Source organism: Lissotriton vulgaris, chromosome 2_1, assembly GCF_964263255.1.
Source record: "Lissotriton vulgaris chromosome 2_1, aLisVul1.2, whole genome shotgun sequence".
Classification (NCBI taxonomy): Eukaryota; Metazoa; Chordata; class Amphibia; order Caudata; family Salamandridae; genus Lissotriton; species Lissotriton vulgaris.
Window position 1 is genome coordinate 1712578748 of NC_141687.1, and position 576716 is coordinate 1713155463.

Here is a 576716-nt window from a genome sequence, read left to right on the forward strand (position 1 = left end):
TAAAGTTGCAACAAAATCAAGAATGATTTTGGTAAAAATGTAGTAATGTACTACCTTGTGTGTCTCTTTTCCCTCTACCCCTACCCTATATTGTGTGTACATTGTTTTATTTTTTCAGGTACAGTGTGACCTCCTATAGACAAAAGAAACAGGTTGAATTTTTCCTTTTCTTATAACATTTATAATGAAGCAATTTTCTTTATAAACACTCACTATCACCATTGCACCTTTTGGTCCTGAAGAAAGCCCATAAGACCTAACCAGGCAAATTGGGCTGAAACATGTCGGCCATATTTTAAATCACTATCAGTTGGAGTGCGTTGCGAACCCCTAATACATTCACAAAAACGCACAATTTTAATTACTCCCTGACGGGCTACCCGAATACAGACCTAATAAAGTGTGTCATCTGGCTGTCCGGGTATTTTAATGTCAAACCATAGCACTGTCCACATCACCTGATCACTACTGTTTTTAACCATGGGTAAGAACCTCAGGTGGAGGCTGCATAACCAAACTGACCCAATGATTATGCACACACGTGAATGAAGAGCGGAGAACCAACATATACCGCTACCACGATCATACCATCACGTGCATGAGGGTCTTTTACCTTGAGACACCCTACGTTTGTTTCCTGCATACCCTGGTTATGCAGGACAAGTGATATGTTCCCTGTGATTAATTGATATATACTAATAAGGAAACTGAACTGGATCAGATCTTTCTTCTCCCCCACATGATTGACAGCAGTAGTTTTGGTGTCACTGCTTCCACTTGATGATGCAGCGGAAACTAGAAGACTCATATTCTGCTACTATGTAGACACTCCTGATAGGTTTGTGATCACCACTGGGCATTGTACTCCCCTCCCAGGGGCATTATAGGCTTCTGAGCTCATGTTTTTCTGCAGGAGCATACTATATAAAAAAAAAATTAATAAATGATCCTGCACAGCATGCGTTGACTGAGAAGCCATCAGTGTCATGGCAAAATGCCTTGAACAGTCTAATGGCATGGCCTTTATTTACTTACAATGTAAAGGAGGAGAGTACTCATCCAGCTTGGAGAACAACACATTTATGATAAGTGAAGGTGGCCATAGTGACAAACACAGTATACTTTCAGTGAGGAACCATTGGGTCTTGCTTCAGGCTATTGCCCTGTTCTTGGTGTATCCAGAAGGGAGTCACTATGCATTGTGAGAAAAGTTAGCCTTTTCCCCTCTGTTTTATTCAAGGGTCCTTAGACTGAATTATTATGGGGTGTAGGAAGAGCAATATTTCACATTCACTGGTGCAAATTGTTGCAATGTGCATACCTAGCATTGATGTCATTTGGAGACTGTTGCCAGGTGACATCTGCAGAAAGCAATGTCTGTTCTGGAATACAGATACTAGAGCAGTTGGTCTGCCAGAGATTGCATCAAATTTCTTTGGGGGGGAGGGGAATTATATTTATTGAGTTTTTTATGCAGGCAGCATACAATATCGAACAGAACATCACGAACCATAAATACATAGGAGTGAAATCAGGGTCTGTTAGTAGGCAGTCAATAATACCATAAATCATACTTACCAGCAGTCACAGCATATCAGAATAAATATAGATTAATCAAGTAATGTCCCTAATGCTTCACAGTGTTCTCATCTAAAAGGATTGGCCAGTTGTTTCCCCCATCTCTGTGCCATAATAGTTCAGCCAGGGGCCCCAAACTTTGTGGATTTTTTTGGGTAATCTCTTCCTTCATATGTATCTTTTTCGGCTTCTGTACAAAGGTCCATCCCAGTTATCAATTCCTTAAGGATAGGGGGCTCTGAGGCACCCCACTGCTTAGATACATCTCTATTAGCAACCACCCGGCCCAAGTTACAAAAAAGGAGTTTGGCTCAGGGGATGTCTATTGACATTTCTTCAATAGACATGGGGTCTATTGACATGTCTTCCCTAAGTATCTTGGGTAGTTTTATTATGGTGGACCAATATGACCATATTGTAGCGCTGTCCCACAAGGTATGTATGTATATGCCCCTGTCCACTTCACAATGTAAACAAGTGGGAGAGTCCACCCTACCAAATTTGTATAGTCAAGCCCTGTCATAACATATCCTATGTAGGATCTTGAATTGTATCAATCTTAATCTAAATGTAATGGCTACTTCTTTCAGGTGCATAAGAGCCGCTTCCCAGTCAATGTCATTCATGCAGCCCCACCGTTATTTCCCACTGTGCTCTCAACTTCGTAAGTGAGTCAGGCATATTATTTATTAATGTCCTACAGGTCCATGAGACACCTTCTTCATGATTTCCCCTTGGAGCAGTTGCTGTTCTAGTGGTGCATATTCAGGGAGATCGCTCAGATCTAGATGTTAGACCCTTCATGCATGTTTTAGTTAAAGGTACTTAAAGTATTGGGAGGCATTCAATTGGAAATCCCATTGCAGGGAGTTAAAGGGAATTATACTTCCATCTTCGAGGAGGTCACCCGATCTAGAAATTCCAATCATATCCCAAATTCAGAAGCTCTTGAGCTTCCCAATCTCAGTAAGGCATGTTCCTATCCATACAGGAGTTTGCAGGTTAGTGTGTTTACTCCATCCCATGTGTCTCTCCTCCCTTTTCCATGTCTCTATGGTCCTCAGAGTTGCAGTCAGCAATTGAGTCACTCCTTTGCCACCGTAAAGGTAATGCAAATACATGCAAGATTGAAACTGGCTTCTTTCTAGGGCATAAGTTGGGTGGTCTCCAGGTAGATGTCCCCAGTCGTTGGTCACCTTTGAGTGTGCCGATCGGTAATAAGAACGTATATATGGGAGTGCCATACCTCCATTATATTGGTTTCTCTGCAGTGTCTGCAGTGCCCCTCTCCAATGGCCCCCGTCCCATAGGAGGGTACGGACTTCCTCCTCAATCAGATTAAAAATAGCATCCAGAATTTTGTGGTGTATATTTTAAAGGACATAAAGGAGTATGGGCAGTATAACCATTTTATACATTGCAGCCCTACCTAAAAGTGTTAGCGGTAATGTTATCCACCTTAACACGTCAGAATGGAATTCCATTAGTATCTTTCGAATATTGTGTTCCAGACTGACCTCTATGTTCGTAGCTACATAGAAGCCTAGATATTTGAACCCTTCTTGATCAATACACAGACAGCCCAAGAGCTGCCATACATCCAGATGTCTGCCCACTGGGTACAGGCTCGATGTGTCCCAGTTGATCTTATAACCTGCGTGGGTCCCATATTTTTTAAATATTTGGAATACCCACTGTAAAGTCGTGATCCGAGGGGTAATGTACCGGAAGATGTCTGCGTATAATTAAATTCATGCTTCTGCAAATGCCCCTGGTCTATCTCTGAAACCAACTAGGTCATGGTGTGCCAAAACCATACAGGCCAGTGGTTCTAATGTGAGCACAAATAACAATGGGGATAGGGGGCACCTCTGTCACATGGCCCTCTCAATGGGGAATTCTGTGGACATTGCTCCATTCACATGTACCTTTAGGCATACAGGAGTTATATCCATGTCAAGAACTTTAGGCCAAACCCACATTTTAGTAGGGCTTGACACATATAAGGCCAATGGACTGCATCAAATGCCTTTTCAGCATCCAGGGACAGAAATAAGTGAGGGTCTTCTCTATCTTTTACTGTGTTTAACCAGTTAGAAGTCCACATAAGTTGAAGCTTGTCAATCTTTTAAGCATAAACCCTGATTGATCATGGTGTATAAGAGAAGCTATGAACAGAGTCCAGGGGCACATGTTATGAGGATGTCAAACTGGTAGAAATGTCTCGTATAGTCACAGTTCTAGTGGTTGACACCTGAGTAGTCTTTCAAAAGTATTTATTCAAGCAACAACAAAAAGAAACAACCAGCCGACACGTGTTTCGTTACAAGAGGGAGGTATCCCGTCACTCTTCAGAGCTGTCAGTCATTGTTTAAACTGACGTAAAATCACGCGGCCGACAAGGGGATGAGAACCGGCCGAAGTGATTCAGTGGAAGGTGCGGGGGCCTCTTTAGTGGAGGCACAAAGGCGAGTGATGCCTAAGTAGAGCTCACTGAGCGTAAAAACGGGACTGCTGGAGAAGCGGATTGGTTGAGCCAAGGACTTAAGAAAGAGAAGCTATCACTGTTAGCAGCCATGTAACCAGGACTCTGGCCAGGAATTTCGTTTAGACATTTAACCATGGCATGCTTACAGTAAGTACCACAGTCCGTAGCGGGTTTCCCCAGCTTATCTATCACCACCATGGTGGCAGTACCGAGGTCCGGGGAGATAACTCCGCCAATGAAGTAGCACCCCGGCGTCCTTGTGGTCTAAACAGAGATTGACTACATTATTGAAGTCTTCCCCTATAATTTGTGTTGTAGAGCCAACCTCAAGGAGTATCTCTGCAACCTTTGTCCATTGTCTGTTGGTGAAGTTGGGGGTATGGAGGCTGACTAGGGTGATGTCCCTACATACCCACACCCCTTTTACAGCTATGTACGTCCCATTAGGGTCGGTCCACGTCTTGTCAATTATAAAGGAAAACACTTCTTAATTAAAAAATCTACCCCTCTGGAGCCTGTGGTAAAGCCTGCATGTGCTAACATCGTACATGTTCCTCTTTCCAGGAATCCACAGTCTGAGCCCCGTAAGTGTGTTTTTCGCAATAAAACCACGTCTGGCTTCAATCTTCAATGGTATGTGCCTACTAAGCCCCCCCTTTGATCTTATTTCTTAGCCCATTGACATTCCACGTCATCAACGAAAAAACCTTGTTCTCTGTGTGTTATTCTTGCTCATCTATGATACGAGAAGATAGTGTACTGCCTGATTGTTTGTATCCCTTTCCTGTATCCAAGACCGCTTCCACTCCCTGTAGCTTGTAAACAAAACAACATCCTCCTACACAACCCCTCCATGTAAATTGCCAGTATGTTCCAGATGGAGTGATAACATACTCTCTGTTTGGTTTTCCAGTCCCTCCCCTGCCTCTAACTCAACCCCCACACTCCCCTGCGCACTTACCTCTATATGTCAACATGACAACTGTGAAGCAGGTCACGTCAGAGAGGTCTGTAGCCCTCCCAACCCCGGTACACACCACCCCCTCCCCTGTAACTACCCTCCTAAAGACTCACAAACCAGCAAGTCTAAGTCCTGCGGAGGTAAAGAAGAAACAAAAATGCTAAGTGAAGTGGCACTCTCCCACTTATACCTATGACAAGAGACTCAGCAGTGGGGTGAGGCGCATGCCACCTTCTCATCCTCCGGCTTCCACCAGGCCCCTTTATTGGATCATTCAATTTCCTTGCTACATGTCATTTCCAGGCCAGGCTCAAGAGAAGCCCCAGGTGCCGTCTCCTTCTCTATGTTGACAATTGCATCTAGTAACTGGTGAGGTTCTTCCGAGTCTGTGGAGCTGTCATGGTCAGTTCCATCTGTCATGGTCCCTTTTCATGGGATATCTTGTTTCGTCCTCTTGGATAGTCAATCTCAGGGTTCCCCATCGGTATCCGTGGAGGGACCAGACCTTTGGTTATAATGTCAGGACGGCTTGGGAGTCTTTATTCATTGCTTACGAGTTGCTTTCCCACTGCAATTTCTCCTAATTCTTTGAGTTTTAGGCCTGGCTCCCCCTGCATGGGCCCCCATTGATTCTCATTGTTTTCGCTCCCTATATGTCAAAGTGGATGGTCCTCTATCCAGGTCCAGGTCTCCTCTGGTGACTAGAAGAAGATTGCCTTACCCCAGACAGGACCTTGAGGTTGGCCAGAAACAAGAGCATGTATTGTATGTTCAGTTACCTTAGCTTTTGTTTAACTGAGTCAAAGGACAGTCTCTGCTTTTGCACTTCCAGTGAGTAATTGGGGAATATCATTATCTTGGACTGGGCTGACAAATCTCTCCCAGTTTCCTCACCTCTCTTAATATCATGTATCTGTCTTGAAAGTTCAGAAAACAGGCAATGACTGGTGGTGGAGGGGCTCCAGGTGAAGGTTTGGCTCTTAAGGCGCTAAAGACACTTTCGATTACAAAACAGGAGGAGAACTTTGCCATAAGTAGGGAGTCTCTGAGCCAGGTTTCCAGAAACACCACCATATTGGGACCTCTTGTGGAAAACCCACAAATCACAGATTATTTCTCCTCGCATCATCAACCCTCCAGGCGACATTAGCGAGGGTGTACCAGAATCCTGCACCAGTTCATTTGAGATTGTGAGTTGAGTTTTCTACTTCTGATTTTCTGCTTTCTGCTTGTTTGACTCTTTCGGAGAGATTATGATGTTTTCCCTGAGTGGGGTGACCGCGGAACGAACAACACCTATGGGCCCCTCCAGAGTTTCTCTTGAAAATGGGTCCATTTTCCCTGTTTTGGTTGCTTTGGGTCCTTATATTTGGTCAATATAGCAGAGTTATCAATATCGATCAGTGGGTCAATGCTTGGAGTAAGGGAGTCCAATTTGACACCTTCAGGGTCCGAGCACTGGCATACCTCCTTCAAGAATACAGTCCCTGCAGATTATTCAACGACGTGTGCGGCACCCAGCCTCCACTTCACCTCAGGTTTAGTTTGGTGGTGTGTTAAGCCCCTCGCTATCAAATCACCTCAGTGAGAGGAAGGGAGATCAGGTTTGTGTAGCCATTCCTGCAGCTCCGAGAAGGGTCAGGGCGTCCCCTTACCAACCCCAATGTCAGCGGGCTCACCAGCCGCTCTACCAGTGCCAAGAGGTAGGGGAGAGAAACTCACCCCAAAGGGCAGGACAGGCTGACCCAAAGGCAGAGCTCCTCTCCTCACCAATGCCCCAGGGCAGCTGCCCCGGTGCTTTTGGTCAAGTGGTCCACATTGCGGGGGGAGAAGTCGACACCTATAGTCCCTCTTTTGGAAGTGTGTCTCGGTGTTCAGGTACTACATCTCATCCTTCTATCTTCCTAACCCGGGGGGCAGGAATCAAACACACCAGCTGGGCACCTACAGTTTCAACACTGCTCCCAGCTTCTAGGGTAAAGGTCTCTTCATCCAGCCTCATGGCCCACCTCCATGTAGGCGGGGTAATCAAGCACGTCCGCCAGGCATCCTAGTTTCAGAGGCGATCCCTCCTCCAATGTCTCCTTGGAGGGGATCCAAGTAGCTCACTCTGCCAACCACACCGGACCATTAGGGCGTAGTCGCGGCCTCAGCCAGGCCAGTCTCAGCTGGGTGCTTATAAAAACAGGGAGCGACCCCACTACCCAAGACAAGGGGTACCACAAGTAAATAAAAATTTAGAAAGAGATTCCTAAATTTTTATTTACCAGTCTCGGCTGGGAGACAAAGCACTCGCCGGGCCAGGCTGCTCAAGTCTCGGAATGGGACCCAGACTGGCTCCTGTTCTGTTCACTTCTCCCCATCCCCCGTCGCTCAGGGCCATCTTCTGACAGGGGCTGCAGCAGGTATCTTGGCGGGAGGAGTACCAGCAATAGGGCAGCTAGGAAGGAAGCCACCGGGGAGGGAGTCCCGCATACGCCAAAGGCAATGGTTCACCCTCACTCACCAATGTCCGACACTGGCAGCCCATACGCCTAGCACCTCAGTCCCAGGTCCGGAGGCTCATTGCCATGAGGCACCTCAAGCTTATAGGCCCAATCTCTGCCTCTTTGTGTCAGGGTTCCCAGCGGACCAATTTGCTCACCGGCTATTCTGTTGGCAACCCCCATCCGATGGACGTGAGTCAAGGGTCCGATGTTGTGACTAACAGAGAATAATGGCAGGATTTTGGAATGAGCCGGCAGAGCCGGTGGTGAAAGCTACGAGTTGGCCATCTTGTTGGCCATGCCCCAGGATTGCATCCTTTTTGTTTCAAATCTTTTTTATTTTCCAACAAAGAGCACACTCCACAGGGTCATGATATACACAGCGATAAGCCAACAACCCTATCAAGGGCCAGGCCGCGTGATTAGATGGTATGTCAGATGGCAACATATGCAAGGGGAAAATTAGATCATACACAGCGTTCCGCCTACAACCCCTGAGGGGCCGGCCGTGTTCATATTGCAGAGTGTGGTGTCAGCTAGGCCTGTGGAGTGGCAAGGCCCAGAAGGCCTACCTGTGTGACAAACGGGCAACAGGCCCAGGTTCAACAATCAACCCAGTAGGGCCCATGGCCCAGAAAGTAACAGAGAGCAAGAGAGAGGTGGAAAGACAGGAAAGCGCAAGGAAGATCGGCATGTGCGGGGGAAGGAGGGCCTAAAGTCTAGCACGGCATCAGCGGCATTGGGGTGTGTTGTAAGGGGGCAGCTATGGAAGCAATCTGCTCAGGTCAGGGGGGATAATAGCGTCTTCAAACAGGCGTAGCGTCCTAAGTTTGGTGGGCACATGCGCGTACGTTCAACAGCGCAGAGGTATTTGACTAGGGGTACCAGACAGCTTTGAAGCGGGTATCACGCGCCTGCAGCCGGGCTGTGAAAAGCTCCATTGTGACAACATGCCATAGGCGCACGAACCGGCCGCAATTGGATGAGCTTCAGGTTTTTTTCCAGTGCAGGGCTATAAGCTGTTTGGCAGCTACTAGCATTTGGAGCATCAAGATCCAATCGCTCCTGGTCAGGGCCTTCAGGGTAGCAGGTTTGACACCCAGCAAGATTGTACTTGTGGTCTCAAGCAAAGGGAACCCCAACACCCCCTTGATGTGGCTCTGGACTTCCTTCCAGAATAGAGTCAGCGAAGGGCACGACCACCAGATATGGATGAGATCTTCTGTCGCAGAACGGCACCGCCAACACAGGGGAGAGGATGCCGGAAACATCTTATGTAGACGCTGGGGAGTATAATACCATTGGGTCATAAGCTTATAGGCATTTTCCCGCTGCGGGATGCTACGGTACACTTTGGGGATATCCTGCCATAGCCTACTCCATTGCGCGGGAGTAATGTCCGTGTTCGACAGCGCCTGCCATCTGCCCTGATAGGGCTGAGAGGTCGGCGTTTGAGGATGCTGGAGGATCTGGGAAATTAGCCCCTTCGATTCAACAGGGTCACGAGCCTGCCGTTCAAAAGGAGTGAAGGCGCATGTGGCCGCCTGGTACATTGCATCTTCAGTCACCCAATGTCGCAGCTGGGTATATTGTAGCTGCGCCGCTAGTGGTACACAAAACTCTTCTCTACATTGAGCGAAGGACTTAAGCTTACCCTCCTCTAACAGGTCAGTGACCACCCTTCAGTCACCCTGCGTCCACTTGGCGAAGGCTCGTGACTGGTGCGCCGGTGGGAAAGATGGGTTCCGCTCTATCGGGGTGTGCGGTGAAGAAAAGGTCGTGAGGCCTCTGCGCACAGCTACCTTGTCCGAAATGTCGAGCACCGTCTTTGTGGGCACCGCTATATAAGCACTCTTGGGGCGCGCCGCCCGCTGATGCCAGACTAGGTCCCAGATGGTTCGCCCGTCACAACTTGGTCCATGTGGAGCCATCCCTTTTCACTCTCTGTACTCCCCATTCCACCACAAAGCGAAGATGTGAGGACCAATAGTAATCCACTAGATCAGGGCACGCTAGTCCCTCCTGTCTCTCTGTGTCATGAGAAACTTCTGGGAGAATCGGGGTCTTTTCCCGCCCCAGATAAAGGTTGTGGGGGCACGCTGGAGGTCTCTTATACAACGAAGCGGGATAGGGGTCGGGAGGCACTGGAATAAGTATAACATTTTAGGGAGGATTGACATTTTGACGGCACTGAGTCTGCTCAGCCATGTAAGCACTAGGGGTCTCCACTTCCGCATGTCCTCAAGAACCGATCGCCGACATTCCCGCCAATTGACTTGCGTCCACGTGTCCAGGGAAGGGGTTATCTGGAGACCGAGGTAGCGAATGCCGTGGGTGGCCCACTGATATGGGGCTAGCTGCTCAAGGTGCGGGATCTCTGCCTCTGGGATGGTTAGATTGAGGGCCCAAGACTTGCTATGATTGATCTTAAGGCCTGAGGCACGCTTGAAGAGGCTCAACACTGCATGGAGTGCCGGTAGGGACTCTCGAGGGCGGGTTAGGGTAAGGAGCAGATCGTCAGCGAACAACGCCACCTTGTTCTCGCAACCTCCCATGGAGCCGAGAGGACAGTAATGTGTCCCCGAATCGTTGCCTTGAAGGCGTCCCATACTACAGGGAAGGGCGTCTCTGGCAAGTCGTTACTAGCAGAATAGGAGTCGATGGCCATTTTAATGCTATCCACAGCGGCTGAGTCTCGGAGGATATCCGGTGTAAGGCACCACCGCACCTCACGAGCAGGGCAGACGGCCAGGTCCTGCAAGAGCAGTTCAACGTGCGAATGGTCCGACAGCGAGATAGCGTAGATGGAGGTTCCCAACACATCACCTAGCAGAGCATGGGAGACGAAGAAATAATCAATACGGGAATACGAACGGTGGGCTTGAGAGTAGAACGAGTAGTCCTTCAGCCCCGGGGGGTGGTAGCGCCACACATCAAATAACCTCAATTCCGCAATCTGGGTGCGCAGCGCGAAGGACATGGCCCCAGCCCCGAAGGCCGAAGTTTCGCTACGATCCATGTCCGGGTCCCAAACCAAGTTAAAATGCCCCCCCCCAGAATCAGGGAAGGGTCTCTAAGCGGGACGTGTGTTTTTAGAAGTGTGCGTAAGTACCGATCCTGCATCTGGTTGGGAGCGTACAAGTTGCATAAAGTGAAAATGTGCCGGCCAACGCCTACACTCACCCTGAGAAAGCACCCATCCCCACTTCTGAAGGGCTTGGTCTCACCCCACCTGATGCCAGTTCTGCACAATATTGCTACGCCTGCTGTCTTGGTTTCTGCACTAGCCCAAAATTGGAGGGGGTACTTAGGATGTGCCATGCGCCCAATATCTGCCTGCAAGAGATGGGTTTCCTGTAGGAATATGATGTCAGGATTCTGCTGGAGGAGGTAACGCCAAGTTTGCCGCCTCTTGGGGGAATTCAGGCCTTTGACGTTAAGCGTCAAGACTTTCAAGGGGCTAGGGAAGGGAGCTGTCATAGTGAAGCCCTAATGGGTGCCCCCTAGGCCCCTCCACCCCCGCTTTGTATCAGCACACCATCGCAGATACCGGCCACCAACGCACCCCACACTAGTTGTCGCTGCTGCAAACCCCACACAGGAAAAGACAAAAAAAGAGAGGGAAGAGAAAAGCAGTGAAAAGCAGAGAAGTAAGAGACACAGAAGAAAAAGGGAATAGCCCAACAGTAGCAGAGCGCAGGGGAGAAGGGACCCACGTACAGGGCATCCTACACCCAAGGGTTTGGATACTCTCAGGGATGTCACTCCCTTAGGGACAGTCTGGGGTGGATCCGCAGTAGCCTCACAGCTCTATCCTCAGGGAGTTCCCTCCACCCCCACCCTCCCAACTAGGAGCCAGGGCATAGGGTGACATATGCTGCAGAGTACCACCCATCGGAGTGAGTGAAGCCCGCCAGGGGAGCGGGCAATCTGTTGCACGGGTAAGAGCCAGTCTTCTGGTCATGGTGTCAAGGGGCGCGAGACAGGGTCCTCCCGGTCTCCCTCCAGAGATTTAATGTGAGCAATGATGTCCTGCTTGGACTGGGAGGCCGACCGCTCATCCAGCGGGGGCATGCGATGATGGTGCTGAACAGTAGTCCAGGTCAGCTTGGCTGGTATCCGTTCCTGTCACTGTGGGTGAGATGGGCTTGTTGGCGGCGACATTGGCACCTGAAGGAGCTGCGCCGCCTCCGTGAAGGTCTGTATCACTCTTCTTCTGCTCTCCCACAGGAATATGACGGCGAAGGGATGGCCCCACTGGTATGGAATGCCCAAGGAGGGCAATTTCTCTGTCACTGGCTTGAAGGCTTGTTGACGCTTCAGAGTGTTGGGCGCCAGGTCTTGAAATATCTGTATCTTGTGCCCCTGGTACCGGAGGTAATGTTTGTCACGGGCTGCTCTCCAGATGGATTCCTTCTCAGTAAAGAAATGGACCTGTGTCAGTATGTCGGGGAGGAGGCCTGGCCGCCCCGGGGGCCCAGAGACTTGATGCGCCCAATCTAAAATCGGCGGCAAGGCATTTTCATCACCCCATACTTCATGGAGGAGCTGCGCTACATACGTTAGGATGTCCTTCCCCTCTTCTCCGATGGGAACTCCACGGATGCGCAGATTGTTCCAGCGGCTCCTGTTCTCCAAATCCTCCTGTATTCTGCTCCTCCAGAATCGCTAGACGCTGCCACAACTGTTCCTGTGCGAGCATCCATCGTTTTCTCCAGCCCATCCACTCGGTCTCCTAAGTCTGTGACTTCCCTCCGAAGTTCCGTCACTCAGGTGTGCACCTCGGTTCTGAGGGAGCCGATCTCCGTCTTAACCTCTGTCATGAAAGAGGCCATAAATGCCTGAGTGACCGGCAATGAGTCCCCTGCCGCCTTGGAGGAGCTCTCAGAGGCCGTTGATGCCCCCCTTGCCCCACAAAGCCACGACAGAATTGTCCCTGGAGACCGCAGCCGGGTCCGCCTTGCCCCCTCTGGAGCGCGTTATCGCCAGCCCTGAAGCGATTCGGAGGCTTCCGGAGATTGCAGCCACTATATACACAGCACACGGTTACTAGAGGGCCACTCCAATGTGGTGCTGTGCGTCAGCTGTGGGCCAAAGCCTCAGTCCCAGAACAGTATGCAAGGTGTCCGGCCCCAGCTCCCTGCCCTCTCTGTTGACCGCCTCCCCGCTAGAGGACTTTAACAGGTATGACACAGATGTCGGAAGTGGTGACGCAACCCCCCAAGGACACCAACTGCGAACGGCAACAGGAGAGGAGCCAAGGCTGTGAAGCGGGGCGCGGGGGAGATACCCACCCCCCCTCAACAAACAAACATGGGGCTTAGGGGGCCATATGAGTTCAGTCAACGCAGTAGGGACAACAGGCCGCCCAGCCACACCACCCCAAGTCAGCTATCGCTGCCCCCCAAATGGCAACCCCCAAACGGATGATAAGCCCCCCGAGGCTGAGGGCATACAGAGCATGTGTCGCAGGGCAGGCAGTCTCAGCAATGTGGAAGAGTCCAGACAAATAGTCCCCACCAAAGCGCCAACACAAGACGGGGGGGATACTCACCCCTCCACTTTCCTTCCAGAGACCTTCCTCAGCTGTAGCGTCTCTGGACCCCCTTTTATGGCCCCCGTATCGCAGTCTTGAGGTTCATCCAGTCCCCTGGTAGACAGGGCAAGCGCCGCGAGGCCAGGCCCACAGGGGGAGGGTGTTTAGAGGCTTCAGGTCGGGCACCAGATGGAGTCGAGTGCCATTGGCGCCGCCACCCAGGGCCCCCCGTGCCAGCGCCCAACAGCAGGTCAGGGCACGCAGCAAGAACAGAGGCCACCAAATGGAGGGAAGCGCCAACCCATGGCAGGAAAGCAGGAAAAACGACGGGGAGGAGCACGCGCTCCCACTCCCCTCTCACCTGAGTTGACCAACTCCAGCACCAGCGGTGTTCAGGCCCCGGCACCACCAGGGGGGGGGGAAGATGGCCTAGATCCAGCTGTAGGCCCACTGTCCACGCACTTCTCCAACCGGCAGGTCACGGGTCGCCCCCGGGGGCCGGGGCTCCAGATGCCTCCACCTCGCCCACTCCTAAGCAGGCCTCCAGGCCCGAGCAGGCCGCAATCCGCTCTGCGGAAGGCAGACCCCAAAATGGCGGCCGGCACTCCCCGCCGGACTCTCAGGGGGGCACCACAAGACGGGAGGCTGCCGCACTTCAGGCCCTCCACCAGGGGCTCGTTCTCGCAGGGGGGCCCGTAGACACCACTGGGATGCGGCAGTCTCCCCGCACCTCTGCTACAGCAGCGGGCCCCTCCAGGAACCAGGGCCGCCCACAGTATAAGGCCTCAGTCGGGGGTCCGGCGTAAGGCCCCCGTCACCCTCTCACCACCTGTCAGAGGGCGGGAGGGGGAAAGGCCGCTCGTCCAGTTTCAGGCTCCGGTGCCCGGCTGCATCACCAGGCTCCCTCCGTCACCCAGGAGCCAGGGGCAACACCGTGGCTGCGGGGCTCCAGTCGCCCCCGAAGCACTCCCCGCCGGAGTGTCTCTGCAGCAGCCGGGACAGGGAGGGCTATGTAGGTAGCCGGGGCCCAGGGGCCGTAAGGCTCAGGCAGGACGCAGCCCTGGAGCCGCCAGACCGCACACAAGATGGTGGCTCCCGCCTGCAAGCCGCAGTGCTTCCCTCGTCAGCCTCTAGCCGGGGACACCACTAGACCGGAGTTCACCACACTTCCGGGTCCGCAGTCCGCCACAGATGCCTTTCACCCGGGGGGCAATATAAGAGCCCCAGCTCCGCTTTACAGGCTCGAAACGGTGGTGGAGGACCAGAGCTCCCACGAGGCACGTCTTATGGCATCTCCAGTCAGGCTACGCCCCCAGGATTGCATCCTTTGTACTGAGCTCAATAAGGTCTTCTCTCCTAATCATCTATTAAGCATCTTTGGAAAAGTGGCAACGAGGATTGGATCATACGCTAAGTGAATAAAAAGAGAGGCAAATGAATGTCTGTTTAACTCTAGCTGAGCTCTGATTTCTACCCCTGTATGTCAAGTGCTCTTTCTCTTGGCGTGAGGAAGGGACCTTAACATTGATCGCGTCAGCCACTTTTGGAACATTTTGGGAAACTGGTCGGGCAAACCTTATTGTTTTACTGAGGCCCTCTGGGGCTGAAGAGCGCATGGAATAATAAGAAAATCATCTAAACCACGAGGTGTTGCAGGAGAGTGCCACGTGCAATCAGCGTGTGGACAGTGCATGACCGGTAGGAGTTGGAGCAGCACATGACAAACGTCATGCTAGAATCTAAGAGGCACAAGCGCATGTCTGACACTGCATGTAGAGGAAGCTCTCATACGCAAAAAAACTTACGGCCTCATTCAGATCTTGGTGGACGGATTACTCCATCACAAAAGTGACAGATATCCCATCCACTGAAATATAAATCCCATTATATCTATGAGATTTATATTTCGGCAGAAGGGATATTCGTCACCGTTGTGACGGAGTAACCCGTTCACTAATATCTAAATCAGGCCCTTTCTAAACAAACATGAGAGGCAATGAAAACAGTGCGCTAGTCCCCTTTGCTGGAAGCCCTGGATGCATGTGTGTCGAATGGAGAATCGCTGTGACTAACATGTGTTAGTTAATTAGTACTGCGTGTTAGGTATCAGATTATGCCTGTTGAGGTATCGGAAGCAAAGATTTAAGGCCCTGCTGGTGTTACTTGTGGGCAGGGCCCGCAGGGCACAGAGCCACAGATGCACCTAAAATTAGGAAAGAGGTGTGGCATGCAAGGCAACCATGGGCTGCAACGCAGCGGTGCCGCACAAATCCCTAAATCTGCCTCACACTGGGCGGATTCAAGTCCAAGTTTTGGTAGCCCACACAACACGATTATTCCTCGCCCAATCGGGCAAAATATCGCCCAACTGTGCAAGAAAGAGCCCAATCTGGCAACCCTGTCCAGTGGCACAGTGAGCCCAGAACCCACGTCTGCGCATAACTGGTGCACTTAGGGCGAGAAAGCAAAAGACACACAATTGATGGACGGAATGCAGAACAAATCAAAACATTCACCCCCAGTCAAGAGATCTAGGTTAAATCCATCATTCTTTTGCTCACCATGCCACCACAGTTTAGACCTGGCCATGTGCAAATCAGTCTTGACCCTGTGCCTCATGGGAACAGTCCAGCCCGAAGTGCCAAACCTGGTCCTCCCTGGACCGGAAACAAGCATCCTAGGACCGGTTTCACCCCTCTTCAGACAGGATCGGTGCAGTGTGCTGACTAATTATTAGTACGTGTAGCGGATGGGAAAAAAACACCCCAGTCACATGAGATATAGGAACAAAAGGAATTTACCGGGTGAATTGAAGGGAAGGGAAGGGAAGACTCGCTCTACCTGGAGGATTAGCAGTATTGAGACAGCTTTCAAGCAGTGATATTAAGGTGCTGTGTCATTGGTGCAGTTAGAGTCTTTTTTTTCATTAGTCTGAATTTAGGCAGAACCAGCGGACTGGATGCAGCATTCTGTACTTGCATATTTTGGTGAAAAACAGTAAAAAAAAAAAAAGAGGACTGTTCACCTATCTGCACTGTGTAAACCAGATGATAGGACAAAAACATTCAAAGACAGAGGATTAAGCAAAGAAAGTGTGTTCAGTAGTGCAGTGCATAGCAGCAAGACAGCGGTGACTAATTTTATTAGTTTACTTTATTGTTTAGCCTATCTAGACAATGGTGACCATAAAAAATGGTCTGTTGTTTTAGCCTTCGTTTTTATAATAACTGTTGTGATTCATAGGTTATTGAAATGGCTGTTCAATCTGCTGTACATCATCCCTCATTTTTTCTGCAACATCCAGGTGTGCCTGGAATGGTATGGGAAGACTGGAGGGAGTCCTTTGAGACATACTTGGAAGCCATTATGGATGATGTCTTTATGGGGAAAAGGAAATTGGCTATTGTCTAGCACAATTTAGGTTAAGAGGGCAGGAAGATTTTAAAATGGTAACATTTACCAGGAGACAGGGATGATGAGGAAAATGAGGTAGATTATTAGCAGGATGATGGGTGGGTTGAAGATGTGTACACAAGAGCAATGAGCGATTTGGAAGAAAAGTTTAGCAGAAAAAACAGTATAGTTGTAGAAAGACATAACTTCTCACAAGCACAATTACCAGTTGAATCAATAGAGCAGTATGTATCAGTCCTGAAAAAACTAGCCGTTTCATGTAAATTAAAGGATTTTCATGAAGACATTATGAGGGATCAAATGATAAACATAACTAGCAACACCAAGATTCAAGAGAAATTACTGTGGCTATAGATTCCGTCTTTGGAAAAATATATAAGCATAGCTCATAGAGAACACTTTACAATATATCAAGGAGTGAAACAAGATCAGCATAAAAGTGAGTCAGAGGATTCTAAAAGTAAGGGTGTGAATGCATTACGTAGTGCAGGAAAGAAAAACATATTAATAACAACAGGACATCTTCTTTTTCTTTTCAAGTACATAGGCAATCTTCCAAATGCTTGGGAGGCTTTCTTATTCATTGGGAAACATTCCGGGACTCAGTCACCCTGTCACCCTTTCTAATTCTGTCTTGATTGTTTCCATTCACATGCCAGGTTTAACAGCATGGCGCTTAACCACTTACTGTGTGTTCCATCATTTTCGCTTCAGCAATACTTTGTTCCCTTCACATTACTGATTACCTTAGCCCAGATGAAGGCTTCGGCCGAAACACGTAGGCTTCTTTTGTTGCACACTATGCACTTGGCTGTAAAAAGAAAAAAAATATTTCTGAAGATCACTTACTGAACTGTGCGGTTTTCCTGTTCAAACCTGGACTTGTAAGCCTCTGCTTGCGGGTTTGTTGCTTTGCCTTGACTCATTAAAGTTCATTGGAATCTGAAACAGGGGTGTGCAAATCTTTTCGGTGCCACATACCTTGATTCCAACCTTTTGAATATTGAAAATGGGTCCTGTACACATAAACTCGAACTCATACAGCATGGTGGATGAGACTGAGCTCCTGGAGGAACTCTCTCATTGATATATATTACCTACTGGCGGTCACCAGCAGGTAGTCATAGTTAAGACCTAGTTGCCATAGGAAAAGCATTTTATGACTTGGCTTTAACTTTGGGGTCGTTATCCAATCTGCATGAAATTTTCCCAAAAAAGTGTACTAATGTTATGGAAAGTTTAGGGGTGATCCGTGCAGTGGAATTTGGGGTGCTAAAAAGGTTTCGTTTGTAATGTTATTTCCCATAGGAAGCTTTAGCCACACCTACAGCCCGAATCGCTGAACAGGCTTACACCAAATTTGGCAGGTAGGTAGATGTCGGTTCAAGGAAGTGCCTTTTGCTTATTTGGTGTAAATCTGTTCAGTAATCGTTGATAAATGTAAGTTTAAAATTACAGTGATATCTCTGGCTACAGATATTTCGCAAGGCATACTCTGATTGCCTGGAAGCAATCTGAATAGAACGTTACAGCCACCATTTTATTTATCGGGAATGGTTCCCAGGGGTGAAAATCTGTGTGGAAGCCCACATAAGGGGGTCAGGTTGGAGATACTATGACCCCATGGTTGAAAAATGAGAGTGATAGTGAAACAAGTTATGTGTCCAAAAATAATTTTTTTTTAATTGCGCGCGATACTTGTGAGGACACGACCGCAAGCGCGCACCCCCATGTACCATCGCAGGGACATCGCGACTATCAACATTGTTGCGAATATTGGTGAAAATATAAAAAAAATATCAATGAATCATTAATATGCATTGTTATGGAGATATTGAGATATTGATAAGTGTTTTTATAAAGTTATTTATATAGTGAGTTATCTACTGTGATGGTTAAAATTAATTATATAGTTATAATTGTGTAATGTGGTGGTGGCTATTGTATTCCTGCTTTTGCCTTCTGCTTTCACGACATAACCGCGGGAATCACGATTACCAATGTCATCGCGATCTCCAGCCTTACTGCGGAAACGGAAAATAGGTTTTAGAAATGGTTGTTCTAGAAATGCAGTAGAAAAACATGAATTCGAAGTGTACAGTAATAATCCCTTAGTGTGTAAAATAATGTATAATGTGTGCATATATGTGTTTTTCACTTTATGGAAAAGGAGCAATCGTCGCCGCTAACGACGTTATTGCGACTTCCTGAATAACCTCAAAAATTGAAAATAGTTCTGAAGGATGGTTTTTAAAGAGAATTAGTACAAAAATATGAGTTTTAACATGGTTTGAAAGAAGTATGTATATAGTAATGTGTGAAGGGCAATGTTCAGAATGGATTTTTTTACATATTATTTTTGGATGTGTTGCTGGTCATTGAATATCTGCATTTGTTTTCTGTTTTCGAGACGTTTCCGTGGGGCTCGCAACGTTGTGGCAAATATAAAAAATGTAAAGAAAAAAAACAATGCTTATTAACCCTTTCGCTGTGGCGGCTATTCCGCCGCAGTGCTAAGGGGATTGGGGGGCCGCGCGGCGCTCCCACGCTGGTGACGGAACTGCTCCATCACGCCCCTTGGGTGAACTGTGCTTGTAACGGAACGGTTCGGTCACGTCCCTGCCCGCTCAATAGAACGCGCGGCGCAGGCGCGAAATCAGCGCCGCGCAGGCGCGGCGAGCAGGCCATGACGGAACCGTTCCGACACCAGCACAGCCCACCCGAGGGGCATGACGTCACCAGCTTAGGAGGGTTAATCCACTGAAGAAAATACAAGCATACAAGCATATAAAAATACCCCTTTTGATGCCATTTTAGATGGAAATACAAACCTTATAAAGTCAATAAAAAAATCATAGGTAACATGGACGTTATAGTTGGGAAATAGAACTTGAAAAACCTTAGAAATTCACTGAAAAACAAATGTTACAGGGACGTTATAGTGAGGATTTGGCATTTAAAAAACCTTAGACATTCACTGAAAAAGCCAAAGGTTACAGGGACGTTATACTTAGGCTGATATTTTACAGAGACATTCTTCAGTTATAGTTAGCTGAGCTAACTATAACTTGTGCCCCCACAATATACTGCTTATGACCTCACATATTACATCACTCATGACATGGTCAGTGACATCGCTGATGACATATCAAAAGACATCACTGATGGCATCATCCACAGAATCTCTGATGCAGCAACTCACTACTTGTAAACTTTCATACACCCACTTCAACTTTCACACTAACATTCTCAAAACCATTGAAACACCCATACCAGTACTTACATACCCACTTGCTGATTCATAGGTCTACACACATCCACTCAGTCACCCGTACAGCCACTCGTACACCAACTCGCTCACTAATAAAGCCAGTGATCTATCTACTCATTCAGCCACACAGCCACTCACACACTCTCGCTCATCCTTAAAGTCAATCGCACAGCCACTTTCTCGCCTATACAGTTATACACACACCAACTCGCTTATTCATACAGATACTAACACATACTTACTCAAATATACACATACATACTGACACAAGCACACACTCACCAATACAACCACTCTCACAATCACTCACTCACACATACAGTCACTTATATAATCCAACATTCACTTATATACTGCCTCTCACATATGCAACTACTTACCCATATAAGACGGGCACATCCCTTCGCTCACTGACACAGCACACGCAAACTCACTTACCCATACAGCCCCTCTTAGATGCACTCATAAACCTATACAGCCAGTGATTCACCCATTCACTCAACCATGCAGAGAGTCACACACACCCTCACCCACCTACACAGACACTCACACACCCCTACAAGTACCCAGACAACCAACCAATAACCCATATAGCCACTCATGTACCTACTCACCAACCTATGCAGCCAATTACGCACCAACTGACAGATTGAAACAGACATTCACACAAATTAGTCACTCACACATTCATTCACTGATATACATATAATAACTAGGCCTGGGCGGTGAACTTCACTCCGTTCACAGAGTTTGCAGAGTTTTCTGCACTTCGCACTCCGCAGAGTTCACAGAGAAAACACTGCTTCGCGATGAGCAGCAGAGTTTTTCCCAGCTGGCGAACGGTAAGTTCACGAGCTGCTGCTAGCATAGAATTTCTACCGGAGCTACCGGAGCAGCAGGAATACCAGCACACACTGCAGTTTGTACTGCACTCCACCACTTGCGGAACTTCGCTGAGTTCACGCACCCACAAAATCATCAGTGCAGGCACTCATGCACCCACTGATTCATGAATACACCTTGGTGTATATAAATTTAACACTCATAAACTTTTTAGAAGCACTCACAGTCACCGGATGACGTTATCATTGATGTCATTTGAGATGTCATCAGTGATGTCACTGACATTGTCATAAGTAATGTAATATGTGAGGTCATAAGCAGTGCATTGGGGGCGCGAGTCATAGTTAGCTCAGCTAACTATATGGCACATGCATCAAGCAAAAATCCCCTCGCAAAAATTGCGATTCGGTAAAATAGCAGGTAAGTGCCCACAAAACAATTTCCAATGCATCAACCAAAATTGTGAAACTTCAGGATAATCACAAAAAATGGCCCCGCAAAGTAAGCGATTAGCAAAATAGCGATTATATAAAAACAAAAACTAAAACTGCTCCTTCCAATAGCGATTAGGTAGTAATGAATTGCAAACCAATGCATCAAAACTCGCAAATAGCGATTTTCCTCAAAATCGCTATTTAGCAAGAGCTGAATAATGGGAATCACAACCAGGAGGTAAAGTTGAACTTTTTCACAGGTGCAACCAATCTGAAAACCTTTCAGAATGCATCAGGAGACCCTGTAAGCCATTCACAATGGCAGCCCTCTTTGTGCTTGCAAGGAGGATGAGGATAAATGCAGCAGCCCAGTGCAGGAGGAGGATACAGGAGAGGGTATTCCGTGTGCGCGGTATTCCGTGTGCGCATTACATTGCTGGGCCAAAATGAGGAAGAAATATACGATAAGTATCGTCTGAATCGTGCAATGATACTGTGCCTAATTGCAGATTTGGAACCCCTACTGCAGCACCAGACCCGTAGGACCAATGCCATACCTGCACAAGTCCAGGTCCTACGTAGCCTGCATCTAATGGCGTCAGGCAGTTTCCAGGGGGTCGTAGTGGTAGCTGGAGGTGTATCCCAAAGCACACTCTCACGCTTCTTCTGTAAATTCCTTGATGCCATGATGACATATTTTCATACCCACATCATCTTCCCCACAACCCCACAGGAGTTTAATCAGACGCAGATGAAATCAGACCAAAATGGAGCACTACCAGGTGGCTCAAATCCCACACTTTATGGATGCATTTACTGCACGCATGTCCCCAACTGTCCCCCCCTCAGCCAATGAGTACATCTTCCGAAAGTCTTACCACTCCATCAATGTCCAGGTAGTGTGCAATGCTAAGCATATAATAACGGACGCCGTAGCCCAGTTTATGAGAAGCACACATGACTCGTATATATTTTGCCACAGTGGCATCCACAGGCGTCTGCTGGCTGGTGAATTTGGAGAGGGACACCTACTTGGTACATACATATACCTATTGGTCACATCATTATATCAAATGCGATTGCATTACTGCGGATAACCCTTTGCTTCCCACCCTGTAGGTGAAAGCGCATACGCCTTGCACGAATACATCCTGACCTCTTACCTCAACCCAGCAACACCACAGGAACAGCGCTACAACACAGCACACATTAGCACAAGGAATGTGGTTGAAAGGCCATTTGGAATACTAAAAAGTTGCTTCCGGATCCTTCATAAGACTGGTGGTGCCTTACAGTACAACCCCGAAACCTGCTGCAGGATTGTGGCAGTATGTGCCATGCTGCACAACATTGCCATGAGAAGAGGCATACCAATCCAGATGGACAAGAATGACAATGATATTGATGACCAACCACACGCACAACACCGCCAAGCTCATATGGCAACCACAGCCAAAGGCCAGAGGAGACGTGCACACATCACACAACATAATTTCTTAAGTAGGTAAGAATGAGCCATCATAAGATATCGTGGACTGAGAATGTGTTATTGACATGAGCACATGTCAAACAAAAGATTGAGGTATTGAAATTGTGATGGTGATTGCATAGGTTAATAAAGTAAAAAATAAACTAGTTGACAGCACTGGAGGGCAATCACATTGTTAAAATGGACCATGGTTATGCCACCATGGTCTAAGAGGTGTATATACATGACATTCCACAAACCCCCAGCCTCCTGTCGCATGACTCTTCAACATCAGCCTGATGTGTGCTTGTTGATGTTGAGCTGCGTGAACTGGGTTTCCTGTTAGTGCTCACTGGCACAGACACACTACTCAGGCTCAATGCCTCCTCACTGCCCTCCTCCCCTTCCAAATTGCTGGCAATCACAGTCCTAGACTGTAGGTGTTCCATGGCAGTGGTAACTTAGCCTAAGGCCCATGCAACGTCCCCACAGGAATGTCCCAGATCAATCTGTAAAGACACGGAGCACCATGCCAAAACTGCAGTGGTGTTGCTCAGCTTTGTGGCCCTTGTATTTGCTGACATCTGTAGCAAACGCTGTTGATGCCTCAGACGCTTGGAGCGTTGTCCTGCAAGGACAGCACGGGTGAGCTCCTGTAGGCTATTGCATGTCTGTCAGTTTCCCTCTGCAATAACTGTAGTGAGCTCACGCACGCAGTCCGATATAATGCTCATGTGTTTGGTCAGCTTGGTGATCTGTATGTTTATGGACCCCATATGTCTCCCCTGCAGGTGCTGGACACGAAGCATCTACGACTCAACGCCACCTTATAGATTTGGAGCCTGATCTGCATCGGCCACAAAGCGGGCCCTGGGCCTGCGCCGTTCTCCTAGACACAGCTGTGCTGTTGTTGGAGCTGGTGAAGGGACACGTGGCTGGCTGGGGACTGTTGTGGGTGCTGGAGTCTGCTCTGATTCCATTTCTGGCAGTGCGGGTACATGTGCCCTGCGTTTTGGTGGTGGTGGTGGTATAGATTCAGGCTCCACACGGGTCTCTACATCCTTCTCTGCCGGTGTCTCAGAGATGATGAGCCGGTCACTGTTCTCAGAGTCCACATGAGCTGTATCTGTGTGTGAAAGAGTGCAGTGTTAGTATTGTTTGTTTCTAAATATGTTTCTCACATGGCCTACTTCATACATCTTGAATCATTGATTAAAACTAACTGTATGAAATGATGTGTTATTATGTTCAATTAAGCATTGGTGGTTATTCTTGGCCACTTGGCTCACCTGACTACAACTCCCATGATGCTTTATGTGTATAAGGTAAAATTTGGAATGGACTTTTCCATGCACACTGTGATTTGCATGGGGTATGTGCTTGGATATACAGTGCGCATAGTATTAGCGCTTGCATGCATCTTACCTTGTTGTGTACTAGCTGCGTCGGAAGTGTAGTGTCCAATTGGGTGACCCCCACGACTGCCTTGGGCTCGATCGTCCCCTCAACAAGGTAATCCAGGGCTGTGTTGGCTGGTGCTGTCGATGATCCCCCTCCTGTGCCAGCTGCATCCTTCACCCTTTTGGCTATGCGCTCCTTGGCACGCTTCCTGAGGTCGTACCACCTTTTCCACAGGTCTTCTATGCTGCGGTGGGTGACTCCCACAGCACTCACTCTCTCCTTGAAGCGCAGCCATATTTTGCGCTTCTCCGCCTCTGGCACCTTCAGGGACAACTTACCAAACAGTTTGTCGTGGCTGCTGCTCACCCCCTCTATCAGGTGTTCCCTGTCCGAGAACTTCCTCATTCTCTTCCTCTGTGTAGCACTGTTCCCTGCAGCATTTTTGGCCATCCTGGCTATGTGGAATGTGGCTGGATTTTGCAGATGATGTGTCTCTGCTCAGCTTCAGTGTTCTGCCTCCTCCTCTGATCTCCTCAGGGCACTGAATGAAGCATGGACTGTTTGACTTCCTGGTTGTGATGTCATCAGCCTGCTCCTAACGGGACCGGCCTTTTGCGATTTCGCAAATACCGAAATCGCAAATTCCGAAGTCGCTATTTGCTAGTTTGTGGGTTAGCTACTCGCAATCATGTATTCTGTATTTTTTTAGCGATTTTTAAGGGATCGCAAAAATTACCGAATAAGTACATGCATCTAATTTTGCGATTTTTTATTAGCGGTTCCTTATTTTTCCCAAGTAAGGAATCGCTTTAGCGAGTTTTGATTCATGTGCACCTAAAACTGCTGAATTTCTCTGGTTTTGTATGAATGAAATATTAGCCTAACTATAATGTCCCTGTAACCTTTGTTTTTTTTCACTGACATATATATATATATATATATATATATATATGGACGCGTTTTGACTACCCAGCAGTCTTGATCACGTCTTGATCACATGATCAAGACTGCTGGGTAGTTGAAACGTGTTGTGTAGAAAACAGTTTTGCATCGTATTACTGGGTCCGAGTGTTTCTACACTCTGAGAGCGTGCTTACTTTGACTTTGTTAAGGAATTGTTTGCTGATATGCTCTGCCGGCGTGCGCGCCAATTTCCATGGGTCCCGACGTTCCAGAAAGAGCAACAAAGTGTATATATATATATATATATATATATATATATATATATATACACACTTTGTTGCTCTTTCTATATATGTAGAACCGAGGCAAAAAAAACAGAAAAAGAAACGCGAAAAACAAGAAAAGGGGGCAGGGTAGAAACACCCTGACCCCCTAGGCCTGCTTAGGGGGACCCCAAGGCCCCCCCAAATTTTGGGGGGGGATACGCGTAGGGTATGCATACGCCGTGAAAAAGAAAAAAAAAACGAAGCTTGCTTTATTAGCCCCTGGGGGCCCAAATCCCGGGGGCAATGGTTTTATTTATAATGGGGGGCCCCTCTGGGCTCTCCAGCCCCGGGGACCGCCACCCCCGGGGCTTCTTTAAAAAAAAAAAAATTTAAACCTGTGTGGGGGGGCTCAAGCTCCCCCACACGCCCCGGGCACCGCCACCTCCCCAGCGCTCTAATATTCAAAATAGGGGGACCCCCCCAGCCCCGGTGACCACCACCCCTGGGGCTTTTAACTGTTGGGAGGGGGCGGCATGGCCCCCCTCCTGGAGCCTTGTGGTGGCCCCGGGGACTGCCACACCCCAGGGCCGGCTCCTGCAGTGTCCCGGGGTGCCTACCCCCGGGACACTGCTGTTTGCTATGGTAGGGCAGGAGCCTTGCAGTTCCCGCTCTACCATAGCCGACTGCTTTACTATTTGGAAGAGAGAGCAGGAAACCTGCTCTCTCTTTTAAATAGGAAAGCATATTTCTTTTCGTCAGGGGGAGCAGCATGTAAGCTGCTCTCTCTGGCGAAAAGCATGCCGGCTCCCGAAGGACACGGGGAACCGGCTAGGACCGTGGGGGCGTTGGGGCTCCCCCCACGGTCCCCAATGTTTTATTTGAGCCCCGGAGGATGGGGTCCCCGGGGATAATAAAAATTAGGGATAGGGGCTATTTTTTGTACGGTAAATTCACAGTACGCGTACCAAGCACGGCCGTACAACGTATGGTGCGAGGTTCCTAAGTCGTCCCGTACGCGTACCTAAGCTTGCAAAAGAAAAATATTTTCCAGATATTTATCAAGTTTATGTGTTTAGATGTTGGGTTGCTCTAAAAAGAGCCCTTGTGTTTATTGGGAAATTTTAGTACCTACACAAGTAAGTACCGATGTAGAGTCTAAAGTTCAAGGGGGAGACTCTGTTCCCCTCATCTGTAAAATGTACACCATCTCTCCTATAGATGCCATGCATATTGAAACACAGATTGTTGTTGTAAATGGACCCCATTCTATAGTCTCTGAGAAAAGCAGAAACAGATGTATTCACATGTTTCCTAGCTTTCTCAATCTGTGGACAAAATTGATTGGACCAGTTCCAATTCTGCCTTTAGCATATATTAGAATAGACAAAGGTAGTTTGGGGGGAAAGTGACATCAGTTCTGTAAAGGTGTCCTTCATAAACATTTCCAGACCTACCCCAGTGAAAGTGCCTAGGTCATTGCCACCACAGTACACAATTATGAGGTCAGGTTGTTGGAGAAGTAAAAAGGATTTAACTAATGGCATCAATTGGTGCCACTTTAACCCTCTCTGTCCAATCCATTTAATGTTTACATTTGGTAAACCTAGGTCTTTGTGAAATCCTTTCAGTTCTCGGAGGTGGTGGCCTGTAGTTCTGGGGAACTGCCCAATACCGGTTTCTAAGGCAAAAAATCTTGGGATCACGTTTGACTGTAGGCTGATCTTCGACAGTCAAATCAATTGCCTTATTTCCAGCTTCTGGTCAGTTCTGAAAAGGATTCGGAAGGTTCGCCCCTTTGTGCCGTCGGAGGCAGCAGAAACGTTGGTGACTGTGCTGGCCTTTTCTAGACTAGATTAAGGCAATGCACTGTATGTGGGGGTTCAAACCCAATTTTTGAAAAAGATGCAACACCTGCAGAATGCAGCAGCCAGATTAATATTGAACATCCCTAAGCATGAATCAGTTTCTCAACAGCTGGGAGCATTGCATTGGCTCCCAGTTAAGAAGAGGATTATTTTTAAGACTCTTTGTATCACATTCAAGGCACTTCATGGAAAGCCACTGCTTACCTAACCTCGCGTATAAAAATACTATGCATCATCCAGGAACCTTAGATCTGCACAATATAGACTGTTGCAAGTGCCCAGGTTCAAGCAGAGCCGATGGGAGGAAGGAGCTTCTTGTTGGGAGCCGCCAAGTTCTGGAACCTCCTTCCGCTAACAATTAAAAATAGCTCAGATCTTCCGGCATTTAGAAAAAAGTTAAAACTTGGCTGTTCCAAACTGATATCTAGTCCATTACACACTAGCTTTATGCTCCTTGAGTCCTCAGCGCCAAGACGCCTCTGGGCATTCGTTGCGCTCTATAAATCGAACAATGAAATCAAAATCAAATAAAATCTGTTCTGCGTACCTTTGACTCATTTAAAATATAGTTGTGTACCACAATCGACACTCTAAGCATCTTGAAAAGAGGTCTGGATGCACTCAGATGGTCTCTGTAAATGAAATGGCAGTTTAAAAGTAAGATTTTTCGAAAATGGTGGATAAGTGGAGTTTTGTAAAAAATGAAAGAAATGATTGGTTGTTTGGAAACATTTTACACAGAAAACTAGGGTGCAATTTTCAGTTTTTTAAAAGCCTGATATTTATTGATTAAGAAAAAGTGATAGAAAAGAACGTTACTTAAGATAAGCTGGTATATTGACAAGTCAAGCACATTTACTGTTTTAATTTGCAACATTGTTTGATGAACTTTTCACCTGTGTGCTTACTTAAGTGTTCTCTGAAGTGTTTCTATGGTAACAAGCAGAATGCAAAATGGGGGTAGGGTTGAAAGTTTTGTCAGTTGGAAAGGGTTCAAAAGTTCAAGCAATAGAAAAGTGTGTTCCGTTTTGATTTAATGTGGAAATAAATGTGATTTGTTATTTATTTGCATATGTGTGTAGATTGAGTGTGTAGATTGACAGGAAAGGTTTGCTATTTGCTATAGGACTTCCTGACCCCCTAGGGCTGCTCAGGGGGTTTCACAATGATCCCCAAGGTCAAAATCTTTTTTCTTTTTTAAATCACAGGATACGCGCATGTTACGTGTACGCCGTGAAAAAGAAAAAAAAATGAAGCCCGCTGTATTGTTAATTAGCCCCGGGGGGCCAAATCCCGGGGGCAATGTTTTTATTTATAATGGGGGGCCCAGAGGGGACCTGCAGCCCCGGGGACCGCCAGCCCCCGGGGCTTTAACGATATGTATGCGGGGGGCTTACGCCCCCCCCGCAGCCCTGGGGACCGCCACCCCCGGGGGCTTCTTTAAAAAAAAAAATTAAACCTGTGTGGGGGGCTCAAGCCCCCCTACACGCCCCGGGGACTGCCACCTCCCCGGGGCTCTAATATTCAAAATAGGGGGGTCCATGACGGACCCCCCAGCCCCGGGGACCACCACTCCCCAGGGCTTTTAAGTTTTGGGAAGGGGGGGCGCTCGGCCCTCCTCCTAGAGCCTTGTGGTGGCCCTGGGAACCGTCAACCCCCAGGGCCTGCTCCTGCAGTGTCCCCGGGGTGCCTACCCTGGGACACTGCTGTTTGCTATGGTAGTGTTACAGATATGGTGGTCCTAGACGTGAACTTCCACACACAATATTTGATATGAAAAGCAATGCCGGCTCCCGAAGGACGCGGGGAGCCGGCTGGGACCGTGGGGGCATTGGGGCTCCCCCCACGGTCCCCACTGTTTTATTTGAGCCCCGGGGGATGGGGTCCCGGTGGGTAATAAAAATTAGTAATAGGGGCTATTTTTTTAATGGTAAATTTACAGTACGCGTACCAAGCGCAGCCGGATGACGTATGGTGCGGGGTTCCTAAGTCGCCCCGTACGCGTACCTAAGTAAGAAAAAAAGAATAAAAAAATATGTTTTACAGATATCTATCAAGCTTATGTGTTTAGATGTTGGTTGGTTCTTAGAAGAGCTTTTCTCTTTATTTGTACATGTAAGTACCTTTTGCAGAGTCTAAACTTGTTGAGGAGGAGTGTTTTACAGTGTGCTGAACTTTTGACCTCTGTGGGCAGTTGACTTTTGCATGATCTGTTGGGGGTAGGGTTCAAAGTTATGTCTGTTGGAAAGGGTTCAAATGTTCAACCAATAGAAATGTGTGTTTGGTTTTGAATTAATGTGTGAAGCAATTTGATTTGTTATTAACATGTATATAAGTGTAAATTGTGCCATTTTCTTGGTTTTGCTGCGAACACTAAAGTAGAAAGATTCTGTATAAGAATATCTGCTGTGTGAGTGGCATTCTTCTTAATCTACAAATCAATTTGAAAGGTGAGTTTATAACTTGTAAGGGAATGTATGTGGTGCATTTTGTTTTTAGTAAGAGTAATGTGTTTATCCTTCTAAAGTGTGTAGAATCACATTCTGTGTTTGTCTGCATTTGGATAACTATTGTGATAAAACCATTTGGTAAGGTAATGTGTGTAGTGAGTCAGCTTTGTGCAATAAAGTGCAGTACTAAAAAATGTAGAATGTGTGCACTCACTTTTTCAGTTGTAGAGTAGTTAATAGTGTTGCTTGTTTAGAATCAGACTTGTGTTTTAAATCTACAATTTCCCAGTTAGTATACATACACTGCTGCATATACTCTGGTGCAGATTTACAAGACCCTTGTGCGTCTTTGTTGTTGTATTGTGTCACTTTTTTGAGGTAATGTTGGCACAAAAAATGTATCAATTTGCTTATGTATTTGCAAAATGAGTCAGGATTGACCACTGAATTGTAGTAGTTATATACATGGAATGTGTGCAGGCACTTAACTGTTTGTAGACTAGTAAATGTGTTTTTGTAAAATGCAAGGTGTAATATTTTTTGTCTAGAATCACAATGTGCGTCTGACTGCATTTAGTAATTGTTCTGAGAGAAGCATTTTTGTATGTTTTGTGTTTACAGATACTTAAGTGATAGAATTAAAAACCGGTTGTTGGTTTTGTATTTGGAAAATGACTCATGGTTCTATAGTAAAATGCAATAAGTATATTTCTGTAATGTGTGCAGTGATATTAGCCCTTCAAGAGTAATTAGCAGTGTTGTTTGTCTAGAATCAGACTTATGTTCTAAATGTACAATTTCTCAGTCAGTATACATACACTGCTGCATAACTCTTGGGCAGATTTACAAGCCCCTTGCGCCTTTTTTTTGTTCTATTGTGTCACTTTTTTTATGTAATGTTGGCAAAAAAAATGCAGCAAATTGCTTATGTATTTGCAAAATGAGCCAGGGTTGTCCATTGAAATGTAGTAGTTATATACATGGAATGTGTGCAGTCACCTAACCGTTTCTAGACTAATAAATGTGTTTTGGTAAAATGCAAGGTCTTATATTTTTTGTCTAGAATCACACTGTGCGTCTGTGTACATTTAGGAATTATACTGGCCCCTTTTTCCACGTTCTCCCCCCTCTCTCCTCATACTCCCCCCTTTCTCCTCATACACACCCCTCTCACCTTATACTCCCCTCTCTCCTTACACTCCTCCTCTCTCTCCTCATATTTTCCCTTCTCTCCTCATACTTCCACCTCTCTCCTCATACCCCATTCACTCCTCATACTCCACCATCTCCTCATACTCCTCCTTCTCTCCTCATAGTACCCCCTTTCTCCTAATACACCCTCTATCTTCTAATACTCCCCTTTTCTCCATATTCTCCCCCCTCTCGTCTCATACTCTCCCTTCTCTCCTCATATACACCCCTCTCTCCTTATACTCCTATTTTCTCCTCATACTTGCAGCTCTTTTTCCATACTCCCCCCTCTCTCCTCATACCCCCTCACTTCTCATACTTCCCCCATCTCTTCATAATCCTCCCTCTCTCCTCATTCTCCCCTCTCTCTCCTCATACTCACTCCTCTCCTCATACTCCCCCTCTCCCCTCATAGTCTCCCATCTCCTCATAGTCCCCCTCTCCTCATATTTCTCCTTTCCTTATACTCCCCTCTATCTTTTCATACCCCCTTCACTCCTCATACTCTCCCATCTCCTCATACTCCTCCCTCTCTCCTCATAGTACCTCATCTCTCCTCATACACCCTCTCTCTTCTTATACTCTTCTTTTGTCCACATTCTCCCCCTCTCTTCTCATACTCTCCCTTCTCTTCTCATGCACATCCCTCTCTCCTTATACTCCTCTTTTTTCCTCATACTTGCCCCTCTTTCCACATACTCCCCTTCTCTCCTCATACTCCTCTTTCTCTCCTCATACTCCCCCTCTCTCCTCATTCTCACCTCTCTCTCCTCATACTCCCCATGCCTCATACTCCCCCCTGTCCTCATACTCCCCACTCTCTCCTCTTACTTCTCCCTCTCTCCTCTTACTCCCCCTTCTCATCATATTCCCCCTCTCCTCATACTCCCCCTCTCTGTCATCATACTTCCCCCTTTCTCCTCATATTCCCCCTCTCTCCTCATACTCCCCCCTTTCTCCTCTTACTCCTCCCTCTCTCCTCATACTCCCCCTTCTCCTCATATTCCCCTCTGTCCTCATATTCCCCCCTCTCCTCATACTTCTTACTGTCTTCTTATACTACCCCCTCTCTCCTTATATTCCTCTTTTCTCCACATTCTTCCCTCTCTCTTCATATTCCCTCCTATCTCCTCATACACACTCCCTTTCGCCTCATACTCGCCCCTCTTTCCACATACTCCCCCTTCTCTCCTCATACTCCTCTCTCTCTCCTTATACTCCCCCTCTCTCCTCACACTCTCTCTCTTCTTATACTCCCCCCTCTCTCCTGATATTCCCCATCTTTCCTCATTCTCACCTCTCTCTCCTCATACTCCGTCCGCTGTGTCCTCATACTTCCCCCTGTCCTCATACTCCCTCCTCTCTCCTCATATTTCTTCTCTCTCCTCATTCTCTCCTTATACTCCTCCCTGTTGTCATACTCTCCCCTCTCTCCTCTTACTGCTCCCTCTATCCTTATACCCCCCTTCTCCTTATATTCCCCCTTGTCTTCATACTCCCCCTCTCTGTCTTCATACTCCCCCCTCTCCTCATATTCCTCCTCTCTCCTCATTCTCCCCCTCTCGCCTCATACTCTCCCTTCTCTTTACACTCCCTCCTCTCTCCTCTTACTCCTCCATCTCTCATACCTCCTGCTTAAGAATTCCCTTGTCAGTATACATACACCGCTGCATACACTCTGGGGCAGATTTACAAGCCCCTTGCGCCTCTTTGTTATCCTTTTTTTGATATAATGTTGGCAAAAGTAATGCAGCAAATGTATTTGCAAAATGAGTCAGGGTTGTCCACTGAAATGTAGTAGTTATATACTTGGAATGTGTGCAGTCACTTAACCGTTTTAGTCTAGTAAATGTGTTTTGGTAAAATGCATGGTCTTATATTTTTTGTCTAGAATCACACTGTGCGTCCGTGTACATTTAGGAATTATACGCGCCCCTTTTTCCATATTCTCCCCCCTCTCTCCTCATACTCCCCGTCTCTCCTTATACACACCCCTCTTTCCTTATACTCCCCCTCTCTCCTCACACTCTCCCTCTCTCTCCTCATAGTCTCCCTTCACTCCTTATACTCCCACCTCTCCCCTCATACTTTCCTCTCTCTCCTTATACTCTCCCCTCTCCTCATACTCACCCTCTACCCTCATACTCCCGTCTCTTCATACTCCCCCCTCTCCTTATATTTCCTTCTCTCGTCATACTCCCCTCTCTCCTCATACCCCCATCTGCTCATACTCCTTCCTCTCTCCTCATACTCCACCCTCTGTCCTCATAAACCGCCTCTCTCCTTATATTCCCCTTTTCTCCACATTCTCCCCCCTCTCTTCTCACACTCTCCTCTCTCTTCTTATACACACCCCTCTTTCTCCTCGTACTCGCCCCTCTTTCCACATTCTACCCACTCTCTCTTCATATTCCTCCTCTCTCTCCTCATACTCCCGCCTTTCTCCTCACATTCCCCCCTCTCTTCTTATACTCCCTCCACTTTCCTTATACTCCCCCTCTCTCCTCACATTCCTTAGCTCTCTCCATATACTCTCCCTTCTCTCCTCATACTCCCCCTTCTCTCCTCATACTCTTCACTCTCCTCATACTCCCCCACTCCCCTCATACCTCCCGTCACCTCATACTCCCCCCTCTCCTCATATTTCCCCTTCTCCTCATACTCCCCCCTCCCTCCTCATACCCCATTCTCTCCTCATACTCCCAACTCTCTTCTCATATTCCCCCCTCTTTTCTTATACTCTCCCCTCTCCTCATACTCACCCTCTCCCCTCATACTCCCCTTCTCCTCATCCTCTCTCCTCTCCTCATACTACCCCCTCTCTCCTCACACTCCCACTCCCCCTTTCTCATCTTATACTTCTTCCTCTCTATGGATACTCCCCTCTCTCTCCTCATACTCCCTCCTCTTCTCATACTTCTCCCTCTCTCCTCTTACTCTTCCCTCTCTCCTCATACTGCCCCTTCTCCTCATATTCCCCCCGCTCCTCATACTGCCCCTCTCTGTCGTCATAGTTCTCCTTTTCTCCTCATATTCCCCCTCTCTCCTCATTCTCCCCCCTCTCTCCTCATACTACCCCCTGTCCTCATACTCTCTTTTCTCTCCCCTTATCTTATCTTATCTTAACAAAAATTTGTACAGCACACGTTCACCCAGGGGTTTCTTGGCGCTAACCGATGGAGCTGGAGACTAAGCCCAAGGGGAGAGATGGAGAACTAGGCCAGCGTCTGAACAAACAGCCACGTTTTAAGCTGCCTCCTGAACTGGAGAAGAGTGGTGGAAGAGCAGATCTCTAACGTAAGGGAATTCCACAGTTTAGTGGCAAGCGTGGCAAACCTGCGTCCTCCTTTCCGTTGAAATTTAAAACTTAGTCCTCCTTCTCTCCTCATATGTCTCCCTCTCCTCATACTCCTCCCTTTCCTCATACTCCCTAAGCATGGGCGGAAAATCCGTTCCGCTCGCGGATTTTGCGGATTTTCGGGAAATCCGCAATCCGCGAGATTTGCGAATTTCCCGCAAAATCCGCAAATCCGCGAGCAGCGGATTTTGCTCGCACTGCTCGCACTGTTCGCGTGAGTTCGCGCCCCGCGAATAAGTGCAAAATTGCAGAAATACGATTTTAGCAAAACTGAAAGTAACTACTTACCAGGTTCAAAAGTTCAGGCTCATCATTAGTAGCCATTTCCTGGAGTGCTTCCTGAGGGGCCCCTCCAGAGTTCAGTTGCCAGTTGAAACTATTATGTGACCCTGCTCTGAACCTCAGAATAGTTACACATATGCCACAAAGGTCCTGAATTACAGCTAAGGGAGACAAGCAGGAGCCAGGCTGGAAGTTAAAATCCATTAATCAGCCCCTAATTCATTATTGTCAGTTGGGGCAGGGCAGGTGTTGTAACTAATTTTGCAACAATGAAAGCACTTAGCAAGTGCAAAAGATCACTAATCAGGGCGCACTAAGGAAGCAGGTGCCAGCTAAAAAAATATTCTGTGACACATGAATCAGCCCCAAATTAATTCAGGTCACTTGAGGCAGGGAAGGTGTGCTTTGCTTTGCCGAAAATAATGTACACTGGACAACCAGAGGGTGTGGTGATGAAACAGAGGGTGGCATGGGTGGGCCAGAGGGTGGCATGAGTAGTCAGAGAGTGGCAGTGGTGACAGAGAGTGGCAGTGATGAAGAAGAGTGTCCCAAACAGGCTGGACACGTAGAAACAACAAGTTCGCGAAACTTGCGACCCGACAGGTAAGTTCGCAATTTGCGAAAGTGTACAAAACCCTCGCGAACTGGCAGAAACACGGGCGAACACAAAAAAAAAAAAAAATCCGCAAATTCGCGGGAATTCGCGGATTTTGCGGATTGCGAATCCGCAAATCCGCAAAATTCGCGAACGCGAGATCCGCAAAATTCGCTCATGCTTAATACTCCCCCCTCTCTCCTCATACCCCCATCTCTCCTCATACTCTTCCCATTTCCTCATAGTCCTGCCTCTCTCCTCATACTCCCTCCTCTCTCCTCATACTTCCCCTCTCTCCTCATACACCCCTTCTCTCCTTATACTCCCCTCTCTCCACATTCTCCCCCCTCTCTTCATACTTCCCCTCTCTCCTTATACTCCTCCTCTCTCCTCATACTTGCCCCTCTCTCCACATATTACCCCATATCTCCTCACACTGCCAGCTCTCTAATCATACTCCTTCCTATCTCCTCATTGTCCCCTCTCTCCTCATACTGCCCCCTCTCCTTATACGTCCTCTCTCCCCTCATACCTCCCTCGCCTCATACTCCCCTCTCTCCTCATATTCCCTCCTCTTCTCATACTCCCCCTCTCCTCCTACTCTCCCCTCTCTTCATATTCCCTCGTCTCCTGATAGTCTCACCTCTCTCTTCATAGCCCACTCACTCGTCATACTACCCACATCTATTCATACTACTCCATCTGTCCTCATAATCTCCCCTCTCTCATCATACTCACCCTCTCCTCATACTCCCCCTCTTCCCTCATACTCCCCCCTCTCCTCTTACTCCCCTCTCTCCCTATACTCCCCCTCTCCCCTCATACTCTCCCCTTTCCTCATACTCCCCTCTCTCCTCATATTCCCTCTTCTTCTCATACTCCCCCTCTCTATAAACCTACTCCCCCCTCTCCTCATATTCCCTCCTCTCCTCATACTATCCCCTCTCTCCTCATACACCCCCTCTCTCCTTATATTCCTCTTTTCTCCACATTCTCCCCCCTCTCTCCTCATACTCCCTCCTTCTCCTCATACACACTCCTCTTTCCTTATACTCCCCCTTTCTCCTCATACTCGCCTCTCTTTCCACATATTCCTCTCTCTCTCCGCACACTCTCCTTCTCTCTCCTTATACTCCCCCGTCTCTCCTGATATTCCCCCTGTCTTCTCACTCTCCCCTCTCTCTCCTCATACTCACCCCTGTCCAAATAACTCCCCCCTCTCTCCTCTTACTCCTCCCTCTTTCCTCATTCATCCCCTCTCCTGACACTTCGCCCTCTCCTCATACTCCCCCCTCTATCCTCATACTCTACCCTTCTCTCCTTATACACACCCGTGTCTCCTTATACTCCCCTCTCTCTCCTCATTCTCCCCCTCTCTCTTCATATTCTTTTCTCTTTCCTCATACTCTTCGTCTGTCCTCATTCACTGAAGCACTTATAAATTCAGTCAGGCACTCTCCTTACAGATTTGTAATCATTTAGTCAGTACCCAAGTACTGATGCAGTACAGTAGGCCTTAGGCCATGGACTGTTTGAAACCCCTATCCAGTATATATGTATTCTTCTATCATCCTGTACACTTGTGCTTTATATCTTCAATTCTCCACTCTGTATGCTTATACTTCCACCAAACACTCTGTGACTGTTCTTTCAGTACTGTAGTGACCAATTTAGCAGTCTGTGGTAATCAATTCACTTCACTAACACTGAAGCACTTATAAATTCAGTCAGGCAATCTCCTTACAGAACTGTAATTATTTAGTCAGCACCGAAGTAATGATGTATTGAAGTAGGCCTTAGGCCATGGACTGCTTCAAACCCCTATACACTATGCATGCAGTCTTCTATGCACCTGCAAACTTGTCTTTTATACCTTCAGTTCCGCTGTTATAGTATGTGTTTCCACTAGTACTGTTCTAGTAATGCATTTAGTAGCATGTACTAATCCATTCACTGCGCAAAAGTTCAACTACTGATAAATTCATTAAGGTACTCTTCTTCCAGATGTAGTTCTTGAAAGTTTTATGCAGTATGTATGCACTTCTGTTATCAGTTATACAGTTGTTTTTTATACTTAGTCAAATTGCATTGTATTTGTTTAGTAATATAATAGTATATTTCATATATTTATTTTCATAATGTTATATATATTTTTTATAACAGATTCTATTTATCAACACTAAAATTAATTCATCATGCCTTCAAAAAGTGAAAAGAGGAAACAACATAATAAAGCTTATTATTTAAAGAGAAGTCATCCACAAGATTTACCTGAACAACAATGTGTGAAAAAAAAGAAAAAAACTCCTGGTAAGACAATGAAGATTTTTTTGAAGACGTTATCAAACACTAGGAGTAGTGTGGACAATGTGAAAAATACAAACAGTGTATCTGCAACAAAAAAGAAAAACAAGAGAAAAGAGAAAAACGATGGGAAATCATCTTCTAACTAAACACTGTATAGTAAAAGGAGGAAGAATCAATTTCAGGAAATTAGAAAAAGAATGTTTTATAATAGAGTTGTTTTGAATTTGATGAAGGAAATGAAGAAATGGAAAGAAAACAGCATTTTATAAGAAGAAACGTATAGAAAATATAGTTGAGAAGGCTTTTGAATTGAAAAAATAGTTGTTTCACTAGATAATCCAATCCATTTAATAAAGGTCAAAAGTAAGTGGAGAAGAGTAATTAACAGAACCAATTTTTCTGATTTTTTTTGGGTGAATGGAAACATAGTTCAAGTTTGAGCCTTTTTTAATGAAGAGAGTTATTTTCAGAGTAATGATTTGTTGAATGCAGTTGACACTAGTGGTCATGCTTATGAGGTTAGAAATGGTTGTCCTATTGAAAAAGAGAAAATTGTTCCTAGAAAAAGGGGTGTTAGCTGATGAAGTTTTAGGGAGACGTCCTAAAGCTCCAGTGTGCACTTGGAATTGCAGTAGTATTTGTAGGGTACGGCAGGAATCTATTGATTTTTTTACGCAATTTCTTACGTAACTATACTAAGAAAAGTGTTAAACAAAAGATTAAGATGTTGCTAGGACTAGACCCTTGCAGAGTGAGAGAAAATACTGGTTTGCAAGGTCATTCTCTTGCTTGTCTTCCTAAAAAAGTATGTCGAAGTGTTTTTCACCATTTCAGGATGTTAGCAGTACATCATACTCAAATGAGGAAATTAGTCAGAACATTGTATTATGCAAAAAGTCCAGCACTAATGTTAAAAAAGTTGAACAGTGCTCTTTTGCATGGATCTGTATCAGATGTAATTAATGTTTGTGCAGAAATTCAGGTTAGTTACTTTGGTCCTGAGGAAGACAGTGCAGAAACTGATACAATAATAGAAGGAAATGTGGAAGAGAATGTACAACATTGTAGTACAGAAAATTTTGAGCAAGAAATTACGAAGTTTAAGGTGATTTCAGGTGAAAGGCCAAATTATTCTTGTATTTGTTGTCGACGAACTCATTATAAAAATCAGACCAGGACTGTTGATCTGTATTTAAAAAGTGAAAAGGAAAATAATAATGAGTGGAAGGATTTTGCAACTTATTTGTTGGTAGAGAATTGTTTTGATTTGGGTTCTGATCAGCATATTTGTAAATATTGTTATAACAAATTAGACGAGAACAAAATGCCTGCTAGAGCTGTGAATAATAATCTTGAGTTGGTAATTATTCCTTCTGAACTGATGGATTTAAATACCTATGAGTCTATTCTTATTCAATGTGTGCATCCATTTCAGGCTATTGTTTGTATGGAGCCTAAGACAGCAAAGTTGCCTCCTTCAGATTTACAGAGAGGAATAAAGGGAAGAGTTGTATATTTGCCTCTATATTTAAAGAACAATATTGAAACAATTGGTGTAGAAAATGTAGAATATGAACCTCTAGTTATTCTTGTTAATGGCGTTCCTACTAAGAGTAAGAAAATCTGGCAAGAATTAGTGGGTGTTAGGAAAGTGAAAAAGGCAACGTTGTATCTGGTAAAAAAATAATCAATACTATAAAAATGTGTATGTGGGAGAAGAAGAAATAACTGTAGAAGAAGATAGTGACTCGTCAACTGGACCAATTCAAAAAGTGTATGTGCTCAGAACTGAAGAAATCTACAAACATTACAGTGTTCATCCACTTAGTAGAATTATTCCAAATGAAAGAAGCAAAGGGAAGTCCCATTAGTGTATGGGAAGAAAGCTTGGAAGCTCGCTGTTTCCCTCAGTTGTTTCTAACAGGAAAAGGAAGACAATATGATGACCGACCTGTGCAGATTCCTGCATCTGAACACCGGACATCAAGATTGTATGCAGAAGATCCAAGATTTCGACAGTGTATTCCGTATTTGTTTCATCTTTTGTTTGAGAGTGACTTGTCTGGACTTTCCTATGCAGTCAACCATATATTGAAAACAGGTGTACATCTGCAAAATGTTTCAGCAAAGGAATTTATGGATAAAGTACAGCAGAAAGATAATGTTTTGGAATCTCAGCTGATTAATCTCATGGCATGTCAGCACGGTACTAATTAGTACTGGTACCGTCGTCATGGAGAACTTAAATGTATGCTAAGGAACTTTGGAACTCCTACATGGTTCCTTACTCTAAGCTGTGCTGAATATGCTTGGGATGATTTACTTCAATTTCTTCGAGATGCAAATCCAAATATAGTAAATATTGAATACAAGACACCTGGAGAATTGTGCTCTTTGGATCCAGTTATTGTATGCAGGTATTTCAATCATAGATTTGAAGCTATGATGTCTTTTATCACCAATAAAAAAAATCCTCCTCTTGGAGAGGTTCTGGATTTCTTTTGGAGAAAGGAGTATCAGCGAGAGGTGCTCCTCACATACATATGCTAATATGGATCAAAGATGCCCCCACATTTGGAACAGATTCGGATGATACTGTGTTGTCTTTAATTGAAGAATATGCTGCATGTGCTATACCCAAAAGCACAGAAGAAAAGGACTTAAGACAACAAGTCTTACGATTCCAAAGCCATCGTTGTGGGAAATACTGTTGTAGAAAGTACAAATCTAAGGACAAATTCTACACCAAATGTCGTTTTGGATTTCCACATCCTGTGATATCGAAAGGAATAGTGAACAGTTTTATTTCATCTTTGCGACATACTATCACAAGAAAATCTCCCAAAAATACCTACAACTTAAGAAGAAATGAAGAGTCAAAATACATAAATGACTACAACCCAGTTATTTTGTCCATGTGGAATGCTAACATGGATATTCAATACGTTGCGGACAATTCCATTGCTATTGCTCGATATGTAACATCCTACATAACAAAATCAGAAAAGACGGAATTGAAGGAAATGTGGGAAGAGATTTCCCACGAGAAGAGTCTGAGTAAGAAATTATATAGTTACAGTTTGACGATGTTATCTCATTGAGAAATTGGAGCGTATGAATGCTCGGATCACTTATCATCTGCAAGCCTATACTCCAAATCTAGAATAATCATTTGGGTGAGTCTAGGTCTTGCTGCAACACGAAATCGAGTACTTAAATCTGAACAAGAAATTGAATATTTAGCTGAAAAAGAGCCAGAAGAGCCAGAAAGTACAGATATTGTGAAAACAAATATGTTGGATACATATCCAAATCGAAGTCATCATCTTGAAAACATTTGTCTCTATGAAGTGCTGCAAAAACTATATTTTTAAACGGAATATTACAGAAAACATCAATAATGGTATTTATGCCGTGATTGGTTCTGAAAGATGTTTGGTGAAGCAAAGAAAAGGACATTTGATTAATCACCGTAAACTGAGTTGCGAAACTCCTGACAAAAGGGATCTTTACTATTTAGCTCTTTTGCAACTCTTCAAGCCGTGGCGTTCAGAATTGGAATTACTTGGAGATTTTGAGAGCTACGAAGATTCATTCAACGCAACTAAAGATACTATACAATGTCCTGTTTTTGCTAATTATGTGAAAATGTTGAACGACGAAATTGAGTAAGAAGTTACAATTGCAGTTGAGATTGCTAGAGACAGTTCTCAAGACAGTCAAACGTCTGCTCCGTTGAGTCAGGATACACTAGGAGAACCAATTGTTCAAAATGAAGCAGCAACTGCCATGGATGAGGTGGAAACAGCAATGAATCACGCTCAAGAAGATGTAACAAACTTAGGAAACTTGGAAGAACAACTAAATGTTGAGCAGAAACAAATATATGACCAAGTGAGAGAAGAGATTGGCCATGGATTACTTCATGAAAAGAAAGAGTGCTCTTGCTCATCATTTCAGCCTATCTGAATGTACGTGATCAGAAAAGCATGGTATCAAAATTAATGCTTGCCTTTGTGCATTTAAGAATGCAGTAAATTCTTAAAACAGAGTAATTTATTTGGAGGAAAACACGTCATAGTTTTTGAAGATCCACAACAACTTACTCCTGTAAAAGGACAACCAGTGTTTAAAACACTGGCGCATGAAGATACCAGAAAGTCTTTGGGGAGCATTGGAAATGCTAACATTTGGTCATATTTTGAGTATAAAGAATTCATTACAAATATGCGACAGCCAAATGATGCGGATTATGGAACTATTCTTCAAGATATAAGAATTGGAAAAGTGACTGAACATGATGAACAAGCTTTACAGAGACGATTACTTTCCAATTTGTTTCCAAATGTAAATATTGTTCCTGAGAAAATAAAAATGGGAATTGCAGAAAACAAATCTGTAATCTGCTTAACGCCAACACGGCGTGAATGTTCTATATTCAATGAAGAAATTTTAAATTTGGAAAAGGAAGAAATTATAAAATTGAAAGCTATTGATAAAATAGAGCATGAAGGAATCACTATTATTTTGACAGAAAAGTTGAAGAGGAAATTGGATTCTTTAGAGAAATCGATAAGTAAAACTTAAAAAAGAATTTATATGCATCTGGAAACTGTAGGGTAATTTTACGAAGTAATTAATGTGGAAAAAGGTTTAGTAAATGGAGCAATGGGTAAAGTTGTTGGTTTCGTTAATTACGTAAATAGAGATGGCATTGAATTTTTGAAAATCAAATTTGATCAAATTGGAGAAGTACAACAATTTAGTCGTTGTTCAGCTCGGTTTTTGCTTGTAAAAGATTTGTATGTTCGCAGAAAACAGTTTCCTGTTTCTCTGGCGTATGCGGAGACCATTCATAACTCTCAAGGTTTAAGTGTAGATAGTGCTTTAGGGAATATTGGAAGTACTGTGTTTAAAGAATGTATGGCATATATTGATTTGTCTCGAGTGAGAACTTTATCTGGATTGTACTTGATTGATTTTGATGAGAAAAAGATTAGTGCAGATGCAAATAGTGTGAACGAGTATAATAGGTTAAGAAGAGAATATGCACCCAATTTAGGTCAATATCCAGTATTTGAAAAGCGTGTGGTAGGTAGAAAAAGAAGATATGAGAATATCGGTAGTGAAGCTGTAGAGAAAGACAAAAAACAAGATAAAGTTGTGATTGCAAACAAAATGAAAAAGGACACTGTTGAAGAGAATGTTGATTATCAGTTTGAAAATAGTTCTGGTGTCAACTGCAATGCTAATGTAGTTGTTAATGTTGTTGTTTTTTTTGAGAGTTTGCAACAGCAAATTGTTGAAAATCGGGAAAAATGATTTTGTTCGTTGTTGTATTCTGTTTATAAGAAATGTAGTAGTGATAAAAGTAAAATACATTTTGATATTCGAAATGTTTTGGACATATGTTCTGGTTCTACTCAATTTACTTAGAATATTCAGCAAGATTGTCAGGAATTTTTATTATTTATTATTTTTAAGGTAAGTATAAGTAATTATAAAAAATGGTCAATGGGATGTTCTTCTACAGAGCTGAAGGATCAAGAGATGGATGGAGTGCATATCTGTGCAAAGATGGTTTGTATCTCTTAAGCACATTTGAGAAACTTAAAATATATACTGAGTGTACCTGAGGACCTACTATCTTTGAACATATATTTACAAAATGCCAGAGACTTTTATTATAGGGATTTTTAAAATGGAACATGGCTTCAGAACAGCTTTCTGCAACGTACCAGTATGGTATTGAATACAAAGACATGCTTGACTATTGGAGACCAGAGAGTTTTAGGATTAAAAGAGATCAAATTATTCTACATAAAATATGTCACAGAGAGTGTTTTCAAATACTCTTTTATGTTAAGAAGGACAGGATAAGTTACTGCGTGCAGTTTTTCTTCTCTATGTAAATATGTCCTCATCATACACAATACTCTGTGGTGAAGTGGTGTTCTAAACCTGTTGCTGTGAGTATTTTCGACTTATATAAGGAATCACTACTTTCTTATTATGTTAAATGGTGAGTACTGGATAGGTCTTTAAGAATTGATGTGTGTGAAAACACATGAAGTATTCAAAAACTAGTGTGATAATGGTACCTAAATATACACAGATACACAGTGTTATTCTGGACAACCAACAGTATTCCTTGCATTTTACTAAAACACATTTACTTGTTTGGAACGGGTAAGGTGAATAGACATATTTTACATTTTTTAGTACTGCATTTTACTATAACATCCTGAGTCTTTTCCTATAGTCATAAGGAGTGACTGGTTTCAAAATCTAAGAAAACTTAAGAACAGGATATCCTTATAAGTAATTATATTTATATAACCTTATAAAGTACTAAAACTCTAATTTTGGAATGTTATTAGACAATGGTATTTTTATCATATTTTTTAAGGCCAAAATAGTTAATAAAGCTAGTTTTGTATTATGTATTAAGAAAACTGATAAAATTAAGTGTTTATGTTTTTGTACAAGGACCTACAACATAGCAGATTAATTATGGAAGGAGAACAGAACAATACCGAGGACACTTTGGAAATTACCAACAGTCTAATAGAAGAACTAAATGTACCTCTCACAAGTAGCGAGAGTGAAGAACAAGAAATTAGTCCTGCAGATATCATCTGTGATTTCCAAGACGAAAGCTTTGATACTGATTTTGTGGAAACATTAGATGATATTGAATTTTTTGAACATATAAATTCCGAAATTGCTAACCAGCAAATTGATGTCAATGAAACACCTGATGAAATTCTTTTAGAAGCTCTGTTAAATTATGAGATGTTAGAAGAATAAATGTATTGTTTTATAATAATAATGGTTTGAGCACCATCTAGTAATGCATTCACTGTACTAAAAGTGAAGCCCTTATAGATTCACTTATACATTCTTTACAATATTCTATTGATTCCAAAAATGCAAAGTGGGTCTCAGGGCATGGATTGCTTGAAATCCTTATGGACTATGCATGAAGTCTTGTGTCTACCTGCATACTTGTCTTTTATACCTTCAATGTTGTAGTCTGCATCCTTACACTCCCACTAAACAATCTGTCACTGCTGTTTCAGTATTGTAGTGAGGCATTCAGTGGTATGTGCTTATCTATGCACTGTGCTAAAAGTGAAGCAGTTATGCATTCAGTTAGACACTCTCCTTGCAGAACTGTAATCATTCAGTCAGTACCTAAGTACTCATGCAGCAAAGTAGGCCTTAGGGCATGGACTGCTTCAAACCCCTATAGACTATGCATGTACTCTTCTATGCACCTGAAAACTTGTGTTTTAAACGTTTAATTACCCAGTCTGTATCCTAACACTCCCTCCAAACACTCAGCCACTGCTGTCTCAGTATTGTAGTGAGCCATCCAGCAGTATGTGCTATGTTATGTTATGTTATGGAATCTTATATAGCGCATGGCTACCCCAGCGACGGGGCGTCCCAGCGCTTGCAGACATGTCAGATCCAGGAAGGTACAGGAGGTGCTAGATGGATGCAAACAACCAAGTTTTTATAAGTTTTCGAAATTGCAGATGATTTAGAGTAGCCCGAGCTTTAGGGGGGATAGAATTCCAGAGCTTAGGGGCCAGATACCTGAAGGAGCGGCCACCAGCTCTGCTCCTCCGAATTCTGACAGTACAGGCCAGTGAGAGATCCGCTGAGCGGAGTGCACGCGTGGGAGTATAGAAAGAGCACAGTCCTTGCAGAGTATGGGGGCCAACATTGTACAGGATTTTATGGGTAAGGCAGAGGGTTTTAAAGTGAATGCGCTGTTGTATAGGGAGCCAGTGTAGTCGACGGAGAAGGGGGGACGTGTGGCAGGTTTTAGGTAGAGCAAATAGAACGCGGGCGGCAGCGTTCTGTGCTCTTTGCAGCCTATTTATTGCAGTCTTGTTAGATCCTAGCATGAGGGCATTGCAATAATCCAGGTGAGATAAAACTAAAGCCTGGACTATGATCTGGCGAGTGGTAGGCTCAAAAAAACCCAGAATGGGTTTAAGAGAGCGAAGACGCCCAAAGCAGGTGCCTGCCACTTTTTGAGCATGAGACTCCAAGTTTAGTGTATTGTCCAATAACACCCCCAAGTTTTTTACTGACTCCTTGGGTAAGGGAGCAGGTCCCAGCGCCAGAGGCCACCAGTGCTCTTCCCAAGTCTGCGTGCCATTGCCAATCAGGAGAACCTCTGTTTTGGAGGCATTAAGCTGAAGGCAGTTATTAGATAGCCACCTTGAGATCGCCAGAATGTCTTCCTGGAATTTAATTTGGTCCTCCACATTGTTGTTGGAGAAGTTGAAAATAAGTTGCGTGTCGTCCGCATAAGATGTTAGTAAGATCTTACGTTCCCGGGCCAACAAGGCCAGGGGGCGGACGTACACATTAAACAATGTGGGACTGAGCGCAGACCCCTGAGGCACTCCACATTCAAGAGGGAGCTTGCTGGATGAGTACGGCGGGGCGTGCACCTGGAAGGAGCGATCAGATAAAAAAGACGCAAACCAATCCAGGGCCGTTTCCCTGACTCCGATCTCCCATAGTCTCTCAAGTAGTATCTTATGGGAGACCGTGTCGAAGGCCGCACTCAAGTCCAGCAAAACCAAAATAGAGGTTGCGCCCGTATCCAGTGAGGCCCTTAGATGTTCTGTAACTGTTAACAGGGCAGACTCCGTACTGTGATTAGCACGGAAGCCATGCTGGGACTCATCAAGGATCCCATTGGACTCTAAATAGGCAGTCAGAATGGAATTGATATGTGCTTCCGCTACTTTCGCAAGATAGGGAAGCAGCGAGATAGGTCGAAAACTGTCTGGCCTTGAGGGATCCAAAGTAGGTTTTTTTAAGAGGGGTAGTACTTTGGCATGTTTCCAGGATTTGGGAACCTCGGCTTGCTGTAAAGATCGATTAATCAGCTCCCGCCCTATCTATACACTGTGCTAAAAGTGAAGCAGTTATACATTCAGCCAGATAATCTCCTTGCAGAACTGTAATCATTCTGTCAGTATCCAAGTACTCATGCAGTAAAGTAGGCCTTAGGGCATGGACTGCTTCAAACCCCTATAGACTATGCATGCCCTCTTCTATGCACCTGCAAAGTGTCTTTTAAACCTTCAATTGCCCAGTCTGTATCCTTACAGTTCCACTAAACACTCTGACACTGCTGTTTCAGTACTGTAGTGAGGCATTCAGCAGTATGTGCCTCTCTATGCACTGTGCTAAACGTGAAGCAGTTATACATTCAGTTAGACACTCTCCTTGCAGAACTGTAATCATTCAGTCAGTACCTAAGTACTCATGCAGCAAAGTAGGCCTTAGGGCATGGACTGCTTCAAACCCCTATAGACTATGCGTGCCCTCTTCTATGCACCTGCAAACTTGTCTTTTAAACTTTCAATTGCCAAGTCTGTATCCTTACAGTTCCACTAAACACTCTGACACTGCTGTTTCAGTACTGTAGTGAGGCATTCAGCAGTATGTGCGTATCTATGCACTGTGCTAAACGTGAAGCAGTTATACATTCAGCTAGACACTCTCCTTGCAAAAGTGTAATTATTCAGTCAGTACCCATGTACTCATGCAGTAAAGTAGGCCTCAGGGCATCGACTGCTTCAAACCTCAGTTTACTATGCATGTACTCTTCTGTGCACCTGTAAAGTTGTCTTTTAAACCATTAATTACCCAGTCTGTATTCTTACATTTCCTCCAAACACTCTGACACTGTTGTTTCAGTATTGTAGTGAGGCATTCAGCAGTATGTGCTTATCTATGCACTGTGCTAAATGTGAAGCAGTTATACATTCAGCCAGACACTCTCCTTGCAGAACTGAAATCATTCAGTCGGTACCTAAGAACTCATGCAGCAAAGTAGGCCTCAGGGCATGGACTGCTTCAAACCCCTATAGACTATGCATGCACTCTTCTATGCACCTGTAAACTTGTCGTTTAAACCTTCAATTGCCCAGTCTGTATCCTTACAGTTCCACTAAACACTCTGACACTGCTGTTTCAGTATTGTAGTGAAGCATTCAGCAGTACGTGCTTATCTATACACTGTGCTAAAAGTGAAGCAGTTATACATTCAGCCAGACACTCTCCTTGCAGAACTGTAATCATTCAGTCAGTATCTAAGAACTCATGAAGCAAAATAGGCCTCAGGGCATGGACTGCTTCAAACCCCTATAGACTATGCATGCACTCTTCTATGCACCTGCAAACTTGTCCTTTAAACCTTTAATTACCCAGTCTGTCTCCTTACACTTCCTCCAAACATTCTGCCACTGCTGTTTCAGTACTGAAGTGAGCCATTCAGAAACGCAAGGCAGCTCCAACAATGCTCTGGGAGACCTATGCTCACAATGCTGTGTCAATCCCTACGCCTGCTTCAAGCAGGTGCAGGATTATGACGCAGCTTGGCCCAAAAGTGACTAAGGGAAATCTTGTAGATTTCACTCAGCCACTTTTTGGAGGTGTTCCTGCACTGGAACCCCCCCCCTGCGCAGGAATGTCTACTTCTGGTACAGGGATTTAGAATGTGATGCACCTCTCAAATGCGTCACATTGTAAATACCACACACCATGGCGCATCTTTTGCACCAGTGCTGCTTCACAAAAGTGATCAACAGCAGTGTAAAAGAGGCACAAGGGGGTTGTAAATCTGCCCCTAACACTTACAAATTCACCCAGGCAGTTTCACCAGCAGTGCAAAAGGAAGCATTGATTTGTAACATATTTTTGCACATATGTTACATTCAAGTGCTTTGGAAGTACTACAGTATACTATAAGTAAACACCTTATAGATTTATGCTGTAGCACTTCCTTATAGTTCCGCACTTTCACTTTCACCGTACACTACTAATGTATTCATTCATTCATTTATGCACTACACATTCATTCAAACAAGGTTTTACACACTATCATAGAAATATAGCTCTTTTTTTGACCAGTGAAGGTAGTTCTGAAAACAACAGTTTTTTTGTCTTTTTTTTACAGTTTTTTTTAAAAAGAAACTGCAACCAAAAAAGTGTCCAATAGGAACAAATCAACAAAAAAAATTAACGATGTGAGCAACTGTGCTCCCGTTTCCTCCGGATAATCAAGTCAATTGACTGCTCCCCATAACAGAGAATCTCATTGCAAAATTTGCAATGGATGATTAAATCCGCAAATTCTGGTCTGATATCCGGGTGTGGACTGCTTGCTGTTGGCGGTGGGGCAGTAGAAGTGCTGGGAACAGCAGGTGCAGAGTTGTCCCGCAGCCTTTCAGAGCAAGCTCTCGCATAATTACGAGGATGCAGATTTTTTACATGGCGCACCATGCTTGCTGTGATCCAAATGAATTCTGTTTGCTGGGGTCGCCTCTGGAGAGCGTAGTGTCACAGATTTTTCACAAGACTTTGGGGGCATTCACCGTTTTTTGTCCTTCTGGAAAGGCGAAAAATTTCCAAATGACAGCCTGTTTCTTTTTTCCTGAGGCTGCTCTGCAACAAATTCCTCCTCTGATGAGTGCTCTGAAGAGGATTCCACAAGTTGAGCCATATTGAAGTTGGTTTCTAAAATGACTAGAGCTCCACAGAAGAGATGGTTCTCCTCAGAAAGTCAAAGAAGAATGATTAAAATGGGTGGGGTCTTTCAACAGTTGGAATAGGAAGTATTATGAACCAATCAAATCTGTTCTTTTATAGTCACATGGCAACCAAGGGAGAATGCTCTTTCATGTCTATATCTAATATATCTAATGCAGAATAACAGAGATATATATATATATATATATATATATATATATATATATATATATATTGCTGCACGCTCGCTCGTATTCCAGAAAGCAGACGGCACTCAGAGCTTGATGTTTCTTTTAGTTTATTGACAGACCCCCGTCACCCCAACCAAAAGACAAAAAAAAAATATATATATATATATATATACATATATGTTCTTTGTTTATTTTTTCTCCATCCTGACAGTGTCAAACAAATCAGGAACCGACTCCGTGAAACTTTATGGCACAGATGGCTTTTTATTCCATATAACAAAGGTCAGACGCGTTTCGGCGGTACAACCGCCTTGTTCAATGCATTCAGAGCTCTTGTCATGGTTGATGTCACTGACCATGTCATGAGTGATGTAATATGTGACGTCATCAGCAGTGCATTGCAGGCGCGCAAGTTATAGTGAGTCCAACTAACTATAACGTCGGAATTTCAATGGTTTTATGTCAGTAAAATTTCCAGCTAACTATAACTGGTGTAAAACCTATAGTTTTTTCAGTGAATATATATATATATGTATATATATATGTATATATATATATATATATATATATATATATATATATATATATATATATATATATATATATATATATATATAAGGCCTTATATATTCGTGAAGATTCGTGAAGCGTGGGCCGAGAAAAAAGGGGGGTCCCAAAACGTGTTTTCCCCATGCAATTTTCCATAGGACATCTGGACAAGGCTACAGCTCGAACCGATGAACGGAATTACACCAAACTTGGCAAAATGATAGAGACTGGTACACAGTAGAGCCTTTTGTTTAAATGGTGTAAATCGCTCCAGTAGTTGTTGAGAAAATCGGATTTAAAAAAAATATATGTATATAGGCATTGCACCGTGCGTGCACTGTAAGCTTACTGTACTCTGTACCTTCCCGTGTACGAGCTGCATGCTGATTGGCTGCCACTGTCTGTCAACACTCCAAAATAGAAATTGTTGGCAGCCATCTGGTGCCTCGGTAGGCTGAGGCACAGGAAAGCAGAAAAACAAACGTGTAGAACTCAAAAAGGGGGCAGGGTAGAAGTACCCTGACCCCCTAGGCCTGCTCAGGGGGTCCCACAAGGACCCCCCCAGGCCCAAAAAAATATATATTTTTTTTAAATCGCGGGGGTGCGCGCACTGTACGCGTACGGTGCGTGCAAAAAATATATATATTTTGCACGTAGGCTGGTGGGTGGAGCAGGTTCTTGCCGTTGATCTCCACCAATGGATGAAAAACAATGTCAAATGCTACTTAAGATACATAGACAACATCTTTATAGCATGGAAAGGGACTAAGGAGGATGCTCTATCCTTTGTCAGACATATGAATGATAATTCCCTCAATCTGATTTTAGACAAATCTGCTCCAGAACTTAAAGCCAAAATTCCTTGGCTTCAACCTTCCAAAGGCTTCTTCAAGTGTTCTAGCTGTCGTGCCTGTAAATTTATCATCAACACCACCCATTATTCCACCCCTTTTTGTGCTGTCCCTAGACCCATTAATGGCAATTACAATTGCAAAACGGATCATGCCGTTTATGTCCTGACATGCACCTGTGGCCTAAAGTACAAAGGCAGTACCAAACTTCAGGTGCATGTCAGGATATTACAACATCTTTGGGCAATTTTACATAATGATCCGGCTTATCCGGTTGTCCGCCACTTCAGGAGAGTTCATAATAATGACCTGTCTTGCTTAAAATACTTTGTAGTGGGGGTTATACTGCCATTAAAAAGAGGAGGTGACCGAGAAACTGTATTAAAACAGCTTGAAACTAGAATGATACTTGAATTTGATAGCGTTGGCCTAATGGACTAAATAATTTAGATGAATTGCATAACTTTTTGTAAAGTCTGGATATATTGTACCTATAGTCCTCTGTACCCTATTATATATACTCCCTGTCAGTTAGGTTCCCTATTGAAGGTCGAGTGGGTAGGGGATCATGATATGTTTTATGGCCAATCTAATCATTACGTGACTATTCTGTTATTTTGCAATTAACCTGTGTATTTCTCTATTTATTCTAACATTTATTGTGATGACTATGTTATTCCTTGATGTGTATATTCGCAGTATTATATTTCTATATAGTATGTATAAGGCGCTGACCGGAACTTGCTGCGTCCAAAGCGCCTACATTGTCTCCTTTGTGCGCCCTGAACTACAACTCCCAGAATGCCTGATGGGGGAGGAGCAACTTCTATATTGCCCAGTCAGGTCTGGGAAGAGGTGCGCGTAATCTGTTGTTTCACATTTGTTTTCCGTGCTTCGAGTCTCACGCTGGCTGTGTGGAGACTCTCTCCCTGGTCTACAGTTCTTGATCCTGCTGTGAGGTTTGCTTCGTCGGATCTCCACATTGCGCTGAAGGAGCGTTCTGCTCACTGCCGCCTCCTGTGTTCTTTTCCTACGGACGCTGAAGTAAGCGCCTGTTTCGTTCGGAAGCTCCCCGTCAGGAAGTAAGGTGGAGCTGGAATATTCTGAAGTGAGGTATTGTTTCGCGCTGAAGGAAGCGCTGCTCCTCTCTGTCTTTCTGTCGGGATTGTTAAAGGAGGCCTCCTGTTTGGTGAGAACACCGGATGGGAGTTTGTTATGTTTGTAGCGCTGTGGAAGCGCTTTTCCCCAAGGGAGCCAAACCGATGCCTACAGCGAGCCTAGCAATTGTCCTTTGAATTAATCGGAACAAGTAGGTGGTTAACTGTGTCCGAGGCTAGGTTTTCTTCTTTCCTTACTGCTGCGCTGAAGGAAGCGTGGTTGGATTGTACAGTCCTGTGGAATTCTGTTCTTTCACTTAATGGACCCTGAATTTATTATTTTTAAGATCTCATACCTTTGCTCCGAAAGGGCAGAGCGTTTATGTTATGGGCTCGTCCAAATCTTTTGCTGATTGAGAAGAAAGCCCTAATTCTGGGAGCAGTGTTTATGTTGAACTCTGATAATTGGAAGTTGGTATGTATGTTTGACTACTGCAGTTTGCGCGTATGCGGTAGTAATGGAATCTATGTTTTACCATTGTGGTTTCTTGTTGTAGATATCTAAGTTGAAACTGAAGACCCTGCCTGTTAGACGTTCACTACAGGAAATCACTGCCAGTGGAAAGGTATTAGCAAGTCCTAGCGAGAATAAATGAGAGTAGTAAACTTTGCTTGTCTATGTATTAAAACTGTATTTTATATTGCAGGTTCTCCCGCTTCCCACTGGTCCCGGCCTTCTTCACTATTTCCCTCGCCTGACTACCTCACTACTCTGAGTTGCTTCTTTCCAGAGTTGGGGAAGTCTAGAGGTGGACCCCTTTTGGCATCACACAGAAACCCGAGGAGTGGCTAGACACTGACAGTATGTATATATATTTATATATATATTTTTTTTTCGAGAATTCTTTATGATACTGAAATGATATCTTGTGTGTATCAAATGTTTGGTGTGTAAATATATTAATTAGATATATATTTATAGATATTTTTAGGTTGTGGGTTTTAACTTTTTGATACCTATTGATACTTTTGTAGACACTTTTTGATACTGATTGTTTTTGAGAGATATATGAAATCATAGATATTATATATTATATAGCGATTATGTCTCAGGGATTTGATAAGCTCCTAATATAAATATGATGTTGTCTCTTGATCTCGTTAGTACTGCACTTTTCTTGCTGCTTACTTTGCTTATATATCTGCACAACGTTATTGCACTTTTTTCCACTTTATTGCTGCTTGCTTGTGTTTTTGCACATGAAGATTATAACTGTTGACTAATTCCTGACATGTAAGATATATATATATAAGACCCTCCTAGTTTTAGAGTCTTAAGGTACAGCTATAAAATTGTATTTATACAGTTATTATTCATCAAACCTGACTTACATATGTAATAATAGTTAGATGTTGTTTTGACATTCATTTAAAAAATGTATGTCATAATGTTTTGTCAATTTTGTTTCATATGTTGCTATATTGGGATTTATCCTGTTATATGTTATAGCTCAATTGGTGCCAAATTTCTTGCTGCTTAAACTACAAGCAATAGTATTTCTTCACTTTTTATTTCACATCACATGATTTGTGATGTCACTAGAAGTGGGTGTCAACATAATTAAGCAAATATAAAATAGCATTTCATTTGTGGCAATGTTACAGCGTGAACAAGGGTGTGTAGCCTGAAACGCGTAGCTGTTCTCTGTGGTGTTGCTGTAATAAACTACCTTTTGCTGATTCCTGTGGTCCGTCTCCCTCGTTTGCCGGCGTGCGCTGTGTTCGTAGCGCTGTGAGATCTGAGGAGGAGCCTGTATTATCTATATATATATATATATATATATATATATATATATATATATATATATATATATATATATATATATATATATATATATATATATATATATATATATATATATATATATATATATATATATATATATATATATATATATATATATATATATATATATATATATATATATATATATATATATACCTACTAGAATATGCTGATATGCTGGTATTATATATATATATATATATATATATACCTACAAGAATATGCTGGTATATTGTCTGTGTGTCTGAATTTGGGCTCTGATTTATGCACATTACAACGCATCTTCAACTGTAGGGTAAAAAGGATTACAAATAATGCAAAAAAAGCTTCTTCCCGTAATTGAGGCAACAAGTCTTTCAGTTAGACATATTGGAACGAGCACTGCATATAGTCACTGTCTGGAAGAACACATTGTGTTAAAGTCTTGACAGTCTTGCTTATTGTAAACACCACCAAACCATATCTTGACTACATAAGCAAAGGAAGAATCAGTTATGCACACACAATTATTTCTAACCAAACCTCCACTCCATTTGATGATAAAGCATAGCTACATGTTCATTATGACATGAAAGTTCACCTCACTGGTTTTCATTTACAATACAAAAACTCTTCCCACATAAGCAGTACTAAAATCCCAAACCTTATGAATTTATTACAACAAATGGAGTAGCAGTAACAAGTTAAAATCCAAAATGCAAAGGATTGTGTTGCATTCGAATGCATGCACCAACAGCATGCAATTATCCCAATAACATAATGGACACCTACATCAAGCTGATCACAAACAAACAAAACCTCAATCCAGCACCAGTTACCAACTAGCAACAAATTTGCAAGAGGTAATTCCTGGAAAACTCATCAACCCTAGAAGTCATGAACAAAAACCTATCCCTCTACCACCAAACAACTTTCTGGATTTAGCTGAAAGACCAGTGTTGACAAAAATGGATGGACTCCTTTATGATTACTAAACTCATCCACTGTGTTTGATTCAGTGCATCACCCCACATGGGTTCTAAGGGTAGACGTTCTTGGTATTTAAGGAACCTTCAAAGAAAGGATTTTCTCTTACCCTTCAAAAAATGAAGCATAATCTCATTCCCACCATACTTTTAAACTCCTTTCTGCAATTAATAGGGAGCCCTCAATATTTCATAATCTCTCCACACCTCAGCCAACTAGTTCAATCAGACCTGTCACATTCATGCAGAAGACATCCACCGCACCCTGAAGCTCAAACACCTGATCTATTCTCTATCCTAGACCACTGACTCCAAGTCATTGACAAATAAATCTAATTAAACACCTGAAATTTTACTTAGCAAAAACTGTGGAAATTGGAAAAGTGTCACCCTACAACCATCTGGCCTCTGGAACCAGAACACTTCGAATGGCATACAAAAACCTGGGAGTTCATGGGCACTGACCTTTCCCCAGTGCCCCAAGTGAAGAAAGTTACAGAAAGTGCCTTTTCATCATGCCAACCCTCTGCCTTGTTGTTTTCTCCAAAATTTCACACAGGAAGTCTGGACCACCATCATCTTGATACTGTTCCACCTGAGCTAGGCAAATTCATTGTCCGTCCACCCATTAAGAAAATGTGCATTCTTGGCATATCCTTGCCTCTTCAGAAAGCCAATCCCAATTAATTTACTGACAGGATTAACACATATTTACCATCTCCTGGCAATCAAAGAGGTACCAAAAAGCTGACTACAAAAAGATGTCCCCCTTATTGTAAACACCACCAAACCATATCTTGACTACATAAGCAAAGGAAAAATCAGTTATGCACACACAATTATTTCTAACCAAACCTCCACTCCATTTGATGATAAAGCATAGCTACATGTTCATTATGACATGAAAGTTCACCTCACTGGTTTTCATTTACAATACAAAAACTCTTCCAACATAAGCACTACTAAAATCCCAAACCTTATGAATTTAGTACAACAAATGGAGTAGCAGTAACAAGTTAAAATCCAAGTTAGGCTGACTCACTCTATCATCATTCTGAGGTCAGTAAGCTTAGTATTTGTAATACCTTCTACTTACAGTGTTTAGAAACAGTGCTATGTAGAAACAGGTTTCTAATATTTATTGGTGACAGAAAATGTATGTTTAACACAGGGTTAAGAAATGAAGTTACACATCACTCCCCCTTTCATGTGGGTCAAAATATTTCCCCTCTTTAACCTGGTCCTATGGATCCCCCACCATTTTACGTATCTGGCACCTGATCTATATGCAAAAGCACTGAATGTGTATGCTGCTGCGGCCAATGAGGTGGTCTCCATGAGGAGCATTTCTAAGAACTATTCAATATACAAATCTCATCAAAAAAGAATTTTTAAGTGCAAACTTAATAACTGTGGAACATGTTTATGGAGAAGGCAGAAACTGTAATGCAGAATCCTCTTTAGTCACCCATCAAATGACTATTCATTAAAGCGTGCAAGTTACATCGGGTCCCTATATCATACTTAAACAACTTTCTTATTTTGGGTAAATACTGAAGTCTTATAAGATACTAGAGTGCCACCTCCTCTAACTCTGTTTGATACTAATAGTTTATTGAACAGGACAGCCCAACTAACTTATGGTGTTCAATGGAAAATGAAAAAATGGTCATATCGGTAATGATGAGCATTATCCTCTTCCAGGGACCTGAGAATCAACTGGGGTGGGGGCCATTCTGGGTTGCAATTGGGGCACTGATGCTTGTACACTGACTCACAACCTTAATAAAAATCATTCAGCTGTATCCAGACATGCAATGGCACAGGGCTGTAGAGATGGCATTAACCTTGGCAGGTATATCCCAAAGTATCCTTGGACTAGGGCAGGGGTTTGTTTCCATGGTTGCTGAAAAGTTGTACATACCAGTACTGGACCTCTCCGGGGCCTTCGATACGGTGCCCCACAATAGATTATTGCAAAGACTCAAGGGGGCGGTATCGGAGGCATGGTACTGAGATGGTTCACCTCCGTCTTAAATAACCGTTCACAAACAATTTGGTCTCCGCCTTTTGCCGCCGCAATCAGTCTTTTAAATGTAGGGGTCCCACAGGGCTCAATCTAGAGCCCAACACTGTTCAACTTGTATATGGCCCCTGTCGCTCTCCTCGCTGAGAAATACTGTGCCAAAATAGTGTTCTATGCGGACAACACTCAATTGTTGTTCACATGCGAGAAGGGGGCAGAGATTAAGGGTAATCTGATTAACGTTTAAAACGATAGAGAGTTACCCTCTGGACCCACAGGAAAGGGTAGAGTATAATCAAGAAAATAGAAGATGTTCCCTGGGTTTTAATTCTTGTGTGAAAAGGTAATATTACCAAGCACCCCTATTCGTTCTCTCAATGCAACGTTCAATCTTTGCCCAATTCCACCTATTTAATATGTTTTTCTATAAGTAGAACCACTGAAACAAAAATAAAGTGGCAAGAGATGATTTATTAAAAATTACAATAAAAAATGTTTCCACTAGTTTCACATAAATCACAATATATAGAGAGAAATTTTCGCAAAGCACATTCTTTAATTTAATACAATGCCTAGTTATATTTGCTCAATATATCAATACACAGTATAAAAATTCATTTAAAAACAACACATATAATAAAATTAAAAACATGTAGTAGAGTTAAAAAACCCTTCAGAATGTCGACGCGTTTCGGTGGACATGGCACTTGGCCCCACCTTCTTCAGGACAAAACAACACAATATGAATCTGTTGGTAAAAAATTCAATGTCAGAAGATATCCTTTTAAGCAGTTTTATATTTTTACATTGCATTTCTATGTTCTTTATACATCCCTGCTGTTTTATTATTGTTCTGTGGTTACACTTTCTCACCCAGGAGTTTTAGTCCCCCCTCCCAGATTAATAGGCCTTTTTGTCTATGGGCACATTCAAACTGTATTCACATTTACACTCCATTCTTATATAAATGTTCACATTGCATACCTGTATGGGTATATCTTAATGGTATCCTTCAATTAATTCTGATACGCAGTCTTTCTTAAGAATCACGTTCTTGTGGCCAGTGTTTGTCAATTCACAACCTATAGATGAACATTAATTTCATTATCTATCTCTTATTGTTTTGACATGACATTATCTCACTTTGTTGTACATTGTGGCACATCAGTCTGTATTCATGTTACTGTATTACACACCTTAATTTCCAATTAATTGTTTCTACGTGGGTGTGCTTTCGGGAGTTTCTATTTCCTTCTCTTTTGTTATCCAATGAGCCAACTACCACTGTGGGGATAATGGTATATTTTTACTCGTTTTATTCTAACTCTCACTGTGTGCTAAATACACTGTTAAAGGTGGTTTACACTCACCTTAATTCTTGGGTTCAATTATAATAAGTATCGGTCCTTCCTTTTTCAAGACCCCCCAGTCTTTTGGGCTACGCATTAATCAATTCCTGCGTGAGTACTGGAGATTCGACATATAAAGAGGCAAGAAAATGAGCTGTTACTCTTTTCATTCCGCATCCCCCTAATTCATATATTTGCAATTATGTATTATGTCTCACCTTTTATCCTTATGTTGGCATATATAATAGAGATGGATATTTCAGTGATCTCCCATCGACTCTAGGGCCTATATGAAAGAGACATATTTTCTATCAGTTGTACGCCACTGAGCGTATTTCCATTTATATTTTCAACAACACATTATAATTATCAGTCCGGACTTATTGTTCTGTCCCTTGTTCTTATATTTCTCTATCTTTGTTATAATTCGCTCAAATCTCTTTTAAATACGAGCAATATGCGGACCTAAAAAATGTGTTTATTTTGGTCAGGACTCATTAATGCTAGTTTCACCTAGCGCATGCGCGGTAGAATTAATCAGAATTATTACACTCTATGGCGCCAAGTCATTAACCCTTTTGCTTAAACGTTATTGCATTCGTAAATATTATTTAGGCTTCAGTTGTTCACAGTCTAAGTCGTTTGTCTACTCGTTTCCAATTTTAAATATACTGGTTGGAGTTCATTCTTATTTACAATTAGGACGTAGTGGTGACTATTTTATTTACAAATTCAGTGCCATTGAAGTCACGCATACCTTTTCCTTAGTTTTACCCCCCTCTCTCTATCAGGGTGCTCATCCACTAAATCGGCGGACCCACATACCTGATGCTTCCTAGGTCTGTTGCTTCCACTGGTATCTCCTCCGTAAGATGCAAGATCATAGAGGGTCGGTCACGTTTCCTTACCCTATTTATACTTCCGGGTTGTCCCGGTCATGTGACAAGAGAGTTGTGGGCGCCATCTTACAGTGTAGTCTTGTCAGTTATATTTTCAATATTTGATGTTTCATCTCTTATTTCGTTATGACCTCTGAGGCTATGTTTCACAATCGTCCGAACAAACGTCTCAGGTTCTATTCCTCAGTGAGACGAATTTATTTAAATAATGATATTATTTTTTGACACAGTCAATCGATAAATGCACAGGGATCTTATTTATTTAAAGGTCTGCATTATTCATTATTATTCCTCATTCTATAAGGAGTGTATTCTGGACTTAGAGATTGTTTATTTATTTGAAGAGTCTTCTTCTGACCTCAAGAGTTATTTATTTATTTGGAAAATCTTATTCCTTCATGGTTATATGCTATAACATTCAACCCATGACTGTATCAATTACCCTATTCTATATATATCTTATGTGTGTTTTCCAGTAGTTTTGATGGATTCTCCTTATATTATTTTATTTATCTGTAAAGTCTTTCCCATTCTTCCCGGTTATTTAAACCTTCAGTATGGGTACTAAATTTACACATAAAGAATTGCTCTCTCATTTTTCTCTTCTTATCCAGATTTCCACCTCTTCTAGACATGATGGTTTTTTAATAAATCATCTCTTGCCACTTTATTTTTGTTTCAGTGGTTCTACTCATAGAAAAACATATTAAATAGGTGGAATTGGGCAAAGACTGAACGTTGCATTGAGAGAACGAATAGGGGTGCTTGGTAATATTACCTTTTCACACAAGAATTAAAACCCAGGGAACATCTTCTATTTTCTTGATTATACTCTACCCAGTTCCTGTGCATCCAGAGGGTAACTCTCTATCATTTTAAACTTGAATTGTACGGCTTGTAAGCCGGAGAGTGGGATTGAGTGGCTTTCCAACAAATGGACTCAATAAAAACTTCTGGCTTCACAGAAGACCAATTTTCAAAAATCATTGGCAACGCAAAAAATACAAGTGCATCTATTATCACAGACAGTAATTCTGAGGAATGGAATGCCTTTTGGAACTTAAAGAAAAAGGTAATTCGCACTGAATTACACTCCGAATTTCTCATAGAATACTGTACAAAGGGGATAATCCCGATCGGTTTGCAGGTTAAAAATGAACCGGGCCTCTTTGTAAAAAATGAAAAATTTATAGAGCATTGGACCCTGATCGCAAACCGATGTAGCAGGGACTGGATGCTGTTAATAATTGAAACAGCGCAGGAATATATCCTCATAGAAAAAAGAGATCTTGATAAAAATGGAAGCTGAAATAAAAAACTGTTACAGCAATGCACTAGAAGATGCGAAAAAGAAACTTAGTGAAATAACTGAGGACGTAGAAGGATACAGGGAATACCTGATTGGAAAAAAGACTAACAAACTGAGGAAAGACATAAATAGATACAGTGTGGAACTAGTATATCCATATACCAAAAAGGATTACTATGACACACTTGGTCAGGATACCCATCAAACCAAAAATTGGTACCCATATCGACCTAAGGGACAAAAGAAAAATGTAAGTTTCTCAGATACTTCATATGCAAGTACAGAATCCGAAGATGAAACGCACAATGACAATAGAAATAGGAAAGACTCTAATCAAAGCCAAAACAGAGATCAACGACCTTTTTTAGGCCAACACCAACAGAGAGGAAATTATGTACCGAGAGGGAGAGGACGTGGCAATTACCATCGACAAGCGCCACAACCGAGACCCCAATATATGAAAACCTGCAGTCAGAAGACATGGGATTGCTAACGAGTAAGAAAGCTCCTATTATAAACTTGTCAAAGAAAATATTGAACAAAGATGAAATAAAAGTACTTAGTCTTGGTTTGGGATATGCACCCATTTCCAAACCTAACTCTTACGAAATCCAAAAAGATGTTAAAAGTCTTTTCAGAAAAGTAAGGATAAAAAATTTTTTTGCAAACAAAGACCAAACACCAAACAGCAACCAATCAGGCCTAAAACCGCCATCTATATGGACCCCAGCTCGGTCCATGATGGGTAAAAACGTAGAACTTTTTGAAAAAGCCGTCGAAAAAGATATTGATGACTTATTAAAGAAAGAGATGAAAATATACAACAATAACCTATCTAGAGAATGTAGGGACGCCCTAACAGATTTGGAAACCTGTGAAACTGTAACAATAAAACCTGGCGACAAGGGAGGAAGTATTGTCCTTATGGACACGGATGATTACCGTGAAAAAATGCTTTCTCTCTTAACAGTAAAGGAACATTATAGACCCTCATCACAGACGGAATGGCAGAAATTACATAATAGTGTAAAAACAATTCTTGATTTTGCTAAAGAGGATGAGATCATCTGCCCAGATAAATACAGATTTTTATTAAATAGTCACCCAGTAATCCCCGCCATATACGGACTTCTCAAAGTCCACAAGAATATAAAAAATCCCCCTATGAGACCGATAGTCTCTAGCTTAAACTCTATCACTGAACCTCTGAGTATATATATATATAGACAAATTCTTAAGACCCATGGTGTCCAAACAGAGATCTTACATCAAAGACACGACAGAGATGATAAAAAAAGTAGAAGGTATTAAATTTGACAAACAGAAACAATTGTTAGTATCGCTTGATATCGAAGCGTTATATACCAATATACCCCAATCATCTACAGTGGAGACTATTAGGGAATTACTGAGAGATGAAAATGGAGACTTATCAGAACACTCCAACTTCATTGTTGACTTAACAAACATAATATTGAAAAACAACATTTTTTTATTCGAGGAAGACCTTTATTGCCAGATCAAGGGCACCAGCATGGGGGCTACCTGTGCGCCGAGCCTGGCCTGCCTCTATGTTGGTGCTTTTGAAGATAAACATATCTATAACCAGGCAGCCCCGTTCTATGAAAGCGTGACCAATTGGTCACGCTTCATAGATGATATATTCTTTATCTGGGACGGTGAGAGTAGTGAACTCATGGAGTTCATTGAATGGTTAAATTGTGGAGATCCTAATTTAAAGTTCACACATACCATGAGCCAGGAAGAATGTGCTTTCCTGGATATAACAATAAAGGTAAGAGGAGATGAATTAATGGTGGATCTTTATGTGAAACCAACTGACCGAAATACAATGCTCCATTATAACAGTGACCACCCTCGTTGTCAGAAAGACAATATACCTTTCGGACAGTTTCTGCGTTTGCGCAGAAACTGCACTGACAAGAGAGACTTTGAAACCCACGCAGATAATCTGAAAAGTAAACTAAGAGATAGGGGATACCCTAAAAATATAATAAAAAAAGCATACAAAAGAGCAAAATTTTATAATCGGGACCTACTGTTTGAGGAGAACCATAGAAATAAAGATAAGATGGAAAAGATAGTGTTTGTATCGAACTACACGATAATTAGTAATAAGATCAAGAATATTATAAACAGAAATTGGAGCTACCTCCAGGATAGCAACTCAATTAAAATAGAAAAACCTTTATTCTCATACAGGAGAAATAAAACAATCAGAAACCGGCTATTAAGAACATATAGAGACAAAGGCATGGTGCATCAGACAAGTATTTCCACTAATAAAAAACTAGTGGCCACATACCCATGCGGTACTTGTGGGAATTGTAAGTCCATAAGGTCAGGTGATAAAATTACCCTTAATGGAGGAACACACACAGTGAACAATATGTATAACTGCAAGACTAAAAATGTGATCTACTTAATCATGTGCCCTTGTGGCCTTGGTTATGTGGGAGAAACCATGAGAGAAGTTAAGATCAGACTAAATGAACATAGGTCTGCCATTAGGGCGAACAAAAGGAATGCCCCATTAACGGACCATTGGTCTGAACAGCAACACACAGTAGATGATTTAAGGTGGTGTGTGCTGGAAAAAACCACCATGTCTAGAAGAGGTGGAAATCTGGATAAGAAAAGAAAAATTAGAGAGCAATTCTTTATGTGTAAATTTAGTACCCATACTGAAGGTTTAAATAACCGGGAAGAATGGGAAAGACTTTACAGATAAATAAAATAATATAAGGAGAATCCATCAAAACTACTGGAAAACACACATAAGATATATATAGAATAGGGTAATTGATACAGTCATGGGATGAATGTTATAGCATATAACCATGAAGGAATAAGATTTTTCAAATAAATAAATAACTCTTGAGGTCAGAAGAAGACTCTTCAAATAAATAAACAATCTCTAAGTCCAGAATACACTCCTTATAGAATGAGAAATAATAATGAATAATGCAGACCTTTAAATAAATAACAGCCTGATTCATGTACATGCCGTTGTGCGTGTCCCTATTAGCGAATAATAGCGACTCGCAATTGAGGAAACGCAAAACGGCATTCATGTACTTTTCGGGGAAAAAATAGCGACTCGCACGCGGGCGCTAAAGCCGTTAGCGACCTACAAAAAACGCAGAATAATCGCAATTTCCGGCCACCAGCGATCGGGATTGCGACACGCAATCCCGTGCGATCGGGATTGCGAGTCGCATTCTCGCGGGATCCGGAAATACGGGAAGACGCATTCCGAGCACCGTGATGACATCACAACCAGGAAGCAGCCAAATCCCACCCCCAAACACCACAGTGACGCTACCATACGAGTGAAGACGACGGAAAGCTGACGCTAAACCTCCGTAAGCGACTCTCGACCCGGGGCAAATAGCGACCGCCATGTCCGACGAACCTGAACCTCAGCCTGGCCCCAGCAACAGCGCTGGCCGCAAGCGCAAACTCAAGTTCTCCGAGCAGGAGCTGGAGAACCTGATAGAGGGGGTGGTGGCCAAACACGACCAGCTCTTTGGTGCCAACTCCAAGAGGGTCCCAGAACAGGAGAAGCGGAGGATCTGGGTGGGGATTGCCTCCAGCGTAAACTCTGTGGGCGTTGCGGACAGGTCGTTGGGGGAGCTTAAAAAGCGCTGGTACGACCTCCGAGGGCGTGCAAAGGAGAAGGTGGCGGCGCGCCTCGGTGAGACATCAGGCACTGGAGGTGGTGGACCGACTGTCCCACCCAACACCCCACTGGAGGACCAGGTAGAGGACACCTTGGAGAGGGAGGTGTGTGTTGGCGTGACCACTCTGGACTCCTCCCGCCCCACACAAGACACCCAAGGTAAGTGGCATGCGACTGCGACCCTGTCCCCTATGACCGTCCCTGACCAAATAGGCTCACTCATTGGCCCTTAATCATGCCTATGTTGTGCATCAGGAAATGCCCTGAGGCATTGTGGGAGACGTAGTATGTCCACAATGTAGTAGTACCACAATGCGGCCAGAAAGGTTCCTAAGTGCGCACATCCACAGCCATCCAGGGAATGTCACCCAGCATGCATGTAACATCTGCACGTCTGACAGTCACATGCACCTAATGAGTATCCACTTACCCTCACAGGTGCGGATGACAGCAGTGACAGCGAGAGGCTGGTGATCAACGAGGAGGCCCAGGAGGAGGAATCCCTACCCGCTACTCAGCCACCAGCCCCTGCCGCAGCGCCAACAGCAGCAGCCAGGCCCCCCACCTTACCTGCTGCCAAATCTGCAGGCCCACCGGCTGCCAAGGCCAGGCCCCCCACCTTACCAGCTGCAAAATCTGCTGGACCACCGGCTGCCAGGGCCAGGCCCCCCACCAATGTGCCACCAGTGCCTGCCGCACCTGCTACACCAGCTGCAACAACACCTGCAGCTGGTCCTACACGATCTGGGCCAGCCACATCCGCCACACAGCGGCGGCACAGCAGGAGGGGCAATGGGCATCGCTATGCCTGCATGAGCGTGGAGCGGCGAATGCTCCGTCTACACCACCGCCAGTCGCAGCAGCAAGGAGCCATCCACCTCCAGCTGCAGAAGATCGGCCGCAATGTGGCGGGAGTCGGCGAGCGGGTGGACCGCATGACGGCGGCCATGGACCGCATGACGGCGGCAATGGAGGCCAATACTGCAGCGCTGGGGAAGCAGCGCAGTGTTGCACGCAGGCGCCACCACCAGCTGGTGAGCCAGCTGTCGACCTATAGTCGATCAAATTATGTGGCAGCAAATGCCACCACCCAGCTGTCGCGACGCTCAATGACCCAGCAGCACCAACTGGTCCAGTGCTGCGAGGAGATAACCCGGGTGCTGGAGCACTTGACCACCGCCGTGATCCCACTGCTTGCACCTGTCCTACCGGCCATCGTAAGGGGAGATGATGCGAGTGAGGCTGCCTCCAGCGTGAGCAGCAACTCTGCCACGCAGGCCCCCCCACCTAGGCGCAGCACCAGGGCTACGCCTGGTCCAGCTGCCCAGGATGAGGAAGAGCCTCACAGGCGCCTGGGAAATGTGCGCCGCAAGCACCAATGACATTGTGTCAGGGACACAGGCGCAGGCTGATGCTAAGCCTGCCATGAACCTTTCAAAGCAGTATGCTGGAATACTGGATTTTGTAAATAGTTGGTACCATGAGCCTTTTTTCTTGTGATTGAAACAAATACATTTATTTTGCAGCAGACATTCGCCTTGTGTAATCATTACATTCTGCATGCTATTGTGATATGTGGGGTGGGGGAAGGGGGTGGGCTAGAAACTGTTCACTGTGATGTGGTTGCGACGTCTGTGGCCTTCAGCTGGGTTCTCCCCGCGTGCATGGTGCGCATGTGCTGGTGGCCGGTCGTCCCCCTCAGATTCACTGCCTGAGATGTCAACTGGTATCCGGCGCTTGGTTGCGATGTTATGGAGCATTGCACAGACAGCCACAATGCGGCAGCACACTGCAGGACTGTAATACATGGCCCCACCTGTCTTGTGCAGTATACGGAACCTGCTCTTGAGCAGGCCAAATGTCCTTTCAATACAGTTCCTTGTCCGGATGTGCGCAACATTGTATCGCCGTTGCTGAGGTGTGGCAGGGTTGAGGTAAGGGGTCAGGAGGTATTCCCGTAGGGCGTAGCCACTGTCACCTGAATGAGAGGAGCAGATGTTGATTGCCTGTGCAGCGCAGTTACTTCATAGCAATGTGACATTGTCGACAAAGTGTACTTACCAAGTAGGTGTCCTTCCCCAAACTCTCCCCTGATCAGTCGTGTGTGGAGTCCGCTGTGCCTGAAGATAAAGGAGTCATGGGTACTCCCTGGGTACTGGGCCACAATGTCAGTGATGATGGTCTTGGCATTGCAGACCATCTGTATGTTGAGGGAGTGGTAGCACTTCCTGTTGCGGTACATATACTCCGTGCCAGCTGGTGGGCAGATGGCGACGTGGGTACAGTCTATGCAGCCGAGGACATGGGGAAAATGGGCAACATTATAAAATTGTAGTTTAGTGAGGTCCAATCCCTGTTGGCTCGTGGGGAATGTGATGTGCCGGTGGAGCTGGCTGAGCATGGCGTCAACAAAAGTGTGGAGGCAGCGTGACATGGTGGGCTGGGATATCCCCCCAGCAGCGGCTGCTATGCCCTGGAAACTGCCGGAGGCCAGGAGGTGCAGGCTGCACAATACCTGCACATGTGTGGGCACAGAATTGTTTCGCCTTGTTGGGTGCTGCATGATGGGGTCGAGTTCTTGTATCAGCCAGGTGATCATTTCCCCATTCAGCCTGTATTTTGCATAAATCTGTTCTCTGGTTTGGCCCAGCAAGGTGACCCGCTGCCGGTAAATCCTTGCCTGCCTCATGCGTCTCCTCCGTGCTGCTCGCTGTAGCCTTCGCCGCCTCACCACCATGTACATCCCAGGCATTGTGGAACGCCTAATGCTGCTGCTGAATGTCCTTATGTGTGATTGGTCAGGCCTGGACCTGTTGGTGATTGGCTAACAGTTTTTCAAATTTGGCTTCATCATGGCTTTTATGGTTACCACCTGCTTTGAGTTGTCCTTAAATTGCGCCGCGCAAACGTGCGATTTTGCGCTTTTTCGCAAATGTATTTCTTTCATGAATGCCGATTGCGATAATATTGCGTTTCGCTAATCATTTCGCAGATTCCGTGGTTGGTCGCTATTTCCGTGTCGCTAATGCTCGCCTTCCCGGAGTCTGCGACTATTACTGCGTAATCGCTATTCCAATCGCTATTATTTTTTAGCGATTTCGCTATTTCGTACTGGAATGCCGATTCCGTGTTTTGCAACCGCAATTGCGTTTTCGCAGCCATTGCGGGCGCTATTTCGCTCCATGAATCGGGCGGTAAGATCCCTGTGCATTCATCGATTGACTGTGTCAAAAAATAATATCATTATTTAAATAAATTCGTCTCACTGAGGAATAGAACCTGAGACGTTTGTTCGGACGAGTGTGAAACATAGCCTCAGAGGTCATAAGGAAATAAGAGATGAAACATCAAGTATTGAAAATATAACTGACAAGACTACGCTGTAAGATGGCGCCCACAACTCTCTTTTCACATGACCGGGACAACCCGGAACTATAAATAGGGTAAGGAAACGTGACTGGCCCTCTATGATCTTGCATCTTACGGAGGAGATACCGGTGGAAGCAACAGACCTAGGAAGCATCAGGTATGTGGGTCCGCCGATTTAGTGGATGAGCACCGTGATAGAGAGAGGGGGGTAAAACTAAGGAAAGGGTATGAGTGACTTCAATGGCACTGAATTTGTAAATAAAATAGTCACCACTACGTCCTAATTGTAAATAAGAATGAACTCCAACCAGTATATTTAAAATTGGAAACAAGTAGACAAACGACTTAGACTGTGAACAACTGAAGCCTAAATAATATTTACGAATGCAATAACGGTTAAGCAAAAGGGTTAATGACTTGGCGCCATAGAGTGTAATAATTCTGATTAATTCTACCGCGCATGCGCTAGGTGAAACTAGCATTAATGAGTCCTGACCAAAATAAACACATGTTTTAGGTCCGCATATTGCTCGTATTTAAAAGAGATTTGAGCGAATTATAACAAAGATAGAGAAATATAAGAACAAGGGACAGAACAATAAGTCCGGACTGATAATTATAATGTGTTGTTGAAAATATAAATGGAAATACGCTCAGTGGCGTACAACTGATAGAAAATATGTCTCTTTCATATAGGCCCTAGAGTCGATGGGAGATCACTGAAATATCCATCTCTATTATATATGCCAACATAAGGATAAAAGGTGAGACATAATACATAGTTGCAAATATATGAATTAGGGGGATGCGGAATGAAAAGAGTAACAGCTCATTTTCTTGCCTCTTTATATGTCGAATCTCCAGTACTCACGCAGGAATTGATTAATGCGTAGCCCAAAAGACTGGGGGGTCTTGAAAAAGGAAGGACCGATACTTATTATAATTGAACCCAAGAATTAAGGTGAGTGTAAACCACCTTTAACAGTGTATTTAGCACACAGTGAGAGTTAGAATAAAACGAGTAAAAATATACCATTATCCCCACAGTGGTAGTTGGCTCATTGGATAACAAAAGAGAAGGAAATAGAAACTCCCGAAAGCACACCGACGTAGAAACAATTAATTGGAAATTAAGGTGTGTAATACAGTAACATGAATACAGACTGATGTGCCGCAATGTACAACAAAGTGAGATAATGTCATGTCAAAACAATAAGAGATAGATAATGAAATTAATGTTCATCTATAGGTTGGGAATTGACAAACACTGACCACAAGAACGTGATTCTTAAGAAAGACTGCGTATCAAAATTAATTGGAGGATACCATTAAGATATACCCATACAGGTATGCAATGTGAACATTTATATAAGAAAGGATGGTAAATGTGAATACAGTTTGAATGTGCCCATAGACAAAGAGGCCTATTAATCTGGGAGGGGGGACTAAAATTCCTGGGTGAGAAAGTGTAACCACAGAACAATAATAAAACAGCAGGGATGTATAAAGAACATAGAAATGCAATGTAAAAATATAAAACTGCTTAAAAGGATATCTTCTGACATTGAATTTTCTACCAACAGATTCATATTGTGTTGTTTTGGCCTGAAGAAGGTGGGGCCAAGTGCCATGTCCACCGAAACGCGTCGACATTCTGAAGGGTTTTTTAACTCTTCTACATGTTTTTAACTTTATTATATGTGTTGTTTTTAAATGAATTTTTATACTGTGTATTGATATATTGAGCAAATAGCACTAGGCATTGTATTAAATTAAAGAATGTGCTTTGCGAAAATTTCTCTCTATATATTGTGATTTATGTGAAACTAGTGGAAAAAATTTTTATTGTAATTTTTAATAAATCATCTCTTGCCACTTTATTTTTGTTTCAGTGGTTCTTCTTATAGAAAAACATATTAAATAGGTAGAATTGGGCAAAGATTGAACGTTGCATTAAGAGAACGAATAGGGGTGCTTGGTAATATTACCTTTTCACACAAGAATTAAAACCCAGGGAACATCTTCTATTTTCTTGATTGTAATCTGATTAACACCTGCCTCCTTGAGGTATTCTTCTGGCTTAGACTTAACCAACTGAAGTGTAACTCTGAAAAGTCAGAGGTTATCTTCTTCGGCTCTCATCCATGTGAAGCATGGCACACTTGGTGGCCACAGGACATGTCTCCCCCCTCATCCTCAGTCACCATTGTGAAAAATTTGGGGGTAAAATTGGACGCAGCTCTCTCCATCAAGGCTCAAGTCCAATCAGTGGCAGGGACTTGCTTTGGGGTGTTGAGGATGTTGAGGAATTTTCTCCCCCTGCTATCTCTTTCCTACAGGAAAACAGTGGTTCAGGCCCTGGTGGTTACAAGATTGGATTATATAAACTCTCTTTACTTGGGCCTCCCTAAATACTTACCAGGCTGATTGTAGGTGATCCAGAAAGTGGCGGCTAGGGCCATCTTTTTGACAGAACCCAGGACTCACACGACGCATCTGTTGTCCTCCCTGCATTGGCTTCCAGTGCGGAAAAGAATTCATTTTAAGGCGTTAGTCCTGGTCTTTAAAGCTTTTCATAAGTTTGGAGCCCCCTACCTCAGGGAAAGATTTCAACCTTATATACCTCAACGCACCCTGAGGTCCTCTGCTCAGCTTCTGACCTCTACTCCGAAGGTCCTGCTCTCCCGGGTAGGGGGAAGATCCTTTCAAGTGGGTGGCCTCCCTTCTTTGGAATAGCCTACCGCTCTCTATTAGTCAGGCACCTGACTTCCTCACCTTCAGGAGGAAACTAAAAACATGGCTTTTCCAGAATTAGGATCTGAATGTCTTTCTGCTGTAGGGGATGCTCTGTTTGCCGTTATGTGGTCTTTTACTCCTAGCGCTGGGACACTCTTAGGAGTAGCCATGCGCTTTATAAATACCATATAACATAAAATACGTTTTTACAAACACTTCAGCTCAGTCAGGTCTTCCTCAAAATATTGTCTGTAAAGGTACAGATTGGTTGGTTTTCATCTCCTTGCAGCTGACGAAAGTGGAGGATGCTACTGTTCATAGACTAATTTTGTGATACTCCAAATTTAAGCCCAAGTATTAAGGTACCACTGTCCAGCAGTTTTAACTTCTGCCGCACACTAGCAAGGCGGCAACATGCCCTGCAGATTGTGAAGGAAACACACTGTGGATTACCTTATAAAATTATGGGAAAAAGCCTTGGTTTGTTCCAATGAAGATGGGATAGACCCGCAATGTACACTGCATGGTGACTGAAAAGGAGGAACTTTTGGTTACCTGGTGTTGAGATGGGATCCTGCCGTAGGATACTCTAAAAAATGAATAGCGAGAACTGAATGTTAATCCACATGGTGATACAATAGAACGTTGGGTACCTAGTGTGGTGATAGGCAACAACTGCTGGGTATTCCATATGGTGCTAGGATATGGCAGTCCCTGTGAGGCTTCTTATCTTTATTTAACTGAGCTTTAAGCTTGCTTAAAAGATGCAACAGAGCCTTGAGGATCTGGATCTGGAAATAAGAAAATGTCTTGGACAAAGATTTTGAGCATTTTGTACTGAGATAAGATATAGGCTTTAGTTACTCTGTCTTAAAACACTATTGAGAAATGGGCTACTCTGTTGTGTAAGGAAAGTTCCTTGGTTTATTCTGCACTGATAATGGACTTTAAGTTCTTTGTACGGAGGTACAATTGAGGCTCGTAGTACTCTGCATTGTGATTGAGCTTGGGTGTACTCTATATTGTCATAGATAGAATCTTCAGATACTCAGCATTAAGATACAATGGTTCCTCCATGTATTTCGTCTTGGGAAACCATTTCAAAATCCTTAGTTTCAGTTCACTTGACTGTTATGACCGGCATAGATGGTGGCACTCAAAAATATGTGAACCAACATAGAAGGCTTTTGGAATGTGACAAAATATAAACAGGTAAATATGCGGAAACTGCCAAAGTCTTTTGATTTGCTAGACTTCCACAGACCACTGTATGACTGAGCTCTGTTGAAACGCATTGCTTTGGTAGATCTTTGAATGGATTTATCTACTGGTTACTGGAAATGGTCAGCTAAATTCAACTCATGACCAGCATTTCAAATTCCGGAAACATACTTCAATACGTTCAAAGAACAAATTATGATTCAAAGTTTGAAAAGTTCAAAGTTTGAAACTAGCATTTTAACAAAAGAATTTAAGAAAACTATGGAATGGTGGTTTTAGTTGAAGGCATGCAGTTCAGTTTTTAACCCCTTCGCTGCTAGGCCTTCTCCCCCCCCTCCCCCCCCCCCCGTGGTAAGCCTTTTTTGGCTATTTGGGGTAGTTCACGCTTAGGCCCCTGTAACCTTTTGACCACATAGGGTATCCACGCCAAATTTGCGTCCTTTTTTTCCAACATCATGGGGATTCTAAAGGTACCCAGGGTTTGATGATTCCCCTGGAAGGTACCCAGAAATTAGCCAAAATACAGCAAATTTTTGTTTTAGGGGGAAAAATGCGAAAAAGGGCTACAGATGAAAGCATCTGTTTTTTCCCCTGCAAATGGTATCAAAAAAGGGGTTATGGTGGTGAAATCACCATCTTCCCAGCTTTCAGGGACAAGCAGACTTTGTCAGAAAACCTCAAATGTGTTCACAGATTTGGCATTTTTCTGGGACATTGCCTATTTTTGCTATTTTTTGTGCTTTCAACCTCTTTTCAGTTAATGGGAGAAATGGCCTCCCCGGGGGTGCAGATTGGGGGCTAATGCCCCCATCTGCCCCCCGGGAGGGCAGAAAGCCTACTAGAAGCCAGGGATTTTTTTGAGCAAATTTTAATTAACATGCTAAAAACGGGCATGCCAATGCCCCCACCCTAATTAAAATTTGCCAAAAAGAAAAACCCTGGCATCTAGTGGGCGTTTTGCCCCCGCGGGGGCAGATTGGGGGCTACTGCCCCATCTGCCCCTCAGGGGGGCAGGAAGGCTGTATTTTTTGTGGGGGGGGGGGTGAGGGCATGGGCATGCCCGTTTTGGGAGCCCCATCCTAATTCAAATTTGGCCCAAAAAACACTGGCTTCTAGTGGGCTTTTTGCCCCCCCTGGCAGGGCAGATTAGGAGCTAATGCCCCCCTCTGCCCCCCAGGGGGGCAGAAAGTCCACTAGATGCCAGGGAGTTTTTTGGTCAAATTTTAATTAGGGTGGGGGCTCCCAAAACAGGCATGCCAATGCCCCCACTCTAATTAAAATTAAAATTTGCCCAAAAAATCCCTGGTGTCTACTGGGCTTATTGCCCCCAACCCCACAGGAGCAGATTTGGGGCTAATGCCCCATCTGTCCCTCGGGGTGCAGAAAACCTGTCATTTTTGCGGGGGTGTGGGCATGGGCAGCCCCCACCACAAATTATAATTTAAAAAAAATCCCTGCCATATAGTGGGCGTTTCCCCCCCCCCCCCCCGGGGGGGGGCAGAAAGGCTGTACCCACCCTAATAAATGATCACCCAAAAAAAATCACTGGCGTCTAGTAGGGGGGGCAAAAAGACAAAATCACACCAAATATTTTTTGGAGGAGCAAAAGCCCTTACACAAGGGTCCGCTCCCCCCTTCCTGGTGTCTAGTGGGTGGATCCTGCTTGGGGATCGCCCTCCTGGGGCAATCCCCAAGCAGGGATCCACTTGAGATTCTCCCCTTCCCAATGATACCTCTCCCGTCTTTCTACGTGCCCGGGCGGCTGAGATAGCCCCTTGAGCACATAGAAAGTGAAACTGAAATGGGAGGGGGCCTGGGGAGCTGGGAAAGCTCTTCCCCAGCTCCCGAGGCTTCGAAGGAGAGAAGGAAATTCCTCTGTTATCTTGGAGGAGAGAAGGAAATCCCTCTGTTGTCTGCAGCAGAGGGGTTTCCTGCCCCTGTCCTCGTGACGGCATGGTTCCGTCATGAGCACAGGGGCACCGATGCTCATTACAGAACCATTCCATCATGAGCATTGAAGGGATTAAATATTTTTTGTAAATGGTTAAGTCAGTTGATGTCTGTACTCTACCATACAGTATACTATTAATGCTCTTCTAGAATTGCTGTTGCACGTGGAGAACACTCCCATAATCTGTGATTTTCAGAATTTCCTTTGTATTAGATAATGCAGATGCTAATGAGACCACTGTCTTCCTTCGATCTTCCCATCAGTTCTAATACTAACTTTTGGGAAAATCAAATTATACAGTTATAAAACTCCCCTTAGAATCTACCCCACCTCCCAACCCCTCCCTCATTATGCTGCACCTCTACATGGTAGAAAACCAAGTGAAGAAATGAAAGGTAATGCAGCACCCGTCCAAAGTGTTTATTTGCCCTGCCTTTTATTCTAGTGATGAAACAAGAGGCACACTTGTAAGCCTAAGAACCTGAGCAAACAGGGGTAAGCAGAACAAGCATTGGCATAGCCAATCGGTCTCGCCTTTGGGACCTAATACAGATTTAGAAACTGCAACACATTATCCTGGGTGCTACAACATCTACTATTCTTTAATGTTGACATTTTGACACTAATTGGCATATTATAGTACTGCCTTCATAAGTACTTATTTAAACTGCTATTTTTGTACAACTGATAATCTGAAATCACATATCTGGCAATGTTTTCATACACGATAATGACGAAAAAAGAGACACCAAAATCCCCTTATGCACTCTGCTTTACGGTTTAACAATCAATCAGAAATGTGTCAAATAAGGCAGAGCAATGCACCCCAGCAACAGCACTGCCAACAATAAGTGTTACTCGGTTAATTTGGTTTGCATGCTTCACTAACTTACATATCAATCAGTGTCAACTTAAAGCTCATGTAAACAGCACTGGTCCTTACCCACCACACTCATGTCTCATGAACATGGCCCCCTAATTAGGCTGGAGCAATATAAAAGAAAGAGACACGAGAAACAACAGACCGAGAAAAAGAAATAAATAGAAAGAGAAGAGAAAAAGAGGAAGAGAAGTGACAAAGAGAGAGAGAAAGAAAAAAGGAAGAGAAGAGAAATAGCAAGAGAAGTGAAATAGAAAATAAAGAGCAAGAGAAAGAAAGAGCAACATTGGGGGAGGAGATAGAGTAAAGATAGAGATGATAGTGAGAGAAAAGAGAGAGAGAAAGACAGAGAACAAGAAAGAGTAGAAGGAGAAGAGAGAATTTGTAACTTGACCACAGTCCAGTGACTGAAGACCACGCCTACCACTGAAAATCCATTGTTGGTTCACAAAGCGCCCTCCCTAAGAAAATGGAAAATTGAATTTACCATCCCAGAAGTCACATTTACTTTAAACAGTATATTTTGGAACTTGTACACTTGCTGCACATTAGTCCAACTTTCTTTCAGAGTAGACAGAAGACAAGAGCTAATTTAAAAACAAATATCAATAGAGGGATTTTACTGATTTTATTGCTAAAAAAGAATGCACCAACTGGCAAAAAATAGGAATACACATTTTGAACTGAAGAACAGTAGTCAGTTTTAACGTCAACATAGGCCACGTTATAATCTGCAAAAAGACAAAGAAGCTGAATGGAAATTCCCTTGTTTTTTACCTAATAGTATTTGTAAAACAAGCATTGAAAATGTAATAGGTCTCGCCTTTGATTAAGTTAAAGCCATTTGCTTTGCTAATGGTATTGTATAGCAAAGCAAATGGCTTTAACTTAATGAAAGGCAAGAACTATCGCATTTAATATGCTTGTTCTATACGTGTAACTCAACCATGTCCTCTCCCCCTACAAACCTTGCCAAACATCCCTTCTCCCTGCACCTGCGACTATCCTTAGTGAGGGCCGAACGGCCTTAATCTGCTCTGTAAAGCCTCGTCCACCAGGTACGACCCTTTTTCGTCCATCTGCTCTATGGAGCTAGTTGTTTCTTTACATCAGAGCTCTTGCCTCCTCCTACTCCACTTCTTTTAGTTGCACCCACCTTCTTATCCCCGCCTGGGAACTTCACATTGGGATCAAATGGATTTCGTCCTTGTCTTTCATGCACCTGTCTAATGTTCCTCCTATCGTAGCTGTGCTGGCAGCTTTTTGCAACCTCCTCTTTGCCCCGACTCCTTTAGATGACGTGGGTCTGTGCTGTGCATGCTCACCTCTTCCAAATTTGGCTGCATTGATTTCTGCCATCATCACTGGGGCACAAAATCTGTGGTGGGTCAGCAGTGGTGTGTCAGCAGTAGTATGTCAGCAGTGAAGTGCACGTGTCAGGAGCATGTGAGCAGTGGTGTGTCAGCAGCAGTGTGTTAGCAGTGGTATCAGCAGCAGCGTGTCAGCAGCGATGTGTCAGCAGCGATGTGTCAGCAGAGGTGTGTCAGCAGTGGTGTGTCAGCAGTGGAGTGTCAGCAGTGGTGACTGCAGTGGTGTGTCATCAGTGGTGTGTCAGCAGCGGCATGTCAGCAGCAGCATATCTGCAGCTGCATGTTAGTAGGTGTCTGCTAGCAGTGGCATGTCAGCAGTGGTGTGGCAGCAGTGGCATGTCAGCAGTGGCGTGTCAGCAGTGGTGTGTTAGCAGCGGTGTGTCAGCCGCGCTCTGAGCCAGCTGTGCTGTGTGTCAGCCGTGCTGTGTCAGTAGCAGCATGTCAACAGTGGCATGTCAGCAGTGGTGTGTCAGCAGTGGTGTGTCAGCAGCGGTGTGTCAGCAGTGGTGTAAGCAGCAATGTGTAAGCAGCGGTGTATCAGGAGTGGTGTGTCAATACCGGTGTGTCAGCAGTGCTGACTGTAGAGGTGTGTCAGCAGTGGTGTCAGCAGCAGCATGTCAGCAGCGATGTGCCAGCAGCAGTGTGTCAGCAGTATGTGTCAGCAGTGGTGTGTCAGCAGCCGCGTGTCACCAGCGCATGTCAACAGTGGTGTGTCAGCATCGGAGTGTCAGCAGTGGTGTGTCAGAAGTGCTGTGTCAGCAGCGGCATGTCAGCAGCAGCGTGTCAGCAGTAGCGTGTCAGCAGCAGCGTGACAGCAGCATAACAGGAGCGGTGTGTCAGCAGTGGTGTTTAGGCAGTGGCATGTCAGCAGTGGCATGTCAGCAGTGGCGTGTCAGCAGTGATGTGTCAGCAGCGGCGTGTCAGCAGTGCTGGGTCAGCAGCGGCGTGTCAGCAGTGGTTTGTCAGCAGCGGTATGTCAGCAGTGGTGTGTTAGCAGTGCTGTGTTAGCAGTGCTGTGTCAGCAGTGGCATGTCAGCAGTGGTGTGTCAGCAGCAGTGTGTCAGAAGCAGTGTGTAAGCAGTGGTGTGTCAGCAACAGTGTGTCAGCAGTGATCTCAGCAGCGGTATGTTAGCAGTGATGTGTCAGCAGCGGTGTATCAGCAGTGGTGTGTCAGCAGTGGTGTGTTAGCAGTGGCGTGTCATCAGCAGTGTGTCAGCAGCAGTGTGTCAGCAGCAGTGTGTCAGCAGCGGTGTGTCTGCAGTGGTGTCTGCAGTGGTGTCAGCAGTGGCGTGTCAGCAGTGGTGTGTCAGCAGTGCTGTGTCAGCAGCAGTGTGTCAGCAGGGGTGTGTCATCAGTGGTGTGTCAGCAGCAGTGTGTCAGCAGCATAATGTCAGCAGCAGTGTGTCAGCAGTGGTGTCTGCAGTGGTGTGCCAGCAGCGGTGTGTCAGCAGTGGTGTAAGCAGCAGTGTGTCAGCAGTGATGTGTCAGCAGCGGTGTGTCAGCAGCAGTGTGTCAGCAGCGGTGTGTCAGCAGCGGTGTGTCAGCAGTGGTTTTTCACCAGTGTTGTGTCAGCAGCAGTGTGTCTACAGTGCTGTGCCAGCAGCGTGTCAGTGGTGGTGTGTCAGCAGGGGGTGTCAGCGGAGGTGAGTCAGCAGTCCTGTGTAAGCAGCAGCATGTCAGCAGTGGTGTGTTAGCAGTGGCATGTCAGCAGCGGTGTGTCAGCAGTGGCATGTCAGCAGTGCTGTGTCAGCAGGGCTGTGTCAGCAGCAGTGTGTTAGCAGTGGTGTGTCAGCAGTGACATTTCAGCAGTGGTATGTCAGCAGTGGCATGTCAGCAGTGCTGTGTCAGCAGTACTGTGTCAGCAGCATTGTGTCAACAGTGGTGTGTCAGCAGCGGCATGTCAGCAGTGGTGTGTCAGTAGTGGTGTGTCAGCAGTGCTGTGTTAGCAGTGCTGTGTCAGCAGTGGCATGTCAGCAGTGGCGTGTCAGCAGCAGTGTGTCAGAAGCAGTGTGTCAGCAGTGATCTCAGCAGCGGTATGTGAGCAGTGATGCGTCAGCAGCGGTGTATCAGCAGTGGTGTGTCAGCAGTGGTGTGTCAGCAGTGGCGTGTCATCAGTGGTGTGTCAGCAGCAGTGTGTCAGCAGCAGTGTGTCTGCAGTGGTGTCTGCAGTGGTGTCAACAGCGGCGTGTCAGCAGTGGTGTGTCAGCAGTGGTGTGTCAGCAGGGGTGTGTCATCAGTGGTGTGTCAGCAGCAGTGTGTCAGCAGCATAATGTCAGCAGCAGTGTGTCAGCAGTGGTGTCTGTAGTGGTGTGCCAGCAGCGGTGTGTCAGCAGTGGTGTCAGCAGCAGTGTGTCAGCAGTGATGTGTCAGCAGCGGTGTGTCAGCAGCGGTGTGACAGCAGTGGTGTTTCACCAGTGTTGTGTCAGCAGCAGTGTGTCAACAGTGCTGTGCCAGCAACTTGTCAGTGGTGGTGTGTCAGCAGGGGGGTGTCAGTGGTGGTGAGTCAGCAGTGCTGTGTAAGCAGCAGCATGTCAGCAGTGGTGTGTTAGCAGTGGCATGTCAGCAGCGGTGTGTCAGCAGTGGCATGTCAGCAGTGCTGTGTCAGCAGCAGTGTGTTAGCAGTGGTGTGTCAGCAGTGGCATGTCAGCAGTGGTGTGTCAGTAGAGGTGTGTCAGCAGTGACATGTCAGCAGTGGTATGTCAGCAGTGGCATGTCAGCAGTGCTGTGTCAGCAGTACTGTGTCAGCAGCAGTGTGTCAGCAGTGGTGTGTCAGCAGCGGCATGTCAGCAGTGGTGTGTCAGTAGTGGTGTGTCAGCAGCAGCATGTCAGCAGCAGCATGTCAGCATCAGTGTGTCAGCAGCGGTGTGTCACCAGTGGTGTGTCAGTAGTGGTGGCAGCAGCGGTGTGTCAGCAGCAGCGTGTTAGCAGTGGTGTGTCAGCAGTGGTGTGTCAGCTGTGGCATGTCAGCAGTGATGTGTCAGCAGCGGTTTGGTAGCAGTGGTGTGTCAGCAGTGGTGTCAGCAGTGTTGTGCCAGCAGCTGCATGTTAGCAGTGGCATGTCAGTAGTGGTGTGTCAGCAGTGGCATGTTAGCAGTGGTGTGTCAGCAGCGGCATGTCAGCAGGGATGTGTCAGCAGGAATGTGTCAGCAGCGGTGTGTCAGCAGCAGTGTGTCAGCAGCCATGTGTCAACAGCGGTGTGTCAGAAGTGGTGTGTCAGTAATGGTGGGTCAGCAGTGGTGTGTCAGCAGCAGCGTGTCAGCAGTGGTGTGTCAGCAATGACGTGTCAGCAGTGGCATGTCAGCAGTGGCATGTCAGCACCGGTGTGTCAGCAGTGCTGTGTCAGCAGCGGAGTGTCAGAATGGTGTGTCAGCAGCGGTGTGTCTGCAGTGGTGTGTCAGCAGTGGTGTGTTAGCAGCGGTGTGTCAGCAACAATATGTCAGCAGCTGTGTGTCAGCAGTGGGGTGACAGCAGTGGTGTGTCAGCAGTGGCGTGTCAGCAGCGTTGTGTCAGCAGTAGTGTGTCAGCAGCGGTGTCTCAGCAACGGTGTGTCAGTAGCAGTGTGTCAGCAGTGGTTTGTCAGCAGTGGTGTCAGAAGTGGCGTGTCAGCAGCGATGTGTCAGCAGCTTTGTGTCAACAGTGGTCTGTCAGCAATGGGTTGTCAGCAGTGGCATGTTAGCATTGGTATGTCAGCAGTGGCATGTCAGCAGTGCTGTGTCAGCAGTGGCATGTCAGCAGTGGCGTGTCAGCAGCAGGGTGTCAGCAGCGGTGTGTCAGCAGCAATGTGTCAGCAGCAATGTGTCAGCAGCAGTGTGTCAGCAGTGATGTGTCAGCAGCAGCGTGTCAGCATTGGTGTGTCAGCAATGGCGTGTCAGCAGTGGCATGTCAGCAGTGGCGTGTCAACAGTGGTGTGTCAGCAGTGCTGTGTCAGCAGCTGCGTGTCAGAATGGTATATCAGCAGCGGCGTGTCTGCAGTGGTGTGTCAGCAGTGGTGTGTCACAGCGGTGTGTCAGGAGCAGTATGTCAGCAGCGGTGTGTCAGCAATGGTGTTTCAGTAGCAGTGTGTCAGCAGTGGTGTGTCAGCAGTGGTGTCTGCAGTGGTGTGTTAGCAGTGGTGTGTCAGCAGTGGTGTCAGAAGCAGCGTGTCAGCAGCGATGTGTCAGCAGCGGTGTGTCAGAAGCGGCGTGTCAGCAGCGATGTGTCAGCAGTGGTCTGTCAGCAGTGGGTTGTCAGCAGTGGCATGTAAGCAGTGGTATGTCAGCAGTGGCGTGTCAGTAGTGCTGTGACAGCAGTGCTGTGTCAGCAGTGGCATGTCAGAAGTGGCGTGTATTGTATTGTATATTGCACTTATATAGCGCAGACTGCCACCCTACGGGTATCCTGGCGCTTTTAGAAAACCTAATCAGATGGAGACGGCAGAAAGCAGGGCTGAGTATGGGGCACAGGAGTCTCAGATTTTAGCGAATAGCCAGGTCTTTAGACTCTTCTGGAGCACATCAGAGAGTTAGCTTGCCTGATGTTCTGGGGCAGCTCATTCCACAAACGGGAGGCTACTGTACTGAAAGCCCTGCCTTCCATCCTGGATTTCTTGAATCTGGTAGTTGTTGCCAGACTCACACTGGAGGAGTGAAGGAGCCTAGTGGGCTTATACCATGTAAATATTTCCTGCATTGATAGGGGGCCCATAATGTGCAGTGCTCTATATACAATGCACAGTGATTTAAAGGTAACTCTGTCCCTTATCGTCAGCCAATGGAGATCTCTCAGAGCCATTGTGGTAGAGGAACTGCGTGGTCTGTTGAGTGCCAGCTTAGCCGCTAAAGACTGGACTCTTTGCAGCCCCTGCAATATGTATAAAGGAGCACCTAAATATAGGGAGTTACAGTAATCCAGTCTGCACAAGATTATGCTCCGTACCACCAAGGGTCTAGCCTCATTGGGTAGGAGAGGGAGAATCTGTCTGAGTGCTTTTAGCAGGGCAAAGCATACACTGATTGTTTTGTTAGTTTGCGATACCATTTTCATCAAACAGTACTCCCAAATTACGCTCTGTTTTAACTGGGACACAAAGATCAATCCCCGGGGAGAACCTGAGCTCACACTGTAGTTGCGGATTCAATCTGGCCATCGAGCAGTAGACTACCTCTGTTTTCCCCTCATTAAATTGCAGAGAGTTTGCATTGAGCCAGCCGGAGACCCGACGCATGCATTCCTTTAAGGTGTCAATACACACCGCATGTTTCCCTTCCAAGGAAAACACTAATTGGGTGTCGTCGGCATAATTGATCAAGTCGATCCCATAGGATTTTATGATAGGGATCAGGGGCCGCAGATATATGTTAAAAAGAATAGGACTAATTGACGACCCCTGTGGCACTCCGTGATGAACCAGGGACTTACGGAGTCATGGTCACTATCTGTTGTCTATCTAACAAATACGATTGTAACCATTTCAGAGCTTTGCCTTTCACACCCAGTTTCTCCAGTCTGCCTAACAGTCCTGCGTGGCTTACCGTGTCGAATGCGGCCGACATATCCAATAGCAGTAACACTGTTGAATTACCATTGTCGGCTCGCATTCGCAGTGTATCCAGCATGGTTGCCAGCGCAGTTTCCGTCCCATGGCCTGGGCGGAACCCAAACTGATCCCTGTCCAATAAGCGGTTATCTTCAAGATAATTCGACAAAGACTTGCTAACCGCCTTTTCGAGAATTGTTATAGGGTAGGGCAGGAGAGATATAGGGCAGGAGAGATATAGGCCTACAATGAGCTGGATTTGTTGGATCCAGCGAGGGTTTCTTGAGCAAGGGAGTTACCACTGCCTGCTTCCATACCTCTGGCACTACTCCTTCCTCCAGGGACTGGCAGCAAATCAATCGCATCCAGGGGAATACCTCTGGTCCATATTCCTTCCAGGTCTTCTGAGGAAGGGGATCTAAGGGGGAACCAGAAGACACAATAAGAGCAAGGCTGTTAAAAAGCTCTTCAGTGAGAGGTTGAAAACTCTCCATGGATGATACTACCCATGGTTCCTCCTCAGCAGTCTGGAGTAGTACGTCCTGACTGCCGACCTTACCCTGGACTAGCCCCCCAACAATTTTGGCACTCTTTTCTTCAAAGAAGATGGCAATTTCATCGCAAAGTTTTTGTGTCAGCAGCAGGGTGTCAGCAGTGGTGTGTCAGCAGCGGTGTGTCAGCAAAGGTGTCTGTGGTGGTGTGTCAGCAGCAGTGTGTTAGCAGTGGTGTCAGCAGCGGTATGTCAGCAGCGATGTGTCAGCAGTGGTGTGTCAGAAGCAGTGTGTCAGCAGTACTGTGACAGCAGTTGCGTGTCAGCAGTGGCATGTCAGCAGTCAGCAGTGATGTCAGCAGTGATATGTCAGCAGTGGTGTCAGCAGTGGAATGTTAGCAACGGTGTGTCAGCAGAGGTTTGTCAGCAGCGGCATTGCAGCAGCAGTGTGTCAGCAGTGGTGTGTCAGCAGTGGCACATCAGCAGTGGTGTTTCAGCAGCGTTGTGTCAGCAGTGCTGTGTCAGCAATGCTGTGTCAGCAGCAGCGTATCAGCAGTGGGGTGTCAGGAGTGTTGTGTCAGCTGCAGCGTGTCACGAGCAGCGTGTCAACAGCCGTGTGTCAGTAGCAGTTTGTCAGTAGCAGTGTGTCAGCAGTGGTGTCTGCAGTGGTGTGTCAGCAGCAGTGTGTTAGCAGTGGTGTCAGAAGCAGTGTGTCAGCAGTGATGTGTCAGCAGCGGTGTGTCAGCAGAGGTGTGTCAGTAGTGGCATGTCAGTGTAGTGAAGGCAAGGATTTGCATGCACACATTGCTATGTTAGATTAGCCTTTTAGTCGTTTAAACGCCATTTTACCACTTTGCAGCTTTGCAGCTTTTTAACACAACACTGCATATATCTGTTATTGTAAGTTAGACTGCTTGACTTTTCTTCACATGAGAAAACCTTTTTTTGACATCCCTAGACTTACACCGCAATCTCTGTCTGTACAGTGTGTGCAGGAGCCTCCAAGGTTAATGAAACAATGCAAGATGTTATACGGGCTGATCGGCACATGCTCTGGACAAAACATGCACACAGCTGCGGCTGACTGAAATTCTAGCTCCTTTAACATTGCACTGCATGCATGATTAGAGCACTTGGAGAAAATCCTTTTCCAGAGAGAGACAGCTGCTGATCCTCATGTGATTCACTTTGGCTGGTCTTGGAGGTATGGGGTTCCCCATTCAAGCCTAAGAGACATTTTATTATTATAAAACATAGCTCCTAGCTAGGGAGGGTGGTACACTAGGCATTATAGGTCCTGTTTCCACTAGTGTTACAATATGCTTTCTCCCTTTGTGGCCGGAAACAACGACATCACCCCTTCGCAAGACCTCTGCAACTCCCTCGCCTCCTACTTCCACAACAAGATCGCGGACATACACAACAGCTTCAGCACTCAACCGACGCACGCCACGACCGAACCACCGCCCCCCACCACCACCCTCCGCGCCTGGACCCCGATCAGCACCGAAGACACCGTCCGCACGATGAACTCCATCCACTCCGGATCTCCTACCGACCCCTGCCCTCACCACATCTTCAACAAAGCCGACGCTGTCATCGCACCCCACCTGCGGAACATCATCAACACCTCCTTCGACACCGCTACCTTCCCGGAGAGCTGGAAGCACACCGAACTCAGTGCTCTACTAAAGAAGCCATCGGCCGACCCCACCGACCTCAAGAACTACCGCCCCATCTCGCTGCTCCCGTTTCCTACAAAAGTCATCGAGAAGACTGTCAACAAGCAGCTGGCCGCCTTCCTCGAGACAAACGGATCCCTCGACCTCTCGCAGTCTGGCTTCCGGGCCAACCACAGCACCGAGACCGCCCTGATCGCAGCCACCGATGACATCCGAGCACTGCTTGACAATGGAGAAACAGCAGCCCTCATCCTCCTAGACCTCTCCGCGGCCTTCGACACTATCTGCCACCGTACACTAGTGCAGCGACTCAGCAACGTCGGAATCCAGGAGAAGGCACTGGAGTGGATCATCTCCTTCCTCGCCGGAAGGACACAGAGAGTCCCCCTCCCCCTGTTCAGATCTGAAGCCACCGAAGTCATCTGTGGCGTTCCTCAAGGCTCCTCGCTCAGTCCAACCCTCTTCAACGTCTACATGAGCCCCCTCGCAGACATCGCACGCCAGCACAACCTCAACATCATCTCCTACGCCGACGACACCCAGCTGATTCTCTCCCTCACCAACGACCCCGCCACCGCCAGAGCCAACCTTCACGAAGGGATGAAAGAGGTAGCCGAATGGATGAAGAACAGCCGCCTGAAACTGAACTCGGACAAGATGGAAGTCCTCATCCTGGGATCCTCACCCTCCGCTTGGGACGACTCCTGGTGGCCCCCCGCCCTAGGCAGCGCACCCAAACCAACAGACCACGCACGCAACCTGGGCTTCATCCTGGACTCCTCCCTCTCCATGACCAGACAAGTCAACGCCGTCTCCTCGTCGTGCTTCAACATCCTGCGCATGCTACGTAAGATCTTCCGGTGGATCCCCACCGAGACCAGGAAGACGGTCACCCAGGCCCTCGTCACCAGCCGTCTGGACTACGGCAACTCCCTCTACGCCGGAACCACCGCCAAACTCCAGAAGAGACTCCAGCGGATCCAGAACGCCTCAGCACGACTCATCCTGGACATCCCCCGTCGCAGCCACATCTCCGTACACCTGGGAGACTTGCACTGGCTCCCGGTCAACAAGAGAATCACCTTCCGACTCCTCACCCACGCACACAAAGCCCTACACAACCAAGGCCCAGGATACCTCAACAGCCGCCTCAACTTCTACGCTCCCAAACGCCAGCTTCGATCGACCGGCCACGCCCTCGCCACCACCCCCCGCATCCGAAGAGCCACCACAGGGGGACCGTCCTTCTCCTACCTCGCCGCCAAGACATGGAACTCCCTCCCGACCGACCTCCGCCTGACCCAGGACCACCTCGCCTTCAGGAAGCAACTCAAGACCTGGCTGTTCGAGCAGTAGCGGACCCCCCTCCCCTAGCGCCTTGAGACCCTCTGGGTGAGTAGTGCGCTATATAAATGCTTTGATTGATTGATTGATTGATGGAATTGCAACAATTATTTTTAATCATGTGCCTGCTTATGTTAGCAAAAATACTGCATCTTAGAGCATGTCTCTAAAAAAAACTTTTAAACTTTTCTGTGTCTCTATTTACTCACGTTGTGGACTGGTATGAGAATGACAAACGAAAGAGTGTTCTTGATTCACATCATTCCTGAGAGCATCCTAAGTCGCATGTTCTGGGTTGTCTAATCATTGGTACCTTTACTATAGGATGAAGAGCTAATGAGACACTGATGCTAGTCGGTTAGGGGTTCTAGGTACTGAGGTGAGTTTTTTGGTCCACCACAATTCACTGAGGTCCTAGGTCTCTGTGCACAGTTCTGTGTATGAGCAGAATCCCCGCAACATCAGCAGTGGTGTGTCAGCAGTGGTGTGTCAGCAGTGGCGTGTCATCAGTGGTGTGTCAGCAGCAGTGTGTCAGCAGCAGTGTGTCTGCAGTGGTGTCTGCAGTGGTGTCAGCAGCGGCGTGTCAGCAGTGGTGTGTCAGCAGTGGTGTGTCAGCAGGGGTGTGTCATCAGTGGTGTGTCAGCAGCAGTGTGTCAGCAGCATAATGTCAGCAGCAGTGTGTCAGCAGTGGTGTCTGCAGTGGTGTGCCAGCAGCGGTGTGTCAGCAGTGGTGTCAGCAGCAGTGTGTCAGCAGTGATGTGTCAGCAGCGGTGTGTCAGCAGCGGTGTGACAGCAGTGGTGTTTCACCAGTGTTGTGTCAGCAGCAGTGTGTCAACAGTGCTGTGCCAGCAACTTGTCAGTGGTGGTGTGTCAGCAGGGGGGTGTCAGTGGTGGTGAGTCAGCAGTGCTGTGTAAGCAGCAGCATGTCAGCAGTGGTGTGTTAGCAGTGGCATGTCAGCAGCGGTGTGTCAGCAGTGGCATGTCAGCAGTGCTGTGTCAGCAGGGCTGTGTCAGCAGCAGTGTGTTAGCAGTGGTGTGTCAGCAGTGGCATGTCAGCAGTGGTGTGTCAGTAGAGGTGTGTCAGCAGTGACATGTCAGCAGTGGTATGTCAGCAGTGGCATGTCAGCAGTGCTGTGTCAGCAGTACTGTGTCAGCAGCAGTGTGTCAGCAGTGGTGTGTCAGCAGCGGCATGTCAGCAGTGGTGTGTCAGTAGTGGTGTGTCAGCAGCAGCATGTCAGCAGCAGCATGTCAGCATCAGTGTGTCAGCAGCGGTGTGTCACCAGTGGTGTGTCAGTAGTGGTGGCAGCAGCGGTGTGTCAGCAGCAGCGTGTTAGCAGTGGTGTGTCAGCAGTGGTGTGTCAGCTGTGGCATGTCAGCAGTGATGTGTCAGCAGCGGTTTGGTAGCAGTGGTGTGTCAGCAGTGGTGTCAGCAGTGTTGTGTCAGCAGCTGCATGTTAGCAGTGGCATGTCAGTAGTGGTGTGTCAGCAGTGGCATGTTAGCAGTGGTGTGTCAGCAGCGGCATGTCAGCAGGGATGTGTCAGCAGGAATGTGTCAGCAGCGGTGTGTCAGCAGCAGTGTGTCAGCAGCCATGTGTCAACAGCGGTGTGTCAGAAGTGGTGTGTCAGTAATGGTGGGTCAGCAGTGGTGTGTCAGCAGCAGCGTGTCAGCAGTGGTGTGTCAGCAATAACGTGTCAGCAGTGGCATGTCAGCAGTGGCATGTCAGCACCGGTGTGTCAGCAGTGCTGTGTCAGCAGCGGAGTGTCAGAATGGTGTGTCAGCAGCGGTGTGTCTGCAGTGGTGTGTCAGCAGTGGTGTGTTAGCAGCGGTGTGTCAGCAACAATATGTCAGCAGCGGTGTGTCAGCAGTGGGGTGACAGCAGTGGTGTGTCAGCAGTGGCGTGTCAGCAGCGTTGTGTCAGCAGTAGTGTGTCAGCAGCGGTGTCTCAGCAACGGTGTGTCAGTAGCAGTGTGTCAGCAGTGGTTTGTCAGCAGTGGTGTCAGAAGTGGCGTGTCAGCAGCGATGTGTCAGCAGCTTTGTGTCAACAGTGGTCTGTCAGCAATGGGTTGTCAGCAGTGGCATGTTAGCATTGGTATGTCAGCAGTGGCATGTCAGCAGTGCTGTGTCAGCAGTGGCATGTCAGCAGTGGCGTGTCAGCAGCAGGGTGTCAGCAGCGGTGTGTCAGCAGCAATGTGTCAGCAGCAATGTGTCAGCAGCAGTGTGTCAGCAGTGATGTGTCAGCAGCAGCGTGTCAGCATTGGTGTGTCAGCAATGGCGTGTCAGCAGTGGCATGTCAGCAGTGGCGTGTCAACAGTGGTGTGTCAGCAGTGCTGTGTCAGCAGCTGCGTGTCAGAATGGTATATCAGCAGCGGCGTGTCTGCAGTGGTGTGTCAGCAGTGGTGTGTCAGCAGCGGTGTGTCAGGAGCAGTATGTCAGCAGCGGTGTGTCAGCAATGGTGTTTCAGTAGCAGTGTGTCAGCAGTGGTGTGTCAGCAGTGGTGTCTGCAGTGGTGTGTTAGCAGTGGTGTGTCAGCAGTGGTGTCAGAAGCAGCGTGTCAGCAGCGATGTGTCAGCAGCGGTGTGTCAGAAGCGGCGTGTCAGCAGCGATGTGTCAGCAGTGGTCTGTCAGCAGTGGGTTGTCAGCAGTGGCATGTAAGCAGTGGTATGTCAGCAGTGGCGTGTCAGTAGTGCTGTGACAGCAGTGCTGTGTCAGCAGTGGCATGTCAGAAGTGGCGTGTATTGTATTGTATATTGCACTTATATAGCGCAGACTGCCACCCTACGGGTATCCTGGCGCTTTTAGAAAACCTAATCAGATGGAGACGGCAGAAAGCAGGGCTGAGTATGGGGCACAGGAGTCTCAGATTTTAGCGAATAGCCAGGTCTTTAGACTCTTCTGGAGCACATCAGAGAGTTAGCTTGCCTGATGTTCTGGGGCAGCTCATTCCACAAACGGGAGGCTACTGTACTGAAAGCCCTGCCTTCCATCCTGGATTTCTTGAATCTGGTAGTTGTTGCCAGACTCACACTGGAGGAGTGAAGGAGCCTAGTGGGCTTATACCATGTAAATATTTCCTGCATTGATAGGGGGCCCATAATGTGCAGTGCTCTATATACAATGCACAGTGATTTAAAGGTAACTCTGTCCCTTATCGTCAGCCAATGGAGATCTCTCAGAGCCATTGTGGTAGAGGAACTGCGTGGTCTGTTGAGTGCCAGCTTAGCCGCTAAAGACTGGACTCTTTGCAGCCCCTGCAATATGTATAAAGGAGCACCTAAATATAGGGAGTTACAGTAATCCAGTCTGCACAAGATTATGCTCCGTACCACCAAGGGTCTAGCCTCATTGGGTAGGAGAGGGAGAATCTGTCTGAGTGCTTTTAGCAGGGCAAAGCATACACTGATTGTTTTGTTAGTTTGCGATACCATTTTCATCAAACAGTACTCCCAAATTACGCTCTGTTTTAACTGGGACACAAAGATCAATCCCCGGGGAGAACCTGAGCTCACACTGTAGTTGCGGATTCAATCTGGCCATCGAGCAGTAGACTACCTCTGTTTTCCCCTCATTAAATTGCAGAGAGTTTGCATTGAGCCAGCCGGAGACCCGACGCATGCATTCCTTTAAGGTGTCAATACACACCGCATGTTTCCCTTCCAAGGAAAACACTAATTGGGTGTCGTCGGCATAATTGATCAAGTCGATCCCATAGGATTTTATGATAGGGATCAGGGGCCGCAGATATATGTTAAAAAGAATAGGACTAATTGACGACCCCTGTGGCACTCCGTGATGAACCAGGGACTTACGGAGTCATGGTCACTATCTGTTGTCTATCTAACAAATACGATTGTAACCATTTCAGAGCTTTGCCTTTCACACCCAGTTTCTCCAGTCTGCCTAACAGTCCTGCGTGGCTTACCGTGTCGAATGCGGCCGACATATCCAATAGCAGTAACACTGTTGAATTACCATTGTCGGCTCGCATTCGCAGTGTATCCAGCATGGTTGCCAGCGCAGTTTCCGTCCCATGGCCTGGGCGGAACCCAAACTGATCCCTGTCCAATAAGCGGTTATCTTCAAGATAATTCGACAAAGACTTGCTAACCGCCTTTTCGAGAATTGTTATAGGGTAGGGCAGGAGAGATATAGGGCAGGAGAGATATAGGCCTACAATGAGCTGGATTTGTTGGATCCAGCGAGGGTTTCTTGAGCAAGGGAGTTACCACTGCCTGCTTCCATACCTCTGGCACTACTCCTTCCTCCAGGGACTGGCAGCAAATCAATCGCATCCAGGGGAATACCTCTGGTCCATATTCCTTCCAGATCTTCTGAGGAAGGGGATCTAAGGGGGAACCAGAAGACACAATAAGAGCAAGGCTGTTAAAAAGCTCTTCAGTGAGAGGTTGAAAACTCTCCATGGATGATACTACCCATGGTTCCTCCTCAGCAGTCTGGAGTATTACGTCCTGACTGCCGACCTTACCCTGGACTAGCCCCCCAACAATTTTGGCACTCTTTTCTTCAAAGAAGATGGCAATTTCATCGCAAAGTTTTTGTGTCAGCAGCAGGGTGTCAGCAGTGGTGTGTCAGCAGCGGTGTGTCAGCAAAGGTGTCTGTGGTGGTGTGTCAGCAGCAGTGTGTTAGCAGTGGTGTCAGCAGCGGTATGTCAGCAGCGATGTGTCAGCAGTGGTGTGTCAGAAGCAGTGTGTCAGCAGTACTGTGACAGCAGTTGCGTGTCAGCAGTGGCATGTCAGCAGTCAGCAGTGATGTCAGCAGTGATATGTCAGCAGTGGTGTCAGCAGTGGAATGTTAGCAACGGTGTGTCAGCAGAGGTTTGTCAGCAGCGGCATTGCAGCAGCAGTGTGTCAGCAGTGGTGTGTCAGCAGTGGCACATCAGCAGTGGTGTTTCAGCAGCGTTGTGTCAGCAGTGCTGTGTCAGCAATGCTGTGTCAGCAGCAGCGTATCAGCAGTGGGGTGTCAGGAGTGTTGTGTCAGCTGCAGCGTGTCACGAGCAGCGTGTCAACAGCCGTGTGTCAGTAGCAGTTTGTCAGTAGCAGTGTGTCAGCAGTGGTGTCTGCAGTGGTGTGTCAGCAGCAGTGTGTTAGCAGTGGTGTCAGAAGCAGTGTGTCAGCAGTGATGTGTCAGCAGCGGTGTGTCAGCAGAGGTGTGTCAGTAGTGGCATGTCAGTGTAGTGAAGGCAAGGATTTGCATGCACACATTGCTATGTTAGATTAGCCTTTTAGTCGTTTAAACGCCATTTTACCACTTTGCAGCTTTGCAGCTTTTTAACACAACACTGCATATATCTGTTATTGTAAGTTAGACTGCTTGACTTTTCTTCACATGAGAAAACCTTTTTTTGACATCCCTAGACTTACACCGCAATCTCTGTCTGTACAGTGTGTGCAGGAGCCTCCAAGGTTAATGAAACAATGCAAGATGTTATACGGGCTGATCGGCACATGCTCTGGACAAAACATGCACACAGCTGCGGCTGACTGAAATTCTAGCTCCTTTAACATTGCACTGCATGCATGATTAGAGCACTTGGAGAAAATCCTTTTCCAGAGAGAGACAGCTGCTGATCCTCATGTGATTCACTTTGGCTGGTCTTGGAGGTATGGGGTTCCCCATTCAAGCCTAAGAGACATTTTATTATTATAAAACATAGCTCCTAGCTAGGGAGGGTGGTACACTAGGCATTATAGGTCCTGTTTCCACTAGTGTTACAATATGCTTTCTCCCTTTGTGGCCGGAAACAACGACATCACCCCTTCGCAAGACCTCTGCAACTCCCTCGCCTCCTACTTCCACAACAAGATCGCGGACATACACAACAGCTTCAGCACTCAACCGACGCACGCCACGACCGAACCACCGCCCCCCACCACCACCCTCCGCGCCTGGACCCCGATCAGCACCGAAGACACCGTCCGCACGATGAACTCCATCCACTCTGGATCTCCTACCGACCCCTGCCCTCACCACATCTTCAACAAAGCCAACGCTGTCATCGCACCCCACCTGCGGAACATCATCAACACCTCCTTCGACACCGCTACCTTCCCGGAGAGCTGGAAGCACGCCGAACTCAGTGCTCTACTAAAGAAGCCATCGGCCGACCCCACCGACCTCAAGAACTACCGCCCCATCTCGCTGCTCCCGTTTCCTACAAAAGTCATTGAGAAGACTGTCAACAAGCAGCTGGCCGCCTTCCTCGAGACAAACGGATCCCTCGACCTCTCGCCGTCTGGCTTCCGGGCCAACCACAGCACCGAGACCGCCCTGATCGCAGCCACCGATGACATCCGAGCACTGCTTGACAATGGAGAAACAGCAGCCCTCATCCTCCTAGACCTCTCCGCGGCCTTCGACACTATCTGCCACCGTACACTAGTGCAGCGACTCAGCAATGTCGGAATCCAGGAGAAGGCACTGGAGTGGATCATCTCCTTCCTCGCCGGAAGGACACAGAGAGTCCCCCTCCCCCTGTTCAGATCTGAAGCCACCAAAGTCATCTGTGGCGTTCCTCAAGGCTCCTCGCTCAGTCCAACCCTCTTCAACGTCTACATGAGCCCCCTCGCAGACATCGCATGCCAGCACAACCTCAACATCATCTCCTACGCCGACGACACCCAGCTGATTCTCTCCCTCACCAACGACCCCGCCACCGCCAGAGCCAACCTTCACGAAGGGATGAAAGAGGTAGCCGAATGGATGAAGAACAGCCGCCTGAAACTGAACTCGGACAAGATGGAAGTCCTCATCCTGGGATCCTCACCCTCCGCTTGGGAAGATTCCTGGTGGCCCCCCGCCCTAGGCAGCGCACCCAAACCAACAGACCACGCACGCAACCTGGGCTTCATCCTGGACTCCTCCCTCTCCATGACCAGACAAGTCAACGCCGTCTCCTCGTCGTGCTTCAACATCCTGCGCATGCTACGTAAGATCTTCCGGTGGATCCCCACCGAGACCAGGAAGACGGTCACCCAGGCCCTCGTCACCAGCCGTCTGGACTACGGCAACTCCCTCTACGCCGGAACCACCGCCAAACTCCAGAAGAGACTCCAGCGGATCCAGAACGCCTCAGCACGACTCATCCTGGACATCCCCCGTCGCAGCCACATCTCCGTACACCTGGGAGACTTGCACTGGCTCCCGGTCAACAAGAGAATCACCTTCCGACTCCTCACCCACGCACACAAAGCCCTACACAACCAAGGCCCAGGATACCTCAACAGCCGCCTCAACTTCTACGCTCCCAAACGCCAGCTTCGATCGACCGGCCACGCCCTCGCCACCACCCCCGCATCCGAAGAGCCACCACAGGGGGACCGTCCTTCTCCTACCTCGCCGCCAAGACATGGAACTCCCTCCCGACCGACCTCCGCCTGACCCAGGACCACCTCGCCTTCAGGAAGCAACTCAAGACCTGGCTGTTCGAGCAGTAGCGGACCCCCTCCCCTAGCGCCTTGAGACCCTCTGGGTGAGTAGTGCGCTATATAAATGCTTTGATTGATTGATTGATTGATGGAATTGCAACAATTATTTTTAATCATGTGCCTGCTTATGTTAGCAAAAATACTGCATCTTAGAGCATGTCTCTAAAAAAAACTTTTAAACTTTTCTGTGTCTCTATTTACTCACGTTGTGGACTGGTATGAGAATGACAAACGAAAGAGTGTTCTTGATTCACATCATTCCTGAGAGCATCCTAAGTCGCATGTTCTGGGTTGTCTAATCATTGGTACCTTTACTATAGGATGAAGAGCTAATGAGACACTGATGCTAGTCGGTTAGGGGTTCTAGGTACTGAGGTGAGTTTTTTGGTCCACCACAATTCACTGAGGTCCTAGGTCTCTGTGCACAGTTCTGTGTATGAGCAGAATCCCCGCAACATCAGCAGTGGCGTGTCAGCAGCAGCATGTCAGCAGTGCCATCTCAGCAGTGCTGTGTCAGCAGTGGGGAGTCAGCAGTGGCATATCAGTAGCAGGGTGTCAGCAGTAGTGTGTCAGAGGCAGTGTGTCAGCAGCAGTGTCTGCAGTGGTGTGTCAGCAGCAGTGTGTCAGCAGTGGTGTGTCAGCAGCGGTGTGTCAGAAGTGGCGTATCAGAAGTGGTGTGTCAGCAGCGGTGTGTCAGCAGTGCTGTGTGAGCAGCAGCGTATCAGCAGTGGGGTGTCCGCAGTGCTGTGTCAGCAGTGGTGTGTCAGCAGTGGTGTGTCAGCAGGGAGTGTCAGCAGGGAGTGTCAGCAGTGGCTTGTCAGCAGTGGTGTGTCAGCAGGGAGTGTCAGCAGTGGGGTGTCAGCAGTGGTGTGTCAATAGCGGTATGTGAGCAGTGGTGTCAGCAGTGGTGTGTCAGCAGTGATGTGTCAACAGCGGTGTGTCAGCAGCGGTGTGTCAGCAGAGGTGTCAGCAGCAGCATGTCAGCAGCGGTGTGTCAGCAGTGATGTGTCAGCAGCGGAATGTCAGTAGCGCTGAGTCAGCAGCTGTGTGTCAGCAGCGGGGTGACAGCAGCAGCGTGACAGCAGCAGCGTGACAGCAGTGGTGTGTCAGCAGTGGCATGTCAGCAGTCGTAAGTCAGCAGCAGTGTGTCAACAGTAGTGTCAGCAGTAATGTGTCAGCAGTGGTGTCAGCAGTGGTGACAGCAGCAGTGTGTCAGCAGTGGTGTCAGCATTGTGTCAGCAGTGTCTTGTCAGCAGTGGTGTGTCAGAAGTGATGTGCCAGCAGTAGTGTGTCAGCAGTGGTGTATCAGCAGTGGTGATAGCAGTGGTGTCAGTGGGGTGTCAGCTGTGGGGTGTCAGCAGCAGTGTAGTGTGTCAGCAGTGGTGTCTGCAGTTGTGTCAGCAGTTGTGTCAGCAGCGATATTTCAGCAGTGGTGTCAGCATTGTGTCAGCAGTGTCTTGTCAGCAGTGGTGTGTCAGAAGTGATGTGTCAGCAGTAGTGTGTCAGCAGTGGTGTATCAGCAGTGGTGATAGCAGTGGTGTCAGTGGGGTGTCAGCTGTGGGGTGTCAGCAGCAGTGTAGTGTGTCAGCAGTGGTGTCTGCAGTTCTATGCGTACAATGGTTGTACGACTATGTGACAGATTGAACCTCCCTGTTTTCGAGCACTGTTTACCGTTCACTTCCTCAAATTGAGTAACATTATCCTTGATAAATATTTCTTTTTTCACTGGGATGAAGAAATAACTTTGGAACCACACACATATGAGATATATGTCTGGTAGGGTGGTTAACAACCCCTGATCCATTTTTTCTTCGTACAAATATACTATTGTTTGTTTTGATATAAATTGATATATTTGCAGTAGCACACAACATCTCTTAGGTCCTGAAGAAAGCCGGGTTAGTAACCCTCTCGGCTGAAACATGTTTATCTCACCCCTAGCCAAATGATAGTAATACATTTTTCCAAAACTATCAGGCGGTTTTTATTACATGGCATTAGGACAATCCCTAATAAACGTATTTTTTGTCCTTCTAGTCATTTTTATCACACTTGCACTTATCACTTGCACTGCACTCCACCGGTCCTTACACCTTGGATAAACATAGAGGCTGAGTCATCCAGAGAGTAAGAGGTCCAGTACCTTTGTACATGTAGCCCGTGTACTATCTTGGCTACATGTGACCCTTCTCTCTTGGTTTTCCAAATGACGAAGCTCCGCCAAATGGGTGGGCTGATGGAAACCTTACTCTAGCCTGGGATGGGACAAGTTATGTATAACTGGTGAACTGTATGTGCTCCAACATAGGTACCTTCTGTCACACTCCTCAGACTGTTGTTCTTCCTTCAGTTAGTTAGGTTTTGTATTTAGGGGTATGGAGTACAACTGGTCTCTAAACATTGCCCCCTAGACCCTCCCCCACTTCTCTTGTTATTTGTTAGCAGCAGGGTGTCAGCAGCAGGGTGTCAGCAGTGGTGTGTTAGCAGCAGTGTGTCAGCAGTTGGGCAATAACAAAATTGAAACAGAGACAAAAAGGACTGCCGTTGGGAAATGGGACTTGGTGTGTCAGCAGTGGAGTCAGCAGCAATCTGTCAGCAGTGTGTCAGCAGCAGCGTGTCAGCAGTAGTGTGTTAGCAGTGGTGTGTCAGCAGTGGTGTGTCTGCAGCAGTGTGTCAGCAGTGGTGTGGCAGCAGTGGTGTGTCAGCAGTGGTGCATCAGCAGTGGTGTGTCAGCAGTTGTGTGTCATCAGTTGGGTGTCAGCAGTGGCGTGTCGGCAGTGGCATGTCAGCAGTGGTGTGTCAGCAGCGGTGTGTCAGCAGTGGTGTGTCAGCAGCAGTGTCTGCAGCGGCATGTCAGCGGAGGGTCAGCAGTGCCGTGTCATTAGTGGTGCATCAGCAGTGGTGTGTCAGCAGTTGTGTGTCATCAGTTGGGTGTCAGCAGTGGTGTATCAGCAGTGCTGTGTCAACAGTGGAGGGTCAGCAGCGGCGGGTCAGCAGTGCCGTGTCAGCAGGGTTGTGTCAGCAATGGTGTGTCAGCAGTGGTGTGTCAGCAGTGGTGTGTCAGCAGTGGCATGTCAGCAGTGGTATGTCAGCAGCGGTGTGTCAGCAGTGGTGTGTCAGCAGCAGTGTCTGCAGAGGCATGTCAGTGGAGGGTCAGCAGTGGCGTGTCAGCAGTGGTGCATCAGCAGTGGTGTGTCAGCAGTAGTGTGTCATCAGTTGTGTGTCAGCAGTGGCATGTCAGCAATGGTGTGTTAGCAGTGCTGTGTCAACAGCGGAGGGTCAGCAGCTTCTGGTCAGCAGTGGCGTGTCAGCAGGGTTGTGTCAGCAGTGGTGTGTCAGCAGTGGTGTGTCAGCAGTGGCGTGTCAGCAGTGGCATGTCAGCAGTGGTGTGTCAGCAGCGGCATGTCAGCAATGGTGTGTCAGCAGTGGTGCATCAGCAGTGGTGTGTCAGCAGTTTTGTGTCATCAGTTGTGTGTCAGCAGTGGTGTGTTAGCAGTGCTGTGTCAACAGTGGAGGGTCAGCAGCGGCTGGTCAGCAGTGGCGTGTCAGCAGGGTTGTGTCAGCAGTGGTGTGTGAGCAGCACCGTATCAGCATTGGGGTGTCAGCAGTGCTGTGTCAGCAGGGGCATGACAGCAGTGGTGTAAGCAGTGGCGTTTCAGCAGCGATGTTTCAGCAGTGGTGTGTCAGCAGCGGTGTGTCAGCAGTAGTGTCAGAAGAAGCATGTCAGCAGCTATGTGTCAGCAGCAGTGTGTCAGCAGTGGTTTCAGCAGTGGGGTGTCAGCAGCAGCAGCATGTCAGCAGCAGTGTGTCAGCAGCGGTGTGTCAGCAGCTGTTTGTCAGCAGCAGTGTGTCAGCAGTAGTGTGTCAGCAGTAGTGTGTCAGCAGTGGTGTCAGCAGCGGTGTCAGCAGCAGCATCAGCAGTGGTGTCAGCACCGTGTCAGCAGAATCTTGTCAGCAGTGGTGTGTCAGACGTTGTGTGTCAGCAGTGGTGTGTCAGCAGCGTTGTCAGAAGTGGGTCTGCGGGGTGTCAGCAGTAGGGTGTCAGCAGCAGTGTGTCAGCAGGGGTGTGAGCAGTTGTGTGAGCAGTTGTGTCAGCAGCGATGTGTCAGCAGTGGTGTCTCACCACCCCCTTTTGTACCGAGCAGTGGTGTGTCAGCAGTGGTGTGTCAGCAGTGGTGTCAGCAGTGGTAGCAGCAGGGTGTCAGCAGTGGTAGCAGCAGGGTGTCAGCAGTGGTGTGTTAGCTGCAGTGTGACAGCAGTTGGGCAATAACAAAATTGAAGCAGAGTAGCAAAGGTCTGCTGTTGGGAAATGGGACTTGGTGTGTCAGCAGCGGTGTGTCAGCAGTGGGGTCTGCAGTGGAGTCAGCAGCAATGTGTCAGCAGTGTGTCAACAGCAGCTTGTCAGCAGTGGGGTGTCAGCAGCGGGCTGTCAGCAGTAGTGTGTCAGCAGTGATGTGTCAGCAATGGCATGTCAGCAGTGGTGTGTCTGCAGCAGCATGTAAGCAGTGGTGTGGCAGCAGTGGCATGTCAGCAGTGGTGTGTCAGCAGTTGTGTGTCAGCAGTTATGTGCCAGCAGTGGTGTGTCAGTAGTGCTGTGTCAACAGTGGAGGGTCAGCATCGGTGTGTCAACAGTAGCGTGTCAGCAGCAGTGGTGCGTCAGCAGTGGTGTGTCAGCAGGGTGTCAATAGCGGTGTATCAGCAGTGGTGTCAACAGTGGTGTCAGCAGCGATGTGTCAGCAGTGGTGTGTCAGCAGTGGTGTGTCAGCAGTGGTGTGTAAGCAGTGGTGTGTCAGCAGTGGTGTCAACAGCGGGGTGTCAGCAGCGGGGTGTCTGCAGTGGGTGTCAGCAGTGGTGTGTCAGCAGTGGCATGTCAGCAGCTGCATGTCATCAGCGGCGTGTCAGCAGCGATGTGTCAGCAGTGGGGCAACAACAATGCCAAAACAGAGACGGAAAGGACTGTTATTGGGAAATTGGACTTTGATAAAGAAATTTAAGATTATTTTTACTAATCAACAAATGCAATTGTATGCTGGAGGAGGCATTAGATATTGCACATTTATTTTTACCACACAGTCAGTTTTTATCTGGGGAATACTCTTAAACCATCTGTAATAGATGGAGCAACAATGTCTAATAAATCAACATAAGAGGATTTGTACAGTGCTCATCCTAAACCTCTGTATTTTAAGGCACTTTCAAATATGGTAAAAGAAAAGCAGCAGGGTGTCAGCAGTGGTGTGTTAGCAGCAGTGTGACAGCAGTGGGGCAACAACAATGCCAAAACAGAGACCGAAAGGACTGCCATTGGGAAATTGGACTTTGATAAAGAATTAAAGATTATTTTTACTAATCAACAAATGCAATTGTATGCTGGAGGAAGCACTAGATATTGCACATTTATTTTTACCACACAGTCGGTTTTTATCTGGGGAATACTCTTAAACCATCTGTAATAGATGGAGCAACATTGTCTATTAAATCAACATAAGAGGATTTGTACAGTGCTCATCCTAAACCTCTGTATTTTAAGGCACTTTCAAATATGGTAAAAGAAAAAAGAAAGAAAGGGAAGCTTGATGAAAAATTGTTTGCCAAAGACTACACAATTCAGCCAATCGAGATAACAGAAATAGATTCAGTTTTCTGGTTTTAGGTTCACCCAACAGATGGATAACTGTTTCTCTCTCTGAAAATCTTACTCCTCACAAAAGGCATTTTATAGCGAGGCCTAATACACCACGAGAAGGAATAGGAGTACACCACAGGAAGGACTATGCGGTCACCCCTGATGGAAACAAGCAGGGAAGGCCTGGAGGGTTTTCCCTGCTGCCCCCATGAATGGGCCAGGTGAAATAGGGGACTGTGTGGGTCGTTCTTTTCGGCTCCTCTATGAGACTACAGAAATAGTAGCGCCCACTTTCCAAGCACAAGTCCAAGCCCGAAATACCCTCTGCGGTTCCCTTTCGCCCAACCCCCACCGAAACACAACAAGAACATTAAAACTAATTGCATCAGCTCCAGGATTCCGTCCAGGAATAGCCTGCGCCCATGTCCCTATATCGGTCTTTCTTCTATGTTTTACAGAATCCATCAGGCATTCGCATCTGGCTCCCAGATGTGCTGCGATCCGGCCACATGTTTTCCCATAAAAAAAGGCTGGCTCTTACCTTGAATCGGAGCGGCAGCACACGCTTGCCGAACACCAAGCGCGCACCACTGGAACAAAGCTATACATACACAAAAACCCTGCAGCTCAGTTTCAAACAAGCATCGATCTCTTGTCTTTATGGGGCCCTGTGTTTAACGCATGGCCCCATAAAGTTAAGAAAGTGCTTTGCGACAGCAGCAAGCAGGCCCACCGAGTCCGGATCGGAGGCCAAAGGGCGTGAACCAAAAACCCTCATTTCCAATGGCAGGCCACTGTTTAGCATATTTAGCATAAACGGTGACGCCAACCAATGGAAATGAGGGGCGGTGCTTAAAGCCCCTTTCTTAAATCACCTTCATCAGAAGAGTTCTCGCAGTGCGAGCAACGCATTGCGCTGTAACGCTACATGTGAAACCTACAAAAACCACCTAGTAAGATGAAAATAGAAGGCACTCACCTACTCTTTTGGTCCTGGATGGATGCGGCACCCATCTATCTTCACAAGCCACCCTATGCGACCACAGCAATCCACTATATCTTGCTGAAAAAGAAACACATGAGCCAAGTCAATGCATGAGGGTGAACTCATCTGTGCAAAGTCGTGTGTGCCAAAAGAAGGCATATAAGCATGCATACCCCTGGTTGTGTGGAACACCCGTAGCTTCTGCACAATGGTTTCTATTGGCACTGGTGCCATGGGGAAACTGTAACATTGACAAACACTCACCCCTTAATATTGACATTACATGAAGCAATCCTGTGTTTCAACACATTTTGAAACCTAAAAGAACACAGCATTCTCTTCTGACACATTTAGCCACCTCAAAAATGCACAACAGAACAATTTTAATTTGCACACACTTGCAAGCATCCAGTATATTTTAGCATTACAAATGCATTTATTTTTCAAAGAATGACAAATTACTGAGGGCAGCAACAAACGACAGCCAGACAAAATCATTCCTGCTAATGACCCATGACAACAGATTCTCCTAATATGCCGGTCCGGCCATCTTTCAGAATCCTAACAACAAGGACATCCCGTCATTGCAGAGCGGAAGTCAAAACCGAGCGATACTTTGTTAAAGCCTTATTTATTTTGACACAATACATGGCTAAATAACTTTGCCACACACGAGGAGGAACTCAGTTACTCTGCTATAGACAGACCTCTGCTATTTAATTTCCTTTGCTGTAGCAGCTCTAGAAGAAACACATTTCAGATGGCTACGTGCCCCGCACTTCTCTGTGCAAAATAGGGGCAGTCTTTAGCGCTCGTATCTCCCGCTCCAGACCACATCATTGCCTCAAGAGGAGTAGTACGGCAAATTGACTTTAACTCCATATGCCTAAAATAGAATAACATTTATGACACAGTGACACCCAGCGTACTATTTAGATGAACACTTACTTAAACAAGGGAGGGCGAGGGTGAAACAGGCAGGGGAACGAGAGTAGAGCAATGTCAACAAGCGTGCACGGCCACGCTAATTAGAAACAGATAGCCCCTGCGCGCCGGTGCTCGCTCCCGCAAGGTGGATGCCACCACAAGCACGCACGAGTGCTTGAAAAGTGCAGACCCATTTCTATAGGTCATCTCCCAGGGCAGCGCAGCGCTAGGCTTAACCTAAAAATGGCTTCTTTGGAATATGTTTAAAACTGATATAACTAATTATGTAGTGCATTAGACAAACACATCCTAAAGGGTATAAAGGGTATGCCAGTAGGCTATGTAAGTACAACCCAACCACTTGTAGAAAAGTATTGTTGATAATGAATAGAAACAATATGCCTTTCAATACAATTGTTTCCGAACAAGAATTGAAGCGCTGGGGGGACCTACCTGGCAAAAACTTTGTGGCACCATTCTTGCGTCCTGCTGGGGGCTTTGTTTCCTGGGCCCACCCTTGTGTCCCCTTGTCCGCCCAGTGCGCTGGTTACCCGGCCGTTGGCCTTCCCCTGCCGCCGCAGCTCTTTAGCATCGGAGCGCGGCGCAGTTGGGTGGGTGCCTTGAGCAGGAGGACTACAACGCCTGTGAGCCTTTGCGACCGGAAGCCGCCAACGCACGCTCCGCGCCTGGAGGCACATAAAATCGACGTCATCTGCCGGTGGAGCGGGGGACCTACCTGGCGAAAACTTCGTGGCACCATTCTTGCGTCCTGCTGGGGGCTTTGTTTCCTGGGCCCACCCCTGTGTCCGCTTGTCCGCCCAGTGGGCTGGTTACCCCGCCGTTGGCCTTCCCCTGCCACCGCAGCTCTTTAGCATTGGAGCGCGGCCGCAGTTGGGGGGGGAGGGCGCAAGCGGGAGGACTACAACGCCTGTGAGCCTTTGTGGCCGGAAGCCGCCAAAGCACGCTGCGCGCCTGAAGGTGCATAAAATCAACGTCATCTCCCAGTGGAGCGGGGGACCTACCTGGCGAAAACTTTGTGGCACCATTCTTGCTTCCTGCTGGGGGCTTTGTTTTCTGGGCCCAGCCTTGTGTCCGCTTGTCCGCCCAGTGTGCTGGTTAACCCGCCATTGGCCTTCCCCTGCCACTGCAGCTCTTTAGCATCAGAGCACGGCCGCAGTTGGGGTGGGCCGCGAGCAGGAGGACTACAACGCCCTGAGCCTTTGCGGCCGGAAGCCGCCACGCACGCTCCGCGCCTGGAGGCACATAAAATCGATGTCATCTCCTCGCGTTGCGGGAGCGTCCCGGGAGAAGCCTGGGACAAGGGCGGGACCGTCTGTGGCCGTCCGGGGCTGGCCGTGGCTGGGCTGGGCCACACCTTTTGGTCGGTCACTAACATAACTGCCTGAAGACATATATGTATGGTAAATAATAAGGTTAACATTGGTCATCAGCTATTGACTCTGTGTTAAGTATTTGCTTCTTGGTACACATTGGTGCACTGTGGTATAAATTTTATACTCTACGTTTGCATTTGCATCTAGGAAAATGGGTAAAAATACACTGGTACAAACTCGCAGACAGAAAATAGTTTCCACCACCCCGCTCCCTAGCTTAACTGCCAATGATAAGATGCTGCAGAAAACTATAGGGGTATTTGTTACTGCCATAGAGAATACCGAGAGACGCCTCTCGCTTCCCCCAGGTACATCCCTGCCCTTACAGTCTGAAAATACATCTGTCTCTCTTGCTAATTCCTTTGAGTCAATGCTCATGGCTTCCTATGCAGGGTTCCCTGGAGCTGAAAGCCAAGAGATTATTTCAACAATGGAAAAATTGCCCCCCAATTTTCCTCCCTTGGCCAGTAGGCTTTCATTAACACCCACCACGCTTTTGCCACTTATAAGCGAGGAGCCCCCTCTTCTGATTAACGATTCAGCAGACCTGGAGGGACTAGATTTGCCCCCGCCTGCTGAGTCGGATTTATCAGATAGGGCAACTGAGGGAAGCCCCCAAGTAAGAACACGAGGGCAAAAAGCGAAAAGCAAACAAAATCATATCATCAAAGAACAGCCTACAAACAAACACAAGGGATGGGGTACTCGCTCATACCGGAACAAGGTACATAACCCTGTAGGACCCCGAGGGGATTAGTGTGAGGGCAATCCAAGGGGCACTAGTACAAACCTCAGCGAGGGGATGACCAAGGTGGGGGAAACAGATGTTTGGGGAAGATTAGAGACTTTATTTTCTACGCTATTGGGGCCTATCACTTTGAAAATTTCTAACATCGAAGCTAGGGTGGGCTCAATTGAGGATCAAATAGCTAAATTTACTAATCTGACTATAATATCCTGTAGCGAGACACATGTGCCCCTCCTGCTTCCACCTCAAATGGGGCTGTTCCTAAATCTAACCAACCAAAAACCAAGCAGGCAAGGGACAAGTCAGACCCCACACATTCGGGGGCATTGTTGTAAACAATCGATCTAACACCAGAGATCAGAGTATGAATGAATATATTTTATTGTATCAATTAACAAAAATTGTTACAAAAAGTGTGCTATAAAATATCCACAAAACTTGCTTGCTACAGTAATCATTGTTAACTGCTACACATTTGGATGCACTAGATCCTGTAAAGCAAATCCTAAAAATACAGCTCATAGATAAAAAAAACATTAAAACCCATGTATCAATTATGAATTCAAGGCAATCAAAGGCCTATTTTGGAGTAGAGATTCCAACAAAGTGCAAAATAAATACAGCTTGTTGCAGCGTGCAAATCAGAGTCTGGGCATGCCCAAAGTGCAGTCTTGAAGTTCTAAATTGCAAGGTGCGTTACTTAAACGTTCTTTAACTTTATGTGCAAATTTGGCGAACCTAGCCAATTCCATCGGTGTCTCCAGGCTAAACAAGAGTTTCATGGCATCCTTGCAATTACGTGTCCCATATTTTAAAAACAATGGCCTTAGTAGAGTGCGACGTGCTTGTATTAGGCAATGGCATATGCAGACCAAATGGACCATGGATTCTTCATGCTGGTGGCAAAGTCTGCAGGTGGTAATCGCCTCTAGGGTTTTCCAGCGCCTGTTGATATCTTTTATCGGCAATGCCATAAGCCTCACTGTTAAGATTTGCTTTAAAATTATCTTGTTTAATGCAGAATCGAGGTATGGTTGCCATAACCGATCTTCATAGGAGCTTACAAGTATCCCAATGTTACTTTTGGAATAATTCAACTCCTTCATATCTTCTTCTCTGGATAATGCTCTAACTTGTTTTTTTAATATAGATTTTAGTGTACCAGGCTGATAAGTCAGATCCTGCAGTTTGGTCATATCAATCTGTAATGCAGTGCAGGCAGTTTTCAGGCCGTTACTCCATGAATTATTGGCTTTCATAAAGATCATTTTCAGGGTTGAATTCATTGTGTTCGGAGGGGCCGCACAAACCCCTCGGTAGTACCGCACCAGCGTTGCCCAGTGCTCATAGTTTTGTTTGTTCAACCCAAATTCCAGTCGCACCAGGATGTTTCGTGTATGCGCTGGGATCTGGAAAATTCGCTTGTAGGCTCGGCAGTTAATATGTTCGAGGCTATTAACAAAAGCCGCAGGAAATGCTAACTGGCCATATGTTATTGAGGGAAGCAGCTTGGCCCTTATAACTCTTCTAATGGATTTTGTTGTTGGGCTATTTAGTTTAGCATTCAGCTTGCACAAAGCGAACGTCACTGCCTTTGCCTTTGTTTCGGCTGAAGCAAGGTAAGCTGTTGATTTCCCATTACTCATCAGCCAAACCCCTAAGTAATTATATTTGGGCACTGTTGTTATCTTCAAGTTGCCCAACCCCCAATGCTGTCCGAGTTTGTTGGCATACTTTCCGAATATAATTACCTTTGTTTTTCTTGCATTTGCTCTTAGGTCATTCTTGTTGTTATAGAGATTTAGTGCGTCCAATAGTCTTTGCATGCCTACTTTTGTTTGATATAATAGCACCATATCATCTGCATACTGTATTAAAAATATTCTATTTGAGCCAATTTTCGGAGATAGAAGATTTGCATTAAGAATACTTTTAGCAAGGTCTGCCGTATGTAAGTTAAAAAGCAAAGGCGCCAATACACAACCTTGTTTTAAAACACGGTCTGTTGGAATCACCAGAGATCAGAGTAGCCAAAGTAAAGTAGTGACACCAGGGAAACAAGACAAATCTCCTAAGGATAATAGCACAAATCTACTGGCAGGAAATGAGAAAATAGGGGGATCAACAACTGAACGGATGAAGGGTTCACGCCACCCAGAAACTGCTAGAGTTAATGACATACCACCGGTCATAAATTTACCACCAGCATGTGGTGCTTATTTCACAGTCTTATGTAACGTACCCAGGCTGCGGGAGGGGCAATTTGAAACACACAATCTTCTAAAAAACAAAACCCTGTACTGGTTAACCAAAAATTGTGGTTATCCCACATCAAGTGCAGACCAGATAATACTTACACAAAGGGTGGGGTGGATAGGCAATGCACCAAAAATATTTGATGGGTACTGTGTGATAATCAATTTCAGGTCACCGAACTGGGCACGTGAAATTTTATTTAGTGCACCCCCACCTTCAAATTTTGAATTTAACACAACTTTATTACCACTGGTTTTTTTTTTATAAACATCTACTGTCAAACAATTCAGGCCCAGATCGCATGGCCTTCCATCCTAATAACAACTGGGCACCAGTGCCATCAGTAGCACGATCGATGCAATTTCCCATCCCTTTGTATAATAGATTTCAGTGCCTGTCTAGATTAGAGGATAATGATTGACATATTAAACCACAAGGGGTGCCCCTTATAAACGAGTCAGAGCATATAGTGATTAATAACCCAACCAGCAGGGGAGCCAATGTAAGCAACTCTCAATCACATAATATATAGAATTTAATATGGTAGAGGAGAGTTCAGATGCGTTAGACAACGTAATTATATGAAATCCACACTTCCCACGGATGTAGTAGACTTATCTGACTCAAATCTAATTGTTAAACAAGGAACATAAATCTTAATTCAGGAAGGGTACACTTTAGTAACCTGGAATGTAGCAGGCCTTGGTAAAAAATTAGATACACCTTTTTGGCAGGATTTTATTATCCATGGAAGTGACATAATCTGTCTGCATGAAACCTGGAGTACAGATGTTATTGAAGTAGAAGGCTATACATCCCACTGCTTAAATGCTATACCCTCTTCATCAGGTAGAGCAAAGGGTGGATTGTTACTACTTATTTCCACCAAATTAATTGGGTGCAAAATTACTAGCTATTCATCCATGAGCGATCACAATCAAGGCAAGGATTTAATCATAATTAATTATTATAATAATAATTTTAACAAGGATAGGGATGCGCCATTAGATCCCTTAGAAAAGAAAATAGATAGGGTGCTGAAACTATCCAGCAAACTTGCAGTCATCCTGTGGGCTGGGGATTTTAATATGCGGGTCTGTCCAGCGACCCTAACCAACTCATGCGGATACATGAGGGATGACATTTTTACTAGGGGAACTGATGACGAACTCTTACATTTCCCACATTGTATATATGGCATGGCCCTAAATACATTAATGGCAAAATATGATCTAGATTTGCTAGATTGCTCCATGAAAAAGGGCCACATTAAATGTCCGACCTTCACTGGGAGAAATGCTAACAGCAACACAGATCATATTTTAATCTCGAAGGATAGTTCCTATTCTGACCTTTGGGTATCAGAACAGGTGGTCAGTGACCACAAAAGTATTTTCATGGTATTACTAGATTGGGGAAATAAACTAATTAATACCATGGGTAAAATCTTAGATATCATCCCTGTTAGGCCTAACGGGATGAGAATAAAATGGGGTGTGTAGACCCCCCTAAGATCCAAAAAGAAGTTGTCTTTAGAGGCAGGGTAGCCATTGATTATTGTTTAAGTGACGAGGTCACCCCTGAAATTCTATTAACCACCTTCTCTGATATAAATAATACAATTAAAACATTTTTAACTAGGGACACCAAGGGTAGGAAACAGGCTGTTACATGGTGGTTTGATTCCAATTGCACCCAGGCCTTGCATAAATTAAAATTGGCACTGGGGACCAAGCCGCGTAATCAATTGTTAGTTCGCGAACTTCGAGTTGAATATAAGCAAGCCAAGCTGACACATAAAAAAGAGTTGAGATCAGACGCCTGGGAGAAATTAAGTATGGCTGCTGACACAAATAATAGTAAACTCTTTTGGGAAACCGTTAATAGTCCGTTTTTAATGGAGAAATGTGTACCCGAACTGACGTCTCATGTGAACTGTGCCGAATGGATTGAACACTTTTCTAATATTTTTAACCCAGATAGGTTATGTTTAACTTCCCTTTTAACTGATGATTTTACATCGCCTATCATTCCTTTGTTGATTCAAGTTGATGAGGTGGAGGAAGGGCTCCTAAACAGTAAAGGGGGGAAGGCCCCGGGCCCAGATGGGGTCCCAATTGATCAATATAAGGATCTAATGGATCTTTGGGTACCCATCCTAACAAGGACTTTTAACACTGCAGCAATGGAGAACTTCCCAAAATCATGGGCCCAATCACTAATCGTGCCACTATATAAAAAGGGCTCGTGTTCCGAAGGCTGCAATTATCGGCCAATATTGCTACTGGACTCTTCTATAAAAGTGCGGAGTAGGGTCCTTTTAAAAAGACTAGAAACCTGGGCCTCAGATTTTAAAATCCTAACCTCAGTCCAATATGGATTTAGGAAAGGTTTAGGTACTGTGGAACAGTGCATAAATTTGGACCTCCTCATCAACAAATATACAGTAGCTAAAGAGGGTAATTTGTTTTTATGCTTCGCTGATTTGAGCAGCGCATTCGATCTGGTGGATCACTCCCTTCTTTGGTCAGTATTGTTGGAATCTGGGGCTCCAAGTGAAATAGTGTTTTTCTTAGCCCGGGTTTATGAGAAACTATCATGTAGTGTACGATATGGGCCAACTGGGGAGCGGACCCCTTTTTTTGCTGTACGAAGAGGCATTAGGCAGGGGTGCGTATTGGCCCCCCTTTTATTTTCCATCTTTATTAATCAAATAGCCACAGACTTAAATAATATTCCTGCAGATGCACCTAAAATTTGTGGCGCAGTCGTATCGGTATTACTTTTTGCTGATGATGCTGTTTTCATTTCTCGTACCCCGATAGGCCTTCAAAAACGTATTGATGAGTTTTATGTTTTTATTAAGGGTAGGAAACTTTTAATAAATAAAGCAAAGACATATGCCATGATATGCGGGAAGAAAATGAAGTCATCGAGGCCTTTCTTTCTGGACGGCACCGCAATACAGAATATTAGTACCTTCTGTTACTTAGGTATCACTTTTGAAGGTAATGGTAAATGGGTGGGTGAGCAAGAAAACATCAGATATAAATGGATCAGGAATACCAATGGAATCTTTCGCTTGCCACAAAACTGGGAGATCGCAGAATTAGGGACATGGTTGCCATATACAACGCAAGATGCGTTTCCTCAGCTCTGTATGGAGCTGGAGTTTGGGGTTATTCAACTACGGCCCAAATTCAAAGGGAAGAAAACAGTTTTCTTAAACGGTTGCTGTGTGCCCCTGCCTCAGCTTCCACCGATCTTATTCATCAAGAAACTGGCCTCAACTATATATCTGATTTGGCAGCCTTACGCCCCCTACTCCTGTGGCGTTCTATTTGGCATAAGAGCGAAACTGAGTTCACGCAGTCCATTATCAGAGGTTGTCTTAAACTAGATCATTGTTCACCCATCCCATGGCTAAGTTATATAATTCATTGGTATAAAATATTGTTTGATTTTAAAATTGACAAGGATTCTGATTTTGTAATACCTTTTTCTAAGAAAGAAATAAAATAATCTTTATTGGTATACAAGAGGGAAGAACGAACTAAGATGACTAAGACCCAAAAGACTTTTGTTTTTTACAGACAACTAGAACTTAAAAGTGGGTTCCAAGCATATTTGGTTGACGTGACCAGACCGTCACACCGATTCGTTTTAATAAGTTTAAGGTTGGGCATTGTCCACCTTCTTGTTTCCTTCCCTGTAATAGGGGTAGGGTCTATTATGAAATGCCCCAGCGATAATATATCCAATTAGAGTTCTTGCCATTTCCTACTATTTTGCAAATGTTATTTATCAATAAGGAAATTTTATCTGAAACCTATCCTTTTAAAATATAATACTCGTCTAACAGTAGATGCAATGAACTTAATTCACTCTCTTGAGAGTCCAGATATTTGTTTCTATGTCGGACACTATTTGTTGAAATGTAGGGCAACTAGAAAATCGATAATGCTGTAATATTGTATATACTGGTTCTCATACTTGCACTTTTGCACTTCCTGCATTTTGCACTTACGCATATGTCACTTTATATCGTGCTGCAAATGGAATACAGTATCATGTTGTAGTAGTTAATTAGTAATGCACTTTAAAACATACTTTTTGCCACAGGGATACATTTGTACAAGTCACTTTCTTGTACTACGTACTTTTATATAGAGTATCTATTGTAATAGTTTTTAAATATTTATATAATTATGACCTTCCCTTCGGCACTGAAGCCATTATGAGAGCCGGCTCGTGGAATAATACTTTATAAACTGTCCTGTAAACGGACTATAATATTGCTGTGCTTGTGATAAATTATGTATTGATATTTTATTGTGTATGTTCAGCTTATATGGTTGTACAAAACACACCGAATAAAGCTTTTTGAACTTGAACTTGAATGGAAGCGCTACATTCATTACACAATAGCCAGGGCACAGAACTCCTTATTAGTGCATGTAAAAGGGAAACATGTGAACCAACGGACAATTTTAAGAGTAGTTTTAGAATATTGTTTTTTGGCTAACATCAAACATCATGGTTTACAATTGGAATCTGTGTGTCTGAATGAATAGCAATGAGAAAAGGCAGTCTAAAAACATTAATAGTTGTCGATTCAAATTTCGAACCTGACAGAACCACTTAAGGGGGTCTTCATTAGGACATGGTGCAGAGACAATGAGCAGTATCATCTCAGTCAGTTCAAATGGACCTGTGTAATTCAAATTTGAAGTCACTCATACAGTAGGAGGAAAGATTATGCAAAGGGTGACTAGAATCTACTAGTGTGGGGAAGTAAGGAGAAACAGGGAAAGTGTTCCCGTCACCAAAGCACACCCAGCTGCAATCAACTGTAAAATCCTCATGGCCGAGTACTGTGATATTGACGTGCTCACATCATTTTAAGTGGTTTCAATCAGGTATGGAACAATAATAAAACACATGCTCATCGGCTCCCATGGACTACAATACACGAACACTTATACTTTGATATTTATTTTCCTACAGATTGCCCCCTGATGAAGGTACCGGTCAGGTGCCGAAATGCATTGCGCTCAACATAAATTTTGTGATTACATTATAATGTACAACGTTCTAATGTAGTATGTGAGAAAATATGTTTCTTCTGAAATGAGAATGTTGAAAATATTGAAATCGCATATTATTTGTATACTGAATATAATATGAGAGAAGGTGAAAATCAAATGAGAAATCAATTAAAAAACTTGAAATAACAGTAAAACGTGGTGATTAGTTTGAATACATAAAAATAAGAGTGTATAAGGTGCGGAGCACCAAGTGAACAGTGCGTGGTTAGATGGGCAATAACACACATCATAACTGATTATTCAAAACAAAGGAGTGACGATCCTAATTAATCACAGCACCAGTGGATTAAAACAAACAGTTTGAATACAACGGAGTGCTCCTCACAAACCCAATAACTCAAACGAGTCCCTGAAGCAGCAGGAAGAACAAACCCCTATTTCTTTTTATTTTAGCCAATTTAAACATTATATCATATTAATAACCTGCAGCCAAGGACCATGCAGGTAAGAGCGGTGGGGCGGTGGGGCCGGGTGGGGGGATTTCAACAGACAATGAGGGAAAATTAAATAAATTAATAATTTTCCCTTGTTGTCGTCTGTTGAAATACCCCCACCCACCCGGCCCCACTGCTATTACCTGCACAGGCTGCATCTATTGACCTGAATTAACATTTTAACTTTTTCAGACTTAAAGTCTTTTTTTTCACTCTTACGTTTTTAAACTAAAAGATTTTCAAATTTAAAGTTTCAAATATGATATCTTTCAATCTGTATTAAACTTTTGCTCTCTCTAGGGTCTCAGCATTATGGATAGATTCAGAATGAGACTTCACATTTAATATTATGGATAGGCAGAGGTTACACCAGAGTACAAAAGTATTATAATGCATTATATTTTGCAGAACTAATAAATATCTCTTAATGAAATTCAGCATCAAAATTATAAGACACAAATTAGCAATCAGTTTTATTATCAAAATGGCAGTGGCCTAGGGCATACTCAAGAGTAAGAACTGAAACCAAGGTGACCTTTCTCAAACAAACATTGGAATAGGTAATTTCAGGACATTAACTCAACTTGGCCCCATTGAAAGTGTTTCACCTTGAGTCAGGCCTAGCTTTTTATCCAATATCGCTTTGCATTCTGAAACCTCAAATACAATATTTAGAATTGCAAAAAGTGAACTCCAAGTCCAGAAAGAATTTGTCTGTTGGCAAAAAGCTTGCATTGGCCGAAGGTGCCACACATGACATGGGCTCCTGGTGGTTATGAACAATCAAACAGGTGTGGGCACAAGACCACAATAGGAGGGAAAAGAGGTCCAGCAGCAGTGCTGATGTGATCATGGTGTGCCAAGGGCAGTCACCCTCCACTCCACAACAGATTTAAAAGTGTTAAATGTAGTACACCTCACAAGCCTGATTCACAGACAACTGCACACTGAGTCTAAATAAAACAAAAGAGAGGCACCCCAACAACACAGCATAAATGACATTCATGTATGCGGCTGGGCTTTAAGAGCCTATTATGTTATCTGGTATTGTATTGCGGACCAGGTATAGTATACTTTATTGTGCGTGGATGACACATATTTTGAGCACAATGAATGTATTAAGCTTTAAATACTTTTAAAAAGGTGATTTTGTAGGTGACAATAGTTACACTTGTAGAGGTGTCTTTGGTACAAGCCTTGTACTCAAATTCCTGTTGAGGGTCAGCAATGCTTTTCCTCAGGTCACTGAGTCAAAATCATAACCCTGGTGAATCATAGACTGGCAGTAATTAAATACCGACTTTGAGCCGGGTCCCCTTCGAGCCATATACTCATGTCCTTTACTTTATAGGCAAAAACACTGATTGAATTCCCAATACTGCCTGTGAATACCTTTAAGGTAATCCATGTCAACGATGAAGTCCCTATTTATATATTGAGCCCCCGGTTTTATGGTATTTATTTTTTTTACATTTCTGTCTGTATTTATCCGTTTTTATTTTTGGGCAATCTTATGAGAATTTATCCACATTTATTTTGTGTTCTGTGAATAAATGAAGTTGTAAAATGCTATATTACCACATTTATTTATGTAATAAATGTGAGCTCACACTTTGACGGGGAACAGCGTTTACAACACAACTTTTACCACGCAGTACCTTTACCATGCAACTTTTACAACGCAAGTCGTTACAACGACTTGCGCTGGGGGGGCGCTGTAGGATAGGTAATAGTTTAATTTAGTATCCAAAACCTTCCCTACTATCCACGGGGACTGGAGTTGGAATAGTAAATTAAACTATTCACTATCCAGCGCCCCCCAACGCAAGCCGTTGTAACGACTTGCGTTGTAAAACCTGCGTGATAAAGGCATGCGTTGTAAAAGCATGCGTAGTAACGACATACATCCCACTTGGACACCTGTCGTGTTTCAGCAAATTAAGCAGCCATATCTAACAGAACAATGCACCTGCAGGTAAATATTAGCATATACTACAAATAGATGTTGACATATGTTGTTATTTAAGGAAATCTCATCTTGTTTATAACTCCCTCTGCAATCTGTCTTCTCAGCTGTTAATTTGGAACCGATGAAAGACAGTGTGAAAAGTCAGTCAAAAGAAGCCAAATTTTCAGCATTTTTCCTTTTTTTTTTTTATAAATGCAGCTAGGAACCACTTTGTTTTTTGTCTGTATTTATCTGTAAAAATAAGTAAAAAACAGAAAAGAGGTAGCCTTATTTATATTTGACATGTTTTACTTCATGTTACATTCCCTAAGAGTACTTTCTTTTACCAGATGTGTTTCATGTGTAATTTTTATCATGCAACATAAAAGGTTTGTATAACGCATAATGTGAACGGAGTCACCCCAGGTGTGTGACCAAATTCAGGTTGTGGGTGGCTATTTATTCTGAAGCTGCAGACAGTGTGAATTTCCCACAGTGGCTGTCAATACATCATAGAGGTGTTCAGGAAACATGTACATCCAATCTTTGGTCTCTCTGCAGAGCACACATAGTGATGATCACATATGTATCAACTGCATTTGTGTTTCTATGGTATAGTGTGTAATGTGGAAATATTGACAGCACAAAAAGAAAACAAATATGCAGCTCTCACAGGTGAGTTGGTGGTTTATATATGCGGTAAAGATGGTGAAGTGTTAGGAGATAAAATGAAATACTTGCAGGGGAGAGTGAAAATGGGGAAGAGGAAAGAGGCAACTTATAAGATATGCGAATGGTGAATTACAGAGAGATGGAGAGGAGAAAAAAACAAGCCAGTGTCTAACAGAATGAGAGACTGCAGAGGAAGGTAAAGTAGAAATTAGGAGAGATTGAGACAATCTGAAACCCACTAAACTTTTCCCCGGACCTTGTTAATCATTAATTCTAATCCTCATATTTTTATTCTACTTATTCAGCACAAAATCATAGCTGTTGCCAATTTATTTGATACTGCTAACAGGCACTGGTAAAGCTAATAGGTCTGTATTATATTTTGATGTAATCTATATGTCTGGATACGATAACCTTCAACTCACTATTTATTTGCTATGTGACATGCTGAGTGAAACACAGGCTTTTGGGTTACATGTTTTAAACCACAACCTTAAAGGCATAGGAAAGCAATCTTTACATTTCTATGAGCACGTTAATTTTAGAGACTCTCCCATCTCGTTTTCATTCCACTTAAAAATCTAAACAAGTTGATTAAAAAGTGGTACTAAGTTGTTTAACCATGAAAGTAAGTTATTTATTCTTAGCAATTTATTCTCATTTGTAGAAAACATTTTGTTCTTTCTGTCTCTGCAGCTGAAAAGCCATCAAGCATATATGTGGAGAGATGTTATCTCAGTCTGCTCCAGTAAAATTATATAATGCCAAGTTGGCAGATTCTAAAACTACATTACTCGATTCTCCTACCTGCCTCTGCCATGCTTTCTATTTCTTCTTTCTGGACTAGGCTTGCTTCAAAGGATTCATGTCAGGCACCTTTAAATCACTGCTGGAACGATGAGAGAAGTGACACGGGTGCATCAAAATAAACCACCCCTACTGTACCAGCCTACTGCTTTGTTTGACAATCCACTTAGCATGTTCGCAGTGGTTACATCTGCACTGAGTTGGGCACAACCAACAGTATGCAGAATGGGGAAAAAAGCATGCAAAGATGCTCCCATCAGCTGTAGTGGTATGAGCCAGTTCTCCTGCAGCTGTGCACTACACCCTGACTGGAGGTGTGGCGCCACAGTATTTATACAGGTCGCGCCATTGACTCCATGGCACGTTTGTGCGCAGATCTGCTGCTCGTGCCACAACAGTCACACCATAAAAAGATACCAAAAAAAAATGTTATGCAAATTTTAAAAGCCCCAGTAATACGGAGGCCTCTAATTCAGGGGGGTGAGACAGAAATATGGGCTAGCCTGGCCGGGCCCCCAATAGCTGTGGCCCTTTCCAGGCATCATGTACAATCTCCTCCTCTAGCACTTCATATTTGCCTACTTGGTGGTTCTGCGAGTAGTATTTGAAATTAAAAATTCAATCTGCTGACAGTGCCTCTGCAACAGTAAATGGTAATTTTTCTTTCTTATCTATGTGTAACACAGTGTATGTCACGTCTCTTCTGGCCACGATGGTCTGTTCTTTTGTCAAGTTGTATGGTAGAAACAAACTAGAGGCATTTAAGTGCTTTTGTGGAACGTGACCAGCGCATAAGTCTGTAGAGTCCAACTTAATAGCATGATAGACCGAAGCTGTGATTGCCCATGTTGCAAAAAGGACATGTCACTCTGTATAATAGAAATAACAGATGACACAATGTTACCTAGAGCATATATCCTATTGAATATTGTGGTCATATGTCAACCACTTTCTAAATTTGTTCTGTCAATTTCATGTATTCTCTCAACAGCTTCCTGCTGTGAAACTTTCCACAGTTCATTGTATATAACATAAAGAAAACGCTTTTGATGTGGCTTTCGAAGACTTAACAAAAACTACTTTAGAACCACCTTATCAGAAAGAAGAGACAAATGTTGTTTCACTTCAGCCAACGTTGAATGTTTTAGCCACTCTAGGCACAACTTTCCAATGATGTATGTAGTTATCATTCCTGAGTGTTGTGTCTGCACGTAATGTGGGTCTGGCCTACTTATCATGAACCCTTTGTGTTGTAATGAAAACTTCCCGGACATTCGTGCATGCCCCATTTCCAAGCATGCTGTTGAATGTGTCCTCCCTGTAATTTCTGAATAGCTGACAATTCTCAAACCATGCAAAAGTCTGACTTTTTGTTGTATTTAGGGGCCATATGTATCAAGCAAAATTGCCTTCGTAAACGCCGAAATTCTGCGAATTTCAGCGTTTGCGAATGCAATTTTGCCAAATGGTATGTATTAAAGCAAAATAAGGAATCGCAAAATATGCGATTCCTTATTGTGTGATTGCATTTAGAGAATCGCAAATTTTGCAATTCCTTAAATGCAATGTAAGAAGCACCAAAAAAGTGCAATTTGGCCTTAAGGAATCGCCAATTACCACTAACTTCTAGTTGGTGGTAATTTGCGATTTCTTTGAAAAATGCACTTTTTTGCATTTTTCAAAGTGCAATGTGAAGCACATACATGCCCTTAGGGCATGCATGTGCGCAACGTGCACCCATGCTTATTTCAGGGGTGCATCAGGGTGTCCATTTGACACCCCTGCACCCTTGAAATTATTCTCAATTTGCGATTCTCAAATTGCGAATCGCAAATTGAGAATAACTTCCCATTCATTCATATAGGCCTCCTAGCCCATAGAAATGAATGGGAAAGTATTCCTTAATTGCGATTCGCAATTTGCTAATCGCAATTAAGGAATATTAGGAAATCGCTTAAAAACTGCGATTTTTTACATACATCCCTATTTGCAATTCTCAAATAGCGATTTCTAAAAAATCGCTATTTGAGAATCGCAAATCAGGATGTTGATACATATGGCCCTTGATCCTTTATCTTGGCCAGGCTGAGACAGGATGTCTGCAGCACAGTTTTAATCAGGAAAATTAGCTATTTTGGTATGAGACATTTTCTAAATAATACCTTATTTCCGTGAACCTGCCAATCTCTATTTCCCCATATAGATTTCAAAACGAGATTGTCTCTCCAAAAGTCATACCCTTGTGTCTGCAAATGGGAAAGGAATGATGAAAAATACTTTCATTTTGTGTCAGTGAGCACCTTTTTCTTCACCAGGGTAGGTGTAAGTTTATTATAATAGGACTATGGGTCTGCTGGATTATGACCAAAAAAATATGCAAACTACTTTACAAATGTCTTGGAGCTACCCTGCAGTGCTGAAGGGCAGTGTTCACGTTGACTGCAATTAAATACTCCACATGGAGTTCTTATTTTATGTAAATAATGGTGACCATAATGGGGAAAACAAAACATTTCATCATAATTCTACGTACCATCATAAATTTCTTCCCTATTAAATAAAGTGCAATGCTTTAAATCATCAAGCATTTCATATTCTGTATGAATGTCCCAATCATCAGAGATAGTGACAGGAGTGATGACATCATTTAATGAAATACAAAAAACATAGGCGACTTGTAAAGTCTCTGTTGGGCCATAAATATCATAGGGTACTTTATCCCAAACAATTCCATTAAGAACCGGAACCCCTGAAATGTTCATGAGGGAAAGGTCTTGTGAGAAGTTAGCCTGGCATATGATCTCCACTAGTTCTAGTGTGCACCTTGCACCAGTCTAATCGACCCTTATTGATGGTGGTTGTAAAGTCAACCTTATAGAAAGCTATCCTAGGGGTAGCAGTGATGAGAAGTCTTTAGGCTAAGACTTCAGAGAGCGAATTAAGTGAGTTGTTTTACCAATTATAATCCCTTGAGTACCAAATGAAAGCACACCACACAAGGTATATATGAAATATATATGTATTTATTCTAATCACAACCCCTCTGCACTCTTTATGAGGTCAGAGGTAAAAGTACAATACAAGTTACTTAATTAGCATACGATAAGTTGCACAGTATACGTTTTGCCCTAGGGGCCTCACAAACCATATACTAAAATAGTGGTATAAGAACAATGTGAGAATTAGAAAGCAGGCCTGGGGCCTGTGGAATCGCTGGGGCTACTCTAAACAACCAAAGGTTAGGAAGTAGGAGGCCCACGGGAGCCGCGTGCAGTGACTAAACACAGCCGTGGGTTACCATTGACTTTCTATGGGAAACGAACAAGTTGCAAATTTACAATTTAAGGACACTTCTAAATAAACTATGATGGAACCCTTTTGGACTTAGACACTAGGAGGTCCAATAGCCTCAAGACTACCAGAGTAGTCGTGTTACCTCACCCACGGAAGCCAGGTGCATGGGTCTATTTTGGTGTCAGGTTTTGTCATCGATTTCAATGGAGATCTGTAAAGAAGTGGTGCAGGTGACCAGAGGAAAAGTGTTCGGGTGGATCCAAGGGTGGATTGAAGATCTGTAGATCCTGAAAGCAGAAGGGACAGAGTCTGGGTCGCTTGCCAGTGACCAGGGCGGTGATAGGAAGATGCCACCAGATGTCAGGTGATTTCAGGTTAGAAGGTGAAGCTTGTCTCTTTAGCCACAAGGACCAGGAGGTGTCGACGACAACCAGAAGCTGGATTCGAGTTATCCCACAAAGGATCTAGTTGACTGCGGTGTCAGTATCCAGACTAGACCCAACAATCCTTGGCAAACTCAACCCATGTAGGATGTCAAGATTGGCTTCGGTGCAGACCAGCAAGGTCTGAGGAACTTTTTCTTTGCAGAGAAGTTGAAGGAAGCATGGAGCAACCAGGAAAGCAAGTTAGATTTAAAGAAAAGTCTTCGGGGGGCTCACTAGCCAACAGGCAAGCAACGCAAAGACAAATTGAGCTGAAATGCCAAAGCAGGGCCCACGGGACACTCGTGGAGTGGGGGCCTCTGAGCTTCGGAAAAAATGGTGCTCAGGTCTGGGGCTTTAAGCACCCCAATGCACAACTTTGAGATACCTCGTGAAGTAGGTGCAGCTTGCAAAATGCAGGATGTCCAGGAGTTCCGGTCCCCCATCTCTCGTGCCGGCCACGGGTCTCAGCTTTGCTGTGAGCAAAGGTCGGGTCAGAGATGTCTGGAAGTCTATGTCCTGTGTTGCAGATTCTTCGGGATCTGGCGGGAGCTTCAAAAATGCAGACCTGCAAAGTTGCTGTTGGTGCCTGTTTGAACAGGGTGGTCACTCCTTGACCACAAGGGAGATATCTTCCATCTTCCAGTCGAAAGGGAATGTCGAAGATCCAGGATTTATGTTTCAGAGTTTTGTCCAGGGTAATCTAAATTCCTAGGGACTGGGTTCCTATACTTAGGGGCTGGACTACCTTTAAGGTCCCTCCTATGGGTGGACCTGGGAAGGGGGTGGTCACACCCCTTTCCCTTTGTCCAGTTTTGCGCCAGAGCTGGCGTAGAGTGCCCCAGCAACCGGTTTGAACTGGGAAATGCATGGAGCACCTAGTGTGCCGCAGGCAGTGTCTGGAAAGCATTCACTGAATGCAGCCCTCCCTTCCCCAATACACAAAAGCCTGTCTGGGGATGGGCCAGCACCTCCTTGGACAGGAAACCTATTGTCCAGGCCTCCCCTGCTGGAGTTTCGTCCAGCAGCAGGAGGGCAGACTCGTGTCTGTGGCAGCAGCATCCATTTTGTTTTGCTGAGTCTCTGTTTAACTTTAACCGGGTAAACCAGTAACTACATGTCTTATCCCTCTAGAAGGGTGGAATGCTACCGCTGCTGGCAGAACTGGCGGGGTGTAGTATTCCAAAACACTTTGGAATACTACACCCCATCACTCCTTACACAACATGTTTTGATAAAGCCAAACCAAAGTTAGCATTAACCACGAGGATTATAATGCACTTAAGAGTATATGGTATGGCCATATCATAGAACAGCTATAAGGAGATGGTTCCGAAAGCTGCAAAGGGGCTCAGCTCATGCTAGGGCACCTTCTCACATAAAACCAAGCACTCTGCCTCCAGGATTGTTAAGGCCTGCCATAGGAGTGACTTATAGGTGTATATGTGTCTATATGTATATATAGATATAGATATACTATATCTAAGTAAGGGGTGATTACACCACCCAGGCTGTGGGAACAGACCTGTGGTGTCAGTTTGGAAGGCAAACCAGGGGTGGCATAATACATGCTGCAGCCCCTGGTAGGCCTAGGGTGCCCCTATGGCCTGGGTACCTAGGGTACACTATACAGAGGCTCACAAGGGTGACCCAGTAACCAATCTGGTATGTAACTAAAGTACATGGTATACATTTAGAGAGAGGACAGCTGGTCTGTGGGCCTGATTAGCAGGTCCACAGCCACACTAAAGTAAAAAAAAAAGAAAATCACAGCAAAAAGTGGGGGTAACCATAGGAAGCAGACCTTACTCTCCTACAGGTCTCTTCACACTTTGTGTGATGAAGAGTGAGGTTTCAAAACCTTGTTTACCAGTTTAATAGCACCGCGTTCTGGGAGATAATGTTCATTTAGCAGCAAGAATAAGACAGCCTCAAAACTAATCCAAAGATAAAGAAACGAAATTGTAATCCAAATGTATGTCCATGGAGGGCTGAGATATGTCTGTTTGAGCCAATGAAAAGCTCACGTGATCCTCTCTATGGAGGTTAGTCTGACAAATACGAAGAGAAGTTATCAGTGTTGACAAAATAGTCAGAGGCTGTTTGTGCAAACGTGGGAGGTTCGTGGAGGTGTGAAGAATTGGTTTACAACTCTAATGTTGGGATGTTGGATACACTATCATTGTCTGCTTGTAGAGTTTAACTCTGTGTGGTCATACATGATGATTGTATGATATTTGTATAGGTAACCAGAAGTAGTGACACGTCAGTGTTAGCTGTCCCCAGCCGGGGAAAAGAAACTTCATTGTTGGTTAAAGCTTGTAACAGGATTTCCTTTAAGGTAATGAGAGGAGGCCGGTAACTACCCAGGAGCCCTCGAGGCCTACTATGGTAAACCAGCCACAATATGTGGTTTGATAAGATAAATAGACATAAATATCTTGTGTCTGTCACTGGCAAGGGGCAATAAAAGTACAGTTCTGGTACTTTCAGGAACCAGAACAGGCACAGATGGCCCGAACTCCTTCTTGTCAACTATTTTCTCCGATACTATATTCCTGATATTTGGTATCCGACCAGGAGTTGCTGGTGCTTCCTTCACTTCACCGGTGGCAGAATGTGTCTGTTGGATATTGCTCTGAGCATCTCTGAAGTTGTTCAGGTCCTGTAAAACATCCAAACATTCACTGATATCAAAAGGTGTTTCCGCCACCAATGTACGGGACCTTCAAGATCTGTAACCCACATTTTAACCCCAAACAGGACTTTATAAGGAGTTTGACCACCCAAGGATTTTGTAGGCAGATTGTTTAAGGCTCTCTGTACTCCACACAAGTGGTGTAGCCACCTGCGACCTGAATCTAATACTCTAGCTGTTAAAGACTGCTTTACTTCGTCACATTTTTTTCTCTCCACAAACGCATTTCCCACCGGATGGGATGATGAGGAATAATGCATAGTCACATCCAATGTTCCATTGGTATCTCTGTAAGCCCTAGAGCAGGGGTACTCAAAGTACGGCCCGCGGGCCGTCAGCGGCCCAGCAAGCCTGCCTTGGCGGCCCGCGGACCTTGAGACATCGCACCTGTGATCTTTTTCTAAACTACAGCAAACACCGCCTGTTGCAGCAGTGGGAATCGGAGAGCCTGCTCTGTGGGGGCCGGGCGATTCCAGCCACAGTGAGAGCGGAGCTGCAGGGGCGCTAAGAGGTGAACAAAGCCTCATTAATAAACAAATGTCTTTTAAAGACCTGTGAAGTACTGGGGTGCGGCTGTGTGTGTGCCCCGGAGGCTGTGTCAGCCCAGGCTGACACACACAGGGGAGAGGTGTGGGGGGAGAGGACAGCAGGGACTGAGAGCCCAGTTAGGTGGGAGGGCAGAGCAGGGAGTGAGAGCCAGGTGAGGTGGGAGGGCAGCAGGGAATGAGAGTCCGGGTGAGGTGGGAGGGCAGCAGTGAGTGAGAGCCTGGTGAGGTGGGAGGGCAGAGCAGGGAGAGAGAGCCCGGTGAGGTGGGAGGGCAGCAGGGAGTGAGAGCCCAGTGAGGTGGGAGGGCAGCAAGGAGTGATAGCCGGGTGAGGTGACGGAGTGCAGCAGAGAGTGAGAGCCGGGTGAGGTGACGGAGTGCGGCAGAGAGTGAGAGCCGGGTGAGGTGACGGAGGGCAGAGTAGGGAGTGAGAGTCCGGGTGAGGTGGAGGGCAGCAGGAAGTGAGAGTCCGGGTGAGGTGGGAGGGCAGCAGGGAGTGAGAGCCCAGGTGAGGGGGGAGGGCAGCAGGGAGTGAGAGCCCAGGTGAGGGAGGTGGGAGGGCAACAGGGAGTGAGAGCCGGGTGAGGTGACAGAGGGCAGCAGGGAGTGAGAGCCGGGTGAGATGACAGAGGGCAGCAGGGAGTGAGAGCCGGGTGAGGTGAGACAGATATAGATAGAGACAGATAAAGACATATAGAGACAGAGACAGATAGAGTCAGAGACAGGGGCAGACAGAGCTAGATAGGGTCAGAGACAGGGACAGAGACAGATAGAGGCAGAGAGGCAGAGACAGATAGAGGCAGAGACAGATAGAGGCAGAGACAGATAGAGACAGGGGCAGACAGAGCTAGATAGGGTCAGAGACAAGAACAGACAGAGACAGATAGAGGCAGAGACAGATAGAGGTAGAGATAGACCGCGATAGAGACAGCTAGAGAGAGACAGACAGAGAGAGAGACAGAGAGAGAGACAAATAGAGACAGAGATAGAGGCAGGGACAGATTTAGACAGTGACAGACAGAGACAGATAGAGGCAGAGACAGACAGAGATAGAGACAAAGAGAGATAGAGGTAGAGACAGCGACAGACAGAGACAGGGACAGACAGAGACCGAGACAGGCAGAGACAGAGAGAGACGGAGAGGGAGACAGAGGGAGGGAGACAGAGACAGGGACAGACAGAGACAGATAGAGGCAGGGACAGGAACAGACAGATAGCTGCAGAGTGACAGGGAGATGGAGAGGGAAACAGAGGGAGACAGAGGGATGGAAAAGGAGGGAAAGGGAGACAGAGGGTGACAGAGGGAGGGGGGGGAAAGAGAGGGAAACAGAAAGGGAGGGGAGGGAGACAGAGGGAGAGAGAGAGGCAGACAGAGAGAAAGGGATATGGAGGAAGTCAAGGGCAGACAGAGGGAGACAGAGGGAGGGAGACAGAGGGAGGGAGACAGAGGGAGAGAGATAGAGGAAGGGACATAGAGGTGAGGGACATAGAGGGAGGTAGACAGAGGGAGGTAGACAGAGGGAGGGAGACAGAGGGAGGGAGACAGAGGGGGCAGACAGAGGGAGGGAGAAAGAGGAAGGGAGCTAGAGGGAGGGAGGGAGATAGAGAGAGGGCGAATGAGGGAGGGAGGGCGATAAAGGGAGGGAGGCAGATAGAGGGAGGGAGGAAGATAGAGGAACGGAGGAAGATAGAGGGAGGGAGGAAGATAGAGGGAGGGTGGAAGACAGAGAGCAGGAGACAGAGAGAGGGAGACAGAGAGAGGGAGATAGAGGGTGACAGAAAGAGGGTGACAGACAGAGGGTGACAGACAGAGGGTGACAGCCTGAGGGTGACAGACAGAGGGTGACTGACAGAGGGAGGGCGGCAGAGGGAGGGAGACAGACAGAGGGAGGGAGACAGACAGACAGAGGGAGGGAGACAGACAGATAGAGGGAGGGAGACAGACAAAGGGAGGGAGACAGACAGACAGACAGAGGGAGGGAGACAGAGGGAGGGAGACAGACAGACAGAGGAAGGGAGGGAGACAGACAGAGGGAGGGAGACAGGCAGACAGAGGGAGGGAGGAAGACAGACAGACAGAGGGAGGGAGGGAGACAGACAGACAGAGGGAGGGAGGGAGGGAGACAGATAGACAGAGGGAGGGAGACAGGCAGACAGAGGGAGGGAGACAGACAGACAGACAGACACAGGGAGACAGACAGACAGAGGTAGGGAGACAGACAGAGGGAGGAAGACAGGCAGAGGTAGGGAGAGGGAGAGAGGTAGAGGGAGGAAGAGAGGAGACAAAGCGAGGGAGGAGACAGTGGGAGGGAGGAGACAGAGGGAGGGAGGAGACAGAGAGAGGGAGACAGAGGGAGGGAGGGAGACAGAGGGAGGAAGACAGAGGGTGACAGGCAGACAGAGGGTGACAGGCAGACAGAGGGTGGGACACAGGCAGACAGAGGGAGTGAGACAGACAGAGGAGGGAGACCAACAGAGGGAGGGAGACAGACAGAGGGAGGGAGACAGACAGACAGAGGGAGGGATGAATACAGACAGAGGGAGGGATGGAGACAGGCAGATGGAGGGAGACGGACAGTGGGACACAGATTGAGGGAGACAGATGGAGGAAGACGGAGAGAGGGAAGGAAAGAGAAGGAGGGAGACGGAGAGAGGGAAGGAAAAGAGGGAGGTAGACGGAGAGAGAGAGAGAAAGGGGTGAGAGAGAGACAGGGTGAGACAGAGAGAGAGGGAAGGAGGGAGCGAGAGAGAGATAGAGGGAGGGGGACAGAGAGAGGGAGGGAGGGAGAGAGAGGGAGAGGAGGAGAGAGAGAGAGAGAGAGAGAGAGAGAGAGAGAGAGAGAGAGAGAGAGCGAGAGAGAAAGGGGGGGAGAGAGAGAGAGAGAGAGAGAGGGGGAGATGGGGAGAGCGGGAGAGCGGGAGAGGGGGAGAGAGAAAGAGAGAGGGAGAGAGAGAGAAAGAGATAAAGAGAAAGAGAAAGAGAAAGAGAGATGTGTGTGTATGCCGGTCTGTTGGCTCAGTGGATGAAGGCGTCCGCTGCAGGGGCCTGAGTTCAACTTTATGGTCACAGTTTTTTTTCCTCTAGCCTCTCCCCCACTGACCCTGCCTCCACCGGTGCGGCCCTCGGCCACAAACCACACTGTAAATTCGGCCTCTGAGAGAAAGTTTGTGAGTACCCATGCCCTAGAGGCACACGCTGGTCTGAATGGAATGCCGCTACTTCATATGTGCCGATAAAGAATTGCAAGACCTTTATACCAATTTGCGCGTCAGCCGATCGCTGTGGCCATACCCATAGGAATCAAGAGCAGGAATCCACTGCTAACATGATGCATTTGTAAGACCCATCTGAGTGTAAGGTTCCACAATGGTTCATATAGACACAGGCCAGAGGCTTGTTTGAGATCAGGTGAGGTGTCCGTGGTGGAAGAGCTGTGGTAGAAATGTTTATCTGCTGGCAAATGTCCCATTTTAGGATTTGGGGCCTCATTTACAATGATTTAACGTAGGACAGTGCTACAAGTGTTTTTCTACGCTTACCTACGCCAAATTGAAAGCACAGGAAAGTACTTAATTTACAAGATACTGTGAATTCCTGCCCTTTCAGCTGGCATATAATATGATGCCTAAGCATGGGCGAATTTTGCGAATCTGGCGTTCGCGAATTTGCGTATTTGCGAACTCGCAATCCGCGAATTCTCGCGAATTTGCGGATTTTTTTTGTGTTCGCAAGGGTTTCTGCCAGTTCGCGAGGGTTTGGTACCAGTTCGCAATTGCGAACTTACTTGTCGGCTCGCAACGGTCGCAACTATGTTGTTTCTACGTCTGGTTCATCATCACAGGTTCCCATAACCCTCTGTTTCACCACTGCCACCCTCTGTTTCACCCATGCCACCCTCTGGTACATCAATGCCACCCTCTGGTTCATCATCACTGTAGATTATGGGGGGGAAAAGCAAGCACAACTGCCCTGCTTCAACTGACATGAATTAATTATGGGGTTGGTTTATTAATGTGTCACTGTTTTAAAATTCCAGTCTGGCACCTGCTTCCTTAGCAGTAATTTGCTTTCTGTTGCAGTGCATTTTTTTTCCAGGACCTTTGTGGCCTACTTGTAGCTATTCTATAAGCCTGCTGTGAGGGTCAGAGCAGGGTCATACAATTGTTGCAACTAGCAACTGAACTCTGGAGGGGCCCCAGTCAGGAAGCACTACAGGGAATGGTTACTAATGATGAGTTTGAACTTTTGCACCTGCTGAGTGCTTTCACTTTTGCAAAACTCGTTTTTCTGCAATTTCGCGGGATTCGCGGGGCGCGAACTTGCGCGAGAATAAATTCGGAAGCCGCAAATTTGTGCGAATATGCGATTTGTTTTTTTGCGGCGTGTTAGTTCGCAAGGTTTTGTGCGTTTTAGCGAGCCGCTTGTAGCGCAACGGCGCGAAGTTACCCTCGCGGTCGTTCACGGGCGCGGCCATCTTGTTTGCATGACGTATTTCCGTTTCCGGGCGCGATGTGTAATCTCGCAAAGTGTGCGGCTCGCTAGTACAATTTCGCGTGTGTTCGCAAGGAAAATCTCGCGCGAACTTACCCACGCGGCCGTGAACGGGCGCGCCCATCTTGTTTCTCATTCATTGCTATGGTTCTGGGCATGCTTCTTCTATCCTCTCTGAATCTCTGCAATCCTTTGCTTGTTTGAAGTTTTTTTTGATCTATTTTACTTATTATCTATCCCTCTATTTTTCTAGCTCTATATTTTTGTGTTTTCTGCTACTTTTGGTTAATTTTAAACTACTTTTTAAACTCTTTTCTTTTCTTTTCTTCTCTTCCCTATTCTATTTTCTTTATTATTTAGCTTCCTTTCTGCCCAGACCATGGTAAAGGGAGCCGGGAAGCATCCCGAGAAGGGGAAGGGTCCCGCACCCCGTGCCCGGCTCCCGTGCGGGCGTTTGAGGGGGGAGCAGGTCGTACCCCGGGAGATCTTCAGCCCGGAGGAGGTGGCCGCACTAATTTTTTATGTTCAGCGCCGCCTCCCCAGGACCATCATGGCAAGATCGGTAGTGGGTACGGGATCCGGGAGCGCCGGAAGCGGTGGGAGAAGGTGTGCCGGGCCATGTACCCCCACTCTCGAGTCCGGCGCACCTACAACCAGGCCACCCACCGCCGGACGGATGTCCTGGACCGGGAACGCGATCTGCTCGACCTGCTCGGCCTTGAGATCCCCGGGCTTGGTGAGTAGTAGTAGCTATTTCTTTACTATGTTTTCTCCTGCTCTGTGTGTTATTATCTTGCAAATTTTTGTTTTTTACCAAGAGCAATAATGCTGCTGATTCCATTGTAGGTAAATTATATTTCAAAATCTTCTGTGCATTTCAGGTGCACTGCTCTCCTTCTCAGTAGCGCTGCTACTATGCTTATTTGTTTACGATTTTGTGCTCATTTCATTGGCCTGTGAAATTATGCATGAGTGTAGTTTAAAGAACTGCCTAATGCTAGACACTAAGGGTCAGATTTTTAATTACCGGCGCATCCCTGCAAAGTAGCAGGGATGCGCCAGTAATTGTGCGCCACGCCACCACCACCCATGGTGCGCCGTATTTACAATGCGGCCCACCATGGGCCCAAAACATCACCAAAGCGTTACGCATCTGTGCCGTAAAGGCGGCGCATTGCTGGAGTTGCGTCGCAACGATAGCGCAGCTCCAGCAATGCTCTGGGGTGCCCTATCTCCCCAATGCTGCATCAAGCCGTACGTCTGCTTCAAACAGGCGCAGGGTTTAAGTCACGCATCATTGTCCTCAAAGTGACTGATTGAAATCTTGTAGATTTCCCTCAGCCACTTTTTACAATGCGTTCCTGCGCAGGAACGCCCTCTCTTGCGCCGGAACGCCCCCTGATGGCGCAGGGCTTTACAACGTGATGCATCTCCCATATGCGTCACGTTGTTAATTTACACCGCACCATGGCACCTCTTTTGTTCTGCCGCTGCGTCACAAAAGTCACGCAACAATGGAGCAAAAGAGCCACAAGGGGCTTCTAAATCAGCCCCTACAGACTCAAGTCCAGTCCTTCCTTTGTACACATGGCGATAAGAAGAAATAATGGTGGTGGATTGATAGTTTGAGTATTTTAATGACTGGTTAATGTAGTAGGAAACTTTAGTGTTGTCGCTGATCTGCAATCAAGATGGACTTTGTCTGTCACTTCGCGTGCTGCAGACTGCTGCCTGCCAGTCCTAGGCAAACCTTTTTAGTACTTTGTTTAGTGAGTTACATAAGAACTTTCCAAGTCGACGGTCCGCAAATCAAGCAATACTAATAACGTAGTAGACCACATGAGAGCGGTCAATATATCCCGTGGAATAGTTGTCTATTTGCTATTTCACCAAAATATTTTGTTATTGTTCTTTTGAAATGTTTGATTTGGTTGACAAATCTCATCCATGTTTTCTGGTCTTTCTTTCTTTCATGTTGTACATCAGCTCCCCCCAGGGGCAAGAGGGCATTGGAGGAGGCTGCTGCTGCTGCTGAACAGGATCGGTCAGGCGAGGGCTCCTTTGCTGGCCCTGGTAAGTTTTAATTTTAATATAGAGTACCTATTTTTTTCCTAGCGTTCCTCATTAGATTTTTTCTAACTCGTCTTTGATCTTCTTGTAGACTGTATCTAAATTCTTATCCTGCCTCGACTATGACTCCCTGTGGTATTACTAGATTATTCTTATTAGTCTGTCTGTGTAGCTAAGTAAGATTGCACATTTGGCAATTACATTGGACTCCCATTCTAGTCAGCAATAGCTCTATGCACTGAGTGCAGTCCTCTGGGATTGTCCATAATGTCTTCTAAATGTTTATGCTTTGACAATTGCCAACAATAAAAAGGTGAATGACCACCAAGAATGAATAAGATACTACTTTACTTTTGGTTTGGATAGGAGGACAATCCATTCTACTACTGTTGCAGGGACAAATCTGCACAAACAGAACTATCGACACTAAATAGTGCATTGTTTATCAATTATAATAGGCGCAGGTAGACTTTCCACATACCTCAGTGATATCAGACTTTGAAGAACCCCCAATCTCCTTACTGACTAGATAGTGTGGCAGAGTCATTTAGCTCCCGAATTCATCGATGATTGATCCCCAATGATGAATGAATATCCAACGCAGGACAAGAGTATGGAGTCAGAGTCCAGAAGTGTCAGAGGCACGGGCTCATGCTTGCAAATTGCAAAACCTTTTGCTCATTCACTCATGACCAAAAACCACAGAGTCTATTTAAGTTTTAAAGCTTTATTAAAAGTAAAAATATTTATTAAAATCAAGCTTGTCATAAAACAGAAACGGTTGATTAAAAATGGAAAAGTGCTAATAGTGATTTATTTCACACATTTATTGTGGGCGAGCCGAGCCCTCACCTGGTTTGAACTTTAATTTTTCTATTTGGTGATGGATCGTTGGTCCCTCTGTCCTAGTGGTGATGATGATGATTTTTTTTTAGAAGTGAAGCTTCTGTCTGTTATTAGAAAAATGGTGCGTGTCAAAAAGCAAGCATTCATCAGTTGTGCCAAAAAGTGCAGCAAGACAAGACCCTTCACTGGAAAATTTTACTTTAGAGTAGACAGTCACAAATTATTAGATTGGTTTCTGTATTCTCATTTCTTCATTCCTAGACAAAATGCTAGTGAGTGGTGTATGTCTATGACATCTAACATTCTTAAATGTACTTTGTAGGTGGAACATCTGGTGCTGGGCCCAGCGCGGAGGTGCAGGAGGGAAGCTCTGGGGAGGAGACGGTGCAAGTGCCGGAGCCGGACCAAACTGCTGTGCGGGTTGCCACGGTAGTGGCGGGCAGTGGTAAGCTCTTATATTCCTTACTTATTGAGATTGCAGACTGCATAGTGTGCTGCTCCCCGTGAGAAAACGTAAGGTTTGTCCAGATGAGAGACATGAAGAAGAATGATTGACATTTAGGGGCCTATTATGATGGCGGACGGACCTGAGTCCGTCCTCCACCATAGAGTAGGAGGGACCGTCCCCAGGTGCAGTGGCAGTCCCTCCGTGGTAATTAGGATGTGACCGCCACCCTGGCGGTCACATCCTGTATTTTTATCATTGCGGCGGGTGCTGCTTCAAGCAGCACCCGCCACAATGATAAAAATGTAAGTTGTGCATTTGCATGCACAAAGCTGCAGGCACCGCGTGGTGCCTGCCGCTTTGTGCAGGCAAATGCAGGAGGGTACCATAGGTACCCCCCATGTGCACCCTCCCCACCCCCCCTTCACCTCTGGGGGCCTGCAACGGGCCCCCAAACAAAAATCCGTATGCCTTTGCACGTCGGAAATGCTGCCGTGTAAAGGCATGTGTTCCTCCAGACATCCTAATATGGCTGGCGGTGTCTGATAGACACCGCCAGCCATGTTAGTGCTTTTCCGCCGCGGACGGGAGGCGACTGCGGCGGAAAAGCTGCGGACTGAAAAACGATCCCCCAGCCATCCTAATCTGGCGGGGGGTCTTTTTCAGTCCGCTGCGGATTTCCCGCATCCTCCGGGCCGGCGGTGGATTCCACCGGCCCGGAGGATGCGGGAAATCCGCAATCCTAATCTGCCCCATAGTTTGAATGGATGGATGCCTGGATCATGGTACTATCTGAGTCTTAGATAGCATATGTGTATCTAGAGAGAGTAGACGGTCACTGGATGAACTAAGTGTTACTTTGAAGAGCATGTAACACCGCACCCGTATGTCCGTCCCAGTGTAGGAAAGGCAAGGAAAAGAAGTTGTAATTTTGTCTGAATACTACCATGCATAGTAGCAGTAGTTTGTATTGCAAGCACAGCATATATCTGGCTATTACGATGGCCACTCACTACCTCTGTTAATAAGTTTAGTAGAACTCAGTCATTCATGTGTGACTGTTCACTCAATAAAAAGCAAAGCACCTAAAGTAAGTAAATACATACCATGTGCAGTGATAGATAATCAGATTATTTATCTTCCTCATTTTCCTTTTCTAGTATTCATTGGCACTGTAGGGTGTAACTAAAATTATTTAAGCAGTAGCCCTTGTAACAGTGTAGTCTCAGTGCCACCCGTAATAGAAAAGTAACAGCATCACCACCTGTATGTACTGGACTGGTACAGTAACGCAAGTCTGTCTCACTCATCATGGCGGGCGTCTGTTTTCCTCGGGTGCAAGTTGACTGCGCTGGCATGATGCTGGCCTGCAGAAGTTAACGTACCAATTTTGCTAAACAAGAGAGAAGAAGAACAATAAGACTGGTGTACTGTCATAGACGACTCTAATGGAGTGAGTCCATAGTGCTCGTAGAATTGATTCCTTAAACTCCCACTAATGTTAGAGCAAGGGTGAAGAAGTGGGAGGTTAGATAGATACTGGCCACAATAGTTATGTACTGCACTTGCAAGTTGCTATTTCTACTGTGACACAACTTTCTGCTGAATCATTTTTTGTTAATCTTAAAGAGCATTGGTTACAGACTATGTCTTTCTTTCTTCATATAGATGCTCCTTCCAAACCAAGCCGGAAGGAGCTGGCTACACGGGCCCGGCAACGGAGGCTGGAGGCCACTGTCGCTGAATATCGGTGGCTGGTGGCTCAGGAGGAGGGGGACACGCAGTCTACCACTACATCTACAGGGACTGCGGCATCCTCCTCCGCGCTCCCTGGGCCAGCCAGACGGCGCAGGTATCCAGCGGTACGGAGCCGGGGTACCGCAGCCACCCACCACCGCCGAGCTAAGAAATCAGCTGCCCCCCACAGCAGTTGGAAGAAACATATGCACCGCCTTTCCCTGAGGGTTTCCTACCTCGAGCAGGAGCTGCTCAACACCAAAATCTGCTCGAGACCCTCCGCGAGGAGCATTCCGACCTGGCCCGGAAATTCAACAGCAGCAGCCAGCAGTAGGAGGAGACTGTCCCTTGCCCCTTTTTTAAAGACTTCTGGGGGGTGGGAATTGGGAGTTGGGTTTTTTCACTTTTTTGGACTTTTCACGGACATTCGTTGGGGTTAGGGAGTGGGGGTGGGTTGGGTCTTGTGGGAGATTATTTTTGTCAGGGATATAAATATACTTTAAACTCTATCTTAGCATACGTGTTTTTTTTACTGCTTTTGAGGCTGGCGGGTGGGGGTTTAATAGTAACTTTGTTTTGGTGACACTTAAGTGGCATCTTGATTCAAGTTGTGTAATTAATTGCCCAAATGTTTTCAAAACTAAGTGCCTCTCACAGAGTAACTGAATTCAAGAGTGCTAGGACTTTAGTACTACTACCGTCAATCTCTCGTCTCTCCTAATACTCCATTATACTACCTCCCACCAAACGCTTATCTTATCTGTAATTTGTGTTTGAAAGTAGGGCTAGGCCCAGGGCTTGCTCCACGGGAAATGGCGATTAAGGTTGGCAATCCTGGGCGGATGAAATGTCCTCATTGCGGTGGTACTAGTGGTGTGACACAGTGGCAGTTGCATGCCTATGGAAAAAAAGAAAATGAAACCTGGTTTGTCCTTACTGTAGCATTACAACGGTACGATAGAGAATATAGCAGGTGACAGTACACTAGAACAGTGCCACAATGTAGCCTAAAAAATAGCAAAGTATTGAAAGTATAACTAGTACTTGCGTTGAATTTCTTTGACATTGGCTACTACTACAAGAAATAGTACTGAAGCTGAGTAAGTCTAGAACATATCCTCGGATTCCTTCACCAGCCTGTTGCTATGACCTTATCCTCCCCAGCAAGTGTGTGGAATTATTGATGTCATTTAGTCACACATCAATCAAAACCACACAGCCCGGGGGAAGAGGGTTAGGGTTTGGAAAATGTATGGGAATGGGGGTTTCTTTTTGGGTAGGTTTTGTTGAGAGAAAAAAAAGCACAGCATGGACAAACAATAATTGAACATAAAGAAATCTTTGGGTACAAAGCTAACCATAAATCTTTTACGTGACATTAAGGAAGTGCATGCACTACTGAATGCATTGTTACAAAAAAGTAAGTAGTACTTTCGACAACCGTGAATAACAGAATGCGACAGTACAGGGCTACATTAAATTAGGTTTAAAAAATAGCCGAAGTAAAACCTATAGAATGGCTGTAGGGATCAATTTAGAAGCAGAGAGAGATCCAAGAAATGCTGTCACACTCATAGAAGAAAACAATGGTACTGTATCTGTATGTTGTTTTAGTTGTCCTGTTGAATTTGGTAAGTAAGTTGCATGCAGCAAACCATTCCTCTTATTAGCAGCACTCCTCCATTCCAGCTGACGCTTCGTCCATCAATGTTGGTGACCAGAAGATACCCTATCCACTGCCTGCCTGGTGGATGCTGAATTGCGGCTCGCTAATGTGAAGCCTGACTCCATCCTTTTTTCCCCATTGCACAGACTGAAACCCGGCCTGTAATTATTGAACGAAAAACAGGAAGAGATATTACAACACCACTGATGAATAAATATAAGGTATGTACGCTGTGTAGTGCAAAAAGTCACACTTTGAGTTTCCTAATAGACAGTACAATATTTTTGAAAGTGCGTACTCTGTCTGAGTCTCCTTTTGAAGGATAAATAAGTATGGGCAAATTAATTTAGCAGATCTTTCCCCTCAAGCTAGGTGTACTGTAAACTGTGTTTTAGAACAAAATTAGACCTTCCCAGCAGTGATCCCACCTAGACCCTTACTAAAGCCAGTCGCAAAAATGTAGAAGACCCCCAATCAGATCTCAAAAAACGAGGCCTAGCAGAAAACTAGTGACAAAACGTACTTTGGAAGTAAAAGTAGGTCCAAATACCCCCTTACCCACCATGGATTGTATTCAAACCACTTGCAAGCAAGCAAAAGTATCCATAGCCAGCATCGCTCCAAGACTCGAAAAACCCCCCACCCAAACACATGCAATAGAAATACTGCTAACCCTAATGAGCCCTAAGTTAAGAATAGTGGCAAAGGCTTTCTTATCAAGTCGACTATATTATACATTGAACAATTATTTTGGACGTTGCCCCATGAACTACACTACTAGGATCTAGCGACAAAGACTATAGGGATTGCATCCTTTTGAAAAACTCCTTCTAGGATTCATACTGCCTATGTGTTTTTAGAACTCGCTTACACGAATATTGAGAATCAAGAACCGTGTCCCTTAACATCTATGCGCAATTTCCTTTTGCCTTGAGAAAGTCTCGAACGAGACGAAACACGTGTCGGCAGGACAAGCTGGAAACACCCTTAATGTATCTAAAATAAAGATTTGAAGTCTAACATCTGGTCTTGAAGTGTATTTTGGATATCCATTTCCTATCAATGAACTTTAATTAGAATACTTGAGATAATAATAATCATTGGGAACATTACGTAATTTTGAGAGTGCTTGACATACCTGTTAACTTCTTCGGTTATCTGTAATTTGTGTTTGAAAGTAGGGCTAGGCCCAGGGCTTGCTCCACGGGAAATGGCGATTAAGGTTGGCAATCCTGGGCGGATGAAATGTCTTCATTGCGGTGGTACTAGTGGTGTGACACAGTGGCAGTTGCATGCCTATGGAAAAAAAGAAAATGAAACCTGGTTTGTCCTTACTGTAGCATTACAACGGTACGATAGAGAATATAGCAAGTGACAGTACACTAGAACAGTGCCACAATGTAGCCTAAAAAATAGCAAAGTATTGAAAGTATAACTAGTACTTGCATTGAATTTCTTTGACATTGGCTACTACTACAAGAAATAGTACTGAAGCTGAGTAAGTCTAGAATATATCCTCGGATTCCTTCACCAGCCTGTTGCTATGACCTTATCCTCCCCAGCAAGTGTGTGGAATTATTGATGTCATTTAGTCACACATCAATCAAAACCACACAGCCCGGGGGAAGAGGGTTAGGGTTTGGAAAATGGATAGGAATGGGGGTTTCTTTTTGGGTAGGTTTTGTTGAGAGAAAAAAAAAGCACAGCATGGACAAACAATAATTGAACATAAAGAAATCTTTGGGCACATAGCTAACCATAAATCTTTTACGTGACATAAAGGAAGTGCATGCACTACTGAATGCATTGTTACAAAAAAGTAAGTAGTACTTTCGACAACCGTGAATGACAGAATGCGACAGCACAGGGCTACATTAAATTAGGTTTAAAAAATAGCCGAAGTAAAACCTATAGAATGGCTGTAGGGATCAATTTAGAAGCAGAGAGAGATCCAAGAAATGCTGTCACACTCATAGAAGAAAACAATGGATACTGTATCTGTATGTTGTTGTAGTTGTCCTGTTGAATTTGGTAAGTAAGTTGCATGCAGCAAACCATTCCTCTTATTAGCGGCACTCCTCCATTCCAGCTGACGCTTCGTCCATCAATGTTGGTGACCAGAAGATACCCTGTCCACTGCCTGCCTGGCGGATGCTGAATTGCGGCTCGCTAATGTGAAGCCTGACTCCATCCTTTTTTCCCCATTGCACAGACTGAAACCCGGCCTGTAATTATTGAACGAAAAACAGGAAGAGATATTACAACACCACTGATAAATAAATATAAGGTATGTGTGCTGTGTAGTACAAAAAGTCACACTTTGAGTTTCCTAATAGACAGTACAATATTTTTGAAAGTGCGTACTCTGTCTGAGTCTCCTTTTGAAGGATAAATAAGTATGTGCAAATTAATTTAGCGGATTTTTCCCCTCAAGCTAGGTGTACTGTAAACTGTGTTTTAGAACAAAATTAGACCTTCCCAGCAGTGATCCCACCCAGACCCTTACTAAAGCCAGTCGCAAAAATGTAGAAGACCCCCAATCAGATCTAAAAAAACGAGGCCTAGCAGAAAACTGGTGACAAAACGTACTTTGAAAGTAAAAGTAGGTCCAAATACCCCCTTATCCACCATGGATTGTATTCAAACCACTTGCAAGCAAGCAAAAGTTTCCATAGCCAGCATCGCTCCAAGACTCGAAAAAAACCCCACCCAAACACATGCAATAGAAATACTGCTAACCCTAACGAGCCCTAAGTTAAGAATAGTGGCAAAGGCTTTCTTTAACTATGCCAAATCCCCCCTTTCCCACCATGGATTTTCTTCAAATGACTTGCAACCAAAATTATACATTCCCACGAGTGCGCTAAGACCCCAGAACTCAGTTGCAAAAATCTAGAACACCCCGAAACACATGCAATCCTGCTGCTAGGGCTACCCTTAATGAACCCTAAGGTACAAAAAGTGCCAAAAGGCTTTTCCTTATGGATTTTGTCCAAACCACTTCTATCCGGTATTAGTCCTTCCCAGCAATGCCCCAAGACTCGCCAACCCACCCGCAAAAAAGCACAACACCCCCAAACAGCCAAAAAGGAAAATCTCATACTTACAATATTTCTCGGCCTTCGGTTCAAACGCGCTGTGCAGCTAGGTCATAACTCCCGTTTTCCACCACGGATTTCCTGAAAAGCAAATGCAATCAAAATTAGACTGTCCCAGCAGTGCTCCCAGACCCCAAAACTCACCCACAAACACCCGGAACCCCCCCAAACAGCACCTGAAAGGCAAGCAAGTCAGCAAAAAGGCAAAAAAAAATGTGCCTCTGATTTGGTCCAAACCACTTTTATCCAGTATTAGAGCTTCCCAGCAATGGCCCCAGAGCCGTCAACCCAGGCGAAAACTAGTAGAAGACCCCCAAACAGCCAAAAAGCAAAAGTACAAAAATGGGGACTTAGTCATTTTTTTGGCAATTTCCAAAATCACTCCGCGCGTGCTCTGCAGCTAGGCCCTAACTCCCCTCTGCCACCATGGATTTGCTTCAAACCTGTTGCAATCTAAAGTATCCATAGCCAGCAGTGCTCCCAGACCCCGAAACCCACCCACAAACACCAGGAAGCTCACCAAACAAGCCCCCGAAAACGCTACATTGAGCAAAATGTCAGAAATAGCAACAAAAAAATTCTGCATGAATTTTGTACGAACCACTTCTATCCGGTATTAGACCTTCCCAGCAATGCCCCAAGACCCGCCAACCCACCCGCAAAAAAGCACAACACCCCCAAACAGCCAAAAAGGAAAATCTCATACTTACAATATTTCTCGGCCTTCGGTCCAAACGTGCTGTGCAGCTAGGTCATAACTCCCGTTTTCCACCACGGATTTCCAGAAAAGCAAATGCAATCAAAATTAGACTGTCCCAGCAGTGCTCCCAGACCCCAAAACTCACCCACAAACACCCGGAACCCCCCAAACAGCACCTGAAAGGCAAGCAAGTCAGCAAAAACGCAAAAACAATTTCGCCTCCGATTTGGTCCAAACCACTTTTATCCGGTATTAGAGCTTCCCAGCAATGGCCCCAGAGCCGTCAACCCAGGCGAAAACTAGTAGAAGACCCCCAAACAGCCAAAAAGCAAAAGTACAAAAATGGGGACAGTCATTTTTTTGTCAATTTCCAAAATCACTCCGCGCGTGCTCTGCAGCTAGGCCCTAACTCCCCTCTGCCACCATGGATTTGCTTCAAACCTCTTGCAATCTAAAGTATCCATAGCCAGCAGTGCTCCCAGACCCCGAAACCCACCCACAAACACCAGGAAGCCCCCAAACAGGCCCCCGAAAACGCTACATTGAGCAAAATGTCAGAAAAAGCAAAAAAAAAATATGCATGGATTTTGTACGAACCACTTCTATCCGGTATTAGACCTTCCCAGCAATGCCCCAAGACCCGCCAACCCACTCGCAAAAAAGCACAACACCCCCAAACAGCCAAAAAGGAAAATCTCATACTTACAATCTTTCTCGGCCTTCGGTCCAAACGCGCTGTGCAGCTAGGTCATAACTCCCGTTTTCCAGCACGGATTTCCTGAAAAGCAAATGCAATAAAAATTAGACTGTCCCAGCAGTGCTCCCAGACCCCAAAACTCACCCACAAACACCCGGAACCCCCCCAAACAGCACCTGAAAGGCAAGCAAGTCAGCAAAAACGCAAAAAACATTTCGCCTCCGATTTGGTCCAAACCACTTTTATCCGGTATTAGAGCTTCCCAGCAATGGCCCCAGGGCTGTCAACCCAGGCGAAAACTAGTAGAAGACACCCAAACAGCCAAAAAGCAAAAGTACAAAAATGGGGACTTAGTCATTTTTTTGGCAATTTCCAAAATCACTCCGTGCGTGCTCTGCAGCTAGGCCCTAACTCCCCTCTGCCACCATGGATTTGCTTCAAACCTCTTGCTATCTAAAGTATCCATAGCCAGCAGTGCTCCCAGACCCCGAAACCCACCCACAAACACCAGGAAGCCCACCAAACAGGCCCCCGAAAACGCTACATTGAGCAAAATGTCAAAAATAGCAAAACAAAATTCGGCATGGATTTTGTACGAACCACTTCTATCCGGTATTAGACCTTCCCAGCAATGCCCCAAGACCCGCCAGCCCACCCTCAAAAAAGCACAACACCCCCAAACAGCCAAAAAGGAAAATCTCATACTTACAATATTTCTCGGCCTTCGGTCCAAATGCGCTGTGCAGCTAGGTCATAACTCCCGTTTTCCACCACGGATTTCCTGAAAAGCAAATGCAATCAAAATTAGACTGTCCCAGCAGTGCTCCCAGACCCCAAAACTCACCCACAAACACCCGGAACCCCCCCCAAACAGCACTTGCAAGGCAAGCAAGTCAGCAAAAACGCAAAAAAAAAATTGCCTCCGATTTGATCCAAACCACTTTTATCCGGTATTAGAGCTTCCCAGCAATGGCCCCAGAGCCGTCAACCCAGGCGAAAACTAGTAGAAGACCCCCAAACAGCCAAAAAGCAAATGTACAAAAATGGGGACAGTCATTTTTTTGGCAATTTCCAAAATCACTCCGCGCGTGCTCTGCAGCTAGGCCCTAACTCCCCTCTGCCACCATGGATTTGCTTCAAACCTCTTGCAATCTAAAGTATCCATAGCCAGCAGTGCTCCCAGACCCCAAAACCCACCCACAAACACCAGGAAGCCCACCAAACAGGCCCCCGAAAACGCTACATTGAGCAAAATGTCAGAAATAGCAAAAAATAATTCTGCATGGATTTTGTACCAACCACTTCTATCCGTTATTAGACCTTCCCAGCAATGCCCCAAGACCCGCCAACCCACCCGCAAAAAAGCACAACACCCCCAAACAGCCAAAAAGGAAAATCTCATACTTACAATATTTCTCGGCCTTCGGTCCAAATGCGCTGTGCAGCTAGGTCATAACTCCCGTTTTCCACCACGGATTTCCTGAAAAGCAAATGCAATCAAAATTAGACTGTCCCAGCAGTGCTCCCAGACCCCAAAACTCACCCACAAACACCCGGAACCCCCCCAAACAGCACCTGAAAGGCAAGCAAGTCAGCAAAAACGCAAAAACCAATTCGCCTCCGATTTGGTCCAAACCACTTTCATCCGATATTAGAGCTTCCCAGCAATGGCCTCAGAGCTGTCAACCCAGGCGAAAACTAGTAGAAGACCCCCAAACAGCCAAAAAGCAAAAGTACAAAAATGGGGACTTAGTCATTTTTTTGGCAATTTCCAAAATCACTCCGCGCGTGCTCTGCAGCTAGGCCCTAACTCCCCTCTGCCACCATGGATTTGCTTCAAACCTCTTGCAATCTAAAGTATCTATAGCCAGCAGTGCTCCCAGACCCCGAAACCCACCCACAAACACCAGGAAGCCCCCCAAACAGGCCCCCGAAAACGCTACATTGAGCAAAATGTCAGAAATAGCAAAAAAAAATTCTGCATGGATTTTGTACGAACTACTTCTATCCGGTATTAGACCTTCCCAGCAATGCCCCAAGACCCGCCAACCCACCAGCAAAAAAGCACAACACCCCCAAACAGCCAAAAAGGAAAATCTCATAATTACAATATTTCTCTGCCTTCGGTCCAAACGCGCTGTGCAGCTAGGTCATAACTCCTGTTTTCCACCACGGATTTCCTGAAAAGCAAATGCAATCAAAATAAGACTGTCCCAGCAGTGCTCCCAGACCCCAAAACTCACCCACAAACACCCGGAACCGCCCCAAACAGCACCTGTAAGGCAAGCAATTCAGCAAAAACGCAAAAACATTTTCGCCTCCGATTTGGTCCAAACCACTTTTATCCGGTATTAGAGCTTCCCAGCAATGGCCCCAGAGCCGTCAACTCACCCGCAAAGAAGTAGAACACCCCCACAAGTGCAGAGTCTTTCTTCATTGGGCTTAATCCAGCCTTCTGCTTTAAGGGAAATAGGAGTCCGGAGGAGGAGGATAGAGGAGCATGTTCTTGTGAACTTGTGAACCTGAGGAATGCAGACTGCGGCACCTTCAAATCAATAAGCAAACAAGTGAAGACAGTTCTGCTGATGGGCTTGTTTTTGTGATTAGGTGATTAAAGTTTGAATTATATTAACTGTGCACAACAAAGAAAGACAGACACACAGGAATAAAAGTGAATAAGGACGAAAAAGAAAGTTATTGATTCATTGTCTCATTTTCAGGGCTCGGTGTCAGTGAATAGGAATAAGGCTTCGTCATCATACTCTGTGAATTCAGGCAGGGTGAGGTCAGTGTCACCTAACAGAGAAGAAATTCCCTCATCTGCGTTGCTGTCCACCTCGTCTTCAACCGGCGTGCTTTCTCGTACTTTGTAATCTGGTGGTATGAGGTGCTGATTCATCTTAATCATTGCTATTCTCTCCACATTTTTGGGCGAGAGGCGGCTCCGTTTGGAAGTTACAATGCCACCAGCAGCACTGAAAACACGTTCAGAAGACACACTTGCGAGTGGGCAAGACAAGTAGTTTATAGCCAGGTTGGAGAGCTGTGCCCACAATTCTTTTTTCCCATGCCAATACGCCAATGGGTCAGCATTACCATAGACCTCTGTTGAGTCATTCAGATAGTCCTACACCATCGACTCAAGGTCCTCCAAGGTTCCTCCACTTTGCTTACTTTTTGCTGTGACCTTTTGAGAACCAAACCCAAGCCGAGTTAGCCAATCCTCTTCTGCATCCAATGTTACTGTTATGTCTGGTGCAGATGATCCGGTTGCCGGTGTCTTTAACGGCTGAGAGGTCACTTGTGCCACAGCCACAGGTGCAGAAGTGGATTCTTTTGACTTGGGATGGCCTGCTGATGTACTGCCTTTTCCTTCAATTTTCTGCCGTTCTCTTTCAAACCTCTTGGCTGACAAGGCTAGCCAACGTTTGTACTTTGTAACATCTTGATCACCAAAAGGAAAGAATGCTTGGCCTGCCAGCGCCTTTTTGTAGCGTGGATCCAGAATAGTAGCACAAATGTAATGCTGTTCTGAGTGGATCATTTTAAGACGTTCATCACCAAGTAGGCGCTCTAATAATCTCTCCGCCAAAAGAAAAGCGTCTTTCATTTCTTCATCTTTTTCAAACAAAGAAGACACCACCTTCAGTTGGTGCTCCAGCATGCGCAACAAGGGGATAGCTTTTCCCAAATTACAGTCCTCCTTGCTGACTGAACGCGTGAAGACCTCCAAAGGATGAAGCATGTCTGTCAGGCTTTTAACTAGGTCCCATTGCGCCGCATCTAGCCTCAGGTCCTTCTGAGCTGTACCCACTGTTAAGAAATAGTGATCGAGTACCGTATACTGCTCATACAGACGCTCAAGCATGTAGAAGGTTGAGTTCCAACGTGTTTCCACCTCCTGGATGAGTCCTTTCACTGGCATTCGACGTTCATGTAGCAGGGTCCTCAGATGCTTCCGGGCCTTAAAAGAATGGCTGAAATGGTTGCACATTCTTCGGCAGATGGCCACTAACTCGCACGCTGGACTGTCTTCATCACTCAAGAATTTTTTAACAACCAGGTTTATACAGTGCGCCAAACACGGCACTCTGAAATAGTCACCCAGCTCCATGGCCTTCACTATATTGGCGCCATTATCCGTGGAAACATAACCAATCTGGCGTTTTTTGGGGGACAGCCAGTGAAAGACCTTTGTGTTAAACTCATTCAAAATGTTTTCTGCTGTGTGACGTTTCTCCAAGCCAAACATGGCTAGTGTTGCATGTTTCCGAGCAGCTTTAAAAACTTGGTCCGGGTCAATACCTGCGTTTAGCTTTGCTTTAACCCCTGAAAAAGAGACCCAGTGTGCAGTGATGCACATGTAATCAGCGCCTGCACCACTGGTCCACATGTCTGTTGTCAGATGTATAGTGTGAACAGCACTCTTCTGCAAAGCTGCCCCAATCACCTCCAGCACATCTTCATGTAGTGCTGGAACCGCAACTCTGGCAAAATAGAACCGGCTAGGAACCTTCCATTTAGGGCAGAGCACTGCCACTAATTTTTGAAAACCAACCCCTTCTACAAAAGAAAAAGGGAGAAGGTCCAGAGCTAGCATTTTAGCCAGCTTAGTGTTATACAGACGCGTCAGTGGGTGGTTGCATTCATATGGCGCTTCTGTAAACAACATGGTTCTAATGTTACCCTGGACCAAGCATTTACGGGATGATGATGATGACTTCTTCGACCCAGTTACGCTCGCTGATGAACTTTTTCGCATTGGTGTCTCACTCTCTCCCACACTCTTAGTGTGGCTCACATGGGGTGTGCTGCTGACAGGGGTACTGGGTGTAAGTGAAGTGTTTGACACGCCTTCTTCCTCCTCGTCATCATCAGATGAAACATCAACGTTTTCTTGACGTGCAATTCGGGCTTCCTTGATCGCCTTTAGGTGCGCAAACCATTGGACAGCGTGCTGTCTCTTAAGATGACCTCTCTGGCCTCCGGTACCATAGTTGGTACCAAACTTACCACGACTAACTGCAAGCTTACAAATGCTACAAATGGCGAAGTTTTCCCTTTTTGGGCAAACACTAAAGAAGTCCCAAGCTGGAGACTTGAATTGTCTGTGGGGGCCGGAGGAGGCGGCGATACTGGTGGTCATGCTGCTAATGCCAGATGAAGTGGAGGATGTGGATTGCCGAACTTTACTACGTTGTGCACATTTTTACCACCACTAATTGAGGTCGAGGTGGATGGAGGTCCCTTCTGGCGAGGAAGAAACATGGAAGCGGTAGGTGTTGGTGTACTAGTTAACTCCAATGATTGTGGTGTTTCCATTGCCTCCTCGTTGACAACATCATCATCATCACGCTCAGCAGCTTCTCGGGCTAGGGTCAAAATGTCTGTTTGCTGCATGCCCGCTGAGGCTGGAGTGAAGCCTATGATGACTGTGTCGTCGTCGTGAGGGCCTTCATCAGCAGCAGTATCCGCCACTTCTTGTTGAGCCTCATCACACTCCATAACTATGAGACTTTGGACGAGCTTCCTTTTATGCTTAACTACCTTTGTCAGATCATGGTGTGCCTGACTCTCAGACGGCAGTGGTGCTGGTTTCCAATTTTGATCCCTATCATCAGAAGGAGGTGTGCTTGAAGAAGATGTAGACACCACCCTTGATCTCTTCCTTGCTAGGGGTGTGGAAGACAATGAATGATCATCAGGAGGAGTGGCTTCCTCAAATGATACCTCGCCTTGATTGTCGATTTCCTGATGTGCCCCTACTTCAGGAGGAACAACTATTGTGGGCACTTGTGACCCTCTATGCACCTCTGCTTGCACATCTCCTTGCGCTGCCTCTCCTTCCACTTGTACTTGGCTTGTACTTGCACATGTGGTTGTTGTTGCGGCTGTGGTTGTTCAACACTCGCCAGATGAGTTACAACAACCTGTGTTGATTGAGGGACATTGCTGCTACTTTCTTGCGATGAGCCAACATCACTGGTCGATGGTGATTAAACAAGTAGACTGGCTGCCTCTGCAGCACTCAAGGGCTTGGACTTAAGTTGGCGTGGTGGTGGCACTGAGCCCAATGGAGCGGGGGTGCTGCTCCCAGCTTGGTCCCCAGCAGATCCCGCTGGTGCTGCAGGCGTACTTTTTTTTACTCCCCAAACATGTGGCGGGCGGCACACCAGTCTCCTTGGTAACTTGCTTCTTCTGCTCCTTACTGGCAACTTTCTTGCTAGAGGAGCTACGGGGAACTTTTTTTGGGGCCATCTTCTTCAGAGCAGGTCAGAACAGCAGGCCGCAGTTGCACGAGTTGCAGAGTTGTCTGTGGCCAGACGTGACGTCGCGTGGCGTTATGCTGCACACACACACCACTGCAGGACTTCTTCCTGGCACTGGTGGTTCTCTTGAGTCTTGTGCACCTAAAAGCAATGGAAGACAGAGGAACATCAGTTCAGTTATACACCCCAAAAAAACGAAAATCACACAAAAATCAGCACAATCCCAACCCATCCAGGCCCTCCATGATGTTTAAATTCAAGACACCCCACAGAAAGACTAGGCCCATGCACCACTCACTACCCCTGGGCATAAAGGTTGAAAGCTAGGCAAAATGGTTGCAGACCTAAGAACACTGCCTGCATTCCAAATGGCCCCCTGCCTCCCAGCACATGGCCAGGGCCTGCCTGTAGCAGCACTCAAAATGGCCCCCACCCACATGGCCTGTCCCCATGAACACCCCAAAAAATCGAAAAACACAGACAAATCAGCACAATCCCATGCCATCCATGCCCTCCATGATGTTTAAATTCAAGACACCCCACAGAAAGACTAGGCCCATGCACCACTCACTACCCCTAGTGAAAAGGCCACAAAAACAGCCCAAAAAAACGAAAATCACAGAAAAATCAGCACAATCCCAAGCCATCCAGGCCCTCCATGATGTTTAAATTCAAGACACCCCACAGAAAGACTAGGCCCATGCATCACTCACTACCCCTGGGCATAAAGGTTGAAAGCTAGGCAAAATTGTTGCAGACCTAAGAACACTGCCTGCATTCAAAATGGCCCCCTGCCTCCCAGCACATGGCCAGGGCCTGCCTGTAGCAGCACTCAAAATGGCCCCCACCCACATGGCCTGTCCCCATGAACACCCCAAAAAATCGAAAAACACAGAAAAATCAGCACAATCCCATGCCATCCATGCCCTCCATGATGTTTAAATTCAAGACACCCCAGAGAAAGACTAGGCCCATGCACCACTCACTACCCCTAGTGAAAAGGCCACAACAACAGCCCAAAAAAACAAAAATCACAGAAAAATCAGCACAATCCCAAGCTATCCAGGCCCTCCATGATGTTTAAATTCAAGACACCCCACAGAAAGACTAGGCCCATGCATCACTCACTACCCCTGGGCATAAAGGTTGAAAGCTAGACAAAATGGTTGCAGACCTAAGAACACTGCCTGCATTCAAAATGGCCCCCTGCCTCCCAGCACATGGCCAGGGCCTGCCTGTAGCAGCACTCAAAATGGCCCCCACCCACATGGCCTGTCCCCATGAACACCCCAAAAAATCGAAAAACACAGAAAAATCAGCACAATCCCATGCCATCCATGCCCTCCATGATGTATAAATTCAAGACACCCCACAGAAAGACTAGGCTCATGCACCACTCACTACCCCTGGTGAAAAGGCCACAACAACAGCTCAAAAAAACGAAAATCACAGAAAAATCAGCACAATCCCAAGCCATCCAGGCCCTCCATGATGTTTAAATTCAAGACACCCCACAGAAAGACTCAGTCCACCCACCACTGAGTATCCCTGGGCAAAAGGCCCCAAAACAGCCCAAAATCGAAAATTCCAAAATTGTAGTTGCAGCAACTATAATGCCCCAAACAAACTTACTTGTGAAATTTCTAATCCAAAAGTGATCCAAAGAAAGTCAAAAAGGCCTCAAATCCAAATATCCAGCAGCATCCACAAAAAGTAATCATTCCAGGTGAGGAATCTGAATGAAAGTGACCAGCACATGAAGAAAGCACTGGGAGGAGCCTGCTGGACAGGAACAGGAAGTTGGAGACTGTGGGGCACTTCCTTCCTCCCTCCCACCCCTTCCCAAAATGGACTCCTTGCAAAACAAAAGTGCAGGCAAATGTCAACCTGAGAAGTTATTCTGATAAAAATCATCATTTCCAGAAGGTTTATGCTGCTTGCTGGTGGATTTCTTGTGCAGATTTGCAAATTTTGTATTTTCGCGAGTGCGAGATTGTTGCTGCCCGCCGCATCTACGTGTTCGCAATTGCGAACTCCCGCGATACGTGATCACGGCATACTTGCGTTGACAAATTCTCGCTGTGCAAGGTGGCAAGCCGCGATGACGTAATTGCGGTCGCCAAACTCCCGCGGGATCCCGCAGCAAGATCCAAAATGGCGCAGCACTCGCAAAATATTGAGAAAAACAACTCGGCAAACGCTGAATGACGGTAAGTGAACGCCGCGCGCCGCAAAATTGTATCACCAAGAAAAAAAAATCCGCTGCGTGCGAATTTGCGGATTTTCTGTAAATTCGCGAGCGTTTGCGGATTGCGAATTTACCGAAAATCCGCAAAATCCGCGAGCGAAACGGATTTTCCGCCTATGCTTAATAATGCCTATGCAAACAAAGGCACCCTTGCACCCTGGTGCAAGGGTGTCTGCATTGTTAGCAGGATTGTTTTTGTGCAGCAAGGGACACCTTCCTGCACAAAAATAATCTATGGAGGCATTTCCTCTCTCTATGTGCTCTTCAGAATGCAAAAGACTTAGAAAGAGTAAACAATTAACATATTTCTCCTCGTTACGCCTGCAGTGGGGAGTCGTACAGTTTTGATGCATTCCCAGGTTTAGAGATCCTTATAAATCTGGGAATGTGGCAAAACCAATGCATGGGAACACCCACCGCAACACCCATGGAACGCCTCCCTTACGCAGTGTAAGGCAACGCAGTGACCTGAGCTGTGTCGCCTTACACCATATCAAAGTGGCCATGAAAAGCCATGCAAAGTGGCTTTGCGTGGCCTCGTAGATATGGGTCTTCACTCTACACTGCCGGAGCATCATAAAAAGTGAGGCTCCGGCAGCGCAAGGGGCTTGCAAATGAAATAAGCGCCATGGTCCTTAGCCTGTTTGTAAAGACCTGGCGAGCAGTCGCACTACTGCAATAGTGAAATTGTAGTGCCACCCCTGTGTGAGCATATGCTAGACCCTTGTGCTGCTAGAATCAGTACTAACCTGTGATGTGAATTAATAATTACTCTATCCCCCATCCGAGAATATGAGAAAACTTAATATTTCGGCACTTAACTGGTAGGAGTACTGGTGTTTTGTTCCTACTGCAGACTGGGCAGAACCAGTAGTGCAGATTATAATATCATACTGATATATAGACATTATTTAATTGGGCAGACGATATTTGTGTTCATATTGAAGGTATGTCCATGTTTGTAGTGTAGAGTCAAAGACACATCCTACATCTGCTGCTGTGAGTGAGGTGGCCCACTGTATCCATCTTAGATGTAACGCTTTGCGCTGAGAACTCTGGCCTTTGTAACAGTCTTTAAGGATGAAATGAGAGCAAGGACAATTAACCATTTTCCCCGAGTAAATGATCGTTCTTTCACTACAGCCATCTGTACTTCTGTCACAATCTTTTCTGCCAGTGCAAAATACATTTCTACATTTGTATATAAATGTGATTTATATACAATTGGTACAGTGTCTCCTTCATTAGATGTGACATATGTGTATCCTAATGTACCAACAATTATGCGGATCCCCAAATTTGTGGTATCAACGTGCGTGTAGGTGTTTTGAAGCTAGCATGTCAGCTTGAACTGAACATAAAATCTGAGTGTGTTCAGATGTCCAATGTGTGCTTGAAAAGTCTAGAAAATTCAAGTCATAATACGGTTTTACCAAATTGTGCACAATCTGTGCATTTGCCTGGGTCAATGGGTAAGCCCACAGAGATACTGCATGAAAGCATAGGCCTGCTACAACACAACAAGAATGCTAATTCATATGCCCATTTTATAACTAAACAGTCTTTCTTTTTATGTTCAGGGCACTCACCTGCTGCCACCACATTGAGGATTATTCGAGTTCCCATGTGCCACGTCTCCAATACTAATTGCTGTGTATGTACACTCAAACAGCTGTGAAGCCTCGCTCGTCCCTTGCTGAAGTCTTTGAAGCACAAATGTATTCCCAACAGTCTGGCTGAAAAACTTCAGATCAAATAAACAGCAGAGAGAAAGTCACAGACCTCAACTCTGAAGTGCTAGAGGAAAGAATCATGTGGACAGAGCTGCCATATTCACCCTGAAGGAATGTGGGTTATATCAGGAGTTCAGCTAAAGTTCCATTTGGACTCACACGTCCTTTACACGAAAAACACCACCTCTGAGATCATCAGAAACAAGCACAGCTACTAAGTTGGTGTCTGTGCTTACCGTGCTGGTCCAGTGAGTCATGGTGCAGCTCCAATAACAACAGTCGAAGCTCCACTGTAACTGAACATGCGGCATGTGCACCACATTGCAAAGCACCGCTTGAGAGGCACCGAGCCGCTATCCCTCCACTCCTGAAATCAATGACGTCATGGCAAGACGGGGAAACAAGCAAGCGTGCAAATTATTTATGGTGCATCCTACCGAACCAGCCACAATGCTATGCTGACCTAAAGAAAGAGGTATGGCCTCTTGAGCAGCCCTATGTCAAAAGATGAAGAGCGGCGTCACTTAACCCGGTGCCGTACTGTTCATCAGAAAAATGTTACAAGCATGCAGAAAACTAGAGTTAGGCCATAGAGATACCATGCGGCAACAAATAATCTGTCAAGAGAGGAAACAAGCAAGCGTGCAGACTAAAAGAAAGGGGAGCGGCTGCTGTGCCATGCAAAAATAGAGAAAGGGGAATGGCCTTCTGAAGTGGCCCCATGCAAAAAGATAAAGCATGGCTTTCATGAAGCGGGCACTGCACTGATCAAGAGAAACGCACAAACACGTGTCTGAAGAGCGTTATAGGTCGAGTTGGGAGAGAAAAATGTTTCATAAAAATGCAAGCAGATACAGGCACCAAAGCTGAAAACAGGCAAACAGTAACAGAAGCAGGAAACAATTGAAAAAACAGCCCCCCAAGTGAACAGATAAACAACCAAAGCATACAGATACAGTACTTGGTCCGTGATCTGTGGGAGGAAACGAAAGACAAAAAAGAGAGACAAAGAGAAAGGGTTGATACTAGAAAGCAAGGATTTTTAAAGGACACCGAAACAAACAAATGAAAACCAGTGGGCGGGCTGTAAGCACAGAAAGAAGTGCTTAACTAAAGAATACACAACAGGTCTCAAGGGCTCAACCTAAAAAACTACTCAGGAGACCCATTAAATAAGTACCCAAGCTAGAACATTGGTGGCACCATGTTGTACAGTTCATACTTTCTCAGTACAACTCTGCCTCTTTTGGACAACATAAATGTTAAAAATGTGTGAGAGTGAGTTCACCACACCATCTGGATATGTTGGGCTTGGTCCCAGCTGGCTCACAGTGCACCATCTGTACGCCTACCCTAGCAAGGTAACTGGTGGTATGTGCAACCTCAGAACACGACAACCCTGACTCCCAAAGAAAATTGTGAAAATAGATTTAAAGCCCTTTTATTTGGTAATCCATGCATGCCCAACGCAAAACACAAGCAATACTTGAATTGGCAATTCAAATATTTATTAAAAGAAATAGGATGCTTGTGTAAATATGTGTGCTACAGCTATTAACAGAAGGAAACAAAAACAGAGTAATCAGCATCACAGGTATCGTAAGGAAAATGAACAGTTCAACCATTGTGCTGTTACATAGAATATATATTTGCATCTTAGTATAGTTATAGTTATGCTCCTACCTAGCGATCCCTCTCCTAGTGTGCCTAGGGTGAATGAATCTGCCAGAATCCCTGAAGGTGATATCACTCCCCAGTTACCTGTGGGTATGTATCATCTGGAAGCTCAGCTTGGTGTAGAGCTGTGCACCATCCTTCTCAGGAAGAAAACAGGATTCAGCTGGGTTGGCATTCCAGCAAAGGGCGACCACGACAGTGTCAGCAAAATGCTCCTCTAAGTAGACAAAGGAGTGAGATTGTTTATATAACAAACTTCATCTATATTGGTATGACGAAGTCCCAGTCAGGCTGCCATTATTGATTCTATCCTTACAAAGCTGTCGCCAAGAGCACAATAACAAACAACAACATTTTGTGCAGTGAACTTAGCTCTTGTACAGAATGTTCAAGGCTCTGATTATGTGCCTATGAAGAAGTGTAAATGTAAGCAAAGTCATTTCAGAGAATATTATCCCATACAGGCATGCAAGCAAATGTGTGTCAAATGTCAACGTTCAAGAAAGATATCAACTTTAAACGTGAGCATGTAAAATGGTGGTGTTCCTCCCCGGGCTTAATGTGACCACATAATAATTCCTTTGCCTAGCTTAGAACACAAAATGCACATTTTTATATCAATTTGAAGGCCGAGTGTGTACTATCACTTGATTTCAATCTCTGCACCTGCTTAGACCTATTGTTTCAGTTTTGTCACATTATCTTCATTAGAGCCCTATGTATGAAAACCATGGACAGTTAGTAACATTTGAAAGTAATGGGATGAGTGAAGTGCCCCACCCCTTCCCAAAAGACAAATATAAAACAAGCATCATGCAATTTAAAAATAAACTGAAATGCACCACAATCACATTTGAAATAAGATTAAATGTTACTTACCTACGAGATGGGCATCTTCAGTGCTCTTCTGCAATATGTGGCTCTGAGCACGAGCTGAACAGCTAACTCCCCTAACCAGTGCAGATGCTGCTCTCATGCTAGTAACCAGCATGAGAGAAGCACCAGGATTGGATGGAGCGGGCTGGCTATGCTCCTTCAGGCTTCAGAGACCTGTGTTTGCTCTTCACCCAACTGTCTAACACAACTCTGATTGGAAAGCTTCTAAGCGTGCATATCAGGCTATCCATCTCAAGACAGACAGACAAACTGATACGCTCCCTTTGGAGGGTGTGGCCACTGCTCCAAGTCCTCCATGCTCCCAATTTTCCATTCCATCATGTGAACACATCATACAACACTCTCGAACACAGAGGTTGCTCCATTTAAACATTTCGCTCACACATCTTTGCACAAGTCTGCTTTCTATTCATGCCATGTTACTATAAACACTCGTTCATGGCGACCGCAGTGCATACCGCTTAAGAGGCGCCCCTGCTTGTAAACATTTCGGTGAGTATTAACAGTTTTTACACAATGATATGACATGTGATAAAATTCACGTTTGTACGGTCTATAAGGTTGTGTACCATGTTTATGCTGCGGATTTTGGTTTTCTAGCATGTTGAGGCTTGCTGCATTACCTTTACATTGGATGACTTGTTTGACACGCTTTGAAATCTATTTATTTTGTTTTCACTATTTGCATTAAGATCGGTGCACATAGCCCGCACTATTTTAATGGGTTTGCACGTGGATACCAGTGGCCTTATCACTTGAGAAGTATTGAAGTTCGATTGAGCTCAACAGGGGCTTGGTTCTAAGCACCGTATTTTATTCTTTCATTTATTTTTTCAAGTCTCTATTCGTACATTTGTTACTGGAGTTTCCATTTCAGCCCCATCATTATTCGTTGTTTGACCATTCATTAGGAATACCATTCCACCGAGGAAGGCCCATGCTCAAAATTCATTGGGATTATGAAATATCCATGTTTTTTGTATTAAATCATGTGATGACACTACATGATATGCCGTAAATGAAAATATAATTCATTGAAAAATAAAGAAAAATCATGAAGCTGAATTTATGAAAGACCTTTTATTTTACATTGGGTTACACTTTTGGATTACTGAGTTACCAAGATTGATTAATTTCTTCAGAGTGCACAGAGGGGATGTTACTCCCTACCAGGGGAACGTATTGTGCAATTGTCAATACTTATGCTCATGTTCAGAGCGTGATACCCTGGTGCACCCACCCAACTTCATTACAAGTGAACACAGTTCTAATTCATCTTTAACCTGGGGTGAGCATTTGTCAGATTACCTACAATCAGTAGAAAAAAACACGCCCCACTTTTCACTCAGTTTGATCAGCCTGCGGATGCGCATCTGTAAAAAATAAAATGGCAATGAAATTATGTTATTTTTCACATTTGCTACATGCTGCTCGTAGCAGGGGGGGATGATGCTCCCCTGCCTTAATGAAGAAACTGCAGCTGGAATATTAAATTTGCATTATATTCTTATGTGCATTTGATTTATGATCACGATATGCCCTCTCTGGGATTCACTAGTTATATTATTTTTATTATGTTAACAAACTTTGGGGCTTATGACAATGGTGGTCGGTCAGACAACCGACTGCCTTCACAGCTTGAATGGGGCCACCCCACAAGCAGTCAGAGGCACGACCCACTGTATTACCATAGGACCTCCAGCACGGTGGTCAGAATGTGCTCAATAACACTACATCTTGTCCTGCAGCCGAGGAAAAAGGCCGCAGTACAAGTTGCAGTGTTCTTGAGCACTTTGTGCACATCTTTCAATCAGGGTTTTTATAAAGCACGCTATGCACCCATGAGGGTCTCAAGGCGCTAGGGGTGGGGGGGTGCAGCTCCAGTTCAGTCGAAGAGCCAGGTCTTAAGGTTCTTCCTGAAGGTGTGCAGGATAGGGGAGCGTCTGATGTTGACTGGGAGCTTGTTCCAGGCCTTGACAGCGATGTAAGAGAAGGCTCTTCCGCCTGCTCTGTTTCTGCGGATGAGTGGGCTTTCTGCCAGGGCAAAGTCGAAGGAGCGGAGGTTCCTTTTGGGTACGTGGAAGGAGCCTCTCTTATTTAGGTATTTGGGTCTAATGTTGTGGAGGGATTTGTAGGCGTGGGGGAGAAGTTTGAAGGTTACTCTCTCCTCGAAGGGGAGCCAATGGAGGTCTTACAGGTGTTGGGTCATGAGTTTGTGCCGAGGGGTTACTAGGACCCCATGTGGTGCCTATTACAAGCATGGGGTGACCCAAAAAGTCTATGGACCTGGGTAACGTAGGGTATAGAAAACAATGGTCCTCAAACCAATTAATTAAACAATTGATAATATTTGATTGTTTCCTTAGTTGAGAGCTAAAGTAAAGTTAGTGCTCCTTTAGGCCAAAATGTGGTGCCAGGCACATTATGCACTGATGTTTGGAGGGGCACCGCATGTGCTTCCCTGGTCACTTAGCAGTTGCCCACGGGGATCCGGGGCTATGCTTGGGGCCCCCAAAGTCCCTCTCCGTCAGCCTTTACATGGCATGGGACCGCCATGTAAAGGCTGAGTGAAAGGGACATCGTAATCCCTACGGCGGCACCTGGGCAGGCATCTCCTTCACTGTAGATATTATAGTCACCTAGGCAGGCTCTTTGAGCCTTTTGGAGACAGCAGTCCTTCCCCCCGACCACTGCGCTCCAACCGCCAGTATTGTAATCCAGCGTTACGGACCGCTGCCCTGGATGTTGGACGGACAGCCACTGATGGCCTGTCGATGGTGGTCCGCCTGACATCATAATGAGGGCCATTGTTAGACTTCAGATCGGTGTGAGTGCAGTTTTATTTCACATTGATACCATGAAAAATCCTCAGCATCATGTAGGGAAAGAGTGGAGAGTTCCTCGTACTCTTTACAAATGGTTGAACAAAGACTTGATTATGCTGTGCCAATAGAAGTGAAGGTCCCATGACCCACTAGGCCTCATTGAGCTTCTAGTGGGCACATTCTCCAAGGTCATTTGGGTCAGGAATTCTGTCTTCATCAGACGCGGAAGTATAGAAGACAGATTTACTACCCTTGGTGGTCAATAAGTGTGTGAAATGCAGGCAGTGTCCACTAAGGGCTATCAAAGCCTTGGGTAGGTAACTGACCAGTAGGAAAGCAGTGCTTAAAATGGGTTGTGCCTTCCTACGAGTCTTGTTCTACAACCACAGACTTTTGTTTTCCCAGTTGAGGATAATTGATGGGCCAAGACTTTTGTGGACCTGAAAGGGACATTAGGAATGTTTAGTACTTCTTTTGTTAATCCAATCAATTGTGTTTCACTATTCACTGTTTCATTACCCAGAGTAGGTGTTAGACACTTCTGAGACAAAACACCACCCAGGGAAGTTCACTCAGCAAGAATGGAAGGAGAGCTGGTGTGTTGTGCACACATGCTTCTTTAGACCCTCCTACATGCGGCTTTGCTCATTCTCAGCTCTGAAAACACTGGAGGCTCCCTTGGGGTAGTTTACTTGCAGGCCTTATTCAGCCATCGAGATAAACTACAGTGGCAAATTCTAAATGTGCATGACCTCACCACTCTACCACGCCTTTGGGATGCTCCTTGCTGATGCCTTCCCCTCTATTGCATCAGCGATCATTTCTAAATTTGGACAGTTGTACACTAATTAATGCTGCGCCCAATCTTTATATTTATTCTTCCCTCAAGATTGCGTCATATTTCTGTTTTATGTAACGGCAGAAGTTGATCAGAGTGGAAAAGGCCACCCCAAACCAAACGTGGCATCTTACTTAACCTAAAACAGAGAAATTACTTGAAAACATATAATTATCACAAAAGCAGCAAGAATACCTCTAGAAATAAGAAACTAACATACAATGTTTTGCACTGAGGACACAATTTGCAAGTTCATGTTGAGCTGCACCAAATGTGTTGCATAAAAGAATCGGGGTAAAAAAAAATAGTTGACCAATTAATGCCGAGTTACATTTTGGCAACCGGGAAAATGCAAAAACGTTCATGTTGTTCTACTTTTGATGTTTATGTAGAGCGGAACAAACTACATTTCCTCCTCTATTTAACTGTGAAAGAAAAACTAGTCGGCGTTCTTCCCTCCCCATTAAGAGCAAAGGTAATTTGCTCCGTTTTTTCACTGTTTTTAAACCATATGTACATTTGGCATACCTTTAAACGGTCGAACTCGGAGTGTTCAATTCCTCTAAATATCCTGGTCGTTGATAATAAAATCAACAGCCTTCACAAAAGGCAGGCATTAAAAACAGAACATGCTGGGATTTGGAAGGATGGCTAAGAGCCGCTGTCGCATGCAACCCCCCATTTAAAGGGAAAAGCTTTGATTTTGAGTAACTGATGCATTTAACCTTTGATGACTTATTCGATTAAAAAAAAAATCCGAGGCGCCTCCTGTCTTCTTCCTCTCCGAACAGACTACAAACACTTCTGACTTGGCTTTATGCTCATTCACAAAACATTTTGAGAGGAAAGAATGCATTTGAGCCTCATTCCAACGCGGGCGTTTTTCCGTCACTCCCATTCACACATTCTCTCTTTCCATGGCCCCCTCCCTCCCGCACAATGCGCGCCTATTAGCTTCCAGGACTCGCTAAAGCTCCAATTAGGAGATCAAAGGGACGCGGGGAAGAGCTGATAACAGACCTTATCGTTAAGTGTCCAGAGAGCTGATCGCTGGACAACATTTTCCCCAGACAGGATTGTACCGGCCCCAGAGCTGCTTTAATATTTCACCCATTTCCTTCGAATTCCTGGTGCAGTTTATTTATCCCCTCGCGCACAGGCTCGTTCGGCAGAGGCAGCCTATGGGTGGTGGTGTTGTTGTTATTGAGAAAGCACTCCTTCTGCCCCCCTGCCCTGCCCACTCACCCCGTTCTAGAATCCTATTGTCTATCACGGAGGGAGGTAGGCTTGTCTGGGAGGGGGTTCTTCAAGAGGGGTGGGCGAGGTCAAGGGTCACCTATCTCCTTCCTTACTGCTGTTCAATCTATCCCATCATGACAAACGACCCCCATGAGATATTTGTTGGTGTTGTTGAACAGCGGAAAAACAACCCCCTTCACCGTCCTTCCCTCGCGTCTGAGAAGATTGAGGATTGAAAAACAAAACACAACAGTTGTGTAAGGATAGGATCCCAGCCGCGCGGTGGGAAACGAACCCCAGAAGGCATTCTCTACTGGGGTGCTCCCAGCAGTCTCTAGGACGAAACCTGCATGTTGCTGACGTTGCATCATGCTAAAACGTACGGGCATCCTGCTGCCCGGAATTACGTCAAGTACAAGGTATAGCAGTCTCAAAGTGCAAGCTGCATAACATCATCGAGCTGTCTCTTTCAGGAGATTTATGTATGTATTTATGTATGTATTTATTTATTTATGCGTTTTCATATACTTGCACGGTGTGTCTCTTTCAGGAGATTTATGTATGTATTTATGTATGTATTTATTTATTTATGCGTTTTCATATACTTGCACGGTGTCAGCGCGCCTTACAATACAACCCGTTACATTACATAAGGACTTCAGAGTACATGAATTACATATAGGATACAAAACAGAGGCATGCCTCTAACCTAAAAAATGATGGTGGTTATTTACAATACTAGGGTTACTCCTGGTGAGAGTTACAGATAGACAAATTACAAATTCACTCAAGATTACTTGTTACGAAAGGTTGAAGCGATTAGGGTTAGACAAATATAAATTACATTTTTACAGAGCATGTTCTTCCCTCCCTTGCTGGGGTCCTTAGAGTGCTCGTTCAGCCAGGCCTTCAGGGTGCTGGTGCTCTCGGGTGGCGTTCATTGGCCTGGCGGGATCCCCGAACTTGTACATAAGGCGAGAAGGCGCCATGTTGGACCCTGGGCCTTTCACTTGGGAGCATACTGTTTTTTTAAACGTATTTATTGTCTTTAAAAGCCCAAACTGCACCCAACGGGCTTCCCGTATGCATCACGGAGAAGATGTGCAAGGAGGCAAAATAGTTAACCATTTATGAGCTGTCGTAACCCTTTATGGACTGTCGTAACAGTATCATTCCTTTTTACAAAAAACTCTACAACTTGTTACGATATTTATTGAGGGAAAGAAGATTACACCAGGCGGGTTGTATTAATAAGCGATGAGAAATAACATGCCACAAATAATGTAAATTAATCACACTTTCTGTACCAACAAAACGATCTTGCATAGCAGCAACAGACAGCTGAATACACACGAATAATAAAAGATTCACGCGGAACCTCAGTTCAACATCAACTTTAACTGGTCTTGAAAAGCACTAACCCAAACTGAACATACTTACAGAAGAACATCCAATGTTGTATGGTTCAGGAGGACAACATTAGTACGGTGCCAGTGAGGCTGTCAGGGGTTACAGAGCAAAAGCAGACGCCTGCAGTAAGAAAGCAGCTATGAATCCTGGTTTTTGACCGCCAATTAAGTGCAAATGTTTCTCACTTAGAAAGATCCTAAGAATGGATTTCAAGCTCTGAAAAGAGTGGCTATTCTTAACGTGAAGAGGAAGGGCATTCTAGATTCTGGGAATATTGCTAGAAAAGTATCTGCGAAGCGTGGAGTTTTGCCTTGAAACTTGAAGTAAACACAGATCTATATTTCCAACACAGCGAGCAAGAGTCTCCAGAAAAAAATGCGTTTCTCGGCGACATATTTTGGAATTTGCAGATTCAGAGCTGTGAAGGCAGTTCTCACGATGCTGCATGCCTCGATAGGGAAGCATTTCATACATACAGGTATGATGCGATTGTGCGGCCAGGGCGATTTTCACATAATTATAGATAACCAGCATTTACCACATAATCCATCATCTGCTGCATACTCTGAAAATTGTAACACAAAAAAATGTGTTTCTAGCTCAAGCGGTTCAAAAGTTACTGAAAACGAAGCAACGCATGTTGAAGCACAGTGGAAGGCTGTCTGGAAAGGTCACTGGTTGATTATTGCTATATGTGGGTGTTTAAATGAGGTGCTCCCAATGCCCAGACAGTGTTAACAAGTGTAAAAATGACAAACTAATGAAGTAATACTATCACAAAATGTGCCACATTATGCCGCATAATTTGCCTTTTCTTGGCTCATTATTTACTCAACCCTGCTGCATAATTTGGCTTTCCCCTGCCACATAATTCCAGAGGCCCTGAATATAAGCGACCCCCAGAGGGGGGGGAGGGGGGGAGGGGGGTGTTCCGGCACAGGAACGCCTCCCAAAAGTGGCTGAGTGAAATCTACTGAAATCTACAAGATTTCACTCAGTCACTTTTGGGCCCATGCTGCGCCAAAACCCTGCGCCTGCTTGAAGCAGGCATAAGGATTGACGCAGCATTGTGGCGATAGAGCCCCCCAAGCCTTGCTAGAGCTGCGTCGCGCTTGCGACGCAACTCCAGCAATGCGCCGCTTTTACGGCACAGTTGCGTGACGCATCTGAGTGGTTTTTGCCCCATGGTGCGTCGCATTGTAAATGCGGCGCATCCAGGGTGGCGGAGCTGCAGCGCACAATTACTGGCGCATCCCTCAGGGATGCGCCAGTAATTGTAAATCTGCCCCTTAGTCGGCTACGTTACAGGTTTTTTTCACATTTATCCCCCTATTTAGCTCAAAGGTGAGACCTACTGGCTATGTAAAAGGCTTGTGCTTTTGTTTTTCTGCTTAAGCACTCAATCTCTCTCCTTCGTGACTTATTTCCCCCAATACACAGCCCACTGCTACCCATGTTGCCGTCTCCCTCATGTTGCACACTCTATCTTGTGTGCTTCTCTGCAGCCAAACTCCCTGCATGCTCCTTGCTCCATCTTGCTTTCTGTCTCATGTGTTTCTCCCACTCCACCCAGGTGTTGCTGTCCTTCGTGTGCTGTATTTCCACTCTGCTGTGGCATTTTACAGGCAACCATGCATAAGGATGTCATTTGAAGCTTACAAATTGATGAAAGCTGCGGCCACGTCATCACACCTTTTTTGTTGTTGTTTTTTTTCCTTTTGGCCATGTGGCACAACATTTTGCTGATGTTATATAGGATTGCGAAAAGGCATTTGCAAAGCCAATAAGCGCCAAAGGCAACATCCGTTGGCTTTGCCAATGCCTGTTAATGTTACTGTGAGTAAACTGGCAGCGGCATGAGACCAGCTTTTAGTGGGGCGAATCTGTAATTCAGGAGGACAGTGAGAAGAGGGTGAGGATGAAATATTACGATAGCCTAGACCAGCTGTCTCCAACCATTGCTGTAAAAAGATCTATATATGGTCAATTGAAATGTTACTTGTATTGTAATAGTGATAGTTTCAGACAAGATTACATCAATGGCCACCCTGGGCAAAAATACCAGCAGTGATCACCTCAGTGCCTCAGGCAGGGTTGCCTTCACTAATGTAAACAAGCATTGGCATAGCCAATAGGTCTTGCCTTTGGGACCTTTATACGTTTTTGGCCACAGCGATTGGCTTTTGCAATGTTTTTAAGCTATGTTGAAGGGCTCTACAGTGCCTAACAAAAAAAATTAATGAGTTTTTCTGTAATGAGACTGGTGCTCATGTGAAGCGCTCTGATACCTCGGGTCTAGTTCGAGCTAAATAAAAAACTCCCAAAAAAATACAGTGTGACAATACAAATTAAGTTGGAAGCATTTGTTCGTAAAAACACTTTGGCAAATCCATTCAGAAAATATGGAGTTGGCAGTTGATACCAATGCGTGTCACTTATCCTTAACCAACACGGTCCCTTTGAGCAAACCACAACCTCATTTCACGAACAATAAACGACAACAGGCGAAATACATCATTAAGCACCTCGCGAATGTGCATTTTATGTAAATAAAGTGCGCATGATGCGGTTTTGGGAGCATATTTGTTTGACGTGGTAAGTGTTTTGAGCCTAACTGGAATCAGCTCAGAAATGTTAGCTAAAGAGGATCTTGAATTTGGAAGAAAAAAACCATAAACTCCGCGCATCGCTCACATCCACGCGCATCGCTCACATCCATGTGCATGGCCACACAGCTCCTGTTGATCCCACAAGCCACAGTCACACCGCCAGACTGGACTACAGCAATCTCCCTCCCTGTTCCACACATGTTTAAGGCGGAAGTGACGTAGAACTGGGTGTAAGGACTTGAGGCGCGGAGAGGACCTAGCGAGTGAGCGACCTTAACTGAAAGGACATGCGCGTCTCCTCCGCTTCCGAGACTCCAGTCTTTCATGGAGCTTAAAGCTTATCAGCTAGTGGTCTAGAGTGTTCCAGTAAACTAGTCTGACAACAAGGCGTACCACGTTCTATGGAGTCAGAAGAGTTTCATTGGTCCTAATCCCACACTGGGCCTAATAAATGGAATGGTAACTCCGTCCCGTTACTGGTAGATTACGATTCCAAGAAAGTAGTCTACAAAGTCATTACATAAAAAGTGAAGTTTTATCAGTAATACCTAAATAAGCGCTTCTGTTCACTGCCACCGGTAAAGCACCAAGTCACAGCTCGCTCTAGTAGTTCTTCATAAACATGCAAAAATTATGTCTTGGTGTGCTGCTTGCGGTAGAGCGAGAAATACCGAAAAAATACACACAAAAATTAACCAGTTACTGCTCTGCAATGTGAGAGGTAAGTCCTAGTTGAGAGAGGGTTTCGGGTGAAAGCGCTTGAATTTCCTGAAAGTAAGGTTGATATTGAAAAGCGGATACTGGAAAGATTGTTCAACAAGAGCGGCCGCGGGAGAGCAAGAAACGGCACAGGACCATTCAAGGCAAAACAAGCGGTCTGCACAATTTTTTTAAAACAAAAAACATTGAAAAGGGAAAGCGAGTGCTCTCAAAGTGACAGCAGGGATAGGGGGGGCAACCAGACAAATGCAAACAGCAAGCCGTCTGCACAATCTTTTTTAAACAAAAAACGTTGAAAAGGGAAAGCGAGTACTTGCAAAGCAACGGCAGGGGTAGCAAAGGCAACCAGACAAATGCAAACAGCTGTTTTCAAGCACTCGTGCTTGTGCTGGCATCCACCATGCGGGAACAAGCGGCGGCGGCGCGAGAGTCATCTGTTTTCAATTAGCGCGCGCGTGCCGCTGCTCGCTCCCGCATGGCGGATGCCAGCACAAGCAGTTGAAAAGAGCTGACTAATTTCTAAAGGTCATCTCCTAGAGCAACTCATGCGCGCTGCCTAGGCGAGACTTAAAAAGGATAAACATTGGTCTCATGTGACAACCACCAACAATGTTTCAAAGTCTCATGGTGCAGAATCCAAAAAAATCCTGAGAGAGGCTTCACACTCATATCTTCCATCCAGCTAATCCTAGTCCATCAAATTATCAAAACACCTCTTCTTTAGAGCACTGCCAACAGTTCATCCCATCTCTCGGTCTGACTACTGCCAAAGTACTGCGGTTGGACTTATTTTCAAGCAGGTATTGGGAAAGCCGATAGGTCTGGCTTTGACAAGCCTGAATGTAGAGGGCTAACTGAAACACCATGCATATGTGTGCGATATATGGACAGTTTTTTAAACAGGAGGCAAGCAAGCCAGCTAAAGCTGTACTGGGTCAGACCTAAAAAGCAACAATTCAAAACTAACAAAATCATGTCAGCAGTAAAACAAAATAAATGCATTAAAACATAGGCCACATGACTGATGAGCATTCTTCCATCGATGCACTCCCATGATCCAGCTTGTTTGCAAATGTGCAAACACTCAAGAAGCATCACATTGACAGATCCTAGTCTCACTCAGTGCCTCCGCTATGGCTTCTGCTAACTTTTCGCAATGCTATCCGATGCACTTCGTTCTAGAATATTTGTGCAGCACTTTTGCAAGACAGGCTTGAGCTAAATGAATCCAGTCGCTAACAAGGACTCAAATGCAGCCCTTATAAGGACGCCTAATATAGAAGACCAACTGTGCTGCCTAGAGCTCAGTCTTCAGGAACTACATGTATGTAGTGGGCGTTTGTAGCATGGAATCTGTGTTTGTGCAGTTTGATATCAGCACCTAGCAAGAAACTGCTCCTCTCCAACATGTATGAAGCCACTTTATAAAACACACCAAACTATGTAAAACAATGTTGTTCAAAAATACATGTGATCAAAAGATTGGTCAAACAAAATTTACAGTTCAGATTATGTTTTGGTCATCTTATGCCAGAGTGCTTCTCAAACTTTAGATTCACAACCCACTTTTAAAACTACAAACTTTTGCGACCCACTTGGCTTCCATGAACATGAGGGCGGTTTTTAATGTAACTAAAGCATTGTGTGGTAGCGCACTGTCATGTAAAAACAGTATATTCTGCAAAGAGATGGCCACTAAATCGGTGAGTATTTATCATTTGTGCATCACAAAGAAAATTGTCTTTGTTTTGATCCTATTAAAATCTTACCTTCCATCAAGTGTCAGAATTACAAAAAATTGCTTTCTCCCCACCTAACTGCTGAAAGCATACAATTCATTTACAGGCACATATTTTGGTGTGTTACAATTTTTTTTTATCCTGTAGCCTGTCAGGCAAGATTGTCACACAATTCAAATTACTTTCTCAGACTGCAGAAGTTAGAGGAATTTGTAATTACCAACCCCCGTAAAAAAAATTATAGGTCACACTATCAGAAGACATAGCGTGACATTGGACCTCCGTCTTTGAAGCACAGCAAAAGTGAGAAGATAAATACAGAATCTAAAGACATCTTTATTGCTTGAACTTTCACGACTCACCAAAAATCCGGCTGGCGACGAACAGCTTGGGAAACACCGTCTATGTAGTATTGATCACTCTGCCAAGACCTGCAGAAAACACTCTATGTACACTGTTTCAAGACTACCCCTCCAGAGTCACTTCTAGCACTCGTCAAGCAACATATGGGCACCCAGACTTGTATCAGGATGCAATATAATAGATTTCAGCGGCAAGGGCTTAGCACCACAGCACACAAGCTGATTATTACAATTTACTCTAAATGTCCTGTCTGACTTAGGGGCTCACTCCTCGTGGTCCACCGCCAAATGACCACTATAATACAAAACAATATACACCAACAGGAGGAGCACCAAAAAATATTGATGCGTGGGACAGAATACAAATATACTATTTAAATAGTATTACTATATGAAGATTGAGGATCTGGAAATATATTCTAGCCCACACATATAAGTAGGGCATTTTAGATATTAGATTAATCAAAGTCCCGATTTGCGATTCCTTAATAGCGATTATTAAGGAATCGCTATTAAAGACTTGCAAATCGGAATTCATGTAGAAATCGCAAAATAAATTGCGATTCCTACATCCTCCTTATTTGCGATTAGCAAATTGCTAATCGCAAATAAGGAATAACTCCCCATTCATTCCTATGTGCCAAAGGCCCACTGGAATGAATGGGGAGTTATTCCTTATTTGCGATTAGCAATTTGCTAATCGCAAATAAGGATGCGATTTCAAGGGTGCAGGGGTATCCAAAGGACACCCTGTAGCACCCCTGAAATGTGAATTTACACTGATGTTGTGCACACACATGTCCAAAGGACATGTGTGTGTGTGCAACATGCAACTTAGAAAAATGCATTTAAATGCATTTTTCTAAGTTTTCGCTATTTACCACGAGGTTTGACTTCGTGGTAAATAGCGCTCCTAAATTGCGAATTCGCAATTTTAAAATGTTTCATGAATAGCATTTAAGGAATCTCTAATAGAGATTCCTTAAATGCTAATCCTCGCAAATTTGCGAATTCTTTATTAGCAATTTTTGCATTTGGGATGATGAATCCCAAATGCAAAAATTGCACTCGCAAAGGGCCAGATTCTCAGAATCTGGCCCTTTTGCGAGCACATTTCGCTAGATGAATCTGGCTGTATTATCATTGACTGAGTTAAATGAAAGCAAGGAAACCTTATTGAATGAGCAGCGCAATATGCAAGATATTAGCAGCATATAATCAATGACAGAGATAAATGAAATAAAGGGCACCTTACTGAGTGATCAGCGTAATGTGCAAGATTATGCATTTGTAATGCATAGCCTAGTATAGCATCAATAAGAATAAGAGAAGTGGCAGTTAAGGAGCGGTAATAAAGCACATTTCTTCTATAAATTAGAGCCCTGATGATGTCCCTGGAGGACGAAACGCGTCGGTTGATGTAATATGTGGAGTCTGATTGAAACTATGGAATACAGCACCATGTTTGGAAAGAATAATACAGCAAGTTTGAAATGAACTGTGTGTGATACAATAAAGAAGAAATAACTTTTTTTATTCAGATCTACTGCCTAAGGGCTATTTTTGGGAAGATTGTCTACATTTGATTGATACACGCATTGATATTTTTTGGTGTTCCTCCTGTGTGTATGTATTGTTTTGTATCAAGATGTCCTAAATAATTCCTGCATGTTTCAAGTCCCCACAGAGACATTTACTATGTAAGGCTCAGATATCTCTGGGGAAAGTCCAACGGTGTTAAACTTTGTCCAATTACAGACACAAAAATCCTGCTGTAGCAAGGGCCTTCCACTGCTGGGAAGAAAGATTGATCTTCTTTACCACACTATACCAACAATGAGCCTTTGAAATTGGGTCATACTGTGTCAACCACCATCAATGCTTTAAAAAAATGCCAGGCCAGAAGCACACCTGCAAGAGCTCAGCAGCCTTAGCCAACCAATTGGAATTGGACGTGCATTACCACACCCCACTTTCTATCAGAAGAGTACAATTTGGAAAAAGCCTTTTATCGTCCCACAAGGCTCCTGGAGTGGGAGTGTGAGAGACAAGTCACTTTGTACATGCCTTGTGGTCACCTCATGTGATAGAGTCCTCATACTATTCTACTCTTGCAAGGTCTAGCCAGATGCGGGACCCAACTTACAGCTGGGCAAAGATTGGTATGACCCACTTATCCATTAAAGAGATGGTACTGCCGTGTCCTATACATTCCCAGTAGAATTTTACAACAGCTGCATCCATTCTAGAGGACAAGGAGTGGGGAGCTCATCTGTGGCTGTTACATTCTCACGGGATAGCTCTTGGGGGTGGGGGTTGACACAGCCCTAATAAATGGATTCTGGTGTTTGTAGTTGTGTCCAGTGCCCGCCAGTCGGGCAAACAGTGTATGTGTTTCTACTCGGATTAGCAGCACTCATAGTACATACACACATTTCTGAAAAACTTTCCAGAGCTTGCATACACCCACGCCTCCTCTTTCCTCTCACATGAAACATGCCAAGGATAAACAAAGGGCAGGATGACTTATGTGTTGCAGAGACGCCTTTTAAATGTAACATTATTTTTATATATTTCGCCATTTCAATGGCCGCGATGGTTGGGGCATTTCGGGTTAACACCCCCAAATCAAACTGACTAAGCTACGCCTCTGCACATCCTCCGCTCACACTCTCCCTTCAGATGGATTCCGGTCTGGGCACGTCCACTGTACACTACACTACCTTCTTTACGCTTTTACAGCTTTATAATATAAATATGTAAGAATACCAGTGCCTGACCCCGCTACCATGTTCTTAACTCAAGTGGACTATTCATACTCGGGCTTCAGAAGTACTTGGAATGCTGTTGTAGGATACACTGGTGACGTTAGTGGACTGAGATAATGTTCAAAGTGTGATTTTCAAACCAATCTCACTGAATGTTTTCTTGCACTAAACAAAACTATAACAAAATACACGAAGATCAAGAGTTCACTATTTTACATTCCTGTTACTGAAGAAACTTGTTAGAGTTTGGCCAGGCTCCACGCTTCCCAGAAGACAAGTTTTGCTGAATACAAATTGGGGGTCTGAAAAGAGTCCTTGTATTACTGTACAGTGCTGCTATCGGGTCTCTCCATTAAACAATGGCGGAGTGTTGACACGCCATGATCCGACAGAATGTCTCACTGTTGTGAATCTTACAGCGATTTTGAGCAAAAGTCATGCAATGCTCTCAGACCCCACCCATAATGGGGAGATTCCTACTGTCATGCCGCCGTCCTGAGCCCACCACCTCTGCGCTGCGTCAGTGTCAATAATGGGCCTGCTTGCAATTCCCGGGGTGGGAAGGGCAGCAACGGGGATTGTAGTGCACAAGCTTACTGACCCTCAAGCCCACGCGAAGACTGCGCGCCGCCGCCCAACTGCCAAGCTAAACATGCTCTATCCAAGAACCCCTGGGACAAGCTCCGCGAAGCTCCAAGAAACTTTTCTCTCCTGATGAGGCAATAAACCCCGAGCCTCCACCACATCCGCCAGCGCTCACCTAAAGCCGCCATATTGGGAGAGTGAGCGAACTCAAGGACCCGGATGGCGCGGTCACGTGATGTATCGCACATGCTGCTGGAAAGGGAGAAGCGTACATCACTGAGAAGCAGAGTGCGATGCGTATGGCGTAAGGGAATGCAACCGGAAACCATTTCTGGTCAAATGTAAGTCTTTCTTCTAGCTCTTTCATGTTCATCTATGACTAGAATTTGACTGTTCCAACATGGCTACCTCGTTTCTGGGAAAAGTGAGACAAAAAAGAGATGTTGAGAGTGGTCTTCCCCAAAGCGTGACTTGTCTCACCTCATTAGATGCGTGCATGTAATCTGTTTACAATTGTAAATAAAATAATCTTTATACCAACAAGCGCGCGCCTCACGCAAGTAGGGGGTGAGTGGGTGGAGTGCGGCCGAGAGCAGGCAGAGTTTCCCTTGCGGGAGCGAGTGCCACCAGGAGCGATAATTGAGAACACATGGCGAAAAAGCTCGCTCCTGCAAGGAAATCGCCAGATGTGCACGCCTTGCCTTTGGAAGCAATGCAACGCGGGCACGTTTGTGCCCGCAAAGCTGTGCCGATGACTAAAGGTCTCTTTTCTATCCAGCGCATGCGAGCTGCGTAGACAAGACCTAAAAAGGCTTTGCCAATTTGGAATGCCTTTGTAGGGGTAATATCTAACAGTCATTGCTACATTGCTTCTGGCACCATGGTATATTTTTAGTAATAAATCCCCCAAGAACACATGGTTTATCGCCCAAATTCCAGCTTTTAATATATTTTGAAACTTCAACCATTTTTTTCCAAACATAAGGTCATATACGTTAAAAAAATACACATTTTTTTTCAAGAATACAAACTTTTTTATTTTGGTGTTCATATTTTGATTCAGCCAAGAAAAAGCTTCTGATTTAGCAGTCTGTGTTGCACACAAGAGATCGACTCACAAGCTACTGGTTGGAGAATCCTGGCCTAGACTGACTGTTTTAAATCCTTGGTGGAGAGAATATGTTGCAGCTTTTTGAGTTTGAAGATGGAACGTGGCAGAGTTAGCATTAATTGGATATGACCTCAAGATTGGAGTCGAGCATATAACCCAATGATTTGACTAGTTATTGAGTGATATCTACCTACTTTCAGAACTCAACTCAGAGATGGGTCAGATTTCTAGATGAGGGAAGAAATTCAGTCTTGGATGTATTCAAGATGTTTTTTCTCCATCCATTTGTGACCAATGGATATTACCATAATGGTGTATTCAAATAAATAATAAAATAAACACTCTAATTTGTATGGCGCAGCTTATCACCCGTGAGGATGCCCAGGCGCTGTCCACAGGCACAGGGAGATTAAGACCCCAGAATTTCAGGATTGTGAGTCTGTGCTGAAACTCGAACCTGGTCAGCCCAGCACTGGCTGTAACAGGCACCGTGCATTTTCCCAGTGGGCCAGAAGGGTAGGGCGGTTTTCAGAAGTGCTGCAATATCAGCCCCCTGTAACAAAAACAGCAGCAGTGTTTCCCAACAGTACCCCCCATTTTTCCCCCGGGCCGGTCTAACTTAATTGTCAGGGCTGGTTTGTTCTGTCAATCCAGCCCTGAACTAGGACCCCCTGCTCCAAAGTCAGCAGCGCTGGCTGTTAGGCCACATCCTCTTCCTCAAGGGAGTCGAGTTGGAGGTAAACCTGGGTTCTATTTGTGTAATGGTGAAACATATTAAGTGTTCAAAAAATTCATCCACAGGATCACCACAGATATTGAAAATAAGGGCTGCAAAAAATGAGCTCTAAGGGACACCACACAAGACTGTGGAAGAATCCGAAGTCATTTAACTAAATGAGAGTAATTAGAGAGATGTGAGTGGGACAACTTCAGGACGGCCCCCTTCAAATCTATCTTATTATTTAGAGATTCAAGAAGAGGTTGAGGGTCAAACGTATTGAATGCCTCAGATATATCCAAAAGGACAAATAGGAAGGGAGGTATTGTTTTTTTGTTTTTTTTGTTTATATCTTTTTATTAAGGTTTTACGTTTCAAAGCCCCCAAAGGGGGTGATACATTAAGTAGTCATCAATTGGTTCACACATTAAAGGGTTACACAAATTTTACAATTAGAAGTCCTCTGCGAGGCGCTGCGAGGCCTCCGGGTAGTTACGCGCTATACAAGTGCAATTTTTCATTTCATTTTCATTTCATTTCATTTCATTTTCATTTCTCTGCAATATGTGGACCTAACCTCGTCTAGCACCGTTGTACCCAAAGGTCCTCTGAGGTGTAAGCTGAGGATCTAAATTTGTCATAGTAGGACCTTTTACTTCGTATCCGTAGACTTGCTTGATTACGGGGGTAGGTGTGAATGGCGCCCCCATGTGTGTATATACGAACCTTTAACAAATCGACAGTTACGAACAAAAGAAATGTATGCCGGTGTTCAAACTACCGACCGTAAACTAAACGTGGAACTGCGGAGAAAACTTTTCCTAGAGCTGTGTGCGGTGCGAGGTGCGCATGGCAGGCTGGCTGTGGCCCATGAGCATGGTGTGTGGAGGGTGCTACGGTCAGTGAGCCACGGGAGGGGGCTCAGGGTCACGGGTGGGTCCCCGGGGAAGAAGGGGAGCAGTCTGTCAAGGGCAGCGAGCCACATCTCCTGAGGGGTCCGTTCTGGTCTGTCCCGTCTTGTGTGTGGGAGATTTAGGCTCCGGGCTATTGTCTAGGGGGGGCTGGGGTGCCGCGGAGAGACCTGGGTGCGAGGTGGATACGGATTTGGTGTGTCCCTCGGGGTCATCTCATGTTTAAATTGTATGAGCAACTGTGCCCATTCCAGGGAAATGTTGTGCTTGCGTATTGCCTTCACTTCTTCGTCCCGTAAGAGACCCTCCTCTGCCGCCCCCCATTTGTTCACCGCTCCTATCCAGTCTGCCTCAGGGGGGCCTGAGGGGGCCCTCCAGTGCATGACAATAGCCCGTTTAGCCAGTAACAGGGAGAAGGATACAAACTTCCAGTTCAATTTCTCCGATTTCTTCCTTTTGTATGTCCCTAGGGTGCTAACTTCCCAGGACTCAATTTGCGGTAAGTTAACTAGTGTAAGGAGAGTATGGTGTATTGTGGTCCAGTAGTGGCGTAGGGACGGGTAATCCCAGAACATGTGCCTAAAGTTTGCTGCCGGCAGTTTACAACGCGGGCAGTTAAATTGTGTATCTGGGTAATATCGGTGGAGTTTGTCTGGCGTGAGGTAGGCCCGGTGGAGTATATTAAACTGAATATTTTTAAACCTTCTTAGTGAATTTCATGGCGAATTTCCATTCCACGTCATGGAACACCCTGCCAACATCGTCTTCCCAAGATTGTCGTAAGGTATCCAGGGAGGTGTTAGTCAATTCCCTGATGGCCTTATAGTGCCATGTAACTAGGTGTCTACCAGCTCCCATACGGAGTATCGTGTGGAGCACCGGATGTGTGGGTGGCTCCCCGTCTCGCAGATTCCAGAACTGTCGTGTGTTGTCTAGGAGTTACCTGTGCGTAAGGAATTGGCCTTGTGGGAGGTCATACCATTCGATCAGTTGCTCATAAGTGCGCAATTGCCCATCCTGGAACAACGCTTCCACCTCCGTTACATCGTGATCGGTCCAGGTTTGTAGGACTCTAGTGGTGTAATGGTGTTCCCCGCGAGGGAGACCCACCAGCGGTAACTGTGGGGAATAGAGTTGCTTGTCTTTGGAGAGTCGGTGAATACGTATCATACATTTACACGCAGTGGATACCTGGATCGGGTGGGTGCGGGACGGTTTGGTTCCAGGCAGGAGCATTCTCCTGATAACCGGAAGAGGTATCCTACCGGTCTCCGTTATCGTTTCCCCAATGTATCGCTCCGCTGTCCAGTGGGACAGCCACTCGAGTTGCGCGGCCAGGAAGTATGTTTTGAACGATGGGGCTCCCAGACCCCCCTCTGTGGTGGGCAACTGTAACTTGTAGAGTGCTACTCTGTGCCGGCCATTACCCCAAATGAGCGTTGTGAGCAGGGCATCCAGTTCCCGGAAGAATGACCGGGGAGGGATCACCGGGAGATTGGCAAAATGATAAAGCAGTCTGGGAACCATTATCATTTTTGCTAGAGCCACCCGGCCGATGGATGCCAGGGGCAGATTTTTCCAAAAGGCCACCGCCGATCGCAGACCTGCGAGCACCTTGCGGTGATTGCCTTCGTACAAGTCCGCTGGAGATTGATAAAGTCGCACTCCCAGGTATCGGGGGGCTGCTCCACTCCATTGTAAGGTCTGAGTGCCCAGTGTTACAGTATGTGGTGCCAGGTGGGGGACCAGCCGGTAGACGGTTGATTTCTCCCAGTTGATCCTAAGACCTGAGATAGCTCCGAAGGCCTGCAGAGGTAAGATCCCCTGTCATGTCCAGGACGTAAATCAGCAAGTCATCTGCTTACAATGATACACTGTGCGTTGTCCCCGCAATCAGAATCCCCCAGGTCTCTCCCTCCAGTCGGAGCCGTGTGGCCAACGGTTCAGCTGCTAGTGCAAATAGGAGGGGGGAGTGAAGGCACCCCTGCCTGGTGCCCCTCTCAATCGGGAAGGGAGCAGAAATATGCTTGCCGATTCCGACCCTAGAGGTGACTCCCTTGTATAGTAGTCGCGTGTATGCCGTTAAGACCTGGCCGAAGTTCAGTGTCTGGAGGACCGCAAATAGGTGTGACCATAGCAATGTGTCAAACGCCTTTTCTAGGTCGAATATCAGACATGCTGCATGAGGGAACCTGTCCTGCACACTGTCCTGGATATGGAAGAGCCTCCTCAGATTATGTGATGTGTTGCGCCTGGGCACAAATCCGCACTGATCAGGGTGAATTAAGGTGGGTATAATTTGACTATATCGATCGGCTAATATTTTCCCTAGGATTTTACAATCCGCGTTGAGGAGTGTGATGGGTCTGTATGAGGATGGGTGCGTGGGGTCTCTGTGGGGTTTTAAAAAGGTCACCATCGTGGATTCACGGAATGACGCGGGCAGGATCCCCGTAGTCAGGGCCTCTTCATATGTAATCGTGAGATGGGGTACTATCTGGGCCACGAATGTGCTATAGTATTCCAGCGGGAACCCATCCATTCCCCGTGATTTCTTTCGTGCAAGGGACCCAATGGCATGTCTGATATCCGAGGATGTAATTTTGCTGTCTAAATCCTTCTTGTCTGCTGAGGATATGGTGGGGTGCCTGTGTATGCCCATGAAGTGTTGTAGGGAATCATGTTGCGCTGGCGCTGGTTTACGGTATACGCCTGTATAATAGGTGCGAAATATGTTCAGGATGTCGAGATGAGAGAAGTGGAGCCGTCCAGTATCGTCTATCAGCTCTGTGATGGGCTGCGAGGTCGTGTCCTGTTTGGCCATCCACGCCAGGAGTGCACCCGCCCTATTACCCTTTCTGTGTACCCGGGTTGCATACATGCGGAAGTTATATTTCCGTAGGTCTCTGAGTGTTTCTGCGTGTGCGAGCTTTGCCGCTCCCATTCGTTCCGGGGTGACTCCTCCCTGATCTGAGTCTCGGGATAATTCTGCCAGCGCTGTCTCCGACTTACATAGTGCCTTTTCTAATGTACTACGCACCCCCACTATCTGTTGAATGCAATGCCCCCGCGCGGTGACCTTGTATGCTTCGCACTCTAAACCCCTAGAGGAGGCAGAGCCCGCATTGCGCTGAAAGTGTGGCGGAAGGCTTGATCGGTGAGGCACTCCTGGGGGAGCCGCCACGTGGGGACCGGGGGTGGGGTGACCGCCAGCAAAGGGTCACCCTATGCGCATCATGATCCGACACTATGCGCCCTAGATAGTCAGTGTGTTGCATTTGCGGTATGACAGTTGAGGAGTACAGGGATCTGTTGAGTCGCACCCTGAGGTTGTGTGGGATGGAGTGAAAGGAATATAATCTGGCCATTGGGTTCCGTGCTCTCCAGGCATCAGGCAGCGCCCAGTGTTCCACCCATTTGCGGAAATGCTCAGTTTGTTTGTGTGCCGGGGAATGTGATGGGGGAGGGTGTGACCTGTCTAGGCTTGAGTCTAGTGCACAGTTGTAATCTCCTCCCAAAAGCAATGGAATCGAGGTGTAGTGGGCTAAAATAACGGTCAGCTTATCCCAGTAGTGTTCCTGCTCTGTATTCGGAGCGTATACGCAACCGATAAGTGTTGGCTGGCCCTCTAATAGGCCGCTGATGATAGCATACCTCCCGTCGCCGACAGCACCGGACGTCGCCTTCCTCACCAAAACCTGGATGACCGCCTCCTCAGCGCCCGACATCGCCATAGCCATCCCGGACGTATACAGGATCACCCGGAAGGACCGCGTCAACCAGACGGGAGGAGGCATCGCCATCGTACACAAGAACACCATCCACATCTCAACTAACTCCGACGAAACCTTCACCGCCGCTGAACACCTGCACTTCCAGATATACACTGACCCCAAGACCACCCTCCGCGGCACCCTCATCTACAGACCACCGGGACAACGCACACAATTCAGCGAAGACATCGCCCGCATGCCCTTCCCTCCGCCAACTACATCCTCCTAGGAGACCTCAACTTTCACCTGGAGAACAACAGCGACAGAAACACCACCGCCCTGCTGGACAACCTCGCCAACCTCGGACTCAAGCAACTAGTGAACACCCCCACCCACTACGCCGGCCACACGCTCTACCCAGTCTTCACATCCAGCAAGCACATCTCCTTCAGCCACGCCACCAGATCCACTGGACCGACCACAGCTGCGTCCACTTCAGCTTCAAAAAAACCATGACCCACCCGCAACAGGTCCCCCGCCGATGCTGGAGCAAGATCACTGCCGAGCAGCTCACCGCCTCCCTCAGCCAGAACACTCCCACCAGCACAACGGACCCCAACGAAGCAGCCAGCAACCTCACCAAGTGGCTGACCGCCTGCGCCGATGACCTCGCACCACTAAAGAACCCTCCCAGCAGACACGGCAGCAAGAAAACCAACTGGTTCACCGACGAACTCAAGGAACCCAAGAAGAAATGCCGCACCCTCGAGAAAGCTTGGCGGCTCGACCACACCACAGACAACAGGACCGCCCTCAAGCACGCCATCCGCAAACACCATCAGCTGATCCGCGCCACCAAGAAAACGGCACTCAAAGAACGACTGGACAACAACACCCACGACAGCAAGGAACTCTTCAGCATCGTCAAAGAGTTCTCCAACCCCAGCACCGGAAACAACAACATCACTCCCTCGCAAGACCTCTGCAACTTACTCGCCTCGTTCTTCCACCGCAGGATCGCCGACATACACAACAGCTTCGACGCACAGACCACGCACCCTACCACCGAGCCAACACCCGCCACCACCACCCTCTGCAACTGGACCCCGATCAGCACCGAAGACACCACCCGCACAATGAACTCCATCCGCTCCGGATCACCAACCGACCCGTGCCCACACCACGTCTTCAACAAAGCCGACGCCACCATCGCACCCCATCTCCGAGACACCATCAACTCCTCCTTCCACACAGCCACCTTCACGGAGAGCTGGAAGCACGCCGAGCTGTCCGCCCTCCTGAAGAAACCAACGGCAGACCCCACCGACCTCAAGAACTACCATCCCATCTCGCTCCTTCCTTTTCCGGCCAAAGTCATCGAGAAGACCGTCAACAAACAGCTGGCCGCCTTCCTCGAGACGAACGGATCCCTCGACCCCTCGCAGTCCGGGTTTCGCGCCAACCACAGCACCGAGACCGCCCTGATCGCAGTCAACGATGACATCAGAACCCTGATCGACAACGGGGAAACAGCGGCCCTCATCCTCCTGGACCTCTCTGCGGCATTCGACACCGTCTGCCACCGAACTCTAGTGAAGCGCCTCAGCAACATCGGAATTCGAGAAAAAGCGCTGGAATGGATCATCTCGTTCCTCACCGGAAGAACCCAGAGAGTCTGCCTCCCTCTGTTCAGATCCGAGGCCACCGAAGTCATCTGCGGCGTACCACAAGGATCTTCACTCAGCCCAACCCTCTTCAACGTCTACATGAGCCCCCTTGCAGCCATCGCACGCCAGCACAACCTCAACATCATCCCCTACGCCGACGATACCCAGCTCATCCTCTCCCTCACCAGCGACCCCACCACCGCCAGAGCCAACCTACACGAATGGGACGACTCCTGGTGGCCCCCGGCCCTGGGCACCGCTTCCAAACCGACGGACCACGCACGCAACCTGGGCTTCATCCTGGACTCCTCCCTGTCAATGACCAGACAAGTCATCGCCGTCTCATCCTCGTGCTACAACACCCTGCGCATGCTCCGTAAGATCTTCAGATGGATCCCCACGGAAACCAGGAAGACCGTCACCCAGGCACTCGTCACCAGCCGACTGGACTACGAGAACACCCTCTATGCCGGAACCACAGCGAAACTTCAAAAAAGACTCCAATGCATCCAGAACGCCTCCGCCCGACTCATCCTCGACATCCCCTGACACAGCCACATCACCGGACACCTGAGAGACCTGCACTGGCTCCCTGTCAGCAAGAGAATCACGTTCAGACTCCTCACCCACGCACACTAGGCTCTCCATGACCTGGGCCCCAAGTACCTCAACGACCGCATGACCTTCTACACGCCCACCCGCCAGCTACGATCGACCGGCCACGCACTCGCCACCGTACCACGCATCCGCAGAGCCACCGCCGGAGGAAGATCCTTCTTCAACTCAGAAAAGCTGAGTATAGGGCTGCCATAAAACTCTATAAAACTGAGATAAAGGCGGCACAAGTTCTTTTTTATGAAGGGAAAATCAATGCGGCGGCAAATGCCCCCAGGGAAATCTTCAAAATCGCTAAATCCCTTATCTCGCCCCCTGCTGAGCGTCCCTCTGTCGAAGGCACCCAAAACCGCTGTAATGATCTGGCCGTCTTTTTCTCTCAAAAGATTCAGGCCATATACTCCTCATTTAATAACACCAAGGATGATTCGGAACCCCTCACCACCCCTGACCCCTCTGTCCCTTGTAAGCTGGACGAAATCCCACTCCTTGACACCCCTGGACTAGACAAACTGATCCCTAAGATCACCTCTGGCTCTCCCTACGACCCAGCACCTCCTCAGACCCTCATCAAGGTCATGGACGTCATTCGTCCGGTCATCTTAGACGTTCTTAACACTTCCATCTCCTCCAAATCTGTTCCACCATCTTGGAAGTGTGCGATGGTGAAGGCCTTGTTAAAAAAAACCAACCTCGACCAGAGCAATTTGGCAAACTATCGCCCTATCTCTCTTCTTCCGTGGCTAAGCAAATTGCTTGAGAGGCACGTAAACAACAACTTAATAGACTACTTAGAGTCCAATAGCCTGCTGCGTGCCTCTCAGACAGGGTTCCGTCCTCAGCACGGAACCGAAACCGCCCTCCTTGCGGTAACGGAAGAAGCGAGAGCCGTTCTGGACCGGGGAGGAAAAGTCGCCATCATTCTATTAGACCTCAGCGCCGCGTTCGACACGGTTAACCATGCCACGCTATTACACCGACTGGCGGGCATGGGCGTGTCGGGCGCGGCCCTAGAATGGCTGACATCCTTCCTGGATGGGCGATTCTTTCAGGTCTTCGAGGGTGAGGCGGTGTCTCCCAAATACCCACTTAGGTGCGGGGTCCCCCAGGGCTCCTCCCAAAGTCCTACCCTTTTCAATGCCTACATGGAACCTCTAGACAGGATAGTCCATCCCTTTGGTGTGCGCATTGTCACCTACGCGGACGATACCCAATTGGTGGTCTCTTTAGACCACTCTGAGGGATCGTCCCCCACCTTAGGCCCCTGTCTAGAGGCTGTTGCCAGATGGATGTAATCTTCCTGTCTGAAACTCAATGGGGAGAAGACAGACATCATCCTACTGGGCAACCCTTCCCCCTCTGCCCTTGCATCCATCTGCCTGAAAACAACTGGGGTTGGCTCGTAATCAGTAAGGCTGAGCCGTAATCAATAAACAACAAAGAACAAGTGCCTATACTGATAGTAACTTTGCAGAAATGCCCTAACACCAGAACAAAGAAAGTTTATCAAAGCTGGGGTGTGCTAGTAAATAGCTTTTTATTATTATAACTGGGTCAAAGAAAGTATATTTGTATTAATCATATACTGTTGAACAGAAACAACATTTTTTTGTAAACACAAAAGGATCAACAAGGTGGAGACCCGGACCAAAAACTGTCAAAGAGAGAAGCCTATCTAATTGTAAAATTTGACACAGCAGTTAGGGGACTCAATGAGATATCAGAGATATACAAACTTTGATGGGACAACTCGTTTTGCCTGTGCCACCTGATTTGAGACATTCCATAGCCTGTGCAACACGTAAGGGTGAAGATATTTTTATTTTTCTCGCAATATTGAGGCTATCACGGCTGAAACGTACCACGCATGCGCAATTCTGCCTCACATATAGAGAAGCTCCACAAGCCATACCACACCCCACGCATGTGTGAGAGACTAGTGCTATTGGAGACGCCGGCGACTTTATTCCGAACAACATCTTCTCTAGACCGGTAAGCCCTTGTCGGACGACGTAAACATACACAACTTTGATCGTATGCACTCCAAACTTAGATCTTAAAGCCGACTTTCTTCTTTTCAATAGAGGCTACAATTTAACAATTTCGAATTGAATATTCCACGATCCTGTTGCCTGGACGTGCATCTTCACGATCTCCCGGTAAGAACACCGATACAGTGCCTAATGTTTAGGGCCACGCCACGTTTTTTCCCGATACTAAACGGCCGACATCTCTTGCAGGCCATCCATCTTCCTCCACCTGAATCGATATAGGCTTGGCTACTGCATACATCTAAGGTAAATGCCGTCCTTTATTAATGGTGAAGACAAGGCTTGACATACACTTCCCAATATTTATGTCTTTATTATTTTTAGGTTTCGACCTGGCGAGGGGCAAAGCCCCTCCCAGATCGAAAACTATTGTCTACAGTAGGGATGTTTGGACCGCCTCTGTCTATCATTGGCTAGCTCCATAAATGGAGGCTAGCCATTGGGAGACAGAGGCTGTCAATCGCGCTTTCTCCAGAAAACGCGATTCGGGGGCGTTTCTGGTGCTTTTTTTAAGCCCCGCCCCTTTGTCCCGGGCCATGCTGCGATTGGCTGCCGGCCCGGGACACCCCCGTGACGTCATTCCCGGGCCGCGCTGTGATTGGCTGCCGGCCCGGGACACCCCCGTGACGTCAGCCAATCACAGCGCGGCCCGGGACCTGACTTGTTTTTTTCATTGTTTTTAAGCACTCCATGATGGAGAAAATAACGGGAAAATAAAAGGATTGGTGCATGTTTGGATCACATAGTGCGACTGAAAACCCCTTCTTCATTAAGTCCACTGCATGCCTCTTATTTAAACTGAAAGCCGGTGCTGCTCTCCATTCACCGTTTAGGATTTTTCTTTGCATTCTGGTACATGTAGTTAGCCTTTCTGTTCTAAATTCACTGCAAGCTCCGAGAAGTTGCTAATGTTATGTTGATTTGAGATTCCTGCTGTGCACAGTTGTTTTGACCCAAATCTCTTCTTCCCGACCTCTTGTATGCGTTATGAGCCTGGACATAGAGAGGTCGGGTTCCTCACAGTGAGACAGGACCGTCGCTCTAGCACGCGGAGCAGGGGGGCCTGTCTCCGTGTCTGGTACTAGCGCTTTCAACCTGCCCTTTTCTGTTCCCGCAAATCACGTGGCGCGCCTCCCTAATGGAAATGTCTCTCATCCCCTCGGAGCTGTAGGTCGCCGGCACGCAGCTCTGGCCGCGCGCGCCCGTCCCAAGTTGCACCTTGGCGCAGGGGCGCCGAGAGAACGCGAGGCTCCCACAGCCCGCAGCGCGCGGCCGGGCCCGGGATCTGCAGGCAGTGCACCGCCCAGCCCCCTGCTCCGAGCCCGGGAGGGATGCTGCGGTCCAGCATGCCACCGGCTCTGCGTGGTATTAATAGCAGTGGGCATTATCCATCCTCCCGAAGCCTTCTCCCGAGAGGACTCCAGATTGCAGCGTAAATAGCATAGTAGCGCCCAAGACCCGGTGAGTACATCCCATTCAGCTTTCATATGCAGGAAAGGGAGGGGTGCTGTGCAGTGGAACGCGGCTGCTTGTAGCCTTATTGCTAATGTAGGCGATACATTATTATACATTGCTGTGATTCAGCCACGTGATTGGGGTTTTTGGAGAGCTCTCTCGTATCTCTCGCGTTGCGTAAGCAGAAGCTTATAACGGCAGTAACCTGATACTTCTTGCAGGATGGCTTAGGAGAATCGCAGGTAAAACGTGCCGAACCGTTTATTAACCCGTAAATAGCCGTTACACAATTTCCCGCTGAACCCGTTAGACTTCCGTATCACCGAAACCATCTTACGGACTTAGTCGTCCACAGACTGTTTAACACCAACAATATATCTAGCTAACAGTGGCGTCATGCCAGCAGCGTGTGCTCTTTTACTGCTTTGAAATAGGTGGCACAAAGGTGCCACGCGGCCCTGGCCCCGGCCCCGTTGTCTTTTACTTGTGAAGAAAAACTCAAAAAGCATGCACTGTAGCGCATCTGTCATTGCCGTGGCTAAAAACTTTACCAGACGACCCAGTAAGGGCCTCCATTTATTTAACATATCCAAGTGAAATACTCTTCTACTGTATGGTATCCGACAGCACTGCTGGGCATAACACTGCATGTAGCTACGGTGGGTCAGAGGGTACCTACAACTTTGTATGCCTTCTCCAGCGTTGCAGAACAAGTGGGCAAAACAATCTATATATATATTTCTCTTGAATACTTTATTGGAATCTTTAGTACAGGGCAGTCAAAGAATTCAGTTAGACACGGTGTAGTTCCATTCGTAAAAAATAATGCAGATGCGGTATACTTAAGTTACATTTAGTGCAAAAAAGTTGATTATTGAATAAACAATCCTGTCAATTTAATTAATGTCTACCCCAAAACAAGCCTGTCATTCCAAACGCATTGTTACACTTCTCTGTCCTCTTTTTTTTTCTCCCAGTGAATCATGTACCCGGTTGTACATCTTTAGCTCCATCTCAAGGGCTTCTGGCTGAACAGTTTCAGCATCAGTTCTTCCACCACCACCTGTATTTGATGTAAAAACATAGGTGGACATCTGCTGTTCTTCACTATCATTTATTGTGTCAACACAGGCCTCTTGTTTGTGCTTGCATTGTGACTAGATTAAGTATTGTGGACACAAGGCATGGTCAATAAGAAAGGACGTGAATGTAGTACTAGAAAGTCCTGTCCTTTGCTTAGACTTGTGGGATTTGCGGGCTTGAAGGCCCCAAGACAGACATTTTTGAACAGTACAAAACTGGGTAGCTGCTGTGGATATCATAATTCTTAGGGCTCCTTACCAGCTTCTCTATTGTGAATATATTTTGGGGTGCATTTTTGTTAGCTTTGCCTTATTTTATTTTCAGTGAACCTTCAGACCGCATGTGTGGCATAGGGCCCTGCACTGACTTTTCTAGTGTGCTTTTGTCACTATTTCGATGGCTGCGGGTTCCTCGCTTAGGAAGCTTGACACATACTATGAGCAGAAGGACTGTGAACGTCGACTCACTGGTTTCCTGACCCTAGGTGCTCTCTTTTTGCCATCCTCGAAGTTGTTTCGGAGGGCCTCTGAAGCTTATTACACTGGTTCATCAACTAGGGGTGCCATAATAGGACTCAGCACACCACAGGTTTCTTTACAGCACCTTTTCTTGCCCCTAGGTCCTCTGCTTTTTCCTAATCGACCATGGGATGCTTCATCCTGTGGGCCTCCGCTCATTTTTTATTGCACCACTTATTTATCCGGGACCCAGATGGTCTTCGGCTCCACGAGTCTCAGTGCCTTTTTAGGTTTCGACCTGGTGAGGGCACGAAGTGCCCCTCCCAGATCGAAAACTTTTGTCTTCAGTATGGATGTCGGCACCGCCTCTGCCTCTCATTGGCTAGCTCCATAAATGGAGGCTAGCCATTGGGAGACAGAGGCTGTCAATCGCGCTTTCTCTTGAAAACGCAATTCGGGGGCGTTTCTGGTGCTTTTTTTAAGCCCCGCCCAATTGTCCCGGGCCGCGTTGCGATTGGCTGCCGGCCCGGAAAACCCCGTGACGTCATTCCCGGGCCGCGCTGTGATTGGCTGCCGGCCCGGGACACCCCCGTGACGTCAGACAATCACAGCGCGGCCCGGGACCTGACTTGTTTTTTTCATTGTTTTTAAGCACTCCATGATGGTGCATTAGCTATCTCTCTCCACGAGTACCTACCTATAAGTTTGTGTTCAAAATGTTTTTTTTTTTTTTATAAATCGGATGTGTTGAAATATATTCGAAATATATTCAGTGATTGATAAAACGGCGTATTAATTGAACAGGCGTTGTGCAATAAAAATCGCACGTTCTGATCCTACACTACGAAAGCGAATGACAAGACGGGCACCAAAGGAACAGCGTGAAATAAAAAACGGACGTTTCCGGGTCTTCCATACTTCCGGGCTCTGTAGTAGTTTCTTTCCTAGAACGACGAACGACACACCCGCTCTGGGCGGTCACTTCCGCCGAGTGACAGCGAGAGCCGCACGTCCCTACCCCATGGAGAGACATCTGGTGCGCATGCGCTCATAGCGACAGCACTGAAATTCAAATGTTCTGTGTTGGAGAAAAGATAGTGTGATTGTGTGCGTCGTAGCGCTAGATCCCGAGAGAAGAAGAATCCGAATCTGCCGGTAGGATGGACCCTTTCATAGAGGTGCGTGACTTTTGTATTGTTTTTGTTGTGGAATAGGAACTAGGGCTGTGCTTGCACACTGGGGCAGCTTCTCCCAAAGCTGAGCCTGCCAGCCCCTTGTTTGCTGCGGTTCCTTCCAGCCGGGTCCAACAGCGGGCGAGGACTGGTGGGGAGGGACTTGGTGCTTTTGGCTTCATCGCCAGCTGCAGACCCTCCGTTCACTGGCTTCACTTTTGTGTCAGGGCTACATGTCTGTGCTGGGGCAGCTGCTAGCCAAAACTGCACAGTGCCATTATATCTCGCTCGAACGCAGTGCCATTAGATCTCACTCGAAAGCAAAACATTTAATCTTTGTGGCAAAAGTACCACTTTACCTGCGCAGGTATGCTTGGGTCCATTTCAGTGCTTCTACGATTAATTTCCCTCTTAGCTGCGCCCAAAGTAGTTTTTTTACCGGTGTAAGAGGAGCTATTTAGTTACACATGATTCAGTTGTCATGCAGTAATCGTTCAGCTGAAAATCTTTTGTTCACCGAGAAAAAATAGTATTTTCAGTGAAAACTCAGTGTGATGTTTGCTAGTTGCTGTCATTCTCTAAATATAGCTACACAAACTTCATAATAAATACATCATTTCCGATGAGTGTGAAATAAGTTGCAGTTTATTTTAAATATTGATATTTGTATAGTTGCAACAGCATCTCACTAAGAAATGTTTTTCGTTTATTTTCGAAAATGGTACTAGCACGAATCTTGGTTTACTCAAACCACCAAGCCTTTGCAGAGTATTTATACGTACTATGTTTCTACTAAGAGTTTTCTTAATAGCTGACAACATAGTTGATGCTTTTGATACCTCTGATAGCCTTTATGGCACTTTGCCGAGGACCCTACTGGTGGCAGAGTGCTTGTAGCGCCTGGCGAGTCACGGTGTAGTGTATTTCCCTGGCAGTTGAGTAGTAATTGCATGTAAACATGTGTATGGGTAGAGAGCTACTTGCCCTAAAAGCCCAAAAGGAAAGACTTTCCCTCCCGTTGCATCCCTCATGCAAACGACTTGGAATTCAGGAAGCACGCGGGCAGAACGAGCGGAGTTTCTTGGTTTAACTAAGGGCGTGCCTGGGTGTCGATGGCTCTATACATGACTATAGAAACAGACATAGGGGTATTTGGCGCAAGCTGAGGTTAGGAAAAGAGCTCCAGTCAAGGAGATGGCACTGTCAGCAATGTGCAAGCCATGAGCGAAGGGAAAGGGATACTGTTCACTTTATTTGGAGGAGTTGCGAATTGCAGAGAGACTACTTTGTCTTTGTTGACGTGGAAATAAAATGACACTTTGATATGTCAGTGGGCGGTAGTTAAACAAACTGGCAAGATGATGCAGTTAAAAAAAAAATGTCATTGTCACCCGTTGCTTCTACTGAAGGCTTTTGCAGGCTAAGAAGGAGTTTAAATGGCTGGCCCGGGAGAGCCAGATGCTTTGGCAGCAGTAGAGACAGCATAATGTTAGACTTCACTGCTTTGAGTTACTTGATGTCCAATTTAGAGCAGATATGCAGTTAAACGGGCATCTAGATTGATAAGCCTGTTGATGTCGATGCTCTCCCACATTTGCACGTTTGACATCTTCAGGAGAGGGATTGTATTCACGGAGGCAGATATACAGCGTCTGGTGAGCTGGTGAGGACAGGGAACGTTCTTGACGTAGTCGGATGTTTGTAAGATCGTGTGTGCTAGCAGTCAGCGTCTTGTTTGTAAGTCGTTAGCCTTTGGGAGCTAGTCAAGGGAAATAATGACCATAGAAGTTTAGTCTGACTTTAGTACGCAAATGACCGGAGTAACAGGTTTGAACTGTTTGGTTTTGACAGTTTTGTTTTCGAGCCCCACATACAGTTAAAATGATGAAATCAGAACTTCGTTATTGCCAGGTACCAAAGCAATCCTCTGAATAAGGATATGTAAAGGCCCACTGGAGGAGTTGCAAGTGGAAGGAGTTCTTTTTGGCAGTGAAGCTTGATGTAGGTAGAACTGATCCATGTGACTATTAGGAAATACACCTCTTCGGTGTTGAGAACCAGCACATTTAAACCATTGATAGAGGACATTTGCTTCCACCAATCCAATGAGTCGTGTCTCATTGGGTCTCGCCCGCCGACAGCACATGTGCTGTCCAACGAGAGTGGTTTTGTTTAAAATAAATGGATTGGAGCCAGCTCATTGCTTATCGTTCGTAGGAATCATTGTCACTTTTCTTTGCCTACTAACTGGCCAGCAGTTACTGGGCGTCACTTACTCTTTTTTTTCTGTGGAGCACAGATTGATTCATCTTGATTAGTGTCCTTCCGCTGCTTGCTGTGTGATTGTGTTACTATTTCTTCTTCCCACCCCCCATACCCACCCTTTCTCTGTTTTCCCTTTCACTTTACATAATGTAAATTTAGCTACTGTTCTTAAAATGCCTTTGTAAATGTGTCCGTCTTGTGTCTATTCACATACTTGCTGTTGTACTCAATTTCTAATGCTACTTATATAGTTTGAAACTTCCATCAAAAACTTTTTTTTTTATTGCAACTTTAAACAAGCATTTACAATGCAACGGTTTCGCCTTTGGAAATGTTAAAGCTATTTGCAATGTAAATGACAATGCCATTTATTTATCTGTTTTCAAAACCAACACATAAATACAAATGTTGTCATTTACAATGCCAATAGCTCAAACTTTTCCAAAGGCGAAACCGTTGCATTGTAAATGCTTGTTTCTGTTGTTGTCACAGGTGCTATCTTTTTCTCTGGATATTCTCCACAGTGGTAAGCATAGGCAACCTTGGGTGATTATGCTCTCCAGATTCTTGGTTTTTTAGATGTACACAAAGATTCTTTTCTTTTTTCCTATTTCAGAGCTACCTGGCCCTGATGAGAATCCCTTCCAACCCTTAGGGATTCGAAACGCGTAGGCCCGTTCATGTACAGTGTCTGCTCATTTTGCTCCTTCCTTAGTGTGAATATACTGTTACACTATTGGTTTAGAAACTGTTCTATATATTTTGCTTGACCGTGACATTTGATTTTTGTTGATCTATTTTGATTCAGACTTACACGAATTCATTGTATAAATTGTATGTATATAATTGTATATATTGCAGCAGACCTAATACTCAACCCGTTTGTTTATCCGTATTCAATCTGGTTGAGTATTTGTATGTATTTTGTGTATGAATGGAAGGTATGATTGTGATATGATTGAATATGGAATGCATGTTGGATTTTAATGCTTCACTGTTTTTGTCCAAAACTGTTTTTTGTGTTTACAAAAAAATGTTGTTTCTGTTCAACAGTATATGATTAATACAAATATACTTTCTTTGACCCAGTTATAATAATAAAAAGCTATTTACTAGCACACCCCAGCTTTGATAAACTTTCTTTGTTCTGGTGTTAGGGCATTTCTGCAAAGTTACTATCAGTATAGGCACTTGTTCCTTGCATCCATCTGGCCACCATGTTTAGGCCCGTCTCCCGTCCCTAAGTCCCAGACAAAGAGCCTTGGGATCTGGCTTGACAAAGCACTTGACTTCTCGGTCCAAACTACCAAGACGGCCGCCACCTGTTTTGGGCTAATGAGGATGTTGCGGAAGGTGTATATATTGCAGAAGGTGCGGAAGGTGCTCCCTCTGCTCCCATTCCAGGCGAGGAGGGTCATGGTCCAGGCCCTGATACTCTCCCGCCTGGACTATGGGAATGCTCTTTATATGGGAGTCCTGACCTCCGTCACTCAGAAGCTCCAAGTCACACAAAACAGTGCGGCTCGCCTACTCTACAACATCCCCCGCTGGCAGTCAGCTAAGAACGCCCTAAAGGAACTTCACTGGCTCCCAGTGGTGGCAAGAGTGCAATTTAAGGCTATGTGTATTTTACACAAATCATTCCACCGAACGGGCCCCGCAATTCTACACCCTATGGTTACGCCATACGTCCCGTCCCGTTCCCTTCGCTCTTGCACCCTTCAGCTGGCAACGTCCATCAAAGTCAAGAAAGCCCGCTGGGGAGGCCGCTCCTTCTCCTACACGGCGGCTAGACTTTGGAACTCCCTCCCGCTTTCTCTTCGAGAAAACAGCAACCATATGTCTTTTAGGAAAGCACTGAAAACGCACTTGTTTGCCAATACCTGCTGAACTACCCTGAGCCCGCACTAAGCAATCATTTACAAGCGCTGCGAGGCCTCCGGGTAGCTACGCGCTATACAAGTGCAATTTTCATTTCATTTCATTTCATTTCATTTCATTTCATTCATTTCTTCTACCTGGCAGCCAAGACGTGGAACTCCCTCCCCACCCACCTTCGGCGAACCCAAGACCATCTCGCCTTCAGGAAGCAGCTCAAGACCTGGCTGTTCGAGCAGTAACTTTCCCCTCCCCCAGCGCCTTGAGACCTTTCCGGGTGAGTAGTGCGCTATACAAATGACGTGATTGATTGATTGATTGTCAATCAGTCGGGTTTGCTCTTTGAATGGCAAACCAGGTCGTATCCATTTCAGTGCGCCTCTGGCGAAGGCAGAGTATTTAGTGGCGCATACAATACCCCACCATTTTCGGTGAAGGCGGCCTACCTCTTGTTCTGTCAGGTGGGTCTCCAGTAGGAGGGCCACCTGTGCCTGTTGCCATTTAATATAGGCATAGATCGAGTAGCGCTTCGTGGCCGTGTGCATACCTCTGGCATTTAATGTTACAAATTTGAGGTCAGTATTCGATGAGTTAGGTGCCATAATTCAGTTGTGTCGTGTGTGGGCCTTGTGTGATAACCGTATCCTCTCCAACCCACTCCCCCACCGGCCCCCCACCAACCCAGGGTCCCATGCCATGGCTGTACACTCCCACGCCCGCCCGCTGCATAGTGTCTAGGAAAGTGATATCGCATAGGATGGATAAACCTTAACTCCGGGAAACATTCCCAACTAGGGGGACCCATTGCTCGGGGCAATTCGTGCAAACAGTATAGCATGTAAGTTTGTTAGTTCGTTGCTGTGGGGTGGTGGCCGGGCGCCTTCCTTGGCGCTGCCGGCACCACGATCAAGATAGGTTGGCTGTGGAAGCGGTCCCTCTGGCATCTTGTGCGTGACGGTGCTGTATTGTATGTTCAGGGCAGTGTGGTAACGCCCAAGTGACGTCCTGGGCCCGCCCATGGCCCCTCCCTCCCAACAACTGTCCGGGCCGCCGAGGGCCTGCAGAGCCAACCAGCACATGCTGACTGTGGTGACCGGTGGCCTCCGTGTGCGTGTCCGCATTATATCAACAAATCCGAGGTCTGGGGCGTCAGGGAGCCCTCACGGGAGGCCTGAGCGTCGCTGGTTTTGGCCTCGGAACTGAACAGGTGAGGTCCTCTGTCCATGTCCGATCCTCCTTCCATCGGTCCGAGCGCGGACACTGCTCACATCGCTCGTCTGTGCTCCGCTATGATCTGGGTGAGGTCTGGGGAGCCGCTCCCCGGCAGTGTAGACCGGGCTCTGAGTTGCGTCAGGGTGACTTTGCGGCCCTGTCTCCGTGGTCGCCTCTCAGGTGGATTGTTCTGTGAGCCCAATGCCACTAGGCGGCGAGGGGTGTGCTGTTCTACCCAGGTGTCTGCTTCTTTCGGGTCTGTAAAGAAGTGCGTGATGCCCTCATGGATGATCTTGAGCTTGGCCGGGAACAGGAGGGCATATTGGATGTTCTTTTGCCGAAGTGTTCGTTTTATGGCCTGGAAGGTGGCCCTCTGTTGCACGGCCCGGGAGTAGTCGGGGAAGAGCATGACTTGTTTGTCTTCCACTTGTTTTTTTTAAAAACTTTATTGTGCATTCAAATAAAGTTACACACAAGGGCCTACAACCACAGGGGCCGGCCGCTGGTCAAAGTAGAAGTAATCATTATATACCACAGCTCTTTCGCCGACATCCCTGAGGCCCGGCAGCGATTCAGGATAAGATCCGTAGCAACATAGGATAGAGTCTTAGGGCCCGATGTAGGTGGCCTTTACCGGTCGGTAACGGCCGATTTCGGCCGTTACCGACCGGTAAATGGGTCAATGAGATGTAGGGGGTCCTTGTTTACCGATTCGGTATATTTACCGAATCGGTAAAGTTACCGAATCTGTAAAATACCGAATCGGTATTCATACCGATTCGGTATTTTACATATGTAGGTGGGACTCTTCTGAGTCCCAGAGGCCTTACAGAATCGGTATTTTACCATGAAATAAAACCTCATGGTAAAATACCGATTCCGGTGTGCATGCACATGTGTGCATGCACACCTATGCCATGTGACAGGCAGACCTGCCCTTAGGGCATGTATGCCTGCCACATGGCACCCACACCTGTATTGGGGGTGCCATAGGGTGTCAAAGTGACACCCCCTGCACCCTTGTGAAATTCGGTATTTACCGATTCGGTAAATACCGAATCGGTAAAGCCTATTGATTTCTATGGGCTTTGAAGCCCATAGGAATCAATAGGCTTTACCGATTCGGTATTTACCGAATCGGTAAATACCGAATTTTACCGATTCGGTAAAAGGGAACATCTGGATTCCCTACATACCAACCCCTCACATTTACCGAATCTTAATTACCGAATCGGTAAAATTCGGTAATTTTCGGTAATTAAGATTCGGTAAATGTTACTTACCTACATCTGGCCCATAATGAAGTATTATTTTGTTTTTTACAAAAGAAGAAAAATAAAGAAAAGAAAAAACAAGTCTCAAGGCATGGAACATTGTACACAGAATTGTGCTCGTACGGGAGGGACCTCCAAGTGCAAAGCTGTGTGAACTGATAGTTAGTGGATGGGGTCAGGGGGGCCAGTGGGGGAGCCAAGAATAGGAACAAAATTTAAACAAGACATGGAATGTCAGATCAGGGGGAGAGGAAGCTGTCGAAATTGTCATCAAACGGAGGTGTACATACTTTCCCGCGGTAGGCCTTCCACTGGCTCCAGACTTTAGTCCACGCCCTAGGTCTGCCCCTAGCCAAATACACAGTCTTTTCTCTAAACATACACCGATCCATATTTTCCTTCCATACTGACACAGTGGGCGGCCGCTGGAAACCCCACAACTGTGCAATGTCTCTCTTGCCAATCATGTTCCCAAGGGTCGCCCACCGGGTCTGAGCGACACTATAATCATTCGGTTCCCACACATTCAACAGACATCGCCGGGCTTCAGGCAACAGCGCGACTCCGGTGACACTCTCCATCACTGCATGCACACGATTCCAAAATGCGGCCACCTCCGGGCACTCCCAAATAATATGGAGGAAGGTACCAATCACTCCACAACCACGCATACATAGCCCATCAGCAGAATAACCCATAGAAACCAGACGAGGACCGGTGACATACACACGGTGAAGTATTTTAAATTGGACGAGGACGAGACGGGCGGGAATAGCCACCTCCTTAGGTGAAGATAATGCAGACTGCCAGTCTTCATCGTCCAGTTCCAGCCCATCCCCAGTCCAGACTGCTCTGAGGCGTACAAGGAGATCCGCCCGATTATTGATCAACTTCTTGTATATTAATGAAATCGTACTATCAGGCACATGATGTCTTCCACTTGTATCTGTCCGTGTGTTCTGGCCGCCTGGAGAATTGCGTCCCTATCTCGAAAGTGGAGGAGTTTCAGCAGGAACGGTCACGGGGCAGGCCTGATTTTGGTTTGCGTGCTGGAAATAGGCGCGCTCGTTCCACTGAGAAGTAGGGGGTCAGGTCCGCGGCTGACGTGAAGGTTGCGATCCAGTCCGTGATGAATTGTATTGGGTCAGACCCCTCCGCCCCTCCGGCAGATTCATGACGTGGATGTTGCTCCTCCGGGAGTGCCCCTCCAAGTCGTCCGTCTTGTACTCTAAGGCTTTGAGCCTAGACTGGAGGTCAGCGATATCGCAGTGGTGTTGTTGTACTTGTGGGTTTAGAGTCTGTATCGCCTGTTCATCTTGGGTGACTTTATCCAATAGATTCCTATGCTCGTCACAGAGAAGGTTAAGATCCGTAGCTAGAGAGTTAAATGTATGCTCCATTGCCACCCTGGAGTTTTCTATTGCTGCGAGCACTTGGTCCTGCTTTCTGGACATGGAGTCCGCACTGTCCTGCCCATCCCGTTGTGTGGTCGGGGTCGGCGCTAGATGTGGTATCTTCTGTGGGTCCGCGCCTTGTGTGGTTCCTGCCGTTCGGCGGCCCATCGTGGGATTTAGGGGTCACCGGCTAGATGTCCCTGGGACAACGACGGGCGTCCTGGTCTGTGGTCACGGCGGCGTGGCAGAACTAGGGGTTACCCTGCTCCGCACCGGCCAGCACCGCACTCGGGAGGGAGGGGCTCCGTGGCGTCATTGTCCCTAGGGATGTAGTCGTCTATGGCTCCTAGTGGGCGTCTGGGCCTTGTCCGCTCAGCGCGGGGGGAGGGGAAGGACGCCCCCACACCAGCAGCCCGATCCTTCGGGTGGTGGGAGTCCGTGTAGTTGTCTATCGGCCGGCCTTCGTTGGTGCGCTTCCCCTCATGCTGCCGCGGCCCGTGAAGAATCAGCAGGTGGTTGTTGATAGATGGCGGCACACCGGCGCTGCAGGTGTGCGGTGCCCATCTTCTGGGTGCTTGTTGTCGTGCAGGCGGGTCAGCTGGATGGTGGTTAGGGCGGGAGCAGCGGCGTGGCAACAGGGGGTCGGCTCTGGGGTCGCTGCGGGGGTCGTCGGTGCCGTCTAGCGCCCCATGTCCTCAGCGGCCCCCAATGTCAGCCCAACTGGTCAGCAAACGTCGTGTTGGGGGCTGTGCCTCAGGTGGGGGTCGTGCCGGGGCGTTGCAAGGAGGGGGTAGCCCTATTGGCCGTCCCAAGGCAGCTCGCTGTGGTCGCTGTGTGTACTTGTTGGTTGGCTACTCGCTCCCTGTCGCCGCAGTGCCTATCGCGGTCGGGGCCACGTGGAGATGGTCTGGCCCGGTGAGGATGGGCCTCGCTCAGCAGCGTGGTCTGCCCGGGCCCCACACGCCCCTCCCTCGTTGTGGGCCCCGAATGCGAGTGGCTCCAATTTGCTGTCACCGCAGCGCCGCCTCCTCACCTTCAGTGTCGTCGCGGATGCTCCGCCGGGGGTCCCCGGCCGTTCAGTCTCCGGAATGGGCCGCACTCGGACGCAGTCAATCTACCCGGCGGCCGCCATCTTGCCAGGCCATGCGCGGGGAGCGACAGCGGAGCGCCCCGGATCCCACAGGGACCTCATCCAAGGGTCACGGACGGTTCTGGGCTGCCACAAGATGTCCCGCCGGTCAATTCTGCCCCCGCAGCCCCAGCAGCAGGTGAGGGGGTCTTGTGGGCTGCATTTGAGGTGGGTCGGCAGCCGGAGCTCTTGGGAGATCGGTCCGCCATTTTCATAAGGGAGGTATTGGTTTAGTGGAAGATGTGAAGAATGTTGTAGATCACCATTAGTTTTGCAGGTGCTGTACTATGTCTGACAACAAGAACAGATTGCTCTAAAGGCACACACTTATACCTGGAATTTAGGAAGATGTACCTGGAGTGTGTACTGTCTGGAAATCCATCAGGTTTTGAAAAAGGACCCTCACTCACCTACCTAGTAGGTGACATGCTTCATCATTGGGTTCCCGCCCTGGTCACTGAATGTTTCCAGGGTGTGCTACGACTGATTATAGCGGATCTGGTTGTTTTTTTAGTTGAGATTGTTATTGTGAGTGAGAGGTGCTCAAGTGAGGTGCCATTTTAAAATTGGCTCAATACCCTTGTTTTGGTAAACTGAATTTTATTATTGAGAGTATTGGTCAATGTTAAAAGGGTGGTGGATATGTGAAGGATATTATTTTGATCCTTCTTATCCTGTGATTGGTCTACATTTTCCAGCCGTGTTCCAATGTACCCGGTAGGGTCAAATGGCTTTCTTCAGGAAGGTTAGGCGTATGCATGCACACTAAAACATGCAGCTAGTGTGCGGATTGTACTTACAATCCACTAGAAAAACTCCATTATGCGGTTACGTTTTCTGCGATGGTAGCGTCTTGCCACCTGAGATCGGCCGAGGGGGTGGATCCTGTAGTCACACTTTCATCAAGGTATCTCACCCTGTGATACCTATTCTTCCTCTGTCCTCCCACATCCTATCTTAATTTTTACAGATCAAGAAGAGGTTGAGGTAAAAAGTATTGAATTCCTCAGATATATCCAAAAGGACAAATAGGAAGGAATGTATTTGTTTAGTGGAAGATGTGAAAGATAATGTAGATTACCATTAATTTTGCAGGTGCTATACTATGGCCTACCCTGAAGCCGTAACAGAACCTACTCTACAGGTAATTTTCTTCCATGTGGTAACCGGTTGAAAATAAACAAATTTTATATTACCGTAGCTAGAAATGGGAGACTTGAGAGAGGTCTGCCTTGATTAAAGATATACTTTTAGAGACATGAGAACCTGTCTGATTTGTTTATTTTGCTGCAGAAGAACGGGGAGAACTTATGAACTCTAGTAGCATCACGGTTAGAAAGGGAGGAGACATTTGTCTGAGATTTATAATTGTGAACCCACATCATTTTCTCTGGAGGGCAAGGGACTTCAAGCCCCACAATTTGACTGGCAAACAGGAGGGGGCGAAGCAGGTGTGCCCCACCCACCTGACTACTTCCAGTGATATAAAGCGGTCCTTGGACTCACGTTACGTTGGACATCGAACTCAGCAGCAGCTTCTGAGCTAAAGTATCTGTGAAAGCACCTGACCTTAAGTATCTATCCAAGGTGCTCCACTGCACCCCCACCAGGCATCATCAATGATGGAAGCTGATGCCATGGCTCACCCCAGCAACACTGAAGACAACATGGAATGGCACACACAGTCAAAGAGAGGACGCAACTTGTGCCAGAATTGCCCAGAAAAAGCCCCAAAGCTTGCTCACGCACCTCCCAGAAGTGCCGCAATTTCAGCCTCAAAAGACTTCCAGATTCGTCAATTTACCCAGGACTGTGATGCCCGCCCTCAGGACCACGGGACTGCTGAACCTGAGAACTCTTCCGGACCTACAAAGCGACTGCGGATCCCTCCCATCATCCTGAAAAACGTAGCCACCCACAAGGACCTTGTGGAGCTACTGGAGGAACACTGCACCTCCACCTTCACAATCAAGCCCCGGCTGGACCACGGCAAGATCATGCTCACCACACCAGCATGCTCATGGAACAGAAAATGGAATGCCACACCTTCTCATTGACCACTGCAAAAACCCAGCGCTGCGTAATATGGGGACTCCCGGTAAACGCATCCCTTGGACACATCACTGAGGACTTAGCAGAACTTGGGGTTCCAGTTAAAAATATAACACAGATTGCCCCACCAGCGAAAACGAACAAGAAATTTCCCCCGTTCATCGCAACCCTGTCACCAAGCAAGGACGGGAAGCCAGCAGACCTCTCAGCAGTCACAGGGCTCTGCAGCTGCACCGTCACCACAGAAGCGCCTAGGGGTAAACATGGCCCGGTCATGTGCTACAACTGCCAGCGCTTGGGACACACCTCTACATTCTGTCATCAAAAGCCAAGGTGTGTACGCTGTGGCGATGAACACACCTCCAACCAATGCACCAGGAACCGAGAAACCAAACCAGCGATATGTGCAAATTGCACAGGAAACCACCCAGCAAGCTATCGCGGCTGTCCCTACCTGCAGAAGGCAAAGAAGGATGAGCAACGCAAGCAACTCCCCCAACCACAAAGGGCTTCTCGATACCAACCAGCAAAAGAACAGGGTCAAAGGAAGACTCACAACCACAAACCTGCATAGGCACACAGGATCCCAAACCACAATCCAACCAACAGCCGTGTGAAGCATGTGGATGGAAAGGCATATGCAGAAGCTACAGGACCCAAACAAGACTTCCCACCACCATCAACTTCCCCACGACATTCCAGTAAAATAGGCTATAGCCATCAACTGGCAGGAACTCATCGTGAAGGTAGCAAAAGTAGTCACAGATATGAACATCCACCGTGTGGTGACAATGGTGGCAAATCTCATCGCCGGACTTTTGCCAGGTGAAGAAAACAACCACAATGGCATCCAAATCTAAAGGAAACTCCCTCTTCTTGATGTGGAATGCCCACAGCATTCAAAAGAGAACTGCACAACTCCTGCACCTGATGGAAACCATGGATGTATAGCACTCATCTCCGAGATCCATCTCCGAAGAAACCAGAAGCTTAACCTAGCAAACCACATGGTGTACCGCACAGATCGTGCCACTGGAGCCAAGGGCGGAGGAACAGAGGTGATCGTCAGCACAAAAGTGAAGCACCATGAGATCCCTCTGCTACCAGTGGGGAGTATTGAAGCAACTGGTATACAGATCCAGACATCTGCAGGCCCTCTACGGTTGATTGCTGCCTACTTGCCTCCAGGCAAACTATGCCCAAATGACCTGGATGCTTTACTGGAACCTAGCATCCCAACATTATTTGGAGATGACCTTAATGCCAAGCACCAGTGCTGGAACTCTCACACTGCAAACAGGAAAGGGCACGCTCTACTTGCCCACTCAAAGAAGGAGGACTTTGTAGTGGCCGGACCGACTCAAACAACACCCTATCCAGGCTCTGCACTGCATAAACCGGTTTGTTCTGGACATAGTTGTTATGAAGAATCTCTCCCAGTCTATGGATCTGGACACCTTAACACCGCTGAAGTCTGACCACAACCCAGTGCTGATCACAGTTGGAGACATGCTTGAAAACCAGCAACACGGCCCCAGGCACAACTACAAGAAGGCAGACCAGAGCCTTTATAAGAGAAGCCTGCAGGAGACACTGGGCCCTGGCCCCTTACTCTGCATTGAAGACATTGACAATATGTTCCACCACTTCACAGCTGCAGTCCAAACTGCTATTGAATGCAGTGTTCCCAAGCAGAATCCCCAACACTGCTCCATCTATGACCTCCCGAGCAGCTTCAAGCAATCGATATCTGACAAGAACAGAGCCCAGAGAGAGTGGCAAAAGTACCGCACCCCTGACCTGCTGAAGAAGAACATTAAGCTTACAAGACAGTTGAAGATGCAAATAAGCCAGCACAGAGGTGAAAAATGGGAAGCAGCTAGAGCTAACTTGAAGGACTCAGACAACTCTCTCTGGAGAATGTTCCGATGCTTGACTGGGAAGAAGGAACCAAACCCACCAATACAAGGAAAGACTCATCTGGCATGCAGCAACAGAGACAGGGCTGAGGGCTTCGCTGACACGCTGGAGGCATCCTTCAGCCCTAACCAGGCAAGTAAACTGGCAGCAGAAGTCGAGCAAGAGGTCGCTAAGCACCACCTGGAGCACCTACCAGAATCTGCAACCTTTGAAGAATGCTCAAAGGATGAAGTACTGGCAGAGACACTGAAAAAATGCAAGGCACCAAGAAAAGACAGAATAGTCAACCAGGCCAGCAAGATGCTCCCAGATGCCGCAGTGGATCATCTTACTGAGATCTTCAATGAGTGTATGCAGCACCAGTACTTCCCTAATGCCTGGAAAGAAGCAAGAGTCGTCGTTTTCCCCAAGGCTGGGAAACCACTACGAGATCCTGCAAATTACCGCCCCATAAGTCTGCTATCTGGCCTATCAAAGCTCTTCGAAAAAGTTACCCTCGCCCGTCTCATGGACTTTGCAACAAGCAAAAACCTCCTCTCCAAAGAACAGTTTGGGTTCCGTAAAGACCATTCAACCAATCACCCACTTCTCAGAGTTGTGGACATCATTAGCCACGGATTCAACATCAACACGTCTACTGGAGTAGTCTTTCTGGATGTAGCCAAAGCATTCGACCGAGAATGGCACACGGGACTGCTTTACAAGCTTATCATACTCAAGTTTTCAAGCTACCTGGTCAAGCTGCTGTCTAGCTACTTATCAGAATGGACATTTCAGGTGGCGGTACGAGAAGAATATTCCACATCACGCCCTATTCTTGCTTGAGTGCCTCAGGGATCAATTCTTGGACCATTCCTCTTTAACAAATTCACAAACGATATCCCCGCAGACTATAAGAAGACTGATCTTGCTCTTTACGTCGATGATGTTGTAGTCATCTCCCAATCCTTCAGAGACAAGGAAGTGGCTAAGAACCTTGAGGCATCACTCACCAGACTCTCCGAATGGAACAGCGACTGGCAGATCACCCTGAATACAAGCAAAACCACAGCAACATTATTCACCAAAAAGCTTAACAGGAAGCATCCGCAAATCCTCCTCAATGGAGAGGAGATTAAATGGGAAAACAGCAGATCCTACCTGGGGGTGACTCTGGACTCCAAACTCAGCTGGAGACACCACATAGAGGAGACTTGCCAGTAAGCAACAACCAAACTGGTTACATTGTACCCACTACTGAGGACCAAGTCAATGCCTATGCAGAGCAGGGTGTGGGCAATAACCGAAATAATTCTCAGCATCCAAAACCCATCACTGCCAGAAGGCTACCGCCTCGGCAGGCACTCAAAACTCATCGCTGGGACAAAACTTGCTGAGATTTCTGCAAACCCACTAGACCGCAATTTGCGGCTTATCACAGTCCTGACCTTGTGAACCAACGCCAACTGTGACAAAGTGTCACACATCAATAAGAAAATCGAAACCGCGCCTAAAAAACTCAAAATGCATGTGGAGTAATGAGGCTGATGCCTGGGTATCCAAAAACTCATCAGTATCAGAAGGCATCTGACAGAAGAAGACAAGACTCGCGTGAAACGTTACGCGGGACACGCAGGGGACGGACCCAGGAAAAGGCCGGTCGGAGAACAGGCCAGTTATTGCCCCGAAGAAGCTAGGCTGGGTCACACCTCTTGGCTCCTAAATGTTATGAGGAGCGATATACCGAACGCAGTGTAGGTTTGAGGAGTGTTTATAAGAGCGTCTATTTTTGCAAAATTTGCACTGATTTGTTTAGGCAAACCTTTCTAAAAATGTTATATAGCTTTGTATTTGAACGTATGTTGGGTGGCAACAGTGTTCGAACATTATTGATGCCTGCATTGTCTCCAAATTACAGACAGCGCGTGATACCCAAGACGTTTTTACACAAAGTATATCGCCCACCAGTCGCCCTACGCAAAATGGGCTTCAAAACAGCCACATCACTCACGCTTTTGTGGATGGAAGTATTTCTTCTGACAGTGTTTTGAAGTGTCTAAGTTTTGGACATGGGTGTCTGAATGTATGCAGGAGGTGGATGTTAGAGTGCCAGGAAACCCTTTCGTAGCCCTGCTGGTATGCGTCATGGAGCTTCCGGCCAGCGCGCGCCAGCTCCAAGTGACAGGTGGAAGGCACTGCAGGCGCAGTGCTTTAGCTTTCCCTCGTGTTAAGAACTTGTTAAAAGATATAGCATACTGTCAAGAACAACTGGAGGAATATTGGTCCCTGATGCCAGCCAAGACCTGAGCGAGGGGCATCTGTGCCCCATTCGGAGTAAACCTCGCATTGCAAGATGAGGAGGGCCCGAACTATGAAAGATGGCATTTATAAAGAGGCGCAGGAGCTGGGAGAGGGTGTGGCGATCATGTGCACGGGTTGAGATGTATGGGTGTGGTAACTTGATACTTTCACACTGGGCATTAAGGATTTTAATGACGCATTTTATTGGTGTTGCACTGTTGGAAAGATGGATTACATACACAGGAAGCGAAGTCCAACTTACCCTGTGGTACTTATAGGGAAAAATTACTGCCCCACGAAGATAACATCCTACATGCGCATGCACTCATATTTGGACTTTATGTCATTCAGAATTGCATCTGGGGGAAGTTACATGCTGTTTGTTTGTTATGACAAGGTAACAATAAATAAATACATAAAAAACATTAATGACCTCAAACATAGCACTGCAGTAACATAATGGACAAACGCAAGGCAGCTGGGCCCCTCCAATGGGGCTGATACGTAAAAAAAGCAACCTTCCAAACATTTAAATGATAACTGCACATTGAAGAAAATAGATACAGGAAGTGAAATTGATCTTAAAAATGGAAACTGCCCTTACCCCATCCCTATTCAAAATGCTACCAAAGTTTGCAGGTATTTAAAGCAAGATGGCGGCCGCTATTGCAGGCGTGTGAGGTGCTGTTTGTGCTCCGTCCGGTGATCTGACCTAGCCTGGCGTGTGCGTGGTGTTTGCTGCTGACCGTTGAGCGGAGAGCGGAGAGCGGAGGCTAGAGGCTGCACGGTGATCGTGGAAGCGCTGAGGAGAAAAGAGTGATTTGTTCTCTTGTTCTCCGTTCGCTATGCTACTTTGGGGGTCGTGCTGATTCTTACCAGTTGGACGGCAAGACTCGGGTGCCTCTGAGTGTCTGTGGCGCTCCAACCGCGACCCACCGTATTGTCGAGGTCAGCTGCTGTGAGGCGTGTGGAGGACGCAGCTTGGGCGTCTGTGTAGGCGACGTGCTTTGCTCGGAGGAGCACTTCCTGGGAATTGGCTGCGTCTGGCCACACTGTTGCTGGAGGACGCGAGTGAAGGCGTTGCTGCTTCTGGATACACTGCTGCTACATTGTTGCTAAAGGACGCGAGTAAAGGCGTTACTGCTTCTGGCTACACTGTTGCTAAAGGACGCGAGCAAAGGCATTACTGGCAGTGCTCAGCAAGTGACTGAATTTCAAAAAGCCCCTCGTAATTAGCAATTGTAGCAATTTTTTCTCTCTTTTTCTTCTGCTGCAACGCTACGTTTGGTCTAATAGACGACACCTCCGGTGAGTGGAAAAACATTTTTTTTTTTTTGAATCTGCTACATTGTGGTGCCTGAAACTTTTGCTCAACAGCCAGCAAGCCAAAAAGTATCGAATCCATTGAAGTGAGTTAAGTGACTGTATCAACTTTTCTCTGATATACTAACTGAGATATCTTTTTGTCTATTTAACATGGCTCCCAAAGGCAGAGTACCAAAAAAAAATACCACTAATCTAGCTAACTCTACAAATGCTGCAAATTCTGCTAATACTATTACAAAAGCAGACCCAGAAACACGCAATTTACAAACCAATGGGGTTTCTAAAGAGCCTACAATACCTGACTTATTTAAGAAAAAGCCTACAATTAACCCTAATACAAGCATTACAATTGAACCAACCCCCTTTAAGGCTTCAGCTCACTCTAACCCTGGGAAAAAAAACAATTTAAGCCAATTAGCTGAGACTGATGTTGCTGTAGGTCCAGCTAATGAAGACGTTGGCATAAGAGGGGAAGCTAATGACGATGATGCAGTATCTGAGCTTTGCCTCGCCGTAGAGGGAGTTAGACTCTCACCAAGATCGAACGACCCACAGCAACAACAGGATGTAGAGTCTATAGAGTCAGGGGGTCAATTTTATTCAATGTCTGACTTATCAGTTGCAGGAGATTTGGAAGAGGAGTTTCTAAATGAGGAACACTCTCAGGTAAAAGATTGGGCGGATGACTGTAATCAGATCTCAGAGGAAGATATGCTTGGCTCTGATTTTCTAAATAATGAAGGAGCTTCAAACACGGTCCGTAAGGTCATAGAGGAAAAATCCAAGGAGAATATGACAGTCATGAATCAACCTCACTGGGATGGGGCCGGTGCAAATAATCTTGATTCTGATCTTGATCTTGAAAACTCTGAAACTCCTGAGCTAGGAGAGGAAACTGAAGAGATCACTTTAAAGTCCATATACAAGCTTCAGGCCTCAATGTATCGTATGATTCTAACTCACAGAGAAGAAACCAAGGCAGAGGGTCTTCGGACTCAGGGAACTGTACGCAAGCTCCAAAATGTTGTTCGACGACTGGCCAAGTCTAGTACGGACACTAATTTGAGAGTGCAAGAGACTGAAACACGTATATCGGCGGTAGAGGACGAGTTAACGCTACAAAAGAACTCAATCAAAGACTTGGACAGTACTAGGCAAGATGTGGACTGGAAATTAACGGATTTAGAGAATCGTGCTCGGCGCAATAATCTACGTATCATGGGAGTTGGCGAAAAGTCTGAAGGGAAGGACGCTCGACGTTTTGTAGTAGATCTGCTCTCGGATGCTTTTCATGATCTCACAGGTTGGGACTGGGATAAAGAAATTATATGAGCTCATCGGTTTCCATTTAATCAAAAACCAGATCAGGAAGGGAGGAATAAGCATCCAAGAGCTATTCTCATCTGTGTGCAAAACTATCTTCTCCGTGAGATCTTATATGATTTGGCAAGACCATCTAGACCCAGAAAAGGCTTGGGGCATGAATTTTTTGTCAGACCAGATTTTTGTGCTGCGACTGTGCAACAACGTTGGAGACTAAAACAGCTTATGGCACCTATGCAAGCTAAGGGGGGTCAAACTTTTTTACTCAATCCTGCTAAACTTAAAGTTGTGCATAAGGGAAGAACCTTATTTTTTGTTTCGGAGATAAAAGCGCAACAATATCTAGAAACTATGTAATAAGTGTTACAGGAATTAGGTCATCTTTAACACTGTATCTGGTTTGAATGGACTGACCCCTTACTAGTGTGCTCTGTTACTTAACTGCTTCCTTTTTTTTTCTTTTTGCTGTTTATCTAGTTTTAGAAGCACTTTACTTTTTTTTTGTCAGGAGGGTCAGACCCCGGCGGAACTCACAGTTGATACTCACATACCATCAATGAGGGCAATAGCCCTTACGCTTCTGGTGGGGGGTGGTGGGGGAAGGGAGGGGTGGGGGGGAACAAAGGGGTGGGTGGGTGGGAAGAAGCTCTTCTTTTGGGGTGCAAGGTCATACAGCTGGAAGATGTATTTGTTTTTTGTATAAGATTCATTTTTGGTAGATATTGAATTTCGGCAGTTGTTGCTCATATGTTTGTGTTTAGTCAAGTTCATTTAAAAATGCTTTATAATGGCTAAATTATCGATATATTCTATCAATGTATGTGGTCTGAATGATAAAAGAAAAAGAGGTATAATGGCCCAGATGTTATTAACTATGCGGGTGGATGTAGTTTGCATTCAAGAGACCCATATTGCCTGGTCTAACGGGACCCTAAGAGATCTTGGGTTGGAAGTGGTAGGGTGCTCTCGTCAGGGTTCCACAACACGAGGGGCGCAATACTCAAGAGGCGTGGAATGGGGGAAGTCAAAAGAGTTAAAGAGGACTTATCTGGACGTTGGGTGATTGCTGAACTTAAAGTTGGAGGATTGGTAGTTACTATATGTTCCTTGTATGGATCTATATTGGATGACTCTGGTGCACTTGATTTTCTAAGTGTAGAGCTGGCACAATGATCACCCAATATTATTTTTTGTGGAGATTTTAATCTACATTTGGAAGAAACATTTGATATTCATAGCAGGATTCCTTACAAGGGTAGGAAGAAGAAGGTATTTACAGCACTTAAAGGGATCATTGAAGAGTACAGACTAACTGATGTAGGACATGAGAAAAGAGGAGGCATGCTTGGGCACACTTTTTTTTCTGCACCACACCAAAGATTTTTTAGATTAGATTATTTTTTTGTATATAAGGGATTATATAATGATTTAGCACAAGTAGAATATGAGGTCCTTCCAAAAGTTATCTCAGACCATAATCCTTTAATACTCAAGTTTGCACTGAATATCGTTAACACTACCCGCTCATGGTCTTTTGACCGTAAACTACTGTATGACCCAGCCTATGTTGATCGTATGAATGTTTGGATTCCGGAATTCTTTCTCAATAATAAAGGTACTACATCACCAGAAATAGTTTGGGATGCTTTTAAATGCGGGGTTCGGGGTGAAACACTTAGTTATTCATTAAGCAAGCAAAAAGAAACCCGAGGCCAGGTAACTTCTGAACTTAAAAATCTTAGATCTTTAGAGGTCCAACTTATGCATTCATATAAGCAAGGATTACCTACGGAAACCATTATAAAGAAACTAGCAGCTCTAAAAAATACGATTTACCAACGTTTTGCCACGAAATTTGCACAACAAGTCTTTGCATTCAGGACAGAGTTATATGAAGTAGGAGAAAACTCGGGCAAAATATTGGCAAAGAGGGCAAGACAGAAAGCAGCTTTTGCTAGTATTAACAAAATAGATAACCATTTAGGGTTGACAGTTAGCAAAATGGAACATATTCTGAGAGTCTTTAGTGATTTCTATTCCAAACTGTATACGGATGATGATCGTCCTGATTGTTTAGACCAGATTAATCAGTTTGTTGATCCAGTATTGAATACTATTCTATCGACTGAAGAAATGGAGAAACTAGATTTACCATTCACCTGGGAGGAGATCGAACTCTCCCTTATGTCCCTAGCCTCAGGCAAAGCTGCAGGACCTGATGCCATTCCGTTAGAATTTTATAAACTTTTTAGGAATGCATTAAAAGCAGAATTATTGGATTTATGTTTAAATACACAGCAAGGTAATTCTCCTCAATCATGGCACGATTCTATTATTACGGTATTTCTTAAAAAAGGTAAACCTCCGTTATTACCCTCATCTTTTCGCCCTATTTCACTCATAAATTCTGATAGCAAAATATTTTCTAAAATCTTAGCGGTTAGACTTTCTAATATTATTTCCCCTTTAGTCTCTAAATACCAACATGGGTTTATCCCAGCTAGAGACACCGCCGATCACATTCGACGTGTGATTTCCTTTTTGGATTGGTCCCAAGCAACTCGGTCTAATATTGGACTCGTATTTTTAGACGCTGAAAAAGCTTTTGACCGGGTTGCTTGGGACTATCTTTGGGAAATTCTGCTCAGGAAGGGATTTGGTCAGGGGATCATTAAAGCTTTGAAGACTTTGTATATTACCCCCAAAGCATATATTCGAATCAACGGACAATTATCCTCACCTTTATTAATCTCCAGGGGTACCCGTCAGGGATGTCCCTGTTCTCCCCTACTTTTTGCTTTTTATATTGATCCCTTAATCAATCGGTTTTTTTTCGGAAGCCAATATTAAACCCATAACTTTAGCTACTATTAACTACCGAGTCCTTGCTTATGCCGATGATATTGTGATTACTACTGCAGATGTCCAAACAGCCTAACCTATTATTGATCAGATTGCTAAACAATTTGGATTCTTTTCAGGTTATAAACTTAATTTGGAAAAGACTCAAGTTTTGTGTTCAGGAGAAAACCCACCATCAAATATCCCTACCACTTCAGAAGTCACATATTTAGGAATTAAAATTTCGCTACCTATAGAAAAAATACCAGAGCGCAACTTAAACCCTATTATCACCCAAATCAACACTTCATTACAGCGTCTTGATCATTTACGGTTGTCCCTCTTTGGCCGAACCAACATCTTAAAAATGCTGGTTTTACCGAAGGTCTTATACCTATTCCGCACAATTCCTCTGGATTTCCAATTACATTCCTTCAAAAACTTAGAAAGAACCACATTTCGCTTTCTTTGGGGCTATAAACGTCACAGACAAGCTGCTAAAAAAAGGATTCTTAGCAAGGAATGTGGCGGATGGAATGTACTGTATTTTCTTTTTTATTACTTTTCTGCTGTCTTACAATACATTGGCCCCTTAATTTTGGGTGAAAGAATTGAACTTGTAGAATGTCAGACTCCATCAATTTACCAAATGATTTTGGGCGAGAAAGTTAAGGGTAGCTTTTTGAGAATAGTAGAACCCAGCTATCACAAAAAAAACAAATATAAGACGCTGAAATCAGCTTTTGTAGTCTGGCAGAAAATTCGAAAACATATTAAATTAGCGAAATAAAATTTCTACACTCCTCTTATATCAATGGAGCTATTTCCAGAAATTGTTTATGATTTAATTATGTATAGGTGGCAGCAGAAAGGAATAAAGTACTTGGGTCATTTATTTTGTAATGGGCAAATGATTTCGTTTCAGGATTTAATGACCAACTTTTCTGTGGGAAGAAATGATTATTTTAAATACCTACAACTTCGTAGCTTCCTACAGGGCCATTCCACAATTCCACCGGTTAAAAATCCTTTACTAGAGCTTTTACAAAGAAAACCTAGGATAGGTGCTATATATTCAAGTCTAATGCAGGAATACGGGGATGATTTAGGCCAATGCCAGATTAAATGGGCCAATAGTCTAGGTATAGTAGAGGTTGATATTTTATTGTCAATTAGAATGGCTGCAGAATGTCTTATAACTGGGATGATGAAATCTCAACATTTTATGTGTATCCATAATCTTTATTATACTCCTAGAAAAGTAGCTAAATGGAGCACGTCGGTAGGCACGAATTGCAGCCGATGTGGATTGTATGCAGCCGATGAATTGCATATGTTCTTTCTTTGTTCTAAATTATCATTGCTGTTTCAACAAATTGAAACTTTTTTGTCTATTATTTTGAAATGCAATATAAAGTTAACTAATGAATTAGTATTGCTTGGTATAGATCATACTACTACTCGGCCTAGACCAATTTCTTATTTTCTTTTTCTATGCATGGCCGCAATTAGATCCTGTATTACCAAAGAATGGATTAGTCAGGATCCCCCCACGTTTTTCATGTGGAGGGAAAAATTACTATTTATGTTTAATATGGAATCTGCTATCTATAAGCTCAAGGGGGTAAAAAAAAGAATCATGGGAGAAAAAATCTGGGCACCAATTGCCGAGTGGATTTAATTTTTATGTACTCTATATTTGCTCTTCCATTTTGTACTCTGTTAAAAATTCATTATATAATTTGTTCTCCTTTTTTGGAGACACTCTGTTTTTTTCTTTTTTGTTGTTTATTAATATGTTTTGCTGTATTTCCTTGCAATAAAACAATAAAACTTTAAAAATAAAAATAAATAAAAAAAGGGTATTTATTTTTTATTTTTTTAAAAAGACCAGTACCACCAAGTGTTTCTCTCACGAAAGCGAGCGAAAATAGAACAGAGTCTACCATTATATGTAGATACTACACCACATAACATACCTACCAGAGTTGTTTCCCTTGAACCAACCTTCAAATGCAATAACAGATTTGCGCCACTAGTCCTGGAAGGTGCTGGCCATGAGGGCCAGTGGGACCCTGAGAATATTGAAGTGAGTATAACAAAACAAACTATAAGGGATGAGGTCAATAAAATAGATGCCCCTGCCTCAGTGAATGAATTCAAAGTTGAAATTAGGGAGTTAAATCAATGGTGGTAGCACTGAAGCACAGCTAGTGAGCCCTTAATTGCGGTAAGGGGATTGAAGGGCCCTACAATACATCCCAGATCAGGAAACTTAGAATTGTGAGAAAAGGCCCATCTTGTCCCTTGATTGATGGCTGTCCATTTAGGCAATCCAGGGTAAGGGCAAAGGTATCAGATATCAATGAACCCAGTCCAACTATAGGCCACCAATCCCGCACAGTGCAGAATTGATCCAGTGGGAAAAAAAAGATACAATACCCCCTGGTATTAGGGGGTCAGATCTAATTGAAATGCCAACAACCCCTTGCCCTCAGAACCCTAACGACTTGATTTTCAATGCGAGGGATTGGAGAAATATTGAGGGGGTTACTTCACAGCCAGTCAGAGCTCACACAACCAAAGAAGGGGCCTTGAGGCGAACCCAAGAGGTAGCAAGTAGGTAAATGTACCAAAATTAAACCATTGGCCAGAGAGGATGAGGATACTATGATTAACAATACGATCCATTGGATAAGTCACGTATTATGCCTGTGTGAAATTCCGCTCCGCTCATGGAGTTGGCAGAGTTTTTCACACTCTGCTCTCCGTGTTGCGCATGGAGTTCAGAAAAACCCATCTCCTGCAAACAGAGTTTTTTCCAAGCTTGCGATCGCCAGCGTAAAGTCCCCGAGTGAGATTTTTTTTACTCCAGAACACCTTCTGGCGAGATTTACCAACACAAGTGGTCACAGATGACCATGACCACTCACATTGAGGAACCTTCCATTCATGTTGAGGAGGTTGTCGCATGAGTAGAACATCTACTCGAGCAGCAGAAAGAAGCAGCAACCTCTTGTGCTGCACATGGTGCTGTTCCAGCTGATTTTCCAGCACGGGACAAACACCCGGCGCTATAAATCAGTGCAAATGGCGCGACCTAAAGCACTCCGTCACTTGTGGAACTCTGCATAGTGTAGCAGAGGTTTAAACAATATGACAACGCTACTCACTAATTTGTGAAAGCGTATTGCATGCTAGACATTTTCCTTTGCTCTCTAACAGAAATCAGCTTGATTTCATTGAACTAAGGCTGCAGACAAGAAAGCAAGTTGATGGACTTGTTGGGTTTGGCTTTTCACAAATCCAAATGTAAATTCTGTGGTTAAATTCAAATGCAACCCTCACGACTTGGAGTGCTATCATTCTTCAACATCTCTTAATAAAAACATCAAAGTGATGTATTTACTGAAAGGGACTCTGGACTAGAAACTGTAGACTGACTGGGGTGAAGACATATAGGCTCACAAACATCAACCCTGCTCCAAATTCAGTAAGGCCCTGCCATGATGCTCTCAAAAGCTCCTGTGAGTTCATGTCACAGTAGGGATTACATAACAAATAAAGCTAACTTTAATACTGTCCACAATATATCTAGCAAGTCGTATGGAGCCCAACTAAAATCTGGGACATGCACTATTAAGTTACTATCTTGGAACATAGCAGGAATGAAATCTAAATCAGTGCCTTGAGACTGGGGTGTGTTTATTGATCATTACGATATATGCATCTTTCAGGAGACTTGGAACACTAGCTCCATATACAGATCAGGATTTTATTATTCTCAAATCAATGTGCAATGAAGGGGAGTGGGCGGATGATCTGGCGAGCTTGCTGTATGGCTAAAAACAGCCCTAAACTGGGGATTTCTGAAGTCTCTGAGAGCATGTCCCTAACAAGCACAGTGGCAACTGCAGTGCCTGCCTTGGGTGAGTATCCCACACGCGGCTCTGCAGGGGGCATGGCTGACTGTCCTCAGCCCTCCTCTGATGCAACAATGGTCTTTCCCACAAAGGCGTGGGAGTGAGCATTTCAGTAGATTCTCGTTCCACTACTCAATCAGGGCTCAGACGTGCATTGGTCACAACAGTGGCCTCTCCTCACAACAATGGCATCCACCAGGGTGCAATCTTTATCTTCTTCTGGTGGCCCCCTCTGGTATGTAGGGTAACCACACCTGTTCTTTATTTGGGGGAGGACCTAGTTGGCACAGCAGCAGGTCCCTCTTCACAGTGACCCCTCTGGCATATGGGGTGGCTGACGTACACACAGCAAACAGTCTACACATTGCATACTGTTGACAGTTTGATCAGCCTAGAAAGCTTCACAGCGGCCCCTTCGTCTGCATACGGGGTTGCCGGACTACAGATTGCACACAGACAATGGCCCACTCTGCAATCTTCACAGCGGCCCCATCTGGCATGCAGGGTGCCATATTACATTCCACACATGGGCGATGGTTCAAATAGGATGGCAATCTTCATGACAAATCCCTCTGCCACACAGGGCTGCCCACTTACACGCTGCACACGGGCAATGACCTGATCAGCATGGCAAACTTCACAGCAGTCCTTCTGGCAGACAGGGTAACCAACTTGTACACTGGTGATGGTTCGATCAACACAGCAATCTTCACAGCAGCCCCTTCTGACATACGGTGCTGCCAACTTATACATTGCACACATGCAATGGCCCATTCAGCACAACAATCTTCAGGTTTGCCGACTTGCACTCCGCACAAGGGTGATGGCCTGAATGGTGCAGTAAACTACTCGGCTGACTTCACAGCAGCCCCATCTGGAATATAAGTCACCAACCTGAACCTGCACATGGGCAAGGACCCGATTGGAGCAACAGTCATCTCCTCACACCCCACTGCAGGGATTCCCCATTGGGCCTCGCTCCTTCTATGGCTCTCCTCTTCCTCACAGGGCTCACTAGTCTTTGCAAGCAGGAAGGCACTGGTGCTCCAGGGGCATGTGGTCTCGTATGTTCCTGGGTGATGACCTCTCACCCAGCTGGGAGACTCGCAGACTTTAGCCTCCAGCCCTGTTCACAGGCACCAATCTGACAAAGTTTTCCGTCCTCGCACAGCCCATCTGGTAGCTTGACAGTTGAAAGTTTTGGGGGATTTGTCCTGCCTTTCCTATAGCCCATTTCCAGACACCAAATGTGATTTAGGGTCTGAGTCTTTGAAGTTTGTGTTGGGGGTCTGCTTCCTTTTGAAGTACATTCTCCTCTGCCCTTCTTCCAGAAAGCAGTCTGTCACAGCAGGAGCAACTCCAAATCTGGAAGCCCCATAACACACGCCATGGGAGTGACTAGAGGTTCACACCTGGGTATCAGCCACAGTAACATGTGTATAAAAAGTTTGCACAAGGCCCCGAGTCCTACTCTTTATGATTTTCTTATCAGCCCTATCTCCTTTCTGAGATGTGCCCAGGCCCCTTTTCAATGACTTTCCTTCCTCCAGTATGTGTCCCACACAGCTCAGAGTAATGCAGAAATCCACAAATCTGTTGGGGAGTATTCCTGGGGGTATTCCTCTACCTCCAGTCAGCCCTGGGTCTCCCAAAACTGAACCCAGAATCTTCCAGGCATGGTATTATTCACAGGCACATATAACACCCAGCACATGCATGCAACATACACATGCTGCATAACACTACTCCTATACTTAATGTAAGCCAAGGGGGAGTTAAGCACACAGCAGAGGATCTTTACATGAGTGAGCCGGTAGGCCTCATTCCAGTGACACAGGTAAAAAGGCTTGTTCACTTCTATTGATCCCTACACGGAACACTGCCACAACCACACTTGTGCTGCGTAACTCCTGGCAAAGGCAGTAGTCTTTCATTGCTATGTGAGGGACTTTTCCGTCTCAGCAGAGGCTAGATGAGAACTATTTGCCACTTTTGTTTTTGTGAGGGGTTATTGTAGCAAGAGGGTGAGATCATAATACCAGCTTAGATGGATGATTTCAACTTTCCAAAGTGGAAATTAGTGTCACAAGTGGTAGGTGGATGGATGAAGTAGAGGAGATGAAAATGTTCATTTTATCTCTGTCTAGTACTCAGTAATCTTGTAGTCTCATATGCTCTCATATGTACTCTCATATGGTGTGACTTATAGTAGAAAAGGTAACAGCATGACATTAACAGAAAGGAGTAAGGTATAGTCAAAGCAGACCAGGATGACAGGATCCAAGACTTGGATGTGATGCTTGATCGTGATTGTAAGGTTGATGATGGACGCTTTGCTATGGATAAATTTACTACTGAGTTGCTCAAGATCACTGGCTGAGAGAAACAATGCTAGTTCAGACAAAAATGGGTAAAATAATTTGTTATTTAGGATACTTAAGTACATCAAATGCTTGGTGTCAAATGAGAGAATCAGATTAGAGATGATAAGCTCAGTTTGTCTATGTTAGTGAAGTTGTTCCCAGTAGTATGGTAGATACCAACACGTTGTATCTTGATATTGTTGGTAAGGGAGAGAATGGCTGGGAGCAATTCAAAGGAAGAACAAGCTGCAAAGAAACATGTGAACAGGATAGAATAATTCTGTGGAATGCCACCTTGCTCTTCCCTGAAGATCCTGTCTCATAATGGTGTAGGAAGGGGGGACGAGAATATCTATAAAAGGTGAAATGGTGGTTCAACTAAGTTACAAAGAGAATATTGTGATAGTGGTTCAGGATGATAGTAGAAATTTGATCACAATTAAAAACTGAAAATCTACAGTTCAAAAGAGCACAGTTTAATGAAGACGAAAATGTAGGCGTGGGGCATATTTTGTAGATGACATCGGTCTTGATGAGACTTACTAAACAATGTCTTCTGTAGGGGAAAAAAGGTTTACTCGAGAGGTGGCTCATTGGTAAAAAGTAGGAAATATCAGCAGGAGCAACTGATGGGTGATGGAGTGAGGAATCAGAAGAACGAGATGCATGCAGTGAGGGGGTAAGATAAGCATTGGCGGAACAGCGAATGGAGGATGATTATTTAAACCGCAGAATCAGGAGATAGGGATGGGGCAAGAAGGTGAAGAGTAGAGTTCAGAGTAGGCAAGTCCTTAATGATAACATTGAGTTTATTGGTAATAAGCTCCAGAGTGGATAAGATGTGGAGAAAAAGGGTTGAACAGAGATATTACCAGGGGTGATACTGGGCCCAGAGAAGCATGGCACATTCCACTAATGGTCCAGGGTGGAGAGGATGGAGAATGGTCCCTGAGGTCTGGAAAGCTGGTGGTGTAATTAGAGAAACATGGGGTGGAGAAGGCGGATTAGTGATCGGGAATAGTTTGTGAAGGCAATCGCTGAAGGCAGTGGTAAGGGCAGCTCAGCACAGCTAACTATACCTATCAGGGTTTGAATGCAGCCATTGTTTTGTTGAATTGTAGTGCTGCAACCACTAGGCCCATGACGTCCTCTGGAGTGCAATCTATCTTTTATGTACTTTTGTTATTTTGCAAGAAGGCACAAACTACTCTGCAGACAGATCCACTTACAAGAGCCACAATAATCAAATTCAACTTTTTAAACAAAACATAATAAGGTAATATATCACCTGCTGTCAGGGTTTCACAATGACATAAAGCTGGTGTAGTTATTAGACATTACTGCTACCCAACTCAGTGGCGCCCATTTTATCAATGAGGAAATGTTCTAGAGAACCTGCCAATACTGCACCTTGAAGCATCCCCCAAAAGCCCGTGGCACCCTTCAGCCACACATTCTATCTTAGCCATTGTTGCCAAATTGCAAATGGTATCAAAATGTAGAAAGCAAGTGGATGTACAACATGTAAATGATAAATGTTCCGTGTGTCACTGCTTCTGTCTCTGGAGTCATGTTCAAGATTGTATTCATTTTTTAAAGCATGCCTTTGAAAACTGACCCCGATATGGGTGACTTGGTGTTTAAGGTTAGTTAATAGCAAAGTAATCATGAAAAACCTTGGAGGTAGTTCACGCTGAGGGTGTTAATGCATTTGTGTAGATCGCAAGTTTTCCAAAGTGAAGGGTGATGTGCTATATAGCCATGTATTTGAAATCAATCTGGAAATTGATGAGTGTAGTTTTAGAATAGATGTGCTCCAAAAAACTGTAGCTGACGATCAGTTGCCTTCAATGTCTTGGTCAGCTACAACATGCCAAGTCGTGAACTGCTGAGGCATAGTAAGATGGAGTTGCAGAAGTTCAACTGAAAGATAACAGATGCCTGGGCGCTCTCGTCACTTCCGGTAATATTTATTTTGTAAGAGGGTTAAGAAGAGTAAGGTGGGAGAAGGAAGTATCAAGGTATGGCTTGTTGTGTGACTGCAAGCTTTTAAGCACTTTGAGAGGAGTAATTTTGGGGTATTTAAATGTGTTGTCTGTGGTCATGTGAAATAAAAAAGGCCTTAGCCCAACTGTAACATCAACAGTCACCATTTTGCTCCATGCTAACCAATGCTAGCATGTTGTGCCCCTTCCTGTCTTGTACAACCTCACTTTTCTGCATGGCGTCATAGGTGAGCATTTTTGAATAGCTTACTCAGCACTGAAAGGTTCCTTTTTATCACATTGAAGGTACACTATCCCATGGTTTTAGATCCTGCCCCTGTGTATCATCTTTGTTTTAGTTTCGCCATGTGATCTCCATTGCAGCACTTTATATGAAAACATACATTTGTGTCTTGCCCCACCTTTATTAGCGTTATGCTAATTGGAATCCTAGGGGATCCCCTAGATACCCGACCGTTTGGTTGCCTGAAAGTGCTTGCACTTGACAAGGATTGAGAAGGAAGGTCTGGACTGGACTCCACATGACAACCCCAGGAGTCCAAGATATTATTAGGACTACAAAATTGGGAAAAAATTAGTTCCATGGAATGGATACTTGACATTGTGAGGGGATCCAGACTGGAAAAACAAAGGACGAGTGTTCAACTCAGGTTAGAGTATGGTAGAAGCAACTAGTGTGACGGTACCCAAAAAGTCCTTTTATCTCAATATTCTTTTCTCATTTCGGCAGAAGATCTACTAGAAGCAGCAGAATGGAGACTATTTCCTGGTCATGAAGATTGGTAGAAAGAAGAAAAAGCCTCAGCAAAAACTCCAATCCCCATGTGATGTACCACCAACATGGGAAAAGCAAATGCATGTAAATAAAACAGTGGATTAGACTCATGGATTATGGGAAGAAGCCATTTCCAGAGTAAGGTACCAGGGATATGCAGCACTTATTAGAAAAAGGCTAAAGGAACCCAAAAGCAGTACTGATGCAAATCAATGGGTGCTTTATATGGTCTGGCATGACAGAGCAACTGTCGCCAGACAATTATGTGAGCATCACTTTGGCTCTGTCCACATCTTGGGAGGTAGGAGGAGTACATATTTTTATTGAACGGAAGTTGCATGCTCCCAAAAGAAAGTGCTTTCCCTCCACCAGCTATGATCATTTTGTAAATGTATTCAGCTGCCTAAGCTTTAACTTTCAGGGGCATACACATCACATGGGAATTTTATTAAAGTGTCTTATATAACTAGATCATTTATGTTGTTTTTCTCTGGCAGCAGTACAGACGAGAGGAGAGCAGTCCTTAACCTTCATGGAGTTTTAGGTGTGGCTTGATAGTGTAACTGTCACCTGACCTTTTAACCTACACCAATATTATCCTACAGTTATTTGCTTCCACACAAATACATATCTATTCCCATGTTATTTACTTGCAGTGCTTCACATTACCATACACCAATCCTTTAAGGCGAGAACTATTGCATTGTCAATGCTTGTTCTTAAGTGCTATGAGTAAGCCAATAAATGTAAGCAAAATACCCAAATACAGGAATTGAAAGAAAGAAATGATAGATTACAATATCAATTGCCCATGTGAGTAACAGGCTTAGAGATTGTACTCCGACTGAACCACCTCCTCATGTATTTTCCCAAATTGCACACGATAAGACAGAATTATCAGAAACAGGACGATATATTTGTTGTTGAAAATGTAGTTTTAGGTTTTTATTATGTCACATGTGCTACAATTTAAAGGCAGAAGTCAAATGTCAGGCCATGCTTTTTGTCAAATCTCTTCTTTTTTAAACACTGATGTTTCCTTTTATTTCTCTGACTGCAAAGTGAGAGGATTTTGTTAAAGTGAGCTAGTTGACAATCTTGCTGGGGTACCGGACGTGTAATGGATGGCTGTAGTAGGTCAATTTTGTCAAAAAATATAGAACACCATTTATATACCTGTAAATGAACTATACACATATTTAAAAATATATCACCAATTTGTAAAACACAAAGGAATAACTTTTTTTGTAATTCTGAAGTGTATTGGGAACGAAGATTTTAATAGGAATGAAGCAAGAAACTTTACTAAGTGCTAAGGATAGATAGTCACTGAAACCCGATTTCCCACACATCATCGGTTTAACAGTAAAACTGCATGTATATGCAGATTTAGTGGCCATTTCAAAAGAAAATATTGTTTCTGTAAATGACAGTCTGCTAACTCACCAGTGATCAAAAATGAACCACTGGCCACACACCACCCCCTTACCCTTCTCCTGCTGAACAGACGTGGCACATTTGCCATACTTTTTTTGTGTGACGCTTGTTTTTTTCACATTACCTATGTCTTAAGTGATATAACATTAATAGCAGCACCCCCCTCTGAAAATGGTTCCAGTGCCACTGCTTAAACGTTCAACTATTCATATATCCAGTTTCGCTTAACCTACTTCAATGTTCTAGGAGACATTTTGCTCATTGAGTATTTCTATATTGTTCTCAATTAGTTTGAGAAACGTATTGTGCTGTTTCTTGACTTTAAAATTGTTGGTAACGCTTGAATTTAGAACACACTTCACTGGAGACTGCGTGCTACTTGTGCCTTAGTTACTAGAAGGTGAGTAGAGATTCTCACATAACTGTTTGTTAAAGCCAGACTGTATTTATAAAGTGTGTAGGAGTCACCCACACCCCAAGTTAGTTAACACATTTGTGTCAGGTCGAGAATGGAGGGAGGAGCCTTTCACTTGCCTTACTCTCACCGCACTTCTGTCTGGCACCTTCAAATTAGGTAGGTGGAAAACATAGATAATGTATGCATTGTTACAAAAATTCTTCTGGCAAATATAAAATGTGATAATAGTAGATCCGGCGATTATGATTCTGAATTCCTTAAAGCAATACATTGATTCAGCAACCCCTGCTCCCTATCTGACAATACCTGTCATGATTTTGCATTATATGTGGCCCAAACAGAACCCTGTATCAAATGGCTTGTGTTTCAATGTATGTGATTGATGGGCTCTAATTGTCTTCAATTAATTTCAAGTATGTTATTAGTATGATAAACATCAGTACTGGCACTCATTTTGAACAGTGCTTTGTGCAGGACCAGAATTAAGTATGCCAAATGACTCCAAGGTATCTTAGGCCTTCTGGACTTGCATTTACCGACACAAAGTATTCTTGGAGTTGTAGTCCCCATTCATTTCAATGTATCATACTCATGAGTAATCTGAAAAAACTTGAAACAATTTTCGGTAAAATACATGTACACCACTGGCACACTGAGTCCTTGGTGACATGGAGTCGTTTGATCAGAGTATATGATTGGCCTATGGGAAGACAACCGCTCCTGATACACGATGGGCCAGCATATGTGATTGAGCCTTGGCTGGGGTCAGCTCTGAATAGGTGATGAGCATTGGGTATAATGAACTTTAGGTATATGATAGCCCTAAATATGTGAACGATGTTGATGACAAGATATCTCTGCCATTCCAGTTTTTGGATGTCTGACTCAGCATCCTGACACGTTCCTGCAAACACACACGACTGGAATGCAAATTCTATGCCAGGAATGGAGGCAAAGATTATGCCTTCTTTCTTTACTTTATTCATATAGCAGTCATTTATTCAACTTGAAACACAAACTGCAATACCCAAGAAACCTTGGGAATAAAGTAGAACAAATCATCCAAAGTGGAAACAGTCTCACAGTAACCAATCAGGAACCATAGTCCACAACATAGTCCCTCTTCATTGTCCTTTCTCCCTCTTTCTTTGCTGCTCACAGCCTAGATACGTGTTTTCTTTTGTTCACTTCTGTATGCTGTTATTCCCGCTCTGCAAATGTGATCGATTTGAGGCCATTTTGAAGACCCGTATCAAGGGGTACGTGACCATTTGAAACAACATTTATGGTGATGAGAGAAAAAACATTGGGACGAAATTAAGATTAGGCTAAACGCCCAACACCACAAGTCAAGACTATCAATTGTAGAAACTGAGGCAAAGGATCAAAGGTTAATAAGAGACAGTGAAGCTCTTTTTATTTAGAGTACAAGCCCTGAAGAAGCACAGTGGAGCATGAAACACGTGTCAGCTGTTTTCTGTGGCTTTGTATTGCATTAAGAATAATTGACTATATATACGGAAGAAAGAATAAAGAGAAACTAAAGAAACCAAACAAGAAGAACCCTGATGCAGTCCACACAAGTTGGGCGAAACGCGTCTTCTGTTTGACTGTTTTGTGCTGAACAAGACAAATAAAGAAAAAATCTTTGTGATACCAACAGTGGATGGACAAAATAATTTTTGGAATTGGTGGTGCATTCCACATTTGTGCGAAAATTAGCATCTTGGTGACTGTTCTTTGGAAACAGCAGGAGACGTGGTGATGCATACCATTTGAGTTAAATACTCATATTTTCGGATTCTTTGTGGGGGATTGTTTTGTGGGGACGTACGTTACAGGTACACTGAGGTGTACATGTTTGGCTTGCTGTTTCATTTTTGGAGTGTATGCTGTTATTCATGCTTTATTGAGAATAGTGTTTTGCTGCTACGCGACCACACTGCTTGCGCGCTGTTGTTCTTTACGGTCTGCGTTTTTTCCGCATGACATGCGTTTAACCGTGTGCCTAATTAATTACGGTTTTGCCTTTATGGCCGCGAAAACACTTTGAGCTCCTTCGCGGCCGCTGTTGGGGAGACTCCTGCTGAGGGGTCCTCCCACCGCAATATGGCGCTGCGTGTGAGACAGTGGCATGCAAGGTTCAATATCCTCACAGCCTGAGGAGAAACGCCCCAGCAGAAGTCTGTATCAATGATCGGCCCGCTCTGTTCCTCAATTTGCAGCCGATCACACTGCTTTCAGTAAATAGCATTCTCTCTATGTCCCTGACAGGGGTCAGTACCTGATAGTGTAGATCTAAGAAGCCTATTGAGACACACTCCCATGCCGGCCCCTAAATATTTTGCAACAGGGCGATGTGTCCTGGGCTTGGACCCACCTGACTGCGAGGCTTTGCCCGCAATTCCGTGGCTGTCACCCAACCCCCCATAATAACCTGTGCGCTGTCAAGAGCTGTACATATGTACTCGAAATGAAATGTGTTACACAGAGATTAAACTGTGTTGTTGATGGAGGGAGGAGGCTCTGTGTTTGCTGGGGTATGCCACTGTTGTTATTTACTGCACCTTGTGATATTGGTGTGACCTTGCAGTTGAGCTGTAGATTTGTAAGTTGGTCCTGCCTAATTCTCTACTGGTGCCGAATGATAAGTTCTATGATGACATATTGCCCTTTTTTTCTTACCTTATGTGCAAATCTTTAATAAACCGATCAAACAACCAAAAAATAACCTGTGCGCTGTCTACCTACTGGAACCTCCCCAGGTTCTGCTCTAATACTGAGCTTGTGTCCTATAGCAACCTTACTGCCGGCCTTCTGCCCGTGTCCCCTGCTTTAAAATTTGAGGAGGAGTCCCACAGCGTGGATGACCCCCTGGCGATTTCTGTGATGCGGTGGACGCATCCAAATACAGGGCAGTATCAGAGGCCATGGCCCCCTTGGAGTGACATTTCTCATGCCAGTTAGCCCAGGACTGCCCCAAAATGTTGGGGTCCCTCCCTGCCCCTGCTCCATCTCCTGAATCCATGGGGGCCCCTAACTCAAATAACCAGGATCCAGTCCCGGCTAAGCGCCGTCATGAAGCCGATGTGGAACTAGATGCCTTTGTCCACTTGAAATAGGTTTCCTGGCCAGCAACCCCCCCCCCCCCTTCCCTCCCTCCTGGGGATGCTGTAGGTCCAGCCATCAATTACCCTATGCCTGTCTATCCCAATGGGGATGCGGACCGCGACCCGGACCTTCCAGACCGTGGCTTTCCTCCCGCCCCGACCAAGCTACCCAGAGGGGACAGGGTACATCCTCATACATGCTCGACCCTGACAAGATTGTCCATCCTCAGAGTTACATGATGGAGTGCATTCGGTGACCTCTGGAGAAAGAATAACGTAACTATCTCAGAGCAAAGTGCCCACACCCTCATTGGAGGGGAAGGAGGCCCTTACGCTGGAAATTGACACACTCATGGCAACCTTTCTCCATAATTTTTGAAAGAACCGAAGAAGAAGATTGATTGGTCCTGGCGTGTGTGCCAGGACAAACTCCTGGACACCATAGGCCCCCTAGCAAACATTCTTGACATGGCCGAAGAGGCCAAGATCTCGGAGTCCCTGATCTCTCCTGAGACCCTTTCTGGCTGGGCACAGAGAGCAATCATTTTTCTGGGCAATGCAAACAGTGCTGTCCAATGAGCGATGCAGCTCCCTATTGATTAAGGTGGACCCCATGCTGGGGTATCTGGCGGACTTGGAGGCAGGGGCCACTGCGTAAGATAGGCTCTTCGGGGAGCCGTTTGTTAAAAAATTAGCAAAGTTTGTCAACACATTCACCTCCCTTGACAAAGTCCAATCATCATTAAAGTGTTTTCCTCTCAAGTTTTCCACTGGGACTGTCGAGGCAGGGGTCGCTCAACCAGCTGTCCTTACAACCAATATCCTCCCAGAGGGCAAGGCTCTTGACAATGCCAGTGTCAGGACCAGACCTAGATTGGAAACTCCTATCTGACAAGAGGCTGATGTGGCAGAGGATTCCAGGGAGCTGTGGCTTCTTCCAATTCCGGTGAGTGTTCTCCCTTTTTCCCGGCTAAGGGTAGGGGGGGACTGGTGCGTTTTTTCCAGACTTGGACTTCCATCATAGGGGACGCCTGGGTCCTCCAGACCCAGCAGGTCAGAGGGTTCCACAGAGTTTTTCGGCAAGCCTTCTCAGGGCACCAGGCCTCGACCTATTCCGTTTTTGGGGCAAATGACTGCCCTCATGGATGAAGAAACCGCTTCCCTCCTCTCCAAAGGAGCCATCTCTCCACATCCACCGGGTTTCATCACCAAACTCTTTCTGGTCGGCAAGGCAGATGGAGGGAAGTGACCTGTCATCAACCTCCACAAGTTCAACGAGTGGCTAGCTTACTGCCACTTCAAAATGGAAGGAATTCACCTCTTGCAAGATGTCATTCGGCCCCTAGATTGAATGGTACGGCTGGACCTGAAGAATGCCTACTTTGCTATTCTGATTCCCCCCCCCCCCCCCCCCCCCCCCCCCCACAGGATGTTCCTTCAACTTGTTTTGCGCCAACAGATGTTCTAGTTCACCGCACTACCTTTCGGTCTCTCCTCGGCTCCGTGGTTTTTCACGAAGGTTCTCAAACCAGTCGTGGGATATGTCTGATAGAGTATCTGGATAATCTTGTCCTTATGGGCCAGTGCCCTCAGAAGCTGTCCATCCACCTCTAAACAGCGGTAGATCTCCTTAAGGCCTGGAAAACAAATCCAAATCCCTCTTGATCCCTGCTCAGAGGGTGACCTTCCTAGGTTTTATCATAGACTCAACCTCATCCACCCTGAGTTTGCCCTCCTGAAAGGTGTCAAAGATACGGCACAAGTTGAGACACACCCTCACCAAATGGCAGGTATCTCTCAGACAGTTGGTTTGGGTGGTGAGACTGCTCTCTTCATCCATTCAGGCCATTTTCCTGAGTCCCCTTCATTATCGTGTGCTACAACACGTTAAAGCCACATAGCTGTGCAGAGGCCTCCCCTACTCCCACAGAGTACCACTCTCCGAGGAGGCTCAAGAAGAGATCCAATGGTGGCTCACTCGCTCTCCCCGGACATCGTTGTAGTGTCAGAAGCCAGCAGAGCAGGATGGGGCAAGAGGTGCAGCAATTTTTCCACAGGAGGATTGCGGTCTCCACACGAGCAGAGGTTACATATCAACTGTTTGGACCTCCTGGCAGGCTCCTTCATTATCCGTTGCTGGAGGAAGGATTCTACCCAGTTCTGTGTCCTCCTCAAGATGGACAACATATCGGTGGTGTGAATGAAATATTAACCTTCTAGGGGGCACCTCCTCCAAAGCGCTCTCAGATCTTGCCACCAGCTTTTGGCAGTATAGCCTGGACTGTCAGGTGTCGGTCACAGCAGAATACTTGCTGGGTCAGGAGAACCAAGTTTCAGGCTTCCAGTCTCGCAATTTCCTAGACTCCAGCCTCTGGAGACTCCACTCAGTGGTCTTTGTGTCTCTTCAGGAGCACTGGGGTCCCTTTTCGTGGAACTTTTTGCCTCCTGGCTGGACCACCAGCTTCCCTGTTTTTCTCAGCAGGAGGCCGGACCCCCTGGCAGTGGCCACAGTTGTGTTTCTCAAGAATTGGAGCTGGGCGAAGGGATACACCTTCCCTCCCAGCGGAAGTGGTTCTAATCACTCCCATTTGGAGATCACAAGTTTGGTTTCCAGTTCTTGTGGACTTTCCTGGGATTCTCCAATCCCACTCCTCCTGTTTCCAACTCTACTTTTCAGTCCCAATCAAGTTCCACATCTGTTGATTCTGGAGGGGTCGATGATCCTTACGATGTGGCGGATTACAGGGGATGATGGCTGGTCCTAGGCTTTCGGGCAAAGCTGAGGGGTTCATGTCAAAGGCCTTGTCTGACAGCACGGTCAAGAGGTACCGGTTTGAATGGGGTAGATGGAACCATTGGTGTGTGCGACTGTAATAAATGAGCCACTCTTCTGATTTTGGCACCCTGTGATGGCCCTCACCACCACCATTTTAAGTGATTTTAGTGTGTTCCCTAATGTAGGATGGTCTTGTATTTGCCTGTTTCTCTTCTGTTCTGTAATCTTGCTGTCTTTCAGTGGGAGCTGTTACTGGGTGGAACAGTCTTGCCGAGCATGTGGGATGTGCATTTGAAGGTGTGCAGTTGTGCAGGAATGTGTCAGTGGTGAGAATTATGAGTTCTTACTATTGGCTTTGACCATTCTGTTTTCTGTCTTTATCTTGCTTAATGGCAGGGCTTGCCTATTGGCTTTGGGCATAATTTTATGCTATATTGCATTAGTGGCCTATGCTTAAGCGACTCCATCTTCTGAGCCTTTCTAGGTGAGAAGGGATGTTTTGCTTTAATTTGTTTTCTGCACTCTGTGTGCTAGTAGAAACCGGTTCTTGTAAGAGGAATGTGCTCACTCTATGCCGGAGTCATAACAAAGGCCTGATCAACCGGAGGTGTGACATTGGTACGAAGTGGTACAGGAATCTGATGGGAAAAGGAGGCGGGGATTGATAGAAGCTTCAACCAACGTTTTCACTTGTATTAAAGGGGGGAGCCTCCACTGGTCTGGTGGACGTTGGAAGTGGAAGTTTTGGGAGTTTGGATTCCGAGTGAGGGCAGACGTGTCTATCTCGGATTGAACCCTGATTGCTGAGCTCTGATCCCCGGCTGAGTGAAGACCTCCCCCGGCCAGAAGTGGGCAGTGTATGCTTCAGGTGCTGTATTGAGTTTTGTGATTATTGCCATTGTGATGTGAGCCAGTGGCTGTGATCGTTTGAGGTGTTTTCTTTGTGGTGTGGGAGGTGCACATCCAGAGTGATCCTCTACTCTGTATATATATCTTTCTGATCTCTTGCAGGACGTCCAGTGTATCTTATCTTATATCAGTTATTGCTTAATTATTAATCAGTATAATTATTGATTCATGCCATTTAACTTATAAGTTTGCTCAGTTACTGATTCATGCTTTTAGATTATAAGTAGGGCTCCCAGTTTGATGGTATTTATTTTTTTTGCCATTTCCGTCTGTATGTATCCATATTTATTTTTCAAGCATTTTTTCTGTAAAAGACGACGCTACAGCTAGTATTTTTCCACATTTATTTAACTTGACAATGCACACATGCGCTCAGTTGTTATTGGTCAACATTAAACATTCATTTGAAAACTTTGCCATTTGCAAAATCTCCCAAATATGCTTAAATGTGCTATCACAAGCCATTTGTCTCAGAGCCTTGCAGTTTCTGTCATCGGCAGAATGCCACATCCTTTCCCCCACTGAACACCATACTCCCCCACTGAGAGAAACTCACACTGCCTTTAGCTGCTACCCAATTGTGCCCCACCAACTGTGTCTGGCCATTACTATGAGGATTGATGTTTTGTGAGTGCAGAAGAGAACAAGCATTTGCAATGCAATAGGTCTCGCATTTACGCTAGTTTAAGCTATTGGCATTGTAAATGACAATGCCTTTTATTTATCTGTTTTAAAACATAAATAAAAGGCATTGTCATTTACAATGCCAATAGCTTAAACTCGGGTAAATGCAAGACTTATTGCATTGAAAATGCTTGTTTATTACTCCTTTGTCTGCCCATAGCATGTTCCAGGGAGACTGTCAAGCTTCTTGTAACACTACTTGAATCGAAAATGTGGTGCGTCTTGGCTGTTTCAAGTATGTTGCTAAAGATTTGCCATGCCCTGTGACGTAAGAAGATGCACCGTTCCCCAGCGGGCTGTCAAGGGACAGGCTAGTACACAACAGCATTGTGCCCTATGTCCTAAATGATTAATGCCACCCTGGAAAATGAACAAAGAGTGCCGCACGAGCGACGCTAGGAGCTTGTAAATAAGCCCCAATCTGTGATCTCTGTCGAAAGCCTGGAGGCAGGCAGGACACAGCTCATGTTGGGTCATTAGACTCCGCTTGGGGCGAAAGGAAGATTGTTGTTGGGTAGAACTTAACCCCCACTCTTTGTTCCTTTTTAAGAGATTTAAGCCTATTGGCTTGAATTCCCATGATACAAACGTGCAGAGCTGTGTTAAGTGTAATGATTTGTTTTTTGTTTAATACACGCCTGGCACTGCAGGTTGACGCACACAGTGCACGTCTCGCGTGACACGCATTAGAAGCATTTTCGTTCGAGCGCATGTACAAACATACCAGAGTCGACAGGATCCAGTGTACTCAGGGCAACTTCAGGACGCGGACACCATTAAACTTTGTCCAAAACGAATTACCAGATGCAGGAATTATCAAGCATAGACACAGCAGCACGAGCCTTCAGTATGGGAATTGTTTATTTGTGTCTTAACAGTATTAATGCTATGCTGTTGTACTGTGGCTGCAGCTCACTGCAAAATCCGGATGCAGCAGAGAGTGACAGTTTTCATGTTGTACCAGATTAATAACCCATAGAGATCAATACGTATATATGTCAGATGCTGCGTTAGCTAAGCTTTGTCCCCTATGGACATCAGCACAGCTAGCACCTGCCACTCAGCAGGTTGTGCGGGCAATGTTGTACCAGTCATTATTATACTGCAGTCTGGCCTCGTTCCTTTCTCTCCCTGGGCGGAATTCTTACAGTGGACATCCGATTTGTTGGTGACAGCGCGCATTGTGCTGAAATGACGCTCTGGAAAAATCATTTGTAATTATTTAATGCACATGCACTCTGTGTTGTTTAATGAAACAATTTATTTCACTTCATGCAGCCTGCCTGTTGGAATGCAACAAACATTTTAAGAAATTATGAAAGCGTTTAAAACATGGTCCATGTTTTAAACGCTTTCATAATATCTTAAAATGTTTGTTGCATTCCAACAGTACCCCTTGTTTTTTACCGTTTTGCTCACACACACACAGCACCCTTTCTAAATTCAGCATTTTACTCATTGGTTGCCCACCCAGTCCTGATGAAGACTCGCAGTCGAGGCTCCGAACTCCCCTTTTTGCGTCAGCCTAGTCGAAACGTCGACATTCTTCCCTACAAGACCTGTACCAACGTTCTACTGGCACACCTTGAAATTGCATTCAATGCACAATTCTATTTACAGAGTACATGCAAATGAAATTATTCTTTTAGACAGGTCAACTCTGTCTGGTTTTTGTTTACCAGTATGTTGAAAAATATGTAACTGTCGCTCCTTTAAACCTTTGACTCGCACTTTTTCACTACTCACCACCACCACCACTACCCCCTACCTTCTATCCCTCTGCTCGCAACCTATGCTGATTATGATTTAACTATGACAAACTCAAAATAAATTGAGTAAAAATGGGTCTGTTACTGTTTTACTTTTTCCTTGTGTGTGTTTGATAACCTGTAAGGGGATTGTACACCAGTGTTGTAGCCAATTGCACAACACTAACTATATACTGTTGAATTTAATGATATTGAAGAATAGGTCACGGACCACTGTTTTCATTCCCGAACTTCACCCAGGTCCGGCTTGACTATTGGGTTACCCCATTATCTTTAATGATTTCAGCACATGGTACAAGAGCCACAACTCACACAACAATGGTGTGAATAGAGGCTCCTAATCTGACTCTGGCAGGGGCTCTAAAAGGGGTGAAGCCTAATTAACAGGTAAATGGTCTTTCAAAGACCTGTGAAGCGCTCAGGTGCGGCTGGCAGATCCGTGTCTGCCCGGGAAGGTGTCTCAGCCCGGGCTGACACCTCTTAACCCTCTAAGGAGGGGGAGACACCAGATTGCAGCGGAACAAAATTTACTAGTAGTTTCCCATTTTTTACATATAAAGGAAAACTTGTTTTCCGTCTGTATTTATATGTATAAATCCGTAAAAAACGGAAAACCGGGAGCCCTAATTATAAGTTTGCTACATATATTTGAATATAATGCATTTGGTATCTGAGACAGCCTTTGTTTAGAGAGTATTATGTAATAAACCCCAAGCCTTATTCTAAAAGTGATAGTCTTTGCATTTTGTTAAATAAAACTCCTTTTCAAAAGGTGCTGTTTGTTTTGTGTTGTAGTCTTGCTGTGCCATGGGTGGTAAGACATGCTAAAGTGTATACTATTCAAAGGTGTAATGATAAATTTGCCTCCCAGGTGGGAGTGCAGTGTTTGGGTGTGGCTTATTGGTGAGAAGCCACATTCAAAACGTTTTTGGCGTAGTCGGTTGCAGGATATGAACATTGATTTAAAAGGGGAAGAAATATGTTTTCTAGAAATTAAAAGCAGACTCTCAGATACCAATTGATATATGTAAATATTTGGATGGGAGGTAGCCCATGTGGTGTGCTAGCCCGTGAGTGAGCTAATTGTGCTGGGTTGAGTGAGAATTGGAGTGTGTGTTTAAGTGCATTTTGTAAAAAGTGCTTATGAATAATTTGCTACATTAGGCAGGAAGGGCTGGATCCCTTTCAAGTGTTAAGTAAGAAATGTATACAAAACAGGTTCAGCTGCAGTGTGAATTTGAGACATGAGAGACATGGTTTGTGGAGCCAAAAATACCTCTGCAATGTTAGCCTGTCAGAATAAATTGCAAAATAAGTAAAGGTTGGAATTGACTGGAACCCTGAAATGTGGGATTTTCTTTGTTTGACAGCTTTGGGAAAAGCGCTTGAAATTGTTTGGTTTCTTGGAGAACATGATAAAATAAAAGGAGCGTTTGCAATTGCTTTCCCAAGCAAATTAATGAACTTGGACCTTATCTGAAAATGCCTGGCAAGAGTTTCTTGTTGTCCTGGTTGTTCTGAATTTGTAAAATGTAATAAATGTAAAAATATGGTATGATTAGAAGTTCTAGAATGTACATTATTTTAACATAGGAAGTGATTCAACATGAAGTGTGAATTTGTGCTGCACAGACACGCATTTTAAATGTGCACTAGGACAAGTGAAATGCAGGCTCATGGTCTGACAGGGGGCAGTTTATAGCTTTGAGATAAGAACAGAAGAAAGGGAGACAGAGGTGTATTAGCCTTGAATAAAATGTTTAGCTTGTGAATTCAGTTTCACTCTGACAAGAAGTGAAAGGGTTGAGGAAAAAATGTGAGGCTGTTTTCCGTCTCAGACATGAAATGTGTCCTGGGAGTGGATGGCACGTAAAAATCTGGTGCAGGAGGAGAAATGAAATACACAGTCAGTGATGGTGCTGTGAAGACTATGGATAAATTCCTACGGGAGGGGCCATCCTAGCTCCTCACACCAGCAGACAGAGACAGCTTCCTTGACATAGATGTTCGGGAGGCTTGCAAATGCGCAGGTTCCTCTCCCCCCATGAGGAGAGTCGTAGAGCAGATAGGAGCAGATGAAAGTTGGCAGGCGTGCATGGCGCTTCGTCCTTGGAGGTGATAAGGTGGGTGCTAGGAGGCAGCAGAGGAAGAAGGCTCTGCTTGTTATTTTTGGCATAGGACCAGCAGGTTCCGTGGTAGCCTGAGAAGGGAGGTGCAGCGTTTGAGGGTGATTGAGAGACAGCACACAGAGAGAAGCTTTTGATAGTTTGAAAAAAAATGAAGTAGGAAAAAGGTACAGAGAATAAGAGTTAAAAGGTGTCCTTTTGCCATCCTTGGAACAGATTTAAACATTAGTTGAAGAGATGTATTTTTAAAGCAATTTGAAAACAAGTTCGGTTTTTTTTTTAAGAGAGAATTACACGTGTACTGAAGCCATTTATTTTGACCACCTAGGATGAGTCAAATGTGAAAAAATGTGAGTTTCGAAAATGTGAGGAAAATGAACAGACCAGTTTTTTTTATTTTGAATTAACGATCGCTGTTCGTAGGTATAAATTAGACATGTTGGTGAATAATGAATTTTGTTTTACAGGGAGGAATTATCTTAGGAAATGAATGCAGCAATTTAGAAATGTGACAGTATATTTTGTGTGCCAGTTCAAGTGAAATGTGCTTTTTATAGTTTTTTTAAGGAATAGGGAAAGGGAAAATATGTTTTTAAAAGTTACAGATACTTTTGTGTTATTGCGCATTGACAGATACTGGACAAAGAGTATTACAATGAAATACAATGTGATTTCTCAGGTCCTCATGAAAAATCCAGGGGTAGAGATTGAGAATATAAGATTCCCTAGAATGTGCTGACGGAGCATGAGTGAACCTTTGATTTCCTTACAGATGACAAGGCTAAAGTCTTGGAGACATGATTCAGATTTGGTGTGCATACCAAAATACGAGCACCTAGGAGATAAAGATCGTAAAAGCAGGTGGGCAGAAAATGACGGGATTTCCCCTAGATTTAATCAGAATTATGATTCTTATGTGCCAGAATACACAAGCCAGACAAGTCCCATAGACAGTGAAATGCTGATTGAGGAAAGGAAAATTACCAGAGCAGATGAAGTGTCCTGGGTTTCTGCCAATAGATAGCGACAGAGTCTCAATCCCGTGGCTGCAGATGTAGCGCACGTTCTAAATTTTTTTGACTCACTAGGCTTTGAGCAGCCTAGCCTACAGATCGGTGAATACCTTCCGTTCAGCTATTTCAGCTGGCCATGCTCTAATCAATGGCACAGCGTTTGGGGAACACCTCCTTGTATGCCGCCTTTTGTGGGGGGTTAGACTCTCCCTCCACCAGAGCTCCGCTATTCTGTGCTTTGGGATGTGAACCAGGTTCTTAACTTGTTCCTTTCCTGGCAACCTAACCATTTTTTCTCGAGAAACTAGCTTTCTGCTAAGTTAGCTATGCTGCTCAGTCTCATATCCTGTAGACGCGTCTCTGACGTACAGGCATTGTATATGACAGGCAGGATCTTCTCCCCCACTGGGGTGACGTTCACACTCAACAGGATAAAGTGCCATACCAGAGTAATTACTTACCTGGAGTTTCCGGATTCCCGGGTGAATGCAAACTCCTCATTGCTCTGCGGAAGCCGTTTAAGGGGGTCTTCTCCTCCACCATTGCTAGGTAGGTCAGTTGGGTGATGCAGGTGCTGGGGATTGGCCTCTGGATCTTTGGGGTGCACTCAGCACATGGGGCAATGGCTTAAAAAGTCTTTGGCATGGGGGCCTGCTTGGAGGACATCCTCAACGCATCCAATTGGCCTTCAAAAAGGTCAATCTGCTGCATTCCACATTCAAAAGGTTATTTTTTTAAACCAGTGCTGCTGGATAGGGCTTACCTCATTGTGAGCAAGGTTTGAACTAGCATAATCCTTGCTTCCAGTCCTGACATAAAATTAAACATTTCCTAGTTATTATAATTGAAAATTTCAATTCTATTAAGGATTTGGAGATGAGGATCATTTCTACCGGGGCAGCTGTGAGTAGATTTCACCCTCCCTGTACAGAGTAAGTACTGCAGTTTCCTTGCTTTGACACTCTGTTAATTTGTTGGGTGCTATGATATGCGTTGTTCTTGGCTGTTTATCCTGACGTTCTTTCACAGGTTCAAGTACACGAATGTCTTACTGTGGTTAGCTTAACCTTTGTTGTTGTAGGGACAGATGCAAGTAAATAAGACACATGGTAGTCCAGCGGCTGACTTTGGGTGATGAATGAGGGGGGAAAGAGAAAGAAGAGGGACTATGTTGTGGACTATGGCTCCTGATTGCTTACTATGGTACTGTTTCCCCATTGGATGGTTTGTTCTACTTTATTACCATGGTTTCATGGGAATTACAGTTTGTATTTAAAGTTGAATAAATGGCTGCTACATAAATGAAGTGAAGAAAGAAGACATAATCCTCGGCTCCGAGTCCTTAATAGATTTGAAACTTTCTGTTACAATAGCTAGGACACTTTTCATTCTACCCTAAAAAACATGCAGGCCCACATTGCAGAAGGCTGCAAATAAAATTGGGCCATGGCCTGGGGGCTTTCATGGTTATGTTGTGGCTGCCCATCCACGTCTGAAAAAAGTTGCCTTCCTTCAGCCCTGTGGAAAATTGGCAGAGAGACAAAAAGGCCAGAGAGGTCTTAGTTTGAAGAAACAAGCAATGGCAAGCCAATAGGTTTTGCCTATTTGAAATCTATTAACCTTGGTCAGTGTTTGTTTTACATATTGCATAGCAACACAACAGAGAGCCAGAGCAGGGTAGCAGGTAGATTAAACACAATGGAGAGCGGGTGGAGGGCGGGGTCAAGGAGAGGGACTGCAGAAATGCACTTTGAAAAGTAAAAAAAGAGTACCTGCAGGAGCCTGCGGCCAGTGGAGGGACACTAGCTGCGGACAGAAAGCTGTCCTAAGTCCATGCTCCATGGCAGTGTACACTCAGAGATGATCCAAAAGAAAGCCAAGGCTAGGGCAAGGCTTTGACCAATGAGAAGCAAGGAAAAAAGAGTGACGTAGGTGTCAACCAATGGTGAGTAATGGGCCCTTTTAAAGATTTTTTTGTTTTGTTTACAAGAGATTTCATAAACACCGCACAGGCGCCGTGCAGATGAAACCTAAAAAGATCAAGCTAGCATGCACAATATAATTGAATTTTTAATCCTGCTCACACTTCAGTTGGGCCCTCTCTTGTAGAATGGCTTATCACATTGGTGGGAAGGCAGACATTTCTTTCATAGCTGTTACTGCACTTCTTCGCTTACTGAAACAGGAAAGACCTGAGGTAGACATTTGACATGTCACACAGAATTAGTGGCATATGCTATTTTACATCAGTAGTGAGTATTTTAAATCACTACTGAAAAACACTTTTGATTTTTAACAAGTAGACTCAATATGACACTTTTAGAACAAGCATTGGCGTAGCCAATAGGTCTCGCTTTTGAGACCTTATAAGTATTTAGTTACGCAGCACAATATCCTTACTGCAACAACATTAACTGTTGCATGGCTAAACACTTATAAGGTACCAAAGGCAAGACCTATTGGCTATGCCATTGCTTGGCTATAGCATGCCTTGGCCTCCATTTTAAAAGATGAAGTTGAAGATAACAGAGAGTGATAAGCTAGTGTCTAGGATTACATTAGTAATTCCACTCAGCAACGTTTTAAGGCATGGGCAAAGCTCTGGTCCAGGGCCCCAGCCTTTCAGGGGGCCCGCTAATAGTGCAGCTCTGTTCTGCAGAGAGTCTTGTCCTGAGGACCTTGAACAATTCTTAAACAGATGGTTTTAAATGCTGTTTCACTTTCATTTATTTTCAATGTGAGTGATGTGTGAGTCTGTTACAGATATTTTGCAGCGAAATGTTGTGTATGTGATTCATGCAACATCCATAAAAAAGGTTGTCTTAGTTCAAAACAGGACTTCACATATGAGAAGTGGGAGTGTGTCACAGAGATTGTTTGCAGTAATATCAGTGAGCTGCTTCTGTGCTACAATATTGAAAACACACGTTACTATCACTGAATATTAGATGAAACAATGTTAGAATTTGGACATATGAGCTTGTGCACTGTCTGTGATATGGCCAGTGATGGCAAAACAGAGCTTAAATTGGATCATACATTATTGCTGTTCTGAACAGGGGACCTCAAAATCCGTTCAGCCCTGGGCCCCCAAAGTCCTTAAGATGTCCCTGATTTCACCCATCATATTTTGCACTGGGGCTTAAGGAGATGGTGATACATTATGCCACGAGAGGCGAAGTAAGTAAAACTATGACTTAAATATCTGAACATGAAAAGAGCTAGGAATAAACAGCAGGCCACTAGACAAGCGTTCCATAGCAACCGTAAGCGAAACATTCTTTGTTCCTTCCTCCTATCAATGCTGACATTACTCTGTGACTACCCGCTTTCATAAAGTGAGACCGTAAACTGCTTCAATTCGTAGGAAAGTTCCATAAAATCTGCAGGATGACAAATAGGAAACTCCTAGGTGTAAACTAAGGGCTTGCCCAGTGTTCAGCAAGTCTGGCTAATTTATTGTGACAGACACTGATCTGGTATGCGTTGAAGATAGCAAAAAAACACAAATCTTGCATAATGTCCGTCGAACAACATAACAGTCTCATGTTTTATTGCACAGAATTTCACAAATAGCAGTTTATAATTATTCATGACAATGGACTGCCCGGGTTACCTCCGATTTTAGAGCAATACAAGCAATCTCTAAACTAGGCTGACTCCCAGACACAGGCAGGCCTAGGGGTGGTGTGGTGAGAGAAAAGCTAATTAGGAATTCCATATGTTTGCATGCCAGGCCATTTACATCTAATTAAAGCTGATTGTTGCCTTAAAGAGTGACCTGGTATTCTGCTGACTATGTTCTGGGTGAAGCCGCGCGCCTCACGCAGCAGCGCTGTGCAGTGTGTTCACGTGGATCATGCAGTGGTCTGTCCGAGGCTAATTGCGTCTTGTTCTTGCTGCATCAATACAAGGCCCATTCGGAATGGGAGTCTTGGCTCGTGCTCTGACATGCATCGACTACGATTTTTGACAGCAAGATGTGGGGGAGGAGCGCATTATATCCTGTATAAGGTGAACTAGGCTCGACCTAAAAAGAAAAACAAGGATTGGCCGTGCACCCGCGAAAGTGAAAGTGATCGCGATGCACTTAATGACCCGTGATGGAGGAAAGACAGACGGCGGCTGGCTCTGAAAGCAGGCTGATGCGCGCGTGCACGCGCGCGTAACCGCAAGCACTAGGTCAGCAACAACGTGTGGTTGCACTTTGAAAATCCAACTTACTGAATGTCTCACAGAGCAGCGCATGCACTGGCTCAGGCGAGACCTAACAAGGGATTTCATTTAAGATAGATTAGGACATATTCAATACACTCACTGGTCACATTTGACAGCCTCAGTAATTTTTAAGGAAAGCTACACATGCCACACCACTTTGACATGCTCATGTGTAAGTATCGAAAAATGGATGGTTAAACTTATATATTATTTTCTATCTATGATTTTCACAAAAACAAGTCAAATGTTTGTTATTTGTGAAGTGAGGCGTATACATAGCAATGTCATCTCATAATTGTTTGGGAATTGCTTTTGACACAGAATTCAAATCGTGGGCCTTGCTTAGGCTACGGGCATTCAATATAAATGATTACAAATGCTTTGTGCCACTTTCATTGAAAATGTGGTGGGAATTCTGCACAGATTTTTATCATGCTAAAGTAAATTCTACCTTGACTTGTGGTATCCTAATCTAGATCCCTTTCATGAGCCAGTCAGTAGATGCATTAAAATGTGGCATTATATCATGTTGGCTCGCTGGATTATTGTTTTCTTATGTTGTTACAGCGCATGTACACCAATAAGTTTCATGGCGCTGCATGGCTTGAGGCACAGAGTCTCAGTCCACAAAAAATAGCTATATAATTTACCTACAATGTAATCAGCAGCATTATTGCTCTTGGTAAAAAACAAACATTTGCAATATAATAACACACAGAGCAGGAGAAAACAGAGTAGTAAAGAAATAGCTACTACTACTCACCAAGCCCGGGGATCTCAAGGCCAAGCAGGTCGAGCATATCGCGTTCACGGTCCAGGACATCCGTGCAGCGGTGGGTGGCCTGGTTGTAGGTGCGCCGGACCCGAGAGTGGTGGTACATGGCCCGGCACACCTTCTCCCAACGCTTCCGGCGCTCCCGGATCCCGTACCCGCTACCGATCCTGCCACCTGCCATGATGGTCCTGGGGAGGCGGCGCTGAACATAAAAAATTTGTGCGGCCACCTCCTCCGGGCTGAAGATCTCCCGGGGTGCGACTGTCTCCCCCCTCAAACGCCCGCACGGGAGCTGGGCACGGGGTGCGGGACCCTTCCCCTTCCGCTTCCCGGCTCCCTTCACCATGGTCTGGGCGGAAAGGAAGCTAAATAATAAAGAAAATAGAATAGGGAGGAGAAGAAAAGAAAAGAGTTTTAAAAAGTAGTTTACAATTAACCAAAAGTAGCAGAAAACACAAAAATATAGGGCCAGAAAAATAGAGGGATAGATAATAAGTAAAATAGATTAAAAAAAACTTCAAACAAGCAAAGGATGGCAGAGATTTAGAGAGGATACAAAAAGCATGCCCAGAACCATAGCAATGAATGAGAAACAAGATGGCCGTGCCCACTCACGACCGCGTGGGTAAGTTCGCGCGAGATTTTCCTCGCGATCACACGCGAAATTGTACTAGCGAGCTGAACACTTTGCGAGATTACACATCGCGCCCGGAACCGGAAATACGTCATGCAAACAAGATGGCCGCGCCCGTGAACGACCGCAAGGGTAACTTCGCGCCGTTGCGCTACAAGCGGCTCGCTAAAACGCACAAAACCTTGCGAACTAACACGCCGCAAAAAAACAAATCGCATATTCGCATGAATTCGCGGCTTCCGGATTCGATCTCGCGCAAGTTCGCGCCCCGCGAATCCCGCGAAATTGCAGAAAAACGAGTTTTGCAAAACTGAAAGCAATCAGCAGGTGCAAAAGTTCAAACTCATCATTAGTAACCATTCCCTGTAGTGCTTCCTGACTGGGGCCCCTCCAGAGTTCAGAGCTCTAAAAGGGGTGAAGCCTCATTAACAAGTAAATGAATTTCAAAGACCTGTGAAGTGCTCAGGTGCGGCTGACAGATCCGTGTCTGCCCGGGAAGGTGTCTCAGCCCGGGCTGACACCTCTTAACCCTCTAAGGAGGGGGAGACACCAGATTGCAGCAGAACAAAATGTACTAGTATTTTCCCATTTTCTACATATAAATACATATAAAGGAAAACTTGTTTTCCGTCTGTATTTATATGTAAAAATCCGTAAAAACTGAAAACCGGGGAGCCCTAATTATAAGTTTGCTACATATATTTGAATATAATGCATTTGGTATCTGAGACAGCCTTTGTTTAGAGAGTATTATGTAATAAACCCCAAGCCTTATTCTAAAAGTGATAGTCTTTGCATTTTGTTAAATAAAACTCCTTTTCAAAAGGTGCTGTTTGTTTTGTGTTGTAGTCTTGCTGTGCCGGGGGTGGTAAGACATGCTAAAAGTGTATACTATTCAAAGGTGTAATGATATATTTGCCTCCCAGGTGGGAGTGCAGTGTTTGGGTGTGGTTTATTGGTGAGAAGCCACATTCAAAACTTTTTGGCGTAGTCGGTTGCAGGATATGAACATTGATTTCAAAGGGGAAGAAATATGTTTTCTAGTAATTAAAAGCAGGCTCTCAGATACCAATTGATATATGTATATATTTGGATGGGAGGTAATCCATGTGGTGTGCTAGCCCGTGAGCGAGCTAATTGTGCTGGGTTGAGTGAGAATTGGAGTGTGTGTTTAAGTGCATTTTGTGAAAAGTGCTTATGAATAATTTGCTACATTAGGCAGAAAGGGCTGGATCCCTTTCAAGTGTTTAGTAAGAAATGTATAAAAAACATGTTCAGCTGCAGTGTGAATTTGAGACATGAGAGACATGGTTTGTGGAGCCAAAAATACCTCTGCAATGTTAGCCTGTCAGAATAAATTGCAAAATAAGTAAAGGTTGGAATTGACTGGAACCCTGAAATGTGGGATGTTCTTTGTTTGACAGCTTTGGGAAAAGCACTTGAAATTGTTTGGTTTCGTGGAGAACATGATAAAATAAAAGGAGCGTTTGCAATTGCTTTCCCAGGCAAATTAATGAACTTGGACCTTATCTGAAAATGCCTGGCAAGAGTTTCTTGTTGTCCTGGTTGTTCTGAATTTGTAAAATGTAATAAATGTAAAAATATGGTATGATTATAAGTTCTAGAATGTACATTATTTTAACATAGGAAGTGATTCAACATGAAGTGTGAATTTGTGCTGCACAGACACGCATTTTAAATGTGCACTAGGACAAGTGAAATGCAGGCTCATGGTCTGACAGGGGGCAGTTTATAGCTTTGAGATAAGAACAGAAGAAAGGGAGACAGAGGTGTATTAGCCTTGAATAAAATGTTTAGCTTGTGAATTCAGTTTCACTCTGACAAGAAGTGAAAGGGTTGAGGAAAAAATGTGAGGCTGTTTTCCGTCTCAGACATGAAATGTGTCCTGGGAGTGGATGGCACGTAAAAATCTGGTGCAGGAGGAGAAATGAAATACACAGTCAGTGATGGTGCTGTGAAGACTATGGATAAATTCCTACGGGAGGGGCCATCCTAGCTCCTCACACCAGCAGACAGAGACAGCTTCCTTGACATAGATGTTCGGGAGGCTTGCAAATGCGCAGGTTCCTCTCCCCCCATGAGGAGAGTCGTAGAGCAGATAGGAGCAGATGAAAGTTGGCAGGCGTGCATGGCGCTTCGTCCTTGGAGGTGATAAGGTGGGTGCTAGGAGGCAGCAGAGGAAGAAGGCTCTGCTTGTTATTTTTGGCATAGGACCAGCAGGTTCCGTGGTAGCCTGAGAAGGGAGGTGCAGCGTTTGAGGGTGATTGAGAGACAGCACACAGAGAGAAGCTTTTGATAGTTTGAAAAAAAAATGAAGTAGGAAAAAGGTACAGAGAATAAGAGTTAAAAGGTGTCCTTTTGCCATCCTTGGAACAGATTTAAACATTAGTTGAAGAGATGTATTTTTAAAGCAATTTGAAAACAAGTTCGGTTTTTTTTTTTTAAGAGAGAATTACACGTGTACTGAAGCCATTTATTTTGACCACCTAGGATGAGTCAAATGTGAAAAAATGTGAGTTTCGAAAATGTGAGGAAAATGAACAGACCAGTTTTTTTTATTTTGAATTAACGATCGCTGTTCGTAGGTATAAATTAGACATGTTGGTGAATAATGAATTTTGTTTTACAGGGAGGAATTATCTTAGGAAATGAATGCAGCAATTTAGAAATGTGACAGTATATTTTGTGTGCCAGTTCAAGTGAAATGTGCTTTTTATAGTTTTTTTAAGGAATAGGGAAAGGGAAAATATGTTTTTAAAAGTTACAGATACTTTTGTGTTATTGCGCATTGACAGATACTGGACAAAGAGTATTACAATGAAATACAATGTGATTTCTCAGGTCCTCATGAAAAATCCAGGGGTAGAGATTGAGAATATAAGATTCCCTAGAATGTGCTGACGGAGCATGAGTGAACCTTTGATTTCCTTACAGATGACAAGGCTAAAGTCTTGGAGACATGATTCAGATTTGGTGTGCATACCAAAATACGAGCACCTAGGAGATAAAGATCGTAAAAGCAGGTGGGCAGAAAATGACGGGATTTCCCCTAGATTTAATCAGAATTGTGATTCTTATGTGCCAGAATACACAAGCCAGACAAGTCCCATAGACAGTGAAATGCTGATTGAGGAAAGGAAAATTACCAGAGCAGATGAAGTGTCCTGGGTTTTTGCCAATACATAGCGACAGAGTCTCAATCCCGTGGCTGCAGATGTAGCGCACATTCTAAATTTTTTTGACTCACTAGGCTTTGAGCAGCCTAGCCTACAGATCGGTGAATACCTTCCGTTCAGCTATTTCAGCTGGCCATGCTCTAATCAATGGCACAGCGTTTGGGGAACACCTCCTTGTATGCCGCCTTTTGTGGGGGGTTAGACTCTCCCTCCACCAGAGCTCCGCTATTCTGTGCTTTGGGATGTGAACCAGGCTCTTAACTTGTTCCTTTCCTGGCAACCTAACCATTTTTTCTCGAGAAACGAGCTTTCTGCTAAGTTAGCTATGCTGCTCAGTCTCATATCCTGTAGAAGCGTCTCTGACGTACAGGCATTGTATATGACAGGCAGGATCTTCTCCCCCACTGGGGTGACGTTCACACTCAACAGGATAAAGTGCCATACCAGAGTAATTACTTACCTGGAGTTTCCGGATTCCCGGGTGAATGCAAACTCCTCATTGCTCTGCGGAAGCCGTTTAAGGGGGTCTTCTCCTCCACCATTGCTAGGTAGGTCAGTTGGGTGATGCAGGTGCTGGGGATTGGCCTCTGGATCTTTGGGGTGCACTCAGCACATGGGGCAATGGCTTAAAAAGTCTTTGGCATGGGGGCCTGCTTGGAGGACATCCTCAACGCATCCAATTGGCCTTCAAAAAGGTCAATCTGCTGCATTCCACATTCAAAAGGTTATTTTTTTAAACCAGTGCTGCTGGATAGGGCTTACCTCATTGTGAGCAAGGTTTGAACTAGCATAATCCTTGCTTCCAGTCCTGACATAAAATTAAACATTTCCTAGTTATTATAATTGAAAATTTCAATTCTATTAAGGATTTGGAGATGAGGATCATTTCTACCGGGGCAGCTGTGAGTAGATTTCACCCTCCCTGTACAGAGTAAGTACTGCAGTTTCCTTGCTTTGACACTCTGTTAATTTGTTGGGTGCTATGATATGCGTTGTTCTTGGCTGTTTATCCTGACGTTCTTTCACAGGTTCAAGTACACGAATGTCTTACTGTGGTTAGCTTAACCTTTGTTGTTGTAGGGACAGATGCAAGTAAATAAGACACATGGTAGTCCAGCGGCTGACTTTGGGTGATGAATGAGGGGGGAAAGAGAAAGAAGAGGGACTATGTTGTGGACTATGGCTCCTGATTGCTTACTATGGTACTGTTTCCCCATTGGATGGTTTGTTCTACTTTATTACCATGGTTTCATGGGAATTACAGTTTGTATTTAAAGTTGAATAAATGGCTGCTACATAAATGAAGTGAAGAAAGAAGGCATAATCCTCGGCTCCGAGTCCTTAATAGATTTGAAACTTTCTGTTACAATAGCTAGGACACTTTTCATTCTACCCTAAAAAACATGCAGGCCCACATTGCAGAAGGCTGCAAATAAAATTGGGCCATGGCCTGGGGGCTTTCATGGTTATGTTGTGGCTGCCCATCCAGGTCTGAAAAAAGTTGCCTTCCTTCAGCCCTGTGGAAAATTGGCAGAGAGACAAAAAGGCCAGAGAGGTCTTAGTTTGAAGAAACAAGCAATGGCAAGCCAATAGGTTTTGCCTATTTGAAATCTATTAACCTTGGTCAGTGTTTGTTTTACATATTGCATAGCAACACAACAGAGAGCCAGAGCAGGGTAGCAGGTAGATTAAACACAATGGAGAGCGGGTGGAGGGCGGGGTCAAGGAGAGGGACTGCAGAAATGCACTTTGAAAAGTAAAAAAAGAGTACCTGCAGGAGCCTGCGGCCAGTGGAGGGACACTAGCTGCGGACAGAAAGCTGTCCTAAGTCCATGCTCCATGGCAGTGTACACACAGAGATGATCCAAAAGAAAGCCAAGGCTAGGGCAAGGCTTTGACCAATGAGAAGCAAGGAAAAAAGAGTGACGTAGGTGTCAACCAATGGTAAGTAATGGGCCCTTTTAAAGATTTTTTTGTTTTGTTTTCCAAGAGATTTCATAAACACCGCACAGGCGCCGTGCAGATGAAACCTAAAAAGATCAAGCTAGCATGCACAATATAATTGAATTTTTAATCCTGCTCACACTTCAGTTGGGCCCTCTCTTGTAGAATGGCTTATCACATTGGTGGGAAGGCAGACATTTCTTTCATAGCTGTTACTGAACTTCTTCGCTTACTGAAACGGGAAAGACCTGAGGTAGACATTTGACATGTCACACAGAATTAGTGGCATATGCTATTTTACATCAGTAGTGAGTATTTTAAATCACTACTGAAAAACACTTTTGATTTTTAACAAGTAGACTCAATATGACACTTTTAGAACAAGCATTGGCGTAGCCAATAGGTCTCGCTTTTGAGACCTTATAAGTATTTAGTTACGCAGCACAATATCCTTACTGCAACAACATTAACTGTTGCATGGCTAAACACTTATAAGGTACCAAAGGCAAGACCTATTGGCTATGCCATTGCTTGGCTATAGCATGCCTTGGCCTCCATTTTAAAAGATGAAGTTGAAGATAACAGAGAGTGATAAGCTAGTGTCTAGGATTACATTAGTAATTCCACTCAGCAACGTTTTAAGGCATGGGCAAAGCTCTGGTCCAGGGCCCCAGCCTTTCAGGGGGCCCGCTAATAGTGCAGCTCTGTTCTGCAGAGAGTCTTGTCCTGAGGACCTTGAACAATTCTTAAACAGATGGTTTTAAATGCTGTTTCACTTTCATTTATTTTCAATGTGAGTGATGTGTGAGTCTGTTACAGATATTTTGCAGCGAAATGTTGTGTATGTGATTCATGCAACATCCATAAAAAAGGTTGTCTTAGTTCAAAACAGGACTTCACATATGAGAAGTGGGAGTGTGTCACAGAGATTGTTTGCAGTAATATCAGTGAGCTGCTTCTGTGCTACAATATTGAAAACACATGTTACTATCACTGAATATTAGATGAAACAATGTTAGAATTTGGACATATGAGCTTGTGCACTGTCTGTGATATGGCCAGTGATGGCAAAACAGAGCTGAAATTGGATCATACATTATTGCTGTTCTGAACAGGGGACCTCAAAATCCGTTCAGCCCTGGGCCCCCAAAGTCCTTAAGATGTCCCTGATTTCACCCATCATATTTTGCACTGGGGCTTAAGGAGATGGTGATACATTATGCCACGAGAGGCGAAGTAAGTAAAACTATGACTTAAATATCTGAACATGAAAAGAGCTAGGAATAAACAGCAGGCCACTAGACAAGCGTTCCATAGCAACCGTAAGCGAAACATTCTTTGTTCCTTCCTCCTATCAATGCTGATATTACTCTGTGACTACCCGCTTTCATAAAGTGAGACCGTAAACTGCTTCAATTCGTAGGAAAGTTCCATAAAATCTGCAGGATGACAAATAGGAAACTCCTAGGTGTAAACTAAGGGCTTGCCCAGTGTTCAGCAAGTCTGGCTAATTTATTGTGACAGACACTGATCTGGTATGCGTTGAAGATAGCAAAAAAACACAAATCTTGCATAATGTCCGTCGAACAACATAACAGTCTCATGTTTTATTGCACAGAATTTCACAAATAGCAGTTTATAATTATTCATGACAATGGACTGCCCGGGTTACCTCCGATTTTAGAGCAATACAAGCAATCTCTAAACTAGGCTGACTCCCAGACACAGGCAGGCCTAGGGGTGGTGTGGTGAGAGAAAAGCTAATTAGGAATTCCATATGTTTGCATGCCAGGCCATTTACATCTAATTAAAGCTGATTGTTGCCTTAAAGAGTGACCTGGTACTCTGCTGACTATGTTCTGGGTGAAGCCGCGCGCCTCACGCAGCAGCGCTGTGCAGTGTGTTCACGTGGATCATGCAGTGGTCTGTCCGAGGCTAATTGCGTCTTGTTCTTGCTGCATCAATACAAGGCCCATTCGGAATGGGAGTCTTGGCTCGTGCTCTGACATGCATCGACTACGATTTTTGACAGCAAGATGTGGGGGAGGAGCGCATTATATCCTGGATAAGGTGAACTAGGCTCGACCTAAAAAGAAAAACAAGGATTGGCCGTGCACCCGCGAGAGTGAAAGTGATCGCGATGCACTTAATGACCCGTGATGGAGGAAAGACAGACGGCGGCTGGCTCTGAAAGCAGGCTGATGCGCGCGTGCACGCGCGCGTAACCGCAAGCACTAGGTCAGCAACAACGTATGGTTGCACTTTGAAAATCCAACTTACTGAATGTCTCACAGAGCAGCGCATGCACTGGCTCAGGCGAGACCTAACAAGGGATTTCATTTAAGATAGATTAGGACATATTCAATACACTCACTGGTCACATTTGACAGCCTCAGTAATTTTTAAGGAAAGCTACACATGCCACACCACTTTGACATGCTCATGTGTAAGTATCGAAAAATGGATGGTTAAACTTATATATTATTTTCTATCTATGATTTTCACAAAAACAAGTCAAATGTTTGTTATTTGTGAAGTGAGGCGTATACATAGCAATGTCATCTCATAATTGTTTGGGAATTGCTTTTGACACAGAATTCAAATCGTGGGCCTTGCTTAGGCTACGGGCATTCAATATAAATGATTACAAATGCTTTGTGCCACTTTCATTGAAAATGTGGTGGGAATTCTGCACAGATTTTTATCATGCTAAAGTAAATTCTACCTTGACTTGTGGTATCCTAATCTAGATCCCTTTCATGAGCCAGTCAGTAGATGCATTAAAATGTGGCATTATATCATGTTGGCTCGCTGGATTATTGTTTTCTTATGTTGTTACAGCGCATGTACACCAATAAGTTTCATGGCGCTGCATGGCTTGAGGCACAGAGTCTCAGTCCACAAAAAATAGCTAAATGCTTGTCTGAAGAGCCAGGTTTTTAACAAAGACCTAAAGCTTATGTAAGAAATCAAGGCTCTAATATTTGGGGGAAATGAATTCCAAACGCTAGGGCAAGCATGGAAACCCTAGTTCCTCCCAATCTCTTAAACTTAGGGACCTCTAATAGGTTTTGAAGTGCAGACTTCAAATTGCTCTTGAGGACATGTTTAGAAATTCTGGAGGTCACAAAAGTTAGACTTTTGTCAGATCGAGACTTAAAAATAGTACAACCAGTTTTGAAAAGAAGTCTCTGGGTGACTGGGAGCCAATGTAACTTTACCAGCAAAAGTCTGGAATGACAAAATCTGGGCTGATACCAAACCAATCTAGCTACATGGTTTTGGACTAACTGAAGCCTCTGGCTAAACCCCACGTACAAAGAGTTAGCATTATCAATACGTATTTCCTATATATATTTTTTTAAGCTGGTAAAAGCAAGATTAAGTCATTGCGCCTATCTGGGGCTTCAGTGAAAGATCTTCGTCAACTAAAATCCTGAGGCTTTTTACTGCTTTTTTTGGGCTAGGAGGAGTACCCATCTCCATTGGGCATCTGGAGGTAATAACTTTATTTTTAACCGTTCAATGAATAATTCAACTGTGCAGAACTAACTCTCACTCTTTGAGGTTTTATTATTTGCAGTGTATTAACTAAAACTGTGAAAGGGTGATGAAATAACTATTAAGACTCCTTTATTAAACTGCTAGGAGTGAAAGTATTTGCTTTTTTTTATTTATCTAAATGTTATAAATCTATTTTAGTGAATGTCAAAAGAAAAAATGAAATGAGGGTTGGCCATGTCTGACCTTTGGTCATTACGACGAGGAAGCAATTAGCCGTGTCGGTATGTATATGTGCAAGTATTTTTATTGAAAACTTGAGGTTGGCAAGACAGTAAAGCTTTCTCTAGGCCAGAACAAAAAAAATGTTGATTGTGCAATACAGTCACATAAGCTCTTGAGCATCTGTTGTTCACATGTGAATCATTGCAGCAACTTAAAATAAACAACTTTAAACTAATTTGTACAAATGGAAATGTTTCTTATAAAGCAAATTTAGTATATATATTGAAAACATGTAATATCATTTTACTGGATTGCTTGGATAGTGCCATGCTATTTTTCGTATTTTAGATAGTTTTTTTCAAATCTATTGTGATTTTTGCAGTGAATACACAGCATACGCACTTTGTTTTATACAATGAATCAGAAGTACAGGCACATCAGGGTGTTGTTAAACACCATACAAGCACGATATACACATGGGGATAGTCCTGTTAAAAGATCGGCCTCATCTGTGTTCAGGAGGTGCAGTGTGGGATGACTCTGCAGTGTGCAGCAGGTAAGTTCGAAATGGAGTGCAAATGTCTCTAGTGCAGCTGTCTTCAAACTTTTTTGCTCTGAGCCCTCCCAGGAAAATGTTTTGAAGTCGGGTCCCCCTCCAAAACTTCATGGCAAGACTTGGGGGAGCTGGAGTGGTAAGGCTGACTACAGGAGGCTGGGAGTATGTGATAATTTCAGGGGTACTTTTCTGTAGCTCAAATTCTGCGCTAAATGTGAGCAGTATAAAAGAGAAAATATATCACACAAAAACAGAAATTGACCGAGAAAAACGATGTCTTACATAATTACCTCTAGCTTGCTCCCTACTACGTCAGGCCCTTCCTTTGTGACCTCTGGCCTCAGAGGAGGCAAATGTTCTGCCTCCTCTGAGGCCAGGGGTAAAAATGAAAGTGCCAGGAGTAGCAGGAAGCAAGCTGTGACCCCTGAGTACCTCCAAATGACATCCATAGTGTTGCCCCCTACTTTAAAGCAACAGTTTCCTCAGCTCTAATGCTCAATGGTTAACGTGGACCTTGCTACCTCTGGGTGAAAATGAAAGGGGAGGGGTGGGGCTTTTATGTGTTGTGAAGCTGCGGGCGGGACAGAGAGGTAAAGAAGAAATAGGCTTTCTTACCAAGGTGTTTGCTACCTGAAAGAAATGTAAATGTGTGCAATTGGTTAATCACCAAATGCAAGGATTGCTTGGTGCCCAGTATAAGACTTAATTGATGGAACTGGAAGTTGCATGATGACAAGTGACATAAGGTTGTTGAGTTCTGGAAAGTGTCCTTTTAATGGGTACATATGAAAATGCTTGCACTATGTACAGTCTGATCACCTCTTACTATGCTTTGAAAGCACTTGTTTAATTTTGAATACTAAACCTAGAGCCACTGGAATTATATGATTGTGTTTCTTTTTTCGCACAATTATGGATTTGCCAAATTTGCCACATAATCTGTCATCTGAGGCATAAACTGCAGATTTTAGAAATAAAATGTTTCTAGCTTAAGTGTATGTATCAAAGTCACTCAAATGTGGCAACATGTTTCCATATGCAGTGGAAGGCCCTTCACAAAAGTTACCTGGTCACCATTCATTTGCTTATTTCTGTATTTGGGTGTTACACTGGCACTAATGAGGTAAAATCTTTTCCTAGACAGTATTATTATGTGTAAAAAGTACAAACTAATGAAGTACTACTATCAAAAAATATATGGCAACATTATTCCACATAATTTGGCCTTTCTTCTTGCAAAATGTCGTCAAACCATTCTGAAGCAGCCTATCTCATACTGGGTGTAAGACAGTTTCAAATAATGATTTACATGTTCACATTCACAGTGCTTTCTGTTACAGGCTTGGACCTCATAGCACTATATATATACACACAAGCCCCTCTCTCCCATTGTGCCCACCAGGATTTAATTCTGTAATTCTGTACCAGCAGAGATGCTCCGGGACAGGTGCAAAAACTGTGTTGAGAGATAAAAAAGTTAATTTCAATCATCTCCCCATGGTAGTTAGGGCTACCTGTTGCAACAGCCCCTTGACAACTTTCTCTTTAGTGGGAGGCAGCAGCCGGCTATCTACAATTGGCAAAAGCAGAGAGTAGGCGAGTTCATGGTGAAATTCCCGCACTAGCTCCCACCATGCTCGACTCATCGAAGAACATCAACATCATAGCGAGGCAGTCATGGTGACGCACACAGATTTGCTCTAGTAGGGATTGCGACGGAGCTATAGCTCAGTCCACCCTGATGTGTATGGGTGTATACTGCCTTGATGTCCAGTAATTCAAGTAATAAGTTTGAGCCACAAGGTAGTAAACATGAAAACCAAGTAGGACGACACCTTCAACTGCATACGCTGTGTCAGCACTTCCCAGCGTACACTGGGCTGGCCCCTATGCCATAACAGTCAGGAGAGAACTTGTCATAATTGAAGGAAGAAGTCAAGTGGTAGGGAGACAGGGATGATGGCAAACAGGTATAGAAATTTCAGAAGTATCTCTACTGCTCTATACTCACTTTAACATGGTGTAGGGTACCAAAGTTGCTGCGGACAAGATCATCAAAATCTCAAGTAACCCAGGTCCCGGGATATCGTACCCTGTCGGGGTTCCATTGCAGGAGGTAATCTAATGTGAGTGCCGTGCATATGTCTGTTAAAGGGAACACTTCTGATTTAGACTAGTTAACTTGAAGCCTAGAGTATTTTCCAAATTGGACTATATATCTGACAATGGGCGCTAGATCGACTTCAGGTCATTGCACGTGTAGTATTACATTGTCCACATATGAAGAAATCATGAACAATGAACTGCCAAGGTATAATCCATAGTGAGAATACAATTACAGCACGTACAGGCCAGAATTTCTATAGCCAAAGCAAAAATCAGGGGGTACAGTAGGTACCTCTGTTGGGTGGTGCTACCGATCGCAAATGATTTAGAGTGAGGGTTATTAATGCACACTCTTAGAGTTGGGGTTGTGTATAATAGATTTATAAGCGACAGAAAGTAATTACCTAGACCCTGTCTATGAAGCGCCTCTATCGTGAACTACCAATTAAGCGAGTCAAGCGCTTTCTCAGCATCTAGGAGAATAGCGGCTGAGGGGAACTGTTGATTCACTGTATGTAGGGTGGCCATTAATATTCAAAGGTTGAATGAGGCAGAGCATTGTGGGATAAAGTACGATTGATTGGGAACTATTAAGAATTGCATTAATGGTTGTAGTTTCTGAGAGAGGATTTCAGCTAAAATGTTGTTGTCTTTGTTAAGCAGCTATAGGAGTCCATATGAGGCAAGCCAGATAGGTGGGAGAAGTGGGTTGTTTGGGATTGTTTGTTATTAGTTTGTTTAGGGATGATAATTAGAAAGCAAAACAGAAATTACAAAAGGCGGATACTAAGAGGTTAATCCCAACCCTAGAAGTATCAATATTTTGAATGTAAACCCGAAGAAACAATTACATTCATGCTCATTCGTCTCCTATTGAACTGCCTATGTATTGATGTATTAATGCTATCACATGATGAGACATCGCATAAAATCAATAAAATATGTTTTTTCTAAAAGGAGTCTATACGAGGAACACTTAGTGGGATCTTTATTGGGTTTCAGTAGTACCTTAATGGTTCTGTCCATTGTGGAGTGAGGAAGGATTCCTTTTCCAAATGTTTCAGTGTACATAATAATAATATTCGAGGAGTAGACAATATTTTCTGGGAACTTTTTCTCTAGGAAGGTATATTATGGCATTTTTAACATCCTCTACCATAATTGAGGAGTTCAGAATGGTCCTAGCTTCACTATCCAACCAGGTTAGTGCAGCGTAGTGGAGAAAATTTGACAGGTCAGTTTGATCGCTGTAAGGTCTTTGGGTATATAAGCGTTTGTAAAACATCAGAAACTCATTCAGCATAGTGACTGAATCAGTGGTGACACCTACCTCTTCAAAGTTGATACTGTTGATTCTGTCATATCCCCATCACGTTTTGCATTCCAGCCCAGAGTTTTGCCCAATCTGTCCCCCTCACCAAATGCTCTCGCTCGGACTCCACGCCTCAAGTATAGAACTTCACAGTATGCCTCTTCCCTGTATTCCTGCATTAGTTGCTGTAGCTGAGCTAAGAGGGTCCCTTCTTTATTAGAAGGTAACTGTTTTTTAAGTACATGAGTTGGGTCTTTAGTGTGATGAGACGACCACAAAGTGATTTAAGCACACTGAAGCTTTTCGAGATACAGATGCCAGGAATGTTAGCTTTAAAGGCCTCCTAAAATGTAGTTATGTCTGGCATAGATTTTTTGTTTAGTTGAAAATATTCCAGTATGGCTACCCTGATATTACTGTGGAAAACGTAATCTTGCAGCTCAGTGCCTTTAAATGTGCCAGGAGTAGAACAATGGGGGGGGGACCGGGTATTCAATGGGTTAGTATTACTAGGAGTGATCAGATAGGGTGCGGGGGAGTATCACCATGTGACCTCACATGTCTGTTGCATGAGCATACTCAAAATGTAACCGCATGCCCAACCTAGAGGTGTCATAGACCGAGGAATGGAAAGTGCATTTAGCGTGAGTGGGGTGCAGTATTCTCCGACCATGAACTAGATCATATAGCTGCATAATGTGTGTAAGTGGTGAGCTGGCACGTGAGGCAGACTACGTAGCCTTCAATATTCTATCAGTTGAGTTGGGGAAGGTAAGATTGAAGTCTCTTACCCAGATACCTGGCCACTATTTATGTTTTATATATAGTTGTAAAACTTGTGAAAAAAATGGGGTCATCCTGAGTCTGTTATGTGTTCTATCAAAGAGAAGTTGATTGTCTTGCGTATAAGACGACCACCCTTCAAGAGAAAGAGGCGTATGAGGAGAAATAGCTGTGTTGCTCCAGTAGGAGGGAAAAATTCAGGCAAACCAATGGGGAGCAGTGTGTTTCTTGGATCAGGATGATACCAATTTTTTTGCCATCCAGATATGCCTTCACCAATCTAGCCTTACTGGAATTTTTCACTCCCCTAACATTTCAGGTCAATAAGTTAACCATTAGACGGTGTATCACGGATGGTGAACTCAGTTAGTATGTCAAACCATGCCTCGTGTATGTCTGCATATACTAGTGGATAGTTGAATGTGCCCATATGCCTGTAAGTGTCTGTGGTAAACAATAACTATAAATAACAGTAGTCTGAAACATTGAAACCCTCCCCTTCCCTCATCCCTGCAAGCCCTAAATGTTGGCCAACATCCCGATCTTTATTAAAGCAAACTAACCAGCTAAGTCATCTACCCAAGGAAACTCGACTTTGCCCTGAGTAGTAGCTGCAATGTGAATTTCATTGACGTGTAATGTACCCAATGCCTGTGACGGTAAATAAGGGGAGACTGTGCCGGGTATGGCATCAATTGTAGGCATAGCTGCCAATTGCCACTTGCTCTCATTGGGAGCTAGCAGCAACAAGCATGAGAACGTGGCATTTTAGGTTACAAGTTTAATGAAACAACCTGAGGATTATAGCAAAGCAAAGTAATGTGTGGTTAATGCAATTACAAACCCACAGTTGCAGGGGGTCAATCATCATTGCTGAAGGTTCCTTGCTGCCTGCTGCCTCCAGAAGAGTTTGTTGTGGACGGTGAGATTTTCCCTTGAGGGGAATTCCAGGGCAGCACTAGGTTATAAAAAGAAGTGAGTTTTACCCTAATATTCCAGCCAAAGCTTGGCTGGGAAGAGCATAAAGTACTTGATCAACTTCAATCGTAAGATCTTCTTGACTTTCAGGAAGGAGCGTCAAGAGTCTAGAGCTCTCATACAGCTCGGGTGTGAAATGATATTTAAAAATATATATTTTTGTACTCACCGAGTATAGGAAACATTTTTTTGTAATCTATATTTTGAAACAATATTTCTGTATCTCAATATTGCTGTTTTGGATATTGTGTTAGTGATCCATCATAGCACATCTGCTAAACTATAAGGACATATATATATATTGGTCTCTAGTGGCTGAGGTTAATCCGCCATCAAATTTGGGGTTTTGATGCAAGTGCGATTCATTGAATATAAGCCATCGATTACAGTTTGTTTGGATGTGGTTAAATTGCCCACTTGGGCTGTATTGAGTGTAATAATTGTCGATTATTATTGTCTCGATTGAAATATGGGGCCATAATAATGGGCGCGAGTCTTTTGCGCTTTTTGGCACAAACACGCTTTTAACACCAATAACTGTTTCTTGGTTTTCGTAATAATAATTTTTGTAATCATGTTTGGAAATCAACCCCGTAATGAATGTATTTGTTTTGACGGAAACATGCACTACAGAACCCGGTGTGAATCTGTCGTTCAGTTCTATGATTTTACATGCCACGTGATGTATCACGTGACACCTATGCACTTTAAATGTTTGTATGTGTATTGTAAACTTTAATCGTGACCAAACCTGCTGGGTCAGGCGAAACGCGTTGATTAGCGACAAGAGAATAAAAAGAAGTTTTCCACCACGGTGTTGTCGTCTCCTCTCCAGAACGATTGTTGAGGTTTAAGCTCGTAATATATATATATATATATATATATATATATATATATATATATATATATATATATATATATATATATATATATATATATATATATATATATATATATATATATATATATATATATATATATATATATATATATATATATATATATATATATATATATATATATATATATATATATATATATATATATGTATATACATATATATTACCTACTGGCGATAGCTAGTAGGTATATATAGTTAGGACCTAGTTACCATAGGAAATTCCGAACATTCTATTGGGAATAACTTTGGCGCCGATTGAGGGATCTGCCTGTAATTTTCCTTAAATTTGCCTCGCTGTGCTCCGCTCCTTCCCTGAAAGTTTCGAAAGGATTCGTCAAGCGGGACCCAAGAAAAAAGGGGGGTCCCAAAACGTGTTTTCCCCATGTTAATTTCCATAGGGACATTCTGACAAGGCTACAGCTTGAACGGCTGAATGGAATTACACCAGATTTGGCAAAATGGTAGGGACTGTTTTGCAGCAGTGCCTTTTGTATGTTTGGTGAAAATCCCTCCAGTAGTTCTTGAGAAAATTTTATTTGAAATTTTTCAAATGGCATTTTCTATGGGACCTTTAGACACGGCTACAGCCCGAACGGCTGAACGGAGTTACACCAAACTTGGCAAAAGGGTAGGGACAGGTATGCAGTAGTGCGTTCTCTATATTTGGTGAAAATCCCTCCAGTAGTTGTTGAGAAATTGAATTTGAGCAAATTATATATCTATATGTGCTCCACATTCTATTGGGAATAACTTTGGCGCCGATTGAGGAATCTGTGTGTAATTTTCCAGAATTTTGGCCAGCTCCGCTCCGCTCCTTCCCTGAAAGTTTCGGGGGGATTCGTTGAGCGGGAGCCGAAAGGGGGGTCCCAAAACGTGTTTGCCCCATGTTAATTTCCATAGGGACAACAAACTTGGCAAAATAGTAGGGCCTGGTATGCAGATGTGCCTTTGCTACGTTTGGTGAAAATCCTTCCAGTAGTTGTTGGGAAAATTTAATTTGAGCAAATTATATATCTATATGCGCTCACCGTACGCGTACGGTGCGCGTACCGTAGGCGTACGTGCGCGTACCCTTACATGCGCGGGCGAATTTCTGATTGGCTGTCAGTCGACTGTCAACATTCCAAACTGTCCAAACCAAGAAGTGTTGGCCACCATCTTGTTTTTCAGGAGAACTGAGGCACAAGAGAGCCCAAAACAAGAGTGGAAAACACGAAAAGGGGGCAGGGTAGAGACCCCCCAACCGTCTAGCCCTTCTCAGGAGTCCCAAATGGACCCCCAAGGGCAAAAAGACAAAAAAAACAAATTCAAAAAAATCGCGGGGTACGCGCACCGTACGCGTACGGTACGCATATCGTGCGCGTACCCCGCGATTTAAAAAAAATATTTTTTTTGCACTTGGTGGTCCTTCTGGGACCCCCTGAGAAGGGCTAGGGGGTCAGGGGGTCTCAACCCTGCCCCCTTTTCGCGTTTTCCACTCTTGTCTTGTGCTCTCTTGTGCCTCACTTCTCCTGAGAAACAAGATGGCTGCTCAGGTGGTCCCAGAAGGATAATAACATATATAAACGTTATCCGCTAATAGAATTAGCATTTACAAAACCTTTGAAATGTATTGAAAAAAATATAGGTTTCACGCCTGATATAGTTAGGAATTAGCATTTAAAAAACCTTGCAAATTCACTGAAAAAACCATAGGTTTCAAGCCTTATATAGTTAGGAATTAGCATTTAAAAAACCTTGCAAATTCACTTAAAAAACCATAGGTTTCAGGCCTTATATAGTTAGGAATTACCAATTTAAAAAATCTTGCAAATTCACTTAAAAAAACATAGGTTTCAGGCCTTATATAGTTAGGAATTAGCATTTTAAAAACCTTGCAAATTCACTTAAAAAACCCATAGGTTTCAGGCCTTATGTAGTTAGGAATTAGCATTTAAAAAACCATTGAAATTGCTCCTATATAGTTAGTTGTACTAACTATATTTCGCGCACCCGCAATCCACTGCTGATGATGTCACATATTACATCATTCATGACATGGTCAGTGACATCACTGATGACATCTCAAATGACATCACTGATGACATCTCATTTGACATCACTGATCACATCACTGATGATATCATTCATGTGATAATACGATGCACCTCCTCATACTCTAATATAACCTTTGATACACCCACTGTTAAATGCAGACTACCATTCTTGAAACCATTGACACACCAATACCAGTTACTACATACGCACTCACTGATTCCTAGGTCTACACACACATTCACTCATTCACCCATAGAATCACTCATACATACAGTCACTCATCAATACAACACTATCATATGCACTCATACACCTATACAGACACTCACACACTGCCACTCATCCATGGAGTTACTCACACACCTAGTCAGTCATGCAAAGAATCAATCACACTTCCATTTCCTCAACTATACAGTTATACACACAACATCTTACTTATTCAAACATATACTAACACATACTTACTCAATTATACAATCACTGATACAAGTACACAATGATCCATACAGCCACTCGCACATTCACTGGCTCTCATGTATAGTCATTTATATATGCCAACTCTCACATGCACTGTGTTTTACATATGTACTTACTTGGACATGTAGCACTGAGATATCCATTCACTCACCAACACACCCATGCACACAGTCAACCGCTCATATAGCTGTTTCAACATGCACTCTTGAACTCATACACCTAGTGAATCAACTGCTCACACATCTATGCACAGAGTCACACACCTCCCAGCCACCCACACACACACTCAGTCTCCCATTCAAATACTTGGGCAACCAATCAATAACCCATATAGCCACTCATATAGCTACTGATCAACACATGCAGCAGCTTACACAACAACAGACATACTGATGCACACATTCAGACAGTTTAGTCACTAACCCATGCATTTAGTAAGACACATTTAATCACTCACTCATACAGTCAGTCACACACCTACTAAATCCTTCATCCAGACACTTATACATCCACTCCTTCTTTACAGAAACACATCGTCACTGGATGATGTCATCAGTGATGTCATCAGTGATGTCAAATGAGATGTCATCAGTGATGTCATTTGAGATGTCACTGACCATGTCATGAATGATGTAATATGTGACATCATCAGCAGTGGATTGGATATAGGAGCAATTTCAATGGTTTTTTAAATGCTAATTCCTAACTATATAAGGCCTGAAACCTATGTTTTTTTTTAAGTGAATATATATATATATATGTGTATATATATATATATATATATATATATATATATACATGCATATATACATATATATATACATATATATATACATATACATATATATATACATATATACATATATATATATATATATATATATATATATATATATATATATATATATATATATATATATATATATATATATATATATATATATATATATATATATATATATGCGGAGGTGCTCGGTTCAAATACCCGCACATTAGAGCCAATGTCCTGCTGATGAATTAAGAATGCGCCTCCTCCGGTCCCCTTCAACCACCTCAACCCCAAAGTCCGGACAGTTGTAGAGGGGACAGCTTGTCGTTACACACCGTTCTGGATGAGGTTTGAATACCTAAGCACCGATATCCTCTTTATTTCCGGGCTTCGAGGCAGACTTGGAAATCCCATTACCATGGGAGAAAGAAAGGCACAGCCGTGTCAGCATTTTTCCAAGTCTTTTTGTCGGGTGTGGGCCTCTGTAGGACGTCTCTGACCGACGCCGTATTTGTATGCAGCAGAACCCCTCCTTGACAGAGAGCAGAGGCCACAGCAGGGGAAACTTTTGGAAGCAGCATTTATTCATTTCAAACGGCGAATGCATTTCGGCTGCTCATACAGCCTTCCTCAGCGCCCAAATGACAGGAGGTTCTAAGCAAGCTGATGGTAAGTCCTGCCTCCTTTTTGATACTCAAAGGTCCGCTCCGCCCCTCGAATGACTTCCCACCTGAGTTCACGGTGTCCATGTGGACTGCATTACCCAGAATACATCCTCATATTGCCAGGTGGGTGACGCGTGGGGTGTTTGAAATTAAAATCTTGTGATTATGCGGAGGTGCTCGGTTCAAATACCCGCACATTAGAGCCAATGTCCTGCTGATGAATTAAGAATGCGCCTCCTCCGGTCCCCTTCAACCACCTCAACCCCAAAGTCCGGACAGTTGTATATATATATGAACAAAAGGTTCCTCCCCAGCCTGCTCTGCGTTCGCAGACACCGCCTCCACGCCAACAAGGAAGAGGACCGGACCAACCAATTCAGCAAGATGGTATTTATTAAAGATTTAAAACAGAACCAGCGACGCGTTTCGGGCGAGAAGCCCTTGATCACGCTGCAACATGTTTACAATCATTTATGCTTTTTTATACGAGTATGCAGTGATATAGACGCCACCCCCTGGTGACGCCCACCATGATCATGTGATTAGTAATAAACAGTAACAACGCACTTTCGCTGATACATAGTTGCCATTGCTGAATGAAGTACAAAAGTTCATAACTGGTTAAATCCAGGAAGCCATCCGAATACATAAACATATACTCAATTATAATAATATTTCAACACAAATCTTCAATGTTAAAATACGGATTAGCAAATATATCCGTTCTGTGCAAATGAGCAATCTAGTATATATAGCAGCAGAAATATAAAGTGCGTGTACAGAAAAGTGCATAAGTGATAAAAAATGTGATAAAGTGCAAGAGTTAGCGGAAACATATGGAACTACCACTGGAATCGTAATCGGCGATTAAGCATCATATCTCGATGTTTACATACATGAATTCATTCAAATCATCCTAATCCAAAATAAGTTCTATTTAAAAGATCAAAAATAGAAAAAGAAGAACCATTTTTTCAAGAAGCTAAAAATGACAATATGTATAAATAGAACTATATTTCATCTATATACATATCTATACACACACCCACACCCTCGCCCACCACCCCACATACCTAGCCCATTATAGCAATGTGATTAATCCAAATGGATTTGCAAATCATCATGTGCTAGTAAAAAACAACAATACAAAACGACACAAATAACATTAGCTGTATACATACAACTCAACTCAATAACCCTCATATGAATATTTACAAGTGTGAATACCTGTGTGATTCCATATTTACACTCCTTTGTGCAAAACTAAGCCCAAGGTCAAAATAATATCAAAATTCTATACATAATATTCACATAGTAGTAAAATCACTGTACAATTAAAAGATATCACAAAATTGACTATCATCAAGATGTTGTACGTGATATGTGAATAGGACTGTATGAAAATGTATATATAATGATGCCTAGTGCCTGATATTTGCCAAGTAAAGTGCATAAATTATGTCCCCATAGGTGAGAATCGATGTAAACTTCACCAGTTGTAATTACAGAATATGGGACAAGTACAAGGGACTTCTAATAGGGAACCTAACTAGAAGAACCAGAAACCGACACAGATAAAAATAATACCAGAAGCTAGCAAAGCCAGATATATTTACAGAAAATGATGCATCTCCTCAATATTATTGAGCCCGTTAGGCCAACGGCTATCGAGCTCCAATATAAATTTCGACTCCATTTTTCTGAGCTGGGACTCACGATCACCTCCTCGTCTTGATTGTGGAACTGCCCCAATCACAAAATAGCTCAAACAACTGAGGTCTTTGTTGTGCACTCGTTTAAAGTGACGGGCGACAGGGTAAGAGGGGTCACTATGAAGAATAGCCCTGAGATGCTGCAAAATCCGGGCGTGCACCTGGAGCTTAGTGCTTCCAACATATCTAAGCCCACAGGTGCACGTCAGAACATACACGGCATGGTCAGTTTTACAGTTGTAGTTGCCATTGATGTTTTTGGCAACTTTGCTGAACGGGGTGTTATAATGGGTAGTAGTGACTCCGAACTTACAAGCCCTGCAACTGGAGCATTTAAAGAAACCTCTGGACGGGCGAAGCCATGGGACTTTGGTTTTTAATTCTGGTGCTGCTTTGTCCAGATGGTTGCCCATAGTTTTGGCTCGTCTGAACGTCACAGTAGGAGAAGAGGGCAACCTAGTGTTTAGAATATGGTCGCTCATGATGATCGGCCAGTGTTTGTTGAGAATTGACCTGATTTTTCTATCTTCTCTACTAAAAGTAGTGATCAGACGTGGGCACTCCAGTTGGGGTGTAGTAGTGAGAGGAGGTTCGGTTCCCAAAGTAGAGTCAGGAAAGAGACTCTCCCTAGATCTAGACAGAGATTTATTTACTGCTGTATTTAATATCCGCTCGGAATAACCTCTAGCCCTCAATCTGGTTAAGAGTTCTTCCAAGCAGGCATCAAAATCAGAGGGAGAGCTGCAGATTCTCTTTAATCTAAGGATTTCCCCGTAGGGGATTCCTGAGATTGTATGTTTAGGGTGCATGCTGGAGGCATGCAGTGTGGCGTTGCCAGCAGTCTGTTTTCTATGGAGGGTGGTGTTTATGATTCCATTAGAGACATACACCTCCACATCCAAGAATTGGATACGGTTTTCATTGATATGAGCCGTGAAATGAAGATTAAGCGAATTATCATTGATGTCATCAATAAATCGTAATGCTTCCTGTTTGCTACCCTTCCAGATGATGAAGACATCATCTATATATCTTAAGAAGCACCTCACGTGCCTATCCATCCATGTCTTGTGGCGAACCCTGAGGACCTGCTCCTCCCACCAGCCAACGTGCAAGCACGCATAGCTGGGAGAGAAGCAGGCCCCCATAGCTACGCCCCTCAGTTGTTTATAAATATCCTTTCCAAAAGAAAAGAAGTTGTTATGGAGGCACCATGTTATCAACCCCACAATCACCTTATTATGTTCATAGTACTGGATTGGTCTACTGGAAAGGTAGTGTTGTACAGCAGATAACCCCTTATCATGATCTATGCTGGTATACAGCGATTCAACGTCAAGCGAGATCAATAGCATATCATCTTCCCATTCAAGCGTAGATATTTTAGATATAAAATCACTAGTGTCTCGAGTGAAGCTGGGAAGTTGCTTGACAAAGTCTTGTAAAAAGAAATCAATGTATTCTCCCGCTTTTTCTCCTGCACTCCCAATGGCCGAAACTATCGGCCTGCCTGGTATCGGTTGTACGGATTTGTGCACTTTCGGGATGAGATAAAGAGAGGGTAGAATTGGAAAGTTCACATACATATATTTGTGTTCTTCTGATGAAATAAGACCTTCCCTCTTCCATTGATTCAAAGACTTATGTAGATTAGATATCGCTTTGTCGTATTCCTTTTGGGTACTTTTTATATATATATGTATGTATATATATATGTATATATGTGTATATATATATATATATATATATATATATATATATATATATATATATATATATATATATATATATATATATATATACGAACCAAGAAGGAAGCGCACTCACTTGATTGCAGGAATCAAAGCAGATTTATTATCAGATGGTAACTGCCATGCCCAACGCGTTTCAGTCCAGCCACTTGGACCTTGTTCCATGAACTTTTCCCTGCCCACAGTGAAGGGGGCAGAGAAACAGATTAAAAGATTGCTCCTGTCCACAGGGAGCAGTAATATTAGCTGGCGGGCAGGGGGGACAATGCCGGCTCCCACTAGATGCGAGGAGCTGGCTGAGGCCTTTAGGGCCTTGAGGCTCCCCCAGCGGCTCCCAATGACAGTGTGGTGGGTGCTCTGGGTGGGTGCCAAGGCACATACCTTTGTTTGAGCAAGGCTCCAGGGACTGAGTCCCTGGGGGTGAAATCAGCATCGAGAGGAGGGCAGAGAGTGCCCGCCTCTTCCTTGAATACATTGCCTGGAGAGGAGGGCCGCGTGCCCCAAACCCCATGAATATACTGCTGGGTGCCGGGAGATGGGACTGAAATTAGCAGAGGAAAGGAGCCATGTGGCCCCTTCTCAATTGTACCGAGTCCTGCTGATCATATCTTTAGGGCCGGAAATGGAGGTACGTGCCCCCGCACCTTGTAAATTGTGCTGCGCCCAGGGTGTTAGGGTCCCCAGGGTCAAAATTGGCCTGGGAGAGGGGCCACATGCCCCCCCCTTTCATAATTGCGCAGGGCCCCAGGGGATGTGGTCCCCGGGGCTGAAATCAGTCATCCCCTTCTTAATAGTACCGGGCCCCGGGCTCCAGGCCCCAGGGTTGGAGTTCATGGGGCTGAAAACGGCCTGATGAGGGAGGCCATGTGCCCCCTCCCCCATCAGAATTGCAATGGCCCGAGGAAGGGGGCTGTGCGACCCTTTCCATAAAAATGCTGCTGACCCTGGTGGATGGGGTCCTGGGGCCGAAATTAGCCCAGGATGGGCTGCCGAAATTGGCTTGGGGTGGGAGGCCACAAGGGATGAGGTCCCGGGGGCAGAAATCACCCTTGGTAAGGGGGCTACATTCTCACTCCCAATAAAAATTGTGCCGGACCCGGCCGATGGGGTCCACGGGCTGAAATTGGTCTGGGGATGGGGACCGCATGCTTCATTACCAAAGCAATAATGCCAGGCCCCAGGGAATTGGGTCAAATGGGCCCTGGGAGGTGGGGGGCTGCGTGCCCCCTTCCCCTGAGAAGTGCTCCAGGAGACTGGGTACCGGCAGGACAAAATCAGCCCTGGAAGGTGGCCGTATGCCCCCTTTCCCCTACAAATATTGCCAAGCATCAGATGGGGACTGCGGGCCAATATCTGCCTGGGGAGGGGTGCCGCGTAGGACCCCTCCCCGTTTATTATACGTTAGATATATGTAAACAATATTAAGAAAAGTATTGAAGTCTGGAAATAAAAAATAAAAAAGTGGCAGATATTCAGGCCATCTTCTCCAGCTTAGATGAGGCTAATACTCAAACAAGTTTCCCTAAGGTAGACAGTCGCTGCATGGGTTCTAGCCGTTGGAAGTGCCAGCATTTAGGGCCATCTTTGAGTCTAATAAATCAGGATCCACATTAAATCCCTGTCTCACAGATGTACTTGGGAAGCTTTCCCACTCTGTTGTGGAGCAGATTACCCAACTATTAATCGCATCGCTGCGACGGCTTTTCCCGCTGTGCGCGGCAATTTTGTAAATACCGCATTATATGACGAGCTCAGCTCGTCATGAGCGCACGGCAGGTAAGCCTCATGACGAGCTGAGCTCGTCATCAGCGCGGAAGGGGTTAAATTGGTCATTGGGGGAGGGTGTGATTCAAAACATTTGAAAAATTGCTTTGGTCATCCCTCTACTCGAAAAACCTAACTTGGACCCTCGTATATGGTCTAGAGGCATCAATTGGATGAGGGTGGAACTGCTTCACTGATTTTGTTAGATCTCAGTGCAGCATTTGTATTGTTAATCACAACATGTTCATACAAAGATTAGAGGGAATGGGAATACTGGACATTGCATTATCCAGGCTCATACTCTTCCTGTATGATCACACCATTCAGGTGAACACTAACCAACATAGGTTGGTTCTTTTAGCCTCTGGTGTGCCTCAGGGATCCAACTACAGTCTTCTGTCAGATCATTGGCATATATAGTTGAACAGTATGAATATCTGTATCATTCTATCTCTTGTTGTGTAAACTACTACATAAATTGTTCACTACCTATGTGAAAGTCTACATTAGTTATTAATTAGTTAAATGAGTATTTGTATGGGATAGTGAATGAATGTGTGTGTGGTTGGGTGGGACGTGCGTGACTGTGGAAAGGTGTAAATAGTTGATTTAGTAAGCATATGAGGTTAAGACTGTATGTGGAAACAGTTGTTTGGGTGAGTGAATCTCTTTATGGGTGTGGTGATGAGTAAATGTATTTCTCAATGATATATGCCCAACAAACTAAAAATATAAAAGGCAGAGTATGTGACAGTCATTGTATATAAATAAGTATACATAATACTCAATGATTGTATGAGTGATGTATGGATAACTGTATACTTGTAATACTGATTTTATAACACTCTAAGTATGAGTTACCATCTATATGAATAAATAAAGTGGTGTTTGTATAAGTGTATAACCAAGTAAATGTAAGTATGATCTATTGTTTGCATAAGTGAGTAGGATGTCTGCATAAAGAAATAGGATATGTGCTGGTGTGTAATGTTGATGTAGGCATATAAGTATATTTAATGGTGTTTTATTGATCTTTGTTAGCATGTATGAGTGTTGGACTTGGCCCTCTCTGCAGGGTCATCCATAAACTTTTTGCCTTCCTCCTATATTCTCTCTGACCTGCTGATCAGTGCTAAAGTGCATATGCTCTCCCTACCGTAAAATTGCTATACATTGATTGGTTTCCATGATTGGCTTATTTGGTTTACTGTCAGTTCCCAGTAAAGTGCACCAGAAGTGCCAGGGCTTGTAAATACAAATGCTGCTGCTGGGCTTGCAGCACTGGTTGTGCCACCCACAGAAGCGGCCTGGTAAAATGTGTCTAAGGTCTGCCATTGCAGAACCTGCGTGCAGCCTGGTACTGTCATGCTGGCTGGGCAAGTGCACACACTTGCCTGCCCCTAAACCTTCCCTTTACTTCATGTGAGTCACACCTATGTAGGCCCAAGGGCAGGGTGCATTGTAAGCATAGGGTAGGACAAGCCCTGATGTGTGTGGCATGTCCTAATAGTGAATTACAGCCATTTTCTTTTTTCACTATTGTAAGGCTACCTGTTCTCATAGGCCAGAATGGGCTGCTGGAATTATTACACACTACAATCCCAGCAGCCCCACGGAACATGGTAGAAAGTCAAGTTTATTATGCCTGAACTCAGAATAATAAAATACATCTTTTAGTAAAGGTTATTTTAATATCCTGTGTTTGCAAATACTACTTTTAGAAAGTTAGTATTTGCTTGCCTAACCATTTCAGCCCGCCTCTGCTCTGATGTGTATCTGCTGTCTGGTTTCTGTGTGTGACAGGGCTGGGGAATTCCAGGAGACAGGCTGGGGCTGACAGGTGGTGAATAGAGAGATTACACCAGGATGGGTGGGGGGAGTGCCCCTTGACTCTGAATAGGGCTGTGCTCTGCCACCTCAATTCTGGCTCCGCCCCCTGGGGAGCGGCTGATGTTTCTCCCCTGTACCTTGTAAAGAGAGAGGGGAAGACTGTCAACAGAGTACTCCTGGACTGTACTTGTCACCACAATGCTGGCTCCACCTCCTGCGGAGCGTCTGATGTCCCTGCCCTGCTCACTGAAAGGAGAAGCCAGAGTCTGCAAAACAAAGTGCTCAGGGACTGGACTGGATTATGCAAAGGCCCCCCTGGACTGAAAGAACAAAGGATTTTGTGTATAAAAATAGGAGCCCTGCTCCTAAGAAATCAGATCCTGTTTGCGCCAAGAAGAAACTCTGCCCAAAGAGAAGGACCTGGAAAAACTGCATGGAGGAGTACTGTCTCTGACCTGGGAGACTGGCCTGTGGTGGGTGCCTTGCTGCAAGAAGGAGAGGAAAAGACTGAGAAAGACTTTTAAATCTACTTGTGCATTTCTAAAGAAACGATCTCCAAGGGCTTGAAAGCGAGCTTGCTCCCTGAACTGAGCCCCAGAACCATTGGGCTCTTATCCTGCCTTCGCTGTCTGCTGCTGGTCTGCAGCCTTCCCCCCTCGCTGGAGCCGTGATCCCCAGTGCGCCTCGCCCCCTCCTTGGGCCATGAAGTTTGTGCCTAGCCGCCCCTGCCTCGGGTGAGCCCCGCTCGATTTCGAGCTGCTCACCGTACGTCTCACCGGGCCACCCACACTCTGTCACCTCGCCCGCGTCGGATCGCACTGGGTGCCTCTCGCCCCTCCCGCTGGAATCTGACCCGAGTGCTGTCTAAAGCCCCAGACGGCCCGAACGTACGAGACATACCAGGCCACCCGCTTTGCACTCCTGAGTCCCGAGGGCCGCGCCGCACGCTGAGAGCTTCCCGTACGTCCCGTACTGGCAGCCCCGTGCCGCGCCTGCCCAACTTGGAACGCAGCTCCCCCCGCAGACCTGAAGGTACGGCTTGAACGCCGCAACGCCCTCAGCGTCCCTGAGGATCCGCCTCATCCGCCTTACCTCCCCGTGGCCCCCGCTCTCCGCATCCTCCCAACGAAGCCGGACTCAGCCGAGATCGCCGCACCAAGAAGCCGACCTACACCCTGTCCTCCGCCATGCCCGGCTTGCCTGTCTCAGCCGGACTCCTCTGTTCCAAAGGTACTGTGTCCCGGCTAGTGCCCCCTGTGTGCCCGCCTCGGACGCAGAAGTCTGCAATGCCCGGATAGTACTGTTTGATCTTGTTGGCACAGTGTAAGGAGTCGGACCAAGAGTGTGCCACGTGCATAACTAAACGAACTACGCATTTATTTAAAGAACGTTTTGCCTAGACAATCTGGCGGCTCATTTTTAAACGTTATTATGGTCGTGTCATAAGCCTGCTTGAGATTTATATAAAGAAAAGATATTTTTGATATACAAAACGCCTGGTGTCTATTTGTGGTGTATTCATGGGTTACTGTATGTGATCATAAATGCTTAACTACTAACGCCCTGAAGTTTAGCCTTGTCTACTCGCACCACACTACCTAGAGGGTGAGCAGGGGTTATTTTTAGGAGTAAGTCCCTTGCCCTGACTAGAGGAAATGGTCCCTGTTTGTCACAAGTGCATACCTACGAGAAACCCCCCAATTATAACAATGAGTGAATCTATAGGTAAGTCTTTAGATGGGTGTGCAGATGTAGGAATCACTGAGTGTTTTTTTAGAAACTTGTACTGGTGTGTCAATGTTTCAAATATGGTACTTCATATTTTATAATGTGTGTTAAAAGATTAAGCTACTGTATGATCAGGTGTATCAGCTTGTCACATGAATGATGTCACCAGTGATGTCATCAGTGATGTCATTTGAGATGTCATCAGTGATGTCACTGACCATGTCATGAATGATGTAATATGTGACATCATCAGCATTGGATTGTGGGCGCGCAAGTTATAGTTAGTCCAACTAACTATAACGGGGGAATTTCAATGGTTTTATACGATTGAAATGTCCAGCTAACTATAACACCCCTGAAACCCATGTTTTTTTCAGTGAATTTCTAAGGTTTTTTAAATGCTAATTCCTAACTATAACTTATCTGAAACCTGTGGTTTTTTCTGTGAATTTCTAAGGTTTTTTAAATGCTAATTCCTAACTATAACTTATCTGAAACCTGTGTTTTTTTCACTGAATTTCAAAGGTTTTTTAAAGGCTAATTCCTAACTATAACATGTCTGAAACCTATATTTTTTTCAGTGAATTTCAATTTTTTCTAAATGCTAATTCCTAACTATAACATGTCTGAAACCTATGGTTTTTTCAGTGAATTTCAAAGATTTTTTAAATGCTAATTTGTAAATATTGTTTTAATATATTTTCTAACTACATTTTTATTTTTAGATTATATTTTTTAAATTACATTACACATTTTTTAAATTAATTTTTTACATAAAATATTTTTTTTTCATTATTATATATTGTTCATGACATACTTACATTATTATTATTTTTTATGGAGTTGCGCACTGTTATCCTATGGGTAGAAATTCACTTAGCAGGTAAATAGTGTTATCGTTACCTTTTCTTACTCAGTGTTGGATCCTGGATACAGCACTGCTGCATCTCCTCTAAACAGTTGAAAGAATGCAAATTACCATAGACGCGTGGAAGCCCACATCTTTTTTTTTTTAATATCGCTAGAATGCGCGGATCATAAGTGCACCCCACGATTTTTCCCCAAAAAAATAGGAGCCCTGGGAGACCTTGTGGGTCCCCCTGAGGAGACCTAGAGGACCAGAGTGTGTCTACCCTCCCCATTTTCACGTTTTAAACACACATTTCAAACTCTTCTTCAGCCTCCCTTGTACCAAGACATAAAATGGCTGCCAACAATTTCTAGTTTCAAATGTTGACAAACACTTGACAGCCTATTAGCCTTCAGCGTGTAATCAGAAGGGTGCACTTATGGTACGATGACAATATACGGAGTATACGTATTAAATTTTTTATGGCTAGTGGGCCGGTTTACACGAAAATCCTTTACCACGCATACCTTTACTACGAGATACATAGTAAAGGCATGTGTGCAAAAGGAAACAGAAAAAAGGGGGGGGCTTGGGGAGTCTCCCCCCACCACCCAAAAAAAGCATGGGATGAATAAAGGGGGGTGGGGGGGTCTCCCCCCCAAAGAAACACACCTAACTCAGAAAGATGAAGGAATGTGGAGGCAATCGGCGTCGGTACAGGAAACGAAAAGACATTTCCGTTTCCTGTAAACGACGTGAAACGTCACATCGGAAGGGATTGGAAAGAAGAGGACGTGGAGAGGTAAGGAGGAATGAGGGGGTGGTTTCCCGCGGGGAAAAATATAAGGGTTAATTTAAAGTGATAGGAGATATCCTTTAACATAAAAATGCAAATAACATGCATAGTTTCGCAACAAAAAACATTGTAAAAATGTGCGTGTTAAAGGCATTTTCGTGGTAATGGAGATGCGCGGGAAAGGAATTCCGTTGTAACGCATGCGTGGTAAAGGCATGCGTTGCAACGGAATTCGTTGTAACATCATACAACCATATATTATTATTGTATGGAGGAGGGCTACAAAGCCCCCTTCCTAAAGCCACTTCAAGACCACGAGGATATCCAAACTCCATCTATGTATGTACACCGTAGGAGTTGCCTTCACTTTGCGCATGCATGTTTGTAGTAGCGCATGGGTATTAATGTTATGGATGTGCATAATACGTCGCACCATCTGGCTATGTACCCCTAACGTATTTCATTTTATTTGCGCATGCTCAATTACAACATGCCCAATCACAGCTCTCACACCCAGTGACATCATGCGCAACCAATAATCCTTCTGCAAAGCATTTATAAGCTGCCAGCCTTCTTGAACTTTTCCTATTCCGCAGTCACAGCCAAATTTGAGAGTGCTCGTACCCACTTCTTCATAGGTGAGCACTTTTTTAAGAGTAATTCAATTAAATAATCTGAACAATCCTTAAATACCGTGTGAATGCAAATTTATGTTCGATTTGGCAATGCTGTTTTTAAGCACACTTTCCTGCTTTTTATATATCGTTAAAGTTGACTTCGTAACTTTTGTTTCTGTGCAAATCACTTAATCCTGGTGCGCTTGCGATGTAGTTTTTCTCGTGTAAGTAGTGCGTCACGTGCCCAATGCATTGCAAAAGTAACGTTTCCGGGAAAAGTGTATTTTAGCATGGTTTCCAGCTCTAATAACTTAATTATTTTGCCTTGGTAGGCGATATTTCTGGAAAAATAACTTAATCTTGCCACATATAATTTTTTAAGTAGTGCGTCATGTGCTCTTTCCTCCCCATGCACTGCACATGTAATTGATTGGTCAATGTTGTATTTTAGCATGCGCTCCATGTTTTTTAATAACCTTAAACTTCATTTGCCCCCTGTTCTATCTCATTATACAAATATCTCAACTACGAGACGTACTGGTCGCCACAAGCTGTCCTGCCCATACACTATACCACGTGGTGGTGAACAACTCGACACACCAGATCCACTGACTGCTCTCCATATCTTATCAGCCGAAAATTGCAATGTAAATAAAGTGAGTGATAAATCTCGGCCTAACATTTGTATAATGCAATGCTATTTCCTATTTTGCTTGCCAAATATAACCTCTGATAATTGCTTTTCATCCCCAATCCTATTGAGAACAAATGTTTTGATATACATTTAAATTAATCTTGGACATATGTACAATATATACATTTTTAACTCTTTTTTCAGTTTGCAGAATGTTTGTTGCCGAGGTTGAAGAAAACTATATCCCCCTGTTCCAGCTGATTACACCGATGTCTCAAATATGGGATTTACTAGTTGTCTGAAGTCATGCACATTCACAAATTTTTAACGGTCAACGTTAAGGTAAATACTCACAATACGAATACTCGACGAAGTTAAAAAGTAACTCTTCCCTTCCAAAGTTGACCGGATTCTTAGTCTGCAAGTGCTTCCGCATACTTGCAGTTCCACACCAGTCCTCTTTATTGGGGTCTCCTCTTGAAAGCAGTCTTGCCTATGCGGCAAGTAACTTTTCTTGCATTCACCTTAAAAAAGATGACTTGTGAAAATTCATTTCAAAACATTCAATAAATACAGTGTCACTATGCATTGTGTCAAATGCTTTATTAAAAATATGCAGAAAATGTTCCCTTTAATTGTTGTTAACGTCTTTACAAAAGAATTTGAAAGTAGGAGATGAGTAACAGAGGTAGGACCTTATATCTCAAACTGCAAAAATTGCTTAAAAGAGTGGACCAAAGTCTGCATGTATAATGCCAGTGGAAGCGTTTCAGGCACACTGGAAACATTTTTCAAAATATATATATCGTCAAGTGTTACTTTGACTTCTAATGTTTGATCTCATTTAGTCACATCAATCTAACTTTAAACACTAATTTTCTTGCAGATTAACTACAATACTTCTTTTGGACTCCATATTATATGTTGTTTATTATATTGTTTTGTTAGTTATAGTTATAGTTATTTATTGTATTGTTTTTTTTCAGTTATAGTTCCAGTTATTGTTTTAATAAAAGTTAATTAAAAAAGTCCATACGTCTGTTTTTTGTGGGGGTAGCAGTCATCAATAGAAATGATATTTATAATTTGAAGTATAATTCTGAGGCTAACTCATTAGCAACATAGTGTGGTGAACTTTTAACCTCGGTGCTCACGTAAGTGTTCCATGAACTGTTACTATAGTAACAGGCAGAAAGCCATTTGGGGGTAGGGTTAAAAGATTCTGGCTGTACAAAAACCGTTATATTTACCCAGGATCTTCTACATCACAGAAAGGAAAGCAAAGTAAAACAAAACACTGTGTACCAGATTTACAACCTCCTTGCACCCCGTTCATGTCCAACCCCCCCAACAACATTACAAGTATGTGGGCCTCAATGACCCCCCTCAAGCCCCGGGAACCATCCCCCCCGGAAATTTGTATATTACGGGATGCAAACTGCATGGCCTATGTTTATATGTATTCACATGCCACCTTGCGTGATGCACCACTAGGATACAGGAGGCCTTCAGCACCAGGAGCCGCAGCGTCAACCTGACCGAGACCCGGGATAAAAGCTGAAAGATCAGAATCAGCCTAAATATCCCGAACCCGCTGTTCCCAGGGAAAAACCCGAAACTGCGCTCCGATGAAGGTGGGCTTCTGAGAGGGGCACAGGTGCGACTTCGGCACATTGATGGACAACCCCAGCAGGTGCAAGAGGTCTACCGTAGTCTGGAGGTGGGAGACGACTGTCTGGGGCAAGCCCACCTTCAACAACCAGTCGTTGAGATAGGGGCAGACTGGAACACCTGAACTGCTCAGATAAGTGAATAAACATGTGAATAAATCTTTCTACTTTTCTACAAGACTATAGAATATTGTCCATATACCACAACAATCTGCGTTTCAATATGCATGGCATCTATTAAAGAGATAGTGTACATTTTACAGATGAAGGAAACCGAGTCTTCCTCATAAACTTTAGACTCTGCATCGGTACTTACTTGTTATTACTAAAACCTCTCAATAAACACAAGGGCTCTTTCTAGAACCACCCAACATCTATACACATAAGCTTGATATATATCTCAAAAATACATGCTTCGTTTTTTTCAGCGACCAAATGCACGGATCTTACGCGCATATCACGTCTTTTTTTGTAAAAAAAAAGATTTTTGCCCTACGGGTCCCTATGTCACCCCGTGAGCAGGCCTAGGGGGTCAGGGTGTGTCTAACCTGCCCCTGTTCACGTTGTGCCAACATATTTCACAGATTTCTTCACCCTCGCTTCTACCGAGGCACAAAATGGCTGCCGACAGTACCTGGTTTCGAATGTTTAAAACCGCTTGACAGCCAATTAGAATTCAGCGTGTGATCGGAACGGTACGCTTATCCTACGAGGCTAATCCTTGCACAATCCGGGGATCCTCCGCGCCCATAGATATATAAATTACTTTAACTGTAATTTTCAAAGAAACTACTGAACATATTGACACCAGATATGCCAAAGGCACAAGTCAGAACCGAGGACTACCTCTCTGCCAAATTTGGTGTAATTCCGTTCAGCCGTTCGAGCTGTAGCTGTGGCTAAAGGTCCTATGAAAAATTGCATGGGGAAAATGCGTTTTGGGACCCCCACTTTTTTCTCGGCCCGCTTCACTAATCACCCCCAAACTTTCAGGGAAGGAGCGGAACTGAGCTGGCCAAATGTTTGGAAAATTTCAAGTAGATTTATCAAGCGCCACCAAAGTTATTGGCAATAGAATGTTGCGGTTTTCCTATGGATAATAGTTCCTAACTATAACTACCTACTGGCTATATATATATATATATATATATATATATATATATATATATATATACATATATATATATATATATATATATATATATATATGCTGCGAGGCTCGCCTTCAGGAGGACGAAAAGACGAGGAAGACCCAAATTTAGTGCAAGTTTTTAATTATTTATTTCTGTGCTTGCCATATTGTCACGACGCGTTTCGGCAGATCCCTGCCTTGGTCACATGACCTATGGATAATAGTTCCTAACTATAACTACCTACTGCCTATATTTATATATATATATATTTTTATATATATATATATATATATATATATATATATATATATATATATATATATATATATATTATATATGTATATATATATATATGTATATATATATATATATATATATATATTAGTTCGAAGAATCCAATAAAGTATACCACGCTCTCAGAGTCCTGAAAACACCACACAAATCCAAGGGTGTTTATTAACACCTACTACATGTTTCAGCTTCCACAAAGCCTTGTTCACGTAAGTGTCGTGTTCAGCATGCAAAACATAAATACATTTCAAAAGTGCCATGAACAAAGACAATGGACTGTGGCAACAGTTTCAGAAATCATAGCATCAGCCATCTTGGAATGGTCACAATATCAGTGTGATAAACCAGAGTATAACATTGTAAATGTGAATAGACATGTAAGATAGCGGGACACTTTTGAAACAAAGAACAGTGTAAATACTGAGCTGTTGTGAAGACGCTCAAACTGGAAAGCGCGTTAGTCATGAAGCGCTGACTATGACGTGATGACTGTAGTCATGGTAACCCCCCTCCCGGAGACGCCGTATCATGCTGCGGGAAGCAGTGATCACATGGCGTAGAGGTGTGGCTGCGAGTGGCTGCATGAGGACCCAGGCAAAAATATATAATAAGGGTCTAGTATTAAAATGGGACTCGGAGCCAGTACACTCCCTGTTGCCCCTGCAAGTTACCAGGTTCAATGCCGTTGTAAAGAGGGGAGTCTCGACCTCGGTGAACCAATTCAAATACAAATGGTCCAAAACAGGGTCTGATTGGACAAGTTACTAGGTAAAATACCACATACTGCGAAGAAAACATGTCCCGATTGCTCAGTCATAATGTCCCTAAATACACAGTGTGGCTGTAGCTGAAACCCTGTGCCCACACAGTGTCAGATAGTTCATGCTTTTTGACTTACAGGAATACTACAGGGACAGAAGCCCCACATTGCACTTTGCACCAGGTCCAGCACCAATCACGTTCCTGATAGTAACTTAAGAGCACGCCCTTTAGGCATCACTTTTGAACTTTCAAACAAACCCAGCAGCCCACCCCTAATATATAACTAAAAACTATCATTATTACACAATTTCCAGAATTTATAATCAGTTAAATGCTTAATAATTAATAAATAAATAAATAATGATTACTTAACTTCCCTCCCTATACCCCTATGAACCCAGCAGCCCACACCTAATATATAACATGAAAGATATATTGATTACACAATTTACATAATTACAAATCAATTACATAATTAATAATACATTACTAATTAATTAATTATCACTTAACATCCCACCCTATGCCCCTACAAACCCAGCAGCCCTCACCTAACATATAACTTGAAAAATATATTTATTATACAATTTGCATACAAACCTAGCAACCCGATAAGACACTATAAATTACTATATGCAATTAAATTATAAATTATTAATAACTTAATACTGCAAACTATATTTAAAAGTATTATTAAAAATTACAGAAAAAATAATAACACATAAAATTAATATATGAAATGCAACACATAGATAATTAAAAAATAATATTTTTTACAAATATATTATTGAAAACAAGATTAACAACAACAATATTCTTGACAAAGATATTACTTGCCTTACAAAATAGATATTCTTTTTTTTTTATTCTTTTTTTTTTAAAGACCTTTATTACGCACTCTTGTAGAAAACACAGCAAAAGGCCTACAATCCCAGGGGGCCGGCCGTGACATCTGTAGTTGCTTGTCAAGACTTGTATATTAAAACACAGTCCTTTAGCCGACAACCCTGGGGCCCGGCGGCGCAACAATATAAAGCGTGTTAGTTAGCGATCGGTTCATGTTTCAGGAGAAGTAATAGGCCTAACATTTCTATTTTTTTTATTATTAAAAGAACTTAGATAACAAACATTCAGGTTGGTGGTCGCCATGGCCTTGGCGACAGACAATTTAGATCTGTACATGTATAGAGACGGATAAAAGGAGAAAACTCTAAAAACTCTAAGAGGTCTGCAGGGCAGCCACTATTCAATACTTTGTGTGCACAGAAATGAGAAAAAAGAAAAAAAAGGAGAAAACTTGATAAACTGGGGATCGGAAACAAAATAGATATTCTTGACAACAATATTTCTGTATCACTATATTTTTGTATCACAATATTTTTCTCCCAATATTTCTGTAACCCAATATTTAAAACTCAATATTTTGTCCAAAGACCGCTATGATGGGTTGTGGGTTTTGCTCAAGTTTAGGTTTCGGAACCAGCATGCGGTGAGCCCTTTCGGGGGTTGAATTAGTTGAAGAATTTGCTGCGCCCAAAGAGGATTTCCAACATTTCATCCACAAAGCTCTCCCTGTTGTTTTCAGTAGCAGATTCTGGCACCTCGAATATCCATATATAATTCCTCCAGGACCTGCCTTTGCCGGTATTTATTCTTAGATTTGATGGCTTTCGGAACGTGCAGGGCTATCGTCAGTCCACAATTCAGCCCCCGTTGGTTGTCCTCTAGGTTTGAGATGTGGGTCTCTGCTTGTGTTAATCTAGAATCCTGGTGGTCCACATGCTGTTGAAATCCATGCATGCGGGCAGATAAAGAGTTCATTGACCTTAGGCTTTCTTTGAGTTCTTTAAACATCCCTGCTACGTTGAGCCCCTCTTAGTCCTGGCTGTCTTTGTGTTTTATAGTGGAGGACCCCAAGGTACATGGGAGGACAAGTGGGTCGGCAGCTTGGTAATGGGGAGCAACTTCAATAGGGATTGGTTGCAGCCCATGAGGGACAAAGCACCTTTGCCTCTGAGTACCCTGATGCAGGAGTCAGCTATGTCAGCAGCAGCTATGTCCATAGCCCAGCAGAGAAGTAGGCAGGCAGCAGGCCAGCTGGGCAGGCAGTAGGAGGCCCGACAGGCCCCAGCCCTGGGTCTCAGTCCATTTGCGGTGCTTTGGTGTATGCATATCAGCCTTCCTCGGCTGTGAGCGGTGATACCTGTGTTGCGGCACAGTGCCACTGGCCCCTAAACCTGATGGAGCAGGTGCCAGCACAAGCCCGCCACCACACCCATCCAGCAGGGAGGGAGCACCAGCAGCACCTCCCAGGGTAGAGGGATGTCACCTACCTCCTTCCCCAAAGTCAGAACAGTGAGTTGAGGGATGAAAGCACCAACCAGGCTCACTGGTTAAGAGTGCTGTCCAGTCAGCGCAGGTGCTCAGGGGACACAGCCTTGTCCGGTGCAGGGAGCAGGCCACACCTCATCTCGGCTCCACTTTCAGGCAATCCGCCGGTCATGCTCCACCTCACATCAGCCTTGGCAGGGACCAAGTGTCAGACCACAGCCTTGATGTACCCTGCACAGCAAGCCAACATTGTTGGCAGCTTGTATCGGCATAGATGTCGAGATGATACTCAGGGCCACCGTAACTCTCAATTCAGGCTGTCATCTTTGATGTCAGCTCTCCGGTGCCCCCCCATATATTTGGGATTTTAGATACAGTATTATGTTTGTAACAGGTCAGTTAAAACTGAAAATCAACAACATTTCTAAAAATAAAATTTGCTCTGTGTTATTACAGTCCTTCTGTTGTATTGGTGAATCTTTTTGTGCCTCTTTTTTCCTAAAAATGTAAGTGATACTACTCCTTTTGCGGCCCTCCCAGTTTTTGGCTCTAGAAATCTGGTCACCCTATACAATAGACATCTTTAAACATTATGCTCTCAGCCCACCCTACCCTAAATATTTTTAAGTCGGGCCCCCCTCCAAAACTTTATGAAGAAACATGGGGAGTGAGACCGGCAGGGTGAGCGCAGGGGTTAGAGCTTATGAGATCATTTCAGGGATATTTTTTGAGTAGCTCAGAATCCACAATAGGAGCATCATTACGATGCCCGGCAGTCAGACCACCAGCCGCTATTAGGATATCACAGCCGTGTTGGTGGTCAGAAAATTGCCATCCCACCACAACAGTTCCAATACCTTTTGTTAAAAATAATCATCTCAGTTTTTTAATGGCGACCTGGAGGTACCCTTGTGTGACAGTGAAAAGATGAAAAGTGAGCATATTGTCCTTTAATTTACAAAGTCTCTGGAAGCATCAAAGTGAAAAACAAAATATGATATTTGAGAGATACTGTAAGGATGCTGAGTTTTGGAACGTGTCCTTTTAATGGACTTATAAAAATGTCTGCATTAGGTACACTCTGGTTAATTATTAATAATATGCATTCTTTGAAAGCACTTGTTTGATTATATACACTGAATCACTGTGTGGGTGTCTATCCTATACTGTGTGTAATACAATTGTAAAATAATGACATCTGCAGTGTTCATATAAACCAACTGACGTCTGCTAATTTAAAAGAGTCAATTACTTTAATTTGCATTTATTTTTCATTTAATGAGTAGGCAATATGTCATATACAGTTGCTGTGTAGGTTTAAAAACAACAAAATGCTTATAAAATATGTTGTTGTTTTAAACTATGTCTTAGACCCCGCCACCAGAGGGCTCAGTATCACAGTTGCCATGCTTTTGCGGTATTCAGACAAAATATCAAGAAACATAATCAAGTGGCAATAATATCGAGTTTGAAATATTGTGATGCAAAAATAAATTTTAAGTTAAGTAATATCGATGTTAAAACATCTAACTTGTTGATACTGATGTTAAAAATATTTATGTTGTTAGTATCATTTAACAAATTATTGTTGTTAATAATATCGTTTTTCAATCATTTGTATGTATTTTAGTACAGAATTTAATTGTGTATGTTATAAGTTTGTATAATTATTGTGAATGTGTTTTTGATATAGTTTGTAAATTTTTTTTTTTTTTTTAATGTAATGCATTTGCTTACTGTGATTTATAGTGCCATAACAGGGTGTGGGGTTTTTAGGGGTACAATGTGGGGAGTAAATTAAGTATAATTAATTAATAATTAATATTATTTATGTAAATTGCTGGTTAATTATGTTAGTTGAGCATTTATTTTGTATCATGTTTTGTTTTAGATACGGGTTGTGGGGTTTGTAGGGGTATTGGGTGGGAAGTAAATTAGTTACAATTATTAAAAATTAATTTTTAATTATTTGTTATTTAATTGATAATCAAGTACATTTTGTAACTAAGTTAATGATGTATTTATATTTTTGGTATGAGTTGTTTTTGTAGGGGGAATGGTGTGAAGGAAATTAATTATAATTAAATATCTAAATTGTGGATTTAGGATATTTTGAAAGTTATATATCAGGTGCCTGTTGTTGAGTTTCTAGGGGTAAAGTGCAGAAAGTTAATTAACTATAAAAAATGTATTATTAATTATTCGTTTCATTGATAAATAAATAAATCATTTAAATAATATAATTTGCAATTATATATTAGGTGTGTGTTGTGTTTGTAGGGATAAAGGGTGGAAAGTTAAATTTAATATAACTATTTTATTTTTAGTTAATTATTATTGTTTAATTGATAAATAATTAAGTAAAATTAGTAATAAATATAATTTGTATTACATATTTTAGGTGTGTGTTGTTGGGTTTGTAGGGGATAGAGCAGGAAGTTATTTAAGTTATAGTGAATGTAAATATAGTTATTTTTTTTAATGTATTATTTTTTAAGGTATGCTTTATTGTTTTGAATAGAAATTAACATTATAACTGTTTGGTTTTATTATTGTGAGAATTTACAGTTTTTTAATGATATGAATAATATTTATTGAAATTTAAATTATTTATTGAAAATTTAAAAAAATATGTATTTTTTTCTCAACTGTTGCTCAGATTGGAGTAGGAATAGTAAATGTTACCCCTCCGCTATCCAATGCTTTCTCTACTGTTGCACAGACTGGATTGGGAATACTATATTGTTACCCCTCCTGCGTCCAACCCTTTCCCTACTGTTGCACAGACTGGAGTGTGAATAGTAACTGTTACCTCGCCGTAATCCAACAGTTTCTCTACTGTTGCTTAGACTGTAATAGGAATAGTAAATGTTACCCCTCTGCAATCCAACACTTTCCCTACTGTTGCACAGACTGGAGTGGGAATAGTAAATTGTTACTCCTCCTGAGTCCAATGCTTTCCCTACTGTTGCACTGACTGGAGTGGGAATAGTAAATTGTTACCCCTCCTGAGTCCAATCCTTCCCCTAATGTTGCACAGACTGGAGTGGGAATAGGTTACGTTAGGTTATAATTTGTTTCTTAGTCAATTAAAATCATAAACTTCAACAGGAGGACATACACAATAAAAGCAGATAAATACAGAATCTAAAAAAAGGTTATCTGTCATTAAGACCTTCATTCCTATTTGGGGAGCAGTCATTTATACAGAATTTGCTGCACATACAGTGGTCAATTTCGCATAAGGTGCAAATGTGCATAATACTCAAAACGCTAGCGAAGCCTATATGGTGTGCAAATTTACGCAGAAGGTACTGATATTTATCCACCAGAAAGGAGGAGTAATAAAAGTCCTTTTGTTTGACTTTCTGTGCTTGAAGACCGTAAAGCTTATGGCCCCTAGCAACCTGGTAAAACAAAAATGTATTTGTGTGAATTTGTGATAAAAGTACATTTGTGCAATTGTGCAAATTTATGCAAATAGTTCAGATAATCAAGGGACAGACAAGGCAATGTTGAATGTGTGCTCATCCTAATAGGAAAGGAAGAAAATGTTGCTCATTTTCCGTAGTAGCCCCCTAGCATTTATATTTGTATCAACATTTATAAAGCGCACTGTAACGCTACTTGCATCCTTGTGCTAAGATACAAATAAGATGCTAGCAGATAGGCTGCGGGAACTAGTGAATGGTACATTCAGGGGAGCCTTCTTCACCACTCCGTCTAACCCACCTATGTCTGTACATGTGTTTTCTCAAGGGTTTTAAAAATGTTCCGGAGCTGTGCTAGTCTAAAGTGCAGATAATCAAGGGACAGACAAGGTAATGTTGAGTTTGTACTCAGCCTAACGGAATAAGAAGCAACCGGCCCATTTAAAGCACTGGGTGAGGGTACGGGTGAGTGGATATTGTCGCAAGGTGGAGTACGTGTGGGAAACAGAGCATCATTATCTGTGTCAGGGTGGGTTCAGAGGATGGTAGTGGGGTTGTTTCGTGGGCCTCTTTCAAGTCATATTGCCAATGTGAGTAGAAAGTTTACAACATTTGTAGAATGAGTATTAAAGGTTGAAAATACTGAATTCAGTGTACAGTTTTGAAATACCTTAACCCCTTCCACGCTGGTGACGGGACCGCTCCGTCTCGCCCCTCGGGTGGGCTGTGCTGGTGACGGAACGATTCCGTCACGGCCCGCTCGGCGCGCCTGCGCGGCGCAGATTCTGCGTCTGCGCTGGACGTTCCATTGAGTGGGCGGGGCCGTTCCGTCACAAGCACAGCTCACCCGAGGGGCATGACGGAGCGGTTCTGTCACCAGCGTCGAAGCGCCGCGCGGCCCGCTACCCCTTAGCACTGCGGCGGAATTGCCGCCGCAGCGAAGGGGTTAAATATGTTAACTGTCAAAAGCAATATATATTCTGGATAAGGACAATTAATATCTTGAAGATGAATGTGCTGCCCAAACTATTATCTTGTCCTTGTAGACTACGTTTATAAAAAACAAAAATAAAAAATATAAAAATCTACCTTCAGAGGCTGATGTGCTTTCAGTAGCCACTGCCCCTTCCATGAGGAGATTGTCTGTTGAAACAACCCGTTGCTCTTGTCTGATTTGTGTGCTTGTACAGCGCCTCCTTGACCTCAGGTAAGACAGCTACTGAAAGCACATCAGCTTCTGAATGTAGATTTTTATATTTTTTATTTTAGTTTTTTATAAACGTGGTCTAGAAGACGAGAAATCGCTTTACAGAGATGCCATGACAACAGGACGCGCCATTTAAGTTCCCAACAGATGATTAGGCTAGGCCCATGAGGGGTCAGGGAACATCTCGTAAAAAGGAAGTGCTAAATACATAAGCGGGCTTTACTATTTTTTATCCTAATATGTACAGTTAGGGAGAATATCCATGAAAACGTCACTGCCTCAGAGGTGAAGTGGGATTTATTCCGATGTAAGGTTCAAAATTCTTGTGTGGAGTCTAAGGTAGAAGTTGACAGGAAGAAGGAATAGAGGAGAGCGAGGTAGGCAAGAATGACGGGAAGAAAAAATGAATATATAGAAAGAAAGGACGGGCAAAGGATAACATCAGTGGGAAAAGAAAAGATTCAAGTGCACAGGATGGAATACTGTGTTTGGCTATGATTTGCTATTAAGGAATCAAGATTTAAAGAGAAGATTTCCGATGTAGGAGCTTTTACGGTCTGGTTTAAAGAACTCATTAGAGGAGGGAGTGAAAAACATCTTCTGATTTCTGCTGCCAGAGCTGCGCAGTTCATTCATGAAGACGATAAACGCCATGAGTGACTGAGAGGAGAACCACCGACAGGCTGCGGGTGGAGGGAGCGGGCAGCGTTGAATGTTAAATGCAGGGATATTATTGGAGAAATGGTGCCTCAGAAACGAAGCAATGGTGGGAAGCGACCATAAAAAACGCCTAGGGCTGACGGTCACCAGAGAAAGCAAGGGGGAGACGTCAGAGAGGGAGCACGCGTGCAGCCTGCTCTTGCACGGAAACAAAAGTATACAATCTAGAGAAAGCAAGGAGGAGACATCAGAGAGGGAGTGCGCACGCAGTCTGTTCTTTTTCAAAGCACATACTCGTGCTTGTGGCGCTCCCCCTGCTCGCTCCCGCAGGGTGGATGCCGCCACAAGCATGAGTATGTGCTTTGAAAAAGATCAGAACAACGGCTAAAGGTCTCCTAATCAGCGCATGTGCGCTGCGTAGGCGAGACCTAAACAGTTACAGTTATGGGACCTAGAATGATTATGTAGAGGTTAAAGGCAGACGCATAGCTCTATCGGACATGTTTTGCAAAGCCCAAATAAAAACATTTCTTGCAGTGCAAATGCATAATCAAGTAAAAGAAATAGACTTATGTACATTTAGGTAAGGCACTGGGCACTTTTCTCACTCAACAAGTAAGCAGCCAACTGAGAACTGACGCTGCTCGAAAAAATACATACAAACCCACCTACCTATGTATGAAGGGTCTAGTTGCACTGACATAAAAAATCTGGGTGCTCACTGCCCAAGAGGAAGATGGAAATAACAACCATGCTGGTAAATAGGCCTGAATAGAGTAATCTCCGACAATGTCTCGAAGAATTTGGAAACATCACAGTGCAGTTGACCGCCACATAAGCTGCATATAATGTACTATATCAGTTGCACTAGATATATCCTAAATTATCCAATACGTGCTCTGAGCAGCGAGTGGGGGAGATGATTCACATGTGGCAGAAGAATACCACAATAATGACAGACTGAAAGGAAATACTGAGCAGAATAAAGGAGGTCCTAGGCTAGCCAATCCTAGAGGATCGCACCATTGTACTCCTGGGTCTTTGGAATGATTACATAAACAACATACCACACAAGAACACAGTAACAGTATTGCAAATGACTGGCAGAGCTAAGTGTTAGTTGCATGTAATAAACTGGGGAAAAATGATGCACCTAATATCACCCAGTGATTCAACCGACTAACAGGTTCTAGACAATGGAGACATTAATCCAAAACAATAGGCAAAAGGGTAAATACATTTGGCAAAAGTAGTCACTGTTGGTAGACTATTTGAGGCCCTGAATAACTATTGAAATGTTACCAGACCTGCAGATTTAGTGACTTGAATAGACTACTCAATCTACTTGTAATGTTCATGAAGTGGCATCTCAAGAGCTTTGCAATAACATTGCCTCTTTTTTCCAGGCAAACATTTTAAACATTTATTCTGCCTTGGAGATAAAGAGATCTTGTATTACTCTGCCCCCTGCCCAGGGAGCTATGGTCCCTGCCCCTGCAGAAACACCTCCTGTAGGACTCTTGGACTCTTTTCCCCCTCTTTCTCTGGAGGATCTGGACAACCTCCTTAATAAGACTAAATCTGGTTCCCCTCTGGAAGTGTGCCCACTTAGGATCCTCAAACAGTGCAGAGATATTTTTCTGCCCCCGCTGGCTGATATTATGCACAAAGCCATGAGAGATGGCCTCTTTCCCACCCAATGGAAAAACGCGGTGGTAAAACCTTTACTTAAAAAGGCCTCTCTGGACCCTGCAGTTCTAAAAAATTTCCGGCCTATTTCACTCCCGGCCCCTGCAAAGATGCTTGAAGCACATCTTAATAAGCATCTTGCTGCATATATAGAGAACTCAGGCTGCCTCGACTCCTCCCAACATGGATTCAGGAGGGAACACAGCACCGAGGCTGCCCTCACCATCGTGCTAGATAACATCCACACGCGTGTCGATGGAGGTCAGACCACCCTCCTGATCCTTCTAGATCTGACGGCGGCCTTTGATACCCTATCTCCCTCAGTATTAACAGCACGGCTGAGGGAGGTTGGGGTTCGGGGGGCAGCCTTAGATCTACTCACTTCTTTCCTCAATCACCGAGTGCAAAGAGTGAAGTTGGGGGAGTATCTATCTCCATCCCTGCCTGTGCAATGTGGGGTCCCTCAGGGGTCGGCTTTGAGTCCGACCCTATTCAACATCTACGTGACCCCACTTGCCAGGCTAATTAGATCATATGGGATGGAGATAGTGTCTTACGCCGATGACACCCAGATCCTCGTCTCTCTCTCTGTTATGGCTGGATTTTCTGAGTAGGTGGGATCAGCCCCTAGGGGCCCCTCCAACCCAGCCAGAACGTAATCACATCCCTCCTCAGGACCAACTATCCAGGCACCTGTACCTACCTGAGGATGGGGAACTCGCAATATACAAGCTCATATTATTAAAAACACCACTAAATCTATAGGGATACTAAGAATACTCACTGATTACTAGGGATATCCATACCCTACACCACACTTATATTCACATCAGTTGGTCTCGCGGCCACCCTGACCCAGACCGTTCTACCCTAGGGCAGATATGACACACAATCCGGTGCGTCTACACATGGGCCTGCAGAACCCAATGCTCCCTTTTCCAAACTGTTTGCAATCCTGCAAAACTACACGCTAGTTCAACCTCCTAGCGCTCTCACTTATTCAAGCCACAATCCTGTGGGTATCGGCACTGGTAATCCTCCCCAGTGTTCTCACTAACGCCGTATATCAACGACGACCACATTCCTATGAACACCTATATATATATATATATATATTGGGAAGTCTCTTCACTAAAGGTCTGCTACTACAATAATATTATGGGATGGTGTACTAACTTAGTCCCTTAGTTGCAAGTCTCCTCTCTCGCTCACTATTACTTACCTGATCAGGGGTAGCATCTGTTCAAACAGTAATACCTACCAGGAAAGATTACCCTCACTGTATGGGGACAAAGATATACACACTATGTGATTGAGTTATTTCTTGATTTAAGCGCTCCTACTCCCTTCTGATCCATCAGTGGCTCAACAGCAACTGGCTCGAAGCCAGGATCGCTTTATCATAAAACAAACTCATGCACACTAATTCACTAATTAATGGGGTCATTTATTTTATCAATAATAAAACATACATATACAAAACTATGGGGGGTCTCTATAACTAGCAGTAACTTTAACACACCGCTGAAAGAGAAAAGATTAAACATAACAGGAACACTCCGCTGAAAGAGAAAAGATTTAAACATACAATGGCTTAGGGAATAAGGACAAGATTAAGATGCAAGTGTAAAGTAAACTAATGTGATGAGAACAATATCACCTGATTAGTGTGAAGTCTTGTTCTAGCTGTCATCTGGGTTCCTCTCTCGTCTGTGCCTTGGCTCATCTCAGACTCCCTCTCTCTCCTGCACTCTTGGGTACACCTCTGCGCTGATCACTCTGTCTCTGGACTCCTCTCCCCCACGAACTGTCTCCACCTTCCAGCTTCAATCTTAATGGTTCCTGCCGCTCTGATCACCGTTCATTCCACTAGCTTATTCACTCTGTCTCTGCGCCAATGTCCAATTACCTCCATCTGCTCCCATAGGTTAGTCCACGATCTCTCCTCCGTCTCTTCTAAAAGGCATTACTTCAGACTCCAGCTATTCACACCTCCTCCTGATAAGCAACTGCTTCTGACTGCTTCCTTCAGTTCCAGCTCACTATTCAACTCAGCTCTTCTCCAGCTTGAACCCTCTCTCTCTGCCAACTCCACTTCACTGCTTTCCACTCCTCCACCTTAACACGACCCTCTGGCTTCGCCACCTTCACTCGACTCTCACTCTGCTCGACTCACTGACTCCGCCTCTGCACTTCACTGATATAGAATGCTGTTTCCTCATGGAAAGTTCCAGCCAGCAGCTTCCTCCCACCAATCCCATGCACCAGGCTCCTTGCGCTAGACGCTCCCACAGTGACCAGTCTGCTTGTTTCGTCTAGAGACCTGAGCCCGGGAACAATTCCTGATTAGATTCAGCTCTGGCCGGTTCTCTCCGGTCCGCTTAGGGCGAACAACAGTTATAACTATAAACTTTGCCTTTGCCCTGAAAAGCCTCTCAGCTTCATCAAGATGGAGTCCCTCTAGCTCTAGGCCTGTAGGCCTGAAAGGGGTGAAATGCTCCTTAGCTCTGTCAGAATACCTACATAAACCATACCAATGTGTCTAATATGTCAAAGCCAATAGGCAATAGACAGGTTAAAGTCAAGAATAAAGGCATATTAAGCAGCTATCCTCTTCTAGGTCTGGAAAAAAGGGCTTAAAAGGGCCAACACAGGCTAAGAATACCTATACTAGATGCGAGCAAGATTAATGATCTATATCACTGCTAAATAAAGCCAAAAACTCTGCCATTACACTCTCCCAATCAGGTGCCCCGACTGCCGCCAATTTTAGATCTTGTATGGAGGCAGTCGGGAAATGGATGATTTACAATTCATTAAAACTGAACGGAGAAAAGACGGAGGTGATGGTATTTGGAGGGAAAGAGGACGTCTGGTCATCCAGTTGGTGGCCAGACTCTTTAGGAACTTGCCCCACCCCCACTTCTTCGGCTAAAAATCTAGGGATCATGATTGATCCCGCCGTCAATCTGGACAAACAGGTCAACCGAACTATCTCCACCTGTTGGGGCATCATTCATATTCTCAGGAGGATTAGACACTACCTATCCTTGCAGGCAAGGAAACAGATTACTGTTGCCCTGATTGGCTCCCGGCTGGACTACTGCAATGCGCTGTATGTGGGACTGAACAAGAGTCTACTGCAGCGCTTGCAGGTAGTCCAGAATGCTGCCGTTAGGTTTGTCTTAGACCTCCCCAAACGGGCCTCAGCCACAGCGGCTAGAAAGCGGCTACACTGGCTTCATGTGGATGACCGTATCCGTTTCAAGACCCTGTGCATGACCTATAGGGCATTAGCCAAGAACACCCCCACCGGTATAGGATCCATTTTGTCCCGCTACACCCCGGTTAGGAACCTACGCTCCTCGAGTGGACTTCTTTTGTCAGCCCCTCGAATTAGGAGAACTAAATGGGGGGGTAGAGCTTTTTCTACCTTAGCGCCCAAGTGGTGGAACTCCCTCCCACTTGAATTAAGATCCCTACCCACTCTCCAGGCCTTTAGAAGGGCCCTGAAGACCCATCTCTTCGTACAGGCCTATGTGTAATGATGACATGATCTGGTTTATGATATATGCTGTTAGGCGTCTTGATGCCTTCGGGTTATTGTTTTGCGCAATATAAATTTTATTCAATTCAATTCATGAGACATAAACTGGTCGCAAATTGAGTGATCATAGACAAATACTTTGTTTTGCAGAGTCACCTTTGTCTTCATTGTCATTCATGGGAGCGCCTTTAGATGGGTGAGTGAAGCATTTCTGCTGTGCAAAAGATTTTTTGTTTGATTTTATAGACTAGACTTTTGCTCCATTTACGACTGGAATGTAGCCCACGTGTAGGGTGCGCATGACCCCTGACTTGCCTCTTGGTTTATAAATGGCACTGCCATTGGGGCTAAGGAGGGAATGTTTCTCATTTCACGTTTAGGAAAACTTTAGTTAAGTATATTGCTGGGGCGTGATGTGGTGGTGCACTGTCATTTGCCAACGGCGCATTTTCAATTGAGGTGGCCACAAACGTTCCCGCTGACTTGCTGTTTTGCTGATAAATCTATAGGGTGTATAAACAATGTATGGAAATCGGTTTAGAGGAAAAATATTTAATTTGCACATCACCAAGTAAAGTGTTCTGGTTTGTTTTTATCCTATTGAATTCTGTTTCAATCACACAGAATTACAAAATATGAACATTGCTAACTACTGACATTTTGAAATTATTGCACAATTAATTTACAATCTATTCAAGAGTTGGAGAGAAAATGATGACATGCAGCCTTTAATTTCACACTCGTTTTACAGCACACTTCACTAAATCCTCTAACTTTGCGGTCAAGCAAAGAAAAGTAAAAAACAATCTGCAGGACATAGGCTGACATTTGACCTCTTTGAACACGGAGCAAATGTAACAAGATAAAAACAAGATTTAAACTCATCTTTGTTGCTCAGTCAACATTAGGACATGTCATGAAGCACTAGAACTGTGTTTAAGGATCGACTCACCTCATGAGGCCACTTGCTTCGTAAAATTTATGTTAGGTATCAAAAATGTATTATCCCAAGAATTAACTTTAATCCCCAAAATTATCACCCCTTTCTTTAATATTCTTACAGTTATCTCTTTTCTTTTCATCGCAACTATTGTCTGTACAAATTGCAATGATTTTAATTAATTATGCAAATAAAAATACTTTGACTACTTTGTTGCTCAGTCACTTTCTGAGTGATGGAACCTGCGATAGGAGCGGGCCTACGCGTGTTCCAATTTGAGCGTAGGTAAACGTGCGGCGCAGGGACCAGCACCAGCACCATCACTCCACAAGCCCCAGAAGGTTTAACCCCCGAGAAGCCCCGCCACAGGACTGGAGAGGCTAAAACTGAAGAACAGTTAAACGTTGCGCAGTACAGGGACCAGCGCTGATACCTCCTGAGAAGCTCACCCACAGGACGGGAGAGGCTGGAACCAAAGCACAATTAAACACTTCGCAGTGCAGGGACTTTTGCTGACACCTGAGCTGTGCAGTGGCCAGTGCTGACACCTCCACCCCACAGGCCCTGGGAGATGATTTATTTAATGCAATTTTATATACCACAAACTTTACCCAAAGGTGTCAGAGCGCTTTACTGTGCACCGTTTCTTTTGCTTCAAGTCACCTGTCCTTGTAGTAGATGGGTACACATTTGTCGAGCGATGTGGAATCGCTCTTTGACTTTTTGAAGAAAAGCCCTGCAAACTCATCTATTGCAGAGTTTTATAAAACCCGCAGCCCAACGGCTGGGAGTGTAGGCTGCAGGTGCTACACTGACAGCGTGCACGGGGCTTCCATATGGCCTAATCAGACCCCACACCTGTCATGGTCACTTCACTGAAGATATTTTACCTTGGCTTCTACTTCAGAAGCAGAAGTCATTGGCTCGTCAAACCAAAGGGAGCCTTTAGAAGCTCCTGATGAAAGAAAGCCAGAGAGCGACGAAACAGGTACAGCATTAGTACAGTATTCACATGAGCGTTTTAGACTTCCAAGCTGTAGTCAAAACTAGGTGGAAGTAACGGCCTTACCATGTGCCTGTAGATTATACACGGCCTTCGGGGAAATTATTAGGCTTATCCACACTCTAATATGCCGCCATCTGTCATTGTTGAATCATATTACTCAGCACATACAGTTCTGTTATTCACCTTTCTTGACTTGCGAATCACACAAACTCTTGGGTTTATCCATGCCTAACATGGCCGGCCCTTAGTCTCATTTTGCGGCATCTTTGACTCGCGCATTCTAGTTCTTGATTTCAGTGGGGTTATGTATAACATCGGGCGGGTATCCAATGCAATTTTCTCCTCGTGCTCATTAGCATTGTTGTGCTGTTTATATTAACCTTTGTGTCTTCTAATAATGGGTTTCCCTTTTACATAACTGCCAGGTTTTCAGACTGTTTACATGTGACATGTCCATGTATTTCACCCTATACCTCTCTCAATATATACTCTACCTCAACTCTGACTCATCTCAAACCTCTTTCTACTACTTTTCCAATGCACTACCCTATTTCTCACCCTGTACCTCTATCAATATATCCTCTACCTCCGCTCTCTCAATCATCCCAAACCCCATACCACTACTATGATCCCTGAAATAACACATTCTAGGCTCTTCCCTACTCTACCCCTCCTTGCATTATCTCATACCTCTTTTACTATTCAGATTCCCCCAAAAGAAGCCTTTCTACACCCTTTTCTCTGACTCTTCCCCCTCCACATCCCTTTTATTCATCCCAAGCCACCTCCTACTGCTATGACCTCCAAAACAAATACCAAAAATTGTCTACATCCTTCCCTCTTCTATCCCTTCACTATACTTTTCAGTCAAAATAACAGACCAATATGTCCACCTCTCAAATTAACTTCATATTTCACTATACTATTTCACCATTATTCCTTTGTGGGTTCCGGAGTAGCGGGATAATCGCCAAACAGTGCTTCCAACACCCCATTAGGGGTAGCAAGCGCTATATAAATGCAAACCTTTTTCCCTCTTCTATTCCTCGACTATCCTTCTGAATCCAAAATAACTGACTAACATATCCACCACTCAAATTACTTTCATATTTCACTATACTAATTCACCACTAATCCTTTATGGGTTTTTCGGAGTAGCTTGCTACTCGATGAAAAAGCGCTTTGACGCCTCGTCAGGGATGGTAAGCGCTACATAAATGCAATTAACATAGCATACCAAACAATTGTTGTTCATTTTCCCTAGTAGCTCGCCTGTGCAAAGTACACACAGGGGATCTTATCAGGGGCATTCTTCACCGCTCATTCTATCCACGTATGTCTGTCCATGTGTTTTGACATGGGTTTTAAAAATGTCCAGGAACTGTGCCAGTCTAATGTTCAACATTACTGGGCGAATTATGATGCGGCCCACAGGTCAGAGCCTTCAGGGCTGAATCGTAATGGGCCACTCAGTGTCCTTTCTGCCTCATTATGATGGAGGCAGTCAGAAAAGTAACTGGCCGGTCATTCCAGCTGGCTTCCAGTTGGAAGTCGACTAGTAATCTCAAGGACAGACCTTTCCGCCCTTGAGATTACAATGCACAGTTTCTGACACAGTTTCCATGCCGGCCTGTGCAACATGGAAACCATGTTGGAAAGCATGTTTGGGGGCTCCCAGCAGGGCCCACTTTGGTGCATGGCCTCCGGTTGGAGGCCGAGGGGGCACCTATGACGCCTCCTTGTTGATCCCTGCACCATGTGGCAGGCACCTTGAGGTGCCTGCCACGGGGTGCAGGGATGAACCGCACCTCCCATTTCACTATGGGAGCATGCATTACGGCCGGTTTATGGCCGTAATGCATGCTCTCATAGTGAAATATAGGAATGCGACCGAACAGTGTTCAGGAGCATCCTAATGAGGTGGTCAAGACTGCTGAGCAGGTGCCGGTCGGTCCCAGGACTGAGTCAGTGTCAGGCGTAAGGAATTCCGCCTGACATCAAATGCAGGCCCTTTATTCCTTGGATCCAATGAGTCCATCAGTGCAGATCTATAGGTCCTGACACTTAGGTTGCTGAACACTTTTTGCAACAGACCTCTTCGGCTGTGTGGTCAAGGCAGGGCAAATACATATAACATGCTGCAGGGATTCATCTGCCTGGTGGCACAGGCAGTAGTTCTTATCTCCTCCTTGCTCACCTTCCCTCCATTTTGGGAGGAAATCTAACTTGGGTATATCACCAAGTCTTAGTGCTAATAAGCTCTGTTGGTAGGTTGCTTCCAGAAGGGGGGATTCTCTTAGGGTAGCATAAGATTTCAGGACCCACTAATCATGTGACCACTTGGACATCTTTTCTTTAAGCCCGGACGGGTAACTAAGCTCTGCCACTGATAACCCCTACATTGTACATCTTGCGAGCGCGCATGCGCACGCGCAAGACATATAACGTAGGGGTTATTAGTGAAGAAGGACAGTGAGGAGGAAGCTGGAGAGCAGCAATGTCCAGGAGGAGCAGCCACTGGGCAGGTAAGTGCCTTTTAATTACTTTAAAAGGGCGCAGAGTGGAGCAGAGTGAAGTTCCACGGAGTTGCTTTCCAACTCCGTGGAACTTCACCTTACTTTTCGTTATCAATCACCCAACTTTGGGGTCGATTATGATTGTGGTGAATCCGCATCCTCCGTGCCGGTGGAAGCCACCGCCGGATCGGAGGATGCGGATTCACCTCTACGGACCTCGAAAACACCCACCGCCAGATCATGATGGCGGTGGGATCAACGGCCGACGGCACGTCCGTCCGCCGCTGATCCGCGGGGTGTTGACCGCAATTTGGTGGCGGTGTCTGCAAGACACCGCCAGCCAAATTACGATGTGTGTGCAAACATGTTTTTCCGCGGCGGCTTTTCCACAGTGGAAAAGCATGTGGACCTTTGCTTCTGGGGGGCCCTTGTGGGCCCCCAGGGTGTTGGGGGTGGGGGGTGCACATGGGAGGTACCGATGGTACCCCCCTGCATTTACATGCACAAAGCGGCAGGCACCGCGTGGTGCCTGCCGCTTTGTGCATGCAAATGCAAAGCATGCATATTTAACTTTGCGGCGGGAGCTGCTTAAAGCAGCAACCGCCGCAATGTTAAATATACGGGATGTGACCGCCAGGGTGGCGGTCACATCCTAATTTCGATGGAGGGAACGCCGCTGCCCCTGCAGACGGTCCCTCCACCTCGGGGGTGGCGGACAGACACAAGTCCGTCCGCCATCCTAATCGACGTCTTTGTATTTTCATAGATTTATTTACTGCTTTCCTGAAAGCTTGCCCTGATATACTTGCGTTCAATAGGTCACCTATTTCGAGCCTCTCACTGCTACTCTCAAGATAATTTTTGTATTCGCCATTCTGCCTTCGAAGATTTATTTCGGACCAGCTTTGACGAGCCAGTGTGTCATCTGCGGCGGATCGCAGTTTGTGGCAGCATTTAATGTATCACTCGGGTCTGGCGAGTGTCTGTTTTGTTAGTGAAAACTCCAATCTAATTTGAGCGGATGTGGCCAATCTGGGTAACCGGAAGGTTTGTTTATATAATCTTATCAGTATTTTATCTAAAAGTTTGGCCTTAGCGCCGACCATTACTTCGGATCCATACGCAGGAGTTGGTAACAGTTAAGCCTTCAATACCGCCACCAGTGGTTTCAGGTTATAGCCTCGGATGAATCTTGACAATGTTGAAAAAGCTTGATTAAGTGCCTGCGCTTTCCGCTTAATCGCCTCTGTATAGGTGCAAACGTGCCTCCTTCATCTATTTTGACTCCTAGACACACGTAGCTCATTGCTTCGTCAATTGTTTTTCCATTGAGATGCCATTTGTGCTTATTTGAAATGCGCTGTATAATGCAATCACTATGCTGAGGCAATTAAGTAAACTCTGTAGGCCTATTCTTGTGTTGCTGAGAAGTAGCAGATCATCGGCATACAAGATGTGTGACACTTGCTGGCCACTCAGACTCGGGCATGGGATATATGCTGGTACAGTTCTGTGGAGAGGTTTGCAATATATAAATTGAGTAGAAGTGATGCCAAGACACAGCCCTGTTTTGAGACAGATGATACTTTGACTTCCCTCGACAGGTGGGCACCATCTCCGATCTTGGGGCCTCATTTATGAAGACCTTGCGCCACTGGTGTGTCACTTTTTCCCATTTTAAAAGTGACGCAAAAGTGGCGCAAGACCTTCATAAATAAGGCCCTTGATATTGACCTACGAGTCTGTGTATAACAACCGGATTGCTCGCAGCATATTGGGCAGAATTCCCCATTGTTGAAGCTTGGTCCATAGCCTGTTGAACACAGTTGAAGGCTGCCTTGAAGTCGACAAAAGCACATATATATAGAGGTGTACTTGTGGCCTTTGTTCTACTTTGATGCCCACAGCCACGAGGTTAGTTAATGTCCCTTGAGTCATTGTGAACCCGGTTTGATTGAATGGGAGTCTCCCGTTATAGCAGTAGCGTGGAAAAATGTGCAAGGTCCACGTCCAAAAGTGCAATAAAGTGATAGTTGCTTGGCGAGGAATGCCAGGCCTCCTTTAAAGATAGTGTGAATTATTGACCCTTTCCAACTTTCTCCCAGAACTCCGCTTGCCAGGATATGGTTAAACAATGTTGCCAGAAAAGTTGCCCATCTTGCTGTTGAGTGTTTGAAGAGCACTTGTGGCAGCCTATTTTGGCTGGGGCACAATTGGTTTGGGAATTTTTTATTATCCTCACTACCTCTGCTGGTGAATATGCTAGATCAGCCAACAACCCAGTAGCCCTGCTATCATTTTGGGGCCAATCCAAGCTGTTTACATCGGGCACTGCCTCTAAAATGGACTTTTAGAAACTTGACCCACCCACCCTCACTGATTTTTGCATTGTGGGCTTCTCTTGGACCTTTTTCTATACTATTGACGAGTTAAAAACAATTTTTAGAGTCATTTGATTTTGAAACATGTAGCAATTGAGCCCACATTGCTTGCTGCTTTTTTTAAAAAAAAAACCTCTCTTTTCAGGCGACTTCTCTCCTTACGCAGACTTTCCAGTAGATTCATGTCTTCAGGAGTTTGACGTAGCTGCCTGAGAATCTAGATCTTATTAATCGAATATGTTGCGGCATAACTATAGCTTTATAGAATCCAAGATGGGCTCCCTTATTCCCTCTACTAATTCTGCTGACATGATATTTATTATTTCATAGTGAATGATTCCCATACTGATATCTGGTTGGAGCCTTCGGAGGCTGTGTCCTCCAGGCTGATCACTGCGTCTTCTGCCAGGTCCTTGACTGAGCTTAAACTCCACCATAGGCATTTCAGATTTTCGGCGCCAATCTATCCCTGTAGAGAAATTACCGCTTTGTGTTTGTATGGAGCTATGTTTACCGTAATTACCTGTGGATGACGATCACTCTCCTCACGATGGAAAGTTCTAAAATCTCACACTTGCTTGTATAGTGAGAGGGACACCAATGTATAGTCCAAAATGGAGACTGGATTGCCAGGAGACCTGGGGCCATATTATCAAGCAGGGCCGATACATTATCACCACTTTTATCGGCAGGAAACTGCCGCTAAAGCAGCGATAATGGGCTTGATAATATGCCCTTGTGAATTCCCATAGAAGCCCAGGTTAACACCAGAACCTGGGCTTCTATGGGAATTGACAAGGGCATATTATCAAGCCCATTATCGCCGCTTTAGCAGCAGTTTCCTGCCAATAAAAGCGGCGATAATGTATTGCCCCTGCTTGATAATATGGCAAAGTTCGCAGACCCTTACTAATTCCTCCACTATCTTGTCCTTTCGATTTTTGATGTGGCATGTTTTGCTCTTGAAGTGGCCCAACTATTTTAAGTATGCTCCTAACTTGGGTAATATAATTAATTAAGATTAAGTGTCTGTAGAGACTAGCCAGTGTGATTGATGGTATGTGTTTTTTAAGGCACAGTAGGTGCTTCAACCCTTTTTGCTGTTACTGCTTTTCTCTTAGGGTTTACATATGCATTGATTAGGATTAGAGATTCGTGTAAGTTCTTGGCCCAATCATCCATTTGGAGAGCCAGGAGGCATGAATCATCCATGTACAGTTCAGCAACCTTTGCTGACAGGTTGGTGTTGACATAGATTGACCCTTCCGAATATACTGCTTTTCTTGGCTGATTTTCAATATTTTTCATAACCAATTAGTGGAATACTACCTTGGACCCAGGGTTCCTGGAGCATTATATTATCGAAAGTTCCCAAGTATTGCATCACCACAGGGTCCTCGATTTTTGCCTGTAACTCACTTATATTCCAGAAACAGATTTTTAGGCCATCCCTTTCAGAGATGTTGCACTGTTCAATCTTTCTAGCTAGCAGCTTGTGATTAGAATGTGGGTAACCAGCACCAGTTATTCTGGCGTTCAGGATTTGTTATGAATCTTTATTTTTTGGAGAGCCCTTCTTCTCTGGTTGCTTGAATTGTGACATTAATATGTGCCGAGATGCTTTTTTGTGGCCCACATGAGGAAGTCCTTCAGTTGCCCCTCTTAGCACTGACGCACGGGTCTCTATGTTCTCATCGGGAATCTGCTCAGCTGATAGCAGTTAGTGGTTTCTGTCCCCGTGGTGTTCTATTACTTCGATCCCTCAGGTTTTCAATATCTTTTTCCTCTCCAGTTCTTGAACAGGAAGATCTGAGGCAGAAAAAGTGACCAGGGCAGGGTCAGAGTGCTGCCGTCCTCTTGCTGGTGGAAACTTGATGGCAAGGATATCTTCTGGTGCAACATGATCTAGGCCTCTATTATTATTTTTTTAGTGTCCAGAGTTGTTTGGGTGGCTGGTAAGTGTATAGTATTTCTCTCTAGGTTCGTGGCCAGTTCCTACAGGGTCACTTCCCATCATTTGGTTCCGGATCATGAAAACTGTCTACCCACTGCTGAGCCTTCTTCCTCTATTAGGAATTGCATTTTCTGCTGGATTTTATCGCATTTCATGGGGGTTCTGATCTGTTGGACTGCAGGTTTGAGCTGCTTCTTCCTTGAGGTTCTTGACTTGATGTCTCTCTGTGTGCGCATCTGAACTTTGCCGTTAACCCCCTGGTGCCTGTGTCTTTCTGCCATCTGGCACACGTGATTTTGCATGAATCACACTGATGGCAGTGGGGGTGGCCTCCGTTGCCGTTGATTTGTTCTTCACTGGTTTGTAATTGGAATTATCAGTTACTGGTGCTGATTCAATTAGCTGGGATATATCCCTTGGGAAGGCTTCCTCCTCATGGTCTTTGCCTTTGGGTTTTGAGGCCAGTGAGGTGTTTGAAGGCAGTGGAGTGTAAACTGTGGGTCTGTCAGGACATCCAAGGCGTCTGAGTCAATCCTTTGATGTTGGGTGGCACCTGTCTTAAGGGTGTGCCGAGACCCTTGTCACACTAGTCCTGTTGGTACTGCTGGTGCTGCTTTGCCTTGTCCCATCTGCTCAGTGACATCCTCAGCAGACCAGCTATATGGTCATGAGTTTTTTTTAGATCAAAATCGTTGGTGACAGGGGCATGTGGGTAATGTGGGTGTATGTCTCTCCTTTAACCTCCTGACTCCCGTGTATCTTCATGTGGTGATTCTCACTTAATGCGTTTAATGTGCTAGATGCGCCTAATGTCGATGAGGATAAAAGCTTGTCATCTTGGTTACTTAACATCGGAAAGAAGTCTGTTAATTTTTGTGTTTTGTACTGCTCCAGCGAATCCTTATCCCCCTCCGTGGTTTGACGAGTTCCCAGGGTGCCACTGTGCTGTGGACTATCTGTTATGACCAGACTGGCATCTAGGACTGGGCTACTGTTATGAGGGGGGTGGATCTTTAGTGTTGCACTTGTTGTATTTTAGATTTTCTTTAATTGACCACTTATGCCTTGCATCGTAACTTGCCAGATCTCATTCTTGTGCGAGAGCAGGTTAGGGATGCGACATGTGATGGTTGCTGGGACAGGCAGTACGTCTCGCTGAAAACTTACGCTGAGACCTGGCACTGTCTGTTGCGCTGTCTGAGTCTAAAGAAGGGGCACGAGCACGCCAATGGCACCGCCACACCCTTCTCTTCTATCTCCCTCTTCCAGTGTTTTGTTCTCTTTTGTGCTGGTAGTGGATATATGAACCTGGCTTAGGTTAATTTACTGTGTGCCACAGTTTTCCACAGTCTGAGTTGGAGCGAGTTGGAGACGGGGGCACCAGCATGCCCAATGGTACCGCCACTTCCTTTCCAAGAAGGATTTTTCTGAATTTCTCTACCCTCTTTTACTCCTTGTGCTGTTGGTGGGGAGTTGCCCCATGCTCTCCTCACTCTCCCTATGCTTGTTGAATAGCAATAGAGGTGTAAAGGTCCGACAAATACTGACAGCTACTTGGGATTCAGTTCTTAATGGCAAGGTGGGAGTTGAGGGGGAGGTAGCCTGATCACAAACTGCACCCGGCCTAGCAGGGCTGCTTCCGTGATACAGGACCCCACTCACTGGCTGCGCAGCTAAACGCAACCCCCTCTGTGCCTTAAAGTGTTTCCTCTGGCCGTGGTCAGCTCTTTCCAGCCTCTTTCAGCTTCACTCTCTCTTCCTTTCTGTTTCTTTCCGGTGTGTAGGGGGTGTCCTCCCCCTCTACTCCGGCTCCCAGCTCCCCCGGCTCCTGGTTCTTGGGAGGTTCCTGGGAGGGAGGTGGAGGTAAAGATCAGTCGCAGGATGGATCCCAGGGGGAAGACGCCACAGACTGTACTGCACGTGCTGCAGGCCACAGCACTGCTCCTCTGATTCCCTGACCCCTTGACTCCACTGCGTGGCGCAACAGAACAAGGAGGCAGCCTGAACACTGTGGTGTTCAATGGTGCACAATATCACAGGTGAGGAGAGTCACGGTATGGCAAGAGCAGCCGGGATCCAGCCAGGACCAGCACAACCTTCAGTGCATCCATCCTACTTGCTCGCGAACTTCCGGATCTGTGTGAGCTTTGTTGCCAGTACGAAAACAAGAGACAAGTTTGGTAGTTATTTGCTGCAATTCCTACATTTGATAGAGTGGGTATAGTAAATTTTACCCCTCCACAATCCAACACTTTCCCTACTATTGCACTGACTAGAGTGGGAATATTAATTTGTACCCCTCCTGAGTCCAACACTTTCCCTACTGTTGCACTGACTGGACTGGGAATAGAAAATGTTACCCCTCCGCAATCCAACACTTTCCCTGCTGTTGCATAGACTGGAGTGCAAATAGTAAATGTTATCCTTCCTGTGTCCAACAATTTCCATACTCACACCCCTTTAGAATCTTTTATACACCCACACAACCATTCACAAACCCATTTTTACTGCTCTTGTTTCCATGAAGCGGAGAAGAGTTTGCAATGACTTGGCAGGAGCTGTGCTCCTGCCAAGGCATAGCAAATTGCAGTGTCACGGGGTGGGAACCCCGGGACATTGTTGGAGCCGGCCCTGGCTGTCCCCAGGGCCATTTATGGCTCCAGAAGCGTGACCCACCTCCCATCTTAAAAATAACCCCTGGGAGGTGGTGGTCCCCAGGGCAGCAGGGACGTGTGGCCCCACCTGCATTTAAGTATAGTAGCCCCGGGGAGGTGGTTGTCGCTGGGGCTGTGAGGGTGCCAGGGCCCCCCACAGACCTTATTTAAATATAGCCCCGGGGAGGTGGCGGTCCCTGGGGCTGCAGGGGGGGGCTGGAGCCCTTCCATGCATTATAATTAAAAATATCCCCGGTGAGGTGGAAGTCCCCACATTTTTTATTGCCCCTGGGACCTGGCCCACCCAGGGGCCTAAATTAAACGAAGCGCGGGAGACCACACTTCGTTTTTTTTTTTTTTTTTCAGCGGGATTTGTGGATCCAACATGACTCCTGCTTTTTTGGGCACTGAGGGTCCTTGTGGGCCCATCTGAATAGGCGTAGGAGGTCAGGGTGTTTCTACCCTGCCCCCTTTTATTTTTTTTTATGTTTTTGTTTGTGACTCGGATCAACCGAGTCACAAGAAGGCTGCCAACACTTCCTGGTTTGAAGTGTTGGCAGGCAATCAGTTCTCATGCACAAGATCAGCAGGGTTCATGGATCCACAGTGGCCACAGTGTATATCTGAGAAATCTTTACATTTCTCAGGAACTACAGAAAGGATTCACATCATTTAACAAAAAGAGTGCTTTCTAAACCAAGAGCTACCTTTTGGCCAAATTTGGTGTAATTCTGTTCACCAGTTGGCTCTGTAGCCGTATCTAAAGTTTCCTATGGAAATTAACATTGAGAAAAAGAGTTTTGGGACCCCCCCTTTTTCTCGCCCCCCGCTAAGACATTTTTAAGACAGGAGCTGAAGTGACTGGCGTATTCATTTTTGAAGTTTCACAAGGACTCGTCAAACGCCGCCAAAGTTATTGGCACATGAAAAACCACTCTTCCTATGGAACTAGGTCCTAACTATAACTACCTACTTCTGGCGACCGCCGTTAGGTAATATGTATGTGCATATATATATATATATACATATATATACATTATATATATATATATCACCTTTCCACCTCCTCGATTTACCGGGATACTTACATGTCGGTGCAAAACCAGGATCCGAGGTTACCCTGCGTCAATTACTTTCTCTTCGCACAGTCAGGTACGATGTGCACGAATTGAAAGAAGAAATTCAAAAGGAAGAGAATGCGGAGACATTTGTTACCAAAATGGATGAGATCCGCAAGAAAATCGACACACATGAAGAATAAACTATTGCTAAGAAGGAGCGAAAATTTCTAAGAGACAAAATAGATTACCAGTCGGGCAGAATATTTACTTTCAGTCGAAAATACGACAATGCAAACCGAAAAGTGACCTCAGAAAACCTAGTACCAACTGTGGCGATGGGTGGGGCTGAAAGTGATGTCAGCAAGAGTGATATATCAGATGAGGGAACTATTCAAGCTGAAAAAATTCCAGTAGCAACTGCAAATTTTTGGAAGGAATTTTGCTTAATGAACCAAACCCAGAATCAACAAAACTGGCAGATAGATCGAGGTCGGGAACGAGGAAGAGGATTCATCAGACGAGGCAGAGGAAGAGGAAAATCCATGGGAGAAACACCATCAACCATAAACAAGTCAGGAGGGGTGGATGGTGGAAAAACCACAGGAACCCAAGTTGAGACTGGGGGACCAAAAGAAACAACGAGGAAAATGATGAACTGCAAAAATTTGGTAAACTTCTCTAATAGATTATTGACTAATGTTGAGTATGATGTTTTGCAATTTGGCCTTTCCTTCTGCCCTACCACTGCTTTCTCGTATCCCCAAGAAAGAATTGACCTATACCATTTTACCAGGAAATTAAGACTTCGCAAATGGCATAAACTTAAGGTTAAGAACACGTCCCATCAAAGAGTTAATGCTATTCCTATACCAGTGAATGAAAGTATTAATGAGGTAGAAGCTTTAATTGCTTTGAAAGAGCTGGAGCAGGATGATATAGAACAGGGGTACTGATAGTACGGCCTGCGGGCCGCCAGCGGCCCGGCAAGCCTTCCTTGGCGGCTCGCAGACCTTGCAGACAATCGTAACTGTGCAAAAAAAATAATTTATTAGTGTTAGCAAACACCGCTGCAGCAGCGCTTGACTCAGAGGACTCAGAGACTGATAATCACTGCTCCCCCGGCCCCCACAGTGCAGAGGCTTTGTTGTATTTCACCTCTTAGCACCCCTGCATCTCCACTCTGACAATCACTTCTCCCCCGGCCCCCACAGAGCAGAGTGGAGATGCAGGGGCGCTAAGAGGTGAAATACGACAAAGCCTCTGCTCTGTGGGGCCGAGCGAGCGGTGATTGTCAGAGTGGAGATGCAGGGGCGCTACAACAAAGCATCAAAAACATGTAAATGGTCTTTTAAAGACCTGCCAAGTACTTTGGTGCGGCTGTCTGTGTGTGCGCGCTGAGGAAGCTGTCTCAGCCCGGGCTGAAGGCTGACACAGACAGACACACACACAGTGAGATGACAGAGGGGGAGGGAGAGGGAGGGCAGAAGGGAGAGGGAGGGCAGGAGGGAGAGAGATGGAGAGGGAGGGCAGGAGGGAGAGGGAGGGCAGGAGGGAGAGAGAGATCGAGAGGGAGGGCAGGAGGGAGAGGGAGGCAGGAGGGAGAGGGAGGGCAGGAGGGAGAGAGAGATCGAGAGGGAGGGCAAGAGGGAGAGGGAGGGCAGGAGGGAGAGAAAGATCGAGAGGGAGGGCAAGAGGGAGAGGGAGGGCAGGAGAGAGAGAGAGATGGAGAGGGAGGGCAGGAGGGAGAGAGAGATGGAGAGGGAGGGCAGGAGGGAGAGAGATATGGAGAGGGACAGAGAGGGCAGGAGGGAGAGAGAGAGGGCATGAGGGAGAGGGAGGGCAGGAGGGAGAGAGAGATGCAGAGGGAGGGCAGGAGGGAGAGAGAGATGGAGAGGGAGAGAGAGGGCAGGAGGGAGAGAGAGGGCAGGAGGGAGAGGGAGGGCAGGAGGGAGAGAGAGGGCAGGAGGGAGAGAGAGATGGAGAGGGAGGGTGAGAGGGAGGGCAGGAGGTAGAGAGCGATGGAGAGGGGGGGCAGGAGGGAGAGGGAAGGCAGGAGGGAGAGAGATGGAGAGGGGGGGCAGGAGGGAGAGGGAGGGCAGGAGGGAGAGGGAGGGCTGGAAGGAGAGAGAGGGCAGGATGGAGAGGGAGGGCAGGAGGGAGAGAGAGGGCAGGAGGGAGAGAGAGATGCAGAGGGAGGGCATGAGGGAGAGAGAGAGAGATGGAGAGGGAGAGAGAGGGCAGGAGGGAGAGAGAGGGCAGGAGGGAGAGGGAGGCAGGAGAGAGAGGGAGGGCAGGAGGGAGAGAGAGATGGAGAGGGAGAGAGAGGGCAGGAGGGAGAGGGAGGGCAGGGGGGGAGAGAGAGGCCAGAAGGGAGAGGGAGGGCAGGAGGAAGAGGGAGGGCAGGAGGAAGAGGGAGGGCAGGATGGAGAGGAAGGGCAGGAGGGAGTGGAAGGGCAGGACGTAGAGGGAGGTAGAGGGAGGGCAGGATGGAGAGGGAGGGCAGGATGGAGAGAGATGGAGAGGGAGGGCAGGAGGGAGAGAGAGATAGCGAGGGAGGGCAGGAGGGAGAGAGAGATGGAGAGGGAGGGCAGGAGAGAGAGAGATGTATGTATGCTGGGTCTGGTAGCTCAGTGGATATAGGCATCTGCTGCAGGGACCTGTGTGCAACCTCATGGTCACAAGTTTTCGTTTTGCTTTAGCCCCGCCCCTCCTCCTTTGACCCCGCCCCCACCAGTTTGGCCCTCGGCCACAAACCACACTGTAAATTTGGCCCCCGAGAGAAAGTTTGTGAGTACCCATGATATAGAATCTACACCTATTAATGCATGTTCATTAGGTTACACTGTGAATTTAAGCTGTCCCAATAACTTCAAATCGAAATCCAGCTTCAATCCTACCTTGCCCCCCTGTGGTATTGATATTTTTGAAACACTAATGATTGATGATTTGAAAGGTTTGGTGAAAAAGAAAAAGTGGCATCACGACAATTTAACTAAACAACAAAGATTGGTGGTTAAGACATTACAAATGGATCAGAGCATTGTGATCCGTCAATCAGATAAAGGGGAAAATGTTGTGATTTTAAATGTAGAAGATTATATTCAGGAAGGAACTCGACAGTTAGAATGTTCTGATTGTTATGAAAAAACAACAAAAAATAAGGTGGAATCGGATGAATATTCCTTCCTTTTGAATCGTACACCGAGGGTGGCTATTTTGTATTTGTTGCCAAAACTGCACAAAGATCCTCTAAAACCTCCAGGGAGACCAATTGTCTCCTCAATGGGCTCCCTTTTGGAGAAAACATCACAATATATCGATTTTTTTCTTACGCCCCTTTGTGGAGAGTTTGCCTTCCTATCTAAAAGACAGCAGGGATTTTCTCAATAAAATCAGAGATATTATCTGGGAAGATGTTTTTTCTCTAATGACATTGGATGTCTGTAGTCTTTATACATCCATTAAACATGAAGATGGTCTACAGGCTTGTAGACATTTTCTCAAATCCCGGTCCATCTTGTTTCTGGAACATAATGAGATGCTCTTGCGGATGATTAATTTCTGCTTGGAAAATATCTTTTTTATCTTCAATGAGACACTCTTCAAGCAGAAACAGGGCACGGCGATGGGCACCAGCTTTGCTCCTAGTTACACCAACCTTCGCTTTGTTATGCCTATGCAGGGGTACTTTGACAACCATGACCGCAGTGCACACGTACACGGATTTCCTGTGACGTTACACAGACCTGCGCGCTAGTTCAGACTTCAGAGATAGCGTTACGTCATTATTTTTAAGAGACATAGTATATTCTGCTATTGTCTCTTTCAGAGCCCCTGGCGCAACACTTACATTGGCAATTACGAGTCTGGAGTACGTATAAGCGTGCCTTATGACACTTTATTTATTATTTTTTCAGCATTTCTTATTACCATTCACATGTTTGATTGCTTCCTTGCTGAGAAATGTATATCAGTATAACCCCTTGAAACGTTTCCGTATTATACGCTACCACTACTCACTCCAACATGTCGGCCGCATTCGTATTTTTGTTCTACTACTATGTTTGACATTTATGAAAGACTGTCTGATGTTATAAGATGGAGCTTTTTGTTTGTGCACTTATTCACGTGATCAAAGCTGCGGATGTATTTGAAACATGTTGTCGTGAAATAAACCTGGTTGCATCTCGATTTTGGATAGTGTTTACTTAGACCTGAGAGCACACAAATTTGGTGACTTTTCTGTATACTTAAAAATATTTAAGCCCACTGTCAAGCCACAAGCGCGTCATGTGATCAAGTCCCCTGTGAGGGACGAAACGCGTCATGGCTGCTGTGCTGACTATGGAGTTCAAATAAACTGCAGCTGACTAGCCACAGTGGTCTGCGCTCTTTCTTTGCCTTGTGGAACTGGGCTACGTGGGAAGAGTTAACTAATAGATGACGAGATCGGTTTCTCTCCTCCGATCTCAAACGCGGACCCCTCTGCAAGCTGGGCTAATTACATCAAAGGAGAACCGGTTTGGCACCAGACTATCAGCCAGATTCATCAATGTCCCGATTTGCGAGTCCTTAATAGCGATTATTAAGGAATCGCTATTAATGACTCGCAAAACTGGATTCATGTAGAAATCGCAATATTATTTGCGATTTCTACAGCTTCCTTATTTGCGATTAGCAATTTGCTAATCGCAAATAAGGATGCGATTTCAAGGGTGCCAGGGGTGTCCAAAGGACACCCTGTAGCACCCCTGAAATGTAAATGTAGACTGATGTTGCGCACACATATGTCCAAAGGACATTTGTGTGTGTAACATACAACTTTGAAAAATGCACTAAAGTGCATTTTTCAAAGTTTTCGCTGTTTACCACGAAGTCAGACTTCGCGGAAATAGCGGTCAAAAATAGCGATTTCGCAATTCAAGAATGGTTCATGAATTGCATTTAAGGAATCTCAAATAGAGATTCCTTAAATGCAATTCCTCGCAATTTAGCGATTTTGCTATTTGCGATTTTTGCATTTGGGATGATGAATCCCAAATGCAAAAATTGCGCTCGCAAAGGGCCAGATTCTCAGAATCTGGCCATTTGCTAGCCGATTTTATAATGATGAATCTGGCTGATAATGACATGAAAAGGGGGGGACCTATTGTGAAAACCTTTCACACGGAGAAGGGGCATCGGCTCCTGACGCCGCACCACGCCGTGAGGGAAACGGCAGGACAGAGGGAGACGGGGAGCACCGGGAGACTTCCCCACAGCCTACAATCCCCAGCAGCCTCAGCAAACTCGGGGCGGCGCGGCTGACAAGCGTCAGCACAGCGCCTGGAGGCGCTACAAATCACCGAGCGCCCGTGAGCCCAGGGGGACCTATTGTGAAAACCTTTCACACGGAGAAGGGGCATCGGCTCCTGACGCCGCACCACGCCGTGAGGGAAACGGCAGGACAGAGGGAGACGGGGAGCACCGGGAGACTTCCCCACAGCCTACAATCCCCAGCAGCCTCAGCAAACTCGGGGGCGGCGCGGCTGACAAGCGTCAGCACAGCGCCTGGAGGCGCTACAAATCACCGAGCGCCCGTGAGCCCAGGGGGACCTATTGTGAAAACCTTTCACACGGAGAAGGGGCATCGGCTCCTGACGCCGCACCACGCCGTGAGGGAAACGGCAGGACAGAGGGAGACGGGGAGCACCGGGAGACTTCCCCACAGCCTACAATCCCCAGCAGCCTCAGCAAACTCGGGGGCGGCGCGGCTGACAAGCGTCAGCACAGCGCCTGGAGGCGCTACAAATCACCGAGCGCCCGTGAGCCCAGGGGGACCTATTGTGAAAACCTTTCACACGGAGAAGGGGCATCGGCTCCTGACGCCGCACCATGCCGTGAGGGAAACGGCAGGACAGAGGGAGACGGGGAGCTCCGGGAGACTTCCCCACAGCCTACAATCCCCAGCAGCCTCAGCAAACTCGGGGGCGGCGCGGCTGACAAGTGTCAGCACAGCACCTGGAGGCGCTACAAATCACTGAGCGCCCACTCGCCCCGCGAGTCGCGCGCGGGAGAAGCCCGGGACAAGGGCGGGCCCTCTGTGGCCCTCAGAGGCACAAGGAGGCCGGGTCGGGCCACCCCACTTGGCTGCTACTAACTTGAAGGTATTGCATCTCATCACTATTGATTCTGACGTTGCACTGTCGATATACCATGTCCATCTGGGAGGAGCTGAATGCATTGTGTGGTACTAACTATGTCCAGAACGTATCTACCCCCCAAAAGTGGTTAGAGATGTTGATGATACCGACAATATGTTCATTAGTCCCTCACTACTACCTTCCAACTCACCACCAATCTTGCCGACTGGGGCGGCAAATAAAACACCTAACCCAGTATCTCCACCTCAATCAACCCTACTGGCACAGATCGAACAATTGTTTTTTACTGCACTATCACCTTTGATTACTAAAATCAATAAGCTGGGAGATAGGTTAACCAGCATAGAAAATAAACTATTAAGGAACCATACCCCAACTGGAACAACGGTCACACCCACTCACCCTATTCTCCCCAGCAACAACAATGAATACTTCAAACCCTCGACACTTATGGAAGTTCATACCTCTGAACCCCTCATTTCTCTAACTAAGCCAAGAAGACGGAACAGTATCATTAATCCCGTACCTGTACCCCATAGATGTCCTAGGCTCGCACACGAAAGCAGGAATCGGATTAACCTACCTCCAGAAGCTGCCCCCTATGTGACTGTTCTTTCTGGGGTCCCCGCACCTAGCCAGGGCAAATTTGAAACTCATCAGGACTTGTTACACAAAACCATCTCCTGGCTAAAACAACACAGACCATTGCAACCTGCTTTAGATGGCGGCATCTTGAGTGTTAGGAGGGTAGGGTGGCTAGGCACGTCACCCAAAGACATCCCGGGCGACCTCATTCTAATTAAATTCAAGTCAACGAACATTGTCCCTTATTTGCGATCCTCCCAACCTAGGGAGGGAGACGGGCCTATTCACATCTGGGACTTGTACGACTTCTATCCCGCCCCCCGACCCTATCCATCCCCCAGGCATAATTCATGGTAAAAGGGGACGTGAGATGGCCCTATTCACACCTGGGACTTGTACGACTTATATCCCGCCCCCCGATCCTATCCGTCCCCCAGGCAATTGGCATGGAATCATAAATCATGGTAAAAGGGGACGTTAGGAACCCTGTCCCAATAACCACTACCCCTTTTCCCAATTACTGCATGTACCTTTTCATTCACCTGAAATGGACAAATTAATTTTAGTTTGTTTTAATAGTTGGTTTTTCTTTTTCTTTTGCAAATGTTATGTTGAGTTATTTATACATGTTTGTATTTCTTTGCTGCTTTTATGGTTTTAAACAAAAGCCGAATAAAGCTTATTTTGACCTGACCTGACATGAAAAGGATGTCCCCAACTATCAATGAAAATAGGACAGAAGTTCCAAACTATATAAAAATTCCACCCACAGAACAGCTCAATTGAATCTCATTATTTATTTTACATTATTCAAAAAATAAAATGTGTCATTTTCTTTTTTGGGGAAATTAGAAAAGATATAAAACAGAACACATAAATTCATTTAGCAAAAATACACAAAACACACATCACAATGACCTAATCTCGTCTAAATAGCACATAGAAATTCATAAAACATGCAAAGAAGAATTTTGGTGTAGCAAAATTTGTGAGTTGGGCGTGGTCAATCCGAACCCGTAACCTTGGCAAATGATGTTTTTATTATATAGTTTTTATGACTATTTGTTTAAAGTAGCACTGTTTTTATGTAGCAAGGGGTCTTCTCGTTCATCAATGTTTAAAAATGTAATACTTTTCTTAACTTGTTTTTAAATGTAATGTATTTATTATCTTATATGCAAAATGAATCGTTTTTAAATATATATGTATTTGTCTTTTATGATGTGAATCGAATAAAGACCTCTTGACTGACTGACTGACTGCAAAGAAGAAACAGCCCTTAATTTACAATATGCATACAAATATACAAATAAAGGTTCACACTATATCAATCCAGCAGCCAAGAAACAATCACATAAAAACAAACAATAAATTCAAAATACATACAGAAATAGAAAAACATCAGACATTACAATCAACAAAAAAATATACCATTCATAACTGTAACAACAAGGAAGAAAAGCGCGTGGGAAGAGTTAACTAGTATATGACGAGATTGGTTTCTCTCCTCCGATCTCAAACGCGGACCTCTCTGCAAGCTGGGCTAATTACGTCAAAGGAGAACCGGTCTGGCAACGGACCTTGAAGCGATATCTGGGAGGATTGTGTGGTGTTTAGCCCCCCAGCAAGATTTCACTTGGACTTACCGGAGCTGAAGCCATCGGGACCTTCGTTGCTGAGGTAGAAGGGTGCGAGTCTGTGGACGTGTGGCATGCCGAGTTGGCAGGGGGGTGAGCAGGTGAGCTCTGGGAAGGATAACTGAGGCAAGAGCTGGGAGCGGAGTTGTGGCATCTTTTACAACAGGGGAACAGAAAACGGCACTTGCCGCATCACGTGGTTCCTCTGTTGGTCAGGAAGAATTCAAGAACGAAACCCCAGTGAAGCGCAATGGCAGCCGACGCGCTTAGAGAGAGAGAACAGGCAGCAGTTGCTATGTTCAGTGATGAAAACTCGGCCGGCTCAGACTCAATCACACATAAGGCACCGGTGATGACAACAAATACTGGGATAAGAGAAAAATGCAAGCTTTTAGAGAAAGCAATGCGTGCAGAACAAAAAAAGTGGTGGGAAGCCAAGACCCTGCAGCACTACATAGATGTGGGTTGTGTACCGCGGGGATTGAGAATTTTATTGGCCCCAAGCTATGAGGCACCAGATCTCGACATGAAGCGAGAGTGGGCTGAGACAAATTTAGAGTCATCACGCAAACTGCTATTTATCCTGGTGAAATGTGCTGAGAAAGATTTTATTAAATTGGCAGAAGAAATAGACAAACTAAATCAGTAACTTGAAGAAATGGGTGAAACTGAACTATTGGAGAAAATGAAAAACGACATGAAAAAAAGGCTGAAAAAAGAAGAGTACATTATTCGTCAACGTAAGGCGTTTAAATTCCACCGAGATAGGTCTGATTATGAATGTGGAAGGATTTTTATGTTTGGCCGCAAATACGAGAATTTGAAAGCAGATAAAGCTGGTATAAGACATCAAAATATAGAAAGTACAATCACCAGCATGCAAACAGATTTTACATCGGCATCTGATGCAAGTTCTGCAGCTGAGAGTGAACATGAACAAGAGAACCGAAGGGGAATTAGGAAAGAAGGAGCAAGGACATTTTCACTCACTGAAGAGGTTGATTTTTTAAGTCAAGAGCGCCTGCAAACATTACGCCCACGAAAGCCACAAGGCAACCCTGCAGTAACAGAAGTAGAAAATGCAGGGAGAGGCGGAAAGCAAGCAGGCGCAGAAAACAACAACAACCAAAGACAACCGAAACGCCAACAGAATTTATTTGGGCGCAAATAAATACGGAGACTTCGGAACCAACACCTAAAACAGTGATCAATTTAACTGAGGTGGTTTTAAACAAGGCTGAAGAACAACTCCTATCCTTGGGGCTTTCATATTGTCCCGAGAGCTCTTTCAATTATGCTACCACGAGAGTTGATATTTATAAGAGTGTGCAGAGGTTGCAAAAATATTTTAAACAAACTAACTGGTCAAAATCGACAAATCCGCCATGTGCTAACAATAATTCTGCCTTGCAACCACGTGATGACACAGGTACAGATAACAATGAGTCAGACAAGCAATTGGAAACTGTATTAGAAGCACTATTGGAGGAAGGAGACATTTCCTCTACAAGACCAGAAACACCCTTGTCTCCAGCCAATGTTTAAACTTGCTCATTTACCACTTGACCAGGGCGCACTCACGCTCTAATCTTCACCGCGCAGCGGAGCTATCGCTGCCGCGGGACCTGGACATCGCCGCCATCAGCGACGCCCACACAGGCCACGCCCCTCACCCGAGAGGCCACGCCCCCCACCGTAATTCCCTCCCTCATATAAAATGTGCAACCCTCGTACGCGCAGCGGATGAGCGCAGCGGGCGCGCCGAGTGCGCGCCAAAGGCGCGCCTAAGGCAAGCCCGTCTGCGCCCGTCCGCGCCAGACCGGGCCACGGGACACAGCACTCTGCTCAACCCTTTGTGTATACTTCTGACCAGCTGCGCTCTTTAAATGCCAATTGGCAACCGAATCAGGCTACTCTGGTTTATGCTCATAAACTCGGCATTGCTGCTCCTGTGCCCACTACACAAACCCTTCCACTCCCTACTACCACCACCACCGCCCTCCTCCTTAACACGAGATCAGCTGTTAAACACCAGACTGAAATTTACGACCTTCTCGACTCAAGTCTCCCAGATTTTCTGTTTTTAACAGAAACCTGGTACAGGCCCGACTCCTTGCTCAGCGTCCTTTCCTCCCTCCCACCCCAATATTCCATACTCCGTGCCGATCGACCCGGAAGCAAAGCCGGAGGGGGCGTAGCTCTGATTGCCCGCAAGGAGTTCCACTTTCAGATTCTGGCTTCTCCCACACTGCCAGCAGCTGACTGCCTTGTAGTGCGTTCCACTTTCCTTAAGACCCCAGTCACTTGCGTACTAACGTATCGACCCCCCCAGTCGTCCCCTGACTTCCTTCTTGCCTTTCAAAACCTACTGGCCACCTTAGTCATTAATAATGCCTCGGTCATAGTTCTGGGCGATTTTAACTACTGGCCTAATGATCCCGCTGAGGATTCCACTTCTAAAGATTTTACTCAATCACTCCTCAGCTTTAATTTTATCCAACACGTTCACAGCCCTACTCACATTCGCGGCCACATCTTAGACCAGATATGGACACTTAATATTCCAACGTCCACCCCTATCATCTCGCCTTGTTCCTGGTCGGATCATTCCATGATTGCCTTCTCTATGGATTTGAACCAAAAACGTCCCATCCTGCTCCTAAAAACATTTGGGCAAGGAACTGGAATAAAGTGGACATTCCCTCTCTTTGCAACTCTCTAGTTGCCACCTGCCCCAACCTTACGGGCTCTGACCTTCACTCTCAGGCCAGCACACTCGATCGATGGCTCACCACCGCCTGCGATCCTGTGGCCCCTTTGAAGCGAATAGCTATCAACCGCTCTCACAAGGCCAATAAATGGTTTTGCCCTGACCTCAAAATTAAGAAACTAGAGGTTAGACAGGCTGAACGAGCCTGGAGACGAGCATACTCCCCCATCTGTCGGAAACATTTTGTTACTGTACTTAATGAATATAAAACCTCCATACTGACTGCTAAGACCGAGTATTTTTCCGGACGCATCCTAGCGGCAGAATGCCAATCTCGCGAGATATTCTCCACTGTCCACGAGCTAGCATCGTCGGATAGAGCTTCACCCAAGATTCCCCCCTCTCAGGTTTTATGTGATTCGCTCAATGAATTTTTCATGGATAAGATAGCTTCCATCAAAACCAACATTCCCCCCCTTCTCCCACCTTCACTGCCCCTCAACCTCCCGTAAACCACTGTTCCCTCACTACTATCCCTCCACTCACCAGAGAATCGTTGCCCCTTTACTTAGTCGTGTCAAGTCGGGTTCCCCAGCCGATATTGCCCCGGCACACATTCTCAACCAGTTCTTTTTGGCATGTCCATCCCCAGCCTTGGACCTTTTGAACAACTGCTTCATGTCGGGTCTTGTTCTGGCCTCCTTGAAGTCCGCCACAATTCTCCCAATACTAAAAAAACCCGGAGCCGACCCCACCTCCCCCGCTAAATACCGCCCCATATCCCTCCTCCCTTATTTGGGAAAAGTAGCAGAGTCCCATGTTACTCAGACGCTCAGCTCCTTTATTGAAAACAGCAACTATCTTGCATCTTGCCAGGCGGGCTTTCGCCCCTGTCACTCCACAGAGAAGGTAGTCATCTCAGTTATGGACCAACTAAGGGAAGGTCTTGATACCAACATCCCCCAAGCCCTGGTCCTTCTGGACCTATCCGCCGCCTTTGACACGGTGGACCACGCCATTCTTTTGTCCCGTGTCAAGGCGGCGGGCATAGGGGGCCAGGCTTTTGCCTGGATAGGATCTTTCCTGGAGGGACTCGCACAGGCGGTTCATTTGGCTGAATTCTCAGCCTCACCTAGTAAGGTGAATTGCGGGGTTCCCCAGGACTCTTCTCTCTCCCCCCTTTTATTTAATCTTTATATTTTCCCTCTTATTTTTGCACTCCAACAAATGGAGGTCACAGTTTATAATTATGCTGACGACCTCCAACTTATTTTTAATTTTTCCCCCTCCTCACCAGGAGTCTCTAGCTTCCAGTCGGTTTTATTATTTATCCGTGGTTGGATGAATGCTAACCACCTCAAGCTCAACCCGGATAAGACAGAGCTGATCCTGACTGGGGGCAGAGGCAATCCCTGGTCACCATCCTTTTGGCCCACTTCTTTTGGTCCCCCTCCCTCTCCCTCAGTCAAAACCCTTGGGATTATTCTCAATCATCACCTGACACTCCACACCCATATAAGTTCTGTCGTTTCCTCCTCTTTTTTTACTCTACGCATCATTAGAAAAGTATCCCGGTTCTTTTCCCCCTCCGCTCTAAAACTGATCGTTATGGCCATGATTTTGTCTAAAATCGACTATGGCAACATTATTTACAACGGCGCCCCGGCTTATGCACTTCAACGTCTCCAGATGGTGCAGAACCAGGCGGCTCGCCTAGTATATGGCCTACCAAAATTCCACCACACTTCTCCCCTTCTTATGGCCCTCCACTGGCTCCCAATCAAGCAAAGAGCCCTTTTCAAGCTTGGCTGCCTCACCTTCCAAGCTCGGGCTGGCACTGCCCCCGCTTTCATCAATTCTGCCATCACCATTTATAACCCCGTCAGAGACTTGCTCTCTTCCTCCAAATCCCTGCTAGTCATCCCCCGGTTCAAGAAGAGTCAAGCCGGCGGCCAGAAATTTTCGGTACTGGCCCCCACCTTCTGGAACTCACTCCCCCCCTTTCTTAAATCATCGCCCTCCTATACTCAGTTTCGTAAAGATCTCAAGACTTTTCTGTTTCAGCAAGCTTTCAGTCCATAACTCCCTCCTCCCCACAGTATGAAATCCTATAGCGCCAAGAAACTGCCAAGTGTATGTGCGCTCTATAAATACCTCAAAATTCAAATTCAATGTTAAAACAATAGAACACACACCCTTCAAGCCAACGTCTACTTTCTATCCAATGATGTTGAAGGATACAATTGACAGCTTTCAAGATCAAGTAGTGCAAGATTTAAAAAACCTAAATAGGAAAGTTTTAAGCACTAGCACAACTGATAAAAATCAATGAAAAAATAGAAAGGAGCTCTAATACCATCAATTAATGACTAAACTTAACAAGGAACATGATATATATAGTCATAAGGAGTGCGGACAAAGGGGGTAACGTTGTTTTATGGAAACGCGAAAATTACATCTGCGAGGCCTTGAAACAGCTGAATGACAGACTGCTACAATTGTTGTAGTAAACAAACATTAATGGCAGTACACAGAGGTTACAATTTGAAGTTATCAGTCTGGAGAAGTACTGGATTATTATCAATGGATGAATACAAATACTTAAGGAACAACAATCCAGTTACACCGGTTTTATATTTCATCCCGAAAATCCGCAAAGATGCAATCAACCCTCCAGGTAGGCCGATAATATCAGCCAAAAATACTATCTTTGAAAGGTCTTCAATTTATATTGACTTTTTTCTCCAAACATATGTTCAATCTTTAAAATCATATATTCGAGATACTGGGGATTTCTTGCAAAAAATGTTTGATTTTAAATGGTGTGATGATTTCTTGCTGATTACACTTGATATGACATCTTTGCATACGTCAATTAGACACAAAAAAACGGCCTTAGAGCCATCAAATACTATCTGGCAGGCAGGGGCCCTGAATATAGCGAACATACTAACATGCTATTGAATATGATAGAAAATTGCCTGACTAATAATATTTTCTTGTTTCAAAATACTTACTATCAGCAGGCAAGAGGTGTTGCCATGGGAGCCAGCTTCTCCTCCAGCTATACTTGTTTGCATATGGGCTGGTGAGAGGAGCTGGTTCTCATGGTGGAGCACAGAGAAACCATGTCCAAACATATTAGGAGGTTTATTGATGACCTCTTCCTGTGTGGCAGGGCACCTAAGAAGAAGCGGAAAAATTCATTGGGGAAATCAATGCAAATCAATTAAACTTAAACTTTAGTGCCTGCATCAGTTATATATCAGTGAACTTTTTGGACACGGAAATCTATGTTGATCAAGGTAACTTTGAGACTCGATTGCACATAAAACCTACTGCGGGCAACGTTATTTTGCACGCGAGTAGTGCCCACCCTGGGCACTTAATTCAAAGCATCCCACATGGGGAAATACTGCGGTTAAAACGCATATGCAGTAATGAGCAGGATTTAATACAAGCTCAGGGCCAATGCATAAAAAGATTCCCAAGAGAGGGGGTACACTAAGATGTGTCTAGATAAAGCCCTCACAAAGAGCAAACAAGAAACCAGAGACAAGCTAGTGAAAACTAAATACAAAGAGTTAGAAAACAATAAGTCACAAGACAAGTTTAGATTTATTCTAAAGTTTAATCATCAGGAGGGTGCAGTAAGGAAAATAATAAAGAAAAATTGGCACCTAACCAAACAAGATCCCATTATCGGTAAAACATTTCCACAACAGCCTGCAATTAATTACCCGCCGGGGAAAATCCATGAGAGACATATTGGTGAAGAATGATCCTTGTGGGCCTCCAACCAAAAGTACATGGTTATCCCAGCAGACTGGCTTTTTTAAATGTAAAACATGTAAGGCCTGCCAGCATGGGGTGTCGATGACTAAATTTAAAACTCCTTTCAGTGAAAGGGAAATTGTCATTGACAAGATTCTAAACTGCAAATAGGACCACGTAATTTATGTATTGGAATGCCCTGCAAATTAAAATATGTTGGTAGTACTGTTTTACAAGGCCACAAAAGGGTGTTACAACACATCCGAGCAATCAAAACCAATGATCCTTCCTATTCGGTGGCACGTCACTTTAATGAAAAACATGAAGTCAATCCGAAGGAGCTACAATATTATTTATTGGATTCAGTCCCAGTATCCAAGAGGGGTGGGGACCGCATTAAAGCCCTTCGTAGATTAGAGATGACCTATATTTTGAACCTCGATACCATGAACCCAGGGGGTCTAAATGCCACGGAGGAACTGTACACTAGCCTTGAAATGTGATCTTAGCTCTAATTGGAAAATTGATTTTTAAGACAATATTGAAATCTGAAGGTAACTTTTAAGGGAACTTTTTACTTGTATAATTGTATTTATTCTTAAGTATTTATTTATTCACATATATTTGTATATATGCCTTTATATATATATATATATATATATATATATATATATATATATATATATATATATATATATATATATATATATACATATATTTATTGATACATTATTTTGCACAAGTTATCAGATCCCTTTGATACTAAGTACACCCATTGTCTGTACAATATTGACAACTAAAACAACACTAGTTCTTGCTGAGTGGTATATACATATGTTTTTCTCTTCTCCAGATTTTCATATCATCACTGCAATTTATTGACAACATAGCAGATGCCCACAGCCTTGATTTTAAACTGTTCGTCTTTTCTAAATTATATATTTGGTTTTGCACAGTTGTTTCATTATTGCACTTTGGATCTATTGCACTGTTTTTAATAAACATCTTGCATATCTAACTGTAATATATAAGGGATGATCAAATGTATTTAAACCATTAGTGATGCCAGTATGACTTACATCCATATACTAGGGCAGCAGCAAAACCAATGTATATGGAACACCTCACTTTTTTATACTTCCATGGTTTTATCATAAATTTTGATAAAGGATTAGTATTTTGTATACATTTATGTATATTTATTTATGTATATTTATATTCATACATATGGAATGTTAGGGTATATTTGTACATTAAGGTAATTTATTTATTTAGTTGATGAATGGAACTGCTGTCATGCATTTATGCATTAATTATTGCCCCCTTTAAAGGTGAATTAATCACTTTATATTCAGAGCAGTATGTTTTGAATTGTACTTTCACATTAATGATGAAGATGTTTAAAAATTGCACTTTAATGATATAGTCACATGGTGTAAGCAATATATAAAAAAACTGAAAAATATTTAAGCCAACTGTCAAGCCAGAAGCGCGTCATGTGATCAATTCCCCTGTGAGGGACGAAACGCGTCATAACTATGGAGTTCAAATAAACTGCAGCTGACTAGCCACAGTAGTCTGCGCTCTTTCTTTGCCTTGTGGAACTGGGCTACGTGGGAAGAGTTAACTAGTATATATATATATATATCTATATATATCTATACTAATATAATAAAGAGAGAGCCCAAATCTTTGAGGCGGGTAATCTCAGGAACCACAGCACCAATCACAACACCCAATACAGCATTGGAAAGGGCAGTTGCAGCAGATGGACATAGGCTATACAGCTGCCCACCATATACATTAGAAACATAAAAGAACCTTAGCAGCAAAGTAGTCCCTTGTGGGCATGGACGTGGGCGGGGCGTGGCATGACGACAAAAAAAAAGCGTTCCTTAAACGTGTGCGTTTTGCTGGGGCCTGTGCTGGGGGCGTGAAGAAGGCCAATGAGCACGGCAATTGCGCGGCACCAAGGGGTGTGGCCAATGGGCGCGACAATTGCGCGGGATCAAGGGCCGTGGCCAATGGGCGCGGTAATTGCCGGGGCTTAGGCGGGGGCAGACGCGACTGATCGTGCCTGCGGGGACATTAACTGCACAGTATCATGCGCACTGTCAGCCAGTCAACTCTCTACATAAAGGACCGTGCCTGCGGGGACACTAACTGCAGCGTCTCCTGTGCGCTGTCACACACAACTCTCTGCATAAACGAATTGACACCAGGCGCACAACATCAACCAGTGCTGGAGCCGGGCTCAGGCGGCGGATGACGCGAGTAAGCGCGCCTGCTGGGACACTAACATTTGAACTGACTGCACTTTCCCACATGCGCAGCGTCTCCAGCGCGCGCTGTCACCCACTCAACCCAACATTTGCGTATGGTGTTAGGGTTCCCCTTGAAAGTTCCATGTTACAGATAAGTCAAGTCACCTTTGGCGCATCCACCTTTTTTTGGCCACTTGGGATGGAAAAAAACTCCCATACAATGTTTTGGCCTATATGGGGTATATATTGTCCATGAAGTACAACGAAAATAGGAAAAGATTGTAGTATTTTCACTATGTTTTCCGTGCTTTCAGTTGACACCCAATGAAAACGTTCATTTCACTTGCACTTGCACTTTAAATTTCTTCCGCCGCCCTCTACGGCGCCATGTGACCAAGGCCTCTGGGAGGCCGAAACGTTATGCTGTCCGTTGCAGAATAAAGCAATTACTCACGGAAATCTGGGTCTCCTGTTTCTTGGCGGTGCGGCGGCTGGATTGAGTCTGTTTCATTGTTGTGGAAACCAGTGTTGATATATATATATATATATTTACTCACGGAAATCTGGGTCTCCTGTTTCTTGGCGGTGCGGCGGCTGGATTGAGTCTGTTTCATTGTTGTGGAAACCAGTGTTGATATATAAAAAAATATATATATATATATATCAACACTGGTTTCCACAACAATGAAACAGACTCAATCCAGACTCAATCCAGCCGCCGCACCGCCGCACCGCCGCACCGCCAAGAAACAGGAGCCCCAGATTTCCGTGAGTAATTGCTTTATTCTGCAACGGACAGCATAACGTCTGGGTCTCCTGTTTCTTGGCGGTGCGGCGGCTGGATTGAGTCTGTTTCATTGTTGTGGAAACCAGTGTTGATATATATATATATATATATATATATATATATATATATATATATATATATATATATATATATATATATATATATATATATATATATATATATATATATATATATATATATATATATATATATTCACTGAAAAAACCATAGGTTATAGACCATATATAGTTAGGAATTCGCATTTACAAAACCTTATTTTACTCACACAAAACCATTGAAATTCCATATATAGTTAGTTGCACTAACTATATATCGCGCACCCGCAATCCACTGCTGATGATGTCACATATTACATCATTCATGACATGGTCAGTGACATCACTGATGACATCACTGATGACATCTCAAATGACATCACTGATGACATCTCAAATGACATCACTGATGACATCTCATTTGACATTACTGATCACATCACTGATGATATCATTCATGTGATAATACGATGAACCTCTTCAGACTCTAATATAACCTTAGATACAATCAGTGTAAACAGACACTCACAGACTGTCACTCATCCATGGAGTTACTCACACACCTAGTCAGTCATGCAAAGAATCAATCACACCTCCATTTCCTCAACTATACAGTTATACACACTTTACTTATTCAAACATATACTAACACATATTTACTCTCTTATACAATCCCTGATACAAGTTCACAATGATCCATACAGCCACTCACACATTCACTGGCTCTTATGCACAGTTATTTATATATGTCAACTCTCACATGTACTGTGTTTTACATATGTACTTACTTTGACATGTAGCACTGAGATATCCATTCACTCACCAATACACTCATGCACACAGTCAACCGCCCATACAGCTGTTTCCACATGCACTTTTGAAACCATACATCTAGTGAATCAACTGCTCACACATCTATGCACAGAGTCATACACCTCCCAGCCACCCACACACACACTCAGTCTCCCATACAAATACTTGGGCAACCAATCAATAACCCATATAGTTACTCATATAGCTACTTATCAACACATGCAACAGTTTACAGAACAACAGACATAATGATGCACAAATTAAGACAGTTTAGTCACTAACCCATGCACTTAGTGAGACACATTTAATCACTCACTCATACAGTCAGTCATGCACCTACTAAATCCTTCATCCAGACACTTATACATCCACTCATTCTTCAATATGTAAGACATATTTTAACTTTACAGAAACATACAGTCACTGGATGTTGTTATCAGTGATGTCATCAGTGATGTCATTTGAGATGTCATCAGTGATGTCATCAGTGATGTCACTGGCCATGTCATGAATGATGTAATATGTGACATCATCAGCAGTGGATTGCGGGTGCGCGATATATAGTTAGTGCAACTAACTATATATGGAATTTCAATGGTTTTGTGTGAGTAAAATAAGGTTTTGTAAATGCGAATTCCTAACTATATATGGTCTATAACCTATGGTTTTTTCAGTGAATTTTCAAGGTTTTGTAAATGCTAATTCCTAACTATATATGGTCGATAACCTATGGTTTTTTCAGTGAATTTTCAAGGTTTTGTAAATGCTAATTCCTAACTATATATGGTCTATAGCCTATGGTTTTTTCAGTGAATATATATATATACATACATATATAAACATATATCATCTGTATATCTATATAAATACAAACATAAATGCATGCATACATATACTTATATGCATACAGATGCATGTTATTTACATGAAAGTTGAAAAAACACTAATAAAAGCAAAGCTAAAAAGCCACCTCATTACAAACAGAATGGCTTTAACTTAAACGAGGGCGAGATCTATTGCATTTTCAATGCTTGTTTACTTTGGTTCCATCAAGAAGGCATTCAGATGTGTCACACATTTGCCATAAATTCTGAATGTTAGCACTCTAGTTGCACATTAGATCACTGTAGTAAAGCTACTGCTCACCAGGGACGTCTGCTGCTGGTATTCAAAGTGCATGTTTCAGTCTGCATGTCAGAATTTTTTTAATGAAATAGAAGAGGATTTGAGAAGTCACTCAAAATGATCCCTAATTTTTCTTTCTGAAGCACTAATCATACTTTCTATGGCAAAATTAACCCCCTCATGTTGTTCCTTTTTAAATTGAGTGTTTTCAGACTTACCACTTCATTCCAATCAAGATGGCTTCTGGTGTGCCATACTTTTGTCATAAGTAAGACTGTTAGCGCTCTAGTTGTTCTTTAGAACACTCTGGGACATTCTGTCATTGGGCTATACTTGGGGTACATCTGGGTGATATTTGGGCTACATTTAGGCTCTTTTGTCTCTGGTGGCCATCTTGGGAGACTGTATGTCAGAATTGTTTAATGAAATTGAAGAGGGTTTGAGAAGTCACTCAAAATGTGCCCTAATTTTTCTTTCTGCAGCACTAACAATAATTCATATGGCAAAATATACCCCCTCATTTTGTTCCTTTTTAAATTAAATGTTTTAAGAGTTACCACTTTATTCCAATCAAGATGGCTTCAGGTGTGCCATACCTTTGTAATAAGTAGGACTGTTAGCGCTCTAGTTGTTCTTTAGAACACTCTGGGACATTCTGTCATTGGGCTATACTTGGGCTACATCTGGGTGATATTTGGGCTACATTTGGGCTCTTTTGTCTCTGGTGGCCATTTTGGGAGACTGCATGTCAGAATTTTTTAATGAAATAGAAGAGGATTTGAAAAGTCACTCAAAATGTGCCCTAATTTTTCTTTCTGCAGCACTAATAATACCTTCTATTGCATAATATACCCCCTCATTTTGTTCCTTTTTAAATTAAATGTGTTAAGAGTTACCACTTTATTCCCATCACGATGGCTCCAGGTGTGCTATACCTTTGTAATAAGTAGGACTGTTAGCGCTCTAGTTGTTCTTTAGAACACTCTGGGACATTCTGTCATTGGGCTATACTTGGGCTACATCTGGATGATATTTGGGCTACATTTGGGCTCTTTTGTCTCTGGTGGCCATTTTGGGAGACTGCATGTCAGAATGTTTTAATGAAATAGAAAAGGATTTGAGAAGTCATTCAAAATGTGCCCTAATTTTTCATTCTGCAGCACTAATCATACTTTCTATGGCAAAATATAACCCCTCATGTTGTTTCTTTTTAAATTAAATGTTTTAAGAGTTACCACTTTATTCCAATAAAAGAGGATTCAGGTGTGCCATACCTTTGTAATAAGTAGGACTGTTAGCGCTCTAGTTGTTCTTTAGAACACTCTGGGACATTCTGTCATTGGGCTATACTTGGGCTACATCTGGGTGATATTTGGGCTCTTTTGTCTCTGGTGGCCATTTTGGGAGACTGCATGTCAGAATGTTTTAATGAAATAGAAAAGGATTTGAGAAGTCACTCAAAATGTGCCCTAATTTTTCATTCTGCAGCACTAATCATACTTTCTATGGCAAAATATACCCCCTCGTGTTGTTTCTTTTTAAATTAAATGTTTTAAGAGTTACCACTTTATTCCAATCAAGATGGCTTCAGGTGTGCCATACCTTTGTAATAAGTAGGACTGTTAGCGCTCTAGTTGTTCTTTAGAACACTCTAGGAGGCTGCAGTAGAACACAAAGGAATCAACTGACAGTCTCTGTCCTTGTTGGATGTACATGTTTTACTGAGAATGTCAGACTTCATTTTCACATGACTGAGAAAGATAATGTGAATTTACTGAAAATATGCTTTCAGTTTAGCTTATAGATCCCCTTCCAAACCACTGTGGGAAAATCATGAGATATTAGTTTTCTTTCAAACAATATTCATGGTATCACAGCAGAAGGTTTTTTCACATGGTAAAATCACCTTAGAACCCACCACAATTCCTAAAACGAGTATGGTACCATCAACAAATGAAGTCCTAAAACCCTCTATTAACTACAATGCTTTTTAATGAGGTGCTATCATGTATATTGGTCCCAAGATGGCTGCCAACACTTCTTGGATGAAGTGCTGACAGCCAATCAGATCAGATGTGTGGTAAGGCTCCGCCCAGATATATATCTTTTTTTGAACCTAAATTACTCAAAATCCACTGGAGCACATATATTGAGACCTAGCAAAGGCACATCGGGCTAACAGTCCCTACAATTTTTGCCAAGTTTCGTGCAAATCCATTCAGCCGTTCGAGCTAAAAGTGAGGCCAACCGCCCTATGGAAATTAACATGGGAAAAACGCGTTTTGGGACCCCCCTTTTTTCTCGGCCCCCCCCTTGATGAAACCCCCCCAAATTGTCAGGGGCTGCTCAGAAACAAAATGTTCAATTTTCCTGAAAATGTCAGCCAATTCCGTCCACAAACGCCAAAGTTATTAGACATAGAATTTTCAAAAATCCCATAGAGAAAAAATCCTAACTATATATACCTACTGGCGACCGCCAGTAGGTAATATATCAAATATATCAACAGTGTTGATATATATATATATATATATATATATATATATATATATATATATATATATATATATATATATATATGTATATATATATATATATATATATATATATATATATCAACACTGGTTTCCACAACAATGAAACAGACTCATTCCAGCCGCCGCACCGCCAAGAAAGAGGAGACCCAGATTTCCGTGAGTAATTGCTTTATTCTGCAACGGACAGCATAACGTTTCGGCCTCCCAGAGGCCTTGGTCACATGGCGCCGTAGAGGGCGGCGGCAGAAATTTAAAGAGCAAGTGCAAGTGAAATGAACATTTTCATTGGGTGTCAACTGAAAGCACGGAAAACATAGTGAAAATACTACAATCTTTTCCTATTTTCTTTGTACTTCATGGACAATATATATATATATATATATATATATATATATATATATATATATATATATATATATATATATATATATATATATATATATATATATATATATATATATATATATATATATATATATATATTACCTACTGGCGGTCGCCAGTAGGTAGTTATAGTTAGGATTATTTTCAATTGGGAAATCACAACATTCTATTGGGAATAACTTTGGCGCCGGTTGAGGAATCTGCCTGAAAATTTCCTCAAATTTGCCTCGCGGCCCCTCTGGTCCTTGCCTGAAAGTTTGGGGGGGATTCGTCAAGCGGGGGCCGAGAAAAAGGGGGGTCCCAAAATGTGTTTTCCCCATGTTAATTTCCATAGGGCGGTCAACCTCACTTTTAGCCCTAACGGCTGAATGGATTTCCACGAAACTTGGCAAAATTGTAGGGACTGGTAGCCCGATGTGCCTTTGCTATGTCTCAAGATATGTGCTCCAGTGGATTTTGAGTAATTTAGGTTCAAAAAATATATATATCTATTAGCGCGCCCTGGTACGCGCACCGGGGCGCGAACCAGCGCGCTACGTGAGTTCGCGCGCAGAAAGCTGATTGGCTCTCGGGTGTCTGTAAACATTCCAAACAGTCCGGAGCGGCCGCCATCTTGTATCTCAGAAGGATAGAGACACAAGAGGTGGCAAAAACAAAGAGGGGAATGACCAAAGGGGGGCAGGATAGACCCCCATGACCCCCTAGGTTTGATGTGGGGGCCATAAAAGGGCCCCACAAATTTATTTATTTTTGATTTGCGCGAAGGGAGCGCCCGGTACGCGCACCGGGGAGCGAACCGGGGAGCATACCATAGGGGAAAAAGAATGACAGAGTTTTTTAAAAATGTAGCCTTTTTTTATAAATTGGAGGTTTTTCTTCTTTTTGTTGTTTTATTTATTTTTTTATTTTTTTTGGAACATTTTGTACTTTTTTGGCTTTTATGAACTATTTTATGTTTTTTTGTTATTTTTATGGGGAGAAACAAAAAACAAGGAATTGAAAACGGCTCAACTGGAGCAAAAAAAAAACAGGACAAAATTATGGATTTTGGGGCATTTGTGGTTGTCGCCAGCACGGTTGATGAGTTTTATGCTTTGCTCACCATAGGTGATGGTTTTCCCACAAAAATACAAGTGATCTTGTATTTCCCAAACTGGGGTTGAATGTTTGGGACCATCTCTCTTGTCTCTGGTCCCGATGGAGTGGGTTGCTTTCTTTTTGAGGTGCTGGGTGAAGATTGGGGAGGGTTACTGGCCAGTTCTCTCACCTCTGCCGCAGCATAGTTGTTGGGATGCTTGCGCTGCATGTGGCGAATCATGGTGTTATTGCGTATGGTGTTATCGAGTATTTTTTGTTAGGGTTCCCCCTTGAAAGTTCCATGTTACAGATTAGGCAAGTCACCTTTGGCGCATCCACCTTTTTTTGGCCACTTGGGATGGAAAAAACTCCCATACAATGTGTGGCTTTGGCCTATATGGGGTATTGTCTTCTGGCAGGAATGTCCTCCTCCCCTCCTCTTCCTCCTCCTCCTCTTCCTCTTCTTCATCTCCACCAGTCATGAGTGATGTCACTGACCATGTCATGAGTGATGTAATATGTGACGTTATCAGCAGTGCATTGCAGGCGCGCAAGTTATAGTGAGTCCAACTAACTATAACGTGGAAATTTCAATGGTTTTATGTCAGTAAAATTTCCAGCTAACTATAACTGGTGTGAAACCTATGGTTTTTTCAGTGAATTTAATAGGTTTTTTAAATGCTAATTCCTAACTATAATTGGTGTGAAACCTAGGGTTTTTTCAGTGAATATATATATATATCATATATATCATATATATATATGTGATCTGGGGTGGTATTCTGTTTTCCATGAATTTTCCTTGTAAATATCTTTGTCCATACATTGTAATCAAAGTGGCTGGTCAAGTTCCTTGTCAGCCACTTTTCTAATTATTGCTCCGCTTCTTCCTATTAAATATATATATATTTTTATATATATATTATTTCACTGGGTTTTTAGGTATAGATATATTTTTTGTACCTTAGATGTGAGAACTGATTTTAACACTTATTTATAAATGTGGTGTCCTTTTCTATAACTTTTAAATGATGATCTATTTATACTGGTATTAATAGGTTTTATGTATGAATTTATTTGGACCAATAATAGGGAAACAAATTTAGATTTCCTTGGTGTCTAGACCAACATACATGTACCATTTACACAGAATTTTATCATCATAAACTCTCAGCACTTTGTTTCCCTTTTCCTCAAAATTAATTTTCCCTACATTGGCACTTATGCACTTTATAAATCTCCATGAATTGCAGATTGCGATTCAACAACACTGTTAATATTTGCACTTTTTCCACCACCCCGTCCCCCATTCTATTAAAGGTCGCGACAATTGGTACAATTTGTTGAATGTACCTTGCACTAATGAAATAATTGCGATTAACTTTATGGTTCTATACAAATTGCATAATTTTGTACTTTTTTGCTATTTTGCACAGGCCTTTGCTAGGATTTGCACAGGGATTTATCCCATAATACTCCTACTATCATCACGCAACTTTGCATATATGTCAGTGCTTGTGTAGCCGTCTGCTATAATTTGCACAGGGATTTATCCCATATCAGTTTGGAAAGCGGAATATATCTGGTTTCTGTGGATGGATGTTCATTATGCAATATTACATATAGGCTGCTGCTTGTTTTTTGGATTTATCCAGTAATATTTAAACATTATTACAATTGTCATGCATTAGAAAATAACTGAACCATTAACATCAAAATAGAATTGTAGTTATAATTTTGACATTTCGGTATGTATAAAACTTTTGTTTATGTCTATGATCATGTGACCTAAGGGAGAAAGGGCGGGAAGGCGGGCTTGCACTGCACTATAAAAAAGAAAAAATAACGTTGAATTGTTGCATGTGAACAAGGGCTTTGTAAGCCCGAAACGCGTCTTGCCCTCGCTACTTTCAACCCTTGGATAATAAATTCATCTGTGTATCCAGTTCGTGGTCCGTCTCCTCATTGCCTGGAGGGTTCTGATCTTTGCTAGAACCAGCAGTGGCTGTTTTTGGAGTCTGCGCAGATATATATATATATATATGTATATATATATATATATATATATATATATATATATATATATATATAAAATATATATATATATATGCTTCAAAAGCATAGAGGATGCTATGGATGAGGTGTACCGGGTGTGAACTCGTTGCATGTAGCAACGTATTGCCAGCAGTTTCTTTTCTATATAAAGTTGTGCTAATCCGTGCTTTGTCAGTATTGACTTGTACGTCAAGGAAGGATACCTGATGACTACTGATGTGTGACGTGAATTTGAGGTTTACATTGTTTTCATTTATACATTTTATAAAAGCTTCCGCTTCTTCGAATGTACCTTTCCAAACAATTGTCAAGTCATCAATGTATCTTAGCCAGGATATGATATTGTCCCTGCATATGTTATAATATTGCTTCTTGAGGACCAGCTCCTCCCACCATCCCATAAAGAGACAGGCGTAACTAGGGGAGAAGCTGGCCCCCATAGCTACTCCCTGTACCTGACGAAACATTTGTTTGTTAAAAAGAAAAAATTGTGCTCTAAGTAAAAGATTAACATAACCATAAGCATTTTGTTGTGCTGGGTGTATTCGATGGGCCTTTTGGCTAGGAAATATTCTACAGCCCTTAGTCCATCTGAATTCTTAATACATGTATATAGCGAGGAGACGTCGAGAGTTATTAAGTGGTAACCTTCTTGCCACTCAACCTTTCCAATTTTTAGTAAAAAATCTCCTGTGTCTCTCACATATGATCCTAGTCCTCGCACATGTTCCTGCAGGAAGAAGTCTATGTATTTGGACAAGTTCTCCAGGGGGCCATCACATGCAGCAATGATTGGTCTGGCTGGAGGCTGGAGGCTGGTCCTTGTGTACCTTCGGTACAAAATAAATAACTGGCGTCCTAGGGTGTTCTTTTTTTAAAAACTTGAATTCTTCCATGTTTAACAATCCCAGGCTTTTCCATGCCAATAATTTACTACATAAGTCGTCCTGCATATGTTTGTAATTGATGGGAGAGCTGTGGTGGTAACATTGAGTGTAATTCAACTGACTGTTGGCTTCTATTAAGTATTGAGGGAGAGGCCACAAAACAATATTCCCTCCCTTGTCCGAATTTCTTATTACCACATCGTTTTCCTTTTTTAATTTGTCCATCAATTGCCCATATTGTATTTCCTCACTCGATCGCTTCCTTTTGGTCATTTGGATTTTGGTATTTAGTCTCTTAACTTGAGTTACTACAACATCATTAAACACATCAATAGAATCCTTCATCATTACTGGTACAAATTTAGATTTTTTTTGAAGGGTGTTTCCGGTTTCTTGTTTCCTATACCCCTTACCTCTTGTGCATTTAGGATAGGGAATATTGGTGGAAAACCTCCTCCTTGTTGTGAGTCTGAATTACTTTGCGAGTTGGCAGGGGTATTGATTAGGCTTTGTGCTGCTGCCAATAATTCAAAATCCCCAGCCATTAGATTGGACTTTTCATTGCTTTTTTCCACATTAGATTTTGTTTTACCAGTTGACTGTAATTTGTGGAATTTTTGCAATTTTAACTTCCTAATGAATTGGAAGACGTCTGCCCTTGTTCTTGTGTACTGGAAGTTGGTTTCGGGGCAATATGAGAGGCCCAAGAATAGCAATTGCCTCTCCACTTTTGTTAAATCTACCTGTGCCAAGTTGTTGATGGTATTGGCGTTTGATTGGTCACTCGGATTGTTGGCTCTTATTTGGTTTGTTTGTTTTTCCATGCTCCTCGTCCCTGTCCCCGTCCCCATCCTCCTCGTTTGGTCGCGTTGCCTCTGGGCGGCCCTCCTCTCCCGCCTGCTCCTTGTACGCCATTTTTTGCCGGTTGCACCACTGTGGCTGAGCGAAGGGTTTCTCGCCTGCTGCGATGTATGTATTCTAATTCTTCTCCCATAGTTGGTGTGATTATGTTTGCTGTTTCATCGCCTTCCTCTGACCCACTTTCTGTATAGACACTGGATCCTGATATGGATGATGCATCCGGCTCTGGCTCAGGCCCCTCCGTGGGTTGTGGGGTTCTTTTGGCATTCTGACTACTTGGTTTGACAGAATTCTTTCTTATAGTATCAAACTTTCAGGAGAAAGTGAAAATTCTTCCATTTTCATGGTCCTCTTTGTCTCTTCTAAATTTGTATGTTTTACGATTTTTTATTTTTTCTTCCTCTTTCTGTAATCTCATTTCTTCATCAAGTTTTACTTTCAACTTTTGTGGGTCGTTAAGAGCTTGGATTTCATTACGCAGGCTTTCAATTTTGGGAAGAATGTCTTCGCGGTCGATTTTCGCATGTTTTTCTAATAGCTCCACCAATCTCCTGGAAGAGTCTAAATTGCATTGCGCCCATTCTGCCATGAGTGTAGGATTCGGCGTGTCGTAACTCGGGGCGATCATTATTCTGAGGCCTTGCGGTATTCGATTGACTTCTAAATACCTGCGAAATGATTTTGCCTCCCACCATTTGGCTGTTTCTCTGCGTATGAGCTTCTCCAGTGCTTTATATTTATCCCTCAATCCTGTCTCCTCGGTTGCATTAGTTTCACCGATAACTGTTTTTTTGGATTTAGGTTGTGTTGCCTCATCTGCGAATATGTCCTCGGCTGCACTTTCACGATTCTGTACGGTTGCCGCTGATATGGTGGCAATTAACACTGTCTCTACTGCCGCTTTCACCCCTGCTTTTGCGTGTTTAAGTAAAGCTAAACAGTCTTGTCTGGAGTTACTTCGGTGCACACCTCCCCACCGGCTGTACTGTCTCAGATTTGTCTCGTACCTGGTCGATGTTGCCGTTCACTCCCGCTGCCACGCTCCTGCTCCTCCGAGCTTCGCTCAGCTGCCTGAAAAGTGAACGCCTCTTTCTCCCAGCGAGGCAATGCTTCTGCTGCGGCCGGGGGCTCCGTGGGTTTCCGTCTCCGGGGCGTTTCGCTGTAGAACCTTGCTCCGTGAATCTTCACAGGAGGGCCGGTGCTTGTAGCTTTCCTTCCTACCACAGAGCCGCATTTCGGAGAGCGGGTCTACGTCACTGGGGAAAGTCGTCCAGCGCCGATATGCTTCAAAAGCTCGCCTCAGATACAACTTCACCACGGACTTGTAATACGACGATGTATACCCAATTTTGTGCTGATTTTAATTTATTTTACGAGTGCCACCAGCCATCACGACGCGTTTCGGCAGATCCCTGCCTTGATCACATGGCAACAATGTCGTGAGACACACCTCCATTTAAAGTGCATTAATAAACATAGAAAAAATACTTATCATTTTTCCTGTTATCTCTGTTCAACAGTTTTTTAAAATTTAAATAACAGTTGTTGTATACCACTAAAATACAGATAAAATACAGATAAAATATGCGTAAAATACATTTGTAATTTCATTTATATATATATATCCCCACACAAAGCCGTGGAGGCTGAAACGCGTTGGTCGAGCTTTCCTGAATAAACAGATTCCTTGAGTATATCTCTCTGAGTGCCGCGTTTTTTGGTGTGGAGAAGTAATTGCAGGGCCTGGATCCGGCCCCTACGCTGAGCACCCGCTGACAGTGTGCGTCGGGAATTGTGGATCACTTTTGTGGCATATATATATAAATATATATATATTTTTTTTATGGTGAAACTTGGTGTGTAATGAACATGTATGTGATGTGATAGACTATGGATATATGATAGACCCAGCAAATGTGATGGGTCCTTCATATGTAAGGAGCCCTTGGTATATGATGGCACTGGGGTTTTAATGAGTGCTGTTTATGATTTGCCCAGCTTTGTAATATGCCTTGGGTATATATTGGGTCCCCAAAACATGACTGACTGAGTTTACAGATGGACTTTGGGTATAGGAGAGGACCTCATTATGTCACGAGTCCTGGGTGTGTGACATGCCAAGGTTGTATCATGATCCCTTAGTATATGATGGACCCTTTGGAATGTAATAGATTCTGGAAATGGGATGAGATATAAACATTGAATAGAGTAAGCGTAAGTGGTGCATTGGATATGTGTCAAACCCAGATTACATCACCAGCCTTGACTGTACAATGGGTCTTGGGTATGTGATAGGCCCTAAATATACGATGGGCCCTGGGTATGTATAAACCCTAGTGACATGATTGACCCTAAGTATCTGGAAGGACATGGGTATATGATGGATTCTGGAAATATAATAGGTCTGGATATATGATGGGCTATGGCAATATGATCAGCCCTGTGTGAGGGGCCCTGATGGGCTTAGGGTATGTGGCATACTCTGGGTTTTTACAGGACCTTGGTATATGATGGGCCCTGGGCTGATGAAGAGCTCAGTCTAAGTAATCATATATGGATTTGTCTGCACTGATACGTCACCTGCTTTACTATTTCATCTGTTCTACAATAACTGCTCACTCAGAAGTTGCTTAGTTGACAAATCACCTGCTTTCTCACTTATGTTGCCCACTCACCCTTTCTATATTTCCATTGTCTCCTCTAATAAGGTATTATCGACTATGGAGGAGGTGTGGTTTAAGCAGTTCAAGGATCACCTACCTTCATCCCATCTACTGCTCCTCAAACTATTCCAGCATCATAAATGCTGTTGACTGCTGCCATGATGTAGAAGAAAATGTCATCGGTCACATTTCACAGTAAAATCAAATCAAACAAGCCTCTTTTTTTATAGGGAATACAGTACAGCGGCTTGGCAGACTTGGGAGAGCACAGTGCATCTCAGCTGCCCCGAGGGGAAGAGAAGGCTTGGCCCGGTATGGTCAGCTGGACGGTAGCACTGGAAAGCAAGATCACTGTCCCAAGAAGTTCTGGAGTGGCTTCGGACGTGCAACCAACGAGAGGGTACTGCGCTGCCCCAAGCAGCATTCAACACATGGAGTGCCAGAACGGAGGGGACAGGTGGCGAGATAGAGGGCTCCGGAGTGGGCACCAACACTGGAGCCATGTAAGGATGTGTCGAGCGGGTAAAAAGCCACCAGCATGGTAACAATTGATGTGGAAGCAAGGGAGTCCCTGGAGAGTGGGGCGAATCAATTGAGGAAAGGATTATACGTGAAAGATACAGGGTAGGCACGGAGGAGCAGAGATCATCTGGGAAGGTAGACACAACAACTGGGCATGGGGACAGTAAGACAGGCTTCTTTCTGCCATACAAGAGAGTCAAAGGGAAAGACGAAGGGTTGTAAGAGCCACAGAGCAAGGGGCAGAAAAGGGAGTAGAAGGGATGGGGTTGGTTTGAGGTTCCGTGACGATCGTAAGTGGTGTTTTCGACTCGTACGAATATGGTCGAGTCTGGTATCTATGAACCGCAAATGACGAGTTTAGTGGGTGTACGCGTTTTCGCTGTGCTAGCCTAAACCGTTCGTTTGTTTCGTGGGTTTCTACATCCGAGCCCACGGGTTCCATCTTAGATGCGGCATCCATTTTGTCTCTTGCCCTCAAGTAGCCAGCGAACGGACGCTGTCCGCTTCGCGACCCTGGGATTGCCAAACTCTTGCGGAAGACACGTTTCCTTTGAAAGTGTCTTTATGATGAGGGGGACGGCACTGTAAGGCAGATGGCCCCGCTCGAGGCTCATCTTGCCGCGCCGGTCTATTGTCTTAGTTGTGCATTCATTCAGCACGTCCCCTTTGATGCCTGCAGCTCGTGTTTCCCGATACCACCCCTTTTACACCCTTTCTGATCTCCCCACTGTTTCTGTCTTCCTCTGCACCTGTTTCTGTCCCTTCCTCGATCTGTTTACTGCTGATTGGAATGTACTAATGGTGGGAAGATGGGTTTTTACAGTTGGGAATCACCAAACGTTTCTGTACTTATGTTCCGGGCCTTGAATACATGAAAGTAACCCCTTATGGTCTTTACGATGGGAACCGAGTTGTAAACCTTTGTGTACTATGATGTTCAATGCATTAGAACTGTATAAAAGGAGCGATCCACAGAGGCAAGTCGAATCAGACTCCTCGAACCTACACGTGTTGTACTTCCTGTGACTTCTGTGTTCCTTGCAGTAATAAACCTCGAATCTTTGACGCCGAATGAAGTGTCCCGTGTCTCTGTCATTTGTACGCCGGAACAGGTTACCCACGAAGGTTTTAGGTGTTATCCCTGGCACCGCTGGGTCTTAAGAAAACCCAGTCCTTCAGGTTAGAGGGGAAGGCTGAGGATTATAGAGCAAAGTGTTAAAGCTTAAAAAAGCTGCCTTACATGGGGATCTACAAGCCTTTGAGTCCGCACCTCATGCTAGCAACCAAGGAGACAATATGCAAAGGAGAATATGTGGAAATGCTAAAATTACTTTATAGAGAGCTGAGGGCTAAGGAGGGCTCCAAGGAGGAAGAATGCGAGCTATCCAAATGGCCAAAGGTGCCATTGATCATAGAATATTGGAAGGCAGCCTTTCTAATCTATGCTAGTGTATATTGTGAGAAATATCCGGAGAGTTGCTTAGCGTTCTTTAAATATATGGATGTTATACGTAAAGCGCAGATCAATGTTGGGGGGTATGCCTGAACCAAATATGACATTAGTTTCATGCTTGCATGGCCCTGAATCCATATACACAATGGGGGGAAGATCGACTTAAACCACTGGCACCTTACGAAGGGGCCCTCCAAGTTTGGGAAGACTATTATCCTGGCCAGCTGGTTACCTATATTATAGCACCCCTTTCAGGGGTGTCACACCCGTGTAGGGTGGAGGCAGCAAGCAAAAGGACATAGTAGTCAGACAGGCGCATGCTGGGATTTTTAAAATGCCTATGCACCAGGAAATACTGCAAATTCCAGCAAGAATGTTCCAAATTTGCAGGTATACATGCCATTATCCATTGCTATGGGGCAGGTGGTCATGTAAGTTGCTCAGTGGGACAGTGGCAGCAGCAGCATGGACCCACAAGCACTCCTCAACACAGTCTGACGTCAGGTTTCTGGGCAGAAAGGGGCACCCAAGTACCTGAGGTCTCATACACCAGTTAAACTAGAGCGGCTTGATTTCTGGCTTTCACATTAGGATAAGAACGAAGATGCCAGACTGTTTCAAGATGGGATTCAAAGGGGGTTCAAATTCGGGCACAAAGGCCCAAGGGTGTGCAGGTGGGCAAAAAACCTGAAATCTGTCAGCGCTTGCAAGCAAGTGGTGAGGGAAAAATTGTGGAAGAAAATACAAGAGGGCAGGATGGCTGTCCCATTTGATGATTGGCCCATGGCGGACTTAGTTGTGTCCACTATTGGTGTGTTTCCGAAAAAAGAAAAAGAGCTGTTCAGATTGATACAACATCTTTCTTGGCCAGCAGGCACCTCTGTCAATGATTTCATCCCTGATAACCAGGTATAGGTGACATATTCCTCAGTGGACGTGGCTCTGTCGTTTAGTGGAGAGAGTAGGACAAGGGGTCAAATGGCTAAGAGTGACATAAAGTCAGCTTTCCATTTTCTGCCAGTACCTCCAGACAACTTCCAGCTGTTGAGCATTCACATTCAAGGCCAATAGTATGTTGACATGGCGCTGGGATGGGGTGTTCAATCTCCTGTTCTCTATTTTAAGGGTTTAGTACCTTCCTGGAATGGTTGTTCACATGGTGCACCTACATGAACACATCACACACTATCTTGATTACTTCTTTTTGTGAGTCAACCCGGTTGCTTGGACGGCAAGCAGCTGCTGGAACGTTTTCAGGAGCACATGGGGACCTTGGGATGCTGTTGCTACCGGAGAAGACAGTGGGACCCAGTACGGTGTTGTCCTTCTTATGAATTGAATTGGATTATGGGGCAATGGAAGCCTATCTACCAGAGGTTAAGAAACTTACGATGCAATTGCTTTTGGATGCCATGTTGGCTAAAGCAAAAGTCATAGTCAAGGACATGCAGGGGCTACCTGGGCATTTAAACTTTGCCTGTAGGGTAGTGAGAGCAGGAAGGACTTTCTGTAGTCAGGTAGTGATGTCCCTGTCTGGCTTGGCGTTGCCACACCACCATGTGCAATTGTGGGCAGGAGTTAGAGAGGATTTAAGAATGTGGTAATTCTTCTTAAAATCTTTCAACAAAGTCGTCACTGGTTCCACTTAGAGAAGTGGAATGGGATACACAGATCTATTTCAATGCTGCGGGAGAGATTTGCTTTGGTCTATATTGGCAAGGCAAATGGTGCATGGAGGAATGGCCACAGGACTGGAAGCGAGGGGGCAGAGTATCACCTTTCTGGAATTTTTTCTCCTAGTGGTTTAGGTGACATTATGGGGGGAGCAGTTGGCCCACAAGAAGGCCCTGTTTCGGATTGACAATATGGCAATGGTCCAAGTGGTAAAGGGACAGTCGGCCAAAGATGTTCAGGTGTTGAAACTGTTGCAGGTTTTTGTGCTGAGCTGTCTGAAGTGTGACGTTTTGTTTAGAGCGCAACATGGTCCTGGAGTGGAAACTGATAGTGTGGATGTTTTATCTCGTTCACAGTGGGAAAGATTCCTTGGTATGGCCATGGAGGCAGATAGAGTCAGGACTAGGATGTCCCAGGACCTTTGGAAAGTAGGTGACAGAGGCTGCTCCAGTTGGTGGTAGAGTCGAGGCCTGGTCAGAGTTCTTAGATAGTGGGGAATGAAGGAGGTAGGGAGGTTGGTGGATTGAGAATGTAGTGCAATTCGTGTTAGCATTAATAAAGAACAGGCAGTCTGGAGTTGTGATCTCAGGAAAGCTGGTGGGTATAGCATTTATGAGAAAACTGCTTTGAAGGTATGCTCCATCCGCCGGGGAAATGGGGAAAAAGATGCTGGAAGGCTAGGCCAAAGAAGCTGGTTGCAATGGGCCTAAGAGGACAACTCTGATGTTAGGTTTGTTTTGTGAGGTGATTGTGAGTTTGCTCAGGATCTGCTAGGGGGAAGCTAAATTGGTGTTGTTCACTACCTTGATAGCATGGATGTTCTTTGATGCGTTTCAGGTGTCAGAGCTATTAAGGGGGTGAGGGGAGTCGGGATATTGTGGGAGGAGGTTCTCGGCTGCAAAGTAGTTCCCTAGGTTTGGTTATACAGGTCGAAGATAGATCAGAGAGAGCAGGACAACTCCGTTTTGCTTGGAGAATATCCAGTGGCCAGGTTCAGCCCAGTTCATGAGGTGATGGCCTTTCGAGCACGGACCTAGCTGCTGGTATGGAGAGTTTTTCAGCACGAAACCAGTAGGGCTGTGAAAACATTCCAGCTGCTGGCAGTCCTGCAGGAGGCGCTCGTGCACATAGGTGTTCATGCAAATGGTTATGAAACGCACTCATTCTGCATAGGGATGGAGACGGAAGCGGGCAGGAGAGGCTGGAGAAGGGAGAACATCATGGTTTTGAGTAGAATGTTTCTAGCACTACGTGTGGGAGGGAGCAGGTGAATGTTAAACCATTACAAGTTTTTCAAATTTTTTTTTTCAGGTTCTGTGCCTGGCCCTGGTGGCTGCAGGTCTGTACATATGGATTGTGGGTCATTTGTTCATTAAGTGGTCAGAAAGACAGGCGATGCAGAGCAGCCATTGCACAAATCTGTGTCTCAACCGAAAAATGTTACCTGTGCGCTGGCAAAGCAGGGGGGCATGCATTGGAGGGTGCTCCTGCACTGTTTGAATGCTGTGTTATTAGGAGGAAAGTGCAAAGATGTGTTGATTTTACAGTTAGGTGAGAATGAATTAGTAGATGAAAAAGGGTTGACATTGATCAAAGCCTTGAAGGAAGATCTAAAGGAGATATAGTGTCAGTGAGCAGGGTGTCACGTTTTGTGGATGGAGTTCATTCCCAGAAGAGTGCGGGACATGGAGAACATATCAGGAGCAATAGATAGGGCTATAAATACGTTCAACAAGGAGATGTGAGTATTTTGCAGGGATTGTGGAATCAGCAGAAATTAGCATACAGACCTACGGTAAGAGACTGTCGAGTTTTTCTGCTGTGACGGGGTCCGAACTATGACATAGAGTTGCATTTATTACAGTTAAGAGAAGTGCTGGCCAAGGCATTGAGGGTAGATTTACAAGCCCCTTGCATCTCTTTTATGCCGCCGTTGTGTCACTTTTGTGACGCAACGGTAAAAACAAAGCCAGCGCCATGCTGCGGGGTATTTACAACGTGACGCATCTGGGAGATGCTTCACTTTGTAAAGCCCTGCGCCACATTTAGGCGTCCCTGCGCAGGGGGGGGGGGGGGCTTTCCAGGGCAGGAACACCTCCTAAAAGTGGCTGAGTGAAATCTACAAGATTTCACTCAGTCACTTTTAAGGCCATGCTGCGTCAAAACCCTGCGCCTGCTTGCAGCAGGTGTAAGGATTGACGCAGCATGTTAGGGATAGGGCACCCCCAAGCCTTGCTGCAGCTGCCTCGCGCTTGCGACGCAAGTCCAGCAATGCACCGCCTTTCCGAAGGGGGATGCGACACACATCTGCGCATACGTGCGCCATGGTGCGGCGCATCAGTGGTGGCGCACGGGTGGGCAGATGCATCGCAACTCTTCTGGCGCATCCCTGCTGATTAGCAGGGATGCGCCAGAAGTAACAAATCTGCCCTTGAATATTTGTCTTGAATGATGGGGGGCAGAGAAAAGTCAAGTAGAGCCTTTTCTGAGTGCCGGTTGGCCAAGAAGTTCCATATGCTCATCCAAACACATTCCTGTTGCGTGTATGGCCATCCCTATGCCGAATGAGTGGGCACCAAAATTAGACGGATTGATCCTCACTGCTGCCAGACACATCTTTTACACCAGTGTAAACTTAAATCTAGAGTGAGGGGAGACATCTGCATGTGGATGGACGGCCAGGTAATCGAGAAGGGATTTGACCGGACAACACTGAAAGCCTGGTTCCCTTTGAAGAATAATATGCTCTACTCTGCCCTGTCAGTCCGCCCTGGAAAAGGGTAATGTCGCTGCCAGTGATCCACAGGGCCAGCTCACTCCGTCTAGCAGGATGTGCCTTTATGTCTATTTGGATTGCACCACTAACTCCCGGAAAGCCCCATAGAAAGCTAGGCAGAAGACCGCCCTAAACAGCTGGACCTCAAAGTCTGACTGGCAGCTTAGAGACAACAGTAATTATTCACTGTGCATCAATTGGTCATCTTGAGTTCTGGTGCCTCCGCTCTCGACTCTGCTAACCCTTTAAAGTCCGTCTAATGGGAAATGATTCAAACCAATCCCTATGCCCACCAAATTTTGCAAAAAAAGGAAGGGCCCCCAACTGCCTCCTTGGGTACACAGCTGATGCACCATCCTGCCTAAGCCTAGCTGGAAACGCAACCCAAAAAGATTTAGAGGCCTCCCACTTACCCCCTTGGCACACAAACAACATATTTTGCTCAAATGCCCATTCATAGGCTCTTTTTGACTTTGATGCTTTGCTAGCTGCCACAAAGTTTGGTAGGACGGGGAAACAAGCTTCCAACAACGGTCTGGGAACAGCATAGAATACACTGCTGCTTCCGGATGGTAGAGCCTGAATTCCTACAGTTTTGAATACCCCTTTGGACATGCCTAGCATTGAATGTAACATTGTTAACAATGCACAACGAGGTCAACTCCATTAGCATCCTCAGAACCATCCTGCAGATAATCATTTGCTGATTCATGGCGACCACTATCACCATGTTGTCTGACCAGAAGACCAGTGAGCTCAGGACTGGATTTAGAAAAGGCCGTCCATACTACAGACTCATTAAACCACTGCAAAAAAGGAGTCCTAGATTCTCAGGTCTTGCCTAACTCCAATGACAACCTCATCCGATGGTGCCTCTGCTTTAGACCCACCAAAGCCTGCTCAATAAATCTGGAGAATGGTCAGCCCATGGGTATGATGTGGAGCACAAAGTTATGCTGCCCTACCAAGACCTGCAACTTATGGAGCTCACCTTACTGGATGTCAGGCACTCCCTTTTGCAGTCCCTGAACATGGCAACTTTTTCCTCAGGGAACCTGCATACCCCTGCAACAGAGTCCAATTTGAAGCCCAGGAAGGTAACCACTGTGGGTAAGCCATATGTCTTGCTCTTTGCTAGTTGGACCCTGAAACACCCAAGCAGATCAACAAAAGCTTCTAAAGCCTAACTAACAGTGCTACAAGTTAAGGGGTTAAGGAAGAGAAAGTCATAAAGATAAAGCAAAACCCACTGTGCACCTGTTACCCTCTAAAAACCCATTCCAAGAAGGAACTGAACTTCTCAAAATATGTGCAGGAGACCTCCATTGGCATGAATCTAGCAAAACACAATGCACCCTCAAATTGAAATCCCAGCAGATGGAAATCATCTGGGGAAACTAGAAACAACCGAAACGCACACTTAAGGTCTGCCTTGGCCAACAGCATACCCAGACCCAACTTTTGCAACATGGAGATGGTCTGATCAAACAAAGGTATACTTTAGTAAGCAAAGCATTAGATCAATTGCCTCATTAACAGAGCGCTCCCGAGGGGCTGACAGATTATGAATGAAGTAGAATGCACCCGGCTCCTTATTGGGCACCACTCCTAGTGATGAGCACACAAAATACTCCAAAAGCACAGAACTAAAAGGGCCAGCAACCGTACCCAATCTGCTCTCGTTGGTGATTAGATATCTAGCTACTGGTTAATTGGCCTGATAGGACTGTTCATTGCTGCACAATGGGACTGCAGATAGGACTTCAGCTGGGATCTGAAAGGCACACATAAGCACTCAAAGTATTTGTGCAGCCCACAGGTATTTATACAGGTACAGCCATGGGGTCAAAACCTGAATATTTACCGGAGAGTGAGCTTTCTCAAAATTAGAGGAGTCGTCATTGATTTAGCTGGCCCTTCTCCCTTCATTTTTAAAACAATAATTTATTTAGGAGTTTTATATAGCACTGCCAACACCCAAGGGTATCAGAGAGCTTTACATCTGTGCATGTTCATTACAAATAGCAAGTATAATTACATCTCAGCGATAAGAGAACATTGAGTTCAAGTTTGTGCATGAAGGAGGTAAAATACAAGGGAAGAAATGTAGGGCGAACTGAAGGTTGAGTTCACGATCTTCTATTAGTTGAGATGTTGATTGAAGAGGAGAACATTTAGCTGTCTGTGGATGTGCTGGCATGACACAGAAGGAGCAGGTGTGAGTTATGTTTAAATGTACAAGTTCCACGTGGTCTATTGCCAGCTTACTTGATCTATGCTTAGCATGCATCCCACCTTTCGCCATCTTCCTATCCCTGTGACACCGGCAGAAAGGGCTGATGTGTATTGTATTGGGCTCTGTCTAATTTAGAATCATGTGATGAAGCCATGCATTCACATCGGTCTGATCCCAATAAAGTTTGTGGAAAGTAGTTTTCTTCCTCCTAAATGCACTGTCGTAATCATTACAAGAGTTACCATCAAACTCATCATGAGCGCACACTATCCTATTTTGGTAGCAAGACAATTGGGCAATATGTTGGACGATATAATACATTTCTGCTATCTTGTAATGGGTCGTATCTTACCACCTTTAACATGAATACATGTTGACCTCCTTAAGTTTCTCGTAGCCCAGGCTCACAGTCAACCTCGTTCAAGCTTAAATTAAATCAATCCATCATTCTCAGATTCTTCTTCATACGGCTCTGCTCTGTCACTAGTTCCATTGCTAATTTTTATTTGTTTCAAATATTTAATAAACCACAACCCCCATCCTAATCTTACATCTGGGCTCTAGTAGCTGGACCAGCCTAAGGATTGGCCATAATTTAAGGTTTTTCTTTCTTTGCCCTCGGCAGGACTACCTGTCTTGTCCCTACACCTTAAATACCACCTGAAGTTCTCTCCTGGCTCAGGCTCACCACCACGTGTTTCAATAGGAAATCTAAATAACCTCATCACAATTGTCTGTTCACAGGTTGGTATGCTTGGGCATTTTAGGTTTGTTGCCTATTTATATAAGGCTGATCTCAGAGATAAAGTCACTTACACCTTTCCTTAATTTGTAATTGGGCCCCCTCCTCTTTAGTACCCTCCATGGACTCTCTCAGAATGAAGATAAGACTTGACCCCACTGTATCCAATGCCTCTACTATCAATTATCCTCTTAGCTCTCCAAAAATGCGACTAAAAAGCACAAACATCGCCTACTCAAATCCAGACCTGAAACATTAATCTTAGAAGTCTACCTCTGTGCAAACAAGGGTATTATATCAAATGACCTAATCTTCTATTCAGAAAACTGGCATATTGGCAGAATGTCTTCTACTCTATGCTTCGAATAATGAGCATGAGGAAAACCGCACATGGTCTCAAATTAACAGCTTCGCCCTCGCCTTTCTTCAAAGCAAATGCCACCTTCACCCTTTATAATACAGATATCATTCTAATCCAAGACTCTAATGTCGATCTAGCTAAGATGGACTATATTTTCCCCACACTCAAGAAAAGGGTGACCGTTAAATCCACTGTTATCTATCCACACCATCCTAGTTAACAGAATTTAACCAGCTCACCCCCAACACTTCCGGGAACACTGCAATTTCTCATAACTCCTCTCACTCCATAGCAGATTTCGGAAACATTCAGTCCCCTGTTTCAGTCTCTCACTCCTATCGACCCTCGACTCAGGTGGCTTTCGGGTGTACTTTTGCACCCACCTCGCCGATCTCAAGTCAGTTACACGGCTATTCCCCTACCTTGATCCCACTGTCCTCATCATCATCTCTGTCGGGGTGCAGGCGACTGCCTTCCATGGACTTTACACATTCCAACCCACTCAACTGCTCTTTGACCACCTCCTACACACAATACAATCATCACTCCACCCTCCCACCTTCGCCAGCCACCCCATCCAATCGAACAGGGACTCCACAAGACACTAACAACTCTCTATCTCCCCCGGAACACCGCATCACAGCCCTAGAGCATCCAGGCATTCCTCAAGTCCTCTCTGCTCTGCTGGATTTCACAACTCAACCTACACCCTTTAACCAACACTCAGACCTGGTTGCACATTTGGATGAGATATCTCACCAATTGCAACTTCTCTCATATGAACTACATGAACTGAAAGCCCTCTTAATTGAGCACCTACCCCAGCTCAGTTCTCTCACTTCCTTAGGAAAGCTGCCCATAGTACCCTCTAGCACATTTCATTGCCTAGTACAGCACTCCTCACACCCTATCTCTAAAATCGTACCCCTCCCTAATGCCCCATTCCACCCTAGAAGAATGAAGGCCGATCTTGCAATCAGTGATATCGAGGATCTACTCCTCTCTTACTCTATCACTCTAGACACCGTCAAGACTCCTCTGGGTCTAATTCAAGCCATTCTCTCCAACCCGCACAAGGAACCCTCACACAACCTCAGAGTTGTAAATAGTAATAACCTCAAATGAGTGAACATCACACATACTCTCACCTCACACACGCCTTTACGGCTGAAATGTGTACTACTCAACTGCATATCAGCCAGTAAACATGCCTCAGATAGTGGTCTCCCCGCCATTGTAATCCGCCCCTATGTGTCATTTTGCATATGTGTCTCTACTGTTGTATGACGTTTTAGATTCCGAATGAATTTTCCCAATTCATGCCCTTATATAGGTACAATAAACATTGCCCTTATATAGGCATAGAAATGGGAGCAAACTTTCTAGAGAAATATGCGCTGCTCCAACCTCCAAAAACGCTGAAAAACTTACAGTCACTTCTAGGTTTCCTGAATTTCTGAAGAACATACATTCTAAATTACGCAGAAACGGTTAAACCTCTCTATGGATTAACTAAACCTGATTTCAAATTAGTTAATTGGACACAAAAACACACAGAAATTTTGCGTTCATTGCAGACAGACATGTTAGCAACTAAACATTTGCAAACACGCATAAACGTACGCTGCTTAGTGATCCGAATCATTCCAGGACAATGTGGATTCACGTACTTAACTTTTAACGAAGGTGAAAAAGTTGTATGGCGTTTTAGATTCCGAATACATTTTCCCAATGTATGCCCTTATATAGGTACAATTTACATTGCCCTTATATAGGCATTGAAATCTAGTCCTTATTTAGGCATAGCCCATGCTGCCCAAATACAGGCATGGCTGCTTCCATCCGTTCATCAAACGTCACAACGATTTCTTGGAAAACCAGGCTCTTAAGCAGAAGGAACTTCCCCTAGCCTGGATATTGATTTCTCCAAGAAACTCATTATTATGCATGCACAACTATTTCATGACGTTCATATGCCTGACTTTACGTCAAAGCTGGCATTCCTAAACACCTTCAAGGTATAAATATACCTTCACTTGCTATGGCAAAGCACGGTGTGGTTCGGTGCAGTTCGACTACCTACTTGCCCAACGCAGCTCGCTACAGCAAGTGCCAAAGGAAGCCGACTCTCCATCTGACGCACTGACAAGAAGCTGTCCTCCTCTGCCGATAATTTATCTCCAGTGTTTCTGACTCCCCTTGGGTGTTGGGAAATCGAGTCCGAGACAGAGATACCAACCTCGTTCATTCTAAGATATGGAGCTGATTAGAACCCAGAGAAACCTTTGGCAATTCTTGGCAGAACTAAAACCTATGCCAAACAGCACTTACTTCTTCCCTCGTACTAGACTTAGTTTAGGTACATTGGGGTAGGCGTATTTTAGAAGCACCAGTTGAGTATTTTAGCCAGTGTTATTTATGTATGTATTTTTATATGTCATAACAATAGACAATGCTATTACAGTATTATTTTATAATACTATTCTTGCTGTACGCATTATACTTTGCATTCTGTCTAACGATTGTAGCAGTTCACCTCCCTTGCATGAGAAAGAAGACTGCTCAATAAACCTTTTATTGAAAACGCCTGTCTCACTATTTCTCTGCAACTCTGTAGAAACGAAGCATGCACGATTGACTGAGTAAAATAGTTATCTATTGTTTCAATGACTCTGAAGGTATTTGTTCCAGTCCTAGGGAAACAAAGTTGTCATTTTTATGCAGTTGTCAGAAACTAATCCCTTCTTGTGTATTCGTGAAAGTTTCTAGTGACCTCTGAGCTAGCTGGCACTCACAATTAAGTTTAGTATATTCGGTAGAGACATACTGACCTCAGTCCTATGTCATATCTATAGGATGTAATATTCCAATGCGCAGAGCCTATTGGGAATATAGGAACTACACTACACTACATTACATGTAAAAGCATGCTTTTACTGTGCTTTTACTACACATGTCTCTTTCATATGGGTTACTGTGTCTAACATGTACAACATGTAATTTCAAATACGTGTTTTCATTTCTGCATCATGTCGTGTAGTATGAATTTTTTAAGTTGTGCTACATCAGGCCAAACAAATTGAATTTGCTAGGCATGACTGTTTGACTGACTGAGGGTATTTCTATGATACCTACTAACGGAGAACAGTTTTAAACCAGTGGAATCCTATGCTCTAGGATGTGAACAGAATAAAGTATAACATTAAATCACAGAAAAGAAATGTAAGTGAAGTCAAGTGCTTGTCAAGATGGAGGTATGCAACTGTCAAAGTTTCTGATGAGACCAGTGCTTGAAATATAAATACAGAATTTAGATACTCACTATCCCAGAGTACTTGTTTGCTCATGAAAAGTGCATGAACTCTCCCATTAAAGTTTTGCACTCCCCCTGAGAAGGCTGGAACTCTCCCCTCTCAAATGAAAGAAGTGCAGGTACTCTGTGTCCGACATTAGCTGCCCAAGTAAATTACTGGATGAAACATGGTTATGTAGTTGAACAACTGAGAGTGAACCGTCCTACAAACTTAAATGGGCAACTGTATGTGGCCGGCAATGGTTTTCTGACAAGTCACAGGCCTGCTATGCCAGGGCCACTGGAATTAAGCGGCAGAAAAGGACCAAATAATGAAACTGGTTTGACGAAATTATGTGTCAAAAGAAAGCAAATTATGCGGCGCAATGAAACCTATTTAGTGTTAGTATTGACTCGTTTTGGGGAATTTGAATACGTTAACGCTATCTCGGCGAAGGCTTCGCCTCATTAGTACCATTTCGACACCAAAGTACAGAAATAAGCAACAGACAGGAGACCAGTTAACCATGCCGGAAGGCCTTCCACTGTGCAGCAACACGAGTCACGGCGCTTTTAGTGACTTTTGATCCGTTTGAGGTAGAAACATTTTTTGTTGCTGAAATCTGTCGATTATGCAGAGGATGGAATAGGGCAAATTCATAATAATGGGTAAATCGTATAATTTTAGTGGTCCTGCCTTTGGCTATCGCTTAAACACTGTCACTCGGGCGTCGTTCCTGCTTCAGTTCACCGTCAGCGTTCTTTTCTTTTCTTTACATCCTCTTCCTAACATGGACACAAAATGTAGAAATAAAATGGAAAATGAATTAATTCTTTCTCTGCTGCATTCTCTGCCCATACATTTCATTGGCTCTCCAGCAGTATTTAAGGTTTCTCACTAGTTTAGAAGAGACATCTTCGGGCTTCAGACGGGAGCTGTTTTTTCTGTTGTTGTTGTTGAAGCTCTTGGTTTTCCCCCGGAATTTCCCACTCCTCCTTTCAGGTCTCTATTGTCCTTTCACAGCAGGTGCTGTTGACTGTAAAGGTCAACTGGCTTCATCTCACCCTGCTGTTCAAACCTTCCTATCCAGACAAACAATCCCATCTAAACCCATCAGCCGTTTAATGCTGTTGTCAGGCAGGAGGAAAACAACCCCTCCCCCTGTCCACTAAACGAGCGAAGTTGTACTACCGCTGCAAGTTTTGGCCGAATCTGCGACGAAGAATGTTTTTTTGTAGAAGATGGGTGATGTTATTTCAGGAGCAATTCAGGATTCAACTGATAGACATTCTGTAATCCCATTTCCACAATTCTGGGTGATGAAAAAAGAGTTATTTGTGGTTAGTTTTGGTCCAGAAGGACACACTGGTATATGCCCTGAAAGGAGTGGGCTGTGGGAAAGAAGCAGACATTGTCCTTATGATTTACATTTTCAGTATCTTCGAAAAACAGCATCCAATGCTATGCTTCATGTTGTTGTGCACCTTGGTTTGAACACGCGAAAAAGATGTATTTCATGAGAATAGGTGTGACTTGTCGCACAAATACTACTTCATGAGAAGGAACAAATGTCTAAGGCAGAAATTCTCAACAAACACACAAAGGTATACAAGCACACTGAATTAGGAAATGTAAAATTTGAAAGCAAATACACCGATTTGACCAAAGTCTGCCTTAAACGATGCAGAAACCAAACTTACGCTGCCCTTTTCCAGAATGCTGGTTTGTTGTCACAAGGAGAGCAATTTATAGATATATTGACATCCAGGTAAACAAAGCTCTTTGATATAACCTAAATTAACAATGCTGCTAAAATGGAAAATCACTTTTCATATACACTGAGGGGCAGATTTACAAGCCCCCTGCGCAACCACTACGTCGCTTTTCGTGACGTACTGGTGGCGCAGGAGGCTCCTCCATATTTACCAGGAGATGAAACGCCACCCTGCGTGACTTTTCCTCTCCTCGTAAATACTGTGCGTGGAAGGGGCATTACATGGGTGTTGCTTTGGGTGTTCCCATGCAACACCCATGGAACAACACACATCTCCAGATTTACAAGATATCGTAAATCTGGAGATGCATGTGAATGCTATGCCACCCTAGAGGTGGCCTAGCGAGGCGCAACGAGGAGATTTTTTTTTATTTCTCTTTGTTTTTCCTAATTCAATGCGTGCTGCATTCTATAGCACGCATTGAAAGAGGAAAGAGCCTCTTGTGATTGTTTTTGTGCAGGAAGGTGCCCCTTCCTGCACAAATACAATCTCCCCACGACGCAGGCATCCTTGCACCATGGAGCAAGGGTGCCTGCACCGGCGCATGGCTGCAGTTTGTGCGCCTGCGCAGGGGAAACACAGAGATGCAACATATTCTTTTAAATATGTCGCATCTCTGTTCTTTCCAACTAACGCAGCACGGTGCAGCAAAATGACTTGCTGCACCGTGCTGCGTTACTTTGTTGTAAATCTGCCCTTGAAACTTTCGAAAGTAAAATCACATGGTAACGGAAGCTGTGAGACATTACATTACTCTCCAAATAAGGGTTCATGAACCTAAACACCTCAGTACAACAAGCAGCGGCAAAGCCGACCAGTCTTTTTTTGGCAGTTTTATATAGCGAAAACTTGACCGGAAGGTATCACAGCGCATTACAGAGCACCAGTTGCCGTACAAACAGATACATTCATTTTATTTTTTTTAGGCACAAAGAGATTACGTGATTTGACTAGAATCACAGGATGTTTGAGCCTCCTTCCAGACTCCAACCTGGTTCCCCACCTTCAAAGACAGCTGCACTAGCCATTAAGCCACACCCTCTCCATTGTCTATGCAAGAGCAACTGGCTTTGCCAATGTGTTTTAGCCATGTTGAACACCTGCGTGGCTGCTACTCAGCAAGGCTCAAAGATAGTGGCATAGAGGAGGGAGGCATTTAGTCGGCATAGTACAATAGAGTGGGCGGTGTACAGTGTCATGGACTGGCATAGAGTGGAGCGGAGTGGCATAGAGTGGAGTTAGGTGTCGTAGGGTGGTATACAGGGGAGTGATATAGAGTGGCATAGAGTGGAGAAGCATAGAAAGGAGGCACACAGAATGGAGCAGAGTGTCACGGCATAGAGTGGCGTTGAATGGCGTAGAGTGGAGTGTTGTAGAGTAAAGTGTCGTAGAGTGGAGTGTCATAGAGTGGAGAGTCATAGAGTGTAATGTCATGATTTAAAGTGGCACAGAGTGGAGCAGTGCAGCATGGCTTAGAGTGGAGTGTTGTGGTAAATAAATGTACCTAGTCGTTTTTACCGTATAATTATCATTACAAGACAGCTCATTCAAATGAGAGGCAGAGTCCGTGGTATCTGAGTCATACGGGTTTTAATGGAAAAACCTCGAGGTTGGAGATCATGTTCCGTCACCACTAGGGTTCGGGAAGGGACAGTCAACGTTTTATTAGCATTACACATTATATATAGTAAAGTAACATAATTGAATCCAATACAGTAGGCGTAACAGGTGAGAAAGAACGAGATAAGAACACATGTGCGTAAGAAGAGGCGTGAAAGAAGGCGTGCAATAGGCGTACACGGAGGCGTGCACTGTACATGTCAGAGAAACGTCATAAGAATCGTCACATGTGGGTGGGTGCATAGAGAAGGTTGCAGGATCAGCAGAAAGTGTGGATGCGTGCGCAGCTAGCATGACGAGACATAGATGTGTAACTGGGGAGAACTTTAACACTAGTAGAGGAGACAGAAGTCTGGGATGTCAGAACGACCTGGACCTATAACATATCTGGTATCTTATGTTTGGAGGATGTATTATCTAGAATAAAAGGTCTCTCGGGCAGAGGCTATTCTATACTGAATGCTAGTGCGTGCATATGTGTCTACGTGTCTACGTGCAGGGTCATGGGCCTACTATGGCAACGGGAACTGTAAATTACTTGCATGGAGACAGGAAGGCTTGCTCTTTGCTCTGCAGCCGGGGAGATGTTTACCTAAATCACTAGACAGGAATGTATTTTCGAGGAGACTGAACAGATAACTTGAAGGCAAAATATGGTTTTGGCAGGCAGGCCAGGTTGAGCCAGGCACCGCTTCACTTGGCAGGAAGTAAGGCAGAGGTCAGGGATACGTGTCCATGCTGCAGCTTTCAGAGGCAAGAGGCAGAGAGCAGAAAGGGCTCGGAGACAGAAATCAGGGCCTAGCTCGGCAGAGCCAGGAAAAACGAAAAAGTGTACCATGTAAAGACGTTGGCATGGTATGGTTAGGAACTGAATTATCGATCCATTCATGGTGGATCTGAAAGAGGACATGTTAACGTTGGACGCAAATGTATTTGCGTCGTCATATTCGGTCATGGAGGGAAATTACATGTACTTTAAGCACGTACATGGAGACGTTGGGGTACACGTTAGGGGACATACTTGACCATAAAAATTTCAATTACCTCATTCCCTCCTTGTCCCCTACGTTCCCTTCAGGATATATCAATCTTCATGAGTCCATCTATCTGTTCATATAACATCATTTGCTCATCTTTTTTCATTCGGGCACAGGAACGTGGACTTGGACGGGGAATACATGATGTGGCGCACAAGCCGCAAATCGCTGGCCCACATTGTAGACATAGGCAACAACTGAATACTATGAGTAGGGCTATTCCAAGGAAGGATAGGACTTTCCATCCCCAGGCTGATAACACGCTCCAAAGCCAACCGGACCAGGTGCCTGGGTTTTGGTGTATCTGACTTGCAATCTTGTGGAGCCGAGTTATGGCTCTGTATACTGACGGTGCGTTATTTGGAATGAAAACACAACAACTGGATCCGATGACTCTACAAGCCCCGCCCCTATCTGCCAGGATGACGTCAAGGACGAGACGATTTTGAAGAACGACAAGTCTCATAGCAGACTGCTCTTCTGTTAAGTTACCTAGGGCAAAAGTAGTTTCATTTACTACAGCTTCGAGGGTTCTGGTCAATTTACGTATCAGTTTACTGTTTGAGACAGTTCCTAAATAAGGAAAGAATCCTTTATTGAAATCTGTGTATTGTTCCCATGTTGTTTCAGTGTAATCGACAATCGGGAGTTCTCTCTTAGGTCTAACATGAATGAGATGAGAATTTCTATGGTAATCAGGTGGGGCTAGAAAAACAGGTGGCAGTAAGAATGCAATGTAACAAGTACCATCCCAGTCTGGAGGTAAACGTATATAAGCTGTATGGCCACAAATGAAATAGGAATGTTGGGAAGCTTTGAATGTAGACTTGCCTTTATCACTGAATTCAATAACTGTATTACAATCGCTGTGTCCTAGATGTACTGAACCATTCTTTCTAACGCATAGGTCACCTTTCACTGGCAAAACTGATATTGAGGGTAAATTCGAACTAGTTTCTGATTGGACATTCAAGATCATGAGGCTAAGTGTAAAATTACCTAATCCATATACTTCGTTTTCTAGATCGGTACCTGTCATTTGGGGAAGGCCCTCCTTGTCAGGGAAACATGCCTTATTCATAACTGTGTTCAGGTCTCCCCATATCCAATTACCTTGGGAAACTTTGGACTTACTGTCTAACGAGGACATTAATGTAAACCATGCACCACACGAACCATTATGCGTAAACGGGTAAGGAAAAAGAGGCAAGGCTCCCGTCATTTTCTGATAGGGAGGGAGTCGGCCACATACCCAGCAATTAGTAGCATTGCTGGTCTGGTGAGAATGATGTAACATACGGATGAAAGAATTGTTACGCAGTGCAAGTCGGTAAGAAAGTTCGTGCGGGGGCAGATCACTAAAGGTGTGGTCTGCAGTGTCATTGAAAGAAGAATGTGCTTGTATAGGAAAATATACATGTAACATATAGCTTAGGCATATAATCGTAAGACTCAGAAAAAACATGACAAGTAAAGTAACGATACATCTGCTTCGGAGATTCTTGCAATATTTCTGTTTCTTGATCTCCTGTCTATCTCTCTCACTATGTGGGTCTAGCTTGTACATGTCAGGAACCTGTCTAACCGCTTCACCCAGGGGGGACTTAAACAATTAAACTGTCTGACTTACTAGACCTCAACTTTAATTTGTACTCCTGCGACAGAGTTTTCTCTACCAGGGGGAGTTTAGTATCAGTCTCTGGAATGCGAAAGTCCTGGGAATCAGTCTTTGGCGGAAGTCCATAACATTTTTTGACGTGGCTCGAGTGGAGCCAGTTTTTCCTGCCTTCGAGTTTCACAGCAGTCCTCGTTGTCATCAAAACGATCTTGGGTTCCTTCCAGCGGGGCTCCAGGGGGCTTGACCGGTCAAAATTACGGACGTATACGTAGTCACCAGGGACGATCTTGTGTGGCTTCACCTCAGTGTTGTCTGGAAAGGCTGCTGCGACCTGTGAACGACATGATTGTAGTGCAGACATCAAGGAAGCAAGGTAATCTGTCAGCATATTACTGTCAACATTGGTTAATTTACGGGGCAGAGGCGTCCCCCACATATTCGGTGGCCGGCCAAAAACCACCTCATACGGGGATAGCCCTGTCCTAGAATGGGCTACCATTCGCATATAGAAGAGAGCAACTGGAAGGGCTACTATCCAGTCTACTCCTTTTTCTGCACAGACCTTGGCAAGACGTGTTTTCAGAGTCTGATTGTGTCTCTCTACTAATCCAGCTGCTTCGGGATGCCGAACACAGTGGAACTTCCATTGGTATCCTAACAAAAGGGAAACCTGCTTCATGAGCTCGGACGAGAATGGCTGTCCGTTATCTTAATACACGACACGAGGCAAACCAAACCTCGGGAAAAATTCACGAACCAACTGCTTGGCAGTGGTCGGGGCAGTGTAATCTGGGACTGGATATGCTTCTGTCCATCGGGAAAGTGCACATACAACTACGAGGACATACTTGAATCCTCGACAGCGGTCCATCTGGATATAATCCATCTGGAGGACTTCAAAGGGGTGGTCAGGAGGATGAAATCCACCTTGCTCTACGGGAATGCCTTTACCTGGGTTGAACTGACAACAGATCATGCAAGTACGCACTTTCTGTTTTGCCGCTGCTCGTAAATGCTTATTGAACCAAAGGTTTTGAATACTGTCTAACATGGCTTTTTCTCCTAAATGTGCAGGACTATTTGCTGTGTTAATGATAACTTGAACCATAGAGTCGGGGAGAAACCATGTGGCTTTTCCCTTCGTCATCCATCCCTGTTCTGTCTGGATCCCTCCTAGTTCTGTCCATTTCTTGATTTCGTCTGGGGTAGCGTGTGTCTGTATGTCAATTACATCTAGTGCGGGATCCCTAACTGTCATGCAATGTGTTGGAACTACTGTCTTTGTCATATCAGTCGTATGAGTATGAGTCTGTGCTGTATGTTTGGCTGTTCGATCCGCCAGATCGTTACCCTGGGAAATGGTATCTGTGACTTTCATATGTGCTTTACACTTCATGATAGCTATGGCTGTAGGCAAATGTATTGCTTCTAACAGAGCTTGAATGAGGGGACCGTGCTGTATCTTGGCACCGCGGGAAGTTAAAAAACCTCTCTCTTGCCAAAGGACTCCGAAGTCGTGTACAACTCCAAATGCATAACGGGAATCTGTGTATATGTTAACTTTCAGGTTCTTGGCTCGAATACAGGCCTGGGTCAGAGCGATGAGCTCTGCTGCTTGGGCAGACAGGGTGTCAATACGATGTGTTTCTATGACTTCAGTTTCAGTGGTCACTGCATACGCGGCCACCAACTCTCCTGTACTTGTTCTCATACATGAACCATCCACATAAAGTGTCAGGTCTGGATCTGGTAATGTGATATCTGTCAAGTCTTGTCTGGGCTTCGTCATAATGTTAATGACTTCCACACAGTCATGTGCCATAGGGTCTGTTGTACTTAACGGCAAAAGCGTGGCAGGATTCAGTGTGTTGCAGCGTCTGATTTCTATGTGTGGCTGGAATAACGTCAATTCATAACTAAGGGTGGGCGGCCAGCTACGCTCCGTGCACGGAGTGTGCGTAGTGCCGCCTACTCCGCATTTTGTGGAGCTGGCGGAGCCAGGCGGCACTACGCACGCTCCGCAGACGGAGCGTAGCTGGCCGCCACCCGCCTCCCTCCCGCCCTCCCTAAATACTTTAAAATAAAGGAATACAATAATTTAAAAAGCACTTACCTTGCCGCCGCTGCCCGCCGCGTCCCCGGGGCTCGTTATCTTCCGTCTTTGGTCTTCTTCAGTAATGCGCATGCGCGGGCGGCCGCGCATGCGCATTTTCACGAGAAAATGCGCATGCGCGGCCGCCCGCGCATGCGCATTACTAAAGAAGACGGAAGATAGCGAGCCCCGGGGACGCGGCGGGCAGCGGCGGCAAGGTAAGTGCTTTTTAAATTATTTCATTCCTTTATTTTAAAGTATTTAGGGAGGGCGGGAGGGAGGCGGGTGGCGGGGCTGGCGGCCAGTGGTTTTGCGGAGTGGGGCTACGCGGAGTGCGGAGGTGGGCGTAGTTTCTCGCCCACTTCGCGTAGCTCCGCGAAGCCCCACTCCGCCAACTCCGCCCAGGGCTATTCATAACCTGTCAGTCGTGCTATAGTCAAGTGCTGAGTCTGTGTTCGGTTTAAAAGAACTTCCACGGAATGTGGAACCTGTACTTCTCAATTGGTGTCCTAATACTATGGAATCACTCTGTCTAATTGCTAGAGCTGTTGCTGCTACAGATTTCAAGCACGCAGGCAGAGCCTGGGCTACTGGGTCTAATGTACTAGAAAAATAAGCACATGGTTTGTGTGAACCTGCTTGTTCTTGGGTGAGTACTGACAATGCAGTACCTTCGCGTTCTGTGACAAAAAGTGTAAAAGGCTTGCTGTAACAAGGTGTTGCTAAAACAGGTGCTTGACATAGGGCTTTCTTCAAGTCGTCAAATGCTTGTGTATGTTCCTGAGTCCAAGGGAGGACAGTCGATGTCGCTGCCTCCTGGGTTGTCAACTGTATAAGGGGCTTGGCTAGATATGCGTACTGAGGGATCCATTGTCTACAGTAAGAGGTGAGGCCTATAAAGGCCCGTACTTCTTTTTGTGTCTTGGGTTGTGGCATATGTACAATTAACTGGATGCGGTCAGGTGTAAGCTGTCTCCCCCTCTTGGACGCAAGTGACCAAGGTACACAACTTGCTGAACACAGAATTGCAGCTTCGAAGGAGACACCTTGTGTCCCTTGTCGGCCAGAAAATATAGGACTGTCAGAGATGCTTGTTCACATTCTTGTTCACTTCGAGCGGTGATCAATAGATCATCGACATACTGAAGTAGGGCAGTGTTAGCAGGCATGTGGATACTGTCAAGTTGTCTTTTCAATGCTTGGCTATAGATACTCGGACTTTCCGTGAACCCTTGAGGTGCACCTGCAAATTTAAAGCTTCGGCCATTTAAACTGAATCCGAAAAGGTACTGGCTTTCTGGATCAATGGGAACACTAAAGAAGGCATTCTTAAGATCGATTACAGTAAAGAACGCCGCTTCGGAATCAATAGCAGTCAATAGGGATGAAATATCTGGGACCACTGGGAACTGAGGTATGATACATTTGTTAAGCTCTCTAAGGTCAATGACTAGACGATATACAGGAGGTGCATTTGGATCAGTACGTTTGAGAATCGGAATGATTGGAGAATTACAAATATTGGAGTCAGTTTCTACAACTACTTCTTGAGCAATAAGCTCGTCAATGATTTTCAATAAGGCTGCTACAGCCTCGGGTGGCAATTTGTATTGTCGGATTCTGGGCAGAACAACACCTTGCTTGAGTGTAACACGATATGGTGTGATATGCATACAACCTACATCAGTCGGACCTTGGGCCCATAAATGCTGTAGTACATTCTGTAATCGGGGATCAAAATCTCTCAACACATAGTGACCCTTGAAGTCACGTAAAAACAATCTCACTCCTTCCGGAGAACAACATATTACAGCTCCTAGAGCTTTCAGCGTTTTAATTCCTAGCAGGTTTTCTGGACATGACTTTGTAAGCAATAAATCTGTAGTACGGGACAATGGACCAACTGCAAGGGGAACTGGTTTCGATACTTCATTAACAATAGGCTTTCCTGAAAATCCAAGGGAAACATTCTGTGAGCCTGAGAGGGGTGCCCCTGGAACCTCGTCATGACTAATGGTAGTTCTGCTTGCCCCTGTGTCAATCAAAAATTTTCTGTCTTTCCCTAATACTTGACTATGTACATAAGGACCGTCTTGATCTACAGGAATCTCGATGAGAGGCAAACCCACTTCCCTCTCTAGGCTGTTTCATGAATACTGTTGATAATCTGGATACTCTGACTGTGCATACTGGTACATCTGTTGTGTAACGTGTTGTGTTGCGGCAATGGGCTGGGGCTGTGGTACCGCTACGGTCTGTTGCTGAACATGTTGTGGAGCAGGTTGCGGATTCTGTTGGATATTCTGTTGAACATATTCTGGCCTAGGCTGACGAGGTCTTTCTTTCGTTTTGCCTGTAGCAATATTATGAACGGCACAATCGCTAATAAAATGACCTGGCTGTTTGCAATTATTGCAATTTCCCTTAACAGGACCTGTAGGACGACTAGTCTGTGTGTTCTGCGTGTTACCCCTCCTCTGACCATCTGCTGGAACGGACTGGGCAACTAATACTTTCATTTTAGTGTCTTTCATGCGTCTCTGTTCGTGATCGTGTTCCTCTCTGATTCTATTCTGGTGGTACTGTAACATTTGTAACATTTGGGAAGGCGTATTTGCTTGCCATGTACTTTCGACTTTCAATACTCTGTTCTTAACCTGGGGTAAGGAATTCTCAACTAATTTGGTTACGAAAAGATGTGGAAATGACTCGCTACTTGTTTTCAGGCCACTATTAATAATAAAACATTTCTCGAACCTAGAATAAAAATCACTAGTGTCTTCGTCTGGTTTCTGTTTGCAGGCTGAGATTGCATCCCAATCTTCCTTCTTGACTGTCAATAGTCTAGGCAAAACCTGTACTAACAATCCTGGTAATGCTTTAGTTTTGTCCCCAAGACCTAAACCTGGGGTACGACCTTTTTCTTCATCTTCTAATTCGGTCCAATTAATCTTTTTATCTCCCACCTCCCAATCCTTCTCTTTCAGTTTTTCGTAAATCCCTGCTGGCAATAATACCTTTAACATTTTAAGAATGTCTGAATATGTGTAATCGCCCATAAGTAACATGTCTTTCAATTCACGGTGGAACCCTGCAGGATCTTTATCGTGACAAGGTACAATTTTCTTCATTTCCAATAATTCCATTTTAGTCAAAGGAGTGTATACAAATACACGTTCAAGCGTATCATCTGGCTTCCGGATTGGGTGTACTTCTCGTAAAGGGTTCTGTCTGTCTAGGTGATATGGCTGTCTAACTGGGGGTGGAACTGAAGCGAGACGTGGAGTCAGGAACGTACTATATTTGTGACGTTGTTCTAAAATGATATCAATTAAATCGGTACCTAGGCCTCTCCATCTTCTCAGGAGTAAGTCTTGCAATAGATTATACAGCGGACCTGGATCAGACTGTTGGTTTTCATACTGGGTAATGAGATGTTGGGTCATGTATATACCAGCTAGTCGCTGTTCTTCTGGAGTAAGACTTAAAAACGTTTGCGCTACTAGATCATCTTTATATATACTGTCATCCCCGGCCCATTGGACTGCTGACCGGGCTAGTTCCTGATCACTTAAGGTAGTGAGTTCATGATAACCTACTCTTTCTTTCAGGATTTTATCAGTAACTTGGAATATATGTTCAAGAGAACATTGCTCTGGTATCGGGGAAAGGTATCGTTTCTTGCTTTCTAGACGAATGGGTCTGTCAAAAGGACTATTCAAAGGATACTACTTAGGAGGTTTCGCTCTACCTACATACGCTACCAGGTCTTGAGTTACTGGAGCATTCTCTGGTTCTTCCTCCTCCTCTGAGGTATCTTTATCGTCTGACTCGAGAGGCCTATCAGCCTCCTGTCGGGCATGTATTGCTACTATTTCCTTACGGATCTTTCTTGTCATGGCATCTATACAATTCTGTTTATCGTGTTTACAATCTGCAATATTCTGACTCCATTTTGACAATCCCTCCATCTCTTCTTGTGAAAAGCCTGGCTGATCTTGTTCCCTTATCAAACAGTTAATCAAAAATCGCAATATTAAAGCTTGTGTCTCAACTTTCTGGTGTGCCATGGCTTCACGAACACAACCTGGTCTCTCTCCTGTTCTAATAAAATTATATATGTTATCTAGATGTTCTGGCATATCTGGTAATAATATCAGATAATCTGTAACACGGCGTAAACGTAATGAGGCTAACATCATGGGTCCTGTCTTGCCAGGTACTGGATCATATCTACAATCCGTAAGGAACTGTTTAAGCTTTTCGGCTGGGCTTGCTTTAGGTGTACGCTGCATTGCTAATTCTCTCATTGTCACTCGATGTAATTGTGGCGGGGTGTGATGGGGAACTCCTGTGGCACCGCCTGAGGCATGAGTATGACTGGACATCATTGGGTGTGGGAAAGGTACATTTATCGGGGACGACTGACTTTGAGTCGCATCTGTAGCAAAAGGGTTATGGGGACCAAGAGTATTGGGACCAGTAGGGGAAGTGACAACAGGTGCGGGAATATGCTGACGTGGAGGGGTCGTGGCTTGATCAGCAGGAATATGTCGTGGCAGGTTATCATTAGCAGGTTGTACGGGTACATTGGTATATGCGGGCGCTACATCATCCAAATAGGAAGAAAGGAAAATATCTGCTGCGGTCTTATGGTGACGTACTTTAGTCGGAACCAATGGTGGGGGCAACTTACTAGATACTTCCGGGGTCGCCTTGGGCAGGCCTTCGGCAAGAACTGGATACATGCCTGTAATGAGTGCATTTCTTTGACGGTCTAATTGTTCTAATCTGACCTGTTCTCCTTCTTCTAGTAACTCTTTTTCTTTGGCTTTTTCGGATTCCTCTCTATTTCTCTCTGCTTTTCTGAATTCCTTTTCTGTTCTTCTATGCGATTCTTTACGCCACAATTCTATGGCGTCTTTCTGAGATTGTCTGGCTTTCTTTTTCCATAATGCTTCTTCTACTCTCATGATGCACTCGGCATCCCATGTCCCTGAGACAGGCCATCTGAACTTCTCTTCTAAGTGCTTGGTGTAGTCCACCCACAAATCTAAATACAACACAGCGTCTAAGCCGTGCTTGTGGTACATAAAATATCCTGGAGTGTCCCTAGGCGGGACAGGCACTGCTTCTTCTAGTATCCCTTTCCTAGTTCCTATCTGACGTAACTTTGAAAATAACGGCATCTTTACTTTGACTTGAACACAATAAACACAGCAATGAAAAGCAAACAGTCATTCATACCACGACATGAAACACATTAAAAACATTTCGAGTAGATACTGTCTAGTACATAAAACACAATACTTAGAATCACGTGAGAATAATACTAGAAGGCTTGAATACTGAATCACTGAATCACTGAATTACTAGATGCACTGCTAAACAGTACAGACCGGTCTCATAAAGAGACACGTCATACCGCGCTCACCTAAGTGAACACGTACGGACCAGGACTGCGTACCCAGACCTGTCTTGACTGGACACAAACTAATGCACCCGTCTAGATGCGTCCCTAGCAACGGTACTCACCGGGAGCAACACTTGAACTTGAACTTGAAGGCCTCGGGCTGGACTGGACTTCTACTGGTACTGCTACTACGCATGCGCCTCGACGCTTCGGAACAGGTGGGCCTCTGGATACCTCGGACGCTGCTACTCTCGGCTGGGCTCTGGTCGGGATCCTCCGCACTCCTCACCGCCTCGTCTGGATGTCGACCGCAGTCTCCGTCACCTCCATAGGCCTGAGGGAGATACAGGAAAACCTGCAGATGCGCATAGGTGTCCGTCACGGCTGTGGCAGGGGGCAAGGCCTGCGACGCATCTCCGGCGCGTGGGGTGGGGGAGGGGTCCCTATTCGGGCGCCAAATTATGTGGTAAATAAATTTACCTAGTCGTTTTTACCATATAATTATCATTACAAGACAGCTCATTCAAATGAGAGGCAGAGTCCGTGGTATCTGAGTCATATGGGTTTTAATGGAAAAACCTCGAGGTTGGAGATCATGTTCCGTCACCACTAGGGTTCGGGAAGGGACAGTCAACGTTTTATTAGCATTACACATTATATATAGTAAAGTAACATAATTGAATCCAATACAGTAGGCGTAACAGGTGAGAAAGAAGGAGATAAGAACACATGTGCGTAAGAAGAGGCGTGAAAGAAGGCGTGCAATAGGCGTACACGGAGGCGTGCACTGTACATGTCAGAGAAACGTCATAAGAATCGTCACATGTGGGTGGGTGCATAGAGAAGGTTGCAGGATCAGCAGAAAGTGTGGATGCGTGCGCAGCTAGCATGACGTGACATAGATGTGTAACTGGGGAGAACTTTAACACTAGTAGAGGAGACAGAAGTCTGGGATGTCAGAACGACCTGGACCTATAACATATCTGGTATCTTATGTTTGGAGGATGTATTATCTAGAATAAAAGGTCTCTCGGGCAGAGGCTATTCTATACTGAATGCTAGTGTGTGCATATGTGTCTACGTGTCTACGTGCAGGGTCATGGGCCTACTATGGCAACGGGAACTGTAAATTACTTGCATGGAGACAGGAAGGCTTGCTCTTTGCTCTGCAGCCGGGGAGATGTTTACCTAAATCACTAGACAGGAATGTATTTTCGAGGAGGCTGAACAGATAACTGGAAGGCAAAATACGGTTTTGGCAGGCAGGCCAGGTTGAGCCAGGCACCGCTTCACTTGGCAGGAAGTAAGGCAGAGGTCAGGGATACGTGTCCATGCTGCAGCTTTCAGAGGCAAGAGGCAGAGAGCAGAAAGGGCTCGGAGACAGAAATCAGGGCCTAGCTCGGCAGAGCCAGGAAAAACGTAAAAGTGTACCATGTAAAGACGTTGGCATGGTATGGTTAGGAACTGAATTATCGATCCATTCATGGTGGATCTGAAAGAGGACATGTTAACGTTGGACGCAAATGTATTTGCGTCGTCATATTCGGTCATGGAGGGAAATTACATGTACTTTAAGCACGTACATGGAGACGTTGGGGTACACGTTAGGGGACATACTTGACCATAAAAATTTCAATTACCTCAGTGTCGTAGATTACCTGATGAGATTGTGGGACCAATACAGTTGTCTACTTTGTCTCAGTAGGATGCTCATGGGTGGTATTTTCTCTTTACCTACAGGGTTCACTCTCATTAGGATACTCACAGATTATATTTTTTTTCTTTACTTTACAGGGATCCTTCACTTTGGACCTTGTTATCTCTGCAGCAAAATACCTGACGTTTACTACAATGTACATTTTGGATATATTGAGCATTATATTACACTGGTAAAGCCACTCGTTTACCACATATGCCTTACTATTGCTCAGTTGAGGCTCCCTATATTTATATACTTTTAGTTCGTAAACAGAGAGAAATTTTCTGTCAGTGCCCAATATTGATCTTTTGACTACTCTACGTCGCTCGTTCATACTTTATGAAGTCTGAATTACTGACCTCCTATACTGCACCATTTTGGAGGTAAGCTATAATTTAGACGTTATCCCAACGTATTGCAATTCATGATTGAGAGGCCCCACTCTGATACCCGTCTCTGATGCCATAATTTTCCCTGATGTACATAGGTCTAAACAAAGGACCGTTTTAATACAACAGGTACAAGAGGCCTCCTGAGTGATTTAACTTATGGAGGACTTTTATTTTATTTTTTCATCTACGCAAGATACGGTTAAGATAATGATCACTTTAAAATGAGGGAATTAGTGATGTTCACCTGGAAATAATATATGTGTCAAATGGTTGGCCAGACCTGGCTTTACAATAATCATGCGCTCTATACTGGATATATGGTTGAATTTCTGTCTGCACATGAGCTTTGTATTTAACAAACATAGGGGCATATTATCAAGGGGGTTTATCTCCGCTTTTTTGGCTTTAAAAGCCAAGAAAGCGGAGATAAAATTATCTCCCTATTACCTAGCTGTCGCTAACACCAGTTAGCGACAGCTAGTAGGAGATAGCGACCATCTTGGGCCCCACTTTGCATGTCAGTGATATTTATCACTAATGACATGCAAAGTGGGCGTGCCAAGATGTTAGCGACTGAAAACAGTCGCTAACATCGCTATCTCCTATTACCAACTTTTGGAGATATTCGCGCTAAGCGCGAATATCTCCAAAAGCTAACACCTGCCCTGAGCAGTTCTTAGCCATGTTATCCAATGGGAGGTGGATAACATGGCTAAGAGCATTAGCTCGCTAATGCATGAATATCGCTGACTTTTCAGCGATGTTCATGCATTGCGGCCAATTTTTATCGCATTTGCGATAAACCTTGGTAATACCAAGGTTTATCTGCGATAAAAATCGCCGCAGCTCAGCGTTAATTTATTCACGCTAACCAAGCAATAGCGATAATTATCGCTATTGCTTGGTAATATGCCCCATAATGATTTATTTATTATCAGCCAGTATAAACATGACACATTTTTGGGCATGGGTTTCAACGTCACAAATAATCAACATTATACACCTGGAGTTGGAGATTACTTCGAGCACTCTAATTGTAGTAAAGGAAGGCATTGTAATTCCAAGCTGTACCGTGTTTTATAATACCCAATTACAACGCTGGTATTTGTCTTACTTTTAGCCCTGATGAAGTCCTAGGGGTATTTCCCTCCAAATAACAAAACATGTGTTGGCTGAGACTAAAAGGAAGAGAATCAAATAAAACTCTACACCTAAAGGCAACAAATGTACCTTTTGTGTTTTGTATCCTCTGACTGTACTTGTACCATACTGTTATTGATTTGAATAGACTGTGCTTCATTCTTCTAAATTGCTTTCCGGAGCAGGAGCATGACAGTGGCATGTTTCCAAGTGTCAGGAATGGGGCTGAGTTTATGGCAGCATTGAGGATGTGTGTCAGTGCTTCGCTGATTGGTAAGAGTCCTTTTATGAAGGCGTGGTGGGGCAATGGTCAGATGGGGCCCCTGAGTGGATGCTCCTCATGGTAGTAACATTTTTGAAGGTGTTGACAGCTGACTATGAGGTTAGGGTTCAGTCTTCAGTTCATGATAGGAAGATGACTTGCAACGGCGACAGGGTCTGGCTGAGTGTTGAGGTTGCAAAATATAGATTTGATTTTGTTACAAGAGCATTCCCAAAAGCTTGTTGCAAAGGTTTTTTTGGGGGGTGATGTTGCTGGAGGTGGCTGGAGTCATGGTGAAATGTTTGAGGGTGGCAAAGATTTTCTTGTTGCTGTTAATGTTGGCATTGATGCGATCTGCAAGAGATGTGCGCTTGGCATTCCATATCTACTTGTGATAGCGTCTAAGGGCTAATATGAAGAGGTTTTTACCTGTGGCGATTTGTTCTCAAGTTGTGCTACAGTTGATTGCAGTGGGGTTTTGTCAGCATGAGTTAATCTGTGTACCAACTGGGCTGTGGTCAGGCTCTTGCTATTGAATTGTGCTTGAGGGGAGCCTGAGTGTCGGCGCATGAGGTAATCCACGTGTTGTTTCTTGATGGCTACTGGTAAGTACCTGGTATGCTCTGGACATTGTGAGGAGAGGACAGAAGCCCACTCCTCTTTTGTGATGATTTCGAGATGCAGTGAATGGTTCCGATGGTGATAGGTCTGTGGTGATGAGGGTTGGATATGCTGAAATTAAGAAGGATGCGGTCTGTCCAGGCCATAGTTGCTGGCTTGTTGACTATGATGTTGCTGATTGAGGAGTGAATCAGGTCCAATAGGAGTCCGGCAGTGTGAATGGGTTATGTAAAGTGCTGGGTGAGGCCAAGGTTTCTGAGGTTTACTAGAAGGGCCATAGAGTTTGGGTTGGTGCGGTCTACTAGGTTAAAGCTGAGGTCTCCAAGGAGGATGAAGGTGCTGGTGGTAATGATGAGGGGTGCAATTAAATCTGTGATGTCACTGGCTAAATTGGTGCAGGGTCCTGGTGGTATGGATACAAGGTTTCGGCCCATAGAGAAGCTGTCTGTAATGTGTATCTTGAACAAGAGGTGTTCCATGTAGTTGGTGGGGGTGTGCATGTAGGTGGTGCAACAGATGGCATCTTTGAATATGATGGCGACTCCATCTCCAGGCTTGTGCTGAAAGTCTTGCCTGGTGATCTTGCTGTAGCGATGTCTGCTGCAGAGGATGGGTTTAGGCATGTTTCTGTGAGGAACAGCATGTCCAGAGCCTAGTCATGCAGTAGGTTCTATATCTATGTGGTGTGCTTGGTGAGTCAGTGAGTGGGTGTTGGGGAGCATGCATGCATGTTCTGTAGGTGGTGTTTAGCCTGTGTGAGCATAAGCAGGTAGCTAGTTTGTGTGAGCTGTTGAGGTGCTGATGGTGCAGGAGTGGTGGGTGTAGGGCAGAGGTCTTCAAACATTTTGATGCCGAGACCCCCTTGTAAAACCTTTTTAGGTGTAAAGACCCCCTTCCGACAAAAGTTTCTAGAAAACTGGTACTCCTCATCATCAACTTTTGACAACCATAAATGCACCTGTTAGACCTCATCACATCCCTCCATCATTCATCCACCCACACTTTCACACATCCATCCATCCATCCACCCTTTCATCCTTCCATCCATACATCCATCCTACATCCATCCACCCTTTCATCCTTCCATCCATACATCCATCCTTTACCCATCCACCCTTCCTTCCATCCACCCATCATTCATCCACCCACCTTTTCACACATCCATCCATCATTCATCCATGCAACCTTTTATCCATTCATACATCCATCCACCCTTTCATCGTCCCATCCTTCATCCACCCACCCTTTCATCCTCCTATCCATACATCCACCCTTCACCTATCCACCCTTTCATCCATCCATCCACCCACCCTTTCATCCACCCATCTACCCATCATTCATCCCCCACCTTTTCACACACCCATCCATCCATCATTCATCCATCCACCCTTTCATCCATCCATCCTTCATCTGTCCACCCTTTCATTCTTCCATCCATACATCTATCCTTCACCAATCTATCCTTCATCCATCCACCCTTTCATCCTTCCATCCATACATCCATCATTCATCCATCCACCCTTTCATTCATCCATCCACTCATCATTCATCCACCCACCTTTTCACACATCCATCCATTCATACATCCATCATCCATCCATTCACCCACCCTTTACCCATCCACCCTTCCTTCCATCCACCCATCATTCATCCATCCACCTTTTCACACATCCATCCATCATTCATCCATGCAACCTTTTATCCATTCATACATCCATCCACCCTTTCATCCTCCCATCCATACATCCATCCTTCATCCATCCACCCTTTCATCCTTCCATCCATACATCCATCATTCATCCATCCACCCTTTCATCCATCCATTCACCCATCATTCATCCACCCATCTTTTTACATATCCATCCATCCATCCATCATTCATCCATCCACCCTTTCATCCATCCATCCTTCATCCGTCCACCCTTTCATTCTTCCATCCATACATCTATCCTTCACCAATCTATCCTTCATCCATCCACCCTTTTATCCTTCCATCCATCATTCATCCATCCACCCTTTCATCCATCCATTTACCCTTCATTCATCCACCCATCTTTTTACACATCCACCCATCATTCATCCATCCACCCTTTCATCCATCCATTATTCCGTTCAACCCTTTCATTCTTCCATCCATACATCTATCCTTCACCAATCTATCCTTCATCCATCCGCCCTTTCATCCTTCCATCCATACATCCATCATTCATCCATCCACCCTTTCATTCAGCCTGGCTTTCACCTTGGGGATGCCCTGTAGGGCTATCTCACAGGGAAAAACCAGGACGGGTTCCCAAGGCAAGCGCGGAGATACCCCTTCGGGGGTCGATTCTGGCGCTATATAAGAAATGTAATAATAATAATAATAATAATAATCCATCCACTCATCATTCATCCACCCACCTTTTCCCACATCCATCCATCCTTCAGCCTTTCATCCATCCACCCATCATTCATCCACCCACCTTTTCTGTGCCTCTCTCATGGGGGGGGGGGGGTGGAATCAGTATCTCTCTGTGTCGTCTTCATTCTTCTTTCCCACTCATGGGAGGGCATCTCTGTTTAAAAGACCTTTTACTTGTTAATGAGGCGTTGATGTTTTTCACACCTCGGTGTGAATTAGGCCTCCGCCGTGAGCCCAATGCCAGGAACTGCACTCTGCAGAATCTGCGACCCCCTTCCCAGGACTCCACGGCCCCCCTGGGGGTCGCGCCCCACAGATTAAAGACCGCTGGTGTAGGGTCTGGGAGAGTGTATGAGAACTTACAGGAGGCACACACTCTTCTCTTTTACTGCTCCATTCCACACTCTCCCCTTATTTTTTCTCCATCATTGTTTTGTATTTATATACATTGTGAACGAACATTTCTGAACGGATTGAAAGTATTTGTGGAATTTGATATAGTTGTAAGTAAGAGGTAAGTGGAAATAAACCAGTGACTAACAAACATATTCATGTTGACATCAAGATATGTTACGTGGGGACAGGTTGGAGAAAGGTAAAGAGATGGGGAATAATAAATAGGGTGCTCTGCAGATGAGCTGCTTTGAAACGATGAATAAAGGGTGTGATCCGCAAGCATAGCCTTCAATAGCAGCTTTGTATTGCTTGTAGATCTTCAGGTACTGAGTTTTTGCAGATAGGCAAAAACCAGAAAAGAAAAGAAACTCAATGCAGCACAGGAGGGTTTTAGAGATATTAAGTAATTTCCAGTTGGTGGAAAGGAGGTTTCTAACATGATTGCCTAGAGCCAAATCAGTGCTGAGCCAGTTATACTTCCTCAGCATAACTACTCTGCCAACACTAGCGGACACCGTCACGTAAGTACGCAACCTCCGATGGAACTCCAACTTCGCCAACACTCTGGCCCACCTCAAGGAAAGAAGAGCCAAGCAGCACTCCCAGAAAGCCAGATTGTTCACTTCCATCCTCCACGAGTCCAAATGCACCCGCAGAGTACTCGAGAAGAGATGGAGGAACAACAAAACCCCAGAAACCCACACTACCTTCAATACACCCCACCTTCTCCTCAAAACCATAAAGAAAACGGCCCTCCAAGACAGAACCAGAGTCAACGCACACAACAGCAAATAACTCTTCGTCATCGTCAAAGAGTTTGCCAGACCCAACAGCAGGACCACAGACGTCCCTCCCTCCCAAGACCTTGCAACAAACTCGGAACCTTCTTCCACTACAAGATCAGACAGATATACGACAGCTCCAGCACCCTAGACCTTGCAACTATGCCCGCCATCACTTTACGCAACCACCCCGCACCCTAAAAGACCGTGTTCTGCTGGACCCTGCTCACAACACAGGATACACTCAAGACCATGAAGAGCATCCACAAAGGAGCCAAGTTGGATTCTTGCCCACACCACATCTTCCACAGCGCAGCTGCCGCCATCGCCTCCCAACTTTGCCGCGCCATCAACTGCTCCATCAAAACCGCCACCTTCCCTGACAACCGGAAACAGGCAGAGATCAACTCCCTGCTGAAGAAGCCATCCTCAGACCCGGAAGAACTCAAGAACTTCAGACCCATCTCCCTCCTCCCCTTCCCAGCCAAGGTAATTCAGAAGGCTTTTAACGCCCAATTATCCACCCTCATAAAAGTGAACTACGTCATGGACAACCCCCAATCTGGCTTCCTAAGCAACAACAGCACGGAGACCGCACTCATCGCTGCCACTGATGTCATCCGCCCCCTCCTAGACCGGAGTGAGACAGCAGCCCTCAACCTACAGAACCTATCAGTCGCCTTCTACACCGTCTCCAACCTAATCATGAGACGCCACAACACCGACAACCGCAACAAGGCACTGGACTGGATCCTCTCTTTCCTTAGCAGTCGAAGTCAGCGAGTCGACTCCCCCCGTTCCTCTCAGAACCCACAAAGAACAGTTGCGGGGTACCCCAGGGTTTCTCCCTGAGCCCCACCCTCTTCAAAGTCTACATAGCCCCCTTGTAGCCATCGTCAGAAGCCATGGACTCAAAATTGTCTCCTACATAGAAGACGCCCAACTGATCCTCTCCTCACCAACGAACCCACATACACCAGAACCAGCTTCCACAGCAGAATGAAGGCCCCTGCCACCTGGATGAAAGACAGCAGCCTCAAGCTCAACTCGGACAAGACTGAGGTACTCATCCTGGGACCCTCCCCTTCATCCTGGGATGACTCTTGGTGACCAGCCACTCTGGGACCCCCTCCCTCCCCGACAGACCTTGCCTGCAGCCTCTGCATCATACTTGACTCATCGCTCACAATGAACCATCAAATCAAAGCATTTTCCTCAACCTGCTTCCACACGCTATTTCTGCTTCAAAAGACATTCAGATGGATCCCCACAGAATCCAGAAAGACAGTTAGCCACACACTCATCACCAGCAGACTTGACTGCGGCAATGTACTCTATGCCGGTGTTACCCAGAAACAGCTCATGAAACTACAGAATGTCCAAAATGTTGCAGCCAGCGTGGTCTTCGACATCTCCAGCCGCAGCCACATCATGCAACACCTCCGACAACTCCACTGGCTCCCAGGCAACAAGAGAAGCACCTTTAAGCTCCTCACACATGCCTACAAAGCTCTCCATGACGAAGGGCTAGCTTACCTGAACCACTGCCTCACATTCCACATACCCGCCACACAACTCCGTTCTGCCCAACTCCTCCTAGCCTCCGTCCCCAGGATCAACAAGACCACAACCTGTAGAAGTTTATTACCCTACCTCGCCGCCAAGACCTGGATCACTGTGCCCCTCCACCTCAGGCAATCCGTGTTACAGACCCAATTCAAGAAGGACTTCAAGACCTGGCTCTTCAAATGATCCCACACCCAGAGGGAACAGCAGCCTTCCACACCCCACCAGCACCTTGAGAACCTCACTGTAAGTAGCCATGCTTTACAAGCCCCTGATTGATTGATTGAAAGATATCAAATATAGTAAAAAGGGTGGGGTGGTCTACACTCTCAACTACCAAAAGTGCTCCAGTATATTAACAAATAACATATGCACATGCACAAGAGGACGCATCAGACAGAACCTTACAAACACATGCAACACACACTGTTCACAACAGCAATAATCGCTGTAACATACCCACACCACCTTACAAAAACACACATTAAGTCAGAACTCTGGATATACAGCTAAGACATACCCAATGTATAAGTAGAAGTCTATTAAGGCATCAAGCAGAACTTGCTACGTCTTACCATACATGCACAATTACAAGGCAATAGGCAGCCAGGCCGACATTTGAAATATATAAGCAATTGGGTAATAACCATATCTCTCACCCACCCAAAATTCAAAACCTATTAAAATTAACATGCTCACCCCATTGGCCACCCACCTCCATAAAACTGAATCAGACTCCAGCCAGTGATGGGAAAGTTTGAAAATTCATGCTCTCAATGGGAGAGGAAGCTCAACGCCTTGATCACTGGGTTTTTATGGGGCAATCGGAGGCGGAGAGTGGCACTTATCACTATGCAGCGGCCCAGGGCGGAGAGGGGTTTTGCTCGACCGGACCTTGAGCCTTACTATTATGCAGAGCAGCTTTAATGGTTTACGAAATGGGCGGCGAGGCGAATCCGGAATGCTGAGGATTTGGGTGGCCAGAACTTAAGTTTGACCCAGCTTTCTCAGGTGCTGCTACCGTTGCCTATGAGGGATAGAATGATTCCCCCTGATTTGCAAACGGTGAGACAGTGTTGGAATTGCCTGGCTAGACGGGCGCGGTTACGAATCCCATACGCACCTGAGATTCCGCTACGGATGTGTGAAGCACTGTCCCGTGGGGGCAACTGGAGCAAGTTGTGCCACTGGGAAGACGCAGGGGTCATTACTATTGGAAACTTGTTTGAGGATGGTAACCTCCTCCCCTTCAATGACCTCTTGGAGCGCCATGATCTCCCACGGGGGGACTTTCTCTTCCATGCTGTTTTGACAGCAGCCATTAGAAAGCACTGGTGAGAGTGGTTGGTGGAACCCAAGACGTTTCTGGCATGTCAGTATGTAGTGATGGCAGCGGGGACTATTAAGGCAGTTACAAGTCTCTATAGGCGGATCACGCATGACTGGTGACAGCCTCTGATTGCTTTACGCCTTAAATGGGAGGCAGACTTGGGGGAGGCCATTGGGGAGAAACCATGGGGAGAGATTCTAGAAAGGGTTTGGAAGGGCACTAGGAAAGAGTGTTTTCAATTAATTCACTTCAATGTACTGCATAGGGCATACCTCACACCGGGGAAAATTAACGAGTACTTTGGGGTATCGTCCGCCTGCCCAAGATGTAACCTGGAGGGGGCAGGGTTCCTTCACATGTTTTGGGAGAGCCCACACTTGGGAGAATACTGGAGAGGGGTGACAGCTGGACTGACAACAGTGATGGAGAGAGAGGTAGCATTGACGCCTGGGAGTTGCTTGTTGCATTGATTCCCGCATACTGCTAAGACAAAAAATACTAGTAAATTCATCGACTTGGGGCTGGTATTAGCAAAGAGGGAGCTTACTATTCACTGGAAGTCAAAGAAGGCCCCCAACCTGCTGAGATGGAATAGAGAACTAGTGAAATGGGCAGAGAATGAGGGGACCTGCAGACTGCGAATGGCTATGCGCACTGGGAACGAAAAGCCGATGGAAATGGCACGTGCATGGGTGGCACTGGTGGACTTAGTGAAGCACCTGCTTGAGGACGCAGAAGACATACTGGGGGAGATGGGTGCAGCACCGGGCTACTGAATCCAGAGGTTCCTCGCAAGCTTGAGCATAACGTGGGACCTGGGTGGGACTAGCTGAGGGCTTCTCTCAACTCTCTCCACAATATTGACCCCTGGGGTTCGGGATGTAGGGAACATGGACTAGGGTGGATGTGTAAGGTGGGTCTGGCTGGACATTTTAATGAGACAGCGGCATGCCTGGGGGGGCGGGATGGGTAGTGGGAGTTTCTTCGGGAGTTGGGGAAGGGGGGGGAGGCGGGCAGAGGGTGGCATTTACATAAGGAGTCCTGCTGGTATGTCCATTATGAGGAGGTGCACTGTGACATTTACATAAGGCTAGGCATGGGGAGGGGAGGTGGAATGGCTGGGGGTGCTCCTGTTGTCTACCTGATTGATACTGGATGGTGAAGGCGGACCTTCTGATAGTGAGCGGGGGATAACTGAACTGGACTTTAATTGCACCATTTGATCATCTATTATGCCCTACGGGCTGTTTTTTCTATGATATCACCTTGAAAAACCAATAAAAATCTGTTACAAAAAATAGAAAAGAAAAAGAAAGGTATTGTTATGCCATACAAATTTCAACAGAGCACAATGGAAGTGCTAATAATAAATTTACTCTATATATGAGCTACTTAATAATAACAGTCTACTGTGCATGGACAGGTCATAAGGACTGAGAGAGTTCCTGTTAACAGATGTTGATGTGAATAATTTGTTAAGGAGGGTGACTCTCTTGCCGCTGAGGGTGGGATTGCGGATAGCAGTGCATGCTTTGGAGTGAAGGGTTGGTGTATACCATCTTTGGCTTGTTGACAGGTTTCAGCAATGGTTGCAAAGTGGGGGAGGGGCATATTAGGCGGAGTTGTTAGTGATAAATGCAGTTTTCTTGAAGACCTTCCTCACCAATGCCTTCTATAAATAGAGAAGGGGAAATGTTGGGTGTTTTTGTGAACTATTGTCTGTTGAATTTTCAGTCGTTGGGAGTAGTTGAGATGTATGGGAGGGGTTTGCTGTACCACTGGTAAGGGCAGTTATGCAGTGTGGAGGGGAGGCATGTGATGTGTGTTTGTGAGATGCTGAAATGTGAGCAGGCATATCATGAGAGGCCTTAGAGACCAGTGATACTGCATAGAAGGATGTACAAGTTAACAATGTGGGAGAGGGACACATGATGGATTTTAAGAAAGGCAGGTGTAGTGGGAGGTGGATACTAATTTGTCTCGCAGTGTAAAGCTTGGTTAGTTAGGTCACCTGTTGGTACGTTTTCAGTGAGTAGAGTCAGAATGGTCTAGTTTGCTGACTAGATGCCAGGCGTCAATGAGCACACATTAACTTAAGAAACCACTTCCCTCCTAGATAGAGGGTGTCAACCCACACAATTCACTAAATGAATGCTGGGCTACAATGAAAACAGTTCCTGCAATAGATGCAGTAAGACGAAACACAATATAATCATTGAATGCAGGGTCTCAATAGGCACATTTCTCTCAGCAGTCACAGTTCACTCAATGGATGCATGGTGGCAAGAGCAATGCCCATTCAGTTGATGTTGTAGGGTAACAATGGACAGAGTTCACTTAACAAAGTTTACCCAACCAATTCAGGATGACAATTGGTACAAGTCACTTACTGGTTATAAGTGAACGAGCTGGCAAGAGAGTAGTTATTACAAGTGTACAATCTACAAATAAAATGCAACAAAGTGCTAGGGAGACCCTGGATCAAAGATCTATGGGGTACATGACATTGTCTTTGGTGCATGTTGCATGCTTTGTGTGCACCTTGCACCCCTCTGGTCCCGGGGGCTTTGAAGGCTAGTTTGGGAGGGGCATCACGTCAGCAGGGACTCCAGTCGCAGGACAAGTATTTGCCTGTTCAGGAGGCTGAATGAGCTAAAGATAACTGCCTGCGTCATGTGTGATGTAATGTAAATGATATTTATAGAGCATGACTGATGCACAAAAGGTGCCTGGTGCTGACGTAGACTGGTAGCACAAAACAAACAAGGGTTTGTGAGTATAATGACAAGTTTTCAATGCCATGCCGCAAGATAGCCCAGGCCTGCCTCACTTAAGCGCTTCGCCCACAGCCAAGGAGAAGAATATCTGGTTATTGCAAACATGAGTTCCTAAAAGGGAAAGCAGCCGAAAGAGACGGGGACAGATATCTGGGACCATTTTAGAAGCTGGAGCATGCAAGTTTGAAATTGATGCATAGCACACTTAACCATCCTTGCCATACTAACAAAGAAAAAACGGGTGTTTCCCAAACAGTTACAGAAATTGCTTGGCCGGAGAGACAAATAAAACAGCAGTTGATTGACTTGGCAACGAACCATGGGGCACGAAGCAGAGAAAAGGAAAGTATTGATCGCTCGATAAATGTAAGTTTGGGTTTAATGGATCCCAAGCTAGAAAATGCAGTGGGGCAGATTTACAAGCCCCTTGCGACACTTTTGGCCTGCCGTTGCATCACTTTTGTGACGGGGCGTAAAAAATGCAGCCAACTTACGTGATGCATCTAGGGAGATGCGTTACATTGTAAAGCCCTGCATCACAATATACCTGCGTCAAGTATAATGTATGCAGGGTGGGCCTTCCCACGGAGGAAAGCCTCGTAAAAGTGACGCAGTGAAATCTACAAGATTTCACTGCGTCACTTCTAGGACACCACTGCACCAAAAGCTTGCACCTGCTTTACTCAGGTGTAAGGAGTGACATGGTGTACTTGGAATAGGCCTCAAAATGCATTGCTGGAGTTGCGTCGTGCTTGCAACACAACTCCAGCAATGCGTGACTTTTGCTCCAACAGATATCTCAGACTTTCTGACGCATCTGTCAATCCAATGGTGTGCCGTATTATAAATACAGCGCATGCGTGGTGGTGCATGGGTTTCTCAGGGTGGTGCAGGGAACGTGACGCATCTTTACAGATGCACCACTTTCTTGTAAATCTGCCCCAGAGTATTTACAGGAAGCAGTTTTCCGATGCAATGCAAAAAGAAATTGAGAACAACACTCAAGACAGTGAGTCTATCCTTGAGGTTATGAAAATTTGTATTGTAATGTGCAAGAAGGTCCACTCTGTCCAATCGAATAATCAGCTACTGGAAGACAAGATATTGGACGTTCGCAGACGCAGGACTGACTTAAAATTCAAGCAACAAGAGCTTCTGAAAGAGGCGAAGGCACTGTAGGAGAGAAGGCAAAAACTGTGTGAAGTGGAAAAGAAGGATCCGGTCCTGGAAAAAGAAAATATTGAAGAAAATGTAAACAGGATAGTTGTCATGCAGGAGGTGTTTCAGCTGATCATCCTCAGTTTAAAATTACATTGGGCAGACGGTCCAAAGTTAAGAACTCACATAGTGGACATGAAGGAATTTTCCTATTCTTAAGGAATGGGAACCCTGACTTTTCTGCTTTTGAGTCTGTTCTGTTGGTCTGCTTCTCCAACCTGCACTTATAATGGGAATAACAAGCTCTTGAGCTCATAAGAGAAATGACAAAAATGTTTTGTTTGCATTCTTTTGTAAATTTTTTTTTTAATTGTGAGAAATCTGACAACTGAACTGTCTGCCTTGACAATTTTTAGCTGGGAAATCCAGACTGGCACCATAACAAAAACCTCTAATTGTTTATGGTGTATTGGAATTGTTTGAATGGTGAAATGAGGTGAGAAAATACAGATCTTGTATGGCAAATTCCTTGAGTAAGGTGTCCAATTAAGAAAAACTGCATAGTTAATACAGAGCAAATATTCGATCCCAAGTTGACATTTTCAGACTTTCTATAAAGTACCTACTAAATGTATTTTTTTATGTAAAATGTCTCCCACTTTGGTTTACTTAATTGATGATTCTTTTTTTTTTAAAGGCTGATAACTTAGTGGGGTTTCTACTCCTCCTTTGGCACTACATACCTTGCACAGTAAATGCACTACTAGGGGCACATTTACAATAACTGGCGCATCCCTGCATATTAGCAGGGATGCGCCAGTTATTGTGCGTGACTCAAAAAAACCCTTGCGCCACCATGGATGCGCCACATTTACAATGTGGTCCACCATGGGGCAAGGATAGACAGATGCGTGATGCATCTGTTGGTGTAAGGGTGACACAGTGCAAGCGCGAAGCAATTCCAGCACTGCTGCTGGTGCACTATACCTAATATTCTGCGTCACTCCTTAGGCCTGCTTCGAGCAGGCGTAAGGATTTGTCGCAGCGGGACGTAAAAGTGACTCAGTGAAATCTTGTGGATTTCATTTGCACCACTTTTACAGGGCTTTCTTGCGACGGAACGCCCACCCTGCATTCATTATACCTGACACAGGTATAATGTAGCGCAGGGTTTTGCAATGTGACGCATCTAACTAGATGCGTCACTTTGTAAATATGTCGCCTAGTGGCGCATTGTTTACGCCACCGCTGCATCACAAAAGTGACGCAACGGCGGCGTAAAAGTGTTGCAAGGGGCTTGTAAATCTGCCCCTCAATGTCTAACACTAAATAAGTTTTCATTCCTTTATGAAAAGCTAATATCTGCTGGAACATCCACAGTGAAGACAGGCAATGCCACTGCTCGGTTGCTTTTACCGAAAAAAAACACAGCCACCCGTCCTAGAATCAGAACTCAGTTTAAGGGTCCGTTGATATTGGTGAAATCTCCTTTGAAGGTAGCAAGGACCCGATCATGGAGGGCACGATGAACCAAACGGAAACTTAAAGATCACTCCTTTGGAAACAGGAAGCCAAAAAAGTGTGTTCCATGCCAACGATGCGGATGAAAGACGCAAACATGGTAGTGCACGTCTCACAGCAACATTAGCATTTATTGGAGGAGTTTCAGCCACCCCATGTGATCAAAGGAATATCCTATGGTAATGATTTTGTAAAGCACGCTTATACCAAAGTATGCGACTTGGCGCTAGTGACATAGACACTAAGACTAGTGAATTATAATAATCTAAACAACTCAAAATTGTCTCCTGAACCACCATTGTGCAATCCTGTACAGGAAGTAAGGGAAGGATTTCCATAGAAAGTGCATAAAGGAAAACAGATGGCAGATAAGTGATTGACTTGACTATTCAGCAATGGGTTAAAATGAAATCAAAATGAAAGCCAAGATTTGGGACTGGTGCTACCATTGATTGGGCTCCCCTGAGGATGCTGGCCAGAATCCTTGAGGAAGAGGCTTTAGAGGATCACGTCATCCCAATATTCCCTTGGGTATGGGAGTACCCTTAGAGAGCACAGGTGCAGAACATCCCACGCACTGATGTTTTTTGTGTATCTCCTTCGAAGCAGCATCAGTCAGGAATCAGTTATATGTCCTCCTCCCTGCCTTTGTCATCCCTTCTTGCTCTCAGTGCAGGCCTTCTTTAGCTCCTGGCCACGCAGTGAGAGGCTTTTGCCTCTGCTGACCTTGAGAAACTTTGGAAAAGTGGGAGCAGACTGCTCTTCATGCTCCCATCTTAGCTGAAACAACAGAAGCAAAGTAAGTCTCCTTTCATCACCTGGAGCCTCATTACAAGTTCCAAGACAAGGTAAGAGCACATCTCTGGTCACCCAAGCACAACACAAATGCTTCCCACATAAGATCAAACTAAATACAACACTCTGCCAACACCTGCCAACCACACACTCCCCCAAGGGGGAGTGTGCTGCTCATCTGAAAATACATGTTGGCGCTATACATATTCTACTATAATATACAATACATAGGTTCTTTTTTGCCTCCAGCATCATTGCAATGTCCAAGTATTCTTTAGTACAGCTGTCTATGCTCAAGCTGGAGAACTGTTCTTGTTGCGCACACAGACTACCTATTCTTAACTTAGATTAATCTCCTTGAAGCATGCAAGTGAGACGAGGTCTCCTCTATCCCTGGAAAACCAACCGAATCTCACTTCCTCTCTTTTGCCCATTATGATGTAGCTCCCTCGTTACTCCTTCATTTTGGAATCACGTGCCTCGACCATCAACACAGCAAACCTTATATATGACAATTGCCTCTTTTTCCTCATAAGGAGTGTTAAATGGGGCACATTCAGATTTTAGCTTCCAGGTATACTTCTCGTCTTGATAATAAGCCTTATGGTACCTTAGACTGAATCCTTCGTCAAGCAATTTCAGAACTATGGACAGCAAATGGTAAAAGCCACTGAGAAACATCGTACACAAATCCACCACAAAGCAGCACAATAACATAACATGTGTATTTGTTAAAAGTACACGCTCACCCAGAAGGGCATCTTGGTGCTGAATAACAAACATTTAATGTTACCCAACGGTACTCATTTTATCCACCTCAGAAGGATGAAAGGGTGAGTGGACCCACCAGTATTTGGACCTGTGACCATGAGGTCAAACACAGGCCCCTGTAGTGGATGCATTAGTCCGCCAAGCCACCAAACCCGGCTGAGACAAAAGCCTCAAAGCTGCCACAGTAGAGGCCTGGAAGGAATCTCCAAGTTAACCTTCAGTTGACCACTTCCTATGCGAATTCTTCACCAATCCAGGATATATGTCTGGAAAGAGCATCACTAGCCAAACAATGATATCTGTCTCCCACCACACAGATGTGAGTTTAAAAAACCTCCTCATAAAATCTACAGTTTGCCTTTTTTTTAACAACCATACTCTGAGTGTCAAACGTACTTAATAATCATCCAAACTATAATTTGTTTTCCAGTTTGTCGATCAGTGTATTCATGTAATCATAAAGTTACATAAAGGACCCAATCCATTCCGGGGGAATATAACTCAGATGTTCAAATACTCATTTGCAACTGAAAAGGAAGGAAATACCAACATGTAATGTACAGATACGTCAGCTTCGGTTGGCGTTCCCAGGATATAGCACTTTGACGTGGCAGGAGTAAATCAGAACATAGACATGTTATCTGGAGTGTCCATGTAGGTTAGAGGAATTATCTGAGTATATTACAGTCAGGGACGGTTTAGATTTACATCTCTTTTAACTCCTGCAGTGACTTTACTGGTGCAAATGTTGTGTTAGATGTTTTGAAAACTTTTCATCGGTTACTAAGAATTACAGAGAGCAAAACTTATCTGAGTGTGTGAGAGGCTGGGAGCAGCAAAAAAGAGGTTGTTACAATGGAGTTGTGATCCTTTGCATGGCAATGTCTCCCATGTTTTTAGTTTGCTCTTTACTTCTGCTGTGAGGTATAGCAATAACATCTGTTGCCTATAATGCTGTCTCATTGTCTTTTCTTTAAAATGTGCCCATTCCTCGTTCCCTACACAATTGTTATTGTTAATTTGGATTTGTAACACGCCCAATCACCTACAGGTCTCTAAGCGCTCGGAAATCGATGTTATTACAATAACTTGGCACAACACATCGGAGAGACACAGCTAACAGTTTACATTGCGCTCAGAACTTTACCAAACAGCAGTGTTTTCAACAGTTTCCTGAACCGCAGAAGATTCACTTCCCTGCGTAGCCCTTCAGGCAGCTTATTCTATAGCTGAGGGGCCAATACAGAGAAGGCTCTCCCTCCCTTAGTTACTAATTTGTAGCGGGGGCAAACCAGCAACTGGGAGTCCGATGATCTAAGTGTTCTCTTTGGGCTGTACACCTCCAGGCGCTCTTTAATGTAGACAGGTGCATGGCCGTAAATCGCCTTATGGGCTATGCATAAACTCTTGAATTCAACCCTCTCTTTAATAGGGAGCCAATGAAGACTCTGTAGTAGAGGGGAAGCCTTCGTTCTTCTAGGTAATCCAAAGATCAATCGTGCGGCGTCGTTCATCACGACCTGAACTCTGTTAATCAGAGTTTTAGGGAGGCCAAGATAAAGGGCATTTCCATAATCAATCCTTGAGATGACGGTCGCTGCTACAATTGAGCGCATCATGGATTGAGAGAGAAAGGGGGCTAACTTCCTCAGTTGCCTGGTAATATTCGTGCAGCTTCCCACAACGGAAGATATTTGGCTGCACATTGACAGATCACAGTCTAATTTAATCCCCAAGCTCTTTACGTTCACACTTGGCTTTGGGGCTAGTCCTAACTCTGTTTTCTATTAGTTCCTGCACCATATTCAGAGAGCTGAAAGTGAAATAAAATAATTGTAGGGTTGGGTGAAGAATTCCGCTCAGCCAGCGGATCTCGCGGAGTTTTGCCCACTCTGCACTCCAAGCAGAGCGGGGAATTCTGAAAAACACCACAAAGTGATGCGGAGCCCAGTTTTTTTCTCGGCAATGTAAAGTTGGCAAGCGCTTGTGAGAAAAAAATCGCACTCTAGACCTCCGGGCGAGTTTTCTTAATGTAGGCGGTCACAGCAGATTGTGACTGCTCGTGTTGAGAAATCTGTCACTTGTGTTGAGGACGCTGCCGCTCAAGTAGAATGTCTACTCGAGTAGCAGAAAGCAGCAGCGCCCTCTAGTATGACGCATAGTGCACTCCGCGCTCATGGCACTTAAAATCAGTGCGACCAGCGCAACTTAACAGATTCCGCCACTGGCCGAACTCTACAGAACATGGCAGAGTTTTTCCAGCACTACACTGAGTACTGGGGTGTAAAACTCCACGAAATCCACCCAGGCCCAAAAAATTGCTACAATTAAAATTATATGAGTAGATGACTATTTTACACCCTTTGATGGCTATAACATTAGCCAGAGATGCAGCTAGAGCTCCGAGTTAATGGTTATTTCTCAGGTTAATGTCAGCTAACCAAACCATTGTAGCTATTCCAGGTGTGTGTGAAATGGGCTTGTGAAATTCTTGTCCAGGTGAAAACTGAGAGGTATATTTCGAGCCAACAAGAAACCCTTGGAGCTTGGCACTTTGAAACTACTTACTGGAAAAAACATGTATACCAGAGAAAGACAAAAAGTCATTTTCAGATAAAGAGGGCCGGGTAAGTGAGAAACAGCAAAGCAAATCAGCTGACCAAACATGGCGTCTTCCATGGGGAATTAGTAAGATGCATCACCACTTAGGGTCAATTTTATACCAGCAGTTACTTGAACTTAGTCACAAAGAGAATGAGAATTTCAATTGTAGAAAAGAGACGATATCACAGATATAGATTTCAACTTAATGCATGAAAACTACCCCATCCTTGGTAATGTTTCTGTTTATGTATCAAAGACGAGGTGCCCTCACTGTTGACCAGTGAAGACTGTTTGCGTTCAACCCTGGTCCTCATGTGTCATCCAGAATTAGTTACTTATGACACACTCTGGTGGTTCTCAATCCTGCAGTCTCAGTTAATTATCCTTTTCTAGTACTCTCTCTGATTACGTAAGGGCTCCCACCGTGTCCACCACTGAGACTTATCGATCCATCAGCCCCAGCAGCCACACTTAGACTTCACGCTTGCCTATTTTGCAAAACACCCTTCTAAATGTTTTGTCTTTCCCTATTTTTAACTCATCAATGACCACAACTTAGATCTTTTCTTCCTTACTGAAACATGGAATTATGATCCTTAGTTACTCAATATTTCTCTTGCCGAGGAGACAAAATGGGAGCTGGAGTTGTAGTTATCGGAAAAAAGGGATCTCTTCTACTCTTCAAACTGGTCAACTAGCTGACAAACTATCTTATACCTGCATTCTGTTGTATCACGCTCCTGATACTAACTTTTGCCACATTTTGCTGACTTCCTCTCAACACTTGCTAGCCATACTTCTAAAATTGTTCTGCGCCAGGTATAATGTATGCGAGGGGGGCGTATTGACGCAAGGAAGGGTCGTAGAAGTGACGCCGTGAAATCTATGAGATTTCACTGCGTCACTTTTAGGACGCTGTTGCGTCAAAATCTTGCGCCTGCTTCACAGCAGGCGTAAGACTGACGCAGGCCCTTTCACATGGGGCTTGCCCCGTGTGAAAGGACGCATTGCTGAAGTTGCGTCACTTTTGTGACACACTCCAGCAATGCGTCACTTATGCGCTTACACATACGTCAGAAATACTGACGTATCTGTAACTCCTTGCGACATGATGTGTCATATTATAAATATGACGCATCAATCATGTCGCAAGGAGTGCGCACTGAAAAGTGACGCATCGCTGCTTTCACGCAGCGATGCGTCATTTCTCATAAATGAGGCCCAAGTAATCTTTGAGATTGGTTGTAAACGATGATACTGAACTATACTGCAAACAGTCACTTACTTGCACTCCAGTCCAACTCAGTTTTTCCATGCAGTGACCTCCACTGCACTGCATATGCGGTATGGGGTATCTTTGCTTTATTTTTTGACCAAAAGGTGTGTTTAATAGTCTACAGGGCTTACAATTACTAATGCAGTAGTCCTTTGCCACGATCTTGTGATTTCACCATTTGTGATGAACAGGATGTGCTTGATGTATAGGAGACTTACATACGTAGTACACTGTCACGTGCCAGATGTGATTTCTGTGTGTGTTACTTACCAACAGAATATTATGCTACGATGGAGATAAAGTTCACTCAAAGTGACGCCCATTAAAACATGGTTGACTACTGTCACCAAGATCAGGAAATACATGCATTGTGGTTGGTGGCAAGCCTTTTTACTCCAATTTGAGAAGGTTGCCTAATGTCTCCTGGCAAATCTATCTAGTCTGCCATCCCCTGATGAGATATGTGTGTGTATTGTGTGTGTTTGCATAGCATGCTGTGGTTTGAGTGAGGGGCTGGGCTAAACTAAACTGGGAGTACTGTAGTGTATGAGTAACTCTAAGAAATTGGTTATTCATGTAAATAGTGAGTAGGCTGGGATAGGTGTCTTCTCTGTCCCTCAGTATGCCTCTGTAATGCTGCTCCTCTGCTTCTCTCTACATAGACAACTGCTGGCAGGTGGCTGTGTGTCTGGTGGAGATCCCCAAAAGTCAAATGGAACTGGAAGGGCTACTCCCTGGATTAGACTAATTTGGACATGTCAGCCTCTGGCCTGCAAGGAAGAATCAATTTTTCACAAAAACTCTCAGCGAGGGAGTGGCCACTGCTATATATGAACAAAAATGATATTCTGAATATCCATACTGACCTAACGCTGCCAGCTCTGGCAGAGGTATACTGGAGCCCTGTGATTACTTAATTAGTTAAAGGATTTACTGAGCAGAATCCACTGCCCATGGACACATTTGAGGTTTTTCATCAACACTAGACCTAAGACACTGGTGACTTTTCTTCTCATTGAATTGGCCTGAGTGTGACAGGGATGCCCAGCTGTGTCTCATTGTAGATATCCCAGGGGACTAAAGTTGCGCCTCACTGAGGTGTCCAAAAAGGCCGAAACATGTCTCTCTTTGCTTGTCTTCCTTTGTTAAGGGGAAGTGGCATAGCAGTTCTGACTAAAATGTCTTTATTGGGGAAGGGCCAAAACTTACTTCCATGAGGTTGGTCCCTGTCTGTAGTGCCGCAGTGAAAAAAATAACAAAACTAAGGACTGAAGCTCAATCCTGAGAAATTACCAGTTGCAGAGATTTATTTAAGCATTCATTCATCACTTTTGTTGGTTTTTGAAGTTACGGAAAGCAGACACACTGCATTTTGAATTTGAATATCTCAATCAGAAGTAAAGGTACTGTTACTGATAATCCAAAGATTTATTAATTGTTTGTTGCACAACTAGGCTGAATCCTTACTTATTAGAGGATACGGGTGATTTCTCTGGGAACTATCTGATGTTTTTGACTTCAATGAAATGTTATCACCAAGAAGGCATTTAAAGAATTACTGGATTCAGTCGGCACACATCAACAAGGCATCCAGCGGCCACTGACATTCCGCCTACTGTCCATAGGAGGGCTTGCCATATTCTCTTGCTCTAAGATTCACTAGGGAATTTCTACCTGCTGTATTACACTGTATTTCAAAGAAGTTCAGCATATTTTTAAGTCCAGGGTGAGTTTACTGTCCTGATGGGGGTTTTGCTATGCAACAAGCCCCCTTGCCCTTTTGGTTTGGATAGGATATGATTTGTGAGTTCTGTGGCCAGTAGACAACTTTCAGACATTTGCTTACATCACTCTAAGGTAATATTTGGAGTGAGACATATTAAAGGTAGGCTACAGATTGGTTAAGGGGTACCCTCTTAGGAAATGTTTGCTTGTGTTTTTTGTAAAGATACAATGGACCCACACACCCTTGAACACGAGCCTGCATGAGAGTGAAGAGAATCATACCCCAGTCACATAGTAAGGAAATACAAGGTATTTTGTTCTGACCTCAGCCTGAATTTTTGCCTGAATAGGGCTTTGGGGGGGGAGGGGGGATGGGGGGGCGGCGAACCAGCGGGAGCTCCCCCCCATACCCCCGTGTTTTGGGCCGGAGGGGGGTGCTGCGGGACTTGGGAAGCTGGTTGGGCTACCTTTGGGCTGGTTGGGCTTCTTTTGGGCTGCTTGGGGTTTATAACCGGCCATTTTGTGTCACGAGGCACCATTTTGGTGGTCGTGGCACAACAGCCAGTTTTGGGAGGTCTCTGGGGGCTTCTTATTTCCCTCCCACCCACCCTGTTTATTGGGTTTTGCTACCCCTTTTTTCTCCTGGTTTCGGTATCCTTAGGTTTTCTTTCCTGAGAGCTTTTTAGCTTTTATTTGGAGGTTGTTTTGCTTGGGAACAGGTGCATCGGGGGGAACAGGTGCTGATGTGGTGCATTATTGTTTATTGCGGCTTTTTTTCTAAGTTTTTTCTTAGATATAATAAGGTGGTTTGCATTTATGAAGGAACATAGATTGTAAATAGTTAGGTAGGTTTAAAGAAGTTAGGAATGGCAAGCTTGTTTCATAATTGTTGCAGGGGGGGACATGTTTAGGGGCGGGGGTGAGGGGTAAGGCAGGAAGACAATATTTAGTGAGGATTAGGTTTTTATGGCACAGGCCAAGGGAATGTTTTTGTAAGGTGCACCTGATTCCAATAAAGCAGCCTTTTCACACCAACAAGCTAGTCTGTGGTCAGTGCTGTCCCCCCCCTCCCTGCGGCCCAAAGGATGTGTTGCCAGAGCAAATTAAAACAGTCTTCCACCTGACTCCCAGATCACGTAGTATCTTTGGTTTGCTGTCGTGTCTGCAACTTTCCGTATAGCCTGCCTACCTCACCTTCAGAGACCCCGCAGCGGAAAGGTCCTGGAGAAGCCTGTAGTTCAGTAGAAAGAATTGATGCCAGCCTTACTGGAAAACGACAAGGACTTTGGAACCAGTTGAGAAACTTGTGGTTACCTGATCAGGGCTGTGCTTACGTGGACTTGGGTTGTGAAGGCTTGTCGGAGCAAGTCCCGAACACTGAAAAGTAACAGTACAATAGTGTTGCATCTTTATTACCATTAAGAAAACATTTTCTTTTGGCAACTTTGTGAAATTGACAAAGAGAGGTGTCCCAATCATAAGTACTTTATCTCTGCAAAAGCTGTTTAAGATGAGCTCTGAGAACTGCAGACCAAACTCATGGCTCTCTTACCAAATGTAAGCTACTGCGTCCAGGAAAGCTTTCAAAACCTTTGCAACAGAAATAACAACTGAAAGTTAGTCCAGATTACATATGATCATCTCTTTGCTGAAAGGCAGTTTTTCTCGGGCTACAGACATTTGGTTGCAATATGCAAGGTTCACAGAGACATAGAATACTTAGGGGCATATTATAAAGATGCAGCGATATTAATCGCTGAACGCACTTAGTGCGTTTTTACTATCGTCGGCTATTGCTGGATTATATCACCATGATAGCACTGTATTAACAACGCTTAGCGCATTGGCAAAAGCGGGGAAATTGGCCAACATCGCTGGAAAACCAGCAAAAATCAATGCAAACGCAGATAAGCTTGCTGATACAACCATGTGGCGTTAACCCTATAATCCACCTCCCATGTTAAGTATGCCTTAGTCAGGAATTTAGCAGACGTTAGATTCCTGCGTTAATGGTGAGTTAGCGAGATTATTTTTATCGCTACAATGGTCGGGGCCTCGTTGTAAATATCGCAAAGCTGCGTTAGTGACATTTTCTCGTGAAGTTTTGTGTGGCACGCCTACTTTGCATATCATTAACGGTGCGAAGCGAGGCGTGAGTAAAGTGGGTGCTATAACATGGAAACAAGCGCTAGCGTGTCCTTGATACTAATGCAATGAAATTATCACCGCTCTTCGGCCGAAAACGGACGCTAAAGCGGCGATAATTTTATCACCCCCTCTTGATAATATGCCCTAAGTGTTTTTGACTTCAAAACTTCTTTGTCAGATTCAACCTCCTGATTTCACCCCATTGGGATGATTTCTTCTTATCATTACATTTTAAAGGCAAAGGTAAAATTGCATACCAGCCGAAACCCCATACTCAATCCTGATCTCATGACAAAACTGGTTGGCCTCCCTTCGTTCAAAGGTGCTCTTGATATCACGGGATCGACTTTGTGAATTTTACCATTGCCCAATGATTGCTAGTGAATATCTTTTTCATTCTTCTTTATAGGAACTGTTTGACTTTAATACATTTGAACCTCAAATTATTTTCTTTTTATGGCATTTTATTAATCAATATTTACTCATTTTGCAGCGTACATGGATACAGCTTCTACTCCTCTGCCTCAACTGCATTGTGATTTCAAAAACTATCTGCCGAATTGAAAATATGGATGGCAGGTAGCATTACACCTCTTAGTTACTCCACTCAGAAACAGTAACAGTCCAATCTTAAAAATGTATTCAAATTGTTATTCCAAACTCATAATAAAGCGCAAAAAGTGCTCAAAACCTGTAAAGTGGTAGGCAGTAACCATTCTTGCCAATGTTTCTCCTTCGTCCTTGGGCGTTTGGCAGAGTCAGATGGGTCAGTTTAGGTTCATACGTATATGTAGCCAAACAAGAACAAGTGCCACCCATTAAAATAAAGTGAATAATTGTATGAGCTAATTACACTATTTAATCTTGCATTTTTTAGTTGAGTTTCACGGAACATATTAAACATACAGCAGAATAGGCATAAACCCTCTGACTTGCCACTATCAGAAATAGGATTTGCAGTATAACAGGACAGGATTTTAATGCAAACTAAGGTTGCAGTGACTACTAGGAAAGTTCGAGTGCGATTTACAAGAAGCAGCAACCTTGGACCTCAATTGTGTGAATTTGTCTTTGTAAAATATCCAGGAGCAAACCTGCTTTACTGGGCTTCAAAAAGTCTGGAAACAGATAGATTGTGACACATGAAAGGCTTGTCCACGGCCTAAAAAAATGCAGTCGTTAGAAGTGTAAAGTTCAACAAACTCTGGTTCTGTCACTGTAAACAAACCACCTCAAAGGACCATCCTATTTCCTGGGATTTGTGAAAGAAAGGTCTATGTAAGAGTTTTTTTTTTCTTTTAACAAGGACACATGTCAAAGGATTAGCAGCAGTGAGTGTATGAAATGGACATTACAAGGCAAAAGTCGCTCTCATTTTTTACGGTACAAAGGTTTCTTCCCTCTTGTTTCAATTCACCACAAGGGCACACTACACACGAGGGTTGACTCTATTCACACTGGCTACTGGTACGTCCACTAAAGTAAGTTTATTGAATTTTGATGAATACGGACACGGACAGATACACGCCTATGCAGGCTCACTATAGGTACAGGTATATCTATAATTTGACGATGATGGTTTTGCCACAAAGGACAGGATGCTCTTATTAATCTGGGAGGTGAACTGAGAATGTCTAGGATTAAACTATCAAATCATATACTCACTCTTCTGTGCTCTGTATACGCGGCCTGTCTGGTGTCTGGAAGTGATTCGAAGTGGCTGAAAGTAGTTATGGTGGTCCACTCAAAATAAAGAAATGTTTATGTCCCTTCCAAGTATTTCCAGCATCCCCCCTCCATTTCCCCTTTCTCTAGGTATCTCTTTTCCAAAGGCTCTTGATTATAAAGTCAATCTGAGGCCCTGATCATTCTCGCCCTCACTATCTGATTTCTAGTCCACCTTTACCTGCTGGCAGGACCTCTTACCGAGTGTTGCGTCTCAAGATGATTTTCTTTTATAATGCGTTACAAGCTTCCATCCATCTTCGATATTTTTATTATATTGTCTTCAAAAGCGGAACTATCTGAAAAGCTGTCGAGAGGGCTGTACAGTCATAAAGGTAACGGCTAAGGATACGTTTGAGGCATCAGACAGAGCTAAGGAGGCACTGGAAGGTCTGTAATATGCAGGGCGGTTGCAGTTTACAAGGTACAGCTGAAGCAAAAGCAAAAACTTAGTCTGCTTAACTTGAGCCGGTGGTTGCCGCCAGGCACTTATTTTTCCTTACCGTACATTTCTCGAGACAAGAGACAGAAAAAACACAAATTGTGAAGACGAGGAAGAGAAATATGGAGAAAAGAAACGTGACGAAGGAAGAAATCGGAACATTAAAAGTGAGCAACAAAGGTAGGGGGTGTCTAGTACGCAATTAAACAGACATGAAGTGGATTTAAGACTAACACTCTTGGCGCTCGGAGATCCGACGTTTAATTGCGCTTAGCTACTGAACAGAGTGCTGTGGGCTCTTTCTTTTACAAAATAAGCACTTAGTGGTTACACTTACAGAAACAGGGCGCCAGCGTACCCAATCAGAACTAGAACAAAATGCATGCTACAAATTGACAAATCAGCAACGTGAAATCATATTAAGTAAGCCACAGCTAAGCACACTGAGTGGCACTGAGGCACTAAGTGCAGACAAGGTAATTGACAAAACATAATTGCCCTCACCCTAAAAGGTTAGTATAAAGTTAGCGCGGCAGACACACAAAGCCTCAAACAATAAAAGAGGCTTACGTTGTTAATGGCATTATAAATCGCAGTAGTTGATCTAAAAAGGGCAGAGACTAAAAATGGAGTGGATAAAGAGAGTAAATAGTGCCTTCTGGATGAGAAATGTAGAGATGACTGGCAACAGAAAGTGAAAAAGAACAGTGCATGATATGACACTCAATTTATACAAAGTAAACAATGCCGCTTTATAGACAGGTTGACAGGGAATATAGTTGAAGCTCTTAGGTGATGAAGAGAAATTCAAAATCTTGGGCTAGGCTCCAGCGGAGGAACAGAGGCCAAGGATCTCCTCTAGTGACATAATTTGGAAAGGCACGTTGTTTACAAGAGGATGGCATTCTAGATTCAGGGAACAACGCTAGAGAAAACTCTGTAAATTGTAGTCTTATTCTTAAAAAGGGGATTTAGGTGAGATCTTTTGCCTTTGCTACTCTGGGACTGAAAGCCTCCAGGTATGATAACTTCTAAGAAAGATAGCTTTGAATTTGGAGGTTCAAAGCTTTGCCCTAGTGGTATGCAGTTCTCATTGACAGGCACTCACCAAACAGGAGCTATTTGATATAGACAAGTCTATGGGCGAATATTATTAGTACTGGCAAAGAACTGACAGCAACATTAAGAACAGCTCTAACTAAATAGATTTTTTTTTTCGTTAGGCCAATGAGGAGTACAGAATAATAATCAAGTTGGGAGAAGTTGGGAGATACCTATTGGCTAAGGTGCTAGTATCAGATCCTTACAGGAGCGAACATTTAAAAAAAAAAATTAAGAAGATAGAGTTTGGCAGAATCAGTAGTAACTTGGATGTGCCTCTTGAGGTATGCATATACCTAAAGAAGAAAATCTATGGATTTTGCAAAGGTAAATCTAGGTTATATATTCAGCAGAGTCCAGTGTGAGACATATTTAGGTATCATTAGTGTATTGATGAAACAAGGTGGTAAGATTTTTAAACAGTAACCCAAATTATTGAACACACAGATTGAAAGGCATGAAGGCTAAAACCGATCGCTATGGGACACCACTCAAGACAGGGGTGAGACCAAGAGTCACCAATATACTGTAATTGGAAGTACTGAGACATACATGAATAAAACCATTTCAGGATGACTTCTTTCCAAGCTGCCTATGTTTGAGAGTGTCTAGGAGAACTTGATGGTCAACAGTGTCAAATACACTGCAGTTAAATCCACCAAGATGAGAAGATAGGGGAGGCCTTCATCAAATGAGGTAATGATATCATTAACCACTGCTAGTGTGCTCTATTTTTCTGTGTTCACCCTCACCCCTACTCCCTATCCGCCACTGGAAGTCCCGTTTGTAGCGGAGGGAAACAAGGGTACTTTCGGGCCGCCCACTCGATCCAGCCGCCATCTTAGGCCTGGTGGTGACCGCTGGGGACGCGCACTAGCTTTTCCTGACATCCGGGCAAGAGCCTATTTAGGGAGATACGAGCAGAGAGCTCCACTGATAGCTTGGTGAGCAAATAGCGCATGTACGACCTAGCGAAGCGCTGAGGAATTGTGTCTATCCTCATAGTATTGCAAGGACATTTTTAAATTGTAAAACGTGATTACGACGTTTTTAAAACTTCTGATTGTTTTATTTCGTATCTGCCACTGCACTCTGTTTTTCTGTGTTCACCCTCACCCCTACCCCCTATCCGCCGCGGGAAGGCCCGTTTGTAGCGGAGGGAAACAAGGGTACTTTCAGGCCGCTCACTCGATCCAGCCGCCATCTTAGGCCTGGTGGTGACCGCTGGGGACGCGCTCTAGCTTTCCCTGACATCCGGGCAAGAGCCTATTTAGATCGTCACTTGATAGGATGGGCAGCGGACTTGCGCAGCGGGCGCGCGCCGAATACGCGCCAAAGACAAGCCCGTCAGCGCCCTTCCACGCCAGTTCCGCGCCTCCCGCCAGAGACCCTGATCCACTTGGGAAAGAGTATATACGCTACTCAAGGGATGATCTGCTTAAACTGGAAGGCACCAAATTAAATTGTAAGGTATTTACTGCTTTGCGCAATTCCGGCACCTTTCATTGCCCTTGTGGGTTCTCCATGCCCAACCTCAAGAACGTTCCCCTACCCCTAGGCGGCGCCTCCCAGCAAATTAAGGTCGCGCAGCTTAATGTGAGGTCTTTACAGAAACATCACCTGGAAGTTAATGAGATTATCTGCAATCATGCATTAGATATCCTTTTTCTCACAGAGACTTGGCTACAAGATGACATGATTTCTGTCATTAATTTAGCCACTCCTGAGGGGTATTCCACATACACTCTAACTAGACATGCGAGAGGAGGAGGGATAGCAATGATTGCTAGGTCACATTTTACATGCCTTTTTACTAAGTGGGACATTCAAGGCTGTGAATGGGCCCGCTATAACATCAAGATAAACGCACAGTTTACTCTTGTAGGCATGTTGATCTACAGGCCCCCGGGACCGGTGGGCAACTTCATAAAATCTCTTCTTGAAAATATATGCTCTTTGATCACGGGCACTGCTAACTTCAATATTATGGGGGATCTAAATATCCACTTTGATCTGGCCGCCGATAGTAAGATAAACACACTGATAGCCGATATGAATGCCTTTCAGCTGCGACAACTGATTAGCAGCCCTACACATAGAGGTGGACACCTCTTAGACCCCATTTTTACAACCCTGGCAAATGCGACCACAGAAAGCCCACTTCCCATGACCTGGACAGATCACTTTTTAGGGATCATGACTGTAGCGATTGAGGGGACTCATAACAGTGTAGATGGACAACGGGTATTAAAAAGATCGTGGAGGAAGCTCCATTTGGAGGACCTCCATGCACTTCTTACAGTTGCTCCTCCTGCAGTAATTGGGAACCCCGACCAGGATTATGAGAGCTTCTGGAACTGGGTTAACCAGGCTCTGGATAAACTGATTCCAGCCAAATGGACCAAGGCACGCATACAGCAATCTAGCCCATGGTACAATGAGGAGCTTGTCTCCCTGAAAAAAGAATGTAAACTTGCAGAACGGAAATGGAGAAAAGAGTATGACGCCGAACTCAAAATCCTTTATATGAAAGCACAAAAAAACTACCATCGCACTATTTGCAGAGTTCGTGCCACCTATTATGCAAACGAAATTAGGTGTAGTCAGAACACCTCTAAAACCATTTTCAAAATACTAAAAGAACTCAGCACTAAACAAACGGTCCAAAAACTTATTCTGTCACCCTCCTTATGCGAGAACCTCGCATCTTTTTTCATGGAGAAAATAGAAAAAATCTACAAAGCCTTTCCCACATTGCCCTCCTATGTTCCCACAGACACTATTACGACCTCCATACTAGCTGATATACCTGCACTCAGTCAAGAGCAGTTCCTTCATCTATGTAACCAAGTCAAATCAGGTTCACCAGCAGACCCCCTAAAACCAGAACCGCGGATAGGACACTGCTTGGGCCCCTTAGGGATATTATCAACTCATCCTTTTCCACTGCCATCATTCCCGTCAGATGGAAACAAGCTTGGGTCACGCCCATTATAAGAAAGCCCACATTAGATCCTACTCTTCCTGAGAATTTTAGGCCAATGTCATTACTTCCTTGGCCTGCCAAGGTGGCAGAGTCATATGTCAACTCTATCCTGACTAAATTCCTGACAGCCAACTCCATCCTGGATAATTCTGAACATGGCTTTCGGGCGGGCCACAGTACGGAAACGGCCCTCTTAAGTGTGACGGAAAATCTCAGGACTATCCTGGACTCCGGCGATATGGCAGCACTGATTCTTTTAGATCTCAGTGCAGCCTTCGATATGGTGTCACACGAGGTGCTGTTGTTCAGACTGCAGGAGATTGGAATTACTGGTCATGCCCTGAATTGGTTTAACTCCTTTCTATCAGGAAGGACATTCAGAGTATCTACTCCCCCATTTATTTCCAAAGAATGTCCCATCAGACAGGGGGTCCCCCAGGGGTCGGCGCTCAGCCCCACACTATTTAATATTTATGTTCGACCACTAGCTGAGGTCGCCAGGAGGGGGGGCTGTCGCTTGTATCCTACGCTGACGACACCCAGCTGGTGGTGGCCCTGAGGGATGCAAATGGGATGAGCGCAAAGAACTTCAAACAATGCCTCATTGACATCACCACTTGGATGACCTCTAACTATCTACAGCTCAATGCTGGTAAAACTGAGGTACTGTTGGTAGGCAAAGAAGTAAGTACCTGGGACGCCAAATGGTGGCCTGAAGCTCTTGGCAATCTACCAGATCCCAAAAACCATGCAAAAAACCTTGGAGTTTGGATTGACTCTGCATTGAATTACACCCAACAGACAAAAAAGGTCGCGGCCACCTGTTTTGGGATTTTGCGAAATCTCAGGCCAATCCTAAAGTTTTTTGACCCAAAAACCCGGCAGGTAGTGGTTCAGTCTGCCATCCTCTCTAGGCTGGACTACACAAGTTCCCTGCTCCTCGGAGCAAATCTGGCGGAAAAAACAAGGCTGCAACACGTCCAAAATGCGGCAGCCAGAGCGCTGACCGGTATCCCCCGGCATCAGTCAGTGGCAAGCACCTTAATTAAACTGCATTGGCTCCCGGTGGAGAAGAGGATCTATTTCAAGACCTTATGCATGGCGTTTAAAATTTTGAAAACTGCATCACCGCCCATGCTTACTCCCCTTCTATCACCTTACTTACCCAGACGCACCCTCCGCTCAGAAGGCCAGAACTTGGCAATTGTCCCCCGCATTAAGCTAGCCCGGATGGGTGGTCGCTCCTTCCGTTATCTTGCGGCCAAGCTTTGGAATGCCTTACCTCCCCCGATTCGTGGCCTGAACGATCTATTATCTTTTAGAAAGGCATTGAAAACCCACCTCTTCTGCTAAGCTGGTACTGTTATGTTCATTGCAAATTCCATCTGCAGCTACACCTTCTGTCTTTAAAGCGCCGGGACGCCCCTTTGCTGGGGCAGCCGAGCGCTATATAAGCTCTTTTAACATAACAACAACATAACATATGGTACAGTGGCTTGTCCTGAAACCAGATTGGGACATCTTAGGACTTTTTTTCTGAATAATAATTAGTCTGGAGGAGCCAGATTTTTTGTGACATTACCGAAGAAAGGGGGACCAGATATAGGATGGTAGTTTTCAACATCAGGGGATCAAGATTACTTTGATAAAGAAGGAAACTGGCATGTGTAACTTTAAAGTAGTTTGGCACAACACCATTTTGAAGGGAGGAATTAGCGATAGCTAATAAGAGATCAGAGAATGTGGAGTAAACAATACCTTTGGCAATATGAGGCGGGATTGGGTCATCATAGTATGGTGTTGGTTTCTTATGCGAGACAGTGGAAATAAGGATTTCTTCAGAGAAAGAAATCTAAGAGGACACTTGCTTTATGTGAGAGCGGGATGTGGAAACTGCAGAAGGGATACTAGAACAGTTCTGAACTGATTGAGGATACAATATTAGAAATATCAAGTCCTGTCTGAGTTTGTTAGTTTTGTCAGAGAAGAATGATGCATATTCATTGCACCAGGGCCACAAGAGGAAGAGTTATTCATTTGAAATGTGATAGTATTAAAGTATTTTGATCTCTATTTAGAGAGGGTCACTCGAGAAGTGAGACACAGGGCTTTTAGAGAAAGGATGCATGACTTTTGTTGTTTTCTTTTTAGTGGTCCATAGGTGAGGAACAGAGGAGTTTTAGTGACTCTCCACAATCTTTTAGTGTCTTTGAATTCACAACTTGGTGACAACCACTGGAGCTCCTTTTGTTCACGTTTCTCAAGGAAAGAGGGGTGAGGTAATTGATGATTGCTTTAATACAGAAACTGTAGTTTTCAAAGAGAAGATTTGTGTAGATGGAGGCAGTTTGACCGCACATAGAATTTTTCTTGGCTTGAGCCAGTGCAACAGCGGTTTGGTTGGGTATTAAGATTTGGATCAGGAAAGTATCTGAGCAATCTGATTTGATCTAGTCCAAGGTTTGGATCCGGTCTTGTTTGACATCAGTGAGGTCAAGGATAGGGCCTTTACCGTGGGTAGATATGCGATAAACTTGGAGGAGATCTTGGTGTCAGGGAAAGGATATCAGTTTACACATTATGCAACAGACAACCAAGTAGGAACAAATTCAGTTACACAAACCAATACCAGGTATCATAAGCTGAGACCAGACACACAGGACCTGAACCCATTACTCGCAAAGCTGGATTTTTGAATTTAGCTTAACCAGGTTTATTAATTGTGTTTCAGTGCTGCTGGATGGGGTAGATTCTTCAAAATCATTCTTCAGAATACTGCTAGACCATGGGTGTCCAACATATAGGTCAAGGAGAGCTAACTACATGCCAGACTCTCGGCACATCTACAAAAGGCAGAATTATGTAACATTTAAATATTTTAATCAAAAAAACAATAAAGCAAAGTCACAAAAGGTTGTAAATATTAAAAATAGCAACCAAAATATTCATCCTCTGGGTAACAATAAATTCAAATGTTAAAAAAAGAAAACATAAAAATGGGGCCGGGGGAATAGTGTCCTATCACAGGTCATTTTTTTCTAGGCTTCAGCTTTTGTGCTTGCCCCCAGTGGTAATTTAGGCTCCTATTTTCTTTTGGACTGGGATGGTTTTTAGGGGTTTAGTGGGAGGGACAGAGTCTGGGTGTTTTGGGGAAGAAGGTATTGGGGTATGGTGACCTCTTGGGGCAGGGTGAGGTTTTGGGGGACATTTAAGTCTTGGGGCATGATGCGGTGTTAAGACAGGTGGAATACTGGAGGGAAGTGGAGTAAGAGGACCTATTGGTGAAATTTGGGCAGGTGGGGCATTTGGGGCTGGAGGAGGAATCAGGCAGGTTGAAAAACAGGGGTAGATGTCGCAAAGCACCGGTGTCCAAGAAGCCAACACCGTAGACAGGACCTCACTACTGGCCGACAGACATCATCTAGGATGTCAATTATTTTAATTAGTTGCTGACTGTCACCCTGGATGGCCTCCAACAATGTCCCCAGCGCTACAGAGATGCTCTTAAAAACCTCCAGTGCCTCCTCTGACACCAGTGCTGGTTGGATGCAAGAAGGGGAAGAGGTGCCCAGGGCGAAGGAATCCCAGACCTCTTTCGGAGTGGATGCTGGCTCGGTATTGGGGTGAGGAAGGAGTGAGGGTGGTAGTAGTGCTAGTTTTAGTGGTGGCCATAGAAGCAGATGTATCCTCTGATGTTTCTGCTGCCACCACAAAGGGCTGGCCATGGTTGGAGGCCTCAAAGTATGATGGAGAAATGGCCTCCTGGCCAGCTCCCTCACCCTCAGTGCTACTGGGTCCTTCGGCGTTGGTGGCACCCCCTTCTGACTTGCAGTGGCCCTCCTGCTGTTCTCCCTGAGTGTGGCCAGTCTCCTTTTCTTGGAACTGGAGGAAGCTGAATGGAGACATAGGCGCATGTCAGTTACAAAGTACATCAATATATACATACAACAAACATGTCCTGATTCATTTCAATCAATGTAAATATTCTGAAGAAAAGGCAAGTAAAGTAACATCACAAAATATGTTAAGTCACAGATTTATGATCAAGCTAACAATTACAATTTAAGCAGATTCTTTTAGGACACAAAAACAGGGTGGCCTATCTTTAGAGTTTTATGGAACGTATACGCTGTCACAAATATGGTATAAATCCTGAAATCCTGTCTGCCACATAGCAAGTACCATAGACTATAATGAACTTATAATACTGTGGACAGGAAATCTGTCACATTTGTGAAAGAGTATACCACTTGTTAAACTAAAATATTGGCCCATAATACATACTGCTACACCGCTGTTATGGTATTGACGCTTCAACCCAACGAACCTCCAACAGTGTCAGAATACAATGCGGTAATGGTGCCATTTATGATTTTGTCAAATAGATCACCTGATCGGGTGCTCATTCGGAACGGTGATACTTATGTCTTTTAATATTTCCTACAAGTAATACCACTGTATTGTCGCTTGAACCTACCGAATTTTCAACAGTGTCAGAATACGATGCAGTAATGGTGCCATTTACGTTTTTGTCGAAGAGATCACCTGATTCTCAACGGCTGAGTTTAACTATGAAAATCAGGGTCTTTTTTACATTGAGCCATTTTACAACAACACAAGACCGTTACAGTTCGCTTTAACACAGCGAAACAGTTTTCCACCTTTTCCAATTAGCTCCCATCCTATCCCCTCACAATGCTACGAGCCTGAACGATTAAAAATCCCTCATTATGCTTATTTATGATTTTTTAGAATGGTGCAAGGCACGCACTGAATAAAGAAATCGTCTTCTACTGGTCCAAATTCGTGAAATAGGTGCAAGTGTATGCTCGACCACAGGAGCATTGCCCAAGTAAGTCTCCCGCCCTTTACCCACTTCTGTTTGGGTACACGGCCCATGTGCCAGTGAATTACATTGAGACTTGTTCTTTCTTCCTTAGAACTTTTAGGAGCCCACGTTGGCCCACACAGTGACGGTTCAGACGCCGACCGTTACATTTATGTAGGTATTCCCCTACTCATAGCCCACACTATGATTACAGTCCACCACAAGCATCTAATGCCCGACTTTATGTTTTAGGTGCTCACATCTATCCTGACGAAGACCCCAACATGAGGCAAGAGTAACCCTTCTATACATATAGGGGTGGAAACGTAGACTACACCAACCCAGCACGCCATAGGACTCAATACAATGGATTTGTCTAGCTTATGTGTGATGTGATTAGGGAACATGTGTACTAGCTTGAGTGTAAAGGCCTACTGATTTTAATGTGATGCTATCATTGTCATACCACCTTTACCCAGTCCCTCACAAACCCGATCACATCCCTTCCTTCCTTCACTGAGAGCACCATCGCTGTGATGATTTGAAAATTACGCATATATACTTTGAAGATAAAAAGTTACTTCTGTGATGTAGTAATTCATAACCTACACGAGTGTAAGAATAAATACAATCAGACTTTGAATATTGCAAGCTTTATTGTTCACTTTGTTTAACATTGAATAATGATACATGTATGTGGTGAACATTTTTTATGTAGTAAAACCGAATATCTATAAATAATTGCGCAAACTCAGACCTTTTTCCCTGTACTTTACATGTGAAGCCTTCTTAGTGAAAATAGTCTGGTTATGCCCTAGCCCACAACTTGCATGTCCACATCTAGTATTCCTCCAAATAGCTGCCAAGGGATACTTGTCCATGCAATATAATTGTGTCTTTTGCGAGGTAAAACCAATACATCATGGTCTGTAGATATCTGATCATGCCCAACACCTTTTACTGCTCCACAGGGTGTAAACATACTGACCACCTCGATGAACGGGCTGGTTTAATGTTTGTTAGAGAGTATGCTTCGTCACTAACATGGCAGATAGCCAGTCCGCCATATTACAAGTGCAGTATTGCCAATGGCGGAAAAACTACCGCAAAGGTGCACCACACAACAAAAAGTATCAGAAAGATCAGTGCGGATGAATTGTAAGCACAATAAAGAATTATTTTTCAAAGAGATGTTGTTGATCTTCTTTAAATCTTTATTTGCAGTGATCAGTGAAACATAAACAGCCGACGCGTTTCGTCCCAAGCTGGGACTTCTTCAGGGCTGTCGGTAAAAAACATATATATATACAGTCAATCTTCTATGTACACAGAATAATATCCAATCAAACAACATATACAACAATTGACATGATAAAAACAACACAACGATAGACATGGAGCTTAGGTGTTCATTGATCTACAGGTGACAACCTACAGGAATTCTGTCATTTGAAAGATACATATAAGCCCAGGGATATGTACAAGTGTCTAAACAGGAAATACAATTAAAAAACATGTAATATTTACAATTAAAAGGGGAGCAGAAAAAAGTGTGTAGCTTTTTGACAAGCAAATTTATTAAGCGGGAGGTGGGTTCCGTTGCCAACAGTTGATTTCAATAATTAGGGAGACAGAAGTGTACACACAGCTCTTGATGTGCTAGGCCCATGTGTGTACATGTGGCACAAGAACGGAAGGGGGGGGAAAAACCCAAGTGAATGAAGAAACAGAGAGGAGAGAGTGAGAGGAACATAGCCAAAGGCAACCCTGTGTAAAGGTCGGGCTAGTTCCTTGTAGAATGTTAACTGTAGACAAATTATTATTGAAGCAGATTCGGTTCCTAATACGGGGTTTAATACTGGCAGTTTATCACTGAAACAAATACGGTTGCAGAGAGGAGGAGAAGGAGACCATCTAGCTTTAAATGATACCATTGCACAATAGTCAAGTTTTAATTTTCATTTACCTTTGAATTTAAGGTTCGTCGCTTATACGGGGGAGTATGGAAGGAACCGGGGTGCAAGGAACGCCTTCCCGGAAAGTGTAGTCCTCTTCAAAAATTAAATTGAACCGAGCTGGACCTTTGTAGGGACATGAAACAAAGTATAGGAGAAATGACTATGTTAAAAAGTGTCATTGCGTTGTTAAGCAACAGTAATACCAGTGCTTAGGCTGACCTAACTGTAGTTAAAGTGGGTGAGGAAAGGGGCATGATGGTCCCTATTGATTGGAACTAACAATCGTTTGATACTCACTGTAAGCCTGCTGGTGCGCAATGAATGCAGTGCTTGTAGGGAATACCGGGTGGTAAAACCGGTCTTATCACTTTCGTGTAAGTCTCAAAGTCGTTTGCTGAAAGATATTAAAAAATGAAGAACAGCAGGGTAACAACCTGTATGAGGCGTGATAGTTAAAGAACTAACAGAATTGCAGACATCTCCTGACTAACGTAGAGTGAAAAAACAGGAAATGAAAAAGTGCGGCAAGATTGAATTACCTGACTAGATGAAGAAATAAGTAGTGGACTGAATGTCCTGATCGTCCAAGGGAGGAGGGAGTGGGCACTGTATAATCCAGCAGGCCTGTCAAGTGAAGATCGAATAAAATATTGTATTATACTTTATTTTAATGTATGACGAAACCTCATCTGTAATAAATATATGGTTGTATGTGACCATTAAATACAACTTAGAGTATGTATGTAGTTCCCAGCTATGGGTCCCAGTACAGTGGTTGTTCCCACTAGTGTGCATCCTTGGCAACAGAGGGGTTTTGAAAACACCACGAGAACTTGTCAAAACAATGTGCATGTCCCCCTTAATGGACTACAAAGGGGTTTGTAAAGTCCATGCCGGCTTGTTAAAAAATGTGTGCAAGTCCCCCTAAATAAGTTCTAATGCAAAGTTAAGCAGTCCTAACTTAGATTTTTAAAAACGGAATGATAATGCTTGAGAACATTTCCCAGGGAGGGACCTAGTGTACAGGTCCCCCTAGATAAGCTCTAGTGCAAAGTTGAGCCGTCCTAGCTGCGTTTTTGAAAGAGAAATGATATTGCTTTTAAGAGTTTCCAGGGTGGGATCTAGTGCCATAACTACAAGTAATGCTAGCAGCGCTGATCTCCCGGTTCGAGGGGCAATACAAAACTTACCGTTCCTGTTAAAACGGCCGGCTCCCATCCACGTCCCTCGTCCCGAAACAGCACCCGCGGCGACGAAGTGTTCAAATGAGATGAACCCATCCCGTCCTATATATAGTTGGAGTAATTGTGTGAAGGGTCCACACCTGTGGAACCTGCACCACTGCACTCTCGTGAAATCGCTGTGCATTGGACAAGCGCGATTTGAACCTGTGTAAAAACGGCGGCCATATTGGAATGGCTAAAGGGAACGTGTGTCTTTGTACCCCTCCATCCCTAAGACCCTTTTTTCTTAATTTAAGATTGCAAAATACAGCGGAATACCTAATGAGACCCGGCCTACTATAATATTAATGTTAGCGTCAGAGGTCGGTAAGCAAACGCGACTTGAGTTAAGACGCGAATTGAATTAATATGCAAAGTAAATCTCCCATGTTGCTAATGATCTTGTTTGCTGGGAGGGTGTAAGGCAGAATTATATAATGCATAAACGAAAGAAACGAGAATGTGACATGGGAGGGTACATATAATGTCAAACGAAGGTGGTGAGGAACAACGAAAGTGCGGCGGCCATCTTTGCCTGTGTTCCCCCTCTCAGTAACTGTGTAAGAACCGCTAAGCCAGGGAGGTAAAGCGAAACAGGAAGATTACCCCACGGCGAAAGCGAATGAGCCTAAATTATATACTTTTATTCTACTTGGTCAAATGTTTCCCGGATGGACTCGGATTCATAAATCATTTATTTTAAGGTCAAGAGATATTTATTATATGTCTACCAAAATGTTTGGTTTGAAGTGACAATAGGTTCGATCTATCATCAGAGGCGCAGAAGGGCTAAACAACTACCCTGGTCCTCCTGGAGTATAGCAATCATCTAAGCCAGAATCTGGTCATAGATCCCGTAGGAGAGGAGCGTCTCAGTGATGCCAGATGAAAAAGGCAATAGTAGATAGCAAGGTGCAGAAAGACAGAGAAAGGATAGTATTTGTATACAACAATATGTAAAAGCTGCTCAGCGACCACTATATTGAATAAGAAACGTGCCCAAAAAGCCAATGAAAATTGGGGCCATGTACAAGTGTTCTTCCAGATGGAAGGGTGGTATATACAGAATTAGAATTTACAAATTGACAATGCATCTTTATAGATCTTAATTTAAACACAGGTTTGACAGTCCATTGTTTAGTTCTTATTACAGAGTATAGGGACATGTGATCCTGTATTTTCACAAGTAAGTGTGATCTATGCTAAGAACATAAGCTATCCATGGTTGGAGGGGGAAAGAGGGAATCAAATTATGAGGGCTAGGACAGGAAATAATGTAACTCGTCCTCCGTGTTATGACCGAGTTCTATGCACCGGAGTCTGCATATCCAGCCCGCCTCCCGTTGTCTCAATGCTAGTTCCCTGTTCCCTCCTCTAGGGTGGACAGGTTGATGATCGATGCCCAAGAACCACATATTGTCCGTGTCCTTGTGGTGTTCCTGCATATGGAAGGTCATGGGGTACCTCAAGTCGCCATTTCGTCTTGCACGGACATGTTCCTGGATGCGGGTCTTTAATGCTCTCTGGTGCTTCCAACATAGATCTTGTTGCAGCCACACCCCAAAATGTAGACCACATATTTGGTATTACAATTGATCAAATGATCTATTGTATAGGTTTTGTTGGTATTAAAGCAAAATTCCTTGGTCCTATTTTTACCCAATTGGCACATGTTGCAATCGCTGCATGTGAAGAAGCCTTTGGTGGGGGTGGATAGCCAATTGGTCCGCTTTTTTGATTCTATATAGCTTGGACAGAGCATGTTACGTAAATTTTGGCCTCTCCTATAGGATACTTTCGGTGTCTTAGTGATTGTATCCTGCAGACTCGGAATATTCGCAATCAGATGCCAATGTTTTCTTAGAATGTTAAAGACCTTGCTGCTTTGGTCGGAGTACTGTGTGCTAAATGAGAGGGGTCTGCTAATGTCTGACGGTCTGTTTTTGGGTGCTAAGGTACTGGATCTTGATATTTTTTGGACTTTTTTGTTAGCTTTTTCCAGAGTCTTTCTTGGATAGCCCCTCTCAAGGAACCGTTTTTCAGTTTCCTGGATGTTGTGGAGGAAGGATTCCTCCGTGCTACAGTTACGGCGCATTCGAATCATTTCCCCATAAGGGATATTTTCGATTACATGTCGGGGATGTGCGCTCTCATAATGGAGGATGCTGTTGCAGGCTGTCGCCTTACGGTGAGTACAGCTTTGAATTTTGTTATTCTCTACAAAGAGTTTCACATCGAGGAAATCAATGGCTTTCTGATTATGGGTCATCGTGAAGCGAACATTAAACGGATTGTCATTGAGATATCCAAAATACTCTAAGAGATCTGGGGTAGGTCCATCCCAGATCATGATCACATCATCGATGTACCTACCCCAGAAAATTATGTTGTTCATCCATGTGGCTGCATGGCGACCCCATGCATGCTCCCGCTCAAACCAGCCCATGAAAAGGCCGGCGTAAGCGGGAGCAAATTTAGAACCCATGGCAGTCCCCTGCGTTTGGTGGTACCAAGTTGAATCGTGCAAGAAAAAGTTTTTGGATAATATAATTTCTGTCATCTCAAGAAGGACTCCATTGTGTGACATATGGTCAGCGGTGCGTTTGTCCAGGAAGGTTTCCAGGGCCCTTATGCCAAATTCTTTCTTGATGCAGGTATAAAGACCAACTACATCGAGGGTAACAAGATGTAGCGTATCCGTCCAATTGAAACCCTCCAGTTTGCCCAATATGTCCTTCGTGTCCCTCAAGTAGGCAGGGAGATTTTGTACCATGGGCTGGATGAAAGTATCCACATACTCAGAAAGTCTTTCCGTAGGTGAATTAACTCCGGAAATTATGGGACGGCCAGGTGGAAATGGGCCTCCCTTGTGTATTTTAGGGAGTATGTAAATGCATGGGTAAGAGGGGGTTGTTACTGTGAGGTATTGGCACTCCTCAACACTGAGTAAGCCTATTTCTCGCCATTCTGTGAGTCTCATGTTAATATGGGCTGTAAGAGCTTCAATAGGGTTGTGACTAAGTCTGGTATAACAAGTGGAGTCGGATAGTTGACGGGAAATTTCATTCATATAATCTTCCCTGTTCATGATAACTACGTTTCCCCCTTTGTCCGCCTCCCGGATAACAATATTTTCGTCTGACTGGAGTCTTTTTAGGGCTTCGGACTCTATGCGAGTAAGATTATATTTGGAAGGGGGGGTACGTTTAGGATTATCTAGCATTTGGTAAAAGGATTGGGTGACTTTTTCTCGGAAGATTTCAATGTTCGGATGAGTACCCGTGGAGATGAATTTAGATCTTGGTTTTAGTCCACTTTCAATATTCACATCCTCAACAATATTCAATTCATTTCTCACATTGTCAATGTCAATAGATGTATCGAGTTCAACAGAAATCATTGCATGAATAGTGTTTATTTCGTTAGCAGTGTAATCTGTGACAATGTTTACATTATTCGCATTAACATGATTAATTGGGTTACGTGCAAAATGATCTTTAAGCTTAACCAATCGGACAAACTTCATTAAATCAACAAACAGGTCAACATCTCCACCCGATTGATTGGGGCAAAAGCCTAAACCCTTATTGAGGACAGAAATTTCATCTTGACTGAATTCTCTTTTTGACAGGTTGACAACAATAGATCTTACTGTGTTGTCAATCTCCGTTCTAACTATTGTGGTTGATTCCCCTTCTTTTTGGATCTTGTTATTCTCTCCACTGTTTCCAGACTTGGTTTTTTCGAGTTTCTGTTTGCGTTTCTGCCACTTCCTCCCTTTAAAGAAGATCAACAACATCTCTTTGAAAAATAATTCTTTATTGTGCTTACAATTCATCCGCACTGATCTTTCTGATACTTTTTGTTGTGTGGTGCACCTTTGCGGTAGTTTTTCCTGTATTTAAATCCCTTAGGGATTAGGCACAGTGATGATGGGTGCCATCCAGTGTGCACACAATCCCCCTAATTAATATAAGGGTCAACGAATACCACGGGAGAGAAAATCGTTCAGGTGCTGTACTTAAGAAGGGTCCATCATTGTATTCTGCTTCTTATTGCCAATGGCATTTGAAATACAGCAGATGGGATAGTCATCATGTTTGCGATGGATTACTCCTTCTACAAAAATATAAATCAAATATTTTCTGTTTAGATTCTTAGCTAGCCTAGGCATACATAAATTAGCACAAACATTAATTTGAAAACGTTAACATGCAAACCTACATGCAGAAAATAGGTAATAGATTGATGTTATTGACACAGAAACCACTGTCTACACACACAGGGGCATATGTACAAGGAGTTAACACCACTTAATACCACTTTTCAGACAGTTGTGTGGCAAGATTTTTATCGCCTTATGTACAAGCTGCTGCTAACCTCTGTGAGGTCCAGTTTTCCTGTGAAAACTTCCATTCTAAAGCTCGCCACTTCTGTTAGCGATAATAACATGCAAGTGAGGCATTCACGTTCAAAAATGGCTGTTAACCCTACTTTGCGATATTTACAAGGGGATTCCTGAACTTTGGAGGACCAAAAAACTGCTGCTGACTGCAGTAAGAGGCAGTTTTTTCAGACTAGAAAATAACTGGTCTTAAAAATAGAGATAACACTTGGGACCTCTTTTCAGCAGGTCTTGATGCTGGACAGCGCTGCAAGCTATGATGCTGCGCTGTCCTGCAACAAAACTACAGCCCAGGAATGCGCACCATCAATAAGATAGTGCACATTCCTGGGCCCCAGTCATGAAAAGTGTTGCAGCGCTGCAATACTTTTCACTACCCCTTTCTTGCAACACTATGGACGTGAAGTATTCACTGGACAGCCCTCCATGACGCAAGTAATGACAGATATATCTGGAATACTGACGTATCTGTCTGAGCTAATGTCACGCATTGCTGCAGTCGTGTCACAACCATGATGCAACTCCAGCAATGCATGGGGTCAGCCTATCCCTGAGGCACTGAGTCACCCTTATGTCTGCCATCAGGCAGGCGTAAGGTACTGACGCAGTGCAGTTCTTGAGGGGTGCCAGGGTGTCGGCGCAGTTGGAGATCCATCGGTGGCGGTTACGTGCTCCGGCGTTATCGTCTGTAAGTGTTGGCTGAGTGTTGGTGCTGAGGGAGTTGATGAGACGTTCTTTGGTGGCCTTGATCCAGTTGTGAGGAGGCGATGATGGCGGTGGTGGGCGGTGGGCATGGTGATGACGTGATATATGCTATGATGGTCGGTGCTGGAGAGTCCGGTGGTGTGGCTATAGTTGAAGTTTCCACTGGCAGAGGAGACATGCTCAACCGTGTGTACTGCTAAGTGGCTTGCTGCAGTGACTAGCTGCTTGAGTCTGATGTTGGGGAGCAACCCCAGGAGGGCGTTTTGTTCTGGTCACTGGGGTTGTCCAGGTGGAACTTGATTTCACTGAGTAGAATGTTGTTTGTGAATGAGAGAGCTCGGGGTGCAATGAGGTCTACAATGGTATCTGGGAATGGAGGTCCGTGTCCTGGGGGGCCTGCAGATGAGGGTGCCGCAGAGGATGAGCTTGGGGTTGGTCTGGATCTCGAAGCGGATGTGTTCCATGGTCACCGTTGGGCCATTAGAGTGTGTGGTCAGTCAGAGTGTGCTTCTGTAGGTGATGGCAATGCCTCCACCTGGTGGTTCGGGTGGTCCTTTCTGGGTAATTTAGTTGCCGTCAGTGGTGGCGATGGTGATGGTAGGTCCGGAGCAGAGGTTGGTCCTGGCAGGCGATGTGGCGTCCAGGGTTGATGGCGAGGAGGGTGCTGGTGTTGTAGCGGTGGCGTGTCCGAGAGGAAGGGTGCTTGGTGCTGAGCGTTTTCCAGGGGCAGGCGGACGCAGACTAGCTTGCCTATGGCTTGCCTTTGGCACGGGAGACACCCGTTACAATGTAGGCATTACATTTTAATACCTTTACAACGCAACCCTGTTAGAAATGGGATCTCTGGTTGGCTAAGGCTCGCGCCAAAGCCAGGCAGAGACCACCACTCTGGTCAGGGCAAGGGAGTTACATACCAAAGATAACCCCTGCTCACCCCCTTGGTAGCTTGGCACGAGCAGTCATGCTTATCCCGGAGGCAATGTGTAAAGCATTTGCGCTCGCACTCAACAGCAACAACATCCCAGGCACACTCCACAAGGAACTCCACACAAGGTTATATCAAAAATAGCCTTTGTATTCTTAAAACACACTAGAATAGTAAGCACATCATGTACACTGTGCGAACTGGAACTGGGCAATATTTACAAGGGATTATGTACACCTGACAGGGCCACATGGACCACTGTCAGAACCATCACAAAGCGAACTTGGTAAAAGTAAAATAGATCATAAAACATACAACCAGTAACCACAGGTAATCACTGTACCTTGCATCAGTCTGTGACATAAACTACATTATGCACAGTATCACACAAGTCTAACTACATTGGACCCTAACTACCTGTATAAATCACGATAGGGGCGTAAATCACACAGTGAAGTATAATCTCACTAACACAAACCAAAATAGGCAAAACCACCTCATAATCATAAACCATATTTAGAGGTATCAAATAGGGTGCGTAAAACATACTATACACAATACATTTCCTAGCACCAAAATCATATTAGCACATAAATCACATTAGGGCCTGGCACCCTATAAATGTAACAATCACCGCTGGCCAACTGGCCATCTCAAATAGGGGATCAAAGGCCCAATGTCCACAAAGTTAGTGCTGCTGCCTAGGCAGCGAAAGTCAAGGGGGCGCCACGGCGCAAACCTAAACGTTGCAGCTGCCCACTACTTGCTGGGCAGCTGAGAACCATAAAGGAAGGCCTAAACGTAGCAGCTGGCACTAAGTGCTTCGCAGCTGTGCAGGCAGAGATGGGGCAAAGGAGTGCATCTCACTCCGGGGTTAAAAAACATGTTACCTGAAAATGAAGAACCTAAACGGTGCAGCTGCCCACTACTTGCTGGGCAGCATTTAAGTAGAAATGCGGCATGGGCTCTCAGTAGCCCTTAACAGAAATGTGCAAAACGTTGGAGCCATCTAGGCTCTAGAAATAAACAGGGTGGAGCCAGCATGGGCTCTAAATTACATATGTCCCCAGCCCCTCATGGGGACTTTAAAAATAACCGGGGAGAAGCGTGGGAGCCACTAAGGCTCTGTAAATAAATAATATACCTCTGGGGACCATCTAGGCTTGGAAAATAGTGGGGCCAAACTGTGGAGTCATCTGGCTCTGAAAAATAATAGGGAGCGTTGGAGCTATCTAGGCTCTGAAACTACTATGTCCCATTGTTGGAGCCACTCGGGGCTCGGTAATAAAAACTATGCCCCCAAACGAAGTTGCAGTGGCCCGCAACTGCGGTGCAGCTGGGAATTTCAGCCCCACACTGGGAAAGGGTCACGGGCCCTTCTGAGCACCTACTGCACAACGGTGGAGCGGCCCACTCCCTGGTGGGACCGCTCGGGATCAGTGCCTCGACCGGCACCACTCCGCCTCCTTGAACCCTCACTCACCAGCTCGGGCAGGACTCCTCGTCTGTCTCCTTAGTGGCGGAAGGCAGGCTCTGGGGCGAAGGACTCGGGTCTCCTCTCGGCGCGACGGGGAGCATCTCTGGTCTCCCTCCCCACAAGGAAGACCAGCGGGACCGCTTCCCCAGGTAGGGGGAAGCAGAAACGAAGGTCACCAGGCCCGCCCATGTCCAGTGCGAGAGGTGCCTGACTTCCGATGTGGCCGCACGGGCCACGGCGGTGAATTTGTTTGCAATGAGGTGCAGGCTCCCTCGAGAGTGTATATAACGCACATCCAGCGCGGGTGGGCACCCACTAGGAAGCTCAACTAAGTGGGGTGGGCACCCGCAGCGATTAAAAATGAAACAAAGATGCTGGGTGGGCACCTGCTTAAATTAAATAAAAATAAGAGGGGTGGGCACCCGCAAGCATCAACATCGGTAGGGAGGGGGATCCCCACGCCGGGATTCCCTCCCAGAAGCTGCAGCCCAGCGCTGCCATGGCAAGTAGAAGCGCTCCTACCTTCTGGGGGAGAGCTAAAAATAAAGCGCTCCCAGGGTGCAAAAAGGCTACAAAAGACTTGGAACAAAGAAAGGGAGCAACCAGCTCCTCAGCAAAGGAAAAATCCTCCAGGCATCTAGGCAAGGCAGAAGGGTCCCAGCAAGAAGTCCTCCAGGCATCCAGGGGCAGGGCAGGGCCCAGGGAGGCAAGCCCCTGGGCCCCAGCAACAGCACGCCCCTGGTAGTTTCAAGTAAAAAAACAAGAACCTTTACTAGGGGTCACAGCCACCTATTTATACAGCTAAATCCCTTTGTGACACAGCACAGGGCTAGGAGAGAATCAGATACAACTGGTTCAGGAGCACTTGAGCACTTTGTTTTGCTCAGCTCCTCTACTCTATTCACAGGACAGGCCAGGGACATCAGACGCACCACGGGGGGTGGAGCCAGCATTGTGGAGGGGAGGCCCAGCCCTATTCAGGTCCCAGGTGCAACCCCTCCCTCCCATCTGCATGCAGATCTCCCTATTCACCACTGGGCAAACCCATCCTGGCTCCTGGAGCCAAGCACACCAGTCAGCCCCTGTCAATCACAAGCCAGACATGCAATTCACATCAGGCAGGCAGACACTGCACACAGAAATGCCAACTTCTAAAAGTGGCACTTCTCCACTAGTCACAATAAATCTGCGCACACCATCGCGCAGCATTTAATCTCACGGGTTCGCACATACCAAACTCGCCCCTGCATTCCTCTCACATCAGGAATTACTTGGACACTCATATCCCCCATGCATTTCTATGGGAGGGCAGGCCGCTCTCACCACACGCACTCAGAGAGCGCACGCACTTTACACTGGGCCACAGTGCTAAAGTGTGCAGAAGCCTAAAATCACTACCATCAAGTCATATTAAAAGGCAAAAAGTTCAGGGGTGACCCTGCCAAAAGGGCCAAGTCCAACAAACCCCAACAACGCAGGCACCTTTACATCTCATTCCTTTGCAATGCATTGTGAGGTCAGTAATGGGATATTTATAAGTTTTAAGGTGGGTATGGGTTTCGGGTGTCGGAGATTAAATTTGAGGTGTATTATGGGGTAAAATTTGAAATTTGGGGTTTTGTTTTGGGGTCAATTATGAAAATTGGGATGGGCATTTGGGTCAAATATGGTTTTGGGGGCTCAAAGATGAATTTTAGGGTTCAGGGTTTGCTTTGGGGTGCAAGGGATAGTTTTAGGGTTGACTCACTGAAGTGGGGATAGTAATATTTACATCTCCGCTATCCAACATCTTCCCTACTGTTGCAATATGCCTAGTATTAGTATGCATTGTAATGGAATGCGATCTAATGGTATGCGTCGTAACTTCATATTTACCTTTGGCACACCAGTGGTATGCCCCCTGTGCGGCCATGCCGCCATTGAGAAGTGCTGTGGGGGAACTGGACAGCTGGGAGGTGGGAAATGCCAGAAAGGATCACTGGATGGGTCGTGGACGCGGGTGTGTGTGTGAGCGGGTGTTGTAAATAATGAAATGAGAGAAATTTTACCTTGAGGCCGGGTCCCGCGTCTTTGTTGCTCCTGCTCTCCTGAGTCTGCTTTCAGGAACAGGAAGTAGTCAGCCAGGCTCCCTCCCCTAAGCCAATCACAACACTGCAATGCGGCGTTTGGATTGGTCATTGGCGCCGGGACATGGCGTTCAGCCAGGGGCTGGAGGGGTGGGCATGTTCTCCATGCAGGATGTAATGCAGCCTGTATTGCGAACAGGACAGTGCACATGACTGCTTGGGAGACCTGAGTGGGCTGACCAAACAGTCATTGTGCACTTGAGTGGGCATGCCACTCCGCACCTCCCCTGCTCCGTGAGTGAGCCATAGCGGATGAGCTGCCACTGGGGGTGTATCATCTACAGGTGCTAGGCCTGGGCAACTCGACCCCTGGGCATCCTCCACTACGCGTCCCACCTTCTCCTTACCTGGACATTGACACCGTGGTGTAATCTGTTGCACTCTCTCCAAATCTGTGACTCAGCCAGCAGGAGCCTCAGCCAGATGGGATTTCACATGCCTGGGTACATCAGTTGCAGACAAATCCGCTGGTGAACTTCCTGTTGAAGTTGATGCAGCATGGCCCCCTTAGGCGTGAAGTTGCAGTGCTCCTGCCACACACATTCTGTGCAGCTCAAGGGTCAAACCCTCCACAGCGTCCGGCCAGCTCAACATCATCCGGCCTGTGAGTGATGCAGAGAGGCGCCGCTCACCATTGGTAATCCTCTCTGCGCACCCCTGTGAAGTGGTAGATCGTAGTATGCGAAGCAGACCTCCCTACGTTGGTACGCAGGAGTGTTTCTACCATTCACAGCTGCAAGGTGATCAAGGTGGTCTTCTCACACAGGTCAGCAACGGGTCTCCAGGCGACCTGCCAGACTTCACCACCAGGTACGGGCGATTAGCATGCGTCAATGTCTACCTACTTGGCTCATTGACTTCACAGCTCCTCCGCATCCCACTCCAGGCTCCAGACGCAGGTCCAGCGAGGCGTCCAGGCTCCAGGCGCAGGTCCAGCGAGGCATCCAGGCTCCAGGCGCAGGTCCAGTGAGGCATCCAGGCTCCAGGCGCAGGTCCAGAGAGACATCCAGGCTCCAGGCGCAGATCCAGCAGGGTATCCATGCTCCAGGCACAGATCCAGTGAGGAATCCAGGCTCCAGGCGCAGGTTCGGCGAGGCATCCAGGCGCCAGGCACAGGTCCTGAAAGGCATCCAGGCTCTCACCCTGGTCATTCTGGATGTTGGGTGGCTTGAGGGGGACGTTGATGTGTGCTGCACTTGGCTCTGGCTGCTCCATTCTGCATTTCATTGTTTTCTTTTGCCTATTTTCTATTGGAGGGCGACTGATAGGCTTTTATTTCCAATAGAGGCAAAAATAAACTCAAGCTATCGCCATGTAGTGAACGCTTGTAAATACGTCGCTAACATGGCAATAGTTTTCAGAGGCCTGTATCAAACAAGGGTTCCCTGTATAAGCAGATAAAAGCATGTACCCCTAGGTCAGGGAAAAAACACAATGGAGGAAACAACCTAGGCGGAAGTCTTAGATTGCCTACACAATGGTTACAAGACAAAAACTAGAAAAGGACAGTTTCCAAATAATTACGTTTTTATACTGAGCAGGTTTATTGTTAAATAAAACAATTTAAAATTACATGTATCAGAAGACAAAATAAAATTACATTCTTCAGAAGTAAAAATCACAATAAAAAACATTAATAATTCCTTTCACAATGAGGAAAAAGTGGTGTGTCAAGTTGTGTGTCGACGCGTTTCGGCGGCCAGCGCCTTTCTCAAGACAGAGGACAACTTTCTAGAAATAGAAACATAATTTAGTACAAAGTTTGACAATTTTCTAGCTTCATATAAATCATAAATATTTACATACAATTATTTATAATAACATGCCTACTTTTAAATAAAAAGAGGGAAACTGTGCAAAAAAAGGTTTTGTCCTGTTGTTTTAGGCAATATTAATGCTCTGTAAATGAGAGCGAAATTCATTAATGGTCTCTACTGTAGCTCAGAGAATTCATATTTGTCAACAATGAACAATACTATCCAGTGATGAAGAACTTTGACGAATGCAGAAATACAGTATTACAGTGCACAAAATGCTAAATCTTGTTATTTTAGGTGATATTGATGCTCTATTAATGAGAGTGAAGAGAGCGAAATACGTTAAAGGCCTATATTGCAACTCAGTAAATTCATATACATCAATAATACCAAAAACAGGAATTGAATATGAACAAAGTCTTTCTGTTTGTTAAAAACTACATAATTTGAAGATATAATGCTGATTATACAATACTTACTAAAGATAAACATGACAGTACATTAGATATACATGAACAGGCATTGAAAAGGCACCTTCTGTTTTGTACTTTAGATAATTTTGAAATCGTTCAAGATAGAGTTAAACTATAAAGGGCTAGAAAAGGTGATGGGGATAGATAAAGTGGAAGCAAAAGCAAAAGGTTAATAGGATAGAAATTGTGAAGAGATGATTAAATACTTTGGGCCTCATATTTATTACATAAATGCCCTATTATTTCATTGCATGTTATCATTTATATATATGTAGTCGAACCTTATTTTTTCTAAGAGTTTTCATGGTTCTATTTGTTTGTTATTCACACGATGGTTTTGTGTCTAGTATCTGATGTCAGATTCATTGATAGCTTATTTTGCTTTCCTACAGCTGAAACCAGCCTGTAACAACGATGTATATCTGTTCTATTCAGATCCTTGGGAGAATAGAGGATTCACGTGGCAATGGCGACGGAATTCTGCAATATTTATTATTAAAAGGAAAGAATTCATGTAACACTATATTTTTGTATGATTATCTTAAAAATCGAAATTATATTAAAAGATAACGTACCTAATCTAACCAGTATTTAATTCTTATATGTAGCTGATGTCAATATATATTTCACTCTTTAGCTCAATGCAGGATGAATGGGTTAGCCTGTGGGAGATATAAGAAAAAGAATTTGTCTGAGGATACCACACTACTTCACTGTTTCTCAGTTTGTACACAAATGCCTGGTTTGAAGCAACTGGTTTACCTGATATTATGCACACTGTTGCGTCGCCTCCACGAGATGTAGTGAATTTGAAAAGGACCTCATAATTTAGAGACAACACCTATGCCAGAGACATATATAGAAAACACAAATCAGTATTTTCTATGTAAGCAGAGTTAGATCTCATGCAAAGAGAATCAAGGCGAATCTTACCTAATTATTTAAATCGCTATTGATAGGTTCTTAATACGGTGGCTGATGAAAACTTCAGAATTCGTGTTCTTTGATTTGTTTAGCGGATTGATAGGATCACAATCTGGTGCTAAACTGGAAAGGAACAAAGGCTATGTTATAGTGTTCCTTACAACGAAGAGACACATTTACTCTCTGCAATGATGAAATAATTATTGGCATACCTTGAGAACTAAATTGTTCTCGGTTTACATCAATGTTTTGCTAATTATCTATCGCGTTTACGTACCGTTGGTATTTCTGGTTGTTGCGCGTGGAGGCGGTCATCTAATCCGAACGTATTTCCGTGATGAAATGGGACACGGAAGAGTTTGTGCGTCTTTTTATTTTGGCAGGTGAAGCCAATTAACTTTCTCTTGTCGGGTACTTTGATAGTTAAACGCGAAGAAAGACTATAAGACATAAATGTCTATGCGGTGAGCTCATTTAGGAAAACAGATTTGTTCCTTTGCAAGTACGTAACGATATTTACATGAAAGAAATAAACATTATATTTAAAAGATTCTCATTCAAAAAGGTTTCATTCTTTTATGTATAGACAGCAATGTTCGCTTAGAGTAAGAAATCTTATATTTGAAGGTTAATCTTAAGGCAAATTGCATGTATTTTTATGTAGGTAGATAAGTGGATAAACGCGCAAAGAAACCTTAATGTGCTAATTCAATACTTCAAACGAGGACAAAGATTCTTCTCTGTATGATTTTATAGGGAACCTGCTTATGCAGATTCTCTAGTGTTAAAGGGGGGAGGCAAATATTTATTGGAAAAAAAACAGCAATTATTTATGTTGAAGCTCTAGTGCACATATATTACTTTAAACAATTGCATTTTCCCAACATAAATAATTGCTGTTTTTTCCAATAAATAATTGCCTCCCCCCTTTAACACTAGAGAATCTGCATAAGCACCTTTAACTATGCCGAGATGAATCGATATCCATGCATAGATGGATTCAGTCTCCACACCAAGAGGTTCCCTATAAAATCATACAGAGAAGAATCATTGTCCTCGTTTGAAGTATTGAATTAGCACTTTAAGGTTTCTTTGCGCGTTTATCTACTTATCTACCTACATAAAAATACATGCAATTTGCCTTAAGATTAACCTTCAAATATAAGATTTCTTACTCTAAGCGAACATCGCTGTCTATACATAAAAGAATGAAACCTTTTTGAATGAGAATCCTTTAAATATAATGTTTATTTCTTTCATGTAAATATCGTTACGTACTTGCAAAGGAACAAATCTGTTTTACTAAATGAGCTCACCGCATAGACATTTATGTCTTATAGTCTTTCTTCGCGTTTAACTATCAAAGTACCCGACAAGAGAAAGTTAATTGGCTTCACCTGCCAAAATAAAAAGACGCGCGAACTCTTCCGTGTCCCATTTCATCACGGAAATACGTTCGGATTAGATGACCGCCTCCACGCGCAACAACCAGAAATACCAACGGTACGTAAACGCGATAGATAATTAGCAAAACATTGCGCGTTCAGAAAAAGCGCCCCCGTATTATTTTCTAACATTGTTCTTTAACTATGTTGGGTTGCAGGCAACACCCTGATGCTTACACCCTCGGCGTTCGTCAATATCGGTACAACGCCTTGATGTAAACCGAGAACAATTTAGTTCTCAAGGTATGCCAATAATTATTTCATCATTGCAGAGAGTAAATGTGTCTCTTCGTTGTAAGGAACACTATAACATAGCCTTTGTTCCTTTCCAGTTTAGCGCCAGATTGTGATCCTATCAATCCGCTAAACAAATCAAAGAACACAAATTCTGAAGTTTTCATCAGCCACCGTATTAAGAACCTATCAATAGCGATTTAAATAATTAGGTAAGATTCGCCTTGATTCTCATTGCATGAGATCTAACTCTGCTTACATAGAAAATACTGATTTGTGTTTTCTATATATGTCTCTGGCATAGGTGTTGTCTCTAAATTATGAGGTCCTTTTCAAATTCACTACATCTTGTGGAGGCGACGCAACAGTGTGTATAATATCAGGTAAACCAGTTGCTTCAAACCAGGCATTTGTGTACAAACTGAGAAACAGTGAAGTAGTGTGGTATCCTCAGACAAATTATTTTTATTATATCCCCCACAGGCTAACCCATTCATTCTGCATTGAGCTAAAGAGTGAAATATATATTGACATCCGCTAGATATAAGAATTAAATACTGGTTAGATTAGGTACGTTATCTTTTAATATAATTTCGATTCTTTAAGATAATCTTACAAAAATATAGTGTTACATGAATTCTTTCCTTTTAATAATAAATATTGCAGAATTCCGTCGCCATTGCCACGTGAATCCTCTATTCTCCCAAGGATCTGAATAGAACAGATATACATCGTTGTTACAGGCTGGTTTCAGCTGTAGGTAAGCAAAATAAGCTATCAATGAATCTAACATCAGATACTAGACACAAAACCATCGTGTGAATAACAAACAAATAGAACCATGAAAACTCTTCGAAAAAATAAGGTTCGACTACATATATATAAATGATAACATGCAATGAAATAATAGGGCATTTATGTAATAAATATGAGGCCCAAAGTATTTAATCATCTCTTCACAATTTCTATCCTATTAACCTTTTGCTTTTGCTTCCACTTTATCTATCCCCATCACCTTGTCTAGCCCTTTATAGTTTAACTCTATCTTGAACGATTTCAAAATTATCTAAAGTACAAAACAGAAGGTGCCTTTTCAATGCCTGTTCATGTATATCTAATGTACTGTCATGTTTATCTTTAGTAAGTATTGTATAATCAGCATTATATCTTCAAATTATGTAGTTTTTAACAAACAGAAAGACTTCGTTCATATTCAATTCCTGTTTTGGGTATTATTGATGTATATGAATTTACTGAGTTGCAATATAGGCCTTTAACGTATTTCGCTCTCTTCGCTCTTATTAATAGAGCATCAATATCACCTAAAAAACCAAGATTTAGCATTTTGTGCACTGTAATACTGTATTTCTGCAGTTGTCAAAGTTCTTCATCACTGGATAGTATTGTTCATTGTTGACAAATATGAATTCTCTGAGCTACAGTAGAGACCATTAATGAATTTCGCTCTCATTTACAGAGCATTAATATTGCCTAAAACAACAGGACAAAACCTTTTTTTGCACAGTTTCCCTCTTTTTATTTAAAAGTAGGCATGTTATAATAAATAATTGTATGTAAATATTTATGATTTATATGAAGCTAGAAAATTGTCAAACGTTGTACTAAATTATGTTTCTATTTCTAGAAAGTTGTCCTCTGTCTTGAGAAAGGCGCTGGCCGCCGAAACGCGTCGACACACAACTTGACACACCACTTTTTCCTCATTGTGAAAGAAATTATTAATGTTTTTTATTGTGATTTTTACTTCTGAAGAATGTAATTTTATTTTGTCTTCTGATACATGTAATTTTAAATTGTTTTATTTAACAATAAACCTGCTCAGTATAAAAACGTAATTATTTGGAAACTGTCCTTTTCTAGTTTTTGTCTTGTAACCATTGTGTAGGCAATCTAAGACTTCCGCCTAGGTTGTTTCCTCCATTGTGAATAGTTTTCATAGGTACACGGCGGTAAGAAAACTGCTGCTAACTAATGTTAGCAATAGTTTTAGCCAGTCCTAGTACATATGGCCCACAGTGCCTGATTTATAATTTTTGGATGAGTTACTCTAGGACAAATGTGACGATATTACAAGTGCATTATATCTTATGGCACTTCTAATATGGAGGACAGTATATCTGTCACATTTATGACAGTATTCCATCCATCGAACTATAAAGAAGGGCTATATGCAACATCAGTGCCTACATCTGTGAAGAAACGTACCCCCCTAGTTCTGCTCCATGGCCTTCAGCTCCCCTTTCAAGTGAGGTTAGGCCACTGCAAGAATGTGCCGCATCAAGGCGGGTCAGTGACCGCTGCAACTGCTTTTTCTGCTTGGAACACCTTCTCAACTGGTTTAGTGTGATCAGGCATATCTAGCCCGAAGGTCCTCCAATCGCTTTCTGTAATAGATGCTGTGGCACCTGTAGACCTCCTGATGGTACACACTCCTCGCAATGGCCCACAAGATGTTCTTCTTTCTATAAGGGCTGATTTATACAGAGGAGGATGAAAAGAAAAACAAAATGCTAGAAACAAATATATAATGGCCCACACCACTATTTTAAAAATACATTATTGAGCTATTATCGGAATATTGCGGCACATAACATTAGTCTGCTTTCACACTATTGACCAATGATTTTGAACTTTTTGTTCAGGACATTACTCCATGTTGTGAGATGGCATCAACTAGCATACTCCCTCGCTTGGTGTATATAAACAACAGTAACATTTCTGTGTGGCATTATAAATGCATATTTGTGGCTTGTCTTTCGTTATATTTTTTGGGATGTGATACTCCATCGCAAAACTGCCACATATTCTGTCTGCATATTATATCTGCCACAGGACATAATGAACTTGTAATATAGCTGATGAGATATCCTTTTGTGATGGAATATCCAATCCCTCAAAATCTAAATCTGACCTTTGGGTCGGATTTAGAGTTTGGCGGTTATGGGACAGCAGCCAAAAAGGTGCGAGTAGTCTTAGCCAACCTGTGTGGTGTGTGTAGACATCAATACACTCTACATAGGGTGGACAGGACATCCGCTACTTTTTGAAGGATCTTCTGCATCCACTAATCTCTAAATCAGGACATTTCTTTTTTTCTAAAATGACATTTAAAAAGTGTTTGAAGATGTACATAGGTTAATTACTAGATATGTTTTTAAAAAAATGGTGTCTGTTGCATATTATATTTTTGTGTGTGTAATGTCACCAACAGTACTCACATTGCAGCCAATTTACATGTGTCTGCATTTATTTTTGTTCAGTTTCTGATTCAATAAATGTCAATCTGACTTGTGTAGTTATATCATTTATGTATTGCGCTCATATTTTGCACAGATGTCCATCTTCTACCCCAGCAAGATGAAGAAGGATACACCAATGTAATAATTGTGTGTAAAGGCCATGTGCAAATATATAGACTATGCAGAATAGACACACCATTAATAAGTTCCGGTTTAACTGTAACATCATATGGGCATGTGAACAGCAATTATAATAAAACTATATACTGGACATCAGAATATAGCCTTTCTTTCCGCCTAGTGTGAAAATTATGGCAGTGTTACATTTCTGTACAACTGGTTCCTTTCAAAATACAGCGGGCGACTCAAATGGAACGCTTCCCCCAATGTTCTCAGTTATCCTCAGCCAGGTCCTGCATGTTATGCTTGTTTGCATCCTATGGATAATGCTACACTAAACAATACCAAGGCAGGCTTCTATGGATTGGGAGGCACACCACAAGTGGAGGTACCATAGGTAGAACCCACATTGTATTGCTGCCACCTCATGATAGGGAGCAAGTGTACTGGAAAGGGAAGCATTTCACTCCTTCAATGAGCAGGTAGTTTGCATTGTGGACCTCAACGTCACCAGTGTCTATGCAAAATGTCCAGGTTCCCATGACTTGCTGGTGCTATGCAACAGCTGCAAACCATAACAGATGTCAGGCCTTGCACCAAGGAACGCTTGGTTTGTTGGTTAGTCTCAGTCATTAAACTATTACGAATTGTTAAACTGTTATAATTTGGCCAGCCACACAACAGCTCACTAACATTTGGCACCGAGGGTATCTGAGTCGTGCCTGGCTACTGAAACCCAATAATGCCAGTGTAAGTCCACTTCAATGATGCCCACGTGCGAATTAGTGGCTCTGTGGAGTAGACATTTGGACTCCTGTAGGCCCAGTTCAGGTGGCTGGACAAGAACAGAGGGGACATCCTCTGCTCTACAGGCAAGGTCTGCATGATTGTGCTGCTTTTTTTATATGCTTCATAACATTATCCTGCAGAGGAATATACCATTCAATCCTGATGCGGATTACGAGTGGCAACCCCAACATTGATGTTGGTGACATGCATCAGCAAGATGACAGTGATGAGGATGACGGACTGACTTCAGGTGTGAACTCATTGAAAACATCTTTGCCAGATGGTAAGTGACTGCAATACATGTGTCATTTGGTCGCTAGGAATTTGGACATGTCCTCCTTGATAATGAATGGTGCCTACTACCAATTATTTTACTTTCAGAATGTGGCTTCTTGTTAGTTTCAAATGTACTATTGAGATGAATAAATTGCTTGAATTTAGACACAAAAATAAATCTAGTAGTGTGGCTCAATGGTTAGAGCAGGCAGACCTTGATGCAGAGCTCTGGCCAGGGACCAGGGTTCGATTCCTGCCCCGGCGGGTCTCGGGCTCATTAATTCCCCTGACCGGATATTCTCGCCTCAGTGCCTATTCTGATCATGGGTCCCACGCTGCAACTCTGGGCAATAGCTTGCTTAGTCTCCACAACGGCCCCCACAACGCGAGGGATGCCTGGTCTGCACCAGGGTGGTGCCCAGGAGTGGACACTTCACAGGGAAAGCCAGGAAGGGTACCCTTGCGTATTCGTACAAGCGCCGGGAAACCCACTGCGGGTAGCTGTGCGCTATACAAGTACAAAAACATTTACATTTACCATGCATGACGACAAGTTTTTCAGTTCAGCTGGAGAAAATGCCTTGTAAAAATGTTTGTATAATGACATTGAAAGACAATGTTAGCTTAATACTCATGATTTTATCTTCTTAATCCTTCCATGTTGTTCTTCCATTTGCTGGGTCACTAGGGAGGTACTGGTAAATACCTACACCTGTCGCACAGATATTGGCTTGGGAGAGTTCTACAGTGCAGGTTTCTGCCCCTTGTTGGAATGGTGGTGATTTGGTTCACTGCATACTTCCTTTCAATCATGGAGTGATGCTAATGTACTTGAGTTTCATGAAAGGGGCATAGCACATGATGTGTGCCTAAAAATTAAAGTTGATTTTATCAGCTTTATCCAACCCCCTGGAATTCTGGTGTTTCCTATGCCTGTATCTGAGTGTAATGTGTGGAAGAAAATGAGGGCAACCAAACGTTTTGGTGAAGACTACCATTTGGGCTCCTGCTGTATTTAGAGTGTCAGTTGTCACTGATATCTAACACTAATGTATGATCTTCACAATAGTTCGATTCCTCACACAGTTTCCATTGACACAATCATAACTGGATTTTCCCAACGCCTTATACATTTTTTCAATTCAGATCTGTACTTCCTAATGTTCTGTCTTCCCTGTAAGGTCTATATTTAGAAACGCGTCGGTACACATTGTTGACATGTCCTTCTCCCTTGCTGGAATTTTGGATGTCTGCCACATTTTCAAATTTTTTAATGAAAAATAGAAAAATATGTTCGTATGACTCTCATTGTTTGTGGTAATGAAATGTGTATTATCTGTCTAGACTGCATGTTTGGCAATAATTTTAACTTTGATGTAAAGTATTTATGGGTTGTGACAAAATCAACTCTTTTCAAATTATTCCAAAAAGGAGGTATTTGCAGATATTATTTGTATTTAGTAATGATTTTATTTCAAAACAAATATATAAATGTTCCACCAGTTAAGACTCTGTCAGATTCTCAGAATATAAGGGAACTTTGATGCTGAATGAGAAAATTACAAATAGGCAGCAGTTGTTTACAGTTCTTACCCCAGGCAGCACTCCATGAGCAGATGAGAAATGTGTGATCATGAGGTGGAATAGTAGAATTGTCCGTAAACTCACATTAGGACATCACATTTTGTGTCTCTTGGGGGTAAATTCATTGGTATTGTCCATAATAGGGCTGGATGAATGACCCCTCCTAAAGACCCCTGAGGTGTCCAGAGTGAGAACTTGGGAGGGCGGATGTGCCTCTATGAGCACAGGTGACCCTCTTTCTGTGGTGCTAATAGTTGGAGATGTTTTACGGACAGACCTAGCAGCAGATGGTGCTTGACCATGGAAAGTGACAGCCAAATCAGACACTGCTACAGTCAGTGTTTTGAAGCCATTCTGGAACACCCCAGAATGTGGAGTTTGCACACTGAGGTGAAACTACAGGATAATGTTCTGGGCCCTTAGGAGTTCAATAATCTGGCCAGTTGAGCCTTCTGCTGCATATCTGCACCAATCAGATCTCTACTTACGGTGGTGATGATGGTGACCACACCCATAGCCTCTCTCCCCACAGCAGGTCCCACTCCTGCCCTTTCCAAAGTACCCTGTGACCTTGACTTAGTGGACATCGGTGTAGTGCTTCATAGCAGATATTGTGGCTGTGGTTCGTAAGGAGCCAGGACAGGGGAGGTCGGAGCTGTTGGAGGGGTGTGGCCACAGGGGGATAGTGTGACATTGATGTTGGCATTGGGGCAGAACTCTGCTTCATGTTATAGGTCTTGTGTCAACAGGGAGAGGGAGAGAGAGAGAAGGAGAACAAGAGGAAGAGAGAGAGAGAGAGAAAGAGAAAAGGCAGAGGTCTAAGGTGCTGGCCAGCCAAACCCAATGGCCCAGGCTAGTTCTAAGATCTTCTTCATTAACTGGTGGGCTGCTCCCACAGCAGGCTTGGGATTTTGGATCCTCAGGAAGAGCGGACAATGCTATAAAGGTAGATTACTGTGATTTTTGTGTGTTAACTTGAAAAAGGAAAGAAATGCATAATGTATTTGTTTTTCAGTCAAATGTAGATAAGATGGCCAGCCCAGTGGTCATTTAGTATATTGAAAGGAACCTCAGTCACGGCAGTTACTTTCAATGTGCAAAATGTTTGGTGGCCAACCGTGGAGATTTTATGGCCATTCACCAAACCTTTACAATGTTTAGGTTTCAGAAACAAATGTTGAAAAATGGGAGTTTGTTTCTGAAAAACAAAAAACAAATTACCTTTAAACCTTGGGAGTTTTCCCCTAGGGTGTGGGGGTCATTCCCTCTTTTCTCCAGTCTCTTACTGACAGGTTTCTCCTAGTGGTGACAGACAGGAAAAATATTACACCATCCACCCTAAATAGTGTGAGCTGTGTAAGGTTCTTCAGCCAATGAGCCCTACCTCATTGGGCTGTCAGAGGAGGTATTCTGTTCACAGAGCCAATAAGGCCTTAGTTGATGAAATACTTAAGGATTGCCCATCTCTAAATGAGGAGGGTGGACCGAGAATTTGGAGGTCGAGATTTGGGATGGAGTACCCTATCCACCCAACCAAACCAAAAACCTGCTTAATATCTCAGCTTAATGAAGCCGGCAACTCAACTAGAGAATTATATAAAATCCTCAAAACCTTTACCAATCCCTCGGCTTGCGAAAGCCCCGACACTTTCTCTCAAGAGTTGTGTAACAACATTTCTCAATTTTTTGAGGACAAGATCGACACTATCTACAATAAAATCCTGGCCAAACACCCCAATAACACGGAAGAACCTAGTACCTCATGCAAAAAAAACCCACAGAGACCGTCATTGACATCCCAGAAGCCACTGAGAGTGATATTCTATCATTACTGAGCAACATGACATCTGGCTCTCCCCGTGATCTTCTCCCTGCCAGACTGACAAACAACCTGAGCAGAATACTATGCCCAATCATCCAAAAAATCCTCAACCTCTCCTTTAAAGAAGGTAAACTTCCTCAGCAGTGGAAAGAGGCAGTAGTGAATCCTATACGCAAAAACACCACCTCTCCTTGGACGGAACTCTCCAACCTCCGCCCCATCTCTCTTCTGCCCCACCTGAGCAAGCTGGCTGAGAAATTTGTTAACACCCAGATTTCCAGTTTCATAGAGGCGACAGGGGGCCTGGACCAATCTCAATCTGGGTTCAGGCCCAACTACAGCACCGAATCAGCACTCCTCTCCGTGACCGATAACATCAAGATGTCACAGGATAGAGGAGGCTCGATGATTCTGGTGCTGTTAGACCTGTCGGCCGCTTTTGATACTGTGTCCCATAAAATCCTGCTGAGCCGGCTGCAGGGAGTGGGCATTGGAGGTCAAGCCCTTGCATGGTTGGAAAGATTCCTCTCCGGACGCTCACAATCTGTCAGCCTGGGCCCCTACCGTTCCATCTCCTAGGGCGCTCACGAAGGGGGTGCCACAGGGCTCATGCCTAAGCCCCACATTATTTAATGTGTATGTGGCCCCCCTTGCTGAGATTGTGAGGAAGTATGGATTCACACCAGTGTCCTACGCCGATGACACTCAACTCCTCTACCCTTTCCGTGCCCTTAACTCTAATGTTAGGGAAAACTTTGCTGAAGGCATGAGGGCTGTTTCAAATTGGATGGCTTCCAACTGCCTCCAATGTAATGTCGGGAAGACAGAGGTAATGCTCTTTGGGAAAGCTAGCATACTCTGGTCTCCCGACTGGTGGCCTCTGGACTTAGGACCAGTACCCTCCCCAAAACTGACTGTCAAAAATCTGGGTGTGAAACTGGACCAAAATCTAACCCTAAAAGAACACGCAAACGAGATTGCAGGAGCTTGTTTCCGCACCATTGGCCTGCTCAGATGAGTTTTCCCTCTTTTACCGGACACCTACAGAAAGACCCTTGTACAGGCCCTGGTAATAAGTCGATTAGACTATTGTAACGGGCTCCTGATACTAGCTAACGAGGATGCCATTAATCGACTACAGGTGGTTCAGAACGCGGCGGCCAGACTGATTCTGAACGCTCCCACGAGAACACCTCCTAGACCCCTGTTGAGAGAACTTCACTGGCTCCCAATACGCCAACGTGTCAAATTTAAAATCTGCTGTACTGTCCATAAGTGCCTGTTTGGAAACGGCCCCAATTACTTAACCCAAAAACTACAGCTTTACAAACCGGACCGCGATCTGCGGTCAAGCAATCAACTTCTGTTAAAACCCCCTCTCATCAAAAAGACTAGACAAGGTGGCCGAGCCCTCTCCCTAGTGGGGCCGACCTTGTGGAACAATCTGCCCCTCAGCCTCAGACAGATCACAAATCACCTATCCTTTAGAAAAAGGCTAAAAACCAACTTGTTCGTAGAGGAATAACTAACTGTAGTTCCACCATTGTATCCTCAGCCTATCTGTAATGCCCTTGTTTCTCACCATCCTAGCGAGCAAAGCGCGGAGATACCCTGATCGGGGTCGATTCTTGCGCTATACAAGAAATTAAATAAATAATTAAATAAAACCCTAAATCGGGCTCTGAAAGTTCTCTCTTTCAATATCCTTTTTGATTTGTAGAAGGACACAAAGGGAGTGTAGAATGGAGTTTGGAGATATTACATTCAACTAAATTTCTTTTAAGTTACATGTTCATTTAAAGTCTTAGTTATAACCTTTATATCTACCTAACTTTCCTACAGTTTTGTATTGAGCATTTGTGAGTAATTCACAGAGTTTACAGCTAATAGATATAATGGATTTAGTCCTGATAGTAGGTTTTTAAATCGATCATATGTATAATTTTCTGATGTTGGTTTTTAGGATATTGTTATGGCACTTGTGATTTTTTTTCACTAGAAGTGAATTATTTATAATGGCTAATAATATTTTGATTACAGGACGATCAAGAACTCGGCACTATATGGCAATGTTTGATCTTTATCATACTCCGGAAAAAATCATGAAATGGGGGGGTACGGCAGGTATAATGTGTAACCGGTGTACGCATATGGGAGCAGATTCAATACACATGTTTTTCTCATGTACCAAATTACATGGTTTTATTCAGCAACTACAACTTTTCATTGAAAGAATTACAGGAAAAATGATAACTCTTACACCAGAACTGATTTTATTTGGACTATCATCAGATACATTAATAAGTGAACAACAACATTTGATCTTTATCATACTAGCTGAATATCGAGCATGCATTACTCAGGAATGGATTAATTCAGTTCCACCATCGTTTTCTATGTGGAGAGCCCGCTTGCTAGCAAAATTTAATTTTGAATCAGCTATATATGCAACTAAGGGAAGGAAGAAGAGACAATTAGGGATGAAAATTTGGGCTCCGGTACAACAATGGATCCAAGGGGAAATGATTTTTAAAAAAAATATTCATTTGGGTAAATTTTTTTATAATATGGCAATGTTGTTGTGTTGTGTTGATACATGTAACATGTAATTGTGTTAATCTCTGTGTGTTTGCAACCTGAAAATAATTAAAAAAAAAAAAAGAAGTGAATTATGGTTGCATGGAGGCTGTGGCCTAGTGTGCTCTTTCTCGTTTCAAAGGTTGGTATGTATTTTGTGCTGCTACGTGTGTAGTCAACTTTTCCTCAGATATTTCACACAAACAATTTTATGGAGTCAATTTCTTCGGCGCATCAATTTCTGAAGAAATTCAACATTTCTATAATTTAGATTTTTGGTTGGGAGTATTGTGCTGCAGATGTAGTATTATGAGTGGCTTAACTTTGTCAAATACACCATCTCATAATTTCTTCTAATGTTTATGAAGCTTGTTTGGTTTGATTGTTAACATTTCATATACACCACAGCTTGTTGTGTTACTCATTGTAAGATCCCATTTAGGGCCCATATGGGAGGCCTGGGCTACTGGGCCAGAGCCGTGGGGACTAGAGAGCTAGGGTTGCTTGACTCTCATGTCCCAAGTCCTACTATGTTGTACTAAAACTGTGCCGAGTCCAAATTTTCTCTTGACATTGACTGGATTGTCAATGGTAGTGATGGTGAGCAATCATGGGCCTCCCAGGGAGGTTTATGTGGGAGTACACAGCACACTCATAAAATGACTACAGCCAAGAGTGCATTACATATGTTCAACCCAGTGCTTCTGTTTCAGTAGTATCAAATACTTTATTTCAATATAAAACACAATTACAAACACTCTAGAAACAATATCAGATAGCCAATATGCAGGTATGAGGTGAATACGTCTATGGTTGCTGATTCTCTTTGACTCAACCCACCCCTTTTTGTAGTGTAAGGTCTACTAGGCAAGATACACAATGCATGTGCAGCACTACCTCAGAGTTCTTACTTAATATTTGTGACTGCTTTTGCTGCCGACTTCTGATCAATCACCTGGCATTAGCAAGCTACGGTGTTTTTTCCACTTACATTATGTTCTTACCAGGGCTATGTTGTACATCAATTGAGTGACACAGCTATACCACTCTGGACAGTTGGTGAGGGCTCTGCAGTATTCGTAAGGGACTTATATTGATTTTACTTCCACTTTGATGTAAATGGGGCGATGGATGTGGGCTTTTCCTTTTAAAAAAGACGAGAAGTCCATTTAATTTTCAAGCCCTCAACTCACATTTATGGGTGAGGATCATGTGTGCCACAGTAGTGTGTTTCTAGATGGATTCACAACACTTTTCCAATCCGTGACTTTGTTTTTATGTATCATTAGACTCATGTGTTTTAGTTTAATAGGATGAATAAAATAGAAAAAAACAGAATGCAGTGGTAGAAGAAAACCCAGAACTGGAACAGTTGTATCATGGATTCATCTAGTCACCCTTGTACAACAGCCTAGTTTTGATATGGCATTGTATTGGTACTTGAGAGTTAGCTGTGCTATCTGAATATAATGAGACTAAGTGCTTCTCACAGTGTGTTGTGTAAATTGATAGATGTTACAGTTGCATTGAAGAGGGTGTGAGTTGTGGCAAAATATGATGTCACCCCTGTTTCAATCAGTTTGTGTGAGATACATTGAGAATGGTGTGGCAGAGTGAGGAAATGGTGGCTTCTGATAACATAGGGAATGTGGTGAGTTGTGACAAACATCAGGTAGTATACATTAATGAACTGGTTGGCATTATTGTATTATTGGGTGTGGAGTGTGGAAGGGGCGAATGTGTTAGTGAGAGAGAGCTAATGTTTGTACTTGCCAGTCTCTCCTCTACCTGGAACTCCTGTGATGCCTTCTGTATGGAGTATAGACAACACCCTCCCCTCTAAGAGCATGAGGCTGTGGGACCTTGGAGACACACCGCCAGTTGTCAGGGCCTTTTAGTGAGCCCCGGAAGCAAGGAAATGGACACTCCCCCACTGATCATTCCATCGCTTGCGGATGTCCTTTTGTGAGTGCCTGATGTTAGAGACAGCATTCACCTTTTTCACAAATCGGGTTCCCATTTCCTTTCTCTGCCTCATATATTTTACCAGGACCTGTGCTCCAAACAACAGGGGCTCAATCCTAATTATCTCACCCACAATCTCAATTAGTTCATTTTCTGGGAATGTGGGTGTCTTCTACCAGCCATGTTTGAATACTGTTAAACAGGAGCCCGATGCTGCTGCATTTTGTGAGTGGTATATGTATTGTGTGGTTTGGGGAGTTGCTTTTGTTGTGGAAACTGATGCTGTTGATGAGTTGAGTTTGAGCTGCCCTCTATCATGAAGGTCCCTCTGTTCCACCCTGATGGCAGTCAAATGGCTGCCATATCAACATTAACAAAGGCTGTTTGACGACGGAGGAACCAACGACTGAGGACTGAAAGACAGCTGACGGCCCTTCCTCCATATTTAAAGATGGCGGACCATCAGGCAAAATGCGCAGGCCTTATGGATGGTTGAATTTGTTCTGCCATGATAGAAGAATGATGATCCATCCACAAATCTTTGTATCTGACCCCAGGTATTGAAAAATGATAAGAGATTTAAGCAAATGTGTGGCATTCAAATGTACACCACATGTTAATATGCTTAGATAGGAAGGTAAGATTCTGCAGGTTGTTGACCCAGGAGAAAGGAAGAGGATACTGAAGATCAAGGGTAAAAAGACTATATATATATATATATATATATATATATATATATATATATATATATATATATATATATATATATATATATATATATATATATATATAGAGAGAGAGAGAGAGAGAGAGAGAGAGAGAGAGAGAGAGAGAGAGCGAGAGAAAACAGATGACCAAAGCTGTCAACTAGAAAAAACATGTCCTCCATAGTACACACCTCTGACCCCGATACATTGTAAAGATGCCTTAATTTTCACTCAGTTACCAGTTGCGGCTGGCATCTACGGGGAGGTGAGGAGGTGTGTATGCATGTGTAAAATAATATAAAATATAAAATCAAACTTACTGAACTCGGTGACATCCTCGCTCAGGACTTCTTCTTTTCCTGACACAGGAACCTGATGCTGGAACTCCCTTGGTAAGTCCTGGAGCTGCTCTCACCAGCTTGAGAGCAGCACTAGGATTGGAGGGAGCAGCCTCACTCAGACCTCCGGAGGCTTTGGCTTGCTCTAACCCAGCTGTCTTAAGACGACTGGGTTAGTGATGTTTAAAGAGCGCAACCACCTTTCAAAGCCAAGACATTGTTAGACGCTCTCTTATTTTCTCTTCTGTTTTTTCCTCTTCCTCATTGGTGGGCAATAACTTTTATTTTGTTGGAACTTGTCAGCTGATTGGGAGATTGGGACCTTGCCTTGTGACCTCCTCTCACTCTAGGGGAAATCCAGGTGAGATTCTGATAGACGTAGAGTGGGGGTTTGTGGTATGGAGGGGGTACACCATATGGACCCCCCCTTTTACTGACTATGACTACCAGCTATAGAGGAAGGGCAGTGGTGGAGGCCAGACAGTTTATATTGGCAAGTCAGGCCCTTTTTAGCTACACATTTCTGGAACAGGCTTCTACTGCCTTATTCCACCTTTTTGTAAATTGGTCTGCCAGTCTCCTAGAGTTGGATCCTTCGCTCATCCATTTGGGATATGGATATTTTAACTGTGTCCTTTTAAAGGTGTATGGACGATGCATATATGGAGCGTATGTAACACATTTTCCACAGTCACATTTTGTATTTCCTACATCTAATTGGTACATAAGATGGAGGGTTGGAGAGAGCCCAGATAGCAGATGTGAATTGCAGGGCTCTTCCAGGACATTCCAGGGATGCTTTTTCGTGGGCCAGACCTTTGGATGTGGAGGAGAGGAGAGAGAGGCCCCCTTTGAAGCTACGGTGCTTCCTCCTGCCCTTCATTGTCCACTGTTATCTGGAAGGGCTACCCTCCTTAAGTGCTTCCTCCTGCCCTTTCCTAGGCCACTGTTATCTGGAAGGGCTACCTTCCATAGGTTAAAGGCTAATTACAGTTTACAGCTTCTTTTTGTTACCCTTGTTTTGGACCCCTCCCGCACACTTACAACTTCACATCAACCAAGAAATGCTAGAAATGCACAGAATCGGTCTCAGAGCTGATTTAAAAAATATGGGGCACAAGCGTCCAGCCAGCATGTCAAGATTCCTCAATCACAATCTGGGATCTCTACACCAGTTGAGAAGGACTGCAGGGTTGAGACATTGACAGCCAAGACCCCTTGCCAGGGTTGGGAGCATAAACCTAGGAACTTCGATCAAGACTGCCAGAAGGGGCTGTCAGGAACATGATTCAGAGGATAGGGCAGGCGTCCTGCTCTGGAGGAGCATTAGAGATGCTGGGGAGATGCTGCATAGAGAAATGGGGATATGATAGGGCAGGGACTGGAAGAGTCGAAGTCTACCACTGCTGCACCAGGGAAGGACCTATCCCTGCGAGGGTGAGACCCAGAGATGCCCAAATGACTCAGCAGTGTGAGAAAAACTGTGAACCCTTGTGGACAGAGGGTAATGTGGAATTCATGTCCATTTAAGTTATGTTTCAGAACTAAATACGAATGGCCTGATTACGAGTTTAGTTGTTATTTATCACACCTGATAATTAATTATACAACAGGTGACGTTATTAATCGGATGAGTGAAATAACACAGATCACAAGTTTGGGTGGAATAACTTGACGATTTTAGTGTTTAAATGACCAAAATCCGCATGGTATGGTAAATACCATATGACTATTGGATATGACTAATGGACGCGTTAAATACGTTCAAACACGTAATTCCAACCCATGCTTAAATTGGGGTTTACGCATCGGTTGTAACACATCAACCACATCGTAATAAGGCACAAAGAAGCCATTCAGGTCCCACAAAGAACCAAGAGCACCGGAAGAAAACCACATTAGCCAGACGTTTGCATTCAGAACAAAGTAATCACCAAGACCAAGAGGGGTGGTCACCAAGGTTGTTGTGGGTTTTGAGTTTTGTGTTAAGAGCTGTGTTGGGAGCCATGGGACAGTGACTCCACCACAGCCTAGACTGGTGCAAGAATTGCCTTCATTCACATCATGCCAGCACACTTGCGCACAAGTTACCAGGATGAGGACTCCTTTGCGCCACCATGTTGAGCACCGTAGTCTACCAGCAGAATGCAGGCATGGCCTGCACCACCAAGGAACTGAGATAACTTAAAAGGTACTATGTATTGTCAGGAAATATGGGAGCAGGAAACCAGATTTTCACCAGAAGGGCTAATAACATTCAGTACTTGCCCACAAAAGCTGGTCAGTCTTTTCCTGAGACCCACCAGATAAAGGTTCTCTCCAAGGGAGGCGCCAATGTAACACCATGGCGTTAACCAGTTTCTTACTTTCTTCTTCAGGCTGTCCAATCCTGTAGGAGCAAGATACAATCCCAGAAGCTAGTACCTTACGCCAACCAACCATTGACTCAGTACGAATACCGAGAAAACTTAAACAGAAAACAACGTCCTCCGCTAGTCTGATCCTTCCGTGTGCAGGTAATTCTCAATGGTTCCCTTTTTGGTTGGTATGCAATGTGTCTGTGTGTATTCAACAAATGAAAAATAATTGATAAGTCTAGGGTTGTACAAGGTCTAAAGAATAATCTTGTTTACCTCCCCTGAATTCAACTTACCAAAGAGTTCCCTCTTTCCCATTTTGGGCCTGATTTAAATTTCGGTGGACGGGTTACTCTGTCACAACGGTGACGGATATCCTGTATGCCGAAATATAAATCTATAATATCCTTTGTGATTTATATTTTTCTGACTTGATATCCATCACCAATGTGACTGAGTAACCTGTTTGCTGATGTCTGGCGCTTTTTTTGGGACAAAACAATATATGCTTATGATGATCCTTAGAAATCCACAAACAATGCCTTTACTGAGATGTGTTGTAATGTACTATTTACTCAATGCACTCTCTATACAGATGTTCTCTGCCTTGCTGCTCAGCCTATGATGAGGTCATATATAATGTTGAGTGTGTTTATATTGGAAGAGAGAATCAGTTGGTGTGGAAGGGCTGAGCAGCCAGGAGGCTGCTCCTGGTGGGGCACTTCAATGGATCTACCTAACATCTTGTAACCTGTAACCAAGAAGTGATCTAATGAATAAAGCTGGGATCCTGTTCTACATCTCCTGGTCTTCTCATCATTCATCTTGTTACACTGGTGACGATTTTCAAAAGAACCTGCATGCTACTTCAAGGGAGATTGGACTTTTAAAACTTAAGAAACTACTACCCATGGATTTGAACAAACCTGGCACCCCTCATGGAGGTGTTGTAATGTGCATTTTGGCTGTGCATGGTTACCTTTTTGAGTATGTACTGGACTGTGCGTTACGGGTACGCACGTGGGAAGTTTACCTCTTGTGTAGCTTCTCCTACTGGTTTTGGTGATACCCTGTATGTGGTTGTTGCCTCATGGAGGTGTTTGGAATGTGCATTTTGGCTGTGCACGTTGGGTTTAAGGATACCCATTGTATGTTGTAAGAGTGTCTTGACTGCGCATTTGTGCCAAATTTTCTAAATTTCAGGTTTTGGCCATTATGTCTCGGGTTCAGGGATACCTGGGATTGTCATTGGTTTAAGGATACCCATTGTATGTTGTAAGAGTGTCTCGGCTGCGCATTTGTGCTAGATTTTCAGAATTTCAAGTTTTGGCCAGTATGTCTCGGGTTCAGGGATAGCTGGGATTGTCATGGGTTTAAGGATATCCATTGCATGTTGCAAGAGTGTCAAGGGTTTAAGGATACCCTGGATTTGCCTCGGGTTTAAAGATACCCGTCAGTAGTATGTGCAGTTGAGGGTTGTAGATCCCTGCTCTGACGCAGTTTTGTGCCTTAGTTGTGGCGCAATGGGTACTCCGTGTAGTGTGACGGTATTGTACTCGTAGTTTGGGTGTGAGTTTTGTGGATAGTATCCACTGTATAAAAAAAAAGTTTTTATGAATGTATTTCTTCAACTTGCATTCTTTGTTGTTCATGATCAAGTATAAAGGGGGATATAGTGATTTTGTGGTTTTATGCATACTCCTTTATTGCCATTTGTATGTTTTACAATCTCCATGCATTTGATTGTTTTTGATCATTATAGCAGGGGGGGTGATGTATAATTACTTTGTTCTTATTGTGTCCTCCTTGCAGAGATGTGTGTTTTATCGCCTTCACACATTTTGAATGTTTTCCAAATGTTTTCCATCACTATAAGGGGGGAGATGTGTTGTAATGTACTATTTACTCAATGCACTCTCCCTACAGAAGTTCTCTGCCTTGCTGCTCAGCCTATGATGAGGTCATATAGAATGTTGAGTGTGTTTGTATTGGAAGAGAGAATCAGTTGGTGTGCAAGGGCTGAGCAGCCAGGAGGCTGCTCCTGGCAGGGCACTTTAATGGATCTACCTAATATCTTGTAACCTGTAACCAAGAAGTGATCTAATGAATAAAGCTGGGATTCTCCTGGTCTTCTCATCACTCATCTTTGTAACAAGAGGCTTCACTGACAACCCGGGGGAAATGGACTCCATAGGCTGCAGGGGTGTCCTGCTCACACAAGGGCACCCTCTCACTTAGAACCAAGCACACTGCCTTCAGGATTGTAAAGGTCTGCTATAGGGGTGACATCGGTTTTAAGTGCAGTGACCCTTAGATAGAGTAAATCTATAATTTAGTAAAAGGTGCATGCACCAACTTACACTGGCTGCAATGACAGGCATGTAGTTCCATTTTGAATGCTCTCTCATGGGTGGCATAGTATATTCTTCAGCCCATGGGAGACCTCTGGGGTACCTATGCCTTGGGTACATGGGTACCATATACTAGGGACTGACAAGGGTACCCCAGTATCCAATCTGGGAAGACAGGCCTGTAGTTCCATATTGAATGCTTTCTCATGGGTGGCATAGTGCATGCTTCAGCCCATGGGAGACCTCTGGGGTACCTATGCCTTGGGTACATGGATACCATATACTAGGGACTGACAAGGGTACCACAGTATCCAATCTGGGATGTACCTAAGTATTGAACACATAAGTTTAGGGAGAAAGCAGATACACTGGGGTCTTGATTAGCAGGATCCCAGTCAGTCTAGTCAAAAACAGTGTCACATTAAGCAAAAATTGGGAGTGACCATATGAAGCAGATCCTACTTTCTGACACTACCCTCCAAACGTAAGGAGATGAGACTAACCTTGCCCAGTTAGGTCTTCATTTTCTAAGTGGAAATATCTGGAGAGTCCATCTCGTTCGGCATGGTTATTCCCAGGTCTATGTTCCACTGTATAGTCCATCCCCTGTAGGGAAATGGAACACCTCAAAAGTTTGGGGTTTTCACCCTTTATCTCTTTTACCCATATGAGGTGCTTATGGTGGAGTTCTGGACTTTTTGGTTCCGTCCAGAGGTGTCAGGGATAACACCTGAAGACCCCGGAGTTCTACCTGTCTCGGTGCACAAATAAACAGAAACACGGGCTTCTCGATGGTGGCGTCAAAGACCAAAGGTTTATTACTGCAGGGACACAGAAGTCACAGAAACTACACACGGGCAGAATCTAGGAGCCTGTTCGAATTGTACAAAGAGGGTTGCTCCTTATATACTAAATATTGGGCTTCAGGCAAATTCTTTACATGTTAGTACATTCCCAAACCTTTGTGTCCTAAACAATAAATATTTGGCGTTGCACAGGAATCGTCAACAATATCTGATGTCAAAACATTACGAACGAGGGGTTCCCACTGTTCCATCATAATCCCATGTCAACTTTTCATTCAAGACCCGGACCGCCTCATCGTAAATTTCGTTACCTCCCCCTAATAAAGGCCCAGAAGGAAAGGAGCAGAGCCAGGTGCAGAAGATAGAAAAGCAGGATAAGAGATGTTTGTGGGTCGTAAATGGGCAAGGCTACCAGCTTCGGCCGCCTAATCATGATCAGGCCAACGAACAACGAGAACCAGTATAGCAGGACTGGCCTCGGGCAGAGGAGGCAGCTTCTGTCGAGTCATGCAGCCATGGCGTGTTCTGTTCTAAGGTGCACGTGTCACTAGCAAGGTGAATCTCCGGCTAAAGCTTACGTGTCCTTAGGTGAAAAGGGGTCACTGCGTGTCCATTGTCTACGTGAGGGCAAGAAACACAAAATGGCTTCCGTGATCTAAGATGGATGCCATGGGTAGATCAGAAATGTGTTCATAACAGGAGTGCTCTTGCTCGTAGCATAGCGAAAACACCAGGATATGCTAAATGGATCATTTGCGGTTCACTGATACCAAAATTATGTATTTACGACAATGTTGAAAACACGGGTTCAAATCGTCACGGAACCTCAGACCCTCCTTTTGCCCTAACGTAGGCAATTACTCTATGTCCGAGTCTATCTCTATGCTCATCAGGTCAGTGACATGTTGTTGCATCATCATTCTTTCTCGCGCCTTTTCTCCAAACGCAGGTGGTTTTCTGAAACATGTTGCAGCACAGAAACTACACAAAGCGGGACCACACTGGATAATAAGGCAGCATGAGAATAGAAATACTAGGATGACACCAACGACCATCAGAACCTTCCATCCCCACGCTGATATCAGAGTCCAAAACCACTCCATGAAGGACCAGTTTCCCTTGTCTACGTGTATAGAGTCGGAAATCTTGTGTAGCTTAGAGATCGCCTCATAGACAGTTGGAGCGTTATTGGGAATAAAAACACAGCAGCTCGATTGGATCATTCTGCATACCCCACCTCGATCTGCAAGTATTACGTCTAGAACCATACGGTTCTACAACGTCATGAGTCGATCCGCCTGAAGCTCAGCTGTTAGGTTACTAAGGGCACCAGCAGTTTCTGTAATAGTAGATTCAACTACCCGTGTTAGCTGACGTAGATTTCTACTATTGGCCATAGGCCCCCAAAATGGAAGGAAACCTTTGAAGAAGTCTCCAGCTTCCTGACCAGCGGTATCTTCCTTGCTGAAAACACCTCTTGCTACTCTGGTCTTGTGATAATCTGAAGAAGCAGTGTACGTTGGAGGCAACAGTCGAGCAATATAACATGAACCTGAAAAGTCAGCAGGTAGCCATGTATATGCTCTGTCTTGACAGATGAAGTAGGTACCCCTAGCAGTAAGGAAGGCAGGGGAAGAGTTAGACGGAAACACGTAAGTCTCAACGCACTCACTCCTCCCTAGCTGAGCTCTCGGATTTCTCCCATTTCCTTGCAAACAGACCTGACCTCGGTGAGGCACGACCCAGACTGGAGTTGAGCTTTTACGCTTGCTTTCTCCCAAACTAAGGCGATACTCTGTAGAGTTCCAACTCAAATATACCCGTAATTCATCTCTAGGGTAAGATGGAGTATTATTGACGTCTTTAATCATGTCAATAATTCCCTGGACTAAAGCTTTGTTGGCAGAGTTGTATTTAGTGGAACGTGGTGGACGCGGAGGATAGGTCTCAAGGGCATAGGCAAAAATGGTCTGAAAGGCCTGAAATGATCCATTATAGCTAAAAGGCAAGACTAGATAGGGAATGCCTTTATCCATAGTGTGGGGTATCAAGCCACACACCCAGCAGTCTGTAGTGTTAACCACCAGTTGGTGTTGATGCAAGAGCTGTACAAAAGTGTTATTAATAAATTCTGAGCGTCTAGCTTGCTCATGTTCAGGAAACGAGTGAAAAGAATGCATAGAAGAAACAGTAGAAGTAGCAGGATCAAGGGGAGGTACTGTAGTTGCCGGCATAAAAATCAAATGCACACCAAAGACGATTCCACCCACCAACGTTATCAAAACAATTAAAAACGTAACTGCACATTGCATTAGAAAGCATTTGCTGTGAAGTATTCTGTACAGTCTATTTCTGCGAACATAAATTACATTCTCTCGTTGCAGCTCAGGAAGCTCCATCTTCTACAATCCGCTCGCGACCACTGATGATGTGTATGTAGATGAAAATGCCTCTATCAGCCCTGGGAGTTCCCAGAACTAACAGAAAGATCGACCTTGTGTCTGACCCCCGCAGATTCAACTAGGCACACAGCCACGACCCTACGGCTACCCAGACGGCAAGGCAATTTTAAAACAACAAAACAATAGCAAACTTCCTGGCTGGAGGCAATGTACGGTATAAAAATTCAAATGTGAAAAATAGGCAGTTTCCTGCTTTATTTGTCCATATTGCGAGATCGTAAATTGTATCTCAGTTTTGCAGGAGCTGTTTGATCTGGAAACAGTGTATTTTCAGCAGACGTTGAAATATTCAAGTTCGCAGATGGCAAATGTTCTTTTGTTACAGATGTCAAATGTTCAGAGTTCAAAAGAGCAGTTTCAGGAGGAGAGCCAGAGTTCGATGTATCAGTGATTAGTTCTGCATCGCTGAAAGGGAGAAACCTGGGTATTTGTTCAGATTCAGAGGCACCGATTCCTTTCTTCACCCAGTTGTCGTAAGGAAGTGGCAGAGGCACACGTTTGACGTGTGTCGTGTGTATACAATTCTTCCGTCCGGCCACACGAATAGCAGTTCTCGTCGCCAATAACACCTGGAAGGGGCCAACGAATCTGGGCTGAAGATTTTTCGTCCTTGCAAAATTTCTAATGAGGACTTGATCCCCCGGTTTCAGCTGATGACCTGGACTCTCCGGTGGCTTTGGCAATGCATCGAAAACCTGTTGGTGAATAAGACTCAATTTAGCAGTCAAGTCGAAAAGGTAATCAATTAACATTGGATATTCCAGCTGTCTAAATTCTTTTGGCCTAGGTACCCCCCAAACATTGGCGGGACGACCGAACACTATTTCATATGGACTGAGCCCTACTCTAGAATGTACAGTCGCTCTCGTGGATAACAAAGCCAAAGGCAGTGCATCTGGCCAGGGCAAACCCGTGGATGCTTGTATCTTAGCAAGTTTTAGTTTGAGGGTGCCATTGTAACCCTCAACTAAACCAGCAGACTGGGGATGGTTCGCACTGTGGAACTTTTTTTTAATCCCTAAACCAGCACACACACTCTGCATAACTTTCCCTACAAACTCACTTCCATTATCTGACCATACAATCCGTGGCATGCCATACCTGGGGAAGTATTCTTTGAGAAGGATTTTGGCAGTGGACAAGGCAGTATTGTCCTTCAGTGGATATGCTTCGATCCATCTGGAGAAAGCACAAACTACCACTAGGACGTATTTTAGATTGTTGCAACGATCTATGTGAATGAAGTCTAACTGAATCACTTCAAAGGGGCAAGAAGGAGGAGCGAAGTGACCAGCGGGTGTGGGGATTCCCTTGCCAGGATTATGCATCAGGCATACCATGCAATTTTTCACCACTCTCTCTGCACACTTACTAATCCCATCATTCTTCCAGACTGGAGCCAACATCTTACAAATCCCTTTAGAACTAATATGCGCTGCTCCATGTGCCATCGTTACTACTGCAAGCACATATGCATCAGGCAACATCCAACGCTGTTGTTCCGACAAATCAATCCAACACCCACTCGAGTCCAATTTACCCGTACTCTCTTTCCATGCAAGCTTTTCCTCCTCAGTCGCCTCCTTCTGAATTTCTTTCACGCTTTCCACTGTGTCCTCACACATTCCAGACTCAGAAATCCATCTTGCAGACGTAGCAACATACATTTTACTCATCATATTTCTAGCTGTCTGTTTAGCAGTCTCATCAGCAAAAGCATTCCCACGACCAACATCATCCGTGATTGCTTTATGAGCGCTGCACTTCACAATCGCAACTTCAGTTGGCAAGGTTAGAGATTCCAACAAGTCGTTAACTAGCTGACCATGTTGAATCTTAGTCCCATGGGACGTAATGAAACCTCTCTCTTTCCACAAACGGCCAAAACGATGGGCCACGCCGAACGCGTACTGACTATCTGTGAACACATTCACTCTCTTTCCCTTAGCTAAAACACACGCTCTCGTTAGCGCAATTAATTCCGCAGCTTGGGCAGAATTCTGACTCACTCTTGCAGTCTCCACAACCGTACTCAAAGTCGTTACTGCATAAGCAGCAGTCACATCACCATTCTCCAATTTAAAGCAAGACCCATCAACATACAACGTGCCATCTGGATCTGACAACGGAGTGTCTTTTAAATCAATTCGTCCTTTTGTCTCTTCCTCGGTTCTGAAACAGCAATCATGGGGTTCAGAATCACTCGACTCCTGATTAGTCGGCAACAATGTTGCTGGATTCAATACATTGCATCTTTTGATCTGAATATGACTCGCTAACAGTGTCAACTCATAGCCTGATAATCTAGCACTGGTAAGGTGTTGCGTCTTGGTTCGATTCATGAGTGTGTCCACAGCATGAGGAACCATGACCACTAGCATGTTATTCATCACCAAACCAGCAGATTGTCGAATGGAAGCTGCAGCTGCTGCTGTAGCTCTCAAACAACTAGGCAACGCTCTAGCTACCGGATCTAATGTTGATGAAAAATACGCACAAGGGCGTTGTTTATCACCAAATCTCTGTGTCAGAACACTCAACGCGCAACCTTCTCTCTCGTGAACATAGAGCGTGAATGGCTTACTGTAGTCAGGTGTACCCAACACAGGAGATGAACACAGTGCATTTCGTAACTCAGAAAAACTCTCCTGACATTCAGCAGACCATGGCACCGGACTCGGAACATTTTTCCCAGTCAAGGCTACCAACGGTTTTGCTAAAAGAGAAAAATTTGGGATCCACTGCCTACAGTATGAGGTAATACCTAAAAAGGCACGTACTTCTCTCTGTGTGCGGGGAACATTCATCTGCGTAATTGCTTTTATTCTCTCTGGGGTCAACTTCCTTCCCTCCTTTGACAAGAGATGACCTAGGTAGGTCACTTCTTGGCAACAGTATTGCATTTTCGAAGGTGACACCTTGTGATTCAAATTAGATAAATGATGCAATAACGAAATTGTAGCTGCTTTGCAAGTTTCCTTGTCATCGGCAGCCACTAGAAGATCATCTACATACTGCACTAAAGCAGAACCAGGAGGAAGTACAAAGGAATCTAACTGACTTTTTAATGCCTGACTGTAAATGGACGGACTTTCACAATACCCTTGTGGGGCACGTTTAAACCTGAAGCTTCGACCTCCTAAAGTGAAGCCGAAAATATCTCTGCTTTCCTCGGCTATCGGAATGCTGAAAAAGGCATTCTTCAAGTCGATAACTGAAAACCATGTGGCTGTTGCAGGAATCAACGTTAACAATGCAGTGATGTCTGGAACCACAGGAAACTGTGGAATCACAATCTTGTTAACCTCCCTAAGATCTATTACAAACCTATAGACTGGAGGTTTTGAAGGATCAGTACGTTTCAGAATTGGCAATACAGGACTGTTACAGACATTTCCTCTAGTTTCTTCTACTACACCTTTCTCGATCAAATCTTGCACAATTAATAGAAGTGCACGTTCACTTTCACTAGAGATTTTGTATTGTGGGATTCATGGAAACTTGACATTCGCTTTCAAAGTAACTACATATGGTGGAATTTCTAAAAGACCTACATCGTTAGGACCAGTCGCCCAAAGAGTATCAGGGAGAGAACGCAGCTCTGGTGGGAGCGCATCCATCGACAAGTACATTGGAGAGGTGATTCTTTTACCAAACGTAAGCTGTACTCCTTCCGGAGAACAGTACAATGTCGCATATAGTCGTTTTAACAAGTCTAAACCAAGCAGATTTTCATTACAACCTGTCGTCAAAATCAAAGGTGCTTTCAATTGACGGGGTCCAACAGAAATAGACAAAGGACCAGATACGGGGTTGTAAACAGGGGCGCCTGAAAAACCTACAGAAACATTTGTTAAGCCAGACAAAGGTGCGCCAGGGAGTTTCTCATGTATGATAGAACTTTTTGCTGCACCAGTATCCAACATAAACGGTTCGACTACACCTGATGTTGCTAATGCGACATAAGGCCCACTCTGATCTACTGGAACTGATACTACTCCCTCTCTTTGTCCATGGCTGTCCTAGTACTCACTTTGCTGAAATCCTTCACCAGTTTCACAATAGTCTTCAACATGATACTGCTGAGATCTATTTTGTTGAGCAGACTGTCCATTTCGCTGATCAAAATGATTAGAAGGGCGATCATTTGTCTGTGGAGGCATAGCACCTCGTACTCGACCCCTAGAATTTTGCACAAAACCACCACGACCTCTCTGAGCTGCTGCAGCGTTATTCTGTGCTAAGACAGGACACTCATTTTTATAATGACCTTCTTTCTTACAATATGCACATTGATTCCATTGGTATTGCGGTCTCTGAGAAACATAATCTGTCCTTTGATATGACCCTTGCTGCATATTAGTCTGATTCGTGCGAGGCGGATATGCTTGCTGTAAAAGAACTTTAGTTTTTAAATCTTTCGTCTTCTTCTCTGACTTTTCCTTCTCCTCTTTATCCCTATTTTCATAGTACTGGGCAGTCGCAAGAATTTGCGCAGTCGTAGAGACAGCCCACGCACTTTCGGAATCTTTCAATTTATTACTAAGTTCTGGCAACAAATTGTGTACAAATTTATCAACGAATAGTCTCTGTCCTCCTTCTGTGCTCATATCCTGACCACTATGATCCACGAAAGTCTCTTCGAACCTTGTGAAAAAGTCGGAAACACTTTCGTCTTTCTTTTGCCTGCATGCGGACAACTTGTCCCAGTTAACACGCAATGTTGGCATCAGAGTCTTCATTAAGGGCCAGATGTAGGTAGGCTTTTACCGGGTGGTAACGGCCGAAAATCGGTAAAATCGGCCGTTACCGAGAAAATGAGATGTAGGAGGCCATGATTTACCGACTTGTGAAAATCCGAGTCGGAAACATACCGACTCGGTAAGAATGACCCGGTAAAATTACCGTGTCGGAATATACCGTATACATAAATACCGAGTTGGTATTCTCCGACTCGGTAAATCAGGAACGGTAAAAATTAGCCATGGAGATGTAGGTAAGCAGAAAAATACCGATTCCGCCGAAAAACGGTATTAATTAGTCGGAATTTACCATGCATTCAAAGCAGGTGGTAACCAAGGGAGGGCTATAAAAAAAGTCCCAAAATGCACCTCAGGACCCATGATGGCGGCTTTTTACGTCATAGCAAGACGGCAGAGACTACAGGCAGCAGGACAGAGAGAATGGCTAAGGGAGGAACAAGTGTACAGGCAGAGGATAACACTGTTCCAATTGACAGAGCCTGAAATACTGCAGAGGTACAGGCTACACCCAGACACCATCAAGCAATTGATCAGGGACCTACACCCTCTCCTGGACCACCCAACACCCAGGGCCCATGCGATCCCACCTCATGTCCAGGTGCTATGTAGCTTACACCTGCTGGCCTCAGGGAGCTACCAGAGTGTGATAGCTGCAGTGGGTGGCGTGTCCCAGGGCTGCCTGTCCCGCTTCTTCAGGCGGTTTATTGACGCCATGATGCAGAGGATGGGGCATTATATTTCATTCCCTGTTACACCGGCAGAATTAGCCAAAACCAAGACTGACTTTTATCACCTGGCACACTTCCCTCACGTGATCGGCTGCATCGATGGCACCCACGTCCCACTCTGTCCACCTGCAGCCACAGAGCACATATACCGGAATCGCAAATCGACGCACTCCATCAACGTCCAGGTCATATGTAATGCAGGTAACCTCATCACTGACATCGTAGCCAAGTTCCCCGGAAGTAGCCATGATTCATTCATCTTCCAGAACAGTGGAATATACACGCGCCTACTTGCCGGAGAATTCGGAAATGGATACCTGCTAGGTAAATCACATTGACACACCCTGACACTCACATTAGATCTACGTCTCATGTACTTGCAATTAATGTCTATCTTTCTCCCCCTAGGCGACAGTGCATATGCCCTGCGATCCTTCGTGCTCACTCCCTACCTCAACCCATCCACCAGGAGTGAAAGGCGATACAACGTGGCTCACAGATCCACACGAAACGTAGTTGAGCGCACATTTGGGCTCCTAAAGAGCAGGTTTCGCTGCCTCCACAAGAGTGGAGGTGCACGGCAGTACACCCCAATCATCTGCTGCAAAATAATAGCGACCTGTGCAATGTTGCATAATCTCGCCACCAAGCAAGGCACTGAGGTGGAGCTCACATATCATGAGAACATTGATGACGACCCAGAGGTGGCAGAGCCCCAAGCTTCAGTGGCAGCAGCAGCTACAGATGGGAGACTGAGACGGGCAGAGGTTACACAACAATATTTCTGAGTGAGTAAAGAGACACAGGCATGAATGTAACTTTGTTGAAGTAGTTTAATATTCACTACGCCACAGCATTGTTAGCTCACATTGGGCTCACTAATGCAAACACTCCATGAGTGTGATGTCACGGTTAACACCACCGTGACTACAGCCTTGGTTGGAGTGATAAGTCATTGTTTGTGGGCACGGGCCACAGGGCGGGGCTGCTGTGGCTGTGAATCTATGTCCTCACGCTGGCCTGTCACACTTCCACCACGCCTGCCACTCCTCCGTAACTCATGCACAGGAGTGCCTGCACCACTCCTGCTGGCGGACCCCTCGCTTTCGGCAGCACAAGTGTCGCCTCCAGTGCCAGTCTGTTGCGCGAGCACCAGCTCCATTGCAGAGGTCATCCTGGCCATGCCTTCACTTAAATTGTTGCAGCACTGCACTATGGCAGTTGCAAACGTGTTCAGGGCCGTGGTTTGCTTGCGCGCATCCACACGGGCCTTGCGTCTCGCCAAATGGTCCCTGTCCAATTTGTCACACAGGACAGTCATGCACTGTGTGATATCCGATATTCCTGTCGCCATGGATTGCATGCTCTCTGCCATTTCCCCTATGCCCTTGCCTACTGCATCCAGTTTCTCATTTGTTGTGCGTGCGTGCCTCTGAACCCCCATCATTGCTTTCGCCTGCAGGCGCTGCACCTTCACCATGGTGGCCTCCAGTCCGCAGAAGACACCTTGGACTTGCCGCACATCCTCTTCCTCCCGTGGACGTCGCCCTCGGACACTGGCCCGCGTGACTCTGGGAGTGGGCTGCTGCTCGGTATTGCCTCTGTCCTGTGTGCCACCCTCCTCCTCCTCCGATGATGTTTGCAGTATTCTGCGAGGGGGCACATCATGGCTCCTGACTCTTCCCAGCACTGGGGATGGTGATGTGGGGGTGGGTGATAGTTCTGCCGCTCCTGTGTCCTGACTACCGAATAGGAGAGGGGATTGTGGATTTTCAGCACTTGCCTCCTCAGGTATCGGGGCTGCCTGCTCTTGGTCCTGCCCTGCGTGAGATGTGCTAGGTCCGGCTCCTTCCCTCCTCTTCTCTCTGACCTCAGCTGTGTTGCGCTTTGACTCTCCTGTGGACAGACATGGACATTGAGTCAGTTATGTTGATCACCTGTGTCATGTGATAAAATACACTTCTATTGCACTTTAGCCTGGCTCTCATTTGCCTATGCTACTTGTCTGTTGCTCCCCTTGCTGCAATGCACGCTGACTGCTCTGATCTACACGTGACTACATTTCACAGGATGCATTGCAGGACATTAGTTAAACCTGTTGTGGAGTCTGATTTGTCCTGTGAGGGGAATAGGTAAAAGGGTAAATGATAGTGTTCTTGCATCTTACCTGGTTTCTTGGCTCCTCTTGCTGAGCTGTCTGCGTCTCCTATTCCGTGTATACATTCCTTCTCAAGGGTGGATGCAACCATCTCCTCGATGTCGGTGAGTCTGGGGCCTCTGTTACGTCCTCCGCCTGTAGCATCACATTCCTTGCGGTGGGCAGCAAGCTTTTTCTTGGTGATAATGCGGATGTCATACCACCGTTTTTTTAGGTCTTCTAGGTCACGGTGGGTGACACCAATGGCATTTACCTTGCCTTGTATGTCCAACCAGGTGCTGCGTTTGATGGATTCTGCAACATGCAGAGTTTGCTTTCCTAGAATTCTGCCATGATGTCTGACAACCTCCGAAATCAGCACCTGCAGTTCCTCCTGGCTGAACTTCTGCTTCCTTTTGCGCTCTGCAGCTTCTCTCTGTGCCTCCTGGCTCTCCATCTTGCAGTGTATTTCTGTCTCAGGTAAGGCTGCTCCACACTCTGTCCTCCTGCTCTCCTGACTGTTTGTTTCTGCACCTGCATGGGCGTGGCCTGTCCCAAGTACTGGGGTGTGGTGGTTGGATCTGATTGGTTAGTTCCCCTGTGGCTTGAAATTTGGGTGTGGTTGAAGTACCTGATTGGTTCACAGGCGCACATGTTTGTCAGTTTCAAAATCTTCGGCGGATAGTTCCGACACGGTAAATACCGGGTCGGTGTTTACCTACTCGGTATTTACCGGGTCGGAAGTTGCCATTCATTCCTATGGGCCGTGGCACCGGTGGATCGGTTTGGGCTTTTCCGTCTCGGATTTTACCGTGTAGGTATATTCCGAGACGGTAAATACCGTTTCCGATTACCGACTGGTTCCGAGTCGGTATTTGTTACCGCCTTCATTACCTACATCTCATTTTCCTACACGGTAATACCGAGTCGGTATGACTCGGTATTTAAGAGGTCGGTAAATAAAATTTACCTACATCTGGCCCCAAGTCAATTATTCTACCTGGTAGATTAGCAATTAGAGGTTCGGGTTTGGAACCACCTATTTGCTGACCATCCGCCGCAATTATAGCTGCCCAATCACCACCTAGAGCAACTGGATGATTCTCTTTACGAATTTCAGCCCAAATTGGTTGCGGAACTACATTCCCAAATAACATGTCAATGTCCGCTAGATTCATCACACAAGCCTCAACTGTCTGTGCTAACTCCCTATAATATCTGGCTGGATTTTTACGCGGATCTGGCAAGGCCTGCTTTACTGCTAATACTTCAGCTCGCTTCCACGGAATGTGTATCCACACTCTCTGGAATTGCGCTGGAGCGGCTGCAATACCAAGGTTTACATTAGCTTGCACAGCTTCACGCCAAATTGGAGGAACCTCCCTCATTGGATATTGGCGATTCTTCTTAGTACTACGTTTCTCTAACTCCCTCGGTGAACGAAGGGATGGATCATTCCTATAACTTAAAATCAGTTCCATTGCTTCTTTTATATTCTCACCAACTATCATACCTGCAGCAAATTCTTTCTGAACATTAATTAATTCTTCTAAATTTGATTCAGAGTCATCTTCTTCTAATTCCTCACGTAAAAGGGAGCACATTTCGTCGAACACATATCTTTGTGTTGGTTCATTCCATTGCATGAATGTATCTAATACATCTCTAGTACTATATCTTCCACTTTTCGAAATCCATCTAAGAGCTGTGGAATCTAATATTCCCCGTTCTTCAGTACTGGGAAGCTGACTACGTCTCTGCACAGAGTCAGAAGTAGGAGTCTTAATCAGAGTTTTATAGAAGGGAGACAGAATATTAGAGACAGAATCAGTGATTCTCCGACGAACAGAAAGTGGAGTCATAATACTAGCAGAAGCAGAGAATAAAGTAGCAGTTGGGACAGATAGAACAGGAACAGTTGGAGTAGCAGGCAGAGTAGCCTGTGAACTAGCAGGTGTAAGTGATACAGGTATAGGCAAAGAAGCCGGCAACCCTGGAAGAGGGGGTGCCGAAGGAACATTAACATTGACCACAGGAGGTACAGGAGCTTGATTCTGGGGAGCGGGAGCAGGAATACCAGGCTGTCCAGCAACCGGTAAAGGTGGAGCCGTAGCACCTTGTGCATACGGTGGGGGTGACCGTAACAAGTAAGACAACAGAGGATCATTTTCGGGGTCCTCTACTATCTTAGCTGTACTCGATGGCAAGGCAGGATAGCACTTGTCTATCGCTAAATCACGCTCTCTGTTGGCCACCTCCATTGCTTTCTCGGATTCGTTGACTTGCAGCTGCTTGGCAGACTGTTCTAAAGTCAACTCTTGCTCTTTCTGTTCTTTCTTCAACTTTTTAATTTCTCTCTGTTTAGATTCTTTTCGCCAATAACGAAGAGAATCAAACATTGCCGGCCGGGCTTTCTTCTTGAACAATTTCATTTCTAAATTATCAATAACTTGGGGTTCAAAACTACCATGCAGTGGCCAACTAAGGACACCGTCTTTCTCTGTATATCGGACCCACACCTCATTATAAGATATAGGACCCACTCCAAACTTACAATACAGATCATAAAGAAGAGTTCCGATCGGAGGAACCAGACATGAGTCCTCCAACCGGGAATCACTGTTGCAACCAAAACACGACAACATACAATTTTTCCGACTTACCATTTTATAACCCGGAACACAGAACAAACAAAAACACGAACAAAGGTGCGCACTCGAACCAAGAATTTAGGCCTACCAAAGCGAACAAATGTATCGATACCCAAACTAAACCAAATGATTATCGTAACCAGAACAACCAGTGATAATCTTACGAAACCAAACCAAACCAAGAACTAAAAGGATTTTATCCAAACAGGAACAACCCTTACGAAGTAACCAACTAGCAACCACTCAATACTTAACTGAGGCACTGAAGACGTCACCAAGGAGAAACCCGTCACGTCTCGCCGTACTAAGGACTGCACCTCGGGTCCAAGACAGGGCGACGGTCAAGGCAACGGACCACTGCAGCCGTCCGAACGGGAACCCTCGTGGAAGAGATCGTCGGGCCACTTTTGCGATATGCCGGGATCGATGAAGTGGGGCGCCTCCCTCAGGAATCTTCACACAAAGCTTCTCGAACTCTTCAGGCTTTTGGACCGGTACCGAATGACGTCGCCCTACGTTGGGCGCCAATTGGAGTTCTGGACTTTTTGGTTCCGTCCAGAGGTGTCAGGGATAACACCCGAAGACCCCGGAGTTCTACCTGTCTTGGTGCACAAATAAACAGAAACACGGGCTTCTCGGTGGTGGCGCCAAAGACCAAAGGTTTATTACTGCAGGGACACAGAAGTCACAGAAACTACACACGGGCAGAATCTAGGAGCCTGTTCGAATTGTACAAAGAGGGTTGCTCCTTATATACTAAATATTGGGCTTCAGGCAAATTCTTTACATGTTAGTACATTCCCAAACCTTTGTGTCCTAAACAATAAATATTTGGCGTTGCACAGGAATCGTCAACAATATCTGATGTCAAAACATTACGAACGAGGGGTTCCCACTGTTCCATCATAATCCCATGTCAACTTTTCATTCAAGACCCGGACCGCCTCATCGTAAATTTCGTTACCTCCCCCTAATAAAGGCCCAGAAGGAAAGGAGCAGAGCCAGGTGCAGAAGATAGAAAAGCAGGATAAGAGATGTTTGTGGGTCGTAAATGGGCAAGGCTACCAGCTTCGGCCGCCTAATCATGATCAGGCCAACGAACAACGAGAACCAGTATAGCAGGACTGGCCTCGGGCAGAGGAGGGAGCTTCTGTCGAGTCATGCAGCCATGGCGTGTTCTGTTCTAAGGTGCACGTGTCACTAGCAAGGTGAATCTCCGGCTAAAGCTTACGTGTCCTTAGGTGAAAAGGGGTCACTGCGTGTCCATTGTCTACGTGAGGGCAAGAAACACAAAATGGCTTCCGTGATCTAAGATGGATGCCATGGGTAGATCAGAAATGTGTTCATAACAGGAGTGCTCTTGCTCGTAGCATAGCGAAAACACCAGGATATGCTAAATGGATCATTTGCGGTTCACTGATACCAAAATTATGTATTTACGACAATGTTGAAAACACGGGTTCAAATCGTCACGGAACCTCAATGGTCTGTCTGAACAATGAAGTGAGTGCCAAACAAATATGGCCTCAGCTTCTTCGCGGACAGACCACAGCAAAGACTGACAGAAGTTTCTCTCTGGGGGTCAACCTTCTGCTGATAAAAGCTACTGGTTGATCCTGGCCCTCTGAATTTACCTACCCCCAAGCTCAGATGCAGGACCCATGGCAGGACCCATTCTTCAATTTAATTGAACCAGCCGAGGCAGAAGAGGAAGACACTATAATATTCCATCCTCAATATAAATCGTGAGGTTGTGTGGATACACTGAACAGAGGGAACATTGTACGGCTCTTACATTCCATTATACCCCTAGTCAAGATTGAAACTTTTGACTTATAATCAATAAAATTCTTGCCACCGAAAACTAGTAAGAGCCCAGAATCAACAAGAACAAGATGGCAAACTTCAGAGGTTGCAGACAGAATCCTACGGAAAAGAAACCATTATATCCTTTCCTTAGCACAGACACAAACAATCCAAGTCTGTCACCCTTTGCAGTCCTGAAAGGAGCAAGGAGCAGAACACCGGGCACAAGGACTGAGGCCAACCTGACAATCGCCCTGTTACCAATTCAAGGTCTCCCTGTCCCATTACATCCTCCACCATGCAACAACTGGACAGGCACACATCAGCAAATAACATCTGCATGTCCAAATTGATAGGCGACAGTCGTAGCACAACCACAGCAAAAAAAAACGAGGTGGAACCTCCATATGCCCCATGAACAATAATGGCTTAGCCTATAAAATGTATGATCAGGAGATTATAAACTATCTGAAAACCTTTGACATTATCCTGCTTCAAGAGGCTGGGGAAGACAAACCCTTTGATTTGCAAGGTTACACCTCCCACTTACTTCCGGCGACCAAAGGATCTGCCTTTGGTCACCGCTCGAGAGGCTTACTGTTTCTAGCTTCAATTACTAAAATACGAGAGTTTCTTCCTGTAACTATACATTTAACACCATCAGGCTGTATTCAGGATGCAAAAATAACGCTCATGCTTAATCAGCTCAAACAGGACATAATAATAATAAATATTTATGTGCACCCTAAACAAAAATCTAAAGCAGCGAAGGAGCTGTTAACGGAGCTACAGAGAATAATGGAAGAGGGGGCAACTGATCTCATCATCCTGGCTGGTGACCTCAATATGCACCAGCTAGGGGTTACTCAGGATGACAATCCAATGCAGGACCTCACATGCGCATGGCGCATTCCAACGCAAGGCCTAACAGAGACCATCAAGCCTTTAAGGACTGCAAATAATTTGCTCCGGGATTTTGAGCACTCAAATATGAGAGCTCTAAATGGCTGGCTTAAAGATGACAATCCACCAGCTGCTACGATCCCTCGACTACAGCATCATCATACCTAGACTACACCTTTATGACTCTGACCCTGTTCAATAAAATTGCTACCTTCAAGATTGGCAATAACGAATTTAGCGATCATCTGCCACAGGAGTTGTGTCTTCAAACAAGACCCTACCAAATACCAGAAACTAGCAACTCTATTGTGCTGGATAAAACCAGTAATTTCAAAAGAATAAGGTGCAACTCTGACAACATAGAGGAAATAACAGCAACAGCTAAAGCCCTACACAGTCAAGGTAGAGTTCACTTAGCCCAGCCCCTGGAAGGCTGGGAAAAGATTGTTACATCCTTAGGAGAAAAATTCTCAAACAGCCAAGGCCTGAAACAAAGGAAAGTAGTTACTACTCCAATTAACGCATCAAAGATCCCTGCCTCAAATAAATTAAAGCAAACCATGAACCGAATCTTAAAGCAACAAAGCAAATCTCCCAATATCCAGAAGCTACAAGGAACTCTCCGCGAACTAAAGACCTAGTTAACCCCTCCCCTGCTGGTGACGGAACCGCTCCGTCACAAGCCGCGGTCGGGCTGTGCTGATGAAGGAGCGGTTCCGTCATGGCCCGCTCGGCACGCCTGCGCGGCGCGGATTCCGCGCCTGCGATAAGCGTTCCATTAAGCGGGCGGGCCATGACGGAACCGCTCCGTCATGAGCACAGCGCGACCGCGGCTGGTGACGGAGCGGCTCTGTCACCAGCATGGGCGCGCCGTGCGCCCCCCCGCCCCCTTAGCGCTGCGGCGGAATAGCCGCCGCAGGGAAGGGGTTAAAGCAGAGGAGATGGGTAAACAAAAGAGAAAGGGAAAACAAATTATTTGCAAAACTTCTCCATGATGCAAACCAGAAAACCAGCACCAAATTCTGGCAATCAGTAAACAAACTGCAGCACCCTAATCATCATGGCATTGACTCCAACATCACTGAAGCTACCTGGGTTAACTATCTCTTTAAACACTTTAACGATCACGAACCAGAAACAGTCACTCCTTGGCCTCTAAGGGACACATCTACATCAACAATTTAATAAGGGCAGGAACAAATCACCACCACCCAAGTGATGTCTGCAGTGGACTACTCAAGCAGACGCAGCTGGAGACGGCTCTGCCACCAAACCCACACTGCCTACCAAGTGCAGGAGAAGAGCAAAAAGGACCCTTGGCAAAAGCAATAAGGAAACAAATATCCAGAGGCAGACAGGTGGGAGCACCTGGCCAAAACGGCATACCACCAATGTTGTACAAACAGGATCCTGAATTTTGGTGTAACGCACTAACTCCAGTGATATAACATGATCTAAGAACTACAGCATTCCCAGAGTCATGGAGAGGCTCAATTATTAGCCCTATACATAAGCAAGGAGGGAGGTCTGCTCCAAACAACCCGCATGATAGCCCTTATACTGAGATACTGAGGCCAAATACTACACTGGGATTGTATTAAATGATCTGGGTAGATGGCCTTCCAAGAACCGCATTATACCTATAACTCAAACAGGTTTTCGTCAAGGGCATGGAACCATAACTAATAATATTATGGCCTTAATTATGCTTATGTACGAAGCGAAGTAGGGCAAATACCCCCTTTCCCTCTGCTTCATAGATTACTCAGCTGCCTTTGATCACATTGACCATGCCAGGTTCTGGCAAAAGCTGAACAGATGGGGGATACCATCACATCTCTTAGATCAACTCATACAACTGCATACTAATACATGGATCAGAATTAAACTAATCGCAGGGAAACATCTTTCAAGCAGAATCATCACTACAAAAGGGTTAAAGCAAGGATGAGTCTTAGCCCTTTTGGTATTTAGCATTTTTCTGGCGGACTTGCCTGCAGAACTGGACAGTGGCTCTTCACACGCCGCGAAGCTAGTTAGTATGACATTGACAAACTTGCTATATGCTGACGACTTAGTTCTGATCAGTCGAACTTCTATTGGACTTCAGCACCTTGTAGATGCAACGTACAAATTTTTGCAACTGAATGCCCTAACAATAAATATCCAAAAATCAAAAGTTATGGCAGTAAAACATCACAAGAAGGCAAACCGCAGCTGGTATTTGGCTGGTAAACGTTTAGACCAAGTAACAAACTATAAATACCTGGGCGTGCTGTTAGATCAAAATAACTCCTTTAAGCTGCAGCTGGAATCCCTACGAAGGAAAGGAGCTATGACCTACTTAGCACTAAAACCTTTGAAGAAGTTGCTGCCGGACCTAACACTTGAACCATTTTTCAAATTCGTGCGAGCCAAATTACAGCCAACATTCACTTATGAGAGCGAATTTCATACTGGAAGAGACACAGCAATTCTTGATAGCGTAATAGCAGCCTCTTACTGAGCGATTTTCCAGCTTCCCAGATATGTTTCAACGGCCCAAATAAGGCTGGAATTTGGTCTTCAAAACCAGGCCACAGAAAGAAAGGGAGCCTTTGTAAAAAGCTAGCATAAAATTAGAGTTGCTGATATAGGGTCCTTGAATAATCAACTCTGGGTTGAGATGTCCCGCACTGGAAAACTTCCAGCCAACGTGTACCTTCAGAAATCTATTCACACTCTAGGTCTGACAGACGCCTGGAACACCTCAATGGGCCACTCGGTTTTTAAAAAAACTAGTAACAAAATCAACAAGACTTATATCAGCCATAGAGGACAATAAAGCAGTATCCAAATGAGCTCATGGCTGGGTTGTGCTCAATAATTATGATGTCCTCAAACCACAACCCTATCTCAAGGCCGGAACTAAGATTGCGACCAAGGAAAAATTCTTAAGGCTCCGCTTGGGAGTCAGTTCAATCAATCCGTTTCTACCGCCGTGGGAAAGAAGAGGGGGAGACCAGCTTGCCGTCGGTGCGCTTGCGACACAGAGAATCTGATTCACATCATATGTATCTGTAGCAAGCTAAAGGACATAAGGAAAACTCTGTTAAAACCATTGTGTAACCAGCACGGAGTAAGGTCCTGTAGGCAGGCGGTGATACTGTGCTTTAATCCAACTTTAGTACAGGGAAACTGCCACCTTACAAAAAATTTGACCTAACAGCATTGAGACTGAAAAAAATCCATTCTCAACTGTTGAGATCTAGTCCCGTACAATGGTTTTGGGCACTACATGAGTCATCCCCGTAATGCAGCACAATGGCTTATTATAATGGCATCTGGTCATCTCAATCAGGGGTAACAGAGTGCCGTAAATTGGTGCACTGGATCATCTCGTCAGCCTAAACAGATAGCTCTTATCAAACTGACTTTTAACAGACTGAGCAATAACGTGTCAGTGATGCAAGTTCCTCCGAGATCTATTTTAAGTTTTTATGCATAAAACAAAGCAATCCATTTTAAACTTTGTAATTCTTGTAATAGTGGATTATTTTTTGATTTTATCGTTAATTAACTGTATGCAATGGTTTTAATTAATTGCGCATAATAAAATTACTTCCTTACTGTATCAGTTCAACTTAGGGGTGGCGCTCCACCCGGACACTGTCCCTTTCCAATAAGACTGCTGGAGACTTAATTTTGGGGTTGTGCTTTATTTACAATAGAATGAAAGGGCAGCAGGGATCTTCCTGTCCCTGTTGTTCCCGGTGTCACCAAAGTACTGGCTGGAGTATTTCAGGGCTCCGTATTCTCTTGGTAGACGTGGGGTGTAATGGAAACAAAAAGGAGAAGCCACAAGTCAGTAAATCTTCAGGTTTCCAACAGTAGGGAAGGGGCTTGTGAGGGGGATCACCGAGCTCCACCACCATGTGACAAAAAACAAAAAGAAACAAACGGTGTTCACCCTCAAAGGATCACATGTTCCCTCGTGAGACAACAATCCCCTGTATACGGTGATGTACCTGCTCCAGCCACGCTCCTCCTGGAGAGTGGTGGGGTGTTGGATGGTGTGGGTGGCCTCCAGGCTCCTTCCCGTGATCCGGCTCCACCGGTTGCTCTTTGGGTCTTTCGGCGTGGTGGCAGCTTCTCTCCGGCTTGCCTGGTGCCTGGTGCCTCCAGGTCGGGTCCTCTCTCTGGTTCCCCGGCATGCGCACCCCAGAAAGTGGCTCCTTCTTTCTTCAGGTCAGCGTTCTCCAGTGATAGGATGGCTCGGGCTGATGTTGTCTCTTTGGACTCCTCCTCCCAGTCTTTCCAGGATGGTTCAAAGGGGCCGCTCACATCCTGCATACAGAGCGGTTAACAGTTCAGTTTCCACAAAATGCCACAACTCCCGGTCCCTAGGGGCCTCCTCACACTTACTTACCTTGGTGTCCTCAGACATATGAGGCCAGTGAATATGAGGGAAAGCCTGTCCCAAGTCTTGCTTTGGCCTAGGTGTCCTTCTACGAGAATATCATGTGCAAGGGTGAGTAGGAAGTCCCTAGACATCAGAGGTATAACCTACCTCCTGGTAGCGCCAGAAGTGGGGTCTCTACCCTCTGAATAAATGAGTTGCTCAGCCCAGTAGATCCTGTGGGTCCCACTGACATTTCCAGCAGAAATGTTCAAGAGAGAGGCAGGTTTGCTGCTCCAAACTCAAGTCTGCCTGGGAAGGGCCCAGTGTCACCAAGAACTCAATGCGATCAGGCTCAAGTTCATCTGGGGCAGTCCCTTCACAGGGACTGAGATCATCTCCCTCAAGAGACTGATCCTCACTCTGAGTCTGAGCCTTACCCCTCCTGCTCCTTTTCTTGGATGACACCTGGTCCATTGTTCCAGGATCCAGGGCCTGTTCAGTGTATGTCTGTTTGGCGTGTGACCTAGTCACAGCAAACACATCTGCAGAGATGCCCAACAATGCTGCATGATTCCTACATTCCACATCAGCCCAAGCCAAGCTTGAGTTTCTCTGTCACCATGGTGACACTGGTCCCTGTGTCCCTGTAGGCCATTGCCTCTGTTCCATTGATCAAAGGCTGTTGTCTGTACCTGCCCAGGTTACTGGGACTGACAAGTAAGGTGGCAATATCCATGCCTCCATCACAGACTAGAACAGCCCAAGCTGACTTTCTGAATAAGACAGAACCCACCTCTGATCCCAAGGTTAACCCCACTAATCGCTTGTTTCATGTACCACCACTTGTACATGGAAACAGTTGGCTTAGGGGCAGTGGTGGTAGGAGTAGTCTCCTTGGCTTTCGGACAATCAGCATCCATTGTCCAATGGGTTTTTACCTTACACAAGTAATACCAAGGATTTTATTTCCTTTTCCTTAGTTGGATTTTGACTAACCCCGGGTGGAGCTGGCGAGTGCAACTACACGAAGGTCCACGGGGTTGAGGAAAAGCTCCGCCACCCGCCTCCACCCCCCTTAATAAAAAATACTCACAAGGTTATTTAAAGAAATAAATTCACATACCTGTATTGCAGCGTCCCTGGGCCTCCCTCCTCCTCCTCCTCGGCGTACGCATGCGCAGTTCTTGCAAGATGTACGCCGAGGAGGAGGAGGGCAGCCCGGGGACACCGCAATACAGGTAAGTGAATTTATTTATTTTAAATAACCTTGTAAGTATTATTTATTAGGGGCGGAGGCGGGGAGCTAATTTAGCGGGGGGTGGCTAACCCCACTCCACTGCAGAGTCAGAGTTTTGCCCTTTACTCCACGTTCTCAGCGGAGCGAGGAGTAGGGAAATCTCTGCTCACTCCGCTGGCGGAGCGGAGTTCTCCTCCTACCGCTGATGTGACTCCCCCTCCAGATGCAGGTTTTTGGGGCCCTGATGAAGACTCTTTGTCTTTACCCTTATCCCGCCCTTATCCTAAGCTTTTGAAGAATCTTGCTTCTTCTGGTCACCACCATGGTTCTGAGTTTTCTGCTTCACCCTGGTTCTGGCCCACTCATCTACCTTCTTTCCCAATTCTTGGGGAGAGGTCAGATCTGAGTCCACCAGGTACTGATGCAACAGCTCATTCTGGCAATTATTAAGGATTTGCTCCCTCATAATCAGATTGTACAATCCATCAAAATCATGCACTTTGCTGCCAAGCAACCGACCTTACAGAGCCTTAATAGCACAATCCACAAAGTCTACCCAGTCCTGATTCTGTGTCTTCTGGGTGTCTCTGAGCTTAACCCTGTACTGTTCAATGGTTATGCCAAACCCATCAATGAGAGCACTCTTCTAAACTGAGTAATTCTCAGTATCCTCTTCTCTAACAGTGAGGAGCTTATCTCTACCTTTGTTAGCAAAGGAGAGCCACAAGATAGCTGCCCACTGCTCTTGAAGGACGCTCTGAACTATACAGACCCTCTCTAAAGCAGTTATCCATTTATGGATGTCATCCCATCCCCAATATGGTAGGGAGGGACAATCTTGCTCGGCCACCATGGGACTCTAGTCCCAATTTCTTCGGTGCCCTCTGGACTTCTTGGGACTGCTCTTTCCTGAGCCTAAGCCTAGCTTTCTCAAGTTCAAGCATTTGGTACCCTATCCAAAGGGTTCCCTCTCTTACTAGAAATGGAGCCCCTTCTGACTGTCTAGGAGTATTTGATTCTGCAGCGGAGAATCTAGACCTCCTTGGACTACTCTGCACCTTCCCAGGCGGATCAAAGGGGGCATCCTCTTTTCCCTCTGTGTTCTCCTCTGGGAGGTTTGGATTGTACAGGTGGGAACCATCAGGCTCCACCTGGTCAGGGTTAGATTCTAGGTCAAAGAGGGGTCCCCCTCCAGACCCATCTTCACACCCTGGCCCACCTACTCTGTCCTGTTTAACTAACCCTGAGGTTTTCCTCAAGTCATATAGCTGTAACACCTCTACCAGGCATTGAGTGTTGGCACTTCTCCATGTCTTCAGCTTCCTAGAGTAACACAGTGCTTTCAGTTCTTGTAACAAAAGTTCATTGTATCTAGAAGGCAGAGAGCCACTGGCATCCCCTTCAGAAGACATACAGTGTGTGGTGTGGTGTTGCACCTACCTAACCTAGTGGAAACTAAACTAAAGGTTGAAGAAAGGGTGTGCTAGACCCTTAAGTTACCAAACCCCAACTTCAATAGAACTTACTATTCTACGTTTGAATTATATGTGCCTAGTACTAGTGGTTTTTCAGTTAATCAATACAAAGATTTTTCTGGTAAAACAATGCAGGCTTGAATTCCAACCGCTGCACACCAATGTAAGAGGCTGGCCTGGTATATGCGGTCTACTATTGTGAGTGGACACCCTGCACCAGTCCAGACAAGCCCTATAATGTTTAGGAGGTCTCAGACAACCTTAGAAAGCTATCTAAGTGGTAGCTGGGTAGCTGTGGAGAGCAGCCTTCAGGCTTAGTCTTGAAGGAGTGTAAAGAAGTTTGTTTTACCAGAATGCAATCTTATAGTATAGATTAAATGAAAAGGAACCACACACAGTATTTATAAAAATATGTATTTATTATATAATACTCTCTAGTACATTACAGTATCTCCCACATGGAGATATACACAAAGTACACAATACTATAGCAAAGAAATCACCGTAAATAGCACTAATACACAGCGGGCCCCAGGGGGGACCGAACCATTTACTAAAAAAGTGATATACGAACCATGACTGGAGTCAGGATAATGTTGAGAGGACGTAGAATTGCTGTGGCCTCAAGGAACCACCCAAGGTGAGTATATAGGGGCCCAACAGGGAGCGTGTGCAGTGTGAGTACGCAACCGCCTGCTCATTACAAGTCTATGTGCAAGTTTGGATTTTTAAAGATTAAGATTCATTCCCAGGGGACCCTGAAGTAACCCAGTGAAAGATAGAAGGCTGGAGAGCCACCCCATCCGTGGATACCATGGTACCCAAATTACCTATCCCAGGGAAGCCGAGTGCATAGGTGTGAAATGGCGTCGGAAACCGCAGTCGAACCTAATGGAGGACTTCAGGAAAGTGCAGCTGCTTGAAGTGGAGAAAGTGTCCGGGAGAATCCAAACAAGGATTCCTGATGAAGAGTACCTTAAAGCAGAGGGGACAGAGTCTGGGTCACTTAAGAGTGACCCGGGGCTCGGTAGAAGAATGCCCACCGATGTCAGGTGCTTCTGGAGAGATGTTTATGACCATGACTCTGTAGCTGTGGGGACTAGGTGACACTGAGGATGACCAGGAGCTGGAAACTAGCTGTCCCATGATAGATGTCGTGTACTGAGGGATGGGTGTCCGGCGGGAGCACCAACAAGCCTTGGCAAAAGCAACCCATGCAGGAGGTCAAGAAGTTGCAGGAAGAGGACCAGCAAGGTCCAGGAGACTCATCGCAAGCAGGGGAGTCAGGACAAGCCCAGAGCAATCAGGGGAGCCCAAAGAAGACATATTTGACCCTCCAAAGGACCCACAGGTTAAAGACACTAGAGAAGCAGTGGCATGGGCATGACTAAATCTTGCCAACACTTGCTCAAGCTCTTCCCAAGGTCTAAACTTGGGAAATATCAACCGAGTATAAACAAACTTGTAAATTACCTCATTTTAAATATTTTCACTTGCGCTCACACCACGGTTTGTGTATTGTCACCAGCATGAATCTTAAAGCACTGGTATGATTAAACCTTATCAAAACTTGTCAATACTTAAGAAATACTAATTGGGTAGAAATGGGTTCACGATCATTCTGCAATTTTCTAACACAGCAAAGTAGGTTGCATTCAAACCACCACATGTTTATGGACACAAACAGTGTTTACCTTCTGTAACACATGTGGTACTACACCATTTGCTTCATGCTTCAGTTGAATACCTCGCATGAACGTCCGGAGATATAAGCATGGAACCACCTTCACTATTCATAGCTTGTTACTTTTTTGTATCTCAATCAATGTATTCGATAGAACTGAGCTCAAGTTTCTTCTATTTTTTTAGGATCAAGCCCCTGACGAAGGGCAATTCCTGAAATGCATTTGGTGTATCTAAGTTATCAATATATCAATTTGATTATAACTATACAAAATGAAGAAAGTATGTAAATCATGAAAAGCAAATAAAACAAATGAAAGTAATTTTCACGAAGAACTTCCCAAACTTCGAATAACATTATTTAAAAATAATTGAGTGCAAATTGGGCAAGCCCCCATAATTTGGGGACAGCGCATCAAGTGAATTTTCCCATCCTCATACTCAGGAGGATTCACCAATCAGCACAATTAAATAAGCCTAACTTAACTCACCCAGCCTACCAGTGAGTGTGTGAGTCTAACCATCAGTTAGATGGGAATCATACCTTCCACACCGGTAACGGTGTGGGGGTATGATTCCAACATGTTTGACACCAAACATAAAAAGGTTCATTGCAGCAGTTTTCGAGATGGTCATCACGCAGTCACATAATTCCTCTCTATATTAATATATGGCTGCTTCACTGACGACCCTGGAGAATGGACTCCGTAGGCTGCAGGGGTGTCCTGATCATGCAGGGGCACCAACTCACTTAGAACCAAGCACCCTACCCTCAGGATTGTAAAGGCCTGCTATAGGGGTGACTTATAGGTTTTAAGTGGAGTGAACCTTAGATATAGTAAACCTATATCGTTCGTAAGTGGAGCATGCGCCAACATACACAGGCTGCAATGGCAGGCCTGTAGTTCCATTTTGAATGTTCTCTCATGGGTGGCATAATACATGCCACAGTCCTGGGTAGACCTCTGCGGTACCTGTGCCCTGGGTACATGGGTACCATATACTAGGGACTGATAAGGGAATACCAGTATCCAATCTGGGATTGTACCTAGGTACCAACACAACCATTTAGAGAGAAAGAAGATGGACTGGGGACCTGATTAGCAGGATCCCAGTCAGGCTAGTCAAAAACAGTGCCACATCAAACAAAAAGAAGCAGATCCTACTTTCCAACACTGATTAATGATGATAAAATGTAACCTATGCGACTTCCCTATAGGAACCCTCATATTACATACTTAACCACACAGGGAGGACCAAATACCATGCAAAGGATGCAGGGAATTATAGCATATGTCCTTCAATACTGCCAATAATATATCAATACTGGAAATTGCTATAGAACTCCAACTGCTCAACAATAGACTTTAGGACAACAGTCTGGCAAAAACAAAAACAGCCACTTTTCTATTTCTCATATAGTGTCTTTCTATTTTCAAGAACTTCAGAAATTCCAGAAGCAATGAGGTTCAAGACCAGATATCCATTAGGATTAGTCCCTCCCCATATTACATGTGTACATTGCACCTTACCAAACAGTCCTCTGTTCGTAAAGTGTTTTACTTCCTATTGCAGGTCTCTAAGATCTTTCTGCAGAGCAGTGAATCAGATGAAGAAATGGACAGGCTCCAGGGCTTCCTGAGAGGCAGGAGAAAAGCAGGAATCAGGAAATCAAGCTAACACCCAGGGTCCAGGTGGAATTAACAGTGAGACGACAGCCGAGAAGACAGAATTTCAGTAGTTAGGAATCAGTATGGTACGTAGGGGCAGGTAAGTATAAAGTATAGCAGGTACAATGCTGAATGATGCTTTTATTTCTGCCGCACTTAAATGCAAAAATCACATGGTCTATGGTCTTCCAGGATTGGCATTGGTGTATGAGACGTGGCCGAAAAGACTAGTCCATGTCCTGTGTGATGGCCCATTTTCTGGTCATGGTTGGGTCAGCATGCTGTTATACGAACCGCAGCAGTTGTGATGGTACACCTCCCCCAATCCTCCCCACATGTTTGGGGTTAGTAGGCTGCTGTAAATAAAACCTATTCAACAGGTGAGGAGCATGTATGTGGCCCATGTGTTCCCAGAGCCTACTTTTAGGACCCTAAACCTTCCAATCAACAATACAGAATAGACGTCACTAACCCTCTTAGGGTGTAATATAGCCTTATCCTCATACTCATCATGTACGCTCACCCACCCACCCCCGTTTCCAATAGTGGTGGTGTGTTTGGCAAGCGCCTCCCTTCAGTAACAGCCTTGATCTATGACACATGAAAAACAAGATGTACCGGTAGTGTGGAGGTTAACTTTAGCATTATAGCAAAAGGATTAATCACTTTTAGGATCTTAAAATGCCCTATGAACTTATGCTAAAATTAATTTCGGCCTCTAATTCATAAATATTTAGTAGATAGCCAGACTTGATCCCCAATGTTGTATGACCATTTGGGTTTCCTATGCCTGTCAGCAAACTCTTTATACTCTTTCTTGGCTTGTTCTAGATTGGTATGAGCAGTTGTTTGAATGTCAATGAGGTGTTTATGGAAATCATGAGCTGCAGGTACTAAGTTACATGTCTGAATGTCTGTATTCATCATCTTGGGGTAAAAACAAAAAAAGCTGAAAAATCTGAAGATTCGCTATGTGAATTCTGTGTCCCGTAACCAAGTTCTCCAATCAGAACTATCCTGCAAAGCCTGACATTTTAGATATTGTTTGAGACATTGATTTATTCTCTCAGTCTAACCATCTGTCTGAGGGTGGTGATTTGGAAGATAATCTAACTTCAATACCTGTGAGGTCACAGCGTTGTTTCCAGAAATGTGAAACAAATTGGGAACACCTATTTGATACCAGCACTGAAGGGATTCCATGAAGTCGGACTACGGATTGCATGAACACCTCTGTTAACCTTTTTGCAGATGGCAATTGTTTAAGGGAAGATACTAAAATTGGGCTGAATCCCTCAGGAATGCGGGCCAATTCTACGATGAAATTGAGAGAAACTGTGTATGCCAAGGACGTAGTGGGACTGGAATAGGTTGAAGCAACCCAGTAGGAGCTGCATGGGAAACTTTACTCTGAGCACACATTGCACAAATCTATACAAATCTCTTTGTATCTTTGACTATTGTAGGCTCCCAAAAATGTCTTTCACCAGATAAAGAGTCTTTCTCCCCGGGATGACTCGTAAATTGACTAGAATGACTCCATGCCCAGACGTGGGTCCCTTGCTCAATGTGCCACTGGATTTAAGCTGGCCTGGCTGATGAGGGGTACTACTCCGAAACCCATCCCAGGATGCTTGTTTCCGGTCCAGGGAAGACCTGGCCTGGCAGTTTGGGCTGGACTGTTCCCATAAGGAACAGGGTCAAGACTGATTTGCATATGACTGGGTCAACATACTGGGGTTGCATAATGAGCAAAAGAAAAATGGATTAAACCCAGATCTGTGACTGGGGGTGAGTGGTTGAAATTTTTCAGCACTCTGTCTATCATCTTGTTGTGTCCACTGTCAAGCCTTTTTCAGTAATGCTTTAGTGGGAAGGAATAGGGCTTCATTAACATAATGGAAATCACCTTTCCTGATACATGATTTTTTTGTTGTTGTTGTTTTTTTAATCCTCATTCGCCTCTGACCCCAGCTAACTGGTGATCCACGAGTAGTCACTGTTGCTCACTTGGAGAGGTAGGATTTAGTTTAATTTGATTTGGGGTACTGCCCCAGCCCACTATTGCCCGCCTACCAGTGTCTCACACGCTTCCTACCTGTTGCTGACCTCTCGTTGTTAAGGAGAGGGTGGTCATACTCTCCCCTGATTCAGAGGGACAAAAGATTGTAGCAGGGCGCCCGCCTTAACTCACCATAACCTGATACACCCGGGATATCGGCAGGGTCCCACACAATCTGAGAGATTCCCAAGAGGCTTAATCATAGGACAAAAAAAGCAAAGAAAGATGGCAAGAAAAAAGATGGCAAAAGGTGGTATAAAAAACATGATCTCAATAGATTGTCTAGACTGATGACCAATTTATCAGGCAATCCCAAATGGCTCTCTTCTTGTTACTTTTTAATCTGGCCAGATCCATCTTAGATGTTTGGAAAAGTGAGGAAAGCCATTCAGCGTGCATAGGGGGCAGAGCCTCAGTCCATCTCTTACATATTTCTCGCCTGGCCAGCAATATAGCAAAAAACAGAAAGCCTCTATTAGGACCCGTTATTTCCTCTAGGATGGCAACAATTATTAGGCTAAGTGTGATGCATAGTGGGTATCCTAAGATGGATTTTATGGTAGCCCCCACTTTTTCCCAGTATTCCGAAATTTCAGGGCAAGTCCAAAACATATCTGTATCCGGGGCTCTTTCCATGTTGCATTTTTTACATTTGGCAGGTGGGCCATTAGACATCTTAGAAAGTCTAGCCGGGGATAAATAGGCCCTGTGAGTAGTGAAATAATGATTTCTTCTCACTCATGCTGGTTTTACCGTTGAAAACAGAGTCCCATAGGAAGTCTGCCAGAGCTCAGTCCAATCTACCTCCGGGATTGTTTCCCCCCATAATTCCCCTGCTAATCTAAAATCCCCATCTATGGCCTCCTTAATTGCCCAATAAAAAGATGACACCTCCTTTTTCCCTGCTAACTTTACAGATGCTCTTCTAGGGCATTTGCCCGCCCTATCAAAGTTTTTTGATTCTGGGACCAACTCTTTAATTGAAGGTATTTAAATCTAGACATACCTTCATTCAATTTCTCGTTAAGAGTTGCCCAAGGTAGGAGAGAGCCATCTTCGGTTAAATCACCCTATGTTAGTAGCCCTGCTGCTTTTAAAGGTACGGCCAACGCATCTTTTAAGCAGCATGGTGTCCCCGGGCTATCCCACAATGGAGCTGATCTTGAAAAGTATTCAATGCCTGTTACTGCTCTAAGTCTAGCCTATATTTGTATAGCACCCCTTAAACCCCCCCGGCTTACTTTCTTAAAAGAATTTGTGTCCCCGTATTTAAAAAGAAAACCTTAATGCGGAAGCCCAGCCTGATCTAACATGGCTTTAAACTTCTTCCCTCCGACTAATAAATCTTTAGATTTCAGCAACATTCTCGAATGGGTCAATTGGAACGCCCATGCATGATACTGAATGTCTGGTAATGCAAGATCACCCTTTTCCCTTCTGTGCCGTAATGTTTTCCAGGAGATCCTGCTTGCTTTATACGCCCAGACAAATGAGTTGATTGATTGCTGAAATCTATCAATTATTTATTAGTCTAAATGTAGTGGAATGATGTTAAAAAGAAATGTTGCCTTAGGGAGAGTTGTCATTTTAATCAGATTTGCTCTACCTAAAATAGTTAAGGGAAGGTGAGCCCTAGATCTCATTAATTTTTGACTTTCTTTTAGGGTGTTTAGGACATTTACCTCAGCTATTTTGTCAATATTTGGTACAATTTTGACTCCCAGATAACTCATCTCATTTTTAGTGTGGTGTATTCCCTTTGGGCGGTTCCAGGTCATGATCTCGGTTTTATCTGCATTAATCTCATAAACCGAGACTTGACCAAATTCTTCGGCTATACTGATGACTGGAGGAAAAGATGACTCTAGATCTGATGAAAAGAAAAAGAATATAGCCTACATAAAGGGCTACCTTCCACTCCCATATACCACTCTTAAATGGTGAGATAGCTATCTCCTCCCTGAGGCACCGAGCAAACGACTCTATGTACAAATCAAAGAGAGGGGCAGCCCTGTCTAGTTCCTCTCTTAATGCTGAAGGATTTAGTCAGTTTGCCATTTACCATCAACCTTGCCGAGGGGACGCTTTATATGAGGTTTATAGTATGACGAAATTTTGGGCCAAAATTAAATTTCTCCAATACAGCAGCAAGGTAATTCCAATTAACCCTATCACAGGCTTTTGTTGCATCTAGTGTCATTACTGCCAGCGGAAGAGAAAAATTAGAGGCGAAATCTATTCCACATATTAAATCGTGCGTGAGATCATAAAGATTTCTGCCTTTTATAAAACCCTTCTGGTCACCATGCAGTAAATCTCCTGCAACTACACCCAGTCTATCGGGCAAAATCCTGGTAAAAACCTTGTAATCGGAATTGAGAAGTGAAATAGGTCTGTACGACCCACAATTCGCAGCTGGTTTACCCGGTTTTAAAATCAGAGTGATATTTGCCTTTCCCCACGAGGACGGTGGTTTAGCCCCTTCTTTCAAGATTTTATTAAAAACCGTGGTCATGAAAGATATTATTTCCTCGCCCAGGGATTTATACACTTCGGCTGGAAGTCCATCCGGCCCTGCCGCCTTACCTGTTTTACAGGCTAAAAGAGCCTTCCTAACTTCCTGATGAGAAATTTCCTCCTCTAGTTTCTCTCGTTTGGTTAAGTCCAAAATTGGCAAATGTATTGGTTTTAACCAGCCCATTGCTGATGTAGTATCTACCCCATTATCCTCATCATATAGTTCCTTAAAGAAGGTATGGAAAGCATCTCCGATCTCTTCTTCATTATTTGTCTTTGTATTTGCGTCATCTATTTGTTTAATCAAATCACGCACTCTGTCTGATTTGGCCTTCCAGGCTAGTAATCTACCTGCCCCCTCACCGTACTCAAAATTTGCTTGCTTACCTCCCACCTACTAGATATTATGTCCTGAACTATACTATCTAGATTGGCTTTCAGAGAGTCCAAACGTGCTATCAATGGCTGAATTCGATCTTGATCGGTTTCTTTGATGATCTTCTTTTCCACTACCTTCATTTGTCTCTCAATAGATGAAATTTCCCCCCTATACGGTCTAGTCACGACATCCTATTTGTGACTAGACCCCTCAAAAAGGCTTTAAAGGTGTCCCAGACCACCATAGGGTCCACTGAGCCGATGTTGGTATTTAGGAAAAATGTAGTCTCCTGAGACAAGTAGCCAATTTCAGCCTCATCTAAAAGCAGTGTCTGGTCAAATGACCAGACCGTTTGCTGAACCTTCCTTACCAGTTTCAAGTCCATCCAGATTGCCGCATGATCTGATAGATGAGGGGTCAAATAACCAATATCTTAGACGTTACCTCTAAGATCATTGCTAATTAAAATGTAGTCGATCCTGGATTTGTGTCTATATTTGTTATTATAGAAAGACACCCTCACTTGGGTGCCCGACCTTTCCCTCCATAAATCGATCAAAGCATTTTGCCTCATAATAGTTTTTAAATACGCTCTAGACTTAGATGGGAGATTAGCCCTACTATTTGGGGATTTATCCAATATAGGATCTACTACTATATTGAAGTCCCCTGCAAAAATTAACGTATTTGGCAGCCCCAACAAATTAGGAAAAATAATTTTCAAATTTGAGGCATCATCCTGATTTGAGCCGTAATACCCAACTATTGAGATGGGCATGCTTTCTACAGAAATATTAGCTATAACCCATCTACCACTAGCATCAGTCAGAACATTCAGAAGGCTAACATCCACTTGTTTCTTAATCAAAATGGCAACTCCCTTAATGTTTGCCGATTGACCCGAACAGAGGCAGTGTTCTACCCACCTAAATTTCGCACAAATTTTCATAATTCCTTCTCTAATAAGGTGGGTCTCTTGCAGGATAATTATATGTGCAGGTGAATCCTTCAAATATTGGAAGATTTTTTATCTCCTGCTCTTAACTCGGAGGCCATTTACATTCCATGAAATACAATGTAGCACTCTCATGGAGAATTAAAGGAACCGCACTTATACTTTACCCCAACCTGTAAGGTATCGGCACCAAACCAAGGACAGCTTAAAATAAAACACCCTGAGGTTAAAAGTCGAAAGAGGATTTTATTTTTTTATTTTTTCCCCATCTGCTCCCCCACCCGTGCTACCCCCACACACCCCTTGCAACGGTGGTGACGTAATGACAGAGGAGAACATGGCAGCCGTGAGTTAAGCTGTCGCTTGCTGTGCCGTGAATACTGATGCTATGCCTCGTTAAAGTCTCATAAACCCTTGCTACAACCGCGTTGAAAACGGGCGGAACACGGGCAGTACACTTATGGCAAAAACTCGTCTTAATGTGGTACTGTTAGTTTAGTTACCTTGCTGGATTTGCAGTCCCGGGGATGTGTTTGGCCGCATCGGCAGACCTCCCGTGTTGTCTTGTGGCCGCCTCTGTGTTGAGGAGGGGGTGGAGGTTTGCGGCTTGTTGGCTGTTGTGCTGCACCCCTCCCGAGGCGCATCCGGGTGCGGAGCAGGCAGAGTCAGCATCTCTACTGCACTCGCGCTAGAGACGCTGGAAACGGTGTCTGAGGCATCGGGGAGATTGGAGGTCAGGGGGCCTGCTACGGCGGAGGGAGGTGGTAGCGGGAGCCCGCATCAGTCTGCTGTTTGGCCCACAGGAATTTAAGGTACTGTTACAGGAGAAGCAACCGAGCTGGTAAAAGTACTGGGAGGCAATAACATCAAAGGGCCTCAAGTCGGTAAATCTCTGGCCCCTGCACCCTATTGCTTGAGATCGAAGGGGAGATTTGTATTAAACAAATCTGCCCACAGCAGTAATATTCCGCCGGAGGCCAAAAAAGTTGAATTAGAAAATACGGGTAAAACAACAAAGACCCTTTAAAAAAAACAATGGCTAGGTCAAGAAAAAAGAGTAAGAAAGGCGGGGAAGCACGTGTGCGGGGATGCAGGAGGCACAGGTAGCACAGGAGCCTGGGGCGAGCTGTGCTTACAAAGAAATTAAAGCACCCTCGCAAAGTGAGGAAACACTTAGTGGGAAGTCTGTAGGAGACACTGAAGACAGTCTCTCCCCTTATAGGGTATCTAAGGGGATGGGCACAAAAAATATATGGAAAAAAGATCTTCCAGCGGATTCTAAAGTGAGAATAACCCCTTCCTTGAGGTTATACTTCAAAGTTCTTCCTCAAGTCCTGGATGTGGTGGGACAGGGGGAGTCCCTCAGGGAAAGTCAAGGTCAGTCTGGCTTGGAAAAGCCCTTCTGCCATTCCACGAGTATGACAACAGAGAGTTCCCTGCCTTTGACCCTGTCAAACGACAGTTTGGTCACACTGCCTACTGTGGTCTGCCCACTGCTTACAGCTGGTTCACTATTAAAATCAACACGTTTATTAGCAATGTCTGATGAACAAGTGGTTGCACAGTCTCCTCATATAAATGTCTCTAGTTTCCTAGAATTAATAAAAGGTAATGGGTCCGAGAGTTTAGACGACCCAATATTGAGTGATGATGTTGTTAGCTCGGCTAACCTTGACGTTGTCATCTCAATGGGAGTGACGCCTGGTGATCCGGAGGATAAACCCTCCTTAGGAAGTTCTCTAGAATGACAATTTCGTACTATGGCATCTGATATCAAAAAGGGATTTGCAGTTTCAGAGTCAAATCAGGGTGAAATCAGACTTTTTTGTGAGTCCATGGAACAAAAGTTTGACATCCTAAGCTTGTCCTAAATTCGGAAATTGGCATTCCTAATGTTGGTACATCAGGCCCTAATTATCTTGTGATTTGTAAACACCAACACCTCCCATTCCTTGTCATGCTGAAAAAACATTAAAATCCATAAAAGATAATTACTTTAAAAAAAAACAAAAATGAAAAAAAAATCTCTGCTTCAACCTAAAGACTTTCACTTGATTGTCCAGTCAGTTATCATATCATGCTTCGATTACGGTAATACCACTATCACAGGTGTTCATAAATTCTTCCTTGGTGCCACTCGAAGCCCTTATGAACTTCACTGCCCTACTTGTCTCTGGGGCAAACAATTTTGACCACATCAGCCAATTCGTGAAAAGTCTCCAGTAGAAGCAAAAGTCCAAGTAACAGAGATTTGTTTAGACAGATAAAACTTGGATGTCCCACAAAACTTACCTGTTCAAGCCCTAGCTCACTGGGACTCATTGCTTGATAACCTCAGATGGCATGAAGCACTTGTTTTTGTTAAAAAATAAAGCTTAAGGACACTTCTAGGAGGACTTCGAGCAAGCCCTTTGGAACTTAAAAGTTTAGAGAGCCATCCCACCCGTGGATACAGTAGTACATGAGTTACCTATCCCAGGGGATCCAGGTTCATAGGTCAGAAGTGGTGTCGGAAACCTCCGTCATTCTCTACGGAAGAGAGTGAAGAAGTACTGCTGCCGTGAAGGTGAAAATGGTCCGGTGGAACCCAAGCCTGTATTCTAAAAGGAAGGAACCTGAACGCAGAGGGGGCAGAGTCTGGGTCACTTCAGAGCAACCAGGGGCTCGGAAAACGAATGCCCACTAATGTCGGGTGCTTCAGGTGCGAAGAAGGGATGCTTGACTCTGCAGCCACGAGGACCAGGAGACGTCGAGGACAATCAGGAGCCTGATGTGAGCTGTCCCATGAAGGATGTCGAGTGCTGAGGGGTCAGTGTCCGGCTGGAACACCAACAAGCCTTGACAAAAGTAACCCACGCAGGAAGATCAAACAGGTTGTAGTGTTGATCAGCAAGGTCCAGATGACTCACCAAGCAATGGGGAGTCAGGGCACGTCTGAAACAACCAGGAAAGCCCAAGAACAATCAAGATGACCCTCATGAGGACCCACAGGGCGAATGACCAGGAGTCGCAAGGGGACCTCAAGCAAAATTTCAAAGCACCAGCCACAGAGCACTCAGTGTGAGGAGGCCAGAGTTCGTTGGTGCAAATACTGCTCAGGGTCAGGACCAAACAGAGTCCAATGCACAAGCTCGGGAATTGCCAACAAGCATACACACTTGCAAATGGACGCGGTGCACATCAGTTCAGGTTAAAGAGGCCCCACGAGGGATACTGGCCTCAGACACTGTGAGAGGGCAGATCGACCTAAGGGACTTTCAGGAACCCAACTCCTGTGTTAATGAAGTCTTCGGAGTCTGCAGGAGCTCAGGAGCATCAGAACGGTCAGTTGCGCTTTAGGTGTCTGCGAAGCAGGGGAGTGACTACTTCACTCCAAGGGAGATTCTCCTGCTGTCTTTAGTGGACCACGGGTCCTTTTTTTTTTTTTTTTTTTTTAATATTTTTATTGTCGCAGGAATCGATAAGAAACAAACATCATACATAAGTACAATTACATTTTCAAGTATTTTTAGAAAACATAAATTTTACGTTACTTGTAATAGAGGGTTAGGGTATTGGAATACAAAAACAAAAATAAGAAAAAAAGAAAAAGAAAAATGAGGTAGAGCAAGAGTTAAATTATACAACTTCTGGACGGCCCTAGTAATAAAAGAGCTATTTCACAAAAACAAATAATGGTGATTTGAATAGTTCTCACAAATATCTTCATATATCAACACTAATCCACAGTTTTTATACCTCAAAAAATTGCTTCCAGATTTTTTCTTTCTTAGCTAAGGTTTTTGGTCCTCTATGTTTTGCGAGTGTAAGTTCCATGGTTCTGATTTCTATAACCAGTGTTAGCCACTCAGCAACAGTTGGAGTGTTCTTAGATATCCAAGCTCTTGCTATAATTAATCTTGCACAGGCTAATAAGATTGTTATGAGATCTTGATTGGGACAGTGAGTCTCATAAATGTCAAGTAAAACCAGTTGGGGTGATAAATCCGGTAACTTAATCTGACTGTCTTGAAGGTGTTTTATAATTCCCATCCAGTAGCTAGAGTACGCCGGGCAGGAATAGAGCATATATGTTCTATATCAGCAGCATAAGTATTGCACTTCACACATTTTGTTTTTTCTGATGTTTGGTTCCCTTGAGCCCAAGCGGATATTCTCTCTGGAGTGTAATATAATTCTGTAATAGTCCTATATGATTGCAGTCTTAAGTTAGAGGAGTGCACAGCATCATTTATATGAGTTAAAGCTTTGAATCTGCTCGAGAAATCGTAAGTCTGAGGCAGTGCCCTGGGGAGGTGTAAGGGAGGGACAACGAGGAGAAATATCTTTATTTCTCCTTGTTTTTCCTCTTTCTATGTCTGCGCACACATAGAGGAAAAAGCCTCTAGTGATTGTTTTAGTGCAGGAATATTAGGATATAGAATATTTTTGTGCCTTTCTGCACAAAAATAATCATCACAGCAACACAAGAACACTTGCACCAGGGTGCAAAGGTGCCTGCATTGGCGCACTGCAGCCCATTGAGCGCCGTCGCAGGGCAAAAGGACAGGAATGCACTGTATCTAGATTAAAGGGCGCATTCCTGCCCTTTTCTTTTGCAGTAGGGCAGCGCAGCAGCAAGGCCTACTGCGCTGCACTATGGCAAAAAAAACAGAAATGAGACCCAAATACTCTACTTGTATAACCACTAACATGATCTGTTTTTCACTTTTTTTCTTCGTTTCTATTCCTCTGAAATCATTCACAACGTATCCCCTTCTTTACCATATCTCCGCTGAATCTCCCTCTTCACTAACTTGATCCTAGCTTTCTTATAATTTGCACTTCCTCTGCTGTCCACTGTTCACTTTCCCAGACATCCATCTCTCACTCTCTTCCTTCCATGCTCTCTCTCTCTCTTCTCCCTACCAGATTTCCTCTACCTCTTTACCTCTTTAGTTCACAGCAGTCTCATGTCCTTTGTTACCCTTCCTGTGTCTCTCCCTTTTATTTCTTAGCTCCATTCTCACAAAGCTATTACCTGTTAATATCTTACTATCTGCTTCCAACCTTTGCTGAATATTTGTTCTATGGTTAATGGTTCTATGTGTCCTGCTTCCTATAGTTGTAATTCTCAGTGTCTGTTGTAAGGAGATGTTAGTCTCCACATTGTTGTTATATCTGTAAAGCACACTTACACCTGACTTTGATAGCCTCGCTATATAAAATGGGTTATAAATAAATGCCAAGCATACATTCTTTCAATTGTGTTCTTTGATGGACTAAGTGCTATTGCTGTACATAGCACCATGCAAATGCACTTGTAAAACGTATGCAGTATCTATATCAAACGGACTACATTTGCTTGTGTCTGTTTAAATGTTGTTCAAATCATTTAGAGCCATGAGCTTGCATTGCTTCAATACAGAAGGAAAGCCTTACAAGAAGAGAGCACAAGCTTAATTTTCAAACTCTTCTCTGCCAGATTCCACAAAGCGACTGAAACTGATATGATGCAGTAATGAGTCTGCAATGTGCAGCTGGAAAAATCTCCAAATCTGAGTGTGTAATGGAGGTAATAATCCATTTTTCTGAGAAACCTTAAACCACACAGGACACCTCAATTAAGTAGATTGCCCACGTCACTAAAGAACGAATTCTATGTAAAATACAGAAAGGGCACTTTGCTCATTGATTAGGAAACTCAAAATTTCTGGAGAAATACAACGAGAGTGTGGGATGCACATTGCGGACACTTTTAGCTGAAATTATGTCTCCAAAGAAAGGCAACCTTTATACGAGTAAAATTCAGGTCAAAATAAAGCACAGAAGAAAAGACAAAATTAAGTTAAGATACCCTTGTGAAGGAGGGTCTCTCGTTAGAGAAAAGTCATCCATTGATATTGTGTTTATTAATTACACTGAAGTCTTCATATGGCTTTACATGTAACCACTAACTATTTCATGTAAAAAGGGAGTCAGTTACATCATGACACTTGACGCAACACGTGTCAGGCATAGACCCTTTCTCTACACCCATGTATAAAAAATCTCAGCAAAATACTTATTGTTAGAAGTTCATACCAGTAGTTGATATTACCAACACACAGTGGCGGTTTCTCCATGGGGGCGTTTGGGCGCCGCCCCCTCCTGCTTTCTCGCCGTGCGAGAAGGCAGAAACAAATGGTAGTTATTGCCGTAATATAACTACCATTTGTGATTTGTTTCTGTCTTCTCGCATGGCGAGAAAGCAGAACTTCCTCGTTTTGAGTCAGAGTGGGCGTTGTGTTACTCGAGGGCAGGGGGGAGTGGCTTGCCCACTGTTGTTAATACTGACTGTTTGGGCAGCCTGAGGCCACCCAAACAGACAGTATAAACTACAGTGGGAAAGCCACTCCCCCAAGCCACTCCCCCCTGCCCTCGCGTAACACCACACACTCACTCTCCCTGTTCTCTCTGTATGCTGCTGCATCAGCATACGGAGAGAAAATGACGTAGCCTGGGGCAGCCGGCCGCACCAATCAAAAACGCGGCCGTGGAGGGGAGGGAGGCTGCCTGCCGCGCCGCCTTCCTGTGATGACGTGCTGCAGGACTTGAAAACGAGGAAGGCGGGAGTCGGGACGGAGTCTCCGGACGGTGAGTTTTTTTTTTACATTTGATATATATTTGTGGCCTGGCCTGTTTCTATGTATGTCCTTCTAAAACTCTTTGTTGAACTTGCATGCGACGCAGCTGAGAAGGTATGCGTCTGTCTGTCTCCTAGCAGTTTGAGTAATCTGTAGGGTCTGTGGAAGAAACAACATGCGGGTGACGGGTCTTTAAAAGTGGCCAATTCCCTTCCATGCAAAGCTTCGGTGGAGCTGTATGATTTTTCTTTTTGGGTGATTGGAACGGAACAGGAACCATTATCTACTACACAGCCAGCCTAACTTACATGTTTATTTTGTTCCCAAACCCCTCCCGCCTCCCCCCACATCCCCTCAGGTCGTCGCGAGTCCCATTACTTTTGCTTTTATTGATTTAAACAAAGTACATTTTTCCGACACTTAGTTAAACTAATTTGACTGGGCAGACGTGAGAGACTGGAAAAGGGCACATTTGCCTAGGTTCAGTATGAATGCATCTACTTGCTAGACTGACCTGTTGTATGCAGCAGGTAGCAGTTATAGACAACTTTCTGAATTTCATTTTGCCCAAGCAGCTGAGGCCCACGTTGTCATAAAGTGACATTAAAAGCATAGACAGTAACAGTAATACGTGTAAAATTCGGAGCACTTGGAAATAGCCGATATGCGGTAAGAAGTGGTACATAAAGTTATTACTGGTATTTTTTTTCCATTTTCTTTCACTTTCGCTTTTTTAAATGTTAAAACCTCCCTCTTGGCAGCACAGCATGTTCTCAAATACTCTGAGGTGAGCCGTTGTTGATTATCACTATAATTTCAGGCAGAAAGTGTTAGCAGCAGCTAATACCACGAGGAGCACAATTGTCTCACTACTGACTTTTATGGTTCCTCCTTAAATCTATTTGTCAATCCTTTGGGTGATAGCTAATTTATTTTTAAAAGAGACCATAAATGCACTGATTGGCATCTGTATTTTCTAGAATTTCTTCGAGGAGTGGAATGTCACCTCTCAGACTTTGGGCTTCCTCTGGATCATTATGTGCAGGCCTTTACGCCTCGCCTATCAGAAAGTTCACCAGCCGCCACTGCCAACACATTAATGGTAAGGGGTGAAACAGTCTTTTTCTTTACAAGACAACAGCTACATAGTGATTGAAATATCAAATCTTTGCCGAAGAACTAGCGGAGCTTAGATAATTGAGTCACAGCAGTGCTCTGATAAGGCTGTTCTAACTACTTCTAAAACGCGTTAAGAAACCACTTGTAGAAAAATCATCTATTCACGATCCACATAGCATACTGGTCACCAAAAAGGCTTTCCAAAATAACCAATAATGAACAAAAGAAATGACCTAAATGTGGAGAAAAAAGAGCCGACGATGTACATATGTTCCAGGCCTGCACGGCACTAACAGCTACTGAGTCCAGATCGGTAAGATCCTCTCTGACGTGGTAGATCGACAGATAAAGGTAAGCGCAGAAATGGTTATTTTTGGGATACCAAGTAATGAAACACCCCTGCCTCTGACTAAAGACGAGGAAAATATCCTTTTTATCTTGATTCTCTTGGCAAGAAGAGAGATATGTATTATTTGGGTTAAACCATCCCCCCAAATCACACAGATTGGCTAAATTCAGTATTAAGGGTGTATAAACTTGAGACTCAAAAGAAACACACAAAGAAAAATAGATTCTGGAATCTGTGGGAAAGGTACAATTCACGACCTATCCGAGTATCCAATGATTAAGGCAAAAGAAACCGCGATTTCAAGCCAACCACTTGATCAGAGTAGTCATAATGACTAGCTCCCCCCATTGCCAAAAATCGTGAACCTTTCGGTTTGGACAAAAGAAGGCCCCAAAAGGACAAGGTCAGAAACTGTCTTTCAAGACAAATCCAGGCCCCCGCTACCAAAGCTCTGAATAGACACTGGGGCCTTTGACTCCTCCTCACCTTAGGGATTTTGCTCGATGAGGACTTAAAAAAAAAACCACTTGAACTGTGAATACCAGTAGGCATGAATAACGCTTGTATGTGTTACACCAGGGAGGGGGGGTGGGAGAGGAGGGTGGGTAGGGAGTTTACATAGTAGCAGCAGGGTTTCAGCAAAAGAGTATCATTATTACAGTATCCTCAAAGTTTATTGATTGCTACCTATATTTGGTGTACGATTCATTTCTCAGGCACTTGTGTTTAGACGCGACCAGAACTCCTGCTTGCTCATGTATCTTGGTGAGGATTGGTGTTAAGAATAATACCCTCAAACTCACCGACCATGAAGGCAAGCATATGCCGTCTCGGGCCTGATGGCCCATCACATATGCCGCAGGAAAATGCATATCTTTACAATGGCAACCAGATAAATTTGAGGGCAATATCATCTTTGCAACAATTATGAAAAACATCGCGCCTGTCACTCAGCTTAGTAAAAATCATCCAGGATAGATCTATGATGGTCAGGAATATTTTGCCAACAGTCATCCGTTCTTAAACTTCCATTGCTAGCTGTCAGAGGGAAAGGTGGGGGGAAAGGGGGGACTGGTCTCTCATCTTGATGATTTTTAACACTAGAGGTCCCATTGCTCATTAGTGCTATTTCTCATTTGGGATCAGAAAAAGCATTCAGAGAGAGCTTGCCCAGTTGCAGAAGATTGCTTCAGTGCACTCCATCCCCATGTCTCATGAGGAGATTGTTCAACACCTGTCCACAATGCACCGTCGCTCAATATCCGGCATGTTGAAGTGATCAGTATCCTTCATTGCACAGTCAGTGAAAGGGACACCTCAAAAGAAGGTTGCGGATTAGGGTCACTTTAACAAGTTTATCCTGGGGATCATCAGACTGATTCCAATTGGTAGAGATGTACAGTTTGCAAAGCCCGATCTAATGTCTGGCGTGTGGTAAAAGGTATTGTTGCTGTAAATCAAGAGCCACGGAAGCCCCTTTGAAGCACCACACCACAGTCTGAAGATGATACAATCAAACACTCTGGTGTAATTGATTTGTTATAGTAGCCAATACGACAACTGAGTACACACTGCATAAGACAGAAAAAACTTATGGAGGCTCCCTGAGATCTCTGACATTGTCAATCCAACCATAACCAAAGTAAAGCTCGATATGAACCCCGCTGGGGTAACTAAAAGTCACAGCCAAGGCCATTATCCTGTTAAGTACTCTCCATGTTGCATTCAGGAAGAAGGCCAGGATCATGTACAAGTAGTGACATTTGCCAAGCTAGAAATCTACCATACTGATAGTCTGAATCACAAGCAGCGATGTGGAAAATATACCAAACACCACTAATATCCTTGGTTGTGTGGCAAAAGAGGCAAGACAGAGGTGATATTTTCACGTTTTCTAAAGCCTGAAATTAATTGAAATTTCACACATCTAAGACAGGTCCTAGCCTGACTGGTTTTCAATAGCACGATAAAAAAAAAACTATTGTTGTGAACTTCTGGAACCACTTCAGTTCCTACCAATAGAACGTCTCTGCACCTTCAACAGATACAGGTGGAAATGCAATGTACAAAATTGGAGCTAAAAAGAGATGGGGTTTATCAATGCCGCTTGCAACATTCATTGATGCACATTCCTTTGAAGATATAAGAATAGGAGTCTCGAGTCTTCTTTATTGAATTGCTGGCTTTGTGATCTGTTAAGTGAGTGATAGCAAATGTCATGTTGCATGAATTAAATTTAGATTGTACACATTTCAAATGGAGCATTTGCTTTTTCCATTGATGTCACTGCTAAAAATAAGCTCTACTTGCAGGAATGATTGAGGCTAGATATTCATTGTAATATTGCTCTGGTTAACACTGTCAGTGTAGTTCTGCCAATGTTTTTAAAAAACGTTGTGCAATATACAAAGATAGTAGGTGTATGTATAAAGTATATCATAAACTGAAATATCAGAGCATCCCCACATTCTGAACCACCATCCCCATCCCAGGACAAGCAGGGCCCACAGTATCAATACATGTAGTATAGTTAATGATGAAGTCCGGTGAAGAGCAGAAAAAGTAAGACTACCTACAAAATTCCCTAGGTTGGAAGTCATATGTAAATTGATAGAGGAAAATTGCAACAACAAAGCCATAGCACAAAAGTACGTACATCTTTTATTGAAGTTTAGTGCCTCGTTTCTACTGATCATTTAAATTATGATTTATTTCTCAGGGTCTTCAAGTCTCTAGTGAAATGTAAAAAGCAGTGATGAAAATGTTTCAATAATAGTAAATCATAAATGAAGCACTTACACGGTATGCAGCAACACTGCTACAATATGCCAACAGAAAACACTTGTCAAATGAGGAAAACAAAATTAAGTGAAAGTGCCAAGATGTGAAACACCAAGACACTGATTCATAAAGCCGTTTGTACATCTAAATTTAAACTTAAATCATGTGCAAATAGCAATTGTTCTGAGTGTAAAACCATTTTCGACATTAAATGTGGTTTCACAATCGTGAAAAGAGTAACTCATGCAAAGATTTCTGTATCAGAAAATTGATTCCCCTGTGTGGAGAGTGCTGTTTCAAACTGGGATGGCCCCTGAAAGTTTGGGAACACCACAGAGATACTTTTCTAGGAGTATTCACAAACCCTTTCCTGATCCATTCTCCTCCTGAAAATGGTCAAAGATCTGCTCTTGACAAGGACATATGTAAATCCTCTTTCAGTAGTGAAAAGGTTAGAGACCCCCATAAATAATGATAGTGCAGAGGAATGTGTTTTTCCATGGGCAAAAATGATCTTAATGAAGAAAGAAAAAAGTTAGCAAGTATTGCTTGTAGCATGACCCAACATTTATCTGTTTAGGTGGATGCTGGAGGGCAATTAAGATGGAGATGATGGCAGAGGGGAAAAATTGGGTCCTGGCACACTGGGGTAATGTTGGAACCAACTGCAGAAGCACACGTCACCAGGGTATGCGTGCATCCGCAGACGAGACGGAGAGTGGGTCTTAGATACGCCCTGGATGGTGTAGGGATGCTGAGAGGATAGCTCTGCATCCTGTCTAGGAAGTGATGAACCGCTAACAACCTGACCACCTTCAAGGACGCCACCCGCAAAACACCACCAATTGATCTGATCCACCAAGAAATCAGCATTCAAGGATCGACTCGACAACAACACCCACAACAGCAAAGAATTATTCAACATCGTCAGAGAATTTACCAACCCCACCGCCGGCACCAACGACATCACTCCCTCCCAGGACCTCTGCGACTCCCTATCCTCTTTCTTCCACAACAAATTCGCCGACATTCATAACAGCTTTGGAAACCTGTCCGAAGAACAACCCACTCCACCCACCTCCGAACCAAAACAGCACTCTCACAACCTTTGCGCCTGGAACCCAATCACGACTGAAACCACCATCCGCCTGATGAACTCCATCCACTCAGGTTCGCCAACCGACCCATGTCCCAACCACATTTTCAACAAAGCAGACTCCATCATTGCACCCCATCTCTGCGATGTCATCAACTGCTCCTTCAACTCCGCTACCTTCCCAGAAAGCTGGAAACATGCCGAACTCAGCGCCCTTCTGAAGAAACCTACAGCGGACCCCTCTGAACTTAAGAACTACCGCCCCATCTCACTCCTCCCCTTCCCGGCCAAAGTCATCGAGAAAGCCGTCAATAGTCAGCTCGCCACCTTCCTTGAATCCAACAATTCACTTGACCCCTCACAGTCCGGCTTCCGAGCCAAACACAGCACCGAACCCGCCCTCATCGCTGCTACAGACGACATCCGAACGCTACTGGACAACGGAGAAACAGTTGCCCTCATCCTACTCGACCTCTCCGCCGCCTTTGACACAGTATGTCATAACACCCTCATACAACGCCTCAGCAACGTCGGAATACAAGGAAAAGCGTTGGACTGGATCATCTCGTTCCTCGCCGGAAGAACCCAGAGAGTCCGCCTCCCCCCATTCAAATCAGAAGCAACCGAAGTCATCTGCGGCGTACCACAAGAATCATCACTCAGTCCCACCCTCTTCAACGTATACATGAGTCCCCTCGCATCCATCGCGCGACAACACAACCTCAACATAATTTTTTTTTTATTTTTTTTATTTTTTTTTATTGCAGAATTAGAAACAAGACCTCGAAGTAGGTCAACCAGTACACTTATGACATCACAAAGCATAGAATTAATAGTAAATTCGTACACAGCCAATTAGCCCACATCCCGGAGGCCAGGCGGTGCACCAAGTCGTATTTGCAATAAAAATGTCACAGTGGCCACCCCATATGGGTGTCTGGTTAACTACACCATTCAGTATCTGCTTTTTTACCCCCCTAAACTCCCACCCCCCTATACACCATCAAGCACATCCAGGCGCCCTGTGGGGGCGATGTCGGTATAACACCTGTTTCAACGTGTTCCTGCTAGTGTTCGTCTATGGTGGCCGTCTCCAGGGTCTTACTATTACCCCCCCCCCCCCCGGGAACCTGCCTTACCCCTCTCGGGGACCTCACTGCTGTAAACCCAGCCCTAGGTCCCCGCGGCAGGTACCCTTCATAATATTGCCGCGGTGCCTAACATCCCCACATCAGGTGATCCAGGTCAACCTCAGACGCCAAGCATCTCGGGCACATTGCGTCGTGTACCCGAAAGTACCGTTTAATCCTCTCCGGGGTCAGGTAGGCCCTATGTATGACAAAGAAGTGTACCTGCTGAAAACAGGCATTCCTGGTTCCCTTCCACGTCCGTTTCATAATATGGCCCCAGACTGTGTCCGGTATGGGTTTACCTATGCTGTCCTCCCATCTCGTCTTCAGCGCTTGCAATGGTTCCAGTCCCTCATTCAACATTCTAGTATGGAGGCAGGTCACCGCTTTAAAAGTGCCCGCAGCCATCACCACATACTGGCAGGCCATGGTCGTTTCTGGCACAACTAGCCCTCCCTTCCAGGGCTTTTGCATCGCCGCAACCACTGCTGCGTGCAGAAGAAAATTCCCGTCTGGCAGGCCAAACTGATCTTGCAACGTCTGAAAGGGGACCAACGTCCCATCTATGTATAAGTCCCCCACCATCTGCAAGCCCAACTCTTCCCACTCTGACAACGGGGACCAATCGCCCCCATGTGGCAGCGCAGTCAGCATCCCCAGTGGTATCTCTGGCGCATATGGCCGGGCTCTCTTCGCTCTCTTCAGACCTCTGTGCCAACACAATCTGAGAGTCCTTTCCTCCATTGTGAGGTCCCTCATATCTAGTTTCTGTTGCATAACTATGTAGGACAAGACATGTCGCTGAATACCAGTCCCTCGTTCGTGGTCCGGTCCCCTGAACTCTCTAGCAATGTGTTGCGTTAATATCTGCAGTTGTGCCGCCAAATAAAATAATTCAAAATCGGGGACTGCCATCCCCCCTCGAGTTTGGGTCTAGTCAGAGTATTCAATGCCACCCTGCGTCGTCCGTGACCCCAAAGGAAGTCAGTTACCATCATCTTCAGTTCTTTGAAGATCCGCTGTGGGATCCATATCGGCAGGGTACGGAAGTAATAAAGCAACCGCGGTAGTGCCACCATCTTCAATAGTGCTACTCGGCCCAACACTGATAGAGGGAGGGAGGCCCAAAAGGTTATGCAACCCCTCAGTGCGCGCACGCAACGCCCTATATTACCCTCCAAAAGATTCGCGCCTCATGGTAGATGCGGACACCCAAATAGGTGAAGCAGGAGGGCTCCCAGACCACCTCCATCGTAAGAGGGGGACACGGCACGCCTGCCCGCAACGGAAAAACACAGGTTTTAGTCCAGTTCACCTTAAGGCCTGACAACTGACCAAATCTGGATAACATGTCTACTGCTCCCTCCAGGGCCTGTTCCGTGTCTGCTAGGTATAGTAACAGATCATCTGCATACAGTGATATGTAATGCGACTCCTCACCCTGCTTGATCCGTTGGTACATTGCCCCTGACCTTGCCTGCGCCGCCAGTGGTTCCATCGCCAGTGCGAACAACAAGGGAGACAGCGAGCAACCCTGCCTCGTCCCTCTACGCACTGGGTAATCCGAGGATATAACCGACCCTAGTCGTACCCTCGCATTAGCAGATGAGTAAAGAACTCTTGTCCATCTCCCAAACACGTCTCCTATGCCGAACTTCACCAACACCTCATCTAGGTACTTCCACTCAAGGCTATTGAAAGCTTTTTCGATATCAACCGATAATACTGCAGGATTTTGATCTGAGTCCCCGGCACTGTCTAGTATCCGGACCAATCGGCGTATGTTCATTGACGTGTTCCTAGTAGGAATAAACCCTGCTTGGTCCCCGTGTACTAGCTTGGTCATGTGCGGTAGTAGTCTGGTGGCCAGAATACGGCTCAAGATCTTATAATCCACCGTTAGCATAGACAAGGGCCGATAAGACGTCACATCCGATGCCTCTATGCCGGGTTTCTGTAGTGGCACCACTAGAGCCTCCCTCATTGATTTGGGCAAGTGCCCCAACATTCTGGCTTCAGCGTACACCACCAATAGTCTGGGCGCTAAAATATCAATATATTTCACGTAGAATTGAATCGGTAGGCCATCCACCCCCGGCATTTTATTTCTAGCCATCTGTTTAATGGCCACCCTAATCTCTGATAGCGTTACGGGTCCTCCCAGGTCTTTCGCATCCTCGCCATCTAGCACTGGCAGTGGGACAGATTCCAAGTATTCACTTATCTCAGAGACCTCCACCCCCAGTTGGCACGCATACAAACTTGTGTAGTAAGACTGGAAGCGCGCCAGGACCACTGACTGCGAGTAGACTATTTCCCCGTCTCTGTTCTTATGCTCATGACCGGGCATCCTCTAGGTTCCGGGTTGGCAAGCTTAGCAAGGAGCGTACCCACTTTATCTCCTTCTGCATGTACCTTGGTGGTGTACAGCTTATAGTCATAGCACCGCAGCCGTTCTGTTTCAGTCGCCACCACTTCCTTAGCCTCAAGTAACTGCTCCTGTAGGTCCGGTCGTTCAGGCCTACGCTGTTCTAGTTCCCTTAACACATCCTCCGCCTTCGCCAGAGAAGTCAAGACTGATGTCCTTGCATTCGAGAACCTGCCCATGCATACGCCTCTCACCACTACCTTCATCGCATCCCATTCTATCCATCTCGTGGTAGTTGAACCCTCATTCACCTCAAAATAGTGTTCGATGCCCTGTTGGACCGTGTCACTAAACACCAGATCCTCTAATGTATCAGGCCGCAGCCTCCATGTGGGAACCGCTGATCTCGCCTGTTGCCACTGCACTGACACTAATAAGAGATTATGATCTGAGATAGTCCTGGTCAGGTATTCCGTTTGAGTTATCACGGCAGCCAAGGGGCCACTACATAAGACGGAGTCTTTCTGACGTGTAACGCATGCAAGGCTGAAAAAAAAGAATAGTCCCTAGTATCAGGATGCTGCTCCCTCCACACATCTATCAGTCCCCATCTCTCCTGCCAGTCTTTCCTGTGTGTGGCTAACCTGCGCACTGGGGAATCGGCCAATGGTGGATGCGACCTGTCAAGTGTCACATCAGTGATCGAATTAAAGTCACTTCCCAGGATGACGGGGCCCGCCAGGAAATAGGCCAGCGAACTTGTTAGACTATTGAAAAAGTGGGCCTGATCAGCATTGGGGGCGTATACACTACATAAGACCACATCCCGACCCTGTAGCCTCCCCTCCACCACCACGTATCTACCCTCAGGGTCCACCAGCTGGTTCGTGACCTGGAACGGTATCCCCGCCCTTACCCATACCAGCACCCCTCTGGCAAATGCCGAATACGTGGTGCCAAACACCTGACCACCCCACCTCCTCTGCTGTGCAGTGCATTCCTGCTTGGTTAAATGAGTTTCCTGTAACATTGCAATCTGGACGCCCCGCCTCACCAAATAGGCAAGCACCTTATGACGTCTCACCATTGTTCGAAGTCCACGGACATTCCATGTAAGGCATTTCAAATTAGGTAACGTCCCCGTAGTAGTCATCTCCGTACCGTATCAATAACAACCAGTTGCTCCCCACATCATTGCAGTTGTACCCCCCCTTCAAAACTCCCGGAAAAACTCCCCAAACCCCTCTCCCCAGGACAGGACCTAATAACCCAGCTTCAGCCCTGATCCAAACCTGTAACACATCACACATTACACTAATCTGTGGTCGCCACCACAGAAGGCCTTAAGGGCCACAAGAGGGTGAGTTAGCGCCGACCCAGGGCAGGCAGAGCTCCCACCCCGCGCCCTTGATCCCATACTGCATTTGCAGCACCATACCTGCTAGTCTGCCAAACACCAGGAGAGCCTGCCCCAATAGGAGTATCGGAATTGTTCTGCTCTCTTAATTGTCACTCATTAAATAGTCCATCTGATGTCTGCGGGGTGACCGCTGGTCCCTTCGAGCTCTCAGCTTCCGATACGTCTCCTCCAGATTTTCCTCCATCATCATCAGAGTCCGACACCACAGACGCCTTCTCTTGTTGCAACCCCGTAATGATCGCTGTTGCAGCTAATGCACCCTTCCTGTCTGCCGCCATCTGAACATCCTGCATCGCTCTTTTGAGTTTATTTCGTTTGCGGATGCCCTGTGATTTTCGGACCTGGATTGTTTTTTGTCTCTCCCTCTCGCTTTTGCTATTGCGGTCCGTTCCAGCGCGGTATAATTCGAGCCATGACCATGCCTCGTCCGGGGTCTGAAAGAATTGGGTTTTCCCATCTAGGATCACTCTTAGCTTGGCTGGGAAAAGCAAGGAGTATTGGATCCCTTCCTCCCTCAGTTATTTTTTCACGGTCAGGAAGGATGCTCTGTTCTTCTGGACCCCCTGTGTGTAGTCCGGGAAGACCATGACCTGGCTATTGTCCACTTGAAAGGGGCCCAGTGAGCGCGCCCTCTGTATCAGCAGGTCACGATCCTTGTAGTGCAATAGTTTTACCACCATCGGCCTAGGTGGCCGGCCCTGCATAGGCGGGCGGGCCGGGACCCTGTGTGCTCGCTCCAGGGAGAAGAAGGAAGAGAGACCCTCCGGTGCTACAACTGTTTTAAACCAGTTCTCCATATAGGCCACAGCATCATCCCCTTAAATTTTTTCCGGAAGGCCCACCACCCTCACGTTGTTCCTCCGATTGCGACTTTCAGCATCTTCTGCACGTCTCTCCAGTGTCGCCATGCGGCCAAGGATATCTGTCAATTTATGTTCCGCGGTCACTACCGCCGGTTTCAGCTCCTGAAGTAGTTGTTCATTTACTTTTACTCTGTCTGAGAGCTTAGCATGGTCCTCCCTCAGGAGACCCAGTCCTGTGGCGACCTGCGCAATGTCTTGGTGCAAAGACTCCTTTTTCGCGGTTATTGCTTCTAGTATGTTGTCTAGTCGCAGATTCAGCCTCCGTTCCTGCGCCGTTGCGTCCGGGGGGGTATGGGCCCCGCTATCTTGGACCAGAGCGGTCGCGTCATCACGACCTTGCTTCATAGTTAGATCACCGCCAGTAGAGGCCATCTTGGTCGTCTCGTGCGTCGCCATAGGGTCGCCTCCAGGGGCTTTACCAGTCCCCACGTCCTCCGTCGCGGGAACGCTGCCCTCTTTTCTCCGTCCTCGCTTAAGCGTCCCAACATTTCTACTCAGCAGCGATCTCCACCTCCAAAGGCCGAGCCGTCGTCAGCACAAGGGCCCAGCCCCATTAGCCAAAAAGGCTATCTATTTGCCGCCTCTCATCTCGTGCACCCGCAAATCGCTCATGGCCCAGGGGTCTCCCCATACAGTTTATCGCCGTCTTCAGCGCGGACCCACCACACCCCCACAGCAAGGCCCAGGGAAGGTCCAATCCAGATGCCAGAGGAGTCAGCAATATGAAGCCGACAAAGCAGGCGGGCGTCCGCCCGTGCTTCCCGCCCACGGGCGTTGCGCCGTGTGAGGCTTATGCCTTAGTCCCAAACGCCGTGCAGATTCGGCCCCACCACCATACAGTGAGCCCTACAGTGTTGGGTGACTCACCGCTGATCACCAGCCCCCTGCAGCCTCAAGTAGTTCACTGAGCGTGGCCAGGACCGGTTCTCATTACACACGGCAGTAGCTGTTCCCACCGATGCTCAGAATCCGGATCCGCGTGTGTCCAGGGTCCGCGCTTGAGGCTATAAGTAAGCCTGCTGCCGGTAGTTGGTGCCCCTTGTGCAAGCGGCCGCACCGTATTCCACGCACATCCCCTCCCTGAGGGATCGTTGGTTGGCTTCACGATGGTCCCGGCAGCCACTGGAGGCAGAGGTCGCAGTCCGAGGGTGGGCCGCCCCTCACACGGCCGCCATGTCGGGGAGAGGGGGGATGGGCGCTACGTTCGCCATTTTCTGGGTCGGCGGGAGCCCCTCACGTCTCCAGCCCCGCTCCGGAGTCTCTCTCTGTCGGGCCCCCGCTCCGCTCGCCTTATTAAGCAATTGCTTGTAATCCGGCTCAGTTCCGACCCGCCTCGTCCCACGAGCAGTCGCCGCAGCTCCCGTGCGCCGCCATTTTCTTTGTCCCCGGCTCGGCTCCTCCGGACTCACAGATCGGATCCCAGCACTATGTTCGGTCTCCCGCTGGCCCCAAGCCGCTCTTCTCTGCTCCTTCGATACTTCAAGCGGGGAAACCGTACCTCAGGGATCGCTGATGGTAGGGATTTCAGGAGAATTAACGGGATCAGGCGCGGAGCTGCAAGCTCACGCCGCCATCCCGATCGGCGTCCAAGCCACGCCCCTCACAACCTCAACATCATCTCCTACGCTGATGACACCCAGCTGATCCTCTCCCTCACCAAAGACCCTAACATCGCCAAAACAAATCTACACGAAGGAATGAAAGAAGTAGCCGAATGGATGAAGAACAGCCGTTTAAAACTAAACTCGGACAAAACGGAAGTCCTCATCTTAGGATCATCCCCCTCTCCATGGGACGACTCATGGTGGCCACCGGCTCTGGGCACAGCACCCATGCCTACAGATCGCGCACGTAACCTAGGCTTCATCCTAGACTCCTCCCTATCGATGACCAGTCAAGTCAACGCCGTCTCATCATCATGCTTCAACATCCTACGCATGCTCAAAAAAATCTTCCGCTGGATCCCCACCGAAACAAGAAAGACAGTCACCCATGCACTAGTCACTAGACGACTAAATTATGGAAACACCCTCTACGCCGGAACCACAGCCAAACTACAGAAAAAACTACAACGCATTCAAAACGCCTCAGCCAGACTCATACTGGACACCCCCCGTCAAGCTCACATTTCCGGTCACCTGAAAGATCTCCACTGGCTTCCCGTCAACAAGAGAATAATGTTCCGTCTCCTCACCCACGCACACAAGGCCCTCTAGGACCTAGGACCCGAATGCCTCAACAAACGACTATCCTTCTACACACCCACCCGACAACTACGTTCATCCAATCAAGCCCTCGCCACAATACTGCGCATCAATAGATCCACCAGGGGAGGAAGATCTTTCTCCTACTTAGCGGCCAAAACCTGGAATTCTCTCCCCACTCACCTCCGTCTCACAGAGAACCACCTCTCCTTCAGAAAGCAGCTAAAAACCTGGCTATTCGATAAATAATGCACCCACCCTCACTCAAGCGCCTTGAGACCCTCTGGGTGAGTAGTGCGCTATACAAATTACTGGTGACGTGTGCTTCACTTTGTGGAACGAGAAGATCGGGAGAGTTCCAAAATTTCAGATCTAGCATTAAGAGGAAAATGATGGACTAAGGACAGTTCTCAAGTCCAACCCTAATCACAGAGAAGATGTGAGGGACCAAAGGCAAGGCGTACAACAAATAATCAAACAGTATAACAGAAAGCAAGGCAAAAGAGGAAGCTTTAACTCTCCATATTTTTTCAACTCTAGGCAAGGGTGGTGGATGGAAATGGCGAGGAGGCCGTTTGAGGCAGATAAAGGAAAGGACGTAGACTTGAACCAGAGTAGGGGGCCTTGGCACCCCATCTTTCGTTCAATACAGATTGACCAAGAACAGTTCTAGGACGCTGAATAGTAGCTGATGGGAGTTACCTCAAAACTTTATATATTGCTCCTCCAAATTCTTACCTTCTGTGTTCCTCCAAATGTTGTGAACGTATCTAGGACCCTAATTAATATTCCCGATTTATGCCCTTATGTGGTTATAACAAATCATATCCTTATAAAGGCATAAGAATCATATCCATATTTAGTCATAGCCAATGCAGTCCAATAACGGCAAGGCTACTTCCTTAGACTCCTAGAAAGTACAACGAGTTCTTTCAACAAACCAAATCTCCAGCAACCTGGGAATTCCCCATGCTTTTGTTTTGATTTGTACTAGAACTCCTGCGAGTCGGAAAGAACGGCCAGTTCTTAGTGACATCTTTTATTGACGTCTTATTTCCAACCTTACGTCAAACACAGCACCTTCCAGGTATAAATATACCAGCGTTTGCCTTAAGCAACACACAGTGGTTTGGAGCAGACCGGCTATCTTCTTATCCGAAGCCCAGCTGAGGCGAGTGCCGAAGGAAGCCGTCCCTCCCATTTGACGCACTGAGAAAGACGCTGTCTTTTTCTCCTGCTGAGAAAATCCAGCTCCAGTGTTTCCAGTCACGCTTGCGGGTTACTGGGAGATCGAGTCCTGAGAGCGAGATACAAGACCTCGTTCATTCTAAAAACAAGGTACGGAGCTGATTAGATCCTTAGAGAAATCTTGAGTCCGATTCTTGGCAAAACTAACTTAACTTAAAAACTCCTTTCCTCCTTCCCACGTACTAGGCTTACGTTAGGTACACTGGGGTAGGCGTATTTAGGAACATTAGTTGAGTACGTTTAGTCAACTTTTATCATTGTATGTAATTGTATATATTTTATACATTTTAAGTATCATATGGCTCAGAAACCATATCAATGCTTTTACAGTATTATTTCATAATACTCCTTTTACTATACGCACTTTACTTTATGACAGGTATTGCAATTTGGCAATTCACTTCTCTTGCATGAGAAAGAAGACTGCTCAATAAATAACACCTTTTATTGAAAACACCCGTCTCTCTATTTCTCTGCACTCTGATGAAACTAAGTATGCACGATTGACTGAGTGAAATAGCTATCTATTGTTTTCACACGACTCTGGAGATATACTCGTTATTCTGGGGGAGCAAAGTTGTCATGTTTATGCGGTTGTCAGAAGCTAATCCCTTCTTGTCTAATCAGGGAAGTTAACTCCTCCCTGTTCATTCGAGAAAGTTTCTAGTGACCTCTGAGCTAGCTGGCAAACCTAATTAAGTCTAACATATTCAATAGAGACCTAGTCGACCTCAGTCCTACGTCTAAACTATCGTTTATGTTATTCCAATGCGCAGAGCCTATTGGGAAAATAGGAACTACACTACATGGCGCCCAACGTTTGGTAAGGCGATAATCTAACGCAAGATACTAGAGTAACTCAGTCGTGCTTTTTCACACAGACCCCTTTTTCCCGTAAAAACTCCAATAGACGTCTGGCGTGGGTAAAAGGTTAATATCCGCCAGAACTTAGTAGGATGAGAATCCTATGTATTAGTTTTTGGTTTAGTCAACGTTGAAGGATACAGTGTTCCAAAATATTTTGCACCTAATCTTTGTTTCCTCAAAACTTGCTCTGCAAGAAATTTTCATTAAACAATGTCAAATCACGGCGACAACAACGAAACTGGTGAAGCCGCAATAAATGCGAACCAACCGGGTGCAGACGTTACAGGGTTTAATGAAGACGACCATGATGCAATACTCATCCCGGTCAATATAAGAAAAACCATAACTATAAAACTTATAGAAAATGAAGTAACATCAAGAGGTGGTACAGTCGTATTTGTGGTAGAGGCACATGAATTTCGGCAGACAGAGGTATTCTATTCCTGGATAAATTTTCTGCTGTAACACATGAGTTCCACTACTACAAAATAGCGGAAGCTCCAGCGGAATACTCTCCTTTCGAGGAAGTTGAAATTCCACTAACATACCAAGAGCACCTGCTCTGGTTTAATGGCGCCCTAAAACATCAAAATCACATTACCAGGCTCGGTCCACTAGGTAGACCAGGAGCCACATGGCCGGTTCTAGCCAGCTACACACCAAATCCCGACATTGAAAAAATGTCAAGCGAAGAACTCTTAGTTAAAATAAAAGAATTAACAAAAGCATATAGGGATTTAGTTCAATTAACAACGGTACAACCTACCGACTAAATACACTAATTGGAAATCCTGAAAAAACTTTTATTAAAAATAATCTAAATTCTCAAAAGAAGAAGTGGGAGGGTAATAAACAAACCACTCCCAGAGAAAAACAGTTTCAGACCAGAGGAAGGTCTCCCCAACGAAGAGATAAATCTCCAGAACGAGGGGGGGGAAAGTCTCCCCAAAGGGAGCCCTCTGAAAAAAGATACAACCTTAGAAATAGGGGCAATTTGAGAAAACCTGACAGATATCAAGATATTGATACACGTCCCTCTTGATCTTTTCAGACTTCATCAAAGAAATCGGAAAGAAGAGGACGGTCAGAACATAAGAAAGAGAACGTTAAGTCCAAAGACAAGGAACCTGCTCATCAAAGTAAAAAAATAAAATTTCCCAGAAAGAAGGTAGCCAGTATTAAAATAAAACATGCTGAGAATTCTGAGGACACAACTGAAAAACGGAGAGTGGGCCCAGACATAGCTCGCAAGATCCTGATGAATCTTCTGGAGACAGTGGACACGAATGAATACATTCAAGTGGAAACTGCAGATACCCGAGTGAGCGTGACCCATAAACTATATGAAATAACATTACGTATAGTGGGAGATAAAACTAGGAAAATAAAAGGTCTCTTTTAGGAGAACCTATCTAAAGGCTATGATATCCTTCTAGCAGAAAAGGACTGGCCACCAGAGTTTTTCAGGGAGTGCCCACATGGCGAAGAAATTATTATGCCTGCCTTCTCGAATCACATTCCAATTCATAAGAAATACATACTTGCTAGAAAAAGGACAGTGGCCCAAGCCCCTGCATTATATAAAAATCATGTAGGATGGGATGAGGATTCTCCTCACCATATAATCCAGTTAAAAAATCAACCTACTGCACAGAGGCTGTATCCTGTTAAGCAAGAAGCTAAAAAACAAGTAAAAGAAATTTTAGATCAACTTGAATATCAGGGGGTGATTGAAACATGCACCTCACAAATGAACAATCCTTTCTTTCCTGTCTCCAAGCCAGACGATTCATGTTGTCTAGTTTTGGACTACAGACATCTAAACTCCTGCTGTAAAACTTTTGCAGTACAAAATTCACACAGTGCAGCACTAATGAATAACATTGTGCGCAAGAAATATAAAACAACATTAGATATTTCAAATGGTTTCTTCTGTCAAAACATAGCACCTGAAAGCAGATATTTGACCGCTTTCTCCAGCATGCGGACCCTAAAACAATTTTGTCGTCTCCCACAGGGATTCAAGAACAGCCCTTGATTATTTTCAGCCAGGGTAACAGAGTTACTACAAATGTATGATGATGAAGCATTATCCTATGTCGATGACATCTATCTTACAGACGATGACCTGGAGACTCACTTGAAATGAGTGAAGACCATAATACTTGGGTTCGCATCTGAAGGGTACAAATTTAACTTTAAAAAATCACGAATTGCCCATCTAACTGTCCTATTTTTAGGATATGAATTATCAAGTGAAGGCAAAAGCCTAGCAGAAAACTTCTTAGAGAAGTGTGTAGTACTCCAAGCTCCAAAACTTACAATCAATACTAGGTTTCCTGAATTTCGGAAGAACATACATTCTAAATTATGCCGAGAGGGTTAAACCTCTCTACGAACTGATAAAACCTGATTTTAAACCAATTAATTGGACTCAAAAGCACACAGAAATTTTAAGATCATTACAGACAGACATGTTAACTAAAACAAAACTGCAAACACGCGCAAACGAACGCAACCGTGTAATCCGAGTCATCACAGAAGATGCAGATTCACATACCTGACCTCTAATGAGGTAGAACCGGTACCAATAGCTTACAAATCACACTTGTATACACAAGCTGAAATTAAATTCAGTTCTACTGAAAAAATTCTAACTGCGGTTCAAACTGCTGTAGCAAAAGAAAGAGCCCTCACACAAGGTAAACAAATAATTATCGTTACACCAATACCTGCCCTAGAAGCAGTAACAAGAGCAAGCATCCCCAATGCTAAAGCTTTACATCCGAGATGGATACAATGGGTTAATTCTCTTGATGCACCGGACGTAGTATACGAATTTGATCCTAACTTAAAAACACAAGAATTTCAACAATATGAATATGAATGTCCTCTGCCGATCGAGATTCTGCCTCTGGAACATTACGGTTGTATAATATATACAGACGGCTCAGCACAACCCGCGGTTGGGGGTAAACAAGCCTACAGTGCTGCGTGCGCGATTGTTAAAGGTCGTTAGCACAAAGGAAAATTTAAACCTTTGGTGACTAAAACTCAATCACTCGGAGACTGTACAGCTCAGCGAGCTGAACTACAGGCTTTTGAGATGGCACTTGAAAATAGCGATCGCGAATTCCCCACACTAATAGTGTGCGATTCCTATTACTGTGTCCAGTCTTACAATGAATACTTGCAGAACTGGGTTCAAAACAACTTCAAAGATGCAAAAGGTGGCACAATCATGCATAAAATGCTTTGGGAACAGGTAGTTCTTTTACAAAAAGAACTACAAAAGACTCACGTGATTCATACACTGAGTCAACAACGTGATGGCGTTCACGTTGCGGCGAATTCATTGGCTGATGAGGCCGCGAAAGCAGCTATACAAACGGCTTCCGTAGCTGCCAATGCTCAGTCAAAAACAAAAATAGACAGCGAGATAATGCAAGCTGTCAGTGCTTCAGTAAAAGAAAGCGGTAAGACACTCCCGAAAGGCTTTCCAGTAAAGTACTCATACATAACTGATGCGCACAACTTTCTGTTTGCTCAAATCACTGGAGTGGGGGATAGAGCAATTCCAAACATGGAGCACAGATTAGGACTAATTTTAGCGGCACACGAAGGGCTCGCCTCTGCACACGCTGGTGTTTCCACCACAGTATCATTATTAAAACAGAGATATTGGTGGCCACGAATGAGAAAACAGACTAGGAACTATGGGCCAGATGTAGGTAATTCCTATTTACCGACTCTTAAATACCGAATTTTACCGATTCGGTATTTAAGAGTCGGTAAATAGGAAGGGGGCAGATGTAGGTAAGTCTAATTTTAGAATTACCGAATCGGTATGATTCAGTATTGACCGATTCGGTAAATACCGAATCGGTATTGCCCATTGATTCCTATGGGCCATGAAGCCCATAGGAATCAATGGGAAATACCGATTCGGTATTTACCGAATCGGAAAATACCGATTCCTGCAAGGCTGCAGTGGGTGTCACTTTGACACCCTCTAGCACCCCAAGTACAGGCTTGTGCGGCATGTGGCACACATACATGCCCTAAGGGCATGTCAGTGTGTCACATGGCACAGGTGTACATGCACAGATGTGCATGTACACCTGAATTCTGTATTGTACCACCCAATTGGATTGGGTGGTAAAATACCGAATTCTGAAGGCCTGTAGCACTGTAAAGAGGGCTACCTACATCTGGGTTTTACCGAATCGGTAAAATTACCGATTCGGTATTTTACAGAATCGGTAAATTTACCGATTCTGTAAAAAAATGGCCCCTACATCTCAAAAACCAATTACCGGTCGGTAATGGCCGAAATCGGCCGTTACCGACCGGTAATTGGCGACCTACATCTGGCCCTATGTTCTAGAATGTGAAATATGTCAGAAAATGAAAGTATCAACAGTGAAATGACCAGCGCAGACCCCTTCTAATCTCAGACAAACCATTAGCATGTGTTTACCTGGACCACTGTGGTCCCTTACAAAGGGACGGCAACTATAAATACATCATGGTCGCAGTGGATTCCTGTACGAGATTCATTTGGATGTGGCCCCAGCACTCGGCTGACGCCAGAACTGTTATAAAAGATTTGCGAGTCTTTATCGGCACATACGTAATTGGCATGCTACATTCTGACCAGGGTCCTGCGTTTAGCTCTCGGGCTTACAAGGAGGCCATGGCCAGCATGGGCATTGCATTGCGGTATTCTAGTCCATTCCATCCCGAGGGAAATGCAGTAGTGGAGAGAAAGACCGGGACATAAAGCAATCTATAACAGCGGGGGTATTATGTTCGGGTGACGGGTGGGTCAAACATCTAATAAGTGTCCACCGTAGTCTTAATAACATGCCAAGAAATTCTCTAGGAGGTATCAGTCCGTACAAACTTTTATTTGGTACTAGAATGATCATCCAGGACTTGGATTGTCAGACTTCAGTAGTGCAACAAAAAACCTTTGATATCAAAGATCGTTTGGCTGTTTTACAGGACTTAAATGAAACAAGAAAAAGTCTGAGTAACGAAAAGCTAAAGTCAACAACCACTGAAGAAAAACCACCAGTCCCAGCAAGACCTGTCTGGATTCCAAAGATTGGGGATCTGGTCAGAGAAAAGATTGCGGTGAAGAAGGAATTTGGGCCTTCTTACAGAAAAGCAGTACCTGTCTTAGCTGTCAGCGGAACAAGATCAGTTGTACTACAGCCCCTTGCTGGTAAAAAGGAGAACAGAGTTGTATCAATCGACCTGGTGAAAGCACAATCATGTGGCCAATAATAAGTAGTAGGCCCAGTGGACTCCCAAGAAATAGCAGAAGACCAAATCTTGCTACAATCCAAGAGTATGCAACAAAGCCATGGAACTTGTGCCTCTGGAAAACCAAATTGCAACAGTTCATCAAGAAACACCAGTCTACAACAATGTAGCCTTGGATTATACAAATGTAACAAAAGAAAATGCAAAGATCAATGGAAATCCGGAAGCAATCCCACCAATTGACAGAACTGCATCTGGCTACTTTATCAACTTTGATGACTTTTCCGATGATCCAAGTGAACATGGAGACAAGCCAGCAACAAAAACTTTCAAAATAAAAATCACAGAGCTCTTTCATCAACTCAGAGAAACATATCTAACTTCACCATGGATTAAATTATGGATTGTGTTAGCTGTACTTTTCCTCCTTCTATGGCTGATCTTGGTTTTAAGTTTGGGTAGATTTATTGATGGAAAATATAGTACAATGGACACAGCAAGTCAGAACATCAACTTGGTCCTGAAACCACACAGATCCTCACACATCGAAAAAAGAGAAGTGTCATCAGTCAACATCACAGCAAAGCCTATACCTGGTGGTATAGCATGGGACAAAACTGATTATGAAATCTATGGCCCGGTTCAGCTCTTGAAATATCCACACCAATTCAAGATTTCTTTAAGTGACTTTGTATCACCTAGTACTTTCAGTGATGATTGGGACTTTGACAATATTAATAATATGATGTCAGATTTAGAAATGTCAGCAAAATTTACAGAACATGATTACTTACAGGGTTCGTCGAATTATGAGGAAATGTATTGTTACAATCACTTTGGGCATCATTATCTGCATAAATCTTCAAATCCTAGAAATGTTTTCAGTTATAATCAATGGCAACATTGTCCAACTCCGCCAAAAGGCAGTTCAAAAACATTTTATGAGAAATTCCCATACTTCTCAGGGTTTAATGTCACTGATCCTGAAACATTCTATTTCAAAGTGTTAAATAAGGCAGGAATGAAAAACATGTTGACAAATACTAAACTGATTTATTCTGAAAAATGTTATGAAAAAATTTCTATATTTGGTTTTGAATTTTGGAAAAACAACATGAGACAAAAACCACCTGGGGTACAAAAGAATGGCAGGTACAAGGTTTAGAAGCATTGTTTAGAGCCTGCATGATCCCAGAGCAAATAATGTTCCTGAATGACACCATTCAACAAACAACCTGTTTTGGCCTAGCCAAGATAAAAGATTTAAACAACCCGTCTATACCAAAGCCTATGCTTGATATGAACACCACTACAGATGAGGGGTTAGACGTGGCCTATATTTTAAAACAAAACAGAACAATTCCTGATTGGAACAAATGGTTGATCTGACCCACAGACACTAATAACTGTCAAGATAGATTCCTGAACAAAATACAGGGGTTCAAACAGAACAGGCCAGACCAAAGATATTCCCAGAGACAACATCCAGGGATAGTTACAACACACAGTGTAGGAAAACTATGCCTCGACTGGCTACAGAAATCCACACTTCCCGAAATTAAGCAACACTTAGCTTTACTTAAAGAAGGTGCTGACTTGCGAGATTTCTTACTGGGACCTTGCAAATAGCGTCAAAAACGTTTCATATACGCCGGTATATACGCAGCTTACAATGAGGCTTGGAAATTAAATCAAATTGAAACTGCAGAAAAAATAAGAGAAATTGATCGTATTCATTTGGAAAAAACAATTTCTGTAGTGGACAATGGGTTAACAACTCTGTCCTCCAGAATCTATTCACTGGACAGCATTGTATCATCTGCTACTGATATAATAGAACAGGATATGATAATGTTACAACATGGTAAGTCCCAATAGCGTTCTATTGTACAGCTAGGTTGGACGTTACAAAACCGGCGTTCAGGTCACGTGCCATGGCGTCTAATCAACATAACGTCATTATTTTCTATGTTTAACCTTACTGATAGACAAATCTCGTTGGCACAAAAAGGAGCAGACTATACGGTGCTGAGCAGTGAAAAACCTGAGAGATTACCACTGACAATGTCAGAAAGACCTGTCATTGAATGGATAATACATGGCACTATTACAATCCCGATAACAACTTTTCAGTTTCAATACTGCCAAAAGTATATACCAGCAGGCCTGTATGAAAGGTTGGGTAAAGGATATATCAAATCAACCTGGAATTTACCTTATACACATAGATGTTGGACTGGGGGCAAGAAAGAGGTATTTCTTAGTGGTAATAATTGTAAAACATCACTGAGCGGTACACTTCTGTGTCAAGATATAAACTTGCATGGAGCCTGCGAAGGTTTATCAAACAACCTTTCATGTCATCTGCACGGCACCCCAGCTACACATATAGAGCCCTTTTTCAGACAACTTTCCAACGGTAGCTACGCTATATTAAGTGACCACAGCTGTTTTGGCATGATGCCAGGAAAACCCGGTGTGTAAGAAAAGGAGGTATCCCCGACTAAAGTTCCTAAATCGGGATCACTAAAATGTTTGAAAAGACGAATATTTAGGAACATAGATTTCAAAAGGACACAAACTGACACCAGAGAATACTGACTATATCAGCGGTATCATGGTTCATTGAAACCTTTGACATAGACTGCTCAAAAAGTTTCATACTAGACTGTTTAAGAATAGTGTTAACTGAAAACACCTTTGACTTTAATGGCTCACTGTACCAACAGACTAAATGTGTAAGCATGGGGGTTTCCTGAGCCCCCATTGTGGCTAATATTTACATGGCTGAATATGAGTCCAAGTACATCTACAATGACATTGCCCCTTTCAGTGAGTCAATTTCATCATGGTCTCGCTTCATAGACGACATATTTTTTATATGGACGTCAGAAACAGAAGCCCTTTCCACCTTTGTATCATGGTTAAACTTATGTGACAAAAACATCTTCTTCACTGCAACATCTAGTCAAACCAAAGTTAAATTTCTAGATATAAGCATACTAAACAAGGACCACAATCTGAATGTAGATCTGTACATCAAGCCTAAGGCTCGTAACACACTCCTACATTATACAAGTTACCACCCGAAGACACAAAAATCTAGCATCCCTTTTGGCCAGTTCTTACGAGTTCGAAGGAACTGCTCCACAGTAGCAGACTTCGACAAAAGAGCAGAAGATATGAAAACTAAATTCATAACTCGAGGCAACCCAAAACGTCTGGTTCGTGACTCCTATAAAAGAGCCAGATTCTTTGACAGACAACATTTGCTCACACCCCAAGTAAAAGAGTCAAATTCCAAAGTGGTATTCGTAACAAGACATTCCACCATGAATGCCAAACTACAACAAATAGTCAATGCCAATTGGCATATTTTAAATGCCACAAGACCTAAAGAACAACATCTACCCAAACCTGTCTTTGCCTACAGGAAGAATAAAAATCTTAAAGACCTAAGAGTGCGGTCAAGAATGCAAACTAAAAGTACTGAGCCAACACAAACATCCTTAACTGGAAACACACCTGTTACAGGCAATTACAAATGTCTTTCCTGTGCTGCATGTGAATTTGCCATTGAGACTAAAAATTGGTCCCACAATAATGTACCCATACAACTGAAAACCCTGACAAATTGCAAAACCACCAATGTGGTTAACCTACTAATATGCCCATGCAATCTTGGTTATGTAGGCGAAACCGCAAGGATGATGTCCACACGACTCTCTGAGCATAGGTCCGCTATTCGAACGAGCAAAACCCAAGCACCACTAGTCAGACACTATCTGGAAGCAAAGCATAATTCCAATGAGATTCACTGGCTTATCCTTGAGAAAATCCGGAAATCATCAGGCACACTAAGCACCCAAATACGTAAATGCAGGGAGGTCTACTGGATTTTCACTCTCAACACCTATACCACAGGAATGAACAATGAATTACCTTGGGACCAGGTCTTAAAATACAACTATGGTTGATCTATTCACATGTCACCATTAACTCATTAATCTATCTTCACACCTAGATACCATGCTGAAATTTGAGATATTCCATTATCCCGCCCATAGTTCTCACAGCCACATCTCTTACCCTCCTTATAGACACACCATTGCATTTCCACTATGACCACCATAAATGGGTACCTGTCTTATGTTCTTTCATAATTTTAAGAAACATATATACCTTCAGACAGGACCCCCTAAAAACATAACTGGTAACTCTCATACAAGGAATATGCAATATACCCCCGCAACTCTGTATCTATCAGCCACTCAAATATGGCTGCCCTACTAGCCTGCATTACCCGGTAAGCCCCTGTAGACATAGAGAAACTTCCGGGTCCGGCGCATTCACATCCGGTTCATCAATAAGGAAAAACGCGCGCGAGTTCGTTTTATAAATACGATCCCCCCCACCAGTGCCTCCAGCTTCCGACTGCTGTCGAGACGCCGGAGAGTCAGACCCCACCATTGGAGGACGATACTGCCTTCATCTGAAGGTAAAAGACCTACCCGCGCTAAATTACACCGATCGTACTATAGTTCACAATAAATAATTCCCTGTATCGCTCTATTAAAACGCTTCGCATTTTTGAATATTCCCTGCAGCAGCGTTCAGTTCCCCTTTTTTTCCCCCGGAGCGAGGAACTACACAATAGTGAACCACACGAAAGAAGGTAACTTTATTGGGTCAGGGCTCGGCAGGGACATCCAGACTCTGTCAAACTCAAGGGTATATCGAACTAAACCCCGCCTCTCTCGCCCCCTGTAGTTTAAACCCAGATGTCCTGCTCCCGGTGACACGTCCCGGACCTCTTCACGTCACGCCATGTCGCTACTTTACTCAGGTAATCTAGATCATTTTTCATCACCCCCACCCAATTGTACTATTTATGTCAAAATCATTAGCTTTGCCTAGCCTTGCATTATCATATACCCCTCACCTAGCAAAGCACCACCCCTCCCAGCCAACAGTCATTCTTTAAATACCTATCTGTTTCCTTATGTCCCCTCCATAGTTCCTTGAAAAGACAAGACTACAGGATAGCAACGTATAGACATATCCCGCATAATCTGCCAGCAGGTAACAGCTCCTGAGGTGATGGCTCCAATTGCCCAAATTTACCACCTACATTACCTGACATGTACAGATGTTCTGTTCTTTCCGCAGTGAAGAGTTAACCTCTGCACTCCAAACTGTGGCATACCTTGGCCTTAGTGTGACTCCATAAGTGCATCTAGAGTCCACCACCGTATATTGCGGCTGCAATATTATATTGGTAAGACATCATCTAAGTATGCTAGCAGCATTCATTATCTTAAAACCCTTCCCTCCTTTTTAAACACATCATCGCATTCCCCCTCTTTTTTTTCCCTTCCTCTTCCTAGACCTGCTATTATTCTAACCAATTTTAAGCCAGTTAAACCAACCACTTGCCCCTCCTTTTTCTTCCTTTTCCTTTTTCTTTTCCCTCCATCTTCTCTTTATTCTCCTCTCTATTGTCGTTCTTCCCTCTCAGCCCCAACTCTCTGTTTGTGTTTCCTCTCTGTACCTTCCCTCCAGATAGTATGGATAACAACAAACTGGGGCGTCTATATAGACATTGACCAAAGGTACCATGGACCTTTCACTAACCATTGTCCCATGGTACTAGAACTCTTCTCTAGTCCACCGCCTCATGTAAAATCAAAGATAAGGGCCAGTCCCTCAACTGTCACCAAAATATATGAGTTGTTTTGAGACAATGTATGTAACATTGTATATATGTATATATTAAGATTCTTGTTTTCCCCTGTTTTTAATTATAGCTTTGTAAATATTAGATCAAATGTATTGAATGCACATGTAACTTTAGTATTAGGACTTTACACTGACATTGATATGGATTTTTCATGTATTTTGTATAGGTACACTTGGAACATATACCATGGCTTCCTGATGAAGGCTCATAGCCGAAACGCGCGTAGCAATGTTAAACTATCTCTAGCCATGTTTTTTTGATTAATACTAAATATCTCTATATATATATCATTTTTTGTATCTTTTGTATCTATTTCGAATTGCATATTTATATTAAAATGTATTGTGATGCACAACAAGTATAAAGTACATATTACGAGAATCAACGTTGGATCGACAATGAATGTTAAAAAGCCAGATCCCCAATAATCATATTATTGAATAAAGTACCCTTTTTACGATATGCTCTAATGTGTATTGTCAATCCATAGTCCGTAATCTCTGTTGTCAGTTTGTGTTCATTTGAAATCTATGTTCCTAAATATTCGTCTTTTCAAACACATGATGTCAGGAAAACCCTATCTCGTGAGCGTTACTTCCAGGGTCATTTGTTGTATGCACGTATTGTATCCAAACAGCAATCTAGACATGGAGGAGGCATTATGGCCTTCTGTGAATATCTCTTCTATTCAAATTGATACTTTAAGCAGAATGAAGTCTATTCTTTTACAGACAATTGTGCCTTTAACCTCGTCCAAAGAGACGTATGACCTGCAAGCTGCAAGGACAGCGGCAGAGATACATACCCTATTATCGACAAATTGCCCCATGCATTTCGTAGAAATGTTAAGCCAAATTTTAAACATGTCAGATACCAGTGGCATCGCACATGTATTTAAGACAATTTTTTCGGGACTGTTAGCACCCTTTGAAACAGTTCTGGGCATCTTCCCGAATTTTGTGCATTCGCTATTCGGCGGCCTGCCTCTTATTTTGGGACTCGTAGCAGGAATTTTATTTGTGTTCCTTCTGCTCTGATATGGCAAGCCAAGTCACAGACAAAACTCAGGCTACGATGGGAGAAACGATCCTAGCAATACGATACCGAGACCGTATCACTAAGGTCCTCGGATTGGCCCGGTTAAGAGATCTGAATACTACCTGGTTTCTTTCATTCAGACCAATCTGGCAAGATTGCATCTTACCTGTGCTTCGATGTCTGCTATGCAAAGAAGAATGCGTGTTGGACGTCTGTCTTACACTACCATCAGCAGTACCAATGGATATCAATACTTTGCTCGGTCCGGTAACGACTCATACAAAGTGTTGTCCCCAGCGACTACCGATTCTGATGACGGCATTCGTTGAGACTTCACCATTACGATTAGGTGGCGGTGAAGTACGAGATGAAAGCGGCACCACACAGGTACAACCTTCTGTGAACATTGCTGATTCTGACATCGATGATAGCAATGCATCTCACATATGCACTATAGCAGCTTTTTCAAACTTGGTAGAACTTTCACCTACTGTAGTAGAGGAATTTTTCAACAGCCTATCTGATTTCATGTTCTCTCCTAATAACGAATAACTTTTGAAACAGCAAGCACACAGCGTTCCCTGAACTCTGAATTCGGCCTTCAGTTTTTATGAACAACACTACTGAAAACATTTGGAACTATTTTTTTCCCATAAAAAAGAAATTATTTTTTCCCAATTTCCAAAATATTTACCCTTTTTTTTGGCACATGGTACTCTGCTTAAAGTAGAACAATTCTTAAAGAACAGAACTTTAAGCTGTTGTGGCATGATGCCAGGAAAACCCGGTGTGTAAGAAAAGGAGGTATCCCCGACTAAAGTTCCTAAATCGGGATCACTAAAATGTTTGAAAAGACGAATATTTAGGAACATAGATTTCAAAAGGACACAAACTGACAACAGAGAATACTGACTATAGCAGCAGTATCATGGTTCATTGAAACCTTTGACATAGACTGCTCAAAAAGTTTCATACTAGACTGTTTAAGAATAGTGTTAACTGAAAACACCTTTGACTTTAATGGCTCACTGTACCAACAGACTAAATGTGTAAGCATGGGGGCTTCCTGAGCTCCCATTGTGGCTAATATTCACATGGCTGAATATGAGTCCAAGTACATCTACAATGACATTGCCCCTTTCAGTGAGTCCATTTCATCATGGTCTCGCTTCATAGACATATTTTTTATATAGACGTCAGAAACAAAAGCCCTCTCCCCCTTTGTATCATGGTTAAAGTTATGTGACAAAAACATCTTCTTCACTGCAACATCTAGTCAAACCAAAGTAAAATTTCTAGATATAAGCATACTAAACAAAGACCACAATCTGAATGTAGATCTGTATGTCAAGCCTACGGCTCGTAACACACTCCTACATTATACAAGTTACCACCGGAAGACAAAAAAATCTAGCATCCCTTTTGGCCAGTTCTTACGAGTTCGAAGGAACTGCTCCACAGTAGCAGACTTCGACAAAAGAGCAGAAGATATCAAAACTAAATTCATAACTCGAGGCAACCCAAAACGTCTGGTTCGTGACTCCTATAAAAGAGGCAGATTCTTTGACAGACAACATTTGCTCACACCCCAAGTAAAAGAGTCAAATTCCGAAGTGGTATTCGTAACAAGACATTCCACCATGAATGCCAAACTACAACAAATAGTCAATGCCAATTGGCATATTTTAAATGCCACAAGACCTAAAGAACAACATCTACCCAAACCTGTCTTTGCCTACAGGAAGAATAAAAATCTTAAAGACCTAAGAGTGCGGTCAAGAATGCAAACTAAAAGTACTGAGCCAACACAAACATCCTTAACTGGAAACACACCTGTTACAGGCAATTACAAATGTCTTTCCTGTGCTGCATGTGAATTTGCCATTGAGACTAAAAATTGGTCCCACAATAATGTACCCATACAACTGAAAACCCTGACGAATTGCAAAACCACCAATGTGATTAACCTACTAATATGCCCATGCAATCTTGGTTATGTAGGCGAAACCGCAAGGATGATGTCCACATGACTCTCCGAGCATAGGTCCGCTATTCGAACGAGCAAAACCCAAGCACCACTAGTCAGACACTATCTGGAAGCAAAGCATAATTCCAATGAGATTCGCTGGCTTATCCTTGAGAAAATCCGGAAATCATCAGGCACACTAAGCACCCAAATACGTAAATGCAGGGAGGTCTACTGGATTTTCACTCTCAAGCAGAGAACGGCCCGGGACCAGGGTTCAATTCCCGACACGGCAGGGTCGTGGACCAGGATCAGCGGACTCGATAATTCCCACCTCGGTGCCTACTCTAACCAGGGATCACAGAGTGCACTGAGACACCGGCCTTTCGGCCCATGGCCGAGTGCCCGCAGTGCCAATCCGCCCCTGGTTGCTCTCATGTCCGAAGTCATACGATTAAAGACTCTGCCTTTACTCACGACAACTCAGACGGGCATGTAGCAGATTCCATTTGATTTAATAGATGCTCTTTCTTTTTCCATCATACTTGGCACTCCATGGTTTAGAAAGATAATCCCCATATTGAAAGGAATACGCCAGAGCTATTCCTAAATTCATCATACAATGAGGCTTATTTTTTCCTGACATCTAAGATAGAAACGACCCAGGACCTGATTCACAAAGGTAAGTTACACTTTTGAGCAAGTTTACAATTTATAGTAAGTTTACTACTTTTAGGGCCAGATGTAGGTCAACAAATACCGGTCGGTAACGGCCGATTTCGGCCATTACCGACCGGTATTTGGTGATTGAGATGTAGGGGGCCTTAAATTTACTGATTCGGTATATTTACAGAATCGGTAAATTTACAGATTCTGTAAATTACCGAATCAGTAAATTTACCGAATCTCAAATTTGTGATGTAGGTGGCACTGAAAACAGTGCCACCGGCCCTTAAGAATTCGTTATTTACCATGACATACTATGTCATGGTAAATAACGAATTCCTGTGTACATGCACATCTGTGCATGTACACCTGTGCCATGTGGCACATATACATGCCCTAAGGGCATGTATGTGTGCTACATGGCACTCAAGCCAGAATCAGGGGTGCAACAGGGTGTCAAAGTGACGAGAAATGAAGCATAAAGATGGACCCTTCCTACTAACAGCACCTGACCTCCTTTTTCCCCAAACGAATGTATAGTCCCCTCATATTACATGCACACTGTCTGGCACCCACCGTTACTGTGCCTATTCCCTGGGGAATCAAATACAGATAAACAACCGCAAAGGTGCACCACAATATTCTTCAAGTCACAATATTATTAATAAATCGTGGAAAGGTGATGTTTTTCTTGTTTTTTCAAAAGTCTTTATTTTCAATCGTTAACACCGTACAGCCAACGCGTTTCATCCCATAGGGACTTCTTCAGGGCTTATTAACTGGAAAGCAATGCTTCCAAGTCGATCCTCCAAGTCAAAAGTCTATATGGCGCCTTTCCAAATGTCAAAAGTCTTTGTAAAATCTTGATGTAGACCTTGGCTGTCTTTTTTTAAGTCTTGAAAAATCTAAGATGTGAGTGATGCAGACTTCGTGTAGTTGTATATCAGCTCTGCCACGTAATAGAGATATGTTTATAGACCATCAAGATAATCTGTATTGAATTCTAATGTCCACTGGATATGAAATTATGTAAACCACTTGGACGAAGATGTGGGCACTGGACACCAGTAGGCCGATCGTGATAAATCGTCCTGCAGTCATCCACAAAGCCTTTGTCCTTTCCGAAATCCGCAATCCGATGACACCCTGTCCCCCTTGCAAATTCGGTAATTTTACCGAATCAGTATTTACCGATTCTGTAATTGACATTGATTCCTATGGGCCTCAAGGCCCATAAGAGTCAATGGCAATTACAGAATCGGAAATACCGATTCATTAATTACGGAATCATACCGATTCGGTAATTAATTCGGTAAAATTACCTACATCCCGATTCCCAGTTCTTAAATACCGAATCGGTATTATTCGGTATTTAAGAATCGGTAATCTGGAATTACCTACATCGGGCCCCTGGTATGGTATTTGGACAAAATATCTAGTTGTAAATATTGGGAGACTGAAATATTGGAAAAACATTGTGATGCAAAAGTTTTGTGATGCAGAAATATAGTTGTCAAGAAAATAGATTTTTTTAAGTAAGTAATATCATTGTCAAGAATATCGCTGTTGTTAATATCATTTACAGTGATAATACAGTTGTAGAAAAAATATTTTTTAATTATCTTAATGTGTTTTAGTTCATATATTAATTGTATGTGTCATTATTGTTTGTAAAATTGTTAAAAATAATTTAAATAGGGGGCGTGGTCAGCAGCTGAGGAAGATGACGGCGTAGTCCCGGAGCTGCACTAGCGACCTACCTCTTCTCCTGACATCCGTTACTATCCGTGCACTGGAGAGACCGCAAAAGACACCTGAGGTTGTGGGAGCGGTCAGGCGGTCGGCGACGGTGCTTTTCAGAGGCCCCGAGTGTCCTGGGACGACGTTGACAGACTGGCGGCGATCAGCTGCGTAGACCCTAAGATGGCGAATGCCAGGCTGTGTTGAGTGGTGGCCCTCTTGATATCGGGTGATACGTCCGTCCTCAGTGGAGGCGGACCCCAGCACTGCGGCTTCCGTGGGGGCATAGTCGCTGGGACATCGCAGAGTGGAGCCTGGCAGTGAGTGCTGCCTGCCATGAGGGGGCTCGGAAGTCTTCCTGCGAACGGCGGCAGGTGTGTGACAGCGGCCTGAGGGAGAGGAGCGGCGGCGCTTCCCAGTACAGGAGTTGTACTCAGCGCCTAGGCCCAGAGGACTGCCTCCAGTGCTGTAACCCCCGGCATTGCTGCCCTGGTGAGAGCGGGGGTGTTACCCTACCATAATAAGAAGTGTTGCGGTGAGTGGCGGTGGAGGAGTGAGCATCGGCCTCTCTGGTGGTGGCCCTCTCTGGTGTCTTGACCGGGACCTTTTCAGCCGGGCCACCGCCCTCTGGTTGCAGGGGTGGTGCCTTGGAACCTGCGGCCTGTACCTTATCGACAAACCCCTCACTAGAACATCGGGAATGGCTTCACCCGGTCTGGTGAAAGTGCCACTGTGGAGCAGGGGAGCTTGTTGGACTGAAGTGCCGTCTGCAGCAAGCCCGTGGGGGCAGGGAGCCATTGAATTAGCTGAGCTAACTATAACATGCGCCCCAACAATGCAATGCTTATAATCTCACATATTACATCACTCGTGATATGGTCAGTGACATCACTGATGACATCTCAAACATTGTCTACAGCATCTCTGAAGCACCCACTCACACCTCTATAGAATCTTGTATACACACACACTCCCACTCCCATACAACCATTCACAACCCCATTCACAGAGCCATACCAGTACTGAGTGAAGATTCCATTTGGAATGTAGAATCAACCATCTGGATGCAGTGTTTTTAAACGTGGAACATGTCTTAAAGGAAGAACTGCTGGACTGCAGGGAAAACTTCTGGACATACCATTTAAAATTACTACATCTGATTGAACTGACTGAACATCACAGACAATACAATCTGATTACTGAATATCTCAAGAGATCTCATGACTGCATTGATTCCACATTCCAAATCGAATCTTCACTCATCATGCTTTTTGAAAAGTCAGCAGTGTCATCTGTGCAGCCACTGAGCAAACCATCTTCTACTACCTAAGGAAGGTGGAAGCTGAGATGTTTTAGTGGAAATATATTTTTGTTCTTTGGAGAGTCCATCTGTTTGAGTCACTTCTCTCTTGCCTATATATAACCACTCACAGATCTACCCAGGCAATCATGAAACCTCTAACACACCCTTTCACACACATCCACACAACCACGTATACACCCACTCACACACCCATACAGCCACTCGCACACCCACTCACAGACCCACAAAACCACTCACACACCAATTCATAGACCTACACAGTCAATCACACCCACTTCTACACTCACACACCCACACAACCACTCACACATCAACTTACACAGCCAATTCCACACCCATATACACAGCCACTCACACACACAGTCACACACACACCCATACACAGGCAGTGATTAGGCCCAGGTGGAAGAAATCTGCTCCGCTTGTGGTATTTTGGAGTTTGGGCCCTTCATGGTACGTAGAGTAGCATGGAGTTCCCAAATTCCGCCATCTGGCGTAAAGCCGAGTTTTTGTTTCCGTTCATGCACATGAGATTGGATTACGATGCTCACAAACAAGCGTCACAATACTCTCAGACCACTAGTGAGTGTGTGCTAATTTCGCACCCACACGCAACAATGCCAATATAGTGCTGCTACTGCTCAAGCAGCTACTAAAAAGGAGGTTTTTGGGTAGATTTTCTTCTCCAATGGACAGTTCAAGTTGGTTTTAGTGCAAGAAGCCTATTTAAAAAAAACTTTCTTTCTCCAAAAAGAAGGATATGCCCCAGAGACTCCAACTTCCTGTTCCTGTCCAGCAGGCTCCTCCCAGGGCTTTGTCCAACTCCTGGTCACTTTTCATATGGATTTGGAGCTAGAAAGATCACTGTCTTTGTCTGCTGCATATATACCACTGGATTTAAGGACTTTGTTTTTAAGATTTCACAAGTAAGTTCATTGACTCTTGTATAAGTGTGTTGTTTGTTTGCTATAGGGCATGCACCAGTATTTAGTTGTACTTTTGTCAGATTTTTAAAATGTATTGTGGTGGGTGGCCTGAGGTTTCAATAGGAGGCTAGTCATATTTTCAGATTTAATTTTTCTTCTTTTGTAAACGAACAATGTTGCACAGTTCAGTACATTTCCTTCATATCTGTTACATTTGCAATATTCATTTATTTACTATGTGGCACATGGCCAGATGTATAACTATTTTTTGTGGGTGCAACCCTAAATTGGCCTATTCGCGACCGTAAAATAGGTCTGTGCAACGTACAAACCCTATTTCGCAAGTCGGTAACCTATTACCGACTTGCAGAATAGGGTTGGCGACTCGCTATTAGGAATGGACCTGCCAAAGGCGTCCCTTCCTAAAAGTGAGTCGCACTTCTATGTACAAATGTAAATTGCGGTTGCAAAACACTTGCAGTTTACCACATACTTCAAATAGGTGGTAAGCCACTCGCCAACGGGAAGGGGCACCCAGGGGACCCCTTTCCCTTTGTGACTGGCAGCAAAAATATTTGTTAAGAGCAGGGGACCACTGCCTACTCTTAAAAAAATGAAGCAGAATCATTTAATTTTTCTTTTTTAAATGCATCCCATTTTTCTTTAAGGAAAACACACTGCATTGTTCAACACTCTGTCCATCATCCCCTTTGGTTTTGCTTTGTTCGCCCTAAGTTGGCAGGGAAGCCCAGACGTGGGTCCCTTGCTCACTTTGCCACTGGATTCAAGCTAGCCTGGCTGATGACGGCTGATTAGCCATAAACCGGTTCCAGGATGCTTGTTTCTGGTCCAGGGAAGACATGGCTTGGCAGTTCGGGCTGGACTGTTCCCATGAGGCGCAGGGACAGAATGATTTGCATTTGGCCATGTCTGAACTGGGGTGGCAGAGTGAGCTAAAGAATGATGATGGATTAAACCCAGATCATTTGACTGGGGGTGAGTGCTTGTATTGTTTAACACTTCATCCATCATCCCCTTTGGTTTTGCTTTGTGCTCCCTAAGTTGGCAGGGTATGCCCGGACGTGGGCCCCTTGCTCACTTTCCCACTGGTTTCAAGCTAGCCTGGCTGATGACGACTGATTAGCCAGAAACTGCTCCCAGGATGCTTGTTTCTTGTCCAGGGAAAACATGGCTTGGAAGTTCGGGCTGGACTGTTCCCATGAGGCACAGGGTCAGACTGATTTGCATATGGCCATGTCTGAACTGGGGTGGCGGAGTGAGCTAAAGAATGATGATGGATTAAGCCCAGATCATTTGACTGGGGGTGAGTGCTTGCATTGTTCAACACTTCGTCCATCATCCCCTTTGGTTTTGCTTTGTTCGCCCTAAGTTGGCAGGGTATGCCCAGACGTGGGTCCCTTGCTCACTTTGCCACTGGATTCAAGCTAGCCTGGCTGATGACGGTTGATTAGCCAGAAAATGGTCCCAGGATGCGTGTTTCTTGTCCTGGGAAGACATGGCTTGGCAGTTCGGGCTGGACTGTTACCATGAGGCACAGGGTCAGACTGATTTGCATATGGCCATGTCTGAACTGGGGTGGCGTTGTAATGTCATGCAATGTAAAGACAGTTGCGTTGTAACTGCTGCGAGGTAAAGGTAGTGCGATGTAATGACTGCGTTGTAATGGTTGGTTCCCCTCAATCCATTTATCCATCTACTATAGGCACATAGCCACATAACAGCATTCAGTTTTTTAGGTATAATTCCATTTCCTCCTGGACACACTGCCTGTGGTGCACTGCAGACATATCAGCATCATTCAGTTTTTTAATGATTATTCAAATTTTCCCCAGCACCACATTGCCTGCCATAGGCGTACAATCACATTCAGTTTTTTTAAAGATTATTTCTAATACCTATGCACTTCCCTGAGTGCCACAAGTGTCTCCTTTAGAATAGATGGACATAAAGTAAAGAGCTATATCTGTTTGTTTTGTTATCCTGATTGGAAATTAGGTTTTATTGTATGGTGGTATGGTTTGACTTTAAAGAGGTTGATCATTATTACCTAAGTAACCAACCACACTAAAATTGCCTTTGTCTGTACTAATTCAAACAATGTCATATTTCGCTGAAAGTTTGTCTTCCTTGTTTGCTTTAAGGTGCACAAGAGAAGAAGAGACATCACTCGCAGTACTGCCTAACAGAAGGCCTGCAGCAATGTTCCCTCTAATTGTTTTCCACTGTGTGGGGTAGTATAGGGTCTCTGTGCGCTATAGCCAAGGGTACATGCACCAACAAACTGACCATTCATGCGAGTGCAGCACACAGCTTCCAAAATCAAGACCCTTTTAAGTGGCATTGCCCGAATAACTAAAGTATATTAAGACAGAAAAGTCATGTTGAAAATGATTACAGGCTTTTTTAATGTAAAATCCTGTTTAAGTATTACTTCTAGGCCTTTTCATACTGCTAAAACATAATCAAATTGCTGCTATTTTATCTTTTAGAAAGGGGGCAAGCCAACATTTCAATACAAAATGATAAAATAAAAAAACACCAGTTACAAGAGAAGGAGACAGATAGCACATAGATTTGTCATCTTTCTGGGGTAAAAATCAAGGCCTTTTGTTTGCAAAGGCCAATACAATACTTAAATAGGACTGCATATAAACGTGTCTCAAATAATTCGGAACATTAACTTTTTGTGTTTGCTTTATTTATAAGTCAATTATTATTAACATAGCTCTAGAGCGATAAGAAGAAATATAAGGGGAAAGCACATTCAATAAAAGTGCTCTAGAGGGTACGCTTAATGATTCCCAAGTAAAAAAATCAAACAAAGGCAGAAAATTCATGTTAAAACGTCTGTTACGCTTGTCTCCTATCCAAGAGATAAATACCAGTCATTGGGATGCAAAGGCCGTAACATCTCTGTAAGCCTTTGTAACATGATTATTTTGTCTGTGTTTACTTTAACTATTAGTCAGGGATCACTAACAGCCGTAGATAATACATAACAAGAAATATTAATGGGAATCAAATTTTTATATGTTCTAGAGCTGCCGTAAGGAACTCTGCCTAATAATTAAAGTAAACAAAGACAGAAAAGTAATGGTAAAAAAGATGCCGCATTTGTTACAAAATTAAAGACTGCCAGTAAAAGGAGCCAAACCAGTGAGTATCTGTTGGCAAGATAAGAGGTGATTAATAATGACTGGATGTCTCTGTAAAACAGACTCCCTGGGACTGCCGCCCACCAACCTGGATAATATCAGAGCAAGCGACATAAGTAGGAGCCACCTGCTATGCTATGTGAGCCTTCTGAAACTCAGTGGCCTGGAATAACACTTCCCTGCTGCAATGTCCTGGTGCTCTCTTGAGTAATTTGGTCTAATGCTTGGGCTGCCAATGCATGTGCTGATCTGCTGAGAAGAATGATAGTTTTTTCTCCTTCCATGCGTTTTTAAATGCAGCTCTCATGAACAGTGTTATACTCTCGCCTGATACAGGCAGTGTCATGGGAGTGACATGCATGCTTAACAGTAGTGTCTGAGTGCTGGGGAAAGGCTGATGCGCATGTGGCCACGTGCACACCGTACAGGGAACACTGATGTCAGTCCTCAAATCTCTTCTGCTTGTGCAGCTTAGTGCCACTGCCAACTTAGAGCTTTAAGAAGGCCCAAAAGAAAGTTGCTCCCAATAAAGTGCTCAATTAGAATAAGCAACTTTTCACTAGTGGCATGCAGACCACAACCTCTTTCGGTGGATGTGTTACTGCCAGGCCAGCCTTCAGAGAGGAACCTGGAAGCAGCACTGCTGCATTAACAGCACCACCCCAATCTAATCCTAAGACCATGTTTGTCAGTGAGGCAGTCACTGCAATCATGGTGATGCTGAGAAGCAGTGATGCTGAATTTGATTTGTCAGTTTTGAAAAGTAGTACCCAATCATTTCAGGAAACAGAGTAAAGTGGACAGCAGCCGCAGCCGGCAATAGTGCATCTTCCTAAAGTTGGAGCAGAACAGTAGGTTGATCTTCTTACCGAGCAAGAACCTCCTCTTTTAGAATCATTGGCTCCAGGTTCTCCAGCAAGGAAAAGGAAGTGTACTAATCCACCATCATCTCCAAGCATCACTTCTGAAGATGATGTCAGGGACATGGAGTGGACCCCTTCAGAGTCTGGGAGATAGCAGGGGAGAGGCAAAAGAAAAATGCTTCTGAAATCCTTAGAATTAGGAAAGGGGATGAGGAGGAGGGTGATGACAACATTACTCATTATGGAAGCTGACACAGAGAAGTGAGACATTACTATTCAACCTGCTCCAAAGGATGTGCACAGGTAGCACCACCAGCTCACCTATTTGCAAAGTCCCAGCTGAGGCCAGCACCAACCCCTACCTCAGAAGAAGTATGTCCTGCAGAGAGGCAATCAACAACACACCCAGATACCTTCAGTTCTTCTTCAGTCATTGACAGCGACCCAGTAAGAAAGTAATTCTCCCCAGTTTGGGACTGTTGTACATTTAGCAAACAGGAAGAGAAAAATGCAAAATGCTCCATTTGCCACCAGAGTGTTCATCAAAGTAATGCTTGTTCACATTATGGTACTGGAGGCCAAACGACACATATGAAAAAAAGTCACACAATCCGATGCAAGGAGCACCTTAAAAAAATTGCTGAATGTGGCTATGGTGGTGAAGGTGAGGAGAGCCGGAAAACATCAGCTACAAGTTCAATCACAGTGGGAGGTGATGAGGAAGAAGAGGGTGACATCCTCACAATGGAAAACTGAGATTCAGATGGAGACACCACAGAATACAGTGACTGCCCCATGACGCACATTGAGTCTACCACCACCTCTTTCTCACAAGTCACCTGCGTCAGTGGCCCCAGAAAAGAAGAAAATCCAGGCTACTATTATGGGTATGTTTAGGCAGGAGGGGCCGTACGAACGCAACCACCCACCAGCAGGGCAAAAATGTTAGCTTTGACCTCCTCCCTTTTTCTTTTGTGAAAGGAGTGGGATTCTTAGAATTTGTAGCAGCCATCTGCCCGAAATGGAAGGTTCCAAGACGGACCTATTTTGTCAAAGTTGCTGTTCGAGCCACTGCATCACAATGTGCTGCAGTTGGTTGAAAAGCTGTGCAGCCAAATTTGGACAAATTTAACAGCAAAGTATGTGAATGGCTGCAATCCAGAGGTCTCATAATTGGATTTGCGGCCACAGACGAAGGCAGCAACATAGTCAAGGCCATGGCAGACACCTATTTCAGGGTCCTGTGTTTGGTGCATTGCATGAACCTGTTTCTGCAAGACTTTCTAAAACAAGAAGACATAGTCAGCAACATACTGACTACCTACAGAAGAATCTGCACTAATTTCAGCCATTCCTTTGAAGCCCAGAAGCAATTGCAGACATTCAGCTTGCTAATAGAGGGCCAATTAAAGCCCTGATACAGGAGGTGCCAACACGTGGGAATTCAACCTACTACATGTTGCAATATCTGTTTGAGCAGTGCAGACAGATCAATGACTATGTCATTCAAATAGGAGAGGATACAATTGAGAAAGCTATAACCATGGACTTCGACCAATCGGGCCTCGTCAAATTATTTATTTATTTTAAACACTTATTAAGTGCACTGTCACCTTGCAGGCATCCTGGCGCTGACTTGTTCAAAAAGAAGCGGACAGTGACCGAGGGGGGCGTGAACTTTCAGGCTGTTACCCTGGGAAATAACCAAGTTTTAATCATTCTCCTGAACGGAAAAAGTTCCGTAATTTGCCTAATCTCCAACGGGAGCGTATTCCAGAGTTTGGCAGCTGCCACCTCGAAGGATCTGCCTCCGGCTCTGACTTTCCTGAATCTGGGTGCCATTACCAGCTTGGCCGCAGAGGATCGAAGCTGCCTAGTTGGAATATACCAGGCAAATTTTGATTGTAAGGAGGCCGGTCCAATTCCATGGAGAGCCCTAAAAACTATGCAGAGGGCCTTAAATTGTATCCTCTGTCTCACCGGCAGCCAATGCAGTTTGCCAAGAGAGAACGGCCCATGTGCTCTTCTCGGAAGCCCCAAAGCCAACCTAGCAGGCGCTGATTGGACCCTTTGGAGCCTATCCAGCAAGAAGCCAGGGGACCCTAGCAAAAGGGCATTGCAATAGTCCAGCCTGCTGAGGATAGTACACCTTACCACTTGAGCACGAGCTTGGGATGGTAAAAGAGGCAAGACTTTCCTCAGGGAGCGTAAGATAGCAAAGCAGCAGGCGGTCGTCCTTTTTACATGCGTCTCCATACTAAGCCTTTGGTCTAACATGACCCCTAGATTACTGACTGAATCCACAGGCCGTACTTTGGTCCCTGTTTCAGGGGGCCAAAAGTTGCCTGGAAACGGCCGGGAGATCTTAGTCCCGGCGCTAAAGAGCACCTCCGTCTTCCCCGCATTAAACTGGAGGGAGTTATCCTTTAGCCATCGTGACGTATCACGCAGACAGTTGTGGAGAACCTCCACAGATGTTGAATCCTCTCCCTCCAAGGAGAGGATCATCTGCGTGTCGTCAGCATAGTTTACAATCCTGATGGTAAAGCTTTTAATGAGTGAAATCAGAGGTCTAAGATACAAGTTAAAAAGTATTGGACTAATTGCTGAGCCCTGAGGAACCCCATGAGATTTTGTAATCAAAAGAAGAATGGACACTTGTTACCACTTTAACCATTGGTTAAGATGGGACACTCTCATAAACGCGGTGTTGCTCGTGCGGTGTATGTCTTTCTTCCGCCCCTCACACGCGTTATGGCATTTATCATCGAGTGTTCCAACAACGTGCTATATGCCAAGCCTCAACCCGAGGCAACCTCTGGCGCTAGTAGCAGTGTCCAGAGATAAGGGAAGGGGAAGGTAGGGCACCCAGAGAGAAAGATAAGAAGCATATACTACACCAATGGAAGTTTTATTAAAAAGGTGAAGTATTGCTATTAAAATTGGTTGCGGTATAATGGGAGGTCGAGTTAATGGATCTCTTTATACCTTTTTAACTATAGCGTCAACATGTTTCTGCTCCATGTCGCCCAGCCGGGTCTACGGAGCATTCGTCAGGACAGGTACACAACACAAAAAACAGATAATGAAAATTACTTGCACCATTTGTGTAGTAATGATATATGCCGAATTTTCGCCTTTTCGGGAATTGTCTGAAAAAAGGAGGAAAGAAATAATTCTATGTTAGGAATTAAGTCTTATGGGTGCATATATAGCATTCATGAGATCTCTCACCGTTTGTGGAGGATTGCTCTATATGAGTGAAAGTAAAAAAGTAAAGACGAACTGGTATAGTGCTCTGAGGAAAAACGTGGTGCTTATGGCTTCTTTTGGAGGGTTTGTAGTTAGTTGCTGCAAGTAGCCTGACGTGTATTAATGGACTGACAAGGAAGTTAGCTCAATGTGGAGTTTGAGACTATGTCGGTCAATACATGCAGGACAGCGGGGTTAATGCAGCGTTTAGTTTTAAAGTGACACACGAGGGATATTAATCTTAAAAAGTGAAGTGCGCACACCGTCAAACAGCGGTAATCTTACCTATTGTGCTTGCTGAATTAAGCTTCAGTCAGGTGGCAACGGGACTCTCTGGTCCCAGACTGAAACGAAAAAGTAGTAAAAGGGGGCCTTCAGGTAGAGATCTTACCCCGTAACGTTCAGTGTTTACCCGAAGCCGGCCGCCATTCTTACCAGCGCGTGGGAAGTTCCCAGGACTTGTGCTGTCTCTGCCCCCGGATGCTAGATGCCGGTTTCCTGTTACAATTGTAAGTTGGAAATGTTATGGAGCTAGAGAACAGACTATGCATCTGCTAGCGCTATCGGCAGGTTCAGGTTTTAAAGTAAGGTCGAATGTTGAAACTACAGTTCATTATGGTGGAAAACAATTCGGGTATTTTAGCGAAATTAGTAGAAGTTACAATTTTTTGTTATTTGATGTCGATGATCTCCTACCCGAAAATAGGGAAATAAGACTTATCTTTTTCATGGGGTACTTTTAACAGCATCACAGATCAATGCATCATCAGGCACAGGTATTCTGTATTTTACGAGAACTGGCACCAGGGGATATTGTCATTGAGCCCAAATAGATGGGTTTTCAATCGGTCCACCCACCGTTGCTCTTTTTCGAATAAGATTTGTGTGGCATTCAAAGGTCTGTCTGTTAGTTTTTCAAGAACTGTCCATCTCATTTCATCACAATCATGTTTTAGATCAACAAAATGGGAACAGAGCTTTGTGTTGTTCTTTTTTAATCGGATATTACTTTTGTGTTCCCCTATACGGGTCTTGACTTTTCTACAAGTCATGCCGATATATTTCTTCTCACATGGGCACTGGATCATATAGACCACATGGGTCGAATTACAATTCGTGTGTTGTTTTTGTGTCCAGGTGAGGGAGTCTGTGAGTTGTAGTGATTGTGTGATGGTTGTTAATTTGCACACTTGACAGGAGCCACAGGGATAGTGACCTGTGACAGGTGACATTTCTAGACTTCTCAAATCAGTGGGTTTGGTTTTGGGTACAGTGGGGCGAGTATGGACAAGTAGGTCTTTTAAGTTCTTTGTCCGCTTGTTGGCAACGCGAGGCTTCGGCCAGGTATGTTTTCCAGTACACAAAATGGGCCAGTTTTTATTGATGAGTTTTTGTACATCATATGTCGCAGGACAAAAGGTTGTCACGCACGTTACAAGATCCTGGTTGGGTTCTTTATTATTGATTTGTAGGAGGCAATCCCTTGGCTGATTTTTAGCTCTTTTACAACATTTTGTAATGGTTGCTGGAGTATAGTCTCTTGATTTCAATTTTTTGCACAGTTCCTTTGATTGTATTTCATAGTCAGTTTTTTTGCTACAATTTCTTTTGAGTCTTAAAAACTGGCTATATGGTAAATTGTCCCTGAGGGCTTTTGGGTGATAGCTTTTATAGGATAAAAGACTGTTCTTTGCTGTGGGTTTCGTGTATGTTTTTGTTTCCAGCTTTCCGTTTTCTGCAAAGATCGTAAGATCTAGGAAATCCAACTGGGTTTTGCTCACGGTGTAGGTGAAATTCAACCACTTGTCCCTCTCATTTAGCCAATTCATGAAGAGTTTTAGGTCTTGGTTAGTGTGCCAAATCAATAGAATGTTATCTATATAGCGTTTCCAGTATAAAATACTGGAAACGTACGGGTTAGTTTCATTGAGGACAAAGTTGTTCTCAAATTGGCTCACATAAAGACCCGCCACCGAAGGGGCAAAGGAACTGCCCATAGATGTTCCATGGGATTGGAGATATAAGTCGCCATTATATTAAAAAAAAATTTCAGTAAGTGCTAAGCGACAGCACTCCAAGACAAAGTGTCTGGGTGTTCTGTAGGTCCACTCTTCCATAAATAGTTGGTCTTCTAGCATTTGGAGAGTTTCCTTCTGTGGGAGGCTGGTGTACAATTGTTCTACATCCAGTCCTACCAGTACCATGGTGTCTGGGTCGAATGTTTTATCTGATAGTTGGATGAGTAGATCCCGGGTGTCTTTGAGGTAGGTGGGTGTCTTTTGCACCATTGGTTTCAGGTACTCATCAGCGAATTTGGATAATGGTTCTAATAAAGAACCAATCCCCGAAACTATGGGGCGTCCAGGAGGGGGGACTCTGTTTTTATGAGTCTTGGGAAGAGAGTAGAAGAACGGTATTTTTGGTTCTTTGGTTATCAAGTATTCGGCTTCTTTTTTGGAGATCCAAGAATTGATTTCAGCCTCATAGACCATTATTGCAATGGTGTTCTGAAGTCTGGGGGGCCACAGAAGGAAACTCTCCAAATGCTAGAAGACCAACTATTTATGGAAGAGTGGACCTACAGAACACCCAGACACTTTGTCTTGGAGTGCTGTCGCTTAGCACTTACTGAAATTTTTTTGAATATAATGGCGACTTATATCTCCAATCCCATGGAACATCTATGGGCAGTTCCTTTGCCCCTTCGGTGGCGGGTCTTTATGTGAGCCAATTTGAGAACAACTTTGTCCTCAATGAAACTAACCCGTACGTTTCCAGTATTTTATACTGGAAACGCTATATAGATGACATTCTATTGATTTGGCACACTAACCAAGACCTAAAACTCTTCATGAATTGGCTAAATGAGAGGGACAAGTGGTTGAATTTCACCTACACCGTGAGCAAAACCCAGTTGGATTTCCTAGATCTTACGATCTTTGCAGAAAACGGAAAGCTGGAAACAAAAACATACACGAAACCCACAGCAAAGAACAGTCTTTTATCCTATAAAAGCTATCACCCAAAAGCCCTCAGGGACAATTTACCATATAGCCAGTTTTTAAGACTCAAAAGAAATTGTAGCAAAAAAACTGACTATGAAATACAATCAAAGGAACTGTGCAAAAAATTGAAATCAAGAGACTATACTCCAGCAACCATTACAAAATATTGTAAAAGAGCTAAAAATCAGCCAAGGGATTGCCTCCTACAAATCAATAATAAAGAACCCAACCAGGATCTTGTAACGTGCGTGACAACCTTTTGTCCTGCGACATATGATGTACAAAAACTCATCAATAAAAACTGGCCCATTTTGTGTACTGGAAAACATACCTGGCCGAAGCCTCGCTTTGCCAACAAGCGGACAAAGAACTTAAAAGACCTACTTGTCCATACTCGCCCCACTGTACCCAAAACCAAACCCACTGATTTGAGAAGTCTAGAAATGTCACCTGTCACAGGTCACTATCCCTGTGGCTCCTGTCAAGTGTGCAAATTAACAACCATCACACAATCACTACAACTCACAGACTCCCTCACCTGGACACAAAAACAACACACGAATTGTAATTTGACCCATGTGGTCTATATGATCCAGTGCCCATGTGAGAAGAAATATATCGGCATGACTTGTAGAAAAGTCAAGACCCGTATAGGGGAACACAAAAGTAATATCCGATTAAAAAAGAACAACACAAAGCTCTGTTCCCACTTTGTTGATCTAAAACATGATTGTGATGAAATGAGATGGACAGTTCTTGAAAAACTAACAGACAGACCTTGGAATGCCACACGAATCTTATTAGAAAAAGAGCAACGGTGGGTGGACCGATTGAAAACCCATCTATTTGGGCTCAATGACAATATCCCCTGGTGCCAGTTCTCGTAAAATACAGAATACCTGTGCCTGATGATGCATTGATCTGTGATGCTGTTAAAAGTACCCCATGAAAAAGATAAGTCTTATTTCCCTATTTTCGGGTAGGAGATCATCGACATCAAATAACAAAAAATTGTAACTTCTACTAATTTCGCTAAAATACCCGAATTGTTTTCCACCATAATGAACTGTAGTTTCAACATTCGACCTTACTTTAAAACCTGAACCTGCCGATAGCGCTAGCAGATGCATAGTCTGTTCTCTAGCTCCATAACATTTCCAACTTACAATTGTAACAGGAAACCGGCATCTAGCATCCGGGGGCAGAGACAGCACAAGTCCTGGGAACTTCCCACGCGCTGGTAAGAATGGCGGCCGGCTTCGGGTAAACACTGAACGTTACGGGGTAAGATCTCTACCTGAAGGCCCCCTTTTACTACTTTTTCGTTTCAGTCTGGGACCAGAGAGTCCCGTTGCCACCTGACTGAAGCTTAATTCAGCAAGCACAATAGGCAAGATTACCGCTATTTGACGGTGTGCGCACTTCACTTTTAAGATTAATATCCCTCGTGTGTCACTTTAAAACTAAACGCTGCATTAACCCCGCTGTCCTGCATGTATTGACCGACATAGTCTCAAACTCCACATTGAGCTAACTTCCTTGTCAGTCCATTAATACACGTCAGGCTACTTGCAGCAACTAACTACAAACCCTCCAAAAGAAGCCATAAGCACCACGTTTTTCCTCAAAGCACTATACCAGTTCGTCTTTACTTTTTTACTTTCACTCATATAGAGCAATCCTCCACAAACGGTGAGAGATCTCATGAATGCTATATATGCACCCATAAGACTTAATTCCTAACATAGAATTATTTCTTTCCTCCTTTTTTCAGACAATTCCCGAAAAGGCGAAAATTCGGCATATATCATTACTACACAAATGGTGCAAGTAATTTTCATTATCTGTTTTTTGTGTTGTGTACCTGTCCTGACGAATGCTCCGTAGACCCGGCTGGGCGACATGGAGCAGAAACATGTTGACGCTATAGTTAAAAAGGTATAAAGAGATCCATTAACTCGACCTCCCATTATACCGCAACCAATTTTAATAGCAATACTTCACCTTTTTAATAAAACTTCCATTGGTGTAGTATATGCTTCTTATCTTTCTCTCTGGGTGCCCTACCTTCCCCTTCCCTTATCTCTGGACACTGCTACTAGCGCCAGAGGTTGCCTCGGGTTGAGGCTTGGCATATAGCACGTTGTTGGAACACTCGATGATAAATGCCATAACGCGTGTGAGGGGCGGAAGAAAGACATACATGTAGAAAAAGGTAGGGCTAGGACCTTTCTCAAGATTTGCCCGGCGCTAACCGCCCTTGTACCATTCAAATTACCAAGCAATGAGGCAGGCGCCGGAGACCAGAAGGCAGGAAACAGAAGTTTATTCCGACGGAGCAGAACACATCAGATCAGACAACAAGGTATCGTCTCGAGGTGCTCTAACAGCCTCTCAGAGGCCTGGCCTCTTATACACTGGTTTATGGCATGTGACCTTCCTTTATTACAATCACAACTTTGTTAGGCAAGGAAAAGACATCCCCGTAATCCTCGTGTTAATCCCACCCCCATATACCTTCACAATAGAGGTCCTCAACCTGCTGATAAGAGGAGGGGGTCATCACGCAGCTGAGTGTTCCGTCGAGTCTTAGGATGTGTGCGCCTGATCATATCACAGGGGGTGGGGAGGCCTGGATCAATAGAGGGTCCTTTGAAGGAGAGCGACCTCATACAATAAGGGGCAGTAAATGATATCTCCCGGCTTAGGCAGTGGCCTCGGACCTGTGTGGACAGTCGGACACGGGGTGAGGGGCCATCAATGGAGTGGTATTCATGCCGCGTGAATAATCCAGCGCAGAGGGGAGGTTTATCAACAGAGGGGCATTCATGGGAGGAGAGGAGGTGTTGGTCAGGCGCTGGCGTGACTCCCAAGGACAGGGTCATGCAGAAGGGTCATGCTCATAAGGAGGAGGGAGGGGGAGCCAGGGCGCGCGGAGGATGCTTGCTGGGTCACAGGGGCGCGCTGGCGATCGATCGTGGACAGGGAGACCATGATATCTAAAATGGCTGCCGTGCGTGTAGTACATAGGTGACAAGCTGGCGCAGATGATGTTCAGATCGCAAACTAAAATTCCACAGTCCTCCCTTTTAACATATCTCGCCAACTTGTCAGTTTGAATTTATCCCCATAAGGCCACGTATTTCTACTTCATAGAGGGGGCTCATGTGCTCATTTCGGAAGTCCAAAGTCTTTGGGCACATACAGCTAGAAACAAGGCCGAACAAAGGTGGCAGACATTGGATACCTAGGCAACACCCACATAATATCACAACAGGTACCAGCACGAAGGAAAACAACTTCCAACCCCAATTTTTCAAAGTGTCCCAAAACCAGCTCCCAAGCGACCATCCTTCCTGCTCTTGGTGAACCTCTGAGGACAGTCTGTGGAGGTGTTCAATGGCTTTGTAGACTGAAGGCGAGTTGTCAGGCACGTAGGTGCAGCAGCTGGATCCGATGATGCGGCATGCTCCTCCTCGGTCGGCTAGGACCACGTCTAGGACGAGTCGATTTTGAAGGGTCACAAGGCGGACCGCCTGAAGTTCCGCAGTGTTGTTGGCGAGGATGCCAGCCGTGATGTTGATCGTTGTTTCTACGGCCTGGGTCAGGTGTCGGATAGCACGGCTGTTTGCCATTGGACCCCACAGAGGAACAAGTCCCTTTGCTGCATCCAGGAACTGTGCTCCGGTGGAGTCGGTTTGTCCAAGGTCGTCTGCACGCCTCTGCCGGTGATGGTTGGCAGGGGCTACATATGTGGGTGGAAGAACAAAGGCAATATAACAGGTGCCCTTCCAACCTCTCGGGAGCCAGGTGTAAGCTTTGGTGCCACACACAAAGTACATGTTTGGAGAAGCAACAAAAGAAGGGGGTTCAGCTGAGTCCAATGTTCTGGTGATTCGGCAGGCGCTGTAACCCACCAGTTGCGTTCCCTGGCCTTCGAGACACACGAGACCTGTGACATTGACGACAGACAGGGCCACAGTTAGAGTGGCGGTAGTTTGTTTTTGCAGATGAGTGAAGGTAGTCCTGGCTGGATTGTGGAGCACCTGTACTTCGACTCGTTCTTTGGCTGGAATGTCTTTGATGAAGGTGGCGCCTGCGAGCGCCGGACACAGGGCAGCTGGGGTCTTTCCTGTTTTGTTCAGCCAGAACCCAGAGTAGAAGTGTGACACTGTCCGGCTGGAGGTGGCGTTGTCCCTGTGGCTGTCTTGCATGAGGATCAACTAGGCGAGGCAAGAGCCGTGAACTGAGAAGGGTGAAGGGATGAAGGGGATGGAGTGTCCAGTGGCATGCGGGAGCAACCCGCAGATCCAACAGTTCGTAGCATTTGCAGCAAGGTTGTGTTGGTGCAGCAGTTGCACGAAGGAATTGTTCCAGAATTCCCTGCGCCTTTCTCGGAGCTGAGGCGACAGAGAGATTAGGTGATGCTCTTTCAGGGGTGTTGGCTGTGCAGTAGGTAGCAATGTCTCATGAGCCGGTGTGCTCTCCTCCAGAATCCAGAAGGAGGTCATGAGGAGGAGGCAGAAGAGGAAGGCAATGAAGAGTGCAATTGTCTTTGATTTGTGCAGGTTGTCAGTCTTTGGATTTCTATACTGGGTATTTCCCGTTGCTTCCATCATCTTCTTATCTGGCGCTTCCATCATCTTCTTATTTGGCGCTTCCATCACCTTCAAGGGGCTCGGTAGTGGGCAGAACCACAGACTTCGTTTAGCTTCTCTCCCGGCAACCCTTGATTGTGTGTAGGTCACCGTTCTGAGATTTTAACTTAGTCCGTGGCCTACTTAGCCGAGACTCCCTCCTTTCGACGCAGGAAATACCCTTCTCTGGATGGCACAGTAGGATCAGAGAATTTTGCAAGTTCGAGTGCCTCAGTATCTGGATAACAGTCCAATATCGGTCGGTCTTTGCTCAGGAGCTCTTCTTGGGTGCTGACGTTTTCTGTCGTGGCCAGGTTTGCAGAGACCTTCCGGCAATGATGCGCGTGCAGCCAGTGCTTCTTCCCCTCCACTCGGAGTGCCGTTCGGGTGGTGATCAGCACTTGCCAGGGGCCCGTCCACCGAGGTTCCAGACTCTTGGTTCGCTGGAAATTTCGTATCAATACGAAATCTCCCGGTTGGATGTCGTGACCGGGGCCCCTGGAAGCATCGGGGATGGCCTGCTGCACCTGTTGATGAATGACAGACAACGTTTTAGTTAATTTGCACAAATAATCAGATAGTAGGACGTCTGGGACGTCATGAATGGAGGTCGGTTTGGGAGCAGTCCAGAGATTCATTGGCCGCCCGAACACGACCTCGTAGGGGGTCAAATGGTGCTTGGTGGGAGTGGAGCGCATTGATAACAAAGCCAGTGGGAGGGCATCCGGCCAGTTAAGTCCAGTGGTGGCCACTATTTTTGCCAGTTTCAGCTTTAGTGTGGCATTGTGGCGCTCCACTAGACCAGCGGATTGGGGGTGGAAGACCGCATGGAATCGTTGCTTCACCCCCAACCCCTTCAGGATTAGTTGGATAACCTCAGCTATGAAGTGGGGGCCATTGTCGCTCCATAAAATTCGGCAAAGGCCATAGCGGGGGAAGAATTCCTTCAGTAGTACTTTGGCAGTAGTCATGGCAGTGTTGTCACGGGTTGGATAGGCTTCTACCCATTTGCTGAAGGCACATACGATGACTAGTACATACTTCAGGTTTTGGCATCTCTCTAGTTGGATGTAATCCATCTGAAGGACCTCAAAGGGGTGATTGGGGGTCCCAAACCCTCCCCGGGGCACTACAGTTCCTTTCCCGGGGTTGTGTTGCAGACAGATAAGGCACTGCTGAACTAGGCGTCTGGCTGAGTCAGGGATTTTGTCGTTATGCCAGACTTTGGAAATGAGTTCGATCATGGGTGCAGATCCTATGTGTGCGGGGGAGTGAGCCATGGTCAGTATGGGAATCAGATATGAGTCGGGCAGCATCCATTTGCTTGCATCCTTCGTTCGCCAACAGCCTTCCTCATCCTTCAAACCCACCCTTGCCCACTTAGTCAGCTCGTGAGAGGTGCTGGCCGACTGTATGTCTCTGATCATTACCCTTGTGTCACTCCATGTTTCTGCTTGTGACCTGGTCACGTACATGCGTGTCACCGTCCTATTCTCGGCTGTGGTTCGTGCAGTGATGTCGGCCAATGCATTCCCTTGTCCAACTAAGTCTGTCACCTTTTTGTGTGCCTGACATTTGATCACCGCTAATCGTTTGGGGAGGAGAACTGCTTCAATCAGAGCGGAGACTAGATCTCCATGGAGGATCGGGGTGCCGTGGGACGTCAGGAATCCCCTCTCTCTCCACAGGAGCCAAAAATGGTGGACCACTCCGAAGGCATACTGGCTGTCCGTATATACGTTCGTGGTGGTCCCTGCGGCTATGATGCATGCTCGGGTGAGGGCTATCAGCTCTGCTGCTTGGGCAGATCGTTGTGTGATGCAAGCTGTCTCAACTACTGTTCGGGCTGTCGTTACTGCATAGGCAGCTGAGGTGGTGCCATCTGGGAGTTTGATGCAAGAGCCGTCTACCCATAGCTCTCCATCGGGGTCAGGGAAAGCAGTGTCTCGGAGGTCAACCCTACTCCTAGTTTGTTCGTCCGTGAGGGTCACACAGTCGTGGATGGGAGGAATGCCGGGGTCATTTTCAGGCAGGGGTAACAATGTGGCAGGATTCAAAGTCGTGCATCTCTTTAATGTGATGTGGGGTGCAAGTAGCGTCAGTTCATACCCTGTCAGTCGTGCGCTAGTCAGGTGCTGGGTTTTGGTCTGGTTCAAGAGGGTGTCAACTGCATGGGGTACTAGCACTGTGAGAGTGTTGGAAAGTACAATTCCCTCGCTCTGACGGATAGAGACAGCGGCGGCGGCTACTGCTCGAAGGCAGGCAGGCAAAGCTCTGGCTACAGGATCAAGAGTGGCGGAGAAGTAGGCACAAGGGCGCTGCTTAGGACCAATTGATTGAGTTAGGACAGACAATGCGCATCCCTCCCTTTCGTGGGTGAAGAGGGAGAAGGGTTTGGAGTAATCCGGCGTTCCGAGGACGGGCGCTGAGCAGAGTGCATCCCGTAATTTCTTAAAGGAGGCTTGACACTCAGTGGTCCAAGGAAGCGGGGAGGGGACATCTTTGGTCAGTAGGGCAAGCAATGGTTTCACAATGAGGCTGTAATTAGGCAACCACTGTCTGCAGAAAGAGGTTAGGCCAACCAAAGAGCGGACCTGCTTTTGTGTTTTTGGGATGGGGGTGTCTAGGATGGTTTGGATTCGGTCGGGTGTAAGTTTCCTCCCTTCTTTGGACAGAAGATGGCCTAGGTAAGTCACCTGTGGCTGACAGAACTGTAACTTCTTTTTGGAGACTTTATGGCCATTCTCTGCAAGAAAGTGTAGGAGTTGGACGGTGGCTGTCGTTCCAAGCGGGGTGGTGTCAGCCGCCAAAAGGATATCATCGACATATTGGATCAACACCACTCCCTCTGGTAGCTGGAAGGCATCCAGCTGTCTTTTGAGGGCCTGGCTATAAATGCTGGGACTTTCAGTGTACCCCTGGGGAGCTCTACAAAATCGGTACGAACGGGATTTTAAGGTGAAGCCGAAAAGATAACGGCTGTCTGGATGAATGGGGATAGAGAAAAACGCGTTTTTAAGGTCGATAACAGTGAAGGTGGTGGCAGTGGACGGGATGAGGGTCAGAATGGTGGTGATATCAGAGACCACAGGATATTGGGGTACAACCACTTTGTTAATCTCTCGCAGGTCGATGATGAAGCGGTACGCTTTCTCATCTCCTTCACCTTGCTTCTTAACAATAGGTAGGATTGGGCTGTTGCATACATTGCTAACCACCTCTTCAACCACTCCTGCATCTACCAGGGACTGAATGATCGCTACCAGTGCCTTCTCACCCTCTGGTGATATCCGATACTGCGGGAGTTTCGGGAGCATAGCGTCCTGTCGTACAGTTATGTGAATAGGATCAATCATCATTCGCCCCACATCAGAGTCATTTTTGGCCCACAGGTACGAAGGCAGGGTGTCAAGCAAGGACATGTCAGCATCAGTTATGGAGCACATGTGTCGTGGGGGACGGGATCTGGGCATGTCTGGGTTGTCGTACAGGATGACTCGTATTCCATCTGGGGAACACCTAATGGTAGCTCGAAAATGTTTCAGTAAGTCAATACCCATAATGGCGTCGGGGGAGTTGGAGGAGAGTAGAAATGTCGCGTCAGTGGTGTTGTTTTCTAGGTCAAAGGTAATAGGTACGGACAGGGGGTTAGTGGAGGGCGTCCCATCGAAACCTATCGACGTTATGTGTGAGCCAGACAGGGGTGCCCTTGGAATCAGTCGTTTTGATAACACACTACGTGTCGCCCCAGTGTCTACCAAGAATGGAGACTCTGTACCCAAGACCTTAGCGGTGACATAAGGACCTTGCTGGTCAACACAGAGCTCGACTGGATCCCTCCCTTGCCCCTGGCAGTCCTATGCAAAGTCGGGGGCACGTTCACCTTCAGATAGCTGATATTGGTTCTGTCGGGGACGGTCAAATGTGTTCAGTCTTCCTGATCTGTCATTATTGGTGTCGTTGGGGCTCCCTCGTCCCTGTACTCTATTCCTCGGACCACCCGCCACATCCCTGGACTCCCTATTTCTATTCATTTCTAGCAGAACTGGACACTGGAATTTCCAATGACCGAGCCCTTTGCAGAAGGCGCATTGGTCATTGCTAACGTCTCTACGTCCAGTGTGGGGTGCTGGGGTGTGATCTTTAGGAGGTAGATCTCTGGGGGTGGTGGATTGGTAGTTCCCCCTTTGGTGTTCCCGTCCTAACGCTATACCTTGTATCTGGGCTATCATTACCCTTTCCTTTAAATCTTTCTTCTTTTTCTCGGACGCCCTATCATTCTCATTCTTTTGGTGCTCGTAATACTGAGCCATCTGAAGGATAGCTGCGGGTTTGGAGGCCCCCCAACTACTCTCACTCGTCTGCAGTTTTTGGGAGACCTCCTGTGTTAGTCCCTTTACGTAATTTTGCACAAACAGGTGCTGTCCAGTTGCGGTGGTCATGTCTTGGCCACTGTAGTCGGAGAACACGGTCTCGAATCGGGAGAAGTATTCTGATACATCCTCCTGGGGTTTCTGTCGACAGGCCGTGACTATCGACCAGTCTACTTTTCTTTCCGGGACCAGGGTTTTTAACTTCTGGACCAGTTTGTCTGGGAGTTCCAGTATGTCCTTCACTGGTTTACTCCCCGGCTCTCGCTGTCTATCTAGTTTACCGAGTTGGTCCCAGGTATGTCCAAACAGGTCCGTGTGGTCGACCTTCCGGATTTGCTTCCACACATCAGCTGGCAGGCATAACCCAAAGAACAAGTCAATATCTGCTAAAGTCATTATTGTCGAACCCAAGGCTGTGCCTAATTCAGTATAAAATGCCGTCGGGTTCTTTCTTAAGTCGGGCAAGGTTTGCTTAAAGGTTAGGATGTCTTGTCGGTCCCATGGTTGGTAAACCCAATTGTACACAACCCTCCCCTTTGCATTTTCACTATTAACATCATCGCTCGTTCCCTGGCCCCGTGGCGGGATCCAGTAAGGAGCCGCTTCTCTGATAGGCATCATAGTATTGGCTACCTCTGCCGAGGTTGTTTCAGGGACCGTAACCTTGGCTTCTGGTTTCTGTTCCGCGAGGTGGCGGAAGACCTCAAGCATTTGCATGAAGAGCTCCGTCGCCTCACGTTCAGTCCCATCTCCAACATCAATCTTCCTATACAGTGTTGTTAGTTTAGCGGGACCCTTACTCTGATACCTATCTTCATACGCGTTCAGGGTGTGGTAGCTGAACCGCAAAATGAAATGCCGTCTATGGCTGTCGGCATGTGAGTTATATACGCTCATTGTGTATTCTTCGCTCTCCCTTCGTTCTACCAATGTCTTCGCTATTTCGTTGATCCCATCCCGCTCATCTTTGCTTAACCTACTTAACCTGGCGGATGATTGTTTGCTAGCCTCGGGGTCGTCTGACGAAGTTGTTAATGCGGCTGGTGCGGAGGCCGTGAGGGCCGGTGCACTAGCACTAGGGTCACTTTCATTCACACTCGGGGCTTGCAAGTTTTGTTGGCTGGGAGCATATGGAGGGGGCATGTAGATGATCGGTGGACCTAGCAATAGCTCATCGTTTGCCCGTTGTTTGGAGGGTAGTTCAGGGTAGAGCGCAGAGGGGGTCCTAACAGGACATTGGCCTGTCGACCCTGATTCTTGGTTTTGGGTAGCTTCTTTTCTTTCTTTTATTTCCTCTTCTAGTTGCTTTGCGGCTAGGTGGGCTGCCTTTCGTAATTCTTTCCCTATTTTGGCTTCTTCTCTTTTCTTTCGTTGTTCCGTTTCTTTGCGCCACATGCCGATACTGTCGAGCATAGTGGGCGTGGTCTTATTCTTCTGGAGCGCTATTTCTAATGTTTTTATTTTATTTTCACTAAAGGAACCTATCAGTGGTCACTGACTTTCAGGGTTCTTTTTCGTGTATTTATGCCATAGTCTAGTGTAAGCTATAGCGACTAGTCCATACTTAGTGAACATGTCCTTATTAGGGGTGCCCTCCAGTGGAGCTGGATGGTTCATCTCTAATAAGCGGTCCGGGCTAAACAGGCTACCAACCAGTGGGGAGAAGATCGGCATGACGGTTTACACCGGGGACAAAAGTCTGCACTACCTATCTTATCACGGCGGGCAAAGACTAGACAGAATATTTCTATTCTCCGTTGTTTGCCGGCGGTGAATACCTCAAACGAACCAATACCGAACAATCGGCCAATCAAACAATTCAGTGGGTAGAATAAGTAGGCACGAAAAGTTATCGCTACCCACTCTTTCTCTACCTGCAAAGAGAGACCTTGTTCTTCCCTGTTTGCAGACAAAGAATCTCCAGACAATAATCCACGAACGACAGTTCGGGAAACAGTGGGGGAGGAAGATAGGCACGACGTATTACAATGGGGACAAAAGTCTGCGTTACCTATCCTTCACTGTTTGCAAAGAGAGAGCCTGTTTGTTTTTCCCCGTTTGCAGACAGCGAATCTCCAGAGGTTTCAACAAAGCGTAATACTAGTATTATCCAAACAAACAATTTTCCTCAATTCGTCGTGTTTACACGACCTTACCCGGACCGCATGGACGGTTTCCTGTCCTCTGGATCCAGCGCCCGATCGTCCTCTCTCCTTCGTGATGTTCGCGGCACTCCTGATGGTTCCCAGTCAGGACCGTAGATCACTCGAGAGAGGTCTGTTCAGAACTAGTGAAGGTCGGATGATCGGCTGTCAGACGAGGGTCTATCGGACATGAGCTCTTCCCGATCGTTGCAGTCGTTCACTCTGTCATCGGGACCTCTCCCACTGGATCCACGTGTCGCTGATGGGCCCCACGCTTTGGGACGCCAATTGTAGAAAAAGGTAGGGCTAGGACCTTTCTCAAGATTTGCCCGGCGCTAACCGCCCTTGTACCATTCAAATTACCAAGCAATGAGGCAGGCGCCGGAGACCAGAAGGCAGGAAACAGAAGTTTATTCCGACGGAGCAGAACACATCAGATCAGACAACAAGGTATCGTCTCGAGGTGCTCTAACAGCCTCTCAGAGGCCTGGCCTCTTATACACTGGTTTATGGCATGTGACCTTCCTTTATTACAATCACAACTTTGTTAGGCAAGGAAAAGACATCCCCGTAATCCTCGTGTTAATCCCACCCCCATATACCTTCACAATAGAGGTCCTCAACCTGCTGATAAGAGGAGGGGGTCATCACGCAGCTGAGTGTTCCGTCGAGTCTTAGGATGTGTGCGCCTGATCATATCACAGGGGGTGGGGAGGCCTGGATCAATAGAGGGTCCTTTGAAGGAGAGCGACCTGATACAATAAGGGGCAGTAAATTATATCTCCCGGCTTAGGCAGTGGCCTCGGACCTGTGTGGACAGTCGGACACGGGGTGAGGGGCCATCAATGGAGTGGTATTCATGCCGCGTGAATAATCCAGCGCAGAGGGGAGGTTTATCAACAGAGGGGCATTCATGGGAGGAGAGGAGGTGTTGGTCAGGCGCTGGCGTGACTCCCAAGGACAGGGTCATGCAGAAGGGTCATGCTCATAAGGAGGAGGGAGGGGGAGCCAGGGCGCGCGGAGGATGCTTGCTGGGTCACAGGGGCGCGCTGGCGATCGATCGTGGACAGGGAGACCATGATATCTAAAATGGCTGCCGTGCGTGTAGTACATAGGTGACAAGCTGGCGCAGATGATGTTCAGATCGCAAACTAAAATTCCACATACACCGCACGAGCAACACCGCGTTTATGAGAGTGTCCCATCTTAACCAATGGTTAAAGTGGTAACAAGTGTCCATTCTTCTTTTGATTACAAAACCATTGCTACTGGGGTGATGAATGGACCGTCTACCCTACTCCCCAATCTTTGATTAATTGAACCCCATGAGATATCAGAGTAAAGGCTGACTGAAAAGGGGGCAGAGACACCGCCTGCTGCCTATCCTGCAAAAATGATTGGAACCACAACAGAGAAGTACCTCTCACCCCCGCCTCAAACAGCCGCTTCAACAAGATCTTATGATTCACCGTATCAAAGGCGGCAGACATATCTAGCAGGATCAGAAATGCTGCCTGCCTCCTGTCTGCACGCCTCTGAAGCTCGTCCATAGCGGTGATTAATGCTGTTTCGGTCCCAAGGGCTGGCCGGAAACCAAATTAGTCAACATCTAATAATTGGTGACGTTCCAGATGATTGGAGAGAGTGTTACTAACCAGACGCTCGACAATCTTGGCTGGAAAAGGTAGCAAGGAGATGGGTCTATAGTTTTTTGAGCAATCCGGATCCAGAGAGGGCTTTTTCAGCGAAGGAGATATCAACGCCCGTTTCCATTGAGCTGGGACGATACATTGGCTACATATTAGGTGGAGTGAAGGAAATAATTCCTCCTTGTATTCCTTCCAAATTTTATGTGGCACAGGGTCTAAAGGAGACCCAGAGGAAATCCCTCTGGCTAGCTCCCTAAATGCCTCGTACGTAAGAAGTGGGAACTCAAGTAAAAGTTCCTTCGGTACCACGGCTGGCACAGCCATCCTGTCCACTGGAGACCCAAGTCTTATATCAGGGGAGGAACATATTCCGGAGAAACTTCCAAATCCCTAATGATTTGTTCAATTTTTTCCTTAAAAAATTCAGCAAGGTTCTCGCAGAGTTCTTGGGACGGGACAATAGCATTCTTGGAGCACTCAGGGTTAGTAACACTATTCAATATATTAAAAATGCTCCTGGAACTATTGGTGGAATTACAAATCAGAGCGGAATAGTATTCTGCCTTGGATTTCTTAATCAGGTTCTTATATTCTAAAACCTTGTTTTTCCACACCTCCTTAAAGGCTTCCTTATAGTCACGTCTCCACCTTCTTTCAGCTTGTTTACAGCCCTGCTTCAGGTTTTTCAGTGTATCATTAAACAAGGGGGCAGAGTCATTATCCTTACAGCTACGTGTTTTTTGAGGAGCATGAGCATCCAGGACAGCTGTGATTCTAGTGCATAGTGAGGCATCATTTTCCTCTACTTGCTTTTCCCCATTAATGAGCTGCTCCACATGAAACACCTCCCCTAAGGAATGCAGACGTGCAAGAGCCCTCCAGTCTCTGCACCGAAATTCCCTAGTAGTCACAGGAGCCTTGGTATGCCCACCATTAATATATATAAAAAATTTAACAAGGAAGTGATCTGTCCACTCCATGGGTAAGATTTCCCCCATAGCCACCAGGTCGGTGCCGCGAACACCAGATCTAAAAGGTGTCCCGCCTTGTGGGTTGCCCCCTTGACCAGCTGGGAGAGGCCAAAACTTTCGCAAGACTGAAGTATGTTACAAAGACCCAAATCAAGTGAGCCATTGCGCCATAGATTAAAGTCTCCTAGAATAATCAGCTTGTGATGGGAAACTGCGATATTAGTCAGGGTAGCTAGTAGCGCTTGTTGCTGCTGAAGGCTAAACGCCCCTGGCGGTCAATAACATAATACCCCGGTAACAGTAGTCCCGGAATAAGTCCGGATCGATAGACCCAGAAGCTCTGTGCCCTCAGTCGGATCTAAAACGGAAACCTTAATACTACAGGTTGCATTAAAAATCACTCCTGCCTTTCCCATTAGACCTAGGAATATGTAAAAATTTAAACACAGGAGGACACGCACAGCCGGGGTCAACCAAGCAGTCTGGACGAGACCATGTTTCCGTCATGAAGAGGATGTCCAATTCATGAGTTTCAATCAATAGCTGAATCTCTGTACTGTGCTTAGGCAATGCCTGACACAGATGCTACTCCTTTTTGAGGTTTTCACAATGGAAGTTAGCAAGGAGGACAGTACATGGGCCAAGCTATCCTTTGTTGCATCTGCTACAGGACCAGCTAAAGAAGGTGTCTGAAAGTTTCACACTGGCAGGTTTGATTGAAAATCCAGAAGTGCATGCCTTTGTAGAGAGCTTAATCTTTCACTTGGGTTGTGATGCAAGGCTGCAAAATTACATCATCTTGTCCAAAGAATACATCTATGCCACACTAGTTGAGCCACAGTGTAAAAAACGTCTGCCCACTTTCATTCCTTTTTCTGAAGAGAATGTTTCAAAATACAAGAGGTGGATTGTTGAGAAAGCTAGGGACCTGGAAGAAGAATGGCTGGAACTTAGAGTCCTACTCCACAGTTTTGGGGTGCCACCTTCAACTTCCAGAGAGGGTAGTCTTGTCTCACAGTAGTGAATACCAGCAACAAGAACACCTGCAACAACAGCAACAGAAGAATGGGACCCAACCTGCTTGGCTTGGTGTCAAGTGGCAGGTCTTAAGCAGGCCTGGGCGTAGTTTGTGGCGTTTTGCTACGCGGAACTCCGCAAAGTTACAAAAAAACGATGCGAAGTTGCCCGAGTGGCGGAGTGCTATGCAAACTGCAGTTTGAGCTGGTATTCCTACCCCTTGGTTAGAAATTCTACCGGCAGCTCGTGCTCACGAACTTACTGTTCCCAATCGCGAACACGAGGGAAACAACTCCACTACACATCGCAAAGCTAAGTTTTCTGCACTCTGAATTCTCTGGGGTGTGTGGAGTGCAGAAAACTCCACCAATTCCGCGAAGGGAGCGAAGTTCACCACCTAAGCCTATCCTTAAGTCCAGTGCAGAGGTGAAGACAAAAGAGGTTGAGCAACAGGTAGCACCAATGACCATTCAGAGTATGTTCTAGAAGTATCTGGATGGTTCAAAAGAGGTGTATGTGGATCAAAACCCATTGATGTATTGGAATGAGAAGATTCACCAATGGCCAGAGCCCAGCAGGCTAGCAGTAAAGTATCTGGCTTGTCCTGTAGCCAGTGTGTCTGCTGAGCATGTGTTCAGTGCAGCTGGCACAGTTGTTACAGTGAGAAGGATCAGTCTCATGCCTCAAAATATGGAGAAATTGACCTTTGTCAAAATGAACCAACATTTCATACCACAAGATTACACCATTCTTGAAACAGCACAGGAGGCTGATGATTGGTCAAAATCAAGTGTGTTAGCTGACCAACATCTGGGAGAACCACCTGAGTTTGAGGATTAACTCTATTTCCTGAACTAAGTATTCCAGTGCCACCTTAGAACTTTTTTATTATTTCTCAGTGAACTTCTTTCTTTCCAAAAAAAGTAGCTAGTGGAATATTATGTTTGTGTATAGATTTATGCTTCCTTTTTAGTCACATATATGCCCGGATTGAAGTTGGACGAGTGTGCAGGGAAGAAACCTCCACAATTCCTTCATGTCACTGGACACAATGCCTGGCTCTCTCTCATGCCTTTCCTTTTGTTGCACCACTTAGCAGGGCTGCCTCAGAAGATCATTGATTTAAAAGATTACCAATACCAACTTCTAATGTGTTACCTGTGTCAAAGATGCAATTATGTACCTAACATACATGTGCTTGGATTTGAAGAGGTAACTACAACTATTGCAACAATGAGTGAGTGATTGTGAGTGATGATTGATGATTTAGGTGGCAGACAATGAGGGAGGGTGTTCAATTAATAGTAAACTTTATTTTGATGAATTGCTATGTTTGGTGCCTGATGGTTGATACTTTTTCCTAAAGGTGATTGGCCATTACCAATTTACGTAGTGAAAATGTACCTGTACAGTCCACTCCTTTTTTCGGGATCTTTAGAGCCCAGACCAGTCACTTTAGTTAACAATCACAAATCTGTAGAAAATACTGTAATTTTGTCCCTTTACTTGTTCTTCAACAGCAGTGGACTACACGTCTATCTTGCTCGGGTTGGGACAGGGATGGAGTTCCTTGGTGTCAGTAGGAGGATGGAGGGACTCAGTGCGGGACTAACTCATCAACAGCTAGAAGAAAGGAGCTATTAATTTCAAAGGGAAACCATGACTCTGAAGCCTAGTACTCAGATATGTGGAATGGAGAGAGGTGCGTTGATTTGGGAAATGCTGCTGAGTGTGTGTGTTGCACTGTGGCAAAAGTGAAACTCCGAGTCCTATTGTTGTTTGCTCTGCCTCTGAGTCTTCTTGGTACACCCCTCGTGAAGCTTACCTTCTCCTTGACTCTACAATACAGTTTCCGTTTTACAATCCGCAGGCCTGCTCCTGTCCTACACAAAGCAAAGGTGAAAGCTGAGCTCAACACTCCTGCTTACCTGCCCAACTGGTTCAGACAGGCACCCAATAACGATGGGCATTCCCGAGTAGAATGCAGATACACCACCCAATTTGGCAATAGAGTATCAGTTTTCTTTTACCAATCATATTTTTGGAACTGGGTGTGTTCAATTCACTCCTCCATAAGTTGATTTTTTTCCAAACCTAGAAGAAAGAACATTTAGATATCTAAGACCATGGGTCTCTAGGGCAGACAAACTGTTTGCAATGCATTTAACTGAACTGTATAGTACTCATTTCTTTGTTACATTCTACAAAAGACTGATGATGATGTGCTGTTCATCGCGCTGATGAATATTGTTCTTGTGTTGTGTTTGTCTTTGTCACACATTTCCCCAAATCCACTTTCCCATCCATTCATCAAACACCCAACCCTCTTTCCCCGGGCTGTGTGATTTCTTTTTGAGGTGTGCCTTAATTGACACCATATAGACCACACACTTGTTGGGGGGTGTGGTTAAATGCGACACCAACTCACTGCTGGATCTTCTATTACCTGAGCAACAGCCCAAACCAGCCCCACTTACCCAACCACGCATAAGTAAGAAAAGAGTGTTATTCCTCAATGTCAACATCATTATTCTGGTTTTTGTTATGCATACATAACACGTGTAACCTTGTCGACTACAAAGTACAGACTTTGAGTATATTTTTCCTAACTTGAGCATTTCAGAACTTTGCTTTTCACATTCCATGCTCACCATTGCTTAGAATAATTTAGTATTGCTCGTTTTTGTTATATGTAGTATTCTTTGATGTAACATGGTGGTAGTAGCCTTTCCTCAGTCTTTCTAAAGCTAGAATATAAATATATATGTATAACTTACTAAGTCTCATGTTTTCTTTCAATTTGGTTGCCTATGATCCTTTTGATTAATCCTATACTTGCAGATCCCTTTAGTGGAAGTGGGGCCGCGCTGTGATGTCTTCACTATTAGCGCACTACCACTACCATTAAGAAGGCACCTTGGAAAACTCTTCAGTCAGATATTCAAAGATTGACAGAGGGAGCACTCGCCAGCCATCTCTTCATCCATTCACGCAAGAGTACTATGGGATGAAGTGAACAACCTTACTTAGTACGTAACTAACTACTACTTCAGATTAGGTAATAATTGTTTATCTGTGTTTCTGTAGGCAACATAGGGAATGGCAGCATACTACCTGGCAGTACAGCCTGATCTGGTAAAAGCTGTGGGGCCCAGAGGGGGGATTTTAACGGGCGATGATGAGGGAAAATTAATTATTTATTTAATTTTCCCTCATCATCGCCCGTCGAAATTCCCCTCCCCCTCCACCCACTGGGCATCACCACCCCATCGCTCTTACCTGCAGTGGCCACGGCTGCTAACGGGTATACACTTTGAGAAATAGATTAAAAAGACAAGCTGCGCAAAAAGGCATCAGCGCAAAATTAAAGTAAAACCTCAACTGGCACACCCATCTCCCACATCTTTCCCCCTCCCCAACTAATGTCCAAAATAAATAGAAATGTCCATATCCATAAAGAAGAAAAATGCCCTGCTCAAATGCCCACCCTTTTCACCCACAACTCCCTCCCATCAAATCAAAAAATTTAAAAAAGGGCTAATAGAGGGCATTCTCTACGGGCGTCTCCAGGTGTTGAAACCGCACCTTGAAGCATGCCATCCTACAGCCCAAGTGCGCCACTACATGCAGCATGCAGCGATGGTCGAGACAGTCTGATAGGGGTGGCATAGGAGAGGGCACAGGCATCTCCAAGATGCTGGCTGCCCTGATGTGGCCTGGAGGCTGGAGACACAGGCGGTTGGCTAGTGGAACTGGGCCAAGGAGCAGCAGTGTATGCCAGGCTCTCCTCGTCTACCCACTGGTAGTGTGCCCAGGTGGCTTCCCCCTCTGCCATCGGAGTAAGGCTGTGATCTGCTGGGTCTGTGGTGGTGAATAAGCAAGAGTAGCTATATCAAGAGAGTAAAAAAAGAAAAAACACAAATTGTAAAATTGTAAAGAATGCTCTGTGCAAAGACTTGGTTTTTGTATTATATAGCGGCACAGTATAAGTACATTGAAGGTCCCCTGGAGCCATTGGAATTTTTGATGTGATTAGAAAAGTCAGAAAAATGCAGCCTCATCCACCTGTGGAACGTAGACCTACCACGCTTGCCTTCACCATGCAGATGCCTTAACCATACATATGCATGTCAGAAACAAGCAGAAAGAGGCAAGATAAAGATCAGAAACAAGCAGAAAGAGGCAAGATAAAGGTGAGAAACGAGCCGAAAGAGGCAGACTAAAGGTCAGCAGCAAGCAGGAAGAGGCAAAATAAAGGTCAGCAGAAAGAGGTAAAATAAAGATCAGAAACAAGTAAAAAGACACAAGATAAAGGTGAGAAACTTGCGGAGAGAGGCAGAATAAAGGTCATCAATGAGCAGAAAGAGGCATGATAAAGGTGAGAAACGAGCAGAAAGAGGCATACTAAAGGTCAGGAACGAGTAGAAAGAGGAAGAAAGGCCAACAATGAGCAGAACGAGGCAAAATAAAGTTAAGAAACGAGCAAAAAGAGGCAGAATAAAGGTCAAACAAGCAAAAAGAGGCATAATTAAGGTCAGCAGCAAGCAGGAAGAGGCAAAATAAAGGTCAGCAAAAAGCAGAAAGCTGTAAAATAAATGTCAGAAACGAGCAGAAAGAGGCAAGATAAAGATCAGAAACAAGCAAAAAGACGCAAGATAAAGGTGAGAAACTTGCAGAGAGGCAGAATAAAGATCATCAATGAGCAGAAAGAGGCATGATAAAGGTGAGAAACTAGCAGAAAGAGGCATACTAAAGGTCAGCAATGAGCAGAAAGAGGCAGAAAATGCCAACAATGAGCAGAATGAGGCAAAATAAAGTTGAGAAACGAGCAAAAAGAAGCAGAATAAAGGTCAAACAAGCAAAAAGAGGCAGAATTAAGGTAAGAAACAAGCAGAAAGAGGAAAGATAAAGGTAGGAGACTAGCAGAAAGAGGCATAATAAAGGTAAGAAAGGAGCAGAAAGAGGCAGAATAAAGTTAAGAAACAAGCAGGAAGAGGCAAAATAGAGGTGAGAAACAAGTAGCAAGAGGCAAAATAAAGGTCAGCAGAAAGAGGCAAAATAACAGGCAGAACGCGCAGAGAAGAGGCAGGAAAACCACAAAACTGGAGGCAGCAGAGAATAGCAGACTGCAAGCAAGCTGGATAGGAGGACTGTCACAGTGGTAGCTGGCACAAGGACCTGCTATGTACCAGCCTACTTTTTTACTGTGCACCCACTGACAGAGCCACACATACACACACTTACAGAACCACTCATAAACTCACACACAACTCACAGACCCACTCAGAGACTAACACACCCTCTGAGACACACTCGGACACTCATGCACCCACTCCCAGATCCATTCAAGCACTCATTCACCCACTCACAGACCCACTGACAAACTCACACACACTCATGCACCCACTCAGAGACTCACTCACCCACTCAGAGGCTCACCTACCTTTTACAGCCACTCACACACCACTATCAAAGGTTACAGGTTATAGTTAGGAAATAACATTTAAAAAAGCATAGAAAATCACTGAAAAAACCAAACGCATGACATGGTCAGTGACAAGCAAGTTACTTACCTTCGGTAACACATTATCTGGTAGAGACAGGATCTAGAAGCAGATTCCTTAACTTAGAATCCTCGCCAGGTGCTGGACTAGATTTGGAAATATTTTCTGCAGTACCCCTGGGCGTCTATAGAGGGCATTGAGTGACTCCGTAGTGACATCATCTCCCAAATGTGATGTCAACGAAGTCCATATAAGCCCTCCCCTGATATTCTGACTAAGTCTTGTAGAGTCAGGTTTTCAGACCTCTTCGAAAGGTGGATTCTGATTTCTTTGCTCCTAGCAGAGGTGGGAGTGTGTTCCAGCTTTTGGCCGCCAGGTAGATAAAAGAGCGTTCTCACATCCTAGCTCTTTTTATCTTCGGTATTTAGAGCAGGTGAGTGAGCTCCTGTTGATCTTAGCTGTTGGCTAGGATTGTACGGAGTTAGATGACCACACAGATAGCTGGGGCCTTTACCCTGTAAACTCCGGTGGGAGAAACACATGGCCTTAAAAAGAACAATTTTTTCCACTGGTAGCCAGTGCAGGGAGTCAAGGCTTTTGTCATTGAGGCACGCCCCGGTAGATTAAGACTAGGTCTGCCGCTGCGTTTTGGATTAGTGAAGGCATTGCACGCAGCATTTTGATGCACCCAGGTACAAAACGTTCCCATAGTCCAGTTTGGAGGTCACCAGGGTGTGGACTATAGTTTTCCTTGCTGACACAGAGAGGATGTCTAAGGTTTTCCTTAGCATTTTGAGTGTGCCAAAGCATTTCTCTGCTACTTTTCTAGAGTGGGCTATGAAGAATAGTTTTGAATCGAGCCACACTCCAAGATTCTATACCTCTGATTTAGGCAAGGCGACCTGCCCCAGCCTCTGGGGCCACGAGCCTGATCGCCAGATAGAGGGAGATTTACCAATGATCATGACCTTCGTCTTACTCCCATTCAATATTAAGCAGTTGTTTGACATCCATGAGGTCAGATCATTGAGACAAGAAGAGAATTGTGTTGCTGTCTCACCAGAATCTTGCGCGAGGGTTAACACAAGCTGGGTGTCGTCCGCATATGACACCATAGGGATCTTATATTCGGCCACAATATCTGCCAACGGGCCGATGTACAGGTTAAAGAGTGTGGGGCTCAATATGGAACCTTGTGGAACCCCTTGGAGTAGTGGCCAGGTTTTGGATCTGTAAGGGTGTTTGTTGTGCCACCTGGAAACTCTGAAAATCAAGAAAGGACCGCATCCGCTTAAGTGCTACCCATCTAGTCCACAGACCTGGAGACACTGAACGAGAAGTATGTGGAAAACCGTATCAAAGGAGGCGCTTAGTCCAGCAGGCCCAGGGCGACTGTCTGACCGGTGTCCACTTGTCTCCATATGGACTCTGTTGCGAAGAGCAATGCTGTCTCAGTTGAGAAAGATACTCTGAAACCTGATTGAGTAGGGTGTAGAAGCTTGTGTTTGTCAATAATTGCTTATTTACACCTTCTCTGTGATTTGGAGATGTATGGAAGTAAAGAGATGGGCCGGAGAGAGATTGTCCAACAGCTCGGGACTGGCTGAGGGTTTTTTCTTTAAAGGTATGAAAATTGCATCAGTTTATTCTGTGACTATTTTCCCGCCAAAACGCAGGGCCATTTAGAGAGACAGTCTCTGAAAACCAGGTGCCAAAAATGGAAAGAGTGTGTATCATCAAGTACAGATTGAAAGAACTGTAGTAGTATGCAAACAGGGCCCTCAGTTCGCAGAGCGGGGAGGATGGGTGGATCGATAAGGAATCTGCATCTAGATCCAGTCTATACCAGATAAGACGTAACCAAAGGCAAGTCACTTGCTCATCTAATAGAGTCATGTAGCCAGAGATTCCTTATCTTAGAATCAGATAGCGAAGCAGTACCATCCTTGAAGGAGGGGCTGCAAACTGACCTCACAAAAGATCCCCAAATAGGAGAAGTGGGTCCAAAAGATAGAAAGGGGCCAGAATATCCAAAAAATGAAAGGTGAAGCAAAGATGCTCACCCGAAAGAACTGATCTCCAAGAAAGACTATGGGAAGCCCGTAGGGAGTAGAAAGCTATAAGACCGTGTGAAACACAGTATAGAACCAGTAAAAGAAGAACCCCCAAAACGGGGTTCAACATAAGATCAAGGAATGCAAAGGGACCATGGACAATAGTCCATAAAGTCTAGGCTCAAAACCAAATGGAAGGAGAATACACAGCGTGCTGAGCATAAGCGAACCCATACAATGAATAAAGAGTGGCCAGTCTGAGAAACAAATTTCAAAAAAAGGGGACCTCCAATCAGAGAATGATGGAGAAAGAAAAAGAGAGAACAATACATGCTGAACAGTATGTCTAGTAAAACATTCAAGAATGGTAAAAAGAAATCGCTCTTACACTGAGAAGATTGATAGATATATAAGGCATCATCCGGAATAATGTAACAGAGACGCTCATTGAAGAGAGGAAAGGAAACAGACAAGTACAACCAAAGAAGGTTGAACCTGGTCACCAAGAAGGGTGTAGGCAAAATGCAGCAACATACAGCTTATTGAAGGCTAGACATCCATATGGGAAAAATACACACACATGTACATACCTGAAGTAAAAGACATCTACAAGAGATCCATTCAAGAGATAGATATATACATGCAGAGACATATACATCAAAAGAAAAATGTATATAAGGATCAATATGCATATAAAAACATAGATATTCGCATAGACACACAAGTTATACAGGTTATAACAAAAGTATATCCAATCCTCTGAAGGTAATCCACGCCGTCTGCCAGTAAGCGGAAGGACGAAAAGTGGAGGAACAAAGGACACTCCAAGAACCGAGCTAACCAAGGAAGAACAGAGATAATGCAATCTACCGTTGTAAAAGAAGGCGTTACAACAGTAACTGAGGTGGAGACAAAAAGACAAAGCTGGAAAACAGCAACGCAATGCCAAATAAGAGTAGGACATGAAAGGCATCATCATCTACAGGAAAGCAAGGGCAACTGTCCAAGAACCAACGCTACCAACTGAGAAAGTGTGCCAGCAGGCAGTAACAGGTTAAACAAAGAATAAACAGCATGTGGAAAGTTCAAAATAAAGACCATCAGGGTGAAACAAAAGGCTGGCCGAAACGAAGGGCAACACATAGGCGATGTTGACAATCACTCATTGTCCAACACATGGAAGCTTGAGAAACAGGTAAGAAATCTGACCAACGCTCCATGAAAACTTGAGAAACAGGTAATAAACCTAACCAAAGCTGTAGACGAAAACTGGGAGTATTGATATGAGGGGAACAAATTCCAAGAAGGGTAAACGGGCCCCTAACATTGGATGGCCGTGCAGAAGCAGCAGAAATACATCTTTGAACCAAAGATAGGATATACCCAAAGAAAAAGTAACGAAATATGCACACCAAAAAAGGGGGATACATTGAACCTTTCCCAAACAAAGGAAGGGAAAAAGGAGAAAGTAGTCCACCACATAGAAAAATGATGCCACAAAAGGCAGGAGTGGAATACAGAGCTGTGAGGGAGAAAACAGACTCTCCACCATCGAGGAGGAAGGAAAGATACAGGAAATAAGGATACCAAGACATGGATCCAAACAATTAAAGGGACTGGTATCCCAGGGCAACAGTACTGAAAAGAACAGCAGATACAACAGCTACCCCACGGGTGCTATGGCAGATAAGTATAAATAATACTCACAGGAAACAAAAGCAGTGGCTGTAACCCAATTAGGTAGGTAAGAACACTTAAAGGGTAAAACTGATCCAGAGAATACGAAACCGCTGAAGATTAACAGCATCAGGAGCATAATAAAGTTAAAAAAGGGCTTACAGAAGAAAGCAGTACCCAGACCTAATGTGAACTAATACGCCATAAATATGCCAATACCACAAGGCCATTAGAGAAAGTGAATACACCGTAAGGTGGAGTTGGATTGTGGAACCTAGAACTGATCCAATAGGAACACAAGATGAGTCAGAGAAAATCTGTGTGTTTCACAGAGCAAAACAGTACAAAGAGAAGGTCCACACCGAAGAAAGGCATAGCCCGGAACATAAGTTACCCAGGCCATAAAGAGTTTGCCTGCGTGGTACCATTATCGCCCATATGGACATAAGGATCAGAGAAAAGATGTAGTTGACATCCCTATAAATGATACTAAATGTATAAGTAGCTCACAAAATGCCCCTAAGGCATACAAAAAAGGTCCCTGAAACACGGGGGAAGAAGGCTAGAGTGCATCCACACGACATAGACAGAATACCTGCAATAGAGTATGTACTCAGCTAGAAAAAATCAAGCGGCAAAAGGAGCTGTAAGAACAGGCTCCCATGAGGCCGCAAAGTAAGATACGTTCCAGATGGCTGGAAATGAAACCTGTCACTGACAGCATAAATTAGAAGAAAAGCACCTACAGCCAGCAGGAACACCACACAGGGTGTAACACTGGAAGGGAGAGAAGCACTCTGCCCTATGAAGGCTGACAAGCGGCTAAACAAGGGGAAACAAATTCTCCACGACAAACCCAGCACAAGAACAGAGTTAAGACTCAGTACCACCATGACTATCTCTGAACTGACGTAAAGCTGAGTCAGCATGAGCACCAAAAAGGGAAGTGCCTTCAAAAGGCATGTCAATTAAAGATGTTTGCACACCTCAAAAACCTGGAAGTACGCAACTATGCACACCGCCATAGAGCTACGAAAGACGCCCTAGCCAGATCAACAGAATTGGTGGTATCCGTACCACAATGGGTGCTAAGTATTGCAGCTTGTCGACCATCTCGTACCAATGGAACAAGAGCATTCCGGGCTTCCTCCAGAAGAGAGGGCAAGAGGCGCTCCACTGAGTCCCACAATGTGTGGGAGAAGCCAGGTAGGACACAAGAAGTGTTCAGAGATGGCAGGACAGACCTAGAAGAATAAACCTACTACAAGCGCCAAAGTTCCTGGCTTCTCTTTCTGAGGGGGCGGGAAGGATAAACTCAATATTTTGAGTGGCTAAAGCAGCCGGTACCACAAAGCTCTGATTAGATGGATGTCTAAGGAGACAGGAAGGATCCTCTGAGGTCGGGTGATGCCTGTGATTAATAGAGCGATACACAGGGAGCCCTGTTTTATGTTTTGCTCAAGCACCCTACAATATATCAAAAAGACATTCACTATAAGGAAGGATAGGCTCTACGTTAGACTGGTCAAGATGTAGAATGCCAAGTAAACGGTCTGTTAACAATTCCACAGAAGGAAGTTGTAAATTAATGTGTGTCCTCATGTAACGTAACTGGTGCTATGTAAAGCACTCTGATACCCGATTCAGGTCCAGTTCGCACTATATAAAACTCTGCAAAAATAAATAACAAAACTCGACTGAGCTTGTCCACCAGAGTGGAATTTTCCTCTGCAGCCAAGCCAGAAGGAGACAGGAGACCTGAGAAGATTCTAAGCCACTGGCTTCATCCAAGTCATGTAACCAGTTATACTGATAAGGGGGTGGAACCGTGTCTGAAATGGGATGGGGACAACCCACACCTTCCTTAGTACCTCCACAACCATGGTCCTCGGGAGGTTAAAACAGAGAAAGGGCTCCAGGTGGCAGAGGAAAAGAGTCTGAGACGGTTGACTCCATCAGCCCCACATCCGTCGCCGTAACCAAAGCTGGTCAAAGCTGAGCAGGCAACGCCTCAACATCGGAAGAAGTGTTGATGCCGCCATCATCGGAACCGGTAGACCAGAGCCCAGCACTGACATTGGAGTCAGCAGACTAGAGCAGGAGCTGAACATGGTAGCCTTGACAGGCTATGCTCAGGCGCCGCTATTGTGTCAAAAACTGGAAGCTGACTTCAAGCCGATGGAGAACCTGTCAGTGGGGACACAGGCATGACCTCATGCACCTCCGTGGGGCCCAAGGGCACTCCAGAGAAAGGTGACAATCCAAAAGTAGAATGAAGAGGTTGATCATATTTTCTCATCTGGGTCAAAGACCACCTGGTCTCAGGATAGGTGGGGAGGTGCAGGGCAGACTCATTCCTTGGCACTTCAACAGAAGAGAGGGGACCAGCCGTAGGCAACTAAGGTGAAAGGTGCTGCGATTTCGACTGCCTTCACTGAGACTTACCTCCAGACGTCAAAAGAGAATGCCGCCCGCAGGAATGGCTCAGAGCAGATGTGTGGTTGATCTGTGGAGTGCGTAGGGGACCGAGGACAAGAAAAAGACTTCGTTGACTATGACATCCGCGTCACAAGGAGCTTCATGCAACGTTCTCTTCATGCCTTCGGTCGGAGATGACAACAAGAGCCGCACTCGGAGTCATGGCGCTCACCCAGACACCACATGCAAATCAAGTGAGGGTCCGTGGTAGACATTTGTCGTCCACAGGACTCACGAGGTTTGAACCTTGAGGACATTGAAAAGGGCAAGAAAAAGGCACACTGCCTCGTCGACAAAAAAACGTCAAGTAGGACAAAAACGACCAGCGGAACAGCAGAGCGGCTTTACACTGCTAGCACGGAAAAGAAGAAGCTGGCATCAACGTGTCGGGGAGAGCTTATATTGTTGTAGAACAGTTTAGGACCCTAGTGTAATTTTCCCGATTCATGCCCTTATATAGGTATAAATCACCATGTCCATATATAGGCAAAGAAATCAAAACCATATGTAGAAATAGCTCATGCAGTCCAAATACGGCATGGCTACTTCCACTAGTTCCGAAAATCCACAGCGATTTCTTGGAAAACTCAGCTTCAGCAGCTAGGGACTTCCCCTTGCATGAATATTGATAATCCAAGAACTCAAGGAGTTTTCAAAGAACTGAGACTCTTTGATGACGTAATTATATCCACCTTTACGTCAAGCTCGGCACCTTCAAGGTATAAATATGCCCACACTTGCCTTAGCAAACACACAGTGGTTTGGAGCAGTTCAACTATCCACTTGCCCGACGCATCCTGCTACAGCAAGCGCCGAAGGAAACCTACACTCCAGCAGACGCACAGAGAGAGACGCTGTCTTTTCTCTGGCCAAGAAATCCTGCTCCAGTGTTTCCAAACTACCCTTGTGGGTTGTTGGGAAATCGAGTTCTGAGACTGACCTCCTTCATTCTAAAACGAAGGAACGGAGCTGATTAGACCCTAATAGAAATCTTGGATAGATTCTTGGCAAAAATAATACTAAATTCATGCTACACCTCACATACTTCTTCCCTCGTACTAGACCTAGGTTAGGTACATCGGGGTAGGCGTATTTTAGAAGCACCAGTTGAGTACTTTTTATCCTTTGTTATTTATGTATGTATTTATCTATGGTCTAGGAACCATAAAATGCTTTTACAGTATCATTTTATCTTCCTCTTCTTACTGTACGCATTATACTTTGCAACAAGTCTTACGATTGTAGCAGTTCATTTCTTCTGCACGAGAACGAAGACTGATCAATAAATACTTTTATTGAAAATGCCCGTCTCTCTAGTTCTCTGCACCTTTGGTTAAACGAAGCATGCACGAATGACTGAGTAAAATATCTATCTATTGTTTCCATGACTCTGAAGATCAGTGCTATCTTGGGGAAACAAAGTTGTCATGTTTATGCGGTTGTCAGAAACGAAATCCCTTCTTGTGAATTCGGGAATGTTTCTAGTGACCTCTCAGCTACCTGGCACTCACAATTAAGTCTAATATATTCAATAGCAACATAGTAGACATTAGTCCTACGTCACATCTATAGGATATATTATTCCAATGCGCAGAGCCTATTGGGAATATAGGAACTACACTGTAATATGGACTATGTTGACGTCACATTCAGGAGACGATGTCACTATGGAGTCACTCAAAACCCTATGCTAATGCGCAGAGGTACTGCCAAAAAAGGTTCTGGATCCAGTTTGGCCCCTGGATAGAATTTTAAGATAAGGAATCTGTGGCTAGATTTCTATATCATATATCACTGACGACATCATTGATGACATCTCAAATGACATCATCCACAGACCCACTCACACCCCATACAACCTCTCATACACTCATTCACACACCCACTCATATACCCATTCACAGACCCATACAACTACTGACACACACAATTACTCATACAGCCACTCACAGAACCACTCACTCACCCATACAGTCACTCACACACACACTCATCTCCCCATAGAGCTACTCACACAGCCACCACAGTCACTGATACAGCCACTCATGGAAACGCTCACCCACCCATAGAACTATTCACTCACTCAACCATATAGCTACTCACACACTGACTTATTCATCCATATAGCCACTCCCACACCCAAACAGCCACTCAGACACCCACTCCCACACTGATGCAGTCACAGTGCTACTCAGATGACACATATTAGAAACAGTATCACTCGTTAGTAGTTCAAAGCGACTAGCAAATTAACTTATGCATAAGCTTAGTATATATCTTTAACTCTCAGAAAAGTTTATGATACACTTACACTCACTGGATGATGTAATCACAGATGTAATTTGAGATGTCTTCAATGATGTCCGCAGTGATGTCAATGACCATGTCATGAGTGATGTAATATGTGAGGTCTTAAGCAGTGCATTGTGGGGGCGTAAGTTAAAGTTATCTCAGGTAACTCTAACTGCTGAATTTCAGTGGTTTTGTATGAGTGAAATCTGAGCCTAACTATAACGTCTGTGTAACCTTTTTTTTTTCAGTGAATTGATACGTTTTTTTAATTTTATCTCTCAACTATAATGGATGAGTAACCTTTGTTTTTTTTCACTGTATATATATATATATATATATATATATATATATATATATATATATATATACACACACACACACACACACACACACACACACACACACACACACAACATACATATATAGATTAGCAATTGTATTGTACCTCAATAAAGGCAAAAAATTTGAAAGATGGTGCATGTATTTCTTTATAGAATAGGAAAAACTGATAAACTGTGTAACCCTAGCCCCCATTATGCAACTATGCTATTAGGACAACTTCCATAAAAAGTGCAGAGGTGAAGAAACATATTTTGACATTTTGAAAACTTTATTCCCTAAATGGGATTTGACACAGAGTACGCTATTGTTTTCCACTGTAACATATATTTAATTACAGAATTAATACATTTTCCATAAAATATTATTAGTTATTTCAGTTTTTTCATTTTCATGTCATTTTCAATCTAATTGCATTTCCTTAAAATTATCTTTCCTTCAAAATGTTTCTTTAAATTTTTCATGTATTTGTATTTCCTTAAAATAGTTTCCCCTTAAAATTGGTCTTCCATTAACTGTTTTCTTCCAATGTCTTATCTCATGTTTTAGTGTTTCCATTAATTCACAGACTTTATCTTCTGTGACACATGAGCAGGTAGGGGTAAAAATAGGCTGATTTGAGCCACCCATGGGAAGTTTTGCTTTGAGCTTCTGGATCACTGATGATGTCTCATTATCTGAGATTTAGACTGGAGATGGAATGAAACCATTTGGACACGGAATCACTAAGTGGCAAGGGGTTGCCCAACACTGGGTCACCACTCAAGGGCTATTCACACAACCAATTGAGAATGGGTAGCATTATTTCTACATTTAGGAGGATTTAGACTCCGTGCAGCATAAGGAAAGGAAGAAACTACCAGTTCTGCTGGGGAAGGTAAATGAGTGTGCCCACATTCCCATATAAAGGAAGACTGGTTAGGAAGCCCAGAAAAAACATAGGCCACTATGGCCAGCAATGAATGTAGTGAGGGATGAACAACCTCTACTATGAGGGTTATTTTGATTTCTCCATGTAGTCAGCGAGAGTGCATATGCTGGGACTACTGTGTATCAAGTATTCAGTTGACAATTAATACAAGGCTAAGGCACAGAGCAAAAGAGTTTCCACGTGTTAGAATAGGATTCCTAGACAGAGGCACAGGTGGAGGCACAAGAATGTTTATAAAATATTGTATGGATGGTCGAGCCTCTTGAAACCCTTGTGCTTGTATATATGCATACCCATGTGCACACCCAAAATAAGGCATGGTAGAACAGTTCTGTTGGTAAAGCAAGTGTGTAACCATTAAGTTTTGTGCCTCTAAAGCTTCTTGAAATGGTATGTAGCAAGAGGCAACACATACCCTACCATGTAAAGACCTTTCAACATCGAGTATCAAAGTGTGTATATATGAGTATTGTCCCATAAATCAGCTTCACTCTAGTGCACAAGAAATAATGTGGCCCAGCCTGTTAGGCCACCTCTTCTCAACTTAGAACAAAATTAAATATCCATGTGATTCTCTTCCTGGTGTTCTGTCAGCGTGGTGTAGCTTACATTAATAAGAACAGCAAGCTGGTTGTCTCCGCTTGGGATGGTGGTAGATTCAGTCCCCTATGGGGGTCCTGCCTACCATAACTGCAATGCAAATTGGTAAAAAGCATTGAATGGCTCAGAGAGCATATATCCCACGTAATGAGGCAGTCAGTCGAGCTATATTTGGAAGCCCAGTTCTAGCAGGGGACTAGGTGGACCAGGCCCTCCAATGGGAGCCCTCTGGCCCACTCAATGACAAAACCAACAAGGGTATCCATTTGTGTTAGTTTTACATGTGTCTGCAGTCTATGATCGTTGCTGTGGTGCAGCTTCATGAGGCGGGGAAGGTCCTAGATACATGTGGGCCTTGTAGCACACAGTGCGCAGCGGTAATAGTAAAACACTCTGACATGTATTACAGTCATTGTGTGTCAGACGACCGACTCCCTTTGCAGCCACGCCTCATGCCTTTTTTTACTGGCCGCATGCTACGTGTCGGCTAAACTATTTGTGGGACATCAGCATGGACGGAAACAAGATCAACTCTGTGCTGTAATGGTAAAGGGCAACATTACATTTCTCCACATCTTAAATTAAACACAACACCATGAAACACAATATTTATCTAGTGCAAACACGTCATTCTTATACTCTTTAGCCTGGAATGGACTTCAAAGTAGACAGTCTCTTAGATGTGTGGATGGTGCTTGATTTCTTTGTAAATAGTATCACGTGCAATCACCCGGTCTCCAGAGTCCTGCAGGGATGAGGCTGGTGTGTGAGCCATTTCAGAGACCCACAAAGAGGTAACTAGGGAGGTCCCTTCAGGACAAGTTTCTTGGGATCACCCACCACAGCAAGTACGGAGGCTGTGAGGCTGTCAGAATAGCGGGGATCACCATCCTAAACAGTGGCACTCCAAACTTCCCAAAAGTCATGTTGTCCCAAAGACGGGGGCAGGGCCTACGTGACATGTTAGTAAATACACATCCCCTGAAAACTCCCACGGAGGGAACACAAACAGGGTGTCATATCACCAGTCAAGGGCCACTAACCATGTGGAGACTTCAGTGTCTGCCCTTTGATGAAACCAACAAAAACTGTTTCCTTCAACAACAACTTGACATGAGAACTAAGACAATTCACAAACTGTAACACAAGCTGTAGTATACTGTTGTATTCTCTCCACTTATGTTTTGCTCTATCTCTTTAAGTGTGACATTCCATTTTCCTGATGTCATTTTCCACTGTGTTCTGCCCAGTCAGTTAGCTCTCTGCTTTTTGATGGGATCACCAGCTTTTCTCTGTAGTGCATAATAAATGCCTTATAACCTTTTATTGGCCTCCTAACTTCCTTTACATCATATACCTGATAACTTGCCCCTGCAACCTACACTACGTAGGAATGACAACATGCAAAATAAAGACCAGGATCTGCTAACATAGAAGCAAACTGAGATGTGGTTGTGCAACTACAAATATGTTGACTCATTACATTGAGAAAAAACATACTTCACAGGAATACCGTTGGGTAATCCTGGAACATATAAACGACACAGTGAATTGCGAATCTAAACTTTTCGAAAAGGAACAGCGTTGAGTATTTAGACTCAAGACACACATAGAGCATCTTAATAACAACTAACCAAAGGGGCAATTTACACCATGACCCTCTGGAATAACAGTACAGCAGAAATCTGAAACATTTATCCGCCTCTCTCCTCTCTCTCCTTTTTGACAGGAAGGACTCCCAAGAACCTCAGTGAATGGTGACTCAGCTATATGTAATACACTCATTACATACAAGGGTAGAGGTCAGTCATAATCAGTCATAACCAGTCAAATCATAATGCCCCACCTCATTTGGGTGCTTTTTGTAATGTTATGCACCTTCCATTGGCATCCAATATTGTTCTAAACCCACCGATCCTGTAGGACATAGCAACATCACAAGGAGATTGTAATGTCAGAGTATTATTATACATCATGTAATGCCCAAATGCCTCATTATAAAAATAAAGAAAAAATGACAGCCAGAGCAGCAGTAAATGGAATAACTCATTCAGCACATCAGTGAGTGACTGTGTGTCCCATAATGGTACCTAGTTTCCCTTTAGTTCAATGAGGCATTTTAGTTTTCGTGTTTTAAGCTTCATTATACTTTACTGGTAATTTGTACCAAATTAAACTAAAGGTGTTGGATATACTCTTCAAAAAAACATTTTCTATCGATCAATCAAATCAATCAGGGGTTTGTATGGCATGGCTACTCACCTGTGAGGGTTTCAAGGCGCTGGGGGAGGGGGCTGCTGGTCGGACTCAGTGGAGCAACATTTGAAGAGCCAGGCCTTGAGGTCCTTTCTGAATTGGGTCAGCGAGGTGGATAGCCTGAGGTGGAGGGGCAGGGTGTTCCAGGTCTTGGCAGTGAGGTAGGACAACGACCATCCTCCACTTCTGGTCTTGTGGATCCTAGACAAAGGCAAGGGTGAGTTTGGGGGATCGGAGTTGTCTGGCGGGTAAGTGGAAAGTGAGGTGGTGGTTCAGGTATGCTGGTCCTTCATCATGTAGAGCTTTGTAGGCACAAGTGTGGAGTTTGAAAATGATACTCTTGTTGACTGGGAGCCAGTGGAGTTTTTGGAGGTGTTGCGTGTTGTGGCGGCGGCAGGGGATGTCGAGTACCAATCTGGCTGCGACATTTTGGAAGTTCTGTAGTTTCTTGAGCTGGTCGAGTGCGTTGCTATAGTTGAGTCTGTTGGTGATGTGGGAGTCGGTGACCGTCTTTCTAGATTCTGTGGGGATCCATCTGAATGTCTTTCGAAGCAGGCAGAGTGTGTAGAAGCAGGCTGAGGAAACTATGTCGATTTGGTGGTTCATGGTAAGCGATGAGTCCAGTATGATGCCACGGTTGAGTGCATGGTTCGTCGAGATGGGGAGATCCCAGTGCGGCTGGCCACTAGGAGATGTCCCAAGCTGAAGGGGTGGGTCCCAGGATGAGTACTTTGGTCTTGTCCGAGTTGAGCTTGAGGCAGTTGTCTTTCATCCAGGTAGCAACGACCTTCATTCCATTGTGGAAGGTGGTTCTGGTGGTTGTGGGTTCGTTGGTGAGGGAGAGGATTAGCTGTGTGTCATCAGTGTATGAGACGATGCTGAGTCCGTGGCTTCTGATGATGGGTGCGAAGGGGGCCATGTAGACGGTGAAGAGGGTGGGTTTCAGGGACGAACCCTGGGGCACTCCACAGCTGATCTCTGTGGGTTTTGAGAGAATCAGTGGTAGGCTGATTTGCTGGGTCTGGCCAATGAGGGAAGAGTGGATCCAGACCAGAGCCTTGTTGCGGATCCCAGCATCTTGTGATTAGGGTGCAGTGGGAGATGGTCTCGAAGGTGGCCAAGAGGTCTTGTAGGATGAGGGCTGTGGTCTCGCCCCGGTTGAGGAGGGAGCGGATGTCATCAGTGGCAGCAAGGAGTGCGGTCTCCAAGCTATGGTTGCTTCAAAAGCCAGATAGGCAGGTGTCTAGGACGTGGTTCACTTTGATGAACTCAGACAGCTGGGCATTGATGGCCTTCTTGATGATCTTGGCAGGGAAAGGAAGGAGGGAGATGGGTCTGAAGTTCTTGAGGTCTGTTGGGTCCCAGGATTCGAGCATGGTTTCTTCAGCAGGGGTTTTATCCCAGCGTGTTTCCAGTCATCGGGGAAGGTGGCAGTTTCGATGGAGCAGTTTATAGTGCGGCAAAGCTGGGGGATGATGGGGGTGGCTGCACTGTGGAAGAAACGATAAGGATAGGGATCCATTGGAGCTCCTGAGTGGATGCTCTTCATGGTCTTGAGCGTGTCCTCTGTTGTGAGCGGGATCCAGCAGAGCACATCTGTTGGGGGTCCAGCTTTTTTGTGTGCAATGGTGGCAGGCTCAGTTGGCAGGTCTAGGGAGTCAAAGCTTTCGTAGATCATCCTGATGTTGTGGTGGAAGAAGGTGCCAAGTTGATTGCAGAGGTCTTGTGAAAAAGGAAAGTCTGTGGTCTCGCTGTTGGGCCTGGTGAACTTCTTGAAGATAGCGAAGAGTTCTTTGCTGTTGTGTGCGTTGATTCTGTTTTGGAGGGTATGCTATGACGGCTTGTCGTCTATCTGATGCATTCCTGATAAAACATCCCGGTTTCAGAGAAGACGGGAAGATGCGGGTTCCGAGCTGGAAGTTTCTAGGTGATTGCACAGGGGTGTAACCTTGACAAAGTAAGTATGGTGTAGTGCACCATCATCAAGGATAATTCTACTACAGAAAACTATCCTGATAACTGACATATCGGGTTTTTATCCTCAATTTATTTTATTTTGCAGTGTGTGACTATAGGTTCACCTCCCAGCCGGAGGACCCATGATGCAAGAACACTTCATTATATATGTACGTGGCATTTTTAATTGTGTGTTGCGCTCTATGTGTGTAAAATCTTTCACAAGGCTTATTTGGTTTCAGTAGAACTGCCCACCTCATTAGAATTTTTTTACTATAATCACAATGAGGTGAGCACATTAAAGTTGATTATGACGTGCACAGCCATTATGGCACATAGTCAAGTCAAGTCAAGTCATAAAATTTGTATAGCGCACTACATACCCAGAGGGTTTCAAGGCGCTTAGGAAGGGGGGGAGGATTACTTGTCAAATATCCATGTTTTAAGTTGCTTTCTGAACGCTAGGTGGTTCTGGGTGAGGCGAAGGTAAGCGGGGAGTGAGTTCCATGTTTTAGCAGCCAGGTATGAAAAGGATCTGCCTCCCATGGTGGTCTTGTTGATGCGAGGTACAGTGGCGAGGGCTTGGTTAGAAGAACGTAGTTGGCGGGAGGGGGTGTAGAAGGACAGTCGTGAGTTGAGGCAATCAGGTCCGATGTCGTAGAGTGATTTGTGTGCGTGGGTAAGCAGTCGGAAAGTGATCCTCTTATTGACGGGTAGCCAGTGGAGGTCTTTAAGGTGACCAGAGATGTGTTCGTTGCGTGGGATGTCTAATATGAGCCTGGCTGAGGCGTTTTGGATACGTTGGAGTTTCTTCTGGAGTTTTGCGGTAGTACCCGCGTAGAGGGTGTTTCCGTAGTCCACTCGGCTCGTGACCAGAGCGTGGGTGACTGTTTTCCTTGTTTCGGTGGGGATCCAGCGAAATGTTTTTCTGAGCATGCGAAGAATGTTGAAGCAGGATGAGGATACGGCGCTGACTTGTCTATTCATTGGGAGTGAAGAATCCAGGATGACGCCTAGGTTCCGTGCGTGGTCTGTCGGGATGGGTGCTTTTCCGAGGGCTTCCGGCCACCAGGAGTCGTCCCATGCAGAGGGGGATGTACCTAAGATGAGGACTTCTGTTTTGTCTGAGTTCAGTTTCAGACGGCTTTGTTTCATCCATTCGGCAACTTCTTTCATTCCTTCGTGTTGGTTAGTTTTGGCGGTATTGGGGTCATTGGTGAGAGAAAGGATCAGTTGAGTGTCGTCCGCGTAAGAGATGATGTTGAGGTTGTGTTGGCGTGCGATAGTCGCGAGGGGGCTCATGTATACGTTGAAGAGGGTGGGGCTGAGTGAGGATCCTTGTGGTACGCCGCAGATGACTTCAGAGGGCTCGGACTTGAATGGAGGAAGGCGGACTCTCTGGGTTCTTCCGGTGAGGAACGAGGTGATCCATTCAAGTGCTTTTCCTTGGATTCCGATGTTGTTGAGGCGTTGTAGAAGGGTGCTGTGGCAGACTGTGTCGAAGGCAGCGGAGAGGTCGAGGAGGATGAGGGCGACTGTGTCTCCATTGTCCAGTAGAGTTCGAATGTCGTCTGTTGCTGCGATGAGGGCGGTTTCAGTGCTGTGTTTTGCTCGGAAGCCAGATTGTGAGGGGTCGAGGGATTTGTTGGCTTCGAGGAAGGCGGCGAGCTGGATGTTGACAGCTTTCTCGATGACTTTGGCCGGGAATGGAAGAAGCGAGATGGGTCGGTAATTTTTGAGTTCGGAGGGGTCCGCTGTTGGTTTTTTCAGAAGGGCGGTGAGTTCAGCGTGTTTCCAGTCTTCCGGGAAGGTGGCGGAGTTGAAGGAGCAGTTGATGACGTCTCGGAGGTGCGGTGCTATGACGGAGTCTACTTTGTTGAAGATGTGGTGAGGGCATGGGTCTGTGGGGGATCCTGAGTGGATGGAATTCATCAGGCGGATGGTGTCCTCAGTGGAGATAGGGTTCCAGTCGTTAAGGGTGTTCACGGGGGGAAGATGATCAGCAAATGGTAGGGTGGGTTGGTTTCCGGGTTGGTTGTCAAAGCTGTTGTGGATGTCTGCAATCTTGTTGTGGAAGAATGAGGCTAGGGAGTCGCAGAGGGCTTGAGAGGGGGTGATGTCGTTGGAGTTGGCCGAGGGATTGGAAAATTCCTTGACGATGTTGAAAAGTTCCTTGCTGTTGTGGGCGTTGTTGTCAAGTCGATCCTTGAATGCTGTTTTCTTGGCCTTTCGGATTAGTTGGTGGTGAGTGCGGGTGGCGCTTTTGAAGGCGTCCTTGGTGCTGGTGGTTGGGTCTTTTTTCCAGGCCTTTTCAAGAGAGCGGCAGAGTTTCTTGGACTTCTTGAGATCGTCGTTGAACCATGAGGCTTTCTTGCTGCCAGATTTGCTTTGACGTTTTTTCAGTGGAGCTAAGGTGTCGGCGGTGTTGGATAACCATAGGGTGAGGTTGGCGGCGGCTTCGTTAGCGTTAGAAGAGAGGGCTGGGGAGTTTCGAAGGAGCGATGCGGAGATTTGGTCCGTGGTGATTTTGTTCCAGTTTCTTTGCAGGGTAGGAAGGGGATGGTTGATGGGTTTCGGCTTGTTGTAGGTGAAGTGAACGCAGCTGTGGTCAGTCCAGAGGAGATCCGTAGTGTGGCTGAAGGAGACATGATTGCTGGATGTGAAGATGGGGTCGAGTGTATGACCTGCGATGTGGGTGGGGGAGGTGACTAGTTGTCTAAGTCCGAGGTTGGTGAGGTTATCCACGAGGGTGGCGGTGTTGTGGTCGTTGATCTTTTCAAGGTGAAAGTTGAGGTCTCCCAGAAGAATATAGTCTTTGGAGGAGAGCGCGTGTGGAGAGATGAAGTCCGTGATGTCTTCACTGAATTTTGCGCGGGGTCCTGGTGGTCTGTAGAGGAGGGTGCCTCTGAGTGTGGTTTTGGGGTCGATGTGGATCTGGAAGTGAAGGTGTTCGGAGTTGGCGAGATTGGCGTCAGAGCTGGTTGAGATGCGGATTGACTTCTTATGGACGATAGCGATTCCTCCTCCTGTGTGGCTGGTGCGGTCTTTGCGAGTGATCTTGTAGTCTTCAGGGATGACAAATGACTAGGGTGGGCGTAAAACTCCACGCACCTAGGAGATTGGTTAAATTAGTAAAAATAGACCGTGAGATTGGTTAAATTGGTAAAAATAGAGTTCAGTATACGTCCTTTGTTATGTGTAGGAAGCGTAACTAGCTGTGCAAACTGGAAAGCTGACAAATCATTTAGCAGACTAGTGTACACTTAACATCATCTAAATGAACGTTCAGGTCCCCCAACAAAGTAACATTTTCTGAATGGAGATTTCTGGGATACTCTGCACAAATTTTATGGCAAGTCAAAGGGGCCTATGGCGTAGCAACAATGAGAATGTGAAAGAGTGAGTGAGTTTAATGGAGAACTGCACATTCACACAGCCTGTAATGGGTATTGCATGGGCTCGGAATTCAAAACTATCTTTGAAAATAACAGCAACCACCACCCCCATTGTAGCAAACTTGATCATTTCTAGTGTTCGAGTATCATTGTGGGAGAGCGATCGCAATGTAAGGCCCGCTTTTCTCTTTAAGCCATGTCTCAGTGAGAAAAAGAATGGCCGGTCTTAGATCTTCCTGAATGAAACATGGACCCATGTTATTTTGCTGGTATGAGGACCCTTTATCCTCTAACACAGCCATTAATTGAGGCTTATCTACAGTAGGGGGAACCCATCATATATTCATTGAGAGTACCGAGCCAGTATCCACACGTTTGCAACTTGCTAGGTAGCATATTAAATTCCATTGAGTGGAGGCATGCTCTCCTGAGTGTATAGGTGAAGCTCTTTAAGGATTCAACGTTATAGAGCAAACCGTCTGGAGCAGAAGGGGTCGGGGTTCAGGTCCCTGGCCCTGACTGGCCACAGACGGGTGCAGACTTGCTTGCCTTAGGCCTGTCTTCGGCGTGCCAGCGGCGCATCTGTGCACCTGGCCTCATTAAATAGAGGGCCTGTAGTGATGTTGAAAAGCTAGAACGCCAACCAAAATGTTGCCTGCTTCCGTGCTATTGGGTTAGCTCTTGTTGGACTTGGCCCTTTTTGCAGGGTCATCCCTGAACCTTTTGCCTTGCTCCTGTATTTTTTCTGACCTGTTTTTGTTGGTTTTATGGCTCTGGGCACTTCACCTCTGCTGATCAGTGCTAAAGTGCATATGCTCTCCCTATTCAAATTGATGTATTGATTAGTGACTCCATGACTGGGTTATTTGATTTACCTGTCAGTGCACCATGTGTGCCCAGGGCTTGTAAGACAAATGCTGCTGGTGGGCTTGCAGCAGTGGTTGTGCCACCTACAGAAGCAGCTTGTAAAGTGTGTCTCAGGCCTGCCATTGCAGAGCCTATGGGCAGTCCAGCACTGCCATATCGACTTGGCCAGTGCACCCACTTGCCAGTCCCTAAATCTTCCCTTTTTTTCATATCAGACACCCCTATGGTAGGCCCAAGGGCAGGGTGCATTGTAAGTATAGGTAGGACATTCCCTGGTGTGTGTGGCATGTCCTAATAGTGAACTAAAGCCATTTATGTTTTTCACTATTGTAAGGCTACCTGTTCTCCATAGGCCAGAATGGGCAGTTTGATTATTACATCCTATAATCCTAACTAACTCAGGGAACATGAGGGAAATTCGAGTTTAGAATGCCTGAACTCACAACTATAAAATAAATCTTTTAGTGAAGTTGCCTTTAACATTCTGTGTTTGAAAATACCACTTTTAGAAAGTAGGTATTTTCTTACCTAACTATCCAAGCCTGCCTCTGCTAGGCTGTGTATTGTGTGTCTGGTTCTGTGAGTGACAGGGGCTGGGGGATTCCAGGAGACATGGTGAGCTAGCACAGGACAGAATAGAGAGATCTACATGCATATGGGTGGGAGGAGTTGCACCTGGGACCTGAATAGGGCTGTGCCTTCCCTCCACAATGCTGGTTCCACCACCTGTGGTGCGTCTGATGTCTCTGCCCTGCACTGTGAAAGGAAAGAAGGAGTCGTGTACCCAGAGTGCTCCAGGACTGACTGGAAGTGGGTTGGTCTAGGCAAAGGCCTCTCTGCCTTCAGAGAACAAAGAGCAAAGTAGTATACATATGGGGACCCAGACCCCAAGACTTTAGATCACTTCTGGAACAACAAGACAAACCTCTGCCAAGGAGAAGAATCAAAGAACGCTGTAGGAGTTGTACTACCCCCTGCCAGTATGCTGTGTTGCTGGGTTGGCCTACAGTGGTGTTTTCAGTGCCAAGGAGAGGAAAAGAAACTTTGTCTGTACTTCATCATCTTGCATAATATTACTTCAAGGGCTTGATTTGAGCTTGCCTCCTGACCAGATACCAGACTTCACCCCCTTCTGTTTGCCTGCATCTGGAACCTGCTGTTCTAGTGCTACAGAAGGAATCTGCAATTCCGACGCCGGCGAACGATGCAGTAATCTGCAACGAAGTCGTGAGCGCTGCTCCGACTTGCAACGTAGACCCGACACAGGCCGCCATGCCACATCTGCGCCAGAGAATGACATCGTAAGCCTGCCATAGCCGTGAGCGCTGCTCCGACTTGCGACGCCGGTCCGATGCCTGCTGCTGTGCTTCATTGACTCCAAAGCCGACATCATCGCAGAGCTGATCGCCGACATCGGTGGTCAAGAATCCATCGACATGGTAACATCATACAGAACCATGGTTTCAGGGCCATCGTGACATCACCTCCTCTCCGGTCAGGAACCGACGCATCCCCTGCCTGCGCAAGCATCCAGGTCCCGATGCATCATCTCCCCTGAAGCAAGGAACCAACGAGGCACCACGCCAAAGACGCCACATTTCCTGACGCCGTGAGCTGTCTTTGTTTTTGCTTTTCCAACGTACTGTTCATTGTGGGTCTGTTTCAACTCCGGGCCCGACGCCGCGCACCTCGCGGTCGGCGCCGTACTTTGGGATTTCTTTGACCTTGACGTCATCGTAATAACTCCAGTGGGGGTTATTTGTTGCTAAAGGCTATTTTTAAGTGAATAACCTATTTTTGAACCATTTCTACCATCTTGAAGAATTATTATTGAGTACAGTATTGTGGATTGTTGTTGTTTATGGCCTTGTGATAAGCCTATATAAAGAATACTTATTTTGATAAAACCTGTGTGGTGTCCATCTGTAGTGTTTTCACTGTATTGCTGTATGTGTTCACAAATGCTTAACACACTGCCTCTGAGATAAGCCTGTCTGCTGGTGCCAAGCTACCAAGGGGGTGAGCAGGGGTTGTCCAGTAATGTAATCTCTTTCCCTGACTTAGAAGTAAGGGCCCCTACTTGGTCAAAGATGTATACCATTGCCAACGAGAGCCCCAGTTCTAACAGCTCTGAACAGGGCCAAGATGCCCGGAGACACTGCCTAAAGTGCCAATAACAATGTGCACAGTAAAGTAAAATATACAGGGAGGAACTTTCAAGTACATGGCCCTCCTCTTAACTCCCACAGATCTCATAATCCAAACAACAGTTCAAGCCCCATACCAATATTAAAAATATTTTTTAAATTAGTTATTTCTGCAAACCTAAAAAGATAATACAAAGTAGTTGTTTGCAAGGGGTTTGAAATCCTTACGCTCCTGTTCACTGCACGTCCTTGCACCCGTCCTCATTAAATAGAGTGCAGGTCGTAACGCTGAGGAGCTAGAATGACAATCCGAATGGCGCCTGCCTCTGTGCTATCGGGTTGGCTCTGAACACGGCCAAAATGCCCCAAAGCACAGCCCAAGGTGCTAGAAGTGCCAATAAAAATGTGCAAAGTAAAGTAAAAACGACAGGCAGGAACTTTCAAGTACCCGACCCTGCTCTTGGCTCCCACATATCTAACAGTCCAACCAACAGTTCAAGCCCCACACCAATAATAAAAATATTTTTAAAACTAATTATTCCTACAATTCTAAAAACATAACATTATAAAGCAGACATTGGCAAGGGGTTTGAAATCCTTACTCACGCTCCTGTCCGTACACACACAACCCCCACTCCTATTTTTGTCATCGATTCACATCATGAAAACTTTAAAAAGTGCTCCCATGTTACACGTAGGTCAAAGCGGAATGGGAGGAACCCGATGATGAAGCATGCCACCAAGGGGCAACCCTGGTGGGTGAGGGTTATCTAATAAAACAAAGTGTTTTCCTCATTGTGGGGAGTTAGTTCATATAAAGAGTAGGGATCTTTTTGATATATGAAAGGCGTGTGCCACGAGGGTCCAATCTCCCTGGCACTGATGTTGAGTAAGGACAGCTCCCAGACCTTTTGAGCTGGCGTCAACTGCGATGATGGTTGGCTTTAAGGGATAGAAATATAACAGTGTGGTGTCCGCTGAGAGGGCTCTCTTTGTCTTTTGAAATGCTTCTTCCTGCTCCACACCCCATGTCCATGAGGTAATGGTTTTCATGAGCATTCATAGGGGTTGCGTGAGGCCTGTGAGGAGGAGTATGAACCATCTGCAGTAGTTCACCATTCCTAAAAATGTTGTACCTCTTACACTCAGGTTTGTGCAGGGGCTCCAGGATTCCTTCACCTTCTCCGGATCTGGGGCTACTCTGGCTGCTGTGAACATGTAGCTAAAAAAAACTGATCTGCTGCTTCAGGAATTCGCATTTGACTTTGTGGAGGGTGAGTCCTGAGTCTCAAATTCTCTGTAGCACTCCTCGCAGGCACTTGTGGTGTTCTTGTATGGACTTGGCAAAGATCAGGATGCCATTACTGACATTAAGGACACCTGGCAACCCTGTAAGTAACTCTCAGTATTTTGGAATACCCCTGCAGCACTTGATATTCCGTAACTGAGACGCCGATATTGCCGGAGTCCCACATGAGTGGAGAATGTGGTTATGTACCACAAGTTGGGGTGCAGAGGCAGTTGGTCATACCCTGAGTGCAGATTGACTTTGGAAAACGACTGTGACCCACTGAGCTCACCTATGATGTCATCAACAGTGGGAGTCATATGGCATTCGGTTTTGATTGTGACATTGGGAAGCTGCATGTACACACAGATGTGGACTTCTCCTGGCTGTTTTTGTTTCTTCACTATGACTAATGGGGATATCCACGGTATGGAGCCGATGACCTCCTCAATGATCCCTGTGTATTCCAGTTTATCCAACTCTTCCACCACTTTGGGTCTGAGATGGAACGCGATGCGCTGATGTCGTAGTACCATTGGCCTAATGAGCAATCAATGTGCAGCTGCACAACTTTGTCATTCAGGCAGCCAATAGTGGTGATTATGTTTTCATACTTTGCCAGTATGTTTGACAACTCCTCGATTTGCATGGCAAATGCAGCGAAAATGAGGTTTAGTGTTTCAACAGTGTGGCCACTCACTAGCATACCATGACCTCCATCAGCATTGTAGATGATGGTATCGACGCTTGCATCTCCATGGGACACCGACGACTTGAAACATCCTAGCATGGGAAGTGGCTGGGTGTGACCAGATGCAAACACCTTGACTCTGGCTTTCGCGAGTGGCAGGAATTTTGGTAGCGCGTGATAAGTGTCCAGTGATACAAGGTCAATGGAGGATTTAGTGTTGATGGTGGCGGTGACTGTGTGTTGGCCTACCTGAAGCTGCCACTAAGGAAGTGACAAATGCAAAAACCACAGGTGATGGACAGAATGCAGAACAATGTCATACATTCATCCCAGTACAGAGATCTGGGCCCAAATCCATCGTTTTTTTGCACTCCACACCACCCCAGTTCAGACATGGCCATATGCAAATCAGTCTGACCCAGTGCCTCATGGGAACAGTCCAGCCCGAACTGCCAAGCCATGCCTTCCCTGGACCAGAAACAAGCTTCCAAGAACCGGTTTCTGGCATTCCAGCCGTCTTCAGCCCGGCTTGCATGAATCCAGTGGTGTGGAGGCATGGGACTCACGTCTGAGCATACCCATCCCACTCGGGGTGACAAATGAAAAATCCACAGGTGATGGACAGAATGCAGAACAATGTCATACATTCATCCCAGTACAGAGATCTGGGCCCAAATCCATCGTTTTTTTGCACTCCACACCACCCCAGTTCAGACATGGCCATATGCAAATCAGTCTGACCCTGTGCCTCATGGGAACAGTCCAGCCCGAACTGCCAAGCCATGCCTTACCTGGACCGGAAACAAGCTTCCGAGGACCGGTTTCTGGCATTCCAGCCGTCTTCAGCCCGGCTTGTTTGAATCTAGTGGTGTGGTGGCATGGGACTCAAGTCTGAGCATACCCATCCCACTCGGGGTGACAAATGCAACAAGCACTGGCGTTGCCAATAGGTCTCGCATTAGGAAAGTGTGAGCTATTGGTATTGTAAATGACAATTATTTTATTAATATGTGTTGGCATTGAAAATATAGAAATTAATAGGATTGTTATTTACAAAGCCAATAGCTTACACTTTCCTAATGCGAGTCGTATTGGCTATGGGAATGCTTGTTGAAACCTGCAAAACGAAAGTAACGCTGCCCAAGTAAAAAACAAGCTATCCCAGCCTGCTATGCGCTTTTAATGGTGCTGTACCGTATTGCTATGATGTGAAAATAATGCATTTAAACGATGCAGTATTTTCGTTCACACTCTGCAAAGGATCTTCGAAGTGCGCAGTCCAGAGTGGGGGCAGAGACGCAGACATACGAGAGAGCGCAATACGGAGGAACAGGAGAGAAGCACACAAGGGAGACATCAGGCAAGCACATGCACTCTCGTGGACTTCTTAGTCAAAAATAAAGACAAGTACGGGAAATGCAAGCGGCGGGGGGGGGTGGGTTGGGTTCACAAGGGAGAGAACAACACGAGTGGTGGGGGAAAACCACGAGGGAGACAGCAACACAGGAAGAAGTACACGCTGTGCTGGGGGAGGGGGGAGGGCCATTAGGAACAGGAACAGATGGCCATGAAAGTGTATGGGCCAAATGCCAGCAACACAGGAAGAAGTACACGAAGGAGGCAGCAACACAGGGAGTGGGCAAAATTCAGACATGGCAGACAGCAACAGTCAAGAGAACATCACAGCGTAGGGGAGAGAAGCATTTAGTTGTGAAGGAGAGAATGGGGGCAGAGACGCAGACATACGAGAGAGCGCAATACGGAGGAACAGGAGAGATGCACACAAGGGAGACATCAGGCAAGCACATGCACTCTCGTGGACTTCTTAGTCAAAAATAAAAACAAGTACGGGAAATGCAAGCGGCGGGGGGGTGGGTTGGGTTCACAAGGGAGAGAGCAACACGAGTGGTGGGGGAAAAGCACGAGGGAGACAGCAACACAGGAAGAAGTACACGCTGTGCTGGGGGAGGGGGGAGGGCCATTAGGAACAGGAACAGATGGCCATGAAAGTGTATGGGCCAAATGCGCGTGCCTGTACGTGCACTCGAAGAAAACGCCACGGAAAAAAGCGGTGGTTTGACTATCCGATGGAGCACATGAATTCTCCCCCATTTCCCATTGCTTCATTGTTTTGTTTCAAATATTTACGCACAAAAAGAACCACAAAAAAAGCGAGGTCATTGAAACCAAAGCGATCATTCGTCTGCACGTGATCAGATGACTCAAGGGATCTGTTTTTCATTTGTGGCTCTTTTTGACTGTTATTCAAAGAGACTGGCTCTTTCTGTGCAGTTGGCTCGGCGCTTCGTACATCTGCAGTTCAGAACAAGAACAAGTCGGGTTGGGGCGGGAGAGTGAGAGAGTGGGAGGGAAGAGCTGGAAAAGCCCAGGCTCGGCAGTGCAGCATGGTTGTGATTGCGTTGAGAGAGAGGGGAGGTGCTGGTGTGGGAGGGGGAGGCTGTGATTGCGTGGAGAGAGAGGGGAGGTGCTGGTGTGGGAGGGGGAGGCTGTGATTGCGTGGAAAGAGAGGGGAGGTGCTGGTGTGGGAGGGGGGAGGTGCTGGTGTGGGAGGGGGAGGCTGTGATTGCGTGGAGAGAAAGGGGAGGTGCTGGCGTGGGAGGGGGGAGTTGCTGGTGTGGGAGGAGTGCTGCTAGGGGAGGAGAAGCCTGATGCCGGATGGGGGCGGGAGAGGCTGGGCTTGCATGCGATGCGCGTGCATGTACACGGGCACTGCATGAAAACCGCGGGGCTGAAAGCCCTTTGGTTTGAAGATGTTTTCGCCACATGAATTCTCGCTACGCTCGATGCGCTTGCGCGCATCGATAGGTCGCGAGACCTAAAAACCACAGGTGATGAACAGAATGCAGAACAATGTCATACATTCAGTCTGTCTGTTTAACTCTCTATGTACCTGTCTGTCAGCCTAACCGTCTGCCTACTCTTGTCTATCTATCTACCAGTCTGCCAGTCCAACTCTCTGTCTGCTCTGTCAAATGTGCAGGCTGCTCTGTCTGTCTAACTCTCTGTCTGCTCTAGCTATCTACCTGCTAGCGGGTATCTACCAATTATCTGGCTGGCCATCTATCTATACAACTCTATCGGTCTTTGCATGCCTCCTTTTTTGCCTATCTTTTCAATGCTTTGTACCTATTTGTAATAAAGATTTACAAAAACATTAGCAAAAAAGCATTAGCCAAGGCCACCAATGGTAGATCAAATGACTTTATTAGGTTTGGTGTTATCCGAGACCTTTTGATTTTACTAAAATTATGTGCATATCATAGATTTTCTGCCATATTTCATCCATTAGTCTGTTGTTGTTTCATTCACATTTTTCTTCCACCCACTCCAGCATCGTGTTGACTTTACTGTGAATTATGGCATGCTGCCCTTTCACAAGGAGTACATCCACACGCAAAGTAGTACTCTTCGGTGCAAGGGAATACTATAATAGTGTGTGTTTTTTGCAGACCAAAAATATGTAGGCGTTCTACTTTTTTTTTAATTAATGGACCAGCAACAACATTTTCTTGCAAAAACCACCACAGAAGAAAACAAGATTTGCTAAAGGCAAAAGGCTGGCGAGCAGTGTCAGACCTCTGGCTTTGCCAATGCCTGTTTTAACTATAATTGCTGTTGTGACATAATAAAGGCCTTCTCCCTTGTTTTAAGAGCCACTGTATTTGCAAAGTCTTTTAATACAGACTCGGGACTGCTGGTGCTTTCAAACTATAGGGTACTAATAAACAGTTCAGGATATTTAAATGAATTAATTTTGATAGAGTAATACTCCAAGCTGCAAATTTATTTGTAGCGTCATATCCAATTTGAAACATCAGATTCTTCCCAGGTGACCTTTGTAGTTTCTTGCATGGACCTGGCATTACCCTCAATTAATTTAATTCCTTCAATGCAGCTCGAGTTCTAGTATTTCACTTCCTCATAAAAGTGTAACCGCCTGTACATATGCCTTCTATTTAAGATGTTAGGAGAACCCCTGGATATATATGCAGGTGTGAAAAAGAGGATTCGTGAATTTTCAACTTCTTTTAATCTCTTGTCATACAAACCCGCCCAGCGGAAGGTGACGTCAGTACGCTGACAGGCAGAGCAAGAGGTGCTTTTTCAGCTTGGTTTGAAAACGTTGGATGCTATTCGCTGTCAGACCTGGAGAGATTAAATTCAGCTGCTGAAGGGGTCAGGGAGGAAGCTGCCAATAGAAACGTTGCCAAATTATTGCACATTGCATCACAATGTCGGCACAAATCTGCTTCCCATTTTTCCTGGATAATCCAGGGCTCTGGGAAAGTTTGGTTGCAGTCACGGCAGAACTGCTGGAACCGGGTATCGAAGCTGCATTTGGTGACAAGGCAGGTGATTCGCATATGTTATTTGAGAGAATGGCGCGGCCACTTCCCCTCAACCATTTATAGGACTTCGAGGGTGCGTAGGTGTAGAGGAGACGGTCTTGAATTTCTGAGCGAGCTTATTTACTGATACATCTATTCCCTTACTGCTCTCCTTCAAATTCCTCAAGCCATACATTTGATCGACCTCAGTGTCCTCCTTGCCAGCACCTTCCAATTAAATTAGATACTTTGTTGTTGTACAGATTCTGAAATAAGGTAAAAGCTCTCGATGTCATTTTAATGCGTGGATACCAAAATATTAGATTTATAGGATTTGTTAAGCTTACAAAACATCTTTGACAGAGAACTCCTCACAGCTTGGGGTCGGGGGCAGGTGAGGGGATTCAGACTGGTGTGGTTGGAACCCTTTGCCCAGAGGACCTAGATCATCCATAGTTATGTCTATGCATGTGATGGAGCAAGGACTCGTGGAAAAAGAGACTTGCTTTGATGCAATCTTCTCATGTTACCTCTAACCCCATACTAAACTTGTATTGTGGAAAATAACATGCATTACACAGCATTTATAAATAAGAACAAAGCATTAACCAGTAACTCGAGAGTGATTCTAAGATGGCCGCTAACTGAAATTCTTTCGTGCGCATGCGTCTATTGCATCTACGTAGTATGACATATCTTCACTTGGAGGAAACTTTCTGCACTTGCGCAGTAGGTAACAAAATGGCCGCTTGAAACTCACATGCTTACCACCTGCTTGCTGGAAAACTAAACTCAGCTATTTTACTAATGCTAATTCGGGGAGAGTAATAATAAGTAAATGGGATTAGAGTAAAGATAGGCGGTATACAGTGAAACCATTTCTTTTTGATTTTAACATTTGTCTTTTTGACTCTTTCAATAGTGCCTATTATGGGCCTAGAGGCGTGAGCCACAGTCTATTCCACCTCGTTCTGTCGCACATGCGTAGTGCAACCTAGCTGGAAGACGCCATGTCAACTTGAACTTCATCCAAGGCTTCAAATGGATACTTTCATGAGAACCGGAATGACAGTCTACCGAAATGCATGGGAACCTTCAGAATGTTTCATAATTTGTGACAATTACATTGTAAATACGGGTGGGAAATAAAGTTTGAATAAAGAGTTAAGGGGATGGGGTTATTAACAAAGGGCTAACTGAATAGAGTAATATGTAAGCATGGTGTGATGAGCACCTTCCCTGGTCTGTCCAATCAGAGTTAGTATTTTCGTATGTTCGAAACATTAAAGGGTGGTACCAGCATACAGAAAGGAATAATTGAGGAAGCATTAGTTATTTAGTGAGATTGGAGATGGAGATGCAGAAGCATGAGACTGGGATGCTGTCGGAGTGATGAGAAATGCTGAAGAAGAATCGAATTACTGAATTTAAGTAAAGCAATTTAGAAGAAGATCGTGGAAGAATATCGAGGAGGAAGAGAGTATCAGAGAGGGGTGCTACGCAAGCATTGGTGATGAAGGTCGTCTGTCCTGTCCTGATTCCTGTCCTAATTCCTGTCCTGAAGCCTTTGTTCGCCAGATCTTTCCTGGGGGACCCTTACCAATTCCTAGGCCTGGGAGTTGGTTTTCACACCATTTGCGGTAAATATAAAATATCTGTGTATGCCCTAATGTGCTTTTCTCTCTATCCTCTCCTTTTCATGCAGTGTCATTGCAATGTATAAATGAATGCATTTTGATTGATTATTTGAAATCTTCCTTCCTGTGAGAGACAGAGTTTGTTCTGTACTGTGTAAGTGGTTCACTTGAATTAATCTGAGATAAAACTTTAAAAGTCATCTCGACTCTGTGATCATTTCCAATGAGTAGGTATATTTAAATCATATGTAATTTCACCATCAACTAGTTCAACTAGTGGTCCATTGACCAGAGGAAAGAACTTTTTGAGCAGTGAACAGATTAGTTAGGGTATAGAAATAACTAATCTAGAGAATTATCTAATCAATGACTCCAGCGGTAATTGCCAGTGTGTTGTGAATTGAATTTATGGACCCAGGTGAGTATGTGGTGTTAGATTATCTGTTGCTGGTAACCCACTGGATCACATGCATTTCACTAAGTTACAACTATTGTCAGGTACCGGGGGCCAGTTGACGGTCATTCAATAAGGCAGAGGCCATAATCTCTGTCTGTTTGCTAATAGCGGCAATCAAGTGGTTCAGAGCGAGTTATGGCTTTAATCTGTTTAATTTCTTTCTTTCAAGACTTTTATCATTGAAGCTAACATGGAAGCTTATGGCCAATTAATGGCAGTTATAGTAGTGTCTAAAGAGTAGCAAAGAGTAGTCAGGGTCTTATTAATATTATTGCAACTCCTTCCATAAGAAGAGCTAAAGTCTACATCAGAATCAGAGCAGGGCCTGTAATACAGATAGTTGGCTCACCTCAAGCTCTGGAACGACAGGGCCATAGCTCCCATGACTACTCCCCGTGATGACTAGAGAGAGGTACACTAGTCCAAACTTCATTCAGAACATCTTGATTCATTTGTAAGCATGGTAAGTGGATTTGAAAGGGTGGTTTAAGCACTTGAATTCTGGGTAAAAAGCTTGACTTCAAATGCCTACCACTTATAATTGGATTCATGTCTACTGTTAAGGATATTGCCGTCGAAGGAGGGGCTGTTTACAGATCGAGTTGCACAGCTAGGATTTTGCCAATGCCCTATATTAACTCCCCTGTCCAACATATGAGCGTGTGGAAAAAGTGCCTTTCCTCAGAATACTTTTCGCCGGTATGCAACTGTTACCACGGATTTTTTACAACGCATACCATTACAACGGATACTATTACAACGCAGGTCATTTTACAATGTATACCTTTACATCGCATTACACTACAACGCACATACTATTACAACGCATACCATTACATCGTAAGTATAATTATAGGTAAGTTTTTCTTTTTTTCTAAACATTGGGTTTTGGGGTACAGGGGTATTTTTAGGTTTTAGGGTTGGGTTTGGTTTTGGGGTACAGGGGTATTTTTAGGTTTTAGGGTTGGGTTTGGGTTTTGGGGTACAGGGGTATTTTTAGGTTTTAGGGTTGGGTTTGGGTTTTGGGGTACAGGGGTATTTTTAGGTTTTAGGGCTGGGTTTGTGTTTTGGGGTACAGGGGTATTTTTAGGTTTTAGGGTTGGGTTTGGGTTTTGGGGTACAGGGGTATTTTTAGGTTTTAGGGTTGGGTTTGGGTTTTGGGGTACAGGGGTATTTTTAGGTTTTAGGGTTGGGTTTGGGTTTTGGGGTACAGGGGTATTTTTAGGTTTTAGGGCTGGGTTTGGGTTTTGGGGTACAGGGGTATTTTTAGGTTTTAGGGCTGGGTTTGGGTTTTGGGGTACAGGGGTATTTTTAGGTTTTAGGGCTGGGTTTGGGTTTTGGGGTACAGGGGTATTTTTAGGTTTTAGGGCTGTGTTTGGGTTTTGGGGTACAGGGGTATTTTTAGGTTTTAGGGTTGGGTTTGGGTTTTGGGGTACAGGGGTATTTTTAGGTTTTAGGGCTGGGTTTGGGTTTTGGGGTACAGGGGTATTTTTAGGTTTTAGGGCTGGGTTTGGGTTTTGGGGTACAGGGGTATTTTTAGGTTTTAGGGCTGGGTTTGGGTTTTGGGGTACAGCGGTATTTTTAGGTTTTAGGGCTGGGTTTGGGTTTTGGGGTACAGGGGTATTTTTAGGTTTTAGGTTTGGGTTTGGGTTTTGGGGTACAGGGGTATTTTTAGGTTTTAGGGCTGGGTTTGGGTTTTGGGGTACAGGGGTATTTTTAGGTTTTAGGGTTGGGTTTGCGTTTTGGGGTACAGGGGTATTTTTAGGTTTTAGGGCTGGGTTTGGGTTTTGGGGTAGAGGGGTATGTTTAACCTGTTTTTACAAATTAAAAAATTAAAATTAATTTAATTAATATTTTCAAATAAATAATATATAACAAATAATTAAATTAAATAATACATTAAAAAATATTTACAACATATTTTAAAATTAAAAATGACCTGCGTTGTAAAAAATCCGTTGTAATGGTATGCGTGCTAAAAGTACGCGTTGTAACATCATATATCCCTTTTCGCCACTACTTAAGACCATATCTCCTCTGTTGGTATGAACACTGGCTTCCTTGTGGACCTAACTCGCATCATCGACTATAAGATGACAGCCACCTATTCCAAGGACGAAAGGCCCCCTCCACCCCCATGGACTATTTAACTGCCTGACTTAAAGGGCTGCAGTCTACAGCTAAAGCTACCACCAGGCTTTCGCTGCTGTGCTGCCTTGGGATCCTGAATGTACTGCTGCTGACTAGCTGTTTTGTTCTGCTAATAAATAATGCTGATGATTACAATCTAAAAATGGCTAGTACTGGCTTGTACGTGGATATTCATTCCCAAGAGCCTGCATAATTATAAAGTGTGTCTTTTATTTAAAGAGAGATAGATCCCCTCTCTACTATAAGACTGTTACTAAATGAATTAAACAAAAAGTGTCCTGTAGGTCAGTGTATAAAATATTGAAGTCCAGCAGCCTGTATTATATAGCTGGAGGTTAGTCATGGGCATATCAAATAACACATTATCATTGAAAAAAATGAATTGTCATGAAATTTAAGGCACTGTTAAGCATTATCAAAGCAGAAATAAAATGGGCCCACTCGCTCTCCACAGTCCTTGAGCCATGTCTCCTTACCTTGCTGAAAACACGTGGAGAAAGAAAGGAAAAATGTTCCCAGTGGGGTGATTGCACAAGCCGTACTGGGCGCCACCTTCCTCCTACCATGGCGGCTGCAATCAGCTCTACTCACCTCCTACCAAAATCACAAAGAAAATGCCCTGCCAATCTGACATGCCAAATCGTGAAATGCCAAGGCAGAACAGAAAGCAAAAGCAAACGGCCATGGCTGCTGTTGTCTGTATGTAGACCAAGCAGAACTCAAACTTGAATTCAGTTGTACTGGCCAGGAGGGTGGGAGGGGCTTATGAATTGAAGTGAGGGAGTAGGACTCAGAGTAATGCAATTAATAGGTACAATTGACGCATTACCCTAGAGTCCCTTCTACGCTTCAATTAAGTACAATATGAGATTTAGCAACAGGCCAGACAACTGAAGATAATGCTACCCCCAACACTGAACTTTTATTTCAGTAAAACAAAACATAACAGAAAATCAATCAATCAGTTCTATTACGTCATAGAAGCCAACATTCTAAGCCAAAACACATCCTCTAATGAAGTGTTGTGATCAATTTGGAAATTATTAACAAAGGAAAGGGTGTACACCAGGTTGCCGCCTTACAAATTTCACTTATAGAAGCCCCTTGCAACTTAGATACAGATGCTGACATACTGCGGGTTGACCTACCCTGAAAATTTCAAGATTTACAAAATGTTGCAGCAAGACTTTTGAAAAAAAAAATCAAGTCCATGCCTGAGACTTTGAGAACTCCACTGGCTTACAGTGAAGAAAAGAGTCAAGTTCAAGGCACTATGCTAAACTCATAAAACGCTGTATGTGCATGCCCCTGCGTACCTCAAAAATAATCTTTCTTGGTACAAACTAAACAAGATGCTACGATCAACTAACTCCAAGACAGTAATCGTCCACAAAATCAAAAGAGAGAAGTGGGGCAGCAGGAGTTTCCTCCATTCTACGGCTCACCTGTGGAACAATTTCCCTAAATGTTTGAGAAGCCAGCCTAATCTGCTTAGGAGATTTAGGAAGGAGCTTAAAACATGGCTATTTTCCTGTATATATTTCACACGATCCCGGCTGCGGAGGATGGGTGCCATCTAGTCCCTCATGTGCCTTAGATGAGAGAAGGAAGAGGGGACCTTCCTGCACACAGTCTGGAGCTGTGGCGCATTACAACCATTCTGGCGTAAGATTGAGTTCTGCCTAGGCTGGATACTATCGTGGGATCTCCCATTTGACCCTAGGTTGTTCTACTTCACTGGACTGATAGGATTGACGGGAATCGTTATAAGCAATATCTGCTCTTCCTAGCCCTCACCCTCGCCAAACGAGACATTGCCCAGTTGTAGAAAGGAACGCCCCCTCCAACAAAAGGCAGGTAGAAGAATGGCCTAGACAGAAGCATGAGAGCATAAATTGCAGTTTTCCAGGCCCGGGGCTGCCCCCAGAAGTATAGGAAAACATGGTCCCACTATGCGACTTACCGGGGAAATGATCTACCCCCTTTACCACCTACAGACCCCTCATAAGACTGCTCGTTTGTATCCAATTGACTACTGTGCAGCCTAGACAATGTAACTCTATAGTCCGAGCATACACTCATTCAGATTTATTGAGTCCTATGCAGTCTGGGACTACCTGCGCCATGTTTTTGTTTTTCTTGCCTGCGGGTTCTGCAGGCGTTACAGTTTTACGTACTTACCAGTACTTTTGTTTCAATATGTCTACATATTGTATACAGTGGGCCACGGCCCATTATGTACCATGAAAATTCAATAAAATATGTTTTAAAAAAAATAATATGATAAGTCTATTCAGTAGGCCTTAGTTCCAGAACTACTCATTAGATAGAACTTTGGCATTAGAGTGAAGACGCCATCGGCATTCAAGCACGTACAAGTTTAATCATTATCAATACCTGTTGGTAGTATCTGATGCACTGCCCCATATGCCATTGAAATCAAGGTTCACACCTAATGGTGTAAAGAACCAGTGGATGGCTTACCACCTATTCTGATTGGCCCAAAATTGATGGACAAAAATGTAGACAGTCTCAGAGAGGATACCATATCTAAATAAACCTGTAAAGCCTTTCTAACATCTAGGCAATAAAGTACTTAGACAGGTCTGGAAACAAATGCTGCCTGAAAAAAGGCAAGTTCATCTTCGTAATAAAGGAAAGTAACAAGGTTAGCACAGCTCTGTCCTGAAATATTTTACAGGAGAAGGGTTTATGAGAAAGCCCACCGAATTCTCTCCCAACTTTCTGGCAGATGTAATAGCCACTAAAAAGAAGATTTTCAAAATCAAGGTCCTGAGATCCACTTGGTCAAGGGTGATAGGGTTCAAATGGAAAAAAGATCAAAGCCCTCCACAAAAATTCCATATCCCATGAAGGAAACTGTTTCTGAAATGCAGGAGAAATGTTGGCCACCCCATAAACAGACGTGGAACTCGCCCATTCAACTCCCTGAAGTTCCCCCAAGAACTCTGAAAAGCAAAAATTGTGGCCCATCAGGCTTTTAATACCGTTAAATTCAAACTCAAAGAAGCCCCCTCCTTGAGGAACTGCAAAATGTGAGCTAGATTAGGGCCATCCTCCATTTCTCCCATTCTCTAAAGACCCTCCAATGCCTCATCCAGGATCGGAGTGTAGAACATCCTAGAGAAGCTTGGAGAGTCAAAGCAATGCCATGCGAAAGGCCCTTCCACTTTAGCCCCCTCCTTTCACCTTCCAAGCCCTCAAGCTTATCTTTCTCAGGAAGTGAAGAGAAAACACTGGAACGAGAAAGGGAGAGGGCTCTATAGGAATCTACACTCCTCTGATACACTAAGACTATTCAGTGGTTCTGCCAAAACACACTTAACGTAATCAAGATTTTTTAAACTTCTTTAAACACACAATTGTATATACACCTGTCTTGTCTAAACAAGACATGTGTTTAGACAATTGTGTGTTTTTCACATTAATTCTATAAGTAAAAAAATTCTTGACTTTGTTAAGTGTGCTGTGGCAGAACCACTGCACGTTTAACGCAATAGTAACCAGGTTCTGCACTTTACTGGGTATCCCCATTGATGAATACTGACCCTAAGACTCTTCAGCAGAGAATATCAATTTGAGTGGGGCCAAGCTGGAGCTATCATAATTATCTGCACCTTCTCCCTCCTCAACCTCAAAAAGGAGGAAACGCATACAGAAAACCTGGAGGCCGTCTGCATGAAAGAGCGTCTACTGCCCATGCCTTCTCCTCCCTCCACTTGGAACAAAACAGTTGAACATTTCCATTGGTCTCTGAGGCAAACAAATCCAGGATCGGTACCCCCCCATTTGTTCATTAACTGATTGGAAATGGATGGGTGAAGCAAAAACTGGATGAACAAGGGGATCTCCTGGCTTACGAGATCCGCTTGCACGTTGTCTATCCCCGAATGTGAACAGCTGTCAGGATATAACAAATTTCTAGGCCCATTAGAAGATTTTGTTCGATATCTTGTCCAGAGAGAGGAATGTTGTCCCCCCCCTGCTTGATGATCAACGCCTTTGTAGATATCTTATCTGTTTTCACTAGAACTTGTTTGTTCTAAATTCGAGGCTCAGCACTATCATGGTTGGAGAGTTTTCTTTCCGGGAGATCACAATCTATCAGCCTGGGCCCCTTTCGTTCCATCTCAAGGGTGCTCACGAAGGGGGTACCACAGGGCTCATGCCTTAGCCCAACATTGTTCAATGTATATGTGGCCCCCCTTGCTGAGATTGTGCGGAAATATGGGTTCATACCGGTTTCCTACGCAGATGACACCCAGCTCCTCTACCCTTTCAACTCCCTTGGCCCCAAAGTCAAGGAGAACTTTGCTGAGGGTATGAGGGCAGTGTCACATTGGATGGCTGTGAACTGCCTCCAATGTAACGTGACAAAAACAGAGGTCATGCTCTTTGGCAAGGCGAGTCTCCTCTGGTCCCCAGACTGGTGGCCAATAGATCTTGGCCCAGTACCTACATCCAAACCTCATGTAAAGAATTTAGGGGTGAAGTTAGACCAAAAACTGACCTTGAAGGAACACACCAACTACATCGCAGGGTTGTGTTTCCACACCATCGGCCTACTTAGACGTGTCTTCCCGTATTTCCCTGCCATCTATAGGAAGACACTTGTACAGGCCCTGGTGATCAGTCGCCTGGACTACTGTAACGGCCTGCTGACATTAGCAAACGCAGATGCAGTAGGTCGTTTGCAGGTGGTCCAGAACACAGCAGCAAGAATGGTCATGAGTGCACCAGCCAGGACTCCCTCTAAGCCCTTGTTGAAGGAACTACACTGGCTTCCCATACGGCAGCGCATCAATTTTAAGATATGCTGCACGGTTCACAAATGTCTCTACGGAGCAAGTCCTAAATATTTGTCTCAATCCCTTGAGCTGTATCAGCCCAGCAGGTCTCTCCGCTCTAGCAACCAAGCCCTTCTAAAGCCCCCTGTCACTGAGAAATATAGACAAGGAGATCGTGCTTTCTCCGCGGTTGGACCTGCCTTATGGAACAAACTTCCCACTGATGTAAGAATGACTACCAACCACTTGTCTTTTAGAAAGACACTAAAGACCCTTCTTTATCAAGAAGCATTTCTGTCTTGTTAACTTTTATGATGCACTACCTGTCGTTCTATAGCTGGCAAAGCGCGGAGATACCCTTACAGGATTGATTCCTGCGCTATAGAAGAAATTAAAATAAAATAAAATAAAAATAAAGCAAGGAACTGAAAGCTGTTGGAGACTTCCTTATTGCCTCAAGCTCCCTTCAGTTAATCGATCTCTGAGTCTTAATCAGAGACCAGGAACCTTTGATCTCTCAAGGACCCAACCATGCTCCCCATCCTGGCAGGCTTCCACCTGTCGTTATGATAATGGAGAGAGGGGGAGACAGAGGCATACCCTTGTTAAAATGTTCGCTGACCAACCACCAATGCAGCTGTGACCTAATTGCTTGAGCCATCTGGATCCTTTTACTTAGATCCAGAGGAAATGCAATCAAGTGGTCCAAGATGTACTTCATCAGTAGATGTAAATGAAACCTTGCCCAGGGCACCAAAAACAGAGTTGATGCCAAGTCTCCCTGAACCTGCACCCAAGAAGATAAATTTGGAGCTTTTGATGCTGGCATTAGTAGAATGTGAGATTGAATCCTGTGTATTCTTATCTCATGCAACAATATAATGCCCAAAGGCAGTCTAAAATCTTGCTCTGATAAAGCAAATGTCTTGAGGAGAAGATAAATATGACTTCTCCCAATTCACCAAAAAGCTGTGCTCTTTAAGAATTTTGATGACTCTGACTGTATGTCAAGACACTACTCCTATAGATGCCTGCACAAGCCAGTCGTCCAAGTACGGATGAGCAAACACCCTTTCCTAATGAAAATTAGCAATTAGAGGACTCAATGCCCTTGGTGAGGATTTTAAATGGAAGGATAGAACCCTAAACTGAAAGTATTGTTCCTCCACACCAAGTCTGAGAAAGCACTGATGAGACTGTCACACAAGAATTTCTTTCAGGTGGAGGGAAGTGAGAAAAGTGTCCTTGTTGACCAGACGAATGATTGATTGCAAGGGGACCATGCAAAAGTGTACAGTCTTTACCCAGGAATTTACAAATTTCAAATCCAAAACGGGACTAAAAGCTTTTGAATCGAGAGTAGGTCTGAATATGAGCCTTCGCCTTTCTCTTATAAGGAAACAGGAACTATAGCAGCTATGTCCAATAACAACTGTATGCCTTTCACTTGATTCTGTGAAATGCAAGTCACAATCACCTCCATCTCCGGAAAAACGTACAGAAAGTATTTTGCGTAGCCCTGCCTTATGATGACCAGAACCCAACCGTCCTTGACATCTTGATCCCACTTTTGAAGAAAGGACTAGATTCTAGCTGCGACTGGAAGACCATCGTTGTCAGGATTACCTCTGACTATTTATCAGACTCCTTGACCATGGACTGAGATACATATGCGCAGCAAAGCCACATTTTCTACTGAGAAGGCTTTTCGTAAAGCCACTTTCACTTTTTTATTATCTGTCGCATCCGCTGGAGCACAATCCTCTGGATTCATGGTTGTCCTGCCTATCAACGTAACTAGGATTGCATCCACTTTAACTGTTTGTGATAAAGAATCCTCTGACTGCTCATTCATGCACCGTTTTTGAAGGAATCTCGGAATAGACATTTTATCCAAGTCCTTCCATTCTGAAACAACAAAGTCTTTGATTTTGCCATGAAAGGGAATTGCCAGAAAGGGATGCTGAACATAGTGATGGAACAAGTCCGCACTATCCCTCACAGGATGAAAGGGAACAAAGCCGAAATTCTCTTACCTGTGCCATGATATCCATAATCTCCTCTCTCCTGACGTATTTCCCAGAAGATGTCAAAGAAAGTCCTGATTCAGATAGACCAGACAAAGACTGAGATGACGGAGGTTTCACCCTCTTAGACTGTGGATTCTTAGACATTGCTTTAGACATTGTTTCCTAAATCATTTGCTAAACTTTTTCGGGAGTTAAGAGAGTGATTTCTCTCCCCCAAATGAGTTATTCATCTTTTGATGATGAGGAAAGAGCATGCTTCCTCTTCGCTTGCCTTTTACCCTCCAGAGTGACAACAGTAACAGAGGACAAATGGTGGCAAGTGATTAAAGAAAAAGATCAGTGTACAGCAATGCACCAATCAATATTCCATATGCGTTTTTGTACTACCAATGGGGAGGGATATATGATGTTACAACGCGGACTATTACAACGCATACCGTTACAACGCGGATTTTACAACGCGGATACTGTAACAACGCATGTATTTACAACGCAATTTTTTACAACGCAGGTACCTTTACAACGCAGACCATTACAACGTAAGTATTGGTAAGTATATATTAATATTAATAATATAATAGTAACTTAATTTTAAAAAATATAATTTAATGTAATTTTAAATAATTTAATTTCTGTTAAATAAATTAAATTTAAATTAATATTACTTTATTTTTACCCTGTACCCCTGTACCCCAGAAACTCAAAACTGACCCTAAACCCCAAAAATAAATTAAAGTAATTTAATTAAATATAATTTAAATTAATTATTGTAAATTAAAAAAAATTAAACTTTATTTTTACCCTGTACCCCTGTACCCCAAAAACTCAAAACTGACCCTCAACCCCAAAAATAATGCAATGTAATTTAATTTAATTTATTTTCTATTAAATAATTTAATTTAAAATTAATTTTAATTTATTTTTACCCTGTACCCCAAAAACTGAAAACTGACCCTGAACCCTAAAAATACCCCTTTACCCAAAAACTGAAAACTGTCCCTGAACCCTAAAAATACCCCTTTACCCAAAAACTGAAAACTGACCCTGAACCCTAAAAATACCCCTTTACCCAAAAACTGAAAACTGACCCTGAACCCTAAAAGTACCCCTTTACCCAAAAACTAAAAACTGACCCTGAACCCTAAAAATACCCCTTTACCCAAAAACTGAAAACTGACCCTGAACCCTAAAAATACCCCTTTACCCAAAAACTGAAAACTGACCCTGAACCCTAAAAATACCCCTTTACCCAAAAACTGAAAACTGACCCTGAACCCTAAAAATACCCCTTTACCCAAAAACTGAAAACTGACCCTGAACCCTAAAAATACCCCTTTACCCAAAAACTGAAAACTGACCCTGAACCCTAAAAATACCCCTTTACCCAAAAACTGAAAACTGACCCTGAACCCTAAAAATACCCCTTTACCCAAAAACTGAAAACTGACCCTGAACCCTAAAAATACCCCTTTACCCAAAAACTGAAAACTGACCCTGAACCCTAAAAATACCCCTTTACCCTAAAACCCAAAACTGACCCTAACCCCTAAAAATACCCCTTTACCCCAAACATATAACATTTAAAATATAACCATATACTTACCAATACTTACGTTGTAATGGTATGCGTTGTAAAGGTACCTGCGTTGTAAAAAAATGCGTTGTAAAAACATGAGTTGTAACAGTATCTGCGTTGTAATGGATGCGTTGTAACAGTAGTGCGTTGTAAAAAATGCGTTGTAACAGGTGCACACCAATGGGGAGAGATCAGTATCTACCAACCAATCGTTTTAGATACCATCCCTGTCAAAAACATAAATGATTTTGTAATTTGATTGCTGACTTGCTCCCACCTGCGAGGGATAATGGGCGGATTGTGCCTTCAGTCTATGTTAAAACTTTTAATAAAAACTTATTTGACAAAAAACATAAATGACAGTACATGTGGCACACTGGACGTTGTACCTTCACATGGGTATGCTCCAAGGCTCCAAAAGAGAGCAGCACCACAGCATCCCGGCCCCTGCTCTCGCTTCAGGTTGATGCCCCTTTTCCCCCAGAAGACACCACCCTAGCCACACTGGAGCTGACTGGACTCCATCCACGGTACAAAAGGGGGTGGTGATGGACGGAGCATCTGAATCAATCAAACACTCACACCCAGTCAAAAGATCTGGGCTTAATCCATCACCGTTCTTTAGCCCACTCTGCCACCCCAGTTCAGACCTGGCTATATGCAAATCAGTCTGACCCTGTGCCTCATGGGAACAGTCCAGCCCGAACTGCCAAGCCATGTCTTCCCTGGACCGGAAACAAGCTTCCGAGAACCGGTTTCTTGCATTCCAGCCGTCTTCAGCCCGGCTTGCTTGAATCCAGTGGCAAAGTGAGCAAGGGACTCACGTCTGAGCATACCCTGCCACATTTATGGCGGCCAAAAGCGGTACAAAAGGGGGTGGTGATGGACGGAGCATCTGAATCAATCAAACACTCACACCCAGTCAAAAGATCTGAGTTTAATCCACCACTGTTCTTTAGCCCACTCTGCCACCCGAGTTCAGACAAACTGGGTATGCTCAGACATGAAACCGGTCTCAGAAGCTTGTTTCCGGTCCAGGGAAGACATGGCTTGGCAGTTCGGGCTGGACTGTTCCCATGAGGCACAGGGTCAGACTGATTTGCATATAGCCATATCTGAACTGGGGTTGCAGAGTGGGCTAAATAAATTAAATTTAAATTAATATTACTTTATTTTTACCCTGTACCCCTGTACCCCAGAAACTCAAAACTGACCCTAAACCCCAAAAATAAATTAAAGTAATTTAATTAAATATAATTTAAATTAATTATTGTAAATTAAAAAAAATTAAACTTTATTTTTACCCTGTACCCCTGTACCCCAAAAACTCAAAACTGACCCTCAACCCCAAAAATAATGCAATGTAATTTAATTTAATTTATTTTCTATTAAATAATTTAATTTAAAATTAATTTTAATTTATTTTGACTGGGTGTGAGTGTTTGATTGATTCAGATGCTCCGTCCATCACCATCCTCTTTTGTACCGCTGGGCTCCATCCAGGTGGCTCTGAAGAAGATTCTCCATCCTCAGTCCAGCGGAGCACCTCAAGCAGTTTCCCTGCCGCTGGTAGCCAGTGTCGCACTGCCCTGCAGAGTGCCTCAGCCTCTTTCAAATACACTACCATAGATCAAGAAATGCTGCTAACAAGGCACCTATAGTGAAAGCCGGTGAGTGTCATTCAGGAGACAAAAACAAACAATGTGGGCCGCAACCTGTGAGAAGTAATAAGGACCAGCAAGAGGTCCCATAAGCAGGAGCATCCGTGAACACCTTTTTTTTTGCAGCTCTCCAATGTCTCAGCATTCGCTCTCAAATGTTGATTAACAGTCTGGTTCAATCAACAGTGAAAGATGGGGGACGAGACATGCTTGGCCATTCCCCTGGGTTTTAGGAAGGAGCAGCTGCTTCATCAGTGGGGATTGCATAGTGTTGAAATGCTTGTGGATGAAAAGTCCAAGTAGTTTAAAATGCAAAACTGCAAGCATTCTCATCAGAACATTTGAATGTTGTCATGACCCCAAGAGTAACAGAGTATCGCATCGGGTGGATTATCTGTAGTAATAACATTTAGTGCTACGATTTCTCAAGCTTCCTCGACACGGACTCCTAGCAGTGCATTTTGCAATCACCAATATTACATGTTGAAGATCAGTGTTTCTGGATTGGTGCTCAGCTACACGATGCTCTGTAAACTAACCTATAAAAGTTATAAATGTAATCATCCATATATTGCCAGCCACTATGTGTGCATAACTGCCCAATCGAGCATCTTCAATCAGCGACAGTATTGCACTATCCGATGATCGCTTCACCTGAAGTCCAAAAGCAACAATATTCTCAAATTAACTTGAAAAAGCATTCATCCTGGCAAATTTATTAATTAACAGTGTGCTCACACCCATCTCAAGTACAACCACCTTCACGGGGATCATAGCAGGTCTTTCACATCTAGCCAACATCACGATCCTGTCATCATGTTTTAATGCCCTTCCCGTCATCATGTGTTAATGCCCATGATGCATGTCATTGTTTTCACCATAGGGAAATAAAAATATCAACGATGAACAGCAACTGGGCCACACTAACATTTAGAGACTGCTGTACATGCCCAATAAATATTTCTAAAAACTGACATTCTTGAATGTAATGAGACAAGTCTAGTACTGGCTTTTGGGCATTTGGGAGCATTTGACAATATTTTAATGCTGCACTCCTTCAGCAATTAGAAAACACAATCCAATAAATAAACAAAGTAAATTAGTACTTGTAAGAAATGGGGTTGTTGGTGGACTAGGGTGTGAACCCTGGTCAAGCAGCAACCACAATTCTTGTCAGGGTGAGGCACAAGCTGACCCTAAATTAATCTGTGCTCAACCCTCTGGTAGCTTGGCACAGTGCTGTCCGGCTTAACTTAGAGGCAATGTGTAAAGTATTTGTGGCAACACTTCAAACAGTAATACAGTGAAAAACGGATGTATGACGTTAGCACGCATACTTTTACCACGCATACCATTACCACGCAATTTTTACAACGCAGGACCCTTTACAACGAATGCCTTTACAACGCATTACACTACAACGCAGATACTATTACAACGCATACCATTACAACGTAAGTATAGGTAAGTATATAATATTTTAAAATAATTTAACTAAAAATTATGTAAATATTTTAATTAATTATATTAATTTTTATTTAATAATTTGTAAATATATGTTAAAAATACACCTATACCCAAAACCCAATCCCAGTCCTGAAACCTAAAAATACCCCTGTACCCCAAAACCCAAACCCATCCCTGAAACCTAAAAATACCCCTGTACCCCAAAACCCAAACCCAGCCCTGAAACCTAAAAATACCCCTGTACCCCAAAACCCAAACCCAACCCTGAAACCTAAAAATACCCCTGTACCCCAAAACCCAAACCCAACCCTGAAACCTAAAAATACCCCTGTACCCCAAAACCCAAACCCAATACCCCTAATAAATGTTTTTAAAAAAAGATAAACTTACCTATACTTACGTTGTAATGGTATGGGTTGTAATAGTATCTGCGTTGTAGTGTAATGCGTTGTAAAGGTATTCGTTGTAAAAGGTCCTGCGTTGTAATAGTTTCATTGTAACAGTATTTCGTGCTAAAAGATGCGTGGTAACAGTTACATACCGTGAAAAACACCACACCTTTAAGGATTCCACACCAAGTTCGAAAAATAGAGTTCTTTAAAAAAGAAAATAAGACAAAAATGCCAAAAATCCAATTGGTAGAACCGCTGATCTGCAATTTTAAAGCATTCAGTGAAAATAGTGCCCAAAAAGCACCAATCGCCAACTGTGGATATCTGGTTGCGCCCGACCTGGATTAAGTCACAAGTAATGGGTGATCGCGATGAAGCATGGGCTGTCTACAGGGACCCAGTTAGGCCCGCTGAACAAATTTACCTTAAATCCTGGTTTGTTGGGCGTTGTGAGGGTTTACATTGAAGATCTGTTGAGCAGCCGAAGCGATGAGTTGGTTCTGAGATGTGCCTAGGCTGCGATGGAAGGTCCTGCGCCATTGTCAAGGACCCCATCAACTAGGACTAGCAAAACGAATTTCAACATCAAGGATGTGTCGCACGGTAGGGGTGATACACCAATTCGACGAGCTGCGAGGCTGCGAAACAGAGTCAATCATCATTGTTGAGGCTGCCGTTGATGAAGGATGCAAGGGCCTACACAGAGGATGCGTTGCACAGCAGTGTTCTGATGATGCAATGGGCTGTGGTGTAATGTGGGTCCTCATGTTAGAAGTGATCAACGCAGCAGCGGCAATGCTTTGGCTCTGCTCTGGGTTGCGTTGCTCAGCACATGAGATGTGTCGGTTTCGCTGGATCCACAGAAGCTGCCAGAGCACCTTATGCCCACTTTCAAGGGTCCAGTACTTTGGTCACACCACTTGGAAGGGTAGACTCACAGATGGCAGAGTCCAGGTGCCCGGGTCAAGTTTTTTGGAGACTTCTGTTCCCGAGGCGCAATTAGGAGGCCAGCCAACTAGCCCTTGGAGTCACTTTGAGGTCCTGGGTTCAACAGATGCATGGCCAGTTTGTAGTGTAGTTCCTATATTCCCAATAGGCTTTGCGCATTGGAATAACATATCCTATAGATTTGACGTAGGACTGAGGTTAACTAGGTCTCTATTGAGTGTGCCAGCTAACTCACAGGTCCCTAAAAACTTTCTTGAATACACAAGAAGGGATCAATTTCTGACAACCGCATAAACATGACAACTTTGTATCATAAGAATATATCTCTCAGAGTCGCGGAAACAATGGATAAGTATTTCAATCAGTCAATCGTGCATGCGTCGTTCCTACAGAGTTGCAGAGAAATAGAGAGACGGGCGTTTTCAATAAAAAGGTTCATTGAACAGTCTTCTTTCTCATGCAAGAGAAGTTAACTGCTACAATCGTTATGCAGACAGCAAAGTATAATGCGTACAGCGAGAATAGTATTGTAAAATAATACTGTAGGAGCATTGTATGGTTCTAAGCCATATAAAAATACATACATAAATACACAGGCTAAAATACTCAACTGGTGCTTCTAAAATACGCCTACCCCAATGTTCCTAACCTAAGTCTAGTACGCAGGAAGAAGTAAGTATTGTGTAGCATAGGGTTAGTTTTTTTGCCAAGAATCTACCAAAGGTTTTTCTACGTTCTAATTAACTCCATACCTTGGTTTGGAATGAAGGCGGTCTGGTATCTCTGTCTCGGGACTCGATTTACCAACACCCCGCAAGGGGAGCCGGAAACAGTGGAGCTGGATTCTCGGCAGGAGAAGGGCAGCTTCCTGATCAGTGTGTCAGCTGGAGAGTCTGCTTCCTTTGGCACTTGTTGCAGCGAGCTGCGTCGGGCAAGTAAGTCTTCGAACTGCTCCGAACCACCGTATCTTGCTAGAGCAAGTGAAGGTATAATTATACCTTGAAGGTGTTTAGGAATGCCATAGTTTGACGTAAAGTCAAACGTCAGGAAAGAACCCCTAGGGAATAGTTGTTCTTTGTAAAGTAACTGAGTTCTTGGACAAATCAATATTCAAGCAAGGGGAAGTTCCCTAGCTGCTTAGGCTGGTTTTCCAAGAAATCGTTGTGATGTTTGGTACGGGTGGAAGTAGCCATGCCTGTATTTGGGTAGCTTGGGCTATGCCTAAATAAGGGCTTGATTTCTATGCCTATATAAGGGTAATGTGAATTGTACGTATATAAGGGCATGAATCGGGAAAATTCACTCGGAGTTTAAAACGTCACACAACACCCACTCCACTTTCTTATGTACGACATTACTAAGTTCTAAACACATAAAAACATATCTAAACATGATGTGTTAAAACCCACCCAAAATACATAAAAATGCATTGGTACTGGTTGTACACTAAAAGAGCATTTATGCTGTACGCATTTAAAGCAATGTTTCATTCAATGCATATAGTTTGACATTTGAAAATGCTATCCGAATGAATCATGAAAATACATTTATGAAATGGCTCTTAATTACAGAAGAAAAATTCGAGACCATTTCATGGCAGATTATATCAACTGTTTGATTGTGGACAAGGTCAAATATTGTCTCTTGGAAGTTTTCAAAGAATTCTAGTTCTATATGAATAGTTCTACTTTAAGCAGATTACTTTGTGCCAAAAATGAAACAATACAAATTTGGAAAAACAAAAGTTTGATCATAAAAATAATAAAGTTCCAAAGTTAGAAACTTTGTTTTGAAAAATGAAGGTTAAATTCAGAATCTCTCAGAACACTGCGTGCCAAATCAAACGTCAGTGTTATTGTTTGGAGAAAACATCAAATCTTCTAAGTCTAAAAATAATTTGTCTACCATTGTAGGTGAAAGTTGGATTACCTCGTTAAGAAGATTAGTCGCACAGAGATGTGAAGCATCGCCGTCAGCGTTGGTTGCATTAGCAATGTTCGGATTAGATGGTACCTGTGTGCCGCTTTCCTCTTGTACCTCATCGTCAACATTTTGCGTTGGTGAGATCTCAGTGAATGCCGTCATCAGAATTGGTTGCCGCTGGGGACAACACAGTGCATGAGCCGTCACTGGTCCAAACAAAGTATCAACAGTCATTCGTTGGCATGACTGATGGGTGTGTAAGACAGATGTCTAACACGCATTCTTCTCCACATAGAAGGCATCATAGAACAGGTAAGATGCAATCTTTCCAGACTGGTCTGAATGACATAAACCATGTGGTATTTAAGTCTCTTAAACGAGTTAATCCCAAAATTTGGACTATGCGCTCACGACATTTCATTGCCAGTAGAGTGTTCTCCACGGTGATCTGGGTGTCTGTTGTGGATTGGCTTGCCATATTGAGGCAGTAGGAGCAAAAATAGTACCCCTGCAGCGAGTCCCAAAATAAGAGGCAGTCCGCCAAACACAGAGTGAACAAAACTTGGAAATATTCCTAGGACTGCTTCAAAAGGTGCTAACAGTCCCGAAAAAACTGTCTTAAATACAGGTACAATACCGCTCGTATCAGATACGACCTAACATTTATGAGAAATGTACAGGGAAGTTTGTAGTTAATAGGATGCATATCTCTGTGGAAGTCCTTGCGACTTGCAGATTATAGGTCTCTTTGGCTGAAGTCCATGGCACAGGTTTCTGTAAAAGAATGGCTTTCATTCTGCTTAAAGTATCAAATCGTATAGAAGAGATGTTCAGTGCAGGCCATAACGGCGATTCCCGGTCTGTCTTGGTTTTTGGAAACAATACATGCATACAGCAAGTGACCACGGCTGACAGAGTTACGAGATAGGCTAAACCTGGCAACATGCCACAGGAGCTTTGATCATTCAACATAATTTAACTTCCATTAGAAAGTTGCCTAAAAATTGGGTCAATCACTACAGCTGGTGAACCTTTCAGGTGGCAGGATAAGTTGTTCGAGGAACCATCGCAAGCCCCGTGTAAATAATACCCTGACAAAGGAGAAAGAGGTTTAGTGCGTTTTCACAATTTTTACAACTAAGAAACACTTCTTTCCCCCCCACTCCAACATTGGTGTGTGTATGGTTTTTCCCAGGATGTCTTGATGTATTATTTACCCAACCTTTCATATAGGCCTGCTGATATATGTTATAAGCAATACTGAAAATGGAAAATTGTAACTGGCAGAGTGATTGTACCGTATATTATCCATTCAATGGCTGGTTTTTCAGCAACTGTAAATGGCAATCTTTCCAGTTTTTCAATGCTCAGCACATTATAGTCTGTTCCCCTCTGTGCCAGTTTTATCTGTTTATCGGTGAGATTTAATTCTAAAAACAGTGATGTAGTGTTGATTAAACACCAAGGCACCTAGCCTGAATGAAGGTTTTGTAACCTCCAGTCTAATAGCATTATAGAACATAATTGCGACTGACCATGTTACAACGACCAATTCCTATTCCATTATGTCTATGGCAGAGGATACTATGCTGTCCAAAGAATATATCCTGGACGACAGAGTTGTTAACCCATTGTCAACTACAGAGAGAGATTTCTCTAAATTAATACAATCAATTTCTCTTATTCGTTCTGCAGTCTCTGCTTGCGTAATCTTACATGTTTCATTTTTTTTTGTTTGAATATCTTTTATTGCATTTTCTTTTTTTCTTTTTTGGCATGTACACATATATGAGCAAATAACATAGTCAAGGCGCAGTTTAAACGTTATATGTCGTATCAGTTGTACAGACACAGTAATGAATATAATTAAGAGACGTGATAATAAAAGCAAAATAGTGTGAACAGCGTGACAAGATCATTAGCTATGGTTGTGTAATTAATAAAGGAAAAATCATAAATCAACAACAACAGTTCACAGAATAAACCAATTGTTTCCTCACCTCACACCAGTGAAATGGTTAGGTTGGGAAATCTGCTATGCTATATCTGTGGTTCAAAGCAAAATCGAGTGTTTCAGCAATGCAGTATATATTCAAATCTTTTGTTCGGAACAAGAAACTATGTATAACAACCTGGGATTGTAGGGGCTAAAGACTGGATGAAGTCAAAACGATGAATGTGCGGTTCAGATGGGACAGTCAGGGGCGGGCATGTGTGGTACCGTGTCAGTAGTGGGGGTCGGCAGATATGACAAGCAGCAGGCGCAATGAGGGGGCGGAGAGGACGGGAAAGCCAACCTAGAGACCCAATCTGGGGCCTACAGGGGAGACACGCAGGCAGGGGTTGAGGAGTGGGGGAGGGGAAGAGGGGGAGGGGGAAAAGGAAAAAAGGGGGGGAGATGGGGAGGGAGGGGTGGGGGGAGGGCACAGCCCGGTTAGCGTTCAATAGGGTAACAGCGTCTAAATAATACCCCTCTGCAGGCACACTTGATGATAAGCAGCCAGGGCGTTGCCCCAGTCTTGCGCTATGGGGTACATGCGGAGTCCCGCTGTCTCCTCTCTGTGTAAGGCTACACTCTCCGCCCATGCCCAATTGTCAAACGAATTACGCCAGTGTATCGCTTGTGGGGGTGCACTATTCTTCCAGCGCTTTGTGATGAGGCGTTTCGCAGTTATCAGTCCTAGGTCCCAAAATCTAGTCTGGACCTTTGTCCGTGCCGTCCGCTTAAATAAGCCCAACAGGCAAGCTTCCCATTTGTGTGGCAAGCTACCCCCTGTCGCTGCTGCCAAAGAGGCCGTCACAAATTTCCAGTAATCATTTAGAGGAGGGCACATCCAGAGCACATGTAGAAGCTGCGCTTCCACAAGTCCGCATCTGGGACATGCTGATGAGTCAAGACCAAAATATCGGTTGATTTTATCCGGGGACAACTGCGCGCGGTGCACAATATAATATTGTATGATCTTAAAATGGGAGTCACGCAGAACATTCATCGCCCCGGCCAGCACCAACGCCCATTCTTTATCGGTCCAGGCGTGGCCTCTATGTACAGTCCATTTGTCTCGCAGGCGCTGTGAGGAAAATTGCGTGTGTGTGTGTAGTGCTTGGGCGAGCCAGTGCACTATGTGGGAGCCGTTTCCCATCACGTGCAAGTACTTAATCAGTAGGTGAGCTGGCAGCTCCTCTGTTAGGTCACCCGAGGCGGATGAGTGTTGCATGTGTTAGAAATTGTCCAGGAGGCAGTCCCGTGTTGGCTGCCAGGGTCTCAAATGAGAGTAGAGTGCCCTCTGCGAACAGGTCTCCCAAGCTCTCTAAATCAGCGTTCGTCCAACTGCCTAGCACTGTCTCCGTATGCGTGCCTCCCTCCCAAGGCGTCCCCAACAGTGGTAGATTAGGGGCATATGGTTTGGTAGAGCTTGTAAGCTTTAGGCTTCTCGTGTAGCACTTCCTCGCCACCGCAAGGTGCAGTTGATCAGGGCAGCGTACCCTAGCTAAGGGGTGAAACAGCGCGTGTATCTGCGCAACCGTCATGACAGTGTCGCCCGAGGCTGTATCACTCAAGTTCTTTCCACTCAACCAGTAGGCAACCCACTGCAGTTGCGCTTCCAGGTAATAGAGCTCCTGATTAGGGACAGATAACCCGCCGTTTATCGTTGCAGCATATAGCGTCTTTAACGCGACTCTGGGTCGCCACGCATTCCAGATTAATCGCCTGGTCAGAGTTTCCAGCTCTCGGAAAGTTCGGGCCGGGATATACACCGGAAGATTGGCATAAAAGTACAACAATTTAGGCAACTCTATCATTTTTGTAAGGGTAATCCAACTTGGGACGTTTAGTGGAAGAGAGTTCCAAAAAGTCACCTGTGCCGCGAGTGACGCAATTGCCCTCGTGAGGTTACCCTCCAGTAGGTCAGCAGGGTCACAATAGATATAGATCCCTAAATAGCAGAAGACGGTTGCATACCAGACGAGTCGCTCGCCCATTACTACGATGTCGCTTTCTGGCGTGTCTGTGGCAAAAGAATACACTCCTGACTTTGCCCAGTTAACTCGGAGTCCCGATACGTCCCCGAAGCTGCTAAATATGGAAGTGAGCGCGCGCGGGAAACAAGTCAGATCTCTGATGTAGATCAGTAAATCATCTGCATACAGCGACACCAAGTGTAGCCCGTCCGCCAAAGGGATACCCTAGTCTGTGCCGGAGGCACGGAGTTGTGTCGCCAAGGGCTCCATCATAAGAGCAAAGATTAAGGGGGAGAGGGGGCACCCTTGCCTAGTGCCTCTGCGGACTCTGACCAAGTCCGATAGGAGTCTGCCCGTGCGAACCCGCACCACAGGATCTTGGTAGAGAAGTTCCACCATCTGAAGGTAGGCATCGCCCAAGCCAAACTTCTTCAGCACCTGCATCAGGTAGGGCCACTCCACAGAGTCAAATGCTTTCTCTAGATCGAGAACCAAACACCCCGAGTGAGGCTACTGGGACGTGGCTAGGCTTTGCACTCTAAACAGGCGTCTGATGTTATACGACGTACTGCGGGTTGGCACAAAACCGTTCTGGTCAGCATGCACCAGTGTAGGTACCAGGGGCACCAATCTCTGGGCTAGCGCAGACGCCAGGATCTTATAGTCCGTATTGAGGAGGGCAAGCAGCCTGTATAAACCCATATTGAGTCCATCTCTGCCCGGCTTCAAGAGAGATATTACATATGCCTCGTTCAGGGTTGGCGGGAGAGCAGAGTCTTCAACTGCTGCCTTATACATCCGCAATAGCTCGCGTATGAGGATGACAGAGTAGGCCTTATAGAACTCCGCAGGTAGTCCATCCGGTCCTGGGGTCTTGCCATTGGAGGGAAAAGATGGCTGTTCGAATCTCTTCCGCCGCAAGCGGTGCGCCTAACTCCTCCCGTTGCGTATTGGTAACCGCTGGCTGGGGTAACGTTGACAGGTATTCTGAGATGTCATCCTCAGTGACTTGCAACGGGCAGCAATAGAGGCCTCCATAGTGGCTTGTGAAGGCCTCGTGTATAGCCCTCTGTGTATAGACAGTAGTGCCCTGCGTGGTAGGATTGACAGTACGGGCGCGGTTTGGGTGTCCCGCCATATCAGCCAAGATAACAGCTTGCCTGGTTTGTCCCCAACGTTATGTGTGCGCGCCGAATGGGCAGCATAATTCAGGTTCTTCAGCCTGTCTAGAAGTCGAGTGTGTTGCTCTCGGGCCATCACCAACCTCGTGTCATCTCCCTCAGCTGCCTCCCATTCTCCAGCTAGCAAGGTGGATTCTACTCTCGTCAAGTCTCTTTCCACCTGGCGCCGCATACCCGCCAGCATGCCAAGGCAGTTGCCCCATGTGACTACCTTAAGCGCATCCCACTCAACTTGTGGGGCAGATGCAGTGCCGTTATTTTCCTCAAAATACTGCAAAATACGGTTCCAGAGCGCCTCCCTATATCGAGCATCTAATAAGACATCTGGCTGAAGTCGCCATGTAGGCACCAGCGGGTGGGGGCGTTCCCAGGCAAAGTCCAGGGTGTGAGGGTTGTGGTCAGAGTGAGTGCGACCCAAATAACCCGTGTGACTACCTTAAGCGCATCCCACTCAACTTGTGGGGCAGATGCAGTGCCGTTATTTTCCTCAAAATACTGCAAAATGCGGTTCCAGAGCGCCTCCCTATATCGAGCATCTAATAAGACATCTGGCTGGAGTCGCCATGTAGGCACCAGCGGGTGGGGGCGTTCCCAGGCAAAGTCCAGGGTGTGAGGGTTGTGGTCAGAGTGAGTGCGACCCAAATAACCGGTGTCTGTGACATGGGGAAGTAAATCGCTCAATAACATAAACCTGTCTAGTCGGACATGTAGCGCATGGGCACCTGAATAGTACGAATAGATTCTCGTGTTAGGATTACGATTGCGCCAGACATCATGCAAGTCCCACTGTGTTGCCCAGTCTGTGAGTGCCTTCAGCGCTCCACTCGCCGGCGCATTGGCTAAGGGAGGGAATGAGCGATCTAACGCAACATCCAGTACACAATTAAAATCGCCTCCAAGTAAAAGTGGCACACCAGGCCATGGCGCTATCCCCAACGACAATCATGAAAGGAATCATCCCTGTTCCGTGTTTGGAGCATTGATAGAAGCTATAACCACCTGTTGTCCATCTAGCTTGCCCTGAAGAAACACATATCTGTCCGCAGCGTCTATTGTACTGTGAGTGAGTGCAAAGGGGGCCCCAGGGTGTATCCAAACCAAAGTCCCACGCGCAAATGCCGAGAAGCCCTTGGCGTACAGTTGTCCCCATCACCAGTGTAAGCACCTCCGGAGAAGTCAAGTGGGTCTCTTGCAACAATGCTATTTGTACCTGGTGTCGTCTAAGATATGAATAAACCTGGTAACGGCGTGAAGGCGTATGCATACCACGCATGTTCCAGGAACAGAAATTAACCGTAGTCATTGCATGGCCACTCCCCCGTGCCCCCCCCAGCCACCCACCGCCAGCACACAGCCCAGTCACATCGCAGATCAGGTACCCACATAAATCATTGCAGATCGTTTGCACTCGGCCACTGCCCCGTAAACACACATCAGGGGAATAGGAAAAAACCACCAGTCTTATAAACAAGGGAAACAATAACATAATACCATAAGGTCGACAGCAGAACATGTTGTCGTCTAAACGCTCTAGCGAGCACTAAGAGTCTGTAAGTTCAAGGGGGGGGGGGGTCACTGAGCCTTTAGCTCTTTCGTTACAGGGGTTTCATGCAATCAGGGCAAGGGTGCTGCCCCCCCACCACAGGCAGCTATTGACATTCAGCTCAGTTCCAGCAAGAGTTCTCGTTATATGCTGAGTCTGTCCCATTAAGGTCAGAGACCAATTGCCCGGCAGCAACACATCGCGGGTCGCAGCCAGACACTCACCTCTGGGGGGTTCGTCCTCCCCTCCGATGCAGGCCCACGACTCACCAACAGTGGGCACATCCATGGCATTGTACCAGCAAAGGGTTCGGCCCACACAACCGTAGCAAGCAAGGCCGGATGCTTCTTCAGAGCCAGAACTGCCTTGGTAGCCACGCCTTAGTGTCTCATGAAACCAGTAGTTTGTCAGCTGCAGTCTTCCTCAGTGTCTGAGTAGCAGGACGATTGCCCTGGGACATATTCATTGGACTGTATCAGCAGTTTGCGATGTAACATCCGGAAGATCCACTGAAACTTGGGAGTCTGGTATGCCGTAAAGGTATTCATTGTCGCTCACAAGGGCTTCAGGGCTAGCCTCCAAAACTCTGCTGTCAGTGAGCCGCTGATCTCCGCCGCCATGCGGAGGGCCTCCTGTTGCTCACTCTGCATACGTTCAGGTGTGGGATCCACTTTCGTCTCCGTGTGTCGAACTCGCTGGCGAGGGTTTTCTGCGCCGCCGTCGTCCGGATCCACGGTCGTGTCGCATCTTTGGTGGCATCTTTCCAGATTCCGTATCAACTCCCGAGTCAAGCCAGGTCTCAACTGCCTCAGGGGTATTGAAAAAGTGTGTCTTATCTTGAGCCACCACACGTAGGCGGGCCGGAAAGAGCAATGAATATTTCAGAGCCAGGCGGCGGAGTCGCTGTTTCACCGCTAGATAAGAGTGGTGCTGGCGTTGCACCTGCACAGTGTAATCAGGGAAGAACATGATTTTGGCGTTCTCAACTCTGATGTCGGATAATTTCCGAGCCTCGCGCAGTATGGCATCGCGGTCCTGGTAGTTCAAGACGCGAATGAGCATGGGTCTTAGATTGGAGCCTGCAGGGGGAGGACGCATCGGCACACGGTGGGCTCGCTCCACTACAAAGTGCTGCGAAAGGGTACCCTCCGGTAACAGGTTCTTGAGCCAATGTTCTCTGCCCTCCCATCGCTCCGGCAGACCCACTATGCGGACGTTGTTTCTCCTCGCCCGTCCTTCCGCATCCTCTGCCAGATCTTCCACTCTATTGAGAAGATCCTGGACATGTCTGTCCATCTGTGTAATCTTGGGCGTCATATCCATCATAGTGGTTTCTAGGGCGGCTGTCCGGTCCGAGAGCTTTTTGTGGTCAGCTCGAAGGTGTGTCAGGTCAATAGCCACTCTGTCAATTTTAGACTCTAAAGAGGTGCGGGTCAGTTGCATCGACTCCTCCAGCCTCTCCATTGCCGCAAGCATCGTGTCCAATTTGGAGGCAGTTTGGTCCGGTACAGTCTGCTTCGCCATCTTCCCCTTCCCTTGCATGCCGCTCGCACCAGTTCTTCTCAAACGTCCCCCAGACATAGGAGTCGCAACAGCATCCAGGTAGCAGTGTGAGTTGAAGGGTTCATCGCGGCGTCGGGCAGGAATAGCGTGTCACTAGGGCAATACAAGTCAGCTGTAGGGAAACGTAGGTTGTCCACTCCCTCAAGTCATGTGAGAGTCTCCCAGCGGGAAGAGTGGCCTCGTTCGGGGGGGGGGGGCGCCAGAGCGACGCAGTTTGTGTCCTCCCTAGCCACGGTTAGTATCTATCAATGGATCTAGGTGGGAGGTGGGCTTCTAACTTAGTGAGCCAGTCTGGAAGGCTTGACCCGGCAAAAGTGGCTCTCTCCGCCAATTACACATGTAATCGCAGTCCGCCCCCTCAATACGCAAGTTAGGGCAGGTGGCGGTCGTCGCACCACACTTCTCCGCTTCGCCCCCCACCTGTTAGTGCTCTCAGGGAGGTAGCAGCTCCCCCGCGCTCAGGCACCTGTGTCCAGAGATCCTGCGTGGTAGTCAGCTCCAGATATACTCCCCCTCCACTCCGCAGGTGCACGAGCCAGGCAGCAGCCGCTTGTGTGTTCAAAGATACTCCATCAGTGGGCAGCCCCCAACCGCAGCCGTCGCTGGAGCTGCCGCAGAGCAGATTGAGGGGCGGCCAGTCGCTCCGCAAGTTCCTCAGAGGGGGTCTCCGCTGCAGTGCTCGAGTTGGCAGATCCCAAAGGAGAGCGCCGGCGACATGTCACCCCAGGAGGCTCACAGTGGTGCACCTCTCGGCTCCCACTCCAGCAGGTCCATGTACCAGTGGGGGACGGCACAGAAGGTGAGTCCAGTCGACTCA

At 44.8% G+C, this 576716-nt stretch overlaps 1 pseudogene; it reads left to right on the forward strand.

Annotated features, from left to right (window-relative positions):
- The first annotated feature begins 358577 nt into the window (after positions 1 to 358577).
- On the forward strand, positions 358578 to 359851 carry LOC147733162 (centromere protein H-like; annotated as a pseudogene).
- Positions 359852 to 576716: the final 216865 nt, after the last annotated feature.